Source organism: Spermophilus citellus (assembly GCF_964194105.1).
Source record: "Spermophilus citellus genome assembly, chromosome: 3".
Lineage (NCBI taxonomy): Eukaryota > Metazoa > Chordata > Mammalia > Rodentia > Sciuridae > Spermophilus > Spermophilus citellus.
This window is the reverse complement of record NC_138184.1, coordinates 13,992,695-14,526,659: the sequence shown is the minus strand read 5'-3', so window position 1 is coordinate 14,526,659 and position 533,965 is coordinate 13,992,695. Positions and strand designations below refer to the sequence as shown.

The 533,965-nt window shown below is 46.5% G+C and overlaps 20 protein-coding genes and 2 long non-coding RNA genes across 55 annotated transcripts in view; 11 read left to right on the top strand and 11 right to left on the bottom strand.

Annotated features, from left to right (window-relative positions):
- Positions 1-5,301: 5,301 nt before the first annotated feature.
- On the bottom strand, positions 5,302-6,635 carry LOC308645005 (olfactory receptor 10H5; the record flags this gene model as incomplete). Its single annotated transcript, XM_081286888.1, has 1 exon — positions 5,302-6,635. One exon carries the CDS (start codon positions 6,633-6,635, stop codon positions 5,688-5,690), a length of 948 nt encoding a protein of 315 aa, XP_081143014.1. The 3' UTR covers positions 5,302-5,687.
- Positions 6,636-9,795: 3,160 nt separating this feature from the next.
- LOC308643298 (uncharacterized protein) lies at positions 9,796-40,154 on the bottom strand (the record flags this gene model as incomplete). Its single annotated transcript, XM_081283201.1, has 5 exons — positions 39,802-40,154; positions 35,032-35,158; positions 34,765-34,825; positions 32,714-33,459; positions 9,796-9,875 (listed from the first exon to the last, which is right to left on the bottom strand). The coding sequence occupies exons 1-5, from the start codon at positions 39,802-39,804 to the stop codon at positions 9,796-9,798; spliced, it is 1,017 nt and encodes a 338-aa protein (XP_081139327.1). The 5' UTR covers positions 39,805-40,154.
- Positions 40,155-41,138: 984 nt separating this feature from the next.
- Positions 41,139-55,271, bottom strand: LOC308644305 (zinc finger protein 20-like). 7 transcript variants are annotated; one of them, XM_081285267.1, is made up of 6 exons: positions 55,107-55,271; positions 50,619-50,745; positions 50,157-50,217; positions 48,961-49,609; positions 47,019-47,066; positions 41,139-42,103 (listed from the first exon to the last, which is right to left on the bottom strand). In XM_081285267.1, exons 1-5 carry the CDS (start codon positions 55,107-55,109, stop codon positions 47,055-47,057), a joined length of 852 nt encoding a protein of 283 aa, XP_081141393.1. In that variant the 5' UTR covers positions 55,110-55,271; the 3' UTR covers positions 41,139-42,103; positions 47,019-47,054. The 7 variants fall into 7 exon arrangements, 5 of the variants coding, with proteins under 5 accessions (XP_081141393.1, XP_081141392.1, XP_081141394.1 ...); XR_014020960.1 differs by having other exon boundaries at positions 47,019-49,609; XR_014020961.1 differs by having other exon boundaries at positions 41,139-41,829; positions 47,019-49,609.
- Positions 55,272-63,645: 8,374 nt separating this feature from the next.
- On the bottom strand, positions 63,646-64,596 carry OR10H2 (olfactory receptor family 10 subfamily H member 2; the record flags this gene model as incomplete). Its single annotated transcript, XM_081287288.1, has 1 exon — positions 63,646-64,596. The coding sequence occupies one exon, from the start codon at positions 64,594-64,596 to the stop codon at positions 63,646-63,648; it is 951 nt and encodes a 316-aa protein (XP_081143414.1).
- Positions 64,597-92,673: 28,077 nt separating this feature from the next.
- LOC308644912 (cytochrome P450 4F3) lies at positions 92,674-105,647 on the bottom strand. Its single transcript, XM_081286731.1, has 13 exons — positions 105,565-105,647; positions 105,004-105,202; positions 100,962-101,106; positions 99,871-99,924; positions 99,654-99,781; positions 97,764-97,885; positions 96,706-96,976; positions 95,563-95,629; positions 95,237-95,366; positions 93,693-93,826; positions 93,544-93,608; positions 93,316-93,398; positions 92,674-92,920 (listed from the first exon to the last, which is right to left on the bottom strand). The coding sequence occupies exons 2-13, from the start codon at positions 105,199-105,201 to the stop codon at positions 92,746-92,748; spliced, it is 1,572 nt and encodes a 523-aa protein (XP_081142857.1). The 5' UTR covers position 105,202; positions 105,565-105,647; the 3' UTR covers positions 92,674-92,745.
- A 19,998-nt stretch (positions 105,648-125,645) lies between these two features.
- LOC308644910 (cytochrome P450 4F3-like) lies at positions 125,646-146,054 on the bottom strand. 3 transcript variants are annotated; one of them, XM_081286722.1, is made up of 13 exons: positions 146,025-146,054; positions 145,334-145,532; positions 141,396-141,540; positions 139,978-140,031; positions 139,760-139,887; positions 138,050-138,171; positions 137,095-137,365; positions 136,727-136,793; positions 136,440-136,569; positions 129,346-129,479; positions 129,182-129,246; positions 128,940-129,022; positions 125,646-128,581 (listed from the first exon to the last, which is right to left on the bottom strand). In XM_081286722.1, the coding sequence occupies exons 2-13, from the start codon at positions 145,529-145,531 to the stop codon at positions 128,404-128,406; spliced, it is 1,575 nt and encodes a 524-aa protein (XP_081142848.1). In that variant the 5' UTR covers position 145,532; positions 146,025-146,054; the 3' UTR covers positions 125,646-128,403. The 3 variants fall into 3 exon arrangements, with proteins under 3 accessions (XP_081142848.1, XP_081142846.1, XP_081142847.1); XM_081286720.1 differs by having other exon boundaries at positions 145,951-146,036; XM_081286721.1 differs by lacking the exon at positions 146,025-146,054 and adding an exon at positions 145,851-145,970.
- Positions 146,055-151,933: 5,879 nt separating this feature from the next.
- On the bottom strand, positions 151,934-182,486 carry CYP4F22 (cytochrome P450 family 4 subfamily F member 22). The gene is made up of 15 exons (XM_081286719.1): positions 182,420-182,486; positions 172,848-172,939; positions 171,358-171,426; positions 170,464-170,685; positions 165,548-165,692; positions 160,263-160,316; positions 160,015-160,142; positions 159,721-159,845; positions 158,506-158,773; positions 156,196-156,262; positions 155,937-156,066; positions 154,298-154,431; positions 153,323-153,387; positions 153,044-153,126; positions 151,934-152,558 (listed from the first exon to the last, which is right to left on the bottom strand). The coding sequence occupies exons 4-15, from the start codon at positions 170,683-170,685 to the stop codon at positions 152,381-152,383; spliced, it is 1,599 nt and encodes a 532-aa protein (XP_081142845.1). The 5' UTR covers positions 171,358-171,426; positions 172,848-172,939; positions 182,420-182,486; the 3' UTR covers positions 151,934-152,380.
- Positions 182,487-204,296: 21,810 nt separating this feature from the next.
- Positions 204,297-210,674, top strand: PGLYRP2 (peptidoglycan recognition protein 2; the record flags this gene model as incomplete). The annotated part of the gene is made up of 5 exons (XM_081288244.1): positions 204,297-204,387; positions 205,630-206,631; positions 207,989-208,199; positions 208,784-209,081; positions 210,663-210,674. 5 exons carry the CDS (start codon positions 204,297-204,299, stop codon positions 210,672-210,674), a joined length of 1,614 nt encoding a protein of 537 aa, XP_081144370.1.
- A 3,230-nt stretch (positions 210,675-213,904) lies between these two features.
- RASAL3 (RAS protein activator like 3) lies at positions 213,905-224,922 on the top strand. Of its 2 annotated transcripts, XM_081288223.1 has the most exons (18): positions 213,905-213,975; positions 214,098-214,434; positions 216,197-216,321; positions 216,458-216,536; positions 216,642-216,703; positions 217,088-217,158; positions 217,698-217,815; positions 217,910-218,008; positions 218,452-218,991; positions 219,349-219,493; positions 219,742-219,886; positions 220,787-221,023; positions 221,112-221,313; positions 221,408-221,520; positions 222,370-222,760; positions 223,035-223,192; positions 223,919-223,982; positions 224,087-224,922. In XM_081288223.1, the coding sequence occupies exons 2-18, from the start codon at positions 214,119-214,121 to the stop codon at positions 224,228-224,230; spliced, it is 3,009 nt and encodes a 1,002-aa protein (XP_081144349.1). In that variant the 5' UTR covers positions 213,905-213,975; positions 214,098-214,118; the 3' UTR covers positions 224,231-224,922. The 2 variants fall into 2 exon arrangements, with proteins under 2 accessions (XP_081144349.1, XP_081144350.1); XM_081288224.1 differs by lacking the exons at positions 221,408-221,520; positions 222,370-222,760; positions 223,035-223,192; positions 223,919-223,982; positions 224,087-224,922 and having other exon boundaries at positions 221,096-221,196.
- Positions 224,923-226,001: 1,079 nt separating this feature from the next.
- On the top strand, positions 226,002-251,345 carry WIZ (WIZ zinc finger). Of its 15 annotated transcripts, XM_081283432.1 has the most exons (13): positions 226,002-226,149; positions 227,568-227,830; positions 232,827-232,899; positions 234,545-236,673; positions 237,825-238,148; positions 241,996-242,166; positions 243,096-243,599; positions 244,699-245,097; positions 245,679-246,230; positions 247,288-247,815; positions 248,010-248,429; positions 248,669-248,864; positions 249,890-251,342. In XM_081283432.1, exons 2-13 carry the CDS (start codon positions 227,626-227,628, stop codon positions 250,047-250,049), a joined length of 5,661 nt encoding a protein of 1,886 aa, XP_081139558.1. In that variant the 5' UTR covers positions 226,002-226,149; positions 227,568-227,625; the 3' UTR covers positions 250,050-251,342. The 15 variants fall into 15 exon arrangements, with proteins under 15 accessions (XP_081139558.1, XP_081139566.1, XP_081139565.1 ...); XM_081283440.1 differs by lacking the exon at positions 244,699-245,097 and having other exon boundaries at positions 249,890-251,344; XM_081283439.1 differs by lacking the exon at positions 241,996-242,166.
- A 3,089-nt stretch (positions 251,346-254,434) lies between these two features.
- AKAP8L (A-kinase anchoring protein 8 like) lies at positions 254,435-291,690 on the top strand. 2 transcript variants are annotated; one of them, XM_081283465.1, is made up of 15 exons: positions 254,435-254,558; positions 261,466-261,540; positions 267,936-267,968; positions 268,247-268,304; positions 268,407-268,487; positions 270,106-270,559; positions 270,642-270,738; positions 270,820-270,890; positions 271,114-271,177; positions 272,060-272,168; positions 273,612-273,753; positions 273,843-273,948; positions 274,186-274,316; positions 291,075-291,170; positions 291,287-291,690. In XM_081283465.1, exons 1-15 carry the CDS (start codon positions 254,546-254,548, stop codon positions 291,602-291,604), a joined length of 1,848 nt encoding a protein of 615 aa, XP_081139591.1. In that variant the 5' UTR covers positions 254,435-254,545; the 3' UTR covers positions 291,605-291,690. The 2 variants fall into 2 exon arrangements, with proteins under 2 accessions (XP_081139591.1, XP_081139590.1); XM_081283464.1 differs by having other exon boundaries at positions 268,247-268,487.
- A 254-nt stretch (positions 291,691-291,944) lies between these two features.
- On the top strand, positions 291,945-310,701 carry AKAP8 (A-kinase anchoring protein 8). The gene is made up of 14 exons (XM_081283463.1): positions 291,945-292,056; positions 294,671-294,709; positions 297,131-297,163; positions 297,708-297,987; positions 298,552-299,068; positions 299,551-299,680; positions 299,877-299,923; positions 301,268-301,301; positions 303,144-303,231; positions 305,008-305,149; positions 305,431-305,524; positions 306,031-306,161; positions 307,972-308,067; positions 309,966-310,701. Exons 1-14 carry the CDS (start codon positions 292,038-292,040, stop codon positions 310,404-310,406), a joined length of 2,091 nt encoding a protein of 696 aa, XP_081139589.1. The 5' UTR covers positions 291,945-292,037; the 3' UTR covers positions 310,407-310,701.
- A 4,399-nt stretch (positions 310,702-315,100) lies between these two features.
- On the bottom strand, positions 315,101-321,833 carry LOC308643581. The gene is made up of 3 exons (XR_014020750.1): positions 317,742-321,833; positions 315,268-316,281; positions 315,101-315,166 (listed from the first exon to the last, which is right to left on the bottom strand). It is a non-coding gene; the product is annotated as an uncharacterized lncRNA (long non-coding RNA).
- Positions 321,834-324,424: 2,591 nt separating this feature from the next.
- On the bottom strand, positions 324,425-326,871 carry LOC308643580. The gene is made up of 3 exons (XR_014020749.1): positions 326,737-326,871; positions 326,319-326,498; positions 324,425-324,506 (listed from the first exon to the last, which is right to left on the bottom strand). It is a non-coding gene; the product is annotated as an uncharacterized lncRNA (long non-coding RNA).
- A 25-nt stretch (positions 326,872-326,896) lies between these two features.
- Positions 326,897-412,594, top strand: BRD4 (bromodomain containing 4). Of its 4 annotated transcripts, XM_081283460.1 has the most exons (20): positions 327,496-327,597; positions 378,069-378,387; positions 382,069-382,206; positions 383,513-383,648; positions 385,974-386,263; positions 386,830-387,192; positions 387,890-388,018; positions 393,638-393,847; positions 394,474-394,673; positions 395,062-395,357; positions 396,375-396,485; positions 405,858-405,910; positions 406,051-406,435; positions 406,949-407,536; positions 410,114-410,226; positions 410,326-410,488; positions 410,622-410,752; positions 410,876-411,081; positions 411,165-411,414; positions 411,736-412,594. In XM_081283460.1, exons 2-20 carry the CDS (start codon positions 378,103-378,105, stop codon positions 411,802-411,804), a joined length of 4,116 nt encoding a protein of 1,371 aa, XP_081139586.1. In that variant the 5' UTR covers positions 327,496-327,597; positions 378,069-378,102; the 3' UTR covers positions 411,805-412,594. The 4 variants fall into 4 exon arrangements, with proteins under 4 accessions (XP_081139587.1, XP_081139585.1, XP_081139586.1 ...); XM_081283461.1 differs by lacking the exon at positions 327,496-327,597 and adding an exon at positions 326,897-327,137 and having other exon boundaries at positions 410,114-410,488; XM_081283459.1 differs by having other exon boundaries at positions 327,495-327,597; positions 410,114-410,488.
- Positions 412,595-415,503: 2,909 nt separating this feature from the next.
- Positions 415,504-421,266, top strand: EPHX3 (epoxide hydrolase 3). Of its 2 annotated transcripts, none has more exons than XM_081287283.1 (8): positions 415,504-416,340; positions 416,742-417,202; positions 417,369-417,454; positions 417,833-417,990; positions 418,133-418,261; positions 420,210-420,313; positions 420,494-420,540; positions 420,639-421,266. In XM_081287283.1, exons 2-8 carry the CDS (start codon positions 416,960-416,962, stop codon positions 420,862-420,864), a joined length of 993 nt encoding a protein of 330 aa, XP_081143409.1. In that variant the 5' UTR covers positions 415,504-416,340; positions 416,742-416,959; the 3' UTR covers positions 420,865-421,266. The 2 variants fall into 2 exon arrangements, with proteins under 2 accessions (XP_081143409.1, XP_081143408.1); XM_081287282.1 differs by having other exon boundaries at positions 415,505-416,340; positions 420,404-420,540.
- A 13,257-nt stretch (positions 421,267-434,523) lies between these two features.
- On the top strand, positions 434,524-470,139 carry NOTCH3 (notch receptor 3). The gene is made up of 33 exons (XM_081285750.1): positions 434,524-434,726; positions 437,377-437,455; positions 440,989-441,131; positions 441,215-441,553; positions 441,644-441,766; positions 441,853-442,086; positions 443,409-443,564; positions 443,658-443,843; positions 444,532-444,645; positions 445,361-445,474; positions 445,948-446,181; positions 446,292-446,402; positions 446,879-447,071; positions 447,148-447,299; positions 447,511-447,624; positions 448,032-448,187; positions 449,625-449,850; positions 450,241-450,442; positions 450,552-450,699; positions 451,100-451,284; positions 451,819-451,951; positions 452,034-452,291; positions 452,378-452,496; positions 452,859-453,424; positions 455,282-455,614; positions 457,362-457,516; positions 457,609-457,831; positions 458,988-459,072; positions 460,560-460,722; positions 461,771-462,075; positions 463,166-463,313; positions 467,247-467,344; positions 468,098-470,139. Exons 1-33 carry the CDS (start codon positions 434,609-434,611, stop codon positions 469,151-469,153), a joined length of 6,969 nt encoding a protein of 2,322 aa, XP_081141876.1. The 5' UTR covers positions 434,524-434,608; the 3' UTR covers positions 469,154-470,139.
- A 9,573-nt stretch (positions 470,140-479,712) lies between these two features.
- On the bottom strand, positions 479,713-482,888 carry LOC308645176 (olfactory receptor 10T2-like; the record flags this gene model as incomplete). Its single annotated transcript, XM_081287260.1, has 2 exons — positions 479,713-480,706; positions 482,829-482,888. The coding sequence occupies 2 exons, from the start codon at positions 482,886-482,888 to the stop codon at positions 479,753-479,755; spliced, it is 1,014 nt and encodes a 337-aa protein (XP_081143386.1). The 3' UTR covers positions 479,713-479,752.
- Positions 482,889-486,942: 4,054 nt separating this feature from the next.
- On the top strand, positions 486,943-501,723 carry LOC308645175 (olfactory receptor 10T2-like; the record flags this gene model as incomplete). The annotated part of the gene is made up of 2 exons (XM_081287259.1): positions 486,943-486,969; positions 500,770-501,723. 2 exons carry the CDS (start codon positions 486,943-486,945, stop codon positions 501,721-501,723), a joined length of 981 nt encoding a protein of 326 aa, XP_081143385.1.
- A 10,801-nt stretch (positions 501,724-512,524) lies between these two features.
- On the top strand, positions 512,525-521,495 carry ILVBL (ilvB acetolactate synthase like). Of its 2 annotated transcripts, none has more exons than XM_081285753.1 (16): positions 512,525-512,981; positions 513,551-513,695; positions 514,877-515,078; positions 515,188-515,315; positions 515,398-515,536; positions 515,622-515,733; positions 517,043-517,142; positions 517,280-517,377; positions 517,486-517,622; positions 518,877-519,011; positions 519,996-520,110; positions 520,199-520,368; positions 520,446-520,516; positions 520,592-520,663; positions 520,821-520,926; positions 521,059-521,495. In XM_081285753.1, exons 2-16 carry the CDS (start codon positions 513,561-513,563, stop codon positions 521,235-521,237), a joined length of 1,899 nt encoding a protein of 632 aa, XP_081141879.1. In that variant the 5' UTR covers positions 512,525-512,981; positions 513,551-513,560; the 3' UTR covers positions 521,238-521,495. The 2 variants fall into 2 exon arrangements, with proteins under 2 accessions (XP_081141879.1, XP_081141878.1); XM_081285752.1 differs by having other exon boundaries at positions 512,525-513,262.
- Positions 521,496-521,543: 48 nt separating this feature from the next.
- Positions 521,544-528,287, bottom strand: SYDE1 (synapse defective Rho GTPase homolog 1). Its single transcript, XM_081285751.1, has 8 exons — positions 528,122-528,287; positions 526,220-526,564; positions 525,434-526,078; positions 525,064-525,278; positions 524,319-524,445; positions 523,943-524,103; positions 523,221-523,446; positions 521,544-522,876 (listed from the first exon to the last, which is right to left on the bottom strand). The coding sequence occupies exons 1-8, from the start codon at positions 528,207-528,209 to the stop codon at positions 522,467-522,469; spliced, it is 2,217 nt and encodes a 738-aa protein (XP_081141877.1). The 5' UTR covers positions 528,210-528,287; the 3' UTR covers positions 521,544-522,466.
- SLC1A6 (solute carrier family 1 member 6) overlaps positions 522,821-533,965 on the top strand; it is a 140,882-nt gene continuing 129,737 nt past the window's right edge. For 3 of the 5 annotated variants that reach the window (XM_081285755.1, XM_081285758.1, XM_081285756.1), the window contains exons 1-2: positions 522,821-522,955; positions 529,693-529,748. The gene's annotated coding sequence lies outside the window, so the exon portion shown is untranslated. The remainder of the gene's footprint in view (positions 522,956-529,692; positions 529,749-533,965) is intronic. The other 2 variants (XM_081285754.1, XM_081285759.1) reach the window with 2 other exon arrangements.

The following is a 533,965-nucleotide window of genomic DNA, read 5'->3' as shown; positions in this document are numbered from 1 at the left end:
GTACTGCATGTCCATCTTGGTGCTCAGTGAAGCAGGGTTGTGGGATAGCACCTGAAAGGCTATGCATCAGCAGGGGTATCACGGGAGAAGTGGATATCTCCCACCATACTGTGCATCTTTGGGCTGCAAGCTTCATCATTAGATCACCTCGTTCATTCCAGAACCACCTGAGGGTCATGACCAACCCCTCTTTTCCCGAAAGCCCTTTCTCCAGGAACTGACTTTGCTGTTTGGCTCCAAGCATCTGTGAAAAGTCCCCATGACTCATCTCCAAGGCAACAGCTGACAGGAAGTGAGATAGATGACACCTTACACTCTCAGAGGCTGAGAAATGCTGACCTGCAGGTAGGGATGAGTACTGCTTAAGTGATAAAGCAAATTGCCCCTGGGTAAATTGCCTGTTATCTAGTAGGATCAGTTTTCCATCATTAAATTGGGTTTTAATAATAATATGTACACGTTTTAAGATGGTTCTCAAAACTGAATAGCACCTTCTGTGTAGGGCAGTTGACAGTGTCTGGCATCCATACAGACCCAATAAATGCCAGTTTCTCAATGTTAACTTAGTAAGTATCAGTGGCCTCTATATCTCAAGACCTATGTTCACTTTGGGGCACAGGGAGGCATTTGTCATTGCTCCTGACCTTTAAGTTATTCCCAGGAGGCTTGGTGAAGTGACTCACAGAAATATTATGTATTAATATTGCTGTATTGGTCATGGTTCTCCAGAGACCCAGAAACAATAAGATATAGACAGATAGATGTAGGTAGTTGATAGGCAGATAAATATTTACTATAAGATATGGGTTCATGTAATCATAGAGGTTGAAAAGTCTCACAAAAACAAAACTGCACACTGAAGACAGAAAAACAGGTCTGCAGTTCAAATGCCCAAGAGCAGAGACCCGAGAGTGAGCATTCCAACCTGGGTCTCCAGGCCTGAGAACCAGGAGCACCAAAGAGAGAGGAAGATCGATGTCCCTACTCATGCAGACAAGAGGCGGGAGCGTGAATCCAATCTTGGTTTTCATGTTCTACTCAGTCCCTCAACAGATTAGGTGATGCCCTTCTAGATTGGGGCGGGCCATCTACTTTTCAGTGTACCAGTTGCAATCGTAATCTCTTCCAGAAACACCCCACAGACACACTAAGAAATTATGTCTAATTAGGCATCCCGACATCCCATGATCCAGTCCAATTGACACGTAATTAACCATCGCAGGACCAAATTCTGAGAGTACTGACAGAGGCAAGCCTGTTGTGGCCTGAGATGTGTCAGCTAGGTGTTCCCTTATCCACGTATCAGTGGTTCTCACCCAGGGGCAATTCTACCCCCCATCAGGGGACATTTGCAAGTTCCTGAGTCCTTTTAAGTTACAACTGAGAGAGGTGGAGATGTTCCACACCGTCTCACGGGCCAAAGACAGGGGTGCTGCTTAGTGTCCTACAGCACACAGGATAGCCTCCCCACAACCCCTCCTGTCTGCAGGACCAAAGATGACCAACCTCACCACACTCACTCAACAAACATTGACAGAGCACCTACTGTGTGCCAGGTACTTTTCTGGACACCACAGGGGATATAACACTGAACCACTTAGACAAGATCCCTAATCTCAGTGCTCACACTTGAGAGGGAAGACAGAGAGGAAGGAAGCAGAACCAGCCCACGGCATGCCATGCTACACCCCCGAGTCAACCAACTGGGGGATGAAAATCTTAAAAAGTGGCATCTGTACTGAACCCATACAGATTTTTCTTGCCAGTATTCCCCCAAATAATATAGTGCAATGACTATTTACATAGTGTTTGCATTTTATTAGGTATTCTAAGTCATCTAGTGGGGATTTAAAGCCTACAGGTGTATGTGCACAGGTCCTGTACACCGCCACACAGTTTTGTGAAGAACTTGAGCATCCTCTGATTTTGCTGTCCGTGGGAGGGCCTGGAGCCAATCCCCCCATGAGGTAGTCAGAGAATCTTGTGGCAAATTAATGCATACGATAAATTGGGACAAAAGTTCCGAGGGAAATTGATGAGTTGCAGGAGCAAGTTGTGATGGAGACAGCGACCCAGTGGCCGTCAGGAAGGGCTTCCTGAGGAAGTGACAGTTAGGGCTGACTTAGGGGTGTGCAGGGATAGGCAGGCGTGTCCCAGGTAGAAGGTGGGGTCGGTACAAGGGCTCTGAGGTCCACGTGTGGTTGGTTAGCCACAGCTGGCCAGAGGGACGGGAGGGCTGGGGGCTGAAGAGTGCACATGAGGGGATGACCCTGTGTCCTGGGTGGCCGCATGAGAGTTTATACCACTTCCTAAGAAAAGAGGACCATTTAACAATTCCCTTTTAGGGAGACCCCTCTGACTGCTGGGCACATACACCTTTGTAGCTTGGGGTTGGAATAAGAGGGAGAGTATTCCTGAGGAGGGACCGGAATTCCCTCCTCAGGAAGAGCGGGCCAAGGGAAGGCGGAGCGTTGCCTCTCTGCAGCTGGCCGTGGTCCCCAGAAATTGGCATCTGTAACTCAGGGCTCCAGTTAGCTCAGGGAGGGTGTCCCTGAAAGTCTGCGGCAGCCTGTTTTCATGCTCCTGTGCCCTAATCACCTCTCTGGGCTCTGCCTTGGGGATACCAGTGAATGTGGCACAGAGGAGACCATTAGCAAGGAAGGGCACTCAGTGGGGAATGCAGGCACGGGGGACTTCAGACAGGAGGAGCTGATTAGTGCAAGGAGATAAAGACAGGGCCCCCCTGGGCGGGGGGACTGGCCAGTGGGACTTCTGTAGCATCTGTGGGTTGGGGGTCATTATTCCAAGACTCTATTTGTATTTACACAGACTTTGCCATTTATCCCTATTTTCTGTCACCAGGTAAATTAATGGTGACTTCTATTTTTCAGTCTTTGAAAGGAAAAAAAAAAAGCAGGTGATCTTCACCCCTTTGGAAGGCAATGAGGCAATCACCTCAAGTACTCAACTGAAGGGGTCACCCAAAATTCAGCACATGAGGTAAATATGATTTTTAAGGTCTTTGGGATTGAACCCGGGGCCTCAGAAATGCCAGGCAAGTGCCCCACCACTGAGCTACATCCCCAACCAAAGATAAATAATATTTAATGCAATACTTTTTTCATTCAAAATTGATATTTTAAAATTATACATATTTTGGGGTACAGTGTGATAATTTGATATATGTTAAATCAAAAGGAATTTCAAAAACCCCGCGATAAAGCATTATATCAGCATTTAAATAGAACAGTTGACATACTGCTCTTATAGGACCCTGTCTCCCTCACGACACTCTGACCCAGGGGTCTAGAACTTGCTACTTATAAAAAGCAACATATAGGGGCTGGGGTTGTGGCTCAGTGGTAGAGCACTTGCCTGGCATGTGTGAGGTCCTGGGTTTGATTCTCAGCACCACATATAAATAAATAAGTTTCCATTGACAACTAAAAATATATTAAAAAAACTTTTTTTTTAAAAAAAAAGCAACATATAATCACTGAGTCCAACCTTTTTGATTGTTTCAAATGTATATAACAACTAATACTAAGTAAAGGAGTAAAAATAAGGTTTGTTTTAATTTCAGAAGGCATTAACATTGGTCCAAACTACAGGAAGTTGGCTTTTTCTCTGAAACCATGGGAACCATGGGTGTGGTTCTCACCCATCCCCCAGGACGTTCCAAGCTGTCTGCGGAACCATGACCCACTGCAGAGCACCAGCTGTCCCCGGGACTCACCCGCACCTTCCCTCCTGTGCGGCAACTGTGAGGGGCGACGGGGGGGGGGGGGGGGGGGGGGGGGGGGGGGCGGGCATTCACCATGTGGGACTTCACATTTCATAGGGAAGGTGAAAGGTGTCCCCAGGTATTGCTGCTTACCTACCCCAGGACTTCTAATGTAACCCAAGAACCTGGCTTTAGAAGGGATCAGGAATTTTTTTAGGCAAACAGCTCAATATAGGTTGAACTTCTGTCAACATCCAAAATGTGAAAAGTGCTCCCAAGTCCAAAACTTTGGAGCATGATGCCATAACTGGAAAATTCCACATGTGACTTCCATAATGGGTCACAGCCAAAGTGCAGGTGACTAAAAACACTGCAGGTAATTCCTTTCAGGACATGTGTATGTGGTGTGTACAAAACATACATGATTTCATGTTGAGGCCCGTGTTCTATCCCCAGGATATCTCAATGTGTATATGCACATATTTCAAGATCTGAAAAAAAAATTCTGAAATCTGAAATACTTCTAATCCCAGGCACTTTGGATAGTCTATACTCAATTTGTATTTAAACATGATGACCTTTTCCATATCAATTCAGCTACTAAAAAAATAACAAAACAGAAACATGGTGTTCAGTTTGACCAAACTCTTAAGGGGTCTCCCTAATTCTCCCCCATTAGGTATTTCTTCCTAACCTTATGATAAGAACGTATTTCTTCATCCTAGGCTCATTTCCTTGGTGTTAGCCAGAGTTCATCTCTTGTTTCCAATCCAACTCTCCTTCCTCCCTGGCCTCCCTCCTCCTACCCCTTGAGAAGTGGGTGCTTCTGATCCCTGTTCTTCAACTCAAAGAATAAGTTCCTGGCCTTTCAGCTTCACAGGGGGGACTTTAGCGACTGACTTAATCCCTTTGTACTTCAGTTTCTTCATCTTCAAAATAGAACTACTGATTCTATTTTCCTCTTAAAGTAAAAGAACACATATGCTAATCTCCTAAGATCTACCATTACTCACTGGAAAATGCAAATCAAAACCCTAGTAAAGCTGGTTGGGTTTCTCAGTGGTAGAGCACTTGCCTAGTATGTGAAAGGTCCTGGGTTCAATCACCTGAAAAATCAAATTAAATTAAATACCAATAAGATACCACTAGGATGACTATAGTGAAAAAGAAAGGAATTAAAGTTATTGGTGAGAATGTGAAGCAATCAGAACACTGTTGGTGGGGATCTAAAACGAGCAGTCTCTTTGGAAGATACTGTGGCAGTTCCTCAATGACTAAACAAGGAGTTACTGTATGGTCCATCAATTACACTGTTAGGTATATAGCAAAAGATATGAAGACATATGCTCATGCAAAAATTTGTACATTATTATTTAGAGCAGCATAATTCATAATAGACAAAAGAGAGAGACAAAGCAAATGACTATTGATTGCTGAGCTGATAACCAGAATGTGGTCTAGCCAATCAGTGGAATAGCATACAACCACAAAAAGGAATGAAGCACTGATCCATCATACAACACGGATGAACCCTGAAAACATGATGCTGAGTGAAAGAACGCAAACACCGGAAGACATGCATCATATGATTCCACCTCTATGAAATGTCCACAAGAGGGAGATCCAAAGAGAGAGTATATTAGTGGTTGTCAGGGCCTGGGGGAAATAGGAGCAATGATTGGAGGGATCATGGATTCCTTTTGCAGGGGATGAAAATGTCCAAAATTGGCTGTGCTGATGACTGCACAAAACTTCAAACAATAAATTATATGGAATATGAGTCATATCTCATTAAAGGTGCCAAAAAGATGGAACTAACATGATCAATGCTGAAAAGCTCGGGAGCAACGGCCGGCATAACCATTAACAAGAAAGGAAGGAGAGAGGGGGGAGGAGAAGGGAGGAGAGGAGGGAGATGGAAGAGTGAACTGCTCACATGCAGTCCCTGCAGAGGGCCAGCTCTTCAAGAGTTCTGGGGAAGGAGTTTGCTGAGCAAGGTCTTCTTCATGGTGACCTTCAGCTCCTTGTTCCTGAGGCTGAAGATGATGGGGCTGAGGAAGGGCGTGAGGACCGTGTAGGTGATGCCCATCAAGGTGTCTCCTTCCAGGGACTGTGGTCCCTTGGGCTTGAGGTAGATGACAGAGGCAAAGCCGTAGTGCACGATCACCACTGTGAGGTGGGAAGCACAGGTGGAGAAGGCCTTGTGCCGCCCCTCTGCTGATGAGATCCTCAAGATGGCGGCCACGATGAAGGTGTAGGAGAGGAGGATGAGGAGGAAGCAGCCCAGCAGGGCCGTGATGCACACCAGGCCCACACCTTTGGCCACCACTGGGACATTCTCCCCACAGGCCAGCTTCAACAGGGGTGGGACGTGGCAGAAGAAATGTTGGACCTCGTTGGGTCCACAGAAGGTGAGATGAAAAATGGCCATTGTCACCACCAGCCCCATGACAGAGCCACCCGCCCAGGACCAGGCCACCAGGCAGGCACAGGCACGGGGGCTCATGAGCACGTTGTAGCGCAGCGGGTGGCAGATGGCCACATAGCGGTCATAGCCCATAATGGTGAGCAGGAAGGAGTGGGTGAAGCCAAAAGTGAAGGAGAAGAACATCTGGTTGCCGCAGGCAACAAAGGCGATGGAGTGGTGGGCGGAGAGCAGGTCAGCCAGCATGCGTGGGATGATGGCCACTGTGTAGAGGATCTCGGAGATGGAGAGGGCACACAGGAAGAGGTACATGGGGGTGTGGAGGCTGCGCTCGCTCCAGATGGTGGCCATGATGAGCAGGTTGCCCAGCAGCGTGAAGAGGTACATGAGCAGGAAGAGCAGGAAGAACATCAGCTGGAGGTGGGGGAAGGTGGAGAAGCCGATAAGGATGAACTCGGACATGAGGGTATGGTTTAGTCCCAGCATGGCAGTCACACTTGACAGAGGAGACAGGAAAGAAACCTCAGTGTTTGGAGCACTGGGTCACCTGCGAGTTCTTCCTGGAAGGACCCCTGAGGTGCTCCTTCACCTGTCCAGTCATCGTCGGTCCAGATGTGAAAAGACTGTTATACAATTGTCCCATGTGTTAACAAGATTGGTTCTGAAATGCCCCATGTCAACATCCACAAATAACCAGGTCCCTTATATGAAAGGGCTGCGTGAACCTGTGTATTTCCTCTCGTAGCTTTAAATCATTTCTAGATGACTTAGAATATGCAACACAACACCCATGCTCTTCAATACAACACCCACACTCTTCAATACAACACCCATGTTATTCAATACAACACCCACGCTCTTCAATACAACACTCATGCTATGGAAATAATTGTTATACTGGATTGCATAGAGAAAATGACAAGAGGAAAATCTGTGCATGTTCAATACCGATACAAGAATCAAAGGCCCATCTACATTTTTCATCCCTGGATGTGGAACAGATGGACACAGGGAGCTGGCTGGAATAAGATGCTGAGTTTAAACAAGATAATGCATCCTAAGTGCACGACAACTAGCAGAAACTCAGGGAATAGTGATACTGGTAATAGTTATTACTGCTATTTTAAATCCTAAAGATAGGATCTCAGAATATCTATCCAGCCACAACCAGCTTGAGTCCTCATTTCAGAGATGAGGGCCCTTTAGATGGATCCTGAATGTTTGTGACTTTAGTCTTCTCTTCCCTAAAATCAAGATAACAATCTCAAATGGATAGGGTTGTTATCAAGATTAAATAAGATTGTGCTCATAATGTACCTACCAAACGGCTTGGTGTAAGTACTTAAGAAACTGAGGACAGGCCTAGATGGCCACACGCAGATTCTTCTAAACCATAGCAACCTACAGGTATATCTTTTCATTGGTGAGTTTAATCCATTTGCCTTTTTGGTAATTACTCTTGATTTGGAATCAAACTGGTATCTTACTTAATATTCCAGATATTATAAGTAATATATATGTACAATTATATGTGTATGTTTATTCTTTATTAAGTACATATAAACACACAAATAAGCACACACTTGTTTTTACCACACCAAAGAACAAACACTATTTAAGAACATGGAATTTCCCGTATAAAAAGCCTTGTGTTAGGACATGAGGAAAGTCTAGATAAATTCTCAAATACCAGTCTCAGGAAGACAGATTCTCTGACTATTCTGCAGTAAAGGAATTAATAACAGGTATATGAATAATTTCTCATGTTTGGAACAGAAATATCAACTTTAATTCTGTGATGTTGCCATAGTAATATATTCTTCAACCATCTCTGGCCTAGAAGGAGAATTAAGAAATACTTTGTACTAGGGTTGGGTTTGTAGCTCAGCAGTGGATAGGCCCTGCATGTGTGAGGGCCTGGGTTTCACCCCAATGACAACAGGAATCAAAAGAAATTCCAAGAACTAAATGATAAAAAAAAATACAAAAAATAAAAAAGAATTAAATGATAATGAAAAGTTGATTAACAACTAAGTGAAATGGATTGTATCCTGAAACATAACAATGACAATATAGAAAAATTGGCAATATTTAAGTAAGATGTGTTTGCATAAATGTATTGTGCCACTGTTGACCTCCAGGTGAGTCTACAAGGGTTACATATGAGGCTGCCAAGAGAAGAAGTTGCGAGGGAAGTACAAGAATTTTCTGTATTCTATTTGCAATTTCTTTGTAAGTTCAAACTTAGCAAATAATTAAAAGTGAAAAAAGTATCATTTCAATAGCAGCAAAATCAAACAAATATCTAGGAATTAATTTAGCCCAGAACACAAAAGACCTCCATGGAGATCAATTGAACCTCTCATGAATAGAAAACATGGAAGAAGAGTTTTTTAAAAACTAAATGACATTTGAATACAATAGTAGAAAAATATCAGTTCTTCCCCAAGATTAATCTACACATTCAAAGAAGACCTATCAAAAAATTCAGATGGATTTTTTTTTTTAGAAAGACGACATGGTTATTACAAAACTTTCATTGCAGAATAAAGATCATGAAAAAATATGTCATTCTTGAGAATGACGAGGGAAGAGGGGAGGAGGAAATCGCATTCCCAGATATCGTGATGGTCTAGAAAGCCATGGAAATAAAGCTCTGGGGGACTAGTGAAGGACAGACAGACCCGTGGGTCAGAATGGAGACTCGGGCACGGAGTGGATGGTTAAGGTGACAGCACAGACCAAAAGGCAAAGGATGGGTTGTTGACAGGATGCTGTTGATAAAAGCACCTTTCTATGGAGACAAAAGCAGACCTGGACTCTCCATGATAACACATTCGAATAAAGACCCAATTCAATGGGAGGCTCAGTGGTGGAGCACTCGCCTGGCATGTAAGAGACACTGGGTTCTATTCTCAATGCCACATATAAATAAATAAAGGTCAATTGACAACTAAAAAATATTTTTAAAAAAGAACCAATTAATGGCCAAGCCAAGGAAGATGCAAACATAGTTAACAAAAGAAATGCTGGATGATCTTTATGATCAAAGAATAGGAGAAGACTTCTTTGAAAAGCAAAACAAAACAAAACATAAGAGAAATAAAACCATCAATTTTGTTACACTGACATCATGTATCCAATCACAGAGAGCCCTGTGGATAAAGTGAACAGAAGACAGACTGCAAGAAGATATCTGCAGCATTAAAAACAGACAGGAGATTAATATCTAGAGTCTACAAGGCATATCCACAAACCAAAAAGAAAACAGACTGGAACCATGGTAAAAAATAGACAAAGGATAAATAGGCAATTTGCAGAAGAGGAGACCCAATAGGTTAAGGGCAACTAAGACATCTGAAGCTCACCAGCCACTAGAGAAGAACAACTTAAATTAGTAAAGTGAGAAAACAAAAAGACAGAAGGTTCTCAACACACAGTAGTAGTAAGGTTTTGAGGAGATGGGAATGACAATTTTATCATCACACACTATATATATGTCAAATTCTCATGCTCTACCACATAACCATGTATAAATATTGTTTGTCAATTAAAAAAAATAAAGATAGATAGGATGCAGCTATTCCAGTAGGTACCTGGATGTTCATGTCCAAATTAGGAGAACACTTACCCCAAGTCCCAGAAATTACTCCTGGATCTCCACCTGAAGGACCTTCTTTCTCCCAGGTGAGGGGGTGTGATTGAGGACGTTCACTGTAGCATCATCTGGGATGGCAAGAAAGTCAGGGCAGTCTGAGTGATCCCCACTAACTGGAGAAGTGGGGAGTCAAACCAGGGTGAGTGCACACGGTGAAGATCTAGGCAGCCTTAGGAAGCACAACCCTGACGGGGACACAGCAACATGGATAACTCCAAACAGTTCTGGAAGAACAAGACTGAGATCTCCAGCAAAGAGGAATGGGCCACAGCTGAAGTATGCATGTGAAATGTACACATTTTATGAGAATTCACACAAATAGAAGGATACTCTTTTTTTTAAATTGTAAATGGATCTTTTATTTTATTTATTTATTTGTATGTGGTGTTGAGGATTGACCCCAGGGCCTCACACATGCCAGTCAAGTGCCCTACCACTGAGCCACAACTCCAGCCCCAAGGATACTCTTTGATCAAATTGGAATGAGCACCTGAGGGGGACAGGAGTGACACATGATGATATATAAATAAGACTGTCAAGTTGGGCAGATCAACCTGGATAGTATATCATCTGCTAAGGAGTTCAAGGAACTCAAAATCTACAGTCTAAGTTTGAAGAAAATTTTTGAACATACATTTTTCTCACACATATATATATCATTGATGAACTCAAGCTACTCTTGAGAACAGATTTTCAGTACTTAACTTGGGACAAAGTTCATTTCAGTATCACAGACTTGCCCTCAACCCTGCCTGCTAGCTGGTTGCTAGGTGTTCTTTTAGCACCATGGTCAGTGCAGTGCTAGGCAGACTCAGAATCCCACCCCCAAAAATGGACGATTTGGCTTGATTCAGGGGAGGGTCATCTCACACATGAAATAAGCATTAGTGAGCTAGAGAGAACCAGCCAGAGGGACCAATGACTGGAACACATCTGTCACCTCTGTCTTCCTCATTTCTCTCTCCACCCCATTGTGCCTGCCCATCTCACCTCCTCTGTCTGCCAGTGACAATTTCCTCTGGTTGAGGGGTCATGGAGACCCGTGGCTCAAATCACAGATTCTCACTGTGTTGGGATAACCAGAGACCTGCCCTCATGGGTTCCCTGTGTGGGTGACATGCCGAGCGTTCCACGCCACCTTCTCAAGTCTTGCTAGCAGCAAGACTATCATTGCCATCACCTATCGTCACTGCTATTATCCACCAGTCGTCACTGCTGGTGGTTCTCTGTGGAGCAGGTTGTCACTCATCCTCACCCACATCGGCCCCATGGCAGTCCAGGGCTTCTACTCTTTCCAGGCTAATGTCCCCTCTGATACTGAATGTCCTCTGCCCTCGGCAGGCTCCAGGGGTCTTGCTCCTCAATGCACATGTTACTGAAGTCACACAAAGGGCTTTCTCAGCTCCCTCTCCCCTGGCAGGTGCTCCCTTCTCTCCTTTCCCAGAACAATCCCTTTGTGAGACTTTCCAACCCTTCTCAAAGTTCCTGCAGGAACCTGGATCTCTGGGAGGAGAAGGGCCAGAGTTCCCCTCAGCTGCAGTCTCCCAGGCAGAGCCCCAAGCTGGAGCACACGCAGGCTGGCTCCCAGATCCTGTACCAGAGCCCTCTCCTCTCAAGGGGATGCTGTTCAGCCTCTGCAGCTCTCTCTGCTTGTGCACCTGTGCTATAGAGGGTGTATACAGGGGCAAAGATGGCAGAGCTCAGCAGTGACACAGAATTACCCTGGTGTGAAATACACACTGTAAGTGACATCCATGAAACTCTCTGTCAGGAACGGAGATGGTGTCACTCATTCCACATAAACCTACTGATCACTTATCAGATGCTCATCTGAGATTGGGTTAATCTAGGAACACAGCACTCCATGCCCAAGGAATTTGTGCTGGTTAAACACTGTCCCTTCAAATTCATATCTACCCCAGAGTGTGACCTTATTTGGACACAGGGTCTTTGCAGATTTAATCAAGGGAAGACCTCAAGATGAGATCATCCTAAAGTAGGGTGGCTTTAACTCCAGTGACTGGTGTCCCCATAAGGAAGAGAGGGGGGAGAGAGAGAAAGAGAGAGAGAGAGAGAGAGAGAGAGAGAGAGAGAGAGAGAGAGAGAGAGAGAGAGAGGAGGGAGGGAGGGGGAGGGAGGGAGGGAGGGAGGGGAAGGCTGTGTGAAGATGGAGGCAGAGACTGGAGAGATGCAGCCACCAGAAGCTGAATGAGGCAAGGAAGGACTTCCCTGAGTCTTCAGAGGGAGCATGGCCCTACTGACACCCTGATCTCAGACTTTTGTCCTCCAGAACTGTGAGAGCTAATTTTTCTTATTTCAAGCCACCAGACTTGGGGAAATTTGTAAAGGCAGCTACAAGAATCTAATATAAGTTTTATAGGCCAGGCTATATGGGCAATGACCAAACAGACGCCATTTTACCTGAGACTCCATATCATGTAAGAAATGCTTCTCCCACGGGAAAGCCCCACCTCAGTACCCATTAACAGTTACCTAGCATAGCATACATGGCAACGAAAAATGGCAATTCTTATGCAATGTAAAATTGTTCTCTTTGGTTTCCATGTTTCTTGGGCAATGTACCTTGACAGAGATTGATTATGTAGATGTTATAACCGTTCTCTAACTTGAACCCAACTAGGGTCATTTTGACCCACTTCCCTTCTGCTTGCTTGCTGCTATGCCAACCTGGAAAGTCCTGTGGGAAATATCAGTGTACCCACTGCATTGTCTCGCTAACTGCCCAGTTCAGCTTGTGTACCTGCTTGCTTGCAGCTATGTCAACCTGGATGTGGTCTTTGCCTTTAAATGTCCTAAAATGCTCAGACTTGGGGGTGTTCCTTGTAGAGAAAGTTGTGGGTCCTGCAGGGAGCAGTTGCCAGCCACCTGGCTAAATAAAGACTCTTCAATTTGGACAAAACTGGGACTTGCTGTGTTTTCTGAGTGACCTGCCCCACAACAATAAGCATACCCACAACTACATGTACAGGCACATACCATGCATGCAGAAGCTACATACATGATGCAGAAACAATATGGGGCTATACATTTTTTGCCCTTCTGGCTCAGAAATGTCTCCCTATAATCCAGCTCAAGGGACACCCCCTGTCCCAGAACAGACCTGAAGACCAGAACAAATTTAGGAAGGGAGCAGCTGTGGGCAATAGAACCCCTACCTCATATTAGTCCACTCTCCTCACCTGTCCCCAAGTCAGGGCCTTCCTCTGCTCCAGTGTTCTCTGATCTTACATCTTCAGCCTTCAGCACCCACAGGACTTGCTAACGCATCCCAGAAAGTGGCCCTGGAACAGGGTTCCACTTACCTTCCTTGGAGACCTCTGGGGAGCCCTGCAGCCCAGTCTGGGGTGGCCATGGTGGGAGGGACCGGAGGTTTATCTCTGTAGATGTCTTCCCCTGTGGCAGGTTCCCAGAGGCCTCCCCATGGAGTCTGTCTGGGGATGAGGATTTCACCACTCTCATGGAGGATGGATGTCCATGGAGGGTGGATGGAGACCCGTCCCCTCTCTCTCCCTCCCTAGCTGTATAATCTTATTTACTTCCCTGCCTTTATTCTTCCCCTCCCTTTTTTCTCCCCTCCCTCCTTCTGCCTGGGAACCCCCTTCTCCCACCACTCTCACACTGTCTCAGTTCCATTCTTCCTTTAGGTCTCAGTTTGTAGAACTTTCCTCCCAGAAGGTCTCATCAGCAGTCACCCAGCCCCTACCAGGGAGCAGACTGGGCTGGGCTGCTCAAAGGCTAAGCTTCTGGGAAACGCAGCAGATGCCAGGATGGTGACTTCTCTCAACAGGTTTTGGCAAAGGCATCTGGAGAGTAAAGGATGTCTGGTTCTCAGATCCCCTATTATTCCCTCTTAGAAAAAAGACACAATTCTTCCATTAACTTTCTTGTGTTCATTATATTGTAACTAGTATCTCTGAGTATATTTAGGTATTTTCAATCTTCCACGTTCAAAGCTTTGAAAATCTTTATCAATCTTGCTATGTAGTAACCAGTTTCTACTTGCAATGAGTGAGAATGTCAATTTCAATGCCATTATACCAGACCATTATACCAGGCCATTATACCAAGAATCATTTCATAAATTTTTAAAGTCCTCATCGCTATATTAATTTATATGTCTTTGATCATTATCTAAAATAAGTCTTTTCTTGAAAGGCTTTACCACTTTATTATGTTAATAAGGAAGCTGAAGCTTAATAAGAACAGTGAATAGACCAAAGCAGTGGAAAAAATGGCTAAAATTTATTCCTAGAAATAACTGCTCCTTGCTGATCATGGTGGTGCATGCCTGTAGTCCCAGTGGCTCCGAGGCTGAGGCAGGAGTATAGCAGGTTAAAAGCGAGCCTCAGCAACTTAGCGAAGCTGTGTGCAATCTAGTGAGACCCTGTCTCAAAAAATAAAAGGGCTGATGATGTGGCTTAGTGGTTAGGCACCCTTGTTCAATAGCTGGTACCCCCCCCCAAAAAAAAAAAAAGAAAAGTAATTGCTTCAGTCAAATATAGTGAAGAATAAAAGCAAAATGAAGATATTTGCAGGAAAACAAAGATTTAGGAGGTTACCTACCACTAACCAAAAATCCAAAAGATGTATTTGAAGGAGGAAAAAACCCTGGAAGTATATAGTGAACCATATATAATGTTAACATTAAGAAAAAAACTTAAATGGTAAAAATGTAGGTAAATTCAGTCAATTATTTCATGTAAAGAAAAAAGTGTCTAATAATATCTATAAAGCACAAAATGGAAATATTAGATAACACTGTATATAATATTATATGTGTATTTTATATATATATATAATATATATATATATATATATATATATATAGAGAGAGAGAGAGAGAGAGAGAGACACTGTATATAAGAAACTAAAACTTTATACAATCCATATATTGTTTTGGTTTGGTCAGGAGTCAACATACCATTTATTCACAGATGGCACAATTGTCTATATAAAAAATCCTGCTAGGTGTGGTGGCACATGCCTGTAATCCTAGTGACTGGGGAGGCTGAGACAGGAAGATTCCAATGTCAAAACCAGTCTCAGCAACTTAGTGAGATCCTGTCTCAAAAATAAAAAAACAAGGGGCTGGGGTTGTGGCTCAGTGTTAGAGTGCCTGCCTGGCATGTGTGAGGCATTGGGTTGGATTCTCAGCACCACATATAAATAAATAAATAAAATCAAAACATTCATCAACAAAAATAAATAAATAAATTTAAAAATAAGAAATAAAAAAGGACTGGGCATGGGGCTAAATGGTTAAGCACCCATGGGTCAATCTCTGGTATAGAAAGAGAGAGAGAGATAATCTCCTAAGGAGTCAACAAAACAACTAATTGTAATCACAAATGAATTTGGCATAGTAGGAACATAAAAGGACATTATACAAAATCAAATGGTCATACTAGTAATAAACAAAGAGTAATTAAAAGTTTAAACTTTATGCCTTTCATAATATATAATAAAATACAGTGGAAAGAGGTGTTAAATTTAGCAAAAGAGGTATAGTGGTGCTAAAAATAATAAAACACTGTTGAGAAAAAAATAGTAAAATCTGAATCGATGGAGAAATACCATATTCATGGATTGGCATACTCAATATAGTTATGGGGGCCTTTCTCCCCAAATTGATCAGTAGATTTGACATAATCCTGGAAAAATTTCAGAAAGCTTTATTTAATAGAAAGTCATATACTGGTTCTAAAATGATTCTAAAATTCATATGGAAATGCTAACAACCTAGAATAGATAAAGCTATTTTTAGGGATGTGTGTTGAATAAAAAAGGGGTTGTAATAACATTTATAGACAGAGCACAAAGGTTATTTTAAGGAATACAGTCAGAGAACACATTGGTGGGGTGTTAAATAGACATGTTAAGGTAAAGCAGAGAATTTTGATCATTGACTGAGATGGAATATTAGTATATATTCTTGGTATGAAGATTTGTCAAGTCACAGGGCTGTTCTTTGTCAAGCTATGGGTGGCTCACCAAGTGCAACATATATCCCAGAAAGTTCATCTATAGTCATGAGATTTCTAGGTCAGACACAAAAATGTAGAAACTCTAATGAGAAGCTTTGTGTAGAAACCTGGAGGAATGAGCTGATGATCTTGACACTTTTAAAAAACTACAAATCAGTTTGCCAAAGATATAATACCTGACCTGAGTCTTTAAGGAAAAGCAGAAAGCAGACAGTGCTGATGACCTGTTTATCTGTTAGAGTCACTCTTTCCCACCCTGCACGGCGGCCCAGGAAGTTGATGAGTAAGTAGTTGGTTCCCACAATCTGGCTTCTGATTTATTTGGCAAGTGAGATGGACCACCAGGAAATCAGCCAATAGTGGGATGTTAGGCCACTTATTCTCCTGTCTGCCACCCTGGTCCTGGGGGCTTGGCAGTCCTGCTAGGGCCACAGCTTCTGCTAAATAGCATTTATGTCCTGCTCAGGGTCTCACTGCACCTGGTAGCTTCTGCCTGCTGCCCCTGAAGGGCTAGTGATGAACCCCCACCCCTACCCCACCGTGGCTGGCCTCATCATGTTCCAATTAGCACACTGGCTTTCTGAAACAGCATCTGTGTTGAAATGGCACAGTACGTTCATCAATCTATTACTCACTATACATTTAAGTGTGCTACCCATTTCTCCTCTGAACCCTAAAACAGAATCCTATTTAAGTTAGAATGTAAGGATGAAATACAGTGAGGAAAAGTGAGAGATTTCTGGTAGATCCATATGGATTGATCATGCTACGGTGTGTGGTTAACGTGAGGAAAGGACACTGGATAGGTGTCTTAGCTCAAGGTACTGTAACAAAATACCATGGGCTGAGTGGCTCACACTGAAGGCACGTATTTCTCACAGTCCTAAAGCCTGGGAAGCCTAAGATCCAGCCATTGATCAGTTTGGTTCCTAGTGAAGGCCATCTTCGTGGTTTGCAGATGGAAAGCTTTTTGCTGTCTTCACAAGGCAGAGAGTGCTCTATCTCATCCTCTCTACTCTTCTTAGGACACTAAGCGCATGATGAGTGTCCAAGCTTGTGCACTCAGGTAACCCTAATAACCGCTAAAGGTACCAACTCCAAATACCATCCTAATGGCAGGGCTTCAAAATATAAGTGGAAATAGGAAAAAATTCAGTACACGTCAAGGAGTTAATAGGAGGAAGTTCATACAAGGAACACTGACCTACGCTTAGAAGACTGTAATCTATCAACAGATAGTGAGTGAAGGGCAACAGGGAGGTGGCATTTTAGAATGTCAGAGAAAAAGGACACTGAGAGAATTGTACTTGCATGAAGAAAAAAAAAAAAGCTGAGGCCATGAACACCATATGGGGAATCACTCATGTTATATAAAGTAGTCTCAGTGAAAATAAAGACAGGAAAATTTAACAAGTCAGTCTCAATGGAAAGTACAGATTTATATATTTTTTTTAATAATTGAATTTATGTCTTGGACATTTTTATTTCCCAGAACATTACAAAATATATTCAATGACTACTTACTGGAGGAACAAGCACAGTGGAACTTTGGAAAAACACAAGTAAGGCGGTGTGGATTGATCTTTCCTAGAAACTTCACTTCATTAATTTAAAATTAAATTTAATTTAATTAAACTAAATTTAATTGAACTTCATTTCAAGTAACATAGGATAAGGGTTCCCATATGCCTACAGTGTTTAAACACAGAAAATCCAAAGGCAGCTCATGATCGGTCAGCACTGTGCAAATGACCACATCCCATTCTCAAAATGGGCGGAACTCGAGGGCCCGAGAGTATACACTTCACATCACTCACTCTGTACAACAGAATGGCATGGCCATATATAAAAGGTAGTTTAGAATCCTAAAATGACGGCAAACAGACACACCCCAGATACTTATGGATTAAAGTAAGGAGAAAGCTCAGGTTCCAGAATCTCATGGCCAAACCCAAGATCCCCCATGACATGTACTAAAACATTTAACCACTGCAAAAATAATGCACAAGATCTATTCTGTATGTCCACAGAGAATCACGATGGTCAGTCCCACCAGGCAGGTCTGCCTGCAGTACCTCCAGTGTCCACATTGATACATGAAGAGCTGTGGACACGCTGTTAAGGAGGGAGGCAATGGGTATGGAAACAGACGCGGTCAACAATGCCATCCTCACTCACTCACACACTGACCCTTCACAGAGCAGACACCCCAGTTTCTATATTGTCACCTGCCATCGTTAATTTCTTTCATTCACAGCCCTTATTTCATCTTATAAATGGAAGTTTCAACATGAGTTCACCACCTCACTTTTCTCACAAAAATATAAACACTAGCATTGGCAAGAGTAATTTTTTTCACATTGCTACTGTATTTAGAGTATAGCATGCCCGGATTATTCCTGCTTAATTCTACATCTCCAGTCTAGCATGCTGGCACACAAGGGCTGCTTAGAACTTCACCATCAAAGGCATAACTTCTGAAAAACAAAAGCTTGATTGCAACAGTGATACTGTCTGTCCCTTCCAAGGCTTCTGCTGATAATTTACCTGAACATATTGCACTCCTTAGACTCATAAAGGAAATTTAAAGAGAATTATTGTAATCATGCTAAGGAATAAGTGAATTTATATATTTAACTGACATGAGGATGATCACTACCTTATGAGGGTTTGACTTACAACTTCTCACTGTGAAAATGGTGAGAAAGTGAATGTGTTCAGGAGAAAATGACTTTGGTTTTCAAAGTCTGATCTCATGTTGGGGTAGTGATATGCACTACTGTGCTTTCTGATGAGGCTGGAGAGCAGTGGTGATTGCAGTCCATTTGGCTCCCTTTTCAGGACCATAAGAACTGATACTGTACAGTGTTCTGTATTCAATGAATTAAATGAGATACTTTAATATTTTATTATTAAATAGCCCATAGGATAATATAAGTCATCTCATCAAATTCTAGGTAGTCTAGGCTCAACTGCGATGTTCAGTAAGTTACCTGCATTGGCTCAGATCTACATACTGTGGGGTCGGGCTCCAAATTCCTTAATAGGACGCCCATAGCACAAGAGTTAATAACAAGAATCAACAAATGGGACTTACTCAAACTAAAAAGTTTTTTCTCAGCAAGAGAAACAATAAGAGAGGTAAATAGGGAGCCTATATCCTGGGAACAAATTTTTACTCCTCACACTTCAGATAGAGCCCTAATATCCAGAGTATACAAAGAACTCAAAAAATTAGACAATAAGATAACAAATAACCCAATCAACAAATGGGCCAAGGACCTGAACAGACACTTCTCAGAGGAGGATATACAATCAATCAACAAGTACATGAAAAAATGCTCACCATCTCTAGCAGTCAGAGAAATGCAAATCAAAACCACCCTAAGATACCATCTCACTCCAGTAAGATTGGCAGCCACTATGAAGTCAAACAACAACAAGTGCTGGCGAGGATGTGGGAAAAAGGGTACACTTGTACATTGCTGGTGGGACTGCAAATTGGTGCGGCCAATTTGGAAAGCAGTTTGGAGATTCCTGGGAAAGATGGGAATGGAACCACCATTTGACCCTGCTATTGCCCTTCTCGGACTATTCCCTGAAGACCTTAAAAGAGCATGCTACAGGGATATTGCCACATCGATGTTCATAGCAGCACAATTCACAATAGCTAGACTGTGGAACCAACCCAGATGCCCTTCAATAGATGAATGGATAAAAAAAATGTGGCATTTATACACCATGGAATATTACACAGCACTAAAAAATGACAAAATCATGGAATTTGCAGGGAAATGGATGGCACTAGAGCAGATTATGCTTAGTGAAGCTAGCCAATCCCTAAAAAACAAATACCAAATGTCTTCTTTGATATAATGAGAACAACTATGAACAGAGTAGGGAGGAAGAGCAGGAAGAAAAGATTAACTTTAAACAGAGACATGTGATGGGAGGGAAAGAGAGAGAAAAGGGAAATTGCATGGAAATGAAGAGAGACCCTCATTGCTATACAAAATTATATATAAGAGGTTGTGAGGGGAATGGGAAAATAAACAAGGAGAGAAATGAATTACAGTAGATGAGGTAGAGAGAGAAGATGTGAGGGAAGGGGAGGGAGGATAGTAGGGGATAGGATCTGCATTGGGGTAAAATTGGGAGTTCATAACCCACTTCAATCTAATGTATGAAATATGATATGTCAAGAGCTTTGTAATGTTGTGAACAACCAATAAAAAAATAAAATAAAAAAGTAAGTTACCTGCATTAAGCACATTTTTAACATATGAATTTATGATATTGTCACCTTAATGTGGGCTTTTGATAACAACATTGAAAGTTGAAAGGCATCTGTATTCATTGAGTGTGGAAAGCCATTCTAGCACATGATTGGGCACCTCTCTGATTGGGTGTGAGGCATTCTGGCCAAACTGTGTCGGAGGTTATCCCCACCCTCTCCAGGTGTGAGAGCTTGTCGGTGTGGGGGTGTGACTGACTATTGACCCTGAGACCAATCACTGACCCTGACCTTGGAATGCTGCCCCCCTCGACCTTCATTGGATGGAATTTTCCCCTGAATTTCTTGTTCCCCAATAAAAGGCCACTCCCTGGTGTGCTCTCTCTCTCTCTCTCCTGCTAGTCCTGAGTAAGCCTTGCTGCCCCACCGGGTAGTTCGAGGCAAGAGCTAGAGGGAGGGCCGTCTCAGACCTGGTCAAAGAAAAAGGTAATTGAGTCTTGTGTGTTTATTTTGATCTCACTAGTTAACTTCTATGCTACGAACCTCTTGTATGAAATCAGCATGCTGGCCACGCGGTGGAATCGAGAACACTGTCCAATGCAATGTAGGAAATATAATAAGTGACAAAGGCAAAAACTAGAGCCAGACTCACATAGCAAGGCCTTATGAAGACACTATCACACACCTCTGAAAGCAGATAATGTTCCTCAGTGAATAAAATGGATCAAGATGAAAACACAGACATCCTGTAAATTTGTCTCTAAATACTGGTAGAACAGAATACATTGTGAGTCACAAAAAGGAACAGGATTTCCCTATTCTCACTAAGATGACTGACTTATATATCTCATAAATTAGGTTTGCTTTCTTTCTATTACTTTGGCTTCCGATAGAACTAATGTGTTTACCAAAGATGAAATGCATTCAGCCCATCAACACTTCCAACAGAAGGAGATGCCTCACTGCACTGCATCCAAGCCAATCCCTAAACAAATACCCATCCTGATGGACACTCTATGGAGAATGCCTTCACTGATGAGCCACACAGCCATTTACAGATGTTGGATGGACTGACTAGTATAGTTCACTGCATCCTGTTTGACAAAAACTATGGCCTTGGTGGAAGGACAAGTTACAATCAAAATAAACATTTTTTTTTATATTTATTTTTTAGTTCTCGGCGGACACAACATCTTTGTTGGTATGTGGTGCTGAGGATCGAACCCCGGCCGCACGCATGCCAGGCGAGCCTGCTACCGCTTGAGCCACAACCCCAGCCCTCAAAATAAACATTTTTAACAACATAAGGATGAGAATTAAAATTTATATGAGAAAAAAACACCTTTAGTTGTGAGCACCTAATGATGATCAACCTCAAACAAAAAGTGTGGCAAACTTATAAATTGATCCAATCCACATTTATGATGGGATATTTGCAGATATCTTCTCAGTAAATGAAAAAGACAACATTTATTAATCTACCAATTGTTTAGAAGGTTAAGAAAACTCTCTGGGGCTGGAGATGTGGCTCAGGCGGTAGCGCACTTGCTGGCATGTGTGCGGCCCGGGTTTGATCCTCAGCACCACATACAAAGATTTGTGTCCGCTGAGAACTAAAAAAATAAATATTAAAAAATTCTCTCTCTTTAAAAAAAAACCCTCTCTTTAAAAATGTACAAAATCCTATTTGAAAAATATATATTCATCAAGATTATAAAAAAGAAGTCACACTGACATTTAAAAATGTCATTTGTTTTGAAAAAAGAAAGATGAGTAAATATCTGTAAAAGGTAAGAACCTGACACATGAGCCCCATAGGAAAATCATAATTAACAAAATCTCATTTTCAATGGTCCCATTAACCACACAGTGGTTGATTAGAAATACATTTCTAATTCACAGATTCAACAAGGTTCAAAATGAAAGGAGAAAAACTTATTATGTGATTTGATTTAAAATGAAACTATTAAACTCACACTACTTAAACAAAACTTGTGTAAGTATGTAGCCTCAATATTTACTTTCAAAAGTAAAAATTAGCTAAAGTCTAGGGATCTACTTTAAGAATGAGCCACTGGGGCTGGGGTATGGCTCTGTGGTAGAGCGCTCGCCTACCATGTGCAAGGCCCTGGGTTCAATCCTCCAGTCCACATATAAATAAAGGTATCATGTGCAACTACAACTAAAAAATAAATATTAAAAAAAGAATGAGCCACTGATAAATGTTATATTCATAAACTGTAAAACATTTTCTTCAGCTTATGTATCTTCTTCAGCATTCTACACATTCTTTTGCATCAAGATCTTTATTGCTTACATTTATAGGACTGCTCTATATGAAGACTTGGAAACTATTTGTTACAAATGACAACTGTCTTATATATTTCACATTTATAAGGTTTTGATCCAGTGCGCATTCTTAAATGTGGGACAATTAAAGACTTCTCCACATCTGTTCTCTTCAAGGATTCTCACTATGCTGTGTTCTTTTATATCTGTGAATCAAACCAAGATGAACAGAGGCATTCCCACAGGCTTTACATTGATAGGAGCATTATCATGTATGCAAATAAAGTGAAGCCTTCCCACATTCTATATTTAGGGATTCTCTCCAGTGTGAGTCCTTTTACCACAGGTTTATGGTAACACCATTGTAAGTTAAAGAAAATCTATAGTTATAGGTAAGTGTTAGGTGCATTGTAGGAAATACTTGAGTTTATAATAAGAGATAAAGACAAAAACAGACCCAGAAGACTGGAGTCAGCCTCACACTTCCAGCAAGGCCAAGACTTATGAGACATGTCACATACCGCTGACAGCAGATAATGCCCCCCAGTGACAAGGATGATTCAAGGCAAAAAACAAAGACATCTAGTATATGTGTTTCTAAAATTGGTAAAAATGAAAGACATTCTGAACCCGCCAATCCTAAATAAGGAAAGTTCCACTCTTCTCACTGTGAAACCGGCTGGTGCTTCTCATGAATTAGGTCTTTCTTCACACCCATTATTTTGGCCTTCCAGGTAAGAACCTTATGGTTACCAAGAATAAGTTGTATCCACCCTCTCACTGCATCCACTGAATAGCCACCAATCCTTCGAAACCAACACCAATCCTATAGAGAATGTTATTACTGATGAACCAAACAATTAGTTATGGGGGGGTGGAGAGATTTTTTACAATAATTAATTCATATAAACTGAAATAAAACTGTGGTCCAGTGGTCTCTGGCAAGAGGAAACTCACACCAACATGATGTATCTTTTGGTATGATGACTGAGGAACAAATTACAATCAAATAAGTTTTCACAATGTAAGCATGAAGGATATAATTTATGTGAGGAAAAAACACCTTAAATTTTAAGCACATAACCACAATGATTCACTATCAAAGAAAAATGTGGTAAACATATAAATTAATCCATGATTATGATATTTGCAGATTATCTTCTTAGAAAATGAAAAAGACATTTGTTAATCTACAAATTGGAAGAGTTTTTAAAAACCCTTTCTAAAAAAGCATGTATGGAAATCTTGTTGAAGAAAATATATATCAAGAAGTAAAAAATATAAAAATCATGAAAAATGTCATTTGTTTTGATAAAGAGGCATATATATATATATATATATATATATATATATATGTATATATATATATGAACACACACATCCTGCCACATGATCCCAATAGAAAAATTCCAACAATCAATAAGAACTAATTTTTTGACAGCTCATTAACCACAATTATTTAAAAATTAAGCCAACTGGCATATTACAAATAAATTCCACTTCAATTGATATGCTAAAAATGAAAGAAGCCAGTGTGGTGGTACATGCTTGTAATTCCAACTCAGGAGGCTAAGGCAAGCCTCAGAAACCTAGCATGATCCTGTCTCAAAATAAAAAATAAGAACAACTGGAGATGTAGCTCAGTAGGAAAGAGCCCCTGGGGATCAATCCCTGGTACTAAAATAAGAAAAGGAGAAAAACTTTGCTCCCCGATTTAAAAACATACTATTACCAGGTGTGATGGTGCATGTGTCATCCCAGCAGTTCACAAGGCTGAGACAGGGATCACAAGTTCAAAGCCACCCTCAGCAATTAAACAAAGTTCTAAGCAACTTAGCAAGACCCTGTCTCAAAATGAAAACAAAATACTACCTATTAAACTTATACAGTATTGCTTAAACAAAACAAAATTATGTCACCTCAACATTTATTTTCAAGAGTAAAATTGGCAATACCCCAGAGAGTTAATTTATGAAACACTGATAAACACACACACAAATATATTTTATTTCCTTCAGCTTGTGTATTTTCTGAAGCATGCTACAAAACTTACTTTGCTTCAAGCTCCTCATATTGTTTGCATTTATAAGATCCCACTACATGTGGAACTTCCACAGGACTTAGAAAGTTATAATAACTGATGACTTTTTGTACTTTCATTTATAAGGCTTTAATCCAATGTGCATTCTTACACACAGGCCAACTGAAGACTTATGTGCACCTCTTTTATTCTACGATTTCTTTCCATGATGTGTTCTTTTTTCTTTTTTTTAAAGATAGATAGATAGATAGAGAGAGAGAGAGAGAGAGAGAGAGAGAGAGAGAGAGAATATTTATTTTTTAGTTTTTGGCAGACACAACATCTTTGTTTGTATGTGGTGCTGAGAATCGAACCCGGGCCACACGCATGCCAGGCGAGCGCGCTACCACTTGAGCCACATCCCCAGCCCCATGATGTGTTCTTTTAGGTCTGTGAATTGAACCAAGATGACTAAAGGCATTCCCATGTGCTTTACATGTATAAAAGGGCTCTCCACTCTGCATTCTCATTTTTGCTAAAAGGCCACAGGATAGTAAAAGACTTTCCACATTTCACATTTAAGGTTATTCTTTAGTGCGAGTTCTTTTTTTTTTAATATTTATTTTTTAGTTATAGTTGGAAACAATACCTTTATTTCACTTATTCTTATGTGGTGCTAAGGATCGAACCCCAGCCCCAGTGTGAGTTCTTTCATGTTTGTAAAAGGAACTGGATTGATTGAAGGCCTTTCCACATTGCCTACACACATAGGGCTTCTCACCAGTGTGAGTTTGTTCATGTATATGAATGTAACCAGATGAACTAAAGGCTTTCCCACATTGCTTACATACATAGGGTTTCTCTCCAGTGTGAGTCCTTTCATGTTTTTTGAGGGAACTGGGATGATAGTAGCCTTTCCCACAACTGCTTACATAAATAGGGTTTCTGTCCATTGTGAGTTCTTTCATGTATCTGAGTGTAACTGGAAGAACTAAAGTGCCTCAGTCTGGCTGGGCACAGAATCACGAGCCACTCAAGCAGGAACAAAACTTTATTTTTGAAAAAGCCGCCAATACTCCGCAAGTGCCGGCAAGCCAAAAACCGGTCCACCCACGCGCGCGTCTACCGGAACCGGCCCCCCCCCCACCTCCCCCGGAATTCCCTCCTACTATCCTTCCCCAACCAATGGGAACTCTCCAGGAGTCCCATAACATGAGTCCCGTAGCAGGCCAAGGTGAACAGCAGGAGTCCAATTTCCATATGAATGTAAATCTTAACATAATCATATCATCTCAATGGCTAGCTGGCGTCACCTTACAACCGAAAGTGACATGCATCATATTATTTGCTTGTGGCCCCTAGCATCTGCCCCCTTCTGTTTAATTAAGCAACAGGCAATGTGGCTAGGGACCTTGCCTGTTAGGTATGTCCAATTCAACATATGGTTCTTACCCGTCATCGGAAAACTGACCTCTAGGCGTCAGCCTCCTGTCTTAGGTTGATACCAGTGCAACTGAATCATACCCGTCACTGACTACCGGTCCAGTATATAGCCATACCTGTGGATAGGCCTATGCACCAGTGGGGGGGGGTGAGGTTCTTTGCCTCACCTCTGTTGGCCCCCAAATTTGACTTTGGTGCCGGTGGGGGGGTGAAGTTCTTTGCCTCACCTCAGTTGGCCCCCAAAACTAGACCATCACTAGTAGAAGGGAGGAGGATACAGAAATGCCACGACATCAAGTCAATAGACGGCTCTTTAGGAAAAATTGCATCACTGGTGACACTACAGCAAAGATACGCCAGCACTGCCATAATTCGCTGCATCAACAGATAGAGCACAATGCATACAAGTGATACATAGTCCAGGCAAGTTTTGTAAGCAGTTCAAAGCGGAGGAATCTATCAATATGTCCATTTCCTCCCAAAATAAATCGACTCAGTAATTGAGCATTACTTGTTGAGTTATTATTCATTGATGCATCAGTTTATACAGTTTGTTGTGATAATTATTGAAGAAGTTGTAGTTTGGTTTCATCTTTGTCTTCACCGGCACTGGGATGAAAATAGGGATTGACAATGATGTTAAGAGAAGAGAAGAAAAAAAAATGTAACATTTCAACAGGTATTAAGAAAACAATTTTTAGAACAATTTACATTATCCTGAAAAGAATTATTAAATATAATGAAAAGGAAAGATGAAAGTAAACAAACAGATCTGTTAACCTGCTTATTTGTACACATATTAAAACAGTCTTCAACAGCTGTTTACCCAAATTAAATTAAACCATTAAAATCATGTGAATAATAAAAAAAAATTTGGGATCCATATTTTTATGAGCGCTCCTCATATATGATATATGGACATACGCACATACATACAACACAAAACAAAAATGTGCACACGTAACATACAACATATAAGACAATAGTAAAGGCCTTGTAGATTACCTAGGTGAAATCTCCATTGCAATGTTTAAAAACTCCATAGTCAAAAAATGAAACTGATCAGAAAAACATTAATTTATGTCTGTATGAGCTCAAAATTAAAATGGAACTTTATGATGTGGGAAAAGCAATAATAAAATAGATATTGAAAAAAGCATCCTGGTTGATCACTGTCGAAGATGTAAGAATAGCCAAGCTGGAGTTCTGGATATCAGCTGTTATGGATTTGAGTCAAATCATCTTCTTTTTCTGTAGAAATTGTTTTGGTTAATCTCTCTGGAATCCAAATCGGCTGCTGTTCCTCCTGTGGAAAAACACAGACAGAGCCCCGACTCCAGACTATCACTGGATCCGGACCTTTCCATTGTCCTGTTAGAATATCTTTCCAAAGTACCTTAGGCTTATGTACATTTTTTGGATACAAATGTCTTTCCGCAGCACTAAGTCCCGATGAATCCAAATTTAAAAAGTTTAGAGTAAAAAGGGTTATTTTAAGTTTATCTTTGGGGGGTATATACCCCTTTCCAATTCCCTCCTTTTGTTTTAATAAGTACATTTTAATAGTTTGATGAGCTCTTTCAACTATGCCTTGTCCTTGTGGATTGTATGGAATTCCTGTTATGTGAGTAATGCCAAATGATGAGCAAAATTGTTTAAAAGAGGTGGAAGTATAACCAGGACCATTGTCCGTTTTTAAGTGTTTTGGAACGCCCACAGTGACAAAATTTTGTAAGCAATGAGCTATAACATCTTTAGTTTTTTCTCCGGCATGAAGGGAGCCCATCAAAAATCCAGAAGAAGTATCAACTGTAACATGTAAATATTTTAATTTTCCAAATTCTGGCAAGTGTGTGACGTCCATCTGCCAAATATGGTTAGGTATCAGTCCTCTAGGATTGACTCCAAGATTAACTTGTGGTAAAAATGTCACACAATTTTGACATTGTTTTATTATATGTCTGGCTTGTTCTTTAGTTATTTTAAAACGCTTTTGTAAAGTATTAGCATTGACATGGAACCTTTTATGAAAATTTATAGCTTCTTCTATTGTGGAGAAAATATGTATGTCATGTGTAGATTTATCTGCTAGTTCATTGCCCATACTAAGGGCTCCAGGCAATCCTGTATGTGCCCTGATATGTCCTATAAAGAATGGATCTTTTCTGTCCCAGATTAGACTTTGTATAGCGGAAAACAAAGAGAAAACAGTAGAAGAAGGTGAAATCCTACCAGCATCTTCAAGGGATACTATAGCATTAACTACATACTGACTATCAGAAAATAAATTAAATACAGAATCTTTAAACATCATAAAAGCTTGTAAAACTGCATTAAGCTCTACCTTTTGAGCTGATTGTTTGGGTACTAAAAATGTAAAAGTTTGATCAGGAGTAACTACTGCTGCTGTACCATTGTTTGACCCATCAGTGAATATATTTGGAGCATTTATGATAGGGGTTTTTCTTGTCATTTTTGGAAAAACTACAGGATGCTTAGACCAAAAAGACAACAAAGGATTAGATGGTAAGTGATTATCAAATGAAACACTAGTTTTACACATGATTATTGCCCAAGTATTTAACTCATTAGCTAACTCATCAATTTGATCCATAGTATATGAAGTAATAATTTTATTGGGAGAAATCCCAAACACTCCCTTTGCTGCTTTTATTCCTTTGAGTATTAATTGTCCTACAGCCTCAGGATATCTAGTAAGAATAGTGTTAGGAGAATAAGATAAATGTATCCACAATAATGGACCTTCTTGCCAAAATACTCCTGTAGGAATATTTTTTGTTGGTAGTACAATAAATAATAAAGGCAAACTTATATCAATTCTATCCAAATGCATATTTTCCATATATGTTTCAATGATTTTTAATGCTTTTCTTGCTTCAGGCGTTAACATGCGGGGTGAATTTGGATCTGATGGACCTTTTAGAATATCAAATAAAGGTCCCAACTCTCCTGTTGGTATGCCTAGATAAGGCCTTATCCAATTTATGTCTCCCAATAACTTTTGAAAGTCGTTAAGTGATTTGAGTTGATCAACTCGTATTTGAATTTTTGGTGGACGGACCATGGTTGAGGATAATAGAACTCCTAAATAATTAATTGGAAGATTTAATTGTACTTTATCTATTGCTATCTCTAGATTATAATTTTTCAATAAGTTTGTAAGTGTGGCATAACATTCTAGCAATGTGTTTTTATCTTTATGTGCCAATAACACATCATCCATATAGTGAAATATTTGTAGTTCAGGATTTTGATTTCTAAGTGGCTGGATTGCTTTATTAACATAAATTTGACACATAGTTGGGCTGTTAGCCATCCCTTGAGGGAGTACTTTCCATTCATATCTCTGATCAGGACCTTCATGATTCAGTGCAGGGATAGTAAATGCAAAATGTGGACTATCCTCGGGATGAATTGGAATTGAAAAGAAACAAATCTTTAATATCTATAGCTAAAACATGGCAGGTTTTTGGTAAAGCAGACAATTGGGGAATCCCTGATTGAGCAGGTCCCATAATAACCATCACATTATTAATGGCTCTTAAATCTTGTAATAATCTCCATTTACCAGATTTCTTTTTAATGACAGAAATGGGAGTATTATGGGGGGATACGGAAGGTTGTATATGTCCTTCCGCTAATTGTTGTCTGACCAAGTCATGGGCTACTTGTATCTTTTCTTTAGTCAGGGGCCACTGAGGAACCCACACTGGTCTTTCTGATTTCCAAGTAATTTTGATTGTCTCAGTGGCCCTTTCTGAAAACCCAATCCATGTCTATTTATTTCTTGATCTATTTGAATAGGTGCTGTCATACCTTGTTCTTGTTATCTTAATCTTTTTTCTTTCCTAAAGCCTTGTTTAGCCCTAGTAGTGGGCGCGTTAGGATTGATGTTATTTGTTAATGTCAATCCTAATTGATCTAGGACATCTCGTCCCCATAAATTTACGGGAAGATGATCCAATACATAGGGCTGTATAGTTCCTTCACATCCTTCAGGATCCCTCCAATCTAATACCATAGCACTTCTATGGGGATTTGTTGCCACTCCGAGGCCTCGAAGCGTTTGAGTGGCTTGTTGTAATGGCCAATGTTTTGGCCACTCTTGACGAGATATGATGCTGAGGTCAGCACCTGTGTCCAGCAGCCCATTAAAGTCATGTCCTTGAATATTTAATTTTAGCATTGGGCGAGAATCTAAATTTAAAGACAGCATAGCCCAATCTACACCTGTGGAGCCTAATCCCTTGGAACCTCTTTCTACATTACAACTGGAAAATTTATCATGCAGGTTGGGTATTATTAATAACTGTGCTATTCTATCTCCTGGTGAAATCACTGATATACCTCTTGGAGAACTAGCTATAATTTTTATTTCACCCTCATAATCGGGATCAATTACCCCAGGACTTATCATAAGTCCTTTTAGTGTAGAAGAACTGCGTCCCAATAATAAGCCTACTGTTCCCTGGGGAAGAGGTCCTTTTACTCCTGTAGGAATGATTTGAACTCCCATCTCTGGAGTTAGTACTGCTCTGGCAGAGGCGCAGATGTCCAACCCTGTGCTCCCTCTAGTTTGTCTGATGAGGGATTTAATGGATAATGCATCCTGGGCACTACCTTGATGGTGCTGCTGGGTTCCTCCATTGACCCGTATATTTGTGGTTTTGGGCCCCGGGGCACTGTGCCCTCTAGTCCGTTTTTTGGCAATGGAGCCTGATACCTTTCTCCACGATATCGTGGGTAAACACTTGGTCCTTGTCCGTTTTTTGTTAACAGAATACCCTCTATGGTGGTTTGAGAACGGCATTCATTAGCCCAATGTTTCCCTCTATGGCATCGTGGGCAAATACCCAGTATTCTATTCCTTTGATACCTAGTTTTGTTAAACCCCCCTCTTATGGGGCAACTCCTTTTAAAATGTCCTGTTTGATTACAATTATAGCATGTTTTTGGCCTAGCATCTAAAGCCTGTTGTACTGCTGCTAAGACTTGCCCTTGTTCATTAATGTCTCTACATAATTTAATATATGTGTTTAAATCTTCATGTCTCCATGGTCTAATGACCTCTCTGCAGCAATGATTTGCTTGGTCATAAGCCAGTTGTTTTATAAATGGCATTGCCTGTTCTGTATTTCCAAATATTCTAGAGGCTGTCTGAATAAGCCTATCTACAAATTCAGCGTAAGGTTCATTAGTTCCTTGTATTACCTTAGATAATTGACCTTTTAAATCTCCATGCCCCTGTAAAGTTTTCCATGCCCTAACTGCATCTACAGCAATTTGTGCGTATACGCCAGGGTCATATTCAATTTGCTGTCTTTGACCCTCATAAGGTCCCTTTCCTAATAACATCTCTAGATTTCTTTGAGGGTAACCGGCTTCTGCATTTCGCCTAGCTGTCTCCATGCAAAATTCCTCATTGGCAACCTTCCGTAACAAATATTGTCCTCCATTTAGCACAGATCGACACATGTTAGCCCAATCTGCTGGTGTCATGTCCAAGTTGGTAACAGATTCGACCATGCTTACCGTGAAGGGAGCTTGCGGCCCATAGGTTGTTACAGCCTCCTTTAATTGCTTTACTGTTTTGAAATCTAAAGCACAGTGAATTCGTTGCCCTCCTGCCTGCTCAAGTACAGGGCATGCTAATCTTTGGGGTCCTGCCTCAGAATTCCGTCCATCAACTATGGGAGTTGAGGGCCGCTCAGCTGTAGATGGAGCTGCTGGTTGAATTACGCCCTCTGGTGATAGAACGGAGTTAGCAGCAGCCTCCTGTTGTAATTCTCCACCTGATGGCTGTTTTTCCTCTAAGCTTTCTTTCTTTAAATTTTCCTCTGACTAGCTTGAGAGACCTTCTCTTTTGCTTGACCTAGCGTTTTTTCTACCATAGTTTGGACCTCTAACAATTTACTTAACAGTTTTTTGGTTTGTTTTTTACTAGATTCTGATCTACTATAAAGGTAACGTAACCCAATAAGATAGGAAAAACAAAGCCGAAGCAGAATGAAACAAAAATGGAGCAGAGAATGGTTATATCAATTTTCTCTTTCTCAGGGCCGAATAACTTCAAACCTTGAGCCAACCATTTTTCCCAGTTCGCCTGAGAAAATTCTAGGGCTAGGGAGCTTGAAATAAAAACAAAATAAATTAAAACAAGAACACATTGTTTTTTGAAATGGTCACCCATTCTGTCGCCTTCCCTCAGGGACGAGCTATTTTACTCACCTCTAAGTTTCAGGCGTTCCCCGTCCGGGCCACCAACTGCCTCAGTCTGGCTGGGCACAGAATCACGAGCCACTCAAGCAGGAACAAAACTTTATTTTTGAAAAAGCCGCCAATACTCCGCACATGCCGGCAAGCCAAAAACCGGTCCACCCACGCGCGCGTCTACCGGAACCGCCCCCCCCCCACCTCCCCCGGAATTCCCTCCTACTATCCTTCCCCAACCAATGGGAACTCTCCAGGAGTCCCGTAACATGAGTCCCGTAGCAGGCCAAGGTGAATAGCAGGAGTCCAATTTCCATATGAATGTAAATCTTAACATAATCATATCATCTCAATGGCTAGCTGGCGTCACAACCGAAAGTGACATGCATCATATTATTTGCTTGTGGCTCCTAGCACTAAAGGCTTTCCCACATTGCTTGCATACAAAGGGTTTCTCTCCAGTGTGAGTTCTTTCATGTATTTGAACATAACTGGAAGAACTAAAGGCTTTCCCACATTGCCTACATACAAAGGGTTTCTCTCCAGTGTGAGTTCTGTTATGTCTTAGAAAGGAACTATAATCAACAAAAGCTTTCCCACATTGCCTACATACATAGGCTTTCTTTGCAGTGTGAGTTTTTTCATGTTTTCTGAAGGAACTGGAAACACAGAAAGCTTTCCCACACTGGTTACAAACATATGGTTTCTCTCCACTATGAGTTTGTTCATGTCTTCGAAAATTACTCAAAGAACGGAAGGCTTTCCCACATTGCTTACATCCATAAGGTTTCTCTCCACTGTGAGTTCTTTCATGTGTTCGAAAGTTACTCAAAGAAAAGAAGGCTCTCCCACATTGGTTACATTCATTGGGTTTCTCTCCACTGTGAATTCTTTCATGTGTTCGAATGGAACTGTAATCCCTGAAGCCTTTACCACATTGTTTACATACATGGGGTTTCCCTCCAGTGTGAGTCCTTTCATGTTTCCGAACAGAACTGGAACAGGCAAAAGATTTCCCACATTGCTTACATTTATAGGGTTTCTCTCCAGTGTGAGTTCTTTCATGTATTTGAATATAACTGGAACAACTGAAGGTTTTCCCACATTGCTTATATTCATGGTGTTTATTTCCACTGTGAATTCTTTCATGCTTCAGAAAGCATTTGGTAAAACTGAAGGCTTTCCCATGTTCCTTATATTTATAAGGTTTCTCTCCATATTCCCAATATTCATATGGTTTGTATCCAGAGTGAGCTCTGTGTGTATCATTTAAGGATGAATGACCAACGAGGACTTTTCTACACACAAGCCTTTCATCTTGTTTTATTGAAGGAGTTTTCTTATTCAGGAAAGGATCTGCAGACCAGCTGAATACTTTTCCACATTTGCTACCTAGTTTATGTTCAAAGAGTCTCTCTACCACTTGACTTCTGTAAAGGAAAAAAAATAGAAGCAGTACATAACAAATGATTTGTTTATTAATGAGACATGCTCTTTTTATGTATGAATATCTGAACATGAATGTCCTAAATGTCCTGCACTATAGGTTAAGAACAGTTATTATCAAAACAGTGGTATTCACATCAGGTTTCTTTTTTCTTTTCTTACTTTTTTTTTTTGGTGTGGTACTGGAGACAGAAGCAGGGTCTTGTACCTGCAAGGCAAGTGTTCTACCACTGAGATACATCCCCAATCCTTTTTGAGACAGGGTCTCAATTTGTTGAGGCTGGCCTCAAATTTCTGATCCTTCTTATTTCTTTCACAAGAGATTACAGGCAGGAATCACTATATCAGCTCATATGAGGTTTCTAATACTATTTCCCAGGTAATTATTTGACTACACTGAATGTTTATATCACATTGAAATACAGTTGAGTGTTCCTTATTGTTTTAGATAGCTTTTCACTGCTGTGGCTAAAAAAACCTGGTGAGAACAACTTTAGAGGAAGAAAAGTTTATTTGAGGGCTCATGGTTTCAGAGGTCTCAGTCCATAAACAACTGGCTGTGGCTTGAGGTAAGGCTTAACATCACAGTGGAAGAGTGTGGTGGAAGGAACTGGCTCATACGATAATCAAGAAGCAGAGAGAGAGAGACACTATTTGCCATATACAAAATATATGCCCCAAAGGCACACCCGCAATGCCCACCTCCTCCAGCCATGCACTACCTGCCTCTAGTTATCACTCAGTTAACGCATGATTGGGTTAAGGCTCTCATAACCCAATCATTTCTCCTCTAAACCTTCTTACATTGTCTCACATGAACTTTTGGGAGACACCGCACATCCAAACCATAACACTTATGCAAAAATTTCAGGACCAAATCCATTTTGGATTTTGAAATATTTGCATGTACATAATGAGATCTTGAAGCTGTGCCCCACCTTAAACACAAAATTTACTTTTATATCATATATACCTTACACCCACACCTGCAAGGAATTTCATACATAATTTTTAATAACATGGAACAAAGTTCATATACATTAAGACATCAGAAAAATGTCACTTGTGTTGACATGATATTGGTGCTTCACATGTTTCCAACACTGGAACATCTTTTTTATTTTGGATTTTTCAATTATGGATGTTCAAATTATATGCATTTTAAAAAATATTTTGAGATTTAATCAGTTTGAAGCTGAAGTTATTTTTCCTCATTTGCTCATTTTTAAAATTTCCTGTCACTCCAAGATTCTTGAGGGACACTGCTTTCTTTTGTGAGTGTAAATTACCTTAGATTTCTCCTGCAGTTTTTGTAGTCATTTTTAATGCTCTCATCTTCCTGTCTTCTTCCTAAGAGTAGACAAAAAAATCATTATGAATTACTACAGTGTTATAGAAAAATTATTAAATCCTAGGTAGGTTCATGGTATAATGTGCTCATGACTGGAATATTCATCAAAGTTTTCCTTTACTTAGTCCAAATCATGAAACAACATTGATGAACAAGAAACACTTGTTCTCTGATTGATTATATAAGACAATGATGTTTCCCTTACCTAGAGAAGCCAGGTTTCTGAAGGTTTCCTGCATCACATTTCTGTACAGCTTCTTTTGAGAAGGATCCAGCAAAGCCCACTCCTCCAGGGTGAAGTTCACAGTCACATCCTCAAAGGTCACTGACTCCTAAAACATCCCACACATTTCCAGCAGGAAAGGTGAGACTTTCTTTACTGGAAATCCATATTCACTACATAGTAAGATCACATGATTCTATGTTCTCTAAATGTTCATTCCATATTACTCAGTCATAAAGAAGAATGACATTACAGCATTTGAATTGGAGACTATCGTGCTAATGAAATAAGCCAATCCCCCAAACCAAAGGCCAAATGTTGTCTCCGATATGTGGATGCTATCATACAATAAGGGGTGGGGGATGGATGAATAGAAGTTCATTGGGTTAGATAAAGGGGAATGAAGAGAAGGGAGGGGGGAGGGAATCGAAAAGACAGTAGAATGAATCGGACATAACTTTCCTCTGATCATATAAGAATACACAATCAGGGTAATTCCACATCATGTACAAACACAAGAATAGGAAGTTAAACTCCACGTATTTATAATATTTCACAACATAGTCTATTGTCATGTATAATTAAAAATAACAAATTAAAAATAACAAATTTAAAAAATGTTCATTCCACTTCTTGGTCATCACACTAATTCTGACACTAGACTAGGGAACCATTTAGTAAAGTGACAGAAGAACAAGAACACCTGTCATGCTGCTGGGTCACACAACTTCTCTTTGTACAGAGTGTGCACAGCACCTCTCACAACAAACTGCTACTACTCAGTGTTCACAAGAGAGTTAACAGCATCTGTACTGAGACTGCATGTTCTCAGAAATGCTTGAGAACAGAGTTTGACCTTTGCTGGTGTGTTTGGGAACTGCTCTTGGGATAGATCTCAGCAGCCTACCTTTAAAGAGGGGTTAGCTGTTCCTAACCAGTTTCTGCCACCACATGATATTTGTCTAACTCCTATTGTCCCTGTGAATGTTTGCAAGTTTCTGACAGGTTCATCAGAGGAAGCCTACCTGATAAGCCCCCAAAATACACTATGGATGATGAATTTCTAATGAGCAAGTCTGGTAGATACTATTTAACACCTCTTGTCACAACTTGTTACTTAGAGAACTGAGCACATCATCTGTGATTGTACAGAGACAACTTTGGAAGTTCGTAATTGTTTCTTATAGGCAAACCTTAATTAAATACTGACTCATGGAGAACAGTGCACTAGGCTAAAAGAAAAATGTTATAGTTTTTATTTGAGATGTAAAGGAACAATGAAATTAGGGAAAAGATAGCCCATGTTTTTAGAAAGAGCTCAATATTACGAAGATGTCACTTCTCATACATATGTACAAAATTCTATAATTCCAAAAACACACTTTTGACTTGACAACAAAATGTCTAATGATGTTTAAAATCTTTTTTTTTCTGTTCTTTTTTTTTTTTTTTAAATTTTGAGACCAGATCTCACTAAATTGCTTGGGGCCTTGCAAAACTGAAGCTGGTATCAAACTTGCAATCTTCATGCCTCAGGAAGATTACAGGCATTACAGGCATTCACCACAATGCACTGGCTGATTGTTTAAAGTCTTTGGGACAAGAAAAGTGACAGCTTACCTAACCTGGTCTGAGTTTCCTGTCAGCTCCAAAAAAAAAAAAAAAAAAAGGAGTCCCCAGCCTTTTCATCATTTTATCTTGATGTGAGGCTCAAAGGGAAGGAGTGTTGAGGGTTAAATACTGTCACCAAACACCCAAAAAAGGAATTAACATTTTTCCACTTTCTAGAACAGCATGGAAGCATATAGAAGAGGACATTCTTGTCCACAGAAGAAAAACAAAGAAATTTAAAATCAACAACTCTTCTAAACTTGGAGAAGTAAGGTGGTATTCACTAGCTTAATATTTCAAAATCCATCATTCCTACATATCAAATACAAACAACTGGATTTGAAATTAAAAATTACAACACTATTTATACAGGAGAGAGAAACAATTTAATATAACATGAAAGCCTACATAAGAAATGTTCAACACCAGATGTCATCGACAAAACCAAAATATAAACATAGAGATGCTGTTTATAATAGCTGGACAAAAATTAGATTTACTAGGGCTGGGGTTGTGGCTCAGTGATAGAGCACTTGCCTAGTATGTTTGAGGCACTGGGTTTGATTCTCAGCACCACATATAAAAGTCAGATGATAAATTCATATGCTACCAAAATTCCTTACTAGCTGGGTGTGGTGGCCCCTGCCTATAATCCCAGCAACTGGGGAAGCTAAGGCAGGAGGATCATAGTTCAAGACTAGTCTGGACAACTTAATGAGACCCTATCTCAAGAGGGAAAAAAAAAGAGACTAGAGATGGAGTTCAGTGATAAAAGTGCCCCTGAGTTCAATCACCAATACTGAAAAAGAAAAAAAATCTCTAATGCCTTTAAATTTATCCATCACTCTATCACCTACACATTATTATCCAAAGTACATGTATGAAGACACGAATTGGTGTGAATATACTTTCTATACAACCAGAGATATGAAAATTTGTGCTCTATATGTGTAATAGGAATTGCAATGTCATATATAAATAAAAAAGTAATTAAAAAAACTCTGCTTAGTAATAAAACACATGAGAAAGCTATAAAGAATACCAAAAACTGCATCTTGTGGTCATCTCTGGGTGCAAACAAAGATGAAATCAGGAAGACACACCAGAAGTAACCTATTTATTCACCTGCATGGTGAGTCCTCCAATATTTATATTCTTACCTAAATTTAGTATGAAACTCATCATCCCACTCTCAGGTTCCAAACAAGAAAATCACCATACTGCACTTAAATTAAAAAGGAAAATTCTTAAATGGTGAAGTAAACTGCTATTTTTTGAGAAGGACAATTATATCAAGGAAACAAAAGAAAGCAATAGGTTTCACAGGTCAAACACACTCTTATATTTATAGACCACTCTCACTGTGCAATTGCAGCCCAGGGGGGCTTCCTCCCACAATGTGCAGGAAACCTGAGTAGCCAGGAAATGGAATTCTGGAATCTCCCCACACTATACTTGCCCCTCCTCTCAGCATAAAAAATCTCCCTCCTCCACAGGTTCAATTCTGACAAGTGACCAAACTATCACCCAAAGCAATTGGAAAATTCCAACCTGTTGTTTTATCGACGACATCATTTCTGACTCCAAAGGTGTGCTGTTTGCTCAACACCAACCAATTCTCCAAGAAAGTGTCCCACAATTTAATTCTGATACCACCCAGATTTAGCACAGTCCTGACAAATTCAGGGTTCAGTCTGACCACTGTCTCCACTGCAGATGCCAGTTCAAAGCAGGTGTTTGCTCTGTCTGGTCACCAATTCCCATCAGAAGTTAAAGAAAGGTAACACCTTGAGTTTCCTCATTAGCATAAATTCAGACACTGCCTGAAAGAGGCTTATGATAACTAATCAAAGAGATTCCTACTGTTTAGGAATTCCAAGGGTTAAGCTTGCCAGAAGCTGGGATGAAGACCATTTGTTGTTGTTGTTGTTTATTATACTCTACACCAAAATAAAACCTCAAATTCATAAGCCATTTTCTCCAGCAGTTAGACACCAAAGGTGTCTTTCTCTCAGACTGTACCTCACAGGTTTTCTCAAATTAACATACATTGCACTCTGACCAGACTGATACCGTGAATATAAAAGCAAACAGCATAAAATGCTGAATTTTAACCAAGAGCTCTAATCTTGATAAAGAGCAGTGATTAAAAATCTCCTACCTCCAATACTTTGATTTGGAGAAACATCCTACCCCAAACGAACACTCTCCCTATTACACTTAGATAATGTCCCCCCCCCCCCTTTTTTTTTAAACCAACAAGGCCAGATACACACTTTACAAATTCCCACTTTGGGCTTAATATATAACTAAACTGATCAGTAGAAACAAAACACTTAAATAAGCAAACTTTCCTCGTATCTCTCCTTTTTCCAGGCCTATTGACCCACCTCAGCCTGAGCCAGCACATAAACCCCTCTAGAGCTTTACCCAAGCACAGGCGGACCTCAGGGGGAAAGTTCTCCTCTCCCCCAACTTTCCCTACTCTTCTTTCCTACTCCCTACAAAAGAAAAGCCCTCTTCTGCCTTTATGTGCTTGCAAACCATACGGTTGGGCTTTTTCACTGCAATACTCCTTCCAGGTGGTCACTTATGTCAATCACTTCGGTTTTTAAAACCAGGTGTAGTAACAGTCTAAGTAAGGACAGTACCAATGTGTCAGAGAGGGCAACTCGTCTCCTCTTCCACCTCAACCCCAACCGTGTTGAAGCGGAAGATCCCCCTCTCCAAGGAGTCGGAGAAGCACCCCAGGGACTGACTGGCAGCCAGCCCTAAGAAGCACTGGAAGATTGTGGATTTGAGACCTTCCTTCGCAAACATGTAGGAATTCCGGGCAATTAAGTATGCCACGGGGGAAAACGAGAAAAAGCTGGCGGCTCCCCAATCCCGCAGCTCCTCCCGCGTCTCCCCGGGAACTTCCCGCCGACACCGCAGTCTGGTGAGACCAGGACTCCGGGCTGGCCCAAGTCGCCACGCAGGGATGGGACAGGACGCCGGGGTCCCGGTCACGTCAGCCCCACGGCGCGGCAGGAGGGACCGGGGGCCGAACGACGCCAGCGGCGGGGCCGACGTGGGGGGCCGGGTCCCTCCGCCCCTCCCGCCAGCGCTCCTTTCCCACTCTGCCCGCTCCCCAAAACTGACCATTTCCGGCTTCCAGGGTCGCCCGGAGTCCTCTCGACGGTAACTGGCGTCAGTGGACGTCACAAAGCGCTGGAGGCTGAGGCGCTGGCGTCTCTCAGAACAGCTGACCGCCCGCCCTTCACGGCGGCGCCTCAAATGCGGACCCTTCGGAGTCTGGGTCCGCCCCTCCCGCCGCCGGCGCTCCTGATTGGACAGTTCGTACGGCCCCGCGCCCCGCGCCTCTGATTGGCTAGTGATCCAGGACCCGCTCCCCAGGACCCGAGCGACAGGAGCGGTCCCCTAACTTGGCAGAGATGAGCAAAAATGGCAGATTCTGGCTACAACACTTACCCGGCCTTGCTTCCTCCCCAGCACAGACCTGGCTCAGGCTGAGGATAAGTGGAACTTGCTCCTGGCTTTCCAGAGCGGTCAACCGCTTCTTAATTGTAACTCAGCGGCCTCGCTTCTTCCTCCTGGAAATGGGGTCATAAGCATGCTCAAGGAATTCCAGACGGTGCCCACTGCCACCTTTTCTGCGTCTCTCTAAGCCCACACTGTCCTCTGCAGTCTGGTCTCCTCATAAAAGCCAGAGAACTCTCTCTACTCAGAAATCTGGCCAATCATTCATGCTTAAAACCAACCCACTGTTACACTTTGGAAACATGTTTGGCAGTATCTATGCAAGCTGATGGAGGCCTCTCCTATGACCCAGCAATTACATTCCCAGGTAGACCCAAAGAGCCCATTGAGATTACCTGCTAAGGAAACATAGTAGGCTTCATGAGAACTCCAAATTAGAAATAACAAACACCCATGGATATGTTCAGAGATAGCAAAGATTATTTCTGAACGCATTTAAAAGTTTTTTGGGTTTCCTACTTCCCTAAGAACAAACTTTTCAAGTGGACTTCGTGGTCATCTGTGCTCTTGAACTCTGACCTGTCTGCCTTCATCAGGACTCCCTCAGCCAGTTTCACCTGGCCAGAGCTCAGTGGACATCCCATTATTCCAAACACACCAGCTCTGTCACCCTGAGCCTGTCTGTGCACTTGCTGTTCCTTCTACCTGGAAACTCCCCATCCATCTGCCTGCTTCATCTGAATCACAAGTGCATGCATTTCCGTTCCCATTTTACACATCACTCCCTCCAGACACTTTCCATAAGCCCCTAGCTAGCTCTTAGAACTACACTTAGCCCCTATAGATGTCTGGGCCTCTCGTTGTAACTCTGACCATTTGGTCATCTCTTGATACAGGAGAGCTTCCAAAACTGAATCGTGAGAAGCAGAGGACAGAGAATTCTTTTCTTCTTTTTTTTTTTTTTTTTTTTTTTTTTTTTTTTTTTTTTTTTTGAGAGAGAGAGAGAGAGAGAGAGAGAGAGAGAGAGAGAGAGAATTTTTTAACATTTATTTTTTAGTTATCGGCGGACACAACATCTTTGTATGTGGTGCTGAGGATCGAACCCGGGCCGCCCACATGCCAGGCGAGCGCGCTATGGCTTGAGCCACATCCCCAGCCCTCTTTTCTTCTTAATCACTGCTGACTCCCAGCACCCCGAAAATTTCCATATCAAATGAGCATGAAATTGACATTTATTGACTCTGAGAAAATAAGAGGGCAAGAGGCTGTAAGAACACAGAAGAAGTGTGAATCTGACTAGGCTCACTGAAGAACTGGCAATTCACTTGGAGGACTTTGAAGGACAAAGAGCTTCCCAGGACATGCTGGAATAGTGTTCTTGGCAGAGGGAACAGTTTGAGCAAAGCTGTGGAGGTGTGCTAAGTATGAGAGGGAAACCTGGAAATACATACTGGGCATATGCTATATGGGGTCTTGATGATTCCCAGAGAGTCATCACTTTTGAAAGTAGGAGTCCAGGTAAAAGGCTGGGGCATCTTGAAAGTTCAGGCCAAATTCCATTTGGAATGAGGCAGCCATATCATTCCTTTGCCCAATGTTTCAGGTAGCTCTATTGTGCTCTGGACCGGAATTTTCAGAAAACACAATTGACAGTATGTTCTCTCAGCATAGAAGAAATCTGAAAAGGACCTAAGAGAGGGACAAGACGTCTGTGAATATAAGAATACTAGGCTCCATAAACTCTTTCTTCACTGATCCTTCTGGCACTCGGGCCAGAGAGAAAAAAGACCTAAGGCTAAGGCACAGAGATGGATGGAGATTGGCCATGGACAGCAGCGTTGCTGCTTCTCATAGACCACTTCTGTAGGTATCCGCCCTATAGTATGTAATTCTAGTGACTATGGTGGAACATCCTGACCATCTTCGGATCATCCATGATGCTGGTTCCTCTATGTTCTCATTTCTGTGAAAAGACACAGATCATGTTAGGTTGGAGAAAGATCTCTTCCTTAGCTCCAGACTGTCAGACCTGACCTTGTCTTCCCAAAGCCAGAGTCTAGTCCACTGGACACTTAAGATGACAAAGAATCATAACATAACCTCACATCTAAGAGTGGTCATCTGGTCAACCTCACTTTAAGAAAGTAGAAACTGAGGCTCAGAAAGAAGTAATCAAGTATAGATGCCATAGTAGGTCTGCACAGTCCTGGCTGTCACCAAGATATCATCTGATTGACCAGCACTTGGTTGTCTCTTTTCCTATCTGTGTGATAGTCTCCTTAACTGTTTACAACACTCTGAATCTGGAGATAGCTTTCTGAAGTGGGACAAGTGACATTTTTTGACTTTTAGTTTCCACTATAATACATTATCAATATGTGTGGACATCAAGTCTAATGCATGTAGAATATGTGGCACATAGTAGTTGCTGGGTCTGTCAACCAAGTCCCTTCTGATTCCCTTTCTGTGCATTCCTTTTCCTAGGTCTACAGCACTCATTCATTCCAATCATACTCTCTGTTCCAGAGATTTCAGATGAGTCAGACATTTTTTTCCTCCCTCAAGACACTCGATCCAATGAAGAGTCAGGCACAGATGAAGGCACGGGTAAGAAGAACAGGAGCTGGGGGAACCCAGAATGGGAGAGTTGGAAGACTTCCCAGGACCAGGGCAATTTAGAGCTGGAAGTGTAAGAGTGGTTTCTCTTGGGCAATGTATGTGCTCAGTGTCTTCTGGTCAAACTGCATAGCCCTGCCTCTCTCCTTAGTCAACTTCTATCCTATCCCCATCATCCTGGTGATACCAGCCAGTCTAACATGAGCAGTGTGTTCCTCTACAATAAACATATCCAAGATGATATGTTCCCCAGTGGATGCCTGAAAAAATGGATAGTACTTATACATACATACCTATGATAAAGTTTCATTTACAAATTAGGCACAGTAAGAGATTAACAATAGTTAAGAATAAAATAGAACCATTATAACAGTACACTGTAAAAATATCATAATAATGTGGTCTCTTTCTCAGTGTGCCACATTATTCCGTAGTCACCCTTCTTCTAGTGATGATGTGGCATCATACAATGACTACCTGATGAGATGAAGTGAAATAACTGATGGCACAGGAGGGCACAAGATTTCATCAAGGTACTCACAACAGCACACAATTTAAAATTTATGAGTGTTTCTGAAATTTTCCATTTAATATTTTCAGACCATGATAATCATGGTACCTGAAACCACAGAATTCTATCTGTAGATAAGAAGGGTATGACTATAATCTTACAAACCCCACAGCAAGGGCTGTGTCCACATAGCTAAGGGCAGCCCTACCTTGAAGGCTTGTCTAGGTGAAGCCAATGCTTTTGTGAATTGAACTAATATGCTGTGGCTGCCAAAGGACTGTGCTACAGGCTGGAGGCTGTACAATGGAAAGTAGGCCAGAGGTAAGGTGCAGCTTAGGTGGGGGTCACCTTCATAAGGGGGAGTGATGGCTGAGAAGGGAAGTCATCAGTTGCTTTGTCATGATGCAGAGATGGATGTTTCTACACAGGTAACATTAGCTGGTAAATCTCAGAGAGGACACGAGCTTGGAGAGAGGTGGCAAGATTGAATCTGGACAGTGGCAGAGGCACATGGTGAAAATGAGTGTTGGAGGAAAGAGATAGGAAGGAATAAGGAGGCCAATCCCCTGGCTTGACAGACCCCAGCCTACCTCTCTTTGGGGGAGACTACCACCTGCCTGTAACCTATGGCAGACTGAGCCCATTGCAGGAAACTACACTCAGGTAACAACTGTACTAATATCATGGTGTCTCAGACTCCCAGCCTAGCCCCTCCCCAGATCCTCATTTGTAAATGGGGATCAGCACATCACCTGGACATCCCTCCTCTCAGCCACACCTCTTCTTCTTCTGTGTTCCACCTGTGCACCGAGACAGGAATGGGGAGCAACAGTGCCTCAACTGGACACCTTCACACACAGGATGGGGATAAGACAGCTCCCACGGGTGAGTGAGGCAATGCTCTGTGCAGGTGAGTGTCCTCCTACCACACCTTTACCTGGTTCCTACACAGGTCACCCCACGAGGCCTTTATCTTACCAATTTTCACTCAGCTACACCCGCCCTCAGGCACTTGCCCTTGTCTTCACTCAGGTGTCCACAGCTGGCCTGTGATACCTTCATACTATAGTGTCTGGTTCCCACCGTGATCCTTGGCCTCTCCCCTGTTCCAGTCACCTGCCAGGTGTCCCCACAGGACATAAGATGTGGACTAGAAGCCTTGGACCCACCCTTTTAAGTTCCTCATTATCAATCCCTTGCCCTCAACCTGGCCAGAACGCTTGTGCAATACCCCAGGTTGTGTCCTTGTCTCCTCCCTGTCCTAAAAACGTTTCTTGACCCAACTCCTGTTCCTTCTCGGTTCCCTTCCCAGACCTTTACCCTCGAGCATCTGAAGACTTCAACTCACCTGGTTTTCCCTGAGTCCCTCTCCAATCCCCTACCCACTCACTTCCACCTGACCTCAATCTCCCTAGTTCTCTCCAAGGCTCTCATTGTATCTGGTCAATGTTTAGCCAGGTGCTCGGAGTGTGGTGTCGGACGCTGTCCTAAATTTATTTCAGCTGTTGCTGGGCTAGCAGGGCTGGGACTGTGGGTGCTAGGGCACCCACTCAGCCCTGCACTCCCTGCCTCATTCTGCACCTTCTGGCCCAGCTCCGCCCCCAGTCAAAGGCCGCCCCTCTTGGCTTGGCCACGCCTACCCATAGGTCATCCCCATTCTTCTTGCCAAAGCAAACCCCTTCTGGGTCATCCCAGCTCCAGGGACCCTCCCTCCCCTCCATGATCCCTCCCAGTCCATCTAGCAGTTCACCCCTTCTCCCTGATCTCAGCTCTACCAATCTCATTTTCAGGGCCCTAAACTCCAAGTGGACCGACGCTTCCTGTTCACCCAGCCGCCTGACTTCCATCCCCTTTTCCTGACTTCCATCCCCTTTTCGGGTGATTCTCCGTCAGTCTTGGCTCAGCCCACCCACCCCACCCCTGACCTCAGCCTTGCATTCCCCAGGCTACTCTTGGCTCTCAGTCCAGCTTGTTTCCTACTCCCACATTTTTGTACTGGGGATTGAACCCAGGATGTCTCAAATGGTAGGCCAGTGCTCTATCACAATACCCAGTCCTTTTTAAATTTGGAGACAATCTCACCAAGTTGATGGCCTCTAACTTTCAATCCTCCTGCCTCAGTTTCCTGAGCAGCTAAACCTACAAGCTGTGCCTCTCCTGGGACCTGCTTCACCTTTCCTCTTGGTAGCACCTGAACAGCTCCAGTTACAGCACAGCCCCTCTTCTGCTCAGCCCCACCCCATCCCTTTTCTGCAATTCTCAGGCTGAAGCTGGAGCAGCAGGCCTACAAGAACCTGCTCACCAAGCCTCCTTTGGCTAGTCTTTAGTGTTCTGCTAGGAGAGAACTCAAGCAGCAAGCTGAGATCTCCTGAGATTTTGGACTTGCAAGTGAGTGGGAGAAAGATGCGGAGGGAGGAGAAGCAAGAGAGAAGAGGGGGAACCCCATCCATTACAGTAGGATCTATTCTCTTTTCCCATCACCCATAGGCAGGAGGCTACACCGGAGGCCACCTCCAGAGGCTGCACAGCCAGCTGGTAAGTCAGAGAGTGGAAGCAAGTTGAAGAGCTTGAGTGGCCAGAGGTGGAGTTCTGAATCTCAAGGCAGAATCTGATGATGTGGGTTGGGATCTAAACTTTCAAGGTGGATTCTGTGTCTTGGGTCAACTCAAGGACATGAAAAAGGGCTTGAGGGTCTGGGGTGGCTATCAGTGACTTGGAGTGGGGAATGGAGGGATCCAGATCCCAGGAATTCATTTGTGGATCTGGAGACAGTGCCCAAGAACAATCCCTTTTTGTGCAGGGTCCAGGCACAAAAAGGGATTTTAGAGATTCACTGCAGAGGTGTCATGCAAGGAACAGAGAAGGATCTAGAAGATTGTCCAGACCTAAAGGAGGCATCAAAGTAGGGTTGGACTATGAGATGAAAAAAAGATAAAACTCAAAAGGTTTCAGAAGCATTTCCTTGAAAATATGTCTTGTTAGAACTACTACGTCCTTCTTCCCTTCCAAATGCTTTTCCAATTTATTTCTCCATGTCTAACATCCTCTCTTTTGGTATTCTAACTTCTAAAGAAAGCCCTCAGTAATGCCCTTTTCTTTCCTAAATTTAAAAGGAAGTCCTGGTTTATTAGTATGCAGATTGCTGGATACCAGTTAATAAACTATTTCTAAGAAACATGCCTGGAAATTTTGTTTGGTAGAACAAGCCCTATGTAGTTGTTTTGACTGCACACTTGTAGTTGTCAACCAGAATCAGGAACACTCATTCCCAATATGAACAGAGTTGTTTACTATGCAATAAAAGGTCTATGTAATTAGATTAGACTGTATCTATAGACTTTGGAGTTAGTGCATCCGAGAATACTCCCAACAGTGACAGTCTGATCTGTCTGGTGCACACAGGGCTTGCAGGAAAATGCAAACTGTGAATGTACCTGTAACGTGGAACTTCTAGAGACATCTGTGCAACCTACAAAACTGAGAAAATACAAATGCAATAGTCAATGGTAGTTTGGGGGATACTCTTGAGTGATTACTCAAAAAGTCAGGAAAGGGAACTGGAAGAAGGTATCTTTCTGACCTAACACATCTGGCTATCTCCAGGTATGATGTCTGCAAAACCTGACTTAAGGCTACCTCACAGTCTATTAGTGTATTCTAACACAGAACCATAAAGGACAGGGAATCTGGAAAATACTAGTTCCCAACATTTCTCACACGCACATAACTCAATCCAGAAAAATTCTCCCACCCTAGGTTTTTATTGTCCTTCCTCTTTAACCCAAAGTCAATCATCCATCTAACAGAAAAAATAACAGAGTAAAGGGCAACAGATTAAATTCACACAGAACTTATAATAAACTTGACATATTTATAAATTAATGCCAATTATTTATTAGCAATGAGAAGAGAATGAACTTCATTATACCAAATTTTTCCCCATAATAAAGAAGGGTAGAAAGTATATAATAGAAAAGGGATATCCCAAATCTGCCAATTCAGTGACAAAACTCTCAATAATTGTGGGCACAGTGGTGCATGCCTGTAGTCCCAGCTACTCAGAAGTCTAAGGCTAGAGGAACCCTTGAACCCAAGAGTTTGAAGACCAGCCTGAATGATATAACAAGACCCTGATTCAACAAACACCAAAATACCTGACAAAACACTCAACTATTAACAAAGACTAATTTTTCAATGTTCCATTAACCACAGAATAATTTAAAACTATATAAAAAAATCAGATCTACTGCATAATAGAACTACATCTCAATTCATTCAGGAATCTTACAAACTTACATATATAAAATGAATGAGAAAAAGAATTATTAACTGGCATAAGAGAAAAAAATACCTATTGAACTCATTAATTCAAGGGTACTTACAGAATTATCTCAGTTCAACATTTCTTTGTGAGAATAAGATTTTGAAATCCATAGCAGAGAGATCTACTTTAAGAGAAAGTCACTGATAAAGATTATTAATAAAGGTACAGCTTTTATAACATTTCCTTCAAATTATGATTTCTGGTGAGCAATATACCCAAATTAGTTTGTATCAAGCATTTTATATTTCTTTGATATATAGAATTTCAAAACATTGGTAGTTTCCACAAAAATCTTGGAAATGTTTGTTAAATTGAAATTTCCTTGGTTGGTTTAGTTTTTTCAGTGTTGGGGATCAAACCCAGGGCTTCACATATGCTAGGCAAATGCTCTGCCACTAAGCTACATCCCCAGCCCCAATGTACATTTTTACATGCTGTTAGGACGTAAGCCAACTGAAGACATTTGAATACCGTTCATATTCTTTCCCTGTGTGTTCTTCCATGGCTTTGAATTGAACTGTGAGGATTAAAAGCTTTTCCAAACTCCATTCATAGTAGTTTTCTACACATGCATTCTTGTGTGTGTTAGAAAGGCTGTGTGATTATCAGCTTTCCTGCATTCCTTAGGTAGGATTTCTCCTCAGGATCAGTTCTTTCATTCTTACAAAAGGAACTGGGACAAGAGAATATTTTCCAACATCCCTTAGATCCACAGGGTGTCTGTACAGTATTAAATTCATTCACGTATTCATAACTGAAACAACAGAAGACTTTATCACGTCTTATACTTGTACAATTATTCTTTGCTATGAGTCTTCCCATGTTTATACAAGGAATTTTGACACCTGAAGGCTTTCCCACATTCATTACATTCATAAGGTTTCTCTCCAGTATGAATTTTTTCATGTCTTCGAAAGGAATTAGAACTACTTAAGCCTTTCCCACACTGCTTACATTCATAGGGTTTCTCTCCAGTGTGAGTTCTTTCATGTATTCTAACATAACTGGAACTACTGAAGGCTTTCCCACATTGCTTACATTTATAAGGTCTCTCTCCACTGTGTATTATCATGTGTCTTCGAACACTTTTGAGACAAGTGAATATTTTCCCACATTCCTCACATTCATAAGGTTTCTCTCCAGCATGTGTTCTTACATGCATTCGAATGTAACTGGGACAACTAAAGGCTTTCCCACACTGCTTACATTCATAGGGTTTCTCACCAGAGTGAGTTGTTTCATGATTTCGAACAGAACTGGGACACTTAAAGGCTTTACCACATTGTTTACATTCATAGGGTTTCTCTCCAGTGTGTGTTCTTTCATGTATACGAAATAAACTGGGATAATGAAATGTTTTCCCACATACCTCACATTTATATGGTCCATCTCCACTGTGCATTATCATGTGTCTTCTAACACTCTGGAGATAAGTGAACATTTTCCCACACTGCTTACATTCATAGGGTTTCTCTCCAGTGTGAGTTCTTTCATGTATTCGAATATAACTGGAGCAGCTGAAAGATTTCCCACACTGCTTACATTCATAGGGTTTCACTCCATTGTGAGTTCTTTCATGTATCTGAACATAACTGGAACTCCTGAAGGCTTTCCCACATTGCTTACATTCATAGAGTTTTAATCCATTGTGAGTTCTTTCATGTATCTGAACATAACTGGAGCTCCCACAGGTTTCTGCATGTTGCTTACATTCATAGGGTTTCTCCCCAGTATGAGTTATTTCATAGTTTTGAATGAGATTGGTCCAGTTAAAGATTTCATCATGTTCTTCATGTTCATAAGATTTTTCCTGATACTCATATAGTCTATGTCCAAAATCAGATGTGATATGCCCATTTAGGGATGAATGACCAATGGTCACTTCTCCACCTTCAGGGCTTTCACATGGTTTTAAAGCAGGAGTTTTCTTTTTCACAATGTGGTCTGAAATCTGGCTGAAGATTTCTTCACATGGACTACCTTCTTTATATCCACATAGTCTCTCTATCACTTGACTTCTGCAAAAAATGAGAAGCACATTACTAAAGGTTTGTTTACTAATAATTTTATATTTATTTATAAGATACTGAATTTACATTTTTAACATTATCAGTGAAAATATAGGCTTTATGCCCTGCCTGGATCTTCTGAACATGAATGAACTGAACACTTTGCCAATGGCTAGACCATAACTTCTATGAAAACAGTGACACCCACACTGGATTACTTAATACTGTGTTCAAGTGAACTATTTTGCAAACATATGTATGTCACATTTAAGTTTTAGAAAAAATTTTATAAAAATAAATAAATTTGAAGTTTAATTTCTCATTTTTAAAATTTGCTATCATTTTAAGATTCTCCAGGGACACTGCTTTCTCTTGCTAGTACAAATTACCTTAGATTTCTTTTTTTTTTTAAGAGAGAGAGAGAATTTTTTAATATTTATTTTTTGGCAGACACAACATCTTTATTTGTATGTGGTGCTGAGGATCGAACCCAGTGCTGCACACATGCCAGGCAAGCACGCTACCACTGAAGCCACATCCCCAGCCCACAAATTACCTTAGATTTCTTCTAAAATTTTTGTATTCATCGTCAATGTTCTGGTCTTCCCATTGTATTCCTAAAATTCAAACACAGAAAAATCATTATGAGTTGGACATGGTAGTGAATGCTTGTAGCCCCAGTTACTCAAGATGATGAGGTGGGAGAATCACATGAACTCAGGAGTTCAAGACCAGCCTGGGCAACATAAAATACCCCATCTCAAAAATCAGTCAATCAATCAAAAGGAAAAAAAAAAGGAAAATAATTGTTATTACAATATTATAAAAACGTTGTTTATAATGTTGTCATTACAACATTTTAAAAAAATTATTAGTCTCTATTCATGATACTCTGTGACCATGCTTGACTTGTTCAGCAACATAATTTTTTTCTACATTCCAAATCACCAAAGAGCACTGATGAGCAAAAAATACTTGTTCTCTAATTGATTAAGTGAGGAAAAGACATCACCCTTACCTACAGAGGTCAGGTTCCTGAAGGTTTCTAGCATCACTTCTCTGTAAAGATCCTTTTGGGAATGATCCAGCAAAGCCCACTCCTCCAGGGTGAAGTTCACTGCTACATCCTCAAAGGTCATTAAGTCCTAAAACATCCCACATGTTTAAATTAGGAAGGGTAAGACTCAACACTGTTGATCTACACTGAAATCATAATAGGTTCACATGATGCTGTGGACTCAAAATATTTATTCTATTACTTGGTAATCAGATTTACCCTTTATTCACTCTCACATCCTCCAACACAGCAATTGTGATAGACTTGAACTATGCATAAAGCAATAGATGAACAGGTACACACCCCTCATCGATGAGTTTATGGAGTAAGATGTGCAGCTTGGATCACCCTTAATGTCTCTTTGAACAGAAGACCTACAGTCCCTGTCATAGCAAAGTGTTGGTGTACTGAAGGGCCTACCATTAGCAGTCCTGAGACTGCATATCCTTAGAACAGTCTCTTTCAATATTCGACCTTTTTATTTGTTCTAATTAGTCGTATGACAGTAGAATGCATTTTGATACATCATACATACATTCTTCTGGTATTGACCTTTGATAGCATTCAGAATCTGGATTTTGGGAAAGACCCCACCAATCTAATAAAAGAATCATAACTTATTGGAATAAAAACCTGTATTCAGAAACCTCTGTGAAGCATTACAGAGGGTAAAAAATATATATAAGAGGATGGGGAGGGAGAACAAGAAAAGAACAAGAACAAAAGAAAATGTGAACTAAACCATATTGATGAATTGCTGAAGTCTGAATTGAATGGGTACAAGCTTGAGAGGTGAAAAGTAGAGGGGGGGCCATTCTTAGGACGTCCTCCTTCATTTATGAGTTCTACCTCCAGAAACATTACAGTTCTCATTGTGATGGTCAGATTAAAAACTGTTTCCTGCTTTGAGCAGGAAGAAAATAAAAGTAGTCATTTTGAAATATGCCCACAGAAATGTGTTCTTAAGTCCAGTCTTCAAAACAATTTCTCAAAGGCCTTATCAACCGGAATGTTACCAGAGCTTTATGTTACTAAGGCAGGCTACTTTATTTAAAAAAAAAAAAAAGCAGCAGCTTCTTTTGGCTCAAAGTTCTGAGAATACAAAGTCAAGAGCCTACATCTGGTGATGGCCTTCTTACAAGCAGAGTCTTGAGACAGTGCAGAGCATTACACAGCAAAAGACAAGATGTAGGTGTGTGTGTGTGTGTGTGTGTGTGTGTGTGTGTGTGTGTTTATGTTCTGGTTTATCTCCCTCTGGTGATAAAACCAAAGGGATTCAATCATGGGGGCTCCACTCTGATTACCTAATCACCTCCAAAAGGCTCTAACTCTAAATACTACAGTGAGGTTAAGTGTCTATCCTCTTAATTCCTAAGGGTAGGGGTTAAATTTCAACACATGAAGCCTTGAGGGACACTCAAACTACATCCAAATCACAGCAAGAGCCAAACCTCTGGGGAAGTGTACCATCCAGCTCCACCCCTCTGGAACCTTCCTGCTCAACTAAGGCATAAGGATGAAGAGTACTTACGGAAGTCACAACCCAGGAACACAGGCATCCTAAAAAATGAGATCAAAACACATCCATGCAATGTTCTGCCTTCCCCTACAGTTTACCATGACATGAGTGGGGCTCCTGTATAACAACAGTAGAATAAAACTGACAGAACTGCATGCTTCACACCTTATTTAAGAAGTCTCAGGGGCACACCAACAAATAGGGTAACCTGAATGGAGCGTAAAAATGTCTAGAAACACACCATCTACTGAGACTGGGTCATGAAAAAATACAAAATATGTGCAGACCTACAACTAATAAGGAGGCTGATAAAGTAATCAACCTCAACCTTGTCCCCAACAAATGAAAGTCTGGAACCAAACAGTTTCACTGGAAAATCTACCAAACATTTAAGGAAGAATAATCCCCAATCCTACTCAAACTCATCCAAAAACAATGAAGGGCAACATTTCCAAATTTATCCTACAAGACCAAAATTAGGCTAACAACAACAACAACAACAACAACAACAAAAATACGGTCAACTGTCCCTTATGAATGAATATTGGTGTTGAAATCCTCAAATTCTTATTCAATGGTAGAGTAATCAAAACAATGTGGTGACGGTATAAAAACAGAGATCTAGATCAATAGAATATGACAGAGAGCCTAGAAAGATACCCACGTATCTTTTTTTAAATGGTAAATGACTTTTAAAAAAATGTTTTTATGAGTGCACTATAGTTAAACATAACAGTGGGGATTATTTTGTTTTTTCAGTGTCTCTCAGTACCAAGGGCTCTGCATTGTCACACACCAGCAAGGCAGGTTCCTAGGAATAAACAACTGGGCCTTCCCTGACTTCCATTTGCAGACTCAACATTGGCCTTAACATGAAGTCACTGGGCACGGAACTCCTCCTCGACCAACACTATTCACTTACTTTTAAGGGAGAAAATACCAGTGTTTGAGGAATCTATTAAAATCACTTAGGCTTTGTTTATATATATAGGAGGTAAAGAATTCTAAGGCACTTATCCATCCGGTAGCTCAACTGCAAAAGCACAAGTGTCTATCCCTTTAGACAATTACAGTGTAACTTAATTATCATTTCCATGCAACAAATTAGCTAGCATTAATTATATTTGAATATTTCTGGATGTTGCCTCTTAAGTCTAAGTACCAGAAAAGAGAACAGTGTTCATTGTTCACTGTCCCAAGCTCCTCATCCAGGAATGGAGACAAACTCAAGTTTCAGTGAGTCTTTGTCATCCACTAATCTACCTACCATACCTTCCAGTGGAAATGTCTTTATTTCTCTGCAGCCACTGTGGAACAGTGATTTTCCCCATGTCTCTGAGATTCTCATCCCCAGCAGCATTCTCAAGGCTAAGTCCTATTATCCCATTTGAAGTCAACCAAAAGATAAGACCAGATCTGGGAAATGTACTACACACAATATGGAGAAGAACAAAGGTTAATAAAAAATTTTAAAGGAAAGGATAAGGCTAGATATTTAAGTTTTTCTGAAATCACCTCTTTCTTGCTTCTTTGAATATATTTTGTCTTACCTCTCAAGTTCCACTGAAAAACTGAGGCTCAAAGAAGTAAATCTTTCTTAAATGACAAGGCTAGGGAGTGCAGTGCTGGTGTTCAATCAATCCATCCTACCATACAGGACATTTCCCCTCACCTCCCATCCTGCTAACTGACATGCTCAATATCCACCCTCCAAGGGAAACAGACTTCCCTGCTGTGTGCCCAAAGTGCATTTTCCCTTTCAGGAAAGGAAAGGAAATGGCACCATCTTATTGGGGTGGGTTTTCCTAGTCCTTTGGGATAGTTTTATCCCTTCAAAAGGAATCCAGGGGGCAGGAATCATTTCTATCTTGTCCCCACAGCACCAACATCTGATAAGTGGGCTAACCAATATGTTTTCAAGAAAAAAAGACCTGGTTAGGGAAAAAAAAAAATCTTACTATCCCAAAGGCTTAGCCACTTAAGTGAGGATTTATCAAGAGATTCCTCCCTGCCATGGGCATCCATCTGCTCTGTTATGAGATATCAACAAGCAGGACCTTTAAGAGGTGAGTAAGCCCTACCCTCATGAATAGATTAATGCATCCATGGATTAATGGATTAATGGGTTATTTTAAACTTAGCCAGTTTGGCTAAGTCTCTCTGGCACTTCCTTTCTCTGGACATGTGATGCCCTGTGCCTATTCCAGCTCTGCCAGCAAACAACCAGATGGCACCTCTCAACTCTGGACTAGAACCATGAACTAAAAATAAGCTTTTCTTTATAAATTACCCAGACTGTGGTGTTGAGTTATGAGCAACTAAAAATGGACTGAGAAACCTAGGAAGAGTTATGCTGAGAAGACAGGGTCGTGCATTTGAGGCCTTGCTTCCAGATATTTAGAAAATTCAGGGGGAATCAGATCCTCTCTGGGGAGAAAAGAGGGAGGGGGACCCCACATACCACAGCTCCTCTGCAGGAGCCCTACACACACCACACACACACACACACCCCAGATCCTCCCAGGGGAGACAGGCACGGGGACCTCACACTCCACAGCTCCTCTGCAGGACACACACACACACCCCAGATCCCAGGGAAGACAGGCACGGGGACCCCACACACCACAGCTCCTCTGCAGGAGCCCTACATACATGCACGCGGGCGCGCGCGCGCGCACACACACACACACACACACACACACACACACCACGCCTCCCGCCGCCACCGTCTGGGCAGACGCGGGGCTGCGCGGCGAGCTGTCCAGAGAGGGTCCCGGCTGCCGGCCCAGCCCCCACGGGGCGGAGGGACCGAGAGCCCAGCGGCGCCAGCCGCGGTCGGCCTCCCGAGCAGAGGCGGAGAACACGGGTCCCCGCTGCGGGTTCCGCGGGTCCAGCCGGCCCCTCCTTCCCCCTCCGCCCCCCACACTCACCATTTCTCTGCTTCCGAGGTCTCGCGGCGTCCTGCCGGCTGCTCCTGAGGTCAGCGGAGGTCACAGCGCAACAAAGGCTGAGCCGCTAGGCGCCTCTCCCGGGAGCGGTGGCCAGACCCCTACTGCGGCTGCGCATAAACGATCCCCAAGGTTCAGGCCGTCTCCCCAGCCTCTTGCCGGCGCTCCTGATTGGACAGTTCATACAGCCCCGCCCCAGAGGCCCTGATTGACTAGTGATCCAGGAGCCTCCCCGAACCCTCAAGAGGCAGCGACCCTTACGTGTCTGAGTGGAGCCCAAGTGACAGATTCCAGCCACAGCCCTTGCTAGCCCAGGTGGCCTTCTGGGGCACAAGCCTGGCCTCACCCCGGGATAAGCAGAACTCGTTCCTCCTTTCCAGAGCTGGCGCCGGCTTCTTACTGTACTCAGTGGGTCTTTCCCGCTTCTGGTCCTGGAAATGGGGTCACAAGCATTGAATAAATAACTTTCCTTTTCAAACAGTCTGACAGACCCTCCTTGAAGTCTTGGAGAATAGACTGTGGTATCTTGGGTGAGTACCCTGTCCATTTTATTTGCTTCTGTTCTTTCTAACCAGGTCACACCATCTGCTCACACAGAATACACACAGAGCACACACAGAATATTACAGCAGTCCTCCTTTACCCGCAGGAGATACATTCCAAGAACTCTAGTGGATGTCCTAAATCTCAGTACCAAACCCATATATATTATGTTTTTCTCTATATGTGCACGCCTGTGATAAAATTTAATTTGTAAATTAGGTACAGTAAGAGATTAAAAACAATAAGACAATAACAAAATTTTACAATATAATGTAATAAAGGTTATGTGAAGGTGATTCCTTTCTTTCTCTAGCTTATTATACTCTACTCACCCTTCTTGGGATGACACGAGATGGTAAAATGCATGCATGTTGAGATGAAGTGAGGTGAATCACATAGGCATTGTGAGCTAAGTTAAGCTACTATCAATTCACTGTCTGAGCTGGTTCAAAATGATCAAGATAGAAAAGTTCAGGCTAGATGTGTAGCTTAGAGTGCTTGCCTCGCATGTGCAAAGTCCTGGGCGTCACGTCTAGCACTGTGAAAGAGAAAAGGTTTGAGGAGGGGCAGAAGGAGAGAGAATCATCTGCCTCTAGTGATCCTGTATCATTTTCCACTTAATATTTTTGTCCCAAGTTTAACCAAGAATAACCAAAATCTTGGAAAGCAAAAGTGCTCTTAAAGAGGACTACTATATTGTATCTTCCTTCATTCCAGGTCCCAGGTTCATCTCTGGAGAAATGACACTGCTTTTGTGTGTTAATAAAATACACACAGCTCAAGGACGGAGACTAGTCAGTTCACCAGGAAAGTCCATGGAGTGGAACTTCCTAGTTGTTTAACTTAGTTGTTTTTAATTGACAAAGACGGTTGGAAATTGGAGCCTACTCTCTAGACTCTAAGGATGGAGCTAATCCCCAGTGACATATGATTTAATCAATCATGCCTACAGAATAAAATTTGCATAAAACTCCTAAATGCTGGGGCGTGGAGAACCTCACCTCTGTGTTGGTGAACACATAGAGATGCTGGAAAGTTGACACCCCCAAATAGGACTTGGAAGTTCCACATATCCCCTTCTCCCATACTTGCCCTACGCACACTCCCATTTAGCTATTCCTGGGTCGTATCTTTTATTATGCATTGATAATAGTAAGGGAAGTGTTTTTTTTTTTTTGGGTCCTATGGATCATTCTAGCAAATTATAAGCACAAAGTGAGGAAGAGATTGTGGGAACCTGACTTTGTAGCCAAAATGGACAGAAGTGCGGGTTCTCTGAGCACCCAATTTTTCTGACACATTTCTCAAGAGTGCCCCACTTTTGGGACTGAGCCATTAAACCTGTGGTTCGTTGAATAAGGACTGTAGAGAATGTTGGGTCTGAGTTTACAGATGATTCTCCACGAGTGAGCATTGGCTAGGAGAAGCTACCAAGTGACATCTTTATGGAACGGTGACCCTGCAGGGCAGCAAGGTAGAGAAGCCTTCATAGTGAGCATTACTTCAATTAGTGTTTGCCTGGAAGGCTCGATTTACAGATATATGTACCTATACTGATTCATAGGTAGTAGCTATCCATCCAGCAGATGACTTGGAAGGAGACAGATTTTAGGACTGATAACAAAGAGCTATTGCACTAAGAATGTGAGAACAATTTGCTCCCAGTGAAGGATCACTGCAGAAGTGCTCTCAATAATCAAGTGGCAATAGACCCCTTATCTGGTTATCAGTAGGTCTCATCTCAGTGTAAGGGTAAAAAAAAAATAAGATTAAGTTTTCCCTGTTGTCTAAGAGAAAGGAACATTTCCCCGCCTCTGCTTTTTCTTAGAACTTATATCTGTAAATTCTTCCTCTGTCCTTCAATATATACATGAATCTTTTAACAAGCTAATAAGCCTCTTGCCAGCATTAGAACTCAGGAATGTTTTTCTTAAGACTCTGGGAGCCACTTGTTTGAAATGTAAACATTCAAAGAAGATAGGGCCCTATCTTCCACCGGAAGTTAGCTTAAGTGCTTTTTTTGTCTTAACTATAACTGTTGCTTGTTGTGGAGAGTCAGTGTTTAAAGGCAACTAACCAAAACAGATGGCCACCCTAATTACCAGGTAAATTTAGGATGAAAGAATGTTAAACAATTCATGCTGTCAAGTCCTTTCCCATGAAGACAAGTTCTGGTCTGTCTTGAGAACATGTAGTAATGGATTATATCTGCTGATTTTATTTAAAAGACAGAGTATCTTTTTGTCTTTGCCCTGCTGAGCCACACAGGGATGACATCAGGAATGGAGCACAAGATGGGTGATCCCTCACCAAGGCTGGTTTGGATGCTGCCATTGCCAAATGCTTTACCAACTAATTAGACCAGTGCCGATCCCGGAATACAACAACCTTAGTGCAAGGTTGATTGTTTGGATGCTTACTACCATAGAAGGGGCTTGGAATTTAAATGTGTCCTGAATATGGATTGATCTTTCCTACCAACCAAGAATCATGTTAGTTAGCTTTCCAGGACTATGACCAAATAGCTGAGATGAACAATTTATAAGGAGGAAAGCTTTATTTTGGCTCACAGTTTCAGAGGTTTCAGTCCATGGACTGTTGGTGGCACAGTACATCATGGCAGGAGAGCAAAAAAGAGGAGACCTGTTTATTTCATGATGGTCAGGTAGAAGAAAGAAAGAGAGAGGGGGAAGGAAGGAAAGAAGGAAGGAGAGAAGGGAGGGAGGGAGGGAGGAAGAAGCTGGAATCTCAAAATCCCCTTAAAGGCACCCCCACCCCAGTGACCTAACTTCCTTCCACTGTGCGTCACCACCCAAAGGTGCCACATTTCCCAATAGAGCCATTGCCTGGGGAACAAATCATCAAAACATGAACCTTTGGGGGACATTTAAGATTCAAATTATATCATATTATATCAATTAGTTATACATAGTCTTTTAAGAGTTCTGTACCCCTGAGATTCTATACATAATCTTTTAAGAGTTTTATACCCCTGAGATTCACTTACTTCACCATGTACTCTATCCAGAAAACAGTGAAATGGCACCTGCAAAATTCAATATGACTTATTTTTCTAGCTCTATGGTGAGTTAGATATGTGGGTCATGCCTCCCACTGTGAAAAGCTATAAAGAATAAGAAAATATAAAACTCATGTTCTTGTAAATATTGACGACTTGGGAAGAAAATAAAATGTTCTCAGGCTAGAATTTGGATAGAGACAGGAGCTCAGGAGTTAAACTGAGTCAGCTTTAACCAGGAATGAGCTGATGCAAATGAGCCTACATTTCAGTTTCCAAGGTCTGTAGAGTACAGGAAATGAACAAACCCTGATACAGACAGATTGGAAAGTGTCGGTAGAGATCTTCCTCCCCATAAAGCAAGGAATCATCAATGAAAGAGTACACTAGGAGCAAGGAATTCTGCTATAAGGGGAATTCAAAGAAAAATGATGATCAAGTTTCTGCACTGAGTTGAGGGAGGAATTACTTCTAGAGAGAATTTGGAACTAAAAATGCAGGTTTCCAGAAGGAAATAATGGTTTCTTGAGCACCCAAAAATCTGAAAGTAATTTAATTTATCTCAGATTCATCCTGTCCTTCAGGGAGACTGGCTGAAGCACAAACAAATCTCTCGGAGAAATCCATCTTTAAATCAGATCTCAAATATCATAATGAACAGGGAAAAGTTTAAAACTCTTCTCTAACACAAGGTGCCCACTTTTATTCAACATAGTACTCAAAGTCCTAGCTAGAGCAATTGTACAAAAGAAACAAAGTCACCCAAATTGAAAAGGAGGTAATCAATTTTCCCTAATTGTAGACAATGTTATGTATAGAAAAACCTAAAATCTCCACCCAAAATTCAGGAAAGTTGCAGGATACAAAATGAATATGCAAAAATCAGTAGCCTTTTTGTATGCCAATAGTAAATTATCTGAAAAGAAGTTTTAAAATCTTTATTTGCAATAGCTAATGAAAAAGCACCTAGAACTAGTTAGCCACGCATGCGAAATATCTCTATAATGAAAACCATAGAACACTGATGAAAGAAATTGAAGAGGACACAAAAAAATAGAAAAATATTCTCTGTGTTTATGGATTCAAAGAATTAATATTGTTAAATTGTCCATACTGTCCAAAGAAATATACAGACTCAATGCATTTTCTATCAAAGTGCCAATGACATTCTTCACAGAAATATAAAAACATTCCTAAAATTCATACCGAATAAAAAAAATTCTCAAATAACTAAAGCAATCCTGAATACAAAGAAGAAAAGTGGAAGAATTACAATACCAGATTTTAAAATATACTACAAAGCTATGGAAACCAAAAAAAGCATGCTACTGACATTTAAAAAAACTTCATAGATAACCCAGAAATAAGTCCACATAGTTACAGCCAACTTATTTTTGCAAAGGTGCCAAACACGTACTAGGGAAAAGACAGTCTCTTCGATAAATGGTGCTGGGGAAATTGATATCCATAAGCATAATAATTAAACCAGGTTGCTCACCATATACATAAATCAACACATGGATTAGAGACTTAATGTAAGATCAGAAACTATGAAACTCTAGAAGAAAACATAGGGGACTACTTCTGGACATTGGCTTGGGCAAAGATTTTTTAAAAATAAGACCTCAAAAGGCAATAAAAGCAAGGAGGTAAATGGCATTATCTACACATCAAAGAAATAATCAACAGAGTAAAGACAATCTTCAGAAAGGAAGGAATATTTGAAAACTGTTCATCCATCAAGGGATTAAGATCTAGAAAAACTTAAGGAACTCAAACAACTTAAACAAAGTTTTGATCAATTACCAAACTACAGATAATAGGAGCAATTAGTTCCAAAGTTCTACAGCACAACAGGAAAACTAAAGTCTACAATAATATCTTATACATTTCAACATAACTAGAGGAGAATTTGAAGATTTCCAACATGATTTGTCCATGTCTAATCTGTTTATGTCTGAACATAAATTTAAATTTCCACAGGATTTTTATGTACATTTGTTGTAGGGACAAACGAGGCAAGGCACCGAAGATAGCAGGAAACAATTTTATTTGGCTGCAGCCAGGTTCATAGGGCACAGCTTTTGCTGTAATCAATCAATCCCCTGAACCCCGAGTTCAGGGAGTTTCAGAGTTTTATACCCAGCATGTAAGGGGAGGGGTTCAGAAGTTCACAGTCTGCAGAAGTTCCCAGAAAAGCAGCTTTTTCTTTCTCTGTTCTGGGCAAGTTAACTCTTCAAGGACAACACCTGAGAAGGGGAGAGCTTCTTCTCCCCTTTCTTTCCTCCCCCTGCCAGCTGTCACCATGGAGCCCATTTGTAACTTATCTTAAAAATGTAGACATCTCTGTGAAGCCCAGCTCAAGGCCAGAGGCCTTGTTTGTACATTTCTTCAAAGTATTATACTGGATACCTTTGTGAAAAACTATTAAGGGGGTGTCCAGCACCTAGAGTGCTGGTATCTTCCTGGCCAGTGGCCAAGTAAAACAGGGGGACATGAAAATAGGAAGTTTATCTACACCGGACTCTTTTGCTGACAGTCCTAAAATCAGCCATGGTGAAGAGGGCTTTTCTGTGGAGAAAGGGAGTGCCACTTCACATTCAGTCCAGAATCACATGCAAAACAATGTCAATGTAAAAGTTTTAATAAAGAAAATCTCTGTCTTTCCTCTACCACCTACTCCTCATAGCCAATGCTCAAAGCAGAAACAAATCTTTCTTATGACTCAATCTCTTTCAAAGTCAGTAAGCAATTATATATGCCAAGCTGTTTCATCTGGCACAATTATCTTTCTTTTCCTTCATAGGTCTTTAGCAATAAAGAGATGGTTTATGAAAAAAAACAGACATAGTATACTGCTCAATATACAATATGTATTCAGAGAGTGGCTTTTTTGACTTTTGTCATACAGCAGCAGGGATAACAACCTAATATTCAGCAATAAAGTTTTGTTTCCTATTTCAATATGAATAATGTATAGTCCAAGTATATGTGTGTGTTGATTTCCGCATTCTTTAAAAAATTATATAATCATAGGCATGGATCACAGATGGCAGTTTACAGACATAGTCAGTTTCAAGGAGATTGAAACAATATTGAGTATTGCTAAAATTAAGATTAGCCCCCAACCCCATATCAAATACAAAAACTACCTCAAAATGGATCAAAGACCTCTGGGTAAGAGCTAAAACTATAAAAATCCTATTAGATGACTTTAGGTGTTCATGACGTTAGATTAAGCAATGGTTTCTTATACATGGCACCAAAAGCACAGACAACCAAAAAAAACAAAAATAGACCAGTTGATATTATCAAAATCAAAATCCTTTGGGCTGCAAAAAAAAAAAGAAGCCCAAAACAAAGAAAAAAGACAACCCACAGAATGTGATCAAATATTTGAAAATCATATATCTGATAACAGACTTGTTAACTAGAAAATACAAACATTCTTATAATTCAACAGAAAGAAAAAAAACAATCCTATTAAAGATGGTTAAGTAGAAAAATATTCCCTTAAAAAGATATAGAAATGGTGCAAAAGCACATGATAAAATGCACAACATCCTTATTCATTAGGGAAATGCAAATCAAAACCACAGTGAGATACTGCTTCACACCTGATAAGATGGCTGGTGAAAAAGAGAGATAACCAACAAGAATTGGCAAGGTTGTAAAGAAATTGGAACCCTAGGGCATTGCTAGTGGTAATGTGAAATGGTGCAGACTTTGGGATGTAGTCTAGTAGTTTCTAAGTTAAACATAGAGATGCCATTTGGTCCAGTAATTCTACCCCTAAGTATATATTCAAGAAAAGTGAAAACATATATTCCAAAAAAACCCCTTATACATAATCATGTGTAGCAGCATTATTAAAAAGAGCAGGGCTGGGGATGTGGCTCAAGCGGTAGCGCGCCCGCCTGGCATGCGTGCGGCCCGGGTTCGATCCTCAGCACCACATACCAACAAAGATGTTGTGTCCGCTGAGAACTAAAAAAATGAATAAATATAAAAAATTTAAAAAAAAATAAATAAAAAAAATAAAAAGAGCAAAAAAATAGAAATGCTGAAATATCCATCAATGGTGAATGGATAAACAGACTGTATTATATCCGTACAATGGAAGATCATTTGATTAAAGGGAATGAAGACTGACACATACTACAACATGGGAGAACTTCGGAAATATTATGCTCGGTAAAATAATCCAGTTGAAAAGACCGATTTCATTTATGAGTCAATTCATAGTAAATATCTGGGATGAACAAACTGAAAGTAGATTCGTGGCTGCCTGGGGCTGAGGGGAAAGGGGTTAGGAGAAATGGGGAGTGACTGCTAATGATGTGAGTTTCTTTTTGGGGGGTGATGAATATTTTCTAAAATCATTTGTGGTACAGATTGCCTAATTCCAAATGTACTAAAACCATTGAAATATGCACTTTAGGGCTGGCGATGTGGCTCAAGCGGTAGCGCGCTCGCCTGGCATGCGTGCGGCCCGGGTTCGATCCTCAGCACCACATACCAACAAAGATGTTGTGTCTGCCGAGAACTAAAGAATAAATATTTTTTTAAAAAAGAAAGAAATATGCACTTTAATGGATAAACTGTATGGAATTTGAATTATATCCTGATAAATCTTTCATGTCTCAATAAAAGCAAAACTAATATAAGAACTCATAAAGATGAAGAAAAGTTTTAAATATTTATTGAGCAACACCTATGTGATATACACAATTCTTTACACCAGTCTTAAAAAGTACATATATATTATTATTGTTGTTGTTGTTGTTGTTGTGTGTGTGTGGTGCTGGGGATTGAACCCAGGGCCTTGTACATGTGAGGCAAGCACTCTACCAAATGAGCTACATCCCCAGCCCCAAAGTACATCTTATTAACTCCATTTATAGATAAGGGCATGATCCTCTTTGTACTGAATTCTCCCAACACTTCCACACTGGCTACTCAGGTGCTTGAGGAATAAAATTTCCTGAGGAAGGTCTTCTTCATGGCGTTCTTCAGCTCCTTGTTCCTTAAGCTAAAGATGATGGGGCTGAGAAAGGGTGTGAGGACCGTGTAGGTGGTGGCCATGAGGGTATCGCCTTCCTGAGAGTGGGGACCCTTGGGCTTGAGGTAGATGACAGAGGCAAAGCCGTAGTGCACGATGACCACAATAAGGTGGGAGGCACAGGTGGAGAAGGCCTTGTGCCGACCCTCAGCAGATGGTATCCTCAAGATGGCAGCCACGATGAAGGCATAGGAGAGGAGGATGAGGAGGAAGCAGCCCAGTAGGGCCGTGATGCACACCAGGCCCACACCAAGGGCAGTAGTTGGTACATTATTCCCACAGGCCAACTTCAACAGAGGTGGCACATGGCATAAGAAATGCTGGATCTCATTGGGTCCACAGAAAGTGAGGTGGAAAATAGATGTTGTCACCACCAGTCCCACCGCCAAGCCACCAGCCCAGGACCAGGCCACCAGGCAGGCACAACCACGGGGGCTCATGAGCACGTTGTAGCGCAGCGGGTGGCAGATGGCCACGTAGCGGTCATAGCCCATGACGGTGAGCAGCAAGGAGTGGGTGAAGCCAAATGTGAAGGAGAAGAACATCTGGCTGGCACAGGCCAGGAAGGCGATGGAGCGGTGGGCGGACAGCAGGTCAGCCAGCATGCGGGGGATGATGGCCAAGGTGTAGAGGATCTCGGAGATGGAGAGGGCGCACAGGAAGAGGTACATGGGGGTGTGGAGGCTGCGCTCGCCCCAGATGGTGGCCATGATGAGCAGGTTGCCCAGCAGTGTGAAGAGGTACATGAGCAGGAAGAGCAGGAAGAAGACAGGCAGAAGTTGCTGCGGGAAGGTGGAGAAGCCGATGAGGATGAACTCAGACGCCCAGGTGTAGTTTAGCCCCGGCATTGTGGTTGCACCTGGGGGAGGAGAGAGGGAAGAAAAACCCGTGGATAGGAGCACAGGGTCTCTAATGGGTCCTACCTGGGGAGAATTCCTGAAGAGGGTAATTCACCCATCCAAGCCAGTTAGTCATCATTTTTTAAATGTGTTGAGGTTTAAGTACGATTATACATCTTGCCAGGTGCAGTGGGGCACACCTGTAATCCTAGCAGCTCTGGAGGCTGAGACAACAGGATCTTGAGTTCAAAGCCAGCCTCAGCAATTTAGTGAGGCCCTAAGCAACTCAGTGAGACTCTGTCTTTAAATCAAATACAAAATAGAGCTGGGGATGTGGCACAGTGGTCAAGTGCCCCTTAGTTCAATCCCCGGTACTGTCCCCGCAAAAAAAAGATCATACATACAGTGCTTGTACAGGTCCTAGTAAGGATTCAACACATAAGAACTACTACTGATAATAATTATTACACTATTATTACTATGTTAGCCTCATACACTCCTATCCCACCATGCATTTCTTTGTTCCAGTTTCTCTACCCTTCCCCCCATAATTATGAGTACAAATCCCACAAGGGTTAAGACAAAGTCACTCTCTAATTGCCACCATTAGTTGGAAGTCATCTCTTCCCTGTGTCACAGAAAGGATGTAGGGTCTGTTTAATTCTCAACACCACTGCGTACTAGCTATGAGACTTGGGACAGGTTGCTTCCCCTCTCTGAGACTCATTGCTCACCTGGAAAATGAACTAATAGTCTTTATCTCAGAGCCATTACTTAAGTTGATGCTTAAATGAGTTGATGCACATGAAGCACTTAGCTGTCATCACCGCCGTTTGGTCTAACTTGTGAGTTGTCCAAAAGGATGGCACCAACACGGAGTCATGTTGTCTGGCCCCAGCGGAGCCCTCTATCTCCAGGCACTTGCCAATATTATTCTCTGAGTCTCCTCCCCTCTCCTTAACCCCTAATTCCTGAACTTCCCATCCTCAGCCTCCTGCTTAGTGCAGAAACAAAACAAGGCTCAGTGATGGGTTCTCTTAAGATAGGTGGGTTCTCAGGAAGAGAGGAAAAAGAAACCCTCGGTGGATGGACACTCCCATCAATGAGCATGACTAGCCACACTTGTCCTTCTAGTTAGATGAACAAGATCTCTAGCATATCCTTATAACAGGTCAACTAGAATAAAAACATAGTCAATTTAAATGTCAACAGATTTAAAGACTTACACAATGTGCCCACAATTGATTTATGGATGATTGCTTAACCAAAAAAAAAAAAACCATTCTGAACCCCAAATATCAAATGATTATCATGGGATTTGATCTTCAAAGAAGCTTGCCTGAGTACCTGCATGTTGCTTCCCAGAAAATCAGAGACCTCAATCTTCTGTATCACTCATCTTCTCTGAGAAGAAAGGGGCACCCACACTCTGCCTTTGGGGTATGTACATTTTAATGTCTTTAAATAATAAATCTTTGCTTGTACCTTGCTTTTGATGTATCCTGGGATTCTTTTCAGCTAAGGAAGTCAAGAACAAGCCCAGGCTGAATTGAGGTCCTACTGCTCACCCCTCAAGGGGTGGGGGGCTCCTTGGACCCTGTTCAATGGCACTCCATCTCCTTCCCTGAGCAGCAACAAGTAATATCTGTTCTCAGTGAGGGAAGTTCTCCATCCCTGTACCCACTCTAACAGGATCCCTTCTCTCTGCTATGGCTCCTCTCCTTCTCTCTTTTTTCCAGGCTGCAAACAGACTTGATGCAAAATACAAAATTTTTTTTAAATTGCAAAATGGATCGACACGTGGATAGACAAAAAGCAATCCACTCATACAATGGAATATCATGCAGCACTATGAAGGAGTGAAACATGATCCATGCTACAATGTGGAGGACCCTTGAAAATATGATAATAAGGGAAAGAAATCAGACACAAAAATTCCATGGAGTATGTGACTCTATTTATTTGAGATGTCCAGAATAGATAAATCAGCAGGGAAAGAAAGCAGATTTGTGATTGGCAGGAAATGAGGGCAGGGTAGAATAGGAAGTGACTGACAGTGGGTATGAGTTGTGAAAGTGCCTTGGAACTAAATAGAGGTGGGGGTTGTTCAACACTGTGAATGTACTAACTACCAAAGAATTGTAGGCTTCGTATGAGTGAGTGTGTATGTGGGGTGTGTGTGTGGGGGGGGGGCACTGGGGATTGGACCCAGGCCACTGAGCTACAGAATCTTGCAAAGTTACCTGGGCTGACTTTCACTGAGGCAGAATCTTGCAAAGTTACCTGGACTGACCTCCATCCTCCTGCCTCAATCTCACAAGTCACTGAGATTACAGGTGTCCCAAGTCACTGAGATTATAGGTGTGTGCCACCTTATTCAGCTGAATTTTACATTTTAAAATGCTTAATAATTAACTTTATGTTCAGTGAATTTCACCTGAATTTTTAAAATGAACTACATACTGCAACAAGATGAACCCTGAAAACATACTAACTGAAAGAATCCAGACAAAAAGGATCTGATTCTTAATATGAAAAGTCCAGAACAGACAAGTTCATAGAGAAAGAGAGAGTCCACATTACCAGAGCCTGGTCCACGGGGAAGGAGAAGTGGGGGCTACTGGTATCTTCTGGGGTGATGAAAATATTTTAGAATTAGAGAGAGGTGATGATTGCACATTGCGAATGTTTTAGATGCCACTGAATTTGTGCACTTGGAAATGGTGAATTCTATGTTGTGTGAAATTTACATCAAAATATTTAAAAGCAAAATGGGCCTCCCTCAGCCCTCCTCTACTTCTGACTCTCCTCTGTGTTCACTGTCCAGCCTGTCCACAGCAAGGAAGAAGGGTCTCAAGGTGCTGCCCGCAAGTCCACGGCTAAGGGACGGGTACCCACTGCTCTAACTGGGCTTAGCCTTCCTTCTCCTGCTCAGGGCAGCCTGAGCCTCAACCAGGTGCGTTTGAGAGCAGTGCGGGAGGCTCCGCTGGAAATCTCTCCTCGGGTGGGCAGCCTCCTGTCTCTGCAGATTGGGTCACGGTGCCAGAGATCTCATACCCACTTCTCTACATACCTGCCTCCAACTTCCCACTATCACTTGAGCAGGTGCTGTAGGCTCCGTTACTTAACCAAACATGCACAAAGTGTGTGCGTGCCCACAAGCTGTGTTCAGACCCGAGCTTTTACACAGATGTCTAGATCCCGCCCGTGGAGATGGATGCACAATTGCAGAGTCCATGAGTCTGCACCCTGGGGTGGAACACTAATATGCACACTCACAGTACGGCACAGCAGAAGCATGCAGGCGATGGGCGAGCGCCGGTCGGTGTCCCTCACTCGCAAATTTCACCCGACGACCTGCGTGGACAAGTGCACAGTGATCGTGGGCGCAGGACTCTAGGATGAGGACCCTCCCCGCCCGGCCCTGCTCGCCTGGAGCCTCCTTCGTCTGCCTTTAGGTCCAAGGTCTTCCTCCCACCCCAACACTCCGTTCACCCTCAGCCCTTTCCCGGATCCCTCGCTTCAGTCACCTCCCCCAGAAGACAGCTGGGAGGTGGGGGACACCCGGCTGCCCAGGCCGGCACTGCAAGCCTGGAAAGGGCAGTGGGCGGGGCGAGAAGCTGTGTCCTCGCTTTATCCCTGTGGTCTCTAGCGCCGCCATCCAAAAGAATCTCAGGGGATCCCGGGGCGGACCTGAGGACCCAGGAGATGGGGCGGGACCTCAGACTTCCCTGGGACTGGTTCACGGCTGCACACGCGGTCCTCTGTGCTCAGCTCTGAGTCTGGTTCTTCTGAGGCCCCAGATGGGACTGTTAGGCTGAAGGATGGGAGTGACAAAGTGCCCAAGTCTGGACAGGATTGAAATAGGTCCTGGGGCAGAGAAGGAATTTTAAAATGAGGCCTGGACCTGCCCCTTGTCCTCCAACCCCGGGCTCCTTCCCTCCCTGGGAAGGACTAGAGTGTGCAAAACCTCTCCCTGATGAGGCCCAAGATTCCAAACCGCTTCCTTTGACTTTCCCTGGCTCCATGGTTCTGGATCAGGAACCAGGCAAGGGCCCGCCTGGGTCAGGAAGTCCAGGGTCGGACTACTGATAAAGGTGGCAGGGACTTGGCTGAGCCAGGCCTGTGGGAAGCACAAGTGGCCAGAGCAGGACTCTCAGGTGCTACTACACAGTGCAGGGCAGGACTGGAGAGGAGAGGAGGACACAGCGCCAGGCCTGATCTGTAGCTGGGAAGCTTGGGTGGAATTTCTTTGGCTTCCGGGCTTGTCTGGTTCTTGGACCAAAACGGAGCTCAAGTGTTCAGCGCACTGACTGAGCCTGCTGGTTGCTGTTTAAGGTGATGTGGACACTTCTAACCTGGAAGGCAGCATGGGACCTGCATTTGATTGTTAGGTTTGTCACAGGAAATAACCACAAACTACTGTAAAACAATTGAATTCATCCCTGTTCTGGGGCCCAAAATCCCAAACCAAGGTGCTGGCTTCCCTCTGGGGTCTCGGAGGAGGAATGACTCCCAGGCCTGTCCCCTGGCTTCTGTCAGCAACCTTTGGCAGCTTCTTGCTCTGTGGACAGATGGCTCAACATCTGTCTCTGTGTTCATACTGCATTCCTCCCTGTCTCTTGTCCCCTTATGGGCCCACCCTCAACCCAGGAGAGTTTCATCTCAAGATCTCTACTCAGAACATCCACAAAGCCTGCATTTACAAAGGAGGTCATATTCTGAGATTCCAGATGGACATGAGTTTCCTGGAGGACCCTACACAGCCCACTAGAGCCCCCTTCCTAGTCTCCTTGCTTCATCTCTCACCCCAGGAAACTGCTGAACAAACCAGATCACAATCTTCCTCTGCTTAGAACCCACCATGGCTCCCGCATGCCCAGACACTTCACTGCAGTCCACAAGTTACCGTCTGCTCCTTCTTAACCTCTCTGATTTTCTCTCTAGACTCTCTTCTCCAATTCCAGCAACCCCCAACTTTTAACCTCTAGTCTAAAATGAGTCTAGAGCATTTTTAAGTCCTTGTATGGGCCAGACTTTCTCTCACTTCGACCCCTGTGCCTCCGCTGTTCCCTGCTCCCAAGTGCCTCTGTCAACTGGTCTCAGGTTGCATGTCACGTCCTCCAGGAAGTCTTCCAAGATTGCCCCACTCTGCCTGGGTCAGGTGCCCCTCTGCCTCCTAGTACCCGTAGAAGTCCCCTGTGTCACAGTGTTGTCATTGCCTGGTTATGAGTCCCTAGCTCCCACTCAACTGTTGCATCCTGGTGTCTGGGAGAGCATCTTCCTGGGTCCATTTTGAGTTTCTGATCCCTGGAATGGTCTCTGTGTATAGAAAATATTCAGTAAGAATATAATGTGGGCATGATGCTGTGAGAGCCCATGGGTCAGGAGGATGAACGGGGAGGTGGCCCTTGTGCCAAATTTTATTTTATTTTTTAAATTTGGAGACAGGATCTGCTAAGTTGCTTGGGACCCCACTTTGTTGTTGAGCCTGGCCTTGAACTTGCTATCCTCCTGTCTCAGCCTCCTGTGTCACTGGGATTACAGGCATGCACCACTACGCCTCCTTGTGCTGAATTTTAAAGAATGAACAAGAGGTACTGAGCATCCAGTACCAGGGAGGGTGTCCCAGGCATGCAACAGAAAAAACAGTAGAACTGGCATGAGCAAAAGCATAGAGAAGCACCCAGAATGGACTTGGGTAGAGCTGATAGGCAGCTTACAATAATCACTCAGGGACTGTGAAGGGGAGGACAGATGATGATGAGTTGGGAGTAAAAGACAGGAAGGGTCTGGAGACTGCCACCTCGGGAGGGCAATGCCAGCAGGAGCTGAGGACTCAGCAAACGGTTTTCTCTAAGTTCCATCCTCCCAGGAGAGCAGAATACTCAGAATTTGCAGGAATTAGACTGGGTCCCCAGATATTCTTTCCTAAGCCAGGAAAGGACATCAGAGGGACAATCAGCCAAGAGATGGAGCCAGGACATAGGAAAAGGAAGCTTTGTTGCTGCACATCTGCACTGGGTTTGATTCAGCGGATGAACAGTATGTTTAAGTCGACTCACTCTCTGCACGTGCATCAGCCCCTACTGTGCACAGGACCTGTGTCCAGGATAAAGACAGAAGGTGGATCAGACCCCATCTGTCGCTCAAGAAAAAACCCACCTCCTTCCCTTCACTGCACCCTGCCCTTGATTTAGGGAGAGAAAAGCCCTCTTTATTTTATCTGATACCAAATAGGAGAAATCTGGCAGATGTTCTTTAATGGCTGTGGTAATTAATTGTGGATGGATTTTTTTTTATGTATCCTCTTACCTGCAGGGGCTCCAGATAAGGAAAGGGGGCGATGACTACCCCAGGACTCTGACATCTTTATTACCGTTATCTTGCAGTATCTGGACAACATATGATTAATAGCCCTTCCTTGTCAAGAGGTAGAATTGAGTCCTAATCATCCTTCATCTCTAGCACATAGCCCACGCTCCATAAGTATTTATAGAGTAAATTTCCACCAGTTCACTGGAATGTGGACTCAGTCTGAAGCACCCTTCCATGCCTAGGTCAATGTCTTGCTCAAATGATCTCCTCTTTCTGAGATCAGCATCTACTTGGCAATAAACAGAAGCAGGAAACCTCATGCTTGATCTGGTCCTTGAGAGGGCGGCCCCACTAGCTGCTTCCTATGGCAGAGATGACTCCCCTGGTACCTCAAGCCTGTGCATGAGACATCTTATCTCCCACTCAGAGGAGGCCCAGCCCCAGCTGTCACCCATTCAACAGATGTGTCTGGAACATCTGGGCACATCTCTGAGCCAGGATCTGGAGACCCACATTGGCCAGGGCAGACACGGAACCTGCTCATGTGGACTTTATAGTGGAGGGAGAAGGTGGAGGGGGAGTAACTGAATTTCACACAAGAGAGTGGGGAGAGGAACGCAGTGACACAGATGCTGGACAACCTCTCCCTCAGAGAGAAGGGCAGGCTGGTGGGGAAGGGCTTCATGGAGGAGGTAGCATTTCAGCGGACACATTCTTCTCCAGGGCTGGAGGGAGAAGAAAGGCTGGGCCAGGTAGAGGGGAGAGCATGTGCATAGGACCTGATAGGAAGATGATTACCCACCCAAGGAAAAAGAAAAGATGATAGACAGGATGCACAGGAAGTGAGGAGCAGGGAGTAGCTCAAGATGCCGGAAAGGACGAACAGGGGTTCAAATTCAAAGGACCTTCCTCATAATCCTGATAGTCCACAGATGACATTCACCTACATGGAGGATACTGCTTACGATACACGCGAGTGTATGTGGGTTCAGTGATGTCAACCACACCTCAAAAATGCATTTCAGATAAATTAGAGTAAGTTGCCCACAATTTAGAGGGATTTTGCAACCCACAGACTCCCCATAGGTTGTAATGACAGAGTCATTTGCTTGTTTACTCAGCAAGTGTGTACTGAGCACCTCCGCAGTGCCAGGCAGTGGGAACTCCCTGCTCAGTAGGCCCAGAGAGGTCCTACCCTCAAGGGCTACCAATCTAGAAAGCAAAGAGGGTACCTGTAGCCCTACCTAAAGTAAGTGAAGCTTGAAGCTATAAAGGAAGTGTTCTTGTGTGGATGTGCGTGATAATGCTGAGCACCAAGAACTCTGGAGTCACAAGTTTGTCCTGAGTTGATTTGAGCCTGATCTCATAGACTTACAAATCTTTCTAACTTCCTGTTGATAAACTCCATCTGATTTTCACTGATATGACTTACTGTCTTCATGGTTTTCAGAGACTGGCTGAAATACTAATTGCTTTTGTGATAAATGTTTACAAAAAGGTAATGCTTTGCTGTCCTGTTTGTTATTGTCTTAGCATGATTCCTGTCCTATGTATGCCGTGTCCAGTCACCTGCCATCTGCCACTGTGGGTTTCTGGACTGCTCTGATGCTGAGTGCCCTTAACTGTCCCTGCCCCACCTGGAGAGAACAAGGACTTTGGGTTGCTTCCCCATCTTTGTCCTCTTTCAGCAGGAAGCAGCTTGATGTCACCCCCCATTTTCCCACAGAAATGGAATATAAAAATTGACAGTGGGGAAATGTAACCGTGTCCCCTTCATGCTTTGAATGTGGCTCTTGCTGCTCTGCCACTACAACTTATTTTTAAAACGGACATGTTTCTTTCTTTTCCTCTCTCCTTTCTCCTCCTTATTCTCTCCCCACCCCTAATCTCAGGGGAAACAGTTACCTGTCCCTGAGTACATACCCACCACAGGAATGAAGTCATCCAGACTTTGGGGATGGCACCAGAAGGTCTCAGAAATGACTATCTCCCAAATTAACAAGTGAATTACAACTCCAACAGAGATCCCATGGAATGCGGCCTTTGAAACACCTCTTTAAACCCCCCTGTTCCTGCTGATGGGCAGAATCACAACCTCTCGGACAGGAGTATCCTCTGTTTCTCCCTAACTAATAAAGCAATAAACCTTCTTTTTCCTTTTTCTCAAAAAAAAAAAAAAGAGTATGTGTTAGAGAAGTAATTTATACAACAGGGTGAGCATTTTGATGGGGGAGGTAACAGAGGATGTAGAAGCTTTGGTGGCCCCCCAGCCCTGGAGGCCACTTTCCTCTGTGCTGTTAGCATGGGGCCACAGCTTTGCATGCTGAGGGGTTAAAGTTTGTTCTGTGGCATTGGGTTGTTTGAAGCTCTGGGACTTTTGTGTCTTGAGGGAAAAGAAGGCCACCGCTAATTTTTATCTACATGTCTTGTTGCTAATAGGAAAACCATCTGGGGACGCTCCCTGCACGGTAGACTGCTAATGTCGCCACATTAGCTCTGAGCTGCTTCAAAACTTTTCTGCCTGCAGCTCTGTGTATGATAATTAGGGGATTTTTAATTTACACAAGTAAAGGGAGATGAGAATTGCATGTCAACTTTTAATAAGTCCCCAGGTGTCACTTAATATCCCATGGCGTGTTCACTGACAAAACTTGGAATTGGTTTCTGGGGATTGATAAGGTCCCAGCTGGGTGAGTTGTGAGGTGGATGTTCCACTGGGCTTTTTAATGTAAGGCAAGGCGCTAACCTTGTTCATCTCTCATGTGCCCTCAAGGAAGGATGCCCAGGGGCTTGGACCAATGGGCACTGAGAGCTGAACATGGGAGGGTCAGAAAACTTCTAATTGCCTGGTACGCCTGGTATGACACCATGGCATCACTTCAATAGAATTCTCTGGTGACATTTTTGTTTTCTGGAAGAGACCAGCTGGTTACCAATGTGAACTATTTCTCCTCTCCTTACACGCAGATTAATAGGCATGTGGAAACTTGTAAGTAGAGTGGATGGGTTGGTGTCTTGAGGCACTGAATCCCACTGGAGAGACGCAGGCTAAAATCCTGTGACTTTGGTGAAGTACCTTTACCTCTCCAGGCCTCCTACTGCAAAAAGGGAGTCTAATAATAATAGTCCCTGCCTCACCATGTGGTGCAGGTGAACTTGCAGGCACTTAGGAAATGCTCCATGAATGCTAGGTAGTATTATCTCAGTCCTAGAGGGTGTTTGCCAACCAACAACTTCTTTTACCATCCTCCATGCATGCCTTTCATTGAACCTCATTGAGCGGTTTCTATGCTTCCTGCTCTGGGAATTCAAGCACAGAGTGAGCAGGATAAGGTCCCTGTCCTCCTAGTGTGAAGCGAACTATAGGGAGAAAATAGTTCACAAGCATATGAGTAAGTGAACAGAACACTTACACTTATGTATCAGTGTGTGTTGTGGTTGGATATGGTTCGTCCCCACAAAGGTTCATGTCTCCGGTGAGGCAGTATTAAGAGATGGTGGGACCTTTAACAGTCGAGAACTAGTGGAAGGTGGTTAGGTCAATGGGGGCATAGCTCTCAGAAGGGATTAATGCTGGTTTCACAGAGTGAGTTATTCCTCAGGAGACAAAGTTGTAGAAGAGCAAGCCTGGACCTTGAATCCCTCTCAGTCTTTGTTTCTTGCCATGTGATCACTCCTTCTTGCATGTTCTGCTATGATGTCATCCAAAAAGTTATGATGCTTGGGCTGGGGATGTGGCTCAAGCGGTAGCGCGCTCGGCTGGCATGCGTGCGGCCCGAGTTCGATCCTCAGCACCACATACAGACAAAGATGTTGTGTCCGCCAAATACTAAAAAGTAAATATTAAAATTCTCTCTCTCTCCCTCTCTCTCCTCTCTCTTACTCTTTCTTTAAAAAAAAAAAAAGTTATGATGCAGCCAAGGGGCCACCCAAACAGATGGGGCCACCCAATCTTTCAACCTCCAAAACTGTAAGTTGAATAAACCTTCATTCTTGTAGAGAATGAAGGTTTATTCAACTTATAGTTTGCTTATTTTGTTACAAGAAAAGAAAACTAAGCTGGGCGCGGTGGTGCACGCCTGTAACCCCAGTGGCTTGGAAGGCTGAGACAGGAAGATCACGAGTTCAAAGCCAGCCTCAGCAACTTATTGAAGCACTAAGCCCCCAGTGAGACCCTGTCTCTAAATAAAATACAAAATAGTCTGGGGATGTGGCTCAGTGGTTGAGAACCCCTGAGTTCAATTCCTAGTGCCAAAAAAAAAAAAAAAAAGAAGACCACATTTTAAAGGAAATAAAAACAGTGTTGTGATTTTAAAATCAGGAAAACAATATTGGAAATGGTGGGCACAAAAGGCTTCTCTGAGAAGGTGACAATGTAGAACTAAAGAAAGAGGGAGCCATAACCCCAGTTGCTCAAGAGTCCGAGGCAGGAGGATGGTAGATTTTTTATTTTATGTGATGCTAAGGATCAAACCCATTTTCTTTATCCATTCATCTCTTGACAGGCATCTCAGTTGGTTCCTTAACTTGCTATTGCTATAAACATTGATGTGTCTATATCTCTAGGGTATGCTGATTTTAGGTCTTTTGGATAAATACCAAGGAACAGAGTAATTCGTTCATATGTCAGATGGATTGCTAACTTTTTGATTTCCATCCTGCTTTCTGATTTCCAAGACACCCAGGGTTCTCCCAGTAGATCTTCCAGAACCTGTAAGACAGAGCAAATTGGGCCTCCTAAACATCGGAGAGGAAGCCTTGGGATGGATCCCAAGAGTAATGGGTTCCAGCCATAATTGTTTGAAATCATAAGTCTGATTGTTCCAACAATCCTTCCATAGCTGAGGTGTTTTTGATTCTCTCTTGGTCTCTTCAAACATTTTTTTTGTGTCTTGTAGAATGTCTTATAATTTTTTTATGATAGCCAAAAATGGCATACTGGGTAAAAGGAACTGCTTCAAATAAGCTGTTAGTTGTTGGTGGTGAGGTGTCGGGGAGCAGGACGTTCTATGGCCCCATGACTAGATCTCATGATCCCTGTGAGAGATCCCATTCCTCTGGAGTCTGACAAACACATGTGTTATTCAGTTTCTCCAACCCTCCCCCTGCTCACTCGCTCTCTCTCTCTCTCTCTCACACACACACACACACACACACACACACACACACACCCCAGATGGAACAGGATGGCTAAAACTGACTAGAGTTGGGTATTTTCATTCTCTGAGGTCATTAAGTTCTGCTAAAACCCCAGTTGCTAGATAAAAATAAGAAAGGAAAAGAGGGGAATCCCCTGAAAATAGAAGGGACATCAGTAGAATAGACCAGGGGGGATTGAGGGGAAGGGGGAAGGAGGGGAAAAGGGAGGAATGGGGGAATGAAACTGACCCAGCCCGACGACTTACATGAGCATACCACAGTGAAGCTCGCCTTCATGTATATCTATAATGCACTAATTTTTTTTAAAAAAATTATGAATAAATAGAAGAAAGACTGAGAGAATAGCCAGAGAAGAGAGGAGAGGAGAGGAAGGGGAAGTTCTGGGGTTGCGATGGAGCAGATTAAATTCCATGCTTCTATAATTGGGTCAAAAGGAGCCCCAATATTATGTAAAATGATTATGCACTAAAATATTTTTTTTCAAAACCCAGCAGGTTAGGCTGCAGTTAAGTAGTTTCTCCGGAGCTCAGACCTTGTAGGAAGAGCAGGATGCACGGGTATCTCTCCAAATGACCTTCTTCCCTCCCTCAGCCAGAAGCACACCCTTCCCATTTACAGTCCTGTGACAACCTGGTACACAAAAGAGGTGGCTGATAACTGCCAGAATTTTAACTCTGCTCCTGTCCACACTGAGCTTCTAGCATTTTCCAATTACAGTGGACATGTCCTGCCCTTGGCTCTGGCATTTAAGAGGTTGGTACCCAGGGGACTTTCATCCCAGTAAATGGCGACTTTCTTGATTTGCCTGTTTATCTTTTTGAGAGTGGAGGCAGCAATATGTCCTGTGACCTGTGACCTCTTTTTTTTTTTTATTGTTGGTCGTTCAAAACATTACATAGTTCTTAATATATCATATTTCACAGTTTGATTCAAGTGGGTTATGAACTCCCATTTTTACCCTGTATACAGATTGCTGTATCACATCAGTTACACTTCCATTGATTTACATATTGCCATTCTAGTGTCTGATGTATTCTGCTGTCTATCCTATTCTCTACTATCCCCCCTCCCCTCCCCTCCCCACCCCTCCCCTTTTCTCTCTCTACCCCCTCTACTGTAAATCATTTCTTCCACTTGTATTATTCTTCTCTTACCCCTCCTTTCCTCTTATATGTAATTTTGTAAAACCCTGAGGATCACCTTCCATTTCCATGCGATTTCCCTTCTCACTCCCTTTCCCTCCCACCTCTCATCCCTGTTTAATGTTAATCTTCTTCTCAAGCTCTTCGTCCCTACCCTGTCCTTGGTTACTCCCCTTATATCAAAGCAGTCATTTGGCATTTGTTTTTTAAGGATTGGCTAGCTTCACTTAGCATAATCTGCTCTAATGCCATCCATTTCCCTCCAAATTCTATGATTTTGTCATTTTTTAATGCAGAGTAATACTCCATTGTGTATAAATGCCACATTTTTTTATCCATTCATCTATTGAAGGGCATCTAGGTTGGTTCCACAATCTTGCTGTCGTGAATTGTGCTGCTATGAACATCGATGTAGCAGTGTCCCTGTAGCATGCTCTTATTAGGTCTTTAGGGAATAGACCGAGAAGGGGAATAGCTGGGTCAAATGGTGGTTCCATTCCCAGCTTTCCAAGAAATCTCCATACTGCTTTCCAAATTGGCTGCACCAATTTGCAGTCCCACTAACAATGAACAAGTGTACCCTTTTCCCCGCATCCTCTCCAGCACTTGTTGTTGTTGGACTTCATAATGGCTGCCAATCTTACTGGAGTGAGATGGTATCTTAGGGTGGTTTTGATTTGCATTTCTCTGACTGCTAGAGATGGTGAGCATTTTTTCATGTACTTATTGATTGATTGTATGTCCTCCTCTGAGAAGTGTCTGTTCAGGTCCTTGGCCCATTTGTTGATTGGGTTATTTGTTATCTTATTGTCTAATTTTTTGAGTTCTTTGTATACTCTGGATATTAGGGCTCTATCTGAAGTGTGTGGAGTAAAGATTTGTTCCCAGGTTGTAGGCTCCCTATTTACCTCTCTTATTGTTTTTTTTGCTGAGAAAAAACTTTTTAGTTTGAGTAAGTCCCATTTGTTGATTCTAGTTGTTAACTCTTGCGCTATGGGTGTCCTATTGAGGAATTTGGAGCCCGACCCCACAGTATGTAGATCATAGCCAACTTTTTCTTCTATCAGACGCCGTGTCTCTGATTTAATATCCAGCTCCTTGATCCATTTTGAGTTAACTTTTGTGCATGGCGAGAGAAAGGGATTCAGTTTCATTTTGATGCAAATGGATTTCCAGTTTTCCCAGCACCATTTGTTGAAGATGCTATCCTTCCTCCATTGCATGCTTTTAGCCGCTTTATCAAATATAAGATAGTTGTAGTTTTGTGGATTGGTTACTGTGTCCTCTATTCTGTATCATTGGTCCACCCACCTGTTTTGGTACCAGTACCATGCTGTTTTTGTTACTATTGCTCTGTAGTATAGTTTGAAGTCTGGTATCGCTATACCGCCTGATTCACACTTCCTGCTTAGCATTGTTTTTGCTATTCTGGGTCTTTTATTATTCCATATGAATTTCATGATTGTTTTATCTATTTCTACAAGAAATGCTGTTGGGATTTTGATTGGCATTGCATTGAACTTATAGAGAACTTTTGGTAATATCGCCATTTTGATGATGTTAGTTCTGCCTATCCATGAACAGGGTATATTTTTCCATCTTCTAAGGTCTTCTTCTATATCTCTCTTTAGGGTTCTGTAGTTTTCATTGTATAAGTCTTTCATCTCTTTTGTTAGGTTGATTCCCAAGTATTTTATTTTTTGGGGGGATATTGTGAATGGAGTAGTTGTCCTCATTTCCATTTCAGAGGATTTGTCGCTGATATACAGGAATGCATTTGATTTATGCGTGTTGATTTTATATCCTGCCACTTTGCTGAATTCATTTATTAGCTCTAATAGTTTCTTTGTAGACCCTTTTGGGTCTGCTAGGTATAGAATCATATCATCTGCAAATAGTGATAATTTAAGTTCTTCTTTTCCTATTTTTATGCCTTTAATTTCTTTCGTCTGTCTAATTGCTCTGGCCAGTGTTTCGAGGACTATGTTGAACAGAAGTGGTGAGAGAGGGCATCCCTGTCTTGTACCAGATCTTAGAGGGAATGCCTTCAATTTTTCTCCATTCAGAATGATGCTGGCCTGTGGCTTATCATAGATTGCTTTTACAATGTTGAGGTATGATCCTGTTATCCCTAATTTTTCTAGAGTTTTGAACATAAAGGGATGCTGTACTTTGTCGAATGCTTTTTCTGCATCTATCGAGATGATCATATGGTTCTTATTTTTAAGTCTATTGATGTGGTGAATAACATTTATTGATTTCCGTATATTGAACCAGCCTTGCATCCCAGGGATGAATCCTACTTGATCATGGTGTATAATTTTTTTGATATGTTTTTGAATCCGATTCACCAGAATTTTATTGAGGATTTTTGCATCTAGGTTCATTAGAGATATTGGTCTGTAGTTTTCTTTCTTTGAAGTGTCTTTGTCTGGTTTAGGCATCAGGGTGATGTTGGCCTCGTAGGATGTATTTGGAAGTTCTCCCTCTTTTTCTATTTCCTGAAATAGCTTGAAAAGTATTGGTGTTAGTTCATCTTTAAAGGTTTTGTAAAACTCTGCTGTATACCCATGCGGTCCTGGGCTTTTCTTAGTTGGTAGTCTTTTGATGGTTTCTTCTATTTCCTCAATTGTTATTGGTCTGTTTAGGTTGTCTATATCCTCCTGACTCAATCTGGGCAGATCATATGACTTAAGAAATTTATCGATGCCTTCACTATCTTCTATTTTATTGGAGTATAAGGATTCAAAATAATTTCTGATTATCTTCTGTATTTCTGAAGTGTCTGTTGTGATATTGCCTTTTTCATCCCGTATGCTAGTAATTTGAGTTCTCTCTCTTTTTCTCTTTGTTAGCATGGCTAAGGGTCTGTCGATTTTATTTATTTTTTCAAAGAACCAACTTTTAGTTTTGTCAATTTTTTCAATAGTTTCTTTTGTTTTGATTTCATTAATTTCAGCTCTGATTTTAATTATTTCTTGCCTTCTACTTCTTTTGCTGTTGTTTTGCTCTTCTTTTTCTAGGATTTTGAGATGAAGTATGAGATCATTTATTTGTTGGTTTTTTTCTTTTTTTAAGGAATGTACTCCAAGCAATGAATTTTCCTCTTAGAACTGCTTTCAATGTGTCCCATAGATTCCAATATGTTGTGTCTGTGTTTTCGTTTAACTCTAAGAAGTTTTTAATTTCCTCCTTGATGTCTTCTAAAACCCATTGATCATTCAGTAACCTATTGTTCATTCTCCAAGTGATGCATGATTTTTCCTTCCTTCTTTTATCATTGATTTTCAGTTTCATTCCATTATGATCAGATAAGATGCATGGTATTATCTCTACTCCTTTATATTGTCTAAGAGTTGCCGTGTGACATAATATATGATCTGTTTTTGAGAAGGATCCATGTGCTGCTGAGAAAAAAGTGTAACTGCTTGATGTTGGGTGGTATATTCTATATATGTCAATTAAGTCTAGGTTGTTAATTGTGTTATTGAGTTCTATAGTTTCCTTATTTAACTTTTGTTTGGAAGATCTGTCCAGTGGTGAGAGAGGTGTGTTGAAGTCTCCCATGATTATTGTATGGTGGTCTATTAGACTCTTGAACTTGAGAAGAGTTTGCTTGACGAACATAGCTGCACCATTGTTTGGGGCATATATATTTATGATTGTTACGTCTTGTTGGTGTATGGTTCCCTTGAGCAGTATGTAGTGTCCCTCTTTATCCCTTTTGATTAACTTTGGCTTGAAATCTATTTTATTAGATATGAGTATGGACACTCCTGCTTGTTTCCGCAGTCCATATGAGTGGTATGATTTTTCCCAACCTTTCACCTTCAGTCTGTGTATATCTTTTCCTATCAAATGCATCTCCTGTAGGCAGCATATTGTTGGGTCTTGTTTTGTGATCCATTCAACTAGCCTGTGTCTCTTAATTGGTGAGTTTAAGCCATTAACATTTAGGGTTATTATTGAGATATGGTTTGTTCTTCCAGCCATATTTGTTTATTAATGTTACTAAACCTTATTTGTTTTCCTCTTTGATTACTTTCCCCCCTTTACTGTCCTACCTCCCACTGTTGGTTTTCATTGTTATTTTCCATTTCCTCTTCCTGTAATGTTTTGCCAAGGATTTTTTGAAGAGATGGTTTTCTAGCTGCGAATTCTTTTAACTTTTATTTGTCGTGGAAGGTTTTAATTTCATCTTCCATCCTGAAGCTTAATTTCGCCGGATACACGATTCTTGGTTGGAACCCATTTTCTTTCAGTGTTTGAAATATGTTATTCCAGGATCTTCTAGCTTTCAGAGTCTGTGTTGAGAGATCAGCTGTTATCCTGATTGGTTTACCCCTAAATGTAATCTGCTTCCTTTCTCTTGTAGCTTTTAAAATTCTCTCCTTATTCTGTATGTTGGGCATCTTTATTATAATGTGTCTAGGTGTGGATCTCTTATGATTTTGCACATTCGGCGTCCTGTAGGCTTCTAGGATTTGGGATTCTGTCTCATTCTTCAAGTCTGGGAAGTTTTCTCGTATTATTTCATTGAATAGATTGTTTATTCCTTTGGTTTGGAGCTCTGTGCCTTCCTGTATCCCAATGACTCTTAAGTTTGGTCTTTTAATGTTATCCCATATTTCTTGGATGTTCTGCCCATGGTTTCTTAGCAGTCTTGCTGAGCTGTCTATGTTCTTTTCAAGTTGAAATACTTTGTCTTCATTGTCTGATGTTCTATCTTCTAAGTGATCTACTCTGCTGGTAGTATTCTCAATTGAGTTTTTAAGTTGGATTATTGCTTCCTGCATTTCTAGGATTTCTATTTGTTTGTTTTTTATTACCTCTATCTCCCTGTGTAATTGATCTTTTGCTTCCTGGATTTGTTTATGTAATTCCTTGTCAAAGTGATCTTTCATTGTCTGATTTTGCTGTCTCATGTCTTCCTTGAGACTCCAGATCATCTGAAGCATGTATATCCTGAACTCTTTATCTGACATTCCATCTGTTGCAGCTATTACCTCTTCTAAAGTTGAGTTGACCTGCATTGCTTGTGGTCCTTTCTTTCCTTGTCTTTTCATACTGCTCGCGTTTCTTTCTGCTTGGTGAAACTGTTGTGTTTTTGAAATTTTCCCCCTATTTATTTATATTGCTCTTGTATAGTTGGAAAATCTCCCTTGCGGGGTGGGTAGTGGCTGTGCTCCTCCTCTAATTAGGGTGATCTGTCTACCACGCTGGTCGGTCGCAGGTCTGCCCATCCTGCGGGTACGGGTGGCGGCTCTGCTCTGCCTGCACTCCAATTGTGGTCACGTAACTACCACGCCCTCGGGTCTTTGGTCCTGATCCAGATGTGGGCGGCGGCTCTGCTCGGCCCCTACTCCAATTGGTGTGACGTGTCTACCACGCTGGCAGGCCTCTAGGCCTGTTCCGCCGGTGGGTCGCAGGTCTGCCTACCTTGTGGGCTCGGGCGGCAGTTCTGCTCAGCCCCCACTCCCAATGGGGGTACCTGATTGCCTCTCCAACGGGTCGCTGGGCCTTTTCCGGACACGGGCGGCGGCTCTGCTCCACCCCCACTCCAACCAGTGTGAGGTGACTGCCTCGGTGCTACGTGTCTACCACGCTGGCAGGCTACCGGGCCTGTCCTGCCAGTGGGTCGCAGGTCTGCCTACCTTGCAGGCTCAGACGGCGGCTCTGCACAGCCCCTACTCCAAATGGGGTGACTTGGCTACCGCGCCGTCGGGTCACTGGTCCTGTTCTAGGCGTGGGCGGCTACTCTCTTCGGCCCCAGCTGCAGTTGGGGTGTTGTGATACCACGCCAGCAGGTCACTTGGCCTGTTCTGGGCGCAGGTGGCAGCTCCACTCTGCCCCCCTGGCCCCCACAGCACCCAGCAGGACCCGGACCGAGAAGCAGTCACCGCAGGTTCCCCAACCCTGGGCCAAAGCAGCTTCGGGAGCCAGAACCCGGCCTCTCCGATCCCGGCTCACGCTCCGCTAGGAGCAGGCTCCAAGGAGCGACCCCCGCGGGTTCCTCTGCCCCAGGCCAAAGCATCTCCGGGAGCCAGAGCCCGGCCGCTCCAAGCTCTCTGAGCTCCGTGCACGCTCCGCTGGGAGCCGACCTGTGACCTCTTACAAATCTAAAATGTTTGCCTTTTCAGCTTTATTCACATTTTTACTTATTGTTAGGCTCGAGTCGCCACTCTTACCTTCTTCCATGCCAGACCAGAAACTGGAAGTCCAGTATCAATTCATTTTGTCAGGTAACTACCCTACTATTAGTTAGTTAATATTGCATTAAATTAATTACTATTACCATTAATTAACCACCCTGCCCAAAGTTAGTAAAGTCTTAAAATGTCATGATACCCAGTGAGTACTCAAATATTGTTGTTTCCCCAAACACAACATTTCTCATCAAAATCCAAACATTAATTTGGTTGTTTCATAGGACAATTTTACTCTATAATATTCACACACACACACACACACAAACACACACACATCTTGTTTATACCACTTATTTTCTGAACAAACTGTTATTTTTCTCCTGTGAGAAGTTCTCTAAGTCATATGTGCTTGCTGTCTTACCCCAGTTTCATTTTATGTGTCTCTGCAGAATTTAAGAAGCAAGAGAAGACAGGCACAGGAGGGAGACTTCTTTCCTGGAGAGAAGCTGGGGGTTAATGAGATTGCACCCCAGGATAAACTGAGGATAGAGGGGAAAGCAGCTGAGTAGATCCGTGGCTTCTTACAGATCCAATATCGGGTTGTTCAATATCATAATAACTGGATCAGTGACCAGATGTTTCATGTAAGTCAAGTAATGGAGATGAGAAAGTGCTTTATTCCAGTTGCTGTGAAAATACATCCAAGTATCAGTCAAGTCCTGTGATCGCAGAGCACAGCTCAAGCACAATAAGCCTTTTCCACTGACTTCTCCCTGCCAGGATCCCAGGTGAAGTTCTTCTCCCACCTCCTGGGGCACTGGTGACATCCAAGGGAAGAAAACCTTCATGGTGTAGATTATACTAAAGCTTCTTCATCTTGGAACTATTGATATTTGCTGCACATCAGACCATGAACCACATCCCTATCTCTACCCAGTAGAGGCAAATACCTGTCATATGCAGGTATGACAACCAAGATATTTTGCGTACAATACAATACATCCATGAAGGTCAAACACTCCCACTTGAGTACCCCAGTTTTCTAACAATCACCTACTGAAAACTCTTGCATTTATGTAATGCAAATGAATGAGTGAACAGATACCTCAGGAACTCTGGGGCCAGAGTTTCAGGAAATCATTTCTTTGCATGATTGACATTTAATAAGAACACAATTTGTCATATGAGAGTCCCTACTCTCTTTCCTGTTTTAGAAATGTTTAGTGTGTGTGTGTGTGTGTGTGTGTGTGTGTGTGTGTGTGTAAGTTCATTGAACACCCAATGGATATAAATCCCTGTAGCAGTTACTGGAAACAGATGAGCTGAATGCACTGGGAACTGCCTGGAGCTAAGGGTTCTGAACCCCCAAGGAGACTCACTTGAAGGTGGGGACTGAGCCATCTTTGTTAGACCAGGACGCAAGAAAAGACCACTGACTCCAATTAAAATCAAATTAAAGCAAGCTTATTATTTCCACCGGCCAGGCTGCCTCTCCCACCCAAAACTGCGGGAACAAGACAGCCCACAGCTTTCTTGCAGCCCAGCTTTATAGCCCAGAAAGTTACATAAAGGGGGGTTACAGATAATAAAACTCTGACGAGCATAACACAAAGGCTAGTTTACATTTTTGCTGGCCCCAACATCAGAATTTATGAAGGTCATTAGAGCCTCAGAGAGGGTCGTTATCTGGCCAGGGAAGGCCAAGATTGATGAGGCGTCACTAAAGTTTCAGAGAGGGCTGCTATCTGGTCAGAGAGCCAGGCATGGGTGAGTTCAAGGCACGGGCAGGCATTCCAAGCAGGTTCAGAATTTGCAGTAATTTATAGTAAAACTGAAATTATCTTTTCCTGGCTTTGTGGAGAGATGGCTCCCAATTTTAAGAGAAAATCAGACTGGGTCTATGACTTGGAACATTGCAAAAGAGCACATTGCCTTTGCATATGTCCATTCCCTGGCTAGACACTACCCAAAGATAGGATACAGAAATAGGGAGTGGGTCAAAGTGGAAACTAACCTCGCCTGTGAGTCGGGTTGCATAAAATGCCCCTCACGCTGTCATCTGCTGCAGAAGCTACCTCTGTGAACCATGCTAAAAAGAACAACCTCCTTCCCCCAGCTCTCTTCCCACAACCCACCCCGGCCTCTGGCTTCCTTACCATTCATGGCCTGCGGAGCCTCCACTTGCCGGAACATTTCTCCCCAATGACGTCTCTTTTGTGTCCACCGTTGGCCGGTCTCTATGAGATGAACAGACCCAGGTTAAAGGCTGGTCGTACTGGAGGGGTAAAGGAGTGGCAGGTGGGAGGGCCGCACACCATTTCACTCATCACTCACATTTGGTGTCTAGTTGCTTCAGCTCATCTCTCACCTGGTTTAGAAAGAGCAAGACTGGATGGGAGAGGAAAGAAAGGATGTGCTCTAGAGCTTTAGGTGACTCGTCCCTTCATTTCCCACCACTAACCTCCTGCAGGCTAGGCTCAGGAAGACCATTTTCTTCTAAGATGCTCACGGTCAGGATTGGAGGAGTGGCTGAGTGGGAAAGTACTTGCTTAGAGTGCACAAGGCCCCACGTTTGACAGCAACAACAATAAAACAAAACACACACTCCCAGAGAAACAGTCCAGCCATGCCTTCCTAGTCCACCTCCACCTCAGCTCCTGGGGCCCCTGTCCACACACTACAGACTCAGGGCCTGTTTCTTTCCCATCGCCCATTACTAATGGCCTGGTCACCTCACCTCTGACCAGGTCCACTCCAAGGATAATGACCAACAAGCAGGGTCAGGACCACTGCCAGGCAGACAAACTTCCAAGGCTCATCCTGGGGCAGCTGGGGATCCTGCTGTGCTGTGGGGCCTGGGGCAGGGCTCAGCATGTGCATGCTCAGTCAGTGCTGGGAGAGTCAAGGCCTCCATTCCATGGAAGGAGCAGGAATCAGTTATACATTCAGAAAAGTGCTGGGATAGTCTGGATGGACAAAATAACTCCTGCCCAAGCCCCTTGACTCATCTGGTTCCCCGGGCGTGCACATGGGTCTTTCTTCCATTGGCATAAAGTCCTGTTCAGCCTCCAACCCACAGTACCTCCCTTCAGCCATGGCTGCAGCTCACTCTCCTCTGCTGGGCTCACAGCCCTCGGGGTAATTACTGGAGACACACCCATCCTGTAGGACTTCATCCTCTCTGGGTGAGTCTGAATCACTCATTGCTAGAGTGATTAGATAGAGTGATCATGAGATTATGGGGATCCTGAGTTTCCCCCTCCTTCTTGGTAGTCAATCATTAAAGGGTACACTAGACATCTGGATAGACAAATGACTCCTGCCCAAACCCCTTGATTCATCTGGCTCCCTGGGCGTGCACGTAGGTTTTTCTTCCATTGGCATAAGGTCCTGTTCAGCCTCAATCCACAGTGCCTCCCTTCAGCCACAGCTGCAGCTCACTCTCCTCTGCTGCGCTCACAGCCCTTGGGCGTTGTCTGGAGACACACCCGTCCTGTGATAGGCAATGTCCACTATCAGATGTTTCCTCCCTGGCTCTGCAAGGCCCCAGGATCTCTAGATACTTTATCACAGTTCACGTCTTGGGGAGATGACACATTGTCTAGGGGAGGCCTTTTTGCTCCAAGTTTCTGCCGCACATTCCATTCCCCTCCACACTGGTACATCCGTAGCTTCCCTAGAGTAAGTTTGGAGATCGCTGATGCCTTTTCCCTCTAGGTTTCCTGTTACATTGGTTCGTAAAGAGCTTGTACATGTGAGAGAGGAAGCGGCTGTAACAAGTTAGGAGCCACTTCTACAATTTTTTTTTCTCAGAAGATGTGGCCAAAGTCATTTGGATCCATTTCTTTACCATTTCAAAAATTAATATAGAGGGCTGAGGTTGGGGCTCAGTGGTAGATCTCTTGCCCAGCATGTGCAAGGCCCTAGATTCCATCCCCAGCTCTCAAGAAAACTGTAGGATACCAAGTAACCTGGAGAAGTGAGCTCAGGGGCATGAAGAACCTCTTGAGGACCACACCCCTTGTTAGTAAAATTTCATATTTTGTATCATTTTTCAGTTTCTTTCCTTTCTGGCTGTAATCCTGTCTTTTTCTCATCTGCTTTTTAGCATTTTAACTAGGATGGGCCAAAGGCTCTGTGTGCACAATTATGTCCCCATCCATTGGAGATTATGCCTTGTGTTAATCCAGGGAAATTTGTAACTGGTGAGATCTCCAGCAATGTGGTGGCTCCATCTTGAGGCCCTTTCATCACCATCTGGGTCACCTCCTGCAGCTAGGAGAAACCACCCAAGAGACCATGTGTCTGGTCCTCTCAGGATCCTGGCCCAAATTTCCTTCTGTGGTTGTCGCAGGTGAGAACTTCAGGATTTCGGCTCATAGCAGAGCAGGAGAGACGGTCTCCTGACACTGGTAGGATGCTAAGAAGATACCAAATTTCCCTCTGCACCACGACTACCACCTCCACTCAATAGCTAGGAGACTCATGTGGCTGGTCCTAGCTAGAGTCATGGGACAGTACAGTGGTGTGTGCCCTCCTCTTAATCTCCTATACCACCCAAGGGGAAGGCTTCACCTGCTGGCAGGTCCATCCATGTCATGATCAGGGGACAGTCCAGAGCAGGATCAACCAGCCATAGTTTTGGAGACAGGAGAAAGACACCCCGGTGTCTGCAGTTACTGAGCTCACTGAAGACCTACTATGTGCCTAGGAACATTGGGCAGCGTAGAGCAGGTATGCTGGTTGGCACCGCATTTGCTTACACAGTCACTGACCTTGATTAATTCCTTTAGGTATATTAAGTCCCCCCTCCACTTTATGAATGGGGAATAAGGCTGAAGAATATTTAAGTGACTTGCCCAAATTCATGTGGCTGGTGGAGGCAGGGAGCCTGGGTTTGTGTTATGTGCCATTAACCACTCTACGATAGTTTTTGTCTGTAAATTCACCACTTTAGCCATTTTCAAGTGCAGAATTCAATGGCACTGGCACACGCACAATATCATGCAAACTTCACCACCATCTAGTTCCAGGATATTTTCATCATCCCAGGAGGAAAACCTGACCAGTTAGCAGTCACATCTCATTCCCACCTCTGCAGGGGCCTCAGCAACCGCTTATCAGCTTTCTTTCCCTTTAGATTTGCCTCTTCCAAATATTTCAAATAAGCAAATCAAGTCACATGTGACCATTGGTGTCTGACTTCTTGCACACAGTATAATGTGTTCAAGATTCGTCCATGTTGTAACATATGTCATACTTCATTCCTCTTTGTGGCTGAGAATATTCCATTGTATAGATACACCACACTTGTCTGCTCATTCATTGACTAATGGGTATTTGTGTTGTTTTCACCTTTTGAGATTGTGAAGGGGGCAGCTATGAACATTTATGCACAAGTACCTGTTCATGCACATGTTTTAAATTGTGCCCAGTTTAAACCTAGAAATAGAATTGCTGGGTCATGTGGTAATTCTGTTTCCCATTTGATGAACCTCCAAAATGTTTTTCACAGAAGCTGCACCATTTTGCATTGCTGTCATGAATGTAGGAGGGTTCCAATTTCCCCACATCCTCACCGCTTGTTACTTTCCCCGTTTTAGATTCTAGCCATCCTTGTGGGGAGTAAAGTGGCATTTTAGGGTTTCCATTAGCATCTCCCTAATGACTAATGATGTGGAGGACCTTTTCATGGGCTTCATGGCCAGTAACAGAGCATCTTTAAGCAGAAGCTTACATGTAAATGTAATACCTTTAGACATAAAGATTAATTTTCACATGTAAATCATTTCTTATAATTTAAAATTGGGATTATGGATGAGAGCATATTAACAGTGATTATTGAGATATGTTGGTATTGTAGAATTTTATTTTTTACACTTTCTTCTATGGATACATATCGTTTTGTAATAAGAAAAGAACTTGCAAGATAAATAAAGAGAAAAATAAAGGTGACTTTCCTTTAATACTGCATTTATTTATTTATTTATTTTGGTCTCACTTGGCCATCGATGTTCCTCTCTAATTTTACAGCCAGTAGTCCTCCCATCCTCCCAATCTGTGGCCTCCTGTGTTTAGCGGGAGACACCTACAGGCAGAGAGGAGCCAGGGTTGGGGAAGCTACTGTCCGTGGTGCTGAAGTGGACACCCCCTTACCCCCACCCTCAGCCCCCACCATTCCCACCCATAACCTTACTCCTTTGTCTTCCACTGTATTCAAAACCCCTGCAACTTCCACTACCTGCAACATCTAAGGGAGAAGGGATTTCTGGTTGTGCATCTTCAAATTTTAAGTTCTCATTGGAGCCAGTAGCAGACCAGATCAAAGTTTCTCAGACATAATTGTGGATATTTAGAAACGACTGAATGTTCCAGTGGTTTCCTCCAACATCAGGTTGCCATGTTTTCCAAAACTCAAACATCTCTTTGGGGTTTGGAAGTTACCTCAGGGGTAGAGCACTTCCCTAGCATGTGCAAAGTCTTGGGTTCTATCCCAAGTACCATAAAGAGATAAATATATAAATGTAAACATATTTCTTTTATGATTTTAAAACATTTAAGCTTTAAAGTCATGATGCAAAAATAAAGAAAGGAAAAAAATTGCACTCGATGTACTGCAAATGCTTAGAAGATATTGGCTCAGTTATATTGTACATGCAGACTTGTAAATCTTCAAAAGAGAACAAAAGGGGGTAAGATTAAGTAGTAAAGGAAGGAAGCCTTAGTGAGATAAATTATTTCCCCCAAGCCAAACAGCTAGTAAGTAGCAGACTAGGATTCTATTCTTGATAAGATAACCCCAAGAGGAAAGGAATTATCTTAGTCTGTCTGGGATGCCATAGCAAAATAAATATCTTAGGCTGGAGAATTCATAAACAGTAAAAATGTCTAGTCATAGTTCTGGAGGCTGGAAAGAACAAGGTGCTAACAGTTTTGGTGTTTGGAGAAGGCCTGCTCATCATAGATGGAACTTCTGTGTGTTTCCTTGCATGTTGGAAGGGTAAAGAAATCTCCCACTGAGCTCATTCAAAAGAGGGAACTATACCCATTCATAAAGGATAATGACATAATCACCTTCCAAAATTCCTCCCTTTTCATGCTACAATATTGGACTTCAACTTATGAATCTGGTGTGGGGGGAGTACAGATTGCAAATAATCAGACCCAAGCATGGACTCAGGGTCATCTGCCCAGATTGACTCTAGCTATCTATCCCTTGTTCCTGAAAGCAGACCTTGTCCTCATGGTCTGAGATGGGGCTCCAGTTACATCATCAATATTGCAAGCAGCAGGAAGGATGAAGGTGGAAGATGGGGACAGACTGTCCTAGTTGAGAATAGTGACCCAGAGCTGGCTCAACATGTTTATTATATGGGTTTTTATCATCCAAAGATTATCTGTGGGAAAGTTCTGCAAAAGAGAGCAAAGTGGAGAGGACAGATGAACTTTGTGTTTGTAGCCTTTGGAGATTTTATGATTGTGTTCCTGTGTTTAGGAAGGCGAAAGCTACCAGAATTATCACAAAACCTTTGACTTTTCCACATGTGACAGGACACAGTCACTTAATCAAACCAGCTTCAAGAAAGGGGTTCAAATATAATCTATATATTCCAGAATGACATGCATCTTAGCAAAACATTGATGATTCTAAGAGGGCAAAGATGGATATCAGGACAAACAATCCACAGTCCCTGACCAGTCGACCCCAGACACTACCAAAATATCCACTGTACACTCGCCTTCCTAAACACAGGAACACAATCATAAAATCTCCAAAGGCTACAAACACAAAGTTCATCTGTCCTCTCCACTTTGCTCTCTTTTGCAGAACTTTCCCACAGATAATCTTTGGATGATAAAAACCCATATAATAAACATGTTGAGCCAGCTCTGGGTCACTATTCTCAACTAGAGGTCAGTGTCTCACTTGATCCCAGCTTTCTCTCTTAATGTTTGTGTGTCTTTATTAATACCCCATGGCCCCTTGCTGGTTTCTAGAGTTTGGCCATGCAGGTCACTGCAAATGATCATCCCAATATATCCAAAAATTGGATAATCGCAAGATCATGCCAACTTAAAATCTCACTGTAAGCTAGCTGCTTCCATTAATTGCAGACCAAGTTTGGATTAAGTTCCCCACTGCTTTAAAACAACTTTTAAGGCTGGATGTTTTTCCAATTCCATAGGTGAATAAGTGATGTGAAAAGACAGAAAGGAATTACAAAACTGGCTGGGGTTTAGTTCACACGAAATGGCTTTCCTAACATGCATGAGACCCAGGGTTCCATTTCCAGCAAGGGGGAAAAAAATCAGGCATTACTCTGATGAAAGCATAAAGTTATAAATGAAATGAACATGAAGTAGACTTTTGTTCTCAAGTCAGGAAAATGGGAAGCTCATGAGGAGATGAAAAGAATCAAAACCCAGGAGTGAAACAAGAGGGGTTGAAATCTCTAAGATCCTCTTCACAGAAGTGGGACCTCAGGGGACGCCCCTAGGCAGGGAGTAAACTGAAATGAAGGCGACCTCACGTGTGATTGCAGAGTGAATTAAACTGCCCTAATGACCTTGGATACCACAAGCTTTGATCTTCCTTTCACATAATCTACAGAACGCCGCTTTCTTCACATTGTGCAATTATTCAAACACGACAGCCACTATCAAGGTAAAGATAACCAGCCAATAAAAAGTGACCCCAATAAAAAGTTTTTTAAAAAATCAGCAAAAATAACAGGCAATAAAAATACAGCGACTCCAATGATCAGACACAATATAAAACAACCGTGCTTAGTCATGCTCAGCTCGGAGTGCGGGCCCATGCCTGGTGCCCGGCTATCCAGAGGATGAAGCAAGATTTGCGCTGGAGCCAGGGAGTTAGACATTGCTCTGCATAGATTCTGTCTCTAAAAGTAAGAAAAGCAGAAGATGGTGGGAAGGAGCAGGAGCAGGAGAAAACACAACTGAGTTTGCTATTTCTAATAAACCTAGTAGTTTAGTAGCCACAGCAACAGTGAAAAAATCCCATGATGAGAAAATGCAGGCTACATTAGGAGATGCGAACAGAGGTAAGGATGGTAAATATTTAGTGTTCTGAGCGTTTGTGACTCAGAGGCTCAACCCCGTCCTTACTCTAGGTCCACCTTCTGCTCCAACACCTCCCAAGACTCCCACCATGCGCTCAGGGGCTGTGAGGCCAGCCAGAGCCAGCGAGGGTCGGGCCTCGCCTCCCGCACCTAGGCGGGACCACTTTGGTTGCCCGACGTCCCCCGCGCCCCCTGCTGACGCTCGGTGAGACTCAAACGCAGGTGAAACCGTTTTATTGCAGGTATCTGCACAGGTAGCTTGGGGGATCTGCACGGAGGGGTCCCCTGACCGGCATCGGTGGGTCACTACGCGCCGGCGCTCAGCGGCTCCACGCGCAGCCAGAGCCCGCCCTCGGCGCGCAGGATCAGCTCCGGCTTCCTGCGCGGCTCGGTGTCGTCGGGCAGGACGCGGAAGCGCAGCAGCGTCAGCGCCAGCACCACCTTCATCTCGCTCATGGCGAACGTCTGCCCGATGCAGTTCCTGCGGGCGGGGGTGGGGACTTTTACTGCGCCAGGGACCCCCTTCCGACCCTGAACAGCCTGAAGGGCAGCGAGGGGGGCTGACGTGCCTGGACCGCTGTGGGTGTCCCTGTCCCCAGAGCCTGTCCCCAGAGCCTGTTCCAACCCCCGCCCCCCAACAACTCAGCCTAGAAGCTGGGGTGGGAAGGCTCTGAGCACACGGTGGACCCCATTTTGGACCGACCTCTTTGGGGACACACCCAACAGTCACTCTCCTAACCTCAGCACACAAACTACAAGAGCGACAGGAAAGACACCAGCAACTGACCATCCGCAACTTCCCCCCTTTCTGCACTACCATCCCCAAAGTCCCGATGTCATCACCCCACCCCCATCTCAGACTCCCGCTTTCCTTACCTAGGTCCCGCGGAGAAAGGAATAAAAGCTAGAGGTGACCTGTCCTTGGCGTTTTCTGGGTCAAAGCGGAAGGGGTCATAGACCTGGAGGGGAGGTCCACCAAGACACAGTTGCTGGGTGGGGTCTGCCAGCACACCCAGGGAGAGACAGAGGTGCGTGTGGTGGGGTCAAAACGCCACTCCACCCCTGCAGTGGGCAAGAACGGGAAGAGGGAAAGGCAGGCAGCACCTCTGGGTTCGGCCACACAGCTGGGTTGTGATGAGTCCCGAAAATACTGATGAGGCAGGTGACTCCTGTGGGAGAGAAGGGACAAGGTCCAACTGCCTGATGGAGCCCTTTTCCTGCCCAGGAACCTCCGCTCCCTGCCTTGTGGGTACCTTTGGGGATGACCCGGCCGTCTGGGAGCACAACGTCCTGGGTGCAGCAGCGGGAGATGACTGTAACTGGAGGGTGCAACCGCAGACTCTCCTTGATGCACATGGTCAGGAAGGGCAACTGGGCCAGGTCGTCCCTAAAACCACCACCACCCCCAAATTATCCAGAGAGCAAAACAGAGTTTGCCGGCCTCTGGGTGAAACCTTTTCTCCTTCTCATAAAATAAGCCCCAGATGGATCAAGTATTTGAGAATTGGAAAAGCAATTAGAAAAGGACTGGAGAAGCTGTAACTAGGTATCTTTAGAAGTTTTTCTTCAAACACAGCATCAAAAAAAAAAAAACACTTTAAAGAAGTCAATAGTTTGCATGAAAATAAGTGTTCTTGATACTATAGAGAAGAATAAAAATACAAACAAGTAAAAAACAAAATACACACATTTAATTGTGTGTGTGGGGGGTATCAATTTTGTTTTATTATTATTATTGTTGTTGTTGTTTTGTTTCAATACAAGGTCTGGACCCCAAACCTTGATCCTCCACCTCAGCCTCCCACGTAACTGGGATTACAGGTGTGCACTAGTAAACCCAGCTCACTGTACCCACTACAGCTCTTCTTTATCTCCCTCTGTCTCTCAGTCCCCCTTCTCTCTTTCTCTGTACTCTCTTTCTCTCTCTTCCTTTCCACCTTCTTCCTTTTCCATCTGAGCCTTTCCTCTTCACACACAAACCTTCACCTCTCTTCTCCCCTCCCCCTTCTGTTTTACTTCTCCTCCCTCTGCACCACCCATTTTGGTAAAGACTTGCTTCTTGACCTAGAGCACTGTTCCTCAGATGAAAAAGAAAATTCTTCTGCTAATCATTCAGGGGCTCAGTTGAAACCATTATTTTACCTCTAGCCTTGTTTCTCTTCCTCTCAACCCCATTCCTACCCTTGTATGCTTGCAGTGTCCCCCACCAGGGATCATTTGCCCACCAATCTGAGAGCTCAGTGGAAGGAGATCCCAGGACTATTTCCTTCTCAGGTCTCTAGAGCACAGAGCAGGGCTGAGCACAGAATGGGGGATGGGAAGACAGTGTGGGCCTGTTTTCTGAATGAAGGCTGCACGGATGAAGGATGCAGATGCTCTGGGTACAATAGATGACTTTTACTTCCAGGTATCTCCTATGAATCCTTGGATTGGACAGGAAGTTAAGAATTAGGTTCAAGAGAAGAACAAACTTTTAGGAGGTGAAGATCCGTGAAAAAGTGCTATTTGAAAGAAAATAGAGGAAGTGCAGGAGAAGTCCATTTCCTGACCATGGCTGACAGTCCTGTTCTACCCTCACAGATTGTCACAGTGTCACTGAATCTCCCATAAGTTCAGATCATTTGTCCCCAAATCCTGCAAATGCACCCTTGCTAGTCAGGTTGGGTACTAGGCCCTGCCTCTGAATTGGGTCCTATTCCCACAAAGCAATAATGAAATCACAAGCATCTTACCCTTCCCCACCTGGGGAGCAGGGCCCTTGATAGTGGCTCAGGGCGGCCCTTGAGGACTCACTCACCACTCAATCTCTTTAGGATCACGGTCCCTCAGCAGGTCTTGCACCTCCTTCCGGCAGCGCTCCTGGTATTCCGGGTGCTTTGCCAGGTTGTACAGGGCCCAGGAGAGACCACTGGCCGTGGTGTCATGGCCTGAGGGGCGGTCAGGCAGCCTTGGGCCTCTGGGCTGCTTCAGCACCAGAGGGTGGACAGCGCCCAAGCATTGAGGTCCCAGGAAGGATAGGAAAGAGGAGAATGGACAGAATGCAGTGATCCAGGGTCCACCCAGCCCATCACTGGAGTGGAGAGACCCTCCACCCCCTCTGTAGTCCTGCACTGGGGCCCTCACCCTCAAACATGAAGGTGTCAGCTTCTGCTCTTATATCCTCATCCGACAACTCTTTTCCATCTTCATCCTGGAGAGAAGACAGGACATCCCACACCCCAAATTACACCAGGTCTGCAGGATCTTCAGTGTGACTCACACAATTTCAACAGATCTGACTTTCAGGGGCTGGGGCTGGGGCTCAGTGGTAGAGTGCTAGCCTAGCGCATGTGTAGGCGCTGGGTTCAATCCTCAGCACCACATGAAAATAAATAAATAAAATAAAGGTATTGTGTTTGACTACAACTGAAATACTTAAAAAAAAAAGATCTGTCTTCCATCCAGAAACCCAAGCCACATGCACCCCTAGACTTCTGTTGGTCACCATCACCTGAATCCCCACCACACAGTCATCCTGCTGGGGTTCCTTGCCTCCTAGTTTGTCCCTAGCAGGAGGAATAAATGATCCATGAATATTTTCATGTTCTGTATAATTTCTGTATAATGAGGAATTTCTGAGAAAAGGTTACTTACTGGAACTTGGGTTAGAGGATTATTAAATGGCAATTTACCTTGGACATTAAGCATTATTCCAAATACATTTGCTCATACTCTCAAGTGAGAATCTTACCTTATGTCCCCAGAGGGATTTGGTTCTCAGGCCAATAGACTTTACCTTTCCACTGAAGATAACTTGTTTATTTTCCAGAACAAAGTTTGTCCCCTCCCTCTCCCCCTGCCAGAAGAGCAATTGTGCCACCTGTCCTATATAAGCTTCAAAACTCAAGATTTGAAGCTTCAAAACAGATTAAAATCTTGCAATCCCTGGGGAAGGAAGAGTTGGGAATTGGGAACCATTGCTACAATCCTACTCAGGTTGCCATTACTGTAATAACTGGATTTTGTATGTCACTTAGTCACTTATGGAACTGATCAAAGTGCTTGATGCATTTGTCAGCATAGATATAGACACAGATATAAATGTAATATACAAACTTCTTAACTTGCAAACAGATTAAATTATCAGGCCCTTCACAGTTTCAGACTATGGAGTCCCCTGCTGGCTGCATCCAAGAGTTATCTCTAAGATCTATTTAGCTCTGGCTTGCTCCTCCCTTCTCAGATACCTCCTAAGGCTTCTTAGTGTCCTCCTGTTGAGAAGCTCACCTTGGTCAGCAGGAGCACATCAATGAAGTCCAAAGTTTTGGACTCAGCCTTGGCCTTGAGGAAGTCACTAATACCGTGATCAGGGAGGGTGCGGCGCCGCTCCTGGATGACAGCATCTGTGAAGTCATGCACCAGGCGGCAGGCCTTACGGAAGCGCTGCCCACTGGGGCTGAGAAGGTACAGGAAGTCCATGTGCATGAGGAGTTGCTCGTGCCTTTTGACCACAAGGGCACTGAGCTCCAAGATGGCAGCAATATATTCACTGGGCTTCCTGCAGGATGAGGACATAAAAGGAGTCAACAACTCAACATATCTGATGCCCAAGGAGGACTTCTCACCAGCGGCTGGGAGCTACCTCCCATCAGGAAAGTGAGTATCCAGAAACACATGGCCTCTCAGATACACAGTGGATATAGGCCATCAGGTTGACTTTCCTTTGTCTCTTCTCTCTCTGCATCCCATCTCTGTGACCCACCTCCATGCCCCAAGCAACCCAGAGCACAGTCTGGACATCAAACTCCTCTCCTTTGTTTAGTGTCCAGTCCTTTCCTCTTTCCTGCCTGATACTGTCCACAGCTCCCACATCGTTCTCTTCTAACTGGTCCTAGAAGCAGCCCCTGCCCTAGCTTCCTTGCATCCAGTGTCGACTCCAGGTACTGTCTGCATGAGAAGTCCCACAGAGTTCAGCTCTGATCATGCCCATCATCAGCTCAAACACCTTCATTGGTTCCCTGAAAAACTCCTGATAAAATTTACACTCCTTTGCCTGACTTTCAATCTCCTTAAGATCAACCCACTCCTGCCACTTGATCCTCATCCACGGAGTCTCCTTCTTGCCTGTTGTACACACTCTGCTCATCTGAGCCCCCTTACCTTTACTCAAACAATTCCACTTACTTAGAGGAACTAATTTCTCTCTCCCCTTCCCTGTCCTTCAGTGCCAGGTCTGACCCACAGCCTCCTGGAAGCCTCCTCTGGCCCCTACACATAGCCTTCCCTCCCCCACGGACTCACTTGAGTCCCTGGCCTGGGTTCCAAGACCTTAGGAAAGGACTCACTCCTGACAATTGCTGTCGAAGCTGAAGACGCATTTCTGCAGACTGTCCAAGGTCATGAGGCTGATGTGCTCAAACATGTCCAGACGGGCGCTGCCCTCTGAGACCAGTCGCCGCCACTTGGCCTGGCCAGAGAAGGGAACAGGGCTGGGGCTTGGCCTTGGCTCCCAGAGCCCCTGCCCAACTACTCCTACCAGGATGGACTCCCCAGAGCCAGCCTCATGGTCTTCTGTCTAAGGCACCCAAACCCAGGGAGGATCATGTTCAGTAGGAGCAGAAGCTGTTCCTACCGAGAAATGAATGCCCAAGGCAATCAGTCCACGTCCCAGCTCTGCCTCTGTGCACCTTTAATCACTTGTTTGCTTCTCCTAAGTTCCACATGTCAAATCTTCAGCAACAGTTAACCTGATCTGCTTCGAAGGCTGATTATCGGAGATTAAAAACCCTGCTTCACCATTCATGCTCACTTACTAGCTAGGTGATCCTGAGCAAACTCCCTAATTTCTCTCACACTCAGAATGATTATTTGTCATGGGCAAAATAACCTGTGCTATTCATGGTTGTGGAAAATAAATTGGACAATATGTATTAAGCAATTGGTAAATGGTATAATTTCTGGTATACATCAAGTCTTCAGGGTTAGCTTTCCTTGTCTTCATAGAGATATATTGATTTAAAAAATATTTTTAAAAAATCTCTTATGTTGGGAGAAGGAGTCATGCATAGGTCCTGAATGCAAGGTTCCTAGGCTGGACCATTTCAAAAGGTAAGTTTGTAGAAAATAACCCCAAAGGAAGATGGAATGACTCCTCTGGGTGAGATTCAGGCTAGTTTCTGTTTGCTATTAAAGCAGATTCCCTAAATCTAGTGTAATGGGATATACCAATGAGCAGGCACCTAAGGAAGCCAGCCTTGTCACCACTATGGGATTCGGTGGCTTGCAGCAAAGATTAAAGCAACAAGAAGCATAGGTTGCTTGGTGAGTCATGAGTAATCAACTACCCTTTGCCACTGATTCAGGAATCTCATGTCTTCTGGAAGAATCCAAGAACTGATAACAAGCTAACTTATTAACTTACAAGTAAGAAAAATCCTAAGCACTTCACAGAAACCTCACCTCCAACATTACCCTATTTCCCAAGTCCACATCTTTTGCAGTGGGATTTTTCAGCAAGAAAAGAAGGAGAATCTATTTTACCCCCATCTGATTATGTGATAGAATTCTGACTTTGGCCAATACAATGTAACTAAAATGAGGTCATAAGCTCAATGAAGCCTATACTTCAAGAGACACTGCAGCCTTCTCTCACACCCATGGAACCCTATCTCTGCCTTGGATCCCCAGATTATCTTCTGAAGGGACAGAATCACGCAGAAGAGTACAGTTGTCCGAGATGAGGACATTCTACATCAGTCAACCCCCAAACATGCGAGGGAATCTTCCCAGAGTCATCAAAGTTGCCTACCTGACCCTCAGCTGATCGTGCGCCTTGAGTGATTCCATCCACATCTAAAAGAACCAGCCTACTGACTTATACCCTTGTTAGCAACTCTAAACCTCATTGATTTTCAACCAATGGGTTCAGAAATGACTTGTTACACAACAGCAAATTCTTCAGTACTGTGGCTTTGCAGACCTTCTGTGAGAGAAGCATGGAAACTAACCCCTTCTGAGCACCTACCATGCACCAGGGACATAACTCCACTATATTATTTAGGACAACTTTTAAGTACAGATTTTTATTCCCATTTTACTAATGTGGAAACCGAGGCACAGAGAGAAAGACCAGTGGTCTCAAAGTGGTTCATCAGAGCCAGATCTGTAGACCGGCTCTGTGTGTGACCCTTCTCCCACCCAGGTTCAACTTTGGACACTAGGTTCAAGAGACTCACATGCATGACATTCGTACTGTCATTGAAAATCTTCATATAGGGCTTCAGGATGTTGAAATGGAAGGCAGGTGTCAGCAGGCGACGATGGTGGTTCCATTTGTCACCAGAACTCAGCAAGAGCCCATCCCCTGGTAGGGCAGCCATGGGCAGTGGGCAAGGGTACCACCTCACCCTGGCACCCGGGTTCCCCTAAGCCCTGTCATCTGCAGTTACTTACCCAGCCAGGGCTTCAGGAAGCTGTAGAAGATCACATCCTTCAGTGCAACCGCAGCTGACATGAACAAGTACAATTAGGGCCATGGAGAGGGGTAACGGGTGGGCTGTGGGAGGAGGTGGAGGCGCCCAGGCAGGGCTTGCACTTCCCCCCTCTAAGACCAGCATAGCAGGAAGGATTCCAGGGGAGAGGAAATAGGGAAGAGGGAGGAGGCTAGAGGGGACCAGGCCAGGCTGCAGCAGCAGAGCCATGAAATAGCTACACACGGCACAAGACAGACCAGCATACCTGGGCGTGAGTCCTACAAGCTCCAACATGTTCTACAACATTCTAGCACAGCACAACACTCCACAGGGTTTATAGGAAACCCTGCCCACCCAGCACCATTTGACATCTCCTGACATAGACCCAAGACATGTGACAGGGACACCTTGTTATGTCCTGACATGGGCAAAACATACATGACCTGCCAAGACATGACACAACATCCTCTGACATGAACCAGAGAAGGTCTAATGTGACATCTGTGCCCCACAGACAGACTGCAGACAGAATTGAAATACGGTCCTATTCATATCCCAGATATGGCCCAGGTGTGACCCAGTTGAGTCTCAGACCTGACCTGGATAATAAGACCTGCTTTAGACAACATTCAAATTAGGTCTCAGTCTCTTCTCCAAGGGACTCTGGGACCCAGACTCCAGACAAACCACACACATGACCCAGATGAGGCCAGCAGAAAGGAAAAGATAATCCACAACAGAAACACAGACAAAACCACACGGACTCTGACATGCCCCAAATGTCCTTGGCCACAACAGAGCCCCAGGCAGGACCATCACCAATGTTAGCCAGCTGTAACCAGGATCCGGGAGTAAATGTACATTGGCAAGTTGTGACCATTCAGCAGATGTCACACAGACATGCTCCAGACATGAGCAGACATGACCAGGGGTCAGACAGGTGGGGTCCAGGTGAGACAGAGGCAGGAGCATCGCTGCCGCAGCCCCTCCAGCTTGCACTAGGTCCCTGAACAGCTTGAGGCAGCACAGAGACCTTGGCAGCAGGCCAGCTGGGGTCATGCCAGTGTCTACCTGGAGCAAAGAGCACGGGCTTGATGCAGGTGGGGTGGAAGATGCGGACCACTGGGTTCCAGGGCCCCACCCACCAGCAGCACACATCCCCAAAGGTGCTCGCCAGACCCTGCGTGTACAGCAGACCTTCTTCTGAGCCCTGGATCTGGAGAACAAACAGAACCGGATGCACACTCCCCTGGGCTACCAGAGAAGGACCTACAGCACTAGACCAGGACAGGGAGTGCAGGGAATTCCACTCAGCGGGTCATCATCCTCCATGCTGAGCCCTGCCTGGGCTCTCTGCCTGCATCCTCTGCACACAACAGTCTGGATCCCTCAGCTACAGTCACAGAAATACTCCTTCCCCTCTTGCATCCCAAACACTACACACCCGGGTCATCTTCCATTCAGTTTCCCAGATAGGCATTGAGGCTCTGAATGAGGAAGTCACATACACGCTCACGGCCCTCCAGATAGTGAGTCACATGCCTGTGACCAGAGTCTGAATCCATATCCTGAGTGCTTAACCACTAACCGGCTTTGTGTTCCCCCAAACAATCACACTGGGGGTCCCCTGCCTGCCGAGATTGGGCAATCAGAATTGCAGTGATTAAATGGGAAATCTGCCCTCCGATTCAGGCCAGGACAATTGAAGTCAATAATGGGTCATTGATGGGAATGCTGGGGGAATGAAGAGCTCTTTCATGGAAGTGAACTTTGGGGGCTTTTCATTCAAGCCCTGCCTTGAACGGAGAGTGGTGCCAAGAGAGCAGACAGATCTCTCTGGACATTATTTGAGAGCTGGATCTAACTGTGCCTGAAGATCAGCCTCCCTGGACTTTACACTAAACAGATTCCCTCTCTGACTTAGAGCACACCGTAGTGAGTCTCCACCATCCACAACTGAAAGAGACTTCAGCAGCCAGAGAGTCAGGGACCTGCTCCGATCACCAAGCACTTTGGTATCAGAGCTATTGCTCTTTCCCCTGCTCAACTTGTTCTAGCCAAGAATGGGAAGGGCAGGGGGCAGGGTAAATGAACCAGGCTGGGGTGGGGTCTCCTAAGAAAGACTCCTAGGGCCTGGAGCAGGAGGGCAGGGAAAATGCAGAGGACAAGCCACAAGAAGGAATCCACCCACCAGAGTTGGTTATCGTGGAAATAGCAGCCACGCTCCTCCTCCAGCCACAAGCCCTCCTCGTGGCTCTGGGTCTGCAGAAGGGCAAGGCTGGGGCCAGGAGTGGCAGAGGGGCTTGGGCACATCCCCTGCCCTGCTCTGGTAGCTCCTCCTCCAGGAGGGCTCCAGCTGCCCTGGCAGAGACCCTGCTGTCCACCAGCTGCCACAATCTGTCTCCCTCCAGCCCATACAAAATGTTGGGGTTTTTGGTCCAGATGCATTTCCTTGAACTAGGGGATCCCTCCAGGAAAGACCCCTGGATTAAGGCCTCTTGGGACTCTGGAGGCACTGAGAACACTAGGGTGGAGGGGTGACCACAGTGGAAGAAAAAGACAGTGAGATGGGGTCTGTGGAGCCCATGAAAGAGAGAGGAAGAGGCTGAGAGGAAGAGGGAAGGGGGGGCTGGGGCGAGGCAGGGGCCCATGGAAGCCTGTAGGTGGAGGGCACTCAGATGTGACATAGCGCCCACCACCAAGAGCTCTGCATGGGTACCTGAGGCACTGAGGACAGATCGGACGATGTTGGGGTGGCACAGAGTGACGATGGGAATGATGGGGCCCAGCCATGTCATAAAGCCTTGAGGATAGGTGCCCACCAGCTTCGACACTTCCTTCAAGCCCTGCTCTGTGGGTTGGATCTGAAAACAAGGCAGGGGTGGTCACCTCCTGACATGGTTGATGTCAAGTGTCAGCTTGTCAGATGTCCCCTGAAACATGATTTCTGGGAGTGTCTGTTGGGTCATTTCCAGAAGAGAGTGGTGTCTGCACTGGTAGACTGAAGACGCACCCTCCCCAGTGTGGGTCCACTGAGGGTCCAGAGAGGACGTGCAGCAGAGAAAGGACAGGTTCAATCTCTCTTTGGAGCTGAGAACTCTTTCCTGCCCCTGGACATCAGAACTTCAATTCTCAAACTTTTGGACTCAGAACTTAATACCAGCAATCTCCACCCAAGGTTTTTATGCCCTTAGGCTCAGACTGAAAGAATGACACCACAAGATTCCCTGGTTCTCCAGCTTTGATAGTGTATAGTGAGACTTCTTGGACTCCATAATATATGAACCAGTTCTCCTAATAATTCCCTCTTTTCTCTCTCTCTCTCTCTCTCTCTCTCTCTCTCTCTCTCTCTATATATATATATATATATATATATATATATATATATATATACATATATGTGTGTGTCTGTATATACACCACACACGCATACGTACATACACACATATCTTACATACATATGTACACAGATATATGTATTATTTATGTTTGCATAGTGTCTATACATGTGTGTGTACGTATATATATGCATGTCTGTATGTGTAGTACAATCATGTGTATAGTAGTCCCTTAAGATTGCAGTGTAGCTGTTGGGTGTGGTAGTTTACACCTATAATCCCAGTGACTCAGGAGGCTGGATTAGGAGAATCTTGAGTTCAAGTTCAGCTTCAGGAACTTAGTGAGGCCCTAAGCAACTGAGCAAGACCCTGTCTCTAAATAAAATATAAAAAGGGGGCTGGGGATATGGCTCAGTGGTTAAGCACCCCTGGGTTCAATCCTTGGTACAAAAAAAAATAAAAAAAATTACAGTGTAGCTGAAGAATTTGAAGAATGGCTATGACCCAGCACTTTGACTGATTTTTTTCTGTGTTTGAATACTTTTAGATACATAAATACTTAGTATTGTGCTCCACTTGCCTACAGCTTTCAGAAAGGTAACAGGCTGCCCAGGCATAAACCTAGGAGCAACAGGCAACACCACGTAACCTAGGTGTGTGCACGGCTACACCGTCTAGGTATGTGTGAGGCCACCCCCTGGTGTAGGCAGAGGACAAAATCGCCTTGTGACAAATTACTCAGTAGGGTTCCCATGATTAAGTGATGAAGGACTTTGTGTGTGTGTGTGTGTGTGTGTGTTCTCTTTCTCTGGAGAACCCTGACTAATAAACCATCCCAAGAGCCACAATAGGGGCTTCCTACGGCCTCTGCAGGTAGTTTGCCTTTTGCAGTGAACACATGTCCCAATTTTGTAAGGATGGAGGGAATCTCTGCCGCTCCTGTCCCATCCCTCTCAAGACCCTATCCGAGTCCCAACAGTGCATCCCAGGACAGACAGAGAAGTCAGGTGACCTCCATCTCTCCATCAGGACTCTCCCACCCATGAGCACCTGCTGCTACCCACATGCTGGCAGATCGTCCTGTGCCTGCTCTCACTAAACCTGTGTCCTTTACAAGGGAAGCAGCCAGAGCACAGCTACCCAACATGGAGGGCAGATCTAAGGTCAAGGTTTAGAGTAAAGGGTGGGGTCGAGGAAGGCTTCTGAAAAGGGAAGTGGCGGCCAACTTCGATCTGGGTTGGGCAACAGGGCCCACGGGTTCATCTTAGGGGAGAAGAGAGATAAGAGGAAGGCGCCCCAGGAGGGAGAAGGGGGAGGCAACCCAGACCCATCTCCTGGCTGAGCTAGTCCACGGGAGGCGATTGCTCATTTCCCTGAACATCCCGAAGCCCATAGATGGGCAGACACAAAGAAATGGTTCAGGTAGGAACAGACCCTGGTCAGCACCCTGTGGAGGACTCAAGTCCAGCAGCAGAGAATACAGGATCACCAGGGGGTCCTCACTCTGCGTAGCCCACCCCGGGAGCCCCTCAGGGATGCACCAACGTGACAAAGACAGGCCAGAAATGAATCCCAAAGCAGACTAGGCCGCGGGAACAAGGCAGTTAAGAGGGGCTCGGCCCATCCCGGGGTGAGCACACCCCAGAGCACCTGTCTTCCTTGTCCTCTGCTGTCTGAGACCTTAGCCCACCCGACCCAGCTCCCTGAGCCCCATTCCTGACCCCTCAGCAGCCCATACACCCCAACAGCCCAACCCAGCCTGCTGCCACACTCACCATGCCCACGTGACCCAAGAGCCAATTCCGTTTGGGGGGCTGCGGGAAACATTGGAGGCGACGAGAGTTTTCATAAAAGGCATAGATCCAGGTCAGGCTGCGGGCCAGGAGCCAGGAGGCCCCCACCAGCAGCAGGAGGACCCAGGGAGAGGCTTCCATGGGCCCCAGTCCCAGCCAGGACAGGCCCAGCTGTGGCATTCTGCAGGGAAGATGGGACAGAGGGTGAGCTGCGGAGGGTCACTGGACAGGGACAGTGTTGTGAAAAGGGCAGGGAGGGCTCAGAGAGGGGAGCAAGACCGAGGGCAACCCACGGAAAGCATCAGGGAGAGCAGAGACAAAGATGGAGGAGGAAGAGGAGAAATTGGAGATGGGAGGAGAACAATGAAGAGAGACTGATTGGAGTCCAGACCTTCCTGAGTCATAGACAAGTTTCCGGGGACTGTTACCCAGAAACCACCAGTTTCCCAGGCTGGCTGGCTCCCTGGAGCTGCCCCAGCCCTGGGCAACATCCTTCCCATATCAGGTAAAGAGCCTCCAGTCCCACCAAATCTAGTCTGGCACCTTCTGTCAGGAGCAGCTTGTCCCCAACAGGCTCTTCTCCTCTCCTCTGGGACTTCTTTGTCCCTGGTTGATGACCTGGAGGAATCTGCGGGAGGCTGAGCTGGGCTGGCCTGGACCAGCCAATCCCAGCAGGCCTGTCTGGGCAGGCAGCCAAGAGTGGGGGTGGAGCCAACTGGGTGCAAAGGGGAACCCTTCCGTGGTCACGGGCACGGGCACGGGCACTTAGGACTTGGCATCTCCTACCTGGGGTAGAAAACATGTTGCGGGGGTGAGAAAAGGTGCCTGAGTGATAAAGTTTACAGCCCCATCTGCTCTTTCAAAGCCAGGGTGCAGTAGGGAGAAGGATGGATTTATGAGTTCAGGAGAGCAGGGCCAGGCCAGGCCTCCCCCCAGAAGGTCTCCAGACCTCCTCTCCAAGCATGGACTGCGGGAACATCACACACCTTTGCCCAGTGAAAAATGAGGAGGCTCAGAGATGGAGACCTGTGGCTGACCAGCTGCATAGCCTGGCAAGAGTTCAAGTCCTGCTTCCAGCCAGCCCAAGGCCTGGAGTGAGACATGACTTCTAGGAGCAGCAAAAAGAATCCAGCCCTGCCAGGCATTACCTGGATCAGATTCCAGGGATAGGGAAACCAGCTAAAAGAGCTCACCTGGGGCTGGGCTCATTTGGAGCAGGAAGGTGAGAGAAGAGAAGGGCTAAGAGGGGACCTCAGGTAATGGGGCCCAGGCAAGGGAGGGCAGAGCCAGGAGACCCTGGGTGAAGACCCTGTCCTGCCTCGTCCTGCCTCTGATTGTGGATAGTGCTAGCCCTCCTGGGCTCAGAATCTAAAGCATGGCTAATGTGTGCATATTCTACACAAAGGGTGTCTGATTTGTGCTGGATGCTCAGCTGCATCCAATGGCCAAGGTTTCCTGCTAACCTCTCCTCAGTATCTAAGAACCCAGACCCTGAAGCCCAATCCCTCTGCCAGGCTGATTCACCTCCATTAATTGAGAACAATGACCTTTTATTAATTGGGACATTTATACATGGTGGAAGCTCAGACCGTATGGCGGTCCCGGAAGAGAAACACCTTGAGACACTTGAATCACCACCTGTCCCCTCCTCCTGCACTCAGGTCTGGGTCTCCCCTCCTGGCCCTCTCTGTGTCCTGTCCAGGATTGCCCTGCAGGGTGGTCTCAGGTGGTGGGGGGCTTCAGGGATTGAGCTTCTGGGAAGGAATGTGGGAAAGAGATGATCTCCTGACACTGGTAGGATGTTAGGGAGACCCCCAAACCTCCCTTTGTACCCCCACTCAGTGGCTGTCTGCTCCTAGAGCCCACAGTTTGGTAGTGTGTGCCCTCTCCAGAGTCCCCTACACCACCCAAGGGAAAGACTTCACCTGTTGGCAGGTCCATCTGTGTCAAGGCCAGGGGACAGTCCAGCTAGATCCATAGCCCTAGTCCTGGAGACAGGATAAAGATGCCCCATGACTGCAGTTGATGACGCACTATGTGCCTGGGAGTATCAGGCAGCCTAGAGCAGGCTGCTGGCCACCGCCACATTTGCCTGCACGTCACAGGCCTTGATTGAGTCCTTTAGGTATAGTAAGTGCTCCCCCCACTTTATGAATGGGAATAAGGCTGAAAGAAATTTAGATGACTCACCCAAAGTCACACTGCTGGTAGAGTCAGGGGGCCTGGTTTCGTACTGTGTGCCACTAACCACTAGGCCGCACTGCTTTTTGTCTGTGCCCCACACTCAACAGAAACAGCCAGCAGATGCAGCACAGCAGCCTCCAGGTATGCAGGTTCAGGCCCTGGGCCGACAAACTGACGGGTGAAAACTCCGGAGCAATCTGGAAGTAGCTCCTGCGCCCTGTACTTCCACGAGGATCCATAGCTGTGAGTCCCAGAGTTATCAGTTGACTCAATTCTCGTTCAGACATATGGGCCCACAGAAGGCACTTCCTGAGGATAACCCCAAGCCGCCTGTGGAGAAATTCCCACATACACAATGGCAGTATACTCCACAAAGGGGCTTACACAGGAGCATGCCACAGACGCCAGCCACCAACCAGTGTGTCCAGATACAAGGCCCTGGCCTCAGACCTGTGCACTCCAGAGGGCAACAACCCTATGCTCTCCTCCCCTCGGCTACCAAACACCACATCAAACAGACTTCAACGCCTCTGCCTTAGACTGCCGCACCATGCACACCCCAAAATGTACACAGTGAGCCCACACTGGGTTTGACAGAACTGAAAACGCAGAGCTTTTCTTCAGGAGGGTGCACAGGACTATACCCCTAACAGGGAATAGCCAGGCTGCTAAGTCACAGACAATCAGAGACCATCTCCTCTGACCCAGCAGAAAGCTAATAGGTACCCAGACACAGTGAAGATCAGAGAGAGCCTCCTAGGATTGTGTTAGAGGTGAGCAGGGGTGATCACTACCTCCATACTCAGGGAAACCGAGGTAGAGCTGAAGGCTGGTGGACATCTTCTAAAGGTCCCAGTCCTAATGAAATCCAAATCAGGAAGTCTCAATAAGAAATTTCTCCACCTTGGATTATTATAAAGAGCTCTTAATTTTTTTTTTTAATACCAGGGATTGAACCCAATGGCACTTAGCCACTGAGCCACATCCTCAACCCTTTTTATGTTTTTTATTTAGAGACAGAGTCTTGCTGAGTTGCTTAGGGCAATTAAGAAGCAAATTGCTGAGGTTGTCTTTGAACTTGTGACCCTCCTGCCTCGGTCTCCCTAGTAGCTGGGATTATAGGCATGCACCACTGTGCCCGACTCTAATGTCAATTTTAATTTTACATATATTACTTTTCATTTTGCATCAGTAAATGTTCCTTTATTATTCAACATTGCACCCTGGTTTGGCTGAGTCTCAGGCCTTAGAAAGAAGTTTTGGGGTTCTGGCACTTGAAAGAAGAAGCAAGGTGCAGTTGGGATAAGAGACATACTTTATTTGGAGGTGGCAGCAGCCCTTCCTCTTACACCCAAGTCTCTCCATATGTCTTTTTTATATGCAGGCCAACCAAAAAAGGCACAGTGCCAACAGGTTACACAATGAGCCCATGCTCACAAACAGATGTTTATGACTTTGAATACATATGCTGAATCAGTTTATGACCTTGATGACATACTAAAAATATAGCTCACCAGAAGTCTCAGTGAGGGATCCTAACTATAGCCATCTTGGACCTTCCTTACAACCCTCAACCCATTAGACTCTATTTCTCCTGTTGTTTTAAAGCATTAACCAGAGTCACTCTCTTTATCTTTGTTTTCCTAGCTCAGGTTTATACCTGCCCCTCTTAGTCTCTCTTTTCTTCTTGCATTACCTACTCCTGCCTTAAATCCCCTCATTTTTTTTCTTCTTGCCTTGGTTTGTATTATTCTTTTCTTTTTATTTTTAAAAAATATATTTTTAGTTATAGGTGGAGACAATATCTCTATTTTATTTTGATGTGGTGCTGAGGATCGAACCTAGTGCCTCATGAATGCTAGACGAGTGCTCTACCTCGGAGCCACAACCCCAGCCCTCTTTTTCTTTTTTTACTTGCTCAATTTTTCTCTCCTCCCATTTTCAGCCCCTGTATAATAATAATTTTATGATCTTTAATAACTATTTCAAGCAGTACTGCAATTTTATATCCAGATTAGGGGAACTGTGGAATACATTTTCAACCAGTTTTCTCCCTAAGGTTTATTAGTACATGACTTTGCTCTGAGTGATTGGTTAATAGAGCTTAGTATCTTCTCTCCAAGTGGCACTGATTCTAGGAACAGCAGAGGGTACACACTGAGTGGGAGTATCGATACCTGCATATTCACCCAACCTGGGGAACTGAAAAGAAAGAAGCTCACTAAATTGTCCCTTGCATTAGACTAGAAGAATAATCATCCCAGCAGATGGGTAGACATACAAAAAATATAAAAAACTACCTGCAAAAGCCCACAACACTTGAACACCTGATCCATTGACATAATAGTGGAGGAAATGTTGGAGAAAAAATTTAGAGAGTTCCTGGTTCAATGAGCTAAAAGAAGATGTAAGGAATAAACTTAGAGAGAAAATACAGGAAGAGAAAGATCATTTCAATAAAGAGGGATTCTGAAAAAGAACCAAACAAAAATCCTGGAAATGACTCAATAAATGAAATTTTTAAAACAGTTGAAATTATCATCAATAGATTAGAGCACAAAGAATAAGAATTCTTAGACCTTGAAGACAAAGTATATAGTCTTTAAAAGAAAGCTGACAATAAAGGAAAGATGTTAAGAGACCATGCATGTCCAAAAGTTTAAAAAAATTGCAGTAACATTAAGAGACCAAATATAAGAATCACTGGTGTCAACAAAGGCACCAAAATCCAAACTAAAGGAATGCGCAATCTTTTCAATGACATAAGATCAGAAAATTTTCCAAGTCTTAGTAATGAAGTAGAAATCTAAAATACAAGGTGCAAACAGGCAAGATGTAAAAGACACAGTGGAATGAAAATGCCTAATACACAGAATAAGAATAGAATTTTAAAAGCCATGAGAGAAAACTAGCAGATCATATTTAGAGGAAGGTCAATTAAGATTTCAACTGATTCTTAGCAAGAAGAATGAAGCAGGAGGCATCATAATACCAGACCTTAAACTATACTACAAAAGGACATGGTGTTGTCACCAAAATGGACATGTAGACCAGTGGTTCAGAATAGAAGACACAGAGATAAACCCACATAAATACAGTTGTCTTATACTAGACAAAGGTGCCAAAAACATATAATGGAGAAAATATAGCCTCTTCAACAAATGGTGCTGGGAGAACTGGAAATCCATAAGCAGCAAAATGAAAATAACCCCTATCTGTCCCTATGCACAGAATTCAACTCAAAGTGTATCAAGGATCTAGGAATTAGTCCAGAGATCCTGCACCTAACAGAGGAAAAAGTAAACCCAAATCTTCATCATATTGGATTAGGCCCTGACTTCCTTAACAAGACTCCTAAAGCACAAGAAACAAAATCAAGAATTAATAAATGGGATGGTCTCAAACTAAAAAGCTTCTTCTCAGTAAAAGAAACAATCAATGAGGTGAACAGAGAGCCTATATTTTTGGGAGCAGATTTTTGCCACACACATGTCAGATAGAGCACTAATCTCTAGGATATAAAAAGAATTAAAAAAACTTAACACCAAAAAAACAATCAACTCAATCAACAAATGGGCTAAGAAGCTGAACAGACACTTCTCAGAAGGAGATATACATTCGATCAACAAATATATGAAAAAATGTTCAACATCTCTGATAATTAGAAAAAGGCAAATCAAAGCTACTCTAAGATTTCAGTGCACGCCAGTCAGAATGGCAGTGATCAAGAATTCAGACAACAATAAATGTTGGTGAAGATGTGGGGGGAAGGGCACTCTCATACACTGCTGGGGGGACTGCAAATTGGAGCAACCACTCTGAAAAGCCTCAGAAAACTTGAAATGGAGCCACCATTTGACCCAGCTATCCCACTCCTTGGTCTACATCCAAAGGACTTAAAATCAGCACACTATAGTAACGCAGCCACATAAATGTTCATAGCAGCTCAATTCACAATAGCTAAACTGTGGAAGCAACCTAGAGGCCCTTCAATAGATGAATGGATAAATACACAATGGACTATTACTCACAATTAAAAGAGAATAAAACTATGGCACTTGCAGATAAATTGATGGAGTTGGAGCATATCATGCGAAGAGAAGTAAGCCAATCCCCAAAAAACTAAAGGCCAAATGTTCTCTCTGATAAGTGGATGTTGAACCATAACAGAGACGAGGGAGACATGGGAAAAAGGGAGGAACTTTGATTGGGTAAAGGGGAGGGAGGGGAGGGAGGTAGCATGGGGCAGGAAAGATGGTGGAATGAAATGGACATCATTACCCTAGGTACATGTTTGACTGCACATAAGGTGTGACACCACATCATGTACAACCATAGATATGTAAAGTTGTGCTATAATTGTGTACAATGAATCAAAATGCATTCTGATATCATATATACCTAATTAAAATCAATCAATCAATTTTTATTTTTATTTTATTTTATTTTTTTATCAATCAATTTTTTTAAAAAAGATTTCAACTGATTTCTCAGTTTTAACCCCAGAAGTCATGAGAGCTTGAGATAATATACACCAAGCCCTGAAAGAAAACAGATGCCAACCAAGGTTACAATATCTTGGACAAGCAAAGCTGTCCTTCAGAATTAAAAATAAAAGCCTTTCATGATAAGCAGAAACTACAAGAATGCATAACCACTAAGCTTGTACTACAAAAAAATAAAATATTTATGCAGAAGAAATGAAAATTAAAAGTCAGAGCCTGCAGAGGGGTGAATCTCACTAGAAGAACAGTCAAAGGGGAATAAATTCTGAATTATCATTAGAAATAAACTGAAATGGCAAGAAATAAAAATCATCTCTCTATAATAACCCTAAATGTAAGTGGTCTAAACTCTGCAATAAAAAGACATAGATTGGGGCTCGAGTTGTAGCTCAGTGGTTGAACACTTGCTTCACATGCGTGAGGTACCGGGTTGGATCCTCAGCACCACATAAAAAAATAAATAAATAAAATAAAGATTAAAAAAAAGACATAGATTGGCAGAATGGATTAAAAAATAAGAGCCAACAAAATGTTGCTTGTAAGAGTCTCATCTCACAGTCAAAGACATTCATAGGCTCTAAGTGAATTGATGGGAAGAGATATACCATGCAAATTGAGACCAAAAGCAAGCAAAATAGATTTCAAGTCAAAATTAATCATAAGAGACAAAGAAGGTAATTTCATACTGGTTAAGGAAATCATTGAACAACAAGATATAAATTTTGAAATGTTTTTGCCCCAAACATCAGTGCACCTATGTACATAAAACAAACTTTTCTCAATATAAAGAATCCAAGTGAACACAATACAATATTTCTGGGTGATTTCAACAAACCTCTGTTACCACTAGACAGGCCATCCAGACAGACTCTTCAGAACTAAAAAAAAAATTATTATTCAAATAGACCTAACAGACACATATAGAATATTTTATTTGCCAACAACTGAATTCACTTCCTTCTCAGTGGCACATGGAACTTTCTTTGAAATAGATCATATTTTAGGGCACAAGGTGGTCTTAGGAAATACGAAAAAGAGAGATAATTTCTTGCACCTATCAGATCACAATGGAATGACATTAGAAATGACAAGTTTTTTAAAAAAAAAAAAGAAACAATGTTTAACACCTGGAGATTAATAATACACTTTTGCATGAGAAATGGATCATAGACAAAATTGGAGAGAGATTTAAAAATTCTTGGAAACAAATGAAAATATAGATATAACATATCAAAATCTCTGGTACAGTATGAAGGCAGTTCTAACATCAGAAAAATAAAGATATCAAATAAATAATCTAATGTTACACCTCAAGGCCCTATAAAAAGAAGAAAGTACTAGTTCCAAAGTTAGTGGAAGACAGGAAATAATAAAGATCAGAGTGAAATTAATGAAATTGAAAATAAAACAAAAGTTTCATTCAACAAAGAGTTAATTCTTTCAAAATAAAACTAAGATTGTTAAACCCTTAGTCAAACTAACCAAAAGAGAGAAAAAGAGAAGTTCCAAATCAACAAAATTAGAGATGAAAGGGGAGAAGTACCACAAACACTTCAGAAATCCAGAGGATCATTTTGAAAATTTATATTCCAATAAAATGGAAAATCTAGAATATATTGATAAATTTTTGAGACACATGATCTGCTCAAATTGAACCATGAGGTTATGGAAAACTTAAATAGACCAACATCAAGCAAGGAATTTCAGGCAGAAATTAAAAGTCTTCCAACAAAGAAAAACCCAGGACCAAATGAATTTTTAGTCACGTTCTACCAGATCTTTAAAGAACAACTAACACCAGTCCTTTTCAATCTACTCTGTGAAATAGAAGGGGAGGGAACACTCCAAAATGCATTCTATAAAACCAGTATCATCGTGATACCAAAACCAGACAAAGACATCTTAAGGAAAGAAATTGTCAGGCCAATATCCCTGATGAACATAGATGCAAAAATTCTCCATAAAATATTGACAAACCACATAAAAAAGTACTTTAGGAAGATAGTATATCATTATCAAGTGAGTTTCATTCCAGTAATGCAAGGTTGTTGAACATACAAAAATCAATAAGTGTAATGCACCACCTAAATAGAGTTAAGGACAAGAATCAGATGATCGTCTAAATAAATGGAGAAGAAGCATTAGATAAAATCCAGCACCTATTCATGTTAAAAATGTTGGAGAAACTAGGGTTAGAGGGAACTTACCTCACATTGCAAAGACTATATGTGAAAAACCCAAGATCAACGTCATGCTGAATGGAGAAAAAACCCAAAAACATTTCCTCTGAAATCAAGAACAAGATAAGGATGTCTACTTTCACCACTTCTATTCAAATATAGTTCTTGAAACTAGAGCAATCAGGCAAGAAAAGGAAATTAAAAGGACACAAACAGAAAAAGAAATCAAAATTCTCCTTTTTTTTTGCTGATGTCATGATCCTATATGTACAAGACCCAAAACACTCCCCCCAAAGACTTCTAGAGCTGATAAATTCAGCAAAGAAGCAGGATGCAATACCAACATGCATAAATCAATCACTTCCTTAATCTCCAATAATATCTGCTGAGAAGGAAATCTATCCCATTTATGCTAACCTCAAAATATACTTGGAAATTAATCTAATTTTGCTAAGTGGCTGAGGCAAGACAGCGTTTTTAACAAATGGTTCTGGTAAAACTGGTTGTTTCTATGTAGAAGAATGAGACTAGATTCTTGCCCCGCACAAAAGTCAATTCAAAAATGGGTCAGAAACCTAGGAATTAGACCAGAAACTGTGCAACTCATAGAAGAAAATGTAGGGTCAGTGCTCCAACATGAAGTCACAGGCAATGAGTTTTTCAGTAGGAATCCTAAAGCTTGGAAGAAAATGCTAAGAGTTAACAAATGGGATGACATCAAGTTAAAAAACTTTTGCACTGAAGAGGAAACAGTAATGTGAAAGAGAACCTACAGGATGAGAGAAAATCTTGGGTAGCTACTCCTCTGATAGAAGATTAATATGTAGATTATATAAAGAACTCAAAAAGCATGAAGAAACCAAATAATTCAATTAGTAGATGAGCAAATGAACTAAACACACACTCCTCAAAAGAAGGAATTACAAATGGCCAAAAAATATATGAAAAACCTTCAACATATTTAGTGACTAGGAAAATATAAATCAAAACTACACTGAGATTTCCTCTCATTCCAGTTAGAAAGTCAGCCATCAAGAAAACAAAAAATAATAATAAATGCTGGAGATGATATGGAGAAAAAAAGGACATTTTTACACTGCTGATGGAATTGTAAATGAGTACAACCACTATGGAAATCAGCACAAAGTTTCGTCACAATACTGGACATGAAAGCACCAAGTGACCAGCTACACCACTCCTTTGCATACCCATGTTTATAGCAGCACAATTCACAATAGCCCAACTACGGTCCAGCCCAAATGTCCCCTGGTAGATGAATGGATAAAGAAATGTGGCATATAAGCAAAATGGAGTTTTATTCAGCCATAAAGAAGAATGAGATTATGATTTTTTCAGGAAAATGGATGAAACTTGAGATTATGTTAAGCAAAACAAGCCAAAATCAGAAGATCAAGGGTTGTATATTGTCTTTCATATGTGGAAAGAAACATGGAGGAATCTCCTGAACACTGAAGGGAGATCAGTCAAGTGAAGGAGAGAGACCATGGGGGCTGGGAGGGAGAGGGAAAGGGGAAATACTGGGGAAAGATTGACAAATTGTATTGTCATCTTCATGTATGTACAAATATGCAAAAAATTTGCCAAAATTATGTACAATTATAATGCACCGATAAAAAATATGGGGAAAAAATAGAAGCAACCATTGAGCAGAAACCTGAATGCCACGGAGGAGTGGTCTATGTATCAGGGCCACGTCAGGAGTGGAAGAGCCGAGCACCAGCTGGGACAAACAAAGGGCCTAAAAAAATGTAGCCATTCTTGCTTCCTTCCTCAGCCCTGCTGAGACAGAGATGTGGGGCAAGTTCCCCCAAGGGTCTGTGGGGAGCGGAACCAGCTGTGCCCACGTGGTGACGAAATCTGGCCCCATGTTCAAGCTGAAGCAGTTGTTGCTGTGTTTCATGGACACCTTTATTTATTTGTTTTTATGTGGTGCTGAGGATGGAACCCAGAGCCTCACATGTGTTACGCAGGCGCTCTACCACTGAGCCCCAGCCCCAGCCCTGGTTTGGGGGGTTTTTAAAGGAGCAAATAAACTTCAGACAGAGAAGGATCCACAGGACTCAGGGTGGTCAATTCCATCCTCTCCTGGATGAGTGCCAGTTCTAGAGCTGGCCGGACTCACTCCAGCCCTAGAAGAGGGGAACTCCTGCTGGTCCACAGGACGACCAAGAGCAGGGAAAGAAGTTTCTTTCATCCAAAACCAAAGGAGGGGACTACCGTGGAGTCTGCAGGGGAGACACAGAATTTTGTACCTCATCAGGGGGTCTGCTTAGCCAGCAGGCAGGGGGACCCACCCAAGGCAGAGGCGCTGAGTGAACCCCCTCTGCAGGGCCACTGTGTAGGTGACAGGCTTCAATAGACAGGAGCTGCTGTCCACCTGCCTGCAGCCCTCCAGGTCAAATAAGGAGACGGGGTTTTGTCAGTGGGGACATCTGCAGGTGGGCAGAGGGGCGGGGGTGTGATAGTCTGGGTCTGGCTCTTGCCTCCAAATCTCATGTTGGGGTCTAACCCCATTTGGGGGATATCACAGGATAGAAACCTAATGCTACTACAGTGTTTAGAAGTGGGTCTTTTGAGAGGTGACTAGGTTTAGATAAGGTCACCAGGATGAAGGTTCCATAGTTGAATCCTAATACTTTGTAAGAAAAGGCAGAGAGACCAGAGGATTTGTCTATCTATCTATCTATTTATTTATTTATTTATTGGAGCTGGGGATTGAACCCAGGGCCTTATGCATGCAAGGCAGGCACTCTACCAACTGAGCTATATCCCCAGCCCCCAGAGGATTTATAACATACGCACACATGTACTGTTTCCTGACATGGGACACATGTGTAGCACAGGGACTCTGCTAGCAAGAAGGCCATCACCAGATGTACTCCCTTGACCTTGGACCAGAACTGAGTATCAAAATAAACCTCTTTTCTTTATAACTTAGCCAGTCTCTGATATAACACTGTTAGTAACAGAAAATGGACTAAGATGGAGAATGACATCACCCTCTGCCCTCCTCTTTCCAACCAGCTACCCTTTTGGCCAGTCACTCCCACTGACTCCAGGAATGGCTGTCCCCGGGGGGTTAACTGATGCTGCCCCCAGGTTGCTATGTTGTACCTCATGGTTTCCTTTGACCCTGCCCACACCCTTGTGCAGGGCCCCTCCTTAATCCACCTTGTTTAGCCCACTCGAGGTCCCTGCCGGGACCTGACGGCTACTTCACCCAAAGGTAAGGGACTCCTCAAGAGACCAGTTATGTGGGTGTAGAAGCTTGTATGTTCACAGAAACACTGAAAAGTCACACCCAGCTGTTGGAATGGGAAGGAAGAGTGGAAAGATTGAATGTGTCTTGCAAACACCAAGACTTACCAATTATTTCCTTTTCTTATATGAAGTCTTTTAAATTACAAGTATTTATTCATATAATTATAAATTGTGTTTTTGCCTGTCCTACAGCAGGCACTCCTCACAGTGTTCTGTGAGGAGCCACAGAGCATCATGGTTAAGAACAAGGCGTCAAGGGACCAACGGCTTTGTCCACACCAGGACCAGCTGTGTGACTTGGAGCATGTCTCTGTACTATTCTGTGACTCTGTTTTTTCTCCTTAAATCTGGGGATAATGACAAGGTGTTGTAAACATTAAATAAGTTAAAACAAGTGTAAAGAGTCTACAACAATGCCCCCCAATAAGCGATCAGCACCAAGCTGGTTGCCTTTATTACTGTTCTGATAGAAGATGGGCACCAGCTACAATCCTGGGGTCCCTCCAGCACCCAAAACAGAAAATTGATGGCTATAAAAATCCCCCATTCATCTCTGTTTTCAGGATTTTAGGAAAGCAGTGAGCACCTAGCTTGGGGTCAGAAAGCCCAGGTCAAAGTTGGCCAATGCCACTTACCAGTTGTGTGGCCTTGTGCAAGTGACTTCCTGTCTCTGAGCCTCTCATTCCTCCTGGTTAAAAAGAGCATAAGAATAGGTCTAAGAGGGTTTCAGGAGTCAGTCAATATAGGTCTTATTTGGGGTTCCCCAGAAGCAGATCCTGACACAAAGGTTCAAGTGCAAATACTTTATTCAGAGGTGACCTCAAGACAGGAAATCAACTGCACGTTGTCTCTTTGGGCAGTGATCCCGGAGAGGTGGGATGGAAAGGGAAGGGAGAATTTCCACTGTGGATGGCAGGGCACAGTCCTGCTGGGAAGCTCCAGGAGGCAGACAGCCCCTGAGTGACCCCCCAGAGTGAGGGAGCGGAGCCCTTTATCCACCATATCCACCCACCAGTACTCAGGGTGCTTCAAGGGCAGTGTATCTCCAGAATGTCCTGCCTGCGCTGCAAGGGTCAGGCCTGGGGACAGGCAGGGCTCTCTCAGCAGTTTCCAGCCATGATCACAGCCTGGTGTGAACAGACACCGTTGCTCACACACTCACCTATGTACACACACTCAAACACCAACAGTGTGTAAACACATAGAGGCACACAAACATGCATACCCCACATGTGCACATTAATTGTGTGCACCCTCACAACACTCATGTGCACACCAATGCATGTTTTGCACAGTTGCACAAATACACAGCCACACATACACTTGCACACAGTCACAGACACACATGGTCTCTCACATTCTCACACACTGAATCAGACTCCTTAGAGCACGTTGTCCCCAAATGGCCCAGCAGAGGGAGCCTCCTCAAGTTCAGAGGAGGAAGAGGCCTAAGCAGCCAGCGAAAGACCATGCCTGGGTGAGTTTGGGGGATTCCAGGGGCAGGTGTGCCAGAGTCTCAGGGACCCACATACCACCCTTCATCACTCCATTCACTGACCTGCGTAGTCCTTGGTGGAACCTCCAAGACTCCTGTTGGGCTGGGAAAGGAAATTCTTTTTTTTTTTTTTTTTTTTTTTTGTACTGGGGATTGAACCTGGGGACACTTTACTAACAAGAGACATCCAGCCTTTTTTATATTTTATTTTGAGACAGGGTCTCACCAAGTTGCTTAGGACCTCACTAAGTTGCTGAGGCTGGCCTTGAACCTACGATCCTCCCTTCTCAGCCTCCCCAGCCGCTGAGATTACAGGCAGAAAAAGAGACATTTAAATGCCAAGTGTAGATGACACTTTGAAGGAGTTGGCTACATTGTGAAGCAGAAATACAGAGTATTGGCTGTTGGGAAAGTGAGGGCCAGGGAAGGAGTGTGTGGAGTGTGTGTGTGTGTGTGTGTGTGTGTGAGAGAGAGAGAGAGAGAGAGAGAGAGAGAGAGAGAGAGATTTTGAGGAACTGCAATTACTTCAACTCTAATTAGAAAGGTATCTGGTCAAAATACAAAAATCAATTCTGTTTCTATATTTCTATATTCCAGGGGTCAACTCACTAAGGTCTGTGGACAAATCTTTGGCCCCTTTTTGTGTGGCCTTTGAGCTAAGGATGAAGGCTCCATAGTTGAATCCTAATGGATTCAATTTTTAAATCCTAATGGATTTAAAAACTATTTAATAATTTTTAAATTTTAAATGGGTTAGAAGAGAAAGAGGAGGGGTAGAAAGAGGAGAAGTCGGATGGGGACATGTAAGGACTAAAATATTTACTATGTGGTCCTTTAAAGAAGTTAGCCAAGTCCTGCCATGAATAACAAATGGAATACAAATATTTTAAACTATCATTTTTTTAAAACACCAGAAAAAGTGTACTAACACAGGTGTAAATCTAACAAAAACCCACAGGATATTTATGGTGAAAACTTTGATACAGTGATGAAAGAAATCCAAAAAGACCCAAATAAATGGAGAGAAGAATAACGTTTGTGGATGGGAAGGATCAATACTGTTAAGATGTTACTGAGCAAGGTGGTGCATGCCTGTAATCCAAGCATCCGGGAGACTGAGGCAGGATCGCAAATTAGAGACCAGCCTGGGAAACCTAGCAAGACTCTGGCTCAGAATAAAAATAAAAAGGGCTGGGGGTGTAGCTCAGTGGTAGAGTGTCCCTGGGTTAAATCCCCAGTACTGCAAAATAATATAATAATTAATAAAATTAAAGGGCTAGGGATGTAGCTCATTAGTACAGTGACTTTGGGTTCAATCCCCACTACCAATATATACATACATATGTGTGTGTGTGTGTATAATATATATTACATATATGTGCTATATATAATATTTATAGTATGCATATACATTCTTTTTTTAATATTTTTTTTTTTAGTTGTAGTTGGACACTTCCTTTATTTTATTTTTTGTGGTGCTGAGGATTGAATCCAGGGCCTCGCACGTGCTAGGCAAGCGCTCTACCGCTGAGCCCCAGCCCCAGTCCCACATATGTATTCTTTTTTTTTTTTTTTTTAAAGGGCATTCTCTGTTAGAAGTTTATTTACGTTGTTTTTGGGTTTTTTTGTTTTTTGTTTTTTTGTTTTTAAAGAGAGAGTGATAGAGGGAGAGAGAGAGAATTTTTAATATTTATTTTTTAGTTCTCGGCGGACACAACATCTTTGTTGGTATGTGGTGCTGAGGATCGAACCCGGGCCGCACGCACGCCAGGCGAGCGCGCTACCGCTTGAGCCATATCCCCAGCCCACATATGTATTCTTAAGAAGTTAATTCTCCTCAGTTTAACTGAGATTTCTTAAAATATTAAATCCCAGCAGGGCTCTCTATAGAAACAGACAAGCTGGTTATGAAATTTACATGAAATGCAAAAGGCACATAGTAGCCAAAAATTATTTTAAAATAAAATTGTAGTTGAAGAATTGTCTTTGCCCTTTTCAAGATATTCTATAAAACTGCAATAATCATGAGTCTGGCCAAAAATTAGACATATAAATTAATGGAACAGAAGAGAAAGTCCAGAAATGCATCCACTGAAAATTAGCCAATTTATTTTAATCACAAACATTAAAGGCCACTTTAGGCAAAAAGAATAAATTTTTCAACACATGGTACTGGAGCTATCCACATATCCATAAACAATGAGACAAATCAAATCATTCCTCAGTTTATACAAACCTTAATTATATAAAATATAACATAGCATTAAATACAAAATCTCAAACTATAGAAACTAATAGAAGAAAATATAGGAGTAAAACTTTGTGATCTTGGCTTAGGCAAGGATTCTTAAGTATAATGGCAAAAGCATAATTCATAAAAAGAAAAAAGTTGATAAATTATACTTTATAAAATTTTAAAACTCCATGAATAAAGGATGATTCTGAGAAGACAATCCACAAGCCAGAAAGAAGAGGATGTATAAATTATACCTCAGCAAAGGACTTGTGTATTAATGCAAATATACAAAGAGCTCTCAAAATCCAATAATAAAACTAGGTGTGGTGGCTCATGCCTATAATCCCAGTGACTCAGGAGGATGAGGCAGGAGAATCACAAGTTCAAAGCTAGCCTCAGCAATTTAGTGAAGCTGGAAGCAAATTTAGAGACCTTGTCTCAAAAATTAAATATAAAAAGGACTGGGGATGTGGCTTAGTGGTTAAGTGCCTCTGGGTTCAATTCCCAGTGCAACCCCCTCCCCCCAAATTCCAATAATGAAAAAGCAAACAAAGCATTTGAATAGACACTCTACCAAATAAATAGGTACATGAAAAGATGTTAAACACCATTAGTCATTAGGAAATGCAAATTACAATCTCAGTGATATTCCACTACACACCCATAGAATGGCTCGAAAAAACTGACTCCACCAAGTGCTGCTGAATCCATGGAGCAGTCAGACCTCTCATCCGTTACTGATGGGAATTCAAATTGGCACCGACACTGTTAAAGCATTGGAAGAAATTCTAATGTGAAACATACACATAGAATATGAAGGAGCCATCCTTCTCCAAGAGCAATGAAAACAAGTTCATATGAAAACCTATACACAATATACATAGCAGCTTTATTGACGATAACCCCACACTGAAAACAACCCTCATGTCCTTCAACTGGTGAACGAAGCTCATTCCATGCACTGGAAGAGAAATAAAGGCTTGATACATACAACACATGACTCTCAAATGCAATATGCTGATGAACAACCCAGACTCTAAAGCTGCACACGGTACAAACCCATCTGTTCAAACACATGAAGAAAGCAAAACTACGGGCAGAGAGAATAGATCAGTGGGTGATTTTTTGCTACCAAAGGTGACTCTGGTAGCTGTGATTACATAGCTCTGGGCACTGTCAAAACTCAGAACTGTATGCTGGTAGTGCAACTTGTACATCTGAACATTTTAGTAATTTTAGTGCAATTTTAAGATGAAACAAAGGGTGACTGTATTCATATATTATACTGTTTTTCTAAGTACACAATGGGAGAATATGCCAGAAAGTGTTTATCTAAAAGTGAAGCAAATCTGCACAGCAAAAGAAACAATTTGGAGCATGGAGAAAGAGCCTAAAGAATGGGAAAAGATATTTGCCATTTGCTCCTCAGGACATTAATATCCAGAATATATACAAATTTTTTTTAAAAAATTAACATCAGAAAAACAAATAACCCAATTAATAAATGGGCAAAAGAACTAAACAGACACTTCTCAAAAGAAGAATAAAGGAAAAAAAAGTTCAACATCTCTAGCAATTAGGGAAATGCACATCAAAGCTATATTGAGATTTCACTCCAGTCAGAATGACAAGTATCAAGAATACAAGTAATAATAAGTATTGGTGAGGATGAGGGGAAAAGGTGCTCTCATACATTGTTGCAAATTAGTGCAACCACTCTGTAAAGCTTCTGTAAAGCAGTATGGAGATTCCTCAAAAAACCAGGAATGGTTTTCTGCACATCTCTTGGCACCTCAAGTGGCTCTGCTCAGATTTACTCTCCAGTTTAGGCTGCAAGCCCGGCTTTCTGGACCTCAGACCCCTGAAGTCTGAATTTGCGGTTGCTCTGTTCTCTTCCTGGTTTCTCGTGAGGACTGCCACGCTTTTCTCCCTCACTTCATCCTCTGCTCTGTTGTTGTAGGGACAAACGAGGCAAGGCACCGAAGACGGCAGGAAACAGTTTTATTTGGCTGCAGCCAGGTTCAGAGGGCACAGTTTTTGCTGTAATCAATCAATCCCCTGAACCCCGAGTTCAGGGAGTTTCAGAGTTTTATACCCAGCATGTAAGGGGAGGGGCCCAGAAGTTCACAGTCTGCAGAAGTTCACAGAAAAGCAGCTTTTTCTTTCACTGTTCTGGGCAAGTTAACTCTTCAAGGACAACACCTGAGAAGGGGAGAGCTTCTTCTCCCCTTTCTTTCCTCCCCCTGCCAGCTGTCACCATGGAGCCCATTTGTAACTTATCTTAAAAATGTAGACATCTCTGTGAAGCCCAGCTCAAGGCCAGAGGCCTTGTTTGCACACTTCTTCAAAGTACTTTTGGGAGTCCCTGGGCTCCAAAGACTAACTTCCCCATCCCCCAAGAAGAGCCGACCAATGGTGAGCCCTGCTGGCTCACATGATCCTGCCGTCCAATGGGGAGCCCTGCTGGCTCACCTGATCCTTACCCACCAATCAGACTAGCCCTGCTGGCTCACATGATCCTTATCCTCCAATCAAAAAGCACCCCATGCCAACTGTCAAACCACCCCTGGCTCTATAAATATGCAGAGCTGTTCCTCAATAATCAGCATTTGTTCTGATGACGAGCCTTGTTCATTCTTTCAATTACTATACTGGATATGTTTGTGAAAAACTAGTAAGGGGGTGTCCAGCACCTGGAATGCTGGTATCTTCTTGGCCAGTGGCCAAGTAAACAGGGCGACATGAAAATAGGAAGTTTATCTACACTGGACTCTTTTGCAGAGACTTTTTTGCTGATAGTCCTAAAATCAGCCATGGTGAAGAGGGCTTTTCTGTGGAGAGAGGGGGCCACTTCAGTGGGAGTCTGGGAAATCTGATTCCACCTTCCAGATCTCAAGCACATTCTCTTTTCCCTGAATTTGCCCCTAGACGCAGGTTTCTTATCTCCATCTCCGGGGAGGTTTTCATGAGCTTCTTTTAAGGACACAGTGTACACCAAGAAAATAAGAAGCAGAAGGTCACCAGGACAGTGAAGACATTTAGCAAAGAAATTTAAGAGGGAAAAAAATATAAAGTTAGTTTAGTGATAAATTTTTAGTATAATTTTTGATACCAGTAAATTCTGTAAATAATGATATGTGTGTGTTTATGGGAAGAAAGAATTTTTGGGCTCTGGTTTGTCTTTAGAACCCTGCAAGGAGTCCACAAGGGGCATTGCTGGCCAGTTCCTGAGTGGTAACAATTTATGTCTGGAGCAAGTGGGCAAAGCATATTTCCTCCATATTGCAGAATAAAGCCCTGCTTCCTGAACAAACAAACAAACAAGCCCCAACTAGGAATGGAACCACCATATGACCCAGCTATCTCACTCCTCAGTATATATCCAAAAGATTTAAAATTGGCATGTTACAGGGATGCAGCCACATCAATGTTCACTTTTTCCCTTTTATAATACGTTTTCAGAATTTATTAGGTGTTCTTTTTATTTAATTGATTTTATTATTTTTTAAAATACACAACACACATCAATGTTCCTAGCAGCACAATTCACAATAGCCAAGATATAGAACCAATCGAGGTGCCCTTCAACAGATGAATGGATAGAGAAAAAGTGGTATAACACACAATAGAGTATCATTCGGCCATGAAGAATATGAAATTATGGTATTTGCCAATAAGTGGATGGGACTGGAGACCACTGTGTTAAGTGAAATGAGCCAGACCCAGAAAGTCAGAGGCCATTTTTATTTCTGATTATGTGAAAGCAAGTCCAAAACGAGGGGAAGAAAAAGGAAAAGAAAAGTGGGGGCAGGGGGAATCCATCAAAATAGAAGAAAGATCAGGGGAACAGAGGAGGGCATTGAGAGGGAGGGAGGAGGGATGGGATAAGGGAAACACAGTGGGGTGAATCCGACCTAACTTTCCCAGGTACATATATGAATATACCATAGTGAATCTCACCACTGTGTATAGCCACAAAATCCTAATTTTTTTAAAGTTGTAAGTTAATAGCAGAAGATCAGTAGAGAGAAGGGAACAGCAGAAGGAGGAGTGGAAAGACAGGGCAAGCACTGCAGACTGAATCAGAGAAAATTCTATTCCATGCTTTAGTAATTATGTCCAAATGAATATTAACATGATATATAACTAAAAAGAATCAATAAAAAAAGAAATGAAAACGAGCATACTTGAAGTGATGAATAAATAAATAAACTGGCAGGCAATTTTTAAAAAATACATACATAAGTGAAGCGACAGGCAGATGAAGAATCAATATTTCACACTGTGCATTTTATTTTTTACAAGAGTGAATGTTTCCTGTCAAAAGCATTACATTGAGGGCCGAGGTTGTGGCTTAGCGGTAGAGCCCTCACCTAGCATATGTGAGGCCCTGGGTTCTATCCTCAGCACCTCATAAAAATAAAGATGTTGTGTCCACCGAAAACTAAAAAGTAAATATTAAAAAATTCTCTCTCTAAATAAATAAATAAATAAAATAAAATAAAGGTATTGTGTCCAATTACAACTAAAAAAATAAATTAAAAGGGCTGGGGATGTGGCTCAAGCGGTAGCGCGCTCGCCTGGCATGCATGCGGCCCGGGTCCGATCCTCAGCACCACATACCAACAAAGATGTTGTGTCCGCCGAAAACTAAAAAATAAATATTAAAAAAAAAATTCTCTCTCTCTCTCTCACACTCTCTCTCTCCCTCTCTCTTAAAAAATCAATCAATTAATTAATTAATTTAAAAAAGCTATTACATTGAAAATTTGAAGCTCCACCTGTCAGAGTCTCACCTACTAATTCTGGAATGGTTTCATGGGTATCTAATATGCCTGGAGCTGAGACCCACTTTGAAAATGCCTTCACTTGTAGGTTGAGGTGTGATCTCTGACCAAATTCACCTTGATGCACATTGAATGACCTTGAGCAAGTAAGTTGTTCTCTATCGTCCATAAGAATGAAGTGAAGGTGAAATCGGTGTTCAGCTGGGGGAGCTGCAGTGTCACCTTGTCCCCCCCCCCCCAACAGTGTCTACTTCTGTGAACAGGAACAAAACTTCAGTGTCGGTGGAGTTACCAGGCCACAGTTATTCTGTGGAAGATGTCCAACCACACCCATATCTTACATGAAAATATTCTCACCTATTTCTATAAAAAATAAATATTTAGCCCAAAAGCTAATGGATGAAGAGTAACTGGACTTTTAATTGACAGTGATATCTGAAGCCATTTTGTTCTGACATGTAAATATAATGTGAGACTTAAATATAATTTTCACCTGTGAAACATTTCAGATAGTTAGAAACTTGAAGTATGTGTGAGAGAATATAAGCAGTGATTATTAAGACATGTGTGGATTGTAGGTGATTTTATTCCTTCCATTTCCTTATAGGACTTTCCCCTATGGATAGGCATTGTTCTGGAATATGAAAAGCACTTGAATGGAGACTGCTACAGGAAAAGAAAAACGACTGTGATTTTCCACTTACACTATGTATTTTTTCACCTCATTTTTCAGTGTCAGTTGTTATTTTACAGCCTGTAATCCTCCCAGGTCCTGGAGCTGTGGCCTCCTGAAAAGCACTCAGTCTTTGCACTGTGTCCTGATGAAGACCCCTACAGTCACAGAGGAGCCAGCCGTGAGGCAGCCGCTGTCCCTGGTGCTGAAGGGGAGGCCCCGTCGGGCCCCTCACCCCCAACCCTGCTCTTCAGTCACTATTCAAGCCCAGGGCCACTTCCATGTACTCCCTGGAACATCTAGATGAAATGGAAGTCCTGGTCGTGCCTCTCTAAAATATATATATATATATGTTTATCTATATTTATTTATTTATAGATATATTTTTATTTATATATTTATATATAAATATATTACATATTATATATTATATAAATATATTTATATCTATGTATAAATATCATATATTTATATATAATATTTTAAAAATATATTTATATATTTTTTTCCAGTTCTAAGCTTCAGGCCCTTGTCAGACCAACTTGTAGTTTCTCAGATTTAAAACATAGATATTTAGAAACTTGCCAGTCATGGTGGCACATGCCTGTAATTCCTAGCAGCTTGGAAGACTGAGGCAGGAAGATCACCAGTTCAAAGCCAAACTCAGCAACTTAGCAAGGTCCTAAGCAACTCAGGGAGACCCTGTATCTAAATAAAACATTAAAAAGGGCTGAAGATGTGGTTCAGTGGCTAAGCACCCCTGAGTTCAAACTCCAGCACAAAAAAAAAAAAAAAAAAAAAAAAAAAAAGCTGACTGAATATTCCAATGGTTTTCTCCAACAGATGCTAGCCACACTTTTCAAAACTCAAACTCCTCTTTTGGGCTGAGGATATGGCTCAGTGTGACTTTAAAACATTTCAAAACCCAAAATGTAATGCCAAAAAGAAGAAAGAAGGAAGAAAACTAATTTTCATGGACTGTGGATGCTTAAGAGATGTGGATGTGGATGCTTGGTTCAGTTGTGTTGTGCATGTAAACTTGTTCAATCTCCAGAATATACTAGTGGGGGTGGGGTACTATTAGGTGGTAAAGAAACTGGGGCTTCGAAAGCTAAACAATAAAATATGAAGCTCTGTTTTAATGATCTTGTGATGAAAGGGAAAAAAATCAAAGACAAGGAGCAATACAAGAAGGAGACTTTTTAAGAAGGTTCTTCTCACATAAGAACCTTAATGATCTACATCTCCCAGGGAGAGAGCAAATTGAAGCCAAGAAGCCACACAAGTGTTTGGTCAGCTTGTGTTTAAATGGCCTCAGTGACCTTGGGCACCACAAGCCTGGAACTTGGTTTAACCTAATCTTCAAGCACAAGGGCTCCAAGGACACCTCTACAGAAAACTGCCTTTTTCAAATTCTACAAATATTCTTCCAAATCTGTTAGCAAAAACCCAGGCGAAGATAAGCAGGAACACAAACATCAGGGCCCCCATGAGTGAAAATCAGCAAAAATGACAGGCAATGTAATAGTTGCACAGATACCACAATGATCAGACACACTGTAAAACAACCAGGCTTGTTAGGTTTAATAAACATAGGCATTTAGTAACCATAGAAACAGTAAAAATCCTGAGGTGAGAAAAGATTGGGTGTATTAAGAAGATCAGAATAAAGGTCAGGGTGGCAGAAATGTTAGTGCTATTAATCGCCTGCATTACAGAGTCTCAACACAGCCTTCAATCCTGGCTCCTGCTCAAACACCTCCCACGGTTGCCTTTGGTCCACACGATGAAATCCATATTTGAGCAACGGGAGAACCTGCCATCAGCGCGGGGCGCTGTGGTCAGCCAGAGACGCTGTCATCGTCTTGGGCTCAAAGACCTCAGCCTCGCCTCCCCCCACCCACGCGCCCCGTCACCTCTGTCCCCCAGCGCCCCCTGCTGGCGCTCGGTAAAGCTCAAGCACAGGCGATCACCATCTTATTCCTGGGAATCTGCAAAGGTGGGTGGGCGGGTGTTGTGTCCCAGGACAGCTCTCTGAGGTCACTCCGCACCCGCGCTCAGCGGCTCCAGACGAAGCCAGAGCCCTCCCTCGGCGCGCAGGATCAGCTCCGGCTTCCTGCGCGGCTCGGTGTCGTCGGGCAGGACGCGGAAGCGCAGCAGCGTCAGCGCCAGCCCCACCTTCATCTCGTTCATGGCGAACGTCTGCCCGATGCAGTTCCTGCGGGCGGGGTGGGGACTCTCACTGTGTCGGGATCCCCATCTGGGCTTCATCCCACCGCTACGAGCTGGGGACCTCCCAGCCACCCACCCTGATCAAGCTGAGGTGCAGCGAGGGGCGCTGACGCGCCTGGACCACTGTGGGCGTCCCCATGTCCCGGGGCCTGGCCCAGACTCCTGCCCCAGCTCGCACTAGCAGCAGGGGGGGTGGGGGGCTCTGCCACACACACCCCTTTCCTGGGATCCCGTTCCAAACCTCGAGCCCGTGACGCACGCGCCCCACAATCAGGCATGGGGCGTTCGGACCAGGCCCCTCTGCACACCCTCACCCATCCCGCCTCCATGCCCGCTGCCCTCACCTGGGCCCCGCCGAGAAGGGAATAAAAGCCAGAGGCGACCTCTTCTGGGGGTTTTCTGGGTCGAAGCGCGAGGGGTCATAGACCTGGGGACAGGGCAAGAGAGGGCTGCTGGGAGGGGTCTCTCGGCAGGCACACCAGCCACCCCGGGGGGGAGTCGTGCAGGTGCAGTAGAGGGACAGAGTCTGGTGTCCCAGGTCCGCGCCCCATCACCAGGCCCCAGGAATGGGGAGGAGGAGCAGCACCTCAGGGTCTGGCCAGACCGACGGATTGTGATGGATCCCAAAGATGCTGATGGCACAGACGTTCCCTGTAGGGAAAGAGGGGACAATCAGGATGAGGTCATTGCTGCCCCATGAGACCACCACTGTGCCCAGGAGCCTCCTCCTCCCCCTGCTGTTGTGGGCACCTTTGGGGATGACCCGGCCGTCGGGGAGGGCAACGTCCTGGGTACAGCAGCGGGAGATGATTGTGACTGGGGGGTGCAACCGCAGACTCTCCTTGATGCACATGGTCAGGAAGGGCAACTGGGCCAGGTCGTCCCTAAGGAACCGCCCCCAAACAATTATCCAAGGAGCAAACAGAAAAACTCCCCCAGCCTTACTGAAACCGTCTTGCCACCGCCCTCTGCCCCTCTGTCCTACAGCAACATGAATCCCAGACGGATCAAAGGTTTAAACATTAGAAAATCAAAATTACAAAAATACTAGAAGAAAACTTGACCTGGTGTTTTTAGAAATATTTATCAGCAAAATACAAAAAGTGTACTCTTAAAAGTATTGATATATTTGAAAGAAAGCATTATTAAAATGATTGAACAAAAGCAGAAACAAATATCCTTAAAAGGTTAATAAGGTTATCTGAATGTATAAGATCCACCCACATGCTAGGGAGGCATGACCTATTAACATAAAGGTGTGAATTCTTTCTAAATCAGTATATATTCAATGTGGTCCAATAAAAATCTAGTTGGATTTTTAAACTAGACAATATTTATTTATTTATTTGTTTGTTTGTTTGTTTGTTTGTTTGTTTATTTTTGGTGCAGGAGATCAAACCCAATGCTTTGCACATTAGAGGCAAGCACTGTTGCAACTAAGCTAGATCCCCAGCCCAATGATTTTATTCTAATTGGAAGGCTTAAAGTTCATCAGGGGCTGGGTCAATATAAAAATAAAAGTATCATAGAAGAGGAGCCTAATCTACCCATTACTAAGACCTATTACAAAGGTATAATAATTAAGATATTTTAAAAAAATATATAGTACTGCAACAAGAACAGGAAAATAAATCCATAAAACAAAGCAGAGAGCTTGGACACATCAACTTTAGCATTGGTAAAGAGGTTCCACACATTCTTGGAAAATGGATATATGGTCTGGTGGAGGTGTTCAGACAACTGGCAATATGGAAACAAAAAGAACTAAATCCTCCTCTACTCCACATGCAGGGTGGAGCCTCCCCCCATAACTAAAAGATAAAACTGTAAATTTAATAGCATATCCATCATTTCCAACATTTGTCATATCTTTGTCAAAATTCTCTCTTTCAGCTATTTTGAAATGTATAATACATTATTGTGCAGAACATCAGAACTATTCCTCCCCCCTAACTGTAACTTTGTACCCATGTACAAACTCTCCCCATCAGTCCACCCCCTTCCCAGCCTGAGTAAAGAAAAAAAAACTACAAAGAAGATAACAGACATTTTTGTGACCTAGCAATAAGGAATTCTTAAAATCTCAAAAATACAAACCATAAAGCCAAAATTCAAAAGGATAAATACAAACAAAAATGAAGAATTACTATATAATAAAAGATACCATGGACCAAATTCACATTCTGATGAGAGGTTCAGAGATATATGTAGATCTAGAACAATATCTTGAATATACAAGGAATTCCTGCAAATCAACAAACAAAATGACAGGTGACCCAAGAAAAAAATAAACAAAAAGATATAATCTAGGAATTCCCAGAGATCAACCACAAGAGATTTAAGAAGGGGTGCACAGAGTCACTGGTTATCAGAGAAATGGAAGGTATTAACAATGAGATGTTACTTCATATCTGTTTGAGGTAGGAATCAACAATATGAGGAGTGCTGAGGATTGGCTGAGGTGTGTGGAGGGGTTGGCGGATCTCATGCACTGATTGTGGGGATGTGGGCAGGGGCTGCCATTCTGGAGGGCAACTGCCAGTATGTGGTCAAGGAAAAATGGTATGTGTTTACAACCCTTCCAACTGGCTCCCAAGTATAGGTTTCAGAGAGGTCTTCAGACAAGTGGATGAAGAGTCACATACAAAGATGTTCGCTGCAGGGACAGGATGGAAGCAGCCTGAGTGTCCAGCACTAGGGGACTAAAGAGGAAAGCACCACATGACAGTTAAACACAATAATCTACATGGACATAGAACCATGGAAGGCTAATAAAATCCCAGTGCTGCATCTCTGGAAAAGGTGAAAACCAGTATCAGAGCTGTGACCCAACAGCATATTTGCAAAGTTTATGATATACCCACTTCAACAACAAATTTTACAAAATAAAAGCATCAGTTTCTCTAGAATCACATTAGGGAAGACTAGACTTGGGATAAATGGGAGAAAATAAGTATTGTACGGTAAAATGATGACATCTAGTCAGGAATTTGGAGAGAGTGGTTAATTCAACTCCTGGAAACTGAGGAGTTTAATTTGAAAAAAATTAATTATTTAAAAATTTCAAGGTTATTTTTTCAGACTAGCCAATCGGATTATAGCTATCATGTGGAAAAATAAGAAGTCAAGAAAAAAATGTAAAAGCAAAATAAGTAGATGAGACAAACTTTATCGAATATGAAGTGTTCTTTAAAGTAATGATAATAAAGATTCTTGGAGCTTATTATCACTAAGTAAATACATGGCACAGAGTAGAGTCCAGAAATAAACTCAAATACATATAAATGAAGTTGGCTTATTATGAAGCAACTGTTTAAAATCCTAAGATAAGTTCATTACATTCTGTTGGGACAATTAGCTATTTGGGAAAAAATAGATTCTTACCTCAGTACTTATACCTCAGTACTTAAACAGTACTTATAGATTTCATAGGGAAATGTTAAATATAAAAAGTAAATAAAATGTTAAATAAATAAAATATATTTGAAAAGAAATAAACCCTTTAGGGGAAAACACACAAGAACTTTACATTTTAAAATTAAAATGTGATGGGGCTGGGGTTGTGGCTCAGCAGTAGAGCGCTTGCCTAGTATGTGCAGGGTGCTGGGTTCTATCCTCAGCACTTCATAAAAATAAATAAAATAAAGTATTGTGTTCAACTACAACTAAAAAAATGCAAAAAAATTAAAGTGTGAAATGTTTAGTAACACAAATTTAAAAATAAACAAAAACAGGAGCTAAAAAAGGATTAATAAATTTGACTACAAATAGATGAATCAAACCAAAATAAATAAACCCAAACAAAAAATAAAGTCAAAGATAATTTGGGGAAGGATATTGCATGGCAGAAAAAAAGAGCTAATTTGGGGTTGGGGTTGTGGCTCAGTGGTAGAGCGCTTGCCTAGCATGTGTGAGGCACTGGGTTCAATTCTCAGCACTGCATTTAAACAAATAAATAAATAAAGGTCCATCAATAACTAATATTAGTAAAATTAGCTCTTTTTAAAAAATATGTGTAAAGAGTTCTTATACATCAATAAGAAAAACTAAAAATCCCAAAGTAGAAAGGATAAATTTTATGTGAACTGACATATCACATAATAAGAAATATGCATGGCTTATCAACAGATGAACCCAAAGCTCAAGATTACTAGTGCTTAATTGATGTTCATTAAAATAACAAAGAATTATATTTCACTTATCAGATTGGCAAATATTTTAAAGTTTCTTAGTGTACACTCTAGGTAAGCACTCAAGGAATGGAGCATTCTCACAGTTTCTATGTAAGATTGGATTTTCCAAGAGCTACTGAGTTATAAAAGTCAAGTACCTTTTCTTTAGCAACTGCATTTCTAGGACTTTGTCCTGCAAAGGTATTCACATGTTTAAGCAAAGTGTCGGTATACACAGATATTTACTATGTTGTGTTGGCGATAGCAAAAAGATGGAAACTGTACAAATTTCCATTGAGGGGGGGATGTTTTGATAAGGATATGGTGGAATACTATGTAGCTACCTGAGAGGTAGAAATAGGTACCACTAGTCCTACCACACTCTAGAGGATAGACTGGTACAGAGATACTAAAGGGAATTCAGCAATATTTTTTATAATTGAAAATGTTTACATAAATGTCCCCAACAGAGTTGTGAGATGAATAAACTACAGCATGCTCCATAGCACTCAAAATAAGGAGTTTCAAGACACAGCGTTGAGTGTAAAAACAAGGGCATATTTATACACATCTATAGAATCAGTGTCAAGAAAAAGATCTGGAAGGACATGTGACAAATTTCTGGCTCTAGGGACCTCTCAGGAGACAAGAGACAGGATCAGGTGTGGGGAAGAGGCTAACAAGATCATCTGCATTCATGAATGAAATTGGAGAGCATTATTTTAAGTAAAATAAGCCAAACACACAAAGACAAGTACTGTCTCACTTAGAAGTAGAATCGAGAGCAATTGAACTCCTAGGAGCAAAGACTAGCATGTTGTTATCAGAGGCTGTGAGGTGGGAGGATGGGGAAGTGATAGTCCAAAGGTCCAAAGTCTCAGCTAGATAGGGGAAAGAAGGTTGTTGTTTGTGATACTCGGGATTGAACCCGAGGGTGCTCTACCCCTGAACTACATCCCATCCTTTTTATTTTTTGAGACAGAGTCTTGCTAAGTTTCCCAGGCTGGTCTCAAACTATGATTCTCCTGACTCAGCTTCCAAATTGCTGAGATTACAGGCATGTGCCACAACTCCCAGCGAGCTTCATTATTTAAAGATCAATTGAACCGATGAGCTGGGGATGTGGCTCAAGCAGTGGCACGCTCGCCTGGCATGCGTGTGGCCGGGTTTGATCCTCAGCACCATATACAAACAAAGATGTGTCCACCAATAACTAAAAAATAAATATTAGAAATTCATTCTCTCTCTCTCTCTCTCTCTAAAAAAAAAAAAAAAAAAAAAGATCAATTGAACCGAATAGTAAATGTGGCTAATGACTGAGTGCTATACATTCCAAAATTGCTAAGAGAGTAAGTTTTCAAATATTCTCATTATAAAAGAATGTTAAGTAGTTGAGGTGATGGGTATGTTAATTAGTTTCATATAATCATTCTACATTATATTAAAAATTATAACATCTCTTTCTACCCTATATATATATATATTTCAAAATTTTTAAATTTTAAAAAAATTAAAGAGAGGGGCTGAGATTGTGGCTCAGCGGTAGAGTGCTCGCCTAGCACGAGCAGGACCCAGGTTCTATCCTCAGTACCACATAAAACATAAAGGCATTGTGTTGTGTTCATCTACACCTAAAAAATAAATATTAAAAAAAGAGAAACGTAATTTATAATGTTTCAGTGTTTCAATTTCTGAAAAGGAAAAAAAAATGTGTTCCCATCATTGTCTTGACAATTCAAAGTTATCTTTCAAATTTTGAGTTTAAAAAAAAAAAAAGAAAAGACCTTGAAGCGCTATTGCTTCAATGTGGGAGCTGAGGGCTCTGTATCTCCGCCCAGCTGAACAGAAATGGAGGGAAGGAAAGAATGAGCAAGAGGAGAGAATGTGAACAGACCCAACATTGTCTGGAAAGACACAGGCAATCATCAAAAGCAGGAAGGGGTCAAATGATGGCCTAAACAATACAAAAGGGTTATAATGAATTGTTTGAACTTTTACCAAGGGCATAATTATTTGAAGGTGAAGGAATCACAAAAACATCATCAGTACTGAGCAAAGATTTAAAGTTGAGGACACTTTCCAAAATGTCTGACCAGTCCAATACCTCTTCCCCATCCCTGGACCCCCCGGGCCCCACCTCATCCCCTCCAATTTGCCCTCATAATCAGAGAAATGTTTCTTAATGCTCAGATCTGATCTGCCCCTCCCTTACTCAAATATCTGCCATGGCTCCTCACTGCCCTCTGTGTTAGTCATGAATCTTCCTTTAAGTAAGAACTTGCTGTCCAGCTGCAAGAAATGCACTTATCTGTCAGCCTCCAGCTACGGGGTCTTCAGGCTCTACCACACAGCATCCAAGCCACAGCCTTGCTTTCCCAGACAGCACCTAGCCAATAACTGACCATGCTGATCCACAAGCACATGAGCATCTGTGCCCAATGTCTGGCTCCCCTAACAGCAGCATCCCTGCCCACTTTAATCTTTCTTCTAATATGGGATTCCAAAGGACTCAAACTGACACATTTTTGATTAAAGTCCAAACATGGTTTTCAAAGCATTGCAAGCAGGGCATCTGATACCACCCCCAGGAGTCTCTCTGTTCTTGACACTGCTTCACAAAGATTCAGCCACTGCTTCCCCTGAACCCTAAACATGCCAGGCTTCTCGTACAAATTCCCAACCTAGCCTCTGCACAACCGTCACCCTCGACCAGCTCTTCTGATCCCCACATCCAATATGGAAAATCTGTATTCACTGTCTCATTACCAGTCTGGCCTCCATTGTTTCTGCCCCAGCTTTGTCCAGGTAGGATTAAAATGAAAAAGGAAAGATGGGCATGTAAGCATGTACCCAGAGTGCCAGCAGCTCTGGAGTCTGAGATGCTGGGATCATTTGAGCCCAGGAGTTTGAGCCTGGACAACATAGCAAGACCCCATTGCAAATAAGTAAATATGAAAGTAAATTCTAAAAATGGGACTGGACACATAGTTGGGAGATGGCAGGGCTGAAAATATGGATGTGTTTACCAAATGAAGAGATGAATGAGTTTGCCCACTGAGATCTTTGTGAACTCTTGGAATAGCCTGCAAGTTTTTTTAAAAGAATAAAAATTAAAGCCAGACATGGTGGCATACACCTATAATCCCAGCGGCTAGGAAAGCTGAGGCAGGAGGATCATGAGTTCAAAGCCAGCCTCAGCAACAGTGAGGCGCTAAGCAACTCAGTGAGACCCTGCCTCTAAATAAAAAGTACAAAATAGGGCTGGGGATGTGGCTCAGTGGTCGAGTGCCCCTGAGTTCAATCCCCGGTACCAAAATAATAATAATAATAATAATAATAGGGAGTAAATGTCTTAGGGAAATGCAAGTTTAGACAGAAGTGCAAAGCAGAGGAGGATGGTTCATTTACTGAATCCATGCTGGGTGGCATCTGCTCGACTTATATTGTCACTAATTCTCCAAGTAACTCTATGGGGTAGAGATGCCCTCGAGTTTACAGGTAAGAAAAGAGATTCAGAAAAGGGAATTGATTTTGCTAAATGTTGCCTAGCAAGTTCAAAAAATGATACATGTGGAGTCCCAGATAACTCCCAGCAAAAACATCTTCCTGTTCCCCACCTGGGGAGCAGGGCCCTTGATAGTGGCTCAGGGAGGGCCTTGAGGACTCACTCACCACTCAATCTCTTTAGGATCACGGTCCCTCAGCAGGTCTTGCACCTCCTTCCGGCAGCGCTCCTGGTATTCCGGGTGCCTTGCCATGTTGAACAGGGCCCAGGAGAGACCACTGGCCGTGGTGTCATGGCCTGAGGGGCGGTCAGGCAGCCTTGGGCCTCTGGGCTGCTTCAGCACCAGAGGGTGGACAGCGCCCAAGCATTGAGGTCCTGGGAAGGGTGGGGAAAGGGGAGGAGGGACAGAATGCCATGACCCCACCCCCTCTGTACTGCCACATTGGTCCCTCACCTCCAAACATAAAGGTGTCAGCCTCCGCTCGTATGTCCTCATCTGACAACTTCTTCCCATTTTCATCCTGGACACAGGGCAAGACCCTCAAATCAGACCAAGTCTGACAGCACCTGGGTCTAAGCAGGGTCCGTCTCTTGTCATCTTCAGAGCCTGACCTAGTTCTTCTTCCTGTGTTTCCTGCCTCTGTGCTCCTCAGAGGCAGCCTTCTACAGCGTGACCTCCAGCACTTATCTCTGACTGGTCTCTCCTTTCCTCAAGCACCTTCCATGGCTCCCCACAACCGTCTCAATCCCATTCAACTTCTATCTAATATTTACCATCAAGGTCCACGCTACCTCTTGAATTCAAGTCTCAGGGAAGCCCACCTTGGACAGCAGGAGCAAATCAATAAAGTCCACAGTCTTAGACTTGGCCTTGGCCTCGAGGAAGTCATCAACACCCTGGGCAGCCAGAGTGCAGCGCCGCTCCTGGATGACCGCATCTGTGAAGTCGTGCACCAGGTCGCACGCCCTGCGAAAGCGGCGCCCATCAGGAGTGAGGTAGTACAGGAAGTCCCAGTACAGGAAGATCTGGTGGTGCCGTTTTGTTACGAGGGCACTGAGCTCCAAGATGGCGGCAATATATTCACTGGGCTGCCTGCAGGGCCAGGACAGAGGGGAAGCAGCTCCTCAGCACACAGGGAGCACCTCCCAGCCAGGGTCCCAGGGCCACAAACCATCCAGAAAGGCATGCTGCCAAGCACACTCCTCTGCGCCACTCTCTCTGAGCTGGCTCGAATCCCAGGTGTCCAGGGCAGAGCATGGGCCTGATGCTTATCTCCTCGCTCTCTCACTCAACATCTGCTCCTGCCCATTCTTCCTTGGTTTCTCCTAAATCTGCCCCATTTTCTTCACCAAGACCTCCTCCTCTCTAGGTTTCCTTGCATCCTGTGTCTATGCGACAGTCAGTCTTCCAGGGAATCAAACATCCAAGTTCAGTCTGACCATGACTCTCACCTGCTCCCACACCTTCCATGGCTCCGTGGGAGCCCCAGGATAAAGTTCACACCCCTTTGCCTGGCTACTCAGTGTCCTCAAGATCTAACCACTCCTTCCCTCCAACCTCATTTCCAAGGGGTATCCTCACTACTCTTGCACATGCTCTGCTGTGAGCCCACTTGCCATTACTCACACAAGTCTGCTACCTGGAAAGATTACAATCTCTTCCCCTCCCTGTCCTTCAGTGCCCAGTTCTGACCCACCCCTTCCAGAAGCTTCCACTGATTCCTCTGGTCAGTCCTTCCTCCTCCACCAATTTCCCAGGCCTTGGGCAAGGACTCACTCCTGACAATTGCTGTCGAAGCTGAAGACGCATTTCTGCAGACTGTCCAAGGTCATGAGGCTGATGTGCTCAAACATGTCCAGACGGGCGCTGCCCTCTGAGACCAGTCGCCGCCACTTGGCCTGGCCAGAGAAGGGAACAGGGCTGGGGCTTGGCCTTGGCTCCCAGAGCCCTTGCTCAACTACTGCTACCAGGATGGACTCCCCAGAACCAGCCTTCTGGTCCTGTGCCTGAGGCTCCCAAACCCAGAAGGGACCAGGTTTGGTGGGAGCAGAAGCTGTTCCTAGTAGGAGCTGAAGACTCAGGTGGGAGTCAGGAGACCTGAGCTCAAGTCCAGCTCTGCCTCCCATGCTCCATGCACCTGGGCAACTCACTGTCCTCCCCCAGGTCAGTAACCTGCCAAATCTTCAGCAACATTTACATAAGTTTACCTGGTTCAATGTCACATAAACCAGGCTAGAGTGCCTGCTCACTTACTGCTGGGTAAACTTAGACAAGCTCCACAATCTCTCTGACCTTTGGTTTCATCATTCAGTGTGGCAATCATAATCCTCTCTACCTCAGAGGGTTGTGAAAATCACATTAGCACAGGGTTTCTGGATATAGTCAGTGTGGAGTAAGTGTTGGCTAGCATTATCATCTTCATTAGCATAATGAAGGACTTGGAAATGTTGCAAATTTTATTTATTTATTTATTTTTAGTACCAGAGATTGAGCCCAGGCATGCTTAAACAGTGAGTCCCACCCTCAGTCCTTTTTTTTTTTTTTTTTTTTTTTTTTTTTTGAGACAGGGTCACACTAAGTTCCTTACAGCCTCACTAAGTTGCTGGCTTTGAACTCATGATCCTCCTCCCTCAGCCTCCTGAGTTGCTGGGATTACAGATGTGCACTACCGCACCCAGCTTTCCCTAAAATTTCTGAACACGGCCCTTCCCTGCTTAAGACACGCTACTGTCCAACAAAGCACAGTTTTAGCCTTTGAGACTTTGTAGCTTCTTCCATAAGGAGGTGGAGACTTTTTTTTTTCCATCTCTTGAACCTAAGCTGGATTTGAGACTTGCTTTGGCCCAAAGAGTATGTTCAAAGCCAGCCTCAGCAACTTAGTGAGGCCCTAAAACAACTTAGCAAGACCATGTCTCAAGGGGCTGGGGCTGTGGCTCCGTGGCTGAGCATTCCTGGGTTCAATCTCCAGCACACACAAAAAAAATCATGTGCTAGTTCTAAAACTAAGCATAGAGAGGGACTGAATGTTTCTTCTCTCTCTCTCTCTCTCTCTCTCTCTCTCTCTCTCTCTCTCTCTCTTTCTCAACCCAGTCTCTGCCATGCAAGCAAGCCCAGGCTTGGTAGATAAGAAACAAATGGAAGAGTCCCATTGGACCACTAAAGCCAATGAGTTTTAAAATAGTAGACTGTGCAGAAAGAACTACTGTATACAGCATTACTGTGTTGAGTTTCTAGGGCTTCTGTGAGGGACACTAGAAACTAATGCCTTATAAGCACCCACTATGTGCCAGGATCATAGCTCTGTGACATCATCTTGACCTCATCTTAAGTAGAGGTTATTACTCCCAATTTACAGATGAGGAAACCAAGACTTGGAGAGAAAAAGCTATAGCCCCAAATCTACCAGCAGAAACAGGTCTGCAGACCACCAGACCTGTTGGAAGCCACTGCCCCTTTCTAGCTGGGCCCTGGGTTCAAGGAACTCACATGCATGATGTCCACACTCTGGTTGAAAATCTTCATGTAGGGCTTCAGGATGTTGAAGTGGAAGGCAGGTGTCAGCAGGCGCCGGCGGTGGCTCCACTTGTCACCAGCACTCAGCAAGAGCCCATCCCCTGGTAGAGCAGCCATGGGCAGTAGGCAAGGCAACACCATCCCCTGGCCCCCCAGGTTGTTCCCAATCCCTTTCACCTGCAGTTACTCACCCAGCCAGGGTCTCAGGTAGCCATAGAAAGCCATTTCCTTGGGTACAACCATAGCTGGCAAAAGTGAGCATCATCAGGGCCCATGGAGTGAGGGAGGGTGGAGATTCCCAGCCAAGGGTCTGCACTTCCCTCCTCTGAGCTCAGAACAGCAGGAAGAGAGCCAAGAGCATAGGAATCAGGAAAGAGTGAGGAACTAGGGGCACCAGACCAGGCTGCAGAAGCAGAGGTTCAGCACCCTCCAGCAGGCCTTGACAGAACGCCTCCGTGATCTCTCTCACTCAAGAATGGCCAGGCACTCTACAACACACCTTTCCAGGGACTAGAACACCTGTCTCAGCACTCTCTGACATCTCCTGGCATGCTGGGGACATATGTCATGGATACAACATGTGTTACCATGACCCACCACTACACAACATACATTATCTGCCCCGACATGATACAACATGGTCTGAAACAGAGTCTAAGACAGTCTGACATGAACCAAATGTGACCTACATATGATCCCAGATAGGATTTAAATGTGGTCCCATTAACATTCCAGATGTGATACAGGGATGACCCAGACTGTCCCAGTGTCCTCCTCTACTCCACACTAAGCACTAGGTGTTAGGGCTCCTAGAAAGACCAGAGGATCCACCTCCCTGGTCAGAGGCTGAGCTTAGGAACCCTTCCATCAGAGGCAGCTGAGACATACCAGAGTGCACAGAACTAAGGAGGAGGCCTTGGTATGCTGGGTGAACTTGAGAAGTCATAGTACCTCCCTGAGCCCCAGTTTCCTTATCTAGGAACTGCCTGTCTTACAGCTAGTAGATAAATGTCTTCCGTTTCAGCTGCTGGACCCTTTCTCTTGGAACCAGCACCTCACACCTTCCCCAGCCTTAATCCAAGGAGCTGAGAGGTGGTTCCACCATCCAGAGCTGAGCTAGGCCTCCACCATCAAGTCACAGTGACTAAGTGAAGCCTGGGTTCTTCACTCAAATGAGGCAAATTTAAGAGAATCCTGGAACTACAGGGAATTTTCCCCAGGACTTGAGATCCTAGGACTCATCTTTAGCAGCATAAGAGTGAAGCCATCCCAGGAGGAAGCAGAACTGAGATGAAAACTCTTGCTGGTATTGTTTGAAGAACTGAAGACATTCTTATCTGAAGACATTCTCCTGCCCTTTACTGTGAATAGATCCCCTTTCTTTGCTTAGACCGCCCCGAGTTGAGTTTCCATCACTCACAACTGAAAAAGACCCGAGCCCCCAGAGAGGGCCAAGACCCTGTTCAGAGTCACTTGCCGGTTATAGGCAGAGCCATGGTCTTTGTTGGATATCGCCCCTTCCCCGGCTCAGCCTGGCCTATCCAGAGGTGGGAAGGGCTGGGAACAGGAACAGGGAAAAGAGGCCGGGGGTCAGGACTGGGAGAGATACCTGGGGCCTGGAGCAGGGGGGCAACGAACTTAGGGTGGACAAGCCGCAGGACGGGGTAGAGGGGCCCGACCCACCAGAGGTGGACATCACGGAAGCAGTGGCCTAGCTCCTCCACCAGCCGCATGCCTTCTTCATTGTTCTGTGCCTGGGGAAGGAGAAGGCTGAGGCCAGTCCTGCCAGGGGACTTGGATTCCACCACAGCCCCACCTCTTACCCCCTTCCACCTGAATTGATCATGCCTGTCTCTGTTTCTGTATCTCTATCCATGTGTCTCTGAACCCTCCCTCTCTTTTTCTAGATAGGTATACAGATGATGAATGAATGGATGGATGGTTGATGGATGATGGATAGATAGATAGAGTGATATATTGTGAATAGATCACAGATAGGTATGATAGATAAAATGGTGAAGGCGTTCCTACACCCGCTGTCTGACAGGGTCACAGCATGGGGGATGCTGCGGCAGGGCCACACCATCTGGAAACTGGAACCATTAGGAATGTTAAGTGTTTTGTTTATGATCCTCATGATATGGATAACAGGGCATATGTCAATCAGTAATAAAAGTACAGTACGTATTGCCTGAGATTGCAGGAAAAGTCCCAGAATGACACTAAGGATACAATTGAGACATGAGGTGCCTTTCAGTGTCTCTCAGGATACAAACAATGGTGTTATTCCTCAAGCCTAAACAGCAGAAATATTTATCCCATGGTTAACAGTTTACACTATCCCCCCATCAACCCCATCTGAAAGCCACAACCTTACAACAGCCCAGCTACAGAAAAACAATTGCTGTGCCCACAGTACCAGGACCACCGTGTAGCTTATGGTACCCCTCGAGGACAAGAGGCTGATAAAAATACATTCCCCAACCAATAGACCCTCCTTTGCCTTATGCAGAAACTTATGATGAAAATGGAAAACACATAGTTAATATAAATGACAAATGAGTTGAGGTGTAAATCCTACCCTTTAGATAAAGATTACAAAGACATAAGAATTGGTGTGCTTTGACCAAGGATCAAGGAAGTTCTTTAAGAAAGCAGTTGAATAAGTCATATGAAAAAAGGGAATTACCTTGGAAAATAAAATAGAATAATGTAAAATTAACATAGTTTAGAGGCACTTTAGAGTAGTAGGCTTTTAAATAATAGACTTTCACTACTTTAAGTGTGTTTTACTGGGATTTTAGTTTAGAAGTAAGAAAGCTTACCAATAATCATAAGTATGCTTTAAAGTTAAAGGTTAATGAAATAATTATATGTATGCTTTAAAGTTAGAAGTGAATAATAGGTCATGTAGTCTAGTTGCATCCCCTAGCACCTAGTGATTGACGTGAAAACGTAAAAGCTTAATCATGATTGTCTAAGGTTACAGAAAAATATTTTGAACAATGTACTCAATATCTTAGGTAATCAATATATGTCCGAAAGATTGTAATTCTTGAAAATTATGTAAATCAAAAAAGTTTTGGGCTTTGAAGCTATCCATTAACTACCAGAGAAAACACCTGTAAAAAGGTATAAAAATAAAGGTCCCTCCAGGGGCAGAGAGATGTCTTCTGGAGGTTGCTCTATCTACTCTTCTTCTTTTGTCGATGCCACTCCTCCTTCAGGACCACCCTGGGCCCTCTCTCCACCACCCACTCCCCTGCCAGGGCTGGACTTCAGCAATAAAAGAGATACAAAGATGGATACATAGATTAGTGATAGATGTGATGCATTATAGACAGATAGGGATACAGAGATGAACATACAGATGATTGACAGTTGGAGAAATGATAAATTAAATATAGATAAGATAGATACATAGAGGATTGCTAGATAATGACACATTATAGGCAGGTAAGATGAATAGATAATATATTGAATAGATTAAAGATAAATAAATAGCAAACAGAGGTAGAGATTAAATAGATAGATACTTGTGTCTGCATTTGTTTCTTTACTCCAGTTTATCTGTCCTTCTGTGTGTTTTTCCATCTTTTCTCCTCATTCTGTCTCGGTTCTGCCTCCCTCCCCCTTCCATGTATATGTGCATCTCTGTCTCTATGTCTCTGATTATTCTTATCTCAACTCCCCTTATCTCTCTCTCTCTCTCTCTCTCTCTCTCTCTCTCTCTCTCTCTCTCTCTCTCTCTGTCCTCCCCACCAACACCTTACGATTCACCCCCATTCATTGTGGACTCATAGCTATTTCACTCCATCCAACTTTCTCCCTTGTCCCCAAACCCCAGCACAGCCTCTTGCCACTAGCTCTGGTTCCTCCCCAGCTTGGCAGAAAACAAGTTTAGAAGCGGTTCTAATGTTAGTCCCCAGCTCAGGAGAGATGTGAACTTGGAACTCACTTCAGGAGGGAACTGATGGTCAACTTAGGAGCTGGACCCCTGGCCAAGGAGGTGGCTTCAGGAGAGAGAGAGGAGGAGGAGAATTTGAGATCCCAGAGAATCCCATATGAAAAGCCTGGGGAAACAGCTGGAGGGAGATAGAGGGGCCACAGGGAGCTCAGGGGACACCAGGAGAAGGTGTCATCCAGGAACCAAGAGAAGAGGAGGTCCCTGGGCATGGGACAGTTAGCATAGCAGAGAACTTCTGGGAGATGGATGGGATGGGGCTGGAGATGTCCATGGGATTTAGGGAAACTGGAGGTCTTGAGGGTGGTAGGGGTGGGGACCAGATGAGGAGTGAGCAGGGAAAAGGAGGCCATGAACAAAGGTGAGTCTTCGTCCTTGAGGCTGATCAAGGAGATGGGAGGTTTGGTGCAGAGTGAATCTCATTAGAGGTGAGTGGATAGGGATCTACATGGAACCTAACTGTCCAGTTCTGTGACCTTCTCCAGCATCATTGTGGAGAAGACATCAGAGAACATGGTTGGCTGAGTTTATCCAAAGCAATTTTTCCCCCAAATATCCCAAACAGCAAGAGACTTCAGCTTGTGAGTCATGTTAGGAACTGAGCTCGAGGTGGTCGAGGAAGGAGGATTGGAAAGAAGTTGTTGGACTAGGATGCAGAGGAGATGTAAGTTCTGAGGGTGATGAGAGGAGGTGAACAAGAAACCTGGAAGGAGAGTTGTAGTGAGAGGCGGCCACACATCATCAGTGGCACTGGAGGTGATGCTCCAGCAAGTAACAGCAAAGCCAAGGTATGATTCTGGAAATAGCGGATGCACACAGCACAAAGCAAAGGCCTCTGGGAATGAGGCTCAGGATGGTGAGTGAGGAGCCCCATCCCAGCAGGCGTAGCCACCATGGCAGAGGCCACAGTAATTCTTTCTGGAAAAGAAAGTGGCTGGGTGTTGCTCAGTGACAGAGGATTCACAGAGCGTGTGTGCAGCCCTGGAAAGAAAGGAAGGAAGGGAGAGAAAGGTGAGAGAGGGGGAAAGTGGCCAACATGGGTCCATTGATACATCTTGGGGGTGGAGGGCAGGATAAGAAAAGAGAAGTTCCTGGGAAGTTGGAGTGGGAAGAGAAACCGCTGGCCCAGCTGTGTCCCTGTGGGGCTGTGGGTAGGCGGGGAGGTGGGTCACAGCTCATTCATGCCGAGAACTGGCAGCCCTGAGGCCAGCAGAGACGGGCCAGGCAGGAAGTAGACCCTGGATAATGCCCCACGGAGGCCACAAATCCAAGGGTGGAGACTGTGGACTGGCCGGGGGTCCCAGCTCTGTGCAGTCTTCCCCGGGAGCCCCCCAAGCAGGATGCACTAATGGGAGGAAGGCAGTAACCCATGTGACCCAAAGCAGTGGGGTAGGAAAGGGAAAGAGAGAGAAAGGGCTCAGGGCAGGAGGGGGACAGAGAAGAGGGAAGGCGTCCGGTGGGACAGAGGAAAAAGAGGTTACCCACAGTCTCCCTCACTCCCGGGCCCCAACTCTCCGAACCCACTCCCCCCTCTCAGAAAGTCCACCCACTCTGGTGGTCCAGACGCAGTATGCCACACTCACCAGGCCTAGGTGACCCCAAAACCAGTTCCGTCTGGGGGGCTGTGGGAAGCATCGGAGGCGGTAGCAGTTGTCATAGAAAGTGTAGATCTTGGTCAGGATGCGGGCCAGGAACCAGGAGGCCCCGGCCAACAGCAGGAGTTGCCAAGGAGAGGCTGCCCAGGGCCCCAGTCCCAGCCAGGACAGGCTCAGCTGCGGCATCCTGCAGGGAAGATGGGACAGACGGTGAGCTGCGGAGGCCCTGGAAAGGGACAGGAAACTCCAGGGACACTGGACAGGGGTGGAGACTTTGAGACTGGGGGTAGGACTGAGAGAGGGAAGACCCAGGGCAATCCAGAGAAGAGGCAGTGAGAACAGAGAAGAGAGGGAGGAGAGCCGAGGGGGGGGGGGGGAGAGAGAGAGAGAGAGAGAGAGAGAGAGAGACGAGGGGAGAGAGAGAGAGAGAGAGAGAGAGACAGTCTGTTCAAAGCCCAGAGGGGCTCAGCCTGAATCATGGGGAAGTGGCCAGGGACTCGGTTACCCAGACACCAGGCCAACACGCTCCCTGGAGCCTCCCCAGCCTTGGGTGTCACCCTCCCCATTCCGGGCCAAGGCCCCCGTCTCCCACCCCTTCCTGGCACCTTCTATCAGGAGTAGCCTGTCCCCACAATCTCCTGTCCCCTCCTCTAGGACCTCTTTGTCCCTGGCTCCCGACCTGTAGGAGGCTGCAGGAAGCTGGCCTGGGCAGGGCTGAGCCAGCCAATCCCCACAGGCTTGACTGCCTCCTCCCTGCCTGGGAAGGCAGCCAGGACATGGGGGAGGAGCCAGCTGGGTGCAGAGGAAGCCACCTCAGGGTCACAGGCATGGGTGGATCCTCAGGATTTCGTGCCTTCTGCCTGATTTAGGGGCAAAGGTAACTCTGGGCCCCCAGGTTGATAGCAGCCTCTGCCTCTCGAAGCCCAAGGGATGGCAGGCAAAAGCCATGAGCTTGAGAGTTTGGGTGGCCCGAAACCAGGGCCAGGTTCCTGGCTCCTTGAGCTCCTCTTCAAGAATAGATGGGGAGGGCCTCCTGCACCATCTCTCAGGGCAGAAGGAGGAGGCTCAGAGATGGAGACCTGTGCTCACCAGAGGCACAGCCTGGCTAGAGTACAAGTCCTGCCTCTAGCCAGCCCAGGACTTTTATTGAGACATGACTTCAAGGAGCAGGAACAAAGAATCCAACAGCAATCTGGGTCAGATTCTGGAGATAAAGAGCCTACCTGCAAAAGCACATCTGTAGGCTCAGCTTTGGAGGTCAGAGGACAGAGGGACATGTAAGGCTCAGAGGGACCATGAATGAAAGGGGTCCAGGCTGCCCTAGTGGAGTCCTCGTTCTGTCATGGGAAATGCTACTCCTCTCTGGGCTCAGTTTTACCATCTGGGAAATGGGATGTTGGGTTTTGTTTGTTTTGGGTTTTGAGACAGGGTCTCCCTGAGTTGCCCAGGCTGACCTCCAACTTGCAATCCTCCTGCCTCAGCCTCCTGAGTAACAGCTTGTTCCACTGCATGCACAGCAGGATGTTGGCCTTAAAGAAGGTACGTCCTGTCCAGAAACTGTCCGGAATTCCCCTTTATGGTAGTCTTGGCTCCTCTGAGACCTCCCCTTAGTCAGGCTCCAAATGAGAGTGAGTTTGGAGGGTGGAGCTGTTGAGGGAGAGAGAACGATGATCAAGATTCCCCCAGCAATTGACCAAATGTTGGGGAGATACCAACACTTGCCCTCCTGCTCCCCATGTGCCTTCTAGCCCTTGCTGACCCAGCTTCAGGTCCTGAAGGACTCAGAGCCCTTTGCAACTTGGGGTGTGCTGCCCCCAGATTCTCCCTTCTCTCTGGAGGAATATCCACCTGGTGGTAGGTCCCTCCAGAGAAGAGCCAGGCGGAGGGGAAAGCATCAGAGTTGAGCAGCTAGGTCTGGGGAGACGCAGGAGGGAAGGAGAGAAACCAGAAGTCACTTCCTTCAGCCATACAGTTAAGTAGTGAGGCAGGACAGCTAAGCAATTGAAAGTGAGTCCTGGCACGCAGGAGGTGCTCATTAAGTATTTAGGAACGAAGAACTTCCGCAGTCAGGAGGTCTAAGAACCCGCCACCCACACTGTGACTGTTAGGACAGCAGCATCGGCTTTACTGGCTGCACTTTGGAAATGCAGAATCCCAAGGTCTAACCCAGACCCTCAAATGGATGCAAATTCTTTGTCATTGTCCCCGATGGAAGGAGGAGCTAATTTCCTTTCCCTTGAGTCTGGACTGGGCTGGGGCTGCTGAACCAATAGATAGCAGTGGAGGTGATGACATGTCCCTTATGTTGTGGGGAATTAGAGTAAAACTTGCTAGAGAGTGACTGGCTGAGGGACTGGTTGGAACTCAGTGATCAAGAAGGACTCCCCAAGAGGTGGTCTTTGAGTAGAATCCTGAATGAAACAGAGAAATGGGCCAGGGGTGAGGCAGAGCATCATGGCGGGGGACTCATGGCAGAGCTCACTTCATGGTGACCAGGAAGCAGAGAAAGAGAGGAAAGGGCTGGGTTGCAATGTCCCCTTCAAGGGCACCCCCCACTCCCCATGACCTAACTTCTTTCTGCTGGGCCCCACCTCCTACAGGCTCCACCATCTCCCAACAGGGCCATCAGCTGAGGACCAAGCCTTCAAATATGGCTTTAGGGGACATTTAAGATCTAAACCATGACAGGTAAGTAGATAGATAGACAGACAGATGGATAATAGGTCCTACTCGTTCTGAGTCTAATTCCATTCCTTGAATCCTACTTGAGCATAACTGAGAACCCCAGTCAATTGCAAGCCACCAGAATGAGCCATCTTCAAAGTGCCTCTTTTTTTTTTTTTGGTGGGGGTGGGGAGGTACCAGGGATTGAACTCAAGGGCACTCAACCACTGAGCCACATCCCCAGCCCTATTTTGTATTTTATTTAGAGACAGGGTCTCACTGAGTTGCTTAGCACCTCCCTTTTGCAGACGCTGGCTTTGAATTCGTGATCCTCCTGCCTCAGTCTCCCAAGATGCTGGGCCAAGTGGCTCTTTCAGCCTCAGACCGGTTGCCCCAGCTGATACTCTGGAGAAAGTATCAGTTGAGAAAGTTGAGAAAGCTCTCCCTTCTCACCCTGACCAAATTGTACATTTCAGCATTACCAACAGACTTCTACACTTACAACTTTAAAAAAAAAAAAAATATATATATATATATATATATATATATATATATATATATATATATATCAAAACCAGGTAAGAAAGAAACAGGAGAAATGATTAAAATGCCTACAGCATTCACTGGCACATGTTCAGCACCAAGCAATAAGAACACAGACAACAGCTCTGTGCTTTGGACTTTTGTGGAACATGCATCAGGGACTTGGCTGGCTGTGAACATTCCTTGTTCATTCCTGTGACAAGGAGGAGATGCTCTGGAGAAGGGGGGCAAGTGAGAGACTTGGGGTGAGACAAAGTCAAAGCTGAACTCTGCCACTTGCCAGCTGTGTGACCTTCGTGTAATGGTTAATTTGAATTGTCAATTTGATTGGATTAAGAGATGCTAAGGATTAAGAGGATTATGGGTGGGTTGATGAGGGAATGATTGGCATGTGGAACAGCCAACTGAAATGGAGACCCTCCCTAAACCTGAGAAGCACCGACCAACAGGATGATGGCTTGATGGAATAAAAATTGGAAGAACAAAACAGCAGCAGCAGATGCAAGCTCGGTTCTTCTTGAAGGGGTTCTTGGTCGCTACTGTAATCGTTGGATGTTGGACTCTCACGTCTTCACTCTTCCAAAGGGGACTCTGACTGATTCTCCAGAAGGCTTAGACCTCAGTCTAGGGTAGCACCATTGATTCCTTTTATTCTGGGGCTTCAGCCTCCTGAACTGCGCAGCTACTGGTCCTTCCAGCTCTCCAGCCTGCAGATGGCCATTGTGGAGTATCCAGCTTCTGGTTGCGTAAGTCCCCTTTTTGTAATTACACTTCCTGTTGATTCTGTTCCTCTAGAGAACCCTGATTAATACACTTGGGCAAGTGACTTACCCTATCTGAGCCTCATATTCCTTGTCCATGAAAAGGGAACAAGAATAGCCCAAGGGACCCAGGCACCCACGTGTAACCCAGCTACTTGGGAAGCTGAGGCAGGAGAACTGCAAGGTCCAGACCAACCTCAGCAATTTTGTGATTTCCTAATTTAAAAAATAAATAAATAAAAGGTCTGGGAATGTTGTTCAGTGGTAGAGCACCCCTGGGTTTAATTCCCAGCACCAAAAATAAAGAATAGGCCTGAGGGGGCAGGAGGAGCCCAGGCAACATGTGTGTCTTATTTTGGATTCCCCAGAAGCAGACTCCGACAGAAGGGTTCAAGTGCAAATACTTTATTCAGAGGTGACCTCAAGACAAGAATTCAACTGCAAGTTGTCTCTGTGGGAGGTGATCCCAGGAAACACAAAGTGGGGTGTAAAGAGAAGGAAGCAGTTAAAGGGAGCTTAATATAGGACGTTTCCACTATGGGTGACAGGGCTCAGTCCTGCTGGGGAGCTCCAGGAGGCAGACAGCACCTGAGTGACCTCACCCAAAGCAAGGGAGCTGGGCTCTTTATCCACCCTTATCCATCCACAGTATTCAGTGTCTCCAGAATGTCCTGCCTGCACTGCAAGGGTCAGGACTGGGCACAGGCAGGGCTCTCTCAGAGGCTTCCAGCCATGATAAGAGCCTGGTGTGCACACAGTTGTTCAGTGGGTAGTTCTCTCACCTCTGCTCTCAACACACACCCACATGCACACACACTGGCACACACAAATACACCTAGATACACACATACATGCATTTGCATACACACATACATACATATGGACACACAGTCGTCTAAATGCATACACAGTAACGCGCGCACACAGTGCACATGCAAACGTTGAATTAATAAAGAATTAATTCCTTAGAGCCTGTTGTTTCGGAACTGGCCAGCAGAGGGAGCATTGTTCCCGCTAAAAAGAGGAAGGAGAGTCCGCAGCAGCCAGTAAGGAGACCCAGCCTGGTTGTATTATTAGAATTACATACACACGCAGGTGTAGCAGAGTCCCCGGGACTCAGTGGTTCCACATCTTTCCTCCTCCCTCCCAGTGAAGTTGATTCCCCCTTGCAGCTCTTAGTGGGTGTTCATTACAAGTACAATGATCCTGTAAGATCCACGTGACAAGGGAAAACTGAGTTCAGAGAGAGGTAGTCATGTGTTCATGGCCTCTGCCAAGAAGGGGCAGAGCAGGAAGTATTGGCTCTCAAGACCAAAGTATCTTGCTGGCAAGATGACAGGGTTGCTTCAAAGGAGGCCAAGGGATGTTTGGCAGACAACGCAAGCTTGAAAATCCTCCATCAGAACAGGGTTGTGGGAGCCACAGTAGCAGCAAGGGCCAAATAGCTCCAGCAGGAGCAGGGCAGGGTGCAGGGACCATACACTCCCATTCAATCCCAGAGTACCCCAGACAGGGGGTTCTGGACCACCATCCCAGAACTTGCTACCAGCAGGACACCTCAGGCCACTGCCTCCAGCATCGACACAGCCCAGCCCCTGTTGACACCAGCTTCTAAGCAGAAAGACTGGAGGCCTAAGCAGGGACCAGGACTCTGAGGGATGGGGCAGAAAAGGACTCAGGATCCCCGCTGAGGCCCCAACATAAGGTATTTTTAGGACTTTGAGTGAGTTGCTTCCCTCTGGGGTATCAGTTTTCACCTCTGTTAAGTGAAACAATAAAGTGATCTCATCAATCAGTATGAGGATTAAATGAGAACATAGGAAGAGCACACAGGATCATGCAATCCATTTCAGTCTCACCACTGCTAACTTTGGAGACATGCTTCCCAGGACTCCGTCCTTAATGCCTCCTCCATGCATCTCTCCCTCTCTCTCTCTCTCTCTCTCTCTCTCTCTCTCTCACACACACACACACACACACACACAAATTCCACCCAGCCTTGGTTCTTTAGAGTCTGAGACTTCCAAAACATGCAACTCCCAAACATGAATCTCCCAAGTTCAAGAACCATCTAGCCAACCACCTGTTTGACATCTCCAACTCCTCCCAGCCAAAACTGATATCCTGAGCTCATACTCAGAGAAACAACTTACTCCACTCGCTCCTTCATGTCAGTTGGTGGTAGTTCCCTGTATCCAGGGGCTCAAGTCCAAACCTAGACCACCCCCACACACACTGCTTCTCCCAAACTCTACATTCTATTAACAAAATTAATGAGTGTACAAACTGTCCCCCCAAAAGCTGAGTTTACGTCCTAGGACAAATGACTTCCCAGCCTCCTACCCTTCACACAGCTTCCCTCAGTTGCTTCCCAACTGCCCAGAGCCCCCCCTTCCCATCCTGGGCTCCAGGTGTAAGGGTCTGGCAGGCTAGGGGATTGAGGGTAGGAGGAGGTGTTTGCAAACCTTTCTTTTTATTCTTCAAAAATTAGAACCCTCAGCAAAAGGCCTTTGAGTAAAGAGGTAGGAAGGGGCTTGTAAGCATCTGGGCTTACAATAAACAAAAGAAAACAGCCCGATTTCTGGGATGACTCCTGAACAAACCGCCCAAATGAGATGGGGGGGGGTCTAAGAAAGTGATGTCCAGGTTCAGGGTCTGACCCCAGGTTCCAACTTCCAAGTCCTCAATTTAGAAGCCAGCCTGGGGAGGTGGGTCTTAGGTCCTCAGAAGGCTCAGTGGGCGGGGCCTGGGAACGTTGATCCGCAGGGGCGTGGCCTGAGAAACTCAATCCATCATACTCCGGGGGCTGGGCCTGAGCCCTAGGGGGCGGGGCCGAAGCTGGTCCCTCTAGCAGGAGGGCAGGTACGGGAACTCAAGGGGCGGGACCTGGACCTCAAGGGGCGGGATCAGACCCTCGTGGGTGGAGCCCTGCCTTGAGGGGCATGGCCAGCACCAACTGGTTGGTCAAAGGCGGAGCCTGATCCTCCAGTTACAGAGCCAAGACTTCGAGGGGCGTGGTCTATGACCTCAGGACCTGGGGCGGGGCCTGGGCCTCAGCCCGCGGGACTCAGGCCCGCGGAGGCAGCGGCTCCACGTTGAGCCAGATGCCATTCTCCGTGCGCAAGATGAGCTCCGGCTTCCTCCGCACTTTCCGCGTTCGGTCCACGCTCAGGCGGAAGCGTAGCAGCGTCAACGCCACCGCCACGCGCATCTCTGCCATGGCGAAGCTCTGTCCGATGCAGTTCCTGGAGAAAGGGGGGCATGGGCTCAGGCGCCGCCGCTGTTTGTGCGGGGGTCCCTGGGCCTCACATGACTCATCTCTAAAATAGGGAGAGCATCTTAGGCTAAATGAGGGTTAATGAGACCCCAAGAATTGCTGAATAAATGTGACTTTGGGGTCGAGTGTTAGAATCCTGGTGCAGCCTCGTACTAGCTTTGTGTTCCCCATAAATGACCTCTGAGCTTCAACTCCTGCATCTGTAAAGTGGAGATAGTGGCAGCCTAGAGCTGTTGGAAATGTGAGCCCAGAACTCCGGTTCTGGTACACAGTAGGTATGCCCAGCCCCCAGGAACGCTGTTGCAGAGTCTGATTTGGGAGTCTCTTGCTTCACTGGGGGTGCAGAGAGGACCTGGGTTGGTGAAAGGGACACCTAGGTGAGGCGTGGCCTGTGCTTCTGATGGGCACACACTTGAACTTCCATTGGCTCTGTATCTTCCCCATGTGGCTTACCTGGGTCCTGCAGAAAAGGGCACAAAGGCCAGCGGAGAGCGCTGCTGGGGATTGTCTGGGTCAAAGCGGTAAGGGTTGTACACCTAGACAGGAACAGACTGGGGTGAGTCTGGGAGCTGGCCCAGCCTTTCTAGCCTGGCCCCCTGGCTCAACCTCTGGGGGCCAGAGGCACTTCAGGGCCTCCTCTTCCATTCAACCCCACACTCACTACAGTCCAGCCACACCTGCCTCCTGATGCAGGTGTGCAAGGCTTAGAGCCAGGTTAGGGCAGGAGCTCACCTTAGAGTCAGGCCACACGGTAGGGTTGTGGTGGGTTCCATAGATGCTGACCAAACAGATGATTCCTGTGGCGACAGGTGGGATCAGTGGGGCCAAAGGGAAACAGGGCCTCCTCAGGAAACATCCCCCTTCCCAGCTCTACCTGGAGCCATGGTGTTCTCTGAGCCATCTGCTACCACTTCCTGTCCATCCTTCCCTGAAAAACCCTGCTGCCCTATCCACCACAACCCCGCCTCTCCCTAAGAAGCCACCATTGTCTTTCTGGTTGTCGCACTGGCCACACACGGCACACACGCAGCTTTCTCTCAAATACAGCATCATTCCTCCTCAGCTCAGCCTCCTCCCTTGGCTCCTCACTGCCCTCAGAATGACGTTCAAGTGCCTGCACCTGTGGTTCAAGATTCTACAGTCTGCACCCTGAGGCTCTGCTCCATGAGCATACTTGTTCTTTCATTTCCAGCCTCCAAGACTGTCCTTCCTCCTCCAAGAAGCACTCCTGATATACCTCCCTAGGTGGAGACATCCCTCCACATTTGGGCTTCGCTGGCCTCCTCTCTCCCTTTAGCCCATCCCTGAGCCCATGTGGCTGGGAATGTGTGTGCCCTGCCGTTGCTCTCTGCAGACTGGGAGAGATCCTCAAGGCCTGGGCCTGGGGATGAGGCATCTTTAGATGCCCAGCATCAACCAGGAAAGGTCTCCAGGTGACAGCTGGTGACTGAATGAAACACCTTCCCCTACGTGCACCCTCCCAGGGCCAACCCTGCCACACCAGCTCTTTCCAACAGGACTCACCCACCTGTATCTCCCCCATTCACAACTAGGCTTCCCCCTGGCACCCCAGAAACCCGGAGGGGACACAGCTGCCACATCCACAGGGACAATGCACCTGGGGCAGGCATGGCCAGGCCCCTATGGGCAACAAAGTAGCCACATAATGGGACAGTGCACCAACATGGAGGGGCACACAGTGGGCACCTTTGGGAATGACACGCCCATCTGGAAGCTTGATGTCCTCTGTGCAGCGACGAGAGACAAGGGTCACAGGTGGGAACTGACGCAGGCTCTCCTTGATGCACATAGTGGTGAATGGCAGCTGGGTCAGGTCATCCCTGGAGAGAATGAGAGAATGGAACTGTGACTCTCCCAAACACACACACACACACACACACACACACACACACGAGCAGCTGGGCAGGAAAACAATTCAGGGTGTCAAAGCCAAAGCTGCCCAACTTCTGCTATTTGCAGTTGTCCCACTAACACTTAGGATACAAAGTATCTGACCACCAACCAATCAGAAAAGTAACCAATAAAAACAGCAAGCCAGGTGTAGTGGCGCACACCTGTAATCACAGCAACTTGGGAGATGGCGGCAGGGGGATTGTAAGTTTGAGGCAAGCCTCAGCAACTGAGTGAGACTTTGTCTCAAAATATAAACAGGAAAGGGTTGGTATGTAGCTCAGTGGTAGAGTACCCCTGAGACTGGGTTCACCAGTCTCTCTCTCTCTCTCTCACACACACACACACACACACACACACACAAATAGCAAGCACTGGGGCTGGTTTCTGGGGGTCCCTACTGGGCCCAGCATTAATGCTTCAAAGATGGGTTACGTGGTGGTCAGGGGGCACTCAGGGAGGTACCAGCATAACTAGAGAGGCTCAGGGCAACAGCAATTGATTTGCTTGTATGGATCCACTTAAGTAAGTATGTATGTATGTATAGAGACAGGGTCTCACTGTGTTACCCAGGCTGACCTGGACTCCTGGATTCAAGTGATCCTCCTACCTCAGCCTCCCAGCAGCTGGGACTATAGGCATGCACTACTGTACCCAACTATTTCATAATTTTAAAATCCTAGATGAAAGGAATAACAAAACCATGTGTACCAAAGGTTACTGCATAATCCAAATAGAGGGCTTTAGGTTAAACTGTGTGCATGAAAGAAAAAAAAAAAAAGACATGTTGAAGTCCCAGCCCCCAGCGCCTCCAAATGTAACTTATTTGGAAAGCAGTTTGTGTGAGGGTTAATGCTTCTGGACTTGGCCCTGAGAAGAATATGCCCCAGGATAGCCACTGATCCCGTGAGAATGAGAAGACCTATGGAACAGACCTGAACCAACTCTCTAACCCCAGAAGCCACAAGAGTGATGTACTGATGAGCAATAATTAAATGCTTGCTGGGGCTGTGGTTATAACTCAGTGGGTAGAGCATGGGCCTAGCATGTGTCAGGCACTGGGTTCAATCCTTAGTGCCACATAAAAATAAATAAATAAAAGTATTCTGTCTATCCACACAAAAAAAATTTAAATACAATAACATTTTAAAAATTTAATAAATAAATGCTTTCTGAAAATCACTGCATGTGAGGGATGTTCGTTCTGCAGCATTATTGCAAAAATTGCTGACAGACTATTGCAGCCTGAGGCAGACATAGGCATCATTATCATCGCCATGTTATAGCTGAAGAAATTGGGATTCAGGAAGCTCAAGCGACTTGTCTAAAGTCAATCAATCAGTAGTGGAGGAGAGAGTCACACTCAAGGCTCTAGCCTCAGCATGCCCCTTCAGCTGCCTGACCTCCCCTGCCGCCCCCCCCCCACAAAACTGACCACTCCAGTTCTTCCAGCTCCCGGCCTTTCATGACTTCCTGGATCTCTTCCCGGCACTTCTCCTGGTATTCTGGGTACTTTGCCAAGTTGAACAGCACCCAAGAGAGCCCACTGGATGTTGTGTCGTGACCTGCAGGCAGATGAGGAGTTTGAATGGAGGCTGCCATCTCCAGGCAGACAATAGTGTCCACTTCAGTGTCCCCTAAAGGGACAGTTGTGGCCTTTCCCACCCTCCTTCAGTTCCATTCCACATCCTCACCCTCAAACATGAAGGTGTCTGCCTCAGCTCGGATGTCCTCATCTGACAGTTCCTTTCCATCTTCATCCTGGAATGGGTAGAACCGGATGCTCAGGCCCCTGCATCCCACCCTCTGCCTCCTAGAGGCTCCTCCAGCTTTAGATCTGTCCCTTCTCTCTTAAGTCAAGTTGTGGGGAGAAATAATCTAAATGGAAGGAGATATGCTACTTGTATAAGAAAGATGGAGAGAAAGTGAAAGATGGAGAAGGAAGTTCATACAGCTGTGCACTATTTAATGATAGGAACCCATAATGAAGTGCATTGTGAGTCAATTTCATGATGGTGCAAACATCAGAGCGCACTTATGCAAACGAAGATGGCTATGATGTCACTGGAGGATAAAATCTATGGAAACACCATCACACGTGTGGTCCATCACCAACCAAACATCATCATGAAGCACGTGGCTGACTTATTGAGGAGCTGCTAACATGATGTATTCCAAAGGCTGCCCCACGATAACTATGTCTTCAGGTCTCAGAATCACCATGAGGAAACTGATATTCAGAGAAAAGAGTGATATGATTAAGGTTAAATATCCACTCAGTGGCAGAGACAAGGGTGGAATCCAGGACCCTCTGGACCCAGAACCCAAATGCTGCTCAGAAATTCTATAGAAGGGCTGGGGATATAGCTCAGTGGCAGAGTGCTTGCTTAGCATGCATGAGACCCCAAGTTCCTCTCCAGCACTGCAAAAAAAAAAAAAAAAAAAAATCCACAGTGACCCTACATCTTCTGTCGCATGTCTTCAAGGTCATATATTTCATCTTTGTAAAGGTTTTGGACTGAATTGTGCCCTGTCCCCTAGAATTTGTAAGTCTTAACTCCTAGCATCTCAGAATGTGACCACAATTGGAGGGAGGGTCTTTGTGAAGGTGAGCAAGTGAAAATGAGGTCATAAAGGTGGCCTTAATCCAATGTGGCTAGTGTTCTTATAAGATTAGGGGGCTGGGGCTGGGGCTCAGTGGTGGAGCGCTTGCCTAGCACAGGTGAGGCACTGGGTTCAATCCTCAATACCACATAAAAGGTAAATAAATAAAGTTATAAAAAATATACTAAAGGGGCTGTGGCTGTGGCTCATCTGTAGAGCACTCGTCTAACATGTGTGAGGCCCTAGGTTTGATCCTCAGCACCACATAAATAAAATGAAGGTATTGTGTCCACCTACAACTAAAATTTTTTTAAAAAAATATATTTTCAGAAAAGAAAAGAAAACATTAGGACAGAGACACACGCAGGGGGGAGATGATATGCAGACACAAGAAAGTGGCCATCCCCAAGCCAAAGAAAGATGCCTGCAGTAGACCATTCCCTCACGGCCCCTAAGAGAACTCAACCTTGCAGCACGTTGGATTTCTAGCTTCTGGAACTGTAAGAGAACACATTTCTGTTGCTCAAGCCACCTCCTCTGAGGCAGAGGCATCCCTTGGTATCCACAGAGCACTAGTTCTGGGACATTCCCCCATGGATACCAAAATCCATGGATGCTCAAGTCCCTTATATGAAATGGCAGGGGGCTGAGGGTGTGGCTCAGTGGTAGAACACTTGCCTAGTATGCGGAAGGCCCTGGGTTCAGTCCCCAGATCATCAAAAACATAATTAAATTAAAAATCAAATAAATTATATAGCATAGTGTTACATGTTACCTATGCAAAACCTCCCATACTTACACTTTAGGTGACTTAGAATACCTAATACAATAGCTATGTATATAGCTATTGTACTGTAATAATAAATAATGACAAGAAAAAAGCCTGTACATACTCAATACAGATGCAATTCTTTTCAAATGTTATCAACCTGAGGTTGGTTGAATCTGCCCATGTGGAACTTGTGGATATGGAGGGAGGACCCACCATCCACATTCTTTACAAGCACATAATGAACCTTCCACAGGACAGCCCACCTCAAAGGTGCCCCCCCCCCCCCGCCCTGTAATCCCAGGAGGCTGAGGCAGGAGGATGGCAAGTTCGAGGCCAGCCTGGACAACTTAGCAAGACCCTGTCTCAAAATAACGTCAAATAATAAAAGGGCTTAGGATGTTGCTCAGAGGTAAGTGCTCCTGGGTTCAGTCCCAGTACCACAAAACAAAACCTCAGTTCATTTAAAAGGACCGAAATGTTTGTTACAGCAGCCTGAGCAGACACACAGTGGGTCTCACTTACATGCCCACATCTGACTCCATCCTAGATCTATGTGAGTTTGGGCATTTGTCATTTTACACACTCAGTGCCGTTCTGGGGAAGTCCCGGCTCCAGGGCCCGGCCTCACCCTGGCCAGGAGCAGCACATCGATGAAGTCCAAGGTCTTGCCCTGCTTGGCCTTCAGCCAGGCCTCGGCCCCCTGGTGGCGCAGCGCCTGCCTCCGCTCCTGGATGACTTCGGTGGTGAAGCGGTGCACGGTGTCGCAGGCCTGGCGGAAGCGCCGCCCGTCGGCTGTGAGGTAGTAGATGAAGTCGAGGTGGTGATGCACGCGGTACTGGCGCCTGACGACCAGCGCGCTCAGCTCAATGATGGCCGATATATAATCGCTCATCTTCCTGCCAGGGAGAAGACCATGAGCCGAAGACCATGCCCAGTCCCCGCCAGCCAGGGGCACAGCTTGGCTAGGTCAGGCCTCCTCTTTCCACCAAGTGATGACAAGGGAGGCCCCGTATCACCTATATTTTCTGTAGATTTTGTATGCGTGTCTGTGTGTGTGTGTGTCTGTGTGTGTGTGTGTGTGAGTGTGTGTTAGTTTTTGCACTACTGGGGATAGAACCCAGGGCCTGGTGCATGCTAGGCAATCTCTGTCACTGAGCCCAGGGGGCTGGGGAGCCCCCATGATGAATCTCTGGTGAATTAATGAATGGACTAACAAACCAGGGTAATGACTATTTTATTAGGTCATTCAACAGATAGTCATTGAGCACCTCCCATGTGCCAGGGCACTGTGACATCATTTTATCCTGCCAGCACCTCCCCAAGAGTCAGATATCATCATCTTTGTTTTACAAATAAGGAAACCGAGACTCAGAAAGGGAGGGACACTTTCCAAGGACTCTACGCTCTTTGCGGAGGAATGAGGGAAAGTAGCATCGCCTGATCCCCTATTACGGCCAAGCCACTGGCAACCATCTAATTAAGACAGTTACACCATGACCATGGGGGGAAATTATAATGTCCCTTTTTTGGGGGGAAGGGAACTGAGGCTCAGAGAGGTGGTATCATTTAAAAAAAAATAGGTGTAGAAGGACAGAGCACCTTGTTTTGTTCATTTTTATGTGGTGCTGAGGATCAAACTCAGGGCCTCACACGTGCCAGGCCAGGGCTTTCCCCTGACTAAACTCCAGCCCCGGTGATGTCATTTTTTTTGGAACCAAACAGCCATCTGTCCAACAGCGGCAGATGCCAGCAGCCTGGGTTGCCCAAGAGCTGGGAGTTCCCTTTCCCTCCCACTACCTCTCCCTGGGCAGCTGGCTCTGTCCCCCAGGGAGGTCACACTCACTCCTGGCAGTCGCTGTTGTAACTGAACACGCATTTCTGAAGACTGTCCAGGGTCATGAGGCTGATGTGCTCAAACATGTCAAAGGAGGCCACCGAGCCTTCTGCCAGAGTCCTCCGCCATTTAGCCTGGAAGAGAGACAGGGCATGGGGACCTCAGACAGCACGCCACAGGTCATCACTCACCACACACCCCAGGTACAGCTCAAGGACTTGAGGTCTCCCGATAGCACATGGCTCTCCCTGGAGCTGGGCTGGAGCAGTTGCCGCCCCCTTCCCCTGTCGCCTGGAGACTCACGTGCATGACGTTGGTGCACTGGTTGAAGATCTTCATGTAGGGCTTCAGGATGTCGAAGTGGAAGGCAGGCGTCAGCAGGCGGCGGTGACGGCTCCACTTGTCGCCTTTGCTGAGCAGAAGCCCGTCCCCTGGGCCCAGGAGACTGAGGTCAAGGGGCTTCCCCTGCTCCTCTGACCCCTCCAAGTATCCCCTTGTCCTGCCCTCTCCTCCCTGAAACCCCAGCCCCAGCCTACCCGCGCTGCACTCACCTAGCCAAGGTTTCAGGAAGCTGTAGAAAAGGTCATCCTTGGGAGCAATGGCAGCTGTGCAGAGACAGGAGGCAAAGATGATTCAAGACAGAGTTCTGACCCTGACCTCTGCTTATGACTTCCTAGGGCCGCCTCTCCCGCCTCCCACCTCACCCCTCCAGTCTACCCTTCACATCCAAACCAGAAAGATCCCTATAACACGATGATCTGAACACGAAACCCCTGTTCATGTTACCTCCCATGATTCCCCATTGCCCTTGTGAAAGAGTTCAAGCTCAGCCTAGTGCTGAAAGGCCCTGCCCCATGTGGCCTCCACATGCTTCTCACACATCAGATAATCCCCTTCTCATTGCACACATTCACCTCCAAACCTACAGCCCAGCTGTGTGCTCCCTACGGAATGGAGTCACCCTCTAACCCTCTCCGCTCTTTCCTGCCAGCTTGGGCCATCCGGAATTATACCTCCTGGGTTTCCCACCTCCAGTCACACCATCCCTGTCTGTCCATCACGCTGGCCCCGGGGGAATCTTACCTGACTATCAGATCTGACCAGGTCCCTCCCAGTTCGCACACCCATCAACCCTCAAGTACCAGTAGCTCAGCCCATTTCCAAAGCCCTGGATGATCTGCCCTTGTGCAGACCTCTCTCAACACAGACACCTTTAGCTGCCTGTGGTGGTGCACACCTGCAATCCCAGGGACTGAGGAGGCTGAGGCAGGAGGATCGCAAGTTCAAGGTCCACCTCAACAACTTAATGAGGCCCTGAGCAACTTAGAGACCCTGTTTCAAAAGCTTTTAAAACTGGGGGGAGGGGTCACCCAGCCCCCTCCTGCTCAATATCACAGAACTTTTCCCAGCTCTTCAAAAAGGCCATGTGCCCGCTCCACTCCAAGTCTTTCCATGAGCTGCCACCTCATCCCCAAACACTCTGTCCTTATCCTCTGGTCTCAGATTGGGTGCTGCATTCTCTCTCTACAATCTCACTGGATGGTAAATGTCCGGTTCTAAGCCCTTCATGGGAAGAGACCATTTTGATCACTAAAATTTGGTGCTGAAGAAATTTTTATTCAATGAAGGAATGAGCCAATCAATCAAAGAATGGGTGAATAAAAGAAAAATGGATTGGTGGAAGGATGTATGGGTGGTGTGTGGGTGGATACAGGGAGAGCTGCATCGCCCTTCTGTACAATGAAAAGATTTGGGACTGAATGGGGAGTGGCCGAAAAAGGAAGGACCTGAGATGCAAACGCAGTCACTGAAGACTGGATATGACTCAGCTCCCGCCACACACACACACACACACACACACACACACACGCGCGCGCGCGCCCTGCAGTTGGCCAATTGGTACACACAGTCATCAGTCACCTCATCCTCCCATTTGACACACCCCTTCAGCTGCCGATGTATGACGCTGGGGACCCAAGGAGGGCTCAGCTCCACGCCCTGCCTGGAGGAGCTCTGCGGTGGTGTGGGAAAAAGGAAGCCGAGGCACACCGTGCAATTATTAAGAAGACAGAAAGTGTGCCAGGTGCTAAGGGTGGCACAGAGAAAGGGCTATTAGAAGTCAGAGCAGGCTTCCTGAAGGAGGCAGCGTTGGAGAGGAAGGTGGGAGTCCGGTTATGCCTCTCTTCCCCGGACTTTGAACTCCAGGTTAGGTGCCCGGTGGGGTTTGATTTGACACTCAGATCTGATCAATGGCTGCCCTGCTCAAAAACCTCCTATGGCTCCCTATTGATCAAGGGCAAGTTCATTTGCTTTTCAATCCAGCTGTTGCTTAACTCTCAATCTCATTTCCTACTTCCCACGCACACAAGCTGCACTCCAGCCAACCCAGTGACCTGAATTTTCCTGGTATTTTCCACAGCTGTACCTTGGGAATGTCAGGTGCCTCTAGTTGGCAAAGTCCTAGGCATCCTTCAAGGCCTGGTTTCACTGAAGCCTCCTCCAGGAAGCCTTCACCAATCCCTCTCCCCAGCGGAACCCTTGTTCTCCTGACCTCAGGTCCCTCTCCACTCCAACTCTATCCCCCAGGCCAAAAGAGTCTGCGTCTGGGTCGTCTCCTCCCATCAGATTCCCTCTCCAGCAAAGTGGAGCTCTTAATGCCTCACTCAGGAGAAAAGCCCCCCACGTGGTGCCTGGCAGGGGGCAGCTCTCCCACCCAAGGCTACAGATCACCGTGGTTGAGAGCTTGAGTTGGGTTCAAACCCCAGCCCTGCTACTCACTAACTGTCCAGACTTGGATCTGTTACCACTCTGCCCCTTCCATCCCCTCATCTGCAGAAGGAGGAAACAGAACAATCTTGCCTCATGGCATCCTGTGACACTCAGCAAGCCAGTGTGTCCTGGCACCTGGTAGATGCTCATTAAATATGTGTGCGCGTAAATGAATAATTGACCCGCTGCTGGCTCTTTGGTTACTGCAATTATAATTATTGCTTATTGGCATCAAAAACTTGTGAGGTGGCTATCCAGGTCCCCTATTAGTGACAAATGAATGCACAGCTGGTGTGGAAGATCGCAAGGGCCTTCCTTAGAAAGTCAGATACATAGCTGGCGGGTGGCTGGGTGGTACTGTATGTGCTTAGCCTGTGTGAGGCCTTGGGTTCCAAAAAAAAAAAAAAAAAAAAGGTCAAATATAGAATTACAAAAGACAGACCATTCCACTCCTAGGTATCCCAAGAGAAATGAAAACACAGAGGCTGGAGCTCGGGGTAGAGAGCTTGCCTGTCATGTGGGAGGCCCTGGGTTTAATCCCCAGCACAGGAAGAAAGAAAAGGGGTGGGGGGAGGAAAGGAAAGAAAGAAAAGAGATGGAGGAAGGAAGAAGAGGGAATGCAGCCATACCAAGACCTGAGAGCAGTGTGTGTGACTCCTTTTATATGACATTATAGACCAGATTAATGCAGGGACAGGAAGCAGGTACCAGGAAACAGGCAGGGGGATGGATTACGGGGTGAGGAACATCTTCTGACACTAGGGAGACCTGTGGTCGCACAACTCTGTGACCACATCAGATGCCACGGACTATTCACTTTAAAATGGTTGATTGTACGTTATGTGAATTTCACCCCAATTAAAAAAAATGAGTGCATCCCAACAAGCTGTGCTGACAGGCTTCTAGATCATGACTTGTCTTCTGTAAAGCTTTCCACCTACTTTTGCCCATGAATAGTCCCTATTCCACGTGCCCAGAAGACTAGGAGGTGAAAGTTCCAAGAGGCGCCATCCATGCCTTCCTTGGGGCCCAGGGACTGTGTAGGTTCAACCCCAGAGCAGCATCCCCCACCCCAGAGGAGGACCAAGGCTGTGAGCTGGAGGCAGGCCAGCTCAATCCCAGCAGGAAGGACAGAGGGACGGGAACGCCTAAGCCAGGAGGCCCCCTCCATGCTGACAGCCTCACCCTCTCCTGTCGGGAGACCCCCATCTACTCCTCCGTTGCAGGAGGCAGTGGATATCCTGTCTGTCCTGAAGAAGAGGAGAAGAGGGGAGGGAAAGGGGCCTGAGTGTCTATGAAGTGCGGGGACCATGCTGGGGCTCTACTTGGGGACTTAACCACCACTCAGAAGGTGCTCAGGACACTGATGTTCTAAGGAGTCAGATGAAGAAGGAAGAGGAGGAGGAGACGGAGGCAAAGGAGACAGAGGAAAGGCAGGGGGAGAGAGAGAAAGGGGGGGAAGGAGGAAGGAAGTGGAGAGAGAAGAAGGAAAAGTACACTAAAAAGATATAAGCCTGCCCAGTGGCGTGGGTCTGCCATTCCAGCTACTTAGGAGGCTGAGGCAGGAGGATCTCAAGTTCAAGGCCAAACTGGAGAATGTAGCGAGAGCCTGTCTCCAAATAAAATAAAAAGACTGTGAACAAAATGTCCCGAGGAGAGAGCTATGAGTCTCTGGAGTTGGGTGCTGAGGGATGAGAGAGATGAGGAACAGCTGGAGTCCCAGAGCTTGGGATAGGTGTGGACAGCAGCAAGGTGTGGCTTAGTGGTAGAGCAGTTGACCAGCATGTAAGAGGCATGGGGTGCGTTCCATCCCCAGCACTACAAAAAATAAAATAAAATATACTAAAGAGAAAAAGCCCTTATTCACGTCTACCCATGTTATATATCATGCTATGCTTTTGCAATACTGGGGGTGGAACCCAGGACCTCGTCGTGCTAGGTGAGCACTCCACCACTGAACTACACCCCGGTCCTCACATTAGTCAGTCTTAGTAACAGCCCCCCTTTTACAGATCAGAAACAGGCTCTGAGAGGCTTGCAAAACCACTAGCATCACACAGCAAATATGGGCAGAAGCCAGGATTTGGACCCAGCCCTTTGCAGCTTTGATTCAGGCTTCTGGCCACAAATGGGTGCCCAGTGCTTGGAAGAAAGAATCACTTCTCCCAGGGTCTAGGTTCCCCTGAAGTTCAGTGGGGATCATCATTCCTTCCCAGATGCAATAAGGGGGGACCATGGGGCTGCGGAGGACACAGCTGGGGAAGGAAAGGTGGGCAGCCCTGCCCCTTTCACTACCCCTGGGAGGCAGCTTGGAAGGCAATCTCCAGATGTGGGTTTGTAGAAGCCCAAACTGGGGCCAGAGACCCCCAAATTCTTGGGGATCTTTCCTTCACATCCCTCCATGCTCCAATGTCCCCTGATGCCCAAATCCATGCGAGACTATCTATGTCCCACCATGAGGCAGAAGAGCTGGATGTGGCCTCACCCAGCCCCAGTGGATCAAGACTGAGAACAAAATGTCCCGAGGAGAGAGTTATGAGTCTCTGGAGTTGGGTGCTGAGGGATGAGAGAGATGAGGGACAGCTGGAGTCCCAGAGCTTGGGACAGGTGTGGACCACAGCAAGGAGACGCAAGCCTTCCACGTCTCCCTTCTTGCTAGTCAAGGCCAGCCCAGGTGGTGAAAGCAGGCTGAAGGATGGGCCACCAAGAAGCCAGTCATGGTGGGAGTGTCACAACTCAAACGATGGGTGTGTCACGGGCTGGGATTGAGCAACACCTACTTAACAAAACCTGAAGAGAACAACTTCCTATCCAAACCTGCTTGGTTCTGACTTCTAGGGAGGTGGACAGCCTCTTAAAGTTACTGGGACTCTAGGCATTGTCACACTTTTGTCCCCGATGTTCCATAAACCATATTGCCATTGCTGCCTTGATGAACTCCTATTCATTCCTTAAAGCCCTATTCAAGTGCCCCTTCCTCTGGAGAGACCACCTGCCTAGAAGCCCAGATAGAATACGGGAGATGAGGGCTCAGTCAGCACTTACCCAAGGGGCCCAGCCTGCTTACCTGAGGCGCCCACCAGGGGCTTGATGTAATCAGGGTGCACAAGAACCAAGAGCGGCAGGACGGGTCCGATCCACACCAGGACCACATGGTGCATGCTGTCCAACACCTTCTTCTCGTCCTGAAGGCCCGTCTCGTTTGGAAGGTACTGCGGTAGGTAAAAGAGGGGAGTGAGGACATGCTCAGCCTCAGCGTCCTCCAGTCCTGCCCTCCTGCCACCTCCCTCACCTCAAAAATGAGCCCAGAAGTGCTAAATGACGGCGATGGTGGCTGCACCTGGCTGAGCCTCCACCTCCTCCTCTGAAAAATGGAGAACACCAAGTCTCCCTCTGAGGGCAGCCCAGAGGATCAGAGAAAGAAGTGAGAGCCACCATGGGGCCCCACACACGGCTGGCTCAAGAAATAAAAATAAGCCCCACGCAGCGGCGACACATGCCTGCAGTACCAACAGCTTGGGAGGCTGAGGCAGGAGGACCCCTTGAGCCCAGGAGTTCAGAGGCCACCTGGGCAACATAGTGAGACCCCATCACAAAAAAAGAAAGGAAAATAGTAATTGTAAACACATTAATGGTAAGTGTTGGCTTTTTTCAAATATTTGCTATATTATTAAAAATTACCACTAGGACCCTTGCACTGGGCACGTCTAGATCCCAGCCACTTGGGAGGCTGAGGCAGGAGGATCTCAAGTTCAGTTCCAGCCTGGGCAACTTAGCAAGACCCTGTCTCAAAAAAGAAAAAAGGGGCTGGGGCTGTAGCTCAGTGACAGAGCGCTTGCCTAGCACGTGTGAGGTGCTGGGTTAGATACTTAGCATCACATAAAGACACACAAATGAAATGAAGGATGCTGTCCATCTACAACTACAAAAAAAAAATTAAAGAAAAAGGGCTGGGGCTGCAGCTCGGTGGTAAAGCATCCCAGGTTCAATTCTAGTACATACGTGCATATGTATATATTTATATAGACATTTACATTATATTTGTATATGTATCCATAGATACATATGTATATATTTATTTATAGAAAAGTTTACTTATTAGAAGTTCAAAGCCAGGTGCAGTGATGCACCACCTGTATTTCCAGTGGCTCGGGAGGCTGAGGCAGGAGGATCGCAGGTTCAAAGCCAGCCTCAGCAACCTAGCGAGGCTCTAAGCAACTTAGTGAGACCCTGTTTTGAAACTTAAAAAAGGGCTGGGGATGTGGCTCAGTGGTTAAGCACCTTTGGGTTCAATCCTTGGTACCAAAAAAAAAAAAAATAGTTCACTTACACAGCAGTGCAAATACACTAACACTAACCCTATCAATAAAACTAGGATTAACCCCACTTCATGTTTTTAATTGGAGTTTTTCCCACATCTTTATTGGTGCAGTATAGTTGTACATAGTGACAGGATTTGTTGTCACGTATTTGCACATGCACACAACATACACTATCACAATATAATTAGGCCCACTCTTTTTTTTTTTTTTTTTTTTTGGTACCGGGGATTGAACTCAGGGGCACTTGACCACTGAGCCACATCCCCAGCCCAATTTGGTATTTTATTTAGAGTTTTGAAGACCAGAGGTGACACTAGGTATCCCACTGTCTCAGGCCTCAATTGTGTGCAAAGCTGCACCGTCAGCGACCCACCACTAATAATAACCACAGCCACTGCCACCGATCCCCCAGGCGGCTGGGGAGGACTTGACAAACCCAGCTGTGAAAGCCCTCACCCATCTCCACTGCCCACGAAGAAGGAGCAGGAGCCGCCACTGCGCAGATGCCCCCTTCGCCCCCCAATTAGCCCCACTTACCCCCCCTTAGCCCTTCACAGCTCGGACAACCTCTGCATTCATGAGGTTCAGCCTTAACTGTTAAACTACACGTGCACACACGCTGCGCTGCTGAGTGATGCCTGTTCCACATGGACCTCTGGACGTGTCCGAGAACCCGGGGAGGATTATTCTTTTTTCCACTTGACTTTGTTCAGAAAGGTCAAAGGGCTTGTCTGGGGTTCCAAGTGAGTGGGCAACTGTCCTGGTGGGGCTCCCTCGCAAGCTGGTGCCGAAACAAGGGTCCTGGGGACGCAGCTCATGTGGGAGGTGACCCTCCCAAACATGGGGAGACGTGGGGAAGTGAGACCGGAGGGGACCGAGGGACAGGGACGGCAGCCAGCGCAGGGGAGCTGTCAAGCCACCCAAGGGGGAGGGCGCTGGAGTGTGTCTCCATCGGTGTCCATCAGTCCTTGGCTGCGGGCTGCTCCTGGGGCCACTAACTCCCAAAGCCCCTAGAATGCAGGTGCCAGCCCAAGTATGGACCATTGCACTCAGAGATATGGGCAGGTGTTGGCTTGTCCGTCACAGTGGCAAAGTCGGGGTCTAGAGAAGGTGGACAGCCCCGCTCTATACATTCTGGGAGGCAGCCCTTGAGGATCCGGTCAGATGGATCTGAGTTCAAATTCATCTTCAGCAGCTGTGTGGCCGTGGGCAAGTCAACTCAACCTCTCTGGGCTCACATCTATAAAAGTGAATCCATAAAACAGGGCAGATCCATCCCTGTTTTATAGACTGAGAAATCCAGGAGGGCTGGGCTGGGGCGGTGGCTCATGGGTAGAGAGTTTGCCTAGCATGTGAAGCACTGGGTTTGATCCTCAGCACCATGTAAGAAAATAAATAAATGAAATAAAGGGACCGTGTCCATCTACAACTAAAAAGTATATTTAAAAAAAAAAGAAACAGGGGGGCTGGGGCTCAGCAGTAGTGCACTTGTCTGGCACATGTGAGGCACTGGGTTCGATTCTCAGCACTGCATATAAACAAATAAAATTAAGGTCTATCAACAATTAAATTTTTTTTTTAAATAAAAGGAAAGAAACAGGGAAAGGCTCTGATTCCGACAACCTAACCTAGTACCTGGTCAGTGATTGGTCCCAACGATTATTAAATGAACAAATTAATCTCTTTGGTTCCAGCATCTCCTTCTCTACCAGGTTCAGCCCTCTGCCCATTCGTACCCGAGGCAAACCGGGCCTCACCCAGTCCTCATGGGCCTCATGGGCTCAGGACTCAGCTGCAGAGCCAGCCCTGGCCAACTGCCCAGGGCCCCAAAGGCTAGTCACCACTGGCTTTTGGACCACCATTGAAGCCAGAAAGGGCTTCCTAGAGCAAGGACATTGGACATGGGGCATGAAGACCAAGGAGAAGTTTATCTAGCAGAGAACAGAGGGCATCATTCAGCAAACGCTGTTGGAAGCTGGAGCCTTGGTACAGAAACAGGAAGCCAATCCTCAGGACTGGGGAGGATGGTGAAGCAGGTGAGAGGGTGTGGTCAGAGTTGAAAGGGTGAGCCTTTCTCCCAAGGGCACTGGGGAGCCATGGAGGGTATGTGAGCAGGAGAGGGTCGTGGTTTGATTTAAGAATCCCTCTGGAGGATTGGGGGCATGGGTCAGTGTAAAGCTCTTGCCTAAAAACTGTACAAAGCCCTGGGTTCAGTGCCAAGCACTGCAAAAGGCAAAAACAAAGAATACCTCTGGGGTCAGGATGGGAGACAAATTGAAAGACTGAGATGGAAAGCAGCTATACCGTGGCCCAGCTGGGGAGGATGGACAGGGCTGGGGCTGGGGGAAGGAAGGAGACTCAGGCACACACAGGCAAAATCTGATGGTCCCCAGGGGGGAAGAAGGGCTGGGAACCTCCTCCCTTCTAAGCCTTCCATCTGAGATAATTCTCACCATTAAACAAAATGTTCTTTGACCTACTAAGTGCAAATATGTATCCCAGTCCTTCTTCCCAGACAGTCAATCCAAGCAGTGCCTAAAATTACTTCTAGAATCCTTTGATGCTTCCAGTTTCTGCAGGACCCAGCAGCTGAGCAGACACTTCTGCCACAAGGCGCTTGCTAAACGCCAAGATGAGTGTCAAGGACACAAGCACAACCCGAGGAATCCAAACAACGACCATGAGGCTACCAAGAACTGTTAGAGTCCCCCGGAGCAAGTGGGGAAACTGAGGCACGGAGCAGTTAAATTGCCTGCTTCACAGAACGAGTACATGGTAGAAATGGGCCTCCAACCCAGGGCTCCAGAATCCACAATGATGACCATTGCCTATCCAAAGTTCACTCAAAGCCCAGCATGATGCCTGGACCAGGGGTCCAGAGATTGTTCCTGAATTTCACTGAGGCCTAGAAGTGGGTCCAGGGGTCCAAGCAGCTGGGTTCTGGGACCCACAAACCTCCCTGCTCTCAGGATCTGGGTTCCTCTCCTGACTTCTGTAGGCTTTTTGGAAAAACCCTGCCTGTCTCATCCATAGCAGGAACAGTGAAGCCAAACAGCCTGAGTTTGAACCCTGGCTCTGTCACATACTTACTGGGTACCTCTCTGTACCTTAGTATTCTTAGGTACAAAATAATAATAGAGTCCTGAGACCTAACTTCTAGGATTGTCAAGAGGGCTGAAGGAGTTAATATTTGCCTAGAATAATACTCGGAATATGTTCATGAAATAAAAATTGAAACACAAGGAATGGTAAAAGGCTAGAATGGTGACCTGGGATCATAGCATTTGAGGGAGAGAGTGAAGCCACATTGGGATGTAGAGGAAGCAACAAAATCTATAGGCGCCTCCTTCCCCACTCCTGCTCCCACCCCTGCATCCCCCACTTTACAAGGGAGGGTACCTAGTGCTACAGCAGTAGCTACAGAATTACAGAAAGAACTCATCTTTAACGTCAGCTCTGCCTCATCCCAACTGTGTGACCTCGGGTCACCAGGGGTGGCCCTGCAGGCGTCAAGGCTTGAAGGCATCCAGATGAGGCTAAATGCATGCCGCCTCTGAGCTCCAGTGGATGCACTCATAACCCCAACCAGAGTCCTGGAGGCCAGCAGAGCCACCACCTTGCTGAATCCCGGGGCGTGCCCAGCTCTGCAGGCCGTACTCACCATACCCAGGTGGCCCAGCAGCCAGTTGCGCCGGGGCGGCTGGGGGAAGCAGCGCAGCCGGCGGCAGGTGACGTAGAAGCCCCAGCAGAAGCGCCAGAGCTGCAGCAGCAGGCGGAAGAGGAAGAAGAGCCCGGAGAGCAGGAGCGCAGAGACGGCGTACACGCGGAACGCGGTCCTCTCCAGCCCCAGGAGCTGCAGGAGTTGGTCGGTGATGGGCAGCATCTAGGGGTGGAGAGTCGGAGCTGGTGGGGCCACGCCCCTGCTACACCAGGCCACCCACCAGATGGCCAAGGGGTCAAGCGAGGTGTGCTCAAGTCCTGACACCAAGACCCCTCTGCACCCCCAGCCACGACACCCCCAGCTGTCTCCAAATGGCACTCAGCCCCATCCGGATGCCTTCAAGCCTTGACGCCTGCAGGGTCACCCCTGGTGACCTCTGCCCCATAGAGCTCTCTGCCCCTGTCCGTCTGATCAGAATCCTGGAAGGAGCGGTTCTCAACCGATGGCGGATGCACATTGGTGGATAAATACCCCGGCTCCTTTGTCCCGGCTTCCCCAGCAGGACTAAACTCCAGCTGCCCACTGCAGAAACTTTCTCTGTTGGCTGCCTCTCTGCCCCTGTCTTACCTCCCTCTCCCTCTTTTTTTTTTCCCCCAATTGAGTGAAATTCACATAAGACAAAATAAATCATTTTAAAGTGAGCAATCCACACAATGGAATATTATTCAGTCATAAAGAAAGAACAATATCCTACAATAGAATCCTATTGTAGAGGGAGCAACAAAAAAATCGGCAGCCAAATAGATGGAGCTGGGGGACATTATGTCAAGCAAAATAAGTCACTCAGCCTGTTGATCATTTATTACAGGGTCTCACTATGTTGTCCATACTGACCTTGAACTCCTGGACTCAATCGATCCTTCTGCTTCGGCTTCCTGAGTAGCTGGGACTGCAACACCACACCTGGCAAGTGAAATAAATAAGACACAGAAAGATAGATATGTATGTTTCCCTCATATGTGGATATTTAAAAAGAAAGTCAGCTGGAATATGTAACAGTAATCATTAGAAGATGGAAAGCTGGGAAGGCAGAGAGGGAAATGGGTACCAGCACACAGTTAGGTTGAAGGAATAACTTCTATCTACTATACATACACTAGAACTGGAAATTGAACTGAGGGGCACACTACCCCTGAGCTACATCCCAGCCCTTTTTATTTTGAGACAGGGTCTCAGTAAATTGCTGAGGCTGGCCTCAAATTCGCTATCTTCCTGCCTCAGCCTCCAAGTCACTGGGATTACTAGTGTGCATCACTGTGCCTAGCAACCTATTTTTAAAAAATATTTCTTAGTTGTCAATGAACCTTTATTTTATTTATTTATTTATTTGTTTGTTTATTTATTTATTTATTTATGATGCTGAGGATCAAACCCAGGACCTCACACATGCCAGGCAAGTGCTCTACCATTGAGCCACAACCCCAGCCCTATTTTATATATATATATTTTTTATGAAGAACTAGAAGAGAGTCATTCGAAGGCTCCAAACACAAAGAGATGAAAATATTGAGAGCCACAATCTAATTGGTGCATATCATATACACACATGGAAATATCACACTGTACCCCATAAATATGTACGAAGATGATGTGTCAATCCATTTTTTGAACGTTTAAGGGGAGAGAGATGTTGATTACCTGCTCTGATCATTACACACTGTACACAGGTGTTGAATTTTGACCCTGAACCCCATAAACATGTGTAATTGAGACTTTTGAAAATTAATTGAAAAGTTGACCACTCAGTGGCATTTAAGACATTCACAGGGTTGTGCAGCCATCAACTCTACCCAGTTCCAGAACATTCATCACACCAAAAAGGAACCCATGCCCGTTAGCACTCACTCCCCATCTTCCCTCCCTGAGACCCCTGGCAACAATTAACCTGCCTTCTGTCCCCATGGATGTGACTATTCTGGATGTTTCATATAAAGGACTCACAGAGGATGTGGCCTTTGGTGTCTAACTTAATCCACTTGGCGTAGTGCTGTCAAGGCTCATCCACACCTTGCAAGACTCAGCGCTTCATTCCTGCACTGCTCAGTGATATTCCCCTGAATGGACATGCCACATTTAAAAAAAAATTGTAGTTGTAAATGGACACCATGCCTTTACTTGTTTATTTTTATGGGGCGCTAAGGTGTGAACCCAGTGCCTCACACGTGATAGGCAGATGTTCTGCCCCTGAGCTACAGCCCCAGTCCTGGGCATGCCATGCTTTGTTAATCCATTCATCTGTTGGACAATCATTTGGGCTGTCTCCACTTTGGGGTTACTGAGAAATATACTACGATGAACATGTATGCACACATTTTTTTTAGTACCTGTTTTCAATTCTTTGGGGTTCTTTGTCCTTACTGGTATTTTCTGCAGTGGCCTCTCAAAGACACAGTTGGCCCTTGCCTTGGGGTAGCTCCTGGAGAAACCAAAACAAGAACATGAAGAAAACAGTGAGCAGCGGTGAAGGGCTTACTGGGTGCCAGGCACCGTGATCAGGCTGCGAACCCCTCCTCGTGGAATCTCACATGGGTCCTTCGAAATAGGTTTTACCCTTCTCTCCATTTTCCAGGCCCAGTTCCTGAAATTCAAAGGAGACAGGAGCTAGCGGAGGTTCCCTGAGCCCCTACCAGGGGCCAACGTCAATCACTCTCACTCTTTTTTTTTTTTAATATCTTTATTTTATTTTTATGTGGTGCTGAGGACCGAACCCAGGGCTTCACACGTGCTAGGTGAGCGCTCTACCACTGAGCCACAACCCCAGCCCCAATCACTCTCTCTTTAGGGACCACAATTCCCAGGTAACCCCAAGAAGGTTCTTGAAAATGGCTGGGTCCTGCCCTCTTCTCTTTTGCTCCCAATCCTACCACCCAAGTGGTCCTATCTGCTTGGACAACACAGCTGGAGGAACCCTGGGCTCAGGTCCTCTCCCGGGTCCCCTATCCCCACGTGCCCCACCCGTGATGCCCTCCCTCCATCAGGTCTCTTCTAGGAGTCGACACCAAACAGCATCAGAAGTGAAGTGTCCCCTCATTATCACACCCTGGGAAAACAGCTAGGAGCTAGGCAAAGGTGGGTCGTCGGCAAATTTGGAGAGCTCCGTTGGGAAGGGTGGTATGACTGAAGCACAGAACTACATGATCACGCATTAGGGTGAAAAGCAGGGCTGAGGCAGAGCTCAGTGGTAGAGCGCTTGCCTACCATGCCTGAGTCCCTGGGTCCCATCCGCTGCACAGTTAAAAGGAAAAAAAAAAAACATAAAATAACACGTGTTGGAAAAGATATGGAGAAATTGGAATCTCAATGCACTATTGGTGGGAAGGTTAAAGGATGCAGCTGCTATGGAAAACATGAAGGCTATTGGTTTTAAAAATTAAGTATGGAATTATCATAAAATCCAACCATTCCACCTCTAAGTAGAAACCCCCAAAAAAGTGAAAGTCGGATCTTCAGGAGCAGTTTGTACAACCGAGTTCCCAGCAGCACTACTAACAAGAGCCAAAAGGTGGACGCCACTCAAATGTCCATCCATGAAGAATAGAGAAACAAAATGTGGAGCGTCCTCATAACAGACCGTCTTCAGCACTCAGTCTTAAAAAGGGAGGACATTCTGCCTCCTGCTGCAGTATGTGGCAGCCCTGAGGACATCATACAAATATTGCGTGATTCCGTTTCTCTGTCATCCTCAGAACATAAAATCCACAGACAGAAAGCAGAATAGAGGGTTCGGGGACTGGAGGAGGGAGACAGGGAGTGAAGGTGTCATAGGCACAGAGTTTCAGTTTTGCAGGATGAAAACAGTTCTGGGGACGGAGGGTGGTGAAGGATGAGGGTGGTGAAGGATATACACCCGTATCAACACCCCATGCTTCCCAACTGGCTGCTTAAAATAATTAAAAAGGCAACATTGTATGCAACGTATATTTTATCACGTTTAAAGATTTTGAAGAAATACAGACCCAGAGTTGGCAATCTTCCCTTTGGATGTTGCCCCGGGGTCAGGATCGGGATGGAAAATAAGCAGACTCCCAAATGAACTCACAAGGAGGTCCAAGTCCCGCGTCCCAGGTAGCTGCTTTGAACTTGGTGGGCTGTTTTCACCTGGGCAGCTCCAGTGACACCCTGCACTGAGGCAGACTTGAGTTTTCATTTCTTTTTCCATTAAACAGTAGCTAAAGATTGTCTTCAGCAATGTCAGGAAAGCCAGCCACCTACTCCTCATGGTGACCATCCTCGGAGTGCTGGCCCTGCCACACCCTCACTAAACACTCGATGTGCATTGCTTCAGCATTCAGTTGGCAAATACTTTCTGAGCCCCAGTTCTGGGTGTGACTCAGCGCCAGGTGTTGGGGAACTGATGGTATGAGCAGGATGCATGTGGCCCAGGCGCTTAAGGGAGGAGACCACTCACAGGTATGATGAAACATGATGTTAAATACCTGGTCGAGTGGCAAGTTGGATAATGTCCCCTCGTAGATACTCTTTCCTAATCCTGCAACCTGTGAATGTAACCTCCTATGGCAAAGTCTTTGCAGATGTGATGAAGTTGGGAATTTTTTGTTTTCATTACTTGGGATTGAACCCAGGGTGCTCTACCACCGAGCTACATTCCCAGAACTTTTAACTAAATTGCCGAGGTTGGCCTCAAACTTGCCATCCTCCTGAGCCACTGGGACTTACAGGTGTGCACCAAAAATATTTTTTATTTATTCTAATTAGTTACACATGACAGTTGCATGGACAAATTAAGGATCTTGAGCTGGAGAGATAAGTCTAGATTACTCAGCTGAACTTAAACATAATTGCAAGTGTCCTTGTAAGAAAGAAGCTGAGTGAGATTTGTCACATAGAAAAGGAGAAGGCCAGGTGAAGAAGAGGCAGAAGTTGGTGTGACAGGGCCACAAGAAGCTGAGAAAGTGAGGACAGAATCTCCCCTAAAGCCTTCTGGGGGTGGGTGTGTCTGCCCAGCTGACTGTCAGGCTTCTGACCTCCAGACTGTGGGAGAATAGATATATGTTGTTTGAAGTCGCCCAGTTTGTGGTCATTTTTGTTACAACAGCCACAGAAAACTCATACACAGGGTAAGGGGATGAAGAACAACTCTTTTACACAAAATGGTCTAAGGGAGCCTCCCTGGGAAGGACATCTGGGCAGAGACCTGAGTGAAGTGAGGAACCTAAATTAAAGGGGGGGGGTTCCTTGTTAAATGCATGCAAAACATACATGTACACACACACGCCATTAACAAGTGAACATCTTGTCCTAATTCTGACTCCTTCAGTGGTTGACTATCTGGCCTGGGCCTCAGTTTCCCCATGTACACCTGGAGGTGATTGTAACAGATGATTTTTGGTTGACCCCATTGTGATCCTTCCTGCACACAACCCAGTGATGGTGGGGAGCCTATAGCATAATATGGGTTGGTCCAAGAGTTCTTGGGGGATTCAACCTACTCAGCCCACAGGGGGCCACATGCATCATCTCTGCCCCTTGGGCTCTCTGGCTCCCACCCCAACCACTGTAATCAGCTCCTCAAGGCCTGAACTCCTGTGCTCTAACACCTTCCATGGCTCCAGTCTTCCCTCAGCCTGGCATCCAAAGCCCTTTGGAAGCGCAGCCCTGCCCACCCTCCACTTCAGCCTCAAAGATCCCCTTTCCCAATCTTCTTTGGATCCTTCTTTCTTCATCCAACTTATACATTTTGGGGCTCCCCGAGGCTACTCCTTCCCTCATTCTGGGAACACTTCCTGGGGATGTCAGTCCCTCCTGTGGCTTCAATGTCCTAGTCTCTGGGTCATTTCTATGTCTCGGTGTCCCACACGGAGTATCCTACAGTGGACTCAGCCACTGCCTGGATGTTCCCCTGAGGGCATGTCCCAGATTCACCTCAACTCCTCCCTCCCTCCTGTCCCCACATCCAAACTCCTGCCCAGTTCTGCCAGTTGTCTGCCCTGAGCTCTTTTCACATCCCGCCTTCTCCATCCCCATCATTCCAACTTGCACCAGGCCACCATTGGAAAGTAGCCTCCTAACAGTCTCCAGAATTCCTTCCTGCCCTCCAGGAGTATGCCATCCTCCACACAGCAGCAGAGGGGTCTTCCCAAAATTGAACCTCTCCTGCTGAAAATCCTGTCATGGCTCCCCATTATACTCTGAAAAAAAATCAGACTCCTCATGGATCACAGCACTCTTCATGGGAGTACTTCAGCCATAAAAAAGAAGGAAACAAATAGTCAAATAAAATTTTGTGATTGTGTGTGCATGCACAATGTGTGTGTGTTGCTGGAGATGGAACCCAGGGCCTCATGCATGCCAGGCAAGGGCTCTGTTGCTGGGCTACATCTCCAGTTCTCAAGCAAATTCTTGTATACAAGAATCATCAAGAGGTGAAAAAATTCCAAGCACCCATCAACGATGAATGCATAAATAAAATATGGTATATCCATTCAATGGGATATTATTCAGCCATAAAAAAGAATGAAATACTGATCCATGACACAACATGGATAAACCTGGAAAACATGATGCCGAGTGACAGAAGGTAGTCCCAAAAGACCACAAAGGGTATGATCCAATTTATATGAAATGACCAGAACAAGCAAATCCATAGAGACAGAGAGCAGAGAAGCAGGTGCTTGGGGGGCGGGGTCAGGGCATGGATGCTAATGATGATGGAATCTTTTGGGGGATGAAAATGTTCTGGAACTAGACAGTGATGATGGTTGCACATCATTATGAGTAACCTAAATGCCACTGAACTATGCACTTTAAAATGATTAATTTGTAATATTGTTAAAATGGCCACACTACCAGAAGCAACATACAGATTCAATGCAATCCCCATCAAAATACCAATGACATTCTTCACAGAGCTAGGAAAAAAACAGTCCTAAGATTCATTTGGAAGAACAAAAGATCCAGAATAGCAAAAGCAATTCGAAGCCAAAAAAGCAAGGCTGGAGGCATCATAATCCCTGACTTCAAATTATACTACAGAGCTATCCTACCAAAAACGGCATGGTACCAGTATAAAAACAGACACAGAGATCAATGGTCAACAATAGAACACACAGAGAAAAACCCACTCACATACAGTCATCTGATACTTGACAAAGGTGTCAAAAACACAGATTGGAGAAAAGACAGCCTTTTTAACAAGTGTGCTCATAAAACTGGTTATCCAATGTAGAAGAATGAGACTAGACCCTTATCTCTCATCCTTTGATCAAAATGGATCAAAGACCTCAGAATTAGAACAGAAACTATGCAACCCCTAGAAGAAAATGTAGGGTTAAAAAAGAGAGAGAGAGAATCTGGTTCAGTGGCACATGCCTGCAATCCCAGTGGGTCAGGAGGCTGAGGCAGGAGGATCTCGAGTTCAAAGCCAGCCTCAGCAAAAGCAAGGCACTAAGCAACTCAGTGAGACCCTCTCTCTAAAAAAAAAAAAAATACAAAATAGGGCTGGGTTCAATTCCTGGTACCCCAAAAAATAAAAATATAGAAAATGTAGGGTCAACTCTAACCTATAAGCATAGGCCACAACTTTCTCAATAGGACCCCTAAAGCTCAGGAGAAAATGCTAAGAATTAATTAATGGGGTGGCATCAAATTAAAAAGCTGCATAGTAAAGAAATCAATTAAGAATATCAAGAGAGAGCCTATAGAATGGGAGAAAATCTGCTAGCTAAGCTACTCTTCTGACAGAGGATTAATATCCAGAATATAAAAAGAACTCAAAAAAGCTTAATACCAAAAAAACCCATAATTAATAGATGGGCAAATGAATTAAACAGACACTTCTCAAAATAAGAAATATAAATGGCCAACAAATAAATTTAAAAAAAATGTTCTACATTATTAGCAATTAGAGAAATGCAAATCAAAACTGCACTGATATTTCATCTCATTCCAGTCAGAATGGCAGCCACCAGCAATATGAACAAAATACCTGCTGGAGAGGATGTGGAGGAAAAGGAACCCTTTTTATACTGTTGGTGGGACTGCAAATTGGTATCATCACTACGGAAATCAGTATGGAGGTTTCTCAAAAACCTAGGAATGGAACCACCATATGACCCAGCTGTACCACTCCTTGGTATTTATCCTGAAAAATTAAAGTCATCTGACTGCAGTGACCCATGCTCATACCATGTTTATAGCAGCACAATTCACAATAGCCAAGATAGGGAACCAGCCCAGGTGCCCATCCATGGATAAATACATAAGGAAAATGTGATATATATGCACAATGGAGTTTGGTTCAGCCTTTAAAAGGATGAAATTATGTCATCTGCAGGAAAACCGATGAAACTCGAGAACATTATGTTAAACGAAATAAACCGAAATCAGAAATTCAAGGGTTGTATGTTTTCTCTCATATGCGGAAGCTAGAGAGGAAAAGAAAGTGGGGGGTGGGTTTATCCATGAAAATGGAAGAGAGATCAGTAGAGGAAAGGGCCCAGGGAGAGGGAAGACGGAAGGGAAAGGGAAATGCTGTGAATGACTATGGACGGATTATGTTGTTATGTTGTGTGCACGTATGAATACGGAACAACAAATCCCACCATTATGAGCAATCAGCATGCACCAATACAACGTAGAAAATAATAAAATGACTAATTCAGAGGCTGAGGGTGCTACTCAATGCTGGAGCATGTGCTTAGCACACACAAGGCCCTGGGTTCCATTCCCAGCACCAAAGAAAGAAAAAGAAAAAAATGTTGTATATAACTTTTTAAAAATACTTTGAGAAAGTGATCATGGTCGCTGTTTCTGAAAGGGTCCTGGAAGAACTAGAGACAGGAGTGGAGAAGAAACCTAATTCAGTCTCCACCTTTCCAACTTCTAAACCATGTAACCCATTCAAAAGTGTTATTGCAGCTGGGCCCTGTGGTGCACACCTGTAATATCAGCTACTTGGGAGACTGAGGCAGGAGGATTGCAAGTTTGAGGCCAGCCTCTGTAACTTACGGAGACTCTGTCTCAAATAAAAAAAAAAAAAAGGAGGGGGGCCTGGGGGTTGAGCTCAGTGACCAAACACCCCTGGGTTCAATCCCTAGTGCCACACACACACACACACACACACACACACAAAGTGTTGTAATTAATTACAAAAATTTATTTGTAGACTGCACAACACAAAGTGTGAATTTTAATGTAAACTCAGGAGTTTAGTTAATAACAATGTATTGACATTGGTTCATTAATTATTACAATTGCATAGCATTAATGAGATGTCAATAATAGAGGATCTACAGGGGAGAAGAGTGGGCACGTGGGGACTGTACTTTCACTGAAACTTTTTTATAAGCCTAAAACCTCTCTAAAAGCAGGGTCTTTAAAAATAGTTTATGCCAGCGGTGAAGCTCAATGGTAGAGTCCCAAGTTCAAACTTAGCTCTGCCCCTCCCCAGGCGAGCCACCTGGGTGGAGCTGAGCCCTGTCCCTCTGCCCTCCTCTGCCAATCTGTGAAATGAGTTAGTAATAACAGGACCTGCCTTCTCGGGCTGTTGGGGAGGGGTCAGTGAGTCCAGGCATGGAAAGGCCTGGTCACAACCACTATTGCTCTTCCTGTGGCTACTGCTTTATAAAAGTGGAAGAGATTCAAAACTGTCACCTCAGAATGCTGTGGGCGGCTGGTATGCCCATTCTCTCTCTAAGCCAGTCCCTAATATCCTCCCTGATGCCAAGCAAGGCACCCAGCAGCCCCGCCCTGGCAGAGCTGGCTCCACCCACCTCGCTGGGGCCAGCCTTATCTGGCAGTGGAGACTGGCCCTGCAGCATAGCCCACGCCCACGGCGCTCTGGTTTGTCAGGTTGGCCCAGCCAGCCACCCGATGGGGACTTGTTATACAAGGTGTGTGGGCTCCCTTCTCGGGAGAGAAGGAATGCAGGATTTGGACCACGGCTAGTACTGGGCACCACACACATGGCCCTTCTTGAATGGCAGGTGTCGGCCCATGGCCTGGCATCCCATAGTTGGCCGGCCCCCTCACCCCACATCCCGGCCTGTAGTCAAGGCAGTCTGTCTCCTTTCTGGGCTCCTGGTACCCTCCTTGACTCTCTCAACACCAAAGGGCTGCCCTGCCCAGAGACTCCTATCCCCCCAGGGTACCAGGCTCCAAAAGGTCCTAACTGAGGGGGGTGGTTCTAGGTCTGGGTGCTCTACACTAAGCGCCTCAAATTTCTGGGGTTATGAGACAGAGCTTCAGGGTCAACTATGACTAATAAAGACAGAACCAAGTCACCCAATGAGATGGGGAGAGTCTCACTGAAGCTTGGAAACCTGCAGCTTCTTTGGGCCAAAGGAAATCATGGCAGAAAAAGTTTTAAAACTCCCTGTAATCTAGCTGGTTCTTGGGATGTAATTGTTTCTGTGTGTCATCCCACGTGTGGCCACACCTGGACAAGAGCTTTATAAGTTTCAAATTCTATAAAGCTCTACCCTTAGCTGTGTGGCCTCAGGCAGCTCTCTGCACCTCTCTGAGCCTCGATTTCTTCATCTGTAAGACAGGAACCATATTTCCTCATCTCATGACTGTGATGACATGTCATAGCTGTTGGCGTTGCCATCATATTCATTATTGTTACCTGGCCATCTGGGATTTGGAGAATCCACGGTTTCTGGTGGAGGGGAGGGAGGAGGTGGAGTCCCATTTTCTGAATGTCTGCCAGGTCATCCAAGCCCCTCTAGGGATATCAACCCAGATGACCGCCAAGACACCAGTCCAGAGCTAATGTTACTGCTCGGAAACCCAAGCTGGGTTATAAAGAGACACTGGGGCCATCAGAAAGTGGCCCAGGATTTGGGGGTCATTCAGGGCTTGTTTGTTCAAATCCCAGCTCCCCTACTGAGTGTCAAGGGGCACATGCTCCTCCTCTCTGGCTTTCAGTGTCCTCACCCATAAAATGAGGGTGGTAGGGAAGAGGGGAATTTCCTCCTCTTCAGGGCGGGCCAGAAGCTTAGAAGTACTTAAGGAGGAGTTTGATGTCACCAGCTCTGGTGGATAGGCTCCCATCCAGGAGCCAGAAATGGGGGAAAGGGAGGAGTTCAGGAAAGAGAGCTTCACCCATGGGGTGGTGAGCACTGCGTTCTGAGTGCGGCAGGGTGAGTGGGCAGACAGACCAGATGGGGTGCCGGAGCTCAGGAACCTCCAGCCAGCCCACATAGAGGCCAGAGGCAGCCTCCTTAAAAAAAAAAAAAAAAAATCTCATTCTCTTCCTTCTTGTCTCCCTCTCACCTCCAGCCTGAGATTCCACAGGTGGTGGCCCTCCAGTGGCTTTGCAAGGTCCACATTGGCCAGACACCCAGGGGAATGAATCAGACCCCTGGGACACCAGATAGCATCTATCAGACAAATGTCACCCAGGACCAATTGCACGCTCTCACACAACCCTCACCGGCGGCTCTGGTGGCCTAGAAGGAGACCTTATCACAGAAGGGTACTCGGAGCCTCTGTGTCTACCAAGGACGGGGAGAGGGTCCCGGGTGGTTGTCGGACCACCGGAGTACACCCCGTCCGCAGGACGTATGGCCTCCCCCTCAAGACGACACATAGTGGCGAAATGTCAGGGACTTCGGCCAGCCCCCAGGAGGCGTCACAGCTCAGAGCTTGAGCCCATTTGGGATGTCCGGGCCAGGAAAGGTCCCTGTCTCCATCATGCACACTCAGAAAAATACACCAAGATTCCGAGAGCGCGCGGGGCGGGGGCGACCGGTACACACCCCTGGTGTCCTGGACACGCAGCCGGGTCCGAGGTCCCCGTGGTCCCCGAGGCCGGCTGCTAGCTGCCTGCCGCCCCGCACACACCTGGCACCCGCCCCGCGAGCCCCGAGCCCCGCGAGCCTCAGGTCACGGCCGCGGCGCGCTCCGGTTACAGCCCCGGCCCCGGCTCACTCACCCTCGGGTCTCGGCCTCCCGCCTGGATGTGGATCTGTGGGCGCCGCAACCTCGGCCTGGACCGCGCTGCCCCAGACCCAGCCCTTTAACCCCGCCCGGCGAGGCCTGGGGTTCCGCCCGGGACACGCCCTCGGACACGCCCCCGACGGCCCCACCCGGGTCCAGGCGGCCTCTGGGCAGGGACAGCAGCGCGGCCCCCGGAGATGGAGGGAACTGGAGACCGAGCCGCGGAGGCGTGGAGACAGACAGACAGGAAGGGAAACTGAGGCCGCGGTGAATCAGGGGCGGATGGAGACAGGGAGAAGGAGACTCGAAGACTTGGGCACCTAGAAGTCCCAAACCAGCGGACTCCCCGCCCTCCTACCCCTGCTGGGCTCCCATTAGTGCCCCCTTATCCTTCTGGACCGCCCCCTCCCACTCCAGCGTCTCTGAAGGCCCTCACCTCAAGGCTGGCTCCCAAACTCGGACAGGGCCCCCAAGCCATCCCCTCTGAGCCCCTACTAGCCCCCTCCGGGCCCTCAGGAATTCTCAGACTCCACCAGCCCTTGGGAACCAACCCTTCTGTCCTCTCGGGGTCCTGGGTCCAACTTGCCCCTCTGGGGTTCTGCAGCCAGCAGCAGCTGTCCCTCCTGGAAGACCCCTGGCCTCGACCAGCAGCACTTGACCAGTTCTGCTCCCCCACCCCCAACCCTCCCTGCCCACAGCCAGACACCATGACCCTTCTGCCAGGATGTTGTCCTTGGCCAGCCCTTCTGCTCCAGGTGTATCCACTCAACACTGCCCTTGGATGTGAGGCAGATACCGCTCCTGGGTCGGTGGGTGGGTGGGTGACTGACACTTGGGCAAGTGGGCAGACAGATGGGAAGACAAGTGTGAGAAGCTACAACTCCACCCGCCCCGACTTAGAACATTCATCTACCACTTTGCTTTTCAGTAATGCTGCTTCACTTGGCGCTTGGCCTTGGAAAGTGGGGGGATCGCGGTGAACATGTTTCCAAATGAAGAAGAGGAGATACAAATAATTGAAGCTTGGCTGCTTAGAGGACGCAGACGTGAAGGATGTGACATTTGAGCTGAGACTGCAGGGAGAGGTTGGATTTCAACAGGTGCAGGAGAGGGGGCGGGGCTCAGGTGGGGAGAAACTGGAAGGTGTGGCTTGGCAGGTGGCTTTCCCTGGCCTTGGGGTGTGAGAGGTGAGGAAGCTGAAGGGGCACAGGAGCTGGCTGCCAAGGGCTTTAACAGCCACCCTAAGTAGCTGGGACAATAGGGAGCCGCGCATGCTGCTTGAGCAGGGAAAGAGCCTCCTGTTGACTAGTTTTAATTTACAGTAGAGGTTTGTTTTTTTTTTTTTTTTTTTTTTCAGGGTTGTGGATTTGGTTTTGCTGATGGTGCTGGCAAAGAGGAGCCCATTAGGGACTGGAAAAGACTGAAATTTGAGAATTTGAGAGGGATCCTGGAGGTGGCTGAGGGGGACACGGATAAAGGGTGGGATGGTTGAGACCTAGGAAGGGCTGAGCGGAGGCCCAGATCCTCAGCCACTTTGATCACTGGCTGGATGTGGAACTCTAAGAAGCGGAGAAGGAGAGGAAAAGAGGGGTTCTCCAGTTTCTCTGCTGTTAGAAAGATGGAGATCGGGAAGAGGAATGAGTCAAAGAGGCTGGTGATAAGAAGCATTGACAGTTGACTTCCCTGCTCTGTGTCCTAGGGGAAGTCACATGTCTGCTCCATCCCTCTACAGAGGAAATGGAGGTTATAGATGAAATGGATCATGAGTTGAGGTGGTGTTGGCATTGTTGAGGGCATGAGCTGTATAAATATCAGCTCTTTGAGTTTGGGGTCTGATTTGGGTTAGCCTAGGAATTCTCAACTAAAGCAGGTTTGGGCAATGTCCAGTGATACTTTTGTCACACTGGGGAAGGAGGGGGGGCGTGTCTACTGGCACGGAGTCAATACAGGCTGTAGATGCTGTTCAACATCCTGCAACACACAGAATGGCCCCACAACAGAGAGTGATCCAGCCCCAAGTGTCAACAGTGCTGAGGTTGGGAAACCTTGGGCAGGTCACCTCCAGTCTAAAAGGCCCGTGGGATGCTCAGGGAGTCACCTAGGAGGCAGCTGGGCCCGTCATGTGAGGACACAGCAGAGGAGTGTCTCCGAGTCACCTACTGTGGAAAGATGGCAGATCACTGGAAAGACGGGAGTGGGTAAATGAGGCCACTCAGGGAGGGAGGTGGACAGTTCAGAAGAGGATGAGAAGATGGAATTGTTGGTGACAGCAGCATTTGGAGAGAGGACAGGCAGAGGCGAGGAGCTGGAGGCGGAGATTAGGGAAAGGTGATAATAGGTACCATCACATGTACCCAGAGGTCAAGGAGCCCCGGACCTAGGAAGGAATGGAACTGCGTGGTGACCAGGTCACCAAAGTCATCAGAAGCAGAGGCAGTGGTTAGGCTTGGGAGGGACAGTGCAGCTGCTGGGGAAAACAATTTGGCAGGTTCTCAAAAAGTTAAACCTAGGGCTGGGGCTGGGGCTTGGCGGTCCAGCGCTTGCCTAGCATGTGTGAGGCACTGGCTTCAATCCTCAGCGCCACATAAAGTAATAAAAGAAAGGTACTGTGTCCATCTACAACTCTCAAAAAAATTTAAGTTAAACATAAAATTACCATCTGACTCAGAAATTCTACTCCTGGGTATAAACTAAAAAAAATAAAATGAGAAAGCAAGGACACATATCCATATATATACTTGTTCTGGGAATTCTCACAGCAATACCGTGTATGAGAGCTGAAAGGTGGAAATGACCCAAGTGTCCATCAACAGATGGGTGGATGGATAAATGAAAGTCGTCCATCCATACAATGGAATAATACTCAGTCATAAAAAAGAATGAGGTTTGGATGCATGCCACAATGTAGAAACCCCAGGACATTGTGCCAAGTGAGAGGAGCCAGACACAAAAGGTCATACTTTGTATGATTCCACTTACATGAAGTATCCAGATCCTAAATTAAAGGAGACAGAAATAGCATAATGGTTGCCAGAGGTCTGGGGGAGGAGGAACAAGGAGTGAAGCCCAGTCCAGGGGTAATGGTTGTGGATCTCTTTTGGAGGTAACTAGATAGAGATGATGGGTGTACATTGTGAATGCACTAAATGCCACTGAACTGTACATTTTAAGGTGGTTAATTTTTAGTTGGGCACAGTGGTGCCTGCCGGTATTCCCAGCTACTTGGGAGGCTAAGGCAGGAAGAGCATCTGAGCCCAGGAGCCCAGGAGCACCTGAGCCCAGGAGGCAACATAGCCAGACCCCACCTCAAAGATAAATAAATAGCCAGATGTGGTGGTGCCTGCCTGTAATTCCAGTGACATGGGAGGCCAAGGCATGAAGATCCCAAGTTCAAGGCCAAGCTCATCAATTTAGCAAGACCCTATCTCAAATAAAAAATAGAAAGGACTGGGGGTGTAGCTCAGCCATAGCGCACCCCTGAGTTCAACCCCCAGTACCAATAAACAAGCAAATAAAATTAAGTAGTTCAGTTTATTTACATGACTTTCATCTCATATTTTTAAAAATATTTTCTGGGCCATGGGTTGTAGCTCAGTGGTAAAACAACTGCCGAGCATGCGCCAAGCTCTGAGTTCCATCCCCAGCACTGGAAAACAAAAAGATTTGGAAGGAAACAAATGTAACACTCAAGCCCAATAATTTGAAGATGGTTTAAGATAAACTCTATTCTCAAAGGGATAGTGTAGCACCCTGGGGGCTAGAACCAGCCAAGACTCTATCAGTACTAGGACCCAGGGCAGGGGCTTAAGCAGTTACTGGAACAGGAACCAGAGAGGGCTCTGTGGAGAGGGCTGCCTGGAAGGAGCTCAGAACCTTCAGTCCATGGACAAAACCAGCCTGTGTGGACTACAGGAAAGTGATGAGGTATAAATGCCCAGCTTCACTTTCCCCCCTACTTCCAGGGCCTGCTGTGGCTCCCTATTAGTTGAAACTAGCCAGAAGCCTCAAGGCAAAGGACCATTGAATTGTTCATACAGGTCAGCCTTCTGAGACACAGACAGGGGAACAGAAGGGTGGAGACAGGACAGGGAGAGCAGAGATCTGGAGCCAGGAGAATAGTTCAAAAGTGAGGGGTGAAAGTGGGGGCAAACAGCCCTCCCAACTCAAGCTGTTCCCTCCTAACCACGCACACAAATGCCACCTGGGACCATTTTTGCCAAACCCACCAAGACCATCTCTCCTACCACTAAGCCTTTGCACTTGCTGTGCCCTCTGCTTGAATTCTCTTCCTCTCACCCACTCAACTAACCCCTGCTTATCCTCCAGATCTCTGCTCAAAGGCCATTTTCTCTGAGGGCTTCCCCAACCACTGGACTCAGTTCAGGCCCAGATTCAGTTCCAGAAAAAATTGCTTTTGGAATGTTTTATTTATGAACTCTCCAGATGGGGTCGTGATCACCCCACGGGTGGACAGTGTTTTTCTCTTTCTGTGCCTTTTCCCCAGCCCCAGCTGGTGCACAAGGTAGATTCATTCAACAAACGCCAAGTTCCCACAGAATGCCAGGCACTGATCTACAGTAAACAAACAGAAACCCATCATCTAAAAGCGTGTGAAATGTGCTACGGAGCAAAACCCAAAGTGGGAGGAGAGGAGGGTACAGAGATCACAGGATAGACTGTGTAGGGTCTTGTGGGCTACAGGGAGGACTTGGATTCTATTACTCAGGAAGGCAAGAGCCACAGAGGGTTCTATGCAGAGGAGAGGTGTGGCCTGACTTAGGTTTTAACAGGCTCCCTCTGGCTGCAATACTATGAATAGACTGAAGGGGGAGCAAGAGGCCCCCAGCACTCAGCACTGGAGAGACTGAGAGGTGGGAATAGGGCAAAATTGGGGGTTCGTTATAAAGGGAAAACTGATTGGATATGCCGATAGACTGGATGCAGGTAGGAGAGAACCGGAAGAATCACGGTAATCCCCGGGGGTTTTGGTCTGGGGGATATTTAGGCTGGAGTTTTCAATAGAGTGAACAGGAGAAAAGCAGGGAGCGGAGGAGGAAAGGGTAGAGAGAAAGGCTAACAGGTAGAGAGGGGTTCAGGAGGGAACAGGGAGCACTCTGGAGGGAGTAAAGACCCAGGTGGGTGCAGGGGGATGCCTTGGGGCCAGAGGAGGGAGGAGGGGTACCCTATCTTCAGGAACCACTAAGAACTTGTTCCCTTAAAAGGAGGTGAGTGGGTGAGGCTCGGCTGCCAGGGAGGTTTAGGAGCTGGGGTATTTAGGTGAAAGCACCTCTCCTCTGTCATGGGGGCAGGGCAAGAAAGGACACCTCTCCCACCTGAGCCAGAAACCTAATGGCTGGGTCACTCTGGAAGAGGTGCAATGGGGGAATGGAGAAAAAGACACCTTCTCACGTAGGTAGGTGTGTCTTCTCGCGTAGGTAGGTGTGTCTAGGAAGGTGTCCTCTCTGGCCTTTGCCCAGAGTGACCCAGCCCCTGCTCTCCTCCACATACACCTGCCTCCTTTCCCCATAGTCCACAGGGACTAACCTCCACCTCCCTCCACCGGAGCCCAGCGACACACATAGGACCTGCAAAGAAGATAAATGACACTTCTAAAACCACAGATAGCTCATTCTCCCGTTCCTCTCCTCCCTCACTTCTTTCCGACCTTCACCCTCCAACCCCCGCCCCATGCTACTCTATCCCTCAGCCAATCAAACGCCAATCTCCTTTTTCTCATCCAATTAAGATGCTGCCCCCAGACTCCCATTCAATTAAACGCTGCGCTCCTCCCTCTTAGCCAATCAGGTGCTGTTCTCTTTCCCTTCAGCCAATTGGACACTTGTCTGCTTTGCAGCCAATTAAACCTCACCTTTCTGCTCGCTAGCCAATGAAACTACTCTCCTAACTCTCACCTAATCAGAGTCTCGCTCTGACTTCCCAGCCAATCAGAATTTTCCTTCCTGTTCACTTAACCAACGACTTCCACATTATCGTCCTTCAGCCAATCAGGTTTGACTTATACCCTCCTCAACCTATTAGAAAAACCCCTCCTGGGCTGAGGGTGTAGCTCAATGGTAGAGCACTCGCTTAGCCTGTGTGAAGCCCTGGGTCCCATCCTCCGCACCATATATAAATAAATAAAATAAAATAAAGGTCCATCGACAACTAGAAGAAAAAAAATTTTTAAAAAGAAAAACCCCTCAGCCAATAAGAATGGCCTTTCAGAAGGAATCAGAAGGTACCTAGACCTGGCCCTGTCACTAATTCTGTGGCGTTATATACACCACTTAGCACCCTTGAGCTTTCCTTTTTCTCAATTTTAAATGGGATGAACATCCTCCCTTTCTCTTAGGACCATCCTGAGGCAGATAGGTGTGAAAAGTGTGTAAATATCCTTTGTTATTTCTCTTGCTTCTCTCAAATCCCCAAAAGTCGTTCCCTCTGCTCTTAAAACCCAGTGTCAGCACCCCTTCCTCCAGAACCTTTCTATACCCCTCCTCAGGGTAAACCCTAGCTCACCGGGCTCTCTCAGCTAGCTCATTACTGACTACTTGGGGCGGAGAGTGGCTGGCTGCAACTGTCCCCACGTTGGGAACCTCAGAGTCCAGAGCTGAGACCTTCTGGGGACCCAGCATCTCCCATCATGAGGCTTGGCAGAGTGTAGGTGCCGTTTGAATAGTTCCTGACCAACTGAGTGAATGAACAAATGAACTCTAATGCCTATCAGCTATCAGGAGTGGGAGTCCTAGAATTGGACATTGGGTAGGTCATTAATTTGCTTAAAATCATGTGCAATATCATGAGTTTGTTTTTCCAGGGATACTGGGAGCCATAGTTTTAACCAAAGGAGAAATGACTTGCCCAGAGTCATATAGCCTGGTGGGGTCAGAGTCAGGACTTGAACCCTTGTGACCTGAGGAGCTTCCCTAGACTCTGATGCTGGCACAGAAAAGGCTTTCATTTGCATGAGCCAATTTACAAAGAAAAGTCACATTTATAGTAATAAGCAAGTCGAATAGCCAGTCAGTGGGAAGATGTTTCCTGAGCACTGTGGGCAAAGTACTGTTCTCAGCCACCACCACCACCCTCCAAGGAGCCAGCACTGAGCAGAACAGTTCCCCTCCAACTGGGGAAGGCAGCAGGAAATAAGCAAATTAATTAGGTAATGTCAGAGAAGAATCTGAGTAAATACACAGGGAGGGGCTGAGAACCTAGTTTAGATAAGGTGGTCAAGGAAGGCTTCTAGGAGGAAGTGGAGCTCGATGTAATCACTGAACGAAAGGGAAGACAGTACTGTTGGCTTTCCAAGCAAAGTGGGCATCAAGGACAAAGGCCCGGTGGCTGGAATGAGAGTGGCCTCCTCAGGGAGCCAGAGGACAGTGGGCTGGAGTGGAGAACCCATCAGAAGAAATCAGAGGAGCCAAACCACCCGGGTTCTTGTGGGATTCCACTGTGCACCAGGCAGAAATGAGAGGGGAAGAGAAAGGATGCCCCAGAGCAGAGGAACCAGCCGTGGTCATGGACTGGAGGAAAAGAAATGCCTGTCACTTTGCCCCATTTGGGGGTCTAGAAGTTACCGTGCCTATGGTTGTGCTGATATAAACAGAAGAGCAGAGACGGGGAGTGAGTGGGTTGGGGCAGAGGTGACACAGTCACCTCCATCAGGGAACCAACTGTGTCATCCATGACCGCAGGCCATCTCAGGCTAATTTGGCAAGATCTTTTATTGTCAAAGGTCAGCTCCCCAAAGAACAAAACAATGCAGCAGCAAACGCCCTCCCAGAGGACCTGTCTGCAGTCTCCCCACCCTGGCTTCCAGAGGGGTTAAGAAGGTTCTGGAAACTCCTCAAAAATGCTTGCAGGCTGGATCCAGTTGCTGTGTGACTTTTAGCAAGTTATTCACCCCTCTGAGCCTCAGCTGCCATTTTTTTTGTTTGCTTGATACATTTGAAAATCAAATGCTTAATATAGGCTCCATCTTCTGCCCCTATTATCAAACTCACTCTCCACAAGAGGGCTGTGTGGTAGGGAGTTGGATTCTGATCATTTACAGGCAGAAACACAGAAGCTCAGAATAAGGGAGAAAGTTATCCAAGTTAGAAGTTGAACCTAGATGGGTTGAATTCCAGGGACCATCAGGCCATTTGGGTGGCCAGTCTTAAGACTCTTCTTTTTTTTTTTTTTTTTTTTTTTTTTGGTGCTGGGGATTGAACCCAGGGCCTTGGCAAGCACTCTACCATCTGAGTTATATCCCCAGCCCCCTAAGAATCCTTTTAGCAGTCGACTGGCATTCAGTGGTGGAGCAAACAGGAGCTCCTCTGGTAGTCATTAGCCTCAGATGGGCAAGGGGCCCTCTCTCCTGGCCTCACATCCTTGTCTGCAAAATGCGGATGTGAAACGGTTTCCACCTAGAATTCTCTTCTCACTGGCTTTGGGAGGTGCCAGAGATCAAGTGTGTGAAAATAAATGGTGGGGTTTTATAGTTCCTCAAAAAGTTAAGCAGTTACCACATGATCCAGCCAAAACGCTCCTAGGTATATATCAAAAAGAATGGAAAGCAAGCACTCAAATAAGTTCGTGTATGCAAATGGCCATAGCAGTACTACACGAGAAGGACAAAACTGGGAACAATCCAGATGGTCATCAAGTGATGAATGGATCATCATTTGACGGATACAATGATGAATGGATACAAATGCCATATACCCTTAGAGTGGAATGTTATTCAGCCATGAAAAGGACTAACGCGCTGATACTGTTCTAACATGATTGAGCCTTGGAAACATGATGTCGAGTGACAGCCACGAGACACAGCAGGCCACATAATGTGTGACTCCGTTTATATGAAATGTCCAGAACAGGCAAATCCACAGAGACAGATGCAGATTAGTGGTTGCGGGGATAGTGGGAGGGGGGAGCAAGGAGTGATTGCTTAATGGGTACAGAACTTCCGTTTGGGGTGACGAAAATGTTTTGGAACTAGAGGTGACGATTGCACAACGCTGTGAATGTCCTAAATGCCAATGAATTGTTTGCTTTAAAATGATGACGTTTTATGTCCTATGGATTTCACTTAATAAATACATAAGCCAATGGTGGAAAGTAAATTTTATATGCTTTCGTTTCACTGATTCCTTTGCCGCAGCCAGCAGACGGACACATTATGATTCCCATTTTAGAGATGGAAAGATGGAGGCGCAGAGAAAGGGCGTGCTCCAGCCAGGGAGTTGGGAAGTCTGGATTGGATCTGGGGTCTCCCTGAGCTTAGGCAAACTTTCCTCTCTGGCCAAGAAACCACACAGGTGACAGACACCCACAGGGAAGTCACCACCCTGGGCTATGGGTGACTCAGAGAGAGGGCAGAGAGCAGGACTCAGGATATCGGCCAGCCTGATCCTGACCCAGGAAAGCCCAGCAGAGGCCCAGAGCTGAGGGACTCTCCCTTTATGTAGGCAGAAAACTTCTGGAGTTTTCACGGCTCCATGCCACCCCTGAGACGAGTGCTCCAGGACAGGGACTGCCCTGGGACTGGATCTCAAAGAGCTGTCAGTCTGGATACTACCAGGTTAGACACAGAGGCCTCCCACCTCTTAGGGCTAATTAGGGCTGAACTAGAGAAGGGAGCCTGGAACTAGGAAAGCCAAGAGGAGGAAGCCAAAAGGGAAAGGAAGGTTTCCTAGAAAGTGGGATATTGCAGTTGGGTTTTGAAGAATGTATAGGAGTTCGCCAGGTCAAATGAGATTATACTCACATACTTTACTAGTCACGATGCAAAGTTATAGAATCTCTGGGAAGGGGAGATTGGTAATGTCTGGCAAAATTATACATGCACTTATCCACATACAGGACTAGTTACCAGTGATTAACTTGCCAAAACAAGAAAAGACTTATGGGGGCTGGGGATGTGGCTCAAGCGGTAGCGCGCTCGCCTGGCATGCGTGCGGCCCGGGTTCGATCCTCAGCACCACATACAAAGATGTTGTGCCCGCCGAAAACTAAAAAATAAAGATTAAAAAATTCTCTCTCTCTCTCTCTCTCTCCCTGTCTCTCACTCTCTCTTAAAAAAAAAAAGAAAAGAAAAGACTTATGGACAAGACTTTTATAACAATAAAGTATCAAAAGACTGGAAGGGCTGGGGAACATAGCTCAGGGGTAGAGCATGGGCTCAAGGCCCTGGGTTCAATTACCAGCATTGCCCAAAGAAAGAAAGAAATACAGTAAACAGTCCACATGACCATCAACAGAAGATAGTTGGATAAACTATGTCACATTCACACTGTGAAGTACTATACAGCCATAAAACAAACCCAAGACAATCCAACAATTCCATTTCTGGGTACGAACCCAAAAGAATTGAAAGCAAAGGCTCAAAGTGTCTTTGGACACCTATGTTCACAACAGTGTTACTCATAATAGCCAAAGTGTGGAAGCAGCCCAAGTACCCATCAATGGGTAAAAGATGTCACACACACACACACACACACACACACACACACAACATAGAATACGATTTTGCCATAAAAAAGGAAAGAAATTCTGTCACATTCTACAGTGTAGATGAAGATATTTTGCTGTGTAATGTAAGCCCATCACAAAAGAACAAATCCTGTCTGATTCCTGTTCTACGAGGTGCGTAGAGTCGTCACATGCACTGATTAGAACAGTGGGTGCCAGGGACCAAAGAAGGCGGATGGGGAGTGAGTGCTCAGTGGGGACAGAATTTCAGCTTTGCAGGATGGAAACAGCTCTGAAAGTGGATGGTGGTGAATGTGCTCAGTGCTACAGTCCTACTCACTTAAAAAGGTTTAAGATGGTAAATTTACATCAGGTGTGTTGGACCACAATGCAAAAAAGCAATGCGGCATCACCTCATGTGAATGGTCCAGTACCTCTAAGTCACATTTGTAGCAGAACTATTTCAGTAATGTTTTTAAATAGGATAGGTCGTGGGTGTGAAGATGAGATAAATTTTGCAATGATGGCATATAAATAGCCGGAAGTGGAGGTGCACACCCATAATCCCAGCTGCTAGGGAGGCTGAGGCAGGAGAATCACAAGCTTGAGGCCAGCCTCAGCAACTTACCAAGTCCCTGTCTCTAAATAAAACATAAAAAGGACTGTGGCCAGGTGCAGTGGCACACACCTGTAATCCCAGTGGCTTAGGAGGCTGAGGCAGGAAGATCGTGAGTTCAAAGCCAGCAGCCAGCCTCAGCAACAGTGAGGTGCTAAGCAACTCAGCGAGACTCTGTCTCTAAATAAAATACAAAAATGGGGTGGGGCTGGGGCTGGGGCTCAGTGGTAGAGTGCATGCTTAGCATATATAGGGTCCTGGGTTCCATCCCCATTACTGACAAAGAAAATTTTTAAACTTTCTGCACTCAAAAAGCAAAAATATTCCCTAAAAGTCAAATGGTTCAGGGTGAAAGAAATTATTTAGGGTGACTTTACAACCACAGTAATTTTTTTTAAAGAGAGAGAGAGAGAAGAGAGAAATTTTTTAATATTTATTTTTCAGTTTTCAGTGGACACATCTCTATTTTATGTGGTGCTGAGGATCGAACCCAGCGCCTCGTGCACGCCAGGCAAGCATGTTACCGCTTGAGCCACAACCCCAGCCCACAACCACAGTAATTCGATGACACATCCCCAGTGGCATATATCCACATGTTCAAAAAGAACCAGAGGGGCTGGGGTTGTAGCTCAGCGGTAGAGCGCTCGCCTTGCATGCACGAGACCCTGGGTTAGATCCTCAGCATCACATGAAAATAAAGAAGTGAAATAAAGGTATTGTGTCCAATTACAACTAAAAATAAAATAAAAAATAAAAAAAAGAACCAGAAAAAATCAAAAACTATTTTTAATACTCATATTGTTTAAAATACTACCTGTGAGCTCTGAGATGGGCATGTGTGTGTGTGTGTGTGTGTGTGTGTGTGTGTGTGTGTGTTGGGATAAAGCAAACGAGCGGTTGTGTTGATACCATTGTACATGTAGCTTTTCAGTGTGGGAAAACGAAAACACAGAAATAAGATTTATCAGGTTCAGTAAAAGCCATGCAACCCTGAATATGAATTGCAAGTGTCAGCATCAACCCATAATGTTTATTGTGTTCTAAAAAGTGGGATAAGGGGGCTGGAGGTGTGGCTCGGTGGTGGAGTGCTTGCTTAGCATGCAAGAGACCCTGGGTTCCATGGCTAGTAAGAGGGAGAGACGGAAGGAGAGAAAAGAAGGAGGAGAAGGAGGAGAAGAGAAGACAGAACTTCCTAAACCTCCAAACCATGTCAGAAGAGCTCAGAAGCCACTTCTAAGAAACTTCCATTGTCCAGAGAAAGGAGACAATTTGATTATCAGTAATGATAAGAACAGCAATGTACATTTCAACAGTTCAAATATATGAATTCATACACATATGGGGAAGGGGATGGAATCTCTTTTACCTTTAGAGGATTTTAAGGAGCCTGGTTAATATCTTGAATACTAGCAAAGGAGTCTGGGGTTATAGCTCAGTGGTAGAGCCCCTCCCCCACCAAAAAAAAAAACTAGCAAAGGAAAAGAATCGAGCTTGTGTCTTGCCTGTCCCATATGAATTGTACAACAGGGAAAGCAAACAGTGCACAAGGGACTGTTTGCCTTTAGAGAAGTCTTCCAGAGAATAAAGGAGGTAAGAATAATAGCATTTAGGTTGCACCATATTGTTGCTTCTAATGAATTACTAAATCTTGGTCATGATCATCAACAGACAATATCACAACAAAATACTATCCCTAAAGACGGAGGTTTAGAAGAAATAAGATGGACCACAAGAGCAAGAGGACATCTGAAGTGTACTGGCATGATGGGTGTATAGAAAGGCTCATTTTACCATTTTCTCTACTTTTTTTATATACTAGGGATTGAACCCAGGGGTACTTTACCACTGAGTGACACCCCCAACCCTTTTTTATTCTTATTTTATTTTGAGATAAGAGTCTTCCTAAGTTGCTTAGGGCCTCCCTTCATTGCTGAGGCTGGTCTTGAACTTTATATCTCCCTGCCTCAGCCTCCCGAGTTGTTGGGATTACAGGCGTGCACCACTGTACCCAGCTCTCTACTTTTGAATATGTTCGAAACTTTCTATTAAAAAATGTTTGGGGCTGTGGCACACACCTGCAGTTCCAGCTACGGGGGTGCTGAGCAGGTGGACAGGTGCCCCAGATGCAGAAATAATATGTGACCATGAACCTGGACTCATCTAGGGTGTAGGAGTGTGGACATCACTTGAGCCCAGGAGTGGGAAGACAGCCTAGGCAATAAAAAAAAAGGTTTAGGACTGGGGGTGGCCAGAGAGAATGTGTGTGGGTGCGGGGGGACTTCACAGCAGCCAATGTGGGGGGCTAAAGGTGTTGGGCTGTTCCTTGTATTGTTCTTGTGACTTTCTTGTACATTGAGATTATGTTCAGATTGTGTCCAGAAGAGAAAGCAAGGTGGGGCTCTCTGTTCTCAGAAATGCCCAACCGATAACCAGGGCTTTGTGTCACCTGGCTGGACCAGTCCTGCACACAGGTGGCTAGAGGCCTGAGGGACCACCAGAGGCCGCATGACATGGTCAAGGCCCTCGGTTCCATGCCCAGCATCACAAAAATAAATAAATAAATAAAAACACTTTTCCCTGTGTCATTCTCTTGAGGACGCTGGCGGTAACTAGAAGCCTGTGGTACATGGTCAATGTTCCCCCAGCCAGTGCCCACCATGGCCCCACCCACCCCACACTCATGCCCCTCCACACCTCTAAGGACTGAGCTCAGACTGTCTGTGCAATATCCTGTGTCCTCAATGACAAAACTCCCTGCTCCCCAGTTCCAGGGCAGGTGCCTGAGAGATTAAATCTCACCTCTTCTCTTCCAGAAAAATAAAACTGATGCAACTTCTGCCTGCCTGGAGGCAGCGGGGTCAATGGCTTGAACCACAACTTGCTTTTTCCCTTAGGCCGATGGAGTTCAACCAATTTAATGATTTGGCTGCAGCTCCAGAATGGCTCCAAGCCCAGCCCCAAGGCTCTGCTGGCTGCTGGGGTGCTGGGGGCCAGCAGGGAAGCTCTGCTTTTGGACAGGTGCCCCAGATGCAGAAATAATATGTGACCATGAACCTAGACTCACCTAGGGCGTGGGAGTGTGGACAAACTAATAATTAAATGGATTATCCCGCGGGCTGGACTGAATCTCTGTTGGGGAGGCTGAGGTAGGCAGGGTCAGCAAGAGCTTGGGCTGCCACTGTCCCCAACTCCACACCTGCTAAGCTCCATCCCAACCATTGTATGCATGTGACCTCATTCTACCTTCACACCATCTTATGAGGTTGGTACTGTTCTCCCACTTTAGAGATGGACAAAGTAAGGCCTAAAGATGAAAATGGTGGAGCTGGTAAACTACAGAGCAAGAATCTGAATCCAGGTGGGCTGGTTCAGCAGGGGTCAACAAACTTCTTGTTATTCTTTTTTTTTTTGGGTACTGAGCACTGGACCAGTCATATTTTGTAGTTTATTTAGAGACCGGCTTTCACTGAGTTGCTAAGTGCCTCACTTTTGTTGAGGCTGCTTCTTGTTATTCTTCCTAAGCATGTTACCTGAGCCAAAACCCCAACAAACTTTTCCTTTTTTTTTTTTTTTGAGATGGGTTAGTTGGTCATGCTGTGTTACTCAGATTGATCTTGAGCTTCAGATCCTCCTGTAGCACATGTTTGTATTAAAAGGCCATTTGGTAAATATTTTTAGCTTTGTAACTCAGTTCTGGCTATTATAGCATGAAAATAGCCAGAGACAATGTGTAAATGAATGTTAATGATGTGTTCCAATAAACTAAACACCAATTGTATAAACAAATTACAGTCCTTCCATGAAATGGGGTATTATGTAGCCATTAAAAAAGATAATGATCCATGCTACAATGTGGAAGAACCTCGAAAACATGTTTCTGCCACTTGCCATGGCACATGCCTATAATCCCAGTTACTAGGGAGGCTGAGGCAGGAAGACTGCAAGTTCAAGGCCAGCCTCAGCAACTTAGTGAGGCCCTTTCTCAAAATAAAAATAATAATAAAAAGGACTGGGGTGGGGCTCAGTGATTAAGCACCCCATTGTTCAATCCCTGGTACAAAAAAAAAATGAAGGCAAGTGAAAGAAGCCAGACATAAAAGGTCCCACAGTGACCACTGACATGAAATGTTCAGAGCAGGTACATCCACAGAGACAGGAAGCAGGTCAGTGGTTGCCAAGGGCTCCAGGAGAAGGGAATGGAGAGGGATTGTTAAAGAGGAAAAATGGGGACAGGGTTTTATTTTGGAGTGGTGACAATGTTTTGAACATCGGCACATGTGATGGTTGCGCAACACTGTGAACACTAAACCACCAAATGTACGCTTCAAAATGGGGAGTTTTCCAAACCCATTAGCCACGAGGCAGATGCTTTCAGAGACAACCACCTAAGCTTGCAAAAAAAAGCGTTGCCCCATAAATGACTGTAAACCTGCCCCTACAGTTGCTTTTTTTTCAGATGGGGGCTGCCAGATAAACTCACAAGGAGCCAGCAAAAATTATCAGGGCATTATTCTACCTCACCCCTTTTAGGTGACCTGGAGTAAATTTTGCTCATGATAATACTAAAATCTCCTCCCGAAGGCATTCTCAAACCTGCTGTTTTTGAATGTGTGACATATAAAGAAGCTTGACAAGGAACTGAGCAAGCCCAAGAATGTGCCTGCCTCTACATGCAATGACAAGATTTTGCTGCATGAATATGAATATGTATGAGTTTCCCCATAAAAACCCCTTGCTTTGTTTGCTTGGGGAGACACCACTTTGGGAATTATCCCTTGTGCACTCCTTACTTGCTGCAAGGGATAAACTGTTTTATCTCCTGGTTGTGCTTATCCGATTTATACTCACCAAAGAGTGTACCCACTGTGTTCTGTTACATACCCATTAAAAACAAGATGGGAGGGCTGGGGGTGTGGCACAATGCCCTGGCATGCACAGGGTCCTGGGTTCCATCCCCCTTACTGAAAAATAGCAACAATGATAAGATGATGGAGAATAATATCATGAAGTGTTTGGTATAATGGAGAGTTTCATGATACCTTGTTAAGTAAAAAATAAATAAATAAATAAATTCATGGGTACAGTCAGTTTTGTAAGGTGAAGGAATGGGACAGGCATTGTAGCTCAGAGATAGAGCAGTTGCCTGGCATGGGCAAGGCTGTGGGTCTAATCCCCGGCGAAGGAAGGAAGGAAGGAAGGAAGGAAGGAAGGAAGGAAGGAAGGAAGGAAGGGAGGGAGGGAGGGAGGGAGGGAGGGAGGGAGGGAGGGAGGGAGGGAGGAAGGGTCTAACCCTAGAGCAGTGGTACATTCCTATAGGCAGGAAAATTGCAAGTTCAAGGCCAGCCAGGGTAACTTAATAGATCCCATCTCAACATTTAAAAAATCAAAAGACTGGAAATGTAGCTCAGTGGTAAAGTGCTTCTAGCATGCATGAGGCCCTAGCACAGTACTGGGGGAAAAAAAGTGCAAAGGTGAACTTCACAACAATATGAATGTACTTAACACTGGTGAACTGTACACGTAAGAAGGGTTAAGATGGTCTCAGACTGATTGGAGGGCCCAGAGCTCTGCCTGTCTGTGCCACCAATACTATCTCCATCGGAGCTGGCCCCACTCCCTAGCCAGTGGTTAATCTCAAGAGATCCCTGATCTGCCCACACCCTGAGGGGTCTTGATCTCTCCTAGAAGGTGAACGTCAGAGATGGGAGGGAAACTTGGGGTAGAGGGTGACTCATCATGGGATCCCCAGTCTTTCTGCTGCCACCCAGGCCCAGTCCTGCCCAGGTGCCTTGGTGTGTGGGTGCCTGGATGTGTGTGTACCTGTGCATGTGTTTCAGAGCCCAGCCCCAAACTGACCTCACAATCTTCCTCAATCAGATTTTACTCAACAAATCCTCCTGGACACCCACTTGGTCTTGAGTCTGTGTTGGGTAATTCTGGGTACCCCCCAAAGACTCAGCATCTCCTACTCCAGGGGAGACAGATCTACACAGAGACTGAAAGCCCTGAAAAACACCAGCCTGGATCAAAGCGAGGCACCCCAGGCCAGGGAGCCCAGAAGCAATCAGTCATGAAGTCTTCTGGAGAGGATTCTCCTCCAGAAAGTCACCAAGCCCAAATAGACCCTAAGAGAAATGGCTACTGCCTGGGACATGTCCTTGGCTCAAATCCAGTGCAGCTTCTCCAATTCTCTTTTTTCAGTGCTGAGGATGGAACCCAGAACCTTCTGCATGGTAAGCAAGGGCTCTACCACTATGGTATACCCACAGTTCAAGTTTCAAAAGGAAATTAAGACTAGCCAAACGCAGTGGTGCACGTCTGTAATCCCAGCTTCTCAGGAGGTTAAGACAGGAGGTTGACAAGTTCAAATCCAGCCCCTGCAAAAGCGAGGTGCTAAGTAACTCAGTGAGGCCCCTGTCTCTAAATAAAATACAAAATAGGGCTGGGGATGGGGCTCAGTGGTCGAGTGTCCTGAGTTCAATCCCTGGTACCAAAAAAAGGAAATTAGGGCTGCCTGTCTGGCTGGCCCATGAATTCCTGAATTTGCTCTGAGGCCAATCTGCAAACATCTCCCCTTCATAATTACTCTGGCCATGATCACCCCTGGGCTGGTGCTTTGGAAGTATCAGGGAATAATGAAAACAAGTGTCAGGTTTGGAGCCCTCTCAGTCCCTGGGTTCTAACTGTGTGACTTAGGCAACTTACATAACCTTTCTGAGCTTCCTTAATGGGTAAAATGGGGGTAAATGGGTGGTTAGATAAAACCATCAGGGCCCCCCACAACCCCTGTCAGTGGGGAGACAGAGGAGCAAACCCAGAGTTCTTGATGCTAAATCAAGATTATTCCCAAATTCAGTGGACCCAACGTGGAGAGCTCATGTAAGAGCCAGCCCCTCGGCCTCCTGGGTTCCCAGGCCTGGTGGCCATACGGCCAGAACTAGCACAAGACAAGTGAGCTGAAAGATGAAATCAGAATTCCTGATTTTTTTTTTTAAAGAGAGAGAGGAGAGAGAGAGAGAGAGAGAGAGAGAGAGATTTATTAACATTTATTTTTTAGTTCTCGGCGGACACAACATCTTTGTTGGTATGTGGTGCTGAGGATCGAACCTGGGCCGCACGCACGCCAGGCGAGCGCGCTACCGCTTGAGCCACATCCCCAGCCCCCTGATTTTTCCTTTTGTCTCTGGTTCCGATATGTCTCAGCACAGAACTGTAACTGATCCTGTTTTATTTAAAGTCTGAATATTTTATTTATCATTGAATCTTTGCATCCACTTTGATCTTTAAAGACATTGCATTCAAAATTTATTTTTCTCAAGAAAATGAGAAGAAAAGTCACAGATCAGGAGAAAATACCAGCAAAAGACAAATATGATAAACGACTTGTAAGGTCAGGCACCGGTGACCAAAAGGAGGCAGATTAACAGCTGCTGAACAAGGCTTCATTGAGATCAGCTCCCAGGTGAGACCCTCCAGACCGATAGAGCGGGTCCAGGAGAATCGCACCCAGGCTCAGCCGGATTGGAATTTTATTGGGCCTAGGACAGGAAGGGAAGGTTTGGGACAGGAAAGGGAGTTTTTTAGAGGTCCTTGTCCTCCTGGGGTTGGTTGGGGGATCTTGGTGAGATCTTTGTCCTTCCAGGATTGATCAGGAGACTCCGTTGATTGACAGGTGTTGCGGGTTGCCTGGTGTTTTGTTCCTTAGCCACCTCAAACCGACCTAACGGGACTGGGATCTAAAATACACCAAGGGCTCTTGAACCTTAACAATAAAAATAAAAAAATAAATAAGCAACCTGATTTAAAAATAGGCCAAAGGTCTGGGCAGACCCCCCTCTCCAAATATATATACATATAAATAAGCATATGGAAAGATGCCCCACATAGTAACATATGGGAAATGCAAATTTTAAAAATGAGATACTGTACAGACCTATTAGAAGGGCCAAAATCCAGAACACTGAATGCTGGTGCGGATGGCGATCAAGAGGAACTCCCATTCACTGCTGCAAAATGAGGCAGCCTGGAAATTTTTTTTTTAACATTTATTTTTTTTTTAGTTCTCGGCGGACACAACATCTTTGTTGGTATGTGGTGCTGAGGATCGAACCCGGGCCGCACGCATGCCAGGCGAGCGCGCTACCGCTTGAGCCACATCCCCAGCCCCTGGAAATTTCTTTGGAAGATACCTTGGCAGTTTCTTGCAGAAGTAAACATCCTCTTATACAATCCAGTAATCACTCCCTGTCCCACTCCGAGGTGTTAAAAATTTAAGTACAATTTGTGTACACTTTGTGCACACCAATGTTTATAGCAACCTCGTTCATTATTGCCAGTGCTTGAAAGCAACCAAAAAACCCTTCGGTAAGTGAACAAACAGTGGTACATCCAAATGATGGAATATTATTCAGCACTTAAAAAAGGGAAAGAAAATAAAGTGAGCTGTAGAGTCACGGAAAGACAAGCATGAACCTTAAATGCAAATGACTCGGTTTAAAGAAGCCTGTCTGAAACGGCTACGTACTGGATGATTCCAACTGTGTGATGTTCTGGAAAAGGCAAAATTGGGGGTTAGGTATTTTTGTGGGGTTGTTTATTTGTTTGCTTGTTTTGGTACCAGGGATTGAACCCAGAGATGCATAATCACTGAGCCACATCCCCAGTCCAAAAAAGCATGGGGAAAAGAAAATAATTAAATGGAGTACTAGAGATTTTTAGGTCAGTGAAGCACTCGGTATGACATTATGATGGTGGATATGTGTCATTAGTGCTTGTCCAATTTCATAGAAGTCACAACACCAAGAGCAAACCCTGATGTAGACTATGGATTTTGGGTGATGGCAAGTGTCATGTAAGTCACCGACTGTAGCAGATGTCCCACTTTGGTGGGAGATGTTGACAGTGGGGGAGGTTGTGCATGTGTGGGAGGGAGTTAGGGGAAATCTCTGTGCCTTATGCACCATTTTGCTATGAACCTAAAACTTCTCTTTGAAAAATGATTAGTCTTTCTGAGCACAGAGGCACAGGCCTGTACACCCAGCGGCTCCAGAGGCTGAGGCAAATGGATGGCTAGTTCAAGGCCAGTCTGGGCAATGAGAGGGACCCTCTCTCAAAATAAAAAATAAAAAGTGTTTGGGGTGTAACTCAGTGGTAAAGTATCCCTGGATTCAATTCTTAGTAATGGAGAAAATCATCTTAAAAATTAATTCATCTTGATGACTGAGGTTTTCAACTGCACCCAAGGAAGATGTCTTACCCTAGTACTGTCCCAGGGTGATTTGCAGCCCACATCTTCATTTGGCTGTACCAGGCAGAGTTCTCCCATCCTCCAAATCCTTGAAACATGAGGCTTGAAGGAGGATATTGCTTCCCTGGGGAGTGGACGCCCTTCACTCAATCCCTTAGCCTCCCCACTGTCTGCCCAGCTTAGTGCTGAGTGATGCTGCGTCCCCAGGAAGAGGTTAACTGATAACTGCAGATCCCAGGGGTGACTCCCTGGGGAATTCCAGGCCTGGTTCAGTCTGGGCTTTTCCAGGCCCGCCCAGGGCCTGCCTCATGCTAAATCCCCAGCCCCGTGGGATTCCTAGAAACTCCTAGGGCAGGTTTTGGGGTGGGAAGCAATTTAATTACGTATGCAGCAGTTCAACCTCATCAAGCCCGCCCCAAGTAAGGGCAGAATAAATGGGAGATGAGCTGATTTGTTAGGACACAGCCATGAGCACCTAGGGAAGAAGAAGGACCCTGCACTGTCAATCCAGGTAAACCCATAAACTAGCTCCTCGGACAAAACCAGCTCTCAGCTACATCGGGTGTCTTGGGATCAGGGGCTGAATTGGGTAAGAGTTAACATCACCATGATCCCCAGGGACTTGGAGCAAGCCTCGGGGTAAAACAATTCTCAGTTCCTGCACTCATCCTTTGCCTGGGCCCAGACTTGGAGCAGGGGGTCAAGGCCAGCCTGGGCTTCTCGGTGCTTGCTCTAGTTTGTATCTAAAGCATTCCCCCAAAACCCATGTATAGAAGCCTTGGTTCCCAGCCTGTGGCACTACTGGGAAACGGTGGGACCTCTCAGAGGGGGAACCTAGTGAGAGGAGATCAGGTCATAGAGCGTACCCTGTGGAATACGGGGTCCCTGGCACCTTCTGTCTCTCTTTTTGCTTCCAAGCTGCCACGAGGTGGGCAACTCCCTCTGCCAAGTGCTCCTTCCATGATGGGCTGCCTGGCCACAGGCCCCACAGCAGTCCTCACTGCTCTGGACAACTGATCAGGGACTACACCCTCCAAAACAGAGATCCAAAATAAACCTTTATTCCCCATTAGTTGATGATCTCAGTATTTTGTCACAGTGACAAAAACCTAGTTAGAAAAACCCTCTCTCCCAGCACAGCCTGTTTTAGCAGGCAACGGAGAGTCCCTCTGTGGCCGGCAGCAGCTACAGAGCTGTCACTGCTGGGAGTGGGCAGGGCTTGCTGGATTGGCCTCCACCGATCTCTCTCAACATTGGGCAGAGTTTGCAGGAGTCAGAACTACCTGGTCTTCAGGCCCCTCTTGGTAGAGGCCTGGCTTACTGACCCTTAATATCAGCTTGGGAGGGACAGGACAGGAAGAGCCCTTGGGGCCAAGATGACTTTGATCCAGAACACTCTGCTCCCGTGTCCCCACCGTCTCCCACGCTCCAGCTCTGCAAGGGGGCAGCCGTGTCATTCACCACTGGACTTTGACAGAGGCCAAAGGCTCTGCTTGGTTGTCCATGCCTATCACCTTCCAGCACTGCTGAGTCCTTTGCTAAGGTCAACTGGGTATGTCCCCTGGAAGCTGGAGCCCCAAGATGACAGCCCAGGGTGTCCTCTGGATCCTGCTTGCATTTCTGGTGTGGTCTAATCCAGGAACAGGTAAGTCAGAAGCACAGACCCCCGGCCAGGACTCTCAGCTCTGAAGAAGTATAGGGTAGCCCTTTCTGTATCGGCGCCTGCATGGGGTGAAGCCCAAGAGCACAGGAAGCTCTGGATCTCAAGGATCCTTCAATCTGGCAACTTAGATGTTCCCAACCCACAAGTCAAGATAGGGATAGGGAGAAAGGCCTGGGAACTGGGAAGTAAAAACTAGGAAAAGCTTCCTGGAGGAGAGAGTCATAAAACTAGGATTTGGGGTCATGCTGCTGGTCCCCAAGGCATCAAACCTAGAACAAAATAACAGAGGAATTACAGAATGGACTATCTGGACAAAATCCAGGATTCTAGACAGCAGAGCATGGGGATTAAAATTCTGGGTTTGGAGCTGGGGTAGAGCTCAGTATTTGAGTGCTTTCCTAGCATGCACAGGCGCTGGGTATGGGGTGAACTTGCTGGATTCAAATCCTGCCTCTGCCACTTCCTAGCTCTGTGACCTTAGGTAGTTAACTTACCTTCTCTACACTTCAGGCACCTCATCTGTAAAAGGGAGCTAATAAGACCTATCTCATAGCCTTGTGAAGATTAAGTGAGTTATATAAGTCACCTAGCATGGTTCTGGTAAATGTTTAATAAACACTGTCAATTACCCAACAACCCACTCCTAACCCAGCTCTGGGTCAGGTCACCTAGCACTTCTAGTTTCTAAGTTTACCCACCCCCCAAAAAAGGCACATATCCACCTGTTCCTCCCTTGGGAATCTTGGAAGATACCTTTCCCTTAAAAATTCCCTAACTTCAATCTGTTACCCGAAACTGTCCATCTTTCCCTCTAGATATATGGGGACACTCCTGGGTCCTGTATATCGCCCTGCCACCACCCTGCCATCAACCACCTTCAATACTCACCTCTGCACTCTCCCCTTTCTGTATTCTAGCATCCTAAGAATCAATTGTCACATGGAAGCCAAAGGAATAATCTTAGGACGCTAGCCGGGCCGTATCTCTCTCTGGCTCATAATTTTGCCATAGCTCAACCATGCTCAGAGTCTGAGCCCCTCAACCAGCGCGCAAAAAGTCTCTGTGCCTCAGTTTCCTCTTCTACATAGAAACAGGGCTGGGAGCCACACTGTTATCATCAGATGGAGCACTAGCATGGGCATTGGGAAGACATGGAACAGCAGGGGGACCCTCAGGGACAGGTGAGGCTGGATGGCTGAGCTGATGCACTCTCTCCTGCCACAGCCTCCCTGCCCCTGGTCATGGATTCTGTCATCCAGGTCCTGGCTGAGCTGGAGCAGAAGGTGCCAGTGACGGAAGTCAATCTAACTGCCTCTGCACGGCTGCTGTCAGCCCAGGACTCTGGCACCTCCAATCCCCTTCACCACTTCCTGCTTGAGACACCAAGTCACAAAGCTGCTGAACTGGATGCCCACCCACTGAGTCCGGAGCTTCAAGGCCTGATGAAGATGGTGGCCCAACACGAGATACGGGGAGGGCAGGAACACGGGGTGGTGCTGGCCCCTGATGGTTCCACCGTGGCTGTGAAGCCTTTGCTGGTGGGGCTGGAAGCTGGACTGCAGGGGCACAGGATTGTCAACTTGCCCTTGGACAGCCCAGCCACCCCTTGGGATGCTGAAGCCACCCCTCCAGGACACAGGGATGTTTCTCCAGAGGGAACCTCTGCAGATGCTGGAGCTGCCTCTTCAGATACTGAAGCCACCTTACCAAATGACAAAGCCAAGTCCCCCACCACTGTGGACAGACTCCTGGCAGTCACCCTCGCAGCAGATCTAGGCCTGACTTTCCTCCAGCCTCCCCAGACCCAGAGCCATCCAGGCCTGGGGACAGAGGGCTGTTGGGACCAGCTCTCTGACCCCCAGATCTTCACGCTGCTGGACCCCAAGGCATCAATGCTCACCATGGCCTTTCTCAATGGGGCACTGGATGGGGCCCTCCTTGGGGACTACCTGAGCCGAATCCCTGAGCCTTGGCCACCCCTCAGTCACCTGCTGAGCCAATACTATGGAGCAGGGGTGGCTGGAGACCCAGGCTTCCGCAGCAACTTCCGACGGCAGAATGGGGCTGCTCTCACTTCAGTCTCCACCTTGGCCCAGCAGGTGTGGGGGACCCTTGTCCTGCTACAGAGACTGAAGCCGGCACACACCCAGCTGCAAAACGTGAGCCAAGAACAGCTGGCCCAGGTGGCCACCTATGCTGCCAAGGAGTTCACCGAGGCCTTCTTGGGTGAGAAGTTCCCCTACCCTAGGGACCCTCCTCACAGATACAGACACTCCCAGCCCCATGGTCAGGGGGATCTGGGGCTAAGGGAGTCTAGAGGCAATGATAAGGGCTCTGGGTTGGGGGCCAGGACTGGTGAGGAAATGGTAAAGCTGGGCTTCAAAAGATGAATAGGAGTTCATCTGATTTTTTTTAAAAAGGAAGAGGACTCTGATACTTTCTGCTACTGAAAAAACAAACCCTTGAGATAAAGAAACTTAAAAGAAGAATGGTTTATTTTGGCTCACAGTTTTGGAGGTTTCAATGCATGGTGGGTTAACCCATTGTTTCTGGCCTGTAGCAAAGCAGTTCATTATGGTAGAATGTCAAGTGACAGAGGAAGCTTCTCTCCTCATGGCAGCTAAAAGCAAAGAGAGACTAGGGACAAGGTTCTCATTATCCCCTTGGAGAGCAGGCCCCCAATCACTTAACTTAATCCCATTAGGCCCCACCTCTAAATAGGCCTCTAAATGGGCCTCTGGGGACATTCCAGATTCAAACAGTAGTAAGGGCATTCCAGGAAATGGGTTCGGCAAATGCATAGAAATTCAAATGGGATTTCACCCAGTTTCTCCTGTGCACCTTTAGGTGAGATACTTCACTTCTCTGGACCTATATTCTTAAATAAAGTCTGATAAGCCATTTCAACCTCTTGGATTTGCTGGTTGGTTAAGAAGTAGCACATGCCGGGCATGGTGAAGCACTCCTGTTATCCCAGTGTCTTAGGAGACTGAGGCAGGAGGATTTTTGAGTTCAAAGCCAGCCTCAGCAACTTAGGCCCTGAGCAACTTATGGAGACCCTGTCTCCAAACATTAAAAAAAAAAAAAAATTGGGGCTGAGAATGTGGCTCAGTGATTAAGGGCCCCTGGTTTCAATCCCTGGTACTGAAAAAAAAAAAGGAAGGAAGGAAGGAAGGAAGGAAGGAAGGAAGGAAGGAAGGAAGGAAGGAAGGAAGGAAGGAAGGAAGGAAGGAAGGAAGGAAAAGAAAGTAGCACACAGTAGGAGCTCAGTAAATGGGTTGAGATTTCCCCCCAATCCCCGTCAGCGTGGCTAACCCTCCCTAGGGTTCAGGGCAAGGCCATCTGGAGAAAGCATCTGACCTTGAGGTCTGAGCTAAAATTCTTGAGCTTTATTCTGAAGTTGATGGGAAACAGTGGGTATCCCTACAAGACTGGAATGCTGTTAGATTTAAAACAGATCCCAATGACTCTTACTGTATCTGGGAAGATCCTGGAGGACTGGTCCATATGTGCACTTTAACGAGGCTGTAGGCGGCAGGCAGGAAACGCTTGCTGACACCACGTTGGACTCCTTTGCCCACAGGATGCCCAGCCATCCATCCCCGATGTCGCTGGGAAGCGGCACCTTACCGGGGCCGCCCGAAGCCATTGCAGCTGCCGCTCGGGTTCTTATACGTGCATCACACGTACGTGCCAGCGCTACCCTGCACCACCTTCACTGGATGCTCAGCCAACATGCTCTCCATGCAGCGTTTCCACCAGGACACGCGAGGCTGGGATGACATCGGTTACAGGTGAGCTGACCCTTCCCCAGGCTCCTCCCTCCCCGCCAGACCAGGGGTGGAGCTGTAGTTCCAGGATAGAGTGAGTGGGCGGAGCCTGACAGGGTGGAGGAGGAGTTTGTGGTGGGTGGAGGCAAGCCAGATGGGGGCGTGGTCTAGACTAAGGACCGGGCCTTAACAGAGGTCCGAAACACCTGAACAGTGGGCTGCCTGGATGAGGGGAAAGAACTAGGCCAGGAAGCAGAACCTGGGCGAAGGATGGGCCCCATGGTAGTGTCTGGGTCTGGGATGGAGCAGTGAAGGCCGAGCCAGAATAAAGCTGCGAATGGGTCAAGAGCTGGACTTGAGGCTAGGGGAAGAGAGTGGAGAAGCGCGGCCAGGGCTGAGAGGGGGATCCAGAGAGCAAGTCAGTTTCCCAGGTGGCCCTTGGTGTGGGAGTGGCACTGAGCCGTATAGATCCGCTGCAGTGTGTCTGCGCAGGTCTTGCGGTCAGATGGCCGCTGTCCCTGGGGCAGAATCTGGGGGAGGGTCCAGATGAGGGGCAGAGCCTGGCTCACGCCACATGATGCCTCCTTCCCCTTCCTTCCCCTCTGAAGTTTTGTGGTGGGCTCCGACGGCTACGTGTACGAGGGCCGCGGCTGGCACTGGGTGGGCGCGCACACGCTCGGCCACAACTCCCGTGGTTTCGGCGTGGCCTTTGTGGGCAACTACACGGCGACACTGCCCACCGAGGCCGCGCTACGCATGGTGCGCGAAGTGCTGCCAAGTTGCGCGTCGCGAGCTGGACTCCTGCGACCAGACTACAAGCTGCTCGGCCACCGCCAGCTGGTGGCCACTGACTGCCCGGGTGATGCGCTCTTTGGTCTGCTGCGCACCTGGCCGCACTTCACCGAGGTAAGTCTTCGCCGCCTGCACTCCTGCAGATGGACGCCCTTCTGTGTGCACAGCTCAGTGGCCTCTGACCCCTGTCTGTCATCCCCTGCCTCTACAGACCGAACCAGGCTCTGATCTTATTTGCAACTCATCTATTCTGGCAAGCAAAGCCCAGTCTTCAGTCCCTGCTGGCAACATCCCCTGTCCTGGAACTTCTACCTGTACAACCTCAGCCCAACCCCTGAGCCAGCCGCTTTGTTCTTTGCCTAGGCCCCAATATCTCTGCCCTCCCACCATTGCCTGGGCCCTGACCCCTGCCAGCGTCCCTCTGCCCTCGCAGCCGTAGCTCAGTATTTATGACCTAAATCCAAGTCATAACCCGTCTGCCTGCACAAACTCATCCCAGCAAGCAGACACTATGGCTCAGGCCTGTAATCCCAGGGGCTCAGGAGGCTGAGGCAGGAGGATGGCAAATTCAAAGCCAGCCTCAGCAAAAGCGAGTTGCTAAGCAACTCAGTGACACCCTGTCTCTAAATAAAAAACAAAATAGGGCTGGGGATGTGGCTCAGTGGTCCAGTGCCCCTTAGTTCAATCCCCAGTCTCCCTCTCTGCCCCTCACCACACCAAAAAAAAAAAAACAAAAACAAAAACAAAAAAACAATAACAACAACAACAAAAAAAACATTCATCCCAGCATACCCAACCTTGGGCTTACTACTGCCTCCTCCTCATCCAAAGGCCTTCTGTCCACAGACACTAACCTAGCTTCTGGCTTTCTACCCAAAACTCCTTTGCCTGCATAACCTCTGTCCAGTCTCCAGTTGTCTGTTTCCCAGATAATCTGAGCCCTTGGAAAGCTTGTTCAGCCCCTGAAATCTGGTGAGAACTGGAGCAATCCAGCCTAGATTGCCTGAAGACTTCATCCCAGTCCCTGACCTCAATCCCTAAAACACTTAATCACTAGCCAGGTGTAGTGGTGCATACCTGTAATACCAATTACTGGGGAGGCTAAGGCAGGAGGATCCAAGATTCAAGGCCAACCTCAGCAATTTATTTTTTTTATTTTTATTTTTTAAAGAGAGAGTGAGAGAGGAGAGAGAGAGAGAGAGAGAGAGAGAGAGAGAGAGAGAATTTTTAATATTTATTTTTTAGTTCTTGGCGGACACAACATCTTTGTTGGTATGTGGTGCTGAGGATCGAACCCAGGCTGCACGCATGCCAGGCGAGCGCGCTACCGCTTGAGCCACATCCCCAGCCCCAACCTCAGCAATTTAGCCAGACTATCTCAAAATAAAAATGAAAAGGACTGGGGATATAGCACGTTGTAGAATGTTTGCCTGGCATGCTCAAGGCCCTAAGTTCAATCCTTTACCACAAAACAAACAAACAAAAAAACAACAACACACATCTGGACAATCATGCTACTTGTATAACTGCCACTCTATTTCATTAAGCTGTTGATCTTTCCATCCTGGCCTGCAATCAGTTTTATATTCACTCCCTCACTTTGAACCCTGATCCTCTCCCATGTCCTAGATCCCAAGGGGAGAGCAGACCCAGCTACAAACAGCCCCAAGAATCATACTCCCTTGTCTTTTCTAGACTGAAAATTAAGAACTACCAGGAGGGCCTTCCAGAGATCCAAGAGGGAGCCACCTCTAATGATCCTGCCAGCCACTACAGATCTCCAATAAAGACACCATGGAAAGAAAGCTCTTGTTCACACATTGTCTGTGTTTGCATGCATCATCCTGGTTTGACTTTGCCCAGAAGCAGACCCTAAGACAAGAGTGTTGATACAAGGGGCTGGGGATATAGTTCAGTGGTACAGCGCTTGCCTAGCATGTTGGTGGCCCTGGTTTGATCCCAGCACTACGAAAAAGAAGGAGAAGAAAGAAAGAAAGAAAGAAAGAAAGAAAGAAAGAAAGAAAGAAAGAAAGAAAGAAAGAAAGAAGGAAGGAAGGAAGGAAGGAAGGAAGGAAGGAAGGAAGGAAGGAAGGAAGGAAGGAAAGAAATCTAGTACAAATGGTTGATTGGGGGGTTATCTCAGGACATATCAGTTGCAGAATGAGAAAGCAAAGCAGGGAAGGAGAAGTAACCAGGAAGAGATGTGTTTTCTAGCAAGTTTCCACTGTGAGAAACCAAGGTTTAAGCCCACTGGGGGACAGTGGAGGACACATATCTCAGAGTTATATGTGTGAGGGTCATTGACAAAGAACCACACTTGGGGAAGTATTAATTTGATGGCACTTTTGGAATGCTTGTCCCCTGGGCGAATTAGACTCAGTTTGCTAGAGAAAATCCTCCAGCAAAAAAAATGCAGGGTATTGGGAGCTGGGAGTGGGGCTGGTGTGCAGTGGAAGAGTAAAGGCCCAGATGATGTGGTGGGACACAGTCTTGACGTGTACAGTGAGTGGTGGGAGTGTGGTCTGAATAACATGTCTAAGGTGGACATATCTGAGGTGTATGTACACATGCATAAATACATCCAGCTCCAGAAGAAGGGTCTTTGGCTCTCACTAAAGCCCCCCCACCTTGATTTAATCACTCCACGTGGCACATATACCAAAACATCACATTGTACTTCACAAATGGGTACAATTACAATTTATCAGTTAAAAATAAAGATAGGACCAGGAGTGTATCTCAGTGTTAGAGCAGTTGCTTAGCATGCATGAGGCCCTGGGTTTGATTCCCAGCACCACAAAATAAATAAATAAAATTTAAAAATAAAAATAATTGCCAGGTATAGTGGTGCATGCCTGTAATACTCATGATTCAGGAAACTGAGGCAGGAGGATCACAAATGTCAATCTCAACAATTTAGCAAGACGCCGTCTCAAATAAAAAATATTTTAGCCAGGTGTGGTGACACATGCCTACAATCCCAGAGGCTCGGGAGCCTGAGATAGGAGGATCACAAGTTCAAAACCAGCCTCAGCAAAAGCAACTCAGTGAGACACTGTCTCTAAATAAAATACAAAATAAGGCTGGGAGGTGGCTCAGGGGTTGAGTGTCCCTGAGTTCAAGCCCCAGTACCCCAAAATAAATAAATATAATATTTTTAAAAGTTTTAATGTAGCTCAGTGGTGAACTCCAGTTCCAAAATCTAAAAGTTAATTAATTAATTAAAAATAATTTTACAAAAAAGAAAAAAAAAGACCGTCCTGTTCACAGAGGGCTACAGAGTTTTCAAGGCCCATTGTGAAATAAAAATATAAGATCTCTTGTTCAAAGTAAGCATTTCAAGATGATGACAGCAAAGTGTTAAACTAAGCATGGGACCTTTCTGTGTCTGGGGTCCTTTGCGACCGTCCAGGACCATATACCCATGGAGTCAGTCCTGTCTTTCCTGCTCCATGGATTCTTTTTTTTCCCCTCTTTCTTCAATACTGGACATTGAACCCAAGACCTCACACATGCTAAACACATGCTCTACCACTGAGCTGCATTCCCAGCCCTTTTTACTTTGAGATAGGATCTTGCTAATTTGCCTACACTGGCCTCCGATGTTGAGACCCTCCACCTCAACCCCCAGAGTTGCTAGGACTACAGGCATGCACTACTATGCCCACCTGCCACTCCATGGATTCTTGTTATCTTTGCCTTTGCACAAACTGTTGCTTCTCCTTGGTATGATCTTCTAATTTCTTTTCTGCTTCAGGTTGCAAAGATATCGCAAAGATCAGAGAAGTCCTCCTGGATTTTTCCAGCCCAAAGAGCGTCACTGCTGCTCAGCCTTATTTCCCTCCAAGTCCACCTCACCAGTGAGAAACATCCCCTATTTGCATTCATTATCTGTATCCCCCAATGTACTGGGAGCTCCAGGAGAGTAGGAACCAAGTTCATGTAGTTCCCTGTGGCTTCTTCAGTACCTAGCACACAGCAGACACTCAGGAAACATTTGTCAAATAAACAAAGGCTCCCATGATGAACCTTTTGAAACTGATATTATAATCTTGTACAAATAAGGAAACCGAGGCTCAGACAAAGGAAGTGGTCTGAGGTTACATAGCGAGAGAGGGACCAGCTGGCACTCAAACCCACCCCTGTCCAGCTTCTGGGCCATAGTGATGCTGACTCACTCATTTATCGTAACAGCTTTTTTTCTGCCCCCATTTTCAAGTAAACATTTATTGAAGCGTAAGATACAGGACAGTGCACCAAACCATGTAACTTGACGAATTTTCACAACAGAACACACCCAAGTAACCAGCACTGAGCTCAAAAACTAGAACATGTTAAACGTGTGTCACATGAATTTCACTTCCATTTAAGGAACAGCAACAACAACAAAAGATGTCATGGTGGTGCACATCTGTAATCAGAGTTACTCTGGAGGTTGAGGCAAGAAAATGGAAAAGTTTGGGGCCAGCCCAGGCAACTTAGCAGAACCCTGTCTCAAATTAAAATTTTAAAAGGTGGGAGGAGCTAGAAGTATAGCTCAGTCACAGATGGCTTGCCAAGTATCATGCCAAAGGGAAAAGAGAGAGAGAGAGAGAGAACTTTTTCCCATTTCTATAAGGAGATCATGCCAAACATTTTTCCAGTATGAGTGAATCAATCTACACTGGCTAGCATCAGATGAGAACTCTCAGTGCTCCATATCCTTACCAACATTTATTCAGCATGTGCCCATTTTGCAGAGAAGCCAACTGAGTTTCAGGGAGAGGAGCATGTGTTGCCTTCCGGTCAGTGAGGGATTCTGGGACCTTCTTGCCAGAAATGTACTCTGCTGCCTTCCCTCTGCCACCTACCCTCCATCCCCGCCCCTGCATCCTGCCCCTTCTGTGCCCTCCCAGCCTGGCTGTGGTGTGGGGTGGGACAGACAGGGTCACGTGGACCTGGGTTCAGCGGGAGGAAGCCAGGCAGGGTGCAGAAAGCTGCTGATTCTGGGGCTGGCCAGGAAATCAAGGTAAGAGGGATAATACATGTGGCCCCCCAAGTGGGTTATCTGGAGGTAGAGCTGAGAACCGAGGGGCAGTCAAGATGCGGAAAGTATGTGGGCAGACACTGGGCAGCACTGTCTCTCTCTAGTCCTGCAGGAGAGCCTCCACCATGGAGTCACGGAGACAGAGCTCCCAAACCCAGCCCGCTACCCCACCTCTGCCGACATCCTACCGCTGGCACACAGGAGGTGGAGGGGAGAAGGGAACTGGTGGGTTCCGCTGGGGCCGCTTCGTTGGTTGGGGAAGAGCACTGAGCCACCAGGAGCCCATGATTAGCAGCCAGCCAGCCCCCCGCTTGCTGTTCCGTCGGGTCCTCTCTGCACCCCCCAAGGAGTCACGGACCAGTCGCCTCAGGCTATCCAAGACCCTCTGGGGAAGACATAAGAACCCACCGCAGGAGCCAGAGCTGGAGCCAGAAGCCCCAGGTACATGCTTCCCCCCACCCTGAACTTGGGCAGGGCTGGGTGGCCGGATGCTTGGGTTTTGTCTGCCACCAGAGCATCAGCCCTCTAGACACAGGAAGTTGTGGGGAGTGCAGAAGCCCAGCAGGAAGTGACTGGGGCCAGCAGCCCTCTTCCCTCTTTTCACCTAAAGAGGGGTGACGTAGAGTTGCCAAGGACCCATGGTCAGGGGCTTCAGACTGAGGAAAGGAGAGGGCGCAGAGTACACGAGTACTGTCCAGATGCCAAATGGCTCTCAGCCCCAACAGTCTAGGCTCTGTCTCTTCTGCCTGGATACCCACCTCCTCTACCTTCTGATCTCCAGCCTTGAGTCTTACCTGTGTCTCTTGGTCTCCTTTGAGCCTCCACTTCCCCATTAGTTAAGCGGGAAAAATGATGATCTCCACCTTGAAGGTCACAGTGTTTCATTCATTCGTGTTCATCCCTCCATTTATTCATTCAGACAGGCGGTTTGTTGAGCATCGATCATGGGCCAGTCCCCAGTTGAGGCACTAAGATGCACAAGTGAACAAGGCAGATGACATTCCCTGCCCTGTGGAGCCTACAGTGTGGTGGTGGTGGTGGGTGGAGGCGACAGACAGTTAAAAAAAAAAAAAAAAGGTCAACAAAAAAAATGACAGATGGTTCCAAGTGTCGTGCCAAGGGATCTAGAAGGTAATGGATATCATGAGGATTAGAGCTCAGGAATGTGGCACAAGCCCAGCCCAGCATATTGTAAGTGATCCATTAATAAGTAGGAGTTATCATTTGTTGCCCCTAGTGGTAAAGCAAGGGAGCAGGCGGTCATTTGACAGGGCTGATTCCACTCTTCTATTACTGGGAGCTCAGTTAAATCTCTCTATTCACATTTCCAGTTTGCAGAGGCATCTCCCAGGATGTCAGGGCTTGTTCACTGCATAGGATCCAGAGAAAGCACTCCAACAAGCAAATCTGCTCAAACACCTCTCATGGGTCTCTACTACCCTTAGAATAAAACCCTAGTTCCTCCAACAGGGAAACCTCCACCCAAGACCTGGCTCCCATCTCTTCCTGGGCTTTCTCCTCCTGCCTCCAAGCCCTCCCCTCTATGTCTCTGGGCTGTGCTCATCATCAGCCTTTGCTCAAGATGTTCCTGCCACATTCTCTCTCATCTCTGCTTACCAAAACTTAACCTTATGTTCAAGACCTACCGTGAGCTTATTCTCTCTGGGAGGCCTTCGTGACCCACTGACTGCTACCTCCCCTTCCCCAAGAAAGGGACCTCCCCCTACCCTGACATTTTTCTGTTCTTCCTCAAACTTTGAATCTTTCCACCTTAGACTTATTTGTATACGGACTCATGGCTTCTGTCCTGTTTAGCCTTTTTTTATAACTTTTTTTAAAAAAATTTTTTATATGGTGCTGAGGATCAAACCCAGTGCCTCACATGTGCTAGGCCAGGGCTCTACCACAGAGCTACAACCCCAACCCCTGTGTTTTAGCCTCTTGAACCTACCCACTACCTTGGTTAAGAAAATAATGCTGTGTTTGTAGCCTGGCTCGGCCACTCACAAACTCTGTGGCCCTGGGCAAGCGGGTGGGCTGTGTGTTTGGTGGGGACAAGGACAAAAGAGTGGTAGATGCATGCCTGACATGATTATTAGAGAGTGCACCTAAGAGGGGACCGCTGATGAGCCTGGGTGCATGGACACCGTGACTGGAGGGAAAAGAAATGACTAAGTCATCTAGCACCTCCTTCTCTTCCCAGAGCCAGAGCCGGAGCCTCACGTCCCACAGATCCCCGAGGCCCCCACCCCTGATGTGCCTGTCTGGGATATTGGGGGCTTCACCCTGCTTGATGGAAGGCTGGTGCTGCTCGGGGGCGAGGAGGAAGTGAGAGGGGGCACGTGGGCAAAGGGAGGGAAGGAGGGAAAGGGAAAATAGGGTTGGCACGGGAGGGAAGGGCATCTGCCCCTTCCTCTGCCTATCTCCCTCCACTTTCTCACTGCCTGCTCTTGTGGGAAAACAGGGTCCTCGCCGGCCAAGGGTGGGAAGTGCCAGCTCAGAAGGCAGCATGCAAGTGGCCATGGGGAACCTCAGGGATGCAGGTAAGTCTCTTGAGAGGCGGGGAAGGCTCGGGTATTTGGGAGCCTCTCAAAGTGGGGCAGACTAAGATGATTCAAGCCCTAAACTGCACTTCTGACTACCCACAGATCGGACCTTTGGAAAGGCAGAGCCAGAGGCTGCTGGCTCCAACCAGGTCCACAATGTTCGGGTGAGGCAGCCAGTGGGAAGAGGGGAGTGCGGGCAGGGGTGAGCGAGGACTCCGAAACCCTCAGAGCTGAAGGGGCACTTTTACTGGTTGATCTGGTGTAGGTCGCTGATCCTCTCTGGGTCTCTGTGTCCCCCTATCCATCAGATAGAGATAATGAGAATTTTCCTCTTGGGTCTGTTTACAAGGAGTCTATAGAGAATGCAGAAAAGCTGATGGTGGATGCTTTAGAAATGCGAGCTGCCGGTTGTCTTTATTATTGCTGGTAATACAGCCTGGGTTTGGTGTGAATCCACTGAGACCAGCACATCCTCCAGGACATCTGGGAGGGAAAGAGCTGAGAAGGAAGAACAGAGTTCTTCCCAGCTGATATCCACCTCTTCCCAGGGGTTGCTCAAGAGGCTGAAAGAGAAGAAAAAGGCCAGGTCTGAGCTGGGAGCCAATACCTCCAGGGATGGGTAAGGGTCTCTGAGGGGCTGGAGTGGGCAGAGGGCCTGGGGTTCAATATGTGTCCCCCAGCACCTATCAATCCCACCTTCCCTAAACACCTCCTATCCCTTCCTCTGTGTTCTGCCCCAGGTCACATGATGCTGGGGCCATAAATATCCTGACACAGAGCCTGCTTTTGGTTGAAGGGTTGGGGTGAGCTCTAAAATGGAGCTAAGTCAAGACCCTGGTCTGTGAGGGTCAGGGAAGGAACACTTTAGCTGACACCTTGGTTGAAAGTTAGGCCAAGGGTTGGGAAAAGCAGAAGGAACGGCAAGTGCAAAGGCTAAGAGGCAGAAAGGGACAAAAAACAAGGCCAACTGTGGAGTTCAGAAAGAGGGTGACAAGAGTTGGTCTTTCTGAGGTCATGCAGGCCACGGTGAGACAGAGTAGGAACAGGATCCAATTTAAGTTCAAGTTCCTGGCCTTCCTCTACCCTTCAGGCTATGGTGGGTGTGGAGGGAAGGGAGGAATGATGCTTGCTCACGGGTTTCTGCCCCTGATCCCCCAGTACTATGGGCTCTAAAGAATCACTGGCCACACTCTCTGAACTGGACCTGGGTGCCGAACGGGAGGTGCGGGTCTGGCCACTGCACCCCAGCCTCCTGGGAGAGCCCTACTGTTTCCAGGTTAGTGCAAGCCATCCTCCCCCTGCGTCCCACCCCCGACCTTTTGGCGCCACCACTGGCTTCAACCACACCCTTGGATCCCCTGCTCCAACAGGTAACGTGGGTGGGCGGTAGCCGCTGCTTCTCCTGTCGCTCGGGCGCTGAGAGAGATCGCTGGATTGAGGATCTTCGTCGCCACTTCCAGCCCAGTCAGGTCATTCATTGCCCGAGAAAAGCTGGACATGGAGACCCTGCCCACGGGGCCCGGGCGCGCCCTTTCCATTCTACCCAAACGTTGCTCAATCCAAACTCTCTCCCCTGAAACACACTCGCCCACACCTTCACAACCTTTCCATCTGTGATGGCACCAGCCAGCAACAGATCAGACAGCCCCTCTATTTCATCCTGGCACGATCTGCGTCCAAAACCCTACCTACCCGTTACTCCTCTATATCATGGAGCCCCGATCTCTCCGGGAACCACAACCCCTCCCAAAGCTAGAAACTTCTGTGTAGTTATCTTGGACCCCCGAGGCCCCACGCTTTTTCCCAAGGGCCAGCAATCTCCTTGGGGCAGGGCGCACAGCGTTGGACGCTCTGCGCTTCTCCCGCTTATCCAACTTGGAGCGCTGAGGCCTCCGAAACACTCTGCCCACAGGACAACGTGGAGCGGGAAGAGACGTGGCTGAGCGTGTGGGTGCACGAGGCGAAGGGGCTGCCCCGAGCGGCTGGGACGTCGGGCGTGCGAGCCGAGTTATGGCTAGATGGCGCGCTGCTGGCGCGCACCGCACCGCGGGCTGGCCCAGGCCAGCTCTTCTGGGCCGAGCGCTTCCACTTCGAGGCGCTGCCACCGGCCGGTCGCCTGTCACTGAGGCTTCGCGGCGGAGGCTCAGCAGGAGCAGATTTGGGCCGTGTGACGCTGAATCTGGAGGAGCTGAGCGCTCCCCGCGCGCCAGCGACGGGCCTGGAGCGCTGGTTCCCGCTGCTGGGGCAGCCAGCGGGTGCGGCCCTGCGGGCGCGAATCCGGGCCAGACGCCTACGGGTGCTGCCGTCGGAGCGCTACAAGGAGCTGGCGGAGTTTCTCACCTTCCACTACGCGCGCCTCTGCGGAGCGCTCGAGTCCGAGCTGCCTGCGCAGGCCAAGGAGGAGCTGGCAGCCGCCATGGTGCGCGTGCTGCAGGCCACCGGCCGGGCGCAGGTGAGGCGCCACGACTGCGCGGACCAGGACAACCTAGGGGCAGATAGTGGAGTGGGGAGGCGAAACCTGAGCAGTACTAGTAAGGGAAGAGAATCTCGGGCGGGGCCTGAGCATCACCTGTGAGGCGCAGGACTTGAACTTCAGCTGCGAGGGGCGGAGCCTGAGCAGAGCCTCCGTAATACAGGGCTTGTTTTTGCCCTGAGGAATGGAGGTTTTGGTCTCAGCTATGAGCCCCAAAGTGAGGAGTGGGCAGTCAACAAGGAGGGGCAAGAATGAAGAATGGTGTGAAGATCGGGTCTAGGGCCAAGATTACCCCGGCTCAGTCTGCACAACGTGACTGACCTCTGCCTTACCCAGGCGTTGGTAACAGACCTGGGCACAGCCGAGCTGGCACGCTGTGGAGGCCGTGAGGCACTGCTGTTCCGAGAAAACACATTAGCCACCAAGGCCATTGATGAGTACATGAAGCTAGTGGCCCAGGATTACCTCCAGAAGACCCTAGGTGAGCTGGGAGGGGAGCAGCTGGTGTCAAAGGCTTGTTGGGTGGGCTAAGGGACCCGAGGAGATGTAGGAGGCCCTGGGTAGCCTGGATTCTGGTGGTTCTTTGGGGGTGCTAGTATCCTGGGGGAAAATGGAAACTGCTCAAGATGTTAGATGGCTCTGGAGTAAGTTAGAGATGGGTTGAAGGCTGGGTGCAGTGGGTTTGGGTCATAATGATCCTGGATTTTATCTGGCTCTTCCTGTCTTCAGGGGAGGTTGTTCAGCATCTCTGTGCCTCCACTGAGGACTGTGAGGTGGACCCCAGCAAGTGCCCAGCATCAGAGCTGCCCCAGCACCAGTCCAGACTTCGAAGCAGCTGTGAGGAGGTCTTTGAAACCATCATTCACTCCTATGAGTAAGAATCAAGGACCTAGCACCTGAGCCCACCCCCCATCCCCACCACTCAGCCACTGTGATAACCTAGACCCTCCTGTTAGGGCTGCCAGATGAAATACAGGACACTAAGTTAAATTTGATGCAATATTTGGGTTATACTTACACTAGAAAAATTACTTGTTATTTATTTGAAAGTCAAGTTTAACAGGATGTCCTGAAATTTTATTGGCTGTCTGTCAACCATATCTTCAATTCCATGACACCTGACCCCAGGTAACCTTGAGGAGATTCCATACCCCAATTTCATGCCATTTGACCCTAGTTAACAGGAAACCTCAATCCTATGACTTCTGGTTCCAGATGATGCATACCCCTAATCCCATGACTCTCCAACTTTAAGTCACCCTGTATCCCAAATCCTATAAAACTGAACACAGGAAACCTGGGATTCCTGTCCCGTGACTACTTCTGACTCTAGCTTAACTTTGGTGCTTAAATCCCATGGCATCTGACTCTAAGTGGCCCTGTAACCCTAATCCCGTCCTACTTCATATCATATACTCTGACATCTCAGTCTCATCTCCAATTATAACTACATCTCAAGCACATGAACTTTGTTCCTATGTGATCCAGGATACCAAATCCAAGAGTACTGATTCCAGAGGTTGCCATAATAACTACACTATAAGCACTGACCTTATGGGGACTTATAACCCCAAGTATCATTAAATCCTCAATCCTGGTACCTGGACCCCAGTGAGAAGGAAGCCTACATGGCTTCATGAGTAGCTCCTTGGGGGATCATAGACAAGCCATGCAATGCTTCCTTTGATGTATGACCCCTGCTCTTATAACCTTAACCATCCAGGACCTTTATGCCCATAGCTGCCTCCTCTGACTACTATCTCTTCTGCCCCAGCTGGTTCCCGTCTGAGCTGGGCACTGTCTTCTCAAGCTGGAGAGAAGCATGCAAAGCACGTGGCTCCGAGGCACTGGGCCCCCGACTAGTGTGTGCCTCCCTCTTCCTGAGGCTTCTATGCCCTGCTCTCCTGGCACCCAGCCTCTTTGGCCTGGCACCAGAGCACCCAGCACCTGGTCCAGCTCGCACCCTCACATTGATCGCCAAAGTTATCCAGAACCTCGCCAACCGTGCCCCGTAGGTGCTGGGAGATTGGGAGGCCATGCTGGGGGCACAAGGGTGGCAAGATGCCTGACCTGACTCATCCAGCCTGGCTCTGACTTAGGTTTGGTGAGAAGGAAGCCTACATGGGCTTCATGAATAGCTTCCTGGAAGATCATGGGCCAGCTATGCAACACTTCTTGGACCAGGTGGCCATGGTGGATGTGAATGCTGCACCCAGTGGCTACCAAGGCAGTAGCGACCTGGCTCTCCAGTTGGCAGTCCTGCATGCCCAGCTCTGTACCATCTTTGCTGAGCTTGACCAGGTGTGACCTGAGCACAAAGCCCTGGGAAGGCAAAAAGCCTGGGAGACTCTGGCTCCAGAAGCTCACTTAGCATCCTCCTTGCATGCCTCACCAGACAACCCGTGACAGCTTGGAACCACTGCCCACTATCCTGAGGGCCATCGAGGAGGGCCAGCCTGTCCCTGTATCTGTGCCAATGCGTCTTCCATCACCCCAGGTCCATTCCAGGTAATCTCAAGTGTGGTCTGGGTTATGATGGTTGGGAGCAGAGGCAGGGCTCTCACACTGGGGGGGGGGGGTCACAGGTGAAAATCACAGGGATCGTGGGGCAGGACCATGGTGGGGACAGTGTCAGAATGGACAGAGGCCAGAGGTGGGGGGCTCAATATGGTAGAGGGCAGCTAGTCACCGAGTCAGATTGAATATAAATAAGGTGGGGGTAGAGTCATGTCGGAGGGCAGAGAGAGGTCACCTCATGTCAGAGAGAGAGTAACTTTGCAATCAGAGATCTAAGGTCACTTTTCAATCAGATGTTGTGGAGGGGGTAAAATCAGGGGTTGGTTTGAGATCAGATGTTAGAACATAGTCATCAAGTGTCAGGGCAGATTCATAATGTAAGCAGAGGTCAGGCTTAGGTCAGGTGAGGTCAGGCATTATGGACAGGGTCATATTTGGGATCAAGGTCAGGGATCATATTCTACCAATGAACAGGAACAACAGGATCAACGTAACATTTGTTGGGGAGAAGATGGGGCCACATTGGTAAGGAAGAGGGTGCCCTTGTAAGCAGAGGTCAAACCCAGGATCAGAATGTAATCAGAGGTAATGGGAAGGATCAGACCAAGGATTACAAGTGTCAGAGGTCAGGGGAGAGGCTAGAAAGAGAGGAAAGGTTATGTCAAGAGTCGTAGAAATGACAGAATGGTAGTCAGAAATCAAGGATAGGGTCTCATTAGGGTCATAGGTTAAAATATGATCTTTGGGGACAAGTTCACAGGGATGGGGTCATTTCTGGCCAATGGGCGGGGGTCGTTTCAGGGGCTAGTGGAGGGTCTGAGATTCTCGATGGCACCCCAGTTTCTCCGCAGGGGAGAAGCCCGGCTTCTTGGCCCCCCGGGACCTCCCCAAGCACACCCCTCTCATCTCCAAGAGCCAGTCTCTGCGCAGCTTTCACGGTGCAGGGAGTTGGGCCCGGCCGCGACCCGACGAGGAGCGCCCCCCGCGGCGCCCCCGGCAAGTGCAGCGCACCCAGAGCGTCCCCGCCGGGCGCCCTGCCCGCCGCCGACCATCTGCCGGGCCCCGGCCCCGACCCAAAGGCTCCCTGCACGCCGGCCCCGCGCCCCGCGGCCGACCCTGGACCGGGGCCTCTGCCTCACTGCCTCGGAAGCCATCGGTGCCCTGGCAGCGCCAGCTGGACCAGCCGCGGGACCGAGACCAGGCTCTGGGCTCGCACCGCCCGGTGGGCAAGGTGAGGTCTGGCCCAGGTCCATGGGGGCGCGGGGTCTGGGAGTGGATAGGAACCGGACTGGAGGAAAGCCCGAAAGCCAGGCAAGACTGAGTTCAAATACCAAGCTCGCGGCACTTCGTGACTCCAGGTCCAGACTAACCCTCTCTGAGCCTCAGTTTCTCCCTCCGTATAACAGGAACGTTATATGGCAGAAACGTGGGGAAGCAGATCAGGATCTCTGGGGAAAGGAAGAAACGAGATGACGCTTCAGATAACAGCTGCTGTCTCCCCACAGTTGGCAGAGCTACAGTGCGAAGTGGCCGCGCTTCGCGAGGAGCAGAAAGCATTGTCCCGCCTCGTGGAATCACTAAGTACCCACATCCGAGCTTTGACGGAGCAGCAGGAGCAGCTGCGGTGTCAGCTGCAGGACCTAGACTCTAGGCTCAGTCCTAGGTGAGCCCCGCCCTCTCCACTAGTTCCACCTCCAATCGGGCCGCACCAATGAGATCTCACCAAGCTCCGCATTTTTCCCCCCCCTGGTACCCGGGATTGAACTCAGAGGCTAACCACTGAGTCACATCCGCAGCCCTTTTTATTTTTTTGTTTTGAGACAAGTTCTTACTAAGGTGCTTAGGGCCTCACTAAATTGCTCAGGATGTCCTCGAACTTGTGATCCTCCCGCCTCAGCCTCCTGAGTCGCTAGAATTACAAGCCTGAGCCACTATGACCAGGCTCTGCTTTCATTCAGTGCTCCCAAATCTCTCCTTGAAAGGACACGTCCCCAAGCCACAGGTCCAGGCCCTGGCAGCCCCGCCCCCCCCCCCTGCAGCGTGGTCAGTCCCCTAACAAGTCCTCTTCTCCAGGTCGCCCCCCTCAATCAGTCTCTCTTAATCAGGTTGGGCCAGGACAGGGATCACTTAGCCTGGTGGCTCTCCCACCCTGTCACAACCCCTCCCAGGACGGGCCAGTCTCCACCTCCAGGCGTTGATTACCTGTCTTCGCATCTTATCCATGCCAGCTCTGATCAGACCTCTCTTCAGACATATTTAGGCCCCGCCCTCCAGCCTAAACAAACCCTGCCTTCACTTCAAGCCCCACCCCCTGGGTCTCCTGTCCTACCTGGAGCTGAAAGAGACTTCTCAGCCTCTGATCTTTCCCCCTTGCCCCTGACCCCTACAGGGCATTGCAGTCGAATCCAGAGGGTGGTCTTTCAAGTAGTGAGGGTCACAGGCTGAAAAATATGGTAAGACTCCTGCTGGAGCCCTGGGGAAGATCTGGGCTGGAAAGGAGCCAGAGCTGGAGATCAATCCGTCTCTGGCTACAAACCCACCTCCACTGCCTCCCCAGGAGCGCCGCCTGACTGACATGGAGCATACTCAGGCCCAGCTGAGGGATGCTGTTCAGAACCTACAATTTCTTCCAAAGATACCAGAGTCACGGAGTCAGCCCCTGCCTCTCAAAGCACCTTGCGTCAATGGAGATACCACCTGAGCTGCCCATTCTCTATCCCATGTGGTCTGGGAGCGGAGAGCCACTTAGGAGGGTATCTGACCCTGTCTTTAGCCCTATGTGACCTACAGTGAGGAGTGGCACTGTAGGTGCCAACCAACCACTCTGGCACTATGAGGTTGCCCAGTAAAATCTTGATTTCAGTAAAATCAGTGGTTTGTTTGTCCCTAAGGTTTGCTAATCACGGAGTAGCCCCTCACCCCCATTCAATTCTCCCAAATTCTCTCCAAATTTGAGGTCTCATGGAAGGGAAATGTAAGCAGATTCTCACCAGCTAGGTGACCTTAGGCCATCACTCTAGAAGCATTTATTTCATTATCTATAAAATGGATCTGAAATTCTCCTACACTGTGGCAGACCCCTAAAAGTATTCAAAAAAAGGTATTCATCATTGGTATAGGCAGTACCTATTTCTCAAGGAAGCATGGGTCCTACAACCCATTTATCCCATACCACCCTCACCTAATCCTCAGGCTCCAGATAAGAGAATTTTCCTAAACCCCAAATCCCAAACCAGCTCCCTCATGGCATGGAGAGCGTAGTCTGAGAGGCAGATGAAGGAAGGGTAAGAAAATGTGAAGTTCTGTGGGTGAATGGTGAGTAAATTAGTAGGCCTTTAAATCATGGGTGAGGGGTAGGGTGGAACATTAGGCAGGTGAATAGGTTAGTATTTGTTGGATGTTTGACTTATAGATGACTAGTTAGGTAGGCAGGTAACCAGGATGGATATGTCTACTTAGAAAAGACCTGGCTCATAGTAGGAAATAAATATTTGAATTAATTAAGTGATTATATATATTGTGTGTACATTTGTTAAGATCTTCTGAAACTGAGCTGGGCTGTGGGGAAACAATGAATACAGGACCCTTGTCCTCATGTGGAGAAGATAAACAAACATGAAAATGATGAATGAATGGGTGGCAGAGTGGAAGGATGTGAATTAGGATGATTGGGTGCTTACTTGGTTTTCCAGATAAATAGATATTTTCTTAAGTGGTGGAGGGACGGGCGTGTAGATGGGTTGTGAATAGATGAGTGTGTGTTTGGATAGATGAATAGGTGGTTGGAGGGGTGGATAGTAGGTGATTAGTTGATTGGATGGGTAGAGGAGTGGATGACTGATTAGGCATGTGGATGAAAGGATGGGAAGGTAGACCAATGGTAGATGGGAGAAGATAGCAGTCTTGTAATAGGCTAGTCCTGGAGGGACAGCGAATTAGGGGGCCTTAGCAATGGGGATCTAGGGCAGCTCTAGGGGCATGGAGATGCTTAAGTCCAGTGTGAACAATGGAGAGGATGGAGTGAGTTTGTGGTTGGAAGACAGCTGAAGTGGACAAGGGACTGGAACTAAGGACTGGGTGGAGTTCTCAATGACCTATGAATGACCCATGGAGGAACTTCTCTGCCCCCTTTCCACTCCTCTGGTGCTATTAGCAAACCTAGCTTTGGAAGAACCAGCGGGGTGATGGGAGCCATTGGGGGCGAGGACAAGGGGGTTGTCATGGCAACAGAACCTCTCCCTGGACACTCAGGTCGCTCGGGCCCGTTAAGGGTGACAGGCTTGGACACTCCCAACATGGCTGCTCGCCCGCTGGTCGCCCACCCCGCCCCCCAGCCGGGCGGCGCGCGGTGGGGGGGTGGGGGGTTGGGGGCTCCCCAGACCTCCCCATCATGGCGGCGCGGCGGGGCTGTCGCGCTGAGGTCACGGCTGCGCGCCGGGGGGGCGGGGCAGCGGGGGGAGCGATTTAAAGGGACAATGTCCCCCGAGCGGTGGAGGCGGCGGCGGCTGCGGAGGCCGCGGCACCGGCACCGGGAGCGGCAGCAGCGGTAGCGGTGCGGAGGACCGCACCAAGGAGGGGAGCTCCGAGCCCCGGCACCCGGCCGGCGGCACCGCCTCCTCGGTGAGGCCCGACCGGGCCTGGGGAGCCCGAGGGCGGGGCGGAGCCGGAGCGGGGAGGGGGAGGCCTGGGCCGGGCCGGGCCAGGCGGGACCCCCCAGGGCGGGGGGCGGGGCGGGGCCTGCAGGGGCGGGGCCTGGGCGGGGGCGGGGCCGTGCAGGTGGGGGGAGGGGCGGGGGTCTTGGGGCAGGCAGGTGTCTCCCCCTACCTCAGCGGCCCCGCGGGGTCTCCCGCCCCGGGGTGCACGGGCGAAGCGCGCATCCCCGGGACCCAGGACCCCCAAGGGGTGCGCCAGCGCGGCGCAGCCCCCATCTCTGCGGCCCTCTGGGGGCGTCTGGCCAGGAGCCCCCTCCCCAAGCTGCCAAAGTGCTCCGAAGTTGCGGTCCAGCCTGTTCCCCGCGGGCAGTGCCCACCCGGTGGGCACCTGCAGGTGCTTCCTCCAGGCCTGGCCAGGAACCCCCACCAAGACTGCCAGCCCACCGACAGGCCCCCTGGGAGCCCCAGGCCCCCTGAGGTCAGCGCCTGCAACCAGGCCTGGAGCCCCGGCCCCGCCCCGGTTGCCTGGGCCCGGCCTCCCCACCATCTCCCTGGGGAGGGCGCCTCATTCCTGCCCTTCACTTTCTGCCGTTACCTTGAAGGTATTTATAGGTGGAGAGACAGCCTCTCTTTCCCTGGGGTCCTCATTTCTGGACCAGAAGCCCCAGGGGTCCCTTTTGGCCTCGGACCAGAGCATTCTTGGTGGAGGGTGGGGAATGGAGGAACCCAGGCTGGTGGGATCATGCTGGTGAGAAGTAAAAGGGTTAATTGGTAGGGTCACTTGAGGCTGTATGTGGGTGTGAAGGGGTTAACGCTGGAGAACCCTAAGGTCTTTCGGGGGAGGGTTGGAGTGTGGGAAAAGTGCATGAGTAATTGATATGGGCAACCCAAGTGAGAAAAGTAAAAGGGTAATGATGGGGAGACTTAAGTAAGTGTATAGGGTCAGAATGTGGAAGTGGCTGGGATGTGAGGAAACAGGCATGGCCATACGGTGTGCACTGTGCACGTGCAGAGAAGCCAGGGTGGGACTGGCTAAGGTGAAGCTATCTGTGAATGGACAGAGGAATCTGAGAAAAGTGACAGGATTCATGATGGAAGAAAATAAGGTGGCTGGGTGTGCAGTGTAAAAATGGGGTAAACTGAGGCAGTAAAGGATCTCGGTAAATAAAGGGGTTATTCATGGGAGATAGAGGCATGCTGCTAGAAGGGGTCATTGGAATATAATATGTAAGGATGGGACCTCAGCACCATTTATCTAGCCCACTTGGACTGGGAGGTAAACTGAGGGAATGAACTGCAAGGGTAAGGATTAGAGTTTTGAGGGAGAAAAAACTGAGAAGTCCTTTTCTTACTTCTGCTAAGCATTGCCTCCCTCTCTATCTCCAGACCCACAATGACCCGCTGAGCCAATCCAGCACTGAGAGGAGTCAAGCAGAGAGCACCCATGGAGGGGCCCCTGGCAGGTGGCCTGGCTGCCCCAGATCGCCCTCGAGGCCCAGAGAGACTGCCTGGCCCAGCTCCGAGGGAGGACATCGAGGGTGGGGCCGAGGCTGCTGAAGGGGAAGGTAGCATCTTCCGGTCTACCCATTACCTGCCTATCACCAAAGAAGGCCCCAGGGACATTCTGGATGGCAGAGGTGGCATTTCTGGTAAGAAGGTGGGCCCTGTGGCCCTGAAGGAACATTTAGCCTGGTCCCCAAAGTTCAGAGAGATCCAGGTTACATAGCACAGCAGGGTCTGAGTTGGAAGTCCAGAGCCTTCTCTTTGCACTCTAGTTTCCCATTTTAGAACTGTGAAAACCAAGACCCCCCTCGTTAGATGGCAAGGAGCTAGGACTCAAACTCAGGTTGGCCTGGCTCCCACCTCTGAGCCAGAACTACCTGGACCCAGATGCCCATCTTGGCACCCTGAGCAACCTGCCTCAAGCATACCTGTTCCCCAGGTGCACCTCATTCCCATCAGTCTTTCTCAGGTCCTCTTTTCAGTCTTGGGAATTCTTGCTCCAGAGCCATGGGCCAAAACAGCTTGTGCCCTCTAGTGGCTAGGGAAAGACTGGGGAGTCGGGGATGCCTGCCACCCCTTGGTGCATTGGTTTGCCCTGCAAAAGGGTATCTCACATTGTCCCCATCTCAAGATTTGTTATTAATGCATTAAATACTGAGCACCTACTATGTGCCAGGCTCTGTTCTGGGTGCTGGGAAAACAGCTATTAACAAAAGAGGCCACAGTTCCTGCCCTCTGGGCAAAGGTATTCTAGAAGGGAAGATGGATGACAAGTAACTAAACACATATTGTAAGTGCAGGTAGTGACACAGACTGTGAAGGTATTAAACAAAGTTCCAGTATCATGCCTAAGGGACCTGGGAAAGCCTCCCCGAGAAGGTGGCATTTGATGGAGCATGAGATGAATGGTGGGAAAGGCATGCCAGATGGAGGGAAGAGCAAGTGTAAAGGTCCTGTGGTGGGCAGGAGCCTGGCATTTTTCAAGGACCAGGCTGGAGCCTGATGTGGCTGGAGAATAGTGGGTTGATACATCAGACTTCTCCCTTCATCTCCTTGGCCTGTCCTCAAAGGCTGTTTTTCAGGAACTTCCAAACACCTTGTCAGAGGTTTCCAACATACCATACCCTTTCTGTGATCATTTCACTTCATTCTTTTTTTTTTTTTTTTTTTAGAGAGAGTGAGAGAGGAGAGAGAGAGAGAGAGAGAGAGAGGAAGAGAATTTTTAATATTTATTTTTTAGTTCTCAGCGGACACAACATCTTTGTTGGTATGTGGTGCTGAGGATCGAACCCGGGCCGCACGCATGCCAGGCGAGCGCGCTACCGCTTGAGCCACATCCCCAGCCCTTCACTTCATTCTTAAAAGAATCCTGTGGGGTAGCCTTGGTGACTATTATCCCCTGTTAGGGATTGGGAAAACCAAGAATTTGTGGTGAAATACATTGCCTAAGGTCACAGAACAGGGCAGTCACATAGCTCAACAGCCCTCATCCCTTTCCACTGTGCTGCATCCTTGTGGGTCCTGCCCATCAGCACCACTCATGTTGCTCAGGTATTTACAGAGGCATCTTTGTGGGACTAGTATTGGGACACAGCAGCGACCATGGACCCCACCATCTGGAGCAGGGGAGATGGGTGCACACTGTACACATGTTGTGGCCTAGTTGCTGGGGCTATGAGTGGAGGAAGTACCTAGCCCAGCCTTAGAGCCTCCAGTAGTCTGCCAGATAGTGAAAGAAATAGGATGAGGGATGATCAGCCTGGGAAGCCGGTGGGAGGTATCCAGGCAGGGATCTCCACACATGCAAAACTTGGAGATGTGGTGGCACCTACAGGTGTCAGGCAGCAGGGTGATAGTGAAGTGAGACTCACTTGGGCTGAGGGTTAGCTGGTTAGTACCCAGTGAACCTTAGAAATCCCCTCAAACCTCAGAGAGTGGCAGGATCTTGTCGCAGGTTACACAGTTGGCCAGGGCAAGGCTGGGATCTTGACTGTGTAGGAGCCCAAGGAAACAGACCTGTAGGTTGTGAAGAATTGGGCATTTCTTCTCCACCTGCAGAAACTCCAGGTCTGGAGAGAAGGAAAAGTTAGGTAAATATGTGTGTCTCCCTCCCCCCGGGGATCAACCAGAGGGATTCATGCATGCACCTGTTTTGCAGCCTGGAGAGGAGGGGACTGTGGCTGCCAAGGAAGGTCAGGTCCACTCTTCATCAGTTTTCCTGAGCAAATGGGGAAACAGGGTGGGGATGGACTGGTGGTGTGGAGGCTAGAGGAAGGCCTGGGCTTTGGACTCTCTGTCTCTCGCCTGCCTTCTTCTGTTGTTCAACCCCTGCACCTGCCCTGAGAGTCTTGTGATGCCTGTAGATGAGAAAAGTCTCTGGGGGATGCTGTTCTACCCCAAGGTCTGGGCCCTCCCTCATCCTCACTCAGCCCTTGGATCCCTTCCAAGGACTCTCTGGAGTGGTCACCTCCAAACTTCTCTGTCTGGACAAGATGTATCTACTACCTGTTCTGTCTTCTGCTGTGGATTTTGGCCAGGAGTCCCCACAACTGCCCTGGAGCCTCTATCCAACATGTTGCTAAGTTGGGGCTCTCAGGTACGACAAAGTCTCAGGGGGCTGAACCATTCCACATGGATCAGTAAAGAGCCTGGTGCATGCCTGGCATTGTACTGGGCACCGGGGACCCAGGGACAAACGACGCATCATTTGTGCCCTCTTGGGGCCCCAAACTGGAGAGGAAGTCAGAGTGTGGAGTCAGCAGGCCTGAGGCTCTGAGTTCAGCCTCCAGCTTTCACCTTGAGAAGTCACAGAGACATCCCCAAACCCCCGGAAATCCTACCTCCTTTCTTTCCTTCTACCACCATTTTTCTGGATGGAGCATTTTACTATGGTCTCATTGGCACCCATCACTGTCCCTACAAGACTTATTTGGTGCTTGTACCCATTGTACAGAGGAGAAAACGGAGCCTTGGAGCAGGAAAGGCAAGCCATTCAGGTCATACTACTGAGCCTTGAACTCGGATCTGTCTGGTTCCAAAGTCTGGCTCTTGGCCACTCAGCCAAGCTGCCTGGCCTGAGATTCAAGTTGTTCATGGATACCTCCTTTTGTCATTTGCAAGCCCTCTCTGGGATCCCAGATGGCAGGAGCCTATGCGGGCCCCTTCGCATGGTCACTCCTTGAGGGTTGCATCCCAGGCACCTCCTGCCACCCACAGGGACTACTGGATCCCCATTGGTATGGAGGCCTCTGGGCAAAGCCCCACCTCCAGCGAGTCTCAGACATGGGCCCTCCTTGGCCTCTTTCCTCCAAAGTTGCTGCCACTAAAAATAGGAGCCTCGCCGGAGCTGCTCAGACAAAGAGGCCAGTGTGGCCCTCTGGCTCTTGGAGTTCTTAGACAACAGCAGACTTACCAAATCTGGGACACCCAGAGTCTCAAGATCTTGGGGTCTCAGAATCTTAGAAGCAGAACACCCAGGATCCTCAGACCCACACCTCTAGGCTGTACTGGGACTGGTTAGTCACCCTCTCCTAAGAAGCTTCCATCTGTGACTTGAGTTCATTTGGAGCCTGTGTCCTGGGGTCCAAACCCTGCTTCCCAGCCCTCATGCTCTGCAACCCCCAATCCTAACTCCAAACATGGCTCTGCTCCCTGCCCATCTACACTAGTGGTTTTCAAATAGGGGCAGTTAGGCCACCGGGGGGACACCTTGGTAATGTCTGGAGACACTTTTGTTTGTCATGATTGTGGGATAGGGAGGTAGTGGCATCTAGTGGGCAGAGGCCAAAGCTGCTGTTCAACTTCCTGCATTGCCCTCACCCGGAGAATGATCTGGCTCCAAATGTTCAACAATGCCAAGGTTGAGTAACTCTGCTCTGGAATATGCAAATTTCAGTACCCCCACCCCACCCTTCAGAAGCGATGCTACCGTCACAGCCCTTTTCTCAGGGTCAGAAGCCAGACCCCCAGGCAGCGACCTAAGGCACCCCCCTCCAGTTTTTATTCCTCGACTCCCAAAGGTCAGCTCTTAATTTCCAGGGCAAATTGGATTGTGGGTATTAGAAAGAATTATTCCCAGCCCTTGCCCTCTTTCTGGACCATCCTCAAATTGAGGCTAGTCCAGCAATTGCATCTGTCGAGCCCTGGCCAGGGCACAAGTTCCCCCAGTGTGTTAACCTTGGCCCAGGAAATTGGCCTTCTCCCCAGTTGGCACGCTTGCCCATGGCAGGCAAGCATGGCAGGCAGAGGAGACACAGGCCAGGATTCCTGTGGTCGCTCCAGGCATTGGCTCCACAGGTGGATAATGGAGAGTTGGCCCTATCTGTGTCGGGGGATTCCCGGGAGGGAATTCCATTCTAGGATTTAAGCCTGGGAGAGGGTCCAGAAGGCATAGCTCAGACTGGCCAGGCTCATCACTCATCATCTGGCATGTATTTGTTGAGCACTGTGCGCCAGGCACTGGGATACTGTAGTGGGTAAGGCTGACGAAGTCCATGCTCTAGTGGGGCTTATGTGCTTGCAGGGGACCCACACAAGCAAGCATCCTGAGAGGGACCCAAGCAACTTGTGGGACAGCTAAGAAAAAAATGAAGCAGATGCTAAGAGAGAGAGAGAAAAAAATCTGAGTCACTTGAGTAGCTGGCCAGGCAGAGGGCACAGCAAAGGCCTGAGGCTGGGAAGAGTTAGGTGGCCGGCCTTGAGGCTTCACAGGAGGGTCCCGAAGTCAGGGCAGGGGCAGTGAGGGACCAACAAGGGGCAGGTGAGGTTGGAGAAAACAACAAAGATCCGACTTCTGAGGGCATTGTGGTGGCAGTTGGGAATCTGGCTTTTACTGTAAGGATAGTGAGAAGCCAGGTGAGTTTTTACCAGTGTGTGACTTTAAGAAATCACCCTGGCTGCCAGGTCAGGGGAAAGAGAGGAGGTTTGGAAAGTAGCAAGGCCCTGGGATCCCCCAGAAGACTGAAGAAGACTCCTCCAGAGAAACCCCTTTCAGAGCTCAGTACAGAGGCCAACGGCCTCTTGGGGAGAGTGGTTGGGAGCCAGCAGGGCCCTTCTGAGGCACCTGCAGGGCTCCCAGAGCTGGGGCATGGAGCCCCGGCCAGGGGGACCCCAGCCCCTCAGGGTCTCCCCTCTCTGTTGCAGACGGGCAGTCCCATCCTGGCCTCAGCGAAGCCCTCCCCTGTGCCACCTCCGCCACCCATCGGATCAGCAGCTGGTGAGTGCCATGCTGGCCCTGACCTCAGGGAGGGCAGGGGGGCAAGCAGGATGTGCCCAGGCCTAAGAGAAGTCCCTGGGGAGTAGAAGGGGTCAGGAGGGAAACAGGAGGCCAGGCACAGGAGGTGGATCCCAATAGACAAGCCCCTGGGTATGTGCTAAGGGCGGGGGAGAGGTCTGGGGTGACACAGACGGTCAACTCTCATTATCCCTGCCAGGAGCAGGGCCAGAGAGGCAAGAGCCTGGAGATTGGACCCTTGAAGTCCTCTTTCTGCCAACTGACCCTTAGAATGATGCTAGGCCTCTCTGAGCCTCAGTTTCCTCAACTGCAAAATCAAGCTTATAAGATATATCTCACAAATTTGCCTTAAGAACCCAAGGAGCACTGGGTAAGAAGAAGAATCAACCACAGTGCTCATGTCCAGCCACCCTTTATTAAACAGACTAGCAGGTGCTAATATATGATAATGATGGTATCATGATTAATGGTTAGCTTTCAGAATTAATAATAAGTGCTAAGGGTGGGGCTCTCAGCATGTGTTTATCCCACTGAATCTTTGCCACAGCCCTGGAAGGATAGTTCTGTTAGTGATGCATGTTGCCAGTGAGCATCAGAGAGGTGACATCGTTGTCTCTGCTCCCCTGTCTGTGCAGCCCATTTCCTCATCTGTTCCATGTGCATGACTGATACCCCTCATGGAGGCAGGACTTTAATAAGGAAGGGAGACTTGATCAGGAACAATCTTAATAAGAACTTGCATTGGTCACAGGATAACTGGGAGCCAGATATCCAGTGAAGCAAAATGTTTTCTTGAATACCAAATTGTGTGCACCTTCATCCTGTGTTTTATGGAGTCAAGGTCCCCGTTTTAAAGGTTGTGGTTGCAAGCATTTAAATAAGCCCCTGCCACATGTGATGTTTTAATTGATGACACCCATGATAAGGCTTCTTAGACACTGTACAAGGACAAGGAGGTCCCTCTTAGATATCATCCCAATTTTTAGGATTAGAAACTGAGGCCCAGAGAAATTGCCTTACCTTCTCCTGACTCCATCTTCCTCCCACTTGAGAGAGTCAGGTCACTGGGGCCAGAGGCTAAGTGGGGACCATCAAGCTTTTCTGACTCTGCCTTTCCAAGAGGGGAGATGCAGGGAGCAGGTGCATCCTTCAACCTTTCTGCTGCGAAGTTAATTTTTACCAAATTCAGGGGAGAGGTTTAACTAAATTAACCAAGTCACCCCATTTTGGAGAGAATCAACACAGAAGCAGCTTGATACACAGGTCAGAGCCTTAAGTCGTCCTGGGAGAGATGAGAGTTGACTAGGCCACCAGACTTGGGGACACTCCTTAGAAGTAATTCCATCCCCCAGACACTCTCCTATGATGCAGTAGGGTCAGGCTATGTGGACAGGTGTATTCTGGGAGTTGAAACTGGCTTTTGACCCAGCAGCTCTGGAAGGGTTCGCCTGGACTCCCCTGTCCCTCCCTTCCCTCACCCCAATGCTACCAGACTCTCTGAGGTCACCCTTGGGCTGGATATCTGGGGCCTGCCTCAAACTGCCTGGGAGGACTCCTTACCACCACTACCCTAGAAAGGTAAACTGAGGCCCATGGCTAACCTGTCCCCCTTGGCACTTCCTTGCAGCTGCTGGGATGGAGGCAGCCTGGACTTCCAGCCAGGCTCCTCACCACCCCATCTCCTGGGCCCTTTCCCTGGTCCCCCAGATGGCCAGGGGCCCTGGGAGCACCCCCTGGTCCAGGAGGCCGGGGAGGGCATCCCATCTGAGCGGAGATTCGAGGACTCAGTCATTGTGAGAACCATGAAACCCCATGCTGAGCTCCAGGGCTCTAGAAGGTTCTTGCACCACCAGGGAGAACTGAAGCTTTTGGAAAAAGCCCCCCGGGGTCACCCCAGGTTTGACTGGCTCCAAGACACAGATGAGCAGGAGCCCCCACGGGACTCAAGGCTGCACCTGGACCTGTCTCCTCAGCCACCACCCCTGGTCTCCTTCAGGAGGGTGATTGTGCCGGTGGAAGATACCTCCAAGACGTTGGACCTGGAGATGGTGGGCACCAGAGAGGACCTGGAGGATCTTGAAGGCTTGGCCCAGCCTTCTGAGTGGGGTCTGCCGACATCGGCCTCCGAAGTAGCTACACAGACCTGGACGGTGAACTCAGAAGCGTCTGTGGAGCGGCTGCAGCCACTGCTGCCCGCAGTCCGAACAGGGCCTTACCTGTGTGAGCTGCTGGAGGAGGTGGCTGAGGGGACGGGCAGCCCTGATGAGGATGAAGATGAGGAGCCAGCCGTGTTCCCCTGCATCGAGTGCAGTATCTACTTCAAGCACAAGGAACACCTTCTGGAACACATGAGCCAGCACCGCCGAGCCCCAGGCCAGGAGCCCCCCGCTGACTTGGCCCCCCTAGCCTGTGGAGAGTGCGGCTGGGCCTTTGCCGACCCTGCTGCCCTCGAGCAACACCGGCAGCTGCACCAGGCCTCCCGGGAGAAGATCATCGAGGAAATCCAGAAGCTGAAGCAATTTCCAGGTGACGAGGGCCGTGAGGCACGGCTCCAGTGCCCCAAGTGCGTTTTTGGCACCAATTCCTCCAGGGCCTTTGTGCAGCATGCTAAGCTGCATGTGCAGGGCCAGCCGACCAAGGAGCCTTTTGGTGGTGGCAGCAGGGTTGGAAGCCCAGGCCCCAACGCCAGCACTCTCCTCTATCCAACTTACGGAGGTGCTTCAGGCCTCAGTGCCTGTGTCTTCTGTGGCTTCCCTGCATCCAGTGAGAGCCTGCTCAGGGAGCATGTGAGGCTCCTGCATGCTCATTCCCACTGGGAAGAGGATGGCGAGGCGTTCGAGGTGGACCCAGCCAGCCAGCCAGGCACAAGCCAGGATGCATACACCCGCTTCTCTGACAGCACCATGGACTACTTTGGCAAAGCTGAGCCGCTCTTGGCCCCCGCGTGGCGGGAGAACCCTGTTGGATATGACCCCGACCTGGCCTATGGCCCAGATTGCCAGCAGCTGGGCATGAGGAATTCCTCACTGTCAAAGCCAATCCCGCACGACTCAGGCCAGAGACCTCTTGGAAGGCTGGCCTTTCCCTCACCCCTGGCATCTGCCCCCTACTCCATACAGCTCAGTAGAAACAAAAGCACTGTCCGCCTGCCGGAGCTGGGGGACCGTAGCCACCCTTGGAGTGAAGAGGAGGAGGAAGAGGAGGATGAAGATGTAGCACTGACTTCTGAAATGGACTTTTCTCTGGGAAATGAAGTCTTTCCACCTCCATCTGCCCCCAGCCTCATCCCCCCGCCAGCCCTAGAGCTGAAGCGGACTTTCCGAGATGCCCTACAGGCAGCCGAGGCCTCCAGGGCACAACAGCAGCAGCTCCGAGGGATGGTGCCCATTGTTCTGATGTCGAAGCTAGGGCCCCAGGTCATGGCGGCAGCAGCTAGGGTACCCCCCACACTGCAACCAGAGGAGTTGGGGCTGCCGGGCACCCACCCCCTGGATTTCCTGCTCCTGGATGCTCCGCTGGGTGGTCCCCTCGGGCTAGACACACTCCTGGAGGGAGACCCAGCCATGGCCCTGAAGCACGAGGAGCGGAAATGCCCCTACTGCCCTGATCGCTTCCACAATGGCATCGGCTTGGCCAACCACGTCCGTGGCCACCTGAACCGCGTGGGCGTCAGCTACAATGTGCGGCACTTCATCTCTGCTGAGGAGGTGAAGGCCATTGAGCGCAGGTTTTCCTTCCAGAAGAAGAAGAAAAAAGGTAGAGTGGCTTTGCTTTGGCACCCACCTCCCTCCACAGCCTGGGCGCCAGGAGGCTGGGAAGCTGAGTTCTACACCCACCCACCCTCACTCTAAATCCTCCCTTAGTGCCATGCAGGGTGCAATTGGGGTCTTCCTTCCTGTGAGACCTGGGAGCCACAGCAAAGGTCACCACCAAAGGTTGGTGGATGTGTGGGGATGCCCCAATGCCATGCCTGCAGTGGAGGAAGGAGCCTGGGCAGAGGAATTGGCCCCAGGCAAAGAATTCCATTTAATTTCTTCATTCAACAAATATTTATTGAGTGAGGTCCCCTGTGTTCTGGGCACAGGGGCCGAGGGACACAGAAGTAAACAAAACAGGAGACCTTGCTCTCCTGGAATTCATGGCCCAAGTCAAGAGCGAGGGGACCCTTGGTGGACTTCACAACTTGGGGCTGCCTGTGAGGTATGCAGATTCTCAGGTGACAAGGTTCTGATTCTGAAGGTCTATCTCCCACAGGAGTGCCCTGGGTGGTTCTGACATTGGCAATCACAGAGTCCACTTGGGGAGATGCTGGTGTGGTGCGTTTGAGTGTGAGAGTGTGTTTGTATACACTAAGCTGGGGGGTGTGGGGTAGACAGGGAGGAAACCAGGCAGTTATGATGTCAAGCAATGAAGGCTGGGAGAACCTGGAGGCTGGGAGAACCTGGAGGCTGGGGGAGCCATGCGAGGAAATCTCTGACTCCACCTGGGGCAGGGCTCAGAGAAGGCTCCCAGAGGAGGGGGCAGCACATCCTCTGTTTGCCGTTTCTTTATACAGTATGTATTTAATCTACAGTACTGGGCAGTGGTGAGCAAAAATAGACACAAGAAGGTCATGCACTGAGTATTCACCCAACTAGAGGGTGAATTCACAACTGGAGAATGACAGGATCCCTGGGGGGTGTTCAGCCTTCTAGAACTTGGGAGATCAGCCTTCTAGAGTGTGTCTGGGGTTGAGATGCAGGAGCTGAATGCTGTGAGGCAGGCAGGAATGCAGTGGCAAAGGGAAAGAAGGCCGTCCAGTGTGGTCCAGAGGGTGAGAACCCTGGGGAAACAGAAGGGGTTGGGCCTAGAAAGTGGCTACCCCTATCCCTGCCCCATCATAGACAATCTACGTCTTCTCTTTGCAGTGGCCAACTTTGATCCTGGCACCTTCAGCTTAATGCGCTGTGACTTCTGTGGGGCTGGGTTTGATACTCGGGCCGGTCTCTCCAGCCATGCCCGGGCCCACCTGCGTGACTTTGGCATCACCAACTGGGAGCTCACCGTCTCGCCCATCAACATCCTCCAGGAGCTGCTGGCCACCTCGGCTGCTGAGTTGCCCCCCAGTCCCCTGGGCCGAGAGCCTGGTGGGCCACCTGGCAGCTTCCTGACCTCCCGTCGGCCTCGCTTACCTCTTACAGTGCCCTTCCCACCCACCTGGGCTGAGGACCCTGGGCCAGCCTACGGAGATGGTAAGGGGAGGGGGTGGGCCAGGCTGGAGCCCTGACCCTTTTCAGGAGCTCCGAGGGATGGAGTGGATGGGGGTGGGGGCAGCCACTACTTTTTTTGGAAGCATTTTGAGTCATTTTACAAAGTATATTGACAACTCTTCTCACCACCTTCCTGCTATTTAGGGGTCATTTCTGTTTTGCTCAGGGGCTGGGCCAGTGCCCTTTCTGAATCTAATTTCCGTGCAAATGGTTATTGAAGTCTTAGGAGGAATCAGACATTGTACTAAACACTTTACAGTCACAAACTCATTGAGATCCTTATAACAACCCTATTAGGGTGGGATGTTATGACCATCCACATTTTACAGATGGGGAAACTGAGGCACAGAAAGCCTAATTAACCTTTCTGAAGTTACAGAGCCAGAAGGAGCCAAGTTTTGAAGTCCAAGCAGTTGGGCTCCAGGTTTCTTGTTCTTGATGAATGAATCTTCTATCTTGAGCAGTGCTGCCCAATAGAACTTTCTGAGATGATGAAAGTGTTCTTTAGTTATCTGTGCTGTTCTGGAGAGTCACCCCTGGCCACATGTGGCAGCTGAGCATTTGAGATATGGATAGTATTGAATTAGTGGCAATTCTACTGGACAGGGCAGATCTACAAGTCCAGATTGCAGATGCTCAACCAAAGTCAGCACTGGTAAATCCCTCCCACACTCAAAATCTAGAATCTATATTTGACACAGGGGGCCAGGGATATGGTAGAGGAAGTGGAGAAGTGAAGGTCTCAGCTTTGCAAAAGCTGACTTTGCAGCAACTTTTATAAAGCAGAGAACTTGTCTATGTGGAGCAGTTGGGCCCTGAGAAATGAAAGATATCTGAGCAAGGGAAATTGGCCCAGTTGTGTTTGGGCTGGGGCTTCTGTTTTTCTTACTTGCAGTTTCAGGGTTCTACCCAGATCTGTTTTCTAGGCTTGACTGGACTCATCCCACCTACAAGTCCACTGAAGTGCACTTTGGAGTTTGCAAAGGGTAGGGTAGGGATATCAAAGACTCTTCTCTTCCTTGAACAAGGAAGAAATTGAGGCAAGTGCCTAGTTGAGATCATATCTCTAGGAGAGAGAGAGTGGGGATGTGATCTCAGACTTCTTGTCTTTGTTAGTGTTCAGTTTACTCCATTTGGTTTGTAGTGCCTCAGTAGTGGTTGGGAGGCATAGCTAGCTCTGAGGATGGCTGCAGGAGATGGTTGGTAGATTCCAGCCCTGCCTCCCTTTCTTCTGTATCATCCTAGCAGAGACCTGGATGTCAGGCTCATACTTTCTTATCTGGCACTTGGAACAGGATGGGAGTATGTGCTCCGCAGCCAGTTTCACCTCTGGCCAAGTTGTTTCTAACCAGAATACCAATGTGTCAGCCCTCCGCGCCTGCCAAGGGAGCTGACCAAGCCACTGGGGTGTGAGGCGTCAGCCAATGGATGGGAGGAAGTGAATTTGGCATTGCCCTGGCCTTGTCCAGAGGGAGGAAAGAGAGCTATGATTTATTCAGTGAACATCTGGGGGTGGGGGGGGGCTCGAGGAAAAGGAGCAGTTGGGACGGTCCTAGAAGCTTTATCTTAAGTACGAATGCCCGAGATCGCGGCTAGGTGTGGGCAGTGGCCCTGCAGGGCTGTTCTTAGAAGTCTCCTCCCCTCTCCCCAAGTGGGCCGGAGCTGGCGGGTGCCAAGTTGGGGGCGGGGCAACGGCCTGATTCTGGCCCCACCCAGCTGTCAAGGAACAGCTGGGCTCCATCGGTTTGGAGTTGAGGAGGGAGGAGCCGGTGGAGCTTGAAATGTTAGATGTCTGAGCATTCCCTAGGACTGCAGGACAGCACCGTCGGAAGACAGCTGGATACCAGGATGATGTTGGGGGGAATCCTCGTGGTTGAGGATCGGGTGTCTTCCAGAATCGTCGACCCAAAGAGGGAGACTTGCAGGAAAGAGAATGGGTTAGGATCCCGGGGCAGGTCCTAGCTCCACCCCCCAAGCCCCGTCGGGTCTCTAAAGTCTTGATAATATTGAGGTAGATGCCTGTGGCAGGAGGATTCCAATCCTAGCCGGGGATATCCGGAGCCCGGGATGGGGCGGCAGTTGGAAGCCGCTCGGCGCGCGTCCTGGCTGCGTGGGTGAGCCTGGGCCCGTGGAGAACTCCCAGCGCCTGCTGCCTTGAGTCCACAGGGCCCAGACTAACGCTTCACTCGTGGCGCTAGGCGCTCGGCAGGCCATCCTGGACGTACCCCGAGGGGCGGGGCGGAGCGCGCTCGGTGGCGGTGGCGCTCGGCGCTCGGCTGCTTTCGCCTGGGGCGGCCGCCCCGCGTGCGCCGGAGCCAAGATGGCCGCCTCCACCGCCCAGTGCCGAGTGACAAAAGCGGAGAGCAAAGCGGCGGCGGGGCCGCGCGCGGGGGCCGCCCGGGAGCGCGCGCCCACGGGGGCGCCCCCGCCCTGCCCCCCGAGCCCGGGCCCCGTGACCCTGCCGGCGCCGCCGCCGCCGCCGCCCCCACCCCCGCTGCCGCCGCCGCGGGACGGGCCCAAGGCCGAGCCGGAGCCGGGGCCCGGGCCCGCGCCCCCGCCGGGTAAGAGCCGGCACCGGGGAGGGTGCTGGGTGGGGAAAGTCGGCGTCCCGCCCGCCGCTGCCGCCCTCAACGCCCGCCGTCCAGTCTCCGGGACGCCCCCTCCCCCCAGGCCCTCTAGTCGCGCAGGTCTCGGGCCTCCTGTCGCTGCTCGCGGGGTCCCGGGCCTCAGAAACACTGCCACTGGCCCTTGGGATCCTCATCCCGCCTGACAAATGCCCCCTGCCTCTTTTGGAGTCCCAGGATCGTCCCTTGTCACGGTTCCGGTTTCGTTGGTGCGGAAACCCACTTTGGCCCTGTCCCATCTGACAGACGCGCCCACCCCCCCCCCCCCCGCACGCGGAGACTTTGACAAAGCCCTCGGTGTCCCCGTTGCCGACGGCCTCCCTGTCTGCCTTCTCCTTGCCTCTGTAGGACTCAAACTGATCAGGGGACCTGCCTGGACTCCTGCCCCATTGCCTCCCACTGAGCGCCTCCGAGGCCATCCAAGACACAGTTCCCATCCTACAGAGCTCTTGTCATGCTCTGAACTCTCAACTTGCAGCTCAACAGACCTCCCAGGCTCCTTTCTGTGAAAAATTAGACCATGAACACCCACCCTTGAGTCCCCCTCATGCACCTCTTACTTGGGAAATCTTCCTGGCCTGATACTCAGAAACTTCACACAAAATTCAGTGATTGTCACTGTTCTTTTTACCAGTCGGATCCTTCTGGGCTTGTCCAGGTTCCCAGTTCTTGCCATTTTTCATTCAGGTTTCAGCTAGTAATGGGCAGACCTCCCCTTCCCCACATTGTCTCTGAAGGCCCAGCCTAAGCTGTCTTGCCAGCAGAGATTCCTCATTAAGTCTCAAGTCCCTGTCCTTGGTTCCTTGCCTTTGCATTGCCTCTCTGGCCTCCTTACCCTGGTCTTCTTTTGTCAGACTCCCCTTCTGACTGTACCCACCTCTACCTTCTCTGTAAGTTCTGCCCAGAGAGATGTTTTCTCTAAGGTTCTCCAGGATGGGAATCTGAGCTCAGACTTGTACACAGGACTTGCACTGTGTACCCTGACCTTCCCATGTTCTGGTGGGTGGAAGCTGCTGCTCCTCTTTCCTATGTACCTGCATTGTGCTGGTGTTGGGAGTTATGGGTTGAATTTCAGCTTTCATGGGTGAGCTGCTTCTTAGAGTCAGAGCAGGCACCGAGAATGAAGAAGTGCCACATTCTTCATCCTTCTGGGAGTAGACAGCCTGACCCTTGCCTGGGCTGAGCCCATCTCCTCCACCCCACAGGCCTGGGTTCTGAGGAAAACACAATGGTGGCCATGGACTTGGGTTCTCCCCTGCTTCCTAAGAAGAGCCTTCCTGTCCCTGGGGCCTTGGAGCAGGTGGCTAGTCGACTGAGCAGCAAAGTGGCCGCCGAGGTTCCTCATGGCAGCAAACAGGAGCTGCCGGACCTCAAGGGTGAGTGGCCCAGGTGACAGGGCAGGGATTATGGCTGGTCCAGGTTCCTGGTTTACAGGGGAGCTCTCAGGCGTGGGGGTTAATATGGGTTCCCAGGTTGGTCGTGGCTTTCTCTAGTACATCTTAAGGTGCCAAGGAGACACTTAGCTGTTTTTACCCTTGAGCTTATGCAGCCCTGGCCATGTCCAGCATCCAGCTTCACACTAGGCAAGAGAAGGGCATCCAGAGAAGCAGCGGTCATGGCAGTCAAGAGCTCACACTCAAAGCCAGGTCATTTGCCAACCATCCCTTGTTAGCAATACGATCTTCCAGGTGACACCGATTCATTCTGTTGACTCTAAGGTGGTTATGAGTCTTGACGTGTACTGTGCTAGTTCCCAGGGATGTGACAGGAACAAAATGGACCTGGCCCTTGACTTTAGATCATTAAAGTTGGGGGTGGAAAAGCAGAGAAGCAGGTGGGCAGGGGAAAAATGTCCTTTTGTAGAAGCAGGTGCAAGGGAACCACAGAGACCCTGGCTGAGGCCTCTAGCCTAGTGTTTGGGGCATGGGTTGAGCTGTAGAGAGCAGTTAGGACTTAGCTCAGTGTGAAGCATGTGTCTGGCAAGTCATTGTTTGTGTGAACCTGTTGCCAGGGCATCCTTATGAATAGGAGATCAGAAAAGTGTCTGCATTGGCTGGACCACAGAAGGGCTCTATCTGCTGCTGTGTGCCCTTGGGCACAACTCTTCCCCTCTCTGAGCCTCAGTTTCCTTACTTGCAAACCAGACTGGCTAATCCCCACCTCGTTAGAATCATTGTGAGGCTCAGGGGGCCTTGACAAAAGTAAAACATTTACACAGAAACTGGGTGTGAAGTGGGAGGAGAAAGGACAAGCTGAGCCCACAGGCTTCACAGTTTGTTCTCCTGACCTCCATTTCACCCTCTAGCCCAGAGCCTGACCACCTGTGAGGTCTGCGGCGCCTGCTTTGAGACCCGCAAGGGCCTGTCCAGCCACGCACGTTCCCACCTGCGACAGCTGGGTGTAGCAGAGTCGGAGAGCAGTGGTGCCCCCATCGACCTCCTCTACGAGCTGGTGAAGCAGAAGGGCCTGCCTGATGCTCCCCTTGGGCTGCCCCCAGGCCTAACTAAGAAGTCCAACTCGCCGAAAGAATTGGTCTCTGGGGCTACCCGGCCAGGTCTGCTTGCCCTGGCCAAGCCCTTGGATGCCCCTGCTGTCAACAAAGCCATCAAGTCTCCTCCTGGCTTCTCGACCAAAGGCCTGGCCCACACACCCAGCTCTCCGCTCCTCAAGAAGGCACCGCTGGCCCTGACGGGTTCCCCTACCCCCAAGAATCCTGAGGACAAGAGCCCCCAGCTGTCCCTGAGCCCCCGGCCGACCTCCCCAAAGGCACAGTGGCCCCAGTCTGAGGACGAGGGGCCCCTGAATCTCAGTGAGTGTGGGTCCTGGGAGCTGAGGGAGGCCCCAGTGTTGGGAGGGACTGGGATGTCAGTTGGGCCTCAGATCAGGATGGTTCAGGGTGGGGAGAGTGGGGACTGCAGCTCCCACATCCTGGGTTAGCCAAGGAAGCTTGTTGGTTGAGGCACTCACTGTGTCTCCTGTTGGACCACCCTGCATATGATCATCTCTCTCCAACTTTGCTGATCTTCCCCTGGAGGCTTGGCAACAACTGCTGAGCCTGCCAGGGTCATCCTTACCACTTTGTGGCAGCTCTTTATTCTTTGCTGGGCTAAGGATGGGGTAGTATAAGTAAATAGGGCTCCTGTGGGCCTGGATTCCTCAGTGGGATTTCAGGGCATTTGAGGTCCTGTAGGTAAATGGGTAGTCCATCTGACAGGAGGTCCCTGTAGTTGGCCCTGTCTTTACATCTTCCTGGTCATTCGTTGTATAGGTTTCTCTATTTGTGCCTGAGGGTGGAGTTCCTCCAGCTGGGCTGCCTATGGGCCTGGAAAGTAGGATTTGGGAAGAAATCCTCCAAATGCAATGAGCAGGTTTTGTGAGGATGTACTGTAGAACATCAGGCTTTCCCATGTATTTGTGAGCATTAGAGTCTGGGGATGACCCCAGAGTCGTAGTCATCACCACCACTACCTCCCACCCACCAAGTTGGCACCTCATGTTCCCTTGAAATTACTCTACTGAAAGTGCTGTGTCTTCAGGAACAGGGTTCTTCAACCATGCCCTTGGCTGTATGATGCTTAGCAACCCATCCGGGCCCCTGCTGTCTGCCCCCACAGCTGTCATAGCAAGGGTCCCAGGGAAGAGGGCCCAGGAGCGTCAGACTTTGCAGCAGGAATTTGGTCACTGTCCACCCCACTTCCTTAAGCTCTCAACCTTCACCTTGATGCCAAAGAACTAGACAAGGAACAGGATGTTCTGCTGCCCAAAGCTTCTCAAAATAAGTCTGCACCATGAGACTTGGACCCTGAACTGCCTGGGCAGCTGAGAATCACACCAGGCCCTCCTGTCTCCTTCCCCCAGGGCCGGCCAAGGTGGCGGCCGTGAACCCCCCCTGTGTTTTGTCTCCGCAGCTTTAGATAGTGACGGGGGCAGAGAGCTGGACTGCCAGCTGTGTGGTGCCTGGTTTGAGACCCGCAAGGGCCTGTCCAGCCACGCCCGTGCCCACCTGCGCCACCTGGGCGTCAGCGACCCGGACGCCAAGGGATCCCCCATAGACGTGCTCCACGGGCTCATCAGGAGGGACGGCGTCCAGATCCGCCTCCCACCCGGGCGCGGAGCCCTGGCCCAGCTGGGGCGGCCTCCTCCCGCCTCTGCGGCCCTCTCCTTGCTCCCCCCCCCACCGCCGGCCAAGAAGGCCAAGCTGAAGGCCGCGGGTACGGCCAGCCCCTGGGGGAAGCAGGACCTCTCGGCCGCCGCAGCCGCCGGCATTTTCTGGGCCTCTGATGTGGAGCCATCTCCTCTCAACCTCTGTAGGTTCTCGCTTCAGCCGCCCTCTCCTCCCTGCGGGCCCTGGAGCCCCTCCCGGGGGAGGGGGGTCACGGCCCCCTCCCTACTCTCTCCCCGTTGAGGCAGGGAGTAGACAGGGGCCCTTGGCAATGGTCTGGCTCTGCCCAGGGATCTTTTTGGCAGTGGGCTATTCGGCCCTCTCTCTTGGCCTTTGACCTCCATGACCCTCCCTGAGAATGAAGGCCAAGGGGAGGGTCCCGCCTTTTGATGTGGAAGGTGCTCACATCTGCCTCCCCAGTCTGGGTGGCATGTGGTGCCTAAGTTGCCGCTTCCTTCCCCCATCAGTTTTGGGTTCCTCAGAGCTATGGAATCTTGGTTCTGTCCTCTGTCAGGACTAGGGGCCCATTTGCTCTCTGGAGTCTTCCCCTTGTTCCAATTGGGTGTCTGTCCCCCCTGCCCTAATCCTTATTTCCCTTACTTGCACCTGCCCACCATCACCGCCCTAGCCTGTGGGCATGCTGCTGCCCACACCCAGCTGACCAGGACACTACTGCAGATGACCATTGTAATAATAAATTCTAACTGCTCCTCTCTCCTGCTGCAGCCTCCGGCCCAGAACCAGCTCGAGACATCCGCTGTGAGTTCTGTGGTGAGTTCTTCGAGAACCGCAAGGGTCTGTCGAGCCATGCACGTTCCCACCTGCGGCAGATGGGCGTGACTGAGTGGTACGTCAATGGTTCGCCCATCGACACACTGAGGGAGATCCTGAAGAGACGGACCCAGTCTCGGCCAGGTGGACCCCCCCACCCACCAGGGCCTAGCCCAAAATCCCTGGCAAAGGTGGTGGGCACCGGAGGCCCTGGCAGCTCATTAGAAGCCCGCAACCCTTCGGACCTTCACATCTCACCTCTGGCTAAGAAGTTGCCACCACCACCAGGCAGCCCCCTGGGCCACTCACCAGCTGCCTCTCCTCCTCCCACGGCCCGGAAGATGTTCCCAGGCCTGACAGCAACCTCCCTGCCTAAGAAGCTGAAGCCTGAACAAATGCGGGTGGAGATCAAGCGGGAGATGCTGCCAGGGGCCCTTCATGGGGAGCCGCACCCATCTGAGGGTCCCTGGGGGGCGCCGAGGGAAGACATGACACCCTTGAACCTGTGTAAGTGTGAACCTATGGCAGGGTAGGGAAAAGGAATGGATGGGTTTCCTCCCTGCCTCCCCTTGCAGGTATCTGTAGCACCCAGGGTTGAATTAGAAGGGAGGATACATGTGAAGCCAGTTGTACATTCCCCCTGTGCAGATCTGGGCAACAGAGCTGCTGCTTGATTCTCCTTTATTCATACAGGGGAGGTAGAACTGTGTCATATGTGATGGCAAAAATATTTTATCTTTTGTGCCATCTTCAATCAGTTGGTAGTGGCTGCCATCCAGATTCCTGGGGAGGTCAATTAGTGATATCTACCATGGCAGGAGTAGAGGGACTGGCAGTAGATTTCTGAACTGTCTTTCTGATGTTCCTGGTAATTGATTGCTTGACATTTGGAGTCAAATTTGAGTCAAGAAATCTTCTCCTCCATAATCTGATAATATCCAACCTTGGGCAAGTTTCCTCATTTGGAAGATGGAGATCAACATAGTCCCACATTTGTGGTTGTCTCAAAGATGAAGCACTTAGCACAGTGCCTGGTTACAGAAAGCTCTGTGCATAGTAGTTGTCATCATGTCACTGTCACTTGTTTCCCTCTCAGACTATTGCTATGTTTATTCTGCTTAGGTCGATTGACTGCCTGCTGTATGCCAAGCAGGTGAGGATGGCCTAAGGTCTGCCTTATAGCTTGTATGCCAACTCTGTGCCACGTGCTTTGAACCATTCTCATTTTAGATTCTCCCAGTAACACTGGGAAGTGAAGATTTTTCATCTCCATCTTGCAGAGGAGGAAACAAAGGCTCAGAGAGGGGAGGTGACTTGCCCAGCATCACACAGGGAACCATTGTGAATCCAGCTAGAATTTGAGGTGACAGAACAAGCAGAAGGGCTCGATGTACACAAGGACCTATGAAGGCCCAAATGAGGGAGCAAGTCACTGGAGTCTGGAGGTGGGGTGGGGACAGGGGCAGCTAGGCAGCTGGCACTAACATGGGCCTTGAGCTTGGAGGCTTCCTGCCCGCAGCCGCTGCCTCCTTCTCCCCCCACCCCAACCTTGGACCCCCTGCAGCGTCCCGGGCAGAGCCGGTGCGCGACATCCGCTGCGAGTTCTGCGGTGAGTTCTTCGAGAACCGCAAGGGCCTGTCGAGCCATGCACGCTCCCATCTACGGCAGATGGGTGTGACCGAGTGGTCTGTCAACGGCTCGCCCATCGACACGCTGCGGGAGATCCTGAAGAAGAAGGCCAAGCCGTGCCTCATCAAGAAGGAGCCACCAGCTGGAGACCTGGCTCCTGCCTTGGCTGAGGATGGGTCCCCCACAGTGGCCCCTGGGCCTGTGCAGTCCCCACTGCCATTGTCGCCCCTGGCTGGCCGGCCAGGCAAACCAGGAGCTGGGCCAGCCCAGGTTCCCCGGGAGCTCAGCCTGACACCCATCACTGGGGCCAAACCCTCAGCCACTGGCTACCTGAGCTCAGTGGCAGCCAAGCGGCCCCTGCAGGAGGACCGACTCCTCCCCGCAGAGGTCAAGGCCAAGACCTACATCCAGACTGAACTGCCCTTCAAGGCAAAGACCCTCCATGAGAAGACCTCCCACTCTTGTAAGCAGTGGGTGGCAGGGTCCTGGGAGGGCATTTGCCAGGGCCTGCAAGGCCGGGCTATGCCGCATAAACCCGCACTGACCCCCAAATAGGGCCCCTGTGGGAGGTGGGATTGGCTCCTGGCCTGAGCAAGGCCCTCTGGGTATTCCTGCCCACTTCGGGCCATGGCTCAGCAGTACCCCCTTTGCCTGCAGCCACCGAGGCCTGCTGCGAGCTCTGTGGCCTTTACTTTGAAAATCGCAAAGCCCTGGCCAGCCATGCACGGGCACACCTGCGGCAGTTTGGTGTGACAGAGTGGTGTGTCAACGGCTCGCCCATCGAGACGCTGAGCGAGTGGATCAAGCATCGGCCCCAGAAGGTGGGCGCCTACCGCAGTTACATCCAAGGCGGCCGCCCTTTTACCAAGAAGTTCCGAAGTGCTGGCCATGGCCGTGACAATGACAAGCGACCACCCCTGGGGCTGGCACCTGGGGGCCTGGCCTTGGTTGGCCGCAGTGCTGGGGGGGATCCAGGGCCTGAGGCTGGCCGGGCAGCCGACAGCGGTGAGCGGCCTCTGGCAGCCAGCCCACCAGGCACTGTGAAGGCTGAGGAACATCAGCGGCAGAACATCAACAGTGAGTGCATGTGGAGGTGGGTCATGAGGGAGGTGGGCGCCTGCTGGGCCCTACTCACTGGGTTCTGCCCTACATTTACTCCCTCAGATGCTTGCTTCTCCATTCAGCTTCCACTACCCAGGCAGCAGCTGGTCACCAGCTGTATGAGTCCCCAGAGTGTCTGCCCCTTATTTGCTGAAGCAGGGTGTCTTCAGGGCCCTGGCCCTTCTGCTTATCTCTCATCTCTCTCCCTACCTTAGAATTTGAACGTCGACAAGCCCGCCCCCCAGATTCCACTGGGGTCCGGGGGAGTGAGGAGGCCAATGACTTGCATCGGAAGCTGGAAGAGGTGCGGCAACCTCCACCCCGGGTGCGGCCAGTCCCATCCTTGGTGCCCCGACCCCCTCAAACATCACTTGTCAAGTTTGTAGGCAACATCTACACCCTCAAGTGCAGGTATGCTGCCCCTGGGGGAGTGAGGGAGAACACCCACCTGGGCCTTGGCCACCAGGCTCAGAACAGGATGGGGTCCAGCAGGGGTGGCAGATATAGCTATAGGAGGTACTACCCTTAGGTGCAGTGGGACTCAGGGCTCCTCAGACATTGGCATCTCAGAGCATCAGGCTGACACCCCAAGCTTTGTAGCCAGTGAGACCCGGGTTAGTGACCTTAGGCAGGGACTTACCTCCCCAATGTCTCAATTTTCCCATCCTTAAGACCTGCTTGAGGGCTGGGGATGTGGCTCAAGCGGTAGCGTGCTCGCCTGGCATGCGTGCGGCCTGGGTTCAATCCTCAGCACCACATACAAACAAAGATGTTGTGTCCGCCGTAAACTAAAAAAATAAATATTAAAATTCTCTCTCTCTCTTAAAAAAAAAAAAAAAAGACCTGCTTGAAAGATTTTTTTATGAGGACCAAGTTTCATAGTCATAAAGCACTGAGAACTGTGCTTGGCACATGGTAAGCCCTCAACAAATATGTGTCTGATTAAGAAAAAAATAGGTCTTAGTTAATTCTTACCAAAGTCCAAACATACATCAGAGACCAGGAAACAGGGAGTCTTGAGATGAGGTGACTCAACTCAGGCCATAAAGGCCAAGTGAGAGTAGGATTTAAATCCAAGTCTTTGGGACCCTATGCTATGAGGCCTTGTTGATGCCGGCTTGACAAGAGGAAGAGGGGCCTGGTGAGTTGGGTAGACTCTGCTTCTTTGTACCTTCTACCATCTCAGATCATATGCATTAGACAGATGGTAGAGGTACTTGGGAAGCAGGAGGTCTCTTACCCAGCACCAGTGATTTCATCTCCAGGGGACCCTGCCAGAGCCCCATAATGAATCGAGGTGACCGTCCACAGAGAGACACATGGCCTCTAGACCCCTCTTCCCTCAAATCTTGAATTTGATCTATTTAGCAGGTGTGTCAGGGATGTGTTCTGTCCTCATGGCAGCAGCCTCTCCCTCTTCCTGTTCTCCTACACAGGTTCTGTGAAGTGGAATTCCAGGGCCCCCTCTCCATCCAGGAAGAGTGGGTACGACACTTACAGCGGCACATCCTGGAGATGAATTTCTCCAAAGCAGACCCTGCACCTGAGGAGCCCCAAGCCCCACAGGCACAGACAGCAGCGGCAGAGGCACCCTAACAAAAGCATTCCAGATTTCCTCTTGTGCCACCTCTGTCTACTGTTTCTCCTCTATGTCCTCTTCCCTCTCTTCCTTTCTTTTCCGTTTCCAAAGGAGCAAGCCAAAACCTCAAACCGGTGCCCCTCGGGGGCCGGGCACACTACAGATGGGCGCCGGGAGCCAGCTAGCCACCCTTCCCCCAGCCTGAGGACTCTGGGGCCACAAGGGTGTCTTCCACAGGGGTAGCAGCCAGTCCCTGGTGGCAGCTGATCTGTTCACAGGGGAGGACAGCATTACCCCATGTCTAGCAGCCAGACAGGGCTATTTCTGCCATCCATGGCCATTTGCAGAGACCCCAAAGACTCCCGTTCTGGTCCCCTTTTGTCCCCATGAATCTCCTCTCACACACGCACATGCAAACATACACGCACACACGCACCTCGTGAGACCCGGGATCTGCCCTAGCCCCCCAGTTCCCGAGTTAAACGATCACATCATGCCACGGTGCTTGCTCAGGGGAAACTACGCTCCCTCTGTTGACCCGCTTGGGCCTGGGAGCCCCCGTTGAGCCCACAATGCCACGGAAATCCTTGTTGGTTGCCCCCCCAGAGGGGCCTTCCTAGCTGGGGAAGAGCTCAGAGCTGACAGCTGCCTCCTGCCATGTCAAGGCCCCCCAGAGCCTCAGGGGCTCCAGGGCCGGAGGGTGGGGGGGGATGGGACTCTCCTCCCCCATCCCTCCCTCCCTCCCCCTTTTCACTGTTGCTTTCTATGTATAGCTCCCTAGATCTTTCACTTTTTTAAAAACGCGTTTTGTGTAGAGAAGAAGGAACGTGGATCTTTTTATTTTGCAATCCTGGGCCAGCTAGATACCGGGAGCAGATTGACCTTTTAACTTTTTTCAGTGGCCACCTTTTGGTTATCGATGTACCTAGAAGTATGTAAATTAGATTAAATTTCTCTTCTGGAAACACCCCGGGGCAGGCGGCCAGCGTGTGTTTTTCTGTCTAGTGGACAGGCTGGCATTGGCTGGTAGCTGTGGCTGGGATAAGGGCCTCATCCACTGCTCAGAGCCCTGGAGGCCCTGAATTTCCCCTTTGGCCGCCAAGTCGGCCAGACACAGCTGGGGATGACCAAGTTCCCAGCTGTTGGCTTTGATGCCACTGTTGGTGGGGAACTTGCTGGCTGGTGAAGTGGCTTCTGTGAGCAGAGAAACCAGGGCTCTGGGCAGCTGGTCTGGGAAGGGAGCCAAGATCAAGAAACGATTGAGGCTAGAAAAAGCTTTCCAAGGGTAGGAGCTGTCCACGGAGGGAGTTGGGGATGCAGTGGGGTGGGGGTAAGAAGCAGCACACAGCTACTGGAAGCATTTGTGGGGGGAGGTGGGTTGGTAAGGGTGCAGAGAGCTGGAATTCACTTGCCTTTAAAACATGAAACTTTTTTTTTTTTTTTTTTTTTTTTTGCTTGTGGTGCTGCTGGGGATTTCACCCAGGGCCTTACAAGTGCTAGGTAAGCACTACTCTAGCACTGAATGCTACAGCCCTAAAACATGATTTGTATGAGACACTGCACCCCAAACCCAAGTAACACCAGGGGAAGAAGGGGGAGCTACTAACTCCGTTGTGATATTTTCCTGCTTGGCAAATGTTTACTGAACACTTTCTGAGACTTAAGATTTTGTTGGCTGCCCCTCCTTGTTTATTGCATGTGGTTTTCAGCTCACTGTTTTCACTGAATAGCCAAGTGGAAATGATCTCATGAGGTGTGGATTGCAGGGGCCTCATCTACCCTAACCCTGTTTTTCCTTGATCCTTTGTACTGTGCCCACCACCTGGGAAGGAAGCTTTAACAGGTGGCAATAACATGCTCACACAGATGGTCTGGGCCCCCAAACTTCTCTTACCTGATGGTGCTTCCCATCCAGCATGGGTGGGTATAATCAAGACTTGGGAAGCAAGGAGGGTGTATTTGTGAAAGGAGAGCTGATCCAATGTTGCTTCCTTTTCAACTTTTTAAAAAAATATAAAATGAGCTGGGCAAGTCAACCTCAGTTATCCTGGAGGCAGAGACTGGAGGATCACACGTTCAAGGCCAGCTGGAGCAACTTAAGCCAGACCCTGTCTCAATAGAAAATAAGGCTGGGTATGTAGCTTGGTGGTAGAGCACCTGGGTTTAGTCTTCGTACCACCAAAAAAAAAAATAAATAAATAAATAAATATATATATATATATATATATATATATATATATATATAAAAAATGGTGGGTGAATGTAAAAAAAGTTCAGATAATACAAGTTCTATTAAAGTAACATGGGAAACCCCTCCTCACCTGCCATTGTACACTAATAACTCTGCCTGTCCTTGTGAGGGTCGCCTATAATTCTTGCCATGGAAAGTCTTCTAAAACTTCTGAGCATGGTTCTTCCCTACTTAAGCCATTCTATTGTCCAACAAAGTACAGTCTTGGCCTTTGAACTGCTCACTCTCAGCCTGTCAAGGTGTTGGATGTTAAAATCTTCAAATCAGTGAATGATGGCTGTGGCAAGTTCCACAATGAAAGCTGTAGGATGTAGGAGAGGTGTCCTAGGACCTTGACATAGTTTGGAGGCCAGGCAGGCATCCCCAAGGATTACAAAGATGGACCTCAAACTAGTGTACATCAATGAGAGCCCTGTGCTTCCTATGTGGAGTTTTTCATCTAATGTATCCTAAGTGGTTTTTCCATGGGGCAACGAGTTCTGCGTAAGCTCCATTCTAGGAGGTATGCTATCAAAACATTTATGTACAATTTCAACCATATAAAAGAATAAAATGAACCCTCATTAATTGTTATCAGGAATTATTAATTCATGAGTTATAACTCATGAACGTTATCTATAGCCCTCTGCCTACCTCCCATTTCTTCCTTTCCCCACATAAATTACAAGTGAAGCATATCCTGGCCATCGGTTCAATTATTCTCTTAATATTTCAGTATGTTTCTCCGAAAAATAAGGACTTCAAAATGCCATCATTACTCCTAAAGTGACAATCATTTTTAAATATCCAAAAGTAACAACAGCAGGGCTGGGGTTGTGCCTCAGTGGTAGAGTGCTTGCCTCATGTATGAGGCATTGGGTTCGATTCTCAGCACCACATAATAAAATGAAGGTCCATCAACAACTAAAAAAAAAAAAAAAAAAATTTTTTTTTTTTTAAAAGCAACAGTGTACCTTAAAAAAACAAAACTTTAAAGCACACCAAAAAGTGCACAAGTTATAATTGCACTCCTTGGTGACTTTTACAAACATGCTAAATACCATTTTCAGTGTCTGGTTCTGTCAAGTTATCTCTCAGAAATTATGAGATGTCCTTAACAGTGGTTCCCATATACCTAAGGAGAATGCTGAGGGCAAACCTGGCCCTGGGCTATACTGTGTGTGTGTGTGTGGGGGGGGCGTTGTTGCTGGGCATCAAACAGGCTCTCCTGAACGCTAGGTGAGTGCTCTACCACTGAGTTACACCCCCAGCTGTAGCCAGCACTATCATAGAGTCTCTAAAGTTCAGAAGGGGTTTAGAAGAGACATTCCATTTTTTAACATTTAAGCATCAAGGACCTTGAGGAAATCAGGAATTCAAAGTCCCCATTTTATTTTTTAAATTATTATGCTTTAAATAAGGATAAAAAAAATCCTTGCAGGTTTGAGGGAACATTTGAGGTGATAGATAATACAAATAGATGTATTTCATCTTTTACATAAATAAATATCATATTCATGTACATATATATATATATTTTAAATGTGAGGTGTTGGGTGTCGATTTAGGGCTCCAAGCATACTAGGCAAGCGCTCGACCACTGAGCTACACCCTCATCCTCTACAAATCTGTTGACTGTTATGCAGCAAAAAGAAAATGTAGCAATTATCTAGTGCATCTGGCACCAGAATGATTTCTTTACATATATTATTTCATGTAAAATTTGCCACTTAGTCTTAATTTTCTCATTCCAGTATGACTTAACCATGCTTGTTTCGGAGCCGAAGTCCAGAGAAGTATATAAATTTAGCACAGGTCGGCTCAGTACTTCCATAGCACAACTGGGACTTGGAAAGTGTCCTGCGTGGTACAATCCGTTCCCTCTGGCGCGTCTCCAACCGCACAGGCACTTCTTAAGTGCGACCGCTTTTGGGCCTCGGGTCTTTCCGTAGTGTATGCTCCGCCTCTCCGAACCCCGCGGAACTCCACCTTTCCACCGGCTCCTTTCGACCAATCAACGCTGGCTTGGAATAACGGGAGGCGGGTAAGGGGCGGGGCTTTACTGAGATTGGCAGGCTCTTAAGCCACTGGTACGAGGAGATTCTGAGATAGACAGCAAGACAGTCAAATGGATGCGAAGTCCGCGGCTGGCACGAGCCAATGCGGTCGAGAGGCGGGACTGTGGTGTGTGTAGACGGGGCCTGGGGGATTGTCGCCGCTATTGCGGCGTCAGACGCGCAGAGCTGCTTCCCGTAGTCTTCAGATGTAGTGTTCGCCGCCGCCATGAGCTACACAGGTGGGCCCGGCAGGGTGGGGTCGCGCCCGGGGTGGTGGGCGCGACAGAGACATGCCGGTGCCGTGCCAGACTCGCCCACGCCTCCCCTGGCGCTGGGGTCACTGCCCTCTGCGGTCACAAAATGGCGTCTTGGGCCCGTAGCTTCAGAGTCGCGCCCCTCTCGTCACGGCGCCTCGGTTTGCTGTGCTTGTAGACTGGCGTCTTGGATCTTGGCCGCCCGAGGTCTTGGTTTCTGTTGTCTGTCTCTCTAGGCCCCGAAACCTTGGCGCTGAGGTCTAGGTTCTCATGACCTCCATCCCTGGGCGGTGCGTCTTGAACCTCGACGCCTCCAGTCGTCGTTTTTAAGGCCTTGGCCTGTCAGATTAGTCTGCGGGCTCCGCTGCCGTCGCCATTGCATCCCCTCCCCTACGCAGTTTTGCGGCAAAATGCCGCAGCTACTTCCCCATCCCACCCTCCTTAGCCCTCTTGGGAGCTGGGAGAGGAGCCAGGCCCCAGGGGAATACGTAAATATTTGAAGGGTTTGGGCTGAGTGGGGGACTTTGGGTCCTTAGGGACTAAGCTTAGCCTTGGCAAGAAATGGCTAACTTCCAAATTGATTCACTCAGTATCTGTCAAATTTACCGTGTCAGGTGCAGAATGGGCACTGGGAATGCTGACAAGAATTCTTCAAGCTACTTAGAGATGAGGGTAGACCTTAACAGGCAAATAAATGAGCACAGGCAGTATTCTGGTGGTCAGTATTCTAAATGGTTAACAGATTATATGGAGAGCATGGAGACCTTTGTATAGACGTGAGGGTTAAGCAGATACTAAGTGGAGTGGAAGAGAGTAAAGATTGTTGGTCCAGGAAGTTGTTGTTGTAAAAGGCCCCAGGGCATGAACTGCTTGACTTGTAGATCTGCCAAGGAGACCAGTGGGATTTGAGCATAGAGGAAGGTGGAGGATGAAACCATAGAGGGGATGAGGCAGAGGTATGTTTTGGCAATCCTAAGTCATCCCTGGGGAAATTGCCAAGGCCACCTGAGTTTGCCTTGGCAGTGACCATTGAGGTTTCTCAGCACCATAGACTGGACCTCCCCTTAGGGGAGGTATTTGAGGCTTCAGCATATGTGGTTGCTGGGTAACCTGCATTCTACTCAGAATGTTCAAGACTGAGAATGGAACTTCAGTCTCTGGCTTCTTTGTAGGCTACTCTATGTTGACCTATGCCACATAATGTTGGCTACTATATATACCGGTTCTCCCTGTTCTGGCCCCCGGGTCAAGAACTTGTCAAAAACCCCACTGTTTCTAGCAGCCATCTCCTAGCTCTGTAGTTTTCAACTAGGTTGATTCTGACCCTTCCTCCTCACCCCCAATTTGGCAATGTCTGGTTGTCTCTAGGAGTAGGGGGGTTCTACTGACATCTAGTGGATAGAGGCCAGTGATGATGCTCAGCATTCTACAATGCACAGTAAGTGCCCCACCACTACTGGTCCCATACATCCGTGGTGCCAAGATTAGGCAAGCTGTGCTGCAGCCTTTTTGTAGCATTTCTAGTTTGAGGAAAGACAGGGCTGTTGCTGACCTCTCTGAAATTGAGTTGTAATTCTTGTCTTCAAGTGTTACCAAGAACTGAAGATGGTTCTATGGAATTTAGGGGCAGGACTGCAGAAGAAACCAAATGAAGGGTTGAATGCTGTGGGCTAGCTTAATAATGGAGCATTAATTTTTATAGATAAGGGAACTGAATCAGAGAAGTCACTAATGGCTAAGCCTGAATTTTAGCTCCAGATCTTATAGACTAATAAGCTACTGATTATTTTCTTAATATTGATAAGATGAAAACTGCAGTAGCTTTATTATGTTGGTCTTTTCTTTTTAAGAAGTACGTCAGGGTTGGGGGTGTAGCTCAGTGAGGAGTGTTGTATAGCATGTAGCATGTGTGAGGCCCTGGGTTGCATCTCCAGTCCAAAAAAAAAAAAAAAAAAAATGAAGAGGAAGAAGCAGATCACTAAATTCAAAGGCATTTTAAGTTACATTTCAGGTGACTCTGCTTTAAGGATAAGCCCTGAAAGCCTTGAAGCAAATGTTACCATTATTATTAAACATAAAAGGATGGGGCTGGAGTGGTGGCTCAGAGGTAGAGTGCTTGCCTGGCACATGTGAGGCCCTGGGTTCAATTCTCAGCACCACATACAAATAAATAAATAAAGGTCCATCAATGACTAAAAAATAATTTAAAAAAACACAAAAGGTGACAGAAATAATTATCTTTTTGTTAACTTATCAAGCTTGTGAACTCCTTTGCTTTATTTATACTTGGGAAGGGTGTCTCCCTCTTAAGGGAGAATGAAAATGGGAGCAGTAGAAAAAATAGGGCAGAAAAAAATTCTGGAATCAGGCTTTCAAACAAAGGTCTGAAATGCTGCCATCTTTTACATCACTCACAGTTGCTTTGTGTTAGGAATGCACAAGTGGTTTAGCTGAGTGGTTGTAGCTTGGGTTACATTTAGGTTTCATTTTGGATGTCAGTTGAGACAATCAATCTGAAAGCTTGCCTGTGGTGGAGGCCTTGCCTCCAGGGTGACTCAAAACTCCTGTGTCTAGCAGATTGATGCTGGCAGTGGTTCCTTCCCATATGGAGCTCTCTGTAGGGCTTCTGGAAGAAACCTAACAAATGATCCAAGAAGGAGCAAAGCAGAAGTCTTTAAGAACTCACTTAGCCGGGTGCAGTGGTGCGTGCCCATAATCCCAACGGCTCAGGAGGCTGCAGCAGGAGGATCATGAGTAAAGCCAGCTCAGCAACTTAGCAAGGCCCTAAGCAACTTAATGAGACCCTGTGTCTAAATAAAATATAAAAAAAAGGGCTGGGGTTGAGCTCAGCGGTTGAGCACCCCTGGATTCAATCCAAGTACCAAAAGCAAAACAGAAGTCACTCAGTCATTCCCCTTAATCATATTGTCATACTGGCTACTTCTGTTTCTTTGGAAGGGGATTATATCACCCCAGGACATAAGAATCATTGGAGGTCATCTTGGAGGCTGGTTATCGACGTTTTCAGCTCAGTTAGTTAAGGTTGGAAGCAACCTAACCAAGTTTAATTGTCCTCTAAATTTTGTCACTCTATGTCATTTTTTTCAAAGAATACTCTTTTAAAAAGGGAGGTGGGCTGGGATTGTAGCTCAGTGATAGAGCACTTGTCTCTCACGCATGAGGCTCTGGGTTCAATCCTCAGCACCACATAAAAATAAAGATACATCTACAACTAAAAAATAATTTTTTTAAAAAAGAAAAGGAGTTAAACTAGAGATACTTTTGTATTTTTATGCTGCTAAGAGGGAAGGGTTATATTGCCAAATTTGCATTCCATGGTCTAACCCTTAGCTTTATAGGACCATCCAGGACTTATTTTTTACCCCAGAGCTGATCAGTCTGTAAAATTGAAAGAAGAAGAAAACACTTTATGCACACAATAAAAATTTATTCATGACTGGCCAAAAAAAGACTTCCCCAGAGACAGTGTTGTGGGATAGAATATTAATGTGGGTAGCACAGTGTAGAGCAGATGTTGCTATTGGCCTCTGGAGGTTTGATAAGTTTGCTGGATTGACTTCTTTTTCTCTTCTTGGTGGTACTGGGGATCCAACCCAGGACCTTGAATATTCTAGGCAAGTGATCTACCACTGAGCCACATCCCCAAGCCCTATCTTTAGTCTCAGGGAGGAATAGGGCTCCTCTCCTGAATCAACAGATCTCTTACTCTATAGATTATGTACTGCAATCTAGTATGTATTTTTATTAGGGTGTGGTAGGTTCCCCATTGGAGTTGCAGTATGGTCATCTCTCTGTTTCCTCAGGTTCTGTATCTGTGGATTTAACTAACAGAAGATTGAAAACATTCAGGAAAAATAATTGCATCTGTACTGAATATGTATAGATTTTTTTTTCTTATTCCTAAACAATGTGGTGTAATTACGTAGCATTTATGTTGTATTAAAGTATACAGGAATATACTTTAAATGTACTTTAAATGGGTTCATCCCAGCACCATAAAACAAACAACATATTAATTCTGCACCAACTAGGCTAAAGAAAGATTGTAGATGTCCCACAGCTCTGTTTACTTCTACATGGGTTTTGACATATATGTGGGAAAAAGTAGGTCTGCAGGGCTGGGGATGTGGCTCAAGCGGTAGCACGCTCGCCTGGCATGCGTGCGGCCCGGGTTCGATTCTCAGCACCACATACAAAGATGTTGTGTCCGCCGAGAACTAAAAAATAAATATTAAAAATTATCTCTCTCTCTTTCTCTCTTTCCCTCTCTCACTCTCTCTTTAAAAAAAAAAAAAAAGTAGGTCTGCAGATCTTTTTTGGACCTTGGGAATTGCAGGTTAAGGGATCTTGCCTGGTACTCTTCTGTTGGCTGCCTTGAAGATGGAATGAGATACTCAGACAAAACTCTTAGCACCCTGCAGGGGAAGCACTTGTTCAGTGTTTGCCGCAGTCTGGCTGGGCACAATTCAGGAGCCACTTGTCAAAAGAAACGAACTTTATTTTTAGAACCACACAGCCAAACAAAACAGCTCCTCAGGAAAAACCTTCAGAGCCCAACTGCCACGACTGGTTTCCCACAAGCCTCTCAACCTCCCCCACTCCTCCTGCTCTTGAGGCTCATTGGCTGGGTCCTGTGGGCAGAGCCAAAAAAAAGTCCCCCAATGAGCAGCTCCGTGGTCTGAAAGGGTGGAGAAACAGCCCAATGAGCATCACCGCAGAGGAGCCAATCAGCTGGCAGCTGGAAGTTTGCTGGGGCCCCTGTGAGCCAATCATCAACTGGCAGCTGGAAGTTTGCTGGGGCCCCTTCGGCTGTGGCTCTCAACATCTGTTGGCAGCTTTTTGCTGTTATCGATATTGTTAAGATCTTAAGAGATGAAATAGAGACTGTCAACAAATATGAGAATGTCTGCCAAGGGGAGGTACTTGGTTTTGTATTCTTTTTTTTTTTTTTTGAGAGAGAGAGAATTTTTTTAATATTTATTTTTTAGTTTTTGGCAGACACAACATCTTTGTTTGTTATGTGGTGCTGAGGATTGAACCCGACCGCACGCAAGCCAGGCGAGCGCACTACCGCTTGAGCCACATCCCCAGCGCAAGGGTTTTGTATTTTTATTGTAAATAAGCTTTTGAGGGTTTGACTTTAATTTTCAGATCACGGATTGTCTCCAATGAAAAGAGGCAAATGTTGCCTATTTCCTTTCATGGCATTTATCATAATTTCAGTGCTAAAAGTAAATCTTTTTTCTTTTTCTTATTTATTTGTTTGTATGTGTGGTTGGGGAGAGGGTGCTAGGGATTGAATCCAGTGACACTTTACCACTGAGCTACATTCCTAGCCCTTTTCATTTTTATTCTGAGATTTTCTCACTAAATTGCCCAGGCTAACTCCAAGTCACTGGGGTTGCAGCGACTAAAATATAGTTTTAAATCAAGTGTTAGGATCAATCATAGTTTATTATAATCAGTCTTTAAGAGTAGTGGTTCTTGATAGAGGGTCAAATTTTCCTTACTTGATACTAATTCCTTTTAAATGATGACGTAGTTTTAGAGCGAGAAAAGAAAGTATTTCATACCACTACAGGTTGAGTATCCCTTGTCTAATACTTGGGATCAGAAGTGTTTCAGATTTCAGATTTTTTTGGATTTTGGGATATTTGCATATACTTTATATCTTGGAATGGTACTTAAATCTAAATGTGAAATTCATTTGTTTCATATGCCTCTTGATACTTAGCCTGAAGGTGATTTTGTATAATATTTTTAGTATACCTCCATTTTGACCATGATCTGTCACATAGGAGGTCAGATGTGGAATTTGCCACTTGTGCCATTGTTATTGATGCTCAAGAAGTTTTCAAATTTTGAAGCATTTCAGATTAGGAATGCTCAGCCTGTGTGTAGTTTGATACTTAATATTTCCATGTAAGCATGCCAGCTCCAAATAATTATACCTGAGAAATAACAGGGACTGGAGGTGCAGCTCAGAGGTAAAATGAGGCCCTGGGTTTGATCTCAAGCACCATGACCAAAAGAAAAAAAGGTAATAAACACTGTTTTTCTTCTTCTTTTTTGGTGGCACTCTGTATTGAACCCAGGAGCACTTTACCACTGAGTTACATCCCCCGACCCTTTTTATGTATTATTTTGAGACAGAGCCTCACTAAGTTACTCTGGCTGTCCTCAAACTTGGAATCCTCCTGCCTTAGTCTCCCAAGTTGTTGGGATTGTAGGTGTGTGCCATTAAACCCAACATACACACTTTCTTAAATGGAAAACCTAAAATATAAAGCAGTTTCTGTTTCAGATTTAGATTAGGAGGAGGAGGCATTTGCTTTAATATCACTTCAAAACTAACCATCATCCTTGTTTGAATTGGAAGTAGCATACTTTACAGTAATTTGGTAAAAAGTATTTTCCTGATTTAACTGAATGATAATTTGAGTATTCATTTGGCAAAATGGGTTACCGGCTTAAATGTTTAAAGTTTTTATCTAGTCCTTCTGGTGCAGCAAGTTAAACATAGCCTACCATCTATTGGTTAATATGTTCCAGAGATCCGATTAAAACATAGAATATAGCTGGGAGCTCCAGTAGCTTGGGAGACTGAGGCAGGAGGATTGCAAGTTCAAAGACAGCCTCAGCTCTGTCTCTAAATAAAAAACAAAAAGAGCTGGGGATGAGGTTCAGTGGTTAAGTGCCCCTGAGTTCAATCCCTGGTACCAAAACAATAAAAAATAAATACAATGTGGAATTCAGGGGTTTGGGTGGTTTTCCAACTGGATGGAGGGCCTGGTCTGTACTGTAGGGGAAAGTGTTAGTCATTTTCCTGTGATTTGTTCGGAGAAATTAACCACACTGTGTATATGTTTAGGCTTTGTCCAGGGATCTGAAACCACTTTGCAGTCGACATATTCAGATACCAGCGCTCAACCCACCTGTGATTATGGTAAGTGTGGGTTCCTAGTGGGAACCAGAGTGTTCTGCCTTTTATCGGCAGTGTTGTTTTTGTTGCCTTGGACTTTACTGTCAGTCTGTCTTCCTTTACTAAACCCAAACTTGTATCAAGTGTTACAGTGGGCCATGTGAATAACTAGTGCTTCCTTTTGGCAATTAGGATAACAATATCTGTGTTACTGAACAAGCCAGAGTATAAATGATTAGTTTCTTTGGCCCTTAAACATTTTATAGAAGTAAGTACCTATGGTCTTCGACTAAAGATCTGGCTTCAGAAAATTCTCCTTGAGAGCCTGGAAAGGAAAGTAGCCAATCAAAGTCTAAATGATTAGAAACTGAGCTTTTTACTGAGTTTCCAGGAGAAACTGAGCTTTTAACTTAGCCCCAGGGTGGTACTCGTGCCCACTCTGGGGGAGAGGCTGTTTGAATCTAGTTGGCTTTTAGAGATTGCAGTCAGGCCACCTTAAGCCAGTGACTTCCACACACATACAGCGTTAAATAAAATTCTCCAGTTATTTCTCAATTGTGGACAGACAAACTTAATTCTCTAATTCAGAAGTAGCCATCCAACAAGATTCAGAGACGCTGTTCTGTTGGTGTGCAGCAGCAGCCCAGAACACCAGTAAAGCTTGTCTTTCCATGGTCTCTGACCCTAGGGATGTGTGTTGAGAAGGAAAGGAGTTCTCTTTGGAATGGTTAATGTCTTGGTTACTGAGGTGGGTGATTTGTTTTACTCTCAAGGTCTAAGGAAAGATTGAACTGACATTCCCTCAGGAGTCACTGAATATATGGATTTAAATAAGCTCCCGTGAATTAGAAAGTAGTCCCAGGGTAGGAAGAGAATAAAAATGTTTTGAAATTGGGTAAGGAGGTATCAGGTATTTCATAAATGAGGAGGGTTTTGGTTTTTGTGGCTTATCTGTCCTATTGTCTCTTTCTGCCTCTTTTTTTAAATCAAATGTAGTCCCAAATGGCACATCTTTTTTTTTTTTTTTTTTTTTTTTTTAGTTTGGGCATGTAACCCAGGGTCTTAGAGCATGCTAGGCATGCTAGCACTCTACCACTGAGTCAATCCTCCGCCCTTGGTACATCTTTTTAACTTTCTTTTTTATCTGGTTTACATATTCTGGATACAAGCCTTTTCTCAGATTTGCCATTTGCAGATATTTTCTCTCAGACCGACTTGTCTATACTCTGTCATTATCTTTTATTTTTAATCTATAATAAATTTATAAATTTTTTTTAGTTGTAGATGCAAACAATATTTATTCATGTAGTGCTGAGGCTGGAACGAAGTGCCTCACACATGCAAAGCAAGTGCTCTACCACTGAGCCATAACCTCAGCCCCTGTCATTGTCTTTTTTTTTTAAAATTTTTTAATATTTATTTTTTAGTTTTTGGCAGAACATCTTTATTTGTACGTGGTGCTGAGGATCGAACCCAGGGCCACGCGCATGCCAGGCGAGCGCGCTATCGCTTGAGCCACATGTCCAGCCCCTGTCATTGTCTTTTGATGAACACAAATTTTGATGAAATCCAATTTATCACTTTTTTTTTTCTTTAATGGATCATAATTCTGGTGTTGTAGTTGACAAATTGTTCCTAACTCAAAAGTCACAGAATTTTTTTTATAGATGTTTCAAGTTTTAGGTTTTACATTTAACCTGTGATCCATTTTAAGTTAATTATTCTATAAAATGTATAGTAGATGGCAAGGTTCTTTTTTGGCTAGGGGCGAGGGTATATAAATATATAGTTGTTCCAGTACCATTTGTTGAAAATACTATCCTGTCTGTATTTAATTTCCTTTGTTAAAAATCACTAGACCAGGGGCTGGGGTTGTGGCTCAGTGGTAGAGCGCTCGCCTAGCATGTGCAAGGCCTAGATTCCATCCTCAGCACCATATTAAATAAATAAACAAACAACAAATAAATAAATAAATAAAAATAAAGGTGTTGTTAAAAAAAAATCTCTAGACCATATATTGTGTTTTTTGGGCTGTACTTCTCTTCAGTCAATCTGTATATCTGAATTCTCTCTAGTACCATACTGTATTAGTTACTGGATAGGAAGTCTTGAAATCAGTTTAATGTGAGTTCTCTGGGTTTATTCTTTTTTCAAAATTGTCTTGAATATTCTAATTCCTTCGCTTTTGCATATACAGTTTAGAATCAGGATGTCAATTTTTATTAAAACTTGTGCTGAGATTTTGAGTGAGATAGCCTTGAATCTATAGATTAATGTGGGAGATTTGACATCTTAATAATTTGAAGTCTTTTGAACCACAGGCACAATGTCACTCCATTTATTTAATGACTTTTTTTTATTAGTATTCTCTAGTTTTCAACCCACAGATCCTACACATATTTTGTTGATTTACACTTAAGTATTTCATGTTTTTAGTGCTACAGTAAATCTCAGTTTTAAAATTTTCAATTTCTGTGGGCCTGGGGTGTGCTCAGTGGTAGAGAAAGTGAGGTCCTGAGTTGAATCCCTGCCACCTTTCCCCTCGTTTTTTGGGTTTTGTTTGATTGTTTTTTTACAGTTGTTAATTGCTAATATGTAGAAATATGATTATTCAATTTATGTATTTGATATGTTTGTTTTATTTATTTATTTTTTTAATCATATCTGGGTTTCAACCCAGGGACACTTTGCCACTGAGCTACATCTTCAGCCCTTTTTATTTTGAAGACAAGGTCTTGCTAAATTGATGAGACTGGCCTCAAACTTGTGATCTTCCTGCCTCAGCCTCCTGAATCACTGGGATTACAAGCTTTATTTGACACTTATAAATTTAGCTGGGTGTGGTGGCACAGGCCTGTGATCTCTGTAGCTCAGAAGGTTGAGGCAGGAGGATTGCAAGTTCAAAGCCAGCTGCAGCAACTTAGTGAAGCCCTAAGCAATTTGGCAAGATTCCTATCTCAGAAATAAAAAGCATTGGGTATGTGGCTCAGTAGTAAAGCACGCCTGGGTTCAATCTCTGGCACCTATTTATATATATATATATATATATATATATATATATATATATATATATATAGTATATATATATATATTTATGAATTTACAGTATTTGAATTTAGTTTGTATGTTAACCTTGTAATAAGCCTTGCTAAGTTCATTTGTTCTCTTTTGTAGATTTGAGGGTTTTAATATAGACCATTGTTGAATAGGAATTTTTTTTCTTTGTAAGTTGCAGGAACAATATAACAATATTTAAATATCACTTAAACATTGGTCAACCGGGATCCTACCATTTTAATATTTAATCTTCATTAACTTACCTATTTTATATGTTTGAATAATTTACAGGTGGAAGGGTTGTGTGTCCTGCTTTATTTTGCTTATGTTAGATGCATTTCCTTGTGCTACATAAAACAGGAGTTTTTGTTGTTGTTACCAGGGATTTTGAACCTGGGGAGCTTAACTGAGCCACATCCCCAGCCGTTTTTATATAAACTTTTGAGATGAGGTCTAAGTTGCCAAGGCTGTCTATACCTGGCTATAAATTGTTTTGGTGGCTATATTCTCACTGAGTAAGTAGGCTGTAATTCTGGAAGTTGAATATTTAAATTGTGTTCTGTTTTTGGTCTGTAAGTATTGCTTATTGTGACTACCTCCTTTTTCTTTTGAAAAAAGTTGCAGCTGGGCACTGTGGTGCCCATGTATAATCCTAGCTACTTGGGAGGCCAAGGAAGGAGAATTGTAGATTCAAAGGCCAGCTTGGGCAATTTATGTCTCAAATGTCTCAAAACAGAAAATGGAAAGGTCTGGGGATTTAGCTCAGGGTTCAGTAACAAAAGCTAAAAAGAACAAAACTGTCCTTAAAATTCCCTTTGTCGACCATGATCTCATTCTTTCGGGGGACAGATTGAATTGGGGTCTTCTTTCAGACTTGGCAGGTCCTATGGAGTCCTCAAGTCCCCAAACATCAGTCTAGGCACAGGCTTTCTCTTGCCAAGGGACCCAGCTGGTGAGTGCATTCGGGAGCCTGGTCGCTCCAGGTATAGCAAGTAGCACATAGTGAGTGCTTGACCAAAGGTGGCAGCTCTTTCACAGAATGTACCATACTGTTGGCTTCCTTACTCCTTTCTATCAGATTCTCAGCACCTGAAGCCTGAGGTGACCAGATTGTGACTCATAGACAGAGCCCCAATGGCTCTGCCTTTCTCTCAATTCTTCTTCCTTTGAAATAGCCAGAGGCCAGGCTCTTGTTAGTTGTTCACAGTGTAGCTTTGCTGGCCTCTCTTTTGTTTGTGGGACTGGCTCCTTCATTGCCTTTTCTTTAAAAGGTTTCTAGCTCCTGGCCATCCCTTGTTACTCTCCCTTAACATCAAGCAGCATTCTGGGTTTGAACAGTGTCTGACAGCCAGCCTCTGCTTAGAATGATAGTTGTTGCTGGGTGGCCTATAATCCCAGCTACTCAGGAGGCTAAGGCAGGAGGATCATAAGTTTGAGGTCAGCCTTGGCAACTTGGTGAATCCCTGTCTCAAAATTAAAAAAGTCTCAGTATGGGGCTAGGCTTGTAGCTCAGTGGTAGAGTACTTGCCTCGCACGCATGAGGCACTGGGTTCGATCCTCAGCACCACATAAAAATAAATAAATAAAAATAAAGATATTGTGTCCATCTACAACTAAAAAAATTTTTTTAAAAAGGAAAAAAAGGGGGCTGGGGATGTGGCTCAAGCGGTAGCGCGCTCGCCTGGCATGCGTGCGGCCCAGGTTCGATCCTCAGCACCACATACCAACAAAGATGTTGTGTCCGCCGAGAACTAAAAATAAATATTAAAAATTCTCTCTCTCTCTCTCTCTCTCTCTCTCTCTCTCCCCCTCTCTCTCCTCTCTCACTCTCTCTATGTATGTAGCTCAGTGGTAAAGCACCCCTGGGTTCAATCCCTGGTTTTACCCTTACCCTCACACCACTGGGTGTGGTGGTGCACACTTGTAGAACCAGTGGCATCAGAGGCTGAGACAGGAGGATCACAAGCTTGAGCCCAGCCTTGGCAATTTAGCAAAACCCCATCTCAAAAAAAAGAGGGGGGGGCTGAGAATGTGGCTCAGTGGTTGAGCATCCCCCGGGTTCAGTTTCTGGTACCAAAAAAAAAAAATGTTGTTGCATAGAACCATGGTTTTGTTTGCCATACTCAAAGAGGACTTTTTCTTTGTGAGCTCTTTCATACCCATAGTTCATTAAATGTAGCAGTCATCTAGAGTACTTTGGCTAGTTTCTGACATCTTTCCATTCTCTGCGTTTGTTGGGTTGTAGGGGAACCCAAATGCAGAACCATTTTCCTGGTTCATCTTTTTAGTTCACTGTTTCTCTTCTGTGGTCTGGATTCTGCCATTTGTCAGGCTGCCATTTCAACAAGCTCTGGTAGCCTCCTTTCTCATGTGCTCTTTTGAGGAGGATCCATGGTCTCATTATTCAAAGTTCCCCTTGTCAGTTCTTAGTGGCTTTGTGCTCCTGAAGGAATGGATTTTACCCCGTGTTACTATCAAATCCAGAGCATAATCATCTTATAATCCAGATTGTTTTTCAATGGCTTTTCTCAAGCTAGGAGTTGCTCTTGGCTTTCCCTCAGTGATGTGCTCCCACTCAGCACACTTATACACTTCAAGGGCTTGTTGGCCCTCCCTATTTAGGCAGACATTTGAGGGACTGGGGTGGTTTGTTTTCCTGCTTCTTGTAGCTTGATGGGTAATTTGGGTGACATGATTTCAGCATTGATATCAATTGTGCAGCTGCCTCTTGCACAACACAGTATGTGACATCTGTCTTATCTATGAACCCAGGGCTTCAGGCATGCCAGGCAAGTGCTCTAACCTGCAGTCTACATGAGACAAAAAAAAAACAAAAACAAAAAACGGTTTTCTTCTTCCTCTAATTAGTACTTGGTAGGCAGGGGTGCAGGGATGTTATGTTTTAATTCTAGCTTTTCAAGGTAGAAGTGTAGGAGCCAAGTTCAGTAGCTGAAGGTTTTGGGAACAAGAGACTCCTTAAATACCACAGCTCAGGGGCTGGGATTGTGGCTCAGTGGTGGAGCGCTCGCCTAGCACGGGCCTTACCCAGGTTCGATCCTCAGCACCACATAAAAATAAAGGCATTGTGTTGTGTCCATCTACACCTAGAAAATAAATATTTATATATAAAAAAAAAATACCACATGCTCAGAGCTATTTGTTGCCAGGGACCAGGGCAACAAATAGCCTGGCATATTTGCAGGGGGCTGTCTAGCATGAGGCATCTATCTCAGTTAGAGGAAGTCCTACAGCCAGCCAGTCAGGTAGTGGGAGTAACTGTTTTCATTTGTGAATTAAACTGAGTTAAATTCATGATCTTTTGGAAGTGATTATAGATGTAATTGCAATTTTATTTTTTGTAGGCTATGGAACTTGGAACTCTGGGACAAACAGAGGTAAGTATCATTCCTGCAACCACTCTCCTCTCCCCCAGGATTGAACCAGTTGTTTCTCTGCCACTGCCAGCTTGACCAAAGGGGGATTTGGGTGTCTCTGGGGCAGCTGCTACATCAGAGAAGATCTTTATTGGAATGGCTGGGGCCCACCTGCCCTTGGGTGGCTAGGGTCCCCAGCTTATCTCTTGCGACAGAGACACCCTTTTCTGTATGTTTGTTTCCGTCTGCCTTCTCCTTCCTGCCCTGTCATCTGTCTATCTCTGTCTCCTCCACTGCAGGCTACGAGAATTATGGTTATGGCTATGGCTATGGCCAGGATAACACCACCAACTATGGGTATGGTATGGCCACTTCAAACTCTTGGGAAATGCCTAGCTCTGACACAAATGCAAACCCTAGTGCCTCGGGTAGCGCCAGTGCCGATTCCGTTTTATCCAGAATTAACCAGCGCTTAGATATGGTTCCACACTTGGAGACAGACATGATACAAGGCGGCGTGTACAGCTCAGGTGGAGAAAGGTGAGTAGGGGCTTACCTAGGAGCTGGGATTCTGCAGGGGTATCTCCTGCCTGCTGGCATTTCGGTTGAATATGCTTCTGTGACCCTTTTCTCCATCCTTGCTCTGTTCTACTGGATGCTTTGCTCTCAATGGGGTCCATTGTACTTCCTTTCTCTGAACTATGTCGCCCTCGTGGTCAGCTTCTCTCTAGCTTCAGGCAGGGAACAAGTTTGGATTGGCCTGGCTGCATCATACCCACAGAATGGCTCCTCAGGAGCAGTGTGTCCAGCAGCCCCTCTCTTTGGGACAACACTTTGGTGTTCAATCTAGACTTTGCATCCTACAAGACAGAGCAAGGACGGGTTGGGTTTGTGTGAACAGTGGGCAAGCCTTTGGGACTGACCACTGTGAGCTATGCTGTCTTCCATACAGAGGAGGGACAGAAATGGACACTTGCTGGTCATTTTTCAATGCCTTATAAATGTACACCTGTTGAAAACATCCTTAATGAGGAACTCTTGCTATCCTCATTTTATAGATGGAGAAACTGAAGCGCAGTCATGTCATTCCCTTTGCCAGAAAGGGCCCCTTGACTAAGTGGTAGGGCTGGGTGGGATTCGCACCCAGATATACCACACTGCAAAGCATTGTCTATGGGTAGTTGTCATTGACTGAACTGGTATTCATCTAGGGTACTTGTGCCCTAGTGAGGAGAATAAATAGGGGCCTGGCTGGTCACTGGTAAGGCCAAGTGTGGCCCCAGGGCCATTGGGGGAGGGAGCAAGGGAACTTGCTTGCATGGATTTGAGTCCCTGTAGTGCACCACCTTGCCATAGCTTGGAGCCCAGGGAGCAGGGACGAGGGGAGGAATGGCAGTGCTAGCTGCTTCTCTTGTATCTGCTGGTCCTTCTAGGGAATTAGGTTTGGGGGGGAGAATGTAAGGAGGGTCCCCTGTGTATGTGAGGTTTGTGTGGTGTGGGGCATGGGCTATCGCTATGGTTAAACTGCCTCTCCTGGGCAAGAGTCCTTGCCTCCTTCCCAGTTGCTGTATAGGGTTTAGAGCCCTTTTCCAGCGATTTGGCAAGGTCACAATATCTACTAAGAAACGTTCACCATTTTATCCCATTTCATCTAGATTGTGAGGGGCTTTGGAGGGTTTTTGTGGGTTCCCCTAGTCACATAGGATGAGGTCTGAATTGTTTCTCATGGGCATCATTTGCCTCAGTGGCTAAGCATACATTATGCTGGGATACTTACCTCTTCTCCTGAAGAGCACTCTTGGGCATTGTGGCTGTCACAAATGGATTTTGATTCCTGAAGGGTCATGGGAGCAGCCTTGCCTCTCATAGGGCCTTGGATTAGAGCTTTCCTGCTAGGTGTTAGTCCTTCTTAGTAGCCCCTATGTGAGGCCTTTCCTCCTTCTAAAATTCTCTGCTTGTTAGAGTCCAGAACATTTTAACTGGCATTTCTGAACACTGAGTCTCCCTGACAGGGCAGGGTGGGTGCTAGAGTTGCATTTCCTGTCCCTGGTCTGGGAGGTTGAAAGGATGGCAGGAGCAGTTGGCTTGGCCAAAAGGCCAGCTGAATATGAGCAATTCTGAGGGAACTCTGCCTGATGCTTGCCACATGTCTCTGCAGATATGATTCCTACGAGGCCTGTGACTCAAGGGCCGTCCTGAGTGAGCGTGACCTGTACCGGTCGGGCTATGACTATGGCGAGCTTGACCCTGAGATGGAAATGGCCTATGAGGGCCAGTATGATGCCTACCGTGACCAGTTCCGCATGCGTGGCGGCGATACCTTTGGTCCAAGGGCTCAGGGCTGGGCCCGGGATGCCCGGAGCGGCAGGCCAATGGCCTCGGGCTATGGGCGCATGTGGGAAGATCCCATGGGGGCCCGGGGCCAGTGCATGCCTGGTGCCTCCCGGCTGCCCTCCCTCTTCTCCCAGAACATCATCCCTGAGTATGGCATGTTCCAGGGCATGCGTGGCGGGGGCGCCTTCCCAGGGGGCTCCCGCTTTGGCTTCGGATTTGGCAATGGCATGAAGCAGATGAGGCGAACCTGGAAGACCTGGACTACGGCTGACTTCCGGGTAAGTGAGGAGGCCTATCCCTCCTGGTCTCTGGTTGGAGTGGAGTCATCCCCTCTGACCCAGTTCCCTTTCTCTGGCTCAGACCAAAAAGAAGAAGAGAAAGCAGGGTGGCAGTCCTGACGAGCCGGACAGCAAAGCTACCCGGACGGACTGCTCAGAGAACAGTGACTCAGACAATGGTGAGCACGGGGCCTTGCCTCCTTCCCTTTACCTGCCTCTGTGGAGATTCTGGGATGAATTTGACTCCTCTCTCCTTACAGATGAGGGCACTGAGGGGGAAGCCGCAGAGGGCACTGAAGGTATCGACGCTATGGAAAAAGGATCCAGAGCAGTAAGTGGCCCCTGGCCCTGAGCTTTTTCTCCCTGCAGGTGAGGCCTGTGAAGACCAAACTGAGCTGAAATGCAGGCCTCACCACAGGGGTCTTAGGCAGTGTTATCGCCTGTGTGGATGGGTGGTGGGTGACCAGCACCAGCTCCTGGCCCTGGGTCTTGATATTTGGAGTCATTATATAAGTAACTGCACACTTTAAAGTTGGATTTTAAAATTATATTAGGAAGGAGAGGATGAGGAAGGAAAAGAGGATGGGAGAGAAGAAGGCAAAGAAGATTCAGAGAAAGGTGAGTCTTCTAGGGGGCCTGGGTTTTAGGTGGCTCTTCCAGGTACTCATGGGAAGGATCCAGCTGAGGGTAGGGTTGTGGCAGAAAAGTGGCTGGCTGGCTGGGGACCTGCCTTGTGGGGCTGGTTATGTGCTGGCAGGGACTTTGCTTCCTCCCCTGCCCCTTCCTATCCTGACCCTATTCTTCCTAGGTGGAGTCTGTGGATGTCATTGTCCCTGTCTAGCATTATTGGTTTTGCTTTCAGGTTGGGGCAGCAAGCAAAAGTGTGGGGACCCCTAGGCACAATCCCTGCTATTGGTCCCTCAGTAACGTGCAATTCCAAGTCCTCAGTGGCTGGTGTCTTGAGTTGGGACCCTTGGTGCAGTTTTTACGGCTGTGGTTTGCATGTCCTCTCCCTTAGCGCCTCTCCAGCCCCTGTTGGGAGTCCGTGTCCCCCCATCTGAGTGATGAGCGCCAGCAGGTACCTACCAGTAAATCCAGCCTCAGCCTACTGTTGCCGCGGTGCCCAGTGGGGGGTGGGCAGGGCCATGTGAGCGGCCTCCCTGCATTCCACCACCTGGCCCCTCTGAACATGTGCCAGTGTCCCCTCCAAGACAGCTTCTTTTTGCCTTCCAGCTTCCCCATGGCCCACTCCACAGAGAGTGAGGGTATCCTGGAGAGCAGAGGGTTCAACGTGTATCTCCCCATTCCTGGTGCCTAGGCCAAACCTACTTCCTGCCCAGCCCAGGGTATCCAGCCCTGCTCATGGCCAAAGGCCTTGCGTAAAACAACTGCTCTCAGATGGACCCTCTGGAATGGACAGTGGGTGATTCAGCCAGAGGCCTTAGGCCTGCCCTTTCCTGGTAGAGCCAAGTTGGTGATTGTGCCCCTCTGTTCCCACAGGGGCCCTTATCACCCAGGATGAGAGTAGCCAGGCCAAACGCAAGTTGCAGGCAAGCAAGAAGAGCCAGGACAAACAGAAAAAGCGGCAGCGAGACCGCATGGTGGAAAGGTAACCAGCTTCCCTCCATCCCTTTGCCTCTGCCTCGCTCTGGGGCTGCCGCCAGGAGAGCAGGGCCATAGCTCTGCCATCTCGCCGCCCTCTGGCCTCCCTTGGGAGCCACCACCTGCTCGGCCGTGCATGGACCCTGCTTCCCGCCAGGCCCAGCTCCTAAGGCCTGACTCATCCCCTGCCCCTCTGTGGCCGCCTGGTGACCGCTGGCATCTGTGGCCTGAGACCCGACACTGCTCGGCACCGTTGCCCAGAAGCTCCGGCGCTAGGTCACTCAGCGCACGAGCCCCGAGGTGCACTGGGGGCCCGATGCCCCTGAGGGAGGGGGCCAGCTCATCAGAGACTCAAGGTCCAAGGCGCCTGTGCCACCCCAACTAGCTGCCAAGAGGCCGCCGCCGTGCTCAGGAGAGATGGCAGCACCTGTGGGCTATGGCAGCCTCGGGCCTGCCCTCTGCCCTACCCGCCGGCCCTGTCAGGCCGGGCCTGTCTGTGGCTGAGCCCTTCACGCCCCTTGGTCGGGTCTGTCTGCCCTCAGGGCTCCCGCACTGGCGCTTGCCTCCTCCGCCTCAGACTCTTGCTCTTGCTGGACCTTCCTCAGCCTCGCCGGCGCCTGGCCCCTGGGCTCTCCAGACAAAGCTGACCCCGTGGCCCAGATAAGGACGTCCGGCAGAGGTAGGGACCCGCCCCGAGGCCTCGGTGGCGGCTGGCCTCCTCCGCCCCTTGCCACGGCGGCCTGCTCCAGCCCAGGCCCCAGACCCCGGGCTTCTGCTGTGGACACCAGGCCCAGACAGAGCACCTCGCCCAGGTGACTCCAGGCTGCCCTCTGGCAGGCCGGGCAGGCGCCCTCCTTCCAGCTCAGACTGGTCTCTTCTTGGAAGAGGAAGATGAGGCAGCAGGTGCCCAGGCCTGCTTGCCTTCCATCCCTCCCGACACCACCCCCAAGCATTCTGAGCAGAGGATGGGCTGGGCCTTTGAGTTCCCCAGAACCCAGAAGGAAGATGCAGCACCTTTTCGGGCCCTGCCTCGGGACTGCGTACTCCACTCTGCACCTCAGGGCCACCTGGCTCACGCCAGGGCATCCTTCCTTCCGGTTCCCACCTGGGCCAAGTGCACAAGCTCCTGCCCAGCCTTGGTAGAGTGGCCCTCCGGCAACCTTCCAGCGACTCCTTGCCTGTTGCAGCAGCTGCTGCCTCAGGCTTCGGCCTCCTGCCTATGGGAAGGAAGAGCTCCTCCCCTGTCCCCTACGTTGCAGTAACTGCAGCCTGCAGACTCGCCCTTTCTGCTCCCGACCCTCCTGGTCCCAGCCTGTCCCTCTGCTGGGACCGCACTTCAGAGGCCCGTGAGAAAGCCCTGTTTCAGGGCTCGCAGCTGGGTTGGGTGAGGCGGCAGCACCTTTCCCTGGGACCCTTGCAGCCTCAGCTGCTTGTTTCCCTCCTGTGGCAGGATCCAGTTTGTGTGTTCTCTCTGCAAATACCGGACCTTCTATGAGGATGAGATGGCCAGCCACCTTGACAGCAAGTTCCACAAGGAGCACTTTAAGTATGTAGGCACCAAGCTCCCTAAGCAGACGGCTGACTTTCTGCAGGTAAGCCTCAGAGCAGCGTAGCTACTCTTGATTTTTTTGGGTCCCTGGTGACACAGGGCAGCCCTCATGAAATTGCGTGTCTCTGGCAGGAGTACGTCACCAACAAAACCAAAAAGACAGAGGAACTCCGAAAAACTGTGGAGGACCTTGATGGTCTGATCCAGCAGATTTACAGAGATCAGGATCTGACCCAAGGTGAGGAGGTTCTATCCCACTGCCCACCAAGTAGCACCTTGGCCTGCCCTCCACTGCTTCTCCATACAGGATTGTGACATCCCTTTGTTTCTTTGGAAGATTGAACGAGAAAAGCCTCAGTCCCATATAGATAATCATGTTGAAAAGCTGGGCTGATATTTTTCCTAGACTTCTGGGTTTGTCTTAGGCACTTAGGACCAATGGTGACTCCTTTCTTCCTCCCTCCTCCCCCGCCAGAAATTGCCATGGAGCATTTTGTGAAGAAGGTGGAGGCAGCCCATTGTGCTGCCTGTGACCTCTTTATTCCCATGCAGTTTGGGATCATCCAGAAGCATCTCAAGACCATGGATCACAACCGGAACCGCAGGGTGAGTGGCCATAGGTGGCCTCTCCCTCCTATTGGTGAACTGATTGAGGCCTCTGGGGATGTCCTGTGGTTGTAATGAGGAGAGAGGGAAGGCAGGGGACAATAGATAAAGACAGTTCCAGTCCAGTGCAATCACTGTGGTTACATAGAGAAAGCTAGGAGATGGGGACATGGCCTGGGAGAAGGTGATGTTGAGCTGGGCCTTCAAGACCAGTACACCATGGGATATGGGAACCACCATTTCCATAGGGGCCAACCACCAGATTAGGTTCAGAAAAAAGATGAAGAAACATACAGGGCCCCTGTTGCTGGAGCAGTGGTTAGACTTCAGAGGTTCATAGGCACTATAATCTAGGGTGAGAGGAGAGCCTTCAAAGTACAGGAACAGGAGGTTGGCCTGTGGGAGTGACCAGGAGCCAGGGATGACTCAGGTTTCTGACTCTGAGAACTGAGTAGACAATGGTGCTGCTGAGATTATGCGTGGCAGGGGGTGGGGTATATCTAGTTCAGAAAGAGAAGCACATTTGGCAAGAAAATGGGTATGTTCTTTTTTGCTGGCATATCCGGAGAAGATGTTTTCTGATTGAAGTGGTGACATGTTGGGTAGGAGGTAGGTGTTAAAAATCTGGTGATGTGGCAGGAGTGCAGTAGGGAGAGAGCACAGAGGCCCAGATCCAGTTCTGAGCTAAAAGGTGATGTGGCCGTCGTCACAGAATGATAGGATTTATTTGTTGATAGCACTACCCATCTCAACTCATTTCTGGTTGTCTTCAGTACACCAATTCTCATTGAGGGGTCTGGCTTGGGTAGTTACAGATTGAGAATTAGCAAATGTCTAGAAAGATTAGGAAAGGGTCCATTGGCTTTGGCAACAGAAAAGCTGTATTGCTAAGAACAGTTTCTTAGGCTGGGAACTGATGGGGGATAGAGAGAAAAGACAGTCAATGGTGCAGAATACATGAATTATTAAAATTGTTGAAAAATCTTGGGGTGCGTGATGTGTTCCTGTAATCTGAGCTACTTAAGAGGCTGAAACAGGAGGATAACAGGTTCAAGGTCACCTGGACAATTTAGCAAGAAGAGATATAGTTTAGGACTGGGATGTAGCTCAGTAGTAGAGTGCTTGCCTGGCATATAAGAAGTCCTGGGTTTAATCCCCAGTGGGCCGCCCCCCCCCCCAACATGTAGGAAATGAGTGACATGTGGGTTTTTTTTTGTTTTTTTTTTTTTATTTAATTCCCCCTCCCCATCCCAGTTCTGGGGATTGAATCCAGGGCCTCATGTTTGCTAGGTAAGCACTCCACCACTGAGCTGTACTCCAGCCCTTTTTATTTACTCTGAGACATGATCTAAGTTGCCTAAACTAACCTCTTAACTTGTGATGCTCTTGCCTCAGTTGCCAAGTAACTGTGTGTACCACCACACGCAGATAAATACTCTTATTCTTTAAAAAATATTTATTTTTTAGTTGTAGGGGGACACAATATCCTTATTTTATGTGGTGCTGAGGATTGAATCCAGTTCCTCACACACGCTAAGGGAGTACTGTACCTCTGAGCCACAACCTCAGCCCGATACTTCTTTTTTTTTTTTTTTTTTTTTTTTAAGTTCTGGACTATGATCATGGAAGGAAAGCTTCCTGTTATTATTTTAGTAACAGCTTTACTGAGGTATAATTCATATGCCATATAATTCACCCATTTAAGATGTACAGTTCAGGGGCTGGGGCTGGGGCTTAGCAGTAGCGCACTTGCCTGGCATGTGTGAGGCACTGGGTTTGATTCTCAGTACCGCATGCAAATAAATAAAATAAAGGTCTATCAACAACTAAAAAATCTATTAAAAAAAAAGATGTACAGTTCAATAGTTTTTAGTTGATACATAGATTTCTGTATATTCAGAAGCCACTGCCACAATCAATTATAGGATTTTCATCACCTGAAAAAGAAATTCATACTTTTTAGCTATCACCTCTCATCTTCCCCTTATACAAGTTATCAGTCTGGTACATATATTCTTTTTTTTTCTTTTTTTTTTTTTCTTTTGGTACCATGGATTGAATTCAGGATGTGCTTAACCACTAAATCACTTCCCCAGTCGTTTTTTATATTTTATTTAGAGACAGGGTCTTGCTGAGTTGCTTAGGACCTTGCTAAGTTGCTGAGGCTGGTTTTGAACTTAGGATCCTCCTGCCTCAGTTTCCGGAGCCTCTGGGATTATAGGCGTATACCAATGTACCCAGCCACATTGTTTGTTTTTCCGTTCATTTATTTGAGTATTTGGGTTGTTTCTTCCTTTTGACTATTAAGAGTAATGCTGTCAGGAACAGTGGTGTGCAAGTTCTTCTGTGCACATTTGTTTTCATTTCTCTTGGGTATTTACATAGGAATGGACTGCTTGAATTAAATAGTAAATCTTTTTGGGGGTGTGTGTAGTACTGGTGGTTGAATTTAGGAATATTCTGCTTCTGAGCTATATTCGCATTCCTTTCTAAATTTTATTTTGAGATAGGGTCTTACTCAGTTGCTGAGGCTAGCCTCAAGCTTGTAATCCTCCTGCTTCAGTCTCCTGTGTCACTGGGATTACAGGAGTGAACCACCATGCCCAGATCAAATTTTTTTTTCTTTTATTGTTTTCACTTTGGGTGTCATATCCAAGAATCCATTGACAAATACAAGATTATGAGGATTTACCCCTATGATTTCTTCTTGAAGAGTTTTATGGTTCTAGCTTTTACAGTTAGGCCTTGATCCACTTTGTTTTTTTCATATGGTGTGAGGTCAGGGTCTCACTTTATTCTTTTACATGTGGATAGTCAATTGTCCTAGCACCATTTGAAAGAGACTGTTTTTTCCTCATTGAATGATCTTGGCACTCTTGTTAAGTTAGTGGACCATAGCTGTGTGGTTTTATTTCTGGACTTAGAATTTTTTTTAATTATTATTTTTAATTTATATATATATATATATAATAGCGGAATGCATTACAATTCTTATTATACATACAGAGCACAATTTTTTATATCTCTGGTTGTATACAAAGTATATTCACACCAATTTGTCTCTTTATACATTTGGATAGTAATGTCCACCACATTCCACCATCATTTTTAACCCCATGCTCCCATCCTTTCCCTCCCACTCCTCTGCCCTATCTAGAGTTTGTCTATTCCTCCCACGCTCCCCCTATCTACCCCATTATGAATCAGCCTCCTTATATCAGAGAAGACATTCGGCATTTGTTTTTTTTGGGATTGGGTAACTTAGCGTTATCTTCTCTAACTCCATCCATTTACCTGCAAATGCCATGATTTTATTCTCTTTTATTCCATTGTGTATATATGCCACATTTTTTTTTTTTTAAAGAGAGAGGAAAGGGGGGGGGGAGAGAGAGAGAGAGAGAGAGAGAGAGAGAGAGAGAGAGAGAGAGAATTTATTTATTTATTTATTTTAGTTCTCGGCGGACACAACATCTTTGTTGGTATGTGGTGCTGAGGATCGAACCCGGGCCGCACGCATGCCAGGCGAGCGCGCTACCGCTTGAGCCACATCCCCAGCCCTATGCCACATTTTTTTAATCCATTCATCTATCAAAGGGCATCTAGGTTGGCTCCACAGTGGACTTAAAATTCTATTCTATGGTTCTGTTTTTATGTTAGTACAGTTATGTTAGAAAGTACTTTATGTTAGTACTTTATTTTAGGAAATAGCCTTCTGAGATTTGAAATGATAAAATGTGCATTTTCCAACTCTATTGTTATATTTCAAAATTGTTTTGATTATTATGTGTCCCTTGAATTTCCATGAGTTTTAGGATCAACTTAACAATTTCTCCAAAGAAGTCAGCTAGTATTCTGATAGGATTGTGTTTTATTTCTAGACCAATTTGTAGACTATTACCACTTATTGTAATCCTTGAATGTGGAATGTCTGAATTTATTTAGATATTCAAATTTTTTTATATAGATTTTTTAGTTGTAGTTGGACACAATATCTTTAATTTATTTATTCATTTTTATGTGGTGCTGAGGATCGAACCCAGGGCCTCGGTCGTGCTAGGCAAGCTCTCTACCTCTGAGTCACAACCCCAGCCCGAGATATTCAATTTCTTTCAAAACTGTTTGTAGTTTTCAGAATGTGTTCTGTGCTTTTTGTGAGTGTGCGATTGTTAAAAAGGAAAACAGTATTTTAGAATAAATTTGATATATTTAGAAATGGAATCAAACCCTGGGTCTTGCACATGCTAAGCAAGTTCTTTTGTTTATTAAGGGTATATCAGTTATTTGCAGAATTATTGTGCTTTTTCCTTTTCAATCTGGATGCCTATTTTTTCTTTTTCTTAATTATCCTGGCTTACAACCTCTGGTATTTGGTTGAACAGAAGTGGTGAGAGTGCATGTCCTTGTCTTGTTTATATTGTTCATATCTTAAGGGGATAGCCCCAGACTCATCATTACCCATTTTGTCCCATCATCCCAGGTAGAACATTTATAAAAATGAGCAATATATAGATCACTTATGGTAACCTTGAAATAATATTTGAATTTTTTATTATGTTTATAGAATTGAAAACTTGGGACTTTATGGGTCCAGTGTGATAGCTGAGGGTTTTGATTTGACTGAGGTAGTTCTCTCCTAGGTCTAATTTGTTTATAGTGTTTTTATCCTGAAAGGGTGTTGTATTTTGTTGTTTATAGAATTGTTCTATAATTCTTTTTATTATTTAAGGTTGGTAGTGATGTCCTCTAGTCATCTGAGTCTTCTGTTTCTCTTGGTAAATCTTGCTGAAGGTTTGTTAATGTTTTTAATATTTGAAAGAACAAACTTTTGATTTCATTGAGGTGGTTTTTTTCTTCATTTTTTTTGTTCTCTATTAACTTTTATAATTATTATTATTTCCTTCTGCTGTTTTACATTTAGGTTTCTGGGAACCCTCCATTTCTTTTCTCTCTTTCTTTTTTTTTTCTTTTTCCATTTTTTTTCTTTTTTTTTTAAAGAGAGAGTGAGAGAGGAGAGAGAGAGAGAGAGAGAGAGAGAGAGAATTTTTAATATTTATTGTTTAGTTCTCGGCTTTCTTTTCTTTTTTTTTTTTTTTTTTTTTTTTTTGGTGGTGGTGGTGGGGCTGATCAAAACCAGAGCTTTGTGAAATGTACCAGGCAAGCACTCTGCCATGGATCCATATCCCCCCTTACTCTGAGACTTTTAAATAGCTTAGCATATGATCCATCCTGGAAAATGGTCCTTGTGCTTGAGAAGAATCTGTATTCTGTTATTGTTTGCTAGAATATTTTATAGATTATTGTTTGCCTAACCGTTTTATTGTGCTTATTCCTTTTTTTAAAATATACCTTTATTTTATTTATTTATTTTTATGTGGTGCTGAGGATCGAACCCAGGGCCTCACAAGTGCTAGGCAAGCGTTCCATCACTGAGCCACAACCCCAACACTGATCGTGCTTATTTCTTTGTTTTATTTTATTCTATTTTTTAATACTGGGGATTGGACCCAGGGGCACTTAACCACTGAGCCACATCCCCAACCCTTTTTACATTTTACTTAGAGACAGTGTCTCACTTAGTTGCTGAGGCTGGCTTTGAACTTGTGATCCTCCTACCTCAGGCACCTGAGCTGCTGGGATTACACACGTACACCATCATACCCAGCTTATTTCTTTGCTCTTTTGTCAAATTGCTGTGTGTGTATGTGTGTTTGGGTGTGTCACTGAGGATCAAACCTAGGGCCTTGCTTATGCTATGCAAGTGCTCTACCCACTGAGCTACATCCCTGGTCTCTATTTGTATTTTTGAATCTAAAGTGTGTGTCCTGTGGATAGCATATAGTTCAACCTTGATTTTTAGCTGTCCATCCTTCAAAGTCTTTATATCAAATTCTCTAATTCATTTACCTGTAGTGTTAATTGTCTGATTTAATGTCTGTAATTTTCCTCTTTTACTAATATTTTTTACTGGAACATTTTAATTTGTTTAGTGATTTTTTTTTTCCAATATCTTTTTTTTGGTTTGACTTCCTTTTGTGGTTTCTCTAGGCCTTATCTTTTTTTTTTTTTTTTTTTTTGGCACTGAAGATTGACCCCAGGGACACTTAATCACTGCATTATATCCCAGCTCTTTTTAGTTTTTATTTTGAGGCAGAGTCTTGCTAATTTGCTTAGAGCCTCACTAAATTGCTGAGGCTGGTTGGCCTCAAACTTGTGATCCTCTTGCCCCAGCTTCCTGAATTGATGGATTACAGGTGTGCACACACTATACCTATAGGCTTTACCTTTTATATGTATAACATCTCTAAATCCACTTCAGATATAACTTAATTTCAAGAAGATTGTTACTTCTGTGTAGCTCTGTGTTGTAATTATTGCTTTCTATACTTTATTTTAAAGAAGTTGAAGAAAGAATATTGATTATATCTTTCTAGGTTTTGTTAGTATTAGTCTTATTTCCCATTTTTCATACTCTTTATTTGTTCCTGTAGAGTTGTTATTTGTGGTCATTTCTGTTGCTCCCCTCACCTGATTTGTTTGTTGATTGGTCTTTTTTTTTTCCCTTAAAGCAAATATATATTTAATATGTCAGTTTTTTTTAAAGACTTTTACAATGGAAATTTCAAACATATATAAAGGCACATCTCAGATATCACATCATTTCATCCATAATCATTTCAGTATTTAGCTCTGAAATATAAACAGTTTTAATTTACTATCATTACCCCTAAATAAAAATCAATGATAACCTTTTTTTGGTGTGGTGGTGGGGATTGAGCCCAGGGCACTTTACATCCTCAGCCCTTTTTTTTTTTTTTTTTGAGATTGGGCCTTGCTAAGTTGCCAAGGCTGGCCTCAAACTTGAAATCCTCTTGCCTTAGCTTCCCAAATTACTGGGATTACAGGCATGCACCACTGTACCCAGTAATAACTTCCTTCTTCTTTTTTTTTTTTTTTTTAAAAGAGAGAGTGAGAGAGGAGAGAGAGAGAGAATTTTTAATATTTATTTTTCAGTTCTCGGCAGACACAACATCTTTGTATGTGGTGCTGAGGATCGAACCCGGGCCGCACGCATGCCAGGGGAGCGCGCTACCGCTTGAGCCACATCCCCAGCCCCAATAACTTCCTTCTTAATACCACCAAATAACTGGTATTCAGATTTCTTTGACTGATATTTTTAAAATCAAAAACTAAAGACCCATACTGATGTATGTACTACAGATGGTTGCTATATATCAACCTGCTTTCAGTACATAGGTTCTTCCTTCATGTCTTATTTTTCTTGCAGTTGATTTATAGGAAGAAACTGGATTGTTTATATTGTAGTTTCCCAGAGTGGATTTTGTGATTGCCCTCACTTCCTTTGTCTTTACTGGCAACAGTATTTAATTTCTGTAATATATAAGACAAATAATTGCAATATATCTATGTAATTGTGTGTGTGTAGTTTTATGCAATACTTTTAATCAGTTAAGAAGGAAAAAAATGGGGCTGGGCACGGTGGCGCACACCTGTAATCCCAGCAGCTTTGGAGATGGAGGCAGGAGAATCAACAATTTATCCAAGTACTAAACAACTCAGTGAGACCTTGTCTGCAAATAAAAATACAAAAATTGGGCTGGGGATGTGGCTCAGTGGTCCAGTGCCTGTGAGTTCAATCCCCAGTACAAAAAAAAAAAAAAAAAAAATTGTGCCTTTATAATGTCTTTTATAGTTAACTAAATTCTTCTGTGAATATTCACATTACTATCGGGTTTAATAACAGCAAATTCTCTCCCTCCTTCCTTCCTAACTTCCTTGGCTTTGAACTTCTTGGGATCCTCCCAGCCTCCTAGGTAGCTAGAATTACAGGCATGCACACCATGCCAGCTTTCTCAGTTCTGGTTTATTTCAAAATATCTATTTTTTCTTAAACATAGCTTTATTAATTATAGGATTCTTGGTTGACAGTCTTTTTTTTTTAATATCTTTATTTTACTTTTATGTGGTGCTGAGGATGGAACCCAGTGCCTCACACATCGTAGGTGAGCGTGCTACCTCCGAGCCACATCCCAGCCTAGTGGACAGCCTTTTTATTTCAGCATTTCAGCATGTTATCCTGATGTTGGCTTGGAACCTTTGAGTTTCTCTTGTAAGTGATGATTCGTTTTTCTCTTGCTGCTTTCAAGATTTTTCCTTTGTCTTTGACTTTTAGCATTTTTATTGTATGTCTCTTGGTGGGTCTCTGTATTTATTCCACTTGGAGTTCATTAATCTTCTTTGTGTAAGTTTGTTTTTCATCAGTCTTGGGGTAGCTTTCAGCTATTATTTCCTCATTTTTTTTTCCCTATTTTCCTTTTTTTTTTTTTAGAAACAGGGTCTGAGTTGTTTAGTGCCTCACTTTTGCTGAGGCTGGATTTGAACTTGCCATCCTTCTGTCTCAGCTTCCAGAGACATTGGGATTACAGGCATGCGCCACTGTACCTGGCCCTTTTTCTTTCTTATACTCCTGTTGTGCATAAGTTGGGTCACTTAATGGTGTCCCACCATTGTCTGAGACTTCATTTTTATTATTGTTTTTCAGATTGTATAATCTCTAGTGGGCTACAGGTTCAATAATTCTCTTCTTATCTACTATTCAGCTTCTCTGGTAAATAGTTATTGTACTTTTCAGTTCCAAAAAGATTTGTATTTTTGTTTTAGTATTTGTTTGTTGATGTTTGTCTGAAGAGGTGTGACACTATACCTTTTACTTCTTCAAGCCTTTACTTCTTAAGCATTTTTAATTACTACTTTGAAATCTTTGTTAATGTTGACATTTTTTCACTGCCACAGGTAGTTTAAACCTATCATCTGCTGTGTTTCCTTGAATGTGGGTCAGAATCTCCTTTCGATGACTGTGGTTTTTTTTTTTCTTTCTTGGTACCAGGGATTGAACCCCAGGGGCACTTAACCACTAAGCTACAATCACTAAACTATATTCCGAGCCCCCCCCTTTTTTTTTGATGTGTGTGTGTGTGTGGTATTGGGGATTGAACCCAGGACCTTGTACATGCGAGGAAAGCACTCTACCAACTAAACTATATCCCCTGCCCTATACCTTTATTTTGTTTATTTTTATGTGGTGCTGAGGATCAAACCCAGTGCCTCACATATGCGAGGCAAGCATTCTGTTGAGCCACAACCCCATCCCCCTGTTTTTTATTTTGAAGCAGGGTCTCACTAAGTTGATTAGAGCCTTGCTGAGTTGCTGAGGCTGGCCTTGAACTTGTAATCCTCCTGCCTCAGCTTCCTGAGTTACTAGAATTATAGGCATGGGCCACCACACCCAGCTTCAATGTCTCATAATTTTGTGTTCAAAACTAGACATCTTATAGATAATATATTATATAATACTGGTTCCCCCCCTCATATCCAGCACCTTGTTCTGATATTTGTGTATCTATTTGATTAGTGACTTGCCAAATTTCTTTTAGCAAGGTCTCTTTTTAAAGAAGTCTCTTTCATTCCCACAGTGTGGAGCTCTGGTATTATGCCTTGAATTAGAAAGTCATGGGCATGTGCAGACATGCTGGCTTGACTGGGAACCACCCTGACATGGTTTTAGTAGGGGCTCTTTCTGACTGTCTCCCAGACCATACATACTCAGCTGTTAACAGTTTGTTTTCTGGCTGATTGCTATATGGTTCTCAATAATGCCTGGGGCATAAATGGCACTCTACTTTAATCCAATTAAATTTGTGGTCCTTTACAGCATTGATTCTTGAGATTATTGTTTGAGATTTATTCTGAACCCTGGGAGGCTATTCTTTGCTGTTTATTTTTGTTGTTTTGTTTTGTTTTAGATTCTCTCTGGTAACTTAGCTACACTATGGTTTAATTTATATTACTATCAAATCTTCCAGTCTCCTTCCAGTTGTTTTTCTCCACACCCTTCATTGTTTGAGAGAGTTCTTAGTCTCAAACTCTTAATACTCTTACCAGTGAAGTTGGGAAGAGATTAAGAGCTCACAGATTTAAGGCCAGGCTCTCCTGGGCAAAATCTCTTGGCCAAGGCTCAGGGTGAGCACAAAGGGATGCTTCCAAATAGTGACTCTGGTGCTTCAGGAGAGATAGGGAGAAGTGAGTGGCTGTGGCCTCTTTCTGGTATTGGTCTGCCTCTCTTAGCATTGGACCTCTACTTTGTGAACAATCCAGGGCTATGTGAGCCCCAGTATTCTCAGCATATCTTATCCTAGGTCACATCTCCATTCTGTGCATAGGGACTGGGCAGAAGAAAGAAGTTGTCATTTCCCGCCTGTACTTATTCAGAACTTAGCCTCAGCTACAGGTAGGTGGGGATAGGATAAGAAATGCTGCCATCCTGTTCCAGCCCTAAGCTATAATGAGGTTGGTAGACACTGGGGCTTATCCTCCTACTTGCATAGGAGTGGAGTTTTCATCACACTGAGCTAGGGAGGGCAGGGAGGCAATAGGTCAAACAAACACAGCTGACACTCTTTCTCACTGGATTTTAGTAGCTTTTCCTTGTTAAGTATTTCTTCATTTGATATATGTCCCTTGGACATATTCAGAGACTTTTCTTAGTAATTTTCATAAGTTTCATTGGTGATTGGGTTCACAGGGCTCTTCCAGGTGCCATGCTAGAAGACTGTCCTCTTTAGGTAATTTTTAGGAAGTCTTTTAAATTTTTTTTTTTTTTTAAATACAGTCCTTCCCCTTCTTATGTAGCATTTTTCTTTTTTCTTTTTTTTTTTTAAGAGAGAGTGAGAGAGAGGAGAGAGAGAGAGAATTTTTTTTTTAATATTTATTTTTTAGTTCTCAGCGGACACAACATCTTTGTTGGTATGTGGTGCTGAGGATCGAACCCGGGCCGCCCGCATGCCAGGCGAGCGCGCTACCGCTTGAGCCACATCCCCAGCCCCAGGAAGTCTTTTAAATTTTGATTCCAAAAATTAAATTAAAATGATACCCAGATGAAACTGTAGATTAGTTTATAATTAAAGACATGAATATGCTTGAAGAAAATATTAGTATTTATCAATCTATAATTCAGATGTATAGTCCAGTGTAGTAGTTAGGATTTGTCTCTGGAATGCAAGGATGCTTCAATATGAAATCAAAGAACATAAAATACTGGAAGGGAAAACTATGTACAAATAATGTGATTACATTCTTAGAGAAGTGGAAAAAAATTTAAAAAAAAAATATATATATATATATATAAATAAATGTATTTGTGTGGTAGTGAGAATGAATCTAGGGCTGTAAGCCTGCTAGGCAAGTGCTTTACCACTGAGCCACATACCCAACCTTTTCTATTTTTTAATTGAAACAAGGTCTCACTAAGTTGTCCAGGCTAGTCTAGAACTTGGGATCCTCCTGAGTAGCTGGTATTACACGTTTGTCACTGCACCTTGCAAATTGTTCTCAAAGTTAGTAGAATTTGATAAGGAGGTGGGATTCAAGATAGCATACAAAAAGTAGTTGGTTTTCTTTATTCTAGTAATAATAAGTTAGAAACAAATGTGGTTAAAAATCTCACAGTAACTACACCGTGTTTGAAGTATCTAGGAATATAGATTTAAAGAAGGCATAGCACCTTTAAGAAGAACTACAAATACTCCAAGGATACAAATGGAGGAACATAAAGAACATATTGTGTTGTAAATGGGGAGTTAATATTTAATGGTAAAACAAACAAAAACCCAGTTACCCCCAGCTGATGAGGATAGTACAATTCCCATCATAATCTAGGATAGGGTTAAGTGGATTGATTGCAAATTTTTAAATTTTTACATTTTCTTTTTCCTTTATTTTATTGGTGGGGGTGTGTGTGCCGGGGATTGAACTCAGGGGCACTCAACCACTGAGCCACATCTCTATTTTGTATGTTATTTAGAGATAGGGTCTCACTGAGTTGTTTAGCACCTCACTGTTACTGGGGTTGACTTTGAACTTGTGATCCTCCTGTCAAAGCCTCCCAAGCCACTGAGATTTACTGATGTATGCTACCATACCCAGCTATTTTTATTTTTAATTGACACATAGTAGTACATATTTAGGATATACAGTATACTATTTTAATACTTATGTACAATACGTAACCAAATCAGTGCAGCCATTAAATCTGTCACCTCTTACATTTTTTGTTATTGGAAACAGTCTTACCTACACTATTTTGAAATATACAATTAATTGTTGTCAATAATCTTCCACTGTGGGCTGGGGATGTGGCTCAAGCGGTAGCGCGCTCGCCTGGCATGCGTGCGGCCTGGGTTCGATCCTCAGCACCACGTGCAAACAAAGATGTTGTGTCCGCTGATAACTAAAAAATAAATACTAAAATTCTCTCTCTTTAAAAAAAAATAATAATATTCCACTGTGCTGTACTACATTAGAAGTTATTTCTCTATGCAGATGCACCCATGAACTCATTAACTATCTTTTTTCCATTTCTCCTTGTACCCCTTTTCTAGACTTTGGTAACCTCTATTCTATACTCCTATGAGATTAGCTTTATAAGCTTCCACATGTAAGTAAGGACATACTATGTTGTCTTTCTGTGCCTGACAAAGTTTTCCAAGTCTAACTGTAGCCAAAAAGATTATACAAAGGGCAGTTATGAGTTTACAGATATTAAAGGTTATTACAGCCAGGTATAGTAGTGCACATCTGTAACCCCAGCTGTTCGGTTGGCTGAGGTTGGAGGATCACAAATTCAAGGCTAGGCTGGTGACTTAGTAAGAACCTGCCTCAAAATTTTAAAAGGAGGGTTTTTGTTTTGTTTTGTTTTGTTTTGTTTTTTAAAGTTTGGGGTGTAGCTCGGTGGTAGAGCACTTGCATAGCATGTACAAGGAGGCCCTGGATTCTATCCCCAGCACCTCACACACAAAGAAATAGTTTAAAAAATTAATTTAAAAAATAATATACTGTACATGTTATTATTTATATGTATTATATATAATACACACACACACACACATATATATATATATCTATATATATTTTTTTTTTAACAAAGTCATCAGCAAAAAGTTGTGATGGCACAAGAATAAAATAGTGCAATCAACAGACCTAGGGAAAAGTCCCAATATGTTTTAGAACTTAGTATTTGTATAGGTCTCGTCTCTGAAACTTCAGGGCCAAGTGTTTGTTTCTGAGTTAATTTTGGGGTTTCAGAAAGACAATATGGTGTGATCAGTAGCTTCCAGCAGGATCTAAGGAAGAGTCTGGTAGTTGAATCATCAGTAGTTATTCAAGTGGCATACAGATGGGATAAAGAAAGATGAAATAAACCAGGCGCAGTGGTGCATGCCTGTAATCCCAATGACTTAGGAGGTTGAGACAGGAGGCTCCCAAGTTCAAAGCCAGCCTTAGCAACTTAGGTAGGCCCTAAGCAACTTAGTGAGACCCTATTTCTAAATAAAATATAAAAAAGGGCTAGGCATGTGGCTCAGTTGTGGGGCACCCCTAGGTTCAGTTTTATTGGTGAGGGTGTCAATCCCCTGTACCAAAAAAAAGATGGTGTAAAAATGGAATGTCAGGCTGGAGACATAGTTCAGTTGGTGGAGTGCTTGCCTTGCATGCCCAAGGCCCTGGGTTCAATCCCCAGCACCATACCAAAAAATAATAATAATAATAATAATAATAATAATGTCATCCCATGTCTTGTCACCAAATGAATTCCAGGGGAAATATTTGTTTTGTAGAGCCTTTTGGACTTCAGATTTATATAAACAAACAAAACAAAAACACCTCTTTTTCTTTCTTTTTTTTTTTTTTAATATTTATTTACTTATTAGTTATTGGCGGACACAACATCTTTGTTGGTATGTGGTGCTGGAGGATCGAACACAGGCCGCACGCATTCCAGGCGGGCGCGCTACCGCTTGAGCCACATCCCCAGCCCAACCTCTTTTTCAATTCAGCAGGGAAGTGATGATTTATAAATTTCTGGAAAGTTGGACCCCTGCCTCATAACTATATATTAGATTCCAGAAAACGTAGATCATTTGTTTACTTTGAGTGTGTTAAGGGAAGCCTTCATGAGCAAGCCAGAAAATCCATACACCAAGACAAGTTCATCTCATAGAGGTGCTGGGCACCAGCGTGCGTATCAGCAACTCAGGCTTGCTAGTGGGCAAGGAAGTCTCATAGGAATCAGCACACATTATTTTCTTTTTCATCCGGCAGCAAATATATCCCACAATGACAACGTGCAGTGCTGACAGAAGGTGGGAGGACCAGTCATGATTTTTTAAGACAGGGTCTAACCATCTTGCCTGGTCTGGTCTCAAACTCCTGGCTTGAAGTGATCCTCCCACCTCAGCCTTCCCAGCAGCTAGGACTATAGGCATGCACCTCACCAGGTTCACTCTTTGTTGTTTAAAATACAAGTGGAGGAAGTGTGGCTTGCATCATTTTTTTTTTTTTTTTTAAAGAGTAATTGGTGGGGCTGGAATTGTGGCTCAGTGGTAGAGTGCACACCTAGCACATGCGAGATCCTGGGTTCCATCCCCAGCACCACATAAAAAATAAATAAAATCAAGGTCTTGTCCAACTGCAACTAAAAAATAAATGTTAAATTAAAAAATAATTTAAAAAGGAATTGGGCACTATCATTTTGGGGAACCTATTTGGTTAGAATTAAAAGCACCAGCCTGAGAGTACTTAATTTAATTCTGGTGGTGTTTGGTTATTATGATGAAAATCTGGAAACATTAAATGTGCCTCAGTTGGGAGAATTTATAGTGTGTCCATCTGTATGCCTAGAGAGGGAAAGATAATGTGTTAGCAAGAAACAGTTGCTAAGGAATACTGATTGTATCTTGGTAACTTGTTACTGAGCATGTCTGAGGCTAATATTTCCCCCAAATGGTAGGATGAAAAATGTATAAAGAAAATAGTGAATGTGAGAAAGGGAGTAGAAACAGCAAGTTTATGTGGCTTCCAGGAACACGGAAGCAAAGTTGGCTGAGCTCAGCTGGATTCCTAGAGGGTGGAGTCTGTTCCCCACATGACAAAAATAGCATCATCCTCTTTCTGCTTATGGCTGTATGATGATGAAAGTGAGATTTACCTGGTCTCCCACCACTGATGAAATGACCCAACTTCTAGGTGTAAATCCTTCCAGACAAAACTCAGTCTTGATAACTGTCAATCACACACCTTTCTATATATACATTTAGTTGTAGATTTTATTTATATATATATATATATATATATACACACATACATATATTTATATGTATGTTTTTTAGTTGTAGATGGACACAATCTCTTTATTTAATATTTATTTTTAGTTGTAGTTGGACACAATACCTCTATTTTATTTATTTTTATGTGGTGCTGAGGACTGAACCTAGGGCCTTGCACATGCTAGGCAAGAGCCACAGCCCCATTTATTTATTTTTAAATTTTAATTTATTTTTTAGTTGTGGTTGGACACAGTACTTTTATTTTGTATATTTGTTTTTATATGGTGCTGAGGATTGAACCCAGGGCTTCTCACGTGCTAGGTGAGCGTGCTCTACTGCTGAGCCACAACCCCAGCCCTATTTATTTTTTTTTATGTGGTGCTGAGGATGGAACCCAGGGCTTCACGATGGGAGGCAAGTGCTCTACTACCACTGAGCCACAACGCCATCCCCTCACACACCTTTCTTACTGTGCCACAGGTGAGCCATCTATAGGGGGCTGTATGGTGTTCTTTTAAATCTGATTTATTCCCTTACATCTCCATTTAAGAACCATTAGGCATTTTCTAATTTTTCACCCCTACAACCAGTGTGCATGCATGTTTTGAGGTATTAAACTCAGGATTAGGGATTACTGAGAGCTTTACTTTTAATACATTCTATCCAACTGCTTTCCAAAAAATATGTAAACAATTGCTCTTCCCACCAGCAGTCTATTTTCAGCCTTACCATTACTGCGTGTGTTTTGTCATGCTGGGAATCCTAAAGAGATATGTATCATTTAATAAAATATACTGTTAGATTGTATTCCTGTTTTTTTTTTTTTAAGAGAGAGTGAAGGGGGGAGAGAGAGAGAGAGAGAGAGAGAGAGAGAGAGAATTTTTAATATTTATTTTTTACTTCTTGGCAGACACAACATCTTTGTTTGTATGTGGTGCTGAGGATCGAACCCGGGTCGCACGCATGCCAGACAAGCGCGCTACCGCTTGAGCCACATCCCCAGCCCATGTATTCCTGTTTTTTATTCTCTTTATCGATCATATGGGTTGTGCATTTGGCATTTAATAGGTTTTTTAGTTTGTTCACTTTTTGTTTTGTTTTGTTGTTGAACTTGGGATTGAACCCAGGGATGCTTAACCACAAAGCCACATCTCCACCTCTTTATTTTTTGAGATAGGGCCTCGCTAAATAGCTAAAGCTGGCTCTGAACTCCTGCCTCAGCCTCCTGAGCTGCTGAGATTACAGGTGTGCACCAGCACTCCAAGCCCTAGAGTTTTTATATGAGGAAATTAGAATTCAGCAGTAGGCATATAAAATATATATATAGACCTATCAATCTATTTAATCAATCACACAGTAAATATGATGTGGAAGGATGGAGCATTTAAGCAAAAGATAAGATCATATCAGGTAGTGGTTCCTGGCTTGTGAAGTGGCTGGATGATTATACTTGAGGTACACTTAAAGACCCCCAGTCTGGTTAGGGTCTTTGGCGGGGCTGAGCCTTGGGTGTGGAAGCACGGGTAGGGTCGGGTGGGCTTGCCAGGAGCCACTTCTTCAGCCCTGTCTGCCCTGCCCTCAGCTCATGATGGAGCAGTCTAAGAAGTCCTCGCTTATGGTGGCCCGCAGTATCCTCAACAACAAGCTCATCAGCAAGAAGCTGGAGCGCTACCTTAAGGTGAAGGCGCACCCCTCTTTCCCCACCAGTCAGCCCTGACTCCTGGTACCCGTCCCCACCCCAACCCTGATTCTGCGGGCCCCTCGTCCCTTCAGTGTCTTCGCTTCCTCTTGCAGGGAGAGAACCCTTTCACTGATAGCCCCGAGGAAGAGAAGGAGCAGGAGGAGGCGGAGGGCAGCGCCCTTGACGAGGGGGCATCGGGCGAAGCTGCGGGAGTCGTGGAAGGAGAAGAGATTGCTCTGGTCCAGCCCCCTGTGCCCCCTGAGCCGGCCCCCGGGACAACGTCGCCACCGCCGCCACCACCGCCTCCACCGGAAGAGGAGGAGGAGGAGGGCATCGTACCCCTGCTGGGCGGGGCGCTGCAGCGCCAGATCCGCGGCATCCCGGGCCTCGACGTGGAGGATGACGAGGAGGGCGGTGGTGGTGCCCCTTGACCCGGATTCCAGGCGGGCGGAGCCCGTGTGGCCCGCGTGGCCGAGGCTGGAAGTAGAGCCTAATAAAAGTTCTTCCTATCCACCTAGTTTGTGTGTCAGTGGGCGTCGCCGGCGGGTGTGGGAAGTGAGCGAAGGGATACGCTTGCGCGCGGGCGGGAGAGTGAGAGCGGTGCGCGCCTGCGCAGGGGATTAACCCTGAGGCACTGCAGCTCGACCACAACTCCCGAAATGCTATGGGCGCCCATCCTGAGCAACCCGGAAGGCAAGGTAGAACGACGGGGGCGGGCCCTGCGAATGGGCCAGCCAATAGTAGCGTGCGTAAAGAGTGACGTATGCACCTGGTCTTCCAGTAGCCGACGGCGAGAGGTGCGTTGAACGCATGCGTCTTGTGGAAGGGTAGAAAAAGGGTCTGCTGGCGAGTCGCGTCGAAGATATGGAGCAGGGCTACGGAGGTTAGTATAAACTGCTTGGCGCGTGGCGAGAAGGCACTGGCCGGCTAATGAAGCTCCAGTCCTGCGGGTTCGCATTATCGGGCTTTTAGTGGGAGCTCGGTTGCCGCAGGCCCGGCCCTGCGGAGAGGCTGCCGTGACGCGCGCGCACCGTTCATTGGTCCTCGGCGCAGTCGCTCCTGGGCCGCTGTGTGCGGATTGGTCGTCGGGGCCCTAGGGGGAGGTCGGGGCTCGACGGGCCGACGCTGCCGCTGGCTTCTGGGGGCGCCTCGGGTCGTCCGGGCAGCTTTTACCCCAAGATGCGGCGAAGCCCGGGCAGGCATTAGCGACCTCGAAGTTCGAAGTCCCGCCTTTCTCTTCCGAAGACGCCACAAAATGGCGGCGCCAGGGGGCGGAGCTTCAGCGTCCGGTCGTGGGGTCGAGGCCCGGGCCTAGGGTCTGCGGCCAAGGGTCGAGTGCGGCGGCTTGGGGGGCGGTCTCCTGTCTCCGAGCTGCCGCACCAGGGTCGTTCCGTGGAGGCTCGACGGGGCCTCCTTGGGAGTACTAGGCTTGGGCACCCGTCCCGGAAGTCATCCGGGCTGTGCGGGGTCAGACCTATCGCCGCCAGCCCCGCGGTGCTGCGCGGCGGGGCCGAGTGAGGCCCCATCTGGTGTTTGTTGGCCGTGGGAGCTATAAACAGCGTAATTCGATATCTTGAGTATCTTGATCAAGATGTTGAGTATCTTGTGTGCAAAGGTGGAAACCTGATGTGCTTTGGGCTATGCGACAGATTGGCCATTCTCCTTCAGGCTCCCTCTTATGGGGCTAGAGGGCCCGAGGGGTTGTGTAGGAGAGAACAACCCTCCATCTCCATTGGCCTGAAGTATCTGCCTACCTCAGAGCCGATCTTCTGGAGTTCCTTGTTTGCTGTCTCTGGAATGAGCCTCCTGGGAGGCCTTCTGCTCTGTGCTGAGAGCCAAGTTTGCCTATAGGGAACAATTGGAACATGCCTGGTGGGGCCCGACCTAGAGCAGAAAACTTAATGGTCTGATGAAAGGATGAGGGTATTGAGAGGGGCAAAGTAGGAGGATCCCAGCAGCAGGAATTGCTGAAAGAAAGGTCCTGAGGGCGGTGCACGTGTGCTGAGTTTCTGCAGGATCTTAGGAGAGGCTCAGCCTGGCTGTCCTGGCATTTCGATGTCTGGCTAGATCTTCCAGAATTTGCCTTCCTACCCACCAGATTTTTTTTTTTTTTCTTGGTACCAGGGATTGAACTCAGGGGTACTCAACCACTGAGCCACATCCCCAACCCTATTTTGTATTTTATTTAAAGACAGGGTCTCACTGAGTTGCTTAGCGCCTAGCAATTGCTGAGGCTGGGTTAGAACTCTTGATGCTCCTGCCTTCACCTCAAGCAGCATCAGGCTCCACACCCAGCTCCGCCAGATATTTTTGTAATCCTGTTTTAAGGCCCTTTAGTTTAGAGAGCCTCCCACCCCCACTTCCTGCCTGCCTTAAACCTTTAAGAACCAATTAAGAGGGCTGGGGATATAGCTCAGTTGGCAGAGCGCTTGCCTAGCACATGTGAGGCACTGGATTCGATCCTCATCACCACAAAAGGTATTGTGCTCATCTATTAAAAAAAAAAAAAAAGAACCAATTAAGATGCTGCAACATCCCTGATTTCTTCTGTCTCAGGAAGTGTTTTAAGATTGGGTTGATACACCAGTATCTCACAGGGAAGCAGCGAGTGTCCCAAGGTTAGTGTTTATTGCAGAACAGATGGGGATGGCTGCTTTGTTTAGCAGGATAGGGTAGTGAGGGGAAGGTATAGCTTGCAGAGGTGAACAGAGAGCAAACCTAAAGCATAGTAGAACAAAGGATCAGGTCCTCTAACCTCTGCTGTTAGACTCTGAATGGCATTCAGGGGCAGTGCTTGTCATGTGTAGGTACATGGTAGGCATTTGTACTAGTAAGGGAAGATACATTCTTGCTTCATCAAAGTGAAGTCATTTGACTGGCATGGGCAGTCAGCCTCCTGTTCCCTGCTCCAGGAACACAGATGAAGAGAAGCTATTTCCACACTCTTGCCTTCAGGGACAATGGGGCCCAGTTTGATGCCTTAGGGCCAGGCTGAGGTTCTGGGACTTTAAGGCCTGGGGAGCATTAGAAGGTTTAAAATCAGAAGGGAATCCCAAGGGGCACAGTTTATATCTCCAGATTCCCAAGTTTCTCTCATATGGGCTACTCTAGATGGGCTGAGCTGGTTTCCCAGGTGCACGGTGGGTGGGTCAACCAGCATGGGGGACTGTGTCCCAATGCACAGCTTGTCCTGTGATATCTTCAGTTGTGATGAGGTTGAGGGTGACTGCCCAACCTGTCTTCCAGTCCTGTTTCCCTCCCTTTTTTTTTTTTTTTTTCGGTTTTGGCCTTAACCTGACCCGAGTGTAATGAAGCATCAGCCTGTTGGGTGGGAAGATGACATAGAGGGATGGTGCTGCTATGGCTATGCTGCCTTCTCCTAAGGCTGGCACTGAACTCCTGGGAGGATGTCACTTTAGACTCCTCAGAGAACCTTAAAGCCCACATTCCCTAGTATGATAAATAAGATCTTAATACACAGGGTCTTCTTTTCACAGGCTATGGGGCATGGAGTGCTGGACCTGCAAACACCCAGGGTAAGCTGATCCTGCATAATGTGTTACAGTATGAACTTCCTTCACCTGAGGCCCCAGTGTGGCAGAGCTGAATATGATGCTTGCCCAGATCAAGAGGGGTGGTGACCCTGGGGCCAGCAAGCGTTTTCTCTAAAGGTTCAAATAATAAATATCTTTGGTTTTGCCTGTGATCTCTGTAGTGCAGAAACAGCCACAGGTAGGTCAGTGTGTACTTATAGATATTGAGATTTGAATATCAGAATTCTTGTGTTGTGAAATATTCTTAATTTTAGCAAAAAATTTCTTTCCTTTTTTTGGTACTGGGGATTGAACACTGGGCTGCATCCCTAGCCCTTTATTTTTTGAGACCGAGTCCTGTCTCAGGCTCTGGAGTTGCTGGTATTACAGGCATGTTCCATTGCACCTGGCTAAAATGTATGTATTTGTTGTAGGTAAATAGATAGCTGAGAGCATCATCAGTTTTTTTTCCTGTATATGATTGATATACTTTATTTTTCATTATAGCTTTAAATTTATAGAATTAAGTGGATAATACATAGAGTTCTTTATATCTGTCTCTACCAAGGCATAGGTTTTTTTACTAAGATCTGAAAGGAAACATGTATGAGAGTATAGAACTGTGATTCCAGCTGCTTGGGAGGCTGGGCAGGAGAATCCTAAATTCAAGGCCAGCCTGGGCAATTTATGAACCCAGTCTCAAATAGGGCTGAGAATATAGTGGTAGAGTAGTTGCCTAACGTGCACTAGGTTCTAGATTTGATTCCCAGTACCACAAAAAAAAAAAAAAAAAAAAAAAAAAAAAAAAAAAAAGGTAGGGGCTATTCTTCTCAGTAGTAGAGCATATGTTTAGCATATAGGAACCCATGAGTTTAATCCCTAGCACCCTCACCCCAAAAAGAGATCTAACATTTGTATGTTACATCTGTGCCTACTAATAAACCAATATCGATACATTAGTAACTAGTTTATTCTGCATTAAGATTCACTGTATTTTATAAGTAATTCATTTCATGTCAGTTTTCATGTAATGAAATGTTCTTTTGAGTTGTTTTTCTCTGACCATTTAGAAAAGTAAAACCGTTTCTTAGCTTGAGGGCTGTATAAAAACAGGCAGTAGGTTGGGTGTACACTAGCATTCACCTGTAATCCGAACTACTTGGGGTGCTTAGGCAGGAGAATCTTAAGTTCAGGGCCAGTCTTGCCAAGCTAGCAAGACCCTGTCTCAAAAGAGGTCTGAGCCAGGCGAGGTCTGTAATCTCAGCGGCTTGGGAGGCTAAGGCACGAGGATCCCAAGTTCAAAGCCTCCCTCAGCAACGGTGAGGCACTGAGCAACTCAGACCCCGTCTCTGAATAAAATACAAAATAGGGCTGGGGATGTGGCTTAGTGATCAAGTGCCCCTGAGTTCAATTTCTGGTACCAAAAACAAAACAAAAAGTCAAGGATGTAGCTTAGTATGGATTGAGTGCTTGCTTAGCATGCTTGCAGACCTGGAAATTCTGATCTCTAGTAATATATATTTTTTTTTTTTAAAGGCAATGTGCAGGCAGGCTGCATGTGGCCCAGGGCCTTTTGCTGACCCTTTTTCTAGAGTCTAGATCATTATTTTTATCTTATTTTGAAGGACCAAAATATGCTGTCAGGTGGTGAGGGTCTTTTGTTTTCTTCCAGCCCCTATTCTAGGGAGTCAGGGCTTTCTTTGTTTTCTGGGCTTGGACCCTGTCCCTACCGCCAGTGGAAGTGGGTTGCTTTTCTGTGTCCCAGGAAGAGGCCTCCCAGGTCCCTTGTGGCACAAATGACCCCTTACTCATATGTGTTAAGGACATGATTTTCCACTGATACCCTATTTGTGTGGTTGGCAGTCCCTGGGCTTTAGCCCTGGTGAAATTTGACACCCCTCACATACTGATGTTTGAACCCTGGGGCATTCTGCCACTAAGCTATAGCCCCCACCCATTTTTGTTTTAATTTTGAGATAGGATCTCATGAAGTTGCCCAGGCTGGCTTTGAACTTGTGCTCCTCCTTTCTCAGCCTCTTAAGTAGCTGAGATTATAGGTGTACATGCATTACTGTGCCCAGTTTGAGACTGACCTTTTTTAAGGGCTGTCCCTGGGGTCCAGGCTAGCTTCTCAGCTGATATTCCACAGTGGACCAGTTTCCTGGAGTTTATGCAACCTCCTTTCCCTCCCTAGTCCTCATGAGGGAAGTTGGGTTTGCCTAGGAGAGATCACTTGATATTGCTTAGTCTGCTCTCTGTAGCAAATGAGCAAGTCTAAGGGTAATCAAGGGTGCCACAGGAGCACTTCTGTGGCCACTGGAGCCTTGGCTCTTCTGGAATGAAGTGAAAATTGTCCCTCCAGAGGGTTTCAGACACCATTGTTCTACCAGTAAAGCTCTGAGTGCTTTTTTTTTTTCTCTTAAGGTACATATGGAAGTGGTGTGGCCAGCTGGCAAGGTAAGCTCTTTTGAGTTTTATATAGGCAAGTAAGCCTATGAGCAGGCACCCCTGCCTTCCATCCTGGCTGCCTTCACAGCTTTCCTGAAGGCTGGGCATGACAGGCCATCAGCGAGTTTTAGTGTTGTTTTCCTGGCTCTATTCCTAAGGATCCAGCTGGCCAGAACTGCTATACTGAGCATGAGGTGCTGTGGAGACCCAGGGGACAAAGCCAGCCTTAAGAGGCTGTGACTGAGAGCAGACTGGGTCTGTCAACTGCCCAAACTGCCACTCCCAGGCCCTCAGCCACCTCTGACTTGAGAGGGAGAGCAGGTTCTAGGCTTTGACCCAGAAAACCCACCACTCAGCTGAGGCTGCTCTTTGCTCTGGCCTCTTCCTGCTGCATTTTGGCTGGTTAGACACACAGTGTGGAGTGATGCCCGCAGCACTTGGTCCCATAACCCTCTCCTTTGTGGGTGGACCAGGGGTGCTCTTGCACACATGTCTGCCATAGACAAGCCTCATGGCTGCTGAGATCTGACTTGTTTCTTTTTTCCTGTGATAGGTTATGACAACTACAATTACTATGGTGCCCAGAACACCAGTGTCACTGCAGGAGCAACCTACAGCTATGGCCCAGCCTCATGGGAGGCCACCAAGGCTAATGATGGCGGCTTGGCAGCGGGGGGCCCTGCCATGCATATGGCATCCTATGGCCCAGACCCATGCACCGACAATTCAGATTCTCTCATTGCCAAGATCAACCAGCGTTTGGACATGATGTCCAAGGAAGGAGGCAGGGGCGGGAGCAGCAGCGGTGGGGAGGGCATGCAAGACCGAGAGAGGTGAATATCAACCTGAGCCCTTTACTGGGAGACTCTTGGCTGCCTAGCTTTATGCAGATGGGAATGGATACCCACTCTTCTTGCCTTTCTCATGACTTGGGCCATTTGGTGATTGCAGCCGGGCAAGGGGCGAGGGCAAAGCGTTGCAATAGTATTTCATATTTAGTTTTGAATGGAGGCTTGAGGCATAGTTCTTGACTAAGCTGCCTCGGATGACTTACTTATGCATCACGCTACTCCTGTGGCCAAGGGCTCCATGCCCTTCATTCAATAATGGAGGGTGTTGGTGGGGAGGGGCTGTGGGTACAGCTCAGTGGTAGAGCTCTCTCTTAGTATGTGTGAGGCCCTGGGTTCCATCCCAGCACTGCCAAAAAATGTAGTCGATGGTGTTTTGCCTTCATAGCATTCAGGAGGGGTACAGAGTGGTTTGGTTGGTTGGTCTGAATGTAAGGGGTCATTTTTGCTGGAGGTGTTGAGGTTATGCTGATTGAGGGTAGAAAGGGACACTCTAGATAGTTGGGCAGAGCCCTTAGCTGCCCCTAATGGCTTGTGCTTCCTTCACAGCTCCTTCCGCTTTCAGCCATATGAGTCCTATGACTCCAGGCCTTTCTTGCCCGAACATAATCCCTACCGCCCCAGCTATAGCTACGACTATGACTTTGACCTGGGGACCGACCGCAATGGCAGCTTTGGTGGGCAGTACAGCGACTGCCGGGACCCAGTCCGTGAGCGGGGCTCCCTTGATAGCTTCATGAGGGGCCGGGGCCAGAGCCAAGGCCAGGGCCAGGGCCAGGGCCGCTTCCAGGACCGGAGCAATTCCAGCACCTTCATGCGCAATGACCACTTTATGCCACCCTCAGCTTCCTCGGAGCCCCTTTCTGTTTCCTGGAATGAGCTGAACTACATGGGGGGACGAGGTCTGGGAGGCCCCTCCCCCAGCAGGCCACCTCCTTCCCTCTTCTCTCAGTCCATGGCCCCTGACTATGGCATGATGGGCATGCAGGGCATGCAGGGAGCAGGCAGTTATGACAACACTATGCCTTATGGATGTGGTCGGTCACAGACTCGGATTCGGGATCGGGTAAGCACGAAGTTCCATCAGGTCTTGACTTTTCTTCTTATTAGCTCTACAGAGGTTAAATTTATGTACTTCAAGGTCCACTCATTTTTAAGTGTACAATTCCACTTTTAGCAAGTTTATAGATTTGTACAACTATCAACACAATTTTGTTTTACAATGTTTCTGTCAACTCAAAATGAAACTGTTGCCAGTTAGCAGTCATTCCCTATTCCCTCCCCCAGGCCCTGACAACCATTTATCTGTTTCCTGTCTCTGGATTTGCCTCTTCTGGACATTTCATATCATTGGAATCACACATGTGGCCATTTGTGTCCGATTTCTTTCACTGAGCACAATATTTTCTTTGAATTTCAACTATGTTGTCTTTACTCTGTTTTTCAAAAAGACTGTTTTCTGCTTTTGTTCTTGGATCTGTTCTTTGTTTTTGTGGGATATTTTAATGGCCCAGGGAAGTGGTACATGGGGTGTGCTTATATCTGTAGCCCAGGAGGAGAGGGTTTGAGCGCTTCGGACCAGACAGCATGGGCAGGAAGCGAAAGCAGTTTCCCATGTACGAGGAACCAGAAGCCAAACTGGCTCGGGCTGACAGCGAAGGAGATTTTTCTGAAAACGGTATGCCCTGGGGCCAGTGGGCTGGGTGGACAAGATGAGTCAGTTGCCTAGTAGACACGAGGGAAACCAAGGGTGGTGTGTTAACCCCAAGTTCCCTCCGCCCCTACTGTGTCAGGATGGACTTGTTGGTCTGGTTAGTAAGCATAGGAGAGTGAAAACAGGGACTGACTTTTCCTTTTTCCCTTGTATCTGGCAGATGATGGAGCTGTCGACTTCCGGTCAGGAGATGAAGAATTCAGGGGTGTAAGTCCACCTTTAGGGGCCAGCCCCCTTTGTCTGAGTGGGATTTTTTTCTTTTATTGCACTTCTCCTTCAAGAGGGGAATAGCTACCCTGCTGGACTCCACTCTGCCTACATCTGAGTGGATTTGGAACCCCAGCTTGTAGCTGAGTTTCTAAGATTTTTCAGACAAGAATGATTCTCTTTCTAAAAGAGCTTCTAGCCCCTTGCCCTGGCCCTATGTAGTATTGGACCCAGCCATGTGCATAGTAAATGCACGGGTTGTGCAAGCTGAGACTGGCAGACACACACTGGAGGCTCATTGGCTGCCAGTTACATGCTGGGTGTGACTGACCCAAGTGCATGTTTTTTCTGTCCTCAAAACTAGCCACAGAATAGTGGCATTTAAAGCCAGGTCTCTGGGGAGGGTACCTTCCCTGTGTTCTGCAAATTCTGATCCTTCTGAGGGGTAGATCCTAGAAAAGGTTTCCTGTATGAGAAGCCTTCTTCCAGGTTCTTTTTGATGGTCAGATAGGGTGGGGGTTCTCAGAATACAGTGACTATAGCTTTTGACTCTCACTTGCTTCTTATTCAGCTGGTTTAGATCTTTATTAAACCCATAGCATAAGTCTTGAGTCAGGGAAGCTCTACAAGTCTTCTGACTGCTACTTTAATCTTAGGCTCACTGCCTAAGGCATCAGCTCTGTTCAGGTGTACAGTTAGAGGGATTGTGTTTTATTTACACCTGACTTGTTAGAATATTGAGTAAATACAAACAAATGCTTGGAAATTTGAAGCCTATTTTCAATTCAGAATGCTGGAATTAGCTTCCTACAGATTATAGCTTCTTTATATATTTTTTTTTCTTTTTTTTTTTTAAGTTGTTGTCAGACACAATACCTTTATCTCATTTATTTACTTTTATGTGGTGCTGAGGATCAAACCCAACGTCTCGCACATGCTAGGCAAGCACTCTACTGCTGAGCCACATCCCCAGCCCCAAATCATAGCTTAACCTACAGTTAATAGATGGGCTCCTGTTATTCTGGAGTGCAAAACTGCAGATGTGTATTTGCTAAGGGGCAAGTTTTGTAGCTTTAGAAATAATTGAAAGAGGGTCAGTGACTTAAAGACAGAAAACTCATTATCACAGAGTCTCTGAAGGCAACCAGGTATAGCAGCAAGACTTTCAAGCTCCTCTCCAAAGTCTTGAGGCTTGTCCTGATGCACAGTGGCTCATTTCCTGGTGGCACAGCATCCTAGGTCTAGGGTAACACCATCTATCAGGTGTTGACATGGGCTGGACTTTTTGTGGAGAATTCTGGAAGTACTACCTCACTGCCCAACTTTGCATATGCCCTTTTTCAGGAGGACGAATTCTGCGACTCCGGGAGGCAGAGAGGTAGGCATTACCCAGTGTCCCTTGTAAAATGTCCTGTGTCTATCCCGCATTTACCACCCATCACCCAGTCAGGGTGGGCTTATGAGCATGCCATAGGCCTGCATAGAGGGGCCCATGACTCGGGGGAAAAGGAGGGGCTGTGGCTGCTGGGTGGATATAAGTTGTGGTAATCACTCTGAGGCTTTGTTCCAAAATGTCTGGGGCATTATTTGCTGAAAAAGGATCCATTTGCCTTCCTTGGTGCAGGCTATAGAGTGGGGGAGCCCAACTCAGTGTCTGTGACATTTGTGGTGGTAGGAAGGGATAGTCTCAGAAGCCTAAGGGAAGAGGCCTCCATTCTGGACCATCTTCTCTGTCTCCCTCCAGCCAGTGCAGGTTCCTGAACTGTCGTGGACTTTATAAATCCAGTCTGTCAGTTGCCAACCCAGAGCTGTGCCCTCAGGCTCCCTGCTGGGGATATTGGCACCTGTAGTGCCTGCGGGTATGTGACAGCAGATACCTGTCAGGGCTGGGAGTAAGGTAGTAGAGGGCAGCCTGTTAGATATACCAGGCCAAGGTCTCTAGAGTCAGCCATTGCTCAGCAGGTCTCGTTGGTCCAGTACAGGAGACCTAGGAGCCTAAAGTAAGCAGGAGCAAAGAACAAGATTCTACCCTTTGGAGGGACATGAAGAAACCTGAGCCACAGTTTGCCCGAGTCTCCCCAAAACTACTTGTTTCTCTTGCTGTCTGGCCCCAAGGATCATAAGCTGGCCCAGTTGTGGTAAATGGTGAAGGCCCTTGGCTTCTCCTCTTAGATTCTCAAGCTTAAATGACTCTCTGATGTACCCCCACCCTACATATTGAAGCAGTTGTGTCCTTAGTGCAGGACCACACCAAGTGTTCAGCAGCTATGCAGCCGGGTGAATGCTAAAGCAAAGGTGACGTGTTTATTGCGCGCAGGTCCTGCTACCTACCTGGGATGACTTTGCTATTAAACAGCAGTCATAGTTTCAGGCAGTGACCTCTTGCCAAAAGTCCCACACGCCCTTTTGAGAGGCTTCTGAGCAGCGCACGCCGGTCGCCATCTTCGTGGGACAGTATCGGGACTGGCATCAGGGGTAGGGGTCACAGTTCAGATGCTTATCCAACCTTTTCCAGTATTCAGCCCTGGCCCTGAGCCTCAGGACTTGCCTGGTCTCACACTGGGACGCTGGCCACAAAGCTCTCCAATGAGCTCCTGTGTTGGCCCCAGCGGGCAGATGGGAGGACCAATTGGTCTCTTCCCATTTTTGTTTCTAGGATTGCTTCCCACACAGCCTTGGGAAAGCCCTAGGTTGTTGGTGTCTGTGAACGGAAGATGGAGGTTGGGCCAGCAAGGACTGTCAGACCTGCTGAGGCCCTAGTTCAGAAGAGGCTGTCAGGATGGTCATCCGGAGGGCAGTAGAGTGGCTTGTTTTATTTCCCAGGCCTTCCAGCTGCTGTGTTGGTACCTGGGGAGAATTACTTTCTCTTTAAGTGACAATGTGAAAAGACCTAATGATAGGGCACCAGATTGGACTAGCAAACTGGGGCAAGTCAGAGCAGACGGGCTACATGTGAGTGGGATGGACTTGCCATCCTTGCCTTGTTAGGCCTTGTGAGGAGTGAGGTGACTGACTCCTCTGGGTTCTCATCAAAGACCCTTGTCCACCAGGAGCCTTTGATGGCCACACCTCAGGGTGTCCTGACTCTGCCACATTGTGGAGGCAGAGGCCGGACATGGGCATAGGGTGTGCTGGCCAAACTGCAGCCCCCAACAAGGCCTTGGAGCTCAGTTCCTCTGCAGACTCCTCAGAGCATCTCGAAGGGACTTCTTTGTTTCAGGAGAGAAAGATGAGGAGGACGAGGAAGTGAAGAAGAGAAGAGAAAAGCAAAGGAGGAGAGACAGGATGCGGGACCGAGCAGCTGACAGGTGAGAAGCCAAGAGGATGAACAGAGCCAAGGATTTAGGCACAGACCCCTTGTTTATTGTGGCCAGACCTTGGCACTATCTAGGCTTTACTGAGCTTACCTGTTCTGGCTCCATAATTTAGGAGAGTCTGGTTTGATCTGAATCCCAAGTGTCAGGAAATCTTAAGCCTAAGTCAGTGTAGACAGAACGAGGGAAACAATTGAGAACATGTAGAAAAAAATAGGTGTGGTTGCATTTCTGCTCTTACTTGGTGAATCAACCTCTGGCAGATTTCTTTCTCAGTCTCACATCTGGAATTATACCTGCTGACAAGACTGTGTGGCCCATACATGCCCAGCAGGGGTCTCCCTTGTGCTCCAGCAAGCCTGAGGGGTATCCTCTCTCCTGGCTTGGCGTTTGGCATTCCAGAAAGTGACCTTCATTTAGCAGAGCTGGCAAAAAGGTGACTTGGTGCTTTGTCCAAATCCAGATCACCTCTGGAATAAGATATAGCAAGAATATATGTATACATCATCCTACCGTCCAGATTTTGCAGCTTCTCTGTACAGGTTCTCTTTTTATCTTAACGCTCAAACAGGACAGATTTTTCCATGCAAAGAAATGCTTGGCAAAAAACAATAGAGACTGGGAAGTCACAGGGTCATTTCTTCGTAAGTGGTACAGAAACTCATGAAAACTTTTTTCTTCAACAGATAAATGACTGTTAGGTTGGGTCTGTTTTCATATAACATGGAAACTGAAATAACTTAAAAAAAAAGAAATCTTTAGACAGACTACACTGGTAGCCAAGGATCTCAGTCATCTTAGATTGTTACAGGGGAGGTAAAAATATAGTAGGGAAGTATGGATTCCCTGCCTTTCTTTGGTAGCTTTCTTCTAGTTCTTTTCATGGAACTCATGAAATAGTCCTCTTTGCTCCTCTGTTTGGAGTTGTCTGTAAAAGCCAGAGTGTCTTATGATGTAGTCAGAGATCAAAACCAGGTAGGGAGAAGTTTGAGTTGGCAGATGAGGAATCCCGAATGCCACCTGCCTGCACCCTTAACCCTCTCGGTTGGGGTTGTACAGGGGTTCTGCAAGCTGCTCTCCCTTGCCATACAACCTGATTGCATTTGGTGAAGCTTTGGAAACACACGACAGGAGCTTAAGCTTTTATTTATAGAATCCAGAATGTTAAGTCTCAAGGAAGAAATTATTTTGTGTTGTGAACTTTGAATTATGTAAAGTCTTCAGAAATTTTTTTTCCCCTCAGTACTGCTGATTGAACGTAGGGGTGCTCTACCACCAACCTGGCTTGGGACTTGGGATCCTCTTGTCTTAGCCTCCCGAGTCACTAGGATTACAGGTGTGCAGTGCCGCAGCAACTAGAATTTTTCTCTCACTTAAAATAAGATTGTCACATGTCATCTTGGTGGCTAAAGACAAACCCATCTGAGAAGCTGTGGAGTTAAATACCAAGTTCCCAGAGCAGTCAACTAGAGTTTGGGAAGTCCACAATTCTAAAAAGTCACCATCTCAGGGTGTTCTCTTAGAGAATTTGGGCTAAAGAGAGACTGATATGTTAAAGAGTTATTGTGTGAATCATTTTCCTGAAGTAGCTGCACGGCTGTATCCTGTTCTTCAGATGATGGGGGTAAGTTCGGGTAACTGCTGCTCTGCCTCCCTGCAAAAAGTGAGAAGGCTTGGTTAAAAAATTGTGTTTCCTTTACCATTTCAGCTCTACCCAGAGATGATCTGGTGATCTTACTCACCACTGTTCTTTTCCTGTTCCTTCTTCAGGATTCAGTTTGCCTGTTCAGTATGCAAGTTTCGCAGCTTTGAAGATGAAGAAATCCAGAAGCATTTGCAAAGCAAGTTCCACAAAGAGACATTGCGATTTATAAGTACCAAGCTGCCTGACAAGACAGTAGAGTTCCTCCAGGTAAAGGACACTTGGCCTCCACTGCAGCATTTCCCAACTATTCCACAGGTGTCAGATCTCTTGCAGAGAAGGGAAGCGGTAGGGAAATGAGAAACCTAAATATGATCAATTTCTTTTCCCAGATTAAAGTAGTTGTACAAATCACTGAGTCAGAGGTGCAGTTGAGAGCTCCAGCTACCATAGTTTCTGCACAGAGCTCTCAGATAGGATCTTCCCACCCTCTGTGCAGGTGAGAAATATTGTCCTCTCATTTCATTTGGTTCCATATCCCACCCCTCTAGGAATACATTGTAAACAGGAATAAGAAGATTGAGAAGAGGCGTCAGGAACTGATAGACAAGGAAAGCACAAAACCAAAACCAGATCCTTTCAAAGGTGAGTTGTGATGCCAGAGAGCAGGTTATTTTAAATGATCATGAGGCATGGGAAGTGACCCTTATAATAGTACAAATGGGGCTAGGTGTGTAGCTTATTAGTAGAGTGCTTAGCATGCTAGAGGCCCAGGGTTCTATCCTTAGCCGAGAGCTTCGAGAATGTGAAGTCAGGCCCCAGGGGAAGAACACTTAAAATGGAAAAAAATCCCAAGTCTGGCCTAATGGAGATCACAGTTCCACAGGCAGCTTATCAGAGTGATCTTAAACAACATGGTGGGCTCCCCCTGCCTTTGTTATGAATAGAGAAGACTGGAATGATCAGCAAAGTTGACATGTAGAATTCTTGAGTGTAGAGGCCAGCTGCTGTGACCCCACATTGCTGTGGGAGAGCAGGCAATGTATTTCTCATTTTGTTCTAACTGAATCATTAGAGAGCATTGCAAGGAGAAAATGTGGGACTTGTTGGGGAACAGTGAGAAAGCATCACTTGCTTGGGTTGCATAACAGGGATTGGCCAGGAACACTTCTTCAAGAAGATCGAGGCTGCTCATTGCCTGGCCTGTGACATGCTGATTCCCGCGCAGCACCAGCTCCTCCAACGGCATCTGCATTCAGTGGACCATAACCACAACCGCAGGGTGAGTCTTCTGATGTGGGCATAGGTGCCTGGAGAGTGGGGCTCAGACCTTCTGTCTCATACCGAAAGTGTTCACACTTATAGGGTCTCTTGTTGTATTTCTATTGTCTGTCATTTCATTGGCTGTAAGATTCACCCCAATTTCTGTTAAAAAGTAACTCTGGGCTGGGGTTGTGGCTCAACGGTAGAGTGCTCACCTAGCATATGTGGGGCTCTGGGTTTGATCCTCAGCACCATATAAAAATAAATGAATAAAATAAAGGTATTGTGTCCAACTACAACTAAAAAATTAATGTTAAAAAAAAGTAACCCATGTAACATATTGAGACTTGTATCTTGGTTCCCCACCCCACCCCCACTACACACAGAAAAGAGAGAAAATAAGTTGCTTAGAATTTATCAAATACAATAGCTGAAATTGTCCTGATTTCAGAATGTTCTTTTAACCACCAGGTACATTCCCTAGTAGCTGAACAGCTATGGACATCTATAAGCTGAGGCTCAGGGCCATTAAGAGCCCAGGGGTGTGGGGAACCTAGGTTTCAGGACAAGTTGTTTCCTTGTGAGCTAATGGGTCCTGAAGCTAAATGTTTAACTTAAGAGTCAGCATGGTTTATTATTGTTGTTGTTGTCAGTTTCTAAGTATATTCAATCCTCCTTACCCATGAGTTTCACACCCATAGACTGAAGTAGTTGCTGATCCGTATAACAACTATGTACATAGTAGGGAGGATATACGTGCAGTGCATAGGTTTTGTGCAGATGCCTGTACCATTTTATATATGGGCCTTAGCATCTTTGAATTTTGTGATCTGAACGGTTCCTAAAGCTCATCCCCTGCAAGGCCAAGTATCTGTGTCTGGTGAGGGGTGATAAAGAGTGGGTGTGGCTAGTTTGGTCCATAGGCTGTAGTGTTGTGGACCTCTGGTTTATTGTGGCATTGTTGTTGGTTAAGACCTGATTAAAAAAAAATAAAAATTAAAGGTAGATGGTAATTGTTGAGGAGAGAGGTAGAAAGATTTCATTTATTTGTTTTTCATGTTGGGAACTGGATGGTAGGGTCTTATACATACTAAGCACACAGTCTGCCATTGAAAATTATACCCCCAGCTTAAGCACCATATTTTAAAACATGTTTCTTTTTCTACATCAAGGTTTGAACCCAGAGTGCTTTATCACTGAGCTACATCCTAGCCCTTTAGTTTTTGAGGCAAGTCTTGGTAAATTGCCCAGGCTGGCCTGGAACTGGGACCCTCCTGCTTCACCCTCCCAAGTAGCTTCGATTACAGGCATTCTCCACCACACCCCACTAACAACATCTTTATCTATAGTTACCCAACTGGTAAATGGTGGTTTCAATAGATGCTTACCCATGCCACATTACTATTAAAAATGAGCAAAAAAGCACTCTACAAGCAAGGGATTAGTATGTCAGTGTGCAAGCTCTAAAACACATTGACACATTCTTATTGCTGCTGTTAAACTTATTGTGAAGGTTTATCCATTTCTCTTACTTAATCCATATAGTTTGTAATTGTAAATTTTCTTGCTTCTTTACATGGCATGTTGATAGCAATGGCATGTCTCTGTTTTTGTCTTCAGATTATTAAACTGTTCTACTTGGTTTCATTATCTTTATTCCAAAGACTCGCAGATGCCTGCTTTCTCTCATTTTTGTAGCCTGGCATTTTGATATTTGTGTCAACAAAGAATGGTATTAGTTGCCTCTGAGGGCTGCTTGGAATAATCTGGCTAGTTTGTTCTCTTACTCCTCTGCATTTTAGAAATCCCTTGTTTGGTTCCCTTTGCAGTTGGCTGCTGAACAGTTCAAGAAAACAAGTCTCCATGTGGCTAAGAGTGTTTTGAACAACAGACACATAGTGAAGATGCTGGAAAAATACCTCAAGGTTTGTATCTTAGAATCCAAGGGGCAGGAGAAGTCTTTGAAATGGAGGATGAGTATGGAATTATATCCAGAGTGTAGTATTTATGTAGTCAAAAGACTCCATTTATATTTTTATATATATTTATTTGTTCTAATTAGTTATACATGACAGCAGAATGCATTTGGTTCATTGTACACAAATGGAGCACAGCTTTTTTTTTTTTTTTTTTTTTGTGAGAGGAGAGAGAGAATTTTTAATATTTATTTTTTAGTTCTCGGTGGACACAACATCTTTGTTGGTATGTGGTGCCGAGGATCGAACCCAGGCCGCACGCATGCCAGGCGAGCACGCTACCGCTTGAGCCACATCCCCAGCCTGGAGCACAGCTTTTTCATTTCTCTGATCGTATACGTCAAAAGACTTCAATTTTGAGTCTTTTTGATACTGGAGTGCATCAGCCCAGCCTTGGCTATGTCAAAACTTGGAGGGTCAGCCTGAGCAACATAGTGAGACCTGTTTCAAAAAAAAAAAAAAAAAAAAAATTGAAGGTAGATGATAATTGTTGAGGAGAGAGAGAGAGAGATTTCACTTATTTGTTTTTCATGTTGGGAATTGAATGCAGGGTCTTGTACATACTAAGCACACAGTCTGCCACTAAAAACTACACCCCAGCTTAAGCACCATATTTTAAAACATGCTTCTTAATTTTGTAGGGATGCTTTTTAGATTACCTTTTTCGGGGTAGGGACAATATTGACGTGTGCTAGTAAGAAGTGTGGCTTCTGAGGGTGTTAGACTTGGGTTAGAACCATCACTCTAATGGTTAATAGCTGTGTGATCTCAGGCAAGTTACTGTTTGCTTTAATTTTTTTTTTTTTTTTTTTTGGTTCTGGGGGGATTGAACCCAGGGGCACTTAACCACTGAGCTACATCCCCAGCTCTTTTTATCTTTTTGAGATAGGGCCTTGATAAGTTGCTGAGGCTGCCTTTGAACTTGCCATCTTCCTGCCTCGTCCTTTAAAGCCACTGGATTATAAGAGTGCAGCATTGTGCTCAGCAAGTTAATGATCTTGAAGTCTCATTTCCTTATCTGTAAAATGAGAGAGAATTTTTAATATTTATTTTTTAGTTCTCGGCGGACACAACATCTTTGTTGGTATGTGGTGCTGAGGATCGAACCCGGGCCGCACGCATGCCAGGCGATTGCGCTACGGCTTGAGCCACATCCCCAGCCCCTCCTTATCTGTAAAGTGAGAACAATCTTCATGTAAGGGCCATGAGCTTAAATTAAACTAAAATTTAAAAATAGTGTTCCTGTAACTGTTTAGTAAGTCATTTAAGAAACCCTACATCCAAACTATGCCTCCTGGTTATATGTGTGAATAAAAAATGCAAAATAGGGGCTGGGCCTATTAGCATATATGTGTGAGGCCCTGGGTTCAATCCCCAGTACCACACAAAAAAAGTGAGGGGACTGGGGTTGTAGCTCAGTGGTCAAGTGCTTGCCTCGTGTGAGGCACTGGGTTTGATCCTCAGAACCACACAAAAATAAATATACAGGGGCTGGGGCTCAGTGGCAGAGCACTTGCCTCGCACATGTGAGGCACTGGGTTCGATCCTCAGCACCACATAAAAATGAATAAACAAAATTTTTTTAAAGATATTTTTAAAAAATTTTAAAAATAATAAAATAAAAATAAATATACTGTGTGTTCATCTATAACTAAATACATATTTAAAAACAAAGAGAAGATTGCAAAATAGTTCTGGTGAAGATTTTCTGAGAAGTCTCTTTTGAAGCTGTTGGGAATTTAAGAGATTCTCTGGTGGACTCTGCCAGGCCTGAAAACATGAGCTCCCAGAAACCTGGCCTACTTCAAACTCATTTCTCCAACTGATCTGTGTTTCCTTTTGTATAGGGTGAGGACCCTTTCACTAATGAAACCGTTGATCCTGAAATAGAAGGAGATGACAATTTAGGAGGTGAAGATAAGGAAGAGACACCTGAGGAGGTGGCTGCAGAAGTCTTAGCAGAGGTGATTACAGCAGCCGTGAGAGCTGTTGATGGGGAAGGAGTGCCAGCTGGAGAGAGTGGTGAAATGCTGGCTGAAGGGCAAGTCCCCGTGGGTGCAACAGAGGCCAGCAGCAATCTCCCCACTGAACAGCTACTGGAAGAGCAGACTTCCTGTGGAACATCATCTGAGAAGGGCAATACCGAAGCTGAGGCAGGAAGTGAGGCCACAGTGCTGGCAGCAGAGGCAGAAAATGCCCTAACAGTGGCTGTTCCTGCCCCAGCTGCTGTGGAATCTGAAGTGGGACAAAGTGATGCAGAGGCCAAAGATAATATTCATACAGAATAATCCTCTTTTTCCCTGTTTCAAGGGATGTATTATATAATGCATTGTTCTTTCTTCTTTGATTTATAAGCAGTACTAGGGTGTGTGTTACTGGAATATGCTGTGAGCTAATTTTGATGAAGAGACTCAACCTTTTCCTTCTGAACTATGTAACCCTTGGGCTTGTCTTACACAGTTGCGTGGCTTCCCACCTTGATTGAAGGCAAAAGTACATTCCCAAAGCAGCTGACACTTCTCTTTACATAGCAGTTGGAATAATAAAATTTAGGCAATTAGATCTTGATACTTGTTAAATATAGCCACTGACTGAATGCCTCTTCTTTCCCCCTCCTTCTTTGGTTGGGAGCAGACCTATGTTAGTCACATATATTGCTTTGTAATGGATTTTTTTTTTCCAAGCATTTTCTCCAGCTTCAGCTTTTGACTTCTGCTGTTGTAGTGCAGTGTATGGTGTGATCCTCACAAGATGTGGCAGCATCTTGTTAGCATGTGATGTTCTTGTCACATCAGTGAACTCTTATCAAAGGTTTGATGAATCTCGCAGACGGGCACTACTGGAAACACTCAGTTGACACTCAAGAATGAGAAAGCCAGCTGGGTGTTGTAACACACACCTGTATTCTCTGGTACAGGAGGATTTCAAGTTCAAGGCTAACCTTAGCTACTTAGTCTCAAAAATAAATAAAAAGGTCTGGGGATGTGGTTCAATGATTTAGTGGGTTCAATCGTCAGTACCAAAAGAAAGGGGAAAAAGTGAAGCCAGGCCAAGTGCAGTGACACGCCTGTAATACCTGGGACCCAGGAGGCTGAAGCAAGGGGATTGCAAGTTTGAGGCCAGTCTTAGCAAGATTCTCAAAAAATAAAAAGGGCTGGGGATGTAGCTCTGATAAAGCGCCCCTGGGTTCACTTCACAATACCAAAAAAAAAAAAAAAACAGCAGCAGTAGGACTATAGTCCTTGGTATATCATACTTCCCTAGCATGTGCAAGACCTTGGGTTTAATCCCAGAAACAAAGATATAAACATTTAATTTAGGTAATAGAGTTCTACCAGGCCCGATGGTGCACGCCTATAATTCCAGTGATTTGAGAGGCTGAGGCAGGAGGCTTCCAGGCCAGCCTTAGCAGCTTAGACCCTGCCTCAAAAAGACTGAAAATAATCCAGTGGTAAAGCCCCCCCAAGGTCTATTCCCCAGTAATAAAAATAATACTTTGGAGGTTGTGAATCTGAAAGAAGTAGAGTCTAGCTGTGCTGAAGATAGTATACACAAATTATAGTTTCATGTAATCAGAAGAAGTGGACAGTCTTTCCCTTTTAAATAAGGCAGTTAAATCTTTGGTGAGCTATCTACTGTATGTATACCTGGTACTAATTCATGATGACAATTCTAAACTCAAGGAGCTTTATTGGAGAGACAAGATGAACATTAATGAGAAAGTCAGTATTGACCAAATGCAGAAATGAACAGCTCGATAGCCAGTAAAAAGGTGCCTCATGAGTCGTTTCTGCACATCATTCCTTACTGCTACATAGATGTGGCCTAACTGCAGATTGAGCTTGTTCTCAGAAGCTTTTTTTTTTTTTTTTTTTTGGTGGCAGTGCCCTACTAGCTGGGGTTACAGGTGTGTACCACGATGCCTGGTTCATTACCATATATATATTTTTAAGTTGTCAATGGATCTTTATCATTTATATGCAGTGCTTTACACATGCCAGGCAAGCACTCTACCACTGAGCCACAACCCCAGTTCCTTATTACCATTTTTTAAACGAACAATCTGGTGGCATTTGGCACATTCACAATGTTGTACAACCATTGCTTTTATCTAGTTCCAAGACATTTTCCTCATCCTAAAAGGAAACCCTCAAACCTGTTAACTACCCATTTTGTCGCCCACAGCCTCTGACTACCACTAATCTGCTTTGTCTCTGGATTATCTTTTCAATATATAAAGGGAATCAATATATGATCTTTTATTTTCATACACCATAATGCTTTTAAAAGTTCCTCTATGTTAATACCATTTATCAAAAATTCACTTATGGCTGAAAAACATTCCATTGTATGTATATGCCTTATTTTTAATCTTTTCATCAGATTGATAAGAATTACTTCTGCCTTTTTTTTTTTTTTCCTTTGTGTACTGGGGATTGAACCTAGAGGCGTTTCAACACTGAGCTACATCCCCAGTCCTTTTTTTTGTTTGTTTGTTTTAAATTTTGAGGCTGGGTCTCACTAAATTGCTGAGAATGGCATTGCATTTGAGATTCTCTTGTCTCAGCTTCCAGAGTAGCTGGGATTAAGCATGTGTGCCATCATACCCAACTCTCCACATCCTTGACAGAACTTATTCCTTTTTAAAAACGTTTCTAGCTATCATGGTGGAAGGATTGGCCTCACTGTGTTTTTTGCTCCAGACACTAAGCAAGCCTCTACTACTGCGCTGTATCCCCAACACCTCACTGAGGTTTGGTTTTGGTACTGGGGATTGAACCCAGGGGCCCTCTACCACTGAGCTGCTTCTCCAGCCCTTTTTATTTATTTTGAGATAATCTCTAAATTGCTGAGGCTGACCTTGAACTTTGCAACCTTCTTGCCTCAGCCTCCCAAATTTCTGGGATCACAAGTGTGTGCCACCACACCTAGCCCTCCTTGTGCTTTGGACTGGCATTTGCCTAATGACATGATAATGGACATATCTTTCTGTGCTTGTTGACCACTTGTGTATCTTTGTAAATCTACTCGAGTTTTTCACCCATTTCTCCCCTTTCTTTTTGAAATTGGTCTGGCATATGTTGCCTACACTGAGTTCATACTTGTGGGCTCAAACAATCCTCCCACCTCAGCTTGATTAGTAGCTGGAACCACAGGTATATACCACTATGCCCAGCTTCCATTTTTAAATTGGATTACCTTTTTAAGTTACAGGAAGTATTTATATAAAACTTATGAGACATTATTTGCAAATATCATCCCATCCCATGGATTGTTTCCTCTTTTGATAGTGCCCTTTGAGGCTCAAAAAGGTTTTATTTGGTTTTTTTCTTTCTTTCTTTTTTTTTTTTTTTTTTTTGGTACTGGGGATTAAACCCAGGTGTGCTCTCCCATTGAGCTATACAACCCCAGCACCCCCACACCCTCGTTTTTAAAGATAGTTTCTCCCGAATGTGCCCAAGATGGCCTTGAATTTGCAGTCCCCCTGACTCAGGCTCTCAAATTGCTGGGATTACAGGCATTTGCCACTACCCCAAGCAAGGCACAAAAAGTTTTAATCCTCAGTATTGCAAAAAAACAAATTTTTTCCCCTGGTACTGGGGATTGAACTCAACCACTGAGCCACATCCCAGCCCTATTTTGTGTTTTATTTAGAGACAGGGTCTCACTGAGTTGCTTAGCCTCACCATTGCTGAGGCCAGCTTTGAACTCATGATCCTTCTGTCTCAGCCTCCCGAGCTGCTGGGATTACAGGTGTGCACCACTATGCCCAGACAAAAAACTAACTTTGAGCAAGCCAAGACAACTTGTGCATATTGTTTCATTTGTTACTTGTGCTTTTTATGTCATATCTTAAACCAATGGCAAATAAAAGGTAATCAGATTTACCTCTTCTAAGAGTTTTATAACTCTCATTTAGATCTATAATCTATTTTTTTGTTTTGTTTTGTTTTTAGGGGGTGAGTTGTACTGGGAATTGAACTCAGGTGCTCCACCGCTGAGTTAGATTCTAACTCTTTTTACTTAGAGACAAGCTTTTCCTAAATTGCCCAAACTGACTTCTAATTTGTGATCGTCCGCCTCAAGTCTCCCAAGTAGCTGGGATTATAGGCATGTGGTGGGTACTAGGGGTTGAACCCAGGGGCATTTTACCACTGAGCTGCGTTCCTAGCCACTTTTTAGGACAGACTCACCATACTGTCCATGCTGGCCTTGAATTTACAATCCTGCTGCCTCAGCCTGCAGAGTAGCTGGGATTACAGGCATCCAGCACCAAGCCCTACTCCAAAGTCATTTGTTGGAGAGACTAATCTCCTAATGAATGTTTTTGGCACCCTTATCAAGTCAGCTGACCTATAGCAACATGGGTTTATTTCAGGACTCTCCGTTGTATTCCATCATTCTATATACCTATCCTTATGCCAATACAACACTGTAGCTTTGAGGTAAGATTTGAAATGGGGAAGTGTTAATACTTCAACTTTCTTTTTCAAGACCACTTTAGTTATTCTGTGTTCGTTGAGTTTCCATATGAATTTTAGGGTCAGCTTGTCAATTTCTACAAAGGAGCCTACGGGTCAATTTGGAAAGTACTGCCATCTTTACAGTCTTCCGATTCATGAACACAGATTTCTCCACTTAGTTAGGCCCTTTTTTTAATATTTAAACTTTAGTCGTAGTTGGATACACTACCTTTATTTTATTTACTTTTATGTGGTGCTAGGATCGAACCCAAGGCCTCGCATGTACTAGTCGAATACTTTACTGCTGAGCCACAACCCCAGCCCTTATTTAGGCCTTTTAATAGTATTTTTTTAGTTTTCAGTGAATAACTTTTATAATTTTTAAATTTTATTCTTTTGATGCTACTATAAAATATAATTGTTTTCTTAATTTCATTTTTGGATTGTTCATTGTGAGTGTATAGAAATACAACTGATTTTTTTTTGTGTTTATCTTGTATCCTACAACTTTGCTGAATTTGTTTACTGGCTCTAATAGAGTATGTTGTATTCTTTAGGATTTCTTATCTGTGAGGTCATGTCACCTGTGAATGCAGACAGGAATATGGATATCTTTTTTATCTTTTCTTATCTTTGGCTGTAGCTAGAACTTTCATTATAATGTTGGCATCATTATATAACTTACCTTCTTTTTATTTTTTTCTTTTGAGACAGAGCACCTCTGTGTTGCTCAGGCTTGTCTCAAACTCCTGGGCTCAGGTGTTCCTCTTGCCTCAGGCTCCTGAGTAGCTGGCAATACAGGCCAATGCTTCTGTGCCCAGAGGTAACATTTCTTTTTCTTTTTTGGGGGGATGGGTACTGAGAATTGAACCCAGGGTTGCTCTATCACTGAGCTTAATTCCCATTTTTATTTCTTTTTATTTTGAGACAGGGTAATGCTAAGTTGCTTAGGGCCTCCCTAAATTGCTTAGGCTGGCCTCACATTTGCAATCCTCCTGCTCACCCCCCCTGCCCTGCCCCCGTCACTGGGATTACAGGAATGCACTATTGCAACCAGCAGCATTTCTTTTTAAAGTATATTTGCAACCTCAGTAATCTTTTTTTTTTTTTTTTTTTTTTTTTGGCAGAGGGGGAAAGTTTATTTGGGGGCTCACAGTTTCATAGGTCTCAGTTCATAAGACAGCAGGCTCCATTCCTTGGGGCTCACACTGAGGCAGGAAATCATGGCAGAAGAGTGTAGTGCAGGGAAGGAGCTCACATGATGATCTCACCATGCTTTTCTAATGTTCAAACTTCAACATGTGGGGAAGCAGGACTCCAGGACTCGTCACTGATAACTGGCAATATCATCCATAGTCTCAACAATTCCAAGTTTGCTCAAAGTTCAAATCCAAAGTCTTCTCTGAGGTTCAATGCAATCTCACATTGTGAGCGCCCTTTTCACCACTGTGATGAGAGGACTGGACCAGAACAGCAGTAAAGGAGGAAAAGTTTAGTTGGGGGCTCACAGTTTCAGAGTTCTCAATCCACAGACAGCAGGCTCCATTCCTTGTGGCCCCAGATGAGGTAGAACATCATCTGGGAGTGATGGCAGAGAGTGTAGTAAAAGGAGGCAGCACACATGATGATCATAAATCAGAGGAGTAATCTTTCTCTTGACTGAATTCTATTAAATTTATGTGGAAGACCATTTTTTTTCCTGCAAATAGTAAAATTTTAACTGAATACTTTAAATAAAGAACCTGAAGTGCTGCAGGTATAGCTCAATGATAGAATGCATGATTAGCATGAATGAAGCCTTAGGTACAATCCCCAGCACCAAATAAAATATATAATATCTCTATGGGTACCAAGTTTATGAGTCACAGGTCAATAAATTGGGTGTTTTAGTGCCTGCAGGGCCTAGACATTGTGGATGCAAGTATCATTGTGTATGCATGTCTTTGCTCAGTAACCTGCCAATAGCTACCCACTCAAGTCTAATCCTGAACCTACTCTATGGGAAATACCTATGGATTTTAGCTTTTCAGATGCCTGCAAGGATTTAGGAACAACTAAGGAGGGATGAGATACGGAGTTCAAAATGCATGGAAAACTTTCCTTATTTGTTGCCAAGAAATCATCTCTAAAAGTGCTAAATAGTGTCCTCTTCAAAGATAACCCTCATGAGACAGGCATGGTGGCACATGCCTGTAATCCTACTGACTTGGGAGGCTGAGGCGGAAGACTGAGTCAGGAGGATGCCAAGTTCAAGGCCAGTCTGAGTTGCCGCAGTCTGGCTGGGAACAATTCACTAGCCACTTATCAAGCAGAAACGAACTTTATTTTTAGAACACACGAGGCACCACAGGAGCTCTTCAGGAATTCCCTGAGAGCCCAACTGCCACCACCGGCTTCCCACAAGCCTCTCAATCCCCCAACTCCTCCTGCTCTTGAGGCTGATTGGCTGGGTCGCATGGGCAGAGCCAAAAAAAGTCCCCCAATGAACAGCTCCATGGTCTGAAAGGGCGGGGAAACAGCCCAATGAGCATCAGCGCAGAGGAGCCAATCAGCTGGCAGCTGGAAGTTTGCTGGGGCCCCTTTGGCTGTGGCTCTCAACACTGAGTAACTTAGGGAGATTTTGTCTCAGAAAACAAAAAAGGCAGTGGTAGAGTGCACCTGGAGATTCTTACCGGGATGGTGGCACACGCCTGTAATACTAATGGCTTGGGAGGCTGAGGCAGGAAGATTGAGAATTCAAAGCCAGCCTTAGCAATTTAGAGAGCCCTGAACAACTCAGTGAGGCCCTGTATTTAAATAAAATACCAAAAAAAAAAAAAGGGGGGGGGGGGGACTGGGGATGTGGCTCAGTGGTTAAGCACCCCTGGGTTCAACACCCGATCCCTTAAAAAAATCAATAAAAAGATCCTCATGGGTCAATGACTAACTTCAAGGTTACAGAATGTGTGTGCATGTAAGAATTCTCTACTGCATTAGTGCCCAAAACGAGATATGTTTTCTCCTTAAAGAGACTTCAGTTCCTAATTTCTCCCCATTGAAGGACAATGAGAATGAAAGTACTGATTATTTCAATAACAGTTCAGTCTTCCTAAGTGTTCAAAATAACCCTTCGTCTAGCTCAAGAATGACAAAAAATAAGCTGAGTGGGGTGGCACATACCTGTAATTCCAGTGACTCAGGAGGCTGAGGCAGAATGATCCCAAGTTCAAAGCCAGCCTCAGAAACTTAGCAAGGCCCTAAACAATTTTGTGAGACCCTGTCTCAAAATAGAAAATGGGCTGAAAAATGCAGCCCTGGGTTCAATCCACAGCACCAAGAAAGAAAAAAAGGAGACAAAAACAGAGGAAACTAAGGGGAGAAGGGAGAATTTGCCTGCTGTTATTTATCAATCTCACTAGTGTTGAAATATGTCTTTACTAAGAAAAGGTGATTTTTGGTCCCTGGATGTATGTTGTTAGTTTTCCATTGCCGTCTAACAATTTATTCAAAAAGTTAGTAGTTTAAGACAACACATATTTATTATTTCTCAGTATCTGTGGATGAGGAATCAAAGTGAGCTTAACTGGGCCCTTAACTTGCAATCAAAGGTTGGTCAAGGATGGGTTTCATTTAAAGATTCAGTTGTGCTGGACAGGGTGGTGCACTATAATTCCAGCTACTTAGGAGACTGAGGCAGGAGGATCCAAGTTTGAGCCCAGCATGGGCATCTTAGGAAGACCCTGTCTCAAAATAAAATTAAAAAGATCCAGGGTTGTAGTTCAGTGGTACAGTGCTTGCCTGGCATTAAGTGAGGCTTTGAATTTGATCCACAGTAGGAAGGGAGGGAGAGAGAAAGGAAGGAAGGAAAAGGCTTATTATGGAACAGTCTTTTTCCAGAGTTGGTTGGCAGAAGTAAGCTCCTGCAGCTGAAGACTTCAGCTTCTTGTTGGCTTTTGGCCAGAAACCATCCTCGGTTCCTTGGCACATGGGTCTCTCGTGCATGGCAGTTTGCTTTGTCAGAAAGCATAAGCTGCCTAGCATGCCTGGTGGTGCATACCTGTAATCCCAGTGACTCAGAAGGCCGAGGCAGGAGGATTGCTAGTTTGAGGCCACCCTCAGCAATTTAGTGAGACCTTCAGCAATTTAGACCCTATCTCAAAAACTAAGAAGGCCTGGACATATGATATAGCTCAGTGGTAAATTCCCCGTGGGTTCAATCCCCAGGATCCCTTCCCCACAAAATATGAAAGCTGAGTTAGATGTATGTCAAGGATTTAGTCACTTAGTGGGGAAATTTACTCTCTTTTACTCACTTTTTGCCATATTCTTATTTTTTAGAAGCAAGTCACATACAAGGGAAAGAGATTATACAAGGGCCTGATACTTGGAGCAGGGATCACTGGGAACCATTTGAAATTTACCTACCACACAGTGTTTGTATAAATCTAGATTGATCAGTTCATTTTTCTGGAAAGATAAAAGGGACAAGAAAAGACTTAAGCTTTCCCTCCTGTTATGTACTTAAGCTAACGGGGGGGGGGGATGCTATTCCTACAAATTTTTAGAACAGTCCTTCCCATGGGTTTCCTGTTAAAATACATTATCAGGTATCCTTCTCCAAAATAGGCTGGCTTCATCAACAGTGAAAATCTGCCAAGACATGGAACCCTTCCCTAGCCGGACACAGTGGCACACACTTGTAATCCCAGTTGACTCAGGAAACTGAGACAGGAGAATCCCAAGTTCCAGCCTGCCTTGGCAAATTAGTAAATAAGATACACTAAAAAATTAAAAGGACTGGGGTATAGCTCTGTGGCCGAGTGTCCCTGGGTTCAAAATTCTTAGTACTGCAAAACAAAACAAAACAAACAAACTTTCCTCTTTCCTGCTCAGCAAATACCAAAGAATTACTTCAACACCCAAAGCAGTCTTACTTAACCCACTGCCACACATTCTGGCCTTGAACTTAAGGGATCACCAGAAGCTCAAAACCAAAATTTTGTGTATTTATTTATTGTGCTAGTGATGGAACCCACAGCCTTGCTCATGCTAGGCAAATGCTCGGTCACTGAGCTAAAACCCCAGCCTTGTGCCCAAAATTTTAGTAGTACCTTGCTTAGTCTTTAAACTTTCAATTGCCAGCTTTCACCATGAGCCTTAACTGAGGTCTCTTGCAAATCTGTTTGTTTCCTGGCCACACATTCAGAAGTTTGTGCATTTCAACTTCATCATTAACTTTTTTTTCCATTTATTTTTTAGTTGTAGGTGGACATAATACCTTTATTTTATTTTTATGTGATGCTAAGGATTGAACCCAGTGCTTCACGCATTTGAGAAAAGCGCTCTACCTCAGAGCTACAACCCCAGCCCATCATTAATTTTTCTATTCACTTCACTTGCAATTTTCCTCATAGATTGATTCATGCTTCTCTCTCTCTCTCTCCCCTCCCCAAAATTTTGAGCCAGACATGGTGGTACACACCTGTAATCCCAGCAACTGGGGAGGCTGAGGCAGGAGGATTGCAAGTTTGAGGCTGGTTTCTATAACTTATTGAGACACTCAGAAACTTAGCAAGACACTGTTTCAAAATAAAAAAAAATAATAAGAAGGGATGGGGATATAATTTAGTGGTAGAACCCTGAGTTCAATCCCCATTAACCCCTTTCTAAAACAATAAAGATAGAAAATAACTGAAATATCACACAAGGACATATGCATAAACCATAGGTGTAGTATGACTACAAACCTAATGCATATGCAGAAAACGATAATTTTGAGTCACACAAGATGAAAAAGTTGTAGAGATTTATTGTACAACATTGTGCTTATAATTAACAATACTGCACTATACACTTAGAAATCTGTTCATAGTGGGCTGGGGTTGTGGCTCAATGATAAAGCATGTGCTTAGAGTGTATGAATCCTCAGTACCCTCCCCTCAAAAAATTGGTTATAAGGATAGACTTCACATTATGTGTTTTTTTCCTAATGTGTGTGCATTGTAGGAGCAGGACACAGCAGGGAACAAGTCAGCAGGGCTATGCTAAGTCTTTGATTTGGGTTTTTTGTTTGTTTGCTTTTGGTACTGAGGATTGAACCCAGGGTTGCTTAACCACTGAGCAATATCCCCAGCCCATTTTACCTTTTATTTTGAGACAGGTTTTGCTAAGTTGCTGAGGCTGGCTTTGATCCTCCTGCCTCAGCCTCCTGAGCCCCTGGGATCATAGGTGTGCGTCACCACGCCCAGCTGAGTCTTTAATTTGGAAAACAAATTCATAAAAGAGAGGAGAAATAGAACATTGCTAAATCTCAGAAAACCAACATCTCCTTCCTGCCTATCCTTTCCTGATCATTCCCTCAGCTAACCAGGGATAATTACTTGTTTGTTTTTATAGTTTATTCAGCCTGTCTGTTTTTGACACCTACACAATTATTAAGCCATCATATATGCACATGTGCCCATTTCTTTGGCTTCCCCTTATGTTCATAAAAATCACTCATGTTGACATATGTGCCTGTGGTGTGTTCAGTTGCATTACATTACTGTTTATTTATGCTACCATAAATGGACATTTGGGTTAACTTTTGTGTGAACTCTTAGGAACAGCACCATTCCAACCCCCCCCCCCTTTTTTTTTTTGGTACTAGGGATTGAACTCAGGGGCACTTGACCACCGAGCCACATCCCCAATCCCCAGCCCTATTTTGTATTTTATTTAGAGACAGGGTCTCACTGAGTTGCTTAGTGCCTCACCATTGCTGAGGCTGGCTTGGAACTCGCCATCCTCCTGTCTTAGCCTCTGGGTCCGCTGGGATTACAGGAGTGTGCCACCATGCCCGGCCCAAACCTTTTTTAAACTTCCTAAAGTGTGTCAGCAAGTTTCTGTGAAATAGAAATACTGGGTCATATGGTTCAATGAAGCTTCAGTTTCATCAGATAAAGTCAAAGTGTTAGATTTTAGTCAAACATAGCATGTATGAGGCCCTGGGTTCAATCCTCAGTACCACAAAAACAAACAAACAACAATAAAAAAACAAAGACTGTGAACCAAATATCCACTGTCATTCCTTGTTTGACCTTCAGACTTCTTCTTCCTAAGGATTTAAAAAAAAAAGAATACACACACACACACACACACACGCATATATATAAATATTGAGACAGGGTCTCACTGAATTGTTGAGTCTGGCCTTGAACTTGTGATCATCCTTCAAGCCTCACAAATCACTGGGATTACAGGTGTGTGCCACTGTGTCCAGCCTATTTTATATTTTTATCATGGTGCTGGGGATTGAACCCAGGGGCATTTTACCACTAAGCTACATTCCCTGCTCTATTTTATATTTTACTTTGAGGTTCTCATTATGTTGCCTAGACTGGTCTCAAACTTGTGCTTCTCCTGCCTCAGGCTCCTAAGTACCTGAAATTACAGACATGTATCACTGCATCTGGTCTAATGACTTTTAGCTTATGTACAACCTCTGCATTTTCTTTTTTTTTTTAATATTTATTTATTTATTAGTTATTGGCGGACACAACATCTTTGTTTGTATGTGGTGCTGGAGAATCGAACCCGGGCCGTACGCATGCCAGGCGAGCGCGCTACCGCTTGAGCCACATCCTCAGCCCCTCTGCATTTTCTTTATATTTTGAAACTTTGAAAAATTTATTTGCCAGGCATGGTTGCTCATGCCTGTAAATCTTAGATTTGGGAGGCTGAAGCAAGAGTATCACGAGTTCAAGGCTGGCTTCAGCAACATAGTAAGGTCCTAAGTTAGCAAGAACCTGTCTCAAAACAAAAAATAAAAAGGGCTGTGGATGGGGGAATGTGGCTCAGTGGTTAAGCACCATTGGGTTCAATCCCCTGTACTAAAAAAAAGAAAGAAAAAGAAAATTTAAACAAACTAAGTAAAAACACAGCAAAATACAGATTAATAATAAAATAGCAGAGACTAAAATGATCCTTAGGACCAATATGTGCCTGTTTGTGCAAGTACAATAGTAATGCTTTATGCTGAAGCATACTTTTTTAAAAAGACAAAATACTTTTATTTTATTTATTTATTTTTATGCAGTGCTGAGGATTGAACCCAGTGCCTTACATGTGCCAGGCAAGCACTCTACTGCTGAGCCCCAGCCCCTGCCCAAATTTTATATAAACTTAAAATGACTAAAAAAAGTCTACTGCTGGGTCTCATGGTACATCCCTATAATCCTAACTACTCAGGGAGCTAAGGAGGATCACCAGTTCAAGGCTAGCTTGGACAACTTATCAAGATTGTATCTCAAAATTAAAAATTAAAGGGCTTGGGGCTGGGGATGTGGCTCAAGCGGTAGCTTGCTTGCCTAGCATGCGTGCGGCCCGGGTTCGATCCTCAGCACCACATACAAACAAAGATGTTGTGTCTGCCGAAAACTAAAAAATTGATATTAAAAAATTCTCTCCCCCCTTCTCTCTCTCTCTCCTTAAAAAAAAAAAAAAATTAAAGGGCTGGGGTTTTGCTCAGTGGCACAGCATTTGCCTAGCACATATGAGGCCCTGGATTTGAGCTTTACCACTACATATAAATAAACAAATGAACTAAAGGCATTCTGTCTGTATACAACTACATTTTTTTTTAATTAAAAATGAAAAGGGCTGAGAATATAGCTAAGTGGTGGAGCCCTTGTAAGACCCTGGGTTTAATTCGAGTACCACCATAAAAAAGAAAGAAAAAAAATCCACAAATTAAAATTGCAGAGTATTTTCCATATGATAATAAAGAAATATCTACTTGAAAGAACTTACTATTTACTTGTTTCCTTCCTTCCTTCCTGTACTGGGGATTGAACTCAGGGACACTCTACTGAGCCATATCCCCAGTATTTTTTATTTTTATTTTGCAACAGATTTCACTAAATTGCTTATGTTGACCTCAAATTTTGTGCCAACACACCTGGCTTGTTGTAGTTCTTTTTTTTCTTTTTAGGTACCACAGATTGAACTCAGGGGCACTTGAGCACTGAGCCTCGTCCCCAACCCTATTTTGTATTTTATTTAGACAGAGTTTCACTGAGTTGCTTAGCACCTCATCGTTGCTGAGGCTGGCTTTGAACTTGTGATCCTCCCGCCTTAGCCTTCCAAGATGCTGGGATTGCAGGTATGTGCCAAGGCACCCAGCTTATTATATTTCTCTTTTTGTTTTTTTCTTTTTGGTACCAGGGTTTGAACCTGGGGTGCTTAACCAGTGAGCCATATCCCCAGCTAAGCCTTTTTTATATTTTATTAAGAGACAGGGTCTCGCTGAGTTGCTAAGTGCCTCACTAACCTGCTGAGAGCTGGCTTTCAACTCATGATTCTCCTGTCTCAGCCTCTGGAGTTGCTGGGATTACAGGCATGGGACACCATGTCCAGTTCTTGTTTTATTTCTTTATATAATAACTGGCTAATGTATCTTCCATTTTCCTCTAAGTATTCATAAAAAATGACAGATTTTACTATGGGACTTTCAATCTGGCAGTTCCCAATTACTTCCAAATATATCTTTTGTCTATAGCAATAATAAATTAAATAGATAATGCAAGACAACGAAGGGAAAGGGCAACCTAAAATGGATACATTCCTGTTTCTTTTTTTTTTTTAAAGAGTGAGAGAGGAGAGAGAGAGAGAGAGAGAGAGAGAGAGAGAGAGAGAGAGAGAGAGAGAATTTTTTAATATTTATTTTTTAGTTCTTGGTGGACACAACATCTTTGTTGGTATGTGGTGCTGAGGATCGAACCCGGGCTACCGCTTGAGCCACATCCCCAGCCCACATTCCTGTTTCTTTAACAACAACAAACTAGTTGTTATTTCATATTTACATAACCCTATGTACATTCCTATGTGTTTTTCTTCTGATCATCTTCCACAAATTGCTGACTGGGCAAAATCAGGAGCCAGAAGATATTCACAAATTTCAATACTCTGCAACACAAATTAGAAGGAAGCTTTGAGGAATCAGTTACAATTAACACCTTTAGTTTGTGCAATTAATTATTTATCTCATGCTTTGTTAAAATGAAGAGTAAGTTTAGCACAGTGGGTACATGCCTATAATTCCAGCTACTTGAAAGGCTGAGGCAGGATTCTGAGGCCAGCCTGGGCAATTTAGAAGACCTGTCTCAAAATAAAAATTGCTTCTTGGCCTTTTGGCTAAGATCAAGTGTAATATGTGATCAAAGTAAAATAAAAAAGGCTGGGGATTAGTGGTAGAGAATCTGCCTAGCATTTGAGAGGCCCTGGGCTTCATCTTCATTACCATAAATAAATAAATAAATAGTGAAATTTAGTTTTTAGTTTGCTTCTTAGAACTCATCATTAACTTATGATTACCCTTGGTTAATCATGAACAAATAACACAGTAGAAAGTTATATATGTGTGTGTGTGCATGTGTGTATAATTTTTTAAAAAAATTGTTGGTAATGAGGACACATCCCTAACTCTTTTTTTATTTTTTATTTTAAGACAGGATCTTGGGCTGGGGATGTGGTCCGGTGGTAGCACGCTCACCTGGCATGCCTGTGGCCCAGGTTCGATCCTCAGCATCACGTACAAAGATGTTGTGTCCGCCGAAAACTAAAAAGTAAATATTAAAAGATTCTCTCTCTTGGGGCTGGGGATGTGGCTCAAGCGGTAGCGCGCTCGCCTGGCATGCGTGCGGCCCCGGTTCGATCCTCAGCACCACATACAAACAAAGATGTTGTGTCCGCCGAGAACTAAAAAATAAATATTAAAAAATTCTCAAAAAAAAAAAAGATTCTCTCTCTCACTCTCTCTTTAAAAAAAAAAATCTACAAAATTAAAAAAAAAAAAAAGACAGGATCTTGGTAAATCGCCCAGGCTGGTCTCAACCCTGCATTCTCCTGTCTTAGTTTATTCAGGCATTAGGATGTGACAGCATGCCCAGCAAAAAGCAATTCATTTTAATGTTATCCAGTCATATCAATGTATTCTAAAATAACAAGTCACGAGGAAAATCTTTACTACCTAGACTTATTTTATTTTATTTTAAAAAACTTTTTACCTGGGAATTGAACCCAGTGGTGCTTTACTGAGCCACACCCCCTTCCCTTTACTTAGTGTTTGAGACAGGATCCCACTAATTTGCTTAGGTTCTAGCTAAACTGCTGAGGCTGGCCTTTCCATCCTCCTGCTGCAGCCTCCCCAGTTGCTGGGGTTATAAATAAATTGCTGGGATAAACGGGATGCGCCACCACAATGGCCTGCTAGAATTTTTGGAGTGGAGTTAGTTTGCTTTCTTTTCTTTCCTTCTTCTCCCCCCTCTCTCTCTTTTGGTCGTGCTGGGGGGTGTGCTTGCTCGGCGAGCGTTTTACTATGAAGCTACAACCCCATCTATTTTTTAAAAGATGGGACTAAAAATGACGAGAGTGAAGATAAAGGCAAACGTGGGAGAGGCGGTGGTTGTTTCCAGGTTTGAGAAATTTCACAGAATCGTCACATTAAGTTGCAAGAGACCTAAGCCTAGCCTCCCTTTACAGATCCCAAAAGCCTTTCTGTGCTTTGGGTCAATGTTTTCTTTTTACGCCCCAGAAGGGGTCTGTGATTGTCCAGGGGTCACACATCTAGACTAAGCCCATACTGGAAGGAGTTGACTTATGGGTTGAATCTTAAGGATGAGAGTGCCCTGGGCTCGGAGACCAGCGCTTTTCGATCTTCAGATCCTAGGGACCAGCTAAGAAAGGTGCCGTCTCCGCCTGGTGACAGCCTTCTCTTACCTCCTTTCCTTCACTTCACCTCAACCCCAGCGCCGCCACCGTAGCTCTCGCCTTCATCCCGGCACCACTGTCTCCGGCGCTCAGCTTTCACTCAGGCGGCCTCCCTCAGACAGGAGTCTCTTCCCGGTCCCTTCCATCTGTCCTCGGGATCTCTGCGTCGTCCTCCCTCTCTCTGAGGGTCTATCATCAATATCCTCCGTAAAATTTTGGACGCCTGTCTCAATCTTCAGATCTTTTCTTTCAGGCGCAGCCTCCAGTCGTGGGTCTCCCTCAGCTCCCTCCCTCGGTCTGCGGGGCCCCCTCTCTAGTCTGCAAGGTCTGTGGGGCCCTTTTCTCAGTCTGCGGGGACCCCTCTCTCTGTCTGAGGGATCGCCCTCATTAGATCTTCTGGGTCCCTTCAAGCAGCCTGAGAGATTACCTCAAACCCTGCGCGTCGGATCCCTGCACTCTCTCCACCTCCGGAGTTACCTCTGCGCAGCTTGCTCGCTCCCGCGCCGGGACAGAGCGCGCACGCAGGGCGGCGGCGACAGCACGTGATCGCGCGCGCAACGTGCGCGGTGACGTCAGTGCGCTGGCGGCGGCGGCGGCGGCGGCGGCGGCGGCAGGGCTGTTTGTTCTGCTCTCCGCAGCCGAGGAGCCGAAGCAGTAGCAGTGGCGGCAGCGGTGGCAGCGGCAGCTGCCGGCGGTGCCTGCGGGCGAGCTGGGCCTGTGAGTGCAGCGGAGCGGCGGGCGGGCCCCGGCGCCGCGCAGGCAGCCCAGGAGAGAGGGGGCGGCGGCAGCGGACGGCCGGCGGGGGCGGCGTGCGGCCTAGAGTCTCAGGTAAGGACCGGTGCCCTTCGGGGCGACGGGCGCGCAGGGCGGGCAGCGGGGGTCCGCGGCGCGTCCCGCGTAACCTGCATTGCGTAATGGGGCCGGTGCGCCACCACCTACGCCATCGGCGCGGCGCGGGGGCGGGGAGGCTGGGGCTACGCGGGCTTGGGCCTGTGGGCCTCCCGTGCCGCTCTCGCCGGGTCAGGTCCGCTGCACCCGTGGCTTCGGGGTGGTCAGGTGGCTTGCCGGCGTCCCACCTTTGGCGCTGTGGCCCCAGACTCAGTTCGACCGGAGGGGCAGGCTTGCAGGCGAGGGGCGCGGGCGCCGCGGCGGGGCGGGCGGCCGGGGGCGGGCGGGGGGCGGGCCGAGGCGCCCGGCACTTCCTGCCGCCGCCATTTTGTCAAGTGAGGAGGAGGAGGAGGAGGAGGAGGAAGCGGCCGCCGCGGGGTCCGCGGCGCGCCGGGCCGGGGTAAGTCCGGGCCCGGCGTGGTGGCCGCGGGCGCCTCTGTACAAGGCTGAGACACTCCGGAGCCTTCAGGGCCTTGGCGCTCACGTGGGCTTTGTACGGCGCGCTCTTCCAGCACCTGGGTTCTTCTGCCCGGGCTGGGGCAGCTCGCCCCCGCCCCGTATTCTTACCTTATGAGACGTCACCCTTGGCTCTGTCGAGAACCAGGCAGGTTTCCCCTGGAGGGAGGGGGCTGCCATCTCACGCCCGTCCGAAGACAACCCCCAGGGGATGGGAGAGGTGACTTGGGCGAGCCAGGCTCTCCTGACCCACCCATCCCCAGCTTGGCAGCCCCTCGCTGGGCGCTTTGTTTTGTTGGGTCGGTCTAACTGGCGTCCTTGCCGTGGCCTCCTATTTGAGGTGTTGTATGTGTGTGTTCTGGTTTGGGGTGGGAATGTGGGGGAGTTGTGATTCAGCGAAATAAAATGATCCACCCTACACGCGCGCACACACGGAAATAGCACAACTTCGTTCTCCTGTGATGCCCCCAAAGCTCGGCCTTGGATGAAGATGGGAAATCCCACTTTGGGTGTAGTGGACGGTGTAAATACTTATGTTCAGGCCCGTGGATGAGTCATGTGCTTCTGCTGAGTGGCTGACCTCCCTTTTACCGAAGAAAACGCTTTGTTTTTGAATTGTTGTTTTAATCTGCTTGCTTATTGTTTATGTTTTATGCAACCTGGTGAGGTTTATCGTCTTGGTTCTTGGGTTCATTTTTGTGTTTATATGTTGGTTACAAGTGACGTCTTGTACTCTGTGCCTTGTAAGAATCGGAAATGTGTTTTGAGAGGGCTCTTCTAAGTCCTTAGTTACCAAAAAATCAAGCTGCAGTGTATCTCTAATCCAGTGACTTTTTGGTGCTAGAATTATGTTTGGGAGATTTTTATGAGTGGAGCTGTTAAGTTTCCAAAATTGTTAGCCCTGGGAATTTGTAGATCTTGGAAGTTGTAAAGAAAGTTATATTCAAAAGAATTTATGAATGTGTTTCCAATTTCAAGGCAGTTTTGTATGCCACAGTCTGTTTTATGACTTTGACAATAATTTAATGAACATTCCTTTAGGTTTAATTTGGATAGGAGTTATCTTTTCACCAAGACATGGTAGGTAGCCAACCCCTTACCCCCAAAAAAAACTTCGGGGAAAGGTAAACCTTTAAGATAATTTCCATTGATCAAATTGAGATGGAAAAGTCTAATCTGGAACTTACATATATTGCTTATCTTATCCTCCATCACTCTTAACTTGGGTAGGCGTGGAAAGTATCCAGAAGTTCAGGCTGGAGTAAAGTTATCTATAAACCTCTTAAGATGATTTTAGATTGTTTCAACTGAAAGATTCCACCTCCTTGTAACTTGCCAGCATCTCATACATGTAGATTGCTGAAAATTAAAGGAATTTTGCATTCTGAGAAATTAGAACCATGAGAGTGGTTAAGGATAGTTAGGATGTTCTGGGGCTTCTATATTCCTAGCTTGGAGAACAGCAAGGCAAAGAAAGAAAAAAGAGAGGGGGGGGGAGGGAGAGAAAGAGAGAAAAGAAAGGTTAGCTAAGAATTGCAGGCCACTTTAGTAAAATTTCCACTAAATTATTGAATTGTTTAAAGGAATTTAGACTTTGTTTCCAAAAGTTACCTTTTTGAGCCAGTTTTTGTGATCTTTGTACTAAATTGTACTTTTTTTTGGAGGTGGGGGAGAATGCAATATTTTCACATTACACAATTCAGGTTATTGAATGACTTGAGATCCACAGATTCTGGAGAGATTTGAAGTCTGTTTTTTAAGCAAAAACTGTTTGATGCCTCAGCAATTTGAATCCTGGGCTATTAAATGAGCTTCCTACAACCCACTGTCGTGGTCTGTCAAGATTGTATGGATGTCAGTTATTTTGATTTCTAATTTTGATTAATCTTGTAAAGTAGACCATGTTGGTCTTAATAAAAGGAGAGAAAAGCTGGTCATTGGAAACTGCTACTAATGTTTCATAAATCTTTGTGTTTAGAAAAGACTGGACATTTACTAGGTGAATTGTGGGGATTCCTTATTGATGCTAACATAAGACATGTTTGTAAAAACAAAGTGTCCTTAAGCTACTTTAAAAAAAAATAAATTTGGGCTGGGATTGTGGCTCAGAGCACTGGCCTAGCATGGGCACGACCCGGGTTCGATTCTCAGCACCACATAAAAATAAAGGCATTGTGTTGTGTCTAGCTACAAAAAAGATATATATTCATTCATTCATATTCTCTCTCTCTCTCTCTCTCTCTCTCTCTCTCAAAAATAAATAAATAAATAAGTTCCATGAAGGCATAGTTTTTTATTTATCATTCTTTCTGTTTGTTGTGTACTCAATGCTTAGAAGATGGTCTTAAATTCTTGAGTGAATAAGCTAAGAGATAATTGAACAAGTATTTGGCATGTCCATATTACAAAATGCAAGTAATTCCTTTAAAAATATTGTTAGTGGACATAATTGATCAATAGTGACTAATAAGGAATATGAGCTTTAAAATAACATTGAGGTCCCTAGGTATTTCTGTAGACTTAATGTCAGCAGCGTGGCATGCAGTTGCTTTTATGTACTGACTATTGTACATTTCTCATTCGGCTATTTAATTATTTGTTTGTTTTTGTCGTGGGAACAAACCCAGGGCCTCACCATCCTAGGAAAGCACTCAACTATAGAGTGAAGCCCTCCATTTAGCAATTTGAAATGTGTAATGAGTGAATTTGGATTGTAGTTCAACCCAGGCATGTATGGATAGAATTTCTTAATGTGAATCCCATGTTGTCACTAAAAACATGATCACTTAAAAAAAAAAAGCACATTCTTTTTAATATTATGATTTGTGGGTATGCAGTGAGCTCATCTATATAATTAATAACTAGATTTTTACTGTGTGCAAGACAATGGTTTTGTATAATAACATTGTTTTGATAAGTATATTTTTTTTAAGTGTGTTCATCAACCAGTGTTTATTGGATATCAATTATATGTAATTTGAGGATCACACTGTTATTGTAAAAAAAATCCTTTCAGACATCTTTTTGTATGTGTTTTTTTCTTTCTTTCTTTGGGTGGGGTTCTGAGTATTGAATCCAGAGGTGCTTTACCACAGAGCTACATTAGAGCTGTGTCAGTCTCCCCCACCCCCCACCTGCCCAGAAAGGGTCTCAATTAAATTGTTGAGGGTCTGCAAAGTTGCACACGCTGCCCTCAAACTTAAGATCTTCCTGCCTCAGCTTCTAGAGGGAGCAAATTTCGGGAAGGGATTACAGGCTTTGCCACTGAGTGCCTGGTTTCTGTGTTTTGTTTTTTTTTTTTTTTTTATTTTATTTATTTTTTTTTTTTAGAGAGAGTGAGAGAGGAGAGAGAGAGAGAGCATTTTAATATTTATTTTTTAGTTCTCGGCGGACACAACATCTTTGTTGGTATGTGGTGCTGAGGATCGAACCCGGGCCGCACGCATGCCAGGCGAGCGCGCTACCGCTTGAGCCACATCCCCAGCCCCTGGTTTCTGTGTTTTTAATAATGACTTTGAGATAATTCTCACACATGACAAAATTACGAGCACTTAGCATATTCACAGAGTTGTGCATCCATCATTATAATCAATTTTAGGAGAGTTCCATCTCCCCTAAAAGAAACTCTTTATCTGTGTAGCAGTCACTCCCCCTCAACCCTGGAAACCACTAATCTATAATTTTTTTTTTATTTGCTTTTTGGGGGGCTATTTTAGTAGTCTGGATTCTTTCACTCAGAATGTTTTCAAAGGTTCGATATTTGTAATGTGAATCAGTACTACATCCCTTTTTGATATTCCATTATATGGATGTAATACATTTTATTTCTATCAATCAGTGGTGGAATTTGGGTTGTTTCCACTTTTTGTTGTGAATGATACTGCTATAAATGTTTGTACACAAGTGTTTGTGTGACATGTATGAACTTTCTTGGAGCAGCTGTCTAGGGTTGGAATTGGCTAGGTCACATAGTAATTGTGCTGAACCTTTTTAAGGATGGATGCACAGTGACTTTTTAACTCATTCACTTTCTAGAGTTTTTAACAGAAGTGTCAAAAGCTGTACGGAATGCAGTGTAAACATTTAAATGAATGAGGAAATGGAAGTACAAGAAGGTCAGCATGTTGACATGTTGTACTGAGATCTGTTTGATCCTTATTTGATTTTAACTTGTCTGTGCTTACAGAACAGTTTGAAATGCTGGCATATAAAATCAGTTTGGCTGAGTGCCATGGCGCACACCTGTAATCCCAGCAGCTCAGGAGACTGAGACAGGGGGATCATGAGTTCAAAGCCAGCCTCAGCAACGGCAAGGCACTGAGCAACTCAGTGAGACCCTGTCTCTAATAATACAAAATTGGGCTGGGAATGTGGCTCAGTGGTTGAGTGCCCTTCAGTTCAATCCTTGGTATCCCAAAAAATAAGTTAAAAAAATAATAAAAACAGTTTGAAGGATGTACTCCAATCTTGACCAACTGCTGCTACTGTATAGATTGATTTTAATATTAAAAAAAAATTTTAAGTCTAAACAGGCTGCCTACCTTTTACTAAAATCACATCCATGGGTCTGGAGATAAAGCTCAGTTGTTAGAGTGCTTGCCTTGCATGTACAAGGCCCTGGGTTCAATCCCCAGTACCCCCTCCCACCCAATACACAGACATACATCCATATGTATAAGTCATAAAATGTAGTTCATTCTGAAGAAATAGATGATGAGTTCAGTGTCAGGGTTAGGGAAAAGAGGCAATGTATCCCATTCCTTTTTTGGCAGTGCTGGGATGGAATCCTAGGTCTCACCCATGCTAGGCAAGCACTTTGTCATGCTCCTGAGCTACATCCCCAATTGTCCCCCCCTTCCCCTCCTCTCAGTGGGGAACAGTCTTGCTAAATTGTCCAGGCTGACCTCTAACTTTGGATCCTCCTGCCACAACATCCTTAATAGCTGGTATTACAGGTATGTGACTGAAGTTTTTTTTTTTTTTTTTTAAGAGAGAGAGAGAGAGAAAATTTTTAATATTTATTTTTTAGTTCTCGGTGGACACAACATCTTCGTTGGTATTGGTGCTGAGGATCGAACCCGGGCCGCACGCATGCCAGGCGAGCGCGCTACCGCTTGAGCCACATCCCCAGCCCATGACTGAAGTTTTTAGCATTTCTTTCCCTACAAATGACAGTTGTGTTAAAAAAAATGTTATATGGGATTCTGAGAAGCAAAAGTGTTTTGGGCGCTTGATCTTTGTTCTTTCTCCTCTCTTGCCCCAAGTTGGACTTTGTTTCCTCAAATCAAGTCTCTTAACCCTGGGATAACAGCCCAGTATTACTTGAATGTGCTAGGGAGGGTGACTGTAAAGGACCTGAGTAGCTTCTGGGCATCTAGTCCTGTCCCTAAGACTCTGAAACCACCTTTCTGGCACAGTCAAACCCAGTTTGATTCCTGGCCAGTTTGATTGCCCGCCTGCTGTACAATCTTTAGTTTCTAATTCAACCCTCCTTGAGTTTCATTTGCGCACCTTTCCTATGAGGGTAAAATGAGGAACTTAAAGGGCACACAGCACTAATCTTGGCACCAGTGCAGTGCCCTCTCAAGGTTAGCTACTTCCTGTCATTGCCCAGGGTGAAGAATAGAATTAGGTATGGATTTGGTACATTCCTGTAATCCCAGCAAAATCGGGAGACTGAGGCAGGAGGATCACAAGTTGGAGGCCAGCCTCAGCTATTCAGCAAGGCCATAAGCAGCTTAGTGAGATCCTGTCTCAAAAGATTAAAAGGGTTGTTTTTTAGTTTGTCTTAGATATGGGCTATTCTTTGATCTTTTCTTTGACATGTGTTGGCCTGTTTGATCCAATGTAGAAAGGCTGTGGGACCTCATTCTCAACACATGTGGGACCTCATGCTCATCACCCTGGATTCAATCCCCAATACAAATAAATAAATAAATAGAAGCAGAAAGAAGATGCAAGGAATGAGAGTACAGCCATTGACAGTTAAGAATGTGTACTAGTGGATGTAAGGGTTGTTTCCAACCATGTCAGTAGGAAACATCAAAAATCCCCCAGTGCCATGCCAAGGGTACTATGTCATCTTCTGAGAAAGTTGTGAGTGGAGAGCAGTGGAGGAGAGGATTTGAAAGGGGATTGCCTTTGTTTTATCTGATAATCAGATAAATAATGGTGATAATGGCATCAGTGAAAATGAAGCAATTGAGGGCATCCACCCTGGGGTGTATGTTGCAGAGTTTGGAAAAATGATCCAGCAGAGGAAGATGATCCACTGCATCTCCTGGCCTAAAATGTAACTTATCTACTTCATGAAAACCTAGTTATCTAAACAAAGGTATTGGACAGGGAACCAGAGGTGCTGGTGAACTGAAGTTTTTCCAGAGATAGGCACAACATCTCTCCATACCTTCCTCACCTTCCTTGGCTTTGATTTAAATTATATTGAAATGTAGGCTTGGTAAAAGTATTCTGGTCTCAGGAAGGCATGTGCCACCATGATCTCCTGAGAAGGGTTTCATATGGTGAACCAGGCAGCTAGATAGATGGGCCAGGGAAGTGGAGTTCCTGACTGGGAGACTGGGGGCCTGCTACTGGACTTTGGGTCTTTTGACCAGACCAGAAGAACCAGTTGATGCTAGTCACTATTACTAGGACCTTCGGGATCTAGTTCCTTAAGGGATACCTTTTGTTTTTGTGAAATATAATTAGAAGTTTATATTTCTTTCAGAAGTTGGTCAGATAATCTGAGCATTAATTTAAGAGAATTTGAATAAATTTCCTATGTGACATAAATTAAGACCTTTTTTTTTTTTGTCTTAGGTATGGGCTGTTCTGTGATCTTTTCTTTGACTTGTGTTGGCCTGTTTGATCCAGTGTAGAAAGGCTGTGGGACCTCATGCTGTGGCAAGCAGGGTTGGTTAGCCTTGGGTGGAACTGTGTAAGAAAGGGAGAACTGTGAAATCCCCTGCCCAGCCCCACCCCTTTGTTCTTGACCTTCAGAAAGTTACATAATCTCATAAGCCTCAGTTCTCTCTTTTGTAAAATTGGGTCAGTATTCCTCAGCATTGACAGTGGACAAAGGTGGCATCATGTGAGTAAGATTCCTTGGGATAGAAAAGGTGGAGACCAGGAATGCTTTCTTTCCTGAAGGATTATGAGAACAGTTGTTCAGGCCTTTCCTATTTTGCAGTTGCCACACTCTGTCTTGATTTCAGCTGAAGGTTGAAATTCCTTTTTTTTCTTTTTTCTTTTTTCCTCCTTTCTACAACTGCCCCACCCTTTGGCAGTATCAGGAGTTGAACTCAGGGGCACACTCTATCACTGGGCCACATTTCCATCCCTACTTTGTTGTTGTTGTTTTGTTTTTGTTTCTAGTTGCTGTTTTGTCAAGAGACGCTATAGCACACTGTGGAGTCAGTGCCAGGGGAGAGGTGTTGGGCTTGGTATTATGCAATTTCCAGAAATTACCAATTAGTAATTCCCCTGTCCTTGTGTAGGGCTGCTGTCCCTAGTTTTCCTGCTTCAGGGAATAATACATACATGCCTGTGGGCAGATTGACCTATGAGGTTATGTTGTTTGTGTAAGAGAATAAGAAGATGGTGTGTTTAATTTGGGCACTTTACACCTGAAACATTTTCCATGCGGTTTGAGGACACACATGTTGTGTTCATTATTTTGAGGGTTGAAACCAGCTAGAATGTGGAACCTTTCAGTACAGCCTGAAAGTATAGGCAGCCACACTTTGACTAGGGCAGACCTCACCTGCTGTGTAGTTTTGGACTATTCACCCACCTTTTATTTTTTTAATTGTTATTTTAACTGGGGCTTGAATGGGGTGCTCTCCCACTGAGCTACATTCCCAGTCCTTTTTTGTTTTGAAAAGAGTCTCCTTAAATTACAGAGGCTGGCTTCAAACAACTTCTCCTGCTTCAGCCTCCCGAGTTGCTAGGATTATAAGGCATGCACCATGGCATGTGGTTCCAAGTCTGTTTCTTTTATTTAAAGTGTATTGAATAGGTATGAGTTCTTAAATAGGTATGAGTTCTAGAGAACTTGGACTGGAATCTGGGTTTTAAGGAAAAGTAATTCTTTGTATCTGGGTTTTTCAAATCAGGTCATACAGTGGATTTAGTGGGTTGCAATCACTGTTTAGGGGAAAGAAATGTCAGTGGATGCCACACATTTCAAGTTTTAATTCATAAAATCTTTGTTCGATCTTATGTACATGTTTACTCTGGGTCATGTCAGGAATGTAAATGACATTTATTTGCTGTTACTGTGTGGTGATTGTGAGTAGCTTGGTTTGGTTTTTCTTTTAAGCCCTTTGTATTCCATTTTTTAACATTCCACCTAAGAGTGGCTGTCTAATATGTTTTTTAGTAGCTGGTGAAATGCATAAGTCTTTTATTTTCTTCCTTGTGCCCACTGATTTCTAAAACCTTCGTTGGAGATGAGGAGGGGTTTGAGGAAGTATGTAGTGGTGAAGGTCTAGTTAGTGTTTTGAAATAAGAAGTATAGTGTTGGGATGTAGCTCAGTGGCAAAGGGTCTGCCTTGCATTTGCAAAGCCCTGGGTTTGACCCCGCAGTTCCAAAAAAGACAAAAAAAAATAAGTATATAAACAATATTTTGTACATGGTTGTGGTTGTTGTGTGATAAGGTACTTGTCCTTTATTTTTGGATACTGTCCTCCCACCTGTTTATTAAAATGTTCTGTTAGAAAATGGCTGTTAGGTCTCTTTCAGAAATGTTACAGCAAAAGGAAATTTACTGGCTGATGTGACCAGGGAGTTTGAAGTCAGGCTCAGACACAGCTGAATCCAATGGTTCAGAATGATGGCTTCAGAACTTGTTCTTTCTCTGATATTCTGACTTAAGGTTAAGAATGCCCCGGGGGCTGGGATTGTGGCTCAGTGGAAGAGTGCTTGCCTAGCATGCGTGAGGCAACTGGGTTCGATCATTAGTACCACACAAATGTAAAATAAAGATAATGTGTTCACCTGAGACTAATATATATATTAAAGAATGCCCATTCTTCCACTCTTATGGCAGAGGACTCAGGGTTGGATCGTTGCCCATCCCTGTCATGTACAGAATGGGAGTGCTGAACCATCTTGCCTCCAGTGTGGTACTTTTGACCAGTCTCTCATCCATTCACTCATCTCAAGTAGTAGTTCCAGCTGCATCTTGCTCATCATTATGAAGTATCCCAGATGGGATGCTTGTTCAGCATTCTACCCTGAACTGGAAGTAGAATGTAATCCCTAACTTGAAATTTTGAATGTCTGAACAATGGAAGCTCATTGTCCATACTTGGTCATAAACCAGGAGTCATTGAAATAGTTTTAGAATGAGTTGCTCATGAGAAGAGTAAAGTGAAGATGCTAAAGGATGTGTGTATCCCAACTAAATCTGTTGTTGGAAGAAGAAATGAAAGACACGGTTTATCTTATGTCAGGCACAGATGGAGCTGCTGTGGGAGCTCTGGGAGGAGTCAAGTCTCAAGAGTTACTTGGCCAGACACAGTGATATATATACCTGTTATCCCAGTGACTCGGGGCTGAAGCAGGAGGACTGAAATTTGAGGCCAGCATAAGCAATTTAGTGAGACCCTGTCTCAAAATAAAAATAAAAGGGACTGGGGCTGTGGCTCAGGGTAAAAAACCCAGTTCCAAAAAAAAAAAAAAAAGGTCATTTATGTTGGCCGGTGGCCTCATTTGCCTTAATAGGGTTAAGTTTGTCAAGAAATAGCCCTGAGGAAGCACAAAGGTTGAAAGCTTACAACATCAAAGAATTGAAGGAAAGTCCTGAATTAGAAGCCATGTTTGCACAAATGAAATTGTAATGGAAGACATTTCACCACAATAGATTCATCATCTCCCATGCCTGCAAAAGCTACAGTTGTAAAATTTGCTATTTGCTAAGTTGTTTCTGTACTCAAGTTCTTGTAGTCTGCTGCTTGGCATTCCTCTAGTATTACAAAAGGCCTACTCAGATTTCCATAATCAAAAACAGTGTTTAGCTCTACTATAGTAATCATTTCCCTCCAGCCCTCACTGTTGGAAATATTCAGTGTTCTTTAAGGGAGTAAAAATAAGTGAAACTCCTGTGGCCAAGAATGAGACGAGTCGTACTTCTCACTAGAACATCATCAGTTCTTGAGAGGAGGTTGGAGGTCCCCTTGAGAATGTAAAGGCGGCTGTGGATTCTTTTTTCCACAAAACTTGCCCATGTGTGTGAACATTGAACCATACAGGCTATATAATAGATTTCCTGCATTTTATATTCCTAGGACAAGAAATTTATAATGGTATTAATGAAAAGACTCTTGATGGATTGTTTTTTGTTTTTCATACTGGGGATTGAACTAAGCGGCACTTTACCACTGAGCTACAGCCCCAGATCTTTTATTTATTTTTTAAGTTTTGAGACAAGATCTTGCTAAACTGGTGAGAGTGGCCTCAAATTTGTGATCTTCCTACCTTGGCCTTCCATGTTGCTGGAATTGCAAACGTGTGCACCTATGCCCAGCTCTTGATGGTTTTGAAGACTTTTACATGTATGCTGCTTTTGTAGACATCTACAAATTTATGACACAAAATAGTGTGGAACATCCATTGGGGTTTGTTTTTGTAAAAATCCTAGAGGGTTTTTGTTGTTGTCATCGTCATGGTTTTTTGTTTGTTTGGTTGGTTTTGGTTTTTGTACCAGGGATTGAACCCAAGGGTGCTTAACAACTGAGCCACATCCCCAACCCTTAATTTTTTTAAAAATTTTATTTTGAGGCAGGGTCTCACTAAGTTGCTTACAGCCTTGTTTAGTTGTTGAGGCTGGCTTCAAATCTGTGATCCTGCTGCCTCTGCCTCCTGAGCTGCTGAGATTATAGGCATGAACCACTACTCCCAGCCTACAGAGGGTTTTTACAAACTCAGCAAGTTACCTGTGTGTGAACAATGCTATCAACCTGTCCAGGATAGCTGTGTGTCCCCCACTTTTTCAGTTTGCACACTTTCTGAGGGATGAGCAATTTCAGAATAGGCAAATTGCAGTGTCTACAAATGAAGAAAAAGTCTTTGTTCTGGGACTCTTCACTAAGCTGCTGCTGTTTCTTAAAACTGTCTCCAGGATTTTGTGTTTCTGGAGCCTTTACTGCAGAAGGTAACACTGTGGGCCCCTTACCAGCCTGATCATATATTTGGTGATATTGGATGTGGATAGACTTAGAAACTAAAATTTAGGGCTGTGGTCCCTTACATGGCTTAGTGCCTGATTTTAGCTGTGGAACATTTGTTCAACCGTGTACTTGAACCTGCATGCTGAAGAAGACAGCTTGTGGGACAGTATCATTCTTAAGCATAACATGCTTATGCTTAGAAATATGGACACCAGGTGGTATGTGGAGATGCCACTCTACTCTTCCTCCCTCCATCCCTGTTTGGTGAAAGGAATAGGAAATACAATACCATAAACTGGAATAATTCATACTTCTATAATTGGGGTGGAGTTGAGTCAGAAGGTAGAAAAGATGGCACCTATTGCAAACTTCACCCCTCCCCCATCTCTAAATTTTACAGATTAAATCTATGTGCCCTAATGGATATTTTCCTGCATTCACTTACCATTGATGTTAGCTTTAATTAATCCCATTTCACTACTCTGTTGAATTGCAGTTTTATTGTACAGGCATGACTTCTGTTAAGCAGAAATGAGATTGAGTATGTGAAAGAATTTTGTTTTATAAAAGGTGGTGCTGCCCATGTATTGGGTGTTTTCATGTTAATCTTCATAAAAAAAATTCTTGAATCTGAAGGCTTTCAGTTATTTAAAAAAAAAAAAAAAATGCAAAGCCTGGGCGCAGTGGCACACGCCTGTAATCCCAGTGGCTCTGGAGGCTGAGGCAGGAGGAGAAGAGTTCAAAGCCAGCCTCAGCAAAAAGTAAGGCACCAAGCAACTCAGTGAGACCCTGTCTCTAAATAAAATACAAGATAGGGCTGGGGATGTGGCTCAGTGGTCAAGTGCTGCTGAATTCAATCCCTGGTCACCCCCCCCACACACACACACACACAAAATAAAAACACCAAAACTGCTAAGTAATATATTTATGTGTGCAACTCTTCACTTGTTTCCCTTTGACACTAGGAAACCATTGAAACTGACAGATTAGCTGTCTGGAAATAACACCACCTTCACATTCATCTGTTTCGAGGTAATAACTCACATATCTTTGTAATCTCAAAAAGGCAGTTTTGAATTACCAGTGTTGAAGCAGGTTCTCTGAAGGACCCCTTTGAGTTGCACCACATACTGCCTGCAGCTTACTCATCCTTGATATCGTCTCACAAGAACATATTTTTCTGTTTTTGCTCTGGTAACCAATAAATTTCCTTTGTGTGAGAGCTCTTAACCCTCTCTGGCCTAAAGCTCTTTTCACTTGCCTTTCTGACCCCCCAATTTCCATTGTTCACTCTAAGGCAGTGCATATCTTTGCTCTCTGAAAAGTTCAGGACTTTAGCAAAACAGCTGTTGATGAATGGGCTTACCTGTAAAGTTCAGAACTATATTTTGACATTTTTTTTTCTGTTACTTCCTGCATGCCTATTCTGAAATGGTGATTCGATTCCAGAGATTAGCTACTCTGATTTCTGTTCATCATTAATGTTATCTGGAGCTCTGCAGTGTTGGTGCCTCTCCACTTCACAGTATGCTGTCTCCCCAAGCTGTAAGCTTGAGCCCACTGCTTTTGCTCATTCCATTTTAGTGAAGTTTAAGTAATTACTGTGTCCTGGTACTGAATTTGTGAGTTGCCATGTATTCCTTCAATCCTCAAAAAACCATCTTATTAAAATTGGGGCAGTTGTATAATCTCCACTTCCTGATAAGGTTAGTTAGTAGCAGCACCTGGCTCCAGAGCCCATGAATTCCAGACTCCTGTGCTGCAAATTGTGGGAGGAGGGGATCCACCCTGTGTAACTTCACTGTCAGGAAACTCATGGTTTAGATTGTGCATAAAATGCAAGAGATAACCTGAGAAATACTCTCTGAAAGGTACAGGCAGTCTGAGGAGGAAAGGAAACTTTCTTCAGCTGAGTGTAGGAAAGGAGATTGGTAACCTATGAGCTGGCCCTTCAGTGTTCACCAGGGTGGCAGAAGAGCTGCATAAGTAACTGGGCAGATCTCATTTTCAGCTAGTCAGTAAAAGCAGTGCCACCTTGCTGAGGAGTTTATTATTTTATTTTATTTTATTTGTTTAGCTGTGGTTGGACACAATGCCTTTATTTATTTATTTAATGTGGTGCTGAGGATCGAACCCAGGGCCTTGCATGTGCTAGGTAAGTGCTCTACCGCTGAGCCATAACCGCAGCCCAACAAAGATTTATTTTATTATTATTTTTTTGAGAGAGAGAATTTTTTAAAAATATTTTATTTTTTAGTTTTCGGTGGACACAACATCTTTATTTTTATGTGGTGCTGAGGATCGAACCCAGTGCCCCGCGCATGCCAGGCACGCTTGTTACTGCTTGAGCCACATTCCCAGCCCAGGAGTTTATAAAGATATTCACTTACGTGAAATTTAACCACAATCTTGAAGTTTCCATTTCAAGCACCAGGCAGCTTTGATGTCCTTCATTTCCATGGTGGTGTTTTGCTTTGCTTTGTTTTACTCTAGTGGAAGCTGTGAGTAGAGAGGGGTTTTGGGGAAGTATAAACTGGAGCATGTGTATCCTTAATCCAGGTTCCCAGGCTTGTTAAAATTGAAGTATGACTCTGCACTTGTACACTCAGAAAAATAAGAAATTATATCCCATGTGATTCAAATGTATATATATCAAAGTCATTGTACTGTCATGTATAACTAATTAAAACAAATTTAAAAAATTGAAGTATGAGCTAGGTGATTCTTGGGATTTTAGGGAACCTCTCTCACTCTTGAAGCACTGCTTATTGTAGGATGTATTAAATTCTAGATTGTGGGTGCTTTTTAATCATTTAGGGACTCTTACTCAAAAATAATTTCCTGCCAGGCACATGCCTGTAATTCCAGCTATTTGGGAGGCTAAGGCAGGAGGATAGCAAGTTCCAGACTAGCCTGACTGGGTAATTGTGAAACCCTATCTCTAAAAGAAAAGAAAGAATTGGGGATGTGGCTCAGTGGTAGAGTGGTTGTCTAGCATGCACAAGTCCCTGGGTTTGATTTTCCCCCAGCACTACAAAAAAATAGACAAAAACTTGAATCTTGATGTGGGAGATGGGCACATCCCTCTTTCCCCTATAGAAGTTTGGAAATGAGGGCTGGGGATGTGGCTCAAGTGGTAGCATGCTCGCCTGGCATGCACACAGCCCTGGGTTTGATCCTCAGCACCATGTACAAATAAAGATGTTTGTTGTGCCGCCAAAAACTAAAAAAATAAATATTAAAAAAAAAAAAGAAGTTTGGAAATGAAGTCCTAGGCTTGAGAAAAATTCAAGCCCCTGGGAGGGTAAGAACACTGTATTTGCCCTCATCAGTGGAAGGGTTTTTCTTTTCAAAACTATTGTCCTGGAATGAATGTTAATTATCTAGATAAGGATCATGCCCTCTAGTTTTGTTCTTTTGTTCTTGGAGAAAGCCCCCCCCCCTCTGGAATTTGCTTTATATGACATCTTTTATTTCTTACCTTTCCCCCCTCCCATTTTTTTATTGGTTGTTCACAACATTACAAAGCTCTTGACATATCATATTTCATACATGAGATTGAAGTGGGTTATGAACTCCCAATTTTACCCCAAATGCAGATTGCAGAATCACATCGGTTACACATCCACAATTTTACATAATGCCCTATTAGTAATTGTTGTATTCTGCTACCTTTCCTATCCCCTACTATCCCCCCTCCCCTTCCCTCCCATCTTCTCTCTCTACCCCATCTACCGTAATTCATTTCTTTCCTTGTTTATTTTCCCATTCCCCTCACAACCTCTTATATGTAATTTTGTATAGCAGTGCCCCCTCCCATTTTGTAAGCAGAGCTTGGAAGCAAGACTGACCCCTTTTGGTGCATTATCTTTTTTTTTTTTAATAATGAGATTTTTTCTTTTTTATATATTTTTTATTTGTACATAATACCTTTGTTTGTTTATTTTTATGTGGTGCTGAGTGTCGAACCCAGGACCTCACATGTGCTTGGTGAGTATTCTACCGCTGAACCACAACCCTAGCCCCTCGGTGTGTTATCTTTATGTGTGGAAAATGTGAACAAAGGTTCAAGTGAGGACACAAGATTGAGCTATGATTATGGAAGGTGCCAATGTTGGGTCCAAGTGGAGTGAATCAACTCAAGATGATTTAAAAGTTATTACCTGATAGTTTAGGCAGGATGGCTCCTGAGCTCCCATAGCAAATTCTAAAATTTGACTGTGTATCCCTTCCTGTCCTTTATCATGGAGTTTTTCTAGTGAGCACTTGTTCTTTCTTGTCATTTAGCAATTTGTGCTGAGTGACAGGGACCATCCAGTATTGGATGTCAGCTATAAGCAGGGTGGATAAATCATGCCTTCCTGCAGAACTCATTTGTTAATGGACTGCAGGGCAGACTGTGCCTCTTTTTTTACTTAATTTTACTCCATGATCATAGGTTTATGAAATGTAAGTATTTTAGAGTTGATAGTAAATCATGACACTCACTTTTATTAATTTTGGGTGTTTATTGAACACTTTTATGTAGCTTCTCCTTTGACCCTTAGACAAGCCCTGTGAGGGCTTGCCTTCATAGGAGTTGAGGAGTCTCAGATAAAGCCGTTGTGTATGTGTGTGTGTGGAGGGGGGGTTGTTGTCAAGATATGTTAACATAAGCTGGATGTGATGGTTTGCAGCTGTAATCTAGCTAGTAGGGCGACTGAGGCAGGAGGCTCTAAAGTTTGAGACTAGCCTGGCAACTTAAGGGAGACCCTATCAGAAAAAGAAAGGACTGAGGGTACAACACAGTAGTAGAGTCCTTGCCTAGCATGTGCAAGGACCTGGGTTCAGTCTCTAGTATTTCACACAAAAATCTACCACTTTTACAGGTTTCAGCATAAAACATGATAACTGTATGCACATGGTTGTGTGGTAGATGTTCTTAAAATTTTTTTTATCTTGCAAAACTCAAAGAATAATCGTTGAACAACTCCATTTTCCTTTTCTCAACAAACCATGTGTGACAATTACCTGTCTACTTTTTGTTTCTGTGAGTTGACTACTCTAGATGTCATATAAGTGAAATCAGACAGCAATTGTTTTTTGTGACTGACATTTTACTTAGCATAATGTTTTCTAGATTGATTGTGGTTGTATGTGTCAAAATTTCATTCCTTTTAAAAGTTGAATAATACTCAGTTGTATGGATATGTCGCATTTCATCTCCTGCTGATGGATACTTGAGTTTCTTCCACCTCTTCTTGGCTGTTGTGAACAATGCTGCTGAATTTGGGTGTGTAAATAACCACTTGTCTTGTTATTCACACATACTTTTTCACTTTGTGAACACATGCTAGAACTCAGAAGACTGCTAGTCCCCACAAACCTCCCTGGATACTGCTTATACACTGAAACTGATTTGGAGTTGGGAAATTTGGGTGGGGGGTAGCTGTGAAAAGTGGACCCAAGGCAATGGAGATGGTTCAAGCAGTGGCATCACATGTCTAGCCAGTTGTCTTTCAGAGCAGTTTAAAAGAAAAATCAGAGGCCTGTTAAAGGTGGATTAGGCTCTACCCCTTCTTTACTTACCAGGATCTTCTAAGTTACCTCACCCTACCCAACTTGCACATTCACATAGCAGGTAGTTTGAATTATGTCTTGATTTCAGCTTACTCATCTAGAAATGACTCACAGAATCAAGATAGCTTAATGTTGCTCTATGCATTGCCTCAAAATGTATTCAGAGAGCTTAATTTCTGAAATGCTTTAAGCCAGGGGTCCCTTTTGACTCATGATCAGATATCAGAGGGAGAGGCAAACCTCTAGTGATGCCTGTGTTTTGTGACTTATGCCTGGACAACTTGTATTACTTTCTACTCTTCTTCCATCCAGTGATTCTTGAATATTGAACATTAGTCCTTGTAAGTTGGGTAGCTTGGAGATTGATTACCATATTATATAATTTGCTCCCCCCAGAAAAATCTGGTTCATTCTTATAGATAAGATGGTTTGTTCATCAGTTCATGAGTACTTTGATGGTTCTACTTTTTTGCTCCTAAAAATGATCATGTTTTTGTGTAAAAATATGTTTCCTTTCTCTTGGATATATACTTAGAAGTACAGGTGAGTTCTGGATCATACAGTACTTTTGTTTAGGTACCTTTTGAAGAACTGCCACACTGTTTTCTTGGATGGCTGCCTGATTTTACATTCCCACCAGCTGTGTATGAGGTTCTAATTTCTTTGCATTTTTACAGTACTTGTTATTTCTTTTTTTGATTACAGCACAAATTTATTTTAAACTCACCAGAAAGATACTGAGGATTAAACCCTAGGGCCTTCAACTATAGAACTACATCTCCAACCCTTTTTACTTTTTATTTTGGAGCAGAGTCATGCTAAATTGTTGACTGACTGCTAACTTGTGATCCTCCTACCGTAGTGTCCTTAAAAATTGAGATTACAGAGGACACACCATACCAGACTTCTGCTTCATAACTCTTCCCTCATCACTCTGAGCAGCAATTTAATGAAAAGTATTTATGTTTTCAGATTCTTGGAGACTATACTTTCTTCAAGTGAGTCTTATTATGTGACCAATTACAAGGTTGTCCTTGGTGCAGACCTGAATGCATGGTGTGATTAAAATGCTGTTTGTTTGTTGACCATACTGGGGATTGAGCTCAGGGGTGCTCTACCACTGAACTTTACCACCGGCCCTTTTTATTGTTGAGACAGTGTCTTGCTAAGTTGTAGAGGTTGACCTTGAATTTGAGATCCTATCCTCCTGTCTAACCCTCTCAAGTAGCTGGGATAACAGGTGTGGGCCTCTGTTACATTTTGGGGTGGGACGGCCGGTACCAGGGATTGAAGGGGGAAGCACTCAACCACTGAGGATGCGGCTTGCCTCAGCCTCCTGACCGCTGGGATTACAGGTGTGCACTACGGCGCCCGGCTTAAGGTGTTAAAGTCTGTATCATCAGGCTTATTCCTATGTGCTTTTATTCGAATAGTATTTTAATTGCTCTTTTAGTAGTTCAGTACTGAGATTTTGGGTCAAGGATTCCAGTTCATATTTCTTGGTCGTTTTACTCACAAGCACACATGCATACCTGTGGCTACCCATTTTCTCATTGAGCTTGTGCTGAACAATTTCCAATTGATAGCTTCATCTGGAAGATGAAGACTTATTCATTAGGGATCTTCTGCAGGTGATACCTCACAGGTTCGGCCTATGAAGCCACTCTTTTTTATCATTTAGCCATCATTGGCTTTTTTTGTTTGTTTTTCGGAAAGAAGTGGGATAGTGTTGGATTTCATGATTAGTTGAATTAACCTGTTTCTCTGATGTGTTTGGGAGCTCAGTGCAAATGGAATAGACTGCCTAAGAGGTAAGCAATGAGTACCATTGTGACTGTTAGTACTGAAACTGAGAACAGTTGCTCACTGGAATTTGGGTAGTCATCTGGAACAAGCTGCTTAGCCTCCAGGCCTGTTTTCCTATGCATAAAAAATAGGGTAACAAGCATTCTACCTAGAAGATTATGTTTAAGATTATGGAGGGTCCTACATTTGGGACCAAGTTCTGTTTGGCACAAATGGAAGTCGAGTATAGCAGAGAACATTGTACCTACCAACCCTAAATGCTCAGATTTCCTAGAGATGCTATGAGACTTAGTTGTAGGTGATTGTTTGGTTTGCATTTCAAGTTGGAATGACTGATCTGTAACTCCCATTGTAAGATTTAGTATGACCAGCACAGTCATCTTTGTTTCCTTTGTATTCCTTTCCCTGCTATTTACTTGTCATCTTGAATTTTAGTTCACCAGCCTTTTATTATTTTCTCTCAGTCCATATACTTCTAAACAATACATTGCTTATAGTTTGTTTGTGCTTGAGTTTAATATCAGTGGTGTTCACCATTTTCAATCTTTGACTATTTCCTTGGTTAACAGCAAGTCCCATTTTCCCAGTGTGGAACACCTGTAAGACTTTAAATTGAGCCACAAATATACTACTTATATAACTTGAAATACTGTTTTTGAGTCTTTTCTGGTGAGAAAATGGGCAAATGATTTGAAAAATGAATTTTATATATAAAAAATGTATATAAAGTCTGTATAAGCTCTAGATTATGATTTCCCACCATTTTAATGAATCTTTGTCAGTTTCATTGAAATAGTCACAGAATTTAAAACTTGGGACTTAAGGGGTTAATGATTAAACTATGTTGCAGCAGGTATAACTCATTCATCTTTAGTGAAGTGTAAATGTGGCGCCATTTATTCCTTCTTGTATTGGTGGACATTTAGGTCATTAGAGTTCTTTTTTTTCCCCCTTGGGCAGTACTGGGATTGAACCCAGGACTTGCACATGGTAGGCAAGTGCCCTACCATTGAGCTGCATTCCCATCCCTTAGAGTTGTTCATTTTTTAAAGGGTGAAAGAAACACTGTTGAGCATTCTGCATGCATGTATATGAGATGTGCAAGTTTCTTGCATCCCAGGAAAAGAATTGCAAGGCCATCAGGGATAATCACAGTGTCAAATTATTTTCAAAACAGTCGCAGCAGTTCACCTTCCCACATCCCAAAATGTTAAACCATATTTTTGCTGTAATTAAATTAATGGACTTATTTTTTTGTAGTCTTGATCATACACAGTGTCATTGTAACCTGAGTTATAGATTAATGACACTGAGTGTCCCTCCCTTTCTTCCCTCACCCTGGTACTGGAGGTTGAACCCAGGGGTGCTTTACCATTGAGGTACATTCCCAGCCCTATTGATTGATTGATTGATTAATTGATTGAGGCATTGTCTCAACTAAGTTGCCCAGGCTGGCCTGGAACTGACAATCTTCTTGCTTCAACCTCCCACGTAGTGGTAGTATAGGCATGTATCAGTCTGGCTGAGCATCCCTTGTATTTATACATTGTTTGTGTTTACAGTGTCTGTACTAGTTTTTTGTTTATTTTCTTTCAGATTGTATATCTTTTTTAAAGAATTGATTTGTAGTTCTTTATAGGATCTGAGTACCAGATCATTGTGGATTATATATTTAGCAAATATCTTCCCCTAGTTTGATGCCCCCCCATAATATCTTTTGATGTACAGAAGATCTTAATTTTAATGTGCCTGAATTTATGAGTCCTCCTTTTGTGGTTGAAGGGAAGAACATTACCCTGAAGTCAAATATATTCTCTATACTAAATGTTGTAAGGTTTTTGCCTATCCAGTTTGTTATGCCCTTGATCCATCCAAAAATGATCTTGGAGTGGGAGTATAGGGTGAGGAGTCATGTAGATCCTGAATCTTATGGATTCTGTGATCTCAGATAGATAACTGATTTATTCTAGTTTCCCCTTCCTCAGCTGTAAAACTGAGATCCTAGACCCTACCATGTGCAAGGTTCTCATGAGATTGGAACATAACATACAAACACATTGAGTCTCATGCCTCATAAGCATTCAGTAATTGCTTTTTGGTCTGAGTCCAACAGTGTTCCCTAAGCATGTGGACACTCAGGGAAAGTTGGCACTTGGAAAATTGCTCCTAGCATATTGCCTGCCAACTACTACAGGCATTGTGGCCAGCCTGTGTTTGGCTGCTCAGCAAAGTCCATGGCAGGGCAGTAGCAGCCTGGAGAACGTATAGCTACATACAGAGCCTTCCCAGGGCACACACAGGTGCTAAGTCCATTCTAGAGCTGAGTTCATTTGGTATGAAATGAAATATATTTTAGAAATGAAATAATAAGAGCATGTTCTAACTGCTTGCTGTGTCCCTAGTGCAGTCACAAGGCTGAGTCCAGACACTGCTTACTTATTAGCCTCTTAGCATTTGTGAGGAGCCTTAAGGTATTGAGTGGAGCAAAGCTTTCTGAGGTGGAAATGCTTTAGTGACTACAGTTGATGGCACAGTGTAAGTTCTTGTGGGCAAACAAACAGATGGCTGGGGATCTGGAGGTTGTCTGGCATTTTGTGTTGCAGGGTGTCTTCTCTGGATAGGATGGGTTGGGATTGTGTGGTAGGTTTAAAGATGGTGGCGATCAGAGATGCTTTGAATTTGTCCTCTGGAGGAGAGTAATGACCATGAACCATGGGTGGTCATTTCTTTGTGTGCTATGAACTCTTTCAGTCCTACCCTTGATAGTCAAACATCAGAGTGAAAGCTTCCATTGTCCAAAGGACATTAACTTCAAGCATTGCCAGTGGAATCTATTGTGGTAGATATTCTTGTTGGCATCTAAGTCAAGGGCCTTGTCCTGTGTCTTTCACGGTGGGATGTTGAGCACAGCACATAATATAATTAGATGTCAAATGCTCATTGATCTTTCTCTTCATCCTGTAATGATCGTACTTGAAAAACTGGAAACATCCCAATATAAATAGCTGGGGAGTGGTTATATGCTCATGGGCTTTTCACATGGTAGTGGCTACAACATCACAGTTAAAGGTCACATGCATTATTCCATCAAAAACAGAACAGAAGACTGAGATGAATTTTGATTGCAAGTAATCCTGTGAACTGGGTGTGGGAATAGAGGTTATGGTGCCAGGGGGCCTTATCCATAGCACTTTTTGTGTTGGGGATGTGTACCTGGTGACCTAACCCAGGGGCGCTTTACCACTGAGCTACATCCCCAAGCCTTTTTATTTTGAGACAGAATCTTGCTAAGTGGCTGAGGCTGGCCTTAAATTTACCATCCTTCTGTCTCAGTTTCCCAAGTCTCTGGAGTTACAGGCACGTCCAGCTCTTTTGTATTTTATTGTAATGACAGTTATGTTTTAATCACAGGGTCTTAGTTTACAGACTAAGGCAGAATTGTTTAATGCTGCTTTTTCCCTCTGAACTTGAAGATGTCCTGCTATTGAAGCCAGTAGGGAGTTTTGAATCTGGCGCCTTGTTGCCTCAATTTCTTGTCCCTTCCCCATAGTTGCAGAGACAAATATCTTTACTAGTTTGAGATTTAATTAACATTTTAAAAATTGGACCAAGTTTCTTCAGGAAACATTAGTATGAAAAGCATTCTAAATAGCAGCTTTGCTCTATCAGTACAATTGAGTTCTCTCAAAAGATTAACTGTACATTAAACTATAGCTGGGTATCAGCTTTCCTCTCCTCTGAGCTAGGAGTAGCTTCTCCAGCAGGTGTAAATGCAAGGTTCCGACAGCCTATACCTGTCCTTGCCCTAATGTACCTACAGGTCTCTCGGTCCCTCTCCTGCAAAACAGTACCCTCAAAACCATCCTGTGGTGGTGGGGAGGGGGACTGTTTGTTATTGGTGATTTTGAATGAAGCTGCTGCTATAAAATGTTCTTTGTGGGAACACAGTTTTAATATTTATTTTTTAGTTCTCGGCGGACACAACATCTTTGTTGGTATTGGTGCTGAGGATCGAACCCGGGCCGCACGCATGCCAGGCGAGCGCGCTACCGCTTGAGCCACATCCCCAGCCCCCTTTTTTTTTTTTTTTAAAGAATTTCTTTTTTTTTTAAATTTTTTTTTAGTTTTCGGCGGTCACAACAACTTTGTATGTGGTGCTGAGGATCGAACCCGGGCCGCACGCATGCCAGGCGAGTGCGCTACCGCTTGAGCCACATTCCCAGCCCTTCACTGGCTCTTTTGTAGGGGATTTGATGGGGGTGGGGGGATGGAGAGGCAGTGGTATCTCAATGTGTTTTTTTTTTTTTTTCTTAAGAGAGAGAGAGAATTTTTTTAATATTTATTTTTTAGTTTTCAGCGGACACAACATCTTTATTTGTATGTGGTGCTGAGGATCGAACCTAGCACTGTGCACGCATGCCAGGTGAGCCTACTACGGCTTGAGCCACATCCCCAGCCCCTCTCAGTGTGTTTTAATTTGCATTTCTTAATAAGTAATCAGTGAGCATCTTTTCAGGTGTCTATTGATCCTACGATTATCTTCAAATCTTTTTTTTTTTTAAAGAGAGTGAGAGAGGAGAGAGAGAGAGAGAATTTTTAATATTTATTTTTTAGTTCTCGGCGGACACAACATCTTTGTTGGTATGTGGTGTTGAGGATCGAACCCGGGCCGCACGCATGCCAGGCGAGCGCGCTACCGCTTGAGCCACATCCCCAGCCCAATCTTCAAATCTTTAAAAAGTTTTTTTTTTCTTGAGTTTGGGAGTTCTTTATATATTCTGAGTACTACTCCTTTGTCAGATAAGTAATTTTGGAGTGGTTTTTCTCTCTCTCAACCAACTATATTTGTGTTTTCTGGTTTTGTGTGTGTGACATACGTGCCGCTTGCCCCTCCTCCCTTTCCCTTTTGTGGTACTGGGGATTGAACTCATATACTCACACCTGCTGGACAAATACTACTAAGCTATATACTCCCAAGACTAGTGTGCACATCTTTTCATTTTGTCAACAGGTGATCCTTCCTCTACCCCACACATGGATTTTTAAACAAGCTCCCAAAGTGATTGTTCACTGAGGGGTGAGAGCAGGCTCTTTCTAAAGCAGCAATTAACTCATGTTTTTTGCTTATGAGCCTTAAAAGGCCTGAATGGGCAGAAGCAGATGACTGCTTCCCATCCCACCCTGAAAAACAAATGAAAAGAACTTCTACACAGCTTCCCTAACACCTGTGGACTAAACCAAAATTATAACAAACTATTTCCAACAGTCACCTGCTTCTGCCCATTCAGGCCTTTTAAGGCTCTTAAGCAAACAACAGTTATATTTTCAGTTCTGTTTCCCAGAGTAATGGTGATTTTTTTTGAAGCCTTGTTGTACAGAGGAGGAAGCAGAAACATTATGCTCCACAGTTCACTTACATTGGAACTTAAAGAACTTTGGAATATGTTCCTGTTTTCATGTGCCTCTCAATATGTGTTCATATTTGAGAGTTCTTCCTGAGGCTGAGAATCATAAAACAAACTGCAAATTGTGTGAACCAGCTCTTTAGCTGAACTTGGCAACTAAGTCTGGATCCTGCCTCACGCTCTTTCATCCCATCCCCCACCCCCACCATAGACTCCAGGTGATTACTCTGCTGACTAGGCACCTTTATCACTGCAAAAGAATTGGGTAACTTTATACGAAAGTTGCAGAATTTCTCAATAACCATAAGTCTGAATTATGGGAGAATTCTTTTAAAAATGTATACTAGGAGGGGGTGCTGTGTCCATTCATTGCTTAACAATCACCTTCTAACAGAGTGATAGGGCCTCTTACCTAAGAAAAGACATGGGTCATAAATAGGCAGCACTTGATCAGAAGAGCCTCTCTTGCCCAATGCAAAAAGCTCTGCCTCTTTCTGTGAAGTAAGATGCCTTCCACTTGGCAGACAGATGTGATAACTGAGTGTGTGTGTGCCCTAAGTGTCCACTTCTGCAAGTGATTGTGATGCTGCTATAATTGAGGATGGGCTGTATATTAATATAGCAGGTTGTTGCTATAAGGTTTAGGATATGACCTACAGGGATGACATCAGAATGTGCCTACAGTTATCGAGTTCTGGAATCCTAGTATATTATTAACCTGGGCTGTTTGGGGATCTCATCATGTATGTCCGATTTTCTTTCTTCAGTTCTTAGGTGGAGTTGGATTGATTATTTTACAAGTGATATGATTTTGCATTTTTCTGTGTAGCTGATTTTGTTGTTGGAAATAGATTGTTATAATTTTGGTTTAGTCCATGGGTGTTAGGGAAGCTGTGTGGAAGTTCTTTTCATTTATTTTTCAGGGTGGAATGGGAAGAAAAGGGATGTGATCACAGCTTTTTACATGAAGAGTGCAAGGAAAGTGTGTTAACTGTTGTTTTCTTGAAAGCCATTTGAGTTGACCACAGTCTTTTACAGATTTAGCCAAAGTCCAGGCCAAATATTCCAGCAGTATGTACAGTGTTTGTGTTTGTGAACATGTACCCATGTTTGTGTCCTCTCCAGAGTCCATGAGCAAGCCATTAATTAATAATGAATTCCAATTTGGGTTTTGAGTAACTGGGTCAAACATAGGACAGGCCAGAGGCACCTGTCTGGTGATTGTTTGCTGAGTTTTGGGCAGCTCGTCATATTGTGACTTCTAGTAGTACTTCCAACTAGGAACATGGTTAGTTATAATGGAGCTTCCTTTAACTTCCATTTCAGTTCATAAATGAGATTGTAGAAATGTTTGACATTGGAAATGTGAACACACACACAGGCTGCATTAGCAGCATCCCCACTCCTGCTGCTATGTCCTTGTATGCTACTGTACATTTCACCTAACTTTCTGATTCTTCCATCATTTTCTGTGGTGAGGGTTAGCCTCAGAGGAAACAAGACTCTCCTAGTTAGAGCCCACAACTGCATTCCTTTTGTGGATAAGTGTGGCATTCCCTACTAGACCAGAGCCCTGTGCAAAGCCAGGTCTCTGAAAGAGACCCATTAAGTATGCAAGTATAAAGTTCCTTGTACTTGCCCATTAGACAGAAGTATTGGGAGTATGTCAACCGTTGATGAGTAAAAGACTTGAAAAATAATCAAAGCTGACCCCCTCCCAAACACACACAATTTAAAAACTAAGTGAAGGCAAATTGGGGGTCCTCGGTCTTCCATATATTTTGCAGAATGTTTATTATTTAGGAAGCAGTATATTCCATCTCCTATTTTCTTAGTGACAGAAAGAGGAAAGCTCTTAAGTTTAGACCTACAGAAAGAACAGCTTGAAAAGTGTTTCAGTCTCTGGTCAGTAGAAAGCCCAGATCTCCCAAGTCCTTCTGACATTTGAGGGTGCCATAAAGAGAATTATACCTGCCCTGGCTGTCTTGTTTTGTCTTTTATCAAGATGGTGACACATATATAGCTGAGGGCTGCTCCTATTTTATATCTTGTGATCACCCGTTTTTAGTAGGGGAAGTACCTTTTCTGTGTGTGTGTGTGTGTGTGTGTGTGTAAATTTAATTTATGTATGTGTTTATCTGCTATAAACTATGCTGACTGCTTTTTTTTTTTTTAGTCCTTATGAAAATACAAGGTAGATATTACAACCCTTTCCCCCTTGGGTTGAGGTGCCTGCAGAGATCTGGCTGGTTCTCCTGCGGTGAAGTTAGTCAACCCTATCAGAGATTGATATCTATTTCTCTCCCCACCCGCCCCCCACTCAATGAGGAAGGAGGGTTGGGTGGTGACTCTGATACAGAGTGCTTGCTGAGCATGCATGAGGCATTGGGTTTGATTCTGACACCACATAAAAATAAACAAAATAAAGGTATTGTGTACAACTTAAAAAATATTTTAAAAAATGAGGAAGGAGCAGCTGCAACTGGGGTTATGTTCTTAGAAAAACAAACATGTTGGTTGATAGTGAAGTCTCTGTCAACACACCTTTGTTAAATGGATTTTTGGAGGATTTAGAACAAGTTTGTTTATTTTCTTTTATGACCCTGAATTTTCAACTCAAAGCTCTGCTGTTTGGTGAAGGGGTAATATCTATCTATCTATCTATCTATCTATATATATATATTTTTTTTTTTTTTTAAGAGAGAGAGAGAGAGAATTTTATTATTTATTTTTTAGTTTTCGGTGGACACAACATCTTTGTTTGTATGTGGTGCTGAGGATCGAACCCAGGCCGCACGCATGCCAGGTGAGCGTGCTACCGCTTGAGCCACATCCCCAGCCCAAGGGATACTATAGAAGCTCAGTGTAGTTGGAAGATCAGGGGAATTTGTGTACTCAGGTATCACCTTACACCTTGTGTTGGTCCTCTTGGCACCCTGCTTACTTAAGCAGCTGAGGCATGGTCTGCAGATATCTGGCCTCTAAATGTTTATTGAGACCTTTCAACCTGCTAGATACTTGCATGGTGTTGTCCATACTACATATGAACTTGGAAGAGGGGGAATAAATGTGATCACAGTATCACAGTGTGAAAGGTACAGTCGTTATAATTTCAAGTTTTAATTCTTTGTTGCTGGTAAAAGTATTTGACTTTTATCTATTAACCTGGTGTCTGCAACCTTGCTTCTTAGTTCCAGAATTTTTTTTTGTGGACTTCTATGTAGATAGTTATGCAAATAAATAATTTTTTTATTTCCTCCTTTCCAGTCTGTATTCCTCATTTCCTTAGTTGCGTTTAGTTATGACTTTCAGTGTGATTGAAAGGACATCCTTGCCATGTTCCAGATCACAGAGAGAAAGCATCTAGTTTCTTAGTGTTGAGTAGGTCCTGTGATCGTGATAAGACAAAATCTGGCTCCAGTAACAGTTGGGAAGGCTACCTATAACCGGGCTTGGTGGTAGGCAGGTGAGGTGCCATGTGGAGGACAGGGTACTCCAAGCATAGGAAGCCTAGCATATTCAAAGGCCAAAAATTCACAGCAAGTACCTGTGAGAGTGATGAGGAACCCGACTAGAATCCTTGGACCCCTTCCATGTGCTGGGTGCCCTGAGGTGCCAGGAATATAATCTATGTAATTGTATAGACATCAGACACACACACCTGGCACTCCCAGGCTGCAGTATGGTGTGGCATAGCTTCCTTCAGCACACTGGTTTTTTGGGGGGTGGACAGGTTCTATCAAGGATCAGCTGCAGCCATATGGTTTGTTCCTTGGGCTTCTGTCCCCCTTCACAGAATCTCTAATTGGTTGCAGACTAGGAAATTATAAATGGCACATAGTATAATGGTGAGTGTTGAAACAGGAAAATGATCACATAACTGAGGTGGATTTTTATCTCCTCCCTTTTGGAGCATAGTGTAATGATTCTTTGCTTTCCGAATGGCTTTTTGGGCATGGATCCTGGGATAGCTTGCCCACCTTTTACTATCCTTTACTGCCACACAAAACTTCACCATAGAGGGCCCCAGATGCCTAGGAGGCAGATCTTGGAGGTAAGCCAGGCCCTAGAGCCCCAGGCTCTGAGGGGATTTGCAATTCTGTTCGCTTTGGATTAGTCCTGGCACTCAGCCATCATTACAGCATTCTTCCCTGGGAACTCAGCAGAAAAGTCCCAAAAATTGGCTCCATGAACCTTTGGAAACACAAGCCTCTCCTAGGTTGTTGACTGCCTGTAGTATTTTGAGAAGACTTGTGCAAAAACAGTGGGAAAGTGGGGAAGGGATTAGCCCTGGATTTCTGGGCCAGTTTTTTCGATGTCATCTGCTTCGCGCCCCCCCCCCCCCCCCCCCCCCCCGTGGTATGGTAGTATAGCCAAATTTCAGTTATGTTCAGTGCTGGCAGCAAAAATCACATACCTCATTCCTCTTCTTATCCCCTTGGCTTTTAGATTGGAGAGGAAATCAACAGACCCAGGGCACCTGCCCCACATAAGGGCATATGCCACTTAGCTACAGAGGAAATCAGCCAGTCTTACTCCTCCATTGTGAACTACACACCCATATAATTACAGGTGCAGGGAAGGAGAACATTCCACTTTGGCGTTTTTGTTGTTGTTGTTGTTTTACTTAATACAGAGATGTTAAACTTCAGATTATAGGAAAATTGCTACGTTGTATTGGTGAAAACTCAGAGACTCTTGATGTGTCTTGGTGTGGGTCTTTCATTTCTGTGGATCGCACCAGTGGTTTAAAAGCATGTCTTAAATGTTTAGAATCACATTTTAAAAGGGGGAACTTTTGAAAAAATTCTGACACCTGGGCTCCTGCTGGGGACCCTTTATATTGGAATCTCTGTGGGAAGGGGCCCAGACAGCAGTATTTTTAAAGGTATTTCAAATGCTGCCAGGTGTATGGTTCTGTACACTACTTCTTTGTATAGGTCTCATCTGAAGTCAGAAGCTTTACAGTCTTCTAAGAAGAAAAACATACTAGTCTAGTTGCATACTATCCTAGACTTGATTAGCTAAATAGTTTTTTTTTTTATGCCTATTTCTCAGCTATCTTATTGCAGAGTACCAGAGTCTGGGGATGGAGAGAATGGTAGTCTGGTTTATGAAGACCCAGTTAACTAGGCTACACCTGGGTCCTATAAAATCTGGGGGTTGAAGTCCTAATTTAAATACTGAAACTATTTGTAAGTTATTTGTGATGGAAAATTAACTTAAATGAATAAATGAATGGAATTGAGAGTCTTTGCTCTAAGTTAAAATGGGTATGCCTATTTTTGCAGTGCTGGGATTCAAACCTAAGGCCTCTCAAAGACTAGGCAAGCCCTCTACCTCCCAGTCCAGGAAGGAAATTCTGAAACCTGCTACAATACAGTTCAACCTTCAATTCTTTATTTAAGTGAAAGTAGCCAGGCACAGATGGACAAAGACTGTGATTCCACCTATAGGAGATTCCTTAATAATCAAATTTCCTAGAAGAATAACTTCTTCTGGCTGTATAACAGTGTTGAAGCCTGTCTGAGGGGTGGAGTCAGGATGATTGGCTCAACCTTGTCTCTGCAGAATAATCAATATCTAGGCAAAATACAAAAAGCATGTAAATCACCAAAGTTGTAGTATAGGATCAATTTTTCTCAGCTGCATTGCATTTTTTTAAAGTTGTACATGACTAGGATGTATTTTGATGTATCATAATACATAGAATATAATTTCCCATTTTTGCGGTTGTACATGATGTGGAGTTACACTTGTCGTGATTCATATAAGAACATAGGAAAGTTAAGTCCAGTTCATTCTACTGTCTTATTTCCATTCCCCCTCCCTTCCCTTCATTTCCATTTGTTTAACTTTTTGTTTGTTGGTTTGGTTTGTTTTTTTGAGATTGGCTTATTTACTCCAGTTTCATCCATGCACTGACAGTGGTAGAGTGCTTGCCTAGCACATGTAAGGCATTGGGTTCTATCCTTGCACCACATAATAAATAAATAGATAGATAGAAAGATAGATAGACAGATGAATAGATAAATAAATAAAATAAAATAAAGGGAGCCTGTCTGAGGGTTAGCATGATAGTCTCCAGTTCCATCCATTTGATGGCAAATTCCATAATTTCGATATTCTTTCTGGCCGAGCAGTATTCCATCATGTATATATATATATTTTTTTTTTTAAGAGAGAGAGAGAGAGAATTTTTTAATATTTATTTTTTTTTTAGTTCTTGGCGGACACAATATCTTTGTTGGTATGTGGTGCTGAGGATCGAACCCGGGCCGCACGCATGCCAGGCGAGCGCGCTACCGCTTGAGCCACATCCCCAGCCCCCATCATGTATATTTTAAGTCCTTTGTGTATATACCAAGAAGTGGGAAAACTGGGTCAAACAGTGGTTCCATTCCAAGTTTTCTGAGGGATTTCCAGACTGCTTTCCAGAATGGTTGCATCAATTTGCAGTCCCACCAGCAATGTATGGGTATACCTTTTTCCCACATTGTTACCAACATTTATTGTTACTTGTATTCTTGTTGGGAGCAGGTACTGGGGATTGAACTTGGGTGGCACACGACCACTGAGCCACATACCAGCCTTATTTTGTATTTTAATTAGAGACAGGGTCTCACTGAGTTGATTAGTGCCTCACTTTTGCTGAGGCTGGCTATGAACTCAAGATCTTCCTGTGTGCATCACCATGCCCATCCTTGTATTTTTTTTTAATTGTAGATGGACACATACCTTTATTTGTTTGTTTGTTTGTTTATTATGCAGTGCTGAGGCTAGAACCCACTGCTTCACATGTGCTAGGCAAGCACTCTACCAGTACTGAGCCACAACCCCAGCCCTGGCCTTGTATTATCTGTAACTTCCCTGAGGTAAAAATTCAGTCCTTTTTCATTAGCTTTAAAGATCATAGTATAGCTCGCTATTATAGAATGGAAGCTGTGGTTTTAAGTAAGCCACAAGCCCCCAGTGTTCAAAATAGATACATACCTTGGAAGCCAGCTTTAGAGTAATTTTGTGTATGAATAAGATATTCTAAGGGAGAAGGTTTGTTCACTAGGTTTAATACATAATATGGAGGAATTGAAGAGAGATTAGAAACCACAGAATCTTACTAGTAAAAGTCACAAGGAATAGGAAGAAGTTAAAATGCCCTATCCCATCTGTCCCTTTTCCCTTTTTTTCATTGCACTACCGTGTACTAATATATCATGTTTTTTGTTGTTTTTTTTTTTTTAACACTTCCAAGAAGTAGGTGGGTGAGGTTTTTTAATGTTTTTTATAACTTTATTATTTTGTATGTGGTGCTCAGGATTGAACCCAGTGCCTCAGCCCCAGGTAGCTTGTTTTGTTTTGTTTTTTTCTTTATAACTTTATTTATTTTTTTATGTGGTGCTGAGGATCAAACCCAGGGCCTCCCGTGTGCTAGGCGAGCACTCTACTATTGAGCCACAACCCCAGCCCCTGTTGTTTTTATTTTTTATTGTCCCTGTGAACCATGAAAGCAAGTGTCTTTGTGTCAGATCCCAAGAACCTGCGGTGTTGTAAAATATGTAGGATGTTGAATGGATTAATCAAATATCCACACTTTTCACCTAAGCCAGGAACATCTCAAGTGACATTGTAGCAGGGAGGGCAGTCATACCAAGGCAAATGGGCCTTTTGCTTGGTCTGACTCTATTAGGAGTTGGTTTGTAGCCTATGCATTACCTTTTCAGCAGCTCCTGAAAGGAGGCAGAGTGTTGGGGCAGCAAAAGTGGGAAGCAGACCCTGTAGATCCATGTTAGTGAACAGGAGATGTAAATAGTACTGGGATCACAGAAGCAAAGTTAGTGGAAAGAGCAAGCTGAACCCTTAACATAACCCCTAATTTGGGGCTTTGCAGGGTTTGAAGTGCTTTCAAGCCTGCTTCTTTCCTTTTGGGTCTTACTGGAATCAAAAATATCATCTGTCTCTAATTCAATAACCCAACCACTACCTTCACCATCATCACACCCTCCACCTTCCTCACCCCTCACACTTGGAATCGAACTCAGAAGCACTGCACTACTGAGCTACAGTTCCAGCCCTTTTCTTTTTTATTTTGAGACAGTCTCCCTAAGTTGTCCAGGCTGGCCTTGAACTCATAATCCTCCTGCCTCAGTCTCAAGTGTCTGGGATTACAGTTGTGCACCACACTTTTAAAGACTTTCATTCCTTTGGTTGATATAAAATCTCTAATATCCTGTATGTCTACCATTACCCAGTAGAGATAGTGAACCCAACTCACAAAAGAACTTGTATCTGTTGCATGAGGTGGGGAGGGTCTTATTGTTTTATAAATATGCCAGTATGAGAATAATAAATCAGAAAAAAATGAAAACTAGACTTGGAGAGGGAAGAAGGGCATGTGTTTGTGAGCTCCATCCCTCTGGGACACAGCTGTAGCAGAGTGTGATGGAACCTGGAGAGGAGGGCAGGGCAGAGCAGGGCACTTGTTTTCTTTGGTTGGTGTTCTGTACCTTAAAATGAATTAGTGAAACCCCTGGAATACATGTTTGGGCAGTATTCTGGGTGTACTTGCTCCCATTTATTATTAAAGGGGTTTGAGTTTGTATTGGATGTGATGATTTTTTCTTCTTTAGCAGGAGTGGTGCATTTTGATGCCATTTCTGTGGCAACCAATGAACTCTAAGGAAACATTCTATTTTTGTAATATGGTTTAACATGATTAGTGAAGACACAGAAAATTCCATTATTAAGTCACTTTTATGGTTTGAAGAGAATTTAAATAATCTAGTACAAACAGTTTTTAACATTGACTCCAGTTGTGTACTCTTCTAATAATCTACATATGTCTCAACTTAGTCTTTGTTTTTAAATGTCATAAGTTTTGGTTTTTTGTTGTTGTTTGTTTGTTTTTGTTCTAAGGGGAGAGGCCTTGATGGGGGACTTTTAATTCCAGTAAAGGATCCTTTGTAAAGTTTTAGGGACTTCAGACTCAGTTTCAAAAATATACACACCTGCTAAGAGTGGTGGTGCATGTCTGTTATCGCTGGGATTTGTAAGGCAGGGGCAAGAGGATTGTAAATTCAAGGCCAGCCTTAGTGACTTAGAACCTGTCTCAAATTTAAAAGAAAAAGTTGGAGGTGGGGATTGAGGATATAGCTCAGTGGTAAAGTCCCCTGGATTCAATCCCCAGTTCTTCAAAAAATAAAAATAAAATGAATATATATACACACATACATCAATCATTGCAGGCGGGGAGTCATGTGTTCGCTGTATAACCACCCTCTGCCCCAAGATTTAGAGGTCTAATTGTTTTAACTTTTCTGTCCTGTCTTGAAACCAAACCAAAGTCCCCTTTGACCTTAACAATATAGGGAGTCCTGTCACTTCAGTTTCCTTTTTTTTTTTTTTTTTTTTGGTACTGGGTATTGAACCAAGGGACACTCTGCCACTGAGCTTACATCCCCAGCCCTTTTCATTTTTTATATTGAGACAGGATCTCATGAAATTGCCTTGGCTGCCCTTGAATTTGTGATCCTCCTGCCTCAGCCTCATAAACAGCTGGGATTATGGGATTATAGGCAAGCTCCTCCACTTAAATTATCTTTTGAGTCCAACCCCATCCTCCTCCTTTTTTAGTCTGGATTTGTTTTGTTCCTACAGGAACCTATGTGCTAAACTTGTTCTTCATTCTCTCAACGTTCCCAAAGTGTGTGATGCCTGAGCCCTCAAGTAAAGTGACTTTTTATAGTCAGTACAGGGACTTCCATCCTTATGGGAGCAGGAGCTTCTGAACCTTTCAGTTTTCTCTCTCCTTCCTCTGACATCAAGGATGTGGGTACTAATCTGTTCCCTTTGAGCACCTCAGAACTTTGAGCCAGTGGTCTGGATTGTTTTAGTTGTTCTTGTTTCACTAACTTTCTCTTCATAGCACCTGGTGCAGATTTTGCATTTGTGACCTTTTTTCTTTTAATTTTTTAAAAATTTCAGATTTAGTAAATAGGGAGCCTACATCCTGGGAACAAATATTTACCCCTCACACTTCAGATAGAGCTTTACTCTCCAGAGTATACAAAGAACTCAAAAAATTAAAAACAAGAAAACAAGTAACACAATCAACAAATGGGCCAAGGATCTGAACAGACACTTCTCAGAGGAGGATATACAATCAATCAACAAATACACTGAAAAAATGCTCACCATCTCTAGCAATCAGAGAAATGCAAATTAAAACAACTCTAAGATACCATCTCACTCCAGTAAGAATGGCAGCCATTATGAAGTCAAACAATAGTAAGTGCTGGCGAGGATGTGGGGAAAAGGGTACACTTGTGCGTTGCTGGTGGGACTGCAAATTGGTGCGGCCAATTTGGAAAGCAGTATGGAGATTCCTTGGAAAGCTGGGAATGGAACCACCATTTGACCCAGCTATTCCCCTTCTCGTACTGTTCCCAAAAGACCTTAAAAGAGCATATTACAGGGACACAGCTACATCAATGTTCATAGCAGCACAATTCACAATAGCTAGACTGTGGAACCAACCCAGATGCCCTTCAATAGATGAATGGATTTAAAAAATGTGGAATTTTTACACAATGGAATATTACTCAGCACTAAAAAATAACAAAATCATGGCATTTTTGGGAAATGGATGGCATTAGAGCAGATTATGCTGAGTGAAGCTAGCCAATCCCTAAGGAGCAAGTGCGGAATGTCTTCTTTGATATAAGGGGGGTGACTCAAAACAGAGCAGGGAGGAAGAGCATGAGAAGGAGATTACCATTAAATAGGGATGAGATGCATGGGAATGGGAGAGGGAAGGGGAATCCCACGGAAGATGGAAGGAGACCCCCACTGTTATGCAAAATTACATATTAGGTGGTGTGAGGAAGAAAAAAAGAGAAGAGTGTCAGAGTGGGTAGAGAGAGGTGATGGGAGGGGGAGGGAGGAGAGGGGGGAATAGGAAGGGTAGCAGAATACAATAGACACTAATATGGCTGTATGTATAAACGTGGCTGTAAAAATCAATGTGATACTGCAATCTGTACACGTGGAAAAAAAGAATTCATACCCCACTTGAATCAAATGTATGGTATGTCAAGATCATTCTAATGTTTTGAGCAACTAATAAAAAAGAAGAAAAGAAAAAAAAATTTCAGATTTATAGGGCTGGGATGTAGCTCAGTGGCAAAGCGTCTGCTTTGCATTCGCAAAGCCCTGGGTTCGACCCCCAGTTCCAAAAAAGACCAAACAAAAAAGCCCCACCCCCAAAAAATAAGATTTTAAAAATTTTCAGATTTATAGAAAAACTAGATCTGCCAGTTTATTCATTACTACACACAGCAACCCCCCCCCCATTTCTTTAAAAGTAAATTGCAGAGAATTGAGGTTGTGGCTCCAGTGGTTGGAGTGGTTGCCTAGCATGTGTGAGGCATTGGGTTTGATTCTCAGCACCACATATAAATAATAAATAAAATAAAGGTCCGTGAACAACTAAAAATAGATTTTTTAAAAAGTAATTTATATATGTGGTATTTTATCTGTATGTACTTCAGCAGACATCTCAAGAACAGGGCATTCTTGGAGCTCCAGTGGTATGGTTGGTTAATGCATGGTACTTACAAGAATAGAGCATTCTCTTGAAAGCAGGTATTTATACATCTATGTTCATAGCGGGACCATTCACAGTAACCAGAAGCAACCCAAATATCCCATGATGAGATGCATGGGCAGGTAAAATATGATATATGCATTTATGTAGACAGTAAGCTTTAAAAAGGGATGGAATACTGGCATATGCTGTAAGGTAGATGAACCTGGAAGATGGGCTAAGTGAAATAAGCTAGTCATAAGAGGATAAATATTGTGGGGATTTCCACTCAAATGAGATCCTAGAGTAATCAGATCCATCGTGACAGAAGAGAAAATGGTAGTTGCCAGGGGCTGGAAGAGAGGAGAATGGGGGGTTAGTGCTTAATGAGTACAGTTTCCCTTTTGAGGAATGCAAAGAATTCCAGAGATTTATGGTGATAGTAACATGAATGTACTTAAAATTTTCTTTTTTCTTTTTTAAGAAAAGAATAAGGGCATTTTCCTCTAAAACCACACTAGAGGACAGAGGTATGCTCAGTGGTTAGTACACTTACCTTGCAGGCTCAAGGCCTTGGATTCTGTTTCCAACACCACAATAAATATTGTTATATATAGGAAAATTAGCAATTTTTGCATGTGATATTGAGATTTCCTGTGTTGTCCAAAAATGTGTCTCTTCTGACCACACATTGTGATATGTTAAAATTTTCTTTTACAGAAATATATTTGGGTTTGTAAAAAGCAAGTTGAGGGCTGCGGATATAGCTCAGTTGGTAGAATGCTTGTCTTGCATGCACAAGACCCTCGGTTCCATCCCCAGCACCACCTAAATAAATAAATAGATAGATAGATAGATAGATAGATAGATAGATAGATAGATAGATTGATTGATTAGAAGCACAGGTGGGGATATGTGGATGGAAGAAGGTTGGTTGGTGAAGAGGGTCTGAATTTAGTTAACCTAGCCCTGCATTTGTAATGATCTGAGTCCCTGTGGCACTGGAGCTGAGTTCCTAAAATACCTGCCTTTGAAACCTTCTAGTTAGATCTTCACAGGGTGGGTTAGGTGTGGAGTATATGCATTTGGACTTCAAAGATTATGGAACAAAAATGTTAAATAGCTCAATTTTCTATAGTGATTACATGTTAAAATATTATATATATATATATATATATATATTTTTTTTTTTTTTTTTTTTTTTTTTTTTTGGAGTTCAGGGATACCTACTATTACTTTATCTGTTTCTCTTAAATGTGGCTACTAGAGAATTTTAAATTACATGAGTCACCTAGATTCTATTGGATACACACAGGTACGGAATTTCACTTCCTTTCTGCAGCCCCACAGCTAATGCGCTCCACCCAGTCAATCTTCTTACTTTCCTTTTTGTGCCGGCATCTCTTTCTCTTCTATCCTAACTAGGCTTCTGACCTGTGAGTGCCCCTGGTATCCAGTCTCTGCTTTGGCATAGCTCTGGGATGCCTTTTACTCGGTAAGGCTGGGGGAAGGAAATGGTGCTTCTGTTACTTGTTGAGGACCAGCGGGACTGATTGTTATTAGTGGATATGTGGGAAAAGGCTTCCTCTCTTTCTCTCTTTGTCTTTTGGCCCCAGGTTCTTGAATAGCAGGACAGAGACATGGGAAACATTGGTAGGAGGGCATTGGTACCCTCCCTGGATGAGGCCTAAGCATAGCTAGAGATTGAGGAATGCATAGCTAGAGATTGAGGAATGCAGTAATGTGTGGTTCTTTCTTTTTCCCCACACATGCATTGTAAATCAGGAGAGGCTGCATTCTGAGTTGATGATTTCCTTCAAGTATTTTTTTTCCCTGTTCCTGATTGAAAACTATATACATGTCATTTCAGGAGTTGGAAAACACAAATGTGTCAAGTAGAAAATAAAAATAAGGGCTGGGGTTGTGGCTCAGGGGTAGAGCGCTCATCTAGCATGTGTGAGGCCCTGGGTTTGATTCTCAACACCACATATAAATAAATAAAATAAATGTATTGTGTCCATCTACAACTAAAAAATAAATATTAAAAAAAAGAAAATAGAAATAAGCTGAAGACATATATTGTCTTTCATTTCTTTTCTACCCTAGAATGTTCATATACTCATATTTTCCTTTATTCATTCATTCTATACTCTAGACCCTTATATAAAACTTCATGTGTAATGAACAGTTTCTCTATTCTTTTTAATATTAGGGCAGTGAGGACTTATAGGACATGTTTCAGGTTCAGTGGGAGTTTGATAGTCCTTGCCCTGGCTTTTGGTTTCTCCCAAACTGAAGAAAGCTCTCTACCAGCAAGTGGCTGTTAACTCCTAATTGGACTTAAAGAACAAAAGGAGCCTGCAGGGAAGCACACTTGGACTATATGAAGAGTTTGTTAGGTGCCAGTCCAAGGCTTCCCCTGAGGCTCCCTTAGATGCTGTGTGCCAATAGCTGGTTATGCTACTGGTTGATGCTTTCACCTGCAAGGGGTGAAAGCAGGAAGAAGAGGATATTGAGTGAGCCTTGCCAGGAAATGAGACGCACCTTGTGTTTCCCTTCTAGCACCTATGTCCTCCTTGTTAATGTCAGAGTTGGGTTACTTCATTTTGGTGGGTTATTTACCTTGTGAAAGATAATGTGAAAGAAATGGTAAACAGCAATGTGAGTTCTTGGAAAGTGATAGGTCCCTGCCAAGTTCTTTGCTTCCTTGATTGTTCTAACCTAAAATGGTGTGGGATTTTTGTCCCCATTCAATGTCTTGCATCCTGAAAGTTCCTGAGACCCAGAAGTTATCAGTTATTTTAATCCCTCTCACGATGACTAGGTTAGGTGATCTGGGCAGTAGAGATGGGATGTTGGCTGAGGATGTTCTGGCAATGCATGGAGGTGGTTGTCTGGGCAGCTTACTCAGATAAGAAAGAGTAAGCCTGAAAGGAAGTCAAGGTGGTGTGGCAGTCAGAGGCTTTTGTCCTGTTTCCCTGGGGTCACATGAGAGAGTTGCCTATGAATATGGATTAGTGGCCTTTTCTGTACCCTTGGTGTACAGAAAACCTCGCAATTTGTCACTGTCAGCTCTCACTGACTCGCCATCTTTGGGTCTTGGGTCAGTCTTCAGTTTCTACTCTGTAAACTGAGGACTTGGGGTCTTTTCAGCTCTGACATTAATTTTGTGTCACTTTCTGTGTTTCCTTTCTTTTGAGAAAAGTGGTACTCTCCCTTCCTTCTTGTAGTAGGAATTGAGTACCTCATGAGAGGAGAGATAAGGTGAAATAAAAAGTTGTCTTTCCTGGAATGACTTAAGAGTATATCTGGATATTGACCAGTTGTAACCACCTTTTTTCCAGATCTTTCTTTTAAAGTTCACCTTCACAGTGAAGGGTCCAGTATAATGTTATTGAAGAAAGGGTCACCCCAAAAACATCAGCTCTTCATCAAGATAACCAGACTTAGGTATTTCAACCCTAAGTTGTGTTTCCTTGTCTTGTTTCCAAGTATGTCTCCCGGTCTCCTTTTGGCCATCAAAGACCTGGTTTGGCTTTCTTCTCTGGCTGTGGCTAAAGTGTTGCTCCAGAATCTCTGAAGCACTTATGCTGCCTTTGTTCTGAGTTCCTTTTGTTCCAGTGAGCATAGGCTGAGCCCAGGGATACCTGTGGTTGTGCAGGCTCAGCCATTGTTCTGCTGCTTTAAGAGGAAATTTAGAGGCACAGTGTGCTCTTGTTACTCCTCTGGGTTACTTCTCAGTGGATGAAATTGTTGAAAGTTGGTTAAAGTTTCACTTTTCCTGCTCTATTGGATCTGCTCATGAATTCAAGTTGTTTCCACTTATACATGACCAACCAATGAGCCAAGCTGATGTGTTGTGGAGTATTTTGGCCACAGGCAAGGTGGTCATCAGCCATGTGAATTATTGTCTGCATCTTGTTTATCTCCCTCTTCTTAGCTTCCCAGTTTCTCGGTTTGATTTTTTTTTTTAAGAGAGAGAGAGAATTTTTTAATATTTATTTTTTAGTTTTTGGCGGACACAACATCTTTGTTGGTATGTGGTGCTGAGGATCGAACCCGGGCCGCACACATGCCAGGCGAGCGTGCTACCGCTTGAGCCACATCCCCAGCCCTCCCAGTTTGATCTTGACCACATGCATGGAGGTTGGCATTAACATGTTTTCCACTAACAAAATTTCCTGGTATTTGTTGTGCTGGAAATGCTATATAGTTACCCTTAAATATATTGGGGCGGGGGTCATGAAGCTTGTTGACTTTGTTTTCATCCTTTTGTGGGAAATGAAAGGTTCAAGAAGACCAAGTGTGATGTCATTCTCAGAAACTTTCTGATCTATACCAAGGATGGCCCAAGACTTATTATCAGCCCAGTTTGACTTACTTAGGTTTCTCCCTTATAGATCTTTTTCCTTTTTTGATTTTTTTGTGTCCTTCAAGAAGTGAACATTACCTTCCACGCTTGGCTGGTTTGAAATTCCTTCTATTCTCCAGTATCTCCTGTATTTTCTTCTTACTAGAACCCTCTAATTAATAGGAAATACTCAGCCTACTCTCGAGCTATCCCACAGTTAGCTTCTTTCTCTTTCTTTTTTTCCTCTCTCCCTCTCTCTTTTTGTTTGTTTGGTTCTTTCTTTTTTCTTTTTCTTTTGCAGTGCTGGGGATCAAACACAAGGTTTTGCACAAGGTAGGCAAGCACAGTACCACAGAGCTACACCACAGTCCTTTTTCTTATTTTGAGACCGGGTCTTGCTAAGTTGCCCAGGTTGGTCTTGAACATGTGATTCTCCCTGCCTCAACCTTCTGAGTAGCTGAAATTGTAGATGTGAGCCAGAAGGGAGTCTCTTAAGACAGGATTTTTCTGCACAAATTGACAGTCCTGTTCTTTCATGATTCATATTATGGTATAGATTGAACTTTGGGCTCATATCCTGCACTAGCTCTGTTGAAATAATGAATATGTATGAGGTGAAGACAGGTAAGGAAGATGAAGTAATAGCTTCAAAGAGGCAACCAGAGAACATGTTGCTCTTTTTCCTGTGAAAGGCCCAACCTGAAACATACTCATGAGCCCAACCTGAAACAAACAGCCTGAGTTGGTTGGGAGATGACCAGTTTGAATTAATGGTGTTTCATTCTCATCATGTTTCAGCCTCTCATTTGGATTTTAGCCAGGTCACAGTTACTTTGCAAGATAGTGGTTGAAAGCCAACTCACTAGGTAGATGCACAAATACCCAGAGAGTCTTGTGGGGGCTTTTGATATAGAACAGAAGTCAAAGAGGTTGAGCTTTTTAAACATAGGTATAGTCATTCAAAACCTGCTACCATATCCCACTTCATTCTGTGGTCCCATGTGCTCACCCACGTGCTTATTGTTACCTAATTTTATCTGAAAATTTGCTTTTCTAATGTAACATTTTTTCACATACACTTCCCTCTTCTTCACAATGTCTGTATACCTATGGCATGGGGTCTACAAACTGTCATCCTGGGGCTAGAGTTCTGTTTGCATATAACTAACCTTATCTGTTTAATTGTCTATGGTTGGTTTCATGTTGTGGTGACAGCAAAATGGGTTATTTTGACCTGTATCCTGCACAGCTGACTGTGCTTATTCCCTGGCACTTGATAGGAAAAGTTAGCCTAGCCTGTCCCTGCTGGAGTATGTTTTAGCCCAGCAATCTTGATCTTGTCTACAGCAATGTTTGTGGTTTTTTATATTACATGTTGCTCACAGAAACATTTTAAATTCATGAATCCATCTACCCAGATTTAGCAATCAATACCATGATGTAACCCATATGCAACAATGGAACCTTTTATTATACCTGAACTTCTCATGCTTCCAGCTGCTGGCAACTTTTATAGAGAAGAGGGGAAAATACAGCATTCTCAGTGTTCCTGATGTAACTGGCCTGCTGCTTGCTTTCTAAAGGGAAGGGACTGGAATTCTGGTTGGCAGGGCTCAGCTGCCCCCTTCAGTAGGGGACAGAGGTTGAGAGTGTTCCACATTCTCCTAGTAGGAAGGCTAGCTTATCTCTCTGCCTTTGGCTCGTCTGGGTCAAGGCAAGCTGCAGAGTCTGAGGTAATGGGGCCCCACTTGGCTGGTCCAAGAAACAGGGGGCAGGGTGTGTACAAGCTGCGTGAAGGAGGATTAAGTCTTAAGAGCTGCCTCGGCACACGGCCACTGGCCCAGCTCCAGGCAGTGCAGTCTGGCTGATGACATGAGCACTGTTCTCATCAGCTGCCTGAGCCAGTCAGATGGAAAAGTAATCCTGTTTGTGCTTCCCCACTGACACAGATTGCACAATTATATAGTGCCGTCATCATGAATGTGAAGTAGCCACTGTGTTAAGAACAGGAAGGGAACAGGCCTTCTGATACTCAATGTTGTGAAACCAGCGTTTCAGCAAAGATGTTTCTAGGGTAGGCTAAGATACTCCACAGATTGATTAATACTGAGATATTAGCAGTTTTTTACACATGCTAGGATTCCCCCAACCCCCTTCTCTTTGTCCCTGGGTAGAATCTTTAATTTCCCCCAAATGACTGTTTAGATAAGAGCCTTGGGAGCAGTGGGGAGGTAACCCACCTCTGCCTGAAAGTTAAAATTTTTTATGAACTTGTATTTTCAGTATAGGCTGAGTCCACCAGCACTAGTCAGCACAAAACAAGTTCAAGCTGTATCCCCTCAGATTTCTTCTGCTTGAGAAGCATAATGAAAATTTGGTCTTCATTCTCCTTATCCTTCCCAGTTTATTCTTATTTTTATCCTGCAGTGGAGAATTGTGCTTCAGTGTCACCAGTGATGTGGACTGAATCTCATTATATATGGCCAGGTGCTGGGACAGTTGTTTCAGCTCTGTTTTGTTTGGGGGGTGAAATTCTTTAGAAATTGTGCTTTCTAAAGAAAAGGGCCTGGAATTTTGGTTGGCTGGACTGTATCCAGCCCAGGCCTGGCTCCTGGCTCCAGAATTCAACTTGAGTCCAGCTCAGGGGCTTCCTGGCATTTAGATACCTACCTTTTTAGTAAGGGTAGACTCACTGATGGATACATGAAGTGTGGTGCTGATTGGTGCAGTCCCTGCCCCCCGCCCCCCCCCCCATCTTCCTTGTGGTTATTGTTCTTGTGCTTGGTTTGAAGACACCTGTGGAGCAGAGCACACTTGAATACATGCTGCTCCAGGTGATCTTCAGACAACCAGGCCACCACCCACATAGCTTCTGTGTTGCTATGGATATAATGATGAAGATGGTGCCACTGTGTGCTGTATTATTGCTGTGAGGATTCAGCTGATGCAAATCAAGTGTTCAGTACAGAGCATTAGCCTAGGAAGTGGCAAGTACCTTCTGGCAAACTTTCCTAGGCCCTAGTATGGATGCATTTGATGGTGGCTTGTGTAAAGCTCTGCTGAAAGTATAGTTGCTGGTTATTTTATGGAAGGATCCATAAAGCTTTTAGTTAGCTAACATTTGTCCTTAAAACTGCTCCTCCCTTTCCTGTCATCTTGCCGCCTATGCACTAACACTTTAGGAAAAAGGAGAGTCTGAATAGACAGGACAGAGTTGAAGAGGGGACCCCAAGACCAGAACTTCAGGTAGAGATACAGGTACAAAGTTGTAGCTGGTCACAACCTTCTTGGATTACTCAGCCTCTTGTAGTGGATGGAACTGGAAACTGAATCTTCAGAAATCAGTTATAGCTGGTCTTTCTTCCTCTTTGGCTTGCCAAATCCCAGAACAACTGTTTCTCTCTTCTTCCCTTGCTGCTCCTCAGAACACCCATCTAGAGTTCCTAAAAGCCTAATCAAAGGACAGGAGCCTTTGGTGGTGGTTACGATGGGGGTAGGCAATGAGAACCACTTGACTGAGGAACCAGTGGAGAGGCTCACTGCCACTTACTTTACAAGTAGGAACACTGTCATTGCAGAATATATTCAGACTTTTAAAACGTGTTTTGGATTTATTTGAAATAAAAGTTTCTGTATCTACAGATTTCTAATTTGTTTAGACTATTAGCTAGAATATAAACAAGGTTAAGACTACCAAAGGAAATCAGATAGCTTCTGCAGAAAGCTGGAAAACATCATTACAGTGATGCTTTGTTAAATACTATTTATAAGTATTCTGAAATCACATAAATGAGGGCTGAGATGATAGTAGCAAAGAATATCCTTGAAAAGGAGACATGTTTAATCAGAGGTCTGTAAGTTGGGGAAATAAGTACTAATGTTCCCAGTAACTGAACTGTGTAGTTGTTGAAAAAATGAAACATGTAAATTGAAGAGCTAAATATTTTTAACTTTATCCTTCCATAAACCATAGCTAACTCCTAAAGAGAGATGAGCACTTATTGGGCACTGTACAACGCAGCTTATCAGCTTTAGAACCAGCTTAGATACCACTGCCTGCGTTTTCTTTCACATTGATTTTTATATGGTTTGCTACATTTTACAGCAACTTCTAAACACCAATCTTTGCAAGTTATAGGATTGTCAAAAGGATATAGTGCAATCTAATTGTGAAATTGTGATTGCATGTGTCAATCCTGTAGTGCCTCGTGGGGTTTATCCTGTCATGCTGGGGCACCTTGGCTCCAACTATGACAGCATATACCTTTACTTCATCTTTTTCTTCTTATTCTTTTAAACTGGGAACACGATTTGAAAGATTTCTTTGGGGTATAAATCCAGAAATAGGAATCCAGTTTGATCATGCATCCTTTTTAGGATTGGAAACAATAAGATAAAATTCTCTTACTGCCACTTGACCTTTAGCTAACTCCTAACAGTAAATGGCAATTCCTGTCTCTTGGCCACAGGTCAGAATGAGAGTGGGAAGGGAGCAGCTGTTTTTGTTTGTTTTAAATCCTTTAGATGGGAAAGTTTGGTTGAAAACAATGTCTGTGTGATTGTCAAAAGAATCCTGCCTGCCCTCCATCCATCTTCTCACATGTGCTGGTGTCCCTCTTGCATAGACTGGTACCTGTGCTGTTACTATATTGCATAGATTGGGAGTCCTATCCCTGCCTCCCTCACTCACCAGGAGCACATGTTCTGTCCCTCCCCCTTCCAGTCCCATTCTGGCCATTCTTCACTGGTGTCATCTTGTCCCTCCAGGTCAGCAAAGGTCAAGTATCCTCCCTGTCCAAGACCAGAGCAGTCCTGCTTTATGATATTCTCCCAAGTATTACTTAATCACTCAGGAGAGTATCATGTTGACTTCTGAGTCCCCAGGCCTGCCACTTAGCTTGAATGGGACACTTTGGCTGAGTGACTTGTGTCTGGCCGCCAACCACATTGTTCACATAAGAGCTGTTTTCCTTTCCTAGAGCATTGAGATGTTGAACTGGAGGCCCCAGAGTGACAACTGGTTATGGTTGCTGTAGGGCCCACCTGCTGTGTGCTAGGAAGGCAAGAGTGAAGTCAAAGTAGGCCTACTCTCAGGTGCTCAAGGACTGACAGGAAACTGTTAGATGGAGATCAGGGAAACCCCTGATCTGGGTCAGGGTTGTTGCCTGCCTGTGTGTGTGCTCCTAGTTGGGATAGCAAATGAAAGGCCTAAAGGTGATAGGAACAGTGGCTGTGTTGTTTGGAACATGACCACTTCACAATGGGAAGAATTTATCCCAGGAAGTTTACCTAATCAGCTCTGTACCTTAGAAAAGTTTTGTGGCTCTGTGTAGAACTTTTCACTGGGCCTCTTCCTTGGTCTGTAACAAACTAGAAGTTCTGGTTAACTTTCCTCCTGTTCCTTGTCATGGCAGTAGGAGTGATTCTTGAAGTTCACAAGTATTTTATTATCCTGTGGTTATGTACAGGAAGGGTGAGCCACAAAATGTAAGCTATCTGGGCTTAGGAACATCATGATGAGTCAGATTATGGCTTCTTAAAGTATGGGTGCTACCCAGATCTGTTGTAGAATGGGTACAGAACAGTAGTACTGGGTATCTCATGGTGATACTCTGACTCAGTTATCATTACCTGATGGTCTGCAGGGAGGGCACACATGTCACCCTTCACTGGTTGTCCAGAGCCTCCTAAGAGAAACTTTTTAGGTATTTGGGGCTCCGGGTCTGTCCTAATCTGTTGATCATGTCATACTTTCACTTTTCATCTGACAACTTTCAGTTCTTTCCTTGTGGGATTGACCTCAGGCATTGTGTGTGTGTGTGGGGGGGGGGGAATCCTGTGCCTAATTGTCATGTTAGTTAAGGATGATTACCAACCTGTCCAGAGGATCTCTTAGACCCTCTGGGGTTGTGTTCAGCTTACTCATTGGCATTTCCTTGGTTCAAAGGCAATTTAAACTGTACACAATCGGATGCCATGTTCTAGGCCATCTTCCTTGCTCAGATCTGGTCTTTACATATCCTGAATAAGTTACTTCTTATCTGTTAAGTGGGATGAGGACATAATCAGAGTCAAGAATTGTAACGATTTAAGTGTTACTGCGTGTCAAATATGAGCTGCCAGCTAGGAATGGTATTTTTGACTTTTATAGTGTAAAGCACCAAGATGAGGTGATGTGTAAGAAAGAAGCTTGGATGATGGTGGCTCACGCCTGTAATCCCAGCAGCTCGGGAGCTGAGGCAGCAGGATCGTGAGTTCAAAGCTAGCCTCAGCAAAAGTGAGGCACTAAGCAACTCAGGGGTACCAAGCTTTCTGCAGAAAAATCTCCATCTAATATACAGAAAATTCAACTTCTTTGGCCTGTCTGTGCCTGAAGTAAAATTTAAGAATACTAGTCACAGACCCAGAGCACATGAGTCCTGTTCCTTGGCTTTGTTATGAGCCTCTTTGAAAAGAGAGGAAGCATAGCCCAGCCTAGAAGCTTCAGTTACCTTGGCATTCAGCTTGCCTCAGGGACATTATTTGGTGATTTCCAGAATGTCATTACTTAATGGAAAATTTATGGGGCTCCTTCCTCTTGGTGGAATGAGTGTGGTTGCACCCCCTGGTGACTTGTATTCTTACTGCCTGTCTGCTCCTCTGCCCTGGGATTGGAGCTTCTCCCGGGTGTGCCCCCCCCCCCCCAAATACACACACACACATACACACACACTTGCTGCAACTCACCTGGCATGTGCTGAGTGTATAGCATCATCTGTGTTTTTTCCTGGGCTGCTTTCTAGGAGAAATCTGATCCTGGCAACCAACTAGACAGCATGCTTTAGCCTTACTCCCTGCACCCTCCCATTCTCATTCCAGGCTTCTCTAGTGCACTGAAGCTTCCCCTCTGACAGGACTACATTGAACTCAACCCCTGTTTCTTTGGACATGTTGGTCCTACCGCATGTGAGTCCTTTTATGTCGAACACCAAGCATCCTTAAATCCTAGTAACTTGTCTCCTCTAATGCTGCTCCCCTGAGAATGAGGTCCTGCCCTTCATTACTAAACCTAAAGGCTTGGTAAAGTCTATTTCTTGTCTCCTCAGGAATTAAAGCATATCCTTTCTGCGAGGCTTCACACAACTGGATGCAGCTTCTAGGGTGCTGCCTTCCTCCAACTACCTGGCCCACCTGCTATACCCTCTAGTCAGCAGTGATATGTTTGAACACACACACACACACACACACACACACACCCTGCCATGCTCTTGTGTGATTTGGCCCAGATCCTAGGTCTCTCATCCCTTTGTACTCTTTCTCCTTTGAGTAAGCACTTTTTCACAGTTCATATTCCTGCCCACAGTTTTTGAGTGCTCCCTCTCCCTGGATCTGAGAGTGACTACTTCCTTTCTTTAATTGGGGGTATCTTCACTTAGGTCTGCAGGGCCCCCTCTGTTTTTTCCAGGCTTCCAGCTTGGCCTGAGCTGTCAGGCCCTCATGCACCTCCTTCCCATTAACAGCCTGACAGCTACTATTGCCTTGATTCATATTACAGGCACTTCTGGGTCTTCATGGCAGTTGCTTCAGGCCGGACTTGTCACCAGAAGCAACCCTGATGAGATGAGGAGGTGTCTCTAGCACCTGAGGCAGGCCCACCAAGTTAGACATCTGCCTTTGCTAAACAATTATTTGGTGAGATCTGGCAAGGATTAGTCTAGCATGTGCTTGGCATGCTTAAGGACATGAGTTCAATCCACAGCATCAAAAGAGAAAGGAAGGGAGAAACCACCTTAGGGTGTGATGCTTGCTGGGTGTTTATTAGATTAATGCAATGTTTCACAAGGCCTGCCTTCAAAAGAAAGTTGCTTTTGGGAAATGCCCCATCTTGTCCCTGAACTCATAACTCACTGCTCTCTTCACAATACCACACACATACACACAAAGGGCTGCTACATCATGTCCTTCCTTCCTCTCCTCAGATGTCTCCATTCAAGTGCCAAAGGGAGTTCTCTCCTAGGTATTATCCTTTTCCTGTGAGTTAAAGATTTTTTATTTTTGTTTATTTTTTAGTTGTAGTTGGACACATTACCTTTATTTCACTTGTTTATTTTTGTATATTAGGATCTTACCCAGGGTCTCGCACATGCAAGGCGAGCGCTCTATCGCTAAGCCACAATCCCAGCCCCTTATTTATTTTTTAAGGGTATTTTTTTAATATTTATTTTTTAGTTATAGGTAGACATAATATCTTTATTTTATTTTTTTGTATGTGGTGCTGAGGATTGAACTCAGTGCCTCATGCATGCTAGGCAAGCTCTCTACCTCTGAGCCACAACCCCATCCCGAGTTTTGTTTGTTTTAGGTGATTCACATCCCCACTCTGGCTTTTTGTGGGATTGGGGTATCATTGAGGATCAAACCCAAGGCCTCATACTTGCTAGAGAAGTGCTCTACCACTGAGCTGCAACCCTAGCACCAGCATTTTAAAATCTTTTACAGGGTGTAAAGGAGAGGGAAGAACATCCTTCCTCTTAAAACATGAATTCAGTGCTCAGATGAGTCTGAACAATCCGTAGTACAAAAGTGCTCATCACTACCAATCATTTGTGAATTTGTGAGTTGCATTTGCATCCTGCCCCCTTCAGAGACTTCTAGAGATAGCCCTAGGCTGCTCCCGTTCTATCCTTTCCCTGTGCAGCCTCTCAGAAATGTGCTTTCTCCATGTATTCTTTAGTCAGATGATAGCTGAACTTGCAGTCAGAGTACCATGAAAGGAAGAAGCTGTCTTCCTGAAGGTGTCCATTTTCCCAACTCCTTGTGAACTCTTAGAACTACTCTTCATCCAGGACCTTGGACCTGTGGAGTCAGGGTGGGGGTTCTCAGTGGCCAGAACCTATGTGCATGGCTCCTAGTCTGCCTTCCACAAGCCAGGAAGTCCCCTCATCCAACGACAGACTACCGGGTTGCTTTATGTAGCAAGCTGTCCCTTGGTGGTTTTAAAATATGTTAATTTGTCAGAACTGTGTTTACAAAAGGGTTCTGGGAGCCTTGGTTTAAATTACACTTGAATTGAATTATAAAGTATTTGATCAACATCTAGAAGGCCTAGGCATAAACTGCTTCTTGATAAAGTTTATTCCAGAATGTACCAGAATGAAAGCCATGACTGCCAGCTAGCTTTACCTGCCTTTTCTTATCCCTCTGCCTACCTGTGTTCCTGAAAGCCTCAACTGATTCCTGAATCAGAAAGGTTTTCTTACCTCTGCTGAACTGCCAGGTTCATTCCTAGATATCCATATTAGATGCAGGCAGCCCCCAGCTTATTATTTTTCTTACTGTTGAGCCTGAGTTTAAAGCTGGTCATACTTCTTTCTTGCCAGTAGAAAAGTGTCATACAAGACACAAAGAATGCAGATGGCCTGCACATTTAAGCAAATGTTTCTTCTCATTAATAGCCATCATGAGAACTCCTGGCACTGTGAGTAAAGGGTGGATTGCTATGTTTCTGAAGGGCAGTTTGCAATAAAAACTCGTATATCCCCAACTGGTCGTTGTACGTACATCTTGGCGTTTGTGACATTGGAATATATGGACAGTTGGATGAAGTCGCCTTTGCAAGGATTCTTGCAGCGTGGTTTGTAGAGTTGGTGTGACCTTCAGCAGGAGTTGTTCAGGGAAGGGAACAGGGTGGCACTCATGAGCACTGACAGCCAAGCAAGGTTTTGTCATGAGAGGTGCCCTTTCTTTTTGGTTGATAAAGTGCTAAGTGGAATATGGATCCCCTCAACCCCATTGGGGAATGGAATGCAGGGGCTCTTTTGTGCTGAGCTGTATTCCCAGTCATTTTTATTTGCGACAAGGTCTTGTTAAGTTTCTGAAGCTTATCTCAAACTTGGAACCTCTTTACTTCCACCTCCCAAGTTGCTGGAGATTTTTGTTTGTTAAATTCTAATCAGCAGTAACTTTTTGCGGGATTTTTTTTCCCCCATGAGCAAACATAAAAATTTAAGTTACCAAGAAATGTTCTTAGTAATAAGTGTGAGACTATGCCCAGAGCATTCAACAGTGGACTGTGTGGGCCATCCAGCCTTCTTTTCCCTGCCTGGCCTTGGTTCACCAAATGGAATTACTTTTTTTCAGTGCTTTGTAAGCATCTAATACAAATAAGAATTTGAATGTAAATGCCAAATTGGGGGCCTTGCAAATCTTCCTTCAGCATTCTCTGAACTCCTGAAGATGGAAATAAGGACATATAGATTTGTGGAACAGCTTTATTGTACCTCCTCCCCTGTAAACTCTGTAGTGTCCAGTGCTGCCCTCCACCACCCTTGGCTTCTGGTTAGCTCCTACCTCTGTGCTCTCCCCCTCACTGTTTGTTGGTTCTCTCTTTTTCATCCCTGATGTATGGCAAATCTTGGAGAACAGGCATTGTAGCCCTTTTAGTTGGGGCATGGAGTTATGACCTGGCCAATCACTGTCAGAGTAACTCAGTCCTTGGAGGCCCCACACAGGAGAACATGTTACTGCCTTGTCTCTGATGGGACTTTTCTCTTCCCTTGTAGAGTGCCTGGTGAAGAATGTGATGGGATCACTAGCATGTCTGCGGAGAGTGGCCCTGGGACAAGATTGAGAAATCTGCCAGTAATGGGGGATGGACTAGAAACCTCCCAAATGTCTACAACGCAGGCCCAGGCCCAACCCCAGCCAGCCAACGCAGCCAGCACCAATCCCCCACCTCCGGAGACCTCAAATCCCAACAAGCCCAAGAGGCAGACCAACCAACTGCAATATCTGCTCAGAGTGGTGCTCAAGACACTATGGAAACACCAGTTTGCATGGCCTTTCCAACAGCCTGTGGATGCGGTCAAGCTAAACCTCCCTGTGAGTAATTTGGGCAGGGTTCAAGGTTGTTCCCCTTCTGTGTGTCTCCAGGTGAAGACACATTCCAAGGGAAGGGACAGATGGGTTTGGAGCCATGGTGAAAGCTCTGAATACCAGCACCTGTGGGGCCTTTGAGTGTGTGGTTTAATGGGGGAAGGAGAAGCCAGGCTTGTGGTGGCGCATGCTTGTAATCCCAGCTACTTAGGAGGTGGAGGCAAGAGGATCACAAGTTCAAAATGAACATGGGCAACTTAGCAAGGCCCTGTCTTAAAATAAAAGGGCTAGGCTCTGTCCACCAAATACATAGTTCAGAAGTAGAATGCTCCTGTATTCAGTCCCCAATAACAAAAGAAGAAGAAAACAAATGAGGGAAAAGAGAGAGAACAAAGTAACTGGTTTCTTAGCTACTGGACCGTGGAGAGAGTTGAGAGCAGTTGAGTAAAGATGGGTGAAACAAACAGGAAAGACTGCTTACAAGTTTCTGTCCAGTTTCATGGTGAGCTGAAATCAGAGCACATGGTAGTCCTTGTCTCCTTCCCTTTTCAGCTATGGTTTGCTTGTTCAGTAGAAGTAGGCAAGGTCAGACTTTGCTGTAGAACTGGTTTCTGCAGCAGCAGAAGCTAGCATCATTGTCACTGTCACTTAATGAAGGCTGGGGAAAAGCTTCAGGTTATTTCCCAGGGAGCAAGTACATGGAGGTGACCCTAGGGGAGAGAAATAGGCCAGGTCCCTTGGAAAGCAGCTTTGCCCATCTCCCTTTTGGTGGCTACAGTGTCTCCACCAACTGAGCTATATCTCCAGCCCCACTGGAGAGTTTTCTTTAATTTGTCCACATCTGCTGCTCTGTAATCATAACTTGTCTCGTGACCGAACCTCAGGGGACCTAAGGTTAATAAATGTTTTAATTTTTTTCTTACCTTCAAAAACATCAAGGACTTATTTCTAAATTGTCCTCTTTTATATGCTAAGTCTTATATAACTTGGTAAGTGAATTTGGTGGCAGTAACCACTGACCCAAGTTGGGTTTATGAGTGCTGGAACTGCTTATGTGGAGGAGCAGACTTAGCTTCCACCAGGCATCTAAATTGTAGGAGGAGGGATACCTTCCTGGCTTGGAAATCTTATGTCTGTGACAACTATCCAGTGCGACCTGTCCACTAAATATGCATCATAAACACCCCGGGAAAGAGGAGGCTGGAGAGGGGGCACTGCAGATTTGGGTAATGAACTGGCTCAGGAAAGGGGTAAAGGCAAAGGGGTACCATGTGTACCATTGACCAAGACAAGGAACAGAGGCACCTGGCTGGGGTTGTTTGCTGCATGGGTATGACTGGGCTATGCAAGGTCCACAGTTGAGGGTGACATTCTAAAGCAAATGCAAAGAACCCGCTGCAGAAGGGAATCCAGGGCAACCTAGGGCCTCTAAGGATTTTATGGAGAGAGGAGGACAGGGGTGGGTAGTAGGAGGCCTACACAAAGGTGAGAGAATCTCCAGCAGACAACAGTTCCCCAAAATTTCTGTATCAGAGACTATAGGGAAATCAGAGATGAGGATTCAAATCTGACTGCCTTGTTGGCCTTTTAGAAGGCATTGGTGACCTTAGGAAGATGCAACACAGAAATAGAAATTAGATTTGTTATGGTGGGATTGAGAAGGTGAGGATGAAAGCATCCATTTCAAGAAACTTGGCTTTGAAGGGAAATGTGTCAGAACCAGAATAATGGAAGGATCAGTTTGTTGTCGGAAGACTGCATGAGTGGGAAACAAAGGCCTAGAGGGTTGAGAGGGCAAAGACCAAGGAAAGGGGAATTTAAGGAACTTGAGATCTCCGAGAAGGCAGCGTCTCAGGTAAGGTTGAGGGAACAGCACTGGCCAGTGGAATAGTTGGGTGGGAAGTATGGTTGATGAGACCAAGGGATCAGTTTGTGTGAAATGGAGACTGACTCCCAAGGGTGGCCATCATCTCACTGTTCCTGGTAGACTACCTGTCTAGCCACCTGAGCAGTCTCACATGGAAAGCTTTTTTTTTTTTTTTAAGTTGGACACAATATCTTTTTTATTTTATTTATTTGTTTTTATGTGGTGCTGAGGATCGAACTCAGGACCTCACACATGCTAGGCAAGCGCTCTACCACCGAGCCACAATCCCAGCCCGAAAAGCTCCTTCTTTATCAAGCAAGAGCTGTTAATAGAGCCACTTCCCTTTTTCTGTTTTCCAGTGTTTTTCCTGATCTTCACCTGCATTTTGGCCTTTTATTTATCATGTCCTAAACATACTGCCTTTGCCTCCATCCCAGCTCCCTCCTAGTCTACCCTCTACCATTATGCTCTTTGCCTCTAAGCCACTTGATATACTGTGGCCAATGAAAACACTGAATACTATCTTAGAAACCTTTGATCAAGAATAAAATCTAGATATCCTTTGGGTCTGGGGTATTTGAGCGTGGTTCTCTTGGGAAAGGCAACTAAAGCATAGTATATCTAGTGTAGTAAGTTTAGCCTTGAGTTCCTTTCTTGAACTAGGTCTTCTTCTCCCTAGGGTGCGTGGTGTGTGCATATGTAGCCCTTACATTGAAGTGATTTCAGAGCAACTTAAAACCCTTCTGCCCACTATCAATATCAGCAGGATCTGGTACTCACTGATAGTAGTTTTGCTCTCTCTTCTGCAACAGCTTTTCTACCCCTAGCTGACCCACTATACTTGATATTCTACCAAAATGTAGCTTAATTTTGGGAATCTTCATCCTGACTTGGGGAGATGACCTCAAAGAATGTAGTTCTCAATGGGTCTGGACAAGAGGTCAGAGTTAGACCTACACTTATTGAGCCTCCTGCCTGGTCCTTTGTGTTTCTTCTTCTTGGAAACCTAGCACTATTTGATCTATCTTCAGTTTCCTTGTATGTTTTTGAAAATAAGCTCTTGGATTTAGAATAGTTTAGATACAGAGAAAAGCTGTGAGGATAGTAGTACACAGTTTGATTTCAAAGACCTTAGAACATACATATCTGCTTTCTGGGGCTCCTTCAAGATCCAAAGTTTGAGGATTGTGTCTGTTGGATGCTTTCCTTAAAAGTACTTCATTGTGGTTCATTCTATACCCAAATTTGGATACCAGTGAAACCATAGTGGTGTACTACATGCTAGTGAAAGAAGTGTTGAAGTCCCATGAACTTGACTAAAGGTTGAGGTTTGTGCCTTATAGTTCTTCCTGAGCATTTGTAGGGGAGAGGCTCCAACACTGGTGCCAGGGGGATTTGCAATTTTTTGGATGATTAAAATATCAAATGGTGAGGACAAAAGAGGCCCTGCTGTGATTGTTTTACTTAAAAAAACTTCTTTTTAAAGGCTGTGTGTACTTTCACCATTATTTATTAAAAATGAGTGAATATTTAACATTGAGAAGAAAAGGGGGGGAAATTTTGATAAAAAATGTGTTTCAGGTCAGGGCAGTTGGCAGCTTGCATATTTTCCTTCCAAATTGCCACCCAGCATTTAGGAATCCTTCCCTGATTTACTTTTTTGGGTTCCTCTGGAGGTCACTCACTGACACCATGGAAAGTATGTGCTCTGACTCTCTTTGCTTTACCTGTGGAATAACCTGAGGGAGCCCCACAGACCATCTGGCTGTCCCAGCATGGCTGCTGAGATGACACTGGCCTTTGCTCTTTCCACTCCCCAGGATTACTATAAGATCATTAAAACACCTATGGATATGGGAACAATAAAGAAACGCTTGGAAAACAACTATTACTGGAATGCTCAGGAATGTATCCAGGACTTCAACACAATGTTTACAAATTGTTACATCTACAACAAGGTGAGATGTGGGGGTGGGTGCCCAGCTATTCTGGGTGAAGGAGATGGGAGACCTGTCCGGAGCCTTAGGGTAGGAATGCTGGGAGCTGGGCTTGGAGTCTTGACAGCAGGAGACAGTTGGAGGTGGAGGCGACAGACCTGTGGTTTTGCCTGGGACTGGGTGTGTTTCATTTGTGGGGAGGAGGGTACTGGCCACTTAAGCTGTCCTTGTGAGCCTGAAGCATGTGCTTCTGGTACCTTTGGGGTTTGGTTCCTCTGCATGTCTAGTAGAGAGGTTTGAGGAGGACAGTCCACTGGGATGGTATAAATTGTCAGGGAAAGCCTATTCAAATGTAGTCATGCAGAGGTGTGTGCAGACAGAAACCTCCATGTGTGAGAGGGTACATTGGGGCTGACCACAGAGCCTACTAGTTCTGTGGGTCACAGTCTCCTGGAACTGTGGACATGACCATTGATAAATCTTGGCCATAGAATTGAGTGTCCCCCTGATTGATCTTACATGTAGACCCAAGGGTCACTTCCTAACCCCGTAGTCAAACCTTTCGGCTCGGCTGTGCCATGAAGCCAGATCATTTGTTTACAGTTCAGACCACAGATGTGATTAAAACCAACCCTTTCATAGAACGACTCTGGAGGGAGACACTATACAGAACTCAGCTTTTGACCTCTGCTGGTGTAGTGGGTAAAATTGCCCAGAAGAGATGGGTAGGTGAGTTTCTTGAAGTTTACCATGTTTTGTAAAGTCTTAGCTCTCCTCAATTAGGTGGCAGTGACGTACAAACCAGGCCCATGGTTTAGAGCTGAGTGGGAAGAGCATGTCTGGACAAGGTGATAGAGGGGACCCATGAAACAGTGTGAAATGGGCCTTGTCTATACCCCACTAAGCTGCCTTGGGGGTATATTGGGGAGCACTCTTGGAGCCCTGCTAAAATATTCATGGCAAGAAATCCTGTGTAATTCAAGTATTTCTAGTGAAATAATATGAGTTGTGTCCAAGGAGGCCCTAAAGCAAGGAGAGCCCTTGTCAGGGATTGACTGAACTTGGTAGATGCTTAAGGCACTAGGATGGTTTCTCAGGCCGGAATTTAAACTATGAGAGAGGGAATTGCAGTAAACAAGTGCAGGCTCAGCACCCCTGTAGGGACACCTGGTAGTATAATAACTGTTGTGGCCCTTTGGGGTCAGATCAGAGAAGGAGCCTGAATATAATGCTTTATGCACTGGGGTAAGGGGTGGCCCTAGGTGGCCCATCCATAGAGGTGGGAAGGGGAGGGCTTCCAGCACTACCTGTGTCTCTCCTCATCCAGCCTGGAGATGACATCGTCTTAATGGCAGAAGCTCTGGAGAAGCTCTTCTTGCAAAAAATCAATGAACTGCCCACAGAAGAAACTGAGATCATGATAGTCCAGGCAAAAGGAAGAGGACGTGGGAGAAAAGAAGCAGGTAAAGTACTGAAAAAGCAAACAAATTGGCTTTGTTTCTATTTGATCCTTTTCCAATTTTAATAGAGGACTTGGGGTTGTGAGGAAGTAGATGGTGACAGCATACACCAAAGTGATGCTATTTTGAACTCTGTGGGGTTAATTTCAGTACTGGATCTCCTCCACAGGATCCCATGACCTTGTGACCTCCCCAAAGTAGCCATTGTTGGGCCCTGCCTTGTAGAAGATGGTTGATTTACTTAGATCAAAAAGACAGCACAGCTTTTTCAACCACTTAGACATTGTTTGAACTCTCATCTTACTAGTTCTATAGATGTTTTTACCTTTCCATTTTATTTTATTTTATTTTTTTGAGAGAGAGAATTTTTTTTTTTAATATTTATTTTTTAGTTTTCGGCGGACACAACATCTTTGTATGTGGTGCTGAGGATCGAACCCGGGCCACACACATGCCAGGCAAGCGCACTACCACTTGAGCCACATCCCCATCCCCTTATTTTTTATTTAATTCATCCAGAAGCAGTTTTAGCCCGTGTCTCTGTCCTAAAGTCTTGAGGTTTGTTATCTGAATTACCCTAATGCACTTGTGTCACAGCCATGCCTGTCTTTGATGCTTAGTCATCTGAAGTCAGTTATTGCCCTTCTTGTGTATCTCTGCATGTCCTGTCGTGTCTTCCCCCATACACACCCCAATTGACACAGGTTTCCAGAGGTTAGCTACCCATTCAAAAGAAATGTTTTTGACTAAGAAAATATCTTAACTGCTTCCTTCATCTTGTCCTTTGTGGCTCTGTGCTGCAGAAGAACAACGTTTTTGAGGCAGTCCTGGGTATCCTTCTTGTGCTTTTCTTTCTTTCTTTCTTTCTTTCTTTCTTTCTTTCTTTCTTTCTTTCTTTTTTTTTTTTTTTTTAAGGATTTTATAATTTTATTTTTATTTATTTATTTATTTTTTTTTAGAGAGTGAGAGAGGAGAGAGAGAGAGAGAGAGAGAGAGAGAGAGAGAGAGAGAGAATTTTTAATATTTATTTTTTAGTTCTCGGCGGACACAACATCTTTGTTGGTATGTGGTGCTGAGGATCGAACCCGGGCCGCACGCATGCCAGGCGAGCGCGCTACCGCTTGAGCCACATCCCCAGCCCTCTTTCTTTTTTTTTTTTAAAGAGAGTGAGAGAGGAGAGAGAGAGAGAGAGAGAGAGAATTTTTAATATTTATTTTTTAGTTCTCGGCGGACACAGCATCTTTGTTGGTATGTGGTGCTGAGGATCGAACCCGGGCCGCACACATGCCAGGCGAGCGCGCTACCGCTTGAGCCACATCCCCAGCCCTCTTGTGCTTTTCTTAAGGAGGAATCTTTAGCCTGGTTTTCCATCCTCTTCTGAAGTGGCACAGTGGTCAGCTGAGTCCCCTGCAGTACCTGAAGTAACTAAGGAAAACCAGTCTTGCTGAACACCTTTTGGCTCTTCCTTTTTCTTAACATGAGGAGCCTATTCCTTGCTCTCTGTTCCAATTTGGGGAGAAGGCCAAATGTAGTGTCTGGGGAAGGAGAATTGGGAAACTCACAGAACCACAGAACCTCCCCCTTGCTCTTCACAGGGAGCCTAGACAGCCTAGAGATGAAGGCTGCTTTTACAGAGCATTTGTCATTTGTATTCCTTTGCATAGCAGCCAGTGTGCATGCAAAGGATGTGGAAATCCAGATCGTACTCCCAGGTTCAGATTTCATGGTCCACTTGCTCATGTTAGAGCTCCGGTCATAACCCCTTGTTTTTGGAGCTGGTTGGGTATGCTGTGTGACTAGTTTGTTTTCCCGCCCATCCACACAGCTGAAGGGATGCAGCCTGAGGTAGTCAAAAAAAAAAAAAAAAATAGCCCAGCAGCTGTCCACTGAACCCAGTGATGCCAAGAGATGGGGTTGTGCCAGTTTACAGAAACCTTGGTGAAGGTGGTTGCTGCTGGCATCTGCCAGGAACACCTAAAGGCAGTACTTTAGGGAATGAGGTCAGCTTTGTCTGAATGCTCTAAGGAGCATTTCTCTGATGTCCATTTATAATCCTTATGCTAACATTTAGCATGAATTTCCTGTTCCTTTATCCCATCTTTGAAGTAACATTTGTGCCTAAATGGGGAGTTATGGTCACGATGCCCCAGAAATTGTGGTGCTCTCCAGGCCTGGGGCTTATGAATGGGTTGGTACGGTGGCATTTGGCGTATGGGAGACATTGTCTCTGGGACAAATGCACCATGTATTTGTGTGCTAGTATCCTGGCAAAGTCAGCCAGTGTGTTTAGTACAGCTTCTAACTTCCTGTCCTTTTTATTATTGGTAGGGACAGCAAAACCTGGCGTCTCCACGGTACCAAACACAACTCAAGCATCAACTCCTCCGCAGACCCAGACCCCTCAGCAGAACCCTCCACCTGTGCAGGCCACACCTCATCCGTTCCCTGCTGTCACCCCAGACCTCATCGTTCAGACCCCTGTTATGACGGTGGTGCCTCCCCAGCCACTGCAGACACCCCCACCAGTGCCACCTCAGCCACCACCCCCAGCTGCTCCAGCCCCACAGCCTGTGCAGAACCATCCACCCATCATCGCAGCCACCCCACAGCCTGTGAAGGTGAGCATCTAGAGTACCGGCCAGTTGCTGCCACCAAGGAATGGGGTCTTACAGGAGACAAGTAGTCCTGTCCTTTCTAATGGTTTGTGCAGAACCTGTCCTAGGCACTGACTGGGTCATCTCACTATGTATAAATTGCATCCCAAAAGCAAATATCCTGATGACTCAAAGATTCATAATCATATTACATTCCCCAGTGGATACCTTCCCCTTTCCTCTGTCTCTAATTTAGACTGCATGTTTGTAGGTGTCATCTGAATAGTTGTGCCTACTGTGGGAAAGGTCTCTAGCATTTTGTAGGAAAGGGCTTTATTAGGCTTCTTTGACCTGAATCCTGCACTCAGTTGTGTACTTTCTCCTATCACCGTCTTTTCCCATCCTAGCTACAAAGCAGAGTGATAGGACAGGATCTCCCTGTCCTCAATCTTTTGCCTGCCCAATTACCTTTGAGCCCAATCACTGAGAGTGTTGAGACCCTGTATAGGGCCTGGTTTAGGGGAGATCCGAGGAGTGGCTGTACTGGCTGCCATGTTTGACCGAGCCTTTTACACCTATACTTCTGGCAGACAAAGAAGGGGGTGAAGAGGAAAGCGGATACCACCACTCCCACCACCATTGACTCCATTCATGAGCCACCCTCACTGGCCCCAGAACCCAAGATCACCAAGCTGGGCCCCCGGCGGGAGAGCAGCCGGCCTGTGAAGCCCCCAAAGAAGGATGTGCCAGACTCGCAGCAGCACCCAGTGCCAGAAAAGAGCAGCAAGGTATCGGAGCAGCTCAAGTGCTGCAGTGGCATCCTCAAGGAGATGTTCGCCAAGAAGCATGCTGCCTACGCCTGGCCTTTCTATAAGCCTGTGGATGTGGAGGCTCTGGGCCTGCACGACTACTGTGACATCATCAAACACCCTATGGACATGAGCACAATCAAGGTGAGCCCTCCCTCCCCAGCTTTCCTCCTAGACCAGACCCTGGCCTTCAGCTTCCACAAACTGTGTAGCTATGTACTTTCCCAGCTGCCCAAAGAAACCTGGTGCCACCTGCTGGGAGTTGGGGGATGTGCACTGAGACAATGTGCTTGGCTATTTTGGTTGCAAGCAGTGGTGCTGCCCCATTCCCCTTATCAGGAGAACTGAGATGTGTCCTCCAATGCCTTGGTAGATGTTCCAGAAGAACTTGGGGATTGGTGATTTTGCCAGGCTCTCTGTGATAGAGAGGACCTTGCTGTCTCCTCTGTGGGAGAAAAAGTATATGCAAAAATCTGAACTGGATGCAGCCCTCCTTTCATCTTCCCTTCTTCAATTCTGGCATAACTTTTGCCTCCTGGGATTCTGTCTCTTGCCCTTTAGCCAGTCACAGTGACAACCCAGGTGAACTTGATTTGTTAAGCTGGGAAATTCTCTGCCCAGAGACTTGCTTTTGAGTGTCTCCTTGGGCATCTGATGCTGAGAACTGGGGCAATAGCTTCTCCCTTCCATCACCACCACCACCTGGGCCTGATTTAAACCAAGAGCCACTAAGAAGCCAACCTGCTTCTTAAGCAGCTTTTGCTGCTACCACATTCAGTGGCTACCTCCCCATAAAAACACAGGCAGACAAGGCTAAATGGAACCTGTCTTGTTTTTCTAGTCTAAATTAGAGTCCCGTGAGTACCGAGATGCTCAGGAATTTGGTGCCGATGTCCGATTGATGTTTTCCAACTGCTACAAGTACAACCCTCCTGACCATGAGGTGGTAGCCATGGCCCGAAAGCTCCAGGTGAGGCTTTGGGGAGAAGGGGTCAAATCTCTTAGGAATATTAGCAGATTTAATTTCAATTACTTTGATAATGCCACATAGTTGGAAGTGTTGATTCAACTCAAACTAATGCATGCATTAAAGTTGGTTATTGAAGCAGGATGGCTGGTTTTGGGGGGGTGGGTGCTCCATTGAAAGCCCCCTCCTTACCCTCCACCTACATTCTGATGCCCTTGGCCACAAAGGTGTATGTGCTGTGCATGGCCCAGACTCCTCTTTAAAATAGACTTTTCTGAAGTCAGCAGGAGACACTCTTGCCAGGTAAACAATTCATTGCACTTGTGAGCCAAGTTAACTGCTCACCTGGGTTTCTTCACCAAAGCCTTGAAAGGCTTTGTTTGCCTTTTGACTGCAGAATGCCTCTTTCTTGATGTTCCACATGACCATAGTTCTCTAAAGGGAGGAGTCCGAGGACCCTGTCCTTCGGGTTAAGTCCTGGGTAGTAAAATTCACACATGGGGGATATTTTAGCATAAATGTATAAACTGATTCTGCTTTTCTTTATTTTAAAGAAAGAAAAATTAAGTACTTGGAAGTAGATACCTGATTATCTTTGGGTAATAAGAATTTTGGAGATACAGGGCTGGGGATGTGGTTCAGTGATAGGGTGCTGTCCTAACATGTACAGGGCCCTGGGCCCGCTCATGCACACATGCACACCAAAAAAAAAAAAAAAGCTTTTTAAAGAATAAAATCATTATTTAATGCTTATTTATAACCTGCTTTTTGAAACTCTTAGGGAATTTATCTTCCCAGGGCCATAGGTTGTTTCTGTTTTCAGATTTCCTAGCAGGCTTAGGGCTAAACCACCTGTTATCTCAAGATACAGGTTTACTGGTTGTGGGTCTCAAAGCTTTCTCCCGCCTGGTTTATACAGCCATCTGTATAAACAGAGTTCTTCTGAAATTGAGGACTTGGTAAGCTTTTGGTGACTTGTGAGTTTGTGCTACACAGAGGTTACCTGAGTCCCACTTGCCCACCTTTCAGTTCTACCAGTTCCGTACACTGTCCCAGACTCATACCATAGTGTCTTCCTTCTTCTCCATTGTTATGTAGCCCCATCCTGGTTCTGTCATTCAGCCTGTATCTGGTCAGGGGCTGTCTTTAGTTTAGAGGATATATTCTCAAATTCTGGCATAAGAAATAAAACACTTCCTTGTAGGGCCAGGTGAGCTTGCTCTTGCTAATGTGGATCTGGCCTTATTACTCAAATGCATGCTCAGATTTAAAGGTTTTTATATTTAGGACTTGTTTCTTGGTTTTATTTTTCCTGAATTTGGCAGGGTTGTGCTCCCTTTTCATGTAGTGCTACCCATGTTCATAAAGACGACTGCCCCTTTGCCCCTTAGTGTTTACATGCCCCATTCTTTTTTTTTTTTTTCGTTGTAGATAGATGGACATGATTAAATAAGTCAATTTTTTTAATGTGGTGCTGAGGCTCGAACCCAGGGCTTCACACATATAAGGCGAGCGAGCGCTGTACCACTGAGCCACAACCCAACTCACATGTCCCATTCTTTTTTTTTTTTTAATTTCAATATCAATATTTATTTTTCAGTTTTCGGCGGACACAACATCTTTGTTTGTATGTGGTGCTGAGGATCGAACCCGGGCCGCACGCATGCCAGGCGAGCGCGCTACCGCTTGAGCCACATCCCCAGCCCCACATGTCCCATTCTTGAAGAAAGAGTTCAGGCTTTCTAATTTTACTTCAATTCTTATACAGGACCACCTGGTGGCAGTGATGGCTACAGATTTGTGTCTTAAATGCTTCCCTCCTTCACTCCCTATTCTCTTGAGAAAACTGTTAGCTTTTACCCATGTTAGATAGTTGTGCCCTTTCTTTATCCTTATGAATACAGCAGAACCCAAACAAGTTCTCTGCCAGCCCTGGAGGGTGCTGTTTTGAGCCACTTTGTTAGGGAAAGGGAAGAAAAAGAAAGCATCCTCTAATATGTTCTAGCTCTCTTTTCCTAATTTCTGTATCTTTTTCCCTATCCTCAGCTCAAACTGTAGAGCTGCTTTCTCTTCACAATTTCTGCTTTTCCCAAAAAAAAAAAAAAAAAAAAAAAAAGTTTTAGGGGTTTTAAGGCATGGTGATGCACTTCTGTAATACAGCGGCTCAGGGGAGCTAAAGCAGGAGAATTGCGGATTCAAAACCAGCCTCAGCAACTCACTGAGGCACTGTCTCTAAATGAAATACAAAAAAGGCCTGGGCATGTGGCTCAGTGGTTAAATACCCCTGTATTCAGTCTCCAGTATCTATCCTTTTCGGAAGGGTTGAACCTGTTTAGACATGCAGTTTTTTAACCTGTAGTACTGCCATTGAGATGCTTGCCTCTGAAAATAGTGCCATCTGTCCCTGCCAGGAGACAGGTAGCCTTAAGTTCTTCGATATCAGCTTGGATTTGGGTTTTTTTTTGTGTTGGGAGTGGTGTACCAGGGATTGTATTCAGGAGTACTAGACCACTGAGCCACATCCCCAGCCCTACTTTATATTTTATTTAGAAACAGGGTCTCACTGAGTTGCTTAGCACCTCACTTTTGCTGAGGCTGGCATTGAACTCGTGATCCTCTGTCTCAGTCTCCCGAGCCACTGGGATCACAGTTGTGCACCATTGCGCCCAGCGGCATGTTTTAAGAATCTATTTCATTTTCCTCCTTCAGCCACTAAAGAAAATTTGTATCTACCAGTCTGGCAGCCACAGTCACAAAGATGGCCAGTGGCTTCTAGACTTAAGAATTTCCTCTGGAGCCTAAAGGAGGCGTGGGCTGAAGGCCATCCATACATCCAGAGCTGCTGCTGGCCCTGCCTTCTACTCTCTGTTCTGTTATATAAGAGTAATTTAGAAAGTTTGGTAGTGATTGCAGTCCATGTGGCTATCACCAGAGATTTATTTGCAGAAGAAAAAAATCACAAATTCAAGGTGATACACAGGTGTTTTATCGCAGTGAGAAAAAGTAAATGAAAAGTACATTGTGCTGCCTGAAGTGTATCCCAGAGGCAGGAAATGGTTTTGAGATAGGTGTACATGTGTCTTTATATCTTTATTTTAATATTTATTTTTTAGTTGTTGGTGGACAATACTTTTATTTTATTTTATTTTTTAATGTGGTGCTGAGAATCGAACCAAGTGCCTCATGCAGGCTAGGTGAGCGCTCTACCTCAGAGCTACAACCTCAGCCCGGTGTCTTTATATCTTACACACACAGCTGCATCCCTAGCACCTGGCACCTAGTGAGCCTCCAACTTCCTGTGTCCTGTAGCTCCAACTCTTGGCTCCAGATCTGGTTCATCTGGGAGTCTTGAGGCACTATGGTCTTCTAGCACCTGAGCATGTCTGTCTCATTAAAGGGAGGAGTGTGCTTCCCCTGTGGATCAGTTGCAGCCTGTGGTATGTGACCCTGGGTCAGGATTTCTAACAAGAAGAGATATTTGGCTTTGAAATTAGCGGGGCATGCTAAAGCTGAGAAACACATATGACCCATACCCATAGAGGAGGGAGTTGGGAGATATGGGACGCCAGGTAGAGACCTGGGCCCACCTTGACAGCTGGACACAACCAGGACAGTTCCAGCCCTGCCTGATGTTAGTTTCTTATCCCAGCTTGCTTCTTGTTGTTTGGTCTTGGCTTTGGATAAGACATACTCAAAGGAGTATGAGGAAGCCTCAAAGTGAGTGCCTCCCACCTTCATCCCCATTGTCCAAAATAACCACAGTCTAGGGCGGAGGAACAGAGGTGTCCTTGTGGCAAGGGTAATGCTATCTCAAAGCCAGCCCAGAGAGACTGCATATACAGACAAGTGACCTGAAGCAACTTTCACTCTAGGCCTTCTGACCTGAGGAGAGTTGGTTACCACCTTTTGTGATGTCCTGATATCCTGACATGTCTCAGAAACACTATCCTTCCCTCTGCTTCTTTCCTGAAGGCCTGACTCTTCTAGGATCTTGTGGCCCTAGCTGCCCTTTATGGGACCTGAGCCTATCCACATCTAAGATGCTCTGGTGGGTTGGAGTTGGGGTAGCAGCTCTCCTGGCACGTGACCGGGTGCTGTGGGGCTTAAGGATCTTGCATGCTGCCCCATTGGGGGCCTTCTCTGTTATGAAACTCCTTCTTCCTGCCCGGTTTCTTCTCCTCAACAGGCTGTAGTCATCTCTTTTGTATCTTTGTCCTTGTCCTTGTCCTTAGGCCTACTCAAGAATTTATTTCTGAATAGATTAGAAAGTTATTGCTCTTCTAGTACTTCATCAGCCAAACCACTGAACACACCACAGAATCCCAGGTAGGGCCCTACTGGAAGAAGCTGTGCACTGGGTGGCCTGAAGGGGAGGGAAGTGACATGTTTGTTATAGAAGACACTCTAGCTCCCTGGAAGAGGAAACCTCAGAGTGTGTTTCTTGATCCTTCAAGAGGGAGTCCTAGGGCAGGCTTCAGCAAGTGTGCACTGAGTTGGAACAGCAGCCTCTGTGCTTGGCCCTACGCACTGCTCTCTGAAGCATGAACACACACTTAGGGAAGGTACCTTTTGTTGTATGTATTGCTGCATTGATTACTTTGTTCTGTGATTAAAGCATGTCTCAGAGTCCTGCTAGGAGGTCTGGGAGTGGCTATCTGGTAGAAAACTTGCCTAGCATGTGTGAAGCCTGGATTCTATTCCCAGCACCATAAACAACAAAAAATCCTACCAGGAAATCTGTTCCTTCGACTTTTGTCCAGAGCAATCACTGGATTGATGGTGGAGTCATCAGAATACAGGGGGGAACCTGCCAGCTGGTTTGCATGTCCTTACCCTTGGAACCCCAGATGAGGCTCCTGTTCTCTGAGCTCTAAAACTTCACATAGTTCTATATGACTTTTGAATCTTGGAGTCAGGAGATCTTAGGGTCTCTTGGAATGAATTCCTATGTCTAGTCATCTCCATGGCCTCTGCTCAGGTCACTTGCACCTCACAAGGTGACTGAGCCTTTCTTCAGTACACCCATACCTCTGCCTTATGTACACTGAAGCTGTCTCAGCCAGGAACTTGGCCCTACTAATGTGAAGAATGGGGATATAAACTCAAGCATATGGCCTTGCACTCTGCCAGGCACACTCCCATCTTGTGGTCTTTGCATATACTCTTCCCTTTGCCTGCAAGGTTCTCTGTAATGGCAATTCTTATTGCTTCCTGTGGAATCAAAGGCTGGCAGAGCCTCCTGCTCTGGGAATCATAGATCTGATGGCAGTCAGCAGCCTCAGGGCACTATTTCTTAGGGTTTTGCCTTGAGTCCAGCATTTTTCAAGCACCCTCAAACTAATGTTCTCAGTGAGCTGGACCTGAGTCATCGTGTACCCTGTTCAGTGAGTACCAGCCATGTTAGGACTTGGCCCTACTAATGAGTTAGTGAGATTTGAGAAAGGAGTGTTGAATGACCTGAGCCAGAGGGCATGAGCCAGCTCCTCACCACCCATGTTAGTAGCAGACAGGGGTCCTCATCCTTGCATCCTTCTTTTACCCTCTTGCTTACTTCCCCATTGAGTTGACCCCAGTAGCCAGTAAGATCAAGGTGACCCTTGCGGGCATGGCTTCCCTCCCCAGGATGTATTTGAAATGCGCTTTGCCAAGATGCCAGATGAGCCTGAGGAGCCAGTGGTGGCTGTGTCCTCCCCAGCAGTGCCACCCCCCACCAAGGTGGTGGCCCCACCCTCATCCAGTGACAGCAGCAGTGATAGCTCCTCGGACAGTGACAGTTCCACTGACGACTCTGAGGAAGAGCGAGCCCAGCGGCTGGCTGAGCTCCAGGAGCAGGTGAGGATACCAGCCTTCAGAGGCCATGGACCTAGAGGTTTCTGAGAGATGTCCGTGACTGTCCATTCCCGCTTGTTCCCTTATGGCCTTTCCCATCTGCTAGATCAAGTATGTGTTGATCACACACGTAGTATTGGGGGAGGGGGGCTCATTTTTCTGGGTAAAGATGAGGCTTCTGTGTCCTTTCCATGTCTGGAAGGAGGAGGCCATGCCAGGATATCCATCTCTCCTGGGGCTGGCTGTGTGCTTGCCCCCTCCCTCCAAGCTAGTCATTGGGTCCTTAGTGCTTGATGTATCTGTACACTCTTGCCCAACCTCTGAGGAATCCTCCTTGTTAGCATCTCAGGACCAGGATAGCCAAGGGCCGGCTTGGACAACTCCTCCCCTGAGGAGGACCCTGGCATACTTTGGAATTTGGGGAATGGGTGAGCATGGGAACTTTGGGATCTGATTATTGAGGCAGGTCACTAGACTGAGGGCCAGCCCTACCTCTGCTTCCTGCTGTGCCATATCCTGATTCTTGGGGCCCCATGGCGTCCTTGTACCATATAGTTTGATGCCCGGGGTGTGGGTTATAAAAAGGAGATCTCAGCCCTGGGTATAAATCTTGCCTGTCTGCTCTACAGCTCAAAGCCGTGCACGAACAACTTGCAGCCCTCTCGCAGCCCCAGCAGAACAAACCAAAGAAAAAGGAGAAAGACAAGAAGGAAAAGAAAAAGGAAAAGCACAAAAAGAAAGAGGAAGTGGAGGAGAATAAGAAAAGCAAAGCCAAGGAACTTCCTCCCAAAAAGACGAAGAAAAACAACAGCAGCAACAGCAGTGCAAGGTCTGTGCTTCCCAAGTCTACTCTGGGTGGGGACCCTGTGTCCAACACACTCATGGTGAGGTGGGACAGGCCGGCAGACACTCACTTGCAGCAACATTTAGTTGTTCTCTGTTCCCTTTTCTCTGGGATGAGTCTTTGGAGCTCTCTGTGTTTTGCAAGAGAGGATAGTATGGTGTAGACACCAAGGATGCAGCCACATCCCAGCTTGTGCATCCCTTGGTCAGTTTTTACTAGGTATTCCCAGGGAATGAATTTCTCAAGCCTATTTCTTGTGAAGACCAGCTGGGTGGGGTGTGGGAAGCCCCCTGCCCCCATATACATGGAGGAATGAGTGCCTGGCTTCCTCAGGAGACCTGTTCTTGACGGTGTCTGCATCGTCCCTTCATAGCAAGAAGGAGCCAGCACCCATGAAGAGCAAGCCCCCTCCCACATATGAGTCAGAGGAAGAGGACAAATGCAAACCCATGTCATATGAGGAGAAGCGACAGCTCAGCCTGGATATCAACAAGCTCCCCGGTGAGAAGCTGGGCCGCGTGGTGCACATCATTCAGTCACGGGAGCCTTCACTGAAGAACTCCAATCCCGATGAGATTGAGATTGACTTTGAAACTCTGAAGCCGTCCACACTGCGCGAATTGGAGCGCTACGTCACCTCCTGTTTGCGGAAGAAAAGGAAACCTCAAGGTGCACTTGGGCCCTCTGGATATGGGGGTCCTTCTCATGGACACCCTCAGTTAATTTTCCCTTCTGACTCTCCTTTCTCCCTCTGTATCCTTCTTTTCCTATTGTAAAATCGATGTCCTCAACACAAAAACCTATGAAAGGTTATGGCATTTATGCTTCACCTATCAGAGCCTTCTAGATCCTCTGGCTGATGGCTGTCTGCAGCCCACCTGTACCTCTCTTTTGAGCCTTACTCTTAGCTGCAGCTGTTTCCATCCTTAGCTACCTATCACTCAGCCCCCAAAAGTTACCTCCTACCTCTGGAGCCAGGGTAGAGCAAGGCCAGGAGGAAAGACAGGCCTGCCATGTCCCAGGGATCTGTGTACTGACATTATGTCAGAACTGAGCCAAGCTCTGTCCTTCTCTAGTAGAGATGTGAGCCTCTCTCCAGGCATGTTTTTCAAGTTGTGTATGCCTCACCTTGGCGCATAAGTTTTCCCTTGAGACCATAGTACTTGGGATCTGTGTTGGAGCATTTTTGCTTACAGTCTTTATATTCCTAGCCCAGGCTGGCTCCTCTTCAAGTGCACTGTATTATAATATCCACCTGGGCCTCCATTCGTGTACTAGATGAGAGCTCTAGGAGACCACTGGGGTTCTTCCCTTGTCTTGCTTTGTCTCTGGCATCATGTCTCTTACAGGTCCTTTTCACCCTCTGCCAGAAGGGTAACTTAGGGAAGCCCCAAGGCCAGCGGTACTTCACAGTTGCTCTCTGACTTGTCCCCAGATCCCTGAGAAACCCTCCAAAGGATTTTCTAAGAAATCGATAGGGCCTTGAAATTCCAGCACAAGCCTGTGTGTAGTGGTTACTAGCAGGAAATGTGGGACCACAGTGGCAGCTGGTAGGTACTGCGCTCAGACCCATGAGGCACAGGCTTCCCACTTGTCCTTCCTCTGGCATTTTGGATATGCCATAGCTAACAGTAGCCTCCTGGGTAGGGGTCTTACCTGACACAGTGTCTGTTGTTTGAATTGCAGCTGAGAAAGTTGATGTGATTGCTGGCTCCTCCAAGATGAAGGGCTTCTCGTCCTCAGAGTCAGAGAGCACCAGCGAGTCCAGCTCCTCTGACAGCGAAGACTCCGAAACAGGTTAGGTGACTCCTTTGTAAAGCATTGTGTTAGACCCCTCCCACCAGTACCCAAAGGCAACAGTCTGTCGAACTTGATGGGCTCTTCTGTCTGTCCATCTCCCTTGTTAACTTTTTCCCTGAGGGGAGGTGAGTAACCCTGTGATGCAGTGGTCATTCTCTTTATGTATGTGTCCCTCACACCCCCACTCCTGAGGCCTAAGCTAGGAAGGACTAGTAGTCAAAACCATTGACACTGGGGCTGGGGTGGTGGCTCAGCAGTAGAGCACTAGCCTAGTATGTGTGAGGCCCTGGGTTCGGTCCTCAGCACCACATAAAAATAAACAAAGATATTGTGTCCATCTACAACATATATATATAACATATATGTGTGTGTGTGAGTGTGTGTGTGTACACAATACCTTTGTGTCCTACTACAACTAAAAAATAAATACTAAAAAAAAAACACCGACACTGCAGAACTCAGGTGGGTAACAAGCAGGGGACTAGGTCTTCAGAACTGTGGGTATTGGCGCCCAGATGATGCCATCACCTTGGTGTGGCCCTGCCTAGCCTTTTGCCCCAGGGAAGACTGCATCCCTACATGTTGCCCACATCACTGTTGCATACAGTGCTTTATTGCAGAGAATGTGCTTGGCCAGACTGGTGAGAGCTGAGCCACCTGCAGCTGGCAGACTGCATTGCCAGTTTGCTTTTGATTCCGTTGTCGTCTGGGCTCTGGGCACTTAATCCTCTCCAGAGTGTGCTTACTACTGTGTAGAATGCTCTTTGTTCTGCTCTCACTCTGCATGTACCTGGACACCTATGTCCTGCTCTTCTAACAGTTCCTTGTGTTCTGTGGATCTGCACTGGTGCCCCATCAGAGCCCGCCTTCTGTGTAGCAGCTTTAGAGCTGGAGGGCAGGGGCAGGCAAGTGGCAATGCTGGGAGCTAGTTTAGGTAGGAAGGAGCCTGCTTTCACTAGGTGTGCATTTTTCTCATTATTCTCAGGGGGCAAGTTCTCAGGCTGGCCTCAGGGAGAGGTAGAGAAGGAGCCGTGGAAGCTGGGAGGCCTGGTGCATATATCATATAAGTGAGCTTGCCCCTGGAAAGGTCAAGTCCCATCAGCTGAGTAGATCAGCAGCCGAACACCTGGGACCCAACCATGGGGTCCCAGGTGTGCTTTGCCAGGTGGATTGGGGTATACAGATCCATCTGGAAACATGTATTTGAGTCAGGAGGTTCCTGGCATTTCTTCCACAGTCCTATCCCAGTTAGAATTTTAATCTAATTTGAAATAAATGCTAACCCCCACAAATTGAATGCATAGAAATAATGGCCTAATATTTCCAAAGAAGGTGAAGGCTTCTGTGCAGCAGTTGGGAGGATTTGTGTTGCTCCAAGGTGTGTGTACATGGGGTCAAATGGACTGAGCCCACCTCTGCTTAAGGGTTCTGGGGTTGGGGGAAAGAGGCACTTGGGGTGGGCTGGGGCTTCTCCAGGACTCCTGTAGTCCAGACTACCTCATTTTTATCAGCCTAAATGAGATACAATCTGCTAAGGCTCCTTTATTCTACATTTCTTCAGCACTGGCTGCAGATACTGCCTGGGGCATATTGTTGGCCTCCTTTGTTGCCATTCTTCACCTTCTGTTTTTTCCTAACACACCAACCTAACTTTTTTTATTACTTGTATTATTTCTCCCCCTCCTTACTTTTTTATTCCATCAGCCTGCAGGGGGTGCTGTACACCTGATCTGCCAAAAAGGTCTGGCCCTGGGCTGGGGGTGGGAGAATGTCAGGGGGCGTCCTGCCCTTGACAGGGTGAATAGCTGTATTCTTAATCCCAATTAGCATTCCTAGTAGACACTGACTTTTTCACTTTCACTGCCAGCCAAGCCTCCAGTTTTCCTTTCCTCTGGTTTTTTGCACATTTTGCGTTTTCTACCACGCTGCTCCTTCCAGGGGTTTTTTAGGTTTTCTTCTAAAGATCCCACTAGCCAAAAGAAAACCTCCAAAGGCTGAACTGGCAGGGGACCTAATCACTAAAACAACTTGGCTGGATTGTGCAGGGGGACTGCTTTGGCCTGATGCTATATTTTAGGGGGCTGTGATCATCATGTCTTAATTGCAAGTCTCTGACTGTGGACTTTGTTTCTGGTCCCCTCCAGCCCTCTTCTCCATGTTTGCTTTAGGCAGAAACCCTCCTGGGCTCCCACAAGTGCCCTGTCCCCACTCCTGCTACTGGCCATACCACAACTCAATTTTCAGCAGCTCTCCATTGCTGCCTTTTTTTTTTTTTTTTTTTAACTTCCCCTTTAAAGAAAGTGGAAAGATTGTGCAACAAGTAATTTGAGAGTCCTGGGAACGGCCGTCCTGGCGGGATAGAGGGTGAGATTTACGGTGGTAGAACTGCTGGCTTGCATGCTCTCGGGCTCCCTTCATCTGGCTCAAACCACTCCCTTAGCTGCCTCAAGGGGGGCTGTCCTCTCTTCCCAAATGTCCTCCCCACCGTGGGTGTTGCCTGGCTCCATTTTATCTTCTAAGTGCTGGCAAGCAGGCCTGGTGATGGAGCAATAGCTTTTTCTTTGCCTTCTATATGCACTGGCAAGCTCTGTCATGAGCTGACTGGGCACTTCTGCTCAGGAGGGACCTACTATAAGTGGTTTATACAGCAGATTCCCAAAGTGGGAGCACACATGTGGCAATGGTGAACGATGAACACATCTTTCTGCCACCCCATGCCACAGAGAACATTGTACTCTTCCTGGTGGTGGGATAGGGGTGCCAGTAGGCAGCTCCTCCAATATCTGCTTTCCTAATTCCCAAAGAAGCAGAGAAGTCCCATTTTCTATGGTGGATACAGGCAGCTCTGCCTTGGGGGAAGTGGAAAGGGTAGTGGGGTGCTGAAGATAGTTCTCCTTGGTCTTTTGGAACTTGTTTTGCCCTTCTTGTTCTTATGTTTCCATGTGGATTGGAAATGAAATTCTTGAAAGGGCCTATTTTTGTTGCTTATATTAAGGATCAGTTCTGACTTGGTCCAGGGCATGAATCTCCAAAGAAACTGAAGAGTGGTGCTAAATCATTCTGGAAGAGGGTGGTAAATGGAGCCCTCTTCTGGCAGCCATCCATGCAAAAATGCTGCGGGCTGATCAGGGCTGGGATCCTGAACCTCTGGGGCCAGGTTGCAGTTTAGGGATACTGCCCAGATGAGAGTGTGGGGGCTGCTTTCCCAGCTGGATCCTAACCACTGTGTATTTTCTTGTTCCCTGCCCAGCAGCATGCAGTGCTGTCCCACCACTTCCTCTGAACTGAGCTATTACTTGCGTTGTATGGTTTTCAGTGGACTTCAGTCTAGCTCTAGTATAGAACTACATGTTCAGTGTTGGCTTATGCAGGATTAGTACCCAGATGTCCCCCTTCCCCCACTTCTAGAGCACCTGCAGACCTGGCCTGGGCAGGCTGGAGGCAGACATTGTAGGTTCTCCCCTTCTCATTGCTATTCCCAGTGGGCTGCACCCTTTGCTTTCACCAGCACTGGGATCCAGTCTCCCTGGCATGAGGCATGGGATATCCTAGGACTTTCCTCCAGATCTCACTTATCATGTTGCTGACATCTGGCACTTCTCAAATGCTGTGCACAGGTCTTGGTAGGCAGTGGTGGCCGCACAGTTTGCATCCCTTTCAGGAGCACCCCCACACCTATCTGTGCCAAGACAGAGGTTCCGGGACATATGAGGAGATTTTCTCTGATTTTGTCCTGGTCTTATGGTTACAACAGAACACAGTGCAGCTATTTTAGTCTCCTGATTTCCTTTTCCCAGGATTGGAGAGCATGTGGGCGTTTCTTACTAGCTCCAGGGTAAAAAGGAATGTTGGATGTTTTGGAAGGATTTGAGCTGGGAAGTGCAGAGAGAGGCCATGGGACACTCTTAACCACACAACCAGTCTGGGCTTCTTGGCCCCCAGAGTCTTTGAGGGACTCATTCCAGTCATATCTCTAGGCCGTGGCTTGCCTGCTCCCAGGGTATGACATTTGCCCTTGGAAAGGAGTGAAGTCCATGTAGGGGTTGGGGGTCTGCACAGCCATGTGACAACTGTATACACACACACACACACACACACACACACACACACACACACGAGTTACAGCTGGAGGAGTTTAAGGCTTCACTGGGTTGAGGGCCATCCTTATGGAATGTGGCCTACAGTGAGAGGCCATGGTGGGTGGGGTTTTCCCAGGCATGCGTTGAGGACCAGGGAGCAGTGTGTTGTTGCATCCAGGACTCCAGCAGAGGTGTGGTTGTTCTGCTTCTGCTGCAAGGGTGGACTTGCCTGGTGCCCCTCCCTGATCTGGAAACCATGTTTGATGCCCTGGAAAAGGAAGGGAAGGACAAGACTTTCTTCCTTGGTCCTTCTCCATCCCCAGCCCCTTCCTCAGTAGTGTCATGGAGTCTTCTTTATAATTCATGGGGTTTATTTATTGTTTGTTTGTTTTTGCTTTGGGGATCTAGAGGAACGCAAAGATGAGGCTCTGCTCTTTGCCTCCCTCATCTGGAGGTCCTGCACTCCACACCCCTGTCAGGGGTGGTGGTTCTCTAGCCACACCAAAGAAGAAGACTCGAGTTAGCAGATGACGGATGGGCTTAACATACTGGCTAGTGGGACAGGGAGAGCTGTCTCTGACATTGAAAGGGAACAACTTAGTAATGGTGAAGGAGATGTAGCAGGCAGGCAGTTGGGATACATATGGAACTTGTTAGTGGAAACAGGTGCTCTGTCTAGAAGTGTGAATAAGCTCAGGGCAATTTTGGAGAGGTCTGAACATGCTGGATCCATGGCCCTTCTAAAGGAAAGGTGGGGTCTGTTCCTGCCTTAGGCAGGGTTCCTAGTCTCCAGAACCATTCTCTCGTGCCCTGTCAGCCACTGGGGCACAGAAGACTGGCTCAGTCTGCAGTTCTTCTGTTCTTGTGACTTGATGGTACATTCCACACCATTTCTCTCACACTGGTTTCTCTCTTCCTCTATGTAGGTCCTGCCTAATCATTGGACACGGACTCTTAATAAAACGGTCTTCAGTTCCAGATTCCTTCCCAGCAAGCTATAGCTTAAGTCCATTTTCTTCTGTGAAAGGGACAGGACTCCATCAAGTTATGGAATTCCTCAGAGCCCTGGGCCTGTCCCCTGGGGTGGATTAGTCATGTCCAGCAGCACACGCCTAATCCCGCCTTTGGGAAGGCTGCCTGCCTGGCCGGCCGCCCAGGCCTCCCTGTGCAAAGACTGCCTGGCTATCGTGCCCAGCCTCCCTGATCATCTGGGGTCCTTTGGGTGGGTAGCATCTCCTGGAGGGTGATGACAATCCCCCCATATACGTGTACATGTGGTGCTCCTCCATGTGCAAAGCCTGATCACAGTATATTTTCTTTCTTCATTCCCCCTTTTTCTGAGACTCCAGACCCTAAATGCTTCCCTCTCAGGCCTTCAAGTGACTTTGGCCCAGGAATTTCATTTAGCATAAGAAAGAATACTCTGACCTCCCCAGCTTCCCCATACAAGGAGTGGGGGCTTCAGAGACAAGGCCATCTGGGCCCTGGAAGACTCAGTGGGGCCATCCTGGTTGGCTTGATTAGGAGGCTATCACCAGCCACAGCTGACTGAAGCCTTCTGAAATCCTCCTTCCATCCCCATTATTTCTATTTCTAGAAGTTTATGTTGCCTGGTGGGCATTTTCCCAACTTCTTTGGCCTCTTTCCTCAAGAGGAAAGTAATTTCCAGAGCTTTTGGTGAGGGTCACTCAGGCCGTCAACCACAGCCCCTTGTGGGCCACCTGCTGCCCATCTTTTGAGGGGCATTACCAGTCCCCTAAAATGATGATGACAGGCACTGGGGCTGGGGCACTTGAGGGTGGTCACATCATCCAAGCCCTTCCAGGGGCACCAGATAGCTTTTTTGCTCTAAAATTAAATACCAGCCCTTTTTTGGTCATGAGACCAGCATCTCAGCAAAAAATACTGCCTAACATGAAACGTTCCCTAAGAAACTCTTATCTGCATTCTAGAGGGCTCTTTTTCCCCTTCTTTTTAAAAAGTGTAGTTTACGTGTACTTCCTAAGGGTCTGCCATCTCCTGGAGCCTTGGAGTCTGCCTTCTGGAGCTGGAAGCACATTGAGGAGGTGCCATTTATTGTCAGGTTGTGGGTGCCTGCCTGGAGAAGTCTGGCAGCCCTCCCCAGCTCCTTGTGTCCTTGTGCTGCTCACTGCTCCAGACCTGCTGTGGCCACAGGGTCTAGCCGTAGCTTCCCCCAAATTTCCCAGGGCCCTGCAGTGATACTTCTGAGTTCCTAAACCACTCCCAGTCCTTTCCAGGCATCCGGCTTCCAGTCAGCTCCATTTGCCAAACAGACTATTTTGAGCTGCCCTTTGGCCTGCGCCTTATGTGTTCCCAGTGAACTTGGCTTGGCTGGGATGGGGCGCTTTGTGCCCAGAGATTCCCACAGGACACTTGGGAAGCTGCTGGCATTATCTTTCTGGGAAGATTCTGCTGTCTTGGACCAAATGGCAGCCTGGATTCCCACAGTGTCTCAGCCACATGCCACCCCTTTTCTCTCCCCACCAAGGTGTATACAGGTTGTAGCTACAGTCCAGTTCTCCTGCTGGGTCCTCCTTGGTCCTTCTCCATCCCATCTTTCTTGCCTATGGGGCGTCCATCTGGCAGAACATATCCAGAGCCCATTGAGCTTGAGAGCTCTATAGACTTAAGCTGTCACCTGTGCTGAGTGCCTGGGGAATAGCAGAGAGGACAGTACCCACACACTCTTCCTTGTTGGCAGCTTCCTGTTCCCAGGCAATAGAAGGATTCAGCCAAGGGCTAGTTGGGGTCCTTTTGGGGAGCTAGCGAGGGCTCCTCTTCTCTACCCCACCCCACACTGTCCTGCACCCTCCTTTTTGTCTCCTTCGCTGAAGTGGGGCTGGGTGGGGGGTGGGATGGGAGAAATCAGTGTTTTAATCAGATTTTACAAAACGTTTTATTCCTTTGTACAATTAATATCCTATGTAAAGATGAAATTTGTGTTGAGTTGAAGATTGTCATGGAATAAAGATCACACAGTACTTGAGGCCATCTCCATGTAACCCTTTCCAGAGAGTTTTGTGTGGGGGTGTCTGGGGCTGGTGTGTTGTGAAGCTGTGCACTTCATGTTTTGTCTTCTTACTGGTAACTCCAACACAAGGCCCAGGCTATGGGAGCCAAATAGGGCTGTCCCAAAACACACTCCATCTCTCCTTGGCCCCACCACTGGCTCCTTTAGTCTCATCTGGGTCCAGCCTTCCACCTTGTCTCAGGAGACAAACCTGGAACACACTCCCTGTGAGCTTTCCGAGGCAGCCAAGACACTCCTTAGAATCCCCAGGAGCCCGCTGTACTTGGTCCCATGCCTGATTGTGTGGACCTCTGCTCAACTACCCCTCCTTTCTGTAAGGGAAAAAGGAATGCTTTGTTCAAGGATACTAGACAACTGCCACCATGGCCCCACTCAGCCCCTTTCCACCACTGGACCGTGTCTGGACATATTTCTAAGGCTTCTCTAGGTCAGACTTCACATAGTGACCTCGCTTCTTTCCCTAACTTCCCTTTTCTGTGCCAAGTTTCCTCAGAAGTGTGCCCAGCATTTGAATAGCTACTCTGGCCCACCACCACCTTGCACTGGAACAGGTGCTAGAAGAGCTTATCCTGGAGAGGTCCAGGACTGCTCCTCCTATTCCTTGGTTCAGTGGCCTGTGCCTCGTAAGACATCAGAGCTCTGCAAACCTCACCACACCTATGGTCCAGAGGCATCTAGCCTCTCCAACTAGTGTTCCTCCAGCCTCACAGCAAACAGATGTTGCCTTGACCCTGCAGGCTTACCTAAACTGCACTCTTTTGTATATCTCATCTACAAGAACACCCCTCTAGATTTTTACTCTAACCTAGAGTCCTGAGCCCTGTATCCTGGTTTTTGGGTTTGGAACCTCATCTTTGGTTCCCATGTCCTAGATGTCCTCACTTGCTGCCTTCACCATTTGTATGAGGACATGTGTCTATAGCTGCTGAGGTGTGTGTCCATGTCTTGTCTTTTGCCATGGAGTGGTGAGCTTTTACAAGGCATGAGGTTTTTTCTCATCCCTTTGGTGGCACACTGCACCTCAAGGTCATGCATCTCAAAAGCTTAGCACAGCCCTCGAGAAACAACTCTGAGCAGAGAGGTAGCCTCAATTTAGACAAAGCATACATCCTCTGAAACCAGCAGTAAGGTTTGGCGTCCTGGCAAGGAGTTCAGGGGAAGCCAGGCAAAGGTGCAAGGTATGAGATTCTTGCCTCCATGACAAGAATCTGAAAGATTCTACCTATATTACTTGCCAGCCTGGGAACACAGGCTGGGGTGGTTTCCTTCTCTGGAACTTGTACACCATCTGTTGAGAAGGCATCCAGCTGGTAAACATTCTTTAGCATGAACCTTTGGGAAAGGAGCAGAGGTGAGTGCACAGGCCATAAAGGATGCGTCAAGGAGGCAGGCACACCCCAGAAATGTCTACACGGTGTCAATACCAAGCCAATGGCCCCGGAGAAGTTAGGGTACATGCTGTCTTCTCTGAAACATGTTGGCTCTGCCCCAGAGAATGGACTTCTCCCCTGAGGGAAGAGGAAGCAGGCTGGTGTCCTCCTCCTTTGATAGCCATGACAATGGGCATCTGCCCTGTTTGTTCCTTCTGTGGAGGCTAATTTGCTTCCTTTCCTCTCCAAAGGTGCTCACTGGGGGGACCCTCTCTACATTCCCACTGATGGTACTTTCCTCACTCATCCTGTGGCTCTGCGACCAGGCTATGACAGCACTGGTCTCTCAACCCCAGCCATTGCTTCCCCTGGGACAATGGGAAGGTGAGGGTCTCAAAAGGCAATGCAATTAGAGGCCCCAGATTGCTACACTTTAGCTGTGTAACCCTGAACAAGTCTCCTTAACTTCTCAGCTCATTTTTCTCAGCTGTTCAATGAATTGGATCATTTTCAACAGTAGGTTATCCCAAAACAGCCAGTTGGGGTCCAGAGCACATGGACAATGAAAATGACACACGGATAAGGGAAGGCCTTGGGCAAGAACTCTTTAGCTCAATTTCCATTGTGGCCAGCAGATGATCCTTTAATGGCACTGGTGGTCAAGCTTGGCAGGAGAGGCTTTTTTCAGGCATAGCCCCCACTAGGAAAAGTGGATGGATAGGTGACACCCATCATTCCCTTTCCCAAAATGACCATTCTGGACCAACCTAGATACCCTCAAAGCCCTGCACCCTTTTTTTCCTATTCTGTATTCAAAGCCAGCTTATGACCTCCCCCAGAGCCTTACCACCTTTTTTTTTCTCTGCAGAGATGGTTCCGAAGTCAAAAAAGAAGGGGCATCCCGGGAGGGACCAGAAGAAGGTATGTGGCTCAGGGTCGTTCTCTCCCTTAGGTGAGAGCTGGCAGGCCACTCAGTTTTCGGCCCCAGGGGCACCTTGGGGCTGACTGGGCCTGTTGTCCCTGCCTGATATCAACCTCTATGTCTTTCTGTCTGCCTGCAGCACCATCACCACCACCATCAGCAGATGCAGCCGGCCCCAGCTCCTGTGTCCCAGCAGCCACCCCCTCCTCCCCAGCAGCCCCCACCACCGCCACCTCCACAGCAACAGCAGCAGCAGCAGCAGCAACCACCCCCACCACCACCACCCACACCCTCCATGCCACAGCAGGCAGCCCCCGTGATGAAGTCGTCACCCCCACCCTTCATCGCAGCCCCGGTGCCAGTTCTGGAGCCGCAGCTCCCGGGCAGTGTCTTCGACCCCATCGGCCACTTCACACAGCCCATCCTGCATCTGCCGCAGCCTGAGCTGCCCCCTCACCTGCCCCAACCACCTGAGCACAGCACTCCGCCCCATCTCAACCAGCACGCCGTGGTCTCTCCTCCAGGTGAGCGGTGGCACTGCCCCCTTCCACCTGGGTTCTACCCTGCCATAACTGGGTACTTCAGACAACTTCTTAGCTTCAGCTGCTCAGGTCAGAAGATACGGATTCATTTTTGTGGGACCAGGCATTGTGTTAGGTGAAAAATGATGGGATCCCTCTGCAGTTCACATTTGGGGGATGTAGGAACACATCCTGATAAAAGTTAGTCCTGTGGAGCCTGGAGAGCATGTAGTGAGTGGGTAATGTAGGACAGGACCACCACCATCCTGATAAACTGGTGAAGGTCTGTGAGTAGGTGACCAAGGCCTGTACTGAGTCCTAAGGAAGCTGTGTGAAAACAGCCAGCAGAAGGGTTGGGGGGGGACAGCACAGCTATAGAGGGTGGGGAGAGTGTGCTAGTTGATAAGAAGCCAAAAGGAGGTCACTAGAGTTCAGATGGGGTCAGCGTAGAGCAGAAAGGCTAGCCTTGGTCACAGGGCTCTTTGACCTCACTGCCACAATGTTGTGTTCTTCCAGCTTTGCACAACGCACTGCCCCAGCAGCCATCGCGGCCCAGCAACCGAGCTGCTGCCCTCCCCCCCAAGCCCACCCGGCCCCCTGCCGTGTCACCTGCCCTGACTCAGCCACCCCTGCTCCCACAGCCCCCTATGCCCCAGCCACCCCAAGTGTTGCTGGAGGATGAAGAGCCATCTGCCCCACCCCTCACCTCCATGCAGATGCAGCTGTATCTGCAGCAACTGCAGAAGGTGCAGCCCCCAACGCCGCTACTCCCTTCCGTGAAGGTGCAATCACAGCCCCCTCCACCCCTGCCCCCCCCACCTCATCCCTCTGTGCAACAGCAGCTCCAGCAGCAGCCACCACCACCACCACCACCCCAGCCCCAGCCGCCACCCCAGCAGCAGCACCAGCCCCCACCACGACCCGTGCACTTGCAACCCATGCAGTTCTCCGCCCACATCCAGCAACCTCCACCACCCCCGGGCCAGCAGCCGCCCCACCCTCCCGCAGGCCAGCAGCCACCCCCAGCCCAGCCTGCCAAACCTCAACAAGTTATCCAGCATCACCCTTCACCCCGGCACCACAAGTCAGACCCCTACTCAACTGGTAAGTGCCCCTGCCCTTGGGCTCTGGGGTGGCCAGTATTGGGCCTGAGTTTTATTCTTGGGGTGGGGGGGAAGAGTTAGCTTATGTTCCAGACTATAATGAGCTCAGAACTGAGCTTCAAATGCTTGGGGCAGTTGAAGAGAGGGGCTGTACCCAGGGAGCATTGGTGCTTCCTACAGTGTCTTTATTAGATGTCTGTCTGTCTTGCAAACTGAGATTGCTCAAAGTAAGGCTTCCTTTCTTCCTTCTCTTAGAACACACAGTCAAGAACATGGCAATGCACCCTTAACTCCTGCAAGGTGGGGAATCCAGGAGCCCCAGGGAGGCACCTAATCCACCTTTGGAGTTCAGAATAGGCTTCCTGGAGGAGGTGACTATGGTACAAGCAATAGTTGAATTAGTAAACAAGATGGAAATGAGATTCAGGCAGAGCCAGGAGCAGGTCTGGGTTGTGAGTGCTGTTTTGGAACAGGGGGGCTCTGCTCTCAGCACTGTGAGGCCCACCTGGTAATCAAAATATTCTGGCCATGTCCCAGCTTATATCTTATGATATGGTAACATTAAGGATCAGGGCAATGATCCTGGACTGACAGCGTAGGTTGTACAGTCTGCCTTGGGGGCTCTCCAGGTGCAGCCCACAAATAGAGCAGCAGAGCAGAGCAGGGCTGTGGCTGCTCCTAAACCCAACAAAAACTTCCAGGTGCCAAATGGATTGCCCGTGTCCTAATCTGAGAGCAGCTGTCTGTCCTCTCTGGGAAAAACTGGTGTAGGGCTTCATCACTGTGCAGCTGTGGCTGTTCTCAGCCCAGAGCAGGCCAAGCTTCCCTGTGGGAGGAAGGTGATCAACAGATGACAGAAGAACTGGCATTTCAGGCAGCTTAGGCCAATAGCCTAGGACGTCAGGCCAACTCTTTGAATCCCAAACCCCCACTCAAACTCCTACAGCCTAGGAAGGGGCATAAGGAGTGGTGAGGGTTAGAACCCAGCTGGGGTCTTTGAGCCAAAAACTAAGTTGTCAAGAGTTCCACAGAGGCTCAGCCGGCATCCCTGGGCACCTGGTCAGCTTTTCAGTGCCATCCCTCTACAGCCACCAGCAGATGGATGGTTCCCTACAGCATTGGCCCAAGGGTCTAGCCCTAGATGGGAGCCTGTCGTATTCATGTGGCCTGTGGATCACTGGAACCAGGCTAAAACCCGGGCCAGCAGAAGAAGATGGTAACATCCAAAGGGGTCCACCCACTACAATGAGAAGTAGTGTCAAGACCAGTAAAACCAACCCCACAGGGTTATGAGGCTTTAAGAACAGGACAAACATTGCCACAGTGTAGGCTCCAAGCAACTTTTATTAGTGTTTTTTGGAGGGAGGTGTGAGACCTAACTTTAGAGAGTAACATGAGGGTATGACACGCCTGGGGCATTATGGTCTACTCCAGGCTTACCAAGATAGGGACCTTCAATTGGGGGGCCCTTGGAGGACCCAGGAGTACCTTTGCTGATTGACAGTGGCTTTGAAGCAGGACCTGGAGGAGGTCAACATATAGGACCAAATTAGATTGCTCAGTGAGAAGCATGAAGTGGAACTCAGAGCACATTGGAAAGGCAGCGCTTACTTTTGTGGATAGTGTGGCTTGTCCTGAGCTGTAACTAGCCAAACTGTATCAGGTGGCAAGACCTCTTTCAGGCAAGGATTTGGGCAGAAGGGTGTTGGGGTTGCATTGGATTGGGTGGGACTTGGCTCCTTGCCCAGACCTGAGGGGCTGGCTCACTATGACCTGGGTTTCAGTTTCCTTATTGTACTGCTGAGAAGACTGAAGTACTCCATGGTCCATTTCCCAGTGGCCAGCAGCAGGGCTGTCCAGAATTTCTCTTGACCTGCAACTCTTTGGGTCTCTCCTAGCCACATAGTGGGCTAGCTTGAACCCCCCGGATCTTTTCTACCTGCTGTGTTCAGGTGGAGTCCTGTCCCTGTCTTGCCCGTTTTGCAAATAAGCTGAGTTAGGGTATAGGACTTTAGGAAAGATCCTGAAGATCCCCACCCTCACCCACAGGGACTAAGCCCCAGATACTCAGCAACCACCCAGGTAGGCCAGGTTGCTCAGAGGAAAAGCAGGGAGGTTAGCCAGGTTCATCCTTTTGAGTTGACATCCCTTGTGTTTAGCCCAAGCCACACTTCAGAACTAAAACTACTTTCAAAAACTACTAGTCCCTGGACCCCACCTGAGAACCCCACATATCAGGAGGTGTAGTTTTTCAAAGCTTCCTGCGTCTGGTATGTAGAAAGATCAGTATACTAGTACTGGTGTCATGGGACTCCATAAAGCCCTTTGAGCACTCAGCCCAGGGACGTGGCTGAAAGGGCCCCATGTCCTGAGAGATAGGGAGCACTCAGCCCTTTGGAGGAGGGGAATCAAATCCTTACCAGGCAGGCCCAGTAGAGGATCTTTACTCTTTGAAGCCTGACCAGGCCTCATGCTGGTTCTACTTCCAGGCTTTCCCTTCCCATTCTAGTTTACTCAAGGCCCAGGGCTGGTCGCCTCTACACTAGCCCCCTGACATACTCCTTGTGCCCTCTCCTAGGTCACCTCCGTGAAGCCCCCTCCCCGCTTATGATACATTCCCCCCAGATGCCACAGTTCCAGAGCCTGACCCACCAGTCTCCACCCCAGCAAAATGTCCAGCCTAAGAAGCAGGTAAAGGGCCAAGCTGGGTCACAGCCCTCAGGGGCAGGCATGGACCACAGCCAGGGGTGTCTGCCTGCCTCACCAACCATTGTGGCTCTGCTCTTTCAGGATTTGCATAAGGCCTCAGTGGTCCAACCCCAACCCCTTGTGGTGGTGAAAGAGGAGAAAATCCACTCACCCATCATCCGCAGTGAGCCCTTCAGTCCCTCTCTGCGGCCGGAGCCCCCGAAACACCCAGAGAGCATCAAGGCCCCAGTCCACCTGCCCCAGCGTGAGTGCCCTCCTTGCCCACAGCTGGAGCTCAGGGTCCCAGCCCTGTGCCAGACATGAGCTTACTGTGGGGCCATGGATCGTGCCCCACCGGGATAAGGTGGGCCCCGGCCCACAGGCTGTTTGTGTTCCAGGACCTGAGTTGAAGCCTGTGGATGTTGGGAGACCTGTGATCCGGCCCCCTGAACAGAATGCAGCCCCTCCAGGGGCCCCTGACAAGGACAAACAGAAACAGGAGCCTAAGACGCCAGTGGCACCCAAAAAGGTAGAGATGATAGGCCTATGGTTGCCCTGAGGTCCTCCACACCAGGGAGGCACCTTAGAGGACATGAGCTCCCTACTCAAGCATAGTAGGCTTCTCACTCTTCTTCATTTCTCTGCCCTGCAGGACCTGAAAATCAAGAACATGGGCTCCTGGGCAAGCCTGGTACAGAAGCATCCAACTACCCCATCCTCTACAGCCAAGTCATCAAGTGATAGTTTCGAACAGTTTCGCCGTGCTGCTCGGGAGAAGGAAGAGCGTGAGAAGGCCCTGAAGGCACAGGCTGAGCATGCAGAGAAGGAAAAAGAGCGACTGCGGCAGGAGCGCATGAGGTGGGCTGTGGTCCGGGCAGGGCATCGGGGCTCTCAGGGCCACACCAAGGCCCCAGGCTGACCCAGGGCCCTGCTCTGCCCAGGAGCCGAGAGGACGAAGATGCACTGGAGCAGGCACGGCGAGCCCATGAGGAGGCACGGCGGCGCCAGGAGCAACAGCAGCAGCAGCAGCAGCGGCAGGAACAACAGCAGCAGCAGCAGCAGCAGCAGCAGGCTGCTGCTGTGGCTGCCGCCGCTACCCCCCAAGCCCAAAGCTCCCAGCCCCAGTCCATGCTGGACCAGCAGAGGGAATTGGCCAGGAAGCGGGAGCAGGAGCGAAGGCGCCGGGAGGCCGTGAGTTTGGGACCATAGTGGGGACTCTTGGGCAGAAGTCTACCTGCAGGAACTGGCAAAGGAGGCCTAGGAGCGGGAGGGGCAGATAGTGAGCCCAGGCCTGCCAGTGCACTCCAGGCTAACCTCTGGTCTCAGAGGTGGCTCAACTGGGACATAAATGGCCCAAGTGCTTTGAGAATGGGCGCTGAGGGAAGAATCCCGGGGAAGGTGTGAGGGGCCAAACCCAGACAACGTGGGTGGTGGGTATAGAGAAAGTCTTAGAGCCACAGTAGAAGCAGGGCGCCTGAACTCATTCCCACCCTCCTTCCTCTTTCTCTCCAGATGGCAGCTACGATTGACATGAATTTTCAAAGTGATCTATTGTCAATATTTGAAGAAAATCTTTTCTGAGAGCGCCTAGGTGACTTCTGGCTTTGATTTTCTGGCAAAACATTGACTCTCCATAGTGTTAGGGACGGCAGTGGAGGCGGTAGCAGGGGCCGGGGTGTCTCCAGGCCTGGCCCTACTGCATGCTATGCCCAGGGCAGGCCTTGAAGGGCAGCTGAAGATTGCAGAGCCCATCTGCCTTACAGCCAGCCGGAGGGACGTCCCACCACCCCTCTCACAGGACGTCAGCTCAGAGCACGCCTCAATACGAGCAAGAGCAAGTGCCGGCCGGACTCAAGGCCTGTGTCCCCGTGTGTGGGGCAGAAGCCCTTCTCTCCGCCAAATGTCTACACAGTATACACAGGACATTGTTGCTGCCGCCACCGAGACTGATTTTCTGTCCCTGAGAACATGACGTTTGTGACGTCCTGCCTGATGGGAGTCTTTCCCCACACCCTAGCCATCGCCGCTTGCTCCTAAGAGGCCAGGACAGGTCCAAGTGGGCTGCAGCGGACGAGGGCAGTGGCCCACATCCCCTTGCTGGCACTGACTTTGCCTTGAACAGACCCCTCCCTCCCCTCCCCCCACAAGCCTTTAATTGAGAGCCGCTCTCTATAAGTGTTCGCTTGTGCAAAAGGGAATAGTGCCGTGGAGGTGTGTGTGTGTCCATGGCAATTCTGATCGAGGTGACCGTCCCATGAGTGTGGGCGGGCCTTGTCCGGGGAGTGAGGCCACCAACCAAAGTCAGTTCCTTCCCACCTGTGTTTCTGTTTTTTTTTTTTTTTTTTTTTTTTTTTTTTTCTATATATATATATTTTTGTTGTTGAATTCTATTTTATTTTTAATTCTCTCTTCTCCAGACACAATGGCACTGCTTATCTCCGAAATGGTGTGATCGTCTCATTGAGCGGCGGCTCCCACCGCACTGTGGGTAGTGTGTGACCGTGGCTGTACTGTATAGTGAACATAGTTGACATATCTTTGTTTGAAGTTTGTTGGTGACTCCACCAAACCAGTGTAAAAAAACAAAACTCAAAAAAAAATCCACAAAAAAAAAAAGCAAAAAAAAAAAAAACCTGCCTATATTTTACTCGGTTTCAAACTCTTTATTAGTCTATTTTTAATTATAAACCAGAAAGCTGCGATCCCCTTCTTCCTGCCATTTGTTGGCTTTTCTTTCTTTGTTTTTAATGTCAAGTCTGTGTTTTGTTTTGGGGGTTTTTTGTTTTGTTTTGTTTTTGTTTTTTAACCAAGAAAGGAAGGGACTGAGGATTAGGTGGGCTCCAGGAACTAGGGGGTGAAGGGGCACAGACTGAGGCAGAGGCTTTCCCTGCCCAGTACCCAGTCCCAACCAGTTGGCTGCTCCCTCCCATAATTTTTTTTTTTAAATAATTGGAGCCCTTGGCGAGGTTATGAGTGCCATGAGAACCCACTACACCACGATGCTGGTGCCTCAGTGTTGGCCAAACTCTGGAGTCACTGACTGGTTTGACTTTCATACGGTGAATATGCATTTCGTCTGTACTGATCATGGAATAAACACATCTCTCTTTTTTAATGCTGGTGTCTCCCTGACATTTCTTTGTGAACCAACTGTTGCCTAGGCTAGGCCAAGGTTCCTCTCTTCTCTCAGGACCTAGGCCACAAGAACTATCAACAATGACAACATAACCCCTTTCCTGTAGCCTGTTCCTGCTTTTCCTGGGCAGGAGCCACTTAGGCTCACAGCAGCCACCCCAAGCTGAAGGTGTGACAGGGAGCCCAGATAACCCATCATCCTTCCTGTGGACCTTGGCCTAGGTGGGTGACATGCCCCAATAGAACTTTGGCCAAACTCCAGACCGTACTTTTCCTATTTGCTGTCCTCCACCTTGTCCCCCACTTACCAAAGGATTTGGGCCACTTATCCCACCTTGCTTGCCTCTACCTAACTCCTCCTTTCATTTAAGCTCAGGGTTAACCAGATATTCTTAGGTAAGTGTACATTCCCCAAAAATAGGATCCTTGTTCTCACACACACAAGAACGCACACATTTCCACTCCAGAAAGCCCACAAGTGGCCTCCCTGCCAGTGGGCTTACCGTACGCACATACCCCAGCCACAAGGTATGGGTGGCACCAAGAACAGCCCCAAGGTTGTAAGGTTCAAGCATATAATTTATTTGTATGCGGAGACAAACTGAAACATTTCTAGCACTGTTTATTAACCCACATTCCCCTTTTTCAACCATGAAGATCCTTCCTTGTCTTGTTTAGGATCTGCCAAACCTCCTAGGGAGGGTGTAGTTAAGGCATCCAGTCAGTGGCCCCCCCACTTCCTCAGTGTCCCTGCCCACCCCAGGCACTTCATATACCTGTGCCTGTTTGAACTGTGCCAGTTCACATTTGACATATTTTGGTTTTGGGGGGTTTCTTCCATCTCATCTCACGTTCTTCATTTTTGTTATTTGTTTTGTTCAGAAACTTCCCAGGCTGAGTCAGTGGTTGAGTTGGATAGTTTTGTCTGCACCTTCCTGCTAAAGATTTTTAACTCTGCCATGGCCTTCTCCACACCCCTCTGATGTTTCTCTAACTGGGTTGTAATTAGAACTGGGATTTATTTAATTTTTCTGGCCATTTCCAAATCCCTCCCACAGTACTAGAAATCTTAGTCCTATACAAGTTAAGAGGTGTGTACAAGCCCCATTGTACTGTATGCACGGATCGCTTGGCCAATAATCATGTCAGTGAATCTGAGACTTGTATTAAAACACTTTAGACATTTGTAGAAGGGAATTCGTAGACTTTTCACTTATATACTAAAGGTTCTTTTTTTTTTGTGCAGTTCTCATTGCAAAAATAAACATTTGTACTGAATATAAAATTACCCTTCTATGACTACTGCTTTTTATTTTTTATTTATTTTTTTACTATGGAGTGCTTGGGGAATTTGTGAGTCATCCTTGTGCAGGGGCCATGCTAATTTTCTGTAATCATTCCACTTTTAGTATAAGTGCTATGGAAGTGAGCACACTACTGCTGTCTTTTTGAGGGCAGAGTTGGGAGGAAGGGTAAAGTGGGTGCCAGGGTCAGGGTTTGTTAAAGAAGAGATGTTCCCACACACTTAGAGCAGCCAGCCATACAGCCAGATGAGAGCTCGGAAAAGATTCTGGGACCATAAAGTTGTCAGAGGTCTGATTTGATGAAACATAAAAAACCAGTTATGCGGCAGTTACACAAGTCTCTGGGTTCAATCCCCAGGACCAAAAAAAAAAAAAAAAAAAGTAATGATACAGGCTAATCAAGAAAGGTAGGTGCTGAAGCCTAGAGAGAACAAAAGTTGGTGCAATGGCTGGGCACAAGCCTGTAATTTCAGCTACTTGGGAGGCTGAGGCAGGAGGATAAAAAGTTCTAGACGAATTTCAACAACTTATCAAGATCCTGTCTCATAGTAAAAACGGCTGCAGATGTAGCTTAGTGGTAAAGTGCCCCTGGGTTCTATGCCCAGTACCACCAAAATCAAAAAATATAGGCAATGTGTAATCGGTAGTGTCATTCCTGAGACGCTATAAATAACTGGAAAGATAAGGCTGGGATTTAGCTCAGTTGGTGAAGTGCTTCCCTCGCATCCACCAGGCCCTGGGTTCAATCCCCAGCACTACAAAAATAAGTAACTGGAAAGAGGTGGGCGGTGAAGATAGAGTTTTAAGTTAGATGAAACCAAGAAAGTAAAAATTGGAAAGGGTATCCACTGGTGGTAATGCAAGTAAGTGGATAACGCTTCAAATAGGAAAATAAGTAGCCACAGAAACACATTATAAGTAACCATCAGAATCTAAAAGCTTTCCAATGGCTGTGGGATTGGAACCACAGATTAATGCTTTCCTCAGTAAGTCTTTCTGGGTTGCTGTTTGTATGACTTCAGGCAAATGTCTTCGTCCTGAAACTTGAGGTTCATGGATCCGTAATGCAAGAGCGTCATAATAATATTATCTATACTTAATAACGTTGCTATAAGAGTTAAATGAGTGTCCGTCCCTGAAATCTCGGGGGAGGGTTGCAAAAGGTAGGGAAGAAGGTGGCTCCTGGTAGGGACTTGGCTCTGACCCAGGGTTCCATCATGCCTGGCGCAGCTTCCTCTTGCCGCCAAGGCCCCAATCGCCCCGGCCCTCCTCCAGCTTCCAAGCTGGTTTTATCCTCTAGGAGTCGAGGTTTCCTCTTCATTGTTCTCTACCCGCGGAGCCCAGATCCCGGTCTCAGTCCAGGACCTGTCGCTTGGACATCAATGGTTGCCACTGTCCAATCACAGCCGTATAGGGGCGGGCTGGTGGGCCCGCTGGACCAACAGGAGAACTGGACGGGGCAGAGGACTCAGGACTCGCCGTTGGAACCAGGATTAGGTGAAGTATGCTGCTGGGTCCCACGAAGTCAAGCCGAGGAGAAGGCCACGCGCTCCAAGGCGGGAGCCACTCGGGTGGGATGGTAGCCGAGGCTACGGAGACCGAGACCTCTTCGGGTTGCTTCGATTAACCGCCACAGCATTGCCTGTTCTTCCGCTTCCGGGCCTTCGAATCTACCATAGTAGGTTCCGGCCCCGCCTCTCTATCTCATTGGCCGAGCTACAGGCCAACTTCAGTTCATTGGCCAAGCCTCCAGCCTTCTCCGCCCAATGTTAGGTCCCACCTCCTTCATGCTCCACCCACCTATATATGTCACGCCCCTTCACCCGAGGCCCCGCCCATTTCGCACAGGGTCTGCGTTTGTCTGGGTTCCGAATTTCCCTCTTGCCTTTAGATCCACCCACCTGCTGCAGGTGTCCTCCCAGGTCTAGTCCCTGTCTTAAGCTCCACCCAGACCTTCCTAGGCCCCGCCCACGCCTCCTCTTTTCCCCCAAGGCCCCTCCCCAGCCACCTCAGCCAAGTCCTCGAGGTCTCTGTCCCAACACCCTACCTAGACTTGTTCCTTGTCTGTGTCACACCCAGGTGTTTACCTGACACTTTAGGTGAGTCTTGTGCGGTGGCGGTTTCCGTTTGAGCTGACCATCTATTTCCTCAGCGAGTCTCAAAGCGCCGACGGCACGGAGGGTCCTCAGACCAAAGGCGGTGGGCTCCCCGGGCCGGATCCCGCCTCGCCACTGCTGCCAGAGCCCCTGACCCACGCTCCCGACCGCAGCACTGTCGTCATCCCAGGGCGCGGCGACATGCCGGAGCTGGTGGTGACTGCTCTACTGGCGCCGTCGCGCCTCTCGCTGAAGCTGCTGCGTGCCTTCATGTGGAGTTTAGTGTACTCGGCAGCTTTGGTGGCCGGGGCAATCTATGGCTGCATCGCGCTCACGCACGTGCTGTGCCGGCCCAGACGTGGCTGTTGTGGGCGCCCCAGGCGAGCGGCTCCCACTTGCCTGAAGGACCCCACATTGGGCAAGCATGACTTCCTGAGCCTCAGGGTAAGTGCTTGCAGGCCGGTGCCGTTGGGGCTGTGGGATCTCAAGGGTTTGGGATACGATGAGCAAAGAGGAAATAATTGAGTCCAAATCCGGTTCAGTACAGAGTCCTGGGGGTTCAAGTCTAGGAAGGAAAGATTCAAAAGGCTTTCATCTTGCCCTCCCGCAGAGCTCTGGTCTGCGCCTGCACTATGTCTCCGCTGGCCACGGCAAGGGGCCTCTCATGCTGTTTCTGCATGGCTTCCCGGAGAACTGGTACGTCCGGGGCACATGGGACTGGGGAGCGGTGGAGCTCCCACCACTAGGGCACCCAAGAAGTGGGGATGAGGGCTGAGCAGTCCTAGGGTTACAGAGCAGATTATAGGGCCCAGACAGTGCCAAGAGGGCAGGAAGACCACCAGGATGCCTGGGATCTGTAGACCCTGAGGGGATGGGACAAAGAAGCATTGAGATTGAAGCTGACCTGTATTTGGAGTACAGCTGGCCTCTGCATCTGCCTGGGTTTCCCCCATCCTTTCTTCTGGGAAGTCCAGAGCAGGAAGGTGGGGTTACCAGTCTCTGTTGTGTGTAGGATGGAAGTGCCTCCTGGGGGCCCTGACTCAACTTCCCCCCACACTCCCTCCTGCTGAGCAGGTTCTCCTGGCGCCACCAGCTCAGGGAGTTCGAGAGCCACTTCCATGTCGTGGCTGTGGACCTGCGTGGCTACGGCCCTTCTGATGCACCAAGAGGTGTGGACTGTTACACCATTGACCTGCTGATGGCTGACATCCAGGATGTTATCCTGGGCCTGGGTGAGGACTCAACCCCATTCAGACAAGGCTTCCCCCATCCTATACATGCCCATCTCCTCATTCTTACTCCTTGCTGGGACTCATGTTGCCCATCCTGCCTCACTCCTACCTGACATCTTACACCAACTCCTCTGTCCTCCAGGTTACTCCAAGTGCATCCTTGTGAGCCATGACTGGGGCGCTCTCCTTGCCTGGAATTTCTCCATCTACTTCCCATCCCTGGTAGAGCGGATGGTTGTGGTCAGCGCTGCCCCCATGTCAGTGTACCAAGGTGTGTCATGAATGCTGGGATGTGCCAGCGTACATGGGTATACGTTTGTATTTGCACTTCTCCATTCATGCCAAGGGTTAGGAGTATAGCAGTGAACTTGGATCCCTTCCCTGTGTCACTTCTCAATTGAAAATCAATGACAGCACACTTAAGAGTGACCCACATTTTTTAAGCACTTTCAAATACAAGTTGAAGGATTATAGCTTAGTGCTAAAATGCTTATCTAGCATGGTTGAGGCCTAAATTTAATCCCCAGCACTGAAAAAAAAAGTTGTTGCCTAGGACCAGAAGTATTTCAGATTTCAAAATTTTTAGATTTTACAATTTGTACATAGTAAAATGGGACTGAAGTCTAAACATGAAATAATTCATAATTCAGCCAGGTGTGGAGGTACACACCTGTAATCCTAGTGGCTTGGGAGGATAAGGCAGGAGAATCACAAGTGCAAAGCCAGCCTCAGCAACTTAATGAGGCCCTAAGCAGCTTAGCGAGACCATCTCTAAATAAAATACAAAAAGGGCTGGGAAGGTGGCTCCATGGTTAAGACCCTCTGGGTTCAGTCCCCAGTACTGGGGGGAAAAAAAGAGAAAAAAAATAGTTCATTTTTTCATATATACCTTGCACTCAGACATAAGGTAATTTGTAGAATAGTGGGTTTTTTTTTTTTTTTTTAGTTGTAGTTGTATTTATTTATTTATTTTTATGTGGTGCTGAGGATCAAACCCAGGGCCTTGCACATGCAAGGCGAGCGCTCTACCACTGAGCCACAACCCCAGCCCCCTGTAGAATAGTTTTTAACAATTTTGTATGTAAAAAAAGTTTGTAGAGGGCTGGGATTATAGCTCAGTTGGTAGAGCACTTGCCTAGTATGTGTGAGGCACTGGGTTTGATCCTCAGCCCACATAAGAATAAAATAAAGGTATTATATTAATCTATTATAAAAATATTTTTAAAAAAGTTTATAGACATGAACCATCAGAGGTCCAGTGTGAAATTTTGCATTTGTGGTATCATGTTAGCATTCAAAACTTTTGAATTTTGGAACATTTCAGATTTTCAGATGAGCAACGTTCAACCTGTAATAATTGCCTCTAACAGGGAGCCTGTATACAGTAACCTACCCAGGGCTCCTGGTCTTACAAAAATATGTTCCACCTGGAAGAGACTGAGACGAGGGAGGTTGAATGCTTTCTTGGTGGTGAAGACATAGACAACTAAGCAACCACTACTATAATAGCATGAGATGGTCATTTCTATCCACCCAATGTCTTATCACATCACCTGATTTGGGGCATTTTGGGAGGTGAGTTTGTTCCTGGGGATTGTACACAGGGCTTCAAGCATGTTAAGCTTGGGCTCTATCTACTATTTATACTCTATCCCCATCCATATCACCTGATTTTATTTATTATTTATTTATTTTTTGTCTTACTGGGGGTTGAAACTAGGGCTTCATGCATGCTAGACAAGCAAGTGTTCTACCACTGAACTATCCCTCCAGCCCTCACTTGATTTTAATTCCCACCATTGTAGTCAAAACTGCTCAGCCCCCACCACCATTGTTGTTTCCTATCTGTTTCCGACTCTAGATTGAAAGCTCCTTGAGGGCAGGAAGTTTTTCTGTCCTATTCACTTTTGGGTCTCCAAAGTCTAGAACCAGACCTGGCACATAAATGCCAGTGAATGCTTCCAGGCCTAGGCAGCAGAAGCATACTGGTGGCTGTGGGAGCTTCGAAGAGGTAGAGGGAGGCACTGTGAATACAGTGACTACCTGGCAAGGAAGAAAGCTGGTACCTGGGCCAGGAATAGGACAAGTGTCTTCATAGCAAGGCAGGCAGTGGCGATATTTTTGAGGACTGTGTGCCTGACAGGGGTGTTGGGATACAAGAGTGCAGAGTCATTCCGGGCCCAAGCTCTTGCGTTGTCTTCCCCTCATTCCCTTCCCAGACTACTCAATACGCCACATTGGCCAGTTCTTCCGATCGAACTACATGTTCCTGTTCCAGCTTCCTTGGCTGCCAGAGAAATTGCTGTCCATGTCTGACTTCCAGGTGCAGTGGGGTGAAGGCCTAGGGGTGTGGGGTAGCAGGTTGGGACTAGGAAGGCTGGACACTGAAGTCAGAGCCCTGTTCTGTGCCCAGATCCTGAAGACTACCCTCACCCACTACAAGACAGGCATCCCACACTTGACCCCCAGTGAACTTGAGGCATTCCTTTATAACTTCTCTCAGCCTGGTGGTCTCACAGGGCCCATCAACTACTACCGAAACCTCTTCAGGTAAGACTGGACCCAGGGTAAAAGCGCAGAAGAGTTCCAGGGACAGGGAGTAGGAGTAGCCATCCTTCTGCCTGTCTGTCTGTCTGTCTTGGCCATAGGAACTTCCCTCTGGAGCCCCAGGAGCTGGCCACACCCACACTGCTGCTGTGGGGGGAGAAGGACCCCTACATGGAGGTGGGGCTGGTGGGAGCCATTAGTAGACGCTTTGTGCCAGGCCGACTGGAGGCCCACATCCTGCCAGATGCGGGGCACTGGATCCCCCAGAGCCACCCCCAGGAGATGCACCAATACATGTGGGCCTTTTTGCAAGACCTGCTGGACTAGTGACCCTTGCTCGCCTGTCTGCCCAGGTACACAAGCACACAGAAACTCAGAAACACATCATCAGTGTGTGGGAGTCTGTATACATACATGGTGAACTCCTGGATCAGCCCTGGGTGTAAGTCTTCTGGATGGCACACAAATGCATGTGTGGATTCCCTGAGGCACACCAGTCCAGGCATGGGTGTGTGCATGCATGTGTTGTAAGCATTTGGACCCTGGGAACTCTCCTTCATGGAGTTAGGTTCTAGAGTTTAGTTTCTGACCCTCCTTACCAAAGGTGCTGTGTAGACTATATACTGATATTTCTGTCTCTGGCTCCCAGTCTGGATCTCAAGTCTTCTCCAATATTCTATCCAATATGGTAGTGCTAGCCACAGGTGGCTACTTCAATATAAATGTGAATTAATTAAAATGAAATACAATTTAAAATGCAGTGCCTCAGTCACAGTAGCTATATTTCATGTGCTCAATTGTCACATTAGTGCAGAAAGTTCTATTAGTGTCAGTGAGAATGTTCCTAGTTTAAGAGTGGGGGATCTCCTTGCCTATCTATCTCCTGACCACCTTACACTCATAGGAAGGCAGGTGAGTATGCAGATTCCCCTCCAGCTGGACTCAGGGCAGCTCCCAAGATCCCTTTCCCCATTATAACCAAGTTCAAGTTGAGTCAAGTTCTCTCACCCCAGCCTGTGCCAGCCCGTCTCAGATCTCTGGGCTCCGTTAACAAACATGAGATTCTAGACTCAGCATAGGAAGAGACCAACTCTCTGTATGGTCATCTGGGATCTGAGGACTTTCCCTTTCGGCTCCTAGAATCTTCTGCTCCAGATTAACTGAAGTTTCTGCTGACTCTGGAGGCTTCTGGCTCCGGCCTCAAATGAGGGGGTTAGAAGTGGAGGGTGGACCTCCAGCATCAACTTCTATCTCCTTGACTTTAGAATTTAGGGTCTTGGGGATAGTGTCATCACCTGCCGCATAAGGACTCAGGAGACCTGAGAAATTCATTCTAGTTTTGGGATGAGTCTGCCTAACCAAAGCCCGACTTGCCAAGCCACCCCTTCTGCCCTCCCTTTTCCCCACAGAGACACACTTTTACTCAACTTAGATTCCAGGCATTGTTCTAAGTCCTAGGTATACAGTGTGCACCATAAGCCCATCTTAAAGCTAAACCTTGCAAAATTTGATCCAGCTCACAGAAGCCTCCCTTGCACAAGTGGTTTGACATTTCTGTGAGACTAAGAGTGAAGTTTGGGATAGGAAAATTTGGGATTGTAAGACATAGCCCATGTCCTGGAATTCAGAGGGAGGAGAGAGGGCTATTCGAGTGAATGGCAGAGCTCAGGTAAGACTTCTCTGAGAAACCAGAGGCTGGACCCCAGTGGGGGTGGGGAGGGGTTGCCCTTTTCCCAGGAGTAGGAAACCATCAATAGGCAGGGACAGAGCTCTGCCTATTGGAGTAACAATGTGGAGGCCAGTAGCTGCTAACCAGACCGCCAAGGGCTGTGGGGAGTTTGAATTCGATTCTCAAGGGAAGTCAGAGCGGGTTTTCAGCAGGGTAGGGACATGGCTTGCATTTTGAAGAGCTCCCTGTGGCGGCTGTACAGTCCCATAGTTCCCTGCAAGAATGCGAGTAGAGAGACAGGCAGTGGACTGTCAGCACAGTGCAGCCGCTCAACTCAACAGAGCAGGCCTCCCCTGCAGGGGGCAATGTCCACCTCCTTGGGGGCCAGAAGGAGGAGTCCCTGAGACTTGGGGCCCAGGAATCTTAGAGCCTAGGGTTGGGGTGAGGAGGCCTGCGGGCAGGATGAAGACGGCGTCCAAGGGGTGGTGGGTCTGGCGATGGTTGCCAGGGTGATGAGGGAAGGGTTGATGGTTGACCGCAACGGGTAGCGGTTGTCTGGGTGATTGGAGGGGCCCAGGCAAAAGTTGACGGGAGGTCTGAGAGAGTTGCCGGGGCGACCCAGGTCCACTGACGGTTGCCAGGGTAACTAAAAGGCGCTGTCTTCCGCCTTCTAGGTTGCAGGCGGGGAGGGAGGCGAGGTCTTCTAAAGGAAGCGATCGTGTTGATTGGGCAAAGTTCTGGCCAGTGAGCCATTACAATCTCGAGGCTCAGTGGATGCCTGCCTCCCCAAGCCCGCGCCAATCAAGGTGCATCCTTTCTCCGGCCGGGGCTGGACTTTGGGCGGGAGCAGAGACCCCGAGAGCTCAGCTGGGGCTCCTCCGGGACTCGGACTCTCTCTCTCCCACTTCTAAATCGTGCCTCTAGACCATTTTCTGTCATTCACTCGCCGTCCATTCATTCATTCATTCATTCACTCACTCATCTGTTGGTGCCACCAATTGTACACCTCTAACCTCCCATCCGAGACAACCGAACACTGGCAGCCGGGTGTGTTCAGGCACCTTTGGAATGTGGAACTGGTGGGCACTGACCGGGAGGGAGGGAGAGAAGTCAGCCTGGAGGAGGCGATCCTGGAGCTGAACCTTGCAAAAAAGAAAAAGTGCTCCGACCTACGGAAGGCTCCCACGCACGGGTAGTTTATCATTTCCGTGAGACTGGAAGGAAAGTTTGGAATAGAAAGACTGTAGGATTGCAAAGGACTTCCAGTGCCAGCAAGAGAAGATCTTGAACAAACCTGCCTATCTGGAATATGACTTGGGGGCTGGGGAGGAGGCTGGACCAGAGGGGAAAGACGGGGTGGGGATCCTGGAAGGAGGATTGGTATATTTCAAGCAGTAGAGAATGATACTCCAGTCTAGGAACTGGGGGATGGGGTGGAGGAAAGCAAATATGCAGGGAAGGCACAAAGGCAAGTTTGGGTCATGTTCAAGGGATCTGGACCCTTGGGACAGATATAACATCAGTGTTTGATAGGGGAGAGAGGCATTGAAGCTGGGAGAGTGACGAAAGTCTCCCCCAAACAGTGGAGATTGAGACTGAGCCCTGGGGTCCCCAACATCTAAGGGAAAGGCATAAGAGAGAGGCCACAGAAGTAGGAAGCAAACTGAGCGTGTGTGGCACCCCAGCAGTGGAGGAGAGGGGAGTGGCAAGGAGCAGCAACATAGTTCAGTGCTTCAAAAGCTGCTGAGAAATCAACTGTGAGGGGCTGGGGCTGGGGCTCAGTGGTAGAGCACATGTCTAGCGTGTGTGAGGCACTGGGTTCGATCCTCAGCACCACATATAAATAAATAAATAAAATAAAGGTCCATCAATATCTTAAAAATTTTTTTTTTTAAAAAAAGAAATCAACTGTGAGGACTGAACCATGCAAACTGACCCCTGATGATCTAGGAGAGCTAAATTTCCCCCAAAATCAGGAGGGAAAAAAGCTGGGGGTGAGTGAGGTTCAGCAGGGAGGGGGAGGGGAAGATTGGGGTAAGAGTTCAGGGAACTGACACATTCAAATGGGTATTTGAGGCAAGTTTACTACAGGGGCCATCCTTGTAGTAAATCAGTGGGGTGGGCAGAAGTTGGGGAAACCAACAGGGATTCATGCAGCACCCTGGGGCAAACACCTATGGAGATCCATTATCATGGCTGGGTGCTCCTGCCCAGGCAACTGGAAGAAAAACAGCCTAGAGAGAAGGTCATGTGGACAGGATCTTTGGTCAAGGAATACAGCCAGCTGAAATGACCCTGCAAGGAGGGATCCAAGAGGACCAATGTCCCTTTCTCACTTTATTTTTTTCCTCCCAACTTCATCTTCTGTCAGTGCCTCTTACTGTCCAAACACATCCAGAGCTAGAGGACAAGAACATCTTCAGAGAGCATAGAGTGAAGCTGGGAGTGGTGGTGCAGGCCTGTAATCCCAGTGGCTGGGGGAGGCTGAGGGAGGAGGATCTCAGGTTCAAAGCCAGCCTCAGCAAAAGTGAGGTGCTAAGCAAACTTGGTCTCTAAATGAAATACAAAATAGGGCTGAGGATGTGGCTCAGTGGTTGAGTGCCCCTGAGTTCAATCCCCTGTACTAAAAAAAAAAAAAAAAAAAAAAAGCATAGAGTGGGTGGAGAAGGAAAGAATGGAGTTGGGGTGCTGCAGAGCAGGGAGAGGGGAGAGGAGTTGGGGCTGAGCAGATGTTTGATGAACATTGACTGTGGGCTTATTTTATCATGAAGGAGACTATGGCCAAGGGAGGAGGTAATGAAAATCCCATGGAAGAAACTCCCCTTCTCTGAAGTAGAAAGGAGGAAAAGATTAGGTGGCCAGGGAGACCAGGGTAAGTAGTTAAGAGACGTCAGGGTGTCATGGTTCAGAATTGAGCACGAGGAAATGGGGTTCAGGGAAGGCCATGGGCATGGAAGGTCAGTTATGGTCTGAAGCCCAGGGCCTGAGGAGACTGGCCTCCACCCCCAGAAGAGGTGGGAATGACCTTTCCTCTTCCATCCAAAGCCGCAGAGCTAGTAGGTGCTCAAGTGAATTGAATTCGCTTCTTTCCACTTCTTTTTCTTCCCCATTAACTCTCACATCGCCTCCCTGGGAAAGCCCCTCGAGCCCCCATCTCTTCCTCTGACTTAGCCGCTACTCTAATGAGAGCTGCATATATCTGTGTCCAGACAGAGAGGTCTAGGGATGGGGTAGAAGTCTGGTTTTGGGCACATTCAGGTCCCAACTCCTAATTCATGAATTCCACTGACAGTAATTAGGGTTAGGGGTGCGCCTCAGTGATAGAGTATTTGCCTAACATGTGTGAGACCCTGGATTTGATCCCAGCACTGCCAAAAAAAAAGAAAAGAAAAGAAAGGCAATTATTTTCCCCTGGGCATCAAGCTCTGTGTTAGACATCTAGCATGGAACAAGACAGATGCCCACAGAGCTTACAATTTGATGGGGAAGCCAGACAGGATCACACAGAGGGGTTGGCTCCCTGGGAGACAGGAAGGCAAAGCTTTCCGAGTGATTATAAACGAATCAGATCAGCTTCCCCTGCCAAAATCCTCCAGAGGTTCCACTTGGGGTAGATTCCCAGACCTTTTGGCCCCTCAGGACTCAACTCACCAATTTCCCTGACCTCTCACCTCTTGCTCGCTCTTCACCTTCTGCTCGCTCTGTCGTCCTCACTACTCCTCTCCTCCACTGTCTTCTTCCTCCTGTAGGATTTTGCACCTGCTGTTTCCTCTGCCTGGAACACCCTTCCCTGGCTCTTTGTCTTGCCAGCTCCTCTCCTCTTGGCTATAATATTCCATCCTTAGTGAGGCCTGTCCTGACTCCCCACACCAAAACCACTCCCTCCTTCCCTCCAGTCACAACCATTTCATCTTGATAATTCCTATTTCTTTGCCTTCTCGTTTCTTGTCCACCTCCTGTTAGGAGAACAGGCTCTGTCTTGGGTCACCTCGATCTAACATAGGGCCTAACACTAAGTAATAACTCAATAAATGTTGACGATGCCTGTGATTCCAGCTACTCGGGAGGTTGAGGTAGGAAGATGGCAAGTTTGAGGTTAGACCCTGAAACTTAATGAGACTCTGTCTCACAGTAAAAATTATAAGGGGCTGGGGATGTAGGGCAGTGGTAGAGTGTTTCCTAGCATGTGCAAAGCTCCAAGTTCAATCCTAGTCTTGATAATAATAATAATAATAATAATAATAATAATAATAATAATAAAGAAAATGTCCAATGACTGAATAAAAGTGAGAAGAACTGGAGAGTGAGAGTGAATGGACAGGTAAAAATGGCCTTTGGGAACAGGAGCAGTGTGTGTGGTTGTAAGAACAGCCTGTACAAGGTGGGGAGGCTGAGAGGCAGGATGGTGAAGGTGACCCGGTGTAGAAAGGCTGTGCTGCTCTGGGCAGAGGGGAGCATCAGAGGGTCCCAGGAAGGCATTTCCAGTGGACCTGGCTGGGTTCCACAGCCTCTGGGGTTCAGCCTCCGAGCCTCACCCCTGCTGGATCCTGTTGGGCTCCCATGGCCCACTGCCTGGGCGTGAGGATCTAACCACAGCTTCCGCACAGCGTGGGGGGTGTAGGGGGTGCAGCGGGTGTTTACAGTCCCAGGAGGGGAGGCCCAGGGCACGTTCTCAGGTTCTCAGTCAGCATGCCGGCGTCTGTGTCTTGGCCTGGCCCCAGGTTGTGCATCCCCAGGGACTGAGCTCACTGAGAAGAAATGTAGTCCCCAGCCAAAGCAGCCAGCCGAGGCAGGGACAGGACGGGGGCTCAAGCCCATCCCCGCATCAGGAACTGAGCAGCACAGGCTTGCAACGCCTGGGAACAGTTGCTCTGACTATCCTGTCCCCTACAGATCTGAACACCTTGGGCCAGTCCTATACTATGTGACTGGAAGGCAGCAGCGGGAACCTGGAGCCAAGTGGGACCCCACCTTCTGCTGAGTGGGTGCTTTACAGATGTGCCTTTTTCCTTTAGTGCCCACTCCCCAAGTATCATTAGGCCTGTGTTTTCACCATGACTGTTGCATCTCCCTGCTGCATGAGCAGGGTCACAGACTCTGGTCTTCTTGTCTAGTAAAATGTGTATTCAAGTTCCTTGGTTGCTTCTTGTGACAGGGAGCTCAGTGCCTCCTTGAGCATGCATTCCAAAAGACAGTTCTTTCTCAGAAGGATCAGGAGAGAAGCTGGTCTTCCCTGGGGGTTTTAGTTTTGCCCCCTCCAGCCACAGAACCTTCTCTGGATCCCATGACCCCCAGAAAGGTACTGAAGAGAGGGGTTTGAACCCTATGCAGCAACCCTTCTGGTAACTTCCTTAGTTATCAGAGTCTACCCTATTACCTGTAGTTAGAGGATGCTGTGACCCTCATCCTCCATCTGGCCCCCCTGGAGACCGCAGTTTCCCAGGTGGGCAACAGAGCAGGATACAGACACCTAGAGCACCTTTTAGACAAGACTAAGTCAAGAGAGGGTATGTGCTGAGAGCTCAGGGAGCAGAGAGGCTCTGATGGGGGTAGGAAGGGGTTCCTGGGACCCTTGAAGAAGAAATAGGAGGTCACCAGGTACAGGAATGGAAAAAGGGGTGGTAAGTATGAAAAATAGCACAACATGGGCTGGGGATGTGGCTCAAGAGGTAGCGTGCTCGCCTGGCATGCGTGCGGCCTGGGTTCGATCCTCAGCACCACATACCAACAAAGATGTTGTGTCCGCTGAAAACTAAAAAATAAATATTAAAAAAAATTGTGAATGCCTTTTAACCTATTAACTCCTATCAAAACAATCACACGAATGTTTAAAGATATGTACAAGGATACTTTCTGGTCTTGTTTGTAATTGTGAAAAATAAAGCATTTTAAAAAAATAGCACAACATTCCCTACAAGTAGAAAAAACTTTTTTTTTTTTTTTGGTCTTGGGGATCTAACCCAGAGGCACTTTACCACTAGGCTACATTTTTACCTTTTCTTTTGTTTTGTTTTTATCTTGATACAGGGTCTCACTAAGTTGCTTAGGGCCTAAGTTGCTGAGGCTGCTTTGGACATGTGATCCTCCTGCCTGATCCTCCAGAGTTGAGTTGCTGGGATTATAGGCATGTCTTTTTTTTTTTTTCCCCCTGAGACAGGCTGACCTTGAACTTGAACTTGTGATCATCCTGTCTCAGCCTCCTGAGAAACTGGGATTATAGGCATGTGCCACCTTGTCCAGCTGAAAAGTGCATTTTTAAAGAGAACACATTTGTTGTCAGTTCCTGCTTGGGGTGGAAGTCAAAGGGCCCTTTGGTCCCAGGCAGGGGGAAGAAGCTGGGTAAAGGCCAAGGAAGTAGAGGCATGCCAAGTGAAGATGGGAGGATGGAGTGCTTATGAGGGGCTAAAGAGGGGCAGGCCCAGCCAGCGGAGCCTGAAAGCCAGGCTAGGGGGACTTGAATTTCTTCCTGGGATGAAGGGTGCAGGGAGGGACTTGAGCTGGGCCTGCCCCATGGGCCAGTTGACTCAGCACCCTCGCTGTGAGTCAGTGTGCCCCTTCTTGCGCAACTCTTTTTTGTCTTTTTCTCTGCCCAAACTACCCTCCCCCCACTGCTTCCCCATTCTACCTCTGCAGTCCATGTGGCCTGGAGTTCACTTAAGCCCAAGTTCAAACCTTAACTCTTGGGCTGGGGTACAGTTCAGCTGTAGAGCACTTGCCTAGCATGTGCTAGGCCCTGGGTTCCATCCCCAGAATTGTAAAAAAACAAAAGCAACAAACAAACACCCACCTCAGCTATTCTACTAAGCCTCTGGCAAATCAAATCACCACTCTTCTATACATTATGCAGCTGCGCCCAGGAGATGGGCAGGGATCACCCCTCCCAGATGAGGGTTCACCTGTAAAATGGGAGTGACAGGGCATCCTCAGCTCCTAACTGTGGGGCTGTGCTACCTGCCAGTCTAGGCAGGACTGGAGCTGGGGGGTCAGTTCGGAAGCCAGTCTCTGGTTAGTCATTCAACTTCACCTTTACCTCCTCAGGCTGCTTCTCTCTTTTTTTAATGTCCCTTCTCTGCCTCCTTCCCCTTTCCTCCTCTACTCTTTAAAAATCATCCAAAGGAAGCCAGGTGCAGTAGTGGGCACCTGTAGTACCCAGAACTTGAGAAGCTGAGACAGGAAAATCACTTGAGTCCAGTAGTTTGAGACCAACCAGGGCAACATAGTGAACTCCCACCTCACAAAAGAAAATCCTCTGGGGGTGGGGGGGGGGTGCTTCAGTGGTAAAACTCTTGCCTCACAAGTGAGAGAAGCCCTGGGTTCTAGGTTCTATCCCCAGCACCACATATACACACAAAGGAACAAAGCACTGATCGATGCTACAACATGGATAGACCTCAAAAAACATGATGCTTAGTAAGAAAAGCCAGACATAGAATGTGACATCTCATATGAGTCCATTTATATGAAATGTCCAAAACAAGCAAATCTGTAAACACAGAAAGCAAATTAGTAGGAAGGGAAATGGTGAGTGATGACTACCAGTGGGAATGGGGTTACTTTTTGGGGTGATGGAAGACAGGTGATGGTTGCCCGACACTGTGAATGCACTAAATGTCACTCAATTATACACTTTAAAATGGTTAATGCTGATGCTGGCAGGTGGTGCACTTCCATAATCCCAGTGATTCAGGAGGCTGAGACAGAAGGATTGTACTTTGAAGCCAGCCTGGGCAACCTAGCCAGACCTGTCTCAAAATAAAAATATAAAAAGAATGGGAGCTCAGTGGTAAAGTTCACCTGGGTTCAATTCCCAGTACTAGGAAAAAAAAAAAAGAAATGAAAATCAGGGCTGAGTGTAGATCAGAGGTTCTGTGTTTGCCTAGCATGTGCCAGTCTTTGGATTTTTTTTAAAATAAATATATTTTATAACTTTATTTCATTTATTTATTTTTTATATGGTGCTGAGGATTGAACCCAGGGCCTTACCCATACTAGGCAAGCATTCTACCACTGAGCTACAGCCCCAGCTCCTTTGGATTCTATACACAGTACTCCAAGTGAAGCAAAACAAAGAAAATCGTCTCTAATGCCAAAAACAGTGGGCGAAAGTTTAATGGGCATCAGGATATCCACACAGTCTACGCATCTCCCGACAGGATAATTGTTTGTTATAAAGGAGGATGGAGCTGTGCTGCTCTACTCCACTTACTCTGGAAGATGAGGTAGGAGGATCCAAAGTTTAAGGCCAGCTTGGGCAACTTGATGAGACCCTGTCTCAAAATAAAAAGGGCTGGAGATGTAGCCCAGCCGTAGTGCATTTGCCTAGCATGTGCAAGGCCCTGGGTTCAACCCTTAGTGCCATCAAAAAAACAGAAGTATGGTATGGGAGGGGCTGGGGTTGTGGCTCAGTGGCAGAGTGCTCGCCTAGCATGCATGGGGCACTAGGTTCGGTCCTCAGCACCACATACAAAAATGAAATAAAGATATTGTGTCCACCACCTGTGGGAGACCAACCTCACCCATGACTGAGTTAACTCCCCTGCTGGGCGATGTAGCCTCAGGCACCCATGCTGCTAGACCGCCCTGCTCTTCTAGGGTTCAAGTGACTGTGTCTTTGGTGGAGCTAAGCTCACCAGTTTTTTTGTAATATAACCCCTTGCCCTGTTTAGGGTAGAATGTTCCATGGAAGTGCCTTGTGTGTGTCCCCATCTATTACTATGCCCTTGGGTGTAGCCTACTTAGATGTCAGTCAACCTGCTGACAGTGGACATCATGAAGATAGACTCAGCCCCCTGAAACCTGACCCCTTGCCTCATTTGAATGGCTTCTCCTCAATAAAAGGGTTCAGCACATGCTCCCTTGCTCTCTCTTTCTGCCAACCTTTAAGGTCAAAGGAGCTGGCACAGCGACCCCAAAGAAAAAGGTATTTGGGTCTCTTGTGTGGTTATTTTGTGCAGCCCAGTTAGCCCAGTTTACCTGGAGTGACCCCTAAGCCTTTTAGTTGCGAACAGAAACCTGGCAACCAGCTACAACTAAAAAATAAATATTTTTTAAAAATATTTATTTATTTATTTTTGTTTTAGGTGGACACAATATCTTATTTTTATGTGGTGCTGAGAATTGAACCCAGTGCCTCACGCATGCCAGGTGAGCACACTACCACTTGAGCCACATCCCCAGCCCCCCAAAATAAATATTTTTTAAAAACCAAAAAACAAAAGTGTGAGATGGGAGAAAAATGGCACCTTTTCACAGTAGGAAAACTTGGCCAGCTTTGCCCAAGTGATCAAGGTGAACATCACCAGTGTTGGGGACCAATGTCAGGTATACTTCTGTGGTTCCTGCCAAAGATGCATAACCTGAATTTTTAGGAGGAACCAGGATGTCATTCAGCTGAGGGACATCCTTCGAAACAACTCATCTCACTTTCAAAAAAAAAAAAAAAGTCAAAGTTAGGAAAGACAAAGCAAGGCAGAGGAACTCAATCAGAGTGAAGGAGACCACGAAACATGATGATGAGACCCACTATATGACCTGGGAACAGATCCTGAATCAGCAAAGAAAGATGGGTAAAGGATACTGTTGAGGCAACCAGCAAAACTTTGAATCTGGACTGCAGGCGAAAAACTGGAGTAGTTTACAAAGGAGAATGCCTTTGTCATCAGGAAACACAGTGAAATCCTCTGGGGCAAAGGAACATCAGGCCTGCAGCTTGCTTTGTAACAGTTCAACCAAAGAACACTGTGTGTGTGTGTGTGTGTGTGTGTGTGTTTATAAGACCAGTGTGGTAAAGCATGATTGGTTCATAAATCTGGACAAAGGCTCATGGAAGTTGTGCTGTTCTACAATTTTCTGTTTAAAATTATTTAATACTAAATAAATACATGATTTCAAAAGAAGTTGAAAAGAATGTCCAAAGTTTTCTGGGGCACCCATGTGACTATATCCTACTCAGATAACCCTCCTACGCTCACCCCAGCATTCGGTTGCTTTGGGGTAACCCCTAGGCTCTTTAAAATCAGTGCCTCAACCCCACTTCTGCCCCCAATCAACCCATTCCTCTGTTTAGCAATCTCATTACCAAGCCAGAATCCAGAGGGTCTGTCTGCTCTCTCTCCCCTCCTCCTGAGCCCTGGCCTGCCCACTCTTCCTCCTCTGGGTGGAGCCCAGTCCCTCTGCTGGGATGTCTTCCCTCCAGCTCCTCCTTTAGGGTTAAACCTCTAGATTCTCCTCTGGGAAACCCTTCCCAGGAGAGCAAGGTGCAGCTTTAGGTCCTAGAACAGAACAGGACATAGAGCTAGAGCCTTATCCACACTAGTTAATATACGGTTGAACAAATAAGTAACCCTCCCATAGCCATAGACAGCTCTCGCCAACCCCTCCATGTGCCCTTTCCAGATTCTGTGGCTCCTTCTGGACCATCTCTGATATCTTAGTGCTGGGGATGCCTGTATCTGTCTGTCTTTATTTCTTTTCTCTAAGAATTCAAAAATATATTCAAAATAACATTTTTACAACAGCTAAAACCTTTAGCCAAAAACCCAGATCTGCAGTCCCATAAGTTTAACAAAATGGCCCACATTTAGTTATCTTGATTACTGAAGAAAATATGGTGGCTCCTAAAACAATAAGCAGATAAGCAGCTGGGAGAGTTTTCCCTTCTGGGTATTTCAAAGCTTTACCCTTGATTATTATTTTTTATTTCATCTTTTCCAAAACAGACAATTGTTCCAATTTGAAAGAAAGCTTATAGATTTTTGCATTAAATATTGGTGAGGCATGCTAAGATTTAAGAACTCCCAACAACAAGAATCAGAAAATGACCCACAATTAAATAAAAAAATGGTCCTAGCAGGGTGCAGTGGCCCACACCTGTAATCCCAGCAATTTGGGAGGCTGAGACACGTAGATTGCAAGTTCAAGGCCAACTTCAGCAATTTAGTAAGACCCAAAGCAATTTACAGAGATCCTATCTCAACATAAAAAACTAAAAGGGCTGGGGGTAGAGCTCAATGGTACTTCTGCCCCAAAAGTTTTACTATGCAGTGGAATCTGGTATTCAACATCAATAGTGCTTTTGAATTATACATTTTAATAACATGATATTTTTTTCACAAATGCAGTACCTCATCAAATATCTGGTAAATACACTGCAATTACAATTAGGGTTGGGAGACCAAGTTTCAGAAATAATTGGTATTCACTTAAGATAGCATTGTGCCTGGCACAGTGGTGCAGGCCTGTAATCCCAGTGGCTCAAGAGTCTGGGGCAGGAGGTTCGTGAATTTAAAGCCAGCTTCAGCAAAATCGAGGTGCTAAGCAACTCAGGGAGGCCCTGTCTCTAAATAAAATACAAAATAGGGCTGGGGATGTGGCTCAGTGGTGGAGTGCTTGAGTTCAATCCCGGGTGGGGGCGGGGAACATGGCAAGACAAGTCTCAGGCATGATCAAGACTAGGAGTGCAGTCTGTTGGAAGTTTCAGGCATGATCAAGACTAGGAGTGCAATCTGTTGGTTCCCACTGTGTCTGGCTCCCCTCTGCCCTTACTTGGGACTCCCCCAGGACTGGGCTTGCACTCTCTTAGGGTCCCATTCTTATCACAGAGACAGAGGAGGCTGCAGGAAGCCTTTGGAGGAAGACTGATTTTGAGAAAGGCAGTTGATTACCCTGAGCAAAACAGGCTGAGTGGCAAGGCTGGGAGGTGGGCAGGGCCTGTAAGAGATGGGAAAGAGGGGCCTGGATTGACTCTGGAAATCCACACATGGTAGTAAGAGGAAGGCGGTGCTTTCTGGATGGGCTGATGGTAATTTTAAAGGGTGCACACGCAAGTGCTTGAGACTCCCAGTGCAAGTCTCCAGGGTCCGATACTACAAATGTTGCCCCAGGCTCTCGGCCTGGCAGGGCCTGAGTTTCAGGTTTGTGAGTGCCTCGTTCTTTCATGTTCCTTTGAAGTTTTGCATAGGTCTGCATTTGTGCTATGGTGGCTGCGTGTTCATGAACTTCTCAGGACCTCAGTTTGGGGGGTTTCTGGGGAATCTGTGGGTGTCCTCAGCTCTGGGTGTGTCCTCGGCTCTGGTTTTGCATTGGAAGATACGGGTAGGGGTGTTCACGAACTGCGTGTGACTGTCACTGCAGGTTCGCCGCGCATCTCTCCGCGTGGCCGGCTTAAGTTTCCTAGGGTCCCTAGGTCCCAGGCTCTGCGGCGGGAGGTTGGACGGGGACCCCGGGAGGCCGGGCGGGGGGCGGGGGCGCGCAGGGACAGCCCCGGGGCGGGGCGAGCCGCCGAAGGTTGGGGGCGGGGCGGCCGGCCGCCTCACTTCGGCGAAGTTGGCGGCGCGGAGGCTGGCCCGGGACGCGCCCGGAGCCCAGTGAGGGAGGGAGGAGGGAGGGTCGCGGCCGGCCGCCATGGGGCCGGGGGCTCGGGGCCGCCGCCGCCGCCGTCGTCTGATGTCCCTGCCATCGCCACCATCTCCTGTGTGCGCGCTGCCCCTGCTGCTGCTGCTAGCAGGGCCGGGGGCTGCAGGTGAGGGGCTCCGGACCTGGCGGGCGGGACAGGAACGCGGGGGAGGGGGAGTGCGAGAACTTCCCAAGTCTGGGGCTGGGGGATCCTGGGAGTCAGAGAGCAAAACCAAGGTAGGGGTGCAGGAGCTGGATTACGTGCCAGTCCTGGGGGATGGCGGGGTACGGGCACTCAGAATGAGGGGCAGGGCGCCAGAGGAATAGAGACCCTTGAGCAATTGAGGCTGGAGATGAAGGGACCCAGGGATCTGAGACAGAGCTGGAGGTGAGGGGATCAGGGACTCGAGATGGGGGGGTACCAAGAATCCGGTGTTCGCCTCATATCATCCCTGCTTGCAGTCCTGATAGGTTACCATTGGGGCCGAAGTACCCCGAGGCCGAGGACCCCTCTCACAAAAGCCCCAGCCCTCAACACCCCGGGCGGGCCGGGCCGGGCTTGGCGGGGGGCGGGGAGGGGGCGCGAAGTTCTCGGAGCTCTGAACTCGGAGAAAACTTCCCAGGCCGGAGCGCAGCAAAACCCGGAGCCGGAATGGGAGCTGGAGCCACAGCAGCGCCCGCGCCCCCTCCCTCGCCTGCGGCCCCACTCCCAGTTCTGGGAGCCGTGATCTTGCAGACTCGGGACCCCGCCTCTGTGCGGGGAGGGGAAGGGGAGAGGGCCCACGTGCTCCTCTCGCGCTTCAGCTCCCCCTTCGGCAGCCCGAGCCCCTCCCCAGCCGGCCAGGGCCCCCCGCCCCTCCTCCTCTCCTCTCTCCCCTCCCCCGCTCGGGACAATGGCTGCGCCGTCTAGACACCCCCTCCCCCCGGCCGGCCTCGCGCTTTCTTTGCCAGACAAAGCGGGACAGGCTCCGGGGCCTGAACGGGGGCTGCTGGGGCGCCCCCACCCCCTCCCCAGGAGTCCTGGTCGGCGGGGGAGGGGCCCGGCGGATGGCCCGGCAAGGGGTCTCAAGACGCCACTGTGGGGGTCAGCGCAGTGGCCGGGTGGGGGTTTCTGGAGGGTATGGCCTCACTGGACCATCCCAGGGCCCAACTGGGCAGGAGCAGCCGCCCCGCAGGACCGGCACACTCATGATCTGTCACACACTTTGCAGGCACACACAGCTCTGGGTCACACACTTATGGAGATGCAAACGTGCATGCACACAGACCCAATACGTGTAGACGTGAACACTTGGTGCACACAAGATACACCCAGATGCACAGTTCACACGTCGACATGCCTGGACACACAAATATGATCACACATGCCATTCCTAGCCCAAGCCTGGCACACACACCCTGTCTGCACACACTACCCACAGATACAGACTCAAGAACATGCCTACACCCCACTCACACGTGCAGAGAAGCACATCCAACCGCTACATAGACACACCCATGTACAGTTGTATCCCAGTTCAGGCAGGCACATGTGTGGCTCACATGGCGCACAGCACAGCAGTGTAAGGGTTTGGGGAGGAAATGGCTCATGTCACACAGCCACCAGTGTAGTTTACAAATACCCACAGTCTGGGTGACAGTGCCCTGAATTTGTCACGTTGACCATTCTTTTTTGGGGGATGGGTGCTGGAGATTGAACTCAGGTCACTTGACCACTGAGCCACATCCCCAGCCCTATTTTGTATTTTATTTAGAGACAGGGTCTCACTGAGTTAGCACCTCGCCATTGCTGAGGCTGGCTTTGAACTCACGGATCCTCCTGCCTCAGCTTCCTGAGCTGCTGGGATCACAGGCGTGTGCCACACCACCTAACCTGGCTCCATTCTCATTCTTATTCTGTTACTGTCTCTCCCTATCTCTGTCTTTGTCCTCTTTCTCCTGTCTGTGTATTCCTACTTCTAATTTCTTCGTTTATGTCTCCCTGTTTCTGTTTTTCTCCAAATCCCTCGCTCTTTCCATCTGTCTTTGACACACACACACACACATATACAGTGGCTCACACCTGCTTGTACACATTCAATTCTCCACTAGCTCTGTCTCAGCCACACCCCTGACCCATCTGAAAGGACAGTTAGACTTTGCCACACCCAAGAGGGATACAGCCCTCAGGGATGGGGACTCCAGACAGGGCAGCACTTGTCATTTGCCAGCTGCCCCTCCCTATAACACACACCCTATCCCTGTGACACCTGTAGTTGGCTCTCCTTGTAACCTTCACTCACTCCTGAGTACATGCCTTGGCCCCTCTTCCAAGAGCTAACACAGAGACCTCCTAGCTGGAATAGGTGCTCATCATCAGGTGAAGGGAGACCCTGAGACCCAAGAGTCCCTGCACCTCCATTATCCTTAGACCTGGACATGAAGTCACATGCTCTCTAACCTTCAGCACACTCGCTTCCTGACTCTGCACTCCCCTTTCTGCACATCTTAGTTCTGGCAGCTTCCTGAGCCCCCACATCTGGCACAAGCCAGTCCCTCCTTCTTCCCGCCCCTGCCTTGTGGTTCCCAGGGCTAGAGCTGGCAGGGACAGCTGCAGCCTTAACAGCTGGGGCCAGGGCGGGGGCCGTGGGAACCGTAGGTAGGGGGCCTCCCTGCACCCACAGAGACACCCCCAGCCCAGTGCAGCTGTTGCCTGGCAGAGGAAGGGAGGGGTCTGTCACTCGGATTGGGGTTCTTGGGCACCCAGCTGACCCCCCACCTTCCTTTGCCCCCCGCAGCCCCCCCTTGCCTGGACGGAAGCCCGTGCGCAAATGGAGGTCGTTGCACCCAGCTGCCCTCCCGGGAGGCTGCCTGCCTGTGAGTGCCTGGCACAGCGCCATCAGTGGGCCTTGCGTGGGAAGGGAGTCTTCTTCCTCTGCCTCTGTGTTCCCCGCGGTGCTTGTACCACTTCCTACATGTGTGTGGCTTGGGCAACCTCTTTGTGTTGACCCACTGGAAACTGAGCAGGGTTAAAAGCAGGGGCTCTGGAGTCTGCCTGGGCTGGATTCAAATCCCACATCATGTTGTTCACTGGTTGGAAATTAAACCCTTTAAATCTCAGTGTCCTGATCTGGAAAATGGGCCTAGTAACCCCGACTTCATGGAGGTCTAGGCCTCTTGAGGTCACATCTAAAGGCTCTTAATGAAGGCAGCTCTTAATTAACAAACTTTCAGGGTCCAAACTATAGGGATTTAGTAGTGGTGAGGACATCATTCATTAGCTACCATATCTCAAAACTTTAGTAGTGGGGGGCACAGGAGGCCTATAATGCAGTTGTGCTGTATGACCTTTGTCTAGGCACTTCCCCTCTCTGAACCTTACTGCATTTGTGAATAGGAATGCTTCTCCCTGGCTTGTGACTGTGAAGAAGCCCAAGTATTTAGTTCTTCTCTAATAACAAGGAAAGGCAGGGGGTTGGAGGAGCAGAGTTGTGGCTGAGAAAGAGCCGAGCAGAGAGTCAGAGCTGGGTTTGAATTCTGGGCTCTGGGACACCTTGAGCAAACACTCTTCTCAGCCTCAGTTTTTGCATCTGAAAAATGGGGCAATAATAGCTCTCCCTGTATGGGATTGACTGTGAGGCATATCATAGGATATGCTTAGGGTACAGCAAGTAATAAATACTCATAAATAATAATGATAGGAAATAATGCTCAAGGTTATAGGGAAAGGCTTGGCTCCTTTTATAACAGGTAATAGCAGTTCACCCAGTAGCCATTAATGGATTCATTAAGGTATTTATTTATTCAACAGAATGTGTGTCAGACACTGGGTCAGGCTCAAGCTGGGTGGGTCTAGGGCGATTTTAGACCCAGAAGAGCCCCTTCGAAGTTCATCGCACTTACTTTAGCTAGAACCCCACTTAGGTTTACCTCTTTGGGGATGCTAAAGCTGGCTGGGGGGGGGGGTGTTACTGGGGCTGAGTGTCTGCGATGGTGGGGCTAGGGGAAAGTGTGATCTTACCTGGAACCACTTTGGAGCTTAAGCCCTGGGGCTCTGACGCCTGCGCATTGGAACTCCAAGCCTGGAATACTGCCGACAGGTGAATGCGCCCGAGGCTGCCCCGCCCCTCGACAGGTGAATCACCGGCACACTTGGCCTCCCGGAGCCCGGATCGCCCGGAGTGGAGCGGGCTCAGTCTCCAGAGCAAGGCTGTAGGGGAACCATTTCCTATACCCCCCAATTCCTCAGCAATCACAAGGTCTCAAATATTCCTGTCCTTTTGGGGTACCTCAAACTCTCCCTCTCCCTATAGATCCCCAAGTTACCTCCCCAAAGTAGGATTCAAGCCCTCGTTCTTATCGCCTAATCCTCTCCTCCCCCGCTTTCCCAGCAGGCCGGTCCCCCCCCCAAGCCCGCGCTCCCCCCTCGATCTCCCCCAAAGCTCAGGCCGTGGGGCGGGGCGCGGGCTGGGGCTGGAACCGGCCCGACCGGTCGGCGGGGGCGCGGGCGTAGAGCGTGGGAACCCGCCCGGGGCGTAGGGAGGGGGCCGCAAGAGCCGCGCCCTGCCTGGCGGTGGGACCCGCCGTCCAAGGCGCCCGGCAAGCGCGCCCCCTCCCGGCGCGCGATCGCGTTCGTCGTGGTCTCCCTGCGGGCTTTTGGGGAGGGGGCTGAGGGCTGTACCCTCCGCTCTTAACACCACCCGCGCCCTTGCCGGCTGTGCCCCGACTTGTTTCCCTGGGGGCCGGGGTGGGGGGACATTGTGGTGACGCTAAGAACTGAGTCACCTGCTTGAGTTCGGTCCCAGGCGTCTGGGACAAGCCCGGGGGAGGGAACCGGCGAAAGTAGCAGGGGAGGGATGGGGCGGGCACAGGGAGAGCACGGGGTGGAACGGGCCGGGACACTGCCAAGACAGCCAGGACCCTCTGGCTTGCCAAGCCCCTCCTTCAGAATCCTTTCTCCGAGGGTCCCCTGGAAGTTTCCAAACTCAAGACCAATCCTCTCTCCCTTTCTCATTTCCCTTACACTCAAGGCTGCCTTTGTGGGCTTGGGGAGGGGTCTGCAAACTGAAGGGTCTTCCCCAACATGAGGGTGGAGGTCCCCTTCCACAAAGCCCAACCCTCCTGCATGGGAGAAAGTTTGCATGAATCCTGGAGAAAGGAGTTGAGGATTTATGGGAGTCTATCCGCCTGTCCATGTGAGTGAGAGTTGCCCATATCCGCGGGGGAGGCTGCGGCTTGGTGTTTGTGTGTGCCAGGCCAATATGTCCAGTTGGCTCTCCTTCTGTATGTGTATCTGTGGTTTCTGTGTCTGTCTGGGTGTGCCTTGCTAGTTGTCTCTCAGAATCTGAGACCCATCATTTGCTGTTCCCTCTGCCTGAAATGATCTTCCCTACACAACCCTTTGGATTCTTTTCATCTTTAGTCTGTGAAAATAGAATACCCATTCTCTCTTTCCCATTATTCCATCTACTTAGCCCGTGTAAGAGTTTTCTGTGGCTGTTGTAACAAATTACCACAAACTGGGTGGCTTGAAACAACAGAAATGTAGTCTCTGGAAGTTCTGGGGGCCAGAAGTCTGATATTAGGTGTTGGCAGGGCCAACAAGGGGAGAAATCTCTGCTTCTTTCAGCCTCTGATGGCCCCAGGCGTTCCTTGACTTGGGGCTGCCTCACCCATTCTCTGCTTTGTCTGCACACAACCTTCTCTTCTCTCTCCCTCCCAACTCTCTATAGTCTTTCTCTTATAAGGACACTTGTTATTGGATTTAGCACCCCCCCCCCCATAATCCAGGATGATCTCATCTGACTTCCTTCATGGAATTACTTCTGAAAAGACTCTTTTTTTAAACAAGGTCAGAGTCGCAGGTTCTGGGACATGGACGTGTCTTTTTGGGAGCTATCACTCAACTCACCACAACTTTCGTAGCCTTCCTGGCTCACCTACACGCTGCCAGCGTGTAGTACATGTAGTATGTCAGTTTGTTACTTGTCTGTGTACTCTTTGCCTAATCTGGCTGCTGTTGAATATCAAGAGAGGAAGAACCACTTTTATTGTTTGCTTCTGTGTTTACAACTTAGCAAATAGTAGGTACTCCGCAAATATTCATTGCAGGAATGAATGAGTGTAGTCAGGTGGAGTCAGGAGGCTGAGGCAGGCTTGAGGATCACAAGTTCAGGGCCAGCCTCAGCAACTTAATGAAACCCTGTCTCAAAGTAAAATATTTTAAAAAGGCTAGGAATATAGCTTAGAGGTAGGGTGCCCCTGGGTTCAATCTCTAGTACTAAAAAAGAAAGAAAGAAAAGAGTGAATGAGTGGGTGGAGTGTGCTGGTCTGTTTTGCCTGTAATATGTATCTTTGTACCTGCGTCCACCTTGCCCAGTAGTGCCCCCAAAACACTGTCTCTGCCACAGGTGCCCACCAGGCTGGGTGGGTGAGCGGTGCCAGCTGGAAGACCCCTGCCACTCAGGTCCCTGTGCTGGTCGTGGTGTCTGCCAGAGCTCCGTGGTGGCTGGCACTGCCCGGTTCTCCTGCCGATGCCCCCGTGGCTTCCGAGGTGAGAGGGGGCATTCTGGAGGGGAGCCCAAGGCAAGCAAAGGTGTGATCAGTCCCAAGCTCACCCTTTCCTGGTTCCTCCAGGCCCAGACTGCTCCCTGCCGGACCCCTGTCTCAGCAGCCCTTGTGCCCATGGTGCCCGCTGCTCGGTGGGGTCTGATGGCCGCTTCATCTGCTCTTGCCCACCTGGCTACCAGAGCCGCAGCTGCCGAAGTGACATTGATGAGTGCCGGGTGGGTGGGCCTTGCCGCCATGGTGGCACCTGCCTTAACACTCCTGGCTCCTTCCACTGCCAGTGCCCAAATGGCTACACAGGGCCACTGTGCGAGAACCCCATGGTGCCCTGTGCCCCTTCACCATGCCGTAATGGGGGCACCTGTAGGCAGAATGGCGATCTCACCTATGACTGTGCCTGCCTTCCTGGTGAGTGAGTCGTACTCAGGGGAGGCGGCGTGGGTGGGGATAGCAGGTCAGCCTCTCAGTGACCATTCTTGCCCTTTCCTCCTGTCCTAGGGTTTGAGGGCCAGAACTGTGAAGTGAATGTGGATGACTGTCCGGGACACCGCTGTCTAAACGGGGGGACGTGTGTGGATGGCGTCAACACCTACAACTGCCAGTGCCCGCCTGAGTGGACAGGTGAGCGCCAGGACTGAGGGAGCTGGGTGGCAGACCTTGGGTTGGCACATACCAGGTGGCTATACTGGTGCATCTGTGTGCCACAGGCCAATTCTGCACAGAAGACGTGGATGAGTGTCAGCTGCAGCCCAATGCCTGCCACAATGGGGGCACCTGCTTCAACACCTTGGGAGGCCACAGCTGTGTGTGTGTCAATGGCTGGACAGGAGAGAGCTGCAGTCAGAACATCGATGACTGTGCCACAGCCGTCTGCTTCCATGGGGCCACCTGCCATGACCGGGTGGCTTCCTTCTACTGCGCCTGCCCCATGGGCAAGACTGGTAAGTGGTCATTTGCTCTGTAGGCAGCAGAGAACCACTGAAGGCTCTGAGTGGGGGTCAAGACAGACTCTGATTTGAGTGTTAGAAAGATCATGCTGGGGGACTTGGGATATAGCTCAGTTGGTAAAGTGCTTGCCTTGCATGTACAAGGCCCTGGGTTCAATCCCCAGCACCACCAAAAAAAAAAAAGAAAGAAAAATCATGCTGGGGCCAGGTGTAGTGGTTCATGCCTGTGATCCCAACTACTTGGCTGAGGCAGAATAATTGCAAATTGGAGCAAGGACAGCTTGGGCAACTTTATGATACCCTATTTCAAAATAAAAAGGTCAGTGATGTTACTCAGTGGTAAAACCCCTGGGTTCAATCTCCAGTATGAGAAAAGAAAAAAAAAATAAGAAAGACTGGTCTGGAGCTGGGACTGGGAATGTAGCTCAGGGACAGAGTATGAGCTTGGCATGTGCCTGGGTTCCATCCCCAGCACCTAGGAAGGAGGGAGGGAGGGAGACAGGAAGAGAGGCCGGGAGGGAGGACATGCTGGAGGATGGCTTTGGGGTGAAGGGTGAGCTTGGGAGAGGCCTGGGAGGAGGCTGGCACACTGTCCAAGGCAGAAACCATTGGGATAGGAAGGTGTGGTGTTTGGGAGGAGGCTTAGAAATGGAGGGAGGGTATGCCTGGTAAGCAAGACTTGAGGGTAGGACACTTTTCTAATCAGAAAAGTCTGTAGATTTTTTTTTAAATTTCTTTCCTCAGTTGTAGTTGGACCCAATATCTTTATTTATTTTATGTGGTGCTGAGGATCGAACCCAGTGCCTCACATGTATGAGGCGGGCGCTAGGCTACAGCCCCAGCCCGACGCTGTAGATTTTTAAACAATGTGTTTGTAACTTTTTAAAAATAGTCTGGGGACAAAAGATTAATACACAAATAATAGTCAAATCTTGATGGTATGAAGGATCAACTTTTCTTATGTTTGAAATTTTTCATACTAAATAGATTTTTTTTTTAAAAAAAGCTACTTAAGGGGCTGGGGTTGTAGCTCAGTGGTAGAGTCCTTGCCTCACATGTGGAAGGCCCTGGGCTCTATCCTCAGCACCACATAAAAATAAAATAAAGGTATTGTGTCTATTATTTTTTTAAGCTACTTGATACTCTGCAGGTTAATAAGAGCAAAATCAAGGGTTTGGGTAGCTCAGTAGTAGAGCTCATGCCTAGCATGCCTAAGGCCCAGCACCAACTCCTCCTGCACCCCACAATGGGAGGGATGTGGGACCTTTAGGCAAAGCTGAAGATTCATCCTCGGACCTCTGCCTACCCTTTCTTAGGCCTTTTGTGTCATCTGGATGATGCCTGTGTTAGCAACCCATGTCACGAGGATGCTATCTGTGACACAAACCCTGTGAATGGCCGAGCCATCTGCACCTGTCCACCTGGCTTCACTGGTGGGGCCTGCGATCAGGATGTGGATGAATGCTCCATTGGTGAGAGGGCACCTTTTGAGAAAGAGACGAGAAAAAGGGGAGTTGTAGGATCTCAGCTGGTCATGCCCACACTGTTTGTGCCCCATCCCACAGGTGCAAATCCGTGTGAACACCTAGGTCGGTGTGTGAACACGCAGGGATCCTTCTTGTGCCAGTGTGGTCGCGGTTACACTGGACCTCGCTGTGAGACGGACGTCAATGAGTGTCTGTCAGGGCCCTGCCGCAATCAGGCCACCTGCCTGGACCGCATTGGCCAGTTCACTTGCATCTGTATGGCAGGTGTGTGGTGGGCGTGGCTGGGGATTGAGGCCTAGTTCCATGGAGTGGAACTAGGGTTGGCTTAGTGAGAGCACCAAGTGCTTAGTGTGGGTGAGGCTCTGGGTTTGATTCCCAGAATCACTCAAGAAAAAGTGAGATCCTTAGAAACAGAAACTTGGCATGAGGTGGGGGCAGGGCCAGAACAGAATTTTGCCTGAGACTATGGGAGGGCATGGGTCCAGTGCAGTCAGTAGCCCCTGCGATGGACTGAGAGTGGAGTCCAGGCATTAGGATCGCACTGGGGTGTGGGTGGGTGGGGATGGTAGAGGTGGTGGTGGATGACAGGAGGGTAGGGCCAGCAGCTGCAGTGGGGTCACATGTATCCTGCAGACAGTCGTGCACTAAGGAGGGTTGGGACTTGAAGCTGTGTACATGGCTGCTGTGGGCCCTGCAACTGGGCAGAACATGACTTTAGGATTAGGTTGAAAGGGGGTGTTTTAAAGGCAAAGCATAAACCTTGTTCCGTGTGGCACCACAGCTGGGTGAGAGTCCAGCCTGTGATTGAAAACTGAATCAGGTTGAGCAGGAGATGGAGCCAAGACTCAGGAAATCTGTTTGTGTAGGAAGGGGGGAACCTCTCTCTCTGTGCCCCCTTCAGACCAGAGGGTAGCTCCCACTGCCCATTATAATCCCCTTTTTCCAACCCCAGGCTTCACGGGAACTTACTGTGAGGTGGACATCGATGAATGTCAGAGTAGCCCATGTGTCAACGGTGGTGTCTGCAAAGACAGAGTCAATGGCTTCAGCTGTGCCTGCCCTTCAGGTGAGAATCCTGTGATGAGAAGCCTAAGAAAGACTGGTCTGTGCAGGGGCAAAGGATCCAGGGTGGGAACCCTTAAGGTCATGTTAGCAGATAACTTGCAAGAGGAACCATGTGTTTTGAAAACATTGAAATGTGAGGCACTGTGGGGCACACCTGGAATCCCAGCTAATCAGGAGGCTGAGGCAGGAGGATCACAATTCCAAGGTCAGCCTGGGCAACTTAAAGAGACTTAAAATAAAAAAGTGTTGAGTAGCTCAGTGATACAGCCAGTGTTCCGGCCCCAGTACCAGTAAATAAGTAAAGAAAACCAAGTAAATTAAAACTATATAAAAAGTAAATAATCAAAGTAGATTAAAAATAAATAAAAAGGGCTGGGAATATAACTCAGCGGTAAAGTACCTCTAGGTGCCATCTCTAGTATAAAAAAAAATTAAATTTATTTAAAACTAAATAAATGGGCTGGGGTTGTGGCTCAGTGGTACAGCGCTTGCCATCCCACATGTGAGGCACTGGGTTCGACCTCAGCATCACATAAAAACAAACAAAATAAAAAGTTTTTTTTTTCTTTTTTCTTAAAAAAAATAACCTAAAATTAAACACAAAATTAATAAAACTAAGTAAACGGGAAGTGGGGTTTCCCACACATACGGGGCAGGGACGGTGAGGGGCCATGCTCTTCTTGTCTCGACCTCCTTCACCCCACTCCTCACCCCAGGTTTCAGTGGGTCCACGTGCCAACTGGACGTGGATGAATGCGCAAGCACGCCCTGCAGGAATGGTGCCAAGTGCGTGGACCAGCCTGATGGCTACGAGTGTCGCTGTGCAGAAGGTGATGGCGGGTCAATGACAAGCTGGCAAGAATCCGGAGGCAGTGCTAGTAGGGGAGAGGGAGGGCGCCGGTAACAGACTTGGACTCGGAGAGCTCAGGACGGGCTTTTGGCAAGGACAAGGCAGGGCCAATGACAGAGCTTGTGGGGTGGAGCTAATGATGGACGTAGACTGAGATAAGGCTAAGGGTTGGGCCAAAGGTTAGCATGTAAAGGAGCTCAATCCCCCCTCTACCTTCCTATGACACCTACTGGTAGGTAAAGACTAGAGGTTGGGGACACAGGCCAGGGGAGCGTCCTGGAGGTTGGAGCTGGATGGAGTGAAGGCAAGCTGGAGGCGTGGCCTAGTGGAACCCTTTTCCGGATGGCTTGGTGGGCAGGGCCTGAGATGGAGCTGAGGCCAGGTTTGGGCAGAGGCCATAACTGTGGGTAGGCCCTTGGTAAGTGGGTGGAGCCTGACCCTTTGGCCCTGCAGGTTTCGAAGGCACCCTGTGCGAGCACAATGTGGACGACTGCTCTCCAGACCCATGCCACCATGGACGCTGCGTGGATGGCATTGCCAGTTTCTCATGTGCCTGTGCCCCGGGGTACACAGGCACACGCTGCGAGAGTCAGGTGGACGAATGTCGCAGCCAGCCTTGCCGCCATGGGGGCAAATGCCTAGATTTGGTGGACAAATATCTTTGTCGCTGTCCTCCTGGCACCACAGGTAGGGCGGGGGGCTGGACTGGGCAGGAACTGTACACCTGGAGGGGCACATACAGTTTGGGAACGGTGCACGACAGTGGGGGCTACTCCTTGCCATGTTTCCCTCCCCAGGTGTGAATTGCGAAGTCAACATAGACGATTGTGCCAGCAACCCCTGCACCTTTGGAGTCTGCCGTGATGGCATCAACCGCTATGATTGTGTCTGCCAACCTGGCTTCACAGGTGAGCAAGTGGCTGCCAAGGAGAGGGTGTCATTATAGGGTAAGGGTGAAGTCACCCGTCTCTATTAGCTGGATTTCGCCCCTATCTTTGCACACACGTCCAAAGAAGTTGTGTTCACTCTGCCCTGAGACTGTGCCCTTTCTCATTGGCTTGGGGTTGTCTCCATATTGGCTCATGATTATTCTGGAGCAAAGATGAAGCTGTCTTAGACTCAGGACAAGATTGTGTCTGTATGGTGACAAGGTAATCCTTGGTAGAAGTCAAAGTGGCTTCATGTCAATTTGGGGACCAGAGTGATCTGGTGCAAGGCAGCTCTGGGTTGAAGAGGTGGCTGACCTAATTTTCGTAGGAACTGATATAGTATGAGAATAAAGTTGTCTTTGCACAGGGGTATGGCTTTGCTAAATGGAACAAGGTGTCCTCTGGTTGGCTCCACTGTCCCTGTCCAGGGATGAGGTTGCCTGCATATTTCCCAGGTCCCCTTTGCAACGTGGAGATCAATGAGTGTGCATCCAACCCATGTGGCGAGGGAGGCTCCTGCGTAGATGGGGAAAATGGCTTCAGCTGCCTCTGTCCACCTGGCTCCTTGCCTCCACTCTGCCTCCCTCCAACCCATCCCTGTGCCCATGAGCCCTGCAGTCACGGCATCTGCCACGATGCGCCTGGCGGGTAAGACCCCTGCCCAACTCATGACCCTTCTGCTGTCTCTCTGGCCACTTGCCACCCTGACTGCCTCCCCTGCCAGGTTCCGCTGTGTGTGTGAGCCTGGCTGGAGTGGCCCCCGTTGCAGCCAGAGTCTGGCTCGAGATGCCTGTGAGTCTCAGCCCTGTGGGGCTGGTGGTACCTGCATCAGCGATGGAATGGGCTTCCACTGTACCTGTCCCCCAGGAGTCCAGGGTGTGTGTCCCACTCTCTCTCCCCGGGCTCTCTGACATCCTTCTCTTCGTTTCCTTTCTGCTCCATTCTCGTCTACATTTCCCTCTCTTTGCTACTCCTTTTTCCCTCTGAGGTGTTCCCTAGGGGGTTGGATATCAGGGAGGATCCCAGGGAGGAGGAAGATGAGAACAGGGAGTCCCTCAAGACTATCCCATTCTGCCCCCTCCCACAGGCCGTCAGTGTGAGCTGCTGTCCCCCTGCACCCCAAACCCTTGTGAACATGGGGGCCGCTGTGAGTCTGCTCCAGGTCAGCTGACTGTCTGCTCCTGCCCCCCAGGCTGGCAAGGTACATTAGCCCCTGCTTCCTTCTCCTCCTCTCTCACCTCCTCTGTGCCTTACCCCATACTGGGTTATGCTGGGGGCCAGAGGGAGCTTCACCCCAACTCTATCTCTTAGGGGAGCTTCCTTCTGGGAAAGATCAGAGCTGGATGTGGATACTCACAGCCCATATAGGTCTGCTCTGGAGAAGAAGCCATCAGGGGCTGGGGCTGTTACAACCCAGTTGTTCTGGGGACAGCTTCCTGGAGGGCAGACCATTTGTACCCACTGAAATAGAGAGAAAGAAGTTCTAGAATGGCATGTGGAAAATATCTTTGCCTATCTCAACCTACAGGTTCTTCCTGTGCCCCAGATACCCTCAGACCCTGCCTTGCACCCTCTAACTGTAGGTGTTACCTTGCTCCCCACTCCCAGGCCCACGATGCCAGCAGGACGTGGACGAGTGTGCTGGCCCCTCCCCCTGCGGCGCCCATGGTTCCTGTACCAACCTGGCAGGAAGTTTTAGCTGTACCTGTCACGGGGGTTATACTGGCCCTTCCTGCGATCAGGACATCAATGATTGTGACCCCAGTGAGTACAGGGGAGCTCTTGGAGAGTGTTGCCCTGGGGACATTCATCCAGCCTATACTGTGGTGCTGTGCTCTCAGGTGCTGTGTTCATAGCTCTGTGCTTTCCTCATGTTACTCCTATGGAAACTGAGGCCCAAGGAGGTTTCTTGACTTGCCCAAGATTATACAGCAAATAAGGGAATGAGCTGGGCTTGGCGCACAGGTCTGTCTGACCCTGAAGCCTGTGGACTACCTCTGGCAGCAAGCATTAGGATGGTGTGTAGAGTATAAAATAAAGGTCCCCAGAGTGGACTGGGGATGTAGCTCAGAGGTAGACCTCTTGCCTAGCGTGCCTGAGGCTGTGGGTTTGATTCCCCAGCTCCGCCAAAAAAGAAAAAAAAAAAAAAAGAAAGGGAATTCAGAGAGTTTACTCTAGAGTGCTATCTAGTAAACAAACAACCAGGTCATGGATGCAATTTTAAATTTCTAATAGCCACATTAAAAAAAAAAAAAAAGGAAAAAGAAGGCAGAGGGTGGAGCTCAGTGGTAGAATGCTTACCCAGCATATCCATGAGACCTCATGTTCAATTTCCAGCACCATGAAAAACAAAGAAAAAGAAATGGGCAGTAATACATTTAATACTGTTCTTTATTTAAACCAGTATATAAAATATTATAATTTGAACATGTAATCAATATTCAAATGATTGAGTTATTTTACTCTTTTAAACTAAGTTTTCAAAGCTTGAAATTCAGTATGTATTTTATACTCACAGCCTATCTCCATTTGCATTGGTAACAATGTCAAGGACTTACTAACCACGGCAGGCCTGCGCTGAGGCCAGGAATGAAAGCAAGCATAACTGGCAGTACAGCTGTCCCTCAGTATCCATGAGGGATGGTCCCAGGACCCCCATGGATACCAAAACCCATGGGTGATTGTGCCCCTTCTATAAAATGGCTTAGTATTTGTAAAGAACCCATGCACAGCCTCTCAGATACTTTAAATCATCCTTACGTAAGTTATAATATCTAATACAATGTCAAGGGCATGTACTTGCTTGTTATATTCTATCGCTTAGGAAGTGATGACAAGAAAAAAATGTCTGTACATGTTCTGTACATATGCAGTTTTTTTTCTATATTTTCCGTCCACTGTTGGAATCCACCAATGCTGAGCCCAAGGTTATGGAGGGTCGACTATATTTACTTGGCAGCTCAAAGGGGCTTTTTTGGTTCTCCCAAAGCCCTCCCCTTCCCCTTGGGCAAGGTTTCCAGATGAGACAGGAGATAAGGCCACAAAAGGGGACATTATCCCTCTGACCAAATGTGTCCCCTCTCAGCTGAACCTGGTTTCCTCCAGGGTTCCCCTCTATGACCCTGTATGGGAGGCAAGGCCAGGTCGGCCAGGCAGTGGGGGCCAGGTGGGCTAAACAGACCTCTTCTCTTCTGACTACAGACCCGTGCCTTAATGGTGGCTCCTGTCAGGACAGTGTGGGCTCCTTTTCCTGCTCTTGCCTTCCTGGCTTCGCTGGCCCCCGCTGTGCCCACGATGTGGATGAGTGTCTGAGCAACCCCTGTGGCCCTGGCACTTGCACTGACCACGTGGCCTCCTTCACCTGCACCTGCCCACCAGGCTATGGAGGCTTTCACTGTGAGAAGGACCTACCCAACTGCAGCCCCAGGTGGGTGGGGCCTCGACTTCTTGAAACTCAGGGGCTCTGGCATCAGATGAGGCCTGAAATGGAGGGGGGAGGACTAGAGAGGGGGTCCTTGGCTTGGCACCCATCTGAGGACTCTGATGCCTGAAGGGGCAGGGCGAGGCTTCGGTTTGGAGGATCATCTTTAGAGGCTCCGCTCCTTGAAGGAGCTGGGCCAGGGCAGATCCTGCAGGTAGTTCCCAATTTAGCGCTGAATCTTGGTAAATTGAGGCTAAGGCATGGGGTGGGTTCTCTGCTGGCACTGCAGCTTCTTGTGTGCGGGGTATAAGCGCCAGAGAGTGGGAAAACTCCATCCAGTTCTAGGAGGGAGGATGGGAGGGGGCGGAGCTTGACTCTCTTCCTCCCACTCCCCAGTTCCTGCTTCAATGGAGGGACCTGTGTGGACGGTGTGAACTCATTCAGCTGCCTGTGCCGCCCCGGCTACTTGGGTGCCCACTGCCAATATGAGGCCGATCCTTGCCTCTCCCGGCCTTGTCTGCACGGGGGAGTCTGCAGCGCCACCCACCCTGGCTTCCACTGCGCCTGCCGGGAGGGCTTCACCGGCAGCCAGTGCCAGGTGGGCGGGGCCACAGGTCCTGGGGGGAGGAGTCTGGAGGGTCTGTGGGAAGGGCCTGCCCCTCCTTCTGGGAGCAAAGCCCAGTACTGATTTTGAGGGTCATTTCTAGACCCTGGTGGACTGGTGCAGCCACGAGCCCTGTCAGAACGGGGGTCGCTGTGTTCAGAATGGTGCCTATTGCCTTTGTCCCCCTGGATGGAGCGGACGACTCTGTGACATCCGAAGCCTACCCTGCAGAGAGGCTGCAGCCCAGATTGGTAAGGGGGAGCTCATGGCCTGGTTGGCGTGTGCGTCAAGGGGAGTGTGTATATGAACCTATCTTCTGCTGGTGTGAGCCAAACAAGGGCCACCGTGATGCAGTGTGTGACCGGATGTGTGTGGGTGTGTGATTGTGTGACAGCGACCGGGATGGTATGTGTGTCTGTCACCATGAGACAGCTGGGATAGTATGTGTGACTGAGCCGGTATGAGCATTAAAATCATGTGTATGTCAGTGATTGAGACATACCAGCTGAGAGGATGTGTGACAACCCTATGGAATGTGGGTGAGATGCTAGGGACTGATGCCAGCAGGGATGTTGGGTGGTGTGTATGATGTAGGCAGAAAGAGGAGGAATGTAGCTGCCTCTGTGTCTGATGCCACTCTCCTCTTCCCAGGGGTGCTGTTGGAGCAGCTGTGTCAGGCAGGTGGGCAGTGCGTGGACCAGGACAGCTCCCATTACTGCGTGTGCCCAGAGGGACGCACTGGCAGCTACTGTGAGCATGAAGTGGACCCCTGCTTGGCCCAGCCCTGCCAGCATGGAGGCACCTGCCGTGGCTACGTGGGAGGCTACATGTGTGAAGTAAGGATGTCACCCAGAGAGAGGGAAGGGAAACTAGTCATGTCTGGGCATGTCTGGGTGTGCGTGGGCACATATTTCTATGTGTCTATGACCTGGTATGGGTATGTCACTCTCTAGGCATGTCTGTGTTTTTGCTTTTGTGACTGGGTATATCTTTGTGGGTGTCACTGTAGGTAGATCTTGGGGTGTTTGTTTGGATTTGCTTCTGACTTCAGTTGTTTCCTGGGCACATCTGTATGTGTCTGTGTGCATGGCGTCTCCTTGTGAATGAATGAATGAACCAGAGTGTGTGTCTGGTTGTGGTACCTGAAAGGCATCTGGGTGTCTTTCCTGTGTGTTTGCATGTGTGTGTCCCTCTGCACTGGTTGTGTTTCCTTGTATCTGCATGTGTGTATCCTGCACACTGGGCATGTCTCCCTCTGTTGGGTGTCTGTGGGTGTCCTTTTGTGCTGGGATTCTGCGTGTCTTCACAGGTATGTCTAGGCATGTGTGTGGTTCTCAGACTGAAAGGATCCCTCTCTTGCCCTAACACAGTGTCCAGCTGGCTATTCTGGTGACAACTGTGAGGACGATGTAGATGAATGTGCCTCCCAGCCATGTCAGCATGGGGGCTCCTGCATTGACCTTGTGGACCGATATCTCTGCTCCTGTCCCCCTGGGACACTGGGTATGCCAGGGCCAGGGTTGGAGGATAGGATAGGAGGCCAAGTCTCTATCCCACCCCCTGATCACTTGCCTCTCGTCTCCAGGTGTGCTCTGTGAGATTAATGAGGATGACTGTGGCCCTGGCCCACCCCTTGACTCAGGCCCTCGGTGCCTAAACAATGGCACTTGTGTAGATTTGGTGGGTGGCTTCCGCTGCAACTGCCCCCCAGGATACACTGGCCTGCACTGTGAGGCAGACATTAATGAGTGTCGTCCCGGTGCCTGCCATGCAGCCCACACCCGGGACTGCCTGCAAGACCCAGGTGGGCACTTCCGCTGCCTTTGCCATGCTGGCTTCACAGGTAAGCATGAGAGGTGGGGACGGCCTGGGACCTTTGTTCCTGGTATTTCTTCATTGTGGTTGATTCAGGTGTCCCTGCTTTTTCAGGTCCCCGCTGTCAGACTGTCCTGTCCCCCTGTGAGTCTCAGCCATGCCAGCATGGAGGCCAGTGTCGTCCCAGCCCAGGCCCTGGGGGTGGGCTGACCTTCACCTGCCACTGTGTCCAGGTAGGTCTGTGTGAGTGACATGGGTGGTGACTCCTGGGGAAGGAAGGGGTGTGGCCTCAGGAAAGGGTGTGGCTTTAGGGGGAAAGTGGATGGAAATGCTGAAATTACCTAGAAGTTGGGAGTGTAGGGTCTCGAGGTTGGGGTTTGGAGGTGTGGCCTTCTGAAGAAGGCGTGGTTTATATGTGAAGAGTTTGGGCAGGACTTGGAGAGGTTGGGGTCTCAACCTCCTCCATCTTGACCCTCGACCCTTCCTTTTCTTGACTCTCTTTCCTTTTCTCTTTCTTTCCATTTCTCATTTTTCCTTTCCTTCCCTCCTCCTTTCATACTTTTTTTTCCTCTCCCCGCCCCCATCCCGCCTACAGCCCTTCTGGGGTCCGCGTTGTGAACAAGTGGCACGCTCCTGCCGGGAGCTGCAGTGCCCCGTGGGTGTCCCATGCCAGCAGACAGCTCGCGGGCCTCGCTGCGCCTGTCCCCCAGGGCTGTCGGGGCCCTCCTGCCGGGGCTCCCGAGGGTCTTCTCAGGGGGCTGCCAATGCCACCTGCGCAGCTCTGCCCTGTCTCCACGGGGGCTCCTGCCGTGCTGCGCCGCTTGCTCCCTTCTTCCGCTGCCTGTGTGTTCCGGGCTGGGATGGCCCGCGCTGTGAGACTCCCGCCGCCGCGCCCGAGATCTCGGAGGAGCCGCGTTGCCCGCGAGCCGCCTGCCAGGCCAAGCGCGGGGATAAGCGCTGCGACCGCGAGTGCAACAGCCCGGGCTGCGGCTGGGATGGTGGAGACTGCTCCTTGAGCGTCGGAGACCCCTGGCGACAGTGCGAGGCGCTGCAGTGCTGGCGTCTCTTTAACAACAGCCGCTGTGACCCTGCTTGCAGCTCACCCGCCTGCCTCTATGACAACTTCGATTGCCACACTGGTGGCCGGGAGCGAACCTGCAAGTGAGTCCATCCATTCGTTGGTGCGTGGGCTCCTCCTTTGTCCCTTTAGTCAACTGTTTGCCCCTTTCTGTCTGCTAATGCGCCACATCTGACCCTCCATAGCCCTGTCTCTTGCCCATTTGCCTCACTCTGCTCATCAGTTCATTCTTGGACGCTCTGTTGGGCTGTTTCTTCATTTTCGGGGTCTGTTTTGCTGCTCATGCCATCTGCACATCCATGTGTGATCTCTTGTCTGAGGGTCCCGCCATCCATTTGCCCTGTCTCCCTCAGTGTGACCCATAGCTGCCCATTTCTTTTCATCCACGTGCCCTCGGGTCTGCTTTTCTCTTGCCTATACACTCCACCTGTCCATCCTCATTCCCTGTTTGTCTGGCTTTCTATCTGTGAATTCTTTGAGTTCCTCTTGTGCCCAACTGCTTGTCCATTGCTTCCCTACCTCTCTCTCCTCATCTTTCTCAATCCTCCTCGACATCATTCTGTTAGTTGTTCCTCAGAAACCGATGGCTTGGTCCCACCTTAGGACCTTTGCACTGGGTGTTTCCAACTGCCTGAACTGCTCTTCCCCGGAGAAGCCACGTGGCTCTTGACCATCTCCTTCATGCCTTTGTTCAAATGGTGTCACTTTCTCTGAGAGCTTCTCCCTGGTTACCTCCCAGGATGTCCCTTGCTTTATTTTTCTCCTTAGCATTTAAATCCATCTAGCACTGTGTGTGTTTATATTTGTTTATGTCTATTTATTTTATTTTTTTAAAGAGTGAGAGAGGAGAGAGAGAGAGAGAGAGAGAGAGAGAGAGAGAGAGAGAGAATTTTTAATATTTATTTTTTAGTTCTCGGCGGACACAACATCTTTGTTGGTATGTGGTGCTGAGGATCGAACCTGGGCCGCACGCATGCCAGGCGAGCGCGCTACCGCTTGAGCCACATCCCCAGCCCTATGTCTATTTATTTTTTATTGACATGTATTGGGATGCTGTATTTTCTGCTCATCCATCTTATTTGCCATGTCTCCACCTGCTGGAGTGCCAGCTCCTCCTTGGCAAAGATTTGGGGCTGAGTCATATCCTTGATGTCTGTGGCAGCACCCGGATATAGCAGGTGGTCAATTAATAGTTACTGATTATATTAATACAGGTTGGGCATCACTAATCAAAAAAATCTGAATACCAAAATGCTCCCAAAATTGAAAGCTTGTTGAGCACAGACATTATACCACAGTGGAAAATTCCACACCTGACCTCATGTGATGGGTTGCAGTCGAACTCACGCCCAGTTGGGGATGTGTCTCAGCAGCAGAGGGCTTGCCTAGCATACATGAGGTTCTGGGTTCAGTTCCCAGCACCACAAACAAAACCTCAGGCTCACCAAAAGTATTGTTTAAATTACTATCAGGCTATGTGTATAAAGTTCATGTGAAAAATAAATGAATTTTGTGTTTGGGTTGAGCTCCATCCCTAAAATATCATATATATAATCCTTAAAATATTATACATGTATGTATGTAATATGTACACATGTGATATATCATGTATATCATTGTGATATATATATATATATATATATATATATATATATATATATACACACACACACAAACATATATATGATATATCACACTTATATGCTAATATATATGCAAATATTCCAAAACCCCCCAAAAAATGTGAGTTCTGAAACACTTCTGATCCAAGCATTTCAGATGAGGAATATTCAACCTATGGTTATCCAACCAGTGGCCTCACATGTGCTGGTACATTCCAGTCCTCTGTGCAAGCACTCTCTAGAGCCTGTTGCTCTATATGCTGTGTGTGCATTTGGGGGCTTAGAGGTCCCCTGACCCCCGTTCCTCTCTGCTCCTAGCCCAGTGTATGAGAAGTACTGTGCTGACCACTTTGCGGATGGCCGCTGTGACCAGGGCTGCAACACTGAAGAATGTGGCTGGGACGGGCTGGATTGTGCCAGCGAGGTGCCAGCGCTGCTGGCCCGCGGCGTGCTGGTCCTCACGGTGCTGCTGCCTCCGGAAGAGCTGTTGCGCTCCAGCGCAGACTTCCTGCAGCGGCTGAGCGCCATCCTGCGCACTTCTCTGCGCTTCCGCCTGGACGCGCGTGGCCAGGCCATGGTCTTCCCTTACCACCGACCAAGTCCTGGTTCAGAATTACGGACCAGGCGGGAGCTGGCTCCTGAGGTGATCGGGTGAGTGACTCCACCTGGAGCAGCTGTGGGTTCAATTCCCAGCACCACAAACAAAACCTTAGGCACAAAAATATTGTTTAAATTACTTTCAGGCGGTGTGTATAAAGTACATAGTGAAACATAAATGACTTTTGTGTTTTGGCTTGGGCTTCATCCCTTAAATTATATATTTGCATATGTGTATGCAAATATATACATGCAAATATTCCAAAGTCCCTCCTAATCCCCCAATCTGAATTCTGAAACACGAGGGAGGCTCAGAGCCCGGCTGGGGAGGGGCACTGGTGACCTGGATCTTGTGTGTTCTCTTCCTGAGCATCTGAGAGTCCTCCTTAGCAGTGTTTCTCCCCGAGGCTTTTCTTTTTTTCTTCCTTTCTTCCTTCCTTCCTTCCTTCCTTCCTTCCTTTTTTATTTTATTCTTTAGATACTGAGGATTGAATCAAGAGCTTTGCATGCTAGGCAAGCACTCCACCACTGAGCTACATCCCCAACCCTTTTTATTTTATTTTGAGACAGGGTCTGGCTAAGTTGTCCAGACCCTTGTGATCCTTCTGCCTCAGCCTCCTGAGTAGCTGGGATAACAGGTGTGCACTGCCATACCTGGCTCCCACAGGCTTTTCAACCTCTTCTTCATTGACATTTACTGCCAGATCATTCTTTGCTGTGGAGGTCTGTTCTGTGCATGGTAGGATACTTAGATACTTAAAGCATCCCTGGCTTTTACTCCTTAGATGACAGTAACACTGCCCCCTAGCTGTGACAATGAAAAAACACCTCCAGATATGAGCAAGTGTCCCTTAAGGGGAGGTTGCAGACTTACACCTTGGGTGTAGTGCTACTTACTTCTGGAGATACAGGTGGTTTAGCAGAGTGTTTAAGGGCCATGTGTAGGCTTTTTTTTTTTTTTTTTTTTTTTTTTTTTTAAGAAATGAGAAATGTAGAAAAATGTAAAAGTATCCTGTTGGTGACCTGGTAGAGGGAACAGAAAGGGACATGGTGTTTGATAAGTATGGTAAAGGAGCTTGAGAAAGATGGGTCCCAGACACAGAAAAGAGGTATCAGGATGGGGATAGGGGCAGGCTCTGATTGGATGCAGCTGGAAGCAGAGGAAATGGAGGAGGGGTCTGATGTGCCTTTCCTCTGCTGAAATGACTGAGTGATAGGACATGTGGTGAAAAACAGGGACTACTCTGGGCTTGTAGAGTCTGAAGGGACTGGAGGTGTGGCGGGGAGACCCCCAGGAGGCAGAAGATAGAAATAAGAAAGACAGTAGGATGTTGAGAATCATCGAAACTGGGAAGGGATCAGTGAAGTAGGGAGAGAAGGAAACAGAGCTGTGAACGGGGATACAGACCTACGGATTGGGTGAGAGAAATTGGCTTCAGAAAGAGAAGGAGAAGCACTGGAGCTGAGCTCAGTGACGGAGCGCTTGCCTAGCACATCTTAGACCCTGATTCAGTCCCCAATACTGCAAATAAAAAGCAGAACCTATGCTCAGAACCTCACCTCACCACTAGGGTGGGTGAGGAAGTTACTGTGATATTGACATAAAAACATTGTCTATTGGACTCTTGGCTCTGAGAACACCGGTGGATATAGCAAGACTTGTTTTCGGGATGCAGTGGGGTTGGAAGGCAGGTGGAGATGACTCTTGTAAGGCTGGTGTGGGGAAGGAGGATGGGGCTTGGTGTCTGAGATGCATTAGACAACCTCTGAGCCCTTGGATCCCTTGGCTCTGGCCCCACAGCTCTGTAGTGATGCTGGAGATTGACAATCGGCTCTGCCTGCAGTCGCCTGAGAATGACCACTGCTTCCCTGATGCCCAGAGTGCAGCTGACTACCTGGGGGCCTTGTCAGCTGTGGAGCGTCTGGACTTCCCGTACCCACTGCGGGATGTGCGAGGTGAGGCTAGGCAGGGAGAGCCATGAGGCCCTGGAGGGTGGCTGCAGCCCCAGGGCGTGGTGGCACTGGCTTCTCCTGGTTCTTTCTTGCAGGGGAGCCGATGGAGCTTCCTGAGCCAAGTGTCCCGCTGCTGCCACTGCTGGCTGCGGGCGCTGTCTTCCTGCTGGTCATTCTCGTCCTGGGCGTCATGGTAGCCCGGCGCAAGCGTGAGCACAGCACCCTCTGGTTCCCCGAGGGCTTTGCACTACATAAGGATGTAGCAGCTGGCCACAAGGGGCGGCGTGAGCCTGTGGGACAAGATGCACTGGGCATGAAGTAAGGACCCTGTCTTCTCCTTGCCTCTGCCTGTGGGGACTCTGTGAGCCCTGCACTCCACCTCGGTCTGACTCTGACCTCTGACCCCATCTTCACCTTACCTTAGACTCCGTCTGGTACTCCCGTGTTCAGTCTCTTGACTGCTGACGTCCATGATTCTTGGGGATCACCCCAGATTCCTGACCTCTGATTTTAATTCCTATATCATCATTTCCCTGATTCATATCCTTCCTGGACAACACCCTAAACCAGTTTCTCAAAATTCCCCCTGATTCATTCCTATGTGACTGCCTGACTCTATGACCCTTGTCTGCATCCCAGCCTCTCCCCGACTCCCCATCCTTATTCTCTATGATTCCCACAACCAACCCTTGCTCCAACCTACCCTGACCTTTGACCTCACCTCTGATCCCCTTTCCACCCAACTCATGTTCATTTCTCATGATCCTTTTTTTTTTTTAAAGAAAGAGTGAGAGAGAGAATTTTTTAATATTTATTTTTTAGTTCTCGGTGGACACAATATCTTTGTATGTGGTGCCCGAACCCGGGCCGCACGCATGCCAGGCGAGCGCGCTACCGCTTAAGCCACATCCCCAGCCCCTCTCATGATCCTTAATTTCAATCTTAACCTTGGACCTCACCTGTAACTTGATCTCTCTCTCAAGACCCCAGACCCCATTCTGAGTGTAACATTTCCTGTGACTCCATGACTCCTGACCCTTCACCACAACCTTTTCAATCCTGGCTGCCTACCCGACTCCATATGAGGGTAACTCCATCTCCATGACCTCTGACACCATCTTCTGTAACCCCTGTGGTATGCCTGTGGCCCTCATCTATCCCCTAACCTACTGCTCTGACCCCTGACCCCACTCCTATCTCTTCCCTGATTCCTATTTATAACTCTGGCTGCCAGCCAGCATGATCCCTGACTATACCCCTTGCAACCTTGACTTTCCCTGCCTCCTTCCCTCCCTCATTGAAATCTGTATCTTGGCCCTCCCCCTTCACCTATTGACTTAGTACCCCAATCCCAACTCCAGACCCCTGACCTTGCTTCTATGACATCTGCTCTGACCATTCTCCAAATCCTCCTCTCAGGCCAGATGCCTCCAGTGTTCTTTCTTACATTCTCTTCTTCCCATTGGTCCTACAGGAACATGGCCAAGAGTGAGAGTCTGATGGGGGAGGTGGCCACAGACTGGATGGACACAGAGTGCCCAGAAGCCAAGCGACTGAAGGTGCTGTCCCTTTCCCTGCCCCTTGCCCCTGGGTCTGGGATGGGGATCCCAATCATTAGTGGGAGAGCACAGGGGAGTCTCTGCTCTCCCTCCCTCCTCAGCTCCAGAGAATAGCCGTAGTTTTGTGACCTCATTTTCTCCTTGGTGTGGCTCTGTGCTCTTGGAGGAAGAAGAGATTGGTCATGGGGCCCACAAGGTTCTCTAGGTAGAAGGAAGCATTCCTCCATCCTGCCCCTCCTCAACCAGGTTCCTGCTCCCAGGCCATCGTGGGGTCATCTCAAAAAAGCAAGTCTGTTTCTGTCTGTTGGTTCTAACCTTGTCCAGCATCCCCAACGTGAATGTGTATCCACCTGGTCCTGAGCTTTATTTCATCTCCTGGAGCCTTCTCATGGGCTTTATATTAGCTCAGACTGTGTCCTTGTCCATTTTCTATTCAGTCCAGAGCTGGATAATGTATTAAAAAAAAAAAAAAGAGGTTTATTTGGCTCACAGTTTTGGAAGCTAAAAGTCAAAGATTTGGGCCACTCTCTGGGTTTGGTCTCTAATGAGAATCTCATGGTAGATGGCATTATGGTATCAGGAGTTCATGCAGGAAAGATCATGTGGTGAGACAGGAAGCCAGAGAGAAATTCAAGGGCAAAACTGACTCTTTTTATAACTCAGTTCCCATTCAAAGGAACTGACTGGGTCCCTTGAGAAACTACATTAATCCCTTTCAAGGGCAGAGCTCCCGGTAATGCAGTTATCTCCTCTGAGACTCCACCTTTTAAAGGTTCCACCACCACTAAATATCACTGCATCGAGGACCAAGCTTCCAGCACATGAGCCTTTGGATAACTTAAACCATATCCAGACCATAGCAGCCTGCCATAACATTATATCATAGACTGGTGGCTTCAATAACAGAAATTTACTTTCTCACAGTTTTGGAGGCTATCAGGGTTGGTTCCTGGTGAGGAATCTCTTTCTGGTTTGTGGACAGTCACCACCCATTTACTCCTTCCCCAGATAAATTTCAATTCTTGAAGGGTTAATGATGATCCTCTTATGTTTTTTTTTTTTTTTTTTACCTAGGGTTTGTAGTTTCCAGAGTATAAGTTTTGTGCTTCTCTTTTTCAATTTAATTCTAAATATTTAGTTCTCATTGCTATTGTCAATATTGTCTCTTAGTTTCGTTTTCATTGTGTTTGTGTTGGGGTGCTGGCAGGTGCTGCGCCCTATGCCTCTTTGTGTATGTAATACCCACTTTGGCTTTCCAGCCTCTCCCTTCTTCCATCCTGGATTGAAATTGCATTTCTTCCTCTCATTAGCTCCCTGAGCTCCAGGGCATCCTTATTTCCTTGTCTGTAAGAGAAGAGGATATTAATGGTTTTCCAGTGTGCATACATCTCCATCACTAAATGTGGGAATGCCCAGCCCCATTCCTGGTAGTGTCTCTCCTCACCTCCAAAGGGTGAGGTCTGAGAACCCGGTCCCTGTTCCTCCAGGTAGAAGAGCCTGGTATGGGGGCTGAGGAGCCTGTGGATTGTCGCCAGTGGACCCAACACCACCTGGTTGCTGCTGACATCCGTGTGGCACCAGCCATGGCACTGACACCACCCCAGGGAGATGCAGATGCTGATGGCATGGATGTCAACGTGCGTGGCCCAGGTCAGCCACCTCCCAGAGGAGGCCTTTCACCTGTCCTACATTGGAGAGGTTACATCTTGGTCTGTGATCTGGGGAATGTCTGGGCTTGTGTGTGTGTGTGTGTGTGTGTGTGTGTGTGTGTATGTGAATTGAGATTCTTGGTTTGTACATAATAAAAGCCCAACTCAGAGTAACTTAAGTAAATCAAGACATTTATTGCCATGTAACTAGAAGTAGTGGGCCCATTGGGTCCTGGACTCAGTATTCCACTCTCCATGCCTTAGCTCCTGCCTTACAAAACCTTTCTTTGCTAGTTCTCCAACAAAAGTCTCAGAATGCCTTCTGATTGGATGGACTGTGGTCACATGCTCATCTTTGAGCCAATAGGTGTGGCCAGGGGGCTGGAATATGCAGATTTGCTGGTCCATTTGCCTGTTGTTGAGCCAGGGAAGGAGATTGGCCTCTCCTAGGGTTTGAGACTGGAGAATGGGGTGCAAATGATTTCTTAAGGAAAACTGCAAAAGCTCATGTAGGGTGTAGCAGATCTTGTTGTCCAGATCCTCTTGGATCAATCTTTGCCACATTTCAGAGTATTCCTTTTCCAGCTTTATTTTGTTTTTACTCCAAATGGCCTATACCTGTTGCTCTCTTGAAGTCCCCCATGCTACTGGGGCTGGAGTGGCTGGGAATTTTTTTGTCCTTGGGGGTGGCTCTTAATTGGTGGATGCAGGAGTATGGAAGGCTCCTTTATCTTGAACTAGATTACAACTCTGGGGTACAGCTAACTTTAGAGTCCTCCTGTGGGATCAGACTGGAAACCCTTCTGGAATTTGCCTGATCTTGTGCTTGCTGGACCTCCTCTGTCCCTTGTCCTATATTCCCGACTCCCTAGGAGCCCTTCTGTGATCAATCATGTGCCCATGAGTCCTCATCCTGGGGGTGGGTGTGCAGATGGCAGGATTTACCACTTTCTTGTCCTCCAATGTGTCCTGTTTGCTCCTAATACAGTGCCATTGGCATTATCTCCTGGAAAAACCTGTGTCTTTGTGACATATTCTGGTCCCTACAGATGGTTTCACCCCGCTCATGCTGGCCTCCTTCTGCGGGGGGACCCTGGAGCCAATGCCAACTGAGGAGGATGAGGCCGACGACACATCAGCCAGCATCATCTCAGACCTGATCTGCCAAGGGGCCCAGCTTGGGGCTCGGACTGACCGTACAGGCGAGACTGCTCTGCACCTGGCTGCCCGCTATGCCCGGGCAGACGCGGCCAAGCGGCTGTTGGATGCTGGGGCAGACACTAATGCGCAGGACCACTCTGGTCGTACCCCTTTGCACACAGCAGTCACTGCCGACGCCCAGGGTGTCTTCCAGGTGAGACAGGTCCACCTCTTTGGACATTAGAGATGGGGTTGGCATCAGCTGGATATGGGTTTGAGCTTGGTTCGTTCTTTCAGAGCTTGTTTTTTTTTTTAATTTGGAAAATGGAAGCTGGGTGCTATGGCTCATGCCTATTATTTCAGCTACTCAGGAGGCCGAGGCAGGAGGATCACAAGTTTGAGGCAACTTCACCAGACCCTATCTCCAAAAAAAAAAAAAAATGGGAATAAGGCTGTAGCTCAGTGGTAACATGCTTGCCCTGCATGAGAGAGGCCCTGGGTTCCAACCCCAGCATCACAGAAAAATGATAAAGTGGGAATCTACCTGAATACAGTGTCTGGCAAGGGCAGATTGTGTCTGAATTAAGAATTTTTTTCCACTTCAGGATGTTACAGATGTGTATCTATACAGCTGTTCTATTTGTCACTGTCAGTACTGTATTCAATTAATCACGTGAGATATTCAGCTCTTTTTTTTTCTCTTTGCAGTGCTGGGGATCCAACCTAGGGCCTTGCCCACTCTAGGAAATCACTCTTCACTGAGCTACATCCCAGCCCAACGCAATTACTAAATAGGTTTTGTGAATGAGGTGTGGTGTCACATGCCTGTAATCCCAGTGACTCTAGAGGCCGAGGCAGGAAGACCACAAGTTCAAGGCCAGCTTTGGCAACTTAGTGAGACCCCCCTCTCAAAATAAAAAGGGCTGGAGAAGTAGCTCAGTGGTAGAGCACCCCTGGGTTCAATCCCCAGTACCTGGGGAAAAGTAAATAAAATGAGATAGGCTTTTTTTTTAGATGATGTTGCCCATCTGGAGGCTGCTGTGAAAGAGTTCTGAGTACTTTCAGAGGTGGGCTAAGCTTAGCCCTGATGTTTGATAGTATAGGTGTATTACATTTGTTTTCAGTTTAGTATCTTTTCAATATTTGATGGGTTTATTAGGATATAACTGCACTATAAATCAAGGGGCATCTGTAGCTTGGTTCCAGAGGAATGGGGATTGGGGACCTCAGTGGGGGGTGCAGGCTTAGGGGTGCTCCTGAGCCCTCCATTCCTGCTATGGCTTGCGGCATCTTCTCTTTTCCAGATTCTCATCCGGAACCGCTCCACAGACCTGGATGCCCGCATGGCGGACGGCTCCACCGCACTGATCCTGGCGGCCCGCCTGGCCGTGGAGGGCATGGTGGAAGAACTCATCGCCAGCCACGCCGATGTCAATGCTGTGGATGAGCTAGGTAGGCTGGCAGGCTGGCTGAGGAAGCCATGGGTGCGGCTGGGAGGATGTGCCCTGGGCCCTGACTATTGATGTGAATTTGCAGCCATGTCACTAAAGCTCATGCACACATAACCTGGTTCTCACAAGGACCTAACACACTTTTGCAAGATCCTTAGGGCATCTTAGGGGTTTAAAAAAGGGTGTGCTTCTCCAGGACTCTTCCAGCTGCTTTGTTGGAAACTCACTTTACTTCTACCTGCTGGACAGTTGTAACAAAGTTGCACATTGAACAAATTTGTAATGATGGTGGCTCCCCAGAGCCTGCTTGCTGGCTCAGGCCAATCTGTGCTGATTCAACCATCTGTCTGCAGGGCCAGAGGGCTTCACACAGCTGGAGATACGTTCAGACACTTCCACACTTCCTTTAGAGTAGGTGTTCTCAACCTCAGCGTCATGCAGTTTGGGGTGGGATAGTTATTGGTTGTGGGGGGGACTGCCCTGTGCACTGCAGGGTGTTGAGTAGCATCCCTGGACTTGACCCCTTAGATGCCAATTGCTATTGGCATTTCGATGTGTGACAACCAAATGTTCCTAGGGAGAAAATTATGCTTGGTGGGGAACCACAACTCTAGAGTAGTACCGGGCAATAGCACTTTCTGAGGTGGTAGAAAGAAATGTTCTCTGTGTGCACTGTCCAATATGGCAGCCACTGGCCATGTGTGTTGACTAATGATTACTTGAAATGTAGCGAGAACAAGTGAAGAATTAAATGTTCTTTTAATTCATTTAATTAAAAAAAATTAAAATATTTTAGTTTTAGTTATAAATGGACACAATACCTTCACTTATTTATCTTTATGTGGTGCTGAGGATTGAACCCAGGGCCTCACACATGCTGGGCGAGTGTTCTACCACTGAGCCCCAGCCCCAGCCCAGTTTTTAAAATACTTTTTGGTTTTATATATAATATATATTGTAATTTTTTGTTTTATTTGCTTTAAAATACACACACACACATACATTCAAGCGTTCAGTTTTTGAGTAATAATTCATGTACTGTATAATTTACCCTTTAAAAATATAAACTTTGGGCTGGGGACCTATCTCAGTGGTAGAGGGCCTGCCTAACATGTGGGAGGCCTAGGGCTCCATTCCTAGCAACTGCAAAAAAAAAAAGTATGATATACTCAAAGATTTTATTTTTATTTATCTTTTTTTTTTTTTTTTTACTCTACTGGGGATTGTAAAAATCATTGTATTTTTGCATAACCACAGAGTTGTGCAACTATTGCCACAATGAATATTTGGAATATTTTCATCACCTGAAAAAGAAACTCTTACCCCTTAAGCAACATTTGCCAATCCCTCATGTCTCTATGCAGCCCTAGGCAGCCATTGTGTACTTTCTGTCTCTGGATTCACCTGTTCTAGACATTTCATCTCAATGGAATCATATGCCATGTGGCCCTTCGTGTCTGGCTTCTTACTTTATGTTTTCAAGGTTCATCCACCTAATAGCATGTGTCAATGCTTCACTTTCCTTTCTTTATTTAATATTTTTTAGTTGTCAATGGATCATTTTTATTTTATTTATTTATTTATATGTGGTGCTGAGGATCGAACTCAGGGCCTCACACATGCCAGGCAAGTGCTCTACCATGGAGCCACAACTCCAGCCCCTTTTTTTCTTTTTAATTAATTTTGTGGTACTGAGAATTGAGCCTAAGACCTCATTCACGCCTGGCAAGCTCTCTGCCCCTGAGCCACATCCCTAGCCCTTGTTTTTTTTTTTTTTTTTTTTTAAATATCTTTTTAGTTGTAGTTGGACACAATAGCTTTATTTTATTTATTTATTTTTATGTGGTGCTGAGGATCGAACCCAGGGCCTCCCACATGCTAGGCGAGTGCTATGCCACTGAGCCACAACTCCAGGCTCTCCAGCCTTTGTTTTTATAGCTGAATAATATTCCATATTATGGTTGGACCACTTACCCATTTATCCATTGATGGGCATTTGGGTTTTGTACTTTTTGGCCATTATGAATCATGCTTCTGTGAACATTCAAGTACAAGTTTTTGTGTATAGTATGTCTTCCTTTCTCCTGGGTACATATGTAGGAGTGGAAGTTTTAGGTCATATGGGAACAAATTGTTTTTTCACAGCAGTTGCCTCATTGTGCAATTCTACCAGTGTTGTATGAGGGTCCTCGTGTCTCCACATCTGTGACAATGCTTGTATTTTTTTAAACCCCTCTTTCTTCTTTTTCTCTTTTGAAACACAGTCTTGCTGTGTTGCTCAGGCTGACCTCAAACTCCTAGGCTCAAGCGATCCTCCTGCCTCAGCCTCCTGAGTAACTGGGACTCCAGGCATGTGCCACTTGCCCAGCTTTTTCTGTCTTTCTGATTATAGCCTCCTAGGGAGTATAATGGATAGCCCTCTGGTGGCTGATGATGTTGAGCATCTTTTCATGTGCTCATTCGCCATTTGTATATCTTCTTTGGAGAAATGTATATGGAGATCCTTTGCCTGCCCCTCCCCTTTTTTAAGTGAGATCCTTTTTTTTTTTTTTTTTTTTCCAGTGCTGGGGATTGAACATCAAGCATGTTAGATAAGCTCTCAACCACTGAGCTACACTCTGAGCTCCAGGGTTTGTCTTTTTCTGTGGTACTAGGGATTATATGGTGCCCAGGGGCACTCTACTACTGAGTCACACCCCCAGCCCTTTTTTATTTTTTCATTTTGAAACAAGGTCTCACTAAACACTGAGGCTAACTTAGAACTTTTGATCCTCCTGACTCAGCCTCCCAAAGCCCATGTCTGTAATCTCAAGTGGTGGGAATTATAGACATGGGCCACCATGCCTGGCTTCTTTTTATTTATTTATGTTTTTGGTACTGAGGTTTGAGCCCAGGGGCACTTTACCCCTCCATGAACTACTTCCCTAGTCCTTTTTATTTTATTTATTTTATATTTTGAGACTGAATCTTGCAAAGTTGCTGAGGCTGGCATGAATTTGCAATCTTCCTGCATCATCCTCCCAAGTTGTTGGGATTATGGGCATGTGCCACCATGCCTGGCTGCTATTATAATTATTATTATGGTACCTGAGGATTGAACCCAGGTGTGCTTTACCACTGAGTGACATCCTTAGCCCTTGTAATTTCTATTTTGAGACAGGGTCTTGCTCAGTTGCTTAGGGTCTTGCTGAGTTGCTAAGGCTGGCATAGAACTTATGATTGTCCTGACTAAGCTTCTCCGGTTGCTGGGATTATAGACATGCACCACTATGCCCAGCTTCTTTAATTTTCTTGATGTTGTTCTTGATGGTGTCCTTGGAAGTACAACAGAAGATAAATTGTATATCATAAATAAAATATACAATTTATCTATTGTTGTTCATTGTTGCTTTTGTGTTTGGTGTCATGTCTCAGAATCCTTTGCTTAAGGCTGTGAAGATTTACTCCCATGTTTTCTTCTAGAGGTTTTATAGTGTGAGCTCTTATTTTTAGACCTCTGGTTCATTTTGATTTAGCTTTGCATAGATAGGATCCAGTTGTTTGAGCACCAATAGTTGAAAAGACAGTTCTTCTCATTAAATGGTCTCAGCACCTACTTTATTGAATTTTCATTAGTTTAAATGTGAAAGTCCACATGTGACGAGTAGTGTCTTCATTGGACAGCACAGCTCTAGGTTCCACCGAGTTAGGTCCACACAGCAGCTCTCATATATGAAGAGCCATTGGGTGTGTGCACACAGTGTACCCCTTGGGGTCAGAGGAGTCATGAAGCTCTCCATACACTCGAACCCAAATACAGGTACCGAGGCACTTGCAGCAGCCTCTCACCCTCCTACCCCCTGCCGGGCCATATTCTAGACACTTCCTGCCTACGTATGATTCAGGACCTGGAGCATGAGTCTTACCTTGACCCTGATTTCTTTTCCCCTTCCAGGGAAATCAGCTTTACACTGGGCTGCAGCTGTGAACAACGTGGAGGCCACCTTGGCTCTTCTAAAAAATGGAGCCAACAAGGACATGCAGGACAGTAAGGTGAGCCCAGGCTCTCAGCCCACCGGAGTGGGGGCAGCATCAGCACAGCCCCCCACAGGTGGCAGAGAGCAGGGTGGGATAAAGCTGGTGGGGGCATTCATCCTGCCTGAAGCCAGTTTTCAGGGGTAGGATTTGGGGCCAAGAGGCTTCAACAGTGGATCAGAGAAGTGTGTCACAGTTGCTCTGTGACCTTGGGCAAGTTGCCTAACCTGGGTAAAGTAGGGCAGTAACAATACCCATTCATCACTTCTCTTGAGGATTCAGTGAGCTAGTGTGTTTGCAAAGTGCTTGGTGGAACCTCAGTGAAAAGTAACTGTTAGGATCTTTGCTTAAAAATCCTTCTAAGGGGATTTTATATGATCTCTTTTTATAAATGGGAAAGATGGGTTTGGAGGGGTGGTGGATTCTATGCTTATTTAAAATTTCTATATTTTATTTATTATTTTTTTCCTTTAACCTTTAAAAATTATATTAAAATATAATTTATTTTGATTACTGAGATTTTTGGTGCTCCTTTAAGTTCTGTGCCTCAGGTGACTGTCTCACCTGAGTTACCTGCTGGGTGAATGGGGTTCAAAGGAAACAACTTGCCCAGGTTCCCTCTGCATAGCTGGGATTCCAGTCCAGGGGGGACAAGCTCCAGTGCACAAACTCTTGGTTCTCAGGCTTCCCCAGAGCCTGGAGACCTTGCTGGTGTTGACCAGAGTGACCTTGACCTTGAGATCTCTGGGTTCTGCCCCTCCCCCATCCCAGGAGGAGACCCCGCTGTTCCTGGCTGCCCGGGAAGGCAGCTTCGAGGCTGCCAAGCTGCTGCTGGACCACTTTGCGAACCGGGAGATCACAGACCACCTGGACAGGCTGCCACGGGATGTGGCCCAGGAGCGACTGCACCAGGACATCGTGCGGTTGCTGGACCAGCCCAGTGGGCCACGCAGCCCCCCTGGTCCCCATGGCTTAGGGCCCCTGCTCTGCCCGCCTGGGGCCTTCCTCCCAGGCCTCAAGGCAGCACAATCTGGAGCCAAGAAGAGCAGGAGGCCCCCCGGGAAGGCAGGGCTGGGGCCGCAAGGGGCCCGGGGCAGGGGCAAGAAGCTGACGCTGGCCTGCCCGGGTCCCCTGGCTGAGAGCTCCGTCACGCTGTCGCCGGTGGACTCGTTGGACTCCCCACGGCCCTTTGGTGGGCCTCCTGCTTCCCCTGGAGGCTTCCCCCTTGAGGGTCCCTATGCAGCTGCCACAGCTACCGCAGTGTCCTTGGCACAGCTCGGTGGCACAGGCCGGGCAGGTCCCCTAGGGCGCCAGCCTCCTGGAGGCTGCGTGCTCAGCCTGGGTCTGCTGAACCCTGTGGCTGTTCCCCTCGACTGGGCCCGACTGCCTCCACCGGCCCCCCCTGGGCCCTCATTCCTGCTGCCCCTTGCACCGGGACCCCAAATGCTCAACCCTGGGACCCCCGTCTCTCCCCAGGAGCGACCCCCACCCTACCTGGCAGCCCCAGGACATGGCGAGGAATACCCAGCAGCAGGGGCCCACAGCAGCCCCCCAAAGGCTCGCTTTCTGCGTGTCCCCAGTGAACACCCCTACCTGACCCCATCCCCAGAGTCCCCTGAGCACTGGGCCAGCCCTTCTCCCCCCTCCCTCTCGGACTGGTCCGATTCCACACCCAGCCCTGCCACTGCCACGGGGACCACTGCCACAGCTGCTGGGACACTGCCTGCCCAGCCACACCCCTTGACTGTCCCCAGCTCCCTTGCTCAGGCTCAGACCCAGCTGGGGCCCCAACCAGAAGTCACCCCTAAGAGGCAGGTGTTGGCCTGAAACACGCCCAGTTCCTGGATCTTGGGGAGCTGGGGGGCATCCCCTCCTGACTCCTCCCTACTTCAGTTTTATTCATTCTCTCCTTGCTCTCCACCAGCCTCCTGCAGTCCTGCCTTGCCCTGGTCATCAGCCCAGGGCCTCAGTTTTCCTTTATTTATAATGGGTGGGGACTGACCTCCTACCCGCTCAGTCTTGTAACAAGTCTGGGACCTCCTCTTACCCCCTCTCTGCCCCCCAGTTTTCTCTTCCCTCCTCATTTTCTCACACTCTGACATGAGTGAATTATAATTTTTTCCTTTTTTTTTTTTTTACATTTTGTATAGAAACAAATTCATTTAAACAAACTTATTATTATTATTATTTTTTACAAAGTATATATATGGAGACACTCCCTCCCCCCTGCGAATCCCCCAGTGCCCCTGTGGGGCTGAGTCTGTGGGCCCATTCGGCCAAGCTGGATTCTGTGTACCGAGTACACAGGCATGACTGGGATCCCGTGTACTGAGTACACGACCCTGGTATGTACCAAGTAGGCACCCTTGGGCGCACCCTCTGGGGCCAGGGGTCAGGGGAGACTTGGGAGCCTCCTCCCCACCCCTCTTCCCTCACTTCACTGCATTCCAGATGAGACTTGTCCTGTAGCCTTGCTGGGGAAGGGCCCTTCTGGCCTGAGCCCCCCTCCAGGCTCCCACCCTCCCAGAGTTTGGGCCATATCCCTTTGGGAATGGGGGGCAGCTGGTGGAAAATAGGGGCCAGGGGAGATGTGTGCATTCTATCCTGTCTTCCCATAAACATGGGACTGCAGGCAGGAGAGAGGAGCTGCCTGGGTGGCACCTTCTCCTGATACTCCCCTGGCCCAGGCTCATGGCAGAATAAGAAGTATTTTTAGGCTATTTTTGTAATATGGCTTTTGTAGCTGAATTCAAGCCCTGCATTGTACAGCCCCACTTCCCTCACCGCCTAATAAAGGAATAGTTAACACTCAGTGTCATTGGTCTGTGTCTAGGTAAGGTGGGGAGTGGTGGTGGCTGGGCTCTTGTCTTTCCAGGGCTAAGGTGAGCTCCCATCTTGGGCTAAACCTATTTGGTTTCCTTGGCCACTCATGCTTTCATGCTTTCTCTTTTAGCAGGTGACTCCACTGATTGGATCAGGGGTGGTTGCCAGAATTAAGTTGAGCCAATCAGATTTCCGTGTTCAAGAACTTTATTTCTTTAAAAACAAAGAAATATATATATAAATATTTGTCTCTTTTTTAATATTTTAATTGGACACAATACCTTTCTTTCTTTATTTTTATGCGGTACTGAGGATCGAACCCAGCGCCTTGCACGTGCTAGGCGAGCGCTCTACCGCTGAGCCACAACTCCAGCCCCTATTCAAGAACTTTCTATAATGGAGATGCTAAGTAAAACTGTCAGTTGGTGGTATTTTAAGGTCTTAGGTAGATGAAGAAGTACTGGATTCGAGGCAGTGGGTATTTCACACTCCTGTCCCCCATGGTGCTGGGAATGGAACCTAGGGCCTCAGGCATGCCAGGCAAGTGCTCTACCACTGAGTGACATCCCCTGCCTTTGTGCCATGGCTGCTGATGAGCAGCCAGACAGCACCATGATGAAGGTAATGTGTCAGGAAAATCGGTTGAGCGCTAAATTGGCTCCCTAAGGCTGGAGGGAGTCTCAGATCCAGATACAGTATTGATTGCACTTAACTGAGCGTTCGTTCATTCCACTGAAATCAGCAGGTATATATTAATTGCTCTGTAAGTGCCAGATGCTGGTTCTGTATGACTTTCACCTTGACTTCATGCTGTGGAGTTCTGAAGATATCCCTGTGGACATGTAATAAAGACTCTGTTACATATACAGCTTCAGTGGGTTTCTTTTTTTTTCTTCCTCCTCCTTTCTCCCCTCCCTCCCTCCCTCCCTCCCTCTCTTTCTTCTTCTTTTCCTCTCCCTTCCCCCGCTCTGAGCTACATCTCTAGCCCTTTTTATTTTTGCTTTGGCACAACTGGGATTATAGGTATGCACTACTGTGCCCAGCTTGAGTGGGTTTCTGTTTCTTGCAACAAACTATGCTCCAAGACAAGTTGTGTTTAAGGCTCCCTAGGAAAGTGCTATAGTTTGGATCGGAATGTCCCCAAAGGTCCAGGTGTTGAAGGCTTAGTCCCTACTCCATGGTACTATTGGGAGGTGGTGGAACCTTCAAGAGTGGGCCTAGTGGAGGAAAAGTGAGGTCATGGGCGTGCCCTGGAGGAGGATATGGGGACCCTGGCCTTTCCTGTATTTCTTTTCACTTCCTCACTGCCATGAGGTGAGAACTTTGCTCCATTGTGTGCCGTGATGTGCCACCTCACCACAGGCCCCAAAGCCAAGAAGCCAATTGCTCATGGACTGAAACCGTGAGCCAAAGTAAACCTTTTCTCTTTCAAGTTGATTTTCTGAGGTATTTTGTAATAGGGATGGAGAGCTGACTGACACATCACGGAGGGTCAGTGGAATAGGATGTCCATAAATCCTCCCTGTCACTTGGAGTGCTCTTGGATGTAAGTGACACAAGAATCAATTGGTTTAAGCAAGAGAGAAGTTTACTAGGTCACATAAAGAAAAAGGGCCAGCTTTGGTGAAGTTTGACCCAGCAGCTCAAATGATGTCAACCAAGGCTGAGTTTCTTTTCATGCCTACAGCTTTTCTCTTCCTCAGTTTTATCCCAGGCTCCAGTCTCTCTTTTATACCCCACAACTCCAGCACTCTCTCTATGACAGCAAAATAAATGCCAAAGTCATAGACCATATTGCACTGTCCAAGGAAGAGTGGGGTTGATTTTTTCTATGGACCTCAATTGGGTCATGTATCCATCCTCTAATGTAGGGTCTTTTTCTTTCTTTTTAAAATGTTTATTCTTAAGTTTTAGGTGGACTCAATATCTTTATTTTACATTTATATGGTGCTGAGGATCGAACCCAGTGCCTTGTGCATGCTAGGTGAGCATTTGACCACTGAGCCACAACCCCAGCCCTTAATGTAGGGTTTCTTAATTCAACAATATTGACACTCGGGGCCAGATAATTCTTTGCTGTGGGAGCTGTCTCCAGACATTGATAATTATTCACTGAGAGGCAGAATCAACCCCTGCAATGGGATATGGGGTGTGCTAATTTCTTTCTTTTGCAGTGCAGTGGAGGGAACCCAGGAGCTGGTATTTGCTAAACATATGCTGGACCACTGGCTACACCCCAGCCCCAGCCCCAGCCCCAGCCCCAGCCCTAGGCTATGCTAATTTCTTAATGAGTTTCTTAAAAGTCTGCTCTGTTACTAAGGGTGGGATACATTTAGAGGCAATCAGGTTTGCAAGATGAATTCTGCCAAAGCAACAAATTGCAACAAATTAACATTCACTCCACTTTCCCCTTCCTTTGGCTAAGTAGAGATGCAACAGTCTTTTCTATTTTTTCCTATCAATTGAGTGCTCAATTGGCTCCCTAAGGCTGGAGGGAGTCTCAGATCAAATTGGATCAACTATCAAGTTGGTTTTATGTCCTGTTCATCTAACTGCTACCTATTTATTGGGCTCCTACTGTAAGTCCTGGGCAAGTTGTTGACAGTAAAATGATGGATGACACAAGCCCCCCCATCCCACCCGGGTCTCTATTCTGAGGGATTTAAGGCTAGTTAGGGGGGGTATAGGAGGTGCCCATTATGTTCCCTTAGAGTTCACCATTTTTAGTTCATGGCTGGAGGTGTCTGGCTGTAAATGCTTGAGATTTCTACCTGGAGACTTTCTTTTGTGTGATGTAGGAATAAACCTCGACGAATGAGAGATGGTTGGGAGTTGGTGGATACATACCTCAGCTTCCTCACCTTTCTCTCTGGGGGAAATTCTGAGGTAGGATCCAGTTTTTTTGAAGGCTGCCCATTGGGATTGAGGTTTACTTACCCATGACAGCACCTGCTCTTCCTCATTTTGGAGCTCTCTGGAATGATCTCTCTATTCAGAATTTCTGACACTTGACTCCTTGGCTGGAGAGAAGCCCATCTTAGCTGTGTGTGTGAGTAGATACTTGGGAGTGATAGCTAAAATACCTGTTGGGGCTTACGAAAGTTTGGGGGGCTGGGTTGTGGTTTAGCTGTAGGGCGCTCACCTAGCACATGCGAGGCCCTGGGTTTGATCCTCAGCACCACATAAAAATAAATAAATGAATAAAATAAAAGTATTGTGTCCAACTACAACTAAAAAAATATTAAAAATAATTTTAAAAGTCTGGGGACCTTTTTTTTTTTTTTTGAAGGCCATAGAAATGAAGAGATAATCACTCTCCTCAGTCTATTTTTTTCCACCGTATCTTTCAACCCTGGCTTTATGAAACAGGGCCTTGGAGAAGAGTGTCCCATAGAGGGAATCCACCTTTTGTACCAGGTAGAGCCAGCTTTACTTGTTAGCACTTGAGACTCCCAGGAATGGTCAGGGAGGGGTGCCAGGTGGAGAACTAGGAAGCCTGCCTGCCATCGTGGTTGGAAAAAATGAGCTAGTGGGATTCAAGGTTTCAGGTGATGTGACTTCATCAGTGCCCCACAGTTGGGATGGTTTGGGGACTTTGGATTTGATGTCCCAATTAGCTTTCTTTCTTTTTAAAAAATTTGTTCTAATTGTACATGACAGCAGAATGCATTTTGATTCATTGTACAGATATGGAGCACAACTTTTCATTTCTCTGATTGTACACAATGTACAGTTGTACCATATGTACCTAGGGTAATGATGTCCCTCTAATTCCACCATCTTTCCTGCTCTCATGCCCCTTCCCTTCCCTCCCTCCCCTTTGCCCAATCAAAGTTCCTCCATTCTTTCCACAGCACCCCCCTCAGCATCCACTTATCAGAAAGATGATAAGATCCACTTATCATTTGGCTTGTGGTTTTGGGGGATTGGCTTACTTCACTTAGTGTGACATTCTCCAACTCCATCTATTTACCTGCAAATGCCATAATTTTATTCTCTTTTAATGTAGAGTAATATTCGGTTAGAAACTCCAGTGGGCTTTTTCACTGTCAGGACAACAATGGAGCAGCTGAGTGGCTGCCCTTTGTCCTCCAGATCTTCCCTGCACCTTCTCCATTCTGTTCTGTGCCCCAGAGGATGACAGTGGAGGTGGTGGGAGACATCAAGTGACTCCTTTGCTCTCTGATGCCCACTTGGGATTGGCTAATGGGAGGCACAGGTGGGAGATTAGAGGACGAGAGGTATTCACTTATTTATCTTGACATGGAGTCTTGTTATTTGCCCAGGCTAGCCTCAAACTCCTTGGGTCAAGGGATCTTGCTGCTTTAGACCTGAGTAGTTGGCATTACAGGTGGACACCACTGTACCTGGCTTATGAAATGTATTTATGAAATATATTCATTTCTCTGGTTTGCAGCAGGGGAAATAAGTACACTCATTGATCTTCATTCAGCTACTTTCTCTGCATTGGGGTCATTTCCCCTCTTCTTGGCTCTTCTCAAAGGATGGTTCCATCCATTGCCTATTCCCTGACCAGGTCTCATTAATATAGCATATTCTCTTTTAGTTTTTCATCTATTTTTATCTATCAATCTTCATCATCATCAAACATATCTTTCTATATGACCATCAGCAGCAGCATCAACCATTATCTTCTTTGTTTCTTTCTCATTTTCTATCTTCTTAATTTCTCATTTTTATTTTTTTTAAGTACTGAGGCCAGAACTCAGTAGTGCTCTATTACTGAGCTACATCCATAGCACTTTTTTTAAAAATTTATTTTGAGACAGGGTCTTGCTAAATTTCCCAGGTGGGCCTCAAACTTATAATTCTCCTGCCTCAGCCTCTGAGTAGCTGGGATTATATCATAATTACTTTTAAAAATCAAGACGCTCAGTCTCTGGAGCTTTAACCAAATGCCTGCTCCCATGATTATTGCAGAGTAAGCTGTACACAGGTTTGCTAAAAGTTCTACCCTGAAGGAAACAATCCTCTTAAAATTCAATGCTGCACAATATGAAATAATGCCATTAGTCTAAACCTTAGACTTCAGAGTGGGAAACTCGGAACTGAAATGACTACGTTCTACCTCCGTGTCACACTCAGCCTAGAAATGCATCCACAGGAGGTGCGTGGATGACTACTACATCACTGTCATGGCAAATCACGCTGCTTCTCAGGCACCCGTCATGCCAGAAGATCTCAAGAACAGAGAAAAAAGGAGCAAAGGAGATGTGTTCAGGCAAGTTGGTGTGGAGAAAGCCTCTCTCTCTCTCTCTCTTGTTTTTTTTTAAAGATAGAAAGACTTTCTTTGAGATAAAGATTAAGCAATCATCTGAAATGAGCCTCCTCATTTGATTTGAGAATCAGCAGAGAAAGTATTTTTTGAATTTAAGATTATCAGAAGTCCATATTGAAATAAAGAATTCCTACAAATTCTACTAACCATTGATGAATTTGATACTGCTTACAAGACAACAGGAATCTTTGCGACAACTGCCAACAAGATGTTTTGGGGAACAAGAATTTTATTACCAGACCAAAAATTGAAAACATGAGAAACTGTGTGGTTGTTAAGATATATCAAAAGTCAAAGCAAAATAACAGCTAGAATTCTTGAAAGCACTTTCCTTCTCCGCAGATCTCTTGGGTCCATCAAACACATGGGATGTGGGATTATTTCTTACTTTGTAAATGAGGGAAAATGCTTAGCTCTAAAATTGCAAGTTAACATTTTAGGGAAAAGAATATACCAGAACATGTATGCACACAGTGTTTTAGCCAGCTTTTTTGCTGCTGTAACTAAAAGCATAAATTTATTTAAAGGTTCACAGTTTCAGAGGTCTCAGTCCATAGGCTCCATTCCTCAGGGCTCCAGGTGAGGAAGGACATCATGGAGGAAGAGTGTGGTGGAGGGAAGCAGCTCACATGATGATCATAAAGCGTGGGGGGGACATTCCACTTACCAGGTGCAAAATATATATCCTAAAGGCACCCCCCGCCCCTGGGACCTACCTCCTCTAGCCACACCTTACCTGCTTTCAGGTACCACTCAGTTAATCACATCAGGGGATTAATTCAGTGATTGGGTTAAGGCTTTCCCAACTCAATCATTTCTCCTCTAAACCTTCATTTCTCCTCTGCATGAGCTTTTGGGGGACATCTCACATGTAAGCCATAACACACAGTCATTCCTTAATGTAGAACTCCAACTCCAATCTCCTACACTTGACGTGGAGAGGTTAGCTTTAAACAGGTGTTTCTCCCTCGGGAAGGGGAAGGTTGGGGAAGGTGGAGCTGGAGCATGGTGGCTGGCTGTCAGGAAGCCATATGTAAATATAGAGGATCAATGTAGGGGCTAGCTCGAAGCTGTCCACACCATTTCCATATTAAAAATTAGTGCATTTGGGCTGGGGATATAGCTCAGTTGGTAGAGTACTTGTCTCACATGCATAAGGCCATGGGTTCGATCCCTGGTGCACGTACACTCACACACACACACACACACACACACACACACTCACACTCACAAATCATCAGTGCATTCAGACTGGTCAGTCGGATCTGCCAGACTGTGGGTAACATTAAGACCACCCTCTATGCCCTTTGCCCTACTTCCTAGCTCCACCGATAAATGTTCTGAGCAAGATACCTTTCCAACAAAGACCAGGCTGTTTTGTTCAAGATGGAATATATCTTTTTGTTGTTGTTGCTTGTTTGTTTTGTTTAAAGGATTCTGTTTTGTTGTTTTATTTTGGCTTTTAGAGCTAAGATATTGAGATGGGAGCAATTTGAAGAATCCAAATTGGACTCAGTTTTCTCATAAGTGCATGTAGCCATATAGCTACTACCAGAATCAAGTTTTCTTGTGTCTTTTTGTAGTCCATATCCTCCCAAATTCCTGGCTCTGGGTATCATGGGTCTACTGTCTGTCCCTATCATTTTGTCTAGAATTTCAAGTAAATGGAATCTTGTAGCAGTGGCTTTTAAATATGGCTTTTGAGATTCATCTGTGTTGTTTCATGCAGCAGTTACCATATTATGCATACCCCTTTTTATTGCAGAAAATGGCATGTGTGATGTGTTGTACAAATATACCACAATTTCCTTACCCATTTGTTAGCTGAAGGATATTTTGGCAACTTCCTATTTGGGGTATTATGAATAAAGTTGCTGTAAACATACAAGTTGTTGTGTGGACACACATTTTTATTTTTCTTAGGAGGTGGCTGGGTTTCATAGTGAGAGCATATTAACTTTATAAGACACTGTCAAACTTGTTTCCGTTTGTGGCAGGTCGTGCTACATTCCCATGGGCAATTACAATGTATGAGAATTACAGCAGCTCCACATCTTTATTAAAACTTGGTATAGTCAGTATGCTAAACTTCAGCTATTCTAGTGTTTTTTAAAAATTTATTTATTTGTTTGTTTATTTTGAAGTACTGGGGATTAAACCTGAGGCCTTGCAGGTGCTAGGCAGGTGTTCTATAACTGGGCTAAACTCACAGCCCCTATATTAGTGATATTCTTCTATATTTTATGTTGCTCGTTTCAGTAGTTCCTCCATTTTGTTGCAGAGTAATATTCCATATACCTTTTATTATTATTTTTTTTTGTGGTGCTGGGGATTGAACCCATGGCCTTGTGCATGTGAGGCAAGCACTCTACCAACTGAGCTATATCCCCAGCCCCTTCCATATACCTTTGTTTAATGATTGAAGGACATTTTTAGTCATTGAAGAGTTGTTTCCAGTTCTTTACGGTTATGAATGGTGCTGTTAAAATGTTTTTTTGTGTGTGTGGTATTGAGGATTGAACCTGGCGCCTTGCACATGCTAGGCAAGTGTTCTACCACTGAGCTATATCCCCAACCCTCTTTATTTTTCAGTTTGAGACAGGCTCTTGTGAAGTTACTTAGGGCCTTGTTAAGTTGCTGAGGCTCCCTTGAACTTGTGATCCTCCTGCTTCAGCCTCCCGAGTTTCTGGGATTCCAGGCATCCACTAACCACACCAGGCACAGCATACTTGGGTTTAAATTACTTTTAGTATTTTCTTCTTAAAAAATGGTATGCTCTATCACTGAGCTACATCTCAGTGCCTTTTTAAATTTTTAATTTTGAGAGCAGGTCTCACAAAGTTACCCTCGCTGGCCTTGAATTCACAATCCTCTTGCCTTAGCCTCCCTAGTAGCTAGGATTACAGTGTGCACCACCACACCCAACTCCGCTTCCCTTTTAATTGTAACTTTTGTCTTTAAATCACATCTATCTTCCTGCATTTTACCATATGCAATTAAAAGTAGTCACACAACTCCTTCAATATTTTTCTTAGATATTTCTTTCACCTGATATCATAGTTCCTTGCACTTAAAATTTGCCTTCCACAAAACCCTTGATTTTATATATAATGTAGCCAAGTTCTTTTTCAATTTATATAATATACTTTACTCCAGTTTCCAATAATATTTACCTCATTTTATTCTGAGAACTCATCTCAGGTACATCTTTCTATCAATATCATGATCATGGCCACTTAAGTAATCTCTAAGAAGATTCAGACTGGCCCTGCATTTCTTTCTTTCTCCTTTTTTTTTTTTTTTTTTTTTTTTGTGTGTGTGTGTGTGTGTGTGGAGTGGGTACTGAGGATGAACTCAGAAGCTCTCCACCAAGTGAGCACATCCCCAGCCCTATTTTGTATTTTTATTTAGAGACAGGGTCTCACTGAGTAGCTTAGTGCCTCACTTTTGCTGAGACTGTCTTTGAACTCAGGATCCTCTTGTTTCAGCCTCCCCAGCCGCTGAAATTATGGGAGTGTGTCACTGCCACCGGCTCCTGCCCTGCACTTCTTCCAGTCTCTACTCATCACCTAGTTCCAAAGCCACTTCCACATTTTCAAGTATTCTTTATAACAAGAATCCAACTTGTGGTGCTGATTTTCTGACTTAGCTTGTGTGTGTTTCCTGGTGCTGAGAATTGAACTCCGGGCCTTGTGCATGCCAGGCAAGAGCTCTTCCTCTGAGCTATGCCCCAGTCCCTGTGTTCGCCTCTGTTGTGCTGCTACAGTATGATACAACATCTTGGGTAATTTCTAAAGGAGAGATTTTTTTTTAAATTTCTTTTTTTTTTTTCTTTTCTGGAGGCTGGGAGGTCCAAGAAGCCATATCTGGCCAGGGCTGTGGTTTCACCATCCCATGGCAGAAGGTAGAAAGGCAGGAGAGCATTAGAGACAGGGAGGGGGCTGAGACCACTCCAAGGGTCACTTATCTACTTCCCCAATGTTGACATTAATCCACTCAAAAGATTAGAACACTCACGACCTTATCCTCTCTTCTAGTTCCCACCTCTCACACTTGTTTCTTTGAGAATGAAGATCCCACCACGTGGGGCTGGGGAGGTGGCTCCGTGGTAGAGCGCTTGCCACTATGCACAAGGCTGTGGGGCCTGTCGCAGCACTGGAGAAGAAAAATTAAAAAATACAAACGCGTCAATCTTTACGAGGAATATGAAAGTCAGTCCTGTTTTCCAGGTGGGGGATCTGGGTCTCAGGAGGGGCACCCATTAATGAAAACCTAGACCCTCGGGAACAGTGCAAAGCGAGTCCTCATCGTGAAACCCCGCCGCTGCGCGCCAGGGTCCTCTTCAGCGCCACCCTCACCTCCTTGTTGCGCAGAGTGTACACCACGGGGTTGAGCAGCGGCGTCACCACCGTGTAGAACACAGCCACCAGGCGGTCCCGGGCGGGGTTCGCCCCAGAGTCGGGCCGCAGGTAGATGATGGAGGCGCAGCCAAAATGCACCACGACCACCGTGAGGTGCGCGGCGCAGGTGGAGAAGGCTCTGCGCCGGCCGGCGGCGGAGCGGATCCGCAGGATGGCCGCCACGATGAAGGCGTAGGACAGGAGGATGAGGAGGAAGGAGAAGAGCACCACCAGCACGCTCAGGAAGAAGATGCCCAGCGCCCTGTGCGCACTGTCTGCGCAGCTGAGCTGCAGCACCGGGGCGATGTCGCAGAAGAAGTGCTCCACGCGGCCTCCGCGGCAGAAGGGCGAGGAGAAGATCATGCAGGTCTCGATCAAGGCCACCGAGAACCCAGAGCAGAAAACCAAGGCTCCCAGGCAGAGGCAAACGGTGGGTCTCATGATCACCGAGTAGCGCAGGGGATGACAGATGGCCACGTACCGGTCGTAACCCATCAGGGTAAGGAGGAAGCAGTGGCTACAACCCAAACCCAGGAAGAAGAACATCTGAGCCCGACAGCCAGAGATGGAGATGGCCTGGCTCTCCATCAGCAGGTGGGCCAGCATGTTGGGGATGGTGACCAGCGTGTAACAGGTCTCAGAGAGGGACAGCACCGCCAGGAAGCGGTACATGGGTGTGTGGAGCGTTCGATCCACATGGATGATGGTGATGATGGTGACGTTGCCACTGAGGGTGACCAGGTAGGTGAGGAGGAACAACGCGAAGAGTGTGGTCCTCAGGTGCGGAAGGTTGGAGAATCCCACCAGCACAAACTCTGTCACTAGCCATGTCCCATTTCCCCTCTGCTTCTCGGGAGCCTGGGAAGAGAGGACAGTAAATGCACTAAGTAAGCAGTAAGTAGAGGAGTCTGCTTGGCCTCAGGTCCGGTGGGGTAGCAGAGTCATCCCTGTTTATAAGGATTCAAGAGTAAGAGTGAATAGTTTCTGGGCACAGTGGTGCATGCCTGAAATTCCAGTGACTTGGGAGGCTGAGACAGGAGACTCTCAAATTCCAGGCCAGCCTCACAGCTTAGCAAGTCCCTCTAGGGAGAAAAAAGGTAAATAGTTCATGTGGGAGTCATCCAACAAACCAGAAAAGAGAAGTGGAAGGGAGACAAGCAGTGGTAACAAGGAAATGACCTCTTGGTGCAAGTGGAATCTAATGTGACCTGTGGCTCCTGAGAAGGTTGAGGAACACACAGCTCACTGTTAGCCCACCCGAGGGGTGAGGGGCGAGGGGGTTCATGCATGAACCCCACCTCCCCTTAGTCATTGGTTGAATGTTTCTCCCAGCTGATGTTCATTTCCAAGGAGGTCATTGTGTTAAATGAAATAAGCCAGGCACAGAAGGGGAAATGCTACCTGATTTCTCTCATATGTGGAGCTAAAACAATTGAATTCATACAAGCTGAGACTAAAGCTGGGTGCGGTAATGCACAGCTATAATCCCAGTGACTTGAGAAGCCAGGGCAAGGGAATTGCAAGTTCAAGGCCAGCTCAGCAATTTACCAAAACCATGTTACAAAACAAACAACAAGGGCTGGGGATGTGGCTCAAGCGGTAGCGCGCTCGCCTGGCATGCGTGCGGCCCGGGTTCGATCCTCAGCACCACATACCAACAAAGATGTTGTGTCCGCCAAAAACTGAAAAATAAATATTAAAATTCTCTCTTCTCTCTCTCTCTCTCTCTCTCTCTCTCTCTCTCTCTCAAAAAGAGTTTAAACAAACAAACAAAAAAAAGGGCTGGGCATGAAGTTCAGAGGCAGAGCACCTCTGGGATCAATCCCCAGTACCGGGGGTGGAAGATGAGAGGTTGAGGCAGCACAGAGGCTAGAATGGTGGTTGCCAGAGATGGGGAGAGTTTGGGGAGATGTTGTTCAATGAGTGCAAATTTCATTAGGAGGAACAGTTTGAGGAGATCTATTGTACAAGGTGGCCACAGTAGTCTTACAAACCCTTGAGGCTGAATTGTGTGTTCTCACCACAAAAATGATAGTCACGTAAGGTAGTGCATTTGTAAATCGGCTGAATTTGGCCATTCCACATTGTATATCTATTTCAAAATATGATGTACACAATAAATATACGCATTTTGACTTGTCAATTGAAATATATATTTTTAAATTTTCATTTATTTATTTATTTTTTAAGAGTAAACTGGCTTTCGGAGCTCAGTTCTGTCTCTACCTCCTTTGAGACAGGGAAGGGATTGGATATTTGTGCCATCTAGTGGCCTTGGGAGTAATCTGCAAACCCAGTGACCCTTATAGGGAGAGAAAAAAATTAAATGACTGTGCACCTTAAAATATTCATCACAGCAGTCAAATGCTGGATTTTAAATTATGACTTAACTTTTTGAAAAATTAGTTGACATTTTAACTTTGGAAACATAAGTTTTAAATTTTGGTTCTGAAGAACTAAAGTGAGTAAAACAACTAAAAATGTTAAGGAGCCTCTAGATATTCTGGTTATGAAGAAAAGGCAAATGAGGATTGTGGAAGAAATTCACAAGAGAAAAGGCAGTTAAAGAGGGATGCCCATTTTTTCCTGAAGAGAGCAGAACCAGGAAGCAGGAAGCAGGCAGCCAGGTGGATCTAGCACTGGTGGGTAATTATTTTCAGCCAGGGCTGGAGAATGACTATTCTGGCTTTGTGGGCTGCCCAATCTTTGTTTCAGCTCTGTCACTAAGTGTACAGGCAGCCGTACTATGTTATGGAAATGAGTTTCAATCAAGCTTTATTTTTATGAAAAGTCAGGGAGCTGAATTTGGCAGTCATACTGTAGTTTGCTAAGCCTCAATTTAGCACAAGTAAACAGGGACATTAAACTTAGGAGGAACTTCAGTCAGATTCTCTGAGGAATTCATGTAATGAAAAACTCCAAAGCCTGACTTTTAAAAAAAATTTTGAGATGAGGGTCGCATTATGTTGCCCAGGCTGACCTCCAACTCCTGTGCTCCAGTGATCCACTTTGCCTCAGCCTCTTGAATAGCTTGTACCATGGGTCCATGCCTGGCTCAAAGACTGATTTTAAAGGTTTTAAACTTTATTTTCCAATACGAGGGATCAAATCCAGGGCCTCATGCATGCTGGGCCAGTTGCCTACCAATGAGCCATATCCTCAACATTTTTTTTTTTTTTAGGTACCAGGGATTGAACTAAGGTGCACTCAACCACTGAGCCACATCCCCAGTCCTATTTTGTATTTTATTTAGAGACAGAGTCTCACTGAGTTGCTTAGCGCCTCGCTTTTGCTGAGGCTGGCTTTGAACTCTGGATCCTCCTGCCTCCTGAGCCGCTGAGATTATAGGCCCAGCTCTCCTCAACATTTTTAGTTTTGTATTTGCTCACTTGCCCAGGCTGGCCTCAAACTTGTGATCCTCCCGTCTCAGCCTCCCAAGTAGCTGGGATTACAGGTGTGTACATCACCACAACTGGCATAAATCTTCAGATAATAAAAGCAGTGATACTAAAACCAAAACAAATACACAAAACTGAATAAACAGAACACATAAACAAACAAACAAAAATGTCCAGGGTCACTCTCCACATTTGCAGAGTTCAAATGAAGGCCCATATGCCATGGGACTGAATATTTAAAGCTAAAAATAAAGCTAGTCCAGTGCACTTGTAGTCCCAGCTACTTGGGAGGCTATGACAGGAAGATTGATTGATCCCAGGAGTTTGAGGTTAGCCTGGCAACATAAGTGAGACCTGGTCTCAAAATTGATCAATCAATCAATCAAACAATCTCATATGAAACATGTTTGAACTCCCTACATTGAAAAACATTTTTATAACAACCAAATGCCAGATTCAAATATGGAGTTCCTGGTCTCTTCAGAAATCCACAGCAGAAGACAGTGGTGGTATGGGAAGCACCCTGAGCCTGTTTCTGACCCATGGCCTCTCCCCTTCTCTTTCCACCCCAGACTCTAGCCAGCACTCCAGGGGCCTCACATGTACCGTACAGGCAACTACAGGATGCATCCTCCACCAGTAGCCACTGCCTGGCCACATCCAGGGCACACACACCAGCAGTGTGGGCCACGGCAGAGGGATGGACCCAAGCAAGGGGTGCACTCTCAGACCTGATGGTGGCTGGCAGCCATCTAAGCATGGAATTGTGGGGTTCTATGCAGCATTGACTACACAGGCGTGCAAGCTCAAGGTCAACACATACTCTTGGCTTTGTGGAAACTGTGTACCTTGGGGTGGGATAGGACAGAAGAGAGTCAGAGTTGAGTGCCTAGAAGCATCACTACCAGGGCAGAGGCCCCTGCTGCCCAAGGCTAACAGTAGGCAAGTGGAAAATGCAAACGTTCAATACCATTTGGAGGAAAGATATTTAGTTTTGTGATAATCAAAGAAATGAAAGTTGAAGCAAGATAGCTTGTTCTGGGGCTGTGGTTGTAGCTCAGTGGTAGAGCGGTTGCCTAGCATGTGTGAGGCACTGGGTTTGATTTTCAGCATCACATAAAAATAAATAAATAAAATGAAGGTATTGTGTTCATCTACAACTAAATTTTTTAAAAATTTTTTTTGGAGTTGTAGATGGGCAGAATGCCTTTATTTATTTTTTGAGAGAGAATTTTTAATATTTATTTATTTTTTTTAGTTTTCGGCAGACACCACATCTTTGTTTGTATGTGGTGCTGAGGATCGAACCTGGGCCGCACCCATGCCAGGCGAGTGCACTACCGCTTGAGCCACATCCCCAGCCCTAAAAAAATTTTTTTTAAAAAAGATAGCTTGTTCTTCAGAATTAAACCTAAGGGTTATTATAGGACCCAGTATCACCACTCCTCAGTATAGACCAAAAAAAATTGAAGACAGTTTTTTGAACAAGAACTTCCACACAGATGTTTATAGCAGCACCACTCACAAGCACCTCACTGGTAGAAATGACCCAAATGTCCATCAGCTGGTGAATGGATAAGCAAATGGGCAATCCTAAAATGAAGTATGATCATTTCCATAAAACCATAATGTTCTCATACCTGTCACAATTTAATAGAAATGTGATGCTCCGTGAGAGAAGCCGGACACCAAAAGCCACATATTGCATGATGACTTTATGTGAAAGTTACATGTGGGGACCTTTGGGAGTCAGGAGAATTTTCAACAGCCAAGTGGTGCTTCTTGGAGAATCAGGACCAGGCTGATGGGGTCTGAGCTTTTAGTTGTCATATAGGAAAGGGATGCTTTACGTATTCTCGCAGCCTCCCTCCAGGAATAAATCAGCCCCGCTTGAGCATCTTAAAGCAGGGGATTGAGTAGAAAAGCTCCTTCCATACATACTCCTACATCACGTAGGCGTGAACTCTACCACAATATTCCAGGCTTCACTTGCTCCCCTTCAGGGATGGGGAGGTCACTTGTGGGAAGCCATTCTGACACGTGATTGGGTGACTCCCGTTAAGGGCCTGAGGCGCTTTGGCTGTGTCGGAACTTTCCCGGCCCTTTCCTGATGAGAGAGCCCAACCGTGTGGGGGTATGCCTGACCACTGACCCCGGGGACCCAATCACTGACCCTGACCTTGGAGTGCAGCCCCCCCTCAACCTTCATTGGATGGAATTCTCCCCTGAATCTCTTGTTCCCCAATAAAAGGCTACTCCCTGGCGTGTTCTCTCTCTCCTGCTAGCCCTGAGTAATCCTTGCTGCCCTGCTGGGTGGTTAGAGGAGGGAACCAGAGAGGGGAGCCGTCTCGGACCTAGCAATAGAAATAAGGTAACTGAGTCTGTGTGTTTTATTTTGATCTCATCTAACTTTATGCCTAGAACCTCATTAATGAAACCATTGCACAGGCCGCGTGGTAGAGTCACTCCCTGGGAAAACAACCCCATGACATAAAGCAGAAATCCTGTGCTCGGCAGAAACCTTCAGTAACGGGCAAGTTTGGGCTCTGAAATCAGACAGGCCTGGGTATGAATATTGGTGCCTTCTGGAACTAGGTGCAGTCTGAGTTTGAACAGTTGCCTCTGCCCCTGTGAGCCCCATCTGTGAGAGTAGAGATTGATCCTGTGAAATCAGACAATATTCAGGAAGATGCCCTGAAAAGTGCTATGAATTATCATCATTATCATCATCATCATTTTGCAGTCCTGGGGTGGAGCTAACAGCAGTCTTCCACTGAATTATACCCCCAGCTCTCTTTATTTATCTATTTTTTATTTTGAGACAGAGTCTCACTATTTTACCCAGGCTGGTATTGAACTTTCAGTGCTCCTGATCTCCTAGTGGCTGGGATACAGGTGCTATGAATTTTTTTTTTTTTTGCTCTCTGACAAAAAAATAATAGATAATATAAGAATAATATAAGAATAATAATATAAGAATAGCCTGGGCTTTTAATTTTCTTCTTTGCACCACTGGAGAAGCATGGAATAGAAGGAATGATTTGTTCCTATCTCTCAGTCACAGCACAAGGATTTGAACCCATGTGTCTGGCTGCTGTGTCTCTGGCAGCTGCGCTCTAAGGGCTGTGAGTCTCGCAGGCTCATCTGTCACTCTATGCACCACACATGCTCATTGAGCATCGGCTCTGTGCCAGGTGCTGCTCTGTGCACTGAGGACACAGCAGGGAACTACACAGGCAGAGATGGCAGTCCTAGAGGAGGACTGGATCTAATAGAGAGAGTTGGCAATGAGTCGCAAACATCAGGAAAGTAAGATGTAGAGTAGGAGAGAGGTACAGGAAAGGAAGAGGAAGGAGTGAAGGGCTGAAAGGGAATATTTGGAAATTTAACCCTCAGTCTGTACAATTTTTCTTCTTCCCACCATGACATTTTTTTTTACCTGATTTCTAACCTGGGGATGGACCAGGGAGGTTCTGTAGCTGTGCAAAGACCCCAAATTCACACCTAAAGGAAATAGAAAATTAATGGGGAGGCTATGTGGGGCATTCCCGTTGGAGGTACCAGCCTGTGCAAAGGCCCAGTGGCTGGACAGGTGCAGCCAAGAGAACACACAGGTAGATAAAATGAGTGAGAGGAGGGAGGCAAGAGCAGGCAGGTGACAGAAGAATGTGGTGAAAGGCCTTGAGGGCCGCGGGGATGACTGTGGCGTTGACTCGGCGTGAGGTGAGAGCCACGCAGGGTTCTGAGCAGAGGGATCCTGAGTCAGGGGCACTTTGCCACGGGGTCAGCGGAGGTCTCTGTTCATCTCAGGGGGAGCTGGAGAGGGGATGCACTCATTCTGGGAACCCAAAGGGGTACAAGGTGCCCCTCTCTAGTCTCACCTTGGAGGTGACATCTGTTTCAGCCACTGCCTCCCCCCCCCCCCCCCCCAGACAAGGAAGGAAGAAGAGGGGAACTGCAGTGGCTGAGGACTTGCGAGGCTGAGTCTGCCTCAACACGTCTGGAGTCCTCGGTCCAGTCCTTGCACTGGGGAGACTGTTAGTCCAGAGGACACGAAGAGCAGTTCTTGCTTCCATAGCACCCACTGACAGATCCTCAGGACAGCTGCTGAGTTCAGGAACCTGGCCCATGCCACCTCCTTGGTGCCAGCTAGAGGGGCCCAGGTGTGCTTCCTAAGACCTAGAGGACCCCCAAAGAAGAAGAAAGTGACATGAGGGGCTCGAGTACTTCTTTTCTTCTTCTTCTTCATCATCTTGGATTGAACCCATGGGCAAGTAACACTGAGCCACATCCCCAGCCTTTTTTTTTCGACTTTTAATTTTGAGATAAGGCTTAGCTAAGTGGCTGAGGCTGACTTTGAACTTGCATCCTCCTGCCTCAGGCTCCCGAGGATTACAACTGTGCACCCAGATGGAGTCCTCCCTTTTCCACTTCGTATCAGGAAGCCCCCCAAAGCCAGGAGCCCCTTCCAGCTCCTCGATCCTTCACCCTACACGATTCTTCAAGTGTGTGTGTGTGTGTGTGTGTGTGTGTGAGAGAGAGAGAGAGAGAGAGAGAGAGAAAGACAGACAGACAGAGACAGACTGGGGTGGAATGGAGTGGGGAATGTGTGTGCCCAGGACTGTGCACATGTATTTCTGCCCTGAAGCTCCAGGGTCCAACAGGCTCTAACCACACCAGAACACCGCGCCACCTGTTGCGGACTTGTCACCTTGTCACCAGGGCTCTGTGTCTGGCAGTGGGTGATCTTGGAGAGGTCGCCTTTGGCTTTCCTCAGATACTCCGCCTTCCTTCCTGGCCAGATCTCATATATTCCTGCCCCGGACATGCTGTGCACTTCAAAAACCAGAATTGAACACCTTTCCAGCAATCTCCCTCCAAATCAGTCACAGCCCTGTGGTTTGGGGTGAATATTCTGACCCTCTGCAATGTCACTCTCCCCGCACTCAGTTTTGAATCTCAGTCCTAAGGCCCAGGTTGGGCCAAGGTGGCTTCTCCAGCCCTGAGGTCACACTCACCATAGCACGGGAAGGCTCACACTGTCCCTGCCAGCATCCCTCTGCCTGAGAAGGGAGGGGCTGAGGATCCACGTCCTGATATCGTGGGGGTCTCTGGAGCTGCCACCTCAGGGGACCCTCAAGTCACTAACAAGTCCCCCAGAGCCAGGCTGTCGGTGCCTGAGGGCTTTGGGGCTCTGGAGACTGGAGACCCCAGGGCCTGCTTCCTCAGCACCCAGCCCCTGAAGGCTCAGAGAGGGGAAGGACTAATTGGCACTTCCCCATGTGATGGCAGTCACACGTGCGCGCTCACCCATCAATGCTCCTGGTCCCCAGGAGTGTCCAACCTGAGCTGGGCAAGCCTGCTTCCTCAAGGAAATGCAGCCCCAGGCCCTGCTGTCCCTGGGAGGAAGAAGTGGATGCTTCAAATCATGGCACAGACGCTGCCCAGGCCCTTTCTCCCTGTGGGCGAAGGGGACTCCACCCCACTGCTGGCCTCTGGAAGGGCATAGAACCTTCACGGGGGCGGGGTGGGGGGTGAGGAGCTGACAGGAGCCTGCAGAGCAGTGTGGGACAGGTTTGGTGAAGGCCCATCTCCTGTCCAGTCTCTGATCTTAGGAAGAGATCCGGTTTTCCCTCCAGTTGTGGCTTGTTCGTAGGTGCTGGTTTTGCAGCTCGGACGTCCTCTTCTCTCCCTCTTTTGTTGAGTGTTTATCTCATGAAAGTGTTGGATCTTATTAAATTCTTTTTCTATGTCTTTTTAGACAACCATGTGTTTTTGTCCTTTATTTTGTCAATGCAGCGTGCTCTATTGATTGATTTTTGAGTGTTGAATGGTCCTGTGTTCCTGGGATAAATCCCACTAGGTTACCATGTATAATCTGTTTTTCTTTCTTTTCTTTTTCTTTTTTCTTTTTTTGGGTGGGGGGAGTACTGGGATTGAACTCAGGGGCCCTCAACCACTGAGCCCCATCCCCAGCCCTATTTTGTATTTTATTTAGAGACAGAGTCTCACTGAATTGCTTAGGGCCTCACTTTTTGCTGAGGCTGGCTTTGAACTCGCGATCCTCCTGCCTCAGCCTCTGGAGCTGCTGGAATTACAGGCGTGTGCCACCATCCTGGGCTATAATCTGTTTTATATGGTGCTCAACTTGACTTCCTGGTGTTTTGGGAGGATGTTTTGCATCCATATCAATAAGAGATCTTGGTCTATAGTTTTCTTTCTTATGATACCTTTGGTTGTCATGAGAAAAGAGATGTCTTCAGAAGGGGGTCCAGAGGGATTCCTAGAGAAGAGGGGACTCTACTCTGGACTAGTGGGGTCCTTGACATACCCCATGAAGAAGAATCTCAGCACACACCAGTAGGGGTCCTGAGGTTTATTTAGGAAAGCAAGGAACACACATTCAAGGGAGAATGTGGGCCACCCCAAGAGTGAGAGATGTTTTGGGGGTCCCGGGCCTTCTTTGAAAGGACACTTGGGGAGGGGTGGGCATGGAAGATGAGGGTGACCCCAGTCTGATCATTCTCAGGATCCATGACCTGATCAGTAGGTAATGATGGAGAAATCCCTTAAATTATAGGTTTCTGAAAACGTCCTATCTCTCTTAATCTATTTATTGGTGAGCTAATTAACGGTGTATAGGTAACTTTTGTAAATGGGTGAATTTATGGTATCTTTAAGATTTACAAGTTTTGCAGAGTTTGGGAGTGATGGGTCTGGGAGAGAGGCTGGCTTGGATGCAGAACCTCAGATTAAAATTGTATTTCCTTGTTCTTCATTTCTACCCCGTGTGTGTACGTGTGCGTTGCTGGGAACTGAACCCAGGGCCTCATGCATGTCAGGCAAGCACTCGACCACTGAGCCCCATTCCCAGGGCCTCTATTTAATTTTTTAGATCCTACCTCAGGGTTTTGATACCAGGGTGATACTATACTGGCCTCATAGAATGAGTGGGAACATGATCTCTCCTCTTCTATTTTTAAGGAGATGTTGTGAAGGATTGGTGTTAATTCTTCTTTAAATCTTTGGTGAGAAATCAACCAGTAATGCTATCTGGTCCTGGATTTTCCTTTGGTGGGAATTTTTTTATTACCAATTTTTAAAATTGTTATGGGTCTGAGCTACGCTCAGTGGCCTATGCCTGTAATCTCAGCAACTGGGGAGGCTGAGGCAGGAGGATTGCAAGTTTGAGGCCAACCATAGCAACTTAGTGAGACCTTGTTTCAAAATAAATAAATAAATAACAAATAAATACATAAATAAATAAATAACAAATAAATACATAAATAAACACATAAATAAATAAATAAATAAATAAATAAGGGCCAGGGATATGGCTCAGTGGCTTGTCTTTCAGTTTAATCTCCAGTACCCCCCAAAATTAAAAATATAAATAAATTAATAAAAATTTTAAGTCTGTTTGGATTTCCGCCCCTTTCTTCTTGAGTCAGTTTTGTCCATTTCATCTACCTTATCTAATATTTTGGTGTGCAATTGCTTTACTTATTGTGTTTTTTTGTTTGTTTGTTGAGAAGGGGGTCTCACTACATTGCCCAGGCTGGCCTTCCACTCCTGTGCTCACTCGGTCCTCCATCTCAGCCTCCTGAGCAGCTGCCTGCCTGTTATGCAGTTGATCCCAGCACTCCATCATAGGCCCTTTTTATTTCTAGAGATCAGCAGTAATGATCCTCTTTCATTTCTGGTTTTCAAAAATTGAGTCTTCTCTGTTTTCTTGCTAAATAGAGCTTTGTCAATTTTGCTGATCTTTTTAAATAAGTTGTTTCCAATTATTTTCTTTGTTGCTTTTCTGTTGGTGTTTTGTTAATTTGCACTTTAATTTTTATTTTTTACATTTTCTGCCTTTGTGTGTGTGTGTGTGTGTGTGTGTGTGTGTGTGTGTGTCTGTGTGTGTGATAGTAAGGATTGAACCCAGGGGCACTCCACCAATGAGCTACATCCCCAGCTGGTTTAAATTTTATTTTGAGATAGGGTCTCCCTAAGTTGCTATCTTTCTAACTCAGCCTCCCCAGTAGATGGGATTATAGGCATGTGTCATCATGTCCAGCCCAAATAATGTTTTATTATCCACCCTCCTAAAGTATGTCTTTTAATTGGAGAGTTTAATCTATTTATATTATGGTCATTGCTGATAAGTTAGGAGTTGTGTTCAGCATTTTGCTATTTGTTTTCTGAGTATCATTTCCTGTCTTCAGTTCTTCCATTATATCTTCCTTGGTGTCATATAGGTATTTTCCAGTGTACTATTTTAATTCTCTTGTCATTTCTTTATTATTATCCTTGTTTTGTTATAAGGTATTGAACCCAGGGGCGCTTAACCCCTCAGCCACATCCTCAGCCTTTTTTTTTTTTTGTATTTTATTTAGATACAGGGTCTTGCTGAGTTGCTTAGGGCCTTGCTATGTTGCTGAGGCTGGCTTTGAACTCTCAACCCTCTTGCCTCATCCTCCAGAGCTGCTAGGGTTACAGACGTGCCACAGTGCCCAGTTTATCATGTATTTTTGAGTCATTGTCTTAGTGATTACTCTGGAGATAACAACAAGCCTCTTAATTGATAAAAGTTTAGTTTAGATTAATGCCAACTTAATATCAACAGGTGTGTGTGTGTGTGTGTGTGTGTGTGTGTGTGTGTGTAATATTTCAGGCAGGCATTCAAAAAAGCAAAGGTAATAATTCCAGCTGAAGCAGCTTGCATTTCTCCCCCAACGTGTGAAGTGAAACATCTTGAACACAGCAGATGCCCTACATATTCCTCCTCACTTTCACACATCGGGATGGGACGGGGGCCACTTGGGATGCGGGGATTGGTAGCCAGCTGCAAGTTGCTGTTGGCCTCACGATCACCAGGGTGCACAGGGGTACTCTGCTGTGGGGTGCGTTGCCCAGTACTGTTTAGATAGAACCACTCAGTAAATTCCATGAGACACTCTTTTTGTTAGTTCTGCCCAACTGCAAGACTATGGAAGTGGTTTTTTTTTTTTTTAATTTTTATTTATTTCTTTTAGTCATACATGACAGTAGAATGCATTTTGACATATAATACATACATGGGAAGTGTTTTGAGCACATCTAAGGCTTAGTAGGTAGGTTAAACAGATTTGGGGAGCGCTGGTGTGGAAGTGGCGTTTAAACCATGTGATTGCACTGATGAGGTGACTGGACTTGATGGTGCTCAGATGAAAGGGACAAACTGTGTGGAGCAGGTACTGTCACTCCCCTGCCCTTCTCCTCTTGTTCTGCCCACTTTGGTGCTCATTACCCTGTCCTCCAATGCCCAGTGCCTGCGTCTCTGTGGCTGAGGACTTTCTCTGGACACCAAAGCTTACTCTGTTCAACGTGCAGCAGGCCAGGAGCACTGGGGTACAACCGTCCCCAGGAGCATTCTGAATCTCTGACATGACTGACGTTTTCAGACCTCGACTTTCTTACTCCTCTGGGCTTCCTGGAGGGGGTAATGCTACAGATGTGTCTTTCAGGACAAGCAGGAGTTTGTCAGAAGACTAGGAAAAGGGTGTGCGCATGTATGAATATGGAGCAACAAATTCCATCATGAAAGTGTGGAAAAAAAAAATAAGACAGGACAGAAGCAAAATGGTGTAAAAGAGCATGGAAATCTCCGAGGAAGGTCAACAACTTGGGCTGGTGACTTATTTCCTACTTATCTCCTTAGTGTTAGTTAGTCTATGCTCGGGTGAGGGGCATTTTGTGGACTGGAAATATTGGCACTATTTGGAATTAGAGAGGGCAGCAGGGGCCAAGGGTCTTGGATGTGCAGATGGGCAATCTCCAACTGTACTTTGAGAGCATGGGGAGCTATGGAAGGTTCCCGAGTAGTGGGGGACACAGCCAGAGCCCCGGGTTCAGGTGGCAGGTGCCGAGGAGGTGCTGGAGGAAGCTCTGGCGGGGCTGCTGTTGCAACAGAGCAGAGCTGCAGGCTGGAGAGAGCAGGGCTGAGGGCACGGGAGACACGGAGTGAAGAAAGATGGGGTGACTGCTAAGGTCTGAGCAGAGGGCGGGGCCTGGGAGACTGAGTGTCCAGGCCACGTGAAGGCTGGGTAGTCCGTGTCATGATTTGAAGCATCAGCTTCTTCCTCCCAGGGACAGCAGGGCCTGGGGCTGCATTTCCTTGAGGAAGCAGGCTTGCCCAGCTCAGGTTGGACACTCCTGGGGACCAGGAGCATTGATGGGTGAGCGCGCACGTGTGACTGCCATCACATGGGGAAGTGCCAATTAGTCCTTCCCCTCTCTGAGCCTTCAGGGGCTGGGTGCTGAGGAAGCAGGCCCTGGGGTCTCCAGTCTCCAGAGCCCAAAAGCCCTCAGGCACCGACAGCCTGGCTCTGGGGGACTTGTTAGTGACTTGAGGGTCCCCTGAGGTGGCAGCTCCAGAGACCCCCACGATATCAGGACGTGGATCCTCAGCCCCTCCCTTCTCAGGCAGAGGGATGCTGGCAGGGACAGTGTGAGCCTTCCCGTGCTATGGTGAGTGTGACCTCAGGGCTGGAGAAGCCACCTTGGCCCAACCTGGGCCTTAGGACTGAGATTCAAAACTGAGTGCGGGGAGAGTGACATTGCAGAGGGTCAGAATATTCACCCCAAACCACAGGGCTGTGACTGATTTGGAGGGAGATTGCTGGAAAGGTGTTCAACTCTATCTTTTTTTTTTTTTTTTGCACTGGGGATTGAACCCTGTGTCTTGTGCATTCCAGGCAAGTGTTGTAGCAGTGGGCTACACCGCAGCCCTTTTAATTTTGACACAGGGTATCTCTAAGTTACCCAGGCTGGCCTTGAGCTTGTAATCCTCCTGCTTCAGCCTCCTGAATAGCTGGGATAATAGGCGTGGGACACCATATTTGGTTATTAGGTCATTTAAAAAAATTTTTTTAGTTGTAGATGGACACAATACATTTATTTTGTTGATTTCTTTTTATGCTATGCTGAAGATTGAACCCAGTACCTCACACATGCTAGGCGAGTGCTCTACCACTCAGCCCCAACCCCAAACCATAGATCATTTCTTTATGAGAAAAAACTGGACGTGCAATTCCAGGGCCACAATAGGACTTTTGGTATCTGGTATTTGGGCAACTTGTGTGCTCTTACGACCTGCCAGGCAAGGAAGGGCAGAGGACCAACTGAAGCTGTCACACGGCAGCACACAGTGCTCATTCTCCAATTTTTAAAAAAATTCTTTTTTATTAGTTTTTTAAATTAGTTTTTATTAGTTCGCTATGTTTATAATGACATGATTGTACAAGCATGGACTAGAATATGCTTCAGTTTGGTTCATAGTACTTCCCCTTCCTCCTTCCCCAGGTTACTTTTCCTCTGTTCTATGGATCTCTCTTCTATTTATTTATAGTTTTTTTTTTTTTACTAAATTCTCCATTCTTGATTGGTGCCAACGTGATACATGAAAAGTGCTTTCTTTCAAAAAATCGAGTTGAAGTCCACATAGTATAAAATGAGAATCAAAGTGGGCCATTCAGTGTTACTGGAGACATGCATATATTGTGTAAATACTACTTCTTTCTAGTTTCAAGATATCGTTGCTGGGTGTGGTGGCACAGTCCTGAAATCCCAGCAGCTTGGGAGGCTGAGGCAGGAGGATTGTGAGTTCAAATTCAGCCTCAGCAACTTAGTGAGACACTTAGCAACTCAGCGAAACCCTGTCTGTAATAAAATACAAAAAAAGGTTTGGGGATGTGGTTCAGTGGTTAGGTGCCCTGGGTTCAATCCATAGTAAACAAAACAAAATAAAACAAAAAACTAACAAAAAAGGAAAGAAATGGCCATCATCCCCAAAGGAAACCCCTAACTCATATGCAATCACTCTATTCCCCTCCCCTAGTGCCTAGCAACCATGAAGGTGCTCTCTGTATCTTTGGATTTACCCAGTTTGGAAATTTCATATAAATGTCATCATACAATATGTGGCCTTTGGTGTCTGGCTTCTCTGACTGAGCATCATTTTTATCATTGGGTTGTGACAGGTATCAGAACGTCATGGTTTTATGGATGAATCATATTTCATTTTAGGATGTGCCCTGTTTGCTTATCCATTCATCAGCTGATGGACATTTGGACCATTTCTACCAGCTGGTGCTTATGAGTGGTGTTGCTATAAACATCTGTGTGGAAGTTCTTATTCAAAAAACTGTCTTCAGTTCTTTTGGTTCTATACCAAGGAGTGGTGATGCTGGGTCCTATGATAACCTATGTGTTTAATTGTGAAGGACAAGCTATCTTGCTTCAACTTGCATTTCTTTGATTATCACAAAACTAAAATATCTTTCTTCTAAATGGCGTTGGATATTTCCATTTTCCACTTGCCTACTGTTAGCCTTGGACACTAGGGGCCTCTGCCCTGCTAGTGATACTTCTAGGGATCCTACTCCGGCCCTCTTAGGTCCTATCCCACCCCAAGGCACACATTTTTCTCTTCCTGTAAGGGATACAGCTTGCAGTTTACCACAGCAGCCACTAGGTGGCGGGAAAGCCAGGCCTCTCTCCCGACCCATCTTCCTTTCAAAGGAGGCATTCCAGGAACTCAAGGCTGAGCCGTGCTTATCTAAGCCACTTAACTTAAAAAAGCAAAGCCAAGAGTATGTGTTGACCTCGAACTTGCACCCCTGTGTAGTCAATGCAGCATAAAATCCCACAATTGCCTGCTTAAGGTGGCTGCCCCCACCATCAGGTCTGAGGTGCACCCCTTGCTTGGGTCCATCCCTCTGCCGTGGCCCACACTGCTTGGGTGTGTGCCCTGGATGTGGCCAGGGAGTGGCTGATGGTGGAGGCTGCAGCCTGTAGTTGCCTGTACAGTACATGTGAGGCCTCTGGAGTGCTGGCTGAAGTCTGGGGTGGGAAAAGAAGGGGACAGGCCATGTTAAAAATAGTTAAAAATAGGCTGGGTGAGGCTCAGGGTGCTTCCCATACCACCACCATCTTCTGCTGTGGACCTCTGAAGACACCAGAAACTCCATATTTGAGTCTGACTTTTCAAGTCATCAGTAAGGTATGTTGTTGCTATTATTATTTGTAGTGCTGGGTATTGAACCCAGGGCATGCTAGGCCAGCACTCTGTCACTGAGCTACCCTCCCAGCTCAAGAAGGTTGTTCCCTAGGTAGGAAGTTAGAATCCAGGTGGTTCTCTGTGCCTATGGATTCAGTAACCAGGGATCAAAAATGTAATCAGGCCTTAAGTGGAGTCCTAGAGTCTTGGTTTAGGGTCTCATTTTTGCTTTACTTTCATTTTACTTGTATTCCTGTCAGTATTCCTTAGATGATCCAACATAACAACTATTTACATAGAGTTTATATGTATTAGTTATAAGTCATCTAGAAATGATTTAAAGTGAAGAACAGGCAGCATAGGTTATATGCAAATACTGTGCCATTTTACATAGGGGCTTCAGTATTCCTAGATTTTGGTATTCATTTTGGGAGGGGGTGTGTGTCTCTAGAATAAATGCCCTGTGATACCAAAGAAGAGCAGTGTAATTCATTTAACTCCTATTTTTTCCCCTGTTGCTCGTGCATTTTATTTTAAAAATTTATTTAATTTATTTTTAACTTTAAATACTCAGACATATGGTGTGTGTGGGCCTTCAGTTGAACTATGCAAATGATGGGGCTGTGTGGGTCTGCATGTTCATTACTTTCTTAGTGATTTGTAAGAGTTAAAAATAGGCTGGGTGAGGGCTGGGGATATAGCTCAGTTGGTAGAGTGCTTGCCTCTCATGCACAAGGCCCTGGGTTCAATCCCCAGCACCACATGCACACACACACACACACACACACAAAAAAAAAAAAAAGGCTGGGTGTAGAGGTGCACACCTGTAATTACAGGTACTCAGAAAGCTGAGGCAAGGGGATCACAAGTTTGTGACCAGCCTGGGCAACTTAGACTAGATCAGTGACAGAGTGTCTCTGCTACAATGTATGCAAAAAAAAAAAGTTAAACATGGTGTAGAATTGCAACTTTCTTCTAGTTTGTGATTTGCTTATATGTTTGTCTCAATTTAATAAATCTGTGAGGTTCAGGAATTCCACCTTTTATATAGTCACATCTAATTATTTTTTTCTCTGGGAAGTCTTCCATATAATAGAGTGTGTATCATTCTCTCTCTCTAAAGTTGCTGATGGTCTCTCTGATATTGTTTAATTTACAGTAAAAAGGCTCTGTAGACCATCTTCTGGACATCTCTGCTCAGTATGCTTTTTCTTAGATCTGGATTTCTTAAGTGGAGTCCTAGATCCTTGGTTTGAGGTCTCATTTTGCTTTAATTTCTGAAGAGTTGAATTATATGAATCCCTCTGAGAATCTCACTGGAGTTCCTTCTAAGTTGAATGTCTTTTCATTTTTGCTTGTGCTAGAATAGGGTGTGGCAAATTATAGTCTGGGGGCCAAATCTGGTCCCCTGCCTGTTTGTATGAGCAAAGTTTGATTGAAACACAGCCAGGCACACTCATTTTCATAATGCTATGGCTGCTTGTGGACTGGAATGAGAGAGCTGAGCATTGCAGCAGAGACTGGACGGCCCACAAGCCAAAATACACCCTCTCCAGCCCTTGACTGAAAACATTTGTCCCTCAGGGCTGCAGCCACAGGTTGTATGTTTCTTGCTTCCTAGTTTTGTTCTCTTCAGGAAAAACGGGCATCCCTCTCTCACCACCTTTTGCTCCTTTACTTTTTTTTTTTTTTTTTTTTTTTAATAGAGAGTGAGAGAGGAGGGGGGGGGAGAGAGAGAGAGAGAGAGAGAGAGAGAGAGAGAGAGAATTTTTAATATTTATTTATTTTAGTTCTCAGCGGACACAACATCTTTGTTGGTATGTGGTGCTGAGGATCGAACCCGGGCCGCACGCATGCCAGGCGAGCGCGCTACCGCTTGAGCCACATCCCCAGCCCCTGCTCCTTTACTTTCTAACCAGAATCTCTCTCAACTTTTTAAAGGATATTTTTAGTTGCTTGTGTCTACTTTATTTATCTCCACAGTTAGAATTTAAAATTTATGTTTCCAAAGTGAAAATGTTAGCCAATTTTCCAAACATATAAGTGCTGCTCTTCAGCTATTCATGAGGCTGTATTGTCGATGAATATTTTCAGGGGCACAGTCATTCAATATTCTTCTCTTTTTGTAATGGTTACAGTTTGCAGTTTACCACAGCTGCCACTAGGTGGCGGGAAAGCCAGGTCTCTCTTCCTACCCATCTTTTCCTTTCAAAGGAGGTATTCCAGGAACTCAAGACTGAGCATTGCTTATCTAAGCCAATTAACTTAAAAAACTATACACTTACTTTAATTAACGTACACAGGTTGCACATAGTTACCTTGTCAATGTTGTGATGTTTTGAACTATGTAGACATCATGGAATGGCTACATTGCACTAATTCACACATGCATGACCACATATACTTATCATTTTTTTTTTTGTGGTGAGAATACTTACAATTTACTCTCAGCTATTTTCAGCACTACATTATTATGAAATGTAGTCTCCATGTGTGCAATAGGTCTCTTAAATGGATTCCTTCCATCCAACTTAAGGTTTCTAACCTTTGACAAACATCTCCTTAACTGCCAACCTTCAAACCACTGGTAATGACCTTTTTACTATCTATTTCTACGAGTTCAACGTTTTTTAGATTCCACAAATAAGCGAGATCATGTGGTGTTTGTCTTTGTGTGCTTGGCTTATTCCACTGAGCCTAAGGTCCCCCAAGATCATCCAGGTTGGTGTGAATGACAGGATTTTCTTCTTTGGATCACAATTGCTTCATCCATTGATCTGTTGATGGAGGGTTAGGTTGCTCCCATGTCTTGGCTATTGTAAATAATGTTGCAGTGAAAACCAGAGTACAGATGTCTCTTTGACATTCAGAGTTCATCCATTAACTATTTTATTGATTGATTGATTGCAATGTTGGGAATCAAACCCAGGGCCTTGCTTGTACTAGGCAAGTGCTCTACCACTGATCCAAAACCCATAAATTAACTCTTGATAAGCAAGGAAAGATCATCTTAGGACCATTTTCCTTATAACAAGTCCCATGTTTCAAATGAGTGCAAAATGTGTTCTCTCATGCACCCCCCCCCCACACCTCCTGAGATAGCAGGTTAATAAATTATGAAATGATAAAGCTATCATCAATTTCAGGATCTCTCCTGTGGCCCCATCATTTGAATGAAATGGGTCAATAACCTCAGAGTTACTTTTCAGTTGATTTATCCACAATTTATGCATAAGGCACAACACTCAGGACACGCAATAGTCTTAGAAGGCTCATGAAGTTATATTAATTTCTTCTAAAATCTGAAGGGAAAAAAATGAACATTTAGAGTTGAAGATTACATTCACCTTGACACAAGCACAGTCATTTTCCTGGTACTGGGGATGAAGCCAGGGTGCTCTACCACTGAGCTACATCCCCAGCCCTCCTTATTTTGCACCAGGGTCTGGCTAAGTTGCCTGGGCTGGCCTTGAACTAGTGATCCTTCTGCCTCAGTTGCTGGATTATAGGTGTGTGCCATGGCGCCCTGATTATTTATTATTATTATTATTTCTTCTTCTTCTTCTTCTTCTTCTTCTTCTTCTTCTTCTTCGAGAGAGAGAGAGAGAGAGAGAAGGAAAAATGTCGATGCAGTCCTGGGTAGTGGGATTTGTCTTTTCTCTCCCTCCTTTTTCTTCCTCTCTCCCTCGATTCCTTCATTCTTTCACCCTGTTCTTTTTGGCAGTTCAGGGGGTTGAACCCAGGGTCTCATGCATGCTAGGCAAGCACTCTACCTCTGAGTTGCACCCCTAGACATTTAAAGTTCTGTTGGGTTTATTTCAGGTCTCAAAGTTATAGACGTCGCCTTCTCAGGGGTTCTTTTCCCCATCCTCCTGCAGACCCTGTACATTCCTCACCCACATTCCCTGGGCTCTTACTGTTTTCTTGCTCACCAGACTGACGTTGAATCCTCTGTACATTTGACAAGCAGAAAGTGTTTGGAAACTAACATCTGCTAGGAAAAACCTTCAACCAATGACTAAGTGGAGTTGGAGCATGAACACCCCAGCCCTCTGGCCCCTCGGGTGGGCTAACACTGAGCTGTGTGTTCCTCAACCCTCTCAGGCCCCAGGTGGAAAGAGATTCCAGTTTCTCAGATAGGTCATTTCCTTGTTAATACTGCCTGTCTCCCTTCCACTTCCCTTCTTGTGATTTCTGGGGTTTTGAATCCTTATCTAGGATCCGTTTCTAGGGACTTTAAACTAAGATAACAATGTTCTTACTGCCTTCCGCCCTCCACACCCCCAGCATCTTCTCCTTATTTGTTCCTATGATTTTCTTACTCATTGAGGAGACACTAGTCAACTGGGTGATACCAGGAAACAAATGACTTACCATTTCTGGGTGTCTCTCCTGTTTATAAAACAGGGATGACTCTGCTACCCCACCGGACCTGAGGCCAAGCAGACTCCTCTACTTACTGCTTACTTAGTGCATTTACTGTCCTCTCTTCCCAGGCTCCCGAGAAGCAGAGGGGAAATGGGACATGGCTTGTGACAGAGTTTGTGCTGGTGGGATTCTCCAACCTTCCGCACCTGAGGACCACACTCTTCGCGTTGTTCCTCCTCACCTACCTGGTCACCCTCAGTGGCAACGTCACCATCATCACCATCATCCATGTGGATCGAACGCTCCACACACCCATGTACCGCTTCCTGGCGGTGCTGTCCCTCTCTGAGACCTGTTACACGCTGGTCACCATCCCCAACATGCTGGCCCACCTGCTGATGGAGAGCCAGGCCATCTCCATCTCTGGCTGTCGGGCTCAGATGTTCTTCTTCCTGGTCCTTGGATGCAACAACTGCTTCCTCCTTACCCTGATGGGTTACGACCGGTACGTGGCCATCTGTCATCCCCTGCGCTACTCGGTGATCATGAGACCCACTGTTTGCCTCTGCCTGGGAGCCTTGGTTTTCTGCTCTGGGTTCTCGGTGGCCTTGATCGAGACCTGCATGATCTTCTCCTCGCCCTTCTGCCGCGGAGGCCGCGTGGAGCACTTCTTCTGCGACATCGCCCCGGTGCTGCAGCTCAGCTGCGCAGACAGTGCGCACAGGGCGCTGGGCATCTTCTTCCTGAGCGTGCTGGTGGTGCTCTTCTCCTTCCTCCTCATCCTCCTGTCCTACGCCTTCATCGTGGCGGCCATCCTGCGGATCCGCTCCGCCGCCGGCCGGCGCAGAGCCTTCTCCACCTGCGCCGCGCACCTCACGGTGGTCGTGGTGCATTTTGGCTGCGCCTCCATCATCTACCTGCGGCCCGACTCTGGGGCGAGCCCCGCCCGGGACCGCCTGGTGGCTGTGTTCTACACGGTGGTGACGCCGCTGCTCAACCCCGTGGTGTACACTCTGCGCAACAAGGAGGTGAGGGTGGCGCTGCAGAGGACCCTGGTGCGCAGCGGCGGGGTTTCACGATGAGGACCGGCTTTGCACTGTTCACGAGGGTCTAGGTTTTCATTAACGGGTGCCCCTCCTGAGACCAGATCCCCCACCTGGAAAACGGAAGCCAGTCCTACACCAAACGAAAAGGCCGTTATTGACTAGTTTCCGAGACAGTAAAAACTCAATAAAAGATGATTTTCCCCGTGGTTTTCTTGGTTTCAATGATTTTGAAGCGATGCAACGTAGGCACCAGGGAAGGGCGCCCCTGCTGCCGCCAAAGTTTGGTCGGCACTGGTTGGTCCGCAGTGTGCGGTGGTTTTTAGCCAGAAGAGAGCAGGGCTCGCGCTGTGTCCAGCACCCATTTATTTTAAGAGGTAATTCTTTTTTTTTTTTTTTTTTTTTTTGTACAGAGTGTTGAATCCAGGGGCGTTTAAAGCCCTGAGACACATCGTCAGCTCTTTTAACATTTTACTTAGAGGCAGGGTCTCACTGAGTTGCTTAGGGCCTCAGAAGTTGCTGAGGCTGCCTCAGGCTCTGAGCCCCTGGGATTAGAGGTGTGCACCATCCCCCGCCCAGCTCACTTTTTTTTTTTTTTTTTTTTTTAAACACGGGATCAAGGCTGTCTTTGTTCATTCTTCCTTTCAAAACCACACTCTTAAGTTGTTTTCTTTATCAGCTTCTAGTTCTTTTCCTCTTTTGTCCTTGATTTCTTTTGTATATGCAGCAAATGAGGGATGAAGCATTTTTTTTATATTCATTTTTTATTTTTTAGTTGTAGTTGGACTATTTGTTTTTTTTTTTTATGTGGTGCTGAGGATCAAACCCAGGGCGTCGCTCACGCTAGGAAAATGCTCTCCGCTGAGCCACAACTCCAGCCCAAGCATTCTTTTTTTTTTTTTTTTTAAATTGAGGCAAACAGAGCAAAACAAAACAAAAAACGTATTATAAACCGTTCCGTTTCTATAATTTTGCAGTGTCAAATTCAATGGCATTAACTATGTTGACAATGTTGAGCCAACATCCACCACCACCTCCTTCCAAAAGTTTTTGATTGTCCCACTGAATGTCATTATACCCATGAAGGAACAACTCTCCCTTTCCCCTGCTTCTCAGTCCTGGGGAACCCCTAATCTACTTTCTATCTCTGTGAATGTGCCTAAACCTGTTATATCCTCAAGTGGAACCACACAATGTGTGTGTCTTGCTTGTTTCATTTAACATCATGTTTAAGGTTCATCTATGTTGTAGCATGTGCCAGAACTTATTCCTTCTTACAAATGAAAATATTCCATTGTATGGATGAAAATATTCCATTGTATGGATGAACCACTTGTTGGCAACAAACTCTGTTTGCTTCCACCTATCAGGTATTTTGAAGAATGCTGTTGTGAATATTTGTGTACAAATATGTGTTTGTGTCTCTGTTTTCAGTCCCTTTGGTTGTATAAGTAGGGATAGGATTTCTACATCAAGAAGCAATTCTAGGTTCTTATTTCTCCACATCCTTGGCAACACTTACTTCATCTTTTTACAAGTGACAGATATGGTATTAAATATAAAGTGATGTCTAATTGTGGATTAGTGGTTTGCTTTTGCTTAATTAAACATTGGTGAAAGGTTGAAATCTGAAGTGTCTTCTCTGACCATAATAAAATAAGATGAGAAATCAGTAACAGAAAAAAAAAAAAACCAATAGGCAGAAATTAAACAAAACACATTTGGCCAGAAGGTCAAAGAAATAATTACAAGTCAAATTTGAAAATACTGGGGCTGGGGATGTGGCTCAAGCGGTAGCGTGCCCACCTGGCATGCTTATGGCCCGGGTTCGATCCTCAGCACCACATACAAACAAAGATGTTGTGTCTGCCGATAACTAAAAAATAAAAAAAAAATTAAAAAAAATTTGAAAATACTTTGAGGTAAATGAAAGTGAAAAAAAATTATACCAAAACTTATGGTATGTAGCAAGAGCTGTTTTCAGAGGGCAATTCATAGTAGGACAAGCTTACATTAGAAAAGAATGAAGATCCCATGTCAATATCTTAATTTTATACATCAAAGAACTAGAAAAATAAGAATTTGTTAAACATTGTGATAGGGCTGATACCATGAGATTCTCCAAGAAATTATGGTTTGTGCTTATTGTGCCCTATTTTTCCTTCATCTCAATAGATTCATTCTGTTCTCCGCTCTGTTATGTCTCAGGAGACAAACCTGGATGGGCCTCGTTGATAGGCTCAAGGCTCCTGTCTGACAGTCATTAACAGGTATGTCACCAACTGGGGGTGCTGCACCAGCCCTTGACTCTGCCCACACCTGCAGAATTACCTAGTGGCCCCTGAATTACCTCCCAGGAAGAGGTCTCTTATTTCCCAGTGGATCCTGTCAATACACTTCCTATTGGAATCCCTGAGAAAAGAAGAAGGCAAAGCCTGCTGAAAGCTTTCCCCACGCACTCCCTTCTGATCACATTGGGGAAAGTGAGTGGTCACCTCTAACCGCTCTGACTTCTCATGCAGACTCCATGCCTTGCCCTCCCCGCCCCTTTTTAAATATTTATTTTTTTTTAGTTGCAGTTGGACACAATACCTTTATTTACTTATTTTTATGTGGTGCTGAGGATTGAACCCAGGGCCTCGCATGTGCTAGGTGAGCACTCTACTGCTGAGCCACAACCCCAGCCTCTCTTTGAGTCTCTTTTTTTTTTTTATTACTCATTCTGCATATTTAAGTGTGTATACGATTATATGGTTCTCACAGGGCTACTATTTTGAAAATGCTTTTGAGTGGATATCATTTACAGGATCAGATGAGAGAGATTCCGACTTATCTCTTGCTGACTTATCTCTCCCTTGCTGGCTTTGGTGAGTTCAGCTGCCATTTATTTTCTCTGTGCCGCTGGGGTTGGAAGCCAGGGCTGTGCTGTGCATGTGCTAGGCAAGCGCTCTGCTGCTGAGCTGCATCTCCAGGCCCCCCCCCCCCCCCCCCCTCAGCTACCATTCTGGAGCAGCTCACTTGGCAAGGAACTGAGGGTAGCCTCCAGCCAAAAAGTCAGTGAAGAACTGAATTCAGCCTAAAACAATGTGAGCTAGGAAAAGCACGTTTCCCTACTTGTATGTGCATGTGGAGAAGTCATGCCCCCCTCGCCCGCCCCCCCCCCCACTCCATGGCATGAACTCTGGGAACAATCTCTCATGTAGATTCACTCACTCAATATCCTTCTTTTCCTCTTACATCTTTTTTTTTTTTTTTTTTCCCTTACTGGAGATTGAACTAAGAGGGATTTATTGCCGAGATCCAGCTCCAGTCCTTTTTATTTTTTATTGTTTTATTTTGAGACCGAGTCTTGCTCAATTGCCCAGGCTGGCCTCCAATTTGTGGCCCTCCCGTCTCAGCCTCTCAAGTTGCTGGGATTACAGGCATGTGCGCCACTGTGTCTGACTTCTTTTTACATTTTGAAAACAGAATGCTGCTGTAGTTTGGGTTTCAGGGAAATCTTGGAAAATAGGTTCCTACCTAGCTCCACGGCTGACAATTTTTATTATCATTTATTTTATTTTTTACTTGTAGTTGGACACAATATTTTTATTTTATTTATTTATTTTTGTGTGGTGCTGAGGATCAAACCCAGTGCCTCACACATGCTAGGCAAGCACTCTACTGCTGAGCCACAACCCCAGCCTGAGAATTTTTATTATTATTGGCCAATCATAGTAACTGTATTGTCTTGCTAGAGAGTGGTAGGAGGGTGGGCACATGATTCAGGAAGTCAGTGGAAGGCGATTCTATAGTTTTCTTGCATTTAAACCATTAAAAAATGTTAGATGATACATTTTATTTTCTTTTATCTAGTTGAGTCTGTGTGAGAAGGTGATGTCTGGAGCTTCTGCAACCATGTTGTGACACATATGGAGGATGGTAGAAAAGATGAAGAAAAAGTCTGTGTCCTTAGTGATGTTTCTTGTTATAGGAAAGAATCAGTTGTGCATATCATTTAAATCCATTTGCACTTGTGTGTGTGTGTTTACTTGCAGTCCAAAGCCCATTCCTCAAAATGAAAACAGGTGTTTTCAATAGTGTTTTCCCTTTAATTTTCCCTCTGTCACTATCCAGAGGTCAAGGATTGAGGGGAAAATTTTTAAAGTTAGAGTGAATAAAGATGCTATACTTTCTTTTTATATCTGGTTTTGCCCTATGGGAGGTTTCTTACTGTCCTCTGCTCCTTATAGCTGCAACTGATGCTTTTGGAGCTCATTTTCTGCTGATACAATTTTGGGGGTGTATTTTTCATTACTGTAACAAAATACCTGAGGCAGGTTTACTTTCTAAAGTAAAAAGGCTTGTTTAGCTTATAATTTTGGAGGTGGACAATCCAAGATTGAGTGGCCCCATTGGTTCAGCCTATGGTGAAGGTCTATTATGTTGGGAATGCGTGTGAGAGTGAGTGATAACATCTGATCTCAAAACAGGAAGCCAGAGCACCCTTTCAAGGGCAGCTCCCCAAATGACCTAATTACTTTGCTTTAGGCCCCATCTCTTAAAGGTCCCATCACCTCTCAGCACCATGACATGAGAACCAAGCTTCCAATGCATGGATACAGTCAAATCATATGCAAACCATACCAGGGGGCTAAAAGGATTGTTCTAGAAACCAATTAAACCAATATGATGCTCAGTACCACATAAAAATAAAAAATAAGAATAAATCCAATCTAAATAGCACATGAATCTCACATTGAGAAGCATGGATGGGTGTATCCTTTAGTGTGGCTGGGCTGCCTTAACTGCTCTTTAGGAGAACTGAATTTGATATGTATGTTTGTAGCTGGTCAGTATTTCCATTTTATCTCTAAGTAAAGCATTGACAAGATCTAGGAAAGAATGAATCTTTGCAAGATGATGAATCATAAGTCAAATTATCATACACATTAGGATGCTTACTATAAATAAACCCCACAGAAAATAGCAAGTGTTGGCAGGCAGGTGGAGTGTGCACTGTTTGGTGGGAAGATAATATGGTACCACCACTGTGGAAAAAAGTATGGGGGTTCCTCAAAAAGTTAAAAACAGAATTAGCATATGATCTAGCTGGGCACTGTGGCACATGCCTGTAATGCCAGCAGTTCAGGAGGCTGAGGCAGGAGGATCAAAAGTTGAAGGCCAGCCTCAGCAATTTCGCAAGGCCCTAAACAACTCAGGGAGACCCTGTATATAAATAAAATATAAAAAGGGCTGGGGATGTGGCTCAAGTGGTTAAGCACCTCTGGGTTCAATCACTGATACAAAAAAAAAAAAGTATTAGCACATCTACCTGATCTAGCAACTCAACTCCTGGGTATACGTGCAAAAGAATTGAAAGCAAGTTCTCAAGGAGACTTTTGTACACCCATGTTGGTAGCAGATTATTCATCAGTCAATAGGGGGAGTGGGGAGAAACCCAAGAGTCCATGGTGGAAGAATGGATAAACAAATGTCCAAACGTGGTGATCCGTGTGGTGGGATACAATTCAGCCTTACAAGGAAGAAAAGTCGGACACAATGTGGATATTATGCTAAGTGAAATAAGCCAGTCACAAAAGAACAAACATTGAAGGAGTCCACCTGTACAGGTACTCAGAGTAGACAAACCCAGAGAGACAGACAGGGGAGCAGTTGCCTGGGCCTGTGGGTGGAAGGGCTGGGGAGGGAGCCTTTAATAAGTAGAGAGTTTCAGTGTTGCAAGATGAAAAAGTCCTGCTGCTGGATGGTGGTGAGGGAATGTACTCAGTATACTTAAAGCTGCTGAGCTGAATGATTAAAACTAGGTAAGACGACAGACTTTATGTTAGGGTGTGTATTTTGCCACAATGAAAAATAAACTAAAATAGAAGCTGTGCTCTAAAAGGCAGTTCCTGTTAGCAAGAGAAGGATTTATGTGTCTTATAGATGGCTCGGCTCTAACAGATCCGAAAGCACCTCCTAAACCAGTCGGGCCAGAAGGACTGGTGTTACTGTATTGAGTTGTGCAGACTCTGTCACTTCAGCTACTCACACAGAGAATGTTCTTCTCCAAGGGGTGTAGCCTAATGATCTACTCATTCGCTCCATCCAGTTTGAAATGCAAGATTTATCTTGAATAGTTAAAAGCAGGATTAGCATATGAAACCAATTAATCCCAAATAACACACGAATCTCACTCAAGCATGACAAACCTCCCCAGGCTCAGTGGTAGAGCACGTGTGAGGCCCTGGGTTTGATGCTCAGTACCACATAAAAATAAAAAATAAAAATAAATCCAATCTAAATATACTTAAAAAAAACAGTAGGCTTGGAAGTATTATGGTTTGAAGAACAGTGAGCTAAATGAACACATTTTCTTTATAAAGTTCCCAAACTCAGGTATTATGCTATACTAACAGAAAACAGACTAACACAAGAGAGAAGGCAGTATCCTTGTTGCTAGGTGGACTCTCACAGTCTAGAAGAGAAGACGAAGTAGGCAACTGTTCAGAAAGACCTAATATCTTTCTTTCTGTGACTGTTTCCCCAGAGCCACCTTGTGTCACTACTTCACTTTGGGAGTGCAGAAGTAGTTGTGCTTGAAGCCCTGTGATGCCCCACATCAGCAGATTTTGTCCTTTTAAAGATTACAGCCTGTGTGGAAAGAAAGCATCCCTAATTATATTTCCTTCCATCTCAGCTTGCCTCACAATCTCTCTCTCTCTTTATTAACAGGGGCAATAACCAGCCAACACACACATGTAGTCTGGCTTCTCCCACCCATGTCCCCAAAGGCTCAGACTCAATGCATGCATGACCTGTTATTCAAGACATCATAGTTATCAGGCGTGGTGGTGCACAAAGCTGTAATCCTAGCTACTCGGGAGGCTGAGGCAGGAGGATTTCAAGTTTAAGGTCAGCCTGGGCAACAAAACATAAGAAGGGCTGGGGTGTAGGCTGAGGTAGGAGGATCACAAGTTCAAAGCCAGTGTCAGTAATTTAGTGAGGCCCTGAGCAACTTCGGGAGATCTTGTCTCAAAATAAATAAAAACAGGGCTGAGGATGTGGCTCAGTGGTTAAGCACCTCTGGGTTCAAACCCTGGTACAAAACAAAACAAAACAAAACAAAAAACAATCCAAAGGAAATGTGAGGTATGAGAAGAGGGAGGGAAATGGGACTGAATATTTCCAACCTCAGGTGGACTGAAAGGAGATTCAAAAGAAAAATAAAGTTTTGGATCAGTTTCTAGATTGTGTGTATTCATGATTGTCTAATAGTAAAAGTTTCTGGCAATAGAATGTTCCTATTCCCTTCAGGTACTGGGCATGACTAAAGAGGGACACATTCAGGGGATGTTGCTCTTATCCACTGGTAATAATTGCCTTGATTTTTATAATAGATAATATATATATAATAAATGCCTACCATGTTGCTGAGTAGTAGTCCACAGAATGGATGTAATGTTTAACCATTTGAGCACTCTGCCACAGAGCTACACGTCCTTAGTCCAGTTTTCCCAAAATTTGACTATTACAAATAAAGCTGTTATGGGTCAGCTCACTCTAGAATATTTGATTTCATTGTGTGTGTGCTTTTTTTTTTTTTTTTTTTTTGGGTACTGGGGATTGACTCCAGGGTCTCATACATACTAGGCAATTGCTCTACCACTGAGTAACATCCCAGTTCTTGATTTCAATTTTACTTAAGATGATAGATAGTAAGCACATTAAATTTTTTGTAGGCTGCCTCTATTTCTTTTTTTTTTTTTTGCAAAAAATTTGGGAAATCAGTTCATTTATGAATCACTAACAACCCAGTTAGTAATGCTTTTGGGGTTTCTGTGGATTTTTAATTTTTCCCGTTGTGAGGAGTAGTTGGCTTTCACTGCTCTGCTTGAGTGGGTGGAAATACCAGTTCCGCAGGCCTCTGTTGGGCTCTACCTCATGCAGGATTGGGGCTAGGGATGACTCACACCTCACACCTCACAAGCGTGGTTGGAGGCCCAGGCAAGCTGCTGATGGCTCAAGGATGTGGAAGCAAGGATTAGTGAAGTTTTGTGCAAATGTACACCGATTTATATCAGGAACTTGACAATCCACTGATTTTGGTGTCTGAGGGGATCCTGGAAGTAAATTCTCTTGGATACTGAAGGATGACTGTATATACTTCATACATAAGGTTGTGATGAGCATCAAGTGAGTAAATACTTTTTGTAGTTTTTGAGAAAGGGTTTCACTAAATTGTCCATGATGGCCACACACTTGCCATCCTTGGCCCCCTGAGTGGCAGGGATTATGGGGGCGTGAGCCACTGGACTTGGCTTTAGTAAATACTTTCAAAGTGTTTGAAATAATGGCTGGCTCATGGTGCCTCAGTGAAAGATAATCAAAGTAGAGGTGACTAAATGCCATGTGGGGTCGTGATGGGATAGTGGAACAGAAAAAAGACATTTGCAGAAAAACCGGTGACACTGGAATAAAGTCTCAAATTTAGCTAATAGCAATATGTCAACATTAGCTTCCTAATTCTGACAAATGCACCCATTTCTATAATAACAATAGGGTAAGCTGGAATGAAGGATATATAGCAGCTCTCGTTATTTTTTACAATTTTTCCGTAAACCTAAAATTATTCCAACATAAAAAAGTTTATGAAAAAGGTTTTATAAAGGAGAGCAATGCATCAATGTGGTGGAGACTGTGAATGTGAAACTCTAATAGGGTAAGTTCAGGAAACTGGGTGTGGGGGCACATGCCTGTAGTCCCAGCTACTTGGGAGGCTCAGGCAGAAAGATCACTTGAGCCTGGGAGTTTGAGGGCAGCCTGGGCAACAGAGCAAGACTCCGTCTCAAAAAAGAAATATATGTAAATGGGGCTGGGGTTGTAGTTTAGTGGTGGGGTGTATGTTTAGCATGCAGAAGGCTCTGAGTACAACCCTCAGCACCGTAAGAAGAAAAAAAAAATCTGGGGTTCCTGTTAAGGTCAACCTGGTTTACTTGTAACCTGGCTCAGGGAGAAGTGAGTTCTGAAATGAAATGAGCGGTTTCAGGTAATCTAATCATGAATTTGACAAGATGGGCAAAGTTAATCAACCTCAAAGAATTTTGCTGGAGAAAGGCCAATCATTGTTCTAAAAGCCAATGCTCTGGTGAACAGGCAATGCTTCTAAGAGGAAGCTAGAAGTGTCGGGATTTTTTCACCCACACTTTGTTTTGCTATTCTAGATGACACTTGTTGCTCTTCGTTTGGGTGAGCAATTTACTCACTCATTGGGTAACACTTTATCAATATGCTTTTGTACTGAACTCTGGGTCTTAGATTGAGTTTCTTGGAAGAGGAATGAGTAGGTAGTTTGTTTGAGACGTTCTATAGAGGATCCAGGGAAACCCTAGTGAGTGGGAAGAGCTGAGAGGGGGAAGGTGGCCAGAAGAGGGTATGGTATCAAGCAGGTTACCACTGGGGGCAGTGGGCCTTCATGGCCCAGGGAAAGGCTGGGAGTGCGTGTAGAAACACACCTGTGAGTTGTCCTACCCCAGGGTGAGAGACCTGGGTAGTCACCTATGTCTACTGACCATTGGATTGAGGCCTGCCCAGCAGCAGGAGGTATTAATTCCTCAGCCTTTCTGGCCTGCTGGACAGCACTGCTGAATAAAATGGGCTTTGAAATCCTCAAAGAGATGGAGATTCTGCAGCTGGGATGTAACTGCAAGGGAATCTGGGTGGGTCCCAAACACTCCACCCTGTGATAGACATGAGAGAAGCCAGGCAGTGATTAAAACACAGTATTCATCTTGGGGGTGTTCCAGTTTGGTAGCTCTTCCTGAGTTCTCATTCTGCTTCTGTCATATAGGAGCTGTGTGACCCTCAGCAAGTAACTCAATATCTGTGTGCTCTAGCTTTTTCAACTATAAAACAGGTAGTCAGTCTACCTTACAGGACTGTGAAAATAAAATGAATTATTATATGAAAAGTGCTTGGAACAACCCCTTGCACATAACAAGTGCTTGCCCAAAAGTAATGAGTACGCTTTCATTATTGTCTCTGGGAGTTTGAGCCTAGAAGGCCCTTCTAAGGAAGTCTGTGGTTTATCCTGTTAATTATAGGTCCCCTCACTAAGCAAGGCCAAGCAGAGGTGACTTCCTTACACTGCCTGGGAAAATTGGGTTGAGTGAGACAGGAGGAGGTAGAGGGACCAATTTGGAGAGTGCTGGAATAATCCAGAACAGCTCCCATGAAGCAGTAAGGAAGAGCCTGTTTAGATTAGGTTCCGGAGGAAACTGGAGGCGTGTTCACGGAGCCATTAGGTATATACAAGTCATAGAGGAATTTTGCTAAAAGTAGGAGCGGGTTTCTTTCTTTCTTTCTGATAGTGCTGGGGATGGAAACAAGGGCCTCGTCCAAGCAAGTGCTCTACCACTGAGCTGCATTCCCAGCCCCTGGAAATACTTTTTAAAATAGTGAGTGATATTAAGACGTAGGAATGATTCAGTATAAGGTTAAAATTAACCACGACTGAGAATCCTCAGAGGTAAATCCCAGAAGGCGACAGAGAAAGGGAGACAAGTGTAAAAACATGATGCATGATATATCTTGGATAGAAGCAGGGCGCTGACTACAAGAACGACTCCTCCTTTACCGACCGGTAGTTAGTTTTCCAGAGGCTGAACAGTCTGGGACGTGGTGGAACGGAATCCGGACCACGGTACTCCACTCCCTGGGGAGCGAACCCCACTTCCAGGGTCTAGAAAAGGGCAGATGCCCCAGCGCAGGTGGGCCTACGGCGAGGGGGCGGGGCTTCGTGCGGGGTGGGAGGAGTGAAGAGGGCGGGGCTTGCATGGGAGGAGGTCCTTGATGACCCGGCTCCGGAGAGCGGGCAATGACGGTCCACTCCTGGCTAACGTGAAACGGGTCGCCTCGGCTCGTGAGGAAAGCAAGCTGCTCTTGGAGGGTCCAGAACCTGCGGGACCGCAATGTTGGGCCAATGAAAGACCTCGGAATATGGGCCTGCGCGAGTCTCGTCTGGTGGAAGAGGACGAGGGACGTGGCCTGTAGATTAAAAAAGAAGAGGGTTTGCGGTTTGCAGCGCGAACCAATGAGAAGCAGGGGAGGTGGGGCCTGTGCGCAAATTGGCCAGTAAAGACAAGGCTTTTACGGGCGGGTTCCTTCCCCTCCACAGCGTGGCTCCAGTTCTGCGCATGCGCTTCTCGGTGGACTACGGGGCGCCGCTGAGCCAAGTGGGCAAAAGGAGCAGAGCAGTGCGCTCGGGTCACGTGACACGTGGGTGCCGAATTCCGCTGGAGTCAGGGCCACTTCCTGTAGGTGAAGGTTGAAGGACCCTAAGGGTCGAGCTGGCACAGAAGCATACTGTGCATTTTGACCTCGATTCGCGACTTGAGGTCGAGAGTCGGCCTTAGAATTTGTGCTGTCCAACGGGAAGAGGCCTGGCTTGGGCCAAGAGGGTCGCACTCGCTAACTTGGGGGCGTGGTCTCCTGCGTCTTGGTGATGTAGACGTGGGGTGGGCTCACCACTGGACTTGAGATTGGGGGTCCTGTGTAAAAGAGGGGCGGGGCTTCCCGCTGATACATTGACAAATAGGTAAGTGGGAAGAATAACTTATTAGTGCCGTTGTCGCATTGGTTTAGCTTGGGTGGTGGTGACGTAAGGGAGTGGGGTTGGAGTCATGAGAGGCGTGGCCCGGCCTCCGGAGGCGCGGCTAGCCTCTGACGCGTTTGGGGCGTGGTCTGATAGGATTGGGGGCGTGGCCTCTTAGAAACTCTGGATAAGGGGCGTGGCCCAGGATCCTACCTGGAAGAGGGGACGTGCCTTCTTCCGGTTGAGATTGTCGGTGGCGCCCAGGTCTTGGCACTGCGCTTTCTCCCTTAGGTTCCACCTCATGGAGAACCCCGCGGTCACCGCCCCTGCCGAGGGCTTCTTCCCCTCGTTCCTGCTCGTGACTTGCGGAACACTGTTGGCTGCCCTGCTGGGCGCCGCTCACAGACTGGGGCTCTTCTATCAGCTGATGCACAAGGTGCCAGGGTACAGGTGGGAGGCGGGCTGGGGACACCCAAGGAAGGAGGGCCCTTATGGTGCGCTTCCAACTCACTCAGTTTACAGGTGGGGAAAGCGAGTCTCAACTAGTCCAGAGTGGTGGGGAGAGTCTTTCTAAGGCTTAGTCCCCATTTCCAAGTTGTATGTGGGTCCTGGACTTTGCCACTACTAAGAGATAAGGGAAACTATCGGTGCCTGGACACACACACACCGCCTGCCTCTTTACCCAGGGGCCTGAGCCCTTATCACAGAGCAGAGGGACACCACCTAGGATCGTGCCTTCTTAGCCCAGTGGCATAAGTGGGCTGAAGGCAGACATGAGAGGGTGTGGCTGTGATAATTGAAATCTGCTGAGCTTAACGTTTTAGAGGAATTTTCTCACCCATCCCTGCCCACCTCCTGAAAGCAGGTGCTGCTGTTTCTTTTCTCATTTCCACAAGAGGAAATGGTGGTCCAGAGAGGTTGTTTAGTAGTTTGCCCTAGGCTATAGGTTTGGGTAGAGCTGACCCCCCAAGTCTCACTCTAGACCACTTGCTGTCTGTCAAGAATTTACTCCTTCCTAGACCCTTTCCTCTTCTAGTGAGGAGCCACGTCACTGATGTTGAAGTTTGTAGAGATTTAAGGTGATGAGGATGCTGGGGCTGGGATGCTTGGCTCAGTCTGTGCCAGCAGGCGTGCTTCTGTTCCAGGCATGTGGTGACTGGCAGCTTGCCAGCTGGCCCTGGGCCTGCTCAGCAGTGAGTGGGAAGGATCAGGTAGGCTGAAGTAGCAGTCTAAGTGCCTGGCCCTGCAGGGATACCAGTGAACAGGCAGGAGTCCCTGCTAGTGGCTCCCTGCCCTGGCCATACTCCTGTGGGTTCTGTATATCCACTTTCCCTCTCTTCTTGTCCCAAGAAAGGCAGTGTAACATGGGTGCTTAAGAAAGTGGGTTCTTTCTATTGAACTTTGAATCTTGTTTGGGCAAGTCTTGGTGTCCTCACCTGGATGAGAGAGATGATAAGAAGAGAATATGATAAGATGAGGTGCCCTGCCCTGAGCCTAATGTATAGTATGGTATGTGTTTAACCAACACCCAAGTTACCCTGACCTCTGACCTTGCTCCTGGCCCTTCTCCCAGCTGCCCATGCTGTAGCCCTTGACAGTCTTGCTCTTGTGGCTCAGGTGGATGAGACGAGTGTCCGGCATGGAGGGGAAAATGTGGCAGCTGTGCTGAGGGCCCACGGTGTACGGTTCATTTTCACACTGGTTGGTGGGCACATTTCCCCGCTTCTGGTGGCCTGTGAGAAGCTGGGCATCCGCGTGGTAGACACGCGCCATGAAGTCACTGCTGTCTTTGCTGCTGATGCTGTGGCTCGCCTGACAGGTGAGGGCAGTGCAGAGAGGACTGGGGGCTGGTGGGAGTAAGAGTGGCTTTTGGGAGGTAGGAGGATGGCTGGAGGGTGGGCATGGCTGTGACAGGGTCTTTGTTTCAGGGACGGTGGGTGTGGCGGCAGTGACGGCAGGTCCTGGCCTCACCAATACAGTGACTGCTGTGAAGAATGCTCAGGTGGCACAGTCCCCAGTCCTGCTCCTGGGAGGGGCCGCCAGTACCTTGCTGCAGGTGTCTATCCTTGTGGAGTGTAGGGGCTTTAGGGAGGTTCCAAGGGGCTCATATGGTAATGGTCACACCCTGTCTCTGCCAGAAACGGGGTGCTCTCCAGGCCATTGATCAGATGTCCCTATTCCGGCCACTCTGCAAGTTCTGTGCATCTGTACGGAGGGTGCGCGACATTATTCCCACCCTGAGGGCTGCAATGGCAGCTGCCCAGTCGGGCACCCCAGGTAGGTGGGGTGGAGTGCTGGGCAGTGGTCAGACCCAGAGGCTGGGGGAGGTGCTGCAGGCTCAGCCTCCTCCCTGACCCCATAGGTCCAGTGTTTGTGGAGCTTCCTGTCGATGTGCTGTACCCCTACTACATGGTCCAGAAGGAGATGGTGCCAGCCAAGTTGCCCAAAGGCCTCATGGGTCGAGTGATCTCCTGGTGAATAGAGCCATTCCCACTACACTGTCTCCCCTCCCCCGCTCACCTGCAGCCTCCTCTCTGCACACATCCATCCTCCTTTGACTCATTCATTGATTTGAACATGGACTGAGAGAAACCAGCTGTGGGGAGAGCATTCAAAGTAGAAGGAACTGCATGCGCAAAGGTCCTGAGGCAGGAATGAAATTGGTGGGTGGGGAGAGCAAGGTGGCAGCAGGTGAGCAGGGTGGAGAGGGAAAGAGGCTGAGCTCAAAGTAGCCCTCCTTCTCTTCCTCCTCCTCCTGTTCCTCCTTTTCTCCTTCCCCTCTGCCTTTCCCTTTGCTTGTCTTTGCACTCCTTCAATATTTAGTGAGCCCCAGCTATGGCATGGGGTGACATTGATGGCCAAGATAGGTCTCTTAGAAGTAATCTGGGGGCTGGTTTAAGCAGCAGGGAATTTGTTTTATGGCCTTGTTCTTGATGCTCTTGGCCCTCTGGACTCCTAATCACCTGTTCCCTACTTTTCTCTCTCTCCCTCCACACCCCTGTCGTGGTGCCCCTTTCAAGGCCAGCTCTTCCCTTTAAACTGTGGGTTCTCATGGGTCTGTCTTTGGCCTCATCTCTCTCTGCAATCTTGACTCCTTAACAGCAAACATGCTTCTGGCTTCAAGCTCCAGTGGCTTCCTGCCAACACCCACGTGTCTGTCTTTAGTTGGATTGAGAGTTCCCTGAGGGCAAGGCCTGGGCAAGATTTCTCTTTGTCTCCAGGGCCTTAAGAAAACTCAAGGCCTGGGAAAACGCTGTTAACAAACAGGGGATCCTTCCATTTATAAACAAAAACAAAACAGGGGAACAATGTTAATAACTGGGGCTTGGTTGAATGCTTCGCAAAGTACCTTATACCCTTGGTTGAAGCTTGGAAGGGAAGGTTTTTTTTTTTTTTTTTTTTTTTTTTTTTTTTTTTTTTTTTTTTTAAATAAATGGAGGAGGAAGCTGAGAAAGGTGAAGTCACTTGCTCAAAGTCACACAGCTAGGAAGTGGCATAACCTGGGGGGCCCAAGCTGACATCTACCTGACCCACAGGCACCACCCCCATCCTGACACCTTGCATTTGCATTACTTGTTTCTGCGGGGGCCTTGTCAAGTTGGGGAGGCCACAGAGGCTTCTGAGAGCAGACAGGCAGCTGGAAGCTTGGTGTCCCTAGGCCATTGCTTATGCACCTTTGTTCTTTCCACTTTGCTCCCAGTCGCTTTCCTGGTCCCTCACCTTCCTTGGCTGGAATCCCTCTGGTGTACTCTGGTAACTGGCTGCTTCATTTCCTCCTCGCAGGTACTTAAAGAATTGCCTGGCCAACCTGTTTGTGGGGGCGTGGGAGCCTCAGCCTGAAGGGCCCCTGCCCCTGGACATCCCCCAGGCATCCCCTCAACAGGTGAATTCCTTACCTGGCCCAGGTTCCCCATCTGGCAGAGCTCTACAGACCCTCTCCCAGAGCCAGGATTGGGACCTTAGTCTTGCGGGCGGATGGTGACTCAGGGACAACCCTTTGAGCCCCACTTCTTGCCCCAGGTTCAGCGCTGTGTGGAGATCCTGAGCCGGGCCAAGAAGCCCCTATTGTTGCTGGGGAGTCAGGCCCTGCTGCCCCCAGTACCTGCTGACAAGCTTCGGTGAGGAGCTCTAGCCTAGCCCTTGTTCCCAGTCCCTGGTCCTCTGGTGCCCTGTGGGGAGGGAGGAGGCCCTGGGCACATTGATCTCTGCTTTGCCTGAACCCCCAGGGCTGCTGTGGAGACCCTAGGCGTCCCCTGCTTCCTGGGGGGGATGGCACGGGGGCTGCTGGGCCGCAACCACCCCCTCCACATCCGGCAGAACCGCGGTGCAGCCCTGAAGAAAGCAGATGTTGTCCTCCTGGCAGGTGGGCCTCAGCACCCTCCCTCCCTCCAAGAACCTCTGCCCCCCCTCATCACTGATACCCGCCCCCCACCACCTGCCCTCTTTCCTCTGCCTTCACACCTTCCCTTTTGAACAGTCTTGAGTCTGAAATTCTGCTGAACCCCTCCCAGGATGCAGTTGTGTGCTGTGCCTGGGCTTCCACTGAGGGTGAACCCTAGTGTCCCTGCCGTGTCTTACAGTTACACAAAAAACCCTTTGAATCCTGTGCCAAGTGCATAATAGGCATCCTCTGTATACAGTCTTACTGTATACAGTCAGGCATTTCTTAACAACGGGGTTACATCCTGAGAGATGCATTGTGTGAACATCATCAAGTGAACTTATGAAAAATAATGTGACTGTGACATCACTGGGTGATGTCATGTCATGGGACCATAGTCACATGTGTATGTGATCTGCCACTGACCAGAACATTGTTATGTGGTTCCAGGACTGTAATAACCTTCCCCAAACTCAGTGATTTACAGTGATTTCTTAAGACCTACCTAGAGGTTTGGTGGTAATTCTGGGTTTGGTCAGACTGGCTCATGAGTCTAAGTCTGGGCAGGCAGCTGTGCTAGTGGAGGTGGGCCTTGCTCATTTATTTGGGAGTTGCCTGGCTCTGTGGCTGTTCAAGGGTGTCTCGGCTGGATAACCAAGTCTCCACGTTTACCTCCATGTTCTGCATCCTCCAGCAGCCAGCAGGCTAGCCTGGGTTGGGTCATTATTTGGAGGCTGAGAGATATGCTTTTTTTTTTTTTTTTTTTTTTTGTTTTTTGAGGCAGGGTCTTGTGAAGTCACTAGGGCCTCTCTGAGTTACTGAGGTTGGCTTTGAACTTGTGATTATTCTGTTTTAGTCTCCTGAGTTTCTGGGATTACGGGTGTGTGCCACCACACCGGGCCTCTTTTTTTTTCTTTGCTCTGCTGGAGATTGAACCCATGGCCTTGTGCATGGCAGGCAAGCTCTGTACTACTGAGCTCCCATCTTTGCCTTGAGGCGTCTTTACCCTGGTCTTAGGAATGGCATGCTATTGCTTCTGCCACATTCTGTTGGCCAGAGCTGCTCATGACGCCAGTCCAGATTCAAGAGCTGCAAAGTCATGGCAAATGGTATAGGAACAGGGAGAGGTGAAGAATGGGAACTATATAACAGTGTCTACAGTGGATTAAAAGTAAGGTAGTGGGCATCACCTAGGGCACTGACCCTCTGATATTGATGCCCTGTCCCTCATCCCAGGAGCTGTGTGTGACTTTCGCCTCTCCTATGGCCGTATCCTCAGCCATAAGAGCAAGATAATTATCATCAATCGGAACCGAGATGATATGTTGCTCAACTCAGACATCTTCTGGAAGCCCCAGGAGGCTGTGCAGGGTGAGCCTCCAGTATCCTCACCACTTACATGGTCGCTCTCCTCATGGCCTCTGCTGCAGCTGACTTGAGCTGGGTACTGGGAGATCAAGGCCCAGACCCTGCCCTATGGGACACCCAGGCAACCTGAGACACGTTTGGTTGTCAGGCTGGTGGGTGTTTCCATAGGAACAAATGGAGAGGTGGGTAGGGGGGTAGGGGGCTGGAAATGTGCACATGATCACTTGCTTGGGTACATTTGAACTGCCTGTTGCCCTCTCTGTGTCAGCTTATTTGTTGGCCCCTGAGACTCTGCATCCCATCCCTTTCTGTGCTCTACTTTGCTCGTCATTCTGAGGACAGTGATTCTCCCCCATGGTGTGGGAGCATTCTTAGGTGGGCAGCAGGTCCAGTGTATTTGTGTTTGGGAATGTCCACTCTAGCAGCTGGTGGGCATTTGCCTGGAAGGGGAACTGGCAGGAGGAGGAGAAGGGGTGTTTAGGGCCAGGACAGAAAGGATATGGCCCAAAGTGGGAAAAGACTGAGTGAGGAACTCAACATCTCCAGGCCTCCGATCACTTCTCAAGTGGGGTGTTTACTCGTTCACCACCTGGATGCTCACTGCAGGCTCCTGTGTGCCTTGGGTTGAGAGACCTCCTTAAGTGGGGCAGAGCTATTTTTATTGCTGTGTTTTGAAGGTAGAATTGACAGGACTTCATGATATGGGGTGTAAGGGACAGGGAGGTGACGAGGTTAGATTGGGTTTGTAATTTGCTTTGGATTCCCTAAGCCTCATTTCCCTGGTTTGTGCTGTGTCTTGCCAGGGCTGCCCTTATCTGGTTCTGGTGACTCAGGTGTGTTTAGCCTGTTTTGCCCTAGGAGCACCCCTGGCCTGCTTCCATGCCTTCTGCTTGGATGCTGCTCTTGGCTTCCTGCCATCTTCAGGCCTCTGGTGCTAAGGGCAGGAGGAAGGCACTGCTTTGAAGCTGTGCTCTCTCTGTTCCCTAGGAGATGTGGCCTCCTTCATGCTGAAGCTGGTAGAAGGCCTTCAGGGCCAGATGTGGGCTCCAGAGTGGGCAGAAGAGCTGCGGGAAGCGGATCGGCAGAAGGAGCAGACCTTTCGGTGGGGGCTGGATGGGGTGGACATGGGAGGGTGTGTTCCCAGCAGGCTCTGCCATGGGGCCTACTGACTTTTTGCATCCCTGTTGTAGGGAGAAGGCAGCGATGCCTGTAGCCCAGCACCTGAACCCATTGCGGGTGTTGCAGCTGGTGGAGGAGACTCTGCCTGACAACTCCTTTCTTGTGGTTGATGGTGGGGACTTCGTAGCAACTGCTGCCTACCTGGTACAGCCCCGAGGCCCCCTGCGCTGGCTTGATCCTGGTAAGGAGAAGCCCACACCTAGGGAAGCTTTCTTAATCCAGACCCTTCACAACTATCTGTATTTTTTGTCCTTCTAGGGGCCTTTGGGACTTTGGGAGTTGGCGCAGGGTTTGCACTTGGGGCCAAGCTGTGCCAGCCTGATGCTGAGGTGAGGTGCAGGAAATGGGAGACTTCTTTTTTCTGGGTCATGAGCCGCCCTAACCATCCTTGTTCCCCCTACCAGGTCTGGTGTCTGTTTGGGGATGGAGCCTTTGGTTACAGTCTCATTGAGTTTGACACATTCGTCAGACACAAGGTAACTGGGTTTCCCTGAGGGAAGCTTAGAGCCCCTTCTGGGAGAGGCTGTCAGGGGTGGGCTGAGAAGGGGTAACCTCTCTGGCAGAGGCCCTGTTTTCTGGCTAGACTGGCCTTTGGGTTGAAGGTTGTGCCTGGCCTTATTTTTTTTCCTACAGATTCCAGTGATGGCCTTGGTAGGCAATGATGCTGGCTGGACCCAGATTTCTCGGGAGCAGGTGCCCAGATTGGGCAGCAATGTGGCCTGTGGCCTGGCCTACACTGGTGAGGGGTCTGGGCAGGGTGTGTGTGGGTAGGTGGGATCCCATCTCAGGCCCATCAGGGCTAGTGTTCCTCTCCTGGACTGGCTACATTCTGGGCTGGGCCTCTGCCAGTATCTGACTTGCTCTCTTTTAGATTATCACAAAGCAGCCATGGGTCTGGGGGCCCAGGGCTTTCTGCTCTCACGGGAGAATGAAGATCATGTGGTCAAGGTGCTGCGTGATGGCCAGCAGCAGTGCCGGGATGGCCACCCAGTCGTGATCAACATTCTCATTGGGAGGACGGACTTCCGTGATGGCTCCATTTCTGTATAGGGCCTTGTGGGTCAGTACACTTGGCTGGACTTCCTGGATGGTTTAGAGTCTCATCCTTGCCTGCTCTGAGCCTATTCCATGAGGTCAATAACTACAGTTATCCCGAGAAAGGTGTGGAGGGATCAAAGCTCAAGAGGTACCAGACAGCCATGGGGAACCTTGGGCCTTTGTCTCTGTGGGTCCAGCTGTGCCTCTCTACCCTCCTCTCTTACGTATGGACTGAATAAATCACTTCTGGCCCAGGTGGGCCCAAGGACTCAGCTGCAGAACCTGTGCATATTGATTTATTGTCCACAAAGATGGAGGTGAGGGAAAGAAGAGGGAGACAGGAAGGGTACCTTACTCTCCCACTGGCTTACTGGGGATTTCAGGGTGCCTGGGCACTGCAAACTCTTCTCCCCTCTGTGGTCCCTGAAAGTCCCACATACCCGCTCTAGTCGGGCCCATGCACACTAGTCCTCACACACAGACACACACATGCACGGAGGCAATAAATATGTTCCGTACCAAAGTGCCCCCAACCTGACACTTCAGGTGGGGTCCCTCCAAAAGGGAGGGGTTAAGTGCTCAATTTTTTCAGGAGTGGGGAATGGGAGCTTGGGAGGGTAAGAGACAGACTCTGTTATCTCCATTTGCTGGTTGGAGGCCAATCATGGGGTCTTCCCTGGAAAAGAGGGTGGGGAAACCAGCTCGCTCTTTATAAACCCCAGGCTACCCCTATCCAGCTGGAGCCAGGATAGGGGCTATCCCCCTCAACAGCACCTCATGATAAGTCCTTGGACCCTCTGAGGGAGGGAGAAACGGAGTGCAGTGCTCAAAGCTAATACTGATTTGGTTGGCAGCAGCAAGAGGACTGACTAGGGGGTTTCTCACCACCCCAGGTGATGCTCACAGTAATTGGTATTTCCCTGGCAAAGGGGAGGCAAGAGAGGCCAGCCTAGCAAGCAGGAATCTGCCTTTTGGCAGCAAGATAAGCCCTGGTGCTCAGAAAATATGGCTCTGACAGCTTGTCCCTAATAGCCCTGCTGCCTGGCCTTTGCAGTAACTAGTGCCCAAATACTGGCCGCTGGAAACTGGGAGTGATTCTCGGCATGAGAGGTTGGTACCTTGACAACTCCCTAGAAACCAGGAGTTCGGCCTGAGTAACAGGTCTGGGCCTCTCAGGTCATTAGGGCACTGCCTTAGCTACGAGGAACCTTCCTTAGTAGGGGCCCGCCCGCTCTGCGGGCTCAGAGGCACACGTTGATCTGCTTGGAGAGTTCTCTCTCCAGGTCCAGGATGAGGGCGTCAAAGTCTTTGAGATTCAGGTGCGGGTTGAAAGGCGCGTCAAACTCGTCTTCAAAGTCTGCAGCGCCCCTTGTTCCGCCAGCTTCCTCGTCGTCGTCGTCGTCCTCGCTGTCGCTGCCAGTCACGTGGTCGTAGTCGGGCCCAGACAGGAAATCCCGCCCACAGGGTAGGAAGTCCCGCCCGCAAACGCTCCAGTCGCCGGCGTAGCGGTTGCTGGGAGGGCTTTCTGGGCCTCCGCGGCCGCGGGGCCGAGTCACCACTTCGGGGCCTCCTAGCGGCAAGTGCAGAGGTGGCTGTCGTTTGGGCCGCAAGTATGGTGCGACCTCCGGAGCCTCTGGGGGCCGGCGGGGATCTGCGGGAGCGGAGGGCGAGCTTGTGGTGATTTACACGCACATTGAGCGGCACCGAGGACCTGATTGGCCTCTGGAAAGGCAAGGCCTTGGACCGTATTAGCATTTCATTGGCGGGCTAGAACTGGTTGCTTAGGCAACCGGGCCTGAATGGTCCGCCAGGAGGCGGGGCCTCTGGCCGCATCAAAGAGGGATTGGCTGGATCTGAACCGGTTGCTGAGGCAACCGGGTAGCGGTTTACCTGCGAGGGGCGTGGCCTGCTTTAAATCCCAGAATTTAGCCACAGGGGAACGCATCGCCACGACTGCCTTTCTGTATTGGCGGCGCAGGCCGTGAGTGTACTCACCTGGCCAAGACTGCAGCAGGTAGTGGAGCACCTCGATGTGCCGTTTGAAGTCCACTGCGCTGGCGAGGCCTGGGCCAGTGCTGCGTATGCGGGACCGGGCGGGCGCCTGGCGCGCCGGCAGCAACACTGGCCCAAAGCACACAGCCAGGTTCTGCGGAGTCATGCGGTTGTGGGCGTGGAAGGAGGAGACAAGGCGCAGGTGGTCCAGGAGAAGTGTTAGCGTGGCCTGGGGAGAGGGTTGCGATGGTGGGCAGGAGGCAGGCAAAGTTGAACCCCTGCTGCCCCTGTGAGATACTAAGATGGCTCAGAGTGGGAAACAGGTTCAAGGTTTCATAACTGGAAGGAGGCTGAGGTAAGACTATTAATCACTAGATATTAGTATGAGGATACCATTTTGCTGGAGGGGGGAATTGAGGCTAAGGACAATTTAGCTTTGGAATGACAGAGGTTGGGCCCACTCCTCTGTTAGGCTGGGTTGTCCTGAATCCCATTATACAGATGAAGGAATTGAGGCCCAGGGAGGGAAAGAACTTGTTCAAGATCTCACAGTCAGGAATTTCTCTTCCTAGTAGGTAGACGGATCTGTATTTTTACTCTGTGTTTGAAATATCCTGAGTCTGACCTTGGGCAATTCACTTAATTGTTTTGGGCCTCAGTTTCCGAATTGGTATTGCTCACTCCATGTCCTGCAGCTCCCATTGATACCACCAGGGCCAACTCACCCTTTCCACATCTGGCAGGCAGTTGAGGAGGCTGCGGGTGCCTTCAGGACTTGGGTGAACTCTGCTTGGGGGCCCTTGGGCCATGGCCTCCAAAACCACCTGATAGAGGGGCTGGGTGATGAGTGGGGTAGGCAACTCTCGAAGATAATCCTTGAGGATGCCTGCAGACACAGGGCCCCCTCTGGTCAGAGCACCCCTGGCTTCTGAGGCCAGAGGGGTCCCCGAGGCTGGAAGTGGGTAGAAGAAGAGGAGAGCAGATGCAGGAGAGTGAAAACAGGTTAGACATGAGGGGTGAGGCCCAGCAGGGCCACCAGACCAGCTTTGAGGTGAGGGTTGAAAGGAAGTGAGTAGGCAGGGGAATGGGGGCTAGGCTGACCCGTGATGACATTGATATCTGGGTACAGGTCCTCGGAGAGGCAGACAGCTGCACTGTCTCGCTCAAAGGCATCCCGAAGCTCTTTCTTCACTGCTGCTGAGCCACACAGACGGTACAGCCCTACTACCTGGGTGTGGGAACAGAGAGAGGATGTCCTCCTGGGGCCACAGACTGATCAGACCCCAGTGGTTAGGGGATGGAGGTCTGGGCCAGGGTGTCAGTGGGCTTGGAGGGTGGGAACTGACTACCACTGGCTGCTTCCTACTCCTCCGACACTTGTCAGGGAGTTCTTCCCTGGGTGCTCAGACAACCTGTCCTCACAACCCTTTGTTTGGATCTGTCATCTTGGCTCCCACCTCCTCTGACTTTTTAAGTAGCTTCTCATATCCTCCAGGAAGCTTCTATCTCAGCCAAGCCAGGTCCTGTTTTAAGCTCTCCTAGCTCCTGGGTACCTCCTCCTTTTAACTTGCCTTTCAGTTGCAGTCTTACATTTGTGAGCTGCTAGTCTTGTCTATGAGACTCTGAGCTTGTGAGGGCCAGGATCCTGTTATCAAATGGGTGGGTTACCCATGGGTTCTAACTTGGCGTGTGGGGAGGTGTGTCTCTTGCCCTTATCTAAGCTGGGTTGGAACTAGGAGTAGCCCAGGCTGGAGGATAGGTGTTCATACCCTGGGGTCTTGGGGGTCAGCAGACCGGGGGAGGGGGGGGGAGGGAGGGGGGGGAGGGAGGGGGGGCTGGGACTTACCCGCAGCCCTCGTCGTTCAATCTGCCCAACACACTTCTGAATGATGAGAGGCACTTGACCTGGGGGCTGCTCCCGCTCCACCAGCAGCGGCAGGGGCAGCCCAAAGACACGGGGCTCAGCTGTGGCAGGTGCTTCCTGCTGCTCCGACAAGGTCAGTTTGGCATACAGCAGCCCCTGGGGTTCCAAGCGTATGGCCAGCTGCTGGGCCTGGCACCCTAAGGACACAGAGAGGACTGGGCTGGATCTGCCCTAGAGGTTCCTGTGTCCTGGCCCCACGGCTAGGCCAGGCCACACCCTCCGCCCTTCACTTAGCCCCCTAAGCTGGGTCCTGTGCCATATCCCTCTCCTAAAATTCCATTCCATGTCCTACCTCGGAAGACTGTGGGCAGCAGCACAGTGCCCTGAGCACAGGGCCTGTGCCGCCTCACACCAGGGTCCCAGGCAAGCACTAGGGCCCGCAGTAGCTGGGCTGCCTCCAGCTCCAGGTGAAAGGTGTGGTCCAGCCGAAGGAAGTCTGGTCCACTTCTCAGTGGCCCTGTCCGGGCCCGAGCCACTCCATCCACTTGCAGCAGGCAGCAGAGGTCTCTTGGGGTGGCCGCTGATGTTGGCCGCAGCCCCCCCAGCCCGTACAGGTGCAGGCTGAGGCGGCCCCAGAGTGCAGCAGGGGGCGCTCGGGCTGCTGAGTCCACCTCATAGGGCTGGAAGGTGGTAGGTGATGGGGGCCCTACTGGGCGCTCTGGTGAGTCGCCATCACTGAGGTACCCAGCCTTTGGGCTTCGAGTGCCCCCGATCACTGCTGCCCGCCTTGGGGCCCCCACACTGCTGTCCAGGTGGTATCGGCTGATGACAGAGCCAGCAGGAGCAGCCCTCTCCCGCTCCCTGCCAGCCCGGGGGCCTCGCAGGCTCAGGCGGCGACGCAGCTCTGGCAGCTTCTTCATCTTCATGGAGAGGCGCCGGGCAGGGCCTGGGGACTTGGTGCGGGAGGTTTTGGTTGGGGGACTGGCGGGGGCTGCACCTATGAGAAGAGCAGACCTCAGGGTCCAGAACCTGGGCTGGGGACAGGGTATGAGGCATGTGTGCACCTAGGGAGGGACTGGGGACATGTGAGGCTTGAGGTCACTGGGAATGGGGAGGCAAGTGTGAGGCTTGTGCTTACCTTGGTGGGTAGGGCCCTCTGGCTCAGCTGAGCCTGGCTGTGGTCCCAAGGACTCAGGTACTGGGGATCTGGGGTCTTCCTCAGGGATGGGGTTGTACCAGATCTCGCCGGCAGGCTCTCCACTGCTAGATGTTCCTGGCCCCAAAACTGCTTCCTCAGGTGGCTTGGCCCCACTCAGCACCCATCTGCGGCTGCTGGGCTCCAAGCTCTGCAAGTAGGCTCCCCTACCTGTAGGGCTCCGAGATGTCTCAGGGCTCGGGGGACCCTCTGCTCCAGCCTGGGACCCTTCGAGGGCCTGGGGCTCTGGTTCAGGAGGGTTGGGCTCTGGGCGCTGGGCTGGTCGTCCTGGTGGAGAGCAAAGGGAGTGAGACTCAGCTCCTTACCAGAGCAGCCCCAGCCTAGGGCTCTTCCCCTAGCAGGGCTGTGGTTGGGGTCCACTTAGTATTGGCCCTTACTCCATGCAATTGATTTGACAGGTGGGAATGCCCTTCCAGTTCTTGGTGCCTGCTGGTTTGTTTGGAATGGGACACCACCAGCTAGTGATCTCCTCAGTTGCTAGTTTAAGAATCCCCTCTCAGTCCCTAGCATTCCAAAGGGAACTATGTTCTTCCAGAATCAGGGGTCCAGGTCAGGTGTCCTTGGGCCCACAGGCCCTTTGTTTCTGTCTCCACTCTTCCAGCTCTCTCATTAATCCTGGCATGGAGGCCTGTCCTGTCCCCTCTCACTGGGTGGCTTTGGGCAAGTCACTTCCCCTCTTTGAGCCTCAGTGCCTGCCATGCGGAATGGGAAGATGCAATGCCCACCTCTGGGGAGACTTTAGAGAGTTAGTGTGGGAAGGGCTTCCTAGACATCATGTTATGGCTAAACACAAGCCCTCAGAGGATGCTGGCTTGTACTGCTCCTGGGACAGGAGCAGGCATGATGACAAATGGAACAACGAAGACCAGTTGAATGCTGGTTCTCTCTGCAGCACCCAGTTCTTCCAAACTCTGTCCCGCTCCTAGGGTGGGCTCTGTCCCTTGGCTCAGCCCAGATCCCCAAAGTCAACGCCTTGCGGCCTCCCCTTTGCTCCATCCTCTGTCTGACATCATGGGCTACTTCCTGTGTGTGTTTATGTGTGGGCACCCTGTCACTTCTCTGGCCCTGGGAACCTTGGAAATCTTTGGAAAGGGAGGAGGGGTCAGGTCCATGGAGTGGTCTGGCCTTTAACTGGTTCCTTCCTGGGCTCTCTGACCTATGTAGCTTTGGTTTCTCTGAGGCCTTGTCTTGCTGCCAGTTGACCCACAATTCTCATCACCTTGGGTTTCCACCTCCCACCGCACCCTGTTTCAGGGGTCTTTATCATCAGTAGCAGAGGTCAAATCACCCAACTGCGGTGTGCCTTAGTTTCTCCATTTTCATAAAAAGGTACAATTTCCTGGACTGCCCAGGGCAGGCGCAGCTGCAGTCACTGGGGGAGCAGCTGCAGTCCTCAGTGTGCTGCTTCTGTCTGTCTGTGCAGGAGTACGCCCCCCATCTCCCATCCTGGCCTCCGGGGCTCCTGGTGCCCCTTCGTCCTGCCTGATGGGGCCCTAGCGTCCCGGCCTCCCAGCCCCTCCTCCCCTCTACCCTCCAGGCGCTCCGTCGAGGCCCCATTTCCTGTCAGGGGTGAGGTCCCCCTCCCGGGCCTCCCAAGGAGCCCGCGGCACTGGCATCTCAGGCCAGCTACACATAACGGTCCTCGCCCCCCTCCCCCGCGGCCCCTTCCATCCAGGACCCTTGCCCGCCCGCGTCCCGAGCCTCTTGACCCACAGGGGGCTCTCCGGGGCTTCCCCGTCCTTCCAGTCGTCCCTGCCCGGGTTCCTGGGACCCTAAGACGGGTGGGGCTCCGCGCCCTTTCCCTCCGCCGCGCCTCGCACTCACCGCGCTCCTTCGCGTCCGACTTTTTCCGGGGAAGTTTTTCCCGGCCCCGCAGGCGGGAGAAGGTTTTTCGGAGCAGGGGCTCGGCCATGCTGGGGCCCGGGCCGGGCCGAGTGCGCGCCCCGGGCTCCGGCCGCGCCGCCCGCTGCCCTCCCCGCCCCGCCCCGGCCTCCCTGCCTGCCCCCCGCCCCGCGCCGGCAGGAAGCGCATTCCGGGAATGCTTGGCCCAAACTTTTTTTTTTTTTTCCCCTTCCCGCGGCCGGAGCAGGCGATGCTGGGAGATGTAGTTGCCTGGGGCCGGGAGGGGACAGGATGGGGGCTCTGGGATACTCTTCTCCGCTCCAACTACCCAACTACGAATGAGGACAGGCCTGGCTCTCCTCTTCCTTCTTACCCAGCATCCAGCAACTTCATGGGGTCTATCTCCAAAACGCATCCTGCATGTATCCCCTCCCCTCTGTCCCATCTAGTGCTTCAACCCGTGCAAGCCCCAGTATCACCCGTTTGGTTTTCGGGCCTATCTCCCCAGACCTTTTCCTTGGTCTCCCTAGTCCCTCTCTGCCACCCTCCCCACCAACTCTCCTTACCACTTCCCAATTTCAGTTACTACTGCTGTTTAACAACTGCCCCCAAACTTAGTGGTGTAACTGGGTGCGGTGGCCTACACCTGTAATCCCAGGAGGATAGCAAGTTCAAAGCCAGTCTGAGTAAAAGCGAGGTGCTAAGCAACTCATTGAGATCATGTCTCTAAATAAAACACAAAGTAGGCTGGAATGTGGCTCAGAGGTCGAATGCACCTGAGTTCAATCCCCGGTACCCAAACAAACTTGGTATAAAACAGCTGCTTAATGCTCACAGTTGGCTGTGGGTCAGGAATATGGACAGGGCAGAGTCGACATTGTCTCAGTTGGGAAAACTGAGGCTAGGAGTAACTCAGAATGGAGAGGAGTGATCATCTGGAGGCATCTTCAATGACTGGTCATAATAGTTTTTCCTTATGATAAATACCTGAGACTATGTAACTTTATAAATAAAAGCATTTTATTTAGTTTATAGTTTTGGAGGTTCAAGGGAAGGATAGAGCTTGTTTCTGGTGAAGGCCTTAAGGATGATGGTAGCAGCACAATGACAGGAATGTAGCATGGATCCAGAGATCACATCTCAAGATGGAAACTAGGGAGATTCAGAGTCAGGTTCACTCTTATCAACTTGCTATTGCAAGAACTAATTTGGGTTCTCATGAGAACTACCTTAAGTTTTTCCTAGGGCACATACCATTGACTAAATACCTCCCTTTGGGCCTCACCTCTTAATCATCACATCTGGGACCAAGCTTCCAACACAGCACATCCAAACCATAGCACAGGTCTTAATTGATGCCTACCATGGGCTGGGGTTTCCACTGGATGAGGGCACCTACACGGCCTTTCCACAGGTTCTGGGCTTTCTCCCAGTATGGAGATCTCAGGGTAGTTGGACTTCTTGGATGGCCACCCTTGGCTCCAAAAGTGAACAGGCAGAAGCTGCATTATCTTTTCTGCATTATTTTTTTTCTAACACTATGTTACTTCCAGCCCCAGATTCAAGGAGAGGAGAAGGCCTCACCTCTGTCAGTGGAAGGCATGTCAAGGTGAGTTTGTATCTGTGGATGTGGGATGGGAGATGTTGTGACTATCTTGGGAAATATACCTATTTCACCCCTACTTTCTATTCTCCATGCAGTGTTCAGAGTGAATTTAAAGCCAAAATCAGATTATGGCATCTTCCTGCTGAAATAGTCTGACCATGATTGTTCATTCCACCCAAAATAAAATTCAGATTCCCATCATAACCTACAAGACTCTTGCCCCATTTCCTTTACTATCCCCTTAACTCACCACAGCTTATTTTCTGTCCTTCTTCTTATCAAACTGTTCCTGCCCCAGGCCCTTTACACATATTTCTTCTGCCTGAGAAGGCCTGATTCTCCTGAGATGGCCTCTTATCACCTCCTCAGAAGGCACTCCTTCTCTGCCCACTGCTGTTCAGCCATTATTACATCATTCTTTTTCCTTCTTTCTAACACTTGCCATAACTTGAATTTAACAGTTCCTGAGGTTTGTTTGCTTATTTGCCTCTTCGTCCAGGTGGGGGCTCCACTAGGTGATACTTGCCTATCTTGTTCACATATGAGATCAGGCACCAGGTAATGGAAGTCTGGATAGGAGATGGTAGCCAAGAGACATGGACAGAAGAGGTTGTGTGCATTTGGTTTTAATGTGTCTTACTGTGCGTATCTTACTTTAATGTATCTTCTCTGTGTTTATGCTACTTGGAGTTCATTGAGCTTCTTGTATATGTGTATCCGTATCTTTCATCAACTTTAGAAGCCTTTTGACAATTATTTCTTCAATTACTATTTCTGCTTATAATCTCTTTCTTAGACTCCCATTATATGTATGTTGATATATTTGTTAGTGTCCCATACATCATTTTTCTTGGATATCTGTGTTTGGAAGGAATCAGTCTGGAAAAGGGTGGAGTGCACCCTCCTTCTTGTCAAATCTTTGCTAGGATGCCTTGTGGCAGCTGCTGACAGTGGGTAGAGAGGTTGGGGGTCAAGATACCTCTTGTAAGTAGATTAGGGGCCACAGGTATAGTGCCCCACAGGGGTACCCTGGAGCCTCAGAGGAGCTGGGAGTTGACAGCAGCACTTGGTTTCATGTATATCACATCAATAATTAAGAAATATGTTCAAGTCAAGTGCGTGGTATGTGCCTATAGGTCCAGCTTCTTGGGAGGCTGAGCCAGCAGAATTTCTTGAGCTCAGGAGCTTGAGGCCAGCCTGGACAACACAGCAAGACCCTGACTCAGGAGAGAAACAAGAACAAAGAAAGAAATACCCTCATGACACAAAAATATGTAAATATTTATTATTTTTTGTAAACCTGTTTAGCAGGATTTCTATTCCTTTTTTGCATTTTTGCATTTTTTCTTTATTGCATTTATTTGTCTATATGTAGCTCATTTAATTTACCATTGGCTAAGATTCTGTCTTAGCAATCAGAAATTCTTGATGAGAGCAAATTATCTGCATGTTGTATGTTATGAAATGATGTGAATGCTGAATTCCACACTTAATGAAGTTTATACATTATTTTGGATTTTGGTAGCTTCTATATGGGTTTCAGAGCCTGTGTCTGTGCATGCACATGTGTGTATGTATTTTCTTTCTTCCAAGTATTCTCATTGGCTGTAGGTTATATTGGTCCTGATATACTGACCAAACCCTGGAACATACAGGGATTTATTGAAAGAGCAAATACAGGTAGGTAGAGATGGCCAGTTAGGTTTCAGGAGAACTCTATATCTCTGTGGCACACAAAGGGAGTTGATAGATAAATACTCCAGCTCCCTCACCCATTGTGTGGGATGGCTGAGGTGCAGTGGTGTACACTGACCCATGTTCTCATTCAGATTAGGTCCAGCTACCTGCTGTGGAAACTTGCTTTTTGATACACTCTTTACTGACTTCCCTTCTCTGTGGATTCTCCACTCCATTTTCAGCATTTCTTGATGGATCACTTCCCCAACAAATCACTAGTATTTGAATGCTTGTCTCAGGGTCAGTTTTCAGGGGACATGGAACAGAGACATTCTCTGTAGGCTTCAGTTTCCTCATTGGTCCAAAGGGAGAGTTGTTAGCAAGGTAATGGGGGTGCAAGTATCTGCCAGCTCCTTGGTGTGCTCAGATCTTGGGGGATGGAAGACAGGGAAGCTGCTCCCCAAGCTCCTTCCACCCCCAGTTGGCATTCTCAGTTGTCCCCACACTGGCTCCCCTACATTTACCACCCACCTGGGGGAGGAGGTGAGTAACCCATCCTGTGCAGTCCTCCCTGGCTGAGAGTCAGACCACAGAGGAACCAGGGAAGAGGAGGTGGAGCAGTGCTGAGGAGCAGGAGGTAGAGTGCAAACTGCTTCCTGAGATGAGGCATGGTCTCATCTGAGTGGCAGTCAGCTGTGTATCGTTTCTTGGCCCAGGGCCTCCTGGTAGCCTTTGGAAAAGTGCATCTAGGAATTGAAGCTGAAGTTCAGCTGGGTTCCTAGTTGGTCCTTCCCCCTGCAGTGATTCCTTTTATAAGATGCAGGCTTGCTGGACTGGCCACCTTTGCAGGAGCTGCTCTGGTGTCCAGCTTTCAAGGTTTGGGGTGCCCATATGGCTGTTATACATATTGTAGGCTGGCTGTGCCAAAGGAAGGGGAGTCAGCCTGGAGAGGAGTGGCTGATCAGATTGGGGGACAAGTGGCCTGATGTGGAGAGGACCTTGGCAGATTCCCATGGCATCATTAGCTCCTCACTCCTTCCTCTCAGGTGTCTGGGGTCTCCTGCATGTTCCAAAGAAAGTTTTGGCTATTGACTTGTTCCTGGGAGGTCACCTTTAAGCCCAGGTGTATACTACCTGATGAATCTCTGTACACCTGGGACCACATCAGATAGTTTATGTCAACAGTGTGATTCATGTTGGAGCCTTGGGCCACACTATTTGACCTTTGGAAGGGCTGGAGATTGAGTAACAAGTTAGCCAAAGGGTCATTGCATTAGTCCATTTTTTTGTTACTGCAACAAAATACTCAAGGCCAGGTAATGTTATAAAGAAAAAAGTTTAGCTCATAGTTTTGGAAGCAGAGCAGGCATTAATCCTGGGAGGTGATAGGAGGAGGAAGTGGCATATGCAGAGGACCTTTGGCACCATCTTCAACTGTCCCTTCCTTTCCTACTGCTGTAATTCAGCCTGCCATACTTTTGGTTCTTTTTGATCTTGCCTCTTGTCCCACCCATTCATCTATACCAGGGTGGGCAAACTATGGCCTGCAAGCCAAACCTGTCCCTTGAGCTAAGAAGAGTTTTGATTAAAAAAAAAAGATTGAAAAAAAGGGATTGCATTTTGTGACATATACTGTAATATGAAATTCAAGATTCAGTGTCCATAAATGAAGTTTCACTGGCCCATTCCTCAGTGTCTCCCCTTGGGCTGCCTTTGCGCTGTAGTAGTGGGTTGAGTTGTTGGAACAGAGACTGTGTGGCCCGTACAGCTGATGAGGCTGACTAGAGGTCTGAGGAGTCCAGATCGATGGTAAGCTCACTGCTAAGTTTGTTCTGAAGCACAAACCCTCATGTCCCCTCTGCTCTGTGAAACAACCTCTGCTGCCCTCCACAGCCCTCTGCAAATCCCCCTGGGAGTCTGGGCTCACACAATACGAGTCACCTGTGATTCTTCCAAAAGAGACATACCTTCTCATCGTGGCAGCTTTGCACATGCTGTTCCCTCCCAGGAAGAGACTGCAGCAAAGCAGGTGGAACTGGTGGGTCCACAGCTGAGAAGCCTTTCTTGTTTTCTTCTTCCTCTTTGTTTTTGGTGGTGCTAAGAATTGAACTCAGAGCCTTGTACATTGTAGGCAAGCGCCATATCATAACTGAACTACAACTTCAACTCCTGTTTCTGAAGAATAAGTAGAATTTTAAATGCATTTTGTAAAATGGCACCATTGCCACCTGGTGGCTGCTTCCTCTAACTGAAGCTTCAACTAAGTCCACTGGGGAGCCAGTAGGGTGGCTTGTAAGTAGTCCCAGCTGACTAAGAGGCTGAGGCAGGAGGACTGCTTGAGCCTGGGAGTTGGAGGCCAGCCTACCTTGTCAGAACAAAATAAAACAAGAAAACAAAACTTGGTTTTTGGCTTTCTACAGGAGTCCTTCCTGCCCTGCCAGCCCAGTGATGCTCAGACTTTAAGGATCACATGAATTCCTTGGAGGATGTTGTTGCCATTATGACTCCGTGGTCTGGGATGGAGACTAAGCCTTCTTTCCTAA

Excerpts from the sequence above, each read along its gene's own strand:
- AKAP8 (XM_081283463.1), top strand. Across the intron at positions 294,710-297,130 it reads TGGACCTGCAAACACCCAGG|GTACATATGGAAGTGGTGTG; the intron begins GTAAGCTGATCC and ends TTTTCTCTTAAG. Across the intron at positions 305,525-306,030 it reads AAAACCAGATCCTTTCAAAG|GGATTGGCCAGGAACACTTC; the intron begins GTGAGTTGTGAT and ends GTTGCATAACAG.
- CYP4F22 (XM_081286719.1), bottom strand. The coding sequence starts at position 170,685 with ATGCTGCCCATCACCGACCAACTCCTGCAGCTCCTGGGGCTGGAGAGG. Across the intron at positions 158,774-159,720 it reads TACAACAGCGACTGCCAGGA|GAAGATGAGCGATTATATAT; the intron begins GTGAGTGTGACC and ends TCTCCCTGGCAG. Across the intron at positions 152,559-153,043 it reads CCCTTTTCTGCAGGACCCAG|GAACTGCATCGGACAGAGCT; the intron begins GTAAGCCACATG and ends CCCTTTCTCCAG.
- LOC308644305 (XM_081285264.1), bottom strand. Across the intron at positions 50,218-50,618 it reads CAGGAACCTGACCTCTGTAG|GAATACAATGGGAAGACCAG; the intron begins GTAAGGGTGATG and ends TTTGAATTTTAG. Across the intron at positions 49,610-50,156 it reads AATTTTAGAAGAAATCTAAG|AAGTCAAGTGATAGAGAGAC; the intron begins GTAATTTGTGGG and ends CATTTTTTGCAG.
- SYDE1 (XM_081285751.1), bottom strand. The coding sequence starts at position 528,209 with ATGGCCGAGCCCCTGCTCCGAAAAACCTTCTCCCGCCTGCGGGGCCGG. Across the intron at positions 524,104-524,318 it reads AGATATCAATGTCATCACGG|GCATCCTCAAGGATTATCTT; the intron begins GTCAGCCTAGCC and ends CTGTGTCTGCAG. Across the intron at positions 523,447-523,942 it reads GCCTGCCAGATGTGGAAAGG|GCCACGCTAACACTTCTCCT; the intron begins GTGAGTTGGCCC and ends CCCTCTCCCCAG.
- ILVBL (XM_081285753.1), top strand. The coding sequence starts at position 513,561 with ATGGAGAACCCCGCGGTCACCGCCCCTGCCGAGGGCTTCTTCCCCTCG. Across the intron at positions 515,734-517,042 it reads ATGGGTCGAGTGATCTCCTG|GTACTTAAAGAATTGCCTGG; the intron begins GTGAATAGAGCC and ends TCCTCCTCGCAG. Across the intron at positions 520,517-520,591 it reads TGTGCCAGCCTGATGCTGAG|GTCTGGTGTCTGTTTGGGGA; the intron begins GTGAGGTGCAGG and ends TCCCCCTACCAG.
- AKAP8L (XM_081283464.1), top strand. Across the intron at positions 268,488-270,105 it reads TACAGCTCAGGTGGAGAAAG|ATATGATTCCTACGAGGCCT; the intron begins GTGAGTAGGGGC and ends ATGTCTCTGCAG. Across the intron at positions 273,949-274,185 it reads AGATCAGGATCTGACCCAAG|AAATTGCCATGGAGCATTTT; the intron begins GTGAGGAGGTTC and ends CTCCCCCGCCAG.
- LOC308644912 (XM_081286731.1), bottom strand. The coding sequence starts at position 105,201 with ATGCCACAGCTGGGCCTGTCCTGGCTGGGACTGGGGCCCATGGAAGCC. Across the intron at positions 99,925-100,961 it reads GCCCGTGCTCTTTGCTCCAG|CTGCGGTTGCACTGAAGGAT; the intron begins GTAGACACTGGC and ends TGTTCATGTCAG. Across the intron at positions 92,921-93,315 it reads CCTTTCTCCGCGGGACCTAG|GAACTGCATCGGGCAGACGT; the intron begins GTAAGGAAAGCG and ends CCCCGCCCGCAG.
- WIZ (XM_081283432.1), top strand. The coding sequence starts at position 227,626 with ATGGAGGGGCCCCTGGCAGGTGGCCTGGCTGCCCCAGATCGCCCTCGA. Across the intron at positions 238,149-241,995 it reads TGGGCCAGCCTACGGAGATG|GCCTGGGTTCTGAGGAAAAC; the intron begins GTAAGGGGAGGG and ends TCCACCCCACAG. Across the intron at positions 247,816-248,009 it reads TGAGAAGACCTCCCACTCTT|CCACCGAGGCCTGCTGCGAG; the intron begins GTAAGCAGTGGG and ends CTTTGCCTGCAG.
- NOTCH3 (XM_081285750.1), top strand. The coding sequence starts at position 434,609 with ATGGGGCCGGGGGCTCGGGGCCGCCGCCGCCGCCGTCGTCTGATGTCC. Across the intron at positions 437,456-440,988 it reads TCCCGGGAGGCTGCCTGCCT|GTGCCCACCAGGCTGGGTGG; the intron begins GTGAGTGCCTGG and ends TCTCTGCCACAG. Across the intron at positions 441,554-441,643 it reads TGACTGTGCCTGCCTTCCTG|GGTTTGAGGGCCAGAACTGT; the intron begins GTGAGTGAGTCG and ends CTCCTGTCCTAG.
- RASAL3 (XM_081288223.1), top strand. The coding sequence starts at position 214,119 with ATGGAGTCACGGAGACAGAGCTCCCAAACCCAGCCCGCTACCCCACCT. Across the intron at positions 221,521-222,369 it reads TCACCCCAGGTCCATTCCAG|TTTCTCCGCAGGGGAGAAGC; the intron begins GTAATCTCAAGT and ends ATGGCACCCCAG. Across the intron at positions 223,193-223,918 it reads GACTCTAGGCTCAGTCCTAG|GGCATTGCAGTCGAATCCAG; the intron begins GTGAGCCCCGCC and ends TGACCCCTACAG.
- LOC308644910 (XM_081286722.1), bottom strand. The coding sequence starts at position 145,531 with ATGCCGCAGCTGAGCCTGTCCTGGCTGGGACTGGGGCCCTGGGCAGCC. Across the intron at positions 137,366-138,049 it reads TTCGACAGCAATTGTCAGGA|GCAGCCCAGTGAATATATTG; the intron begins GTGAGTCCTTGC and ends CTGGCCCTGCAG. Across the intron at positions 129,023-129,181 it reads CGGTCTGGCCAGACCCTGAG|GTCTATGACCCCTCGCGCTT; the intron begins GTGCTGCTCCTC and ends CCCTGTCCCCAG.
- BRD4 (XM_081283461.1), top strand. The coding sequence starts at position 378,103 with ATGTCTGCGGAGAGTGGCCCTGGGACAAGATTGAGAAATCTGCCAGTA. Across the intron at positions 383,649-385,973 it reads ACGTGGGAGAAAAGAAGCAG|GGACAGCAAAACCTGGCGTC; the intron begins GTAAAGTACTGA and ends TATTATTGGTAG. Across the intron at positions 410,489-410,621 it reads CCCAGTCCACCTGCCCCAGC|GACCTGAGTTGAAGCCTGTG; the intron begins GTGAGTGCCCTC and ends TTTGTGTTCCAG.
- EPHX3 (XM_081287282.1), top strand. The coding sequence starts at position 416,960 with ATGCCGGAGCTGGTGGTGACTGCTCTACTGGCGCCGTCGCGCCTCTCG. Across the intron at positions 420,314-420,403 it reads TGTCCATGTCTGACTTCCAG|ATCCTGAAGACTACCCTCAC; the intron begins GTGCAGTGGGGT and ends TTCTGTGCCCAG. Across the intron at positions 420,541-420,638 it reads TACTACCGAAACCTCTTCAG|GAACTTCCCTCTGGAGCCCC; the intron begins GTAAGACTGGAC and ends TCTTGGCCATAG.